This window comes from Oncorhynchus mykiss, chromosome 7 (genome assembly GCF_013265735.2).
Source record: "Oncorhynchus mykiss isolate Arlee chromosome 7, USDA_OmykA_1.1, whole genome shotgun sequence".
NCBI lineage: Eukaryota > Metazoa > Chordata > Actinopteri > Salmoniformes > Salmonidae > Oncorhynchus > Oncorhynchus mykiss.
In genome coordinates, this window is record NC_048571.1 from 48,297,633 (window position 1) to 48,874,348 (window position 576,716).

At 43.2% G+C, this 576,716-nt stretch overlaps 7 protein-coding genes across 20 annotated transcripts in view; 4 read left to right on the top strand and 3 right to left on the bottom strand.

Annotated features, from left to right (window-relative positions):
- The first annotated feature begins 173,054 nt into the window (after positions 1-173,054).
- Positions 173,055-416,411, top strand: LOC110527925 (cadherin-4). 5 transcript variants are annotated; one of them, XM_036983417.1, is made up of 17 exons: positions 173,055-173,342; positions 175,486-175,597; positions 294,298-294,321; positions 337,679-337,905; positions 348,534-348,716; positions 362,853-363,008; positions 374,187-374,331; positions 383,250-383,422; positions 390,365-390,502; positions 397,183-397,368; positions 397,559-397,812; positions 400,845-400,996; positions 402,232-402,468; positions 413,520-413,753; positions 413,877-414,016; positions 414,223-414,387; positions 414,569-416,411. In XM_036983417.1, the coding sequence occupies exons 1-17, from the start codon at positions 173,286-173,288 to the stop codon at positions 414,773-414,775; spliced, it is 2,790 nt and encodes a 929-aa protein (XP_036839312.1). In that variant the 5' UTR covers positions 173,055-173,285; the 3' UTR covers positions 414,776-416,411. The 5 variants fall into 5 exon arrangements, with proteins under 5 accessions (XP_036839312.1, XP_036839314.1, XP_021465228.1 ...); XM_036983418.1 differs by having other exon boundaries at positions 173,056-173,342; positions 400,845-400,987; positions 414,569-414,775; XM_036983419.1 differs by lacking the exon at positions 348,534-348,716.
- A 13,325-nt stretch (positions 416,412-429,736) lies between these two features.
- On the bottom strand, positions 429,737-438,702 carry LOC110527927 (transcription initiation factor TFIID subunit 4). Of its 2 annotated transcripts, XM_021609557.2 has the most exons (6): positions 438,220-438,702; positions 434,804-434,868; positions 434,469-434,558; positions 431,230-431,286; positions 431,020-431,133; positions 429,737-430,803 (listed from the first exon to the last, which is right to left on the bottom strand). In XM_021609557.2, the coding sequence occupies exons 2-6, from the start codon at positions 434,855-434,857 to the stop codon at positions 430,570-430,572; spliced, it is 549 nt and encodes a 182-aa protein (XP_021465232.2). In that variant the 5' UTR covers positions 434,858-434,868; positions 438,220-438,702; the 3' UTR covers positions 429,737-430,569. The 2 variants fall into 2 exon arrangements, 1 of the variants encoding a protein (XP_021465232.2); XR_005052593.1 differs by lacking the exons at positions 434,469-434,558; positions 434,804-434,868; positions 438,220-438,702 and adding an exon at positions 431,446-431,553.
- Positions 438,703-439,638: 936 nt separating this feature from the next.
- On the top strand, positions 439,639-443,076 carry lsm14b (LSM family member 14B). 2 transcript variants are annotated; one of them, XM_021609555.2, is made up of 8 exons: positions 439,639-440,011; positions 440,183-440,346; positions 440,476-440,611; positions 440,834-441,022; positions 441,473-441,550; positions 441,628-441,789; positions 441,997-442,129; positions 442,214-443,076. In XM_021609555.2, exons 1-8 carry the CDS (start codon positions 439,891-439,893, stop codon positions 442,371-442,373), a joined length of 1,143 nt encoding a protein of 380 aa, XP_021465230.2. In that variant the 5' UTR covers positions 439,639-439,890; the 3' UTR covers positions 442,374-443,076. The 2 variants fall into 2 exon arrangements, with proteins under 2 accessions (XP_021465230.2, XP_021465231.2); XM_021609556.2 differs by having other exon boundaries at positions 442,217-443,076.
- A 6,787-nt stretch (positions 443,077-449,863) lies between these two features.
- LOC110527928 (dysbindin) lies at positions 449,864-474,088 on the bottom strand. Of its 4 annotated transcripts, none has more exons than XM_021609561.2 (5): positions 473,751-474,088; positions 471,439-471,539; positions 452,093-452,245; positions 450,967-451,110; positions 449,864-450,792 (listed from the first exon to the last, which is right to left on the bottom strand). In XM_021609561.2, exons 3-5 carry the CDS (start codon positions 452,211-452,213, stop codon positions 450,542-450,544), a joined length of 516 nt encoding a protein of 171 aa, XP_021465236.1. In that variant the 5' UTR covers positions 452,214-452,245; positions 471,439-471,539; positions 473,751-474,088; the 3' UTR covers positions 449,864-450,541. The 4 variants fall into 4 exon arrangements, with proteins under 4 accessions (XP_021465236.1, XP_021465235.1, XP_021465234.2 ...); XM_021609560.2 differs by having other exon boundaries at positions 450,961-451,110; positions 473,751-474,085; XM_021609559.2 differs by lacking the exon at positions 471,439-471,539.
- A 15,340-nt stretch (positions 474,089-489,428) lies between these two features.
- On the bottom strand, positions 489,429-505,446 carry LOC100136282 (bone morphogenetic protein 7). 2 transcript variants are annotated; one of them, XM_036983421.1, is made up of 7 exons: positions 504,856-505,446; positions 492,798-492,987; positions 491,709-491,857; positions 491,146-491,352; positions 490,833-490,909; positions 490,552-490,662; positions 489,429-490,230 (listed from the first exon to the last, which is right to left on the bottom strand). In XM_036983421.1, the coding sequence occupies exons 1-7, from the start codon at positions 505,265-505,267 to the stop codon at positions 490,081-490,083; spliced, it is 1,296 nt and encodes a 431-aa protein (XP_036839316.1). In that variant the 5' UTR covers positions 505,268-505,446; the 3' UTR covers positions 489,429-490,080. The 2 variants fall into 2 exon arrangements, with proteins under 2 accessions (XP_036839316.1, XP_021465238.1); XM_021609563.2 differs by having other exon boundaries at positions 491,709-491,860.
- Positions 505,447-537,561: 32,115 nt separating this feature from the next.
- LOC110527931 (RNA-binding protein 38) lies at positions 537,562-548,107 on the top strand. 2 transcript variants are annotated; one of them, XM_021609565.2, is made up of 4 exons: positions 537,562-538,074; positions 540,898-541,021; positions 541,424-541,478; positions 546,484-548,107. In XM_021609565.2, exons 1-4 carry the CDS (start codon positions 537,862-537,864, stop codon positions 546,794-546,796), a joined length of 705 nt encoding a protein of 234 aa, XP_021465240.1. In that variant the 5' UTR covers positions 537,562-537,861; the 3' UTR covers positions 546,797-548,107. The 2 variants fall into 2 exon arrangements, with proteins under 2 accessions (XP_021465240.1, XP_021465239.1); XM_021609564.2 differs by having other exon boundaries at positions 537,563-538,074; positions 540,898-541,036.
- A 16,085-nt stretch (positions 548,108-564,192) lies between these two features.
- LOC110527932 (cytochrome b-c1 complex subunit 1, mitochondrial) overlaps positions 564,193-576,716 on the top strand; it is a 12,631-nt gene continuing 107 nt past the window's right edge. The window contains exons 1-15 of one of the 3 annotated variants that reach the window (XM_036983423.1): positions 564,193-564,521; positions 565,023-565,111; positions 565,317-565,441; positions 565,567-565,735; positions 570,024-570,164; positions 570,312-570,398; positions 570,539-570,668; positions 572,543-572,741; positions 572,896-572,975; positions 573,117-573,232; positions 573,761-574,065; positions 574,204-574,289; positions 574,648-574,736; positions 574,891-574,966; positions 576,338-576,716. The exon at positions 576,338-576,716 is cut by the window's right edge and continues 107 nt beyond it. In XM_036983423.1, the coding sequence (XP_036839318.1) occupies positions 565,571-565,735; positions 570,024-570,164; positions 570,312-570,398; positions 570,539-570,668; positions 572,543-572,741; positions 572,896-572,975; positions 573,117-573,232; positions 573,761-574,065; positions 574,204-574,289; positions 574,648-574,736; positions 574,891-574,966; positions 576,338-576,402 (1,539 nt within the window). In that variant the 5' untranslated portion in view covers positions 564,193-564,521; positions 565,023-565,111; positions 565,317-565,441; positions 565,567-565,570 and the 3' untranslated portion in view covers positions 576,403-576,716. Of the gene's footprint in view, positions 564,522-565,022; positions 565,112-565,309; positions 565,442-565,566; positions 565,736-568,960; positions 569,112-570,023; positions 570,165-570,311; positions 570,399-570,538; positions 570,669-572,542; positions 572,742-572,895; positions 572,976-573,116; positions 573,233-573,760; positions 574,066-574,203; positions 574,290-574,647; positions 574,737-574,890; positions 574,967-576,337 lie in introns of those variants that run through there. The other 2 variants (XM_036983424.1, XM_021609566.2) reach the window with 2 other exon arrangements.

A 576,716-nucleotide genomic window follows, 5' to 3' on the forward strand; every position in this document is an offset into this window, starting at 1 on the left:
CGGACAATAAGGCGGACTAAGACAATGGCGAAGTGGGGTCCGCGTCCCGCGCCAGAGCCGCCACCGCGGACAGACGCCCACCCAGACCCTCCCCTATAGGTCAAGGTTTTGCGGCCGGAGTCCGCACCTTTGGGGGGGGGTACTGTCACGTTCTGACCTCTATTTCCTTTGTTTTTGTATTTATTTAGTATGGTCAGGGCGTGAGTTGGGTGGGCAGTCTATGTTTGTTTTTCTATGTTTTGGTCTAGTTCTATGTTCGGCCTGATATGGTTCTCAATCAGAGGCAGGTGTTCGTCATTGTCTCTGATTGGGAACCATATTTAGGTAGCCTGGGTTTCACTGTGTGTTTGTGGGTGATTGTTCCTGTCACTGTGTTTGTTTGTCACAGGAGAGGACTGTTTTGCGTTTGCACATTTCTTGGTTTTGTTAGTTTGTTCATGTGTATTGAGTTATTAAAACATGAATAACCACCACGCTGCGCTTTGGTCCGCTTCTCTTCCTCCTACAGACGAACGCCATTACAGTACCAAAACATTTCTGCAGCATTGAAGGTCCCCAAGAACACAGTGGCTTCCATCATTCTTAAATGGAAGAAGTTGGCTGCCCGGCCAAACTGAGCAATCGGGGGAGAAGGGCCTTCGTCAGGGAGGTGACCAAGAACCCAATGGTCACTCTGACAGAGCTCCAGGGTTCCTCTGTGGAGATGGGAGAACCTTCCAGAAGGTCAACCATCTCTGCAGCACTCCACCAATCAGGCCATTATGCTAGAGTGGCCAGACGGAAACCACTCCTCAGTAAAAGGCACATGGAATTTGCCAAAAGGCACCTAAAGGACTGACTATGAGAAACAAGATTCTCTGGTCTGATGAAATCAAGATTTAACTCTTTGGCCTGAATGCCAAGCGTCACGTCTGGGGGAAACCTGGCACCATCCCTACAGTGAAGCATGGTTGTGGCAGCATTATGCTGTGGGGATGTTTCTCACCGGCAGGGACTGAGAGAGTAGGCAGGATCGAGGGAAAGACGAACAGAGCAAAGTACAGAGATATCCCTGGACTTCAGACTGGGGTGAAGGTTCACCTTCCAACAGGACAACAACCCTAAGTACACAGCCAAGACAACGTAGGAGTGGCTTCAGGACAATGTCCTTGAGTGACCCAGTCAGAGCCCGAACTTGAACCCGATCAAACATGTCTGGAGAGACCTGATAATAGCTGTGCAGCTACATTCAACCATCCAACCTGACAGGGCTTGAGAGGATCTGCAGAGAAGAACGGGAGAAACTCCCCAAATACAGGTGTGCCAAGCTTGTAGCGTCATACCCAAGAATACTTGAGGCTGTAATCGCTGCCAAAGGTGCTTCAACAAAGTACTAAGTAAAGGGTCTGAATACTGATGGAAATGGGATATTCCAGTTTAATGCATTTGCAAAAAAAATCTAAAAACCTGTCTTTACTTTGTCATTGTAAGGTATTTTGTGTAGATTGATGATGGACAAAAACAATTTAATCAATTTTAGAATAAGTCTGTATCGCAACAAAATGTGGAAAAAGTCAAGGTGCCTGCATACTTTCCGAATGCACTGTATCATCTATACATTACTTTTTCTACATATGCATGTTGGATCAGGATCTTTCAATATATGAATATCTCTCTGTCTGTCTGCCTCTCTGTCTGGCTTGAGCTTTTGCTATAGGCAACCTGCAACAGGTTTCACCGTTTCAGTGCCAATGATACACTAGGGACAGACACAGCTGTATTTGCATAAGGAAGACGTGTTCAGGTAGGCTATTATATGACCAGTTTCCACTGGAGATATGGGATCAGAAATATGTTGCTTATTCACACTAAGGCATGGTGGTTAGGCCTATCAAGAAGGAGAATGTTGGAAAGATTTTTCAAATGCAGTGAGGAACTATTAACATTGGCTGTAAAACACTACTGACTTTTTGTGTGAGGTGATGAAAAAAATACTTTGAGAATCTGAACAGCTCAAGTGGTGGTGAGTTGATCAGAAATACTATCAGACACCAGAGACTCTGGGTTCGGGCTCTGTCGCAGCCGGCCACGACCGGGAGGTCCGAGGGGCGACGCACAATTGGCCTAGCGTCGTCCGGGTTAGGGAGGGTTTGGCCGGTAGGGTTATCCTTGTCTCATCGTGCACTAGCGACTCCAGTGGCGGGCCGGCGCAGTGCACGCTAACCTGGTCGCCAGGTGCACGGTGTTTCCTCCTACACATTGGTGCGGCTGGCTTCCGGGTTGGATTAAAGAAGCAGTGCGGCTTGGTTGGGTTGTGTTTCGGAGGACGCATGGCTTTCGACCTTTGTCTCTCCCGAGCCCGTACGGGAGTTGTAGCCATGAGACAAGATAGTAACTACTAACAATTGGATACCACAAAATTGGGGAGAAAAGGGAGTAAAATTAAAATAAAAAAACAACTAAAAACAACAACAAAATAAATACTATCAGAAAAACAATCATCAGATGGGAACTTTTAGGCCTAAAGGCCTACATTTGTGCACTGGCCAGGTAGGCTACTTCTATGTGTGCGCAAGCAAAATATATGTATCAAATAAACATTAACAAAAAGGGTAAACAATTCAAACGATTAAATAATGAATGAGCATGAACTAGCAGGAGACAGAGAGCAAATTCTGGAGAGAGACGCACCTATGCGTCTCCGCCACACACCCCATCCCTTCTTCTTGTCTGGACATTCTAAATTAGGGGTATAATTAATGAAAATTCTAAGCTGTATTGTTGACAACAAATCAAGACTTGACCTAATACACATTTGATTGTTTTACAGCCTGATTTCAAAACGGGATAAATATATTTTTTTCTCTCACTCATCTCTATACAATACCCCATAATGACAAAGTGAAAACAAGCTTTGACATTTTTAAATGTTTTCCTTTTTCTTCTTCTTTATTTCACCTCATGGTGAAATTCCTAAGCAGTTTGGAAGGATGCCTGAAATATTTGTAGTGACTGGGTGTATTGATACACCATCCAAAGTGTAATTCATAACTTCACCATGCTCAAAGGGTGTCTGATTTATCACCATGTATTCGGTGTCTGATTTTTTCATTTTTACCCATCTACCAATAGGTGCCCTTCTTTGCGAGGCATTGGAAAACCTCCCTAGTCTTTGTGGTTGAATCTGTGGCTGAAATTCACTGAGGGACCTTACAAAGAATCATGTTAACCACTATTATTGCACTCTGAGTGAGTCCATGGAACTTATTATGTGATTTGTTAAGCAAATATTTACTCCTGAACTTATTTAGGCTTGCCATAACAAAGGGGTTGAATACTTACTTACGCAAGACATTTCAGCACAAATTTTTTATTAATTTGTAAAGATTTCAAAAAACATCGTTCCACTTTAAAATTACGGGGTATTGTAGGCCAGTGACCAAAAAACGAAATGTAATACATTTTATATTCAGCCTGCAACAAAACAAAATGTGGAAAAAGTCAAGGGGTGTGAATACTTTCTGAAGGCATTGCACACCTGAAAATGTATGTGAAATATTAACGTTCACTGCCAGGCAAGTCAACCTTTTTTGCATTTTTTATCTGCTGGATCCATTTGGGACCGATACAGACACGACCCAATTTGGATCCGATTCTCTGGTACACCTCAATCTGGTACACTTCGGATCCAAATCAGATCGGGTATCGTAAAAAAAAAAAAAAAATGAATCTGTTCTGTCTGTCTCGGATGGGAATTTCCCAGATCCAATTCAGTTCGGATCTCAATTTCAGGATCTGAGAAGTCCTCTACTCCATATCTTGGTCGTAAAATAGTTGCTATTGCGCTGAATATTGAGAGCTGAGAAAAAACAATTATACCTACAGAAAGCTGTGTGACAGCGACAAGGGGACGAAGCTTCTAAATATGTATTATTCCCGCAACTGCAATGTGAATTGTTATACGATCAGAACACATTTTTCACTCAAGTGCATTGGGGGAGAAGAGAGTGGCTTGCTCAACACAGCAGCAGTCCCCAGTGAGGGCACAGGCACAGCGGCAGGGCAGACACCTTCATTACAGGAATCATGAAGATAATGCACTTTACTGCTTGACCAAATCCTGGTTAAAAAACAAATAGGACATTTTGAGGTGACAATGTAGAATGTGCTGATTCTACGTGCATAGGCATCCTGTCCGATTTTTACGATCCATGACCTTGGCTGTCTAACTGATGACAGAGTCAGAGCAGGTCTCTTTGCTCATGACTTTGAATGTTAGTTTGCGTGACCTTAGCTCATCGGAATACCAGGCCACCAGCCCCTGCCCACTGATCAGCCAAAGGCTCATTATAGATTAGTATAACAGAGATATTGAGCAAGAAAATAATAATAACATTAACAGGCCCATGGACTGCCGACCAGGTTACCGTTTTCATTATTTTATTTGTATATAAAAACAATATTTTTATTTTCACCCAACTATAAAGTGGTCCAGCCCATCTGGCATTTTCAAGAATTGCCAGATGGCCAATCCGCCCCTGATGTAACCCCATTGTGACTTGCAGACTCAGGGACTTCATGGCTCCCCACTGGCAGAGCAGGGAATGATGAATGAGGCCATGCTGAACTAGTTTAAGAGGAGCATCACACAATCGCTCATTTCAAAAGGTAGTGATTCACCAAGACAGCCTAGGGAATGGCATGGAAAGTAATATCCATCAACAGCCAGTGAGGCGATAGCGCTATCAGCAAACACAATTTAGACCTCAGGAACATTATTGTTTTTCTTTACTCTTCTTCCTTCCAGCACAACAATGAACTGAGTGATCTGGGTGCAATGAATATGATACTGCTATCAAAGCATTATGAACCTGCTCATCACCCAGGGAATGGCAAATTGGCGTCCACTCTCTGCCAAAACAATTGTCCTTTCTACGATTCTTGCAATTGTATATGTCATGCTATGTCCTGTATATATTCTTGAATATGTTGTTATTTTTGTGAAGTTGTGATTGGCATACTATCAAATGTCCAACCAACAGTGAATCTTAATGTGTGTGTATGCATAACATGCATTAATACCCTTCCCCCCCCTCCCCCCCCCCCCCCCCCCACACACACACAAATGTATAGTGCAACACACACAGAAACAGGTAGGGGACACTAGGGTTGGTTGTCTCACGGGTGTGTCGTCACAGTGCTAATTGCTCCAATCTAAATGGCACTGTGTTATAATTTTAAGGTTAAAATGTGTGAATTATTTGAAATAACTTATTCACCTGTTCAATGCATGACACCATAACAAAACATTGAGGTGAGGGGAATTTGTGTTTTACATAGGTGAAAGTAAAATAAATGTTTAATGTAAAGGTTTAAATTATGGGAATATCCATGAACAATTGTGTTTGTTGAAAAGTGAATGCTATATTCAAACCAAAGCTATACTTCTGAGTACCAAGGTCAAGCAATGTGGTAACTAGCATCTTAATTAGCATTGGGGAGGAGATGTTTGGGGATGGTTGTCACATGGAATGTGGGGATGGTTGTCACTATTAACATTGCCACTGCCAGCATATAATACATTCCAAGCTCTTTTGTTGTTGTGCTATAAAGAGGTCCCTTTGTTGCCTCTCTCACACACATCTCACACACATATGTTTTCTGCCACACACCCACACAAGCATGTGCAAACACACAAACACACACAAATGTACTCATAATGTCATATGTATGGCTTTCTCATCGATTTCTGTAGCAAAATAACTATGAATAAACTGACCTATTTTCAAATGATTGTAAAAATTCAACATCACATCAGCGTTGTGTTTGAGACCACCTAAAGCGAGACCGATTCAAGACTAAGACCAAAGTAAAGAAAAGGGGTCAGAGAACGAGTCAAGACCGAGACCAGAAAAATGCGAGCCCAATTCAGGACTATGATTGTAATTCTGTCAAATCACCACCATAATAAGAGTTCAAAATATCCACTATTTCTGTGTTCATATTTCCTGAAGAATGTGATGCCGAAACATTGGTGTTTTACCCAATAAATGACGGGGAGTTTACAGTTGAAGTCGGAAGTTTACATATACTTAGGTTGGAGTCATTAAAACCTGTTTTTCAACCACTATAGTTTTGGCAAGTCGGTTAGGACATCTACTTTGTGCATGACAAAAGTAATTTTTCCAACAATTGTTTACAGACAGATTATTTCACTTATAATTCACTGTATCACAATTCCAGTGGGTAAGAAGTTTACATACATTAAGTTGACTGTGCCTTTAAACAGCTTGGAAAATTCCAGAAAATTATGGCTTTAGAAGCTTCTGATAGGCTAATTGCCATCATTTGAGTCAATTGGAGGTGTACCTGTGGATGTATTTCAAGGCCTACTTTCAAACTCAGTGACTCTTTGCTTGACATCATGGGAAAATCAAAAGAAATCAGCCAAGACCTCCAAATTGTGACCTCCACATGTCTGGTTCATACACTGCTCAAAAAAATAAAGGGAACACTAAGATAACACATCCTAGATCTGAATGAATGAAATATTCTTATTAAATACTTTTTTCTTTACATAGTTGAATGTGCTGACAACAAAATCACACAAAAATTATCAATGGAAATCAAATTTATCAACCCATGGAGGTCTGGATTTGGAGTCACACTCAAAATTAAAGTGAAAAACCACACTACAGGCTGATCCAACTTTGATGTAATGTCCTTAAAACAAGTCAAAATGAGGCTCAGTAGTGTGTGGCCTCCATGTGCCTGTATGACCTCCCTACAACGCCTGGGCATGCTCCTGATGAGGTGGCGGATGGTCTCCTGAGGGATCTCCTCCCAGACCTGGACTAAAGCATCCGCCAACTCCTGGACAGTCTGTGGTGCAACGTGGCGTTGGTGGATGGAGCATGATGTCCCAGATGTCCCAGATGTGCTCAATTGGATTCAGGTCTGGGGAACGGGTGGGCTAGTCCATAGCATCAATGCCTTCCTCTTGCAGGAACTGCTGACACACTCCAGACACATGAGGTCTAGCATTGTCTTGCATTAGGAGGAACCCAGGAGGAACCCAGGGCCAACCGCACCAGCATATGGTCTCACAAGGGGTCTGAGGATTTCATCTCGGTACCTAATGGCAGTCAGGCTACCTCTGGCGAGCACATGGAGGGCTGTGCGGCCCCCCAAAGAAATGCCACCCCACACCATGACTGACCCACCGCCAAACCGGTCATGCTGGAGGATGTTGCAGGCAGCAGAACGTTCTCCACGGCGTCTCCAGACTCTGTCACGTCTGTCACGTGCTCAGTGTGAACCTGCTTTCATCTGTGAAGAGCACAGGGCGCCAGTGGTGAATTTGCCAATCTTGGTGTTCTCTGGCAAATGCCAAATGTCCTGCACTGTGTTTGGCTGTAAGCACAACCCCCACCTGTGGACGTCGGGCCCTCATACCACCTTCATGGAGTCTGTTTCTGACCGTTTGAGCAGACACATGCACATTTGTGGCCTGCTGGAGGTCATTTTGCAGGGCTCTGGCAGTGCTCCTCCTTGCACAAAGGCGGAGGTAGCGGTCCTGCTGCTGGGTTGTTGCCCTCCTACGGCCTCCTCCACGTCTCCTGATGTACTAGCCTGTCTCCTGGTAGCGCCTCCATGCTCTGGACACTACACTGACAGACACAGCAAACCTTCTTGCCACAGCTCGCATTGATGTGCCATCCTGGATGAGCTGCACTACCTGAGCCACTTGTGTGGGTTGTAGACTCCGTCTCATGCTACCACTAGAGTGAAAGCACCGCCAGCAATCAAAAGTGACCAAAACATCAGCCAGGAAGCATAGGAACTGAGAAGTGGTCTGTGGTTACCACCTGCAGAACCACTCCTTTATTGGGGGTGTCTTGATAATTGCCTATAATTTCCACCTGTTGTCTATTCCATTTGCACAACAGCATGTGAAATTTATTGTCAATCAGTGTTGCTTCCTAAGTGGACAGTTTGATTTCACAGAAGTGTGATTGACTTGGAGTTACATTGTGTTGTTTAAGTGTTCCCTTTATTTTTTTGAGCAGTGTACTTGGGAGCAATTTCCAAATGCCTGAAGGTACCACGTTCATCTGTACAAACAATAATACGCAAGTATAAACACCATGGGACCACGCAGAAGTCATAGCGCTCAGGAAGGAGACTCGTTCTGTCTCCTAGAGATGAATGTACTTTGGTGCGAAAAGTGCAAATCAATCCCAGAACAACAGCAAAGGTCCTTTTGAAGATGCTGGAGGAAACAGGTACAAAAGTATCTCTATCCAAAGTAAAACAAGTCCTATATTGACATAACCTGAAAGGCTACTCAGCAAGGAAGAAGCCATTGCTCTAAAACCGCCAGAATACGTTTTGCCACTGCACATGGGGACAAAGATTGTATTTTTTGGAGAAATGTCCTCTGGTCTGATGAAACAAAAATACAACTGTTTGGCCATAATGACCATCATTTTGTTTGGAGGAAAAAGGGGGAGGCTTGCAAGTCGAAGAACACCATCCCAACCGTGAAGCATGGGGTGGCAGCATCATGTTGTGGGGGTGCTTTGCTGCAGGAGGGTCAGGTGCACTTCACAAAATAGAAGAAAAAAAATCTAATTAAAAATGACTTGTGTCATGCTCAAGTAGATGTCCTAACCCGACTTGCAAAAAACTATAGTTTGTTAACAAGACATTTGTGGAGTGGTTGAAAAACGACTTTTAACCTGTTGAGTGTAGCGGGCAGTATTTTGATGTTTGGATGAAAAACGTACCCAAATTAAACTGCCTATTTCTCAGGCCCAGAATCTAGAATATGTATATAATTGTCAGATTAGGATAGAAAACCCTCTAAAGTTTCCAAAACTGTCAAAATATTGTCCGTGAGTATAACAGACCCATCTTGAGTACTACAACACTGCATCACATTAAACTCTAAAAGTCTAAGCCGTTGATAAAATATAGAATTTGGCCTTTACTACTATAGCCCATAGCAACGCATTGAATAACACATTCATAAATGGCTAAAAAGACGGTAAAAAAAATGTATCATAAAGAACAAGGCTCAGGAAATATTTGTTTTAAAAAAAAAACATATTTATTTATTTATTTATTTGTGTTGGCAAAACTACCTCCATAATTCCAATAATTCATATGGGTCCCCTGGCACTTGTGGGGGTGTCACGCCCTGACCGTAGATTGCTTTGTATGTTTCTATTTTTTGTTTGGTCAGGGTGTGATGTGGGTGGGCATTCTATGTTCGTATATCTAGGTTTTGTATTTCTATGTTTTGGCCAGGTATTTGTGTTGGCAAAACTACCTCCATAATTCCAATAATTCATATGGGTCCCCTGGCACTTGTGGGGGTGTCACGCCCTGACCGTAGATTGCTTTGTATGTTTCTATTTTTTGTTTGGTCAGGGTGTGATGTGGGTGGGCATTCTATGTTCGTATATCTAGGTTTTGTATTTCTATGTTTTGGCCAGGTATGGTTCACAATCAGAGACAGCTGTCTTTCTTTGTCTCTGATTGAGAACCATACTTAGGTAGCCTGTTTTCCCACTATGGGTTGTGAGTGGTTATTTTCTGTTTACTGTTTGTTGCACCTGTCAGAACTGTTTCGGCTATTCTTTTTGTTATTTTGTGTTCAGTGTTCAGTCAGAATAAATAATATGAACACGTACCACGCTGCACCTTGGTCTTCACCTTCTTCTAATGAATGCCGTTACAGGGGGTCGTAGACCAAAACGTTAGAACACGAAGTGTTCGTGAGAGTCATCTTTCCATAGAGTGGTCATATTAGTTAGTAGGTCAATCTGTTTGGACATTACAGACGCTTTCGTAAGAAGACAGACTTTCGGTATCTCCTTGTCTGACAAAAAGCACTATCACTTTCAGTCATTTTCCAACCCCGGATGTGGAGAGCGACATAGGATGCGGTGGATTGAGACGCAGTCCATGCAAAAAAACATCCCTAGCTTCAACTGACAGGTTTTGATGGGGATTTTTAAATATATTGTTCATTAGATTGACCCACGGGTGCGTGATCTATGAGGAGAAAAGCATCTACCCAGATATGAGTGCCGAACTGCTAAAACAGAGGGTGACCTTCAACGAGGTGAGATCCGAGGTATGCAAGCTGTGGATTTATCCATCCGGCAAAACTCATTTTGACCTTCGGTGGGTTTCCCTGTGGGTCCTGCTTTTTGTTTCACATCCATGGGCTTACTAACACTAAAGACTACAGTTACGTTATTAATAATACATTTTTTTAAAACCACAATGGCAACACTAGCTATTCTCTCTTAGAATTAGAATTTTAAACTGTCCGGCTGTCTTGATATCCTAGCAAGAAACCATGTTGATATAGCAATGTTCCAAAAAACACACCTGCTCCAAAAGGACTAGCATAGAATAGAGAACCATTTGTACAAACTGGGTGCTTTTCATCAGCTCCAAACAAAACTAAAGATGTAATCATAATGATACATAAGAAACTCAAAATTCCCATCTTGGGTAAAGGCGAAGACCGAGAAGGCAGAATCACTTTCCTTAAGTGTATCCATATGTAAAAGGTCTGGGTGTAGTTGGTGCAGGGGAGTCAGGCGCAGGACAGCGGAGATGAGTAATAAAAGTAACTTTACTCAAAACTACCAAATAAATGTAGTACCCCCCCCCCCCCCCCCCCCCGACACGCGGCTCCAGCAGCGCGTCGACACCGACCTCGGGGACAACCCGGAGGACGAGGCGCACGGCGATCCGGATGGAGACAGTGGAACTCCCGCAGCAACGAAGGGTCTAAAACATCCTCCACTGGCACCTAGCATCTCTCCTCTGGACCGCACCCCTCCCACTCCACGAGGTACTGAAGGCCCCTTGCCCGACGCCTCGAGTCCAGTATGGCTCGAACAGCATACGCTGGGGCCCCCTCGATGTCCAGAGGGGGCGGAGGAACCTCCCGCACCTCAGACTCCTGGAGTGGACCAGCCACCACCGGCCTGAGGAGAGACACATGGAACGAGGGGTTAAGACGGTAATCTGGGGGAAGCTGTAACCTGTAGCAAACCTCGCTCAGTCTCCTCAGGACTTTGAATGGCCCCGGTGCAAACACCGGGGCCTCAATGCGGTGGCGATCGGCGCTCGCCTTCTGATATCAGAATGTCGTTGATATACACCACTACACCCTGCCCGTGCAGGTCCCAGAAAATCTTGTCTACAAATGCCTGGAAGACTGATGAAGCATTTATCAACCCGTACGGCATGACAAGGTACTCATAGTGCCCTGAGGTGGTACTAAATGCTGTCTTCCACTTGTAAGCGCTCCTGAGATCCAATTTTGTGAAGAAGCGCGCCCCGTGCATTGACTCTATGGCACTAGCTATGAGAGGCAGCGGGTAGCTGTACCTCACAGTGATTTGGTTGATACCTCGATAGTCAATGCACGGGCGCAGACCTCCATCCTTCTTCTTCATAAAAAATAAACTAGAAGAGGCAGGTGAAGTGGAGGGCAGAATGTACCCCTGCCCCAGGGATTCGGAGACATATGTTTCCATAGCCGCCATCTCCTCATGTGACAGAGGATACACGTGACTCCTGGGAAGTGCTGCGTCTACATGTAGTAATACCAAGCCCACACAAAAGGACCGAAATACATAAAACAAACACACACAAAAACCATGGGGAAAACAAAGGGTTAAATAATGAACATGTAATTGGGGAATTGAAACCAGGTGTGTAAAACAAAGACAAAACAAATGGAAAATGAAAAGTGGATCGGCGATGGCTAGAAGGCTGGCGACGTCGCCCGAACAAGGAGAGGGACCGACTTTGGCGGAAGTCGTGACACCATAATGGAAGGAAAATTGCAAAAAATGTGTACACTCCAAATTCACATGATCCTATGTTTTTTTATTCTCTAAATAGTATATGTCGCAAGTCACAACTTCACATGAGAGGCATTTGAAAGTTGAAATGTTGAATTGTCTTCTGGAACTTTTGAACTTTCATGTACCTTAAATAATAAACTTGTATGCCAGCTGTAAGTATGAATAAAGTTGTTAAATTACGAGCCTAGTTGGTTTAGCCACAGAAAAAGACAGGAACCTTCCCGCTGAGATATACACAAGACAGAAAAGTGTGACAACCAAACCTTGTCTACCCTAGCCTAAATATAGGGCCCTTGCAGCTGAGGAGTAATTTATTCATTGACTATTTTTCCTTTTTGTCTCATTGAGATGGTGCAGATGTCTCTGAAACAGTAATTTCACAGATGATGGATTTCTAGTTATGTGCACTTGTGCTGCCTTGTTTTTCTGTGTTTGTTATGATTGCATTTATTAAAATGACAAAATCTAAAGAACGTTTTGTGCTCTGTAGTTGCTGGTTTGCATGATTGCAAATGTCACACACAATCTGTAAAATGTGATGCCAGAACCCTGCATGATACAATCAATGTATTGTACAGGTGACCTATTACAAACATGTTTTACATTACATTACAGCAGACACACTTGCAAATTTGAGGTGAACAAAAATGCATATTGTATAATGGGATGTTTGATTCAGTCCCTGGGAAGAGCACACAGGGTTTTCCTTCCAACAGAGAAGGTCTCCCCTTGGATAAAGAGATAGAGATCTGACCGTCCTGTAATCCCTTTCGGATTGCTAGGAAGTGTTGTGTTTGAACAGAGAGCACTGAGGCGTGGGAGAGCCTCCCGGATGGATCGCTCAGATTAAAATCCCCCCGATCGCTGCGCCCAGATCTCACCCTGTCTATCAGAGAGGAATTCATTTACTCACACAGAGAAATGGGGCGACTGAGATTTAAAAATGGGAAGCAAGGGAAGAACTGACAGCAAATGGAAAGTAAAACCTTTCTAGAGGCTTAAAAAAAATGAAAGCAGTGAACTCCGCACAGACCCGGAGTAAAGTGGACATGGTTCAGTCCCACGTCTTGGGGCCTGCAGGTAGAAGGCATACACATTTCAATCATATGAACATGCTTCCCCCTCACTGTAACGCAATACATCCTTAATGATAACAAAATTACTGTATGAAAAAAAAAGTGATAACGTGAAGGTGTAGCATTCGCTTGACCTGCTGAGCGGTCTGCAATGTCTTATCAGAGGGCACTCAGGTGGTAGTATAATATAAGATAAGCACTCTTTATATACCTGTGTAGGTGTGTCAGTAGAATGTCTGTCATCTCAAAGTACGGTACCAAGTACTCTCAGTAAGTCTGCACACTTGGGAGCCATGTTGTGGCCCTTACAGATACAAAGAGAAAAGAAAACACAGGAGGGATGCCCCTTTCATGTTCTAACTCTAACCCCTGTAATCCGCTGACCTTTTCACACCACTGAGTCTCTCCCAGTTGTGGTTCAGCCTTGGCCCTCCACAGTCATCTCCCAGAATGTGCTCCCATTGGACCAATTAATGAATGAGCCAGTCAGACAAAAGGAAGAGAAGTGAGAGGATGGAGGAGATCTATCCTCTCACAGGCCAATGTCATCACAGGGACATCGATCTGAGCTGCTGGGTTAGAATGCCAAAGCACACAGTCCGAGGTGCACATGTGCAATCACAACCTCTTGGTTCATGGCATTTTGATCTTCCTGCTACGCCACCATGTCTGTGTCAGTTAATCTAACTATTCTATTGACTTATTTCAGCAAGTTTGGGGTTGGTGGGGCATATTACTCTGTTTTAATGTAGCTTCTTCATCACTATGACAAATCAAATATTTTTTCTTGAGTGTACATTTAACAGAGCTGAGATTTGAAGTGCTAAGTGTAGAAATAAAGGTGAAATCAGTCATTGATACAGATATGATGACGCAGCAGGAAGACCGGAATTCCGTGAACTAAGAGTTTTTTTAGTTCAAATCTCAGGTGAGAACATGTTGAATCATAATAACAGCATAAATGAACATGCGCAACGCAATCATATATGTCAAAGTCTGTCAAATATGTAAGTTGAAAGCACTGTGTATGTGTGTGTCCCTAATCTTGCCAACAGGCAAGGATCTGTGAATGGATCAGTGGTTCACCAATCATGTCCTTGATGGGCTGGGAATGAGGTGGGAGAACATCTTTACAGATGTCCCCGGAACAAGCCGGGAACTAAACAAGAACCTCCAGGGTACCCACTGAATAAAGCCTTGTTATTGTTATGTAATCTTTTTGTGCGACATTAATTTTATTTTTTACTTTATTTAGCAAATATTTTCTCAACTCTATTTTCTTAACTGCATTGTTGGTTAATGGCTTGTGAAGTAAGCATTTCACGGTAAGTTCTACACCTGTTGTATTCGGCGCATATGACAAATTGCATTTGATTTCATTTGAAGTGGACGGATATTTCCACAATGGTCTCAAAGTTATAGTATGACATTATAACATGATGTTCCAAAAATGTTCCCTGAACATACTCCAGCAATTACGTCGGCATTCTGAAACATTAAAGAAAGGTTCTGCAAACGTAGATGGAGACGTCACCCTAAACAACCATAACAACGTGTAGGGAACATTCCCACAAGACTCTCATAAAGTCATCGTTGGATGTTATAACATGATTGTTCCAATAATGTTTTCTAAACAAACTTCAGCAAATATGTCTGGATTTAATACAAGTGGTACGTTAAAAAGAACATTACTGGAACGTTCTGCTAACGTTAGAGACAATCTCAAACCCATGATAACAAACAGGGACTATTCCCATAAGACTCTCATGAAGTTATAGTCTGATGTTTCTGACATGTTCCAATAACATTCTAAGAACATACTTTCACTAGTAAAATTATTCAGAGAAAATAATTGACAAATTTTGATGGAGATGTTATTCATTACACCTATAACAACAAACATTCCTGCGAGTCTTATGAAGTTATTCTGTAATGTTGTGACAGACATGATGTTCCAATAATGTTTTTTGTAAGTGATAATGGATGTGGTTCTGAAAACGTTGCTGCAATGTTCTGATAATATTGATGTGCAATATTATTATATGAAGTCCCCAAACTTAGAAATGTATCTTACAAACGGCATTTCAATCGTCTTACGTGATTCTATTTTATTAGGGTAATTCTTCATTTCTCTACCATAAATTGCCTCCAACGTTATTTTTTTAAAAATTTGGCAGTACGTCCAACCGGCGTCACAACCGCAGACCACGTGTAACCACGCCAGCCCAGGGCCTGAGGAGGGTCTGAGGAGGGCTAATGGGGGATGCTGAGGAGTATTTCTGTCTTTAAGAAAACCCCTTTGTGGGGAAAAACTCATTATAATTGGCTGGGCCTGGCTGCCCAGTGGGTTTGGCATATGCCCTCCCAGGCCTACCCATGGCTGCACCCCTGCCCAGTTATGTGAAATCCATAGATTAGGGACAAAATCATTTATTTCAATTGACTGATTTCCTTATATGAACTGTAACTCAGTACAATCTTTGAAATTGTTGCATGTTGTGTTTATATTTTTGATCAGTATACATTGCAAATTATGGCTAAATATCTTAGCAAATATTTGCACCTCACCAAAATCTATTTGGCAATAATGTAAAATTATATGATTTCTCAATTCAGATTTGTAGGGAAAATAAAAGTCGAAACATTGGTGATGGAATACTCTCCCAACCCTCAGAAAACTGGACACATTAATGTTCTTGCAACGTTCTAATGAAACAGAAGATTTGAAATTGAGGATACATATTTTCTATCCTCATCTTGGAAGTTCAGCTTTACAGCATGATTGAAATTTAAAAGCAATGTTCACGCTTTAGCGGAGACTGCATTCACAGTAAAAGCTGCATATGTCGGTTCAATCAGAAATTACCTTTACATTTCTATTGCGGAATCTGTAACACTTCAGCTTTACTGATTGAGTAGAGCCAGAGATAGAACAACGAGACAGATATTTCACCAGATGTATAAATGTGAAGCATGCGGTTGGCGTTTGCACTCACTACCAAATATGGTGGTGAGAGGAAGCCCAGTGTTTGGGAAGATGGAGTGAGATGGATTCTGCTAATTTTTTCGTCTATGAAACATTTAATCTCAGTACAGTTTTCTGTTTCCAAAACTAGAATCTGTTAGAACAGAGTGGACTGCGTTTTGTGGACTTTATCCTTTGCCTAAAATTGCGTTGTTTAGAAGGAGTGCAAGGGTGAATTGAGTTACTGCACATGAACACTTCACATCGTAGGTGTTCCCTTACATAAATATGCAAATACATGCTAGAACATACCAATAGCCTCTCACTAGCTCGTGCTTGGCTCTGCCCATCTCCTTGCTTGTTCAGCCCACTATGATTCCTTTGCTCCCATTTGAAATGACAGGCTGTGGTCTATCTTGGGTTAATTATCCAAAATATTTGATAGAGCCCTAGTTATCCTATTGCTGCAATAGTGTCAGACTGTTTGTGTAAGTGTTTGTGTCAGGTTTAATCCCTGGTTGGAGCTATCAAAATGTTTTTGGTTAAACTGTGTTTGCACAATAATAATCTGGTAAAATGTCACATTACTATAAATAATTGCCAATATTATAATTTAATAAAATGTCATGTGATTACAAGAAACTGCTGTGTGTTTCTACATGAATTCTACATCAACAGTAAGATAGCACTAACACATGAAAGAAACCCCCATGGACTGTTCAACTTAGTTTTACTGTTCTATGAACATAGGACTAACATTCTAAGAACATTAAGGCAATGCTTGGTATAACCTAAATACAATATTTCTGAAATCTTTAAAGAATACATAAAAAAATGTATGTGTACCTTCCTGGAACATCGCGGGAACTGCAACATCGCGAGAACGTTGTGCACCGTTAAAGAAACATTGTATGAATGTCAGAACAACTGGACAGATTTTGTGTTTTGGGAATCTCTTGTAATGTCCCAAGACTGTTCCCACAACCTCATTAAATATTTTGGAAACTTTTAAACAGAAAATAACATTTAAAAAATATATATGAAAATGTTGGCAACATTAGGGGAATGTTTTGTGCATTCCTGTGCTTGGCCCTCCTATGTTGAACATAAAAAACGGTTCCCTATCCACCGGATGTGTACCAAACTCACTAAAGGTGGCAGTAATAAAGCCTCTCTTGAAAAAACCAAACCTTGACCCAGAAAATATGAAAAACTATCGGCCTATGTCGAATCTCCCATTCCACTCAAAAAAATTTGAAAAGCTGTTGCGCAGCAACTCACGGCCTTCCTGAAGACAAACAATGTATACAAAACGCTTCAGTCTGGGTTTAGACCGCATCATAGCACTGAGACTGCACTTGTGAAGGTAATAAATGACATTTTAATGGTGTCAGACTGAGGCTCTGCATCTGTCCTCGTGCTCCTAGACCTTAGTGCTGCTTTTGATACCATCGATCACCACATTCTTGTGGAGAAATTGGAAACCCAAATTGGTCTACATGGACAAGTTCTGGCCTGGTTTAGATCTTATCTGTCGGAAAGATATCAGTGTGTCTCTGTGGATGGTTTGTCCTCTGACAAATCAACTGTACATTTTGTTGTTCCGCAAGGCTTTGTTTTAGGACCACTATTGTTTTCACTATATATTTTACCTCTTGGTGATGTCATTTGGAAACATAATGTTAACTTTCACTGCTATGCAGACAACACATAGCTGTCCATTTTGATGAAACATGGTGAAGCCCCAAAATTGCCCTCCCTGGATGGCGGCAAATTTTCTACATTTCAACTCTGAATCTGACAATTAATCTTGCTGGTTGTACAGTCGTCTCAAATAAAACTGTGAAGGACCTCAATGTTACTCTGGACCCTGATCTCTCTTTTGACGAACATATCAAGACTGTTTCAAGGACAGGTTTTTTCCATCTACATAACATAACAGCAAAAATCAGACCAAAAAATTATGCAGAAAAATGTCTCCATGCTTTTGTCACTTCTAGGTTAGACTACTGCAATGCTCTACTTTCTGGCTACCCGGATAAAGGACTAAATAAACTTCAGTTAGTGCTAAACACAGCTGCTAGAATCTTGACTAGAACCAAAAAATGTGATCATATTACTCCAGTGCTAGCCTCTCTACACTGGCTTCCTGTTAAGGCAAGGGCTGATTTCAAGGTTTTACTGCTAACCTACAAAGCATTACATGGGCTTGCTCCTACCTATCTTTCCGATTTGGTCTTGCCGTACATACCTACACGTACGATACGGTCACAAGATGCTGGCCTCCTTACTGACGCTTGAATTTCTAAGCAAACAGCTGGAGGCAGGGCTTTCTCCTATAGAGCTCCATTTTTATGGAATGGTCTGCCTATCCATGTGAGAGACGCAGACTCGGTCTCAACCTTTAAGTCTTTATTGAAGACTCATCTCTTCCGTAGGTCCTATGATTGAGTGTAGTCTGGTCCAGGAGTGTGATGGTGAACGGAAAGGCACTGGAGCAACGAACCGCCCTTGCTGTCTCTGCCTGGCCGGTTCCCCTCTCTCCACTGGGATTCTTTACCTCTAACCCTATTACAGGGGCTGAGTCACTGGCTTACTGGTGCTCTTCCATGCCATCCCTAGGAGGGGTGCGTCATTTGAGTGGGTTGAGTCACTGACGTGATCTTCCTGTCCAGGTTGGCGCCCCCCACCCTTTGGGTTCGTGCCGTGGCGGACATCTTTGTGGGCTATACTCGGCCTTGTCTCAGGATGGTAAGTTGGTGGATGAAGATATCCCTCTAGTGGTGGGGGGGGGGGGGGGGGCTGTGCTTTGGCAAAGTGGATGGGATTATATACTGCCTGTTTGGCCCTGTCCGGGTGTATCGTCGGACGGGGCCACATTGTCTCCTGACCCCTCCTGTCTCAGCCTCCAGTATTTATGCTGCAGTAGTTTATGTTTCGGGGGGCTAGGGTCAATCTGTTATATCTGGAGTATTTCTACTGTCTTTTCCGGTGTCCTGTGTGAATTTAAGTATGCTCTCTCTAATTCTCTTTCTTTCTTTCTCCCTCTCTTTCTTTCTCTCTCGGAGGACCTGAGCCCTAGGACCATGCCTCAGGACTACCTGCCTGATGACTCCTTGCTGTCCCCAGTCCACCTGGCCGTGCTGCTGCTCCAGTTTCAACTATTCTGCCTGCAGCTATGGAACCCTGACCTGTTCACCGGACGTGCTACCTGTCCCAGACCTGCTGTTTTCAACTCTCTAGAGACAGCAGGAGGGGTAGAGATACTCTGAATGATTGGCTCTGAAAAGCCAAATGACATTTACTCCTGAGGTGCTGACCTGTTGCACCCTCGACAACCACTGTGATTATTATTATTTGACCCTACTGGTCATCTATGAACATTTGAACATCTTGGCCATGTTCTGTTAAAGTCTCCACCCGACAGAGCCAGAGAGGCCACCCCTCATAGCCTGGTTCCTCTCTAGGTTTCTTCCTAGGTTCTGGCCTTTCTAGGGAGTTTTTCCTAGCCACCATGCTTCTACACCTGCATTGCTTGCTGTTTGGGGTTTTAGGCTGGTTTTCTGTACATCACTTTGTGACATCAGTTGATGTAAGAAGGGCTTTATCTTATTAGTTAGTCTATTCTGGGGTCAGCATGGAACTTTGGAAGGAAATAAAGTGCATTCCAACTAGGGCTGTTACAGTGAACATATTACTGCCACACCGGCGGTCACGAATCATGATGGCAGTCAAATTCCATGTGACTATTTAGTTATGATAATTAGGCTTCTCCAAGCTCTGATGCTGGTGATGTTCATTAGTAGCCTACCAAACTTGCTAACTGCCTGGAACTCAGCACTCTATTGTCCCTCTAATCACTCGACAATGCAAATATAATCTAAAATCTAATCAAACACGAGAGCCCATGAGCTCATGTTTTGCCTAACATTTCTATCGGCTATGCAATTGCGTGAGAAAACAGAGTGAATGCCTCTATTTAATAGAGGAGGATTCCATCAGCTTTTTTTGGCTAGGCCTACTATATTTATTCTCAGCCGTCATAATATTAAGCACATTGCTTCTCTTTAAAACAGGAGTATAGCCTACCTGGCTAGCATGAAAATGAACCATGGGAAAGCGTCCTCCATTCGCTATTTAAGTGCATAGATGACATGTATTCCCCCCCCCCCCCCCCCCCCGCCCCCACTGCCCCTGTTTCGAAACAGTTGCATGATAATGTCCATTCTAAATCAAAACAAATTTCCCACATATATTTTTTAGTATATGTTAAGACAAGATTAAATCAAGAATAGTCTGATGGGTGAAAATATTAGCCTGTCACTTGTGAATGATGCCAAACAGCGCATGCTTTTTTTTGTGACTTCAAATCATCATCAAATCATAGTTGCACACCTCATGAAGCCCATAGGTCTATATGTTTTGATAGGGTTGGCTCATGACTAAAGCGGAAAAATAACTTCTTAAAATGAAGCACCTTAACCCGCTTTACAAGGGGTGTAGACCCTAACTGGCATACATATGTAGCGGGTGAGTTTCAAGTTTGGGGAAGATAACTTTCACCATAAAAATGCACCTTTACAATAAAGGCATTACATGCATAATCTTATTTGTGTAATGGAACATTCACGCTTATAGCCTACTACCATGTGCGCATTGCTGAGGTTATAATGTGAAGAAATAGCGTTAATAGTATATCAACATTTTAGGCTAAATGTTTAGGGCTAAACATTTAGGCTAAATCTGTTGCCCCAGGCTCATTAAAACCGTTTTTTTTAAAACCACTTTTCTCCCCAATTTCGTGGTATCCAATTGGTATTTACAATCTTGTCTCATCGCTGCAACTCCCATACGGACTTGGGAGAGGCGAAGGTCGAGAGCCATGCGTCCTCCGAAACACAACCCAACCAAGCCGCACTGCTTGTTGACACAATGCCCACTTAACCCAGAAGCGAGCCACAGGAGTTGCTAGTGCATGATGGGACAAGGACACCCCTGCCGGCTAAACCCTCCCCTAACCTGGACAACGCTGGGCCAATTGTGTGCCACCCCATGGGTCTCCCGGGTCGCGGCCAGCTGCAACAGAGCCTGGACTCGATCCCAGACTCCAGCCTTAGACCTCTGCGCCACTCAGAAGGCCCTAAAACTGTTTTTTTTAATGCTAGTCAAATTGTGAATGAGAAACTGATGACGTGTGTGCAGCCTGTAAAATAAACAAAGCAGAGCTCAGACCTTTCATGCAACTTTTTTCAAATCATCATTAGAGTCGCATCATGCGGCCTTAGAATGTCTTATAAATCTTAACATATAGCCCAACATTTATATCACAACTGAAGTTACATAAATAACTCTAAATTAAGCATATAGGAGTACCTGTTTCTTTGTTAACTGCTCAACATGAATAGCCACATGTGTGCACTCCCTCAAATCATTTGGAGAAAATATCCTTTCCATTTTATTCAGCTATGTTCAATTGTATTCTTCATACTATAAAATAATATAAAATAATGCCACGGAATTCTAAGCAAATCTTGTCTGCTAAATGAGCTTGTATAGCCCACAGCCATATGGCATAGCCAGATCAGGGCCTAACATTAGGACAACTCAGAGTATGCTATTCTGTCCTTCTGAAATATACTACATGTTCTTCATATTAAACTTCTTTAGACCTGTCTAAAATAATTTTGATGGTGTAGGCTATATTACATGGATTTGTTAGACTTTTTCAAAGGTAGATTTTCCAAAAGTCTGCGTTATTGGCTTGTAGGCTATGTGTGAAAGCCATCAGATGCTAAATGTGATTTTGCTAATTAACGGTCAATTACCATGAGACTGGCAGTTACTTGCTTGACAATCACCGGCTGACAAAATTTCATGACCGCCACAGTCCTCATTCCAACATGCTTACATGCTTCATCTGTTTTTGTGCCTCCACTCATAGAAGAGAGTAGTTTGCATCTCATCAGTCTTATTGTCACACATGCATCCTTTGGGTGACTCTATTCTCCCCAGACCAAAGCACATAAATCACAGGCCCACTAAAGTAACTTAAGCATTGGATAAAGTACACATCAAGGGAAAGGTTGGGAATCATCCAGTACACTACAAACATACACAGAGTGGGCTGATCTCTGACAGGGTATAGACTAGCTCTGCTCCTTGGAGGACACAGTGGGTGTGCTGCGTGAAAACAACACTCTCTTCCTGAATAACGTGAGACATATTATTCAGCAGTCAGATTACTCATGATGTTGCCCTTTTTCAATGCAACAGATAATGAGTTATTGAGAGCTTGTTGAAATCATGAATAATTGAGTGTGTGTAAGCTATTGTACAAAATGAATTTTGAATCTATAACTTACACACACACGTGCACATGTACACACATACTTGAATGCACACAACTAGGCTATGCGCTGAGGCACTCACAGTCACACATTCCCTCCAAGGACCTTAAAAAGATTGACTGCAAAACACTGCCACATCCCTTGTCTGTTGAATCCAGCCTATAGAGTATGGTGCATTTATACAACAGGTGTGTATCATTCTGAATACTGATTGGTTAAAAGCGCATTTCAGCCGGTGTCTATTACACAAATTTCCACCGGCTAAATCTATGACGGTAAAATGCCTATTTACTCTGTTACATTTGACTGCGCAATCCACTGTCTCATCAGCCCAGCCAGGCAATTTATAAACTTGATCTCCACTATAAAAAGCATCTAGACATTATCTCACATTTCTTTTAGACTATTTTCAACAGTGGAGATTTGAATAAAGTTTGCTGTCTGTCTCTCCGACATTTGCGACATTGTTTCAATATTCAAATTTAATCTCCTGCTGTCCCATAGCAATGAACATGTCAGGAATCGGGACGAGCCAGAAAGGCAGTCAATGTTTCTCAGCCAGTCGAAATCATGAATCAGCTGACATCATTTTTATGGATATATACAAAAAAATGTCAACTGAAAAAGCTAAAAATGAAACGCATCTAATTTGCAGTCTTTCCAGCTTCAGTTTGAAGTGATTGTGTTACTGTTGCTGTGTTGTTGGCTAGCTCCTCTGAACAACAGTGTCCTGACGAGTGAGCACATTTTCTATGCCAGGCTAAATCGTGCCTCAGAGCTCATTGTTATAGATGTATCCAAATAAATATCACTAGAAAACAGCTTAAGCAAATGCAAATGCAACTACTTTGCTGTTATTCTGGCTGCACTTTTTGACGTGACTGTAAATTAGTCGCAGTTGGCTAGCTATCAAGCAAGGGATAAGAACATTGCCAGCCACATTTAGAACGAACGACTGGATACAGAACAACAAGACTGAACGACTGGGTCGCATCTCTAGTAACCCTAGATTTATGTCGGGACTGTATCTTGTGGAAGGATGAAATAGTATGAATACATTCATCAAAATAACGTTTTTAATGAAAATAACCCGTTGTATGAAAGTGGTAATGCCCTCGAAGCCGGTGTTTGGAAAGTTTATATTGTCACGGTTTGCAGGCCCTCGACTAACACCCATGCCAATATATCCTCCAAACACCGGCTTCTCAGACATTATCACTTAAATATGACCCGTGGTGGTGCTGAAATGGCCCATTTTTGCTTTTTAATCAATCTCTTGTACATTTTCTGTAGGGATTAATTGATTATTTTTCCCTTAGACAGGCAATTCTCTGAACTCCATATAGGATAATTTTCACAATGCTGTTCGCAGGTCCCAATGAATCCCAATCTATTGATCTTACTGCCACATTGGGAAAGCACATCTGAGGCAGCTGCCATGTCAGCACTCTGCAACTACAGAGAGGGAACAAGATGGAGGGAAAACAGGAACCAAGGAAAGAAGATTGAAAAGGAGAAAAATCTATTCATCAATTCCTTTTTTAGCATATATTCAGTTTTATTGTTATTTTGTCTGCACTTTAATTGTTGGTACTAGAGTTTAGGCGCGTAGAAAGGTTTTGTTGGGAATTAAAGCTGTTATGTTCATTTATGGATGTCATTAATTGATAAACGCTTATGAAGCAATGGCCTGTGTGATATGTTTGTGAAAGTCACGAGTCAGAAATGAGCAGGTGTGCACCTCCGATAACACTGTATTGATAATAAAGGTAGTTGGAGGCTCACTTTATGGCATACAGTTAAATGTCATCTATACAATTTCCCAAACATACAGCAATAACTCATGTGTAAATTATGGAAGTATTTCCACTGTGAGAAGAATCTTACCATATATGTTATTTATGCCTTAGTATTGACACAGAACTCACAAAAGTGACACAACAAAATGTCAGCAGCAAATATTGAGGATCTCCTTATTGATAGGAATGGACAATTATACTTGAACTCATTAAACTGGTTCCAATTCTAATTCTCAGTTTATTTCATTGCTTATGCAATATGCTCATGTGTTTAAAATTATTTTATGTTATGTTGGGAATTATTTGTATACACAGATGTGCAGTTTCCTTACCAATCAAGATAATAGAAACATTTGTGTTAATGTGATTGTGTAACGGATCTCGTCCTCCTCTTCTGAGGAGGAGGAGCGAGAAGGATCGGAGGACCAATTTGCAGCTTGGTAAGTGTTCATGATGTAATATTTAATGAATCAAACTGAACAGAACGCTGGAACAAAACAATAAACGTGAATAAATGAAAACCGAAACAGTCCTGTCTGGCGACATACACAAAGACAGAAAATGAACACCCACGAAACACAGGTGGAAAAAGGCTACCTATCAATCAGAGACAACTAACGACACCTGCCTCTGATTGAGAACCATACTAGACCAAACTCAAAAACCAACATAGAAAAACAAACAGACTGCCCACCCCAACTCATGCCCTGACCATACTAAAACAAAGACAAAAGAAAGGAACTAAGGTGACAGTACCCCCCCACAAAGGTGCGGACTCCGGCCGCAAAACCTGAACCTATAGGGGAGGGTCTGGGTGGGCGTCTGTCCGGGGGCGTCTGGGCGTCTGTCCGCGGTGGCGGTTCTGGCGTAGGACGTGGATCCCACTTCACCATAGTTTTCCTCCACCTCTTTATCCGCCTCCATGTCCTCTTAAGAACGGCGACCCTCGCCGCCGACCTCGGACTGGGGACCCAAGCCACGGGTCCCGAATGGACGGGAGATTCCGGCAGCGCCGGACAGGTGGGAGACTCCGGCAGCGCCGGACAGGCGGGAGACTCCGGCAGCGCCGGACAGGAGGAAGGCTCTGGCAGCGCTAGACAGGCGGGAGCACCTGTAGGGAGGAGACAGAGAGACAGCCTGGTGTGTGGGGCTGCCACAGGGCCCACCAGGTTGGGGAGACGTACAAGAGGCCTGGTGCATGGAGGAGGCACCGGATGGACCAGGCAGTGGGGGAGCACTGGAGCTCTGGTGCGCAGCCTTGGCACCACGCCTCCAGGCTGGATGCCCACTTTAGTCCCTCCCGAGTGCAGGCACAGGTTGAACCGGGCTGTGGGTAAGCACTGGAGCATACCACTCGCACCTGTCCCTTCGGCTCAAACCCTACATTCGCCCGGCACGGGCGGAGCGCATGCATAGAATGCACTGCACCCTCCCAGCGCCTTGGAGACACAGCACGCAGCGCCGGCGCAGGATACCCTGGACCGAAACGGCGTCCTGGAGACCAAACACGCTGGGCTGGCACAACACGCCCTGGCTGGATGCCTACTCTCGCATGGCACTTGCGAGGGGCTGGCCTATAGCCCACCGGGCTATGAGCGCGTACTGGTGACACCGTGCGCTTGACCGCATAATATGGTGCCTGTCCAGTACTGCGCTTCTTCCGATAAGCATGAGGAGTGGGCTCAGGTCTCCAACCTGACCATGTCCCACTTCCCGTGTGCCCCCTCCCAATTTTTTTGTGCCTGTCGAGCTGCCGTGCTGCCTCCTCATTTCGCCGCCGCTCAGCTTTCGCTGCCTCCAGCTCTGCCTTGGGGCGGCGGTATTCCTCAGCCTGTGCCCAGGGTCCCTTGCCGTCAAGTATCTCCTCCCATGTCCAGGAGTCCGGAGATCGCTGCTGCCTGATACCACGCTGCTTGGTCCTTTGGTGGTGGGTGTTTCTGACCATACTAAAACAAAGACAAAACAAAGGAACTAAGGTCAGAACGTGACAGATTGTATCTACTTGAGTATCATCATATTATGAATATCTTTTATTTGGCCCAAGGTTAAAATGAATAGAGTGGATAGTTGGAAGTTTTGTGCGTAGTACAAGGTCCTTGATTAGTTTTGTAAACATTGAGGACGCTTAAGGGTGGCAACAATCAGCTCTGTTTGTGAATGTCTGATTGGTTGTTTGAATAATAACAAACAGACTTGGTTATTATACATATTCTGTGTGAGTGCATGCATAGAGCACACAACATTTTTCTCAGTTAAAGTAATTGTCATCTCTCTTTAATAGCAGATTAATGATGTTGATTTATTAAGATAACAACACGAAACCATGTAAGAGGATTTCCAATTTAAGATGTTGTGTTTCATTAGCATTTTAGAAACGATAGTCAGCATAAGTCATGAATGCGCTCATTAGATGGAGAGATTCTCCAATTCTGTACTCATTCAGGGTTCCTTTTTAAGAATCATTAAGATATAATTTGGCAACCCCCATACTCATGAAGATTGGCACTCTCCAGATTTTTCACTGATTTCCTCGAAGATTAGGAGAAGATGTGAAAACAGCTGTTCCATGTGAAGGAGCTTGGGGGAGAGGCTCTATGTTTTATTAGAGGACACTTGACATCCATGATTCAATAGACATCAGTGTTCCAATGGGATGACTACAGTCGTCAGCAGGCAGCCAGGGGTGTGGTGGTAGCTGAACATAGTTGGACGGAGTCCAATCCTATCCAAGTATTGCGTTTGTGTTGTCTTATTTGTGATTATATTAGTGCAAGTCGAAAAAAATCGGGTAAAATAATCATTTTTTGTATCGATCCTGAAAGGGCTGAGTATGCTGGAATGTAAGCTATATTTCCCATTTGAACATACACATATTGTTTACTCGTCCATGCAATAAGGTGACACGGAAAATGGGCAGTAAGATGTGCACCCCTAAAACTTCAACTCCCTTTTTAGTATTTCCAATAAGGGCGTGTTCAGCTCCCTAAACATTTTAACTTTTCAGATAGATGAAAAGCCCCAAAACCACTAACTAAGCTGTCATAAGTTGTCACGACTCCCACCGAAGGTGGCTCCCCTGCCTTTTCGGGAGGCGCTCGGCGGTCGTCGTCGCTGGCCTACTAGCCGCCACCGATCCCTTTTTCCTTTACGTTTCGTTTTGTCTTATTGGTTGCACCTGTTCTCTGTTTCGTTTCTTGATTTGTGTCTATTTAAGCCTGTTAGGTCCGCCTAGGTTTGTGCGGGATTGTTACTCTGTTGGTTGTGGATGTGTTTGCGTTTTTTGTTTTCTCCGGACTGTTTTGTCCTGTGTTTGGGCTGGTCTGTTTCATGCACCCTGTATTTTGGCGTGACCGTTTTGTGCCGGAGAATAAATATTACGATTTACCGAACCCTCTGCTCTCTTCGCCTGACTCCAACCAACCACTCCTAGTAAACTCTGACATAAGTTTAGAGATTAAAATGGGTACCTTTTTTAAACAATCTACCTGATGTACAACCTATTTACCTCAATATTTCCTTTACCATCAACTATTATTGCACAATATGTATTCCCCTTCCGTGTGTGCTCAGTGGTAAGATGGCGCCGGAGAAGAAGGCTGACGTTTTACGTGTTCCTGTCCAATTGTGTTTTTTTGTTTGGTTCTTTGCGTTGTTTGTAACTTGTTTTTTTTTTTACTTATTTTGTACATAATGTTGCTGCAACCGTCTCATATGACAGAAACAACTTTTGGACATCAGAACTAGAATTACTCACCACGAACTTACAGAATCCTTTTTTTTCCTTTAACGAGTCCGGAGAGCCCGACTTGATTGACATACTGCTTTACTGGGGACAGGCCCAGATCCCCATCGATTACTTGAAGAGAAGGTTGAGAAAAAGGGTCCGGAGAGCCCGACTTGATTGACATACTGCTTTACTGGGGACAGGCCCAGGTCCCCATCGATTACTTGAAGAGAAGGTTGAGAAAAAGGGGCCGGAGAGCGGGCTGCCTTCTGAGAATTCGTAGGCGATTGAATAAACCCCCACCGCCTACCATTCTGCTAGCAAACGTGCAATCTTTGTCAAATTAAATCAATGACCTATGCGGAAGATTAAACTACCAACGGGACATTCAAAACTGTATAATCTTATGCTTCACGTAGTCGTTGCTGATCGACAACATTATCAACATACACCTGGCTGGTTAAACGCTGTATCGGCAGGATAGAACAGCGGCATCTAGTAAGACAAGGGGCAGCATACTATGTATTTTTGTAAATAACAGCTGGTGCACAATATCTAAGGAAGTCTCGAGGTTTTGCTCGTCTGAGGTAAAGTATCTCATGATAAGCTGTCTGTACCTAGAGAGTTTTCATCTGTATTTCCGTAGCTGTCTACATACCACCACAGCCTGATGCTGGCACTAACACCGCACTCAATGAGCTGTATTCCGCCATAAGCAAACAGGAAAACGTTCACCAAGAGGCAGCGCACCTAGTGGCAGGGGACTTTAATGCAGGGAAACTTAAATCAAATTTCTATCAACATGTTACATGTGCAACTCATGTCTGTAGCAATGAAGTGCTTTGAAAGGCCAGACATGGCTCACATCAACACCATTTTCCCAGAAACCCTAGACACACTCAATTTTGAATACCGCCCTAACACAATCTCTATTGCACTCAACAATGACCTTTCCCACCTGGATAACAGGAACACCTACACTACCGGTCAAAAGTTTTAGCACACCTAATCATTCATGGGTTTTTCTTTATTTTTACTATTTCCTACATTGTAGAATAATAGTGAAGACATCAAAACTATGAAATAACACATGTGGAATCATGTAGTAATGAACAAAGTGTTAAACAAATCAAATATAGTTTATATTTGAGATTCTTCAAATAGACACCCTTTGACTTGATCACAGCTTTGCACACTCTTGGCATTCTCTCAAACAGCTTCATGAGGTAGTCACCTGGAATGCATTTCAATTAACAGGTGTGCCTTGATAAAAGTTAGTTTTGGAATTTCTTTCCTTCTTTCGTTCCAATCTCGCCAATAGAATGTGGTGATCGACGGTATCAAAAGCAGTACTAAGGTCTAGGAGCACGAGGACAAATGCAGAGCCTCAGTCTGACGCCATTAAAATGTTATTTACCACCTTCACAAGTGCAGTCTCAGTGCTATGATGGGGTCTAAAACCAGACTGAAGCATTTTGTATACATTGTTTGTCTTCAGGAAAGCAATAGCTTTTTAATTTTTTTGAGAGGAATGGGAGATTCGATATAGGCCGATAGTTTTTTTTATATTTTCTGGGTCAAGGTTTGACTTTTTCAAGAGAGGCTTTATTACTGAGTTTGGTACACATCCGGTGGATAGAAAGCCGTTTATTATGTTCAACATAGGAGGGCCAAGCACAGGAAGCAGACCTTTCAGTAGTTTACTTGGAATAGGGTCCAGTATGCAGCTTGAAGGTTTAGATCAATGGGTCAAGAGATATAGTATTTAAAAAATGTAGTATCTCCCTTGATCCTAGGTCCTGGTAGTGTTGTGCAGACTCAGGGCAACAGAGCTTTGGAGAAATATGCAGTTTTAAAGAGGAGTCCATCATTTGCTTTAAAGTGATCATGATCTTTTCCTCAAAGAAGTTCATGAATTTATCACTGCAGAAGTGAAAGCAATCCTCTCTTGGGGAATGCTGCTTTTTAGTTAGCTTTGCCACAGTATCAAAAATACATTTTGGATTGTTCTTATTTTCCTCAATTACGATGGAAAAATAGGATGATGGAGCAGCAGTGAGGGCTCTTCGATACTGCATGGTACTGTCTTTCTAAGCTAGTCGGAAGACTTCCAGTTTGGCGTGGCGCCATTTCTGTTCCAATTTTCTGGAAGCCTGCTTCAGAGCTCGGGTATTTTCTGTATACCACGGAGCTAGTTTCTTATGACAAATGTTTTGTTTCTAGGGGTGCGACTGCATCTAGGGTATTACGCAAGGTTAAATTGAGTTCTTCAGTTAGGTGGTTAACTGGTTTTGGTACTCTGACATTCTTGGGTAGGAGGAGGGAGTCTGGAAGGGCATCTAGGAATCTTTGGGTTGTCCGAGAATTTATAGCACGGCTTTTGATGATCCTTGGTTGGGGTCTGAGCAGATTATTTGTTGCGATTGCAAATGTAATGAAATGATGGTCCGATAGTCCAGGATTATGAGGGATAACATTAAGATCCACAACATTTATTCCACGGAACAAAACTAGGTCCAGAGTATGACTGTGGCAGTGAGTAGTTGACTGTGACAGTGAGTGCCAGACCGTGTAACGGGAGTAGGAGAGACCAGTGAAGGCTCGGCCTCTGACTCCGACCAGTTGCTTAATGGGGAGCGCGACACCGGTTGAGCATTCCTACAGCATCTCCTTACAGAAGCCATGAGAAAATTGTCCTGCTGTGGGGACTGTGTGAGGGCATTTATACGACTATCTGTACTTATTGGGGGAACAGACACTGTTTCATCCTTTCCTACACTTAAATTATCCTAACGATTGCATCTGAAGTTGGGCTTACAGCATGGCTATCCTCGCCATAAGGCAATCATTCACCTGTATATTATGAGTACAGTGACTGCAATTAGAAGGCATAACGTTAATGTTTCTACTTAGCTTCGGCTGGTGGAAGTCCTGATGAAGTAATAAAGAAAAACCCTTGAATGAATAGGTGTTGAACGGTAGTGTGTGAGAATGCTATTCAATGTCTACAGCTCAGCGTTCAACACCATAGGGCCCTCAAAGCTCAACAAAAAACTAAGGATCCTCGGACTAAACACCTCCCTGTGCAACTGGATCGTGCAATTCATGACGGGCTGCACCCAGGTGGTAAGGGTAGGTAACAACACATCTGCCACGCTGATCCTCAACACAGGGTGCGTGCTCAGTCCCCTCCTGTACTCCCTGTTCACTCATGACTGCACGGCCGGGCCCAACTCCAACACCATCAATTAGTTTGCTGATGACACAACAGTGGTAGGCCTGATCAATGACAAGACAGCCTATAGGGAGGAGGTCAGAGACCTGGCCATGTGGTGACAGGACAACAACTTCTACCTCAACGTGATGAAGACAAAGGAGATGATTGTGGACTACAGGAAAAAGAGGACTGAGCACACCCCCATTATCATCGACAGGGCTGTAGTGGAGCAGGTTGAGAGCTTCAAGTTCCTTCACCAACAATCTAACACATCACCAACAATCTAACATGGTCCAAGCACACCAAGACAGTCGTCAAGAGGGCACAACAAAACATAGTCCCCCTCAGGAGACTGAAAAGACTTGGCATGGATCCTCAGATCCTCAAAAGGTTCTACAGCTGCATCACTGCCTGGTATGGCAACCGCTCGGCCTCCGACCGCAAGGCACTACAGAGGGTAGTACATCACTGGGGCAAAGCTTCCTGCCATCCAGGACCTCTATACCCCCCCCCCCCCCCCCTTTGCACCGCTGCTACTCTCTGTTGTTATCATCTATGCATAGTCACTTTAATAACTCTACCTACAGTGCCTTGCGAAAGTATTCGGCCCCCTTGAACTTTGCGACCTTTTGCCACATTTCAGGCTTCAAACATAAAGATATAAAACTGTATTTTTTTGTGAAGAATCAACAACAAGTGGGACACAATCATGAAGTGGAACGACATTTATTGGATATTTCAAACTTTTTTAACAAAAACTGAAAAATTGGGCGTGCAAAATTATTCAGCCCCTTTACTTTCAATGCAGCAAACTCTCTCCAGAAGTTCAGTGAGGATCTCTGAATGATCCAATGTTGACCTAAATGACTAATGATGATAAATACAATCCACCTGTGTGTAATCAAGTCTCCGTATAAATGCACCTGCACTGTGATAGTCTCAGAGGTCCGTTAAAAGCGCAGAGAGCATCATGAAGAACAAGGAACACACCAGGCAGGTCCGAGATACTGTTGTGAAGAAGTTTAAAGCCGGATTTGGATACAAAAAGATTTCCCAAGCTTTAAACATCCCAAGGAGCACTGTGCAAGTGATAATATTGAAATGGAAGGAGTATCAGACCACTGCAAATCTACCAAGACCTGGCCGTCCCTCTAAACTTTCAGCTCATACAAGGAGAAGACTGATCAGAGATGCAGCCAAGAGGCCCATGATCACTCTGAATGAACTGCAGAGATCTACAGCTGAGGTGGGAGACTCTGTCCATAGGACAACAATCAGTCGTATATTGCACAAATCTGGCCTTTATGGAAGAGTGGCAAGAAAGCCATTTCTTAAAGATATCCATAAAAAGTGTTGTTTAAAGTTTGCCACAAGCCACCTGGGAGACACACCAAACATGTGGAAGAAGGTGCTCTGGTCAGATGAAACCAAAATTGAACTTTTTGGCAACAATGCAAAACGTTATGTTTGGCGTAAAAGCAACACAGCTGAACACACCATCCCCACTGTCAAACATAGTGGTGGCAGCATCATGGTTTGGGCCTGCTTTTCTTCAGCAGGGACAGGGAAGATGGTTAAAATTGATGGGAAGATGGATGGAGCCAAATACAGGACCATTCTGGAAGAAAACCTGATGCAGTCTGCAAAAGACCTGAGACTGGGACGGAGATTTGTCTTCCAACAAGACAATGATCCAAAACATAAAGCAAAATCTACAATGGAATGGTTCAAAAATAAACATATCCCAGGTGTTAGAATGGCCAGGTCAAAGTCCAGACCTGAATCGAATCGAGAATCTGTGGAAAGAACTGAAAACTGCTGTTCACAAATGCTCTCCATCCAACCTCACTGAGCTCGAGCTGTTTTGCAAGGAGGAATGGGAAAAAATGTCAGTCTCTCGATGTGCAAAACTGATAGAGACATACCCCAAGCGACTTACAGCTGTAATCGCAGCAAAAGGTGGCGCTACAAAGTATTAACTTAAGGGGGCTGAATAATTTTGCACGTCCAATTTTTCAGTTTTTGATTTGTTAAAAAAGTTTGAAATATCCAATAAATGTTGTTCCACTTCATGATTGTGTCCCACTTGTTGTTGATTCTTCACAAAAAAATACAGTTTTATATCTTTATGTTTGAAGCCTGAAATGTGGCAAAAGGTTGCAAAGTTCAAGGGGGCCGAATACTTTCGCAAGGCACTGTACATATTACCTCGACTAACCGGTGCCCCCGCACTTTGACTCTGTACCGGTACCCCCCTGTATATAGTCTTGCTATTGTTATTTTACTGCTTTGCAACTTGTTACTTTTATTTCCTATTCTTATACGTTTTTTTTTTTAACTGAATTGTTGGTTAGGGGCTCGTAAGTAAGCAATTGACTTTAAGGTGCACCTGTTGTATTCGGCACATGTGACTAATAACATTTGATTTGATTTCAGCTTTGTATACAAGTCAACAGACAGGACCTTTCCCTGGTCAGGTCAGGCAGAGGAAAACAAACTGACTTGCAGTGTCCAGTCAATCCAACAGAGGCACACGTCAAAGGAGAGCCAAAGTGAAAGGTCTGTCAGGGCCAGACAAATGATTCCTCTGATGCAGTGTTTGACAGACAGACAGCACCCTCTACCTAACCTCCACCCCCCCCCCCCCCCCCACCATCACATCCACATCTGTTCCACCTTCAACATCCTCCGTCTCCCTGGTAACACTGCAAATGAAGTGATTGTAATGTCAACTCTCTGTTCATCGTGTCTACCAGAGGTTTCTATCGATGACACAGTTAAAATTGGCTTTTCATCCCAGACATTACAATTGTCTCCGAACAAATGTCAGGGGTGTCAGTCCTCCCACAGGTTTCCATTCTATGGAGGTTACTGAGTTAGACCAGGCCTAAATCCAGACAGAAATGAAAGAGCAGAGCAGAGAGAATGCATTGAATACTAAGGAGTTAGGCCCCACAGTGACATTTGAAAGCTCTCATTTTGTTTCGGCCTCCTAGTCATTCAACAATGACTCATCTGGCCCTGGGTGTCCAAGCTCTATGTCTGCTGAGCGATGTCAACACCTGCTGCAAGCTAGTCAGTCTGACAAAATTGAGTGGAGGTTCGTCAATACTACAGCGGACTTGTTTCTAATGTATCTAAGGTTATGGATCAACTGTTAAAATGTAGTTAACTTTTGGCCTGGGGTGGTTTAGTGGTTAGGGCTGCTGCCTTCAGCAAGGATATAGGCCTACTGTGTAGGTGAGGGTTTGATTCCGGTCCACACACTTCTGGCACAAATAACTCAATCCCCCAATTGACTTAATGTAGTTATACATTTAAAATATGGAGAGTCCAGGGTTATTTCACCCCCGATCTTGATAAGAAATTACCACACCAGACACTTATTTCAAAAACAGTTGTATTTAATGGATAACATAAATAGGAAACAAATGAAATAAGTTTGCTTTCATACAAACTGTCGAGTTAATTGCCACAGTAGATTTGACATGGTAAACAAGGAAATACTGTATTTCTATTGTACGGAATGCTTGTTAAATAGAAAACGCCCGTAGTCTGTTCAAAAATACTAAATTGCTCTGATGATAACATCAACCAGAGGGCGTATATATCTTGAAAGACTTTGGTAGCAAGCAGGACTAAGGTAACACCTACCTCATCTTCTAGGAAGTGGTAATGAGGTGAGATTTGCGGGTGAATTTAGCGCGTATTAATGGTTTAAGGAGACATCAGATGATAATCTCATGCCATTGATGGTTGCAATAGGACCCTTGTTATTGTTTTATATTCCAAAACAAGATTGATTGATATCATTTATTTAATTGTCATACCGGTGCCCAGCCCACATGGGCTTACAAGACACTACTACAAATGTCAAATTATTTTGCATACAATAATCATAGCTACCATCTAGCCACACTACACAAACAGTACATTTCTCCTTCAGGCATTGTGAATAAACTGAACAATCTCAAACACACCCTGTCTGAAACAGAATTCAAGCCTCTGCTCGTCCCGTAACCAGACAACTAAAGGCTTATCAACAAAAATGTTACAAAAAAATAACATGTCTCAGATCACCATACAGAGGGCAATAAAACGCAATGGATTTTGTTTTTAATTTTCCAGAAATCACTCTGTTAAATCTACCCATCTCTATAGCCAGAGGGAGGGTGCTGGATCTGAGTTGTGCACAAACTGACCTTTGGCTTTTTTGTTAGGTCCAGGTGGACATATGGTTCAGGGGTGTAGTTCACTTCGATGAGAGTGTACTTCTAAGTTTAGGTTTAAACCAAATATCAGCTGCCCATTTTTCCTTATGGATCAGAAAAAGCTTGTCCTTTAATTGGTTAACGCCACATGGTAATTTGTTCCCTAAATATAAACCGCAAATCAATTTCACAAAAAATAGATAACAATTCTCTAGCCCACTGTCACACCCTGACCGGAGAGAGCCTTTTTGTGTCTCTATTTTGGTTTGGTCAGGGTGTGATTTGGGTGAGCATTCTATGTTCATTGTTCTATGCTTTGTTTTTCTTTGTTTTGTCCAGGGATGGTTCTGAATCAGGGACAGCTGTCTATCGTTGTCTTTGATTGGGAACCATACTTAGGTAGCTTTTTCCCACATGTGTTTTGTGGGTAGTTATTTTCTGTTTCGTGTTTTCTGCACTTGACAGGACTGTTTCGGTTTCGTTTATTCTCTTTGTTATTTCTGTTATAGTGTTCAGTTTAAATAAAAAGCATGAACACTTACCATGCTGCGCTTTGGTCCGTTTATTCCTCATCCGACGACGGCACCCGTTACACCCACGGATAGTTATGAGTAAGGTTGTAGTTATATACTTTTTTGTTTGTGATTATGTGTTCTGGAATATTTATCAGTCTTTTCCATAGACTTACCATGTCACCTTTTTGCCTAACCACACACTGTTCCCAACCCACACCTACACAAATGGCCAGGTTTGGAGTCAGTTTGAGCACACCAAGAAAGCGGCAGATTGCTCTGTTTTCAACGTTGATACAATTAGTACGTACTTTGGATCCCCATGCCACAGCACCATAGCCCATCACTGGACACACAGGATTTATACAGCTGAGAATAAGCACACTAAGCCTTCATTTAATACACCATAATACATTTTAATACACCATAAATGAACAATATTCAACATATTCTCAGGGTAATCTTCTGTCTTGGCAAGGAGAACCATGTCATCAGCATACAACAAGATGCCCTGGAATATATCCATAACTTCAACACCGAGTTTAGCATGTTTGATTTGTAGGGCAAAATCATTAACATATAGTGCAAATAAAGTGGGCGACAGGACGTCTCTACATTCTGTAAGCTATCCATTAGCCAATCCACATAATGAAAGGTGTGAAAACCCATAATACCGTAACGGTTTGTTTCCCTGGCTGATTTGGACCGTCAGTTGATTGACATACAGTATGTAGGCCTACTGTAGAACAATAAACCTTCCTCCAGTGGCCATGCTTGCCCACGTTTTAGAGTTAGGCCATGTATTATTTGTCAATATAGTTATGTTCTTTGGTGTGGATGGCCCTTTGTAAGGGCGTTCGTCTGTAGGAGGAGAAGCGGACCAAAGCGCAGCGTGGTGGTTATTCATATTTTAATAAATCACTACACATGAACAAACTAACGAAAACAAGAAATGTGAGAACGCAAAACAGTCCTATCCTGTGACGACAAACACAGTGACAGGAACAATCACCCACAAACACACAGTGAAACCCAGGCTACCTAAGTATGATTCTCAATCAGAGACAACTAATGACACCTGCCTCTGATTGAGAACCATACTAGGCCGAAAACATAGAAATGCCCCAAAACATAGAAAAACAAACATAGACTGCCCACCCAACTCACGCCCTGACCATACTAAATAAATACAAAACAGAAATAGAGGTCAGAACGTGACAGTACCCCCCCCCAAAGGTGCGGACTCCGGCCGCAAAACCTTGACCTATAGGGGAGGGTCTGGGTGGGCGTCTGTCCGCGGTGGCGGCTCTGGCGCGGGACGCGGACCCCACTTCACCATTGTCTTAGTCCGCCTTATTGTCCGCCTCCCTGGCTTACTCACCATGGCCACCCCTCTCAATGACCCCACTGGACAGAGGGGCTGCTCGGGACAGAGGGGCAGCTCGGGACAGAGGTGAAGCAGCTGCTCGGGACAGAGGGACAACTGCTCGGGACAGAGGGGCGATAGCAGCTCGGGACAGAGGGGCGATAGCAGCTCGGTACAGAGGGGCGATAGCTGCTCGGGACAGAGGGGCGGCAGCTGCTCGGGACAGAGGGGCGGCAGCTGCTCGGGACAGAGGGGCGGCAGCTGCTCGGGACAGAGGGGCGGCAGCTGCTCGGGACAGAGGGGCGGCAGCTGCTCGGGACAGAGGGGCAGCTGCTCGGGACAGAGGGGCAGCTGCTCGGGACAGAGGGACAGCTGCTCGGGACAGAGGGACAGCTGCTCGGGACAGAGGGGCGGCAGCAGCTTGGGACAGAGGGGCGACAGCTGCTCTGGACAGAGGGGCGACAGCTGCTCTGGACAGAGGGGCAGCTGCTCGGGCGGCCCCTGGCTGACTGACGGCACTGGCGGCCCCTGGCTTACTGGCGGCCCCTGGCTGACTGGCGGCACTGGCGGCTCCTGGCAGACGGGCGGCACTGGGCAGACGGGCGGCACTGGCGGCGCTGGGCAGACGGGAAGCTCAGCTGGCGCTGGGCAGACGGGAAGCTCAGCTGGCGCTGGGCAGACGGGAAGCCCAGCTGGCGCTGGGCAGACGGGAAGCTCAGCTGGCGCTGGGCAGACGGGAAGCTCCGGCAACGCTGGAGAAGAGGAAGGCCCTGGTAGCGCCGGAGAGGCCGGAGACTCCGGCAGCGGCGCCGGACAGGCGGGAGGCTCCGGCAGAGGCGCCGGACAGGCGGGAGGCTCCGGCAGAGGCGCCGGACAGGCAGGACGCTCCGGCAGAGGCGCCGGACAGGCGGGACGCTCCGGCAGAGGCGCCGGACAGGCGGGACGCTCCGGCAGCGGCGCCGGACAGGCGGGACGCTCCGGCAGCGGCGCCGGACAGGCGGGAGGCTCCGGCAGAGGCACCGGACAGGCGGGAGGCTCCGGCGCCGGACAGGTGGGAGGCTCCGGCAGCGCTGGAGAGGAGGAAGCCCCTGTAAGGATGGGCCGGAGAGACAGCCTGGTACGGGGGGCTGCCACCGGAGGGCTGGTGCGTGGAGGTGGTGACGGATAGACCGGGCCGTGAAGGCGTACTGGAGATCTTGAGAGCAGGGCTGGCACCAACCGCCCTGGCTGGATCGTCACCCTAGCCCGGCAGATGTGGGGAGCTGGGATGTAGCGCACCGGGCTAAGCACGCGTACTGGGGACACCGTGCGCACAACTGCATAACACGGTGCCTGACCAGCACCACGCCCGCCACAGTTAGCACTGCTAGGAGCACTGTAGTGCTGAGATAGCACAGGACGTGCAAGGCTAGGGAGATGCACAGGAGGCCTGGTGCGTGAGGCTGGCACAGTCTTCACCAGACCCCTCGCACGCACCTCAGGATGAGTATGGAGAGCTGACCCCGGTGCCATTAAATCCCTGACACGCTCCGTCGGGCGAATGTCGTGCCTCATGCACCAAACCAGCAAGTCCCTCATATCACTCTCCTCCAATTTCCCCATTAACTCCTTCACAGTCTCTGCTTCGCTCACCTCCAACACCAGCTCTGGTTCTGAGCTCCTCCTTGGCTCCTCACGATAAACGGGGGGAGTTGGCTCAGGTCTGACTCCTGACTCTGCCACACTCCCCCTGTGCCCCCCCCCCAAGAAATTTTTGGGGGTGACTCTCGGGCTTCCATCCGCTCTGCCGTGCTAGTTCCTCATAATGCCGCCTCTCTGCTTTTGCTGCCTCCAGCTCGGCCTTGGGGCGGCAATATTCTCCTGGCTCTGCCCAGGGTCCTTTCCCGTCTAGAATCTCCTCCCAAGTCCATCTCTCCAAGTAGTGCAGCCTCTCCCACTGCTGATTTTGCTGCTGCTGCTGTTGCTCCTCCTGCTGCTGCTTTTGCTGCTGCTGCTGTTGCTCCTGCTGCACCAGTCGCTTCTCCTGCTGCTGCTGTTGCTGCTGCCTCTGTTTACCACGCCGCTTGGTCCTTGGTAGGTGGGTGATTCTGTAAGGGCGTTCGTCTGTAGGAGGAGGAGAAGCGGACCAAAGCGCAGCGTGGTGGTTATTCATATTTTAATAAATCACTACACATGAACAAACTAACGAAAACAAGAAATGTGAGAACGCAAAACAGTCCTATCCTGTGACGACAAACACAGTGACAAGAACAATCACCCACAAACACACAGTGAAACCCAGGCTACCTAAGTATGATTCTCAATCAGAGACAACTAATGACACCTGCCTCTGATTGAGAACCATACTAGGCCGAAAACATAGAAATGCCCCAAAACATAGAAAAACAAACATAGACTGCCCACCCAACTCACGCCCTGACCATACTAAATAAATACAAAACAACAGAAATAGAGGTCAGAACGTGACACCCTTACAGTAGGTGAGATTTCCATTGTTAAGCTGTTATGCAGTGGCTACAGTAGCATAGGTCTACTTTAGGTTTGATGCAGGTGTTTGAAGTCACCCTTGTTGTGGATTGAAAGTCTGTATTGTGTGGCTTTAATATTACATTTGGCACAGCTGTCAGGATGTTTATGCATTTGAGCCTATCCAAAGACGTTGAGCTAAGACACATTTCTTTGATGTGTAAATGATCAGACTATTTGTTTTACTTCTTGAAAGTATTTAAATAAATGCAATTAACTTGTGGGCTTAATGTAGGCTATCTAAATTAATTGAAACACTTTTTGAGCGTTTATTGAAGAGATAGAACAGTGTTGGAAAGGCAGAGGGAGCGTGAGTCAAAGGGCCAGAATCGAACCCAATGCCAACTCTGGCATATGTGTGCTGGGGACTGAGGCTGTAACCACTGGGACACACAAGCACTGAGGCCACCAATTATTTATTCTGCCTATTGCTTGCCTTGAACAATAAAAAAATATTTTCCTTAACAAAAAATATCTACCCTAATATGTCCATATATTCACATCAAATCAAATCAAAGTTTATTTGTCACGTGCGCCGAATACAACAGGTGTAGATCTTACAGTGAAATGCTTACTTATAGGCTCTAACCTATAGTGCAAAAAAAGGTGTTAGGTGAACAATAGGTAAGTAAAGAAATAAAACAACAGTAAAAAGACAGTGAAAAATGTACAGTAGCAAGGCCATAAAAGTAGCGAGGGGACATACAGACAGGCTGATTGAGGTAGTATGTACATGTAGATATGGTTAAAGTGACTATGCATATAAGATAAACAGAGAGTAGCAGCAGCGTAAAAGAGGGGTTGGGGGTTGGCACACAATGCAAATATTCTGGGAAGCCATTTGATTGCCTGTTCAGGAGTCTCTTGGCTTGGGAGTAAAAACTGTTGAGAAGCCTTTTTGTCCTAGACTTGGCACTCCGGTACCGCTTGCCATGTGGTAGTAGAGAGGCTGGGGTCTTTGACCATTTTTAGGGCCTTCCTCTGACACCGCCTGGTGTAGAGGTCCTGGATGATAATTCACGTAAGAATTCACACGACACGCACTGTAGCCTGCACATAGCCTGCATTTAGCCTGCATAGGCTACTTGAACTGGCGCCCAGTGGACCAGCAGTCTAAGATACAATGTAGGTGTGGTACTGCATTGCATACCAACACTGCTTCCAGTTGCCCCCTGGCAGCGAATCTAAATAGTTCTTCAGATATTCATATCCTCCTGCTGCAGAATTACAGTGCCTTGCGAAAGTATTCGGCCCCCTTGAACTTTGCGACCTTTTGCCACATTTCAGGCTTCAAACATAAAGATATAAAACTGTATTTTTTTTGTGAAGAATCAACAACAAGTGGGACACAATCATGAAGTGGAACGACATTTATTGGATATTTCAAACTTTTTTAACAAATCAAAAACTGAAAAATTGGGCGTGCAAAATTATTCAGCCCCCTTAAGTTAATACTTTGTAGCGCCACCTTTTGCTGCGATTACAGCTGTAAGTCGCTTGGGGTATGTCTCTATCAGTTTTGCACATCGAGAGACTGAAATTTTTTCCCATTCCTCCTTGCAAAACAGCTCGAGCTCAGTGAGGTTGGATGGAGAGCATTTGTGAACAGCAGTTTTCAGTTCTTTCCACAGATTCTCGATTGGATTCAGGTCTGGACTTCTACTTGGCCATTCTAACACCTGGATATGTTTATTTTTGAACCATTCCATTGTAGATTTTGCTTTATGTTTTGGATCATTGTCTTGTTGGAAGACAAATCTCCATCCCAGTCTCAGGTCTTTTGCAGACTCCATCAGGTTTTCTTCCAGAATGGTCCTGTATTTGGCTCCATCCATCTTCCCATCAATTTGAACCATATTCCCTGTCCCTGCTGAAGAAAAGCAGGCCCAAACCATGATGCTGCCACCACCATGTTTGACAGTGGGTATGGTGTTTTCAGGGTGATGAGCTGTGTTGCTTTTACGCCAAACATAACGTTTTGCATTGTTGCCAAAAAGTTCAATTTTGGTTTCATCTGACCAGAGCACCTTCTTCCACATGTTTGGTGTGTCTCCCAGGTGGCTTGTGGCAAACTTTAAACAACAATTTTTATGGATATCTTTAAGAAATGGCTTTCTTCTTGCCACTCTTCCATAAAGGCCAGATTTGTGCAATATACGACTGATTGTTGTTCTATGGACAGAGTCTCCCACCTCAGCTGTAGATCTCTGCAGTTCATCCAGAGTGATCATGGGCCTCTTGGCTGCATCTCTGATCAGTCTTCTCCTTGTATGAGCTGAAAGTTTAGAGGGACGGCCAGGTCTTGGTAGATTTGCAGTGGTCTGATACTCCTTCCATTTCAATATTATCGCTTGCACAGTGCTCCTTGGGATGTTTAAAGCTTGGGAAATCTTTTTGTATCCAAATCCGGCTTTAAACTTCTTCACAACAGTATCTCGGACCTGCCTGGTGTGTTCCTTGTTCTTCATGATGCTCTCTGCGCTTTTAACGGACCTCTGAGACTATCACAGTGCAGGTGCATTTATACGGAGACTTGATTACACACAGGTGGATTGTATTTATCATCATTAGTCATTTAGGTCAACATTGGATCATTCAGAGATCCTCACTGAACTTCTGGAGAGAGTTTGCTGCACTGAAAGTAAAGGGGCTGAATAATTTTGCACGCCCAATTTTTCCGTTTTTGATTTGTTAAAAAAGTTTGAAATATCCAATAAATGTCGTTCCACTTCATGATTGTGTCCCACTTGTTGATTCTTCACAAAAAAATACAGTTTTATATCTTTCTGTTTGAAGCCTGAAATGTGGCAAAAGGTCGCAAAGTTCAAGGGGGCCGAATACTTTCGCAAGGCACTGTATTTTCCTCCTACAATGAAGCGGGTCAAATTAAGATCTGACATCTGTAGGTGGATCGTTTGTCCAGATCTACAATAGGCTAACTAGCAACCATACCACACATACAATTATTCAAAGATGCACCAATTTTCTACATATTTTTTTTAATCCAAAATAACAAATAGGAATACTGATAGGCTTGAAAGAACAGTAAAGACATGAGCCACACAGCTCAAAAAGCTCCCCTGTTGATATCGTTTAGGGACAAAAAAAGTATCCAACCTAGACTAGCCTACAACACCACAAGGTAATAAATATTTGCATTGTTGTTTTCAAGTGAGTACAAAATTCTACTCTAGGCTGTAAACTGCAGTGAAAATTCCATTTGAATAACGACACAAAAAATGGTCCACAGAGGCACAGGAGCAGGCCAGTCTAGCCATCGTTGTGGGAAGTAGCCAAGCCTTCTATACTGGGTACAAGGTAGAGAGGAATGTATTTTCTGTTTGTCAAGATTGACGGATTGTGTTGAAAACTCAAACCATGGTGTTGAAGCACCCAAAATCAGTAATCATTATGGAGTTATGCTTTGCTTATTTGGTTGTGTGGTGCATTGGCACAGAAATCTTTTGATGGAAAATTTGTTGCATATTTTTTCTACAGCAATATAAATACGGCATCAAAATGTTGAAAATCTCTTTACTTGACCCCCAGTGTCATAACATGTTATGACAGTCATAACCAAACAGCTGATATAACTAGTCATAACCTGTCATAATATGGTCGTAACACTGTCATGACCATTCGGAAAGTACTCAGACCCCTTGACTTTTTCCATATTTTGTTATGTTACAGCCATAATCTACACAAAATACCCCATAATGAAAAAGCAAAAACTGGTTTGTAGATAGTTTGCACATTTATTAAAAATAAACAACAGAAATAACTTCAGACCCTTTGCTATTGATCATCCTTGAGATGTTTCTACAACTTGATTGGAGTCCACCTGTGGTAAATTCAATTGATTGGACATGATTTGGAAAAGCACACACCTGTCTATATAAGGTCCCACAGTTGACAGTGCATGTCAGAGCAAAAACCAAGCCATGATGTCGAGGGAATTGTCCGTTGAGCTCCGAGACAGGATTATGTCGAGGCACAGATCTGGGGAAGGGTACCAAAACATTTCTGCAGCATTGAAGGTCCCCAAGAACAGAGTGGCCTCCATCATTCTCCAATGGAAGAAGTTTGGAACCACCAAGAGTCTTCCTAGAGCTGGCTGCCCAGTCATACTGAGCAATCAGGGGAGAAAGGCCTTGATCAAGGAGGTGACCAAGAACCAGATGGCCACTCTGACAGAGATCCAAAGTTCCTCTGTGGAGATTGGAGAACCTTCCAGAAGAACAATTACTCTGCAGCACTCCACCAATCAGGCTTTTATGGTAGAGTGGCCAGATGGAAGCCACTCCACATGACAGCCCGCTTGGAGTTTGCCAAAAGGAACCTCTCAGACCATGAGAAACAAGTTTCTCTGGTCTGATGAAACCAAGATTGAACTCTTTGGCCTGAATGTCAAGCGTCACGTCTGGAGGAAACCTGGCACCATCCCTATGGTGAAGCATGATGGTGGCAGCATCATGCTGTGGGGATGTTTTTCAGCAGCAGGGACTGGGAGACTAGTCAGGATTTGATTTGATTTGAGGGAAAGTTGGACGTAGCAAAATACAGAGAGATCCTTGATGAAAACCTGCTCCGGAGCGCTCAGGAACTGGGGCGAAGGTTCACCTTCCAACAGGACAGCGACCCTAAGTACACAGCCAAGAAAACACAGGATTGGCTTTGGGACTAGTCTCTGAATATCCTAGAGTGGCCCAGCCAGAGCCTGGGACTTGAACCCGACTGAACATCTCTGGAGAGACCTGAAAATAGCAGTGCAACAATGCTCGCCATCCAACCTGACAGAGCTTGAGAGGATCTGCAGAAAAAATGGGAGAAACTCCACAAATACAGGTGTGCCAAACTTGTAGCATCATACACAAGAAGACTCGAGGCTGTAATTTCTGCCAAAGGTACTTCAACAAAGTGCTGAGTAAAGGGTCTGAACACTTCTGAAAATGTGATATTTCCTTTATAATTGTTTTTATTGGGGCAAGAATGTCTAAAAACCTGTTTTTGCTTTTTCATTATGGATTATTGTGTGTAGATTGATGAGGATTTAAAAAAAATCAATTTTAGAATAAGGCTGTAACGTGACAAAATGTGGAAAAAGTGAAGGTAAGTAAAAGACAGATAGGCCTATCATGTACATGCCCTTATATCAGTCATCATTCAAAAAGAGGGTATCTTGTCCTGCTCCTGAAATCTGCTCCTGCATTCATTCAAGTCATCAGACACAGAGCATCGGGGTAGGTGCATGTCTGACATCAATGTGTGTGCAATTACAATGACAATTGTATATGGTCAATGCATTCTTTTTAAATATATAACATAATTATACTGTTTTATACATAGGCTATGGTGTAATGGAATGTTTTGCCTTGTGTTGTAGGTTTTATGGGTTTTGACACTCTTATGTAGGTGTTTACAACCAGCCATAGAATAACTACAGTGGCAGGTTTTGATACTCTTATGTAGGTGTCATAACCAGTCATAGAAAAACTACAGTGGCAGGTTTTGATACTCTTATGTAGGTGTCATAACCAGCCATAAATGTCACAACAGGTCTCAATATATGTGTCATGATAGTGTTATGACCATATTATAAAGGATTATCAAATGTTATATCAGCTGTTGTGACATATTATGACCGGGACATAACGTGTTATGATGCTGAGTGTGAAGTAAAGTGTTACCAAATACTGATTTCCCCCTAGTTGATCATTGTCTGCAGCCCCCCCCCCCCCCCCCCCCCCAGAGCCTTTAAGTCAATCGTACTCTCCCCCTCCCACCGCTTTTATACCCCCTCCCTCCCTGTCGCCGGAGCTGTGCTCATATCCATTACACAGCACCACTCCCATGATAAATCTGTCTGTCAGCAGAACATCATAATCAAATTGTTTCAGAGGTCATTTAACATCGCAGAGGAGGGACTTCACTTTAGCCCTGGGAAAATCCGTCTCAAATACAATTTATGTGTCAGAGATGAATTGTGGAACGAAACATTTACTGAGAAAATGAACTGTCCTGCCGTCTGAAATAGCCTTGTTACGGCCAACTGTGTCACTCTATCTGCAATCTTCCATTAAAGGTATTTAGTTGCAGCCTCCAGCTCCTGTTATCTCACCACCACCCACCAGTGGTTTGCATAAATAACCCATCACATTTTAGCCACTTATAAAACTGTACAGAGCCATTGTGGAAAAGTTACCCATTCTACAACTCATACGAACAATGTGTTTATATCAAACTGTACTCATGTATAATCATGTAGTTTAATTTCCATCATATCTTAACGTTTTACAAAGGAGACAGAGTTAACTATCCTCGGGGGTTTGTGGTTATATGGCCAATATACCACGGCTGAGGGCTGTATCCATGCACTCCGCATTGCGTCGTGCATAAGAACAGCCCTTAGTCGTGCTATATTGGCCACCTCCTCTGGCCTTATTGTTTCAATGTACCATGCAGGATTGTGACTAAATAAGATTGTAATTGTAGCCCACGGAACTAACATGCAAGTCACTCCTCCTTAAGTTTATCATAATGTGTTTTCTTCCTCAAATGATTCACTGATTTTGTTTCTGAGGTGAATTAATATTTTCCTTAAAACATAAACACTGGGAACAATAATTAGTATAACGGTTTTGCTGTTAATTTCAAAACAACATCAGTGATTATTATGTTTGTCTTGAATTAAGAATTAAAATGCTCCAAACTAAATTAGTTCAGTTTTAATTAATCAAGAATTTTTTAATAAACTTAATGGATTCCTTTTGCTTTGATTTAGTGTTCAATTACTGTTCCCTTATGCCGTTACTTGTTAGCTCTATATTATCAAATATCCATAACACACCGTGTTAAAACAATTTAATGGAAATCTAAGAATGCCACATTAGCCCTTTAACTGGCACACCAAGAAATAAATGTATAAATATATTCAAAAAAATGTGTATTTAGCCTTAATATAGGCCATAAATGAATATGTTTTATTTGCATGACTTAACACATCGCAAACATCCCAACCAGCTGGTTGATTTGCCCAATTTGTATTGGAATTTGCATAGATTTTTTTTATCATCCCCCAAAAATTACATTATGTCTACTTCAGTTACTTATAATGGAAGACAGGCCTAGTTAAATGAGGACTCATTTAAAATATTAATAAAATATGATACATTTGTTTGTCAAAATATGAATATAAAAATATACACACTACAAGACCAAAAGTATGTGGACACTTGCTCGTCGAACATCTCATTCCAAAATGATGGGCATTAATATGGAGTTGGTCCCCCCTTTGATGCTATAACAACCTCCACTCTCTGGGAAGGCTTTCCACTAGATGTTGGAACATTTCTATTCAGCCACAAGAGCATTAGTGAGGTTGAGCACTAATGTTGGGAGATGAGGCCTGGCTTTCAGTCAGCATTCCAATTCCTCCCAAATGTCTTCAATGCGGTTGATGTCAGGGCTCTGTGCAGGCCAGTCAAGTTCTTCCACAGTGATCTCGACAAAACCTTTCTGTATGGACCTCACTTTGTATCATTGTCATGCTGATTGTCATGCTGAACAGGAAGGGCCCTTCCCCAAACTGTTGCCACAAAGCAAGATGGTACCAACAGACAGGGCAACTCTGCTTCTAGCTCCTAAGAAACTTTGCAGTTTTTTGTGTGTCTTATTTCTTACATTATTAGTCCAGGAAATTCATTGTATGCTGTAGTGTTAAGATTTCCCTTCACTGGAACTAAGGGGCCTAGCCCAAACCATGAAAAAAGCCCCAGACCATTATTCCTCCTCCACCAAACTTTACAGTTGGCACTATGCAGTCGGGCAGGTAGCGTTTCTCCTGGCATCCGCCAAACCCAGATTCGTCCGCCTGCCTGCCAGATGGTGAAGGGTGATTAAGAGAACGCGTTTCATCTGCTCCAGAGTCCAATGGCGGCGAGCTTTACACCCCTCCAGGCGACACTTGGCACTGCGCATGGAGATTGTAGGCTTGTGTGCAGCTGCTCGGCCATGGAACCCATTTCATGAAGCTCCCGAATGAACGGTTCTTGTGCTGACGTTGCTTCCAGAGGCAGATTGGAACAGTTGATTTTTACTCGCTATGCGCTTCAGCAATCGCTGGTCCCGTTCTGTGGGGTTGTGTGGCCTACCAATTCACAGCTTAGCCGTTGTTGCTCCTATACGTTTCCACTGCACAATAACAACACTGACAGTTGACCAGGGTAGCTCTAGAAGGGATGAAATGTCTGAACTGACTTGTTGGAAAGATGTCATCATATGACGGTGCCACATTGAAAGTCACTGAACTCTTCAGTAAGGCCATTCTACTGCCAATCTTTGTCTATGGAGATTGCATGGCTGTGTGCTCGGTGTTATACACCTGTCAGCAATGGGTGTGGCTGAAATAGCCAAATCCACTAATTTGAAGGGGTGTTCACATACTTTTGTATATATGTAGTGTATGTAAATTCATGTGTTTACTGTTTATATGCTCATAATACATGTAAAATGACATGTACTGAATAATATTGTAAATCATATTGAAGATAACAAGCAGACAGTAAATACTGATGTGAAAATCAGAAGATTTATTTGCACAGACAAAAAAATCCTATAACAATGTTCCTCCATTGTCCATAATAGCTAGTTTTGACTAAATTGCATTCCTTTAATTGGCAACTCTAACACCTAGTAGAGTATAGTTTTCAAAAGTTCCTAAAATGATAAAACAAGAACATTATAATAATTGAATAACTCCAAAATGATGTTGTAGAGGTCAACAAACATTTTACAGTCTCGTAATTTCCTGTTTTATACACAATTAGTAGCGGGAATGAGTGATTAATGAGATTTGGTTTTGCTAACGTTCACTTCCTGGTTTTCAACAATCTTTGAATGTGTGTCCGATAATGAAAAGCATATGATCATTTTACTAAATGGCAATATTTGAGATGATAAAATATGCCCAACTATTATTCATGTGTTTAATTTCATTTAAAATTGTCAAAATTTGCTCAGCCACATGGTTGAGCTGCCTGTTAAAGGGTTAACATGCTGGCCATAGTCCTGTCTGTTTTCCCCAACACCACCACGCCTCTCTTGGGAGGACCCTTTTATTTATATTCTCTTTAAGAAAAAGCCTTGTGGCACGTAGTATGCCTAGGGAAACAACTGTAGCATGACACTATCTCTTCACTGCCATCATTGTCACCAAAGTGATTACTCATCTGTCAGGCTGCAAAACCAATGAAAGGGAAAAGGAAGAAATGGAAGTAAGCCAAGCATAGAAAATAAGCCAAGTACACAACAAACTATTATATTGGACTATTTATTATCCTGACCAATCAATATTTAGGGTGTGCCTCCCTCTCAAATTGTTGGTGACTGTACAGTGTATGGGTATAGTGTAGGAACATTCCAACCCTAAGGCCCGTGTCATACTTGTTTGGAAGTGAAATAATCTGTATATTATTTTAGGGATGGAAAATATGCATGTTTGTGATTCTTCAAAGGGAGGCTGGCATACCTAATGCATAAGTAATGTGGTTCACTTTCAAGTGTAACGTTTCACTTTTGCCTCAGGAATATTAGTCCTCTGTGTTGGTATCGCTCCCATTCTCTGCAAACACATAAAATCAGGATGAAACTAGGAGGGGATGTAAGCCTATAGCACACCAACGACAGCAGTAAGACAGAGAACCTAATGTTTATGGGCAGAGACATAAGAAGGAGGCTCAACTGCATGTTGATATTTCGTGTTGACATTGCATATTGAGTTTCATTGTTTGCTTGTGTATGTGAAGATATTTATTTTTACACTCAGCCTCTTTTTCAGCTCTTCTCTTTTCAGCAAACAAACTGCATATGCAGTGTATTCCCTAGAGTCCTCTCATGTTGTGTGAAAGTATTTCTGTGAATGGTCAAAGTGAGATTAGCCAAAGTGGCTGGTTCCCTGTGGGCTGAGAGCAGGTGAGAAGGTATGGGGACTTTATGATGAAAATGTAATTTAGCTGAGGAGATTAGATTCAGCTGCTCAACTCCTCAGGTAAAGCTTAGCTCACAGCTAGACACATCTATTTGGACATTCATTGGCTCCAGTGGTTACCTATTTCTTTTAACCTGAATAATAATACATTGAGTGTCCTAATCGATGGCATCCTGAGGGCCAGACTAAATGGAAACAGGAAACAATGACAGAGACAATCAAACATACAGGAATAGATTTGTGAGACAGCAGCTTTGTTAAGCGAGGGGGGGGGGGGGGGGCATCGAGCCAGCTGCTGCCAGATTGAGAGCTTTGTGGCACAACAGAGACAGGCTGTAGCCACAGCCCTAACTACTACCCACTCGTATCAACTGATTTAGGATCAGGCATGTGCTTTCATGACTGATTTTAGTTGTTGTGAGACAAACAACATACTTTAGTTTTTGTGAGACAAACAACATAGCTGGCCTTGATCCATAAGCAGAAAAGACTAACAGTAAGCAGGCAATAGCTACTTCATGGATTGTTACCATGTATAGTTGCAGTCTGTATCATGCTTGTTTCAGGGCTATGGACAGCTAAAGTCTACATTCTGATCCAGGTAAACTTAGCTCTCAGTCTGAACTGGTCAGCTTTAGCTGGAGAGTGGCAAGACACACAGGAGAAGCTATTTGCCAGAGGCACTGTGTCCCCCACCTAACAGAAGATGCCACAGGTTACTAACTCACGAAGCTGGTTGAGAGAATGCCAAGAGTGTGCAAAGCTGTCGTCAAGGCAAAGGGTGACTACTTTGAAGAATCTCAAATCTCAAATATATTTAGATTTGTTTAACACTTTTTTTGGTTACAACATGATTCCATACGCGTTATTTCATAGTTTTGATGTCTTCACTATTATTCTACAATGTAGAAAATAGTACAAATAAAGAAAAACCCTTGAAATGAGTCCAAACATTTGACTTGTACTGTATATCTGTCTCCCATTAACTTCACATGGATAGACATTAATAGATTTAGAGCAGAGATAGCCATGCACTGTTTCCCCATGAGTCCTCTTAAACCTCTGGACATTCTGTATAAAGCGTGTTACACACATCATTAGCTCAACAATGCACACTGTAAGTGCGGTCACATTTATTAACATGCCAGTTGATAAAGGGATAGGTGTGAATATGATACTAATGGTTAAGGCCTGAGGCCCAGCCCCAAGCCCAACCCGCTGGATTTTTCAGGACTGTGTCCAAAGGCTCACTTGAGGAGCCTCTTTCAGAAATCTATGATGGATTAACCAAAGAAATGCAACTTCCTAGAGGATTTACAGTGTTCATTTAGATGATGGTTACTTCTGGCACAAAATAATGTTGGCTCTTTAAATCTCATTGTGTTTTTGTCATGAAAAATAGCCTAATGGAAACATATTTTCATATCAGTTATTTGAGCAATTGCCAGCTGGCTGCATAGAGATATTTTCAGTAAAAATCACAGTATTTCTAATTCCAGGTATTCATAATAAAACAGCAGTGGATTTGGAGCTATATTTATTGTCACTAAATCCAATTGTGGTTCAAGTGAAAGCACACATCAAAGCCATAATGGAAAGCTGAGGTTTGAATGACACTGAACAAAAATAGAAAAGCAACATGCAACCATTTCAAAGATTTAACTGAGTTACAGTTGATATAAGGAACTATGAATTTTACATGACTGAGAATATAGATATGCATCTGTTGGTCACATACACCTTTTAAAAAAGATAGGGGCGTGGATCAGAGAACCCGTCAGTATATGGTCCGCCACCATTTGAATTATGCAGCGAGACACAGCTCCTGGCCACTGGCACACTTCTCCAGCGTGCCAGTGTCCATCGAAGGTGAGCATTTGCCCACTGAAGAAGGTTACGAGGCCGAACTGGAGTCAGGTCAAGACCTTGGTGAGGACGACGAGCACGCAGATGAGCTTCCCTGAGATGATTTCTGACAGGGCAGAAATTGTTCGGTTGTGCAAACCCACAGTTTCATCAGCTGTCCGGGTGGCTGGTCTCAGACGATCCCGCAGGTGAAGAAGCCGGATGTGGAGGTCCTGGGCTGGTGTGGTTGCACATGGTCTGCAGTTGTGAATCCAGTTGGACGTACTGACAATTTTTCTAAAATGATGTTGGCGGCGGCTTATGATAGAGAAATTGACAGTAAATTCACTGGCTACAGTTCTGGTGGAAATTCCTGCAGTCAGAATGCCAATTGCACACTCCCTCAAAACTTGCAACATCTGTAGCATTGTGTTGTGACAAAAATGCACATTTTAGAAATAAGCTTTTTGTACTTATGGAAAATTCTGGGATCTTTTATTTCAGCTCATGAAACAAGGGACCAACATTTTATGTTTACATATTTATTCAGTATATTAATTTGCATGGCAATCAGAAAATAGCCAAATGTAATGGCGCACAACGTAAAAGCCCTTATGTGATCGCAATTCCCAGACTACAATGCTGCAGTAAGGTGCTCAGTCTTTATTTAAATTAAACTTTACACCCATGACAATGGAAAATGTAGAGCGATTGAGAGTGGCACAGGAGCTGGCTGAGCAAAGCAGGGTATTTAGCTCTCTAAAGTGAGGCCAGAGAACAAACAGGAGCTTCACAACAACCACACAATGGACACACATGTCTAATCTCTGTTATTCTGGGAAAGTGTCAGTGCATCTCTGTCGCTTCAATCAATAGATCCCTCTCCCTCCAAACAAAAATACCCAACTGAGATGGTTAGCCTAGACAAAGCATTGAAAGAATGCATTGAAAGATTGTCAAACAATTTGACATCTTCTCATGTTTTAAAGTTCTCTTCAAAATGCATTTCAAATTGTTTTGCCCTAACAAAAGAACCTATTTTACATGTACAATAAACACATACATAAAAACACAAATCATGAAGTAAAAATGTGGCTTATTGTATAACAATCTACTGTTGGAACACAAACATTTCTGGGTAGACAGACAATGCATAAGCCAGAGCGAGACGGTAAGAATGGAGGGGTCGTGGCCCCGGTGAGTTTCCCGCCCATAGGCCTAAGGAGGCCCAGCTCGCTGGTGTCTCTTTCTTATTATATTGTGTTATAATGAGGGGAAAGCTGGGAGGCCATTGAGCTCTGATGACCCTTATTAGTGACTCTGCCTGCCAAAGCCTAGTAAAGCACAAGTTTTGTGAGAGTTATTTATTTCATCTCTCCACTGGTCTATTATTTTCCATATTTTGTTAAGAACATATCAATACCAATGGAAACCCGTTGTCACGCCCTGATCTGTTTCACCTGTCCTTGTGATTGTCTCCACACCCTCCAGGTGTGCTGATTTTCCCCAGTGTATTTATCCCTGTGTTTCCTGTCTCTCTGTGCCAGTTCGTCTTGTATGTTTCCAAGTCAACCAGCGGTTTTCCCGTTCTCCTGCTTTTTGTATTTCTCCTTTTTCTAGTCCTCCTGGTTTTGACCCTTGCCTGTTTCTGGACTTTGCACCCGCCTGCCTGACCATTCTGCCTGCCTTGACCACGAACCTGTCTGCCACTCTGTACCTCCAGGACTCTGATCTGGTTTTGACCTTTTTGCCTGTCCACGACCATTCTCTTGCCTACTCCTTTTGGATTGATAAACATGGTAAGACTCCAACCATCTGCCTCCTGTGTCTGCATCTGGGTCTCGCCTTGTGGCATGATACCCATTTAATTTGAAACCTCATTTGATACCGTTGCAGAGCAGAAAGTATTGAACAGTAATTGAAGCGAGACACAGTAGTAATGTATTGTATTCATTTTTCTGGTTCAGTTTCTGTTTTCACAAGGCCCATTTCAAACACGTAGTTTCATTCCTGATTATGTCCATATAAGGACATATTTCTGTGCCCTTTTTGTAATTCTGTGATCGGTTAAAAAGAGAAATCAATAAAGACACGTCATGCTGTTAAAAGCTCCCATGCGGTGAGTCCATGAAAAACACAAGGTCATTCATTTACTGTGCTTATGTCACCACTAGGTTGCCTTTTTTCTCTTCCTGCTTTTCCCTCTGCTGCAAATTATATGTAAAGTCATCAGTGGGATGAACAGTCCAATGAAACGAAGAGACATCTACAAAAAATGTCTAACAGAAATAGAAGACAATCAAGTCTTAATCATTTACTGAATGCATGTTCAAGCCGACACTAAACAAGGTAAAGTATCTCTGTCTTTAGAGAATAATGAGTCCTTTGGGATTGGAACATGGAAAAGGTAGATGGATGAATAGATCAAGGTCAGCTCACCTCTCTTCTCCCTCTCATCTTCTTTCTTAGAATTTCTACATGACGTTACATGGAAACCGAGTGAGTTAAAGGTTTCTTTGTACAAGCCAAACATCAGGCTTTCACAATTCACACAGCTTCCAGACAACCTTTTCTTATTTCTTATTCTTCACTCTCTCCCTGGAGCTTAGCCCAAAGCCAGTCGGGGCCCCCCTCCCAAAAAAATGGCAATAGCTAAATGCATGATTTTGGTGCACTTTGACATGAACATTGAGAGATTAGAACATTGAGAGAGATCTTTTTCAGGTAACTTGCACCTTCCCACCTGCCACAGCAGACACTGCCAGTACTCAATTACAGTAGCTATTGTGGGTCTCTCTACTCTGGAACACTCTGTACTCTCTACTCTGGAACACATAGATCTAAAGCAGTGGTCATCAACCTTTTCTGAGTCAAGATAACTTTCTAAAATCAAAATGCAAGCCGAGATCTACAGCTCAGATTTGATTATATACGTGACTTAAAAAATGTAAGCCTATGCGACATTAATCTATTCAAAACAGTAGTGTAGCAATGAGGTTTGTGCAGTAGGCTGTAGGCCCAATACCATTTTTAAAAAATGCAGTTAAGCTATATAATCACACCGTTAATAGTTAAATTGTTGTATTACTTGTGAGGAACAGCTTAGTGAGCATACATTTAAATAACTGGGTTTTTATTTGAATTTTACTGTGCTGATGGTAGGAGAGGGAGAGAGCAGCAGACTAAGGGTCTGCCTCTCAATGTCCCTCCATTCTCCCTTTCCTCCACTGCCACTGACCAAAAAGGGACACTTCAGTCTTCCAGCTGATGGTGCACTCTAGTCAAACTTAAACATAAACTCATTCATAAAAAGTAATGGTTTTAAAAGTTTTGATCTCACAGTATAAACTTTGCTGTAGTTTTTTTTACTCCTGCTATGTTACAGCAGACGCGGTAATCTGAGACATCCGATTGGCCAGCACTAGGCCTATAGTGCACTTGACTTGCTCTCTGGGCCTGCCGGGAAGGCAGAGTTTGTACCTTCAGACACATGAAATGGTTCAAAATGGGAACACTTTGCCTACCTGGCGCGCAGAGCAGCTGAATCAGATGCACCTACCGCCAACAGCTCCACTCACCCAAGTCATAGACTGCTCTCTCTGCTACTGCACTGCAAGCGGTAGAAAAGTCTCGGTCCAAAAGGCTCCTAACAGCTTCAGTCTGCTGTGTGCTCACCCTTCCTCTGCCTCTCTCCATCACTTTCTCTGTGTTGTCTTTTGCTGTCTCTCGGCTGCCCTCTTCTGTTGCCGTCTCTTAATCTTCTATGTTGTCTCTTTTGTCTACCCTCCTCTCTCGTCCTGTCCTGGTTTGTTTTAATAGTAATTTCACAGGATTTTTCACCTCACCTGCAAATTCTTTGTAATCCATGTTATATTTTTTCACTGTATGTATTTCACCTGTTATAATTTGTGCACATAAATACAACCAATTAGAATCTATAGAGCAGCTAGAAGTGATAGAGTCTACTGTGTGCTCAACCCACCTCTGTTCTCTCTCCATCTGCCCTCTTCTGTCTCTTTCTCTGTCTTGTCTGTTGCTGTCTCGGGTTATTCATTGTTGCTGTCTCCTTTGTCTGTCCCTTTCTCTTATGGCCTGTTCTGTTCTTCTGGTGTCTTTTTCCATCATATCCTACTGTTCTGTAGCAGTCTCTGTGTCTCTCTCCATCATCTGCTCTTCTGTTGCATCTGCAAGGTAGAGGTGCAACATTTCATGAGTTTGTTTTAAAATTACTGTATACTGACATGACCAGGGCAACTGAACTGTAAAGAAAAATTGAAGTGTCTGCATGACAGAGCAACACAACTGCAAACATGACAGATAAGAAGCAACCCCATAGGCAATATAAAGAGACCCCAAAAAATACCTGTAGAATGGGATAAGTTATAAGACGTCTATGATTCATTTAATTTAGTCAGTTCTACCACCCCAACATTGCCCATTTTAAACAGGGTTAAATATCTAGTTGTAGTTCAGCTTCAGTCCACAGGGGGGTACTGTGTCATTATTGAGTCAGATAAACGTTCTCTCATCTCTTCGGTTTCAGTTAGCTAGTCAGCCAGTAGCTACCAAAGTGGCTAGCCAGCCAAGCTAGCTACACAAACGAAACCCATCAAATATACTCCCTGGAAATGAAACACTTTTCCTAACATGACTTATATCAACATCCTTAGCTTGCTCATTCACTAAATATACTGTTTATTAACTCTGACTGACACCCAATAGTTTACGGATGTTGAGCACTAACGCTAGCTTGTTAGCATTAACCAATCCTTATGCTGAGGGAGACGACTTAGCTAGTAAGTTATCACTAACCCTGCACAAAGCTGTGGCTAACTCTGCTGCATTTGACTTTCTGACTGCTCTTCTCTCTCCACCTCATTCACTGGTGCCTGCTCATGCTCAACCTGCTTGCTTTTTTTTTTTCTTTTGGAAGAAGTTCTGGATATCCATATTTGCTCTGTGCTAAGATGCAGACTCTGACTGAGTGACAGGTGTTTTGTTGAGTGATGACAATGACATTTAACCGGCGCTGTAGGGGTGGGGGAGGGTCAAGGGACATGATCGGTGTACTGCCTTGTGAAATCTCGACCAATCACAGCAAGGACTCACTCCAGGGGCTTCCTGCAGTACCTGCTGCTGCTTAGCGCTGTGTATTGTATTGTTTATTCTTGTCATTCAAATTTGTCAGTCAAAAATTAAATACAGTGCCTTGCGAAAGTATTCGGCCCCCTTGAACATTGCAACCTTTTGCCACATTTCAGGCTTCAAACATAAAGATATAAAACTGTATTTTTTTGTGAAGAATCAACAACAAGTGGGAAGCAATCATGAAGTGGAACGACATTTATTGGATATTTCAAACTTTTTTAACAAATCAAAAACTGAAAAATTGGGCGTGCAAAATTATTCAGCCCCTTTACTTTCAGTGCAGCTAACTCTCTCCAGAAGTTCAGTGAGGATCTCTGAATGATCCAATGTTGACCTAAATGACTAATGATGATAAATACAATCCACCTGTGTGTAATCAAGTCTCCGTATAAATGCACCTGCACTGTGATAGTCTCAGAGGTCCGTTAAAAGCGCAGAGAGCATCATGAAGAACAAGGAACACACCAGGCAGGTCCGAGATACTGTTGTGAAGAAGTTTAAAGCCGGATTTGGATACAAAAAAGATTTCCCAAGCTTTAAACATCCCAAGGAGCACTGTGCAAGCGATAATATTGAAATGGAAGGAGTATCAGACCACTGCAAATCTACCAAGACCTGGCCGTCCCTCTAAACTTTCAGCTCATACAAGGAGAAGACTGATCAGAGATGCAGCCAAGAGGCCCATGATCACTCTGGATGAACTGCAGAGATCTACAGCTGAGGTGGGAGACTCTGTCCATAGGACAACAATCAGTCTTATATTGCACAAATCTGGCCTTTATGGAAAAATGGCAAGAAGAAAGCCATTTCTTAAAGATATCCATAAAAAGTGTCGTTTAAAGTTTGCCACAAGCCACCTGGGAGACACACCAAACATGTGGAAGAAGGTGCTCTGGTCAGATGAAACCAAAATTGAACTTTTTGGAAACAATGCAAAACGTTATGTTTGGCGTAAAAGCAACACAGCTCATCACCCTGAACACACCATCCCCACTGTCAAACATGGTGGTGGCAGCATCGTGGTTTGGGCCTGCTTTTCTTCAGCAGGGACAGGGAAGATGGTTAAAATTGATGGGAAGATGGATGGAGCCAAATACAGGACCATTCTGGATGGAGTCTGCAAAAGACCTGAGACTGGGACGGAGATTTGTCTTCCAACAAGACAATGATCCAAAACATAAAGCAAAATCTACAATGGAATGGTTCAAAAATAAACATATCCAGGTGTTAGAATGGCCAAGTCAAAGTCCAGACCTGAATCCAATCGAGAATCTGTGGAAAGAACTGAAAACTGCTGTTCACAAATGCTCTCCATCCAACCTCACTGAGCTCGAGCTGTTTTGCAAGGAGGAATGGGAAAAAAATGTCAGTCTCTCGATGTGCAAAACTGATAGAGACATACCCCAAGCGACTTACAGCTGTAATCGCAGCAAAAGGTGGCGCTACAAAGTATTAACTTAAGGGGGCTGAATAATTTTGCACGCCCAACTTTTCAGTTTTTGATTTGTTCAAAAAGTTTGAAATATCCAATAAATGTCGTTCCACTTCATGATTGTGTCCCACTTGTTGTTGATTCTTCACAAAAAAATACAGTTTTATATCTTTATGTTTGAAGCCTGAAATGTGGCAAAAGGTCGCAAAGTTCAAGGGGGCCGAACACTTTCGCAAGGCACTGTATTATGCTGCATAGTGCAGGTGATGCGTGGTTCTGAAAACACATATCAGACTGAAAATATATGTTCGTTGAGCAGGTGTCCACATACTTTTGGCCATGTAGTGTGTATATATATTTTTATTCAGATTTTTCAGAGGGTGTTACAGTACCCTCAGCACCACTACTTCCCAAAGCTATGCAGAGGAGAGTGTGTAATAATGACAGGTAATGTGGGAAAGGACTATAAATGATGTCCACTGAAAGCAGAGAGTGTAGGCTGCCAGAGCTGCCATGCATTTAAAGTAGTGCGGCTCTTTGAGTACACACAACACAGCACAAGGTGTAATTGCATTTTGACTGGGTCGTACTTCTGAGTCATTTTACTGGGGGAAGAGACAAAGGCATATGGGTAACCAGCTGGCTACCTTCACAAAAGTGTGACCCTGTACTGAGAGAAGTGTGACAGGGTAAATTTAAGAGGGACCGCTGCACAGTTTTCACTGAGTAATGAGCCAGTAATTACTCTCGTAATTACAACCTGTGAATACAAACATGCCTGGGAATCTACTGATCACTACTGGTCTATTTGGTTTCTTGAGTTTAAAATTACTCTCAGGTGCTAATTTGAAGTAAATGTGGCATTTATGGGATTTTTTTTATTGGGATGTAATGTCAATGTTATTGGGGTGTGGGTGAGATCATACCATTCCTCCTCATCCTCCATACTACTTCTGATGAACTTACCACTAAAGAGAGAAGACGCAGTCCTCTCCAACTATGAATTAATTGCCATCTTATAACCAGAGGTTCCCATTTTGGCGGGATAAGGGTAAGGGTTGAGCCAGAGTTGAACATAAGGCTAGGGTAAGGGTTATACAAATATTAGGGTTAGGGTAAAGGTTAGGGTTGAACCGGGGTGTGGTCATGAAGCTAGGATTAGGGTTAGTACTTTTATCCTAATTTCTATCTTACTCCTTTTTGGACCTGTAAGGTGCTGAGCTCGGCTCTGATGGGCTCTCCCTTTGACCCAAGGTGCAGGAGCCCAGCTCCGGGTAGTTCCAACTCATTTGAATCACTGCTTATAACCCTCTTAGACCTATCTGTGGATGGCATGTGAAACGACATACATAAGATGAAAGAACGCAAACGTATCCTCAAATCCATTTCAAACAACTGGATATTCCAGAGAGTTATTTGGTTTTGGTTTGATGTTTGCGACAGCTCTCTGCAAACAGACAAAGAAGACATTGCATAGTGGCTTGGTGTCATTTTCTCACAAAAAAAAGTATAATGGTGGTGAATTACCTTGAAGAATCAGGTGGATGTGGCAGACATGATAAAGTTCTGCTCTACTCCTTTGGCTTGGCAGTGAACTGTGAGGGCCTTATTGATTGGAGTTTCATTAGTAGCCCATGACTCGCTGTAAATGCTGGAGGTTAGAATATTAGAGTTCCACCTGGGACCCAGTTTCTGTATAAACTCACACACTGGCTGGCTCAGGAGTCACAGGGAGGATGGAGATGGTGTATCTGGAGTCCAAGTCTCCCTAGCATCTCTCTTGTGAGAGAGAGAGAGAGGGGGGGGGGGGGGGGTCCAGCATATGCCCGGGGCCAGTGCATCCTGATGTGTCCACTTTAAAGGAGGGAAATTAGGGAGTTCATGGAGGGGAGATGCCACTCGCCAGGCCATGCAATCTCCTTATCACCAGGAGCCAGATTATGGTTGGAGGGGTCCACACAGATGAGAGCAGTTGCAGGTTCAGAGACCACATGGTACAGACTGTGCATCCTCAATGTATGGATAATGTATAAGAGGTTGGGGGAGGGAAGTGGGGTTCAATAATACAATAGGCTCTAAAGTAGGCTCAACTAAACTCTTAGCTGTTAATGTAAGAAGTCTGACCTATCAGTCTGCTTCTGTTTTGAAAAGTCAAAAGGCTAATTATCTGATTCCAATCTCTTGGGCAGACACCAAGGAGTATTACGTTAGTATTATGTTTGCTTCCACCAATTTGTATTTCATGTTAGACTGTGGAGGAATGAGAATCTTTCAGCACTTTCTCCTCTACAGACTGTTTCAGAGTGGGTGTAAGATATTACCAGTGGCATTTCAATGCCGAACCAATCTATTTCAACATGCATCTGTTCAATTATACCTGAGAACCTCCAGATAATTACCTTTCTCCCCTCCGGCTCCACTGAATTACTATTGATCCAGGGAACTTAAGAGCCAACCAGAGCATATCTCCACATCCTTATAAGAGAGATGATGCAGTCACAAAACTCTTTCCTGCTTCTCGACTTTCTAATCTCCTGTCTCTGTCACAAACAGAGAGATTATTGAACTACTGGTACCCACTACGTGTGCTTGATACCGGTGAAACTGGTTTAAGTCAATTGTTGTTTACGAATATTCTCAGATTTTTAAGTAAGGGCTGGATTCAATCAGTGGTGCTGAAGATTTTTAAAGGCAATGTTTCCGCGGTCGCGGAGACTGCATTCATGGTAAACGATGCATATGTCAGCTCAATCAAAAATGACATTTAAATTTCAATCCCGCTACAACAGCAGATCTTCAGCTCTACGGATTGAATCCAGCCCAAGGTAAAAAAAAAATCTGTTGTTCTGCAACCGAGCAGGGCAGTTAACTCACTGTTCCACGGGCGCCGATAACGTGGATATCGATTAAGGCAGCGCCCCGTACCTCTCTGATTCAGTTAATGCGTTAAATGCGGAAGACACATTTCAGTTGAATGCATTCAGTTGAACAACTGACTAGGTATCCCCCTTTCCCTTTCCCTAAATCAATCAGGGAAGGGCCTCTATATAATAAACTGCATCTGCAGTTAATCAACTTCAACGTGCACAGCCAGCGGAGAGATCCAAAGAGACAATGCTGTGCTTATATTCTTGTTGGGTACACGAACAGTGGTCAAGCTGTTATGGAGAGGGGTAAACATCTATTCTCTTAACAATGCATGTATGTGTTTATCAAGATGAGCGGTCCAGAGCATGGGAAATATACAAACAGGAAACCCCTATTTCAGCAGCTTCACAGAACATCCTCTCATAGCAGCGTTAAAGACATGCTCCAGAACTTTGTCGATGAGTAAGTATTTTTTAAACCTCACGTTTTGGGATGGATGTGTACATATGTAGTTCATACGTGCATAATCTATGAGCAGAATGACTGTTTTACATCAATGAACCACGAAATTACCTAAAGTTGGCACCAATGAAAAAGGCTGACGTTTTACATTCTCCCAACCAATTGTGCAATTATTTTTATTTTTTTGCATTTTGTGTAACTTATTTTTTAAACTTATTGTGTACATAATATCTACCATCTCTTATGACCAGAAATAACATCTGGACGTCAGAAAAGCGATTACTCACCGCGGACTGGAAGAAACTTTTTCCTTTAACGAGTCTGACGAGAAGGATATCCTGCTTTCACTGGAACAGGCTCAGATCCACGCCTTTTGCGTGATGAAAAGACGCCGGAAAAGGGGACGCAGATCGGGGATCCTTCTGAGAAGCCAGAGGCGAGCGAGTAAACTCCCAATGCCTTCTATTCTTTTGTTAACGTGCAATCGTTAGAAAATAAAATTGATGACCTACTATTAAGATTATCCTACCAACGGGACATTAAAAACTGTAACATCTTATGTTTCATGTGGTTGAACGAAGATTTACCACTACAAAGCAAAGCTGGCACTAAAATGCTCACCCAGAAGTGGCGCTCCTAGTGGCCGGGGACTTTATTGCAGGCTAACATAAATCAGTTTCACCAAATTTTTTACAGCATGTCACATGTGCAACCAGGGAAAACAAAATCCTAGACAACCTTTACTCCACACACAGAGATGCATGCAAAGCTCTCCCCCACCCTCCGTTTGGCAAATCTGACCACAATTCAATCCTCCTGATTCCTGCTTACAAGCAAAAACTAAAGCAGGAAGTACCAGTGACTCGCTCAATACGGAAGTGGTCAGACTATTTTGCTAGCAGGACTGTTTTGCAGGACTGTTTTGCTAGCACAGACTGGATAATGTTCCGGGATTCATCCCACGGAATTGAGGAATGCATTACCTCAGTAATCGGCTTCATCAATAAGTGCCTCGATGACGTCATCCCCACAGTGACTGTATGTACAGTTGAAGCCGGAAATTTACATACAGTTAAGTTGGAGTCATTAAAACTCATTTTTCACCCACTCCACAAATGTCTTGTTAACAAACTATAGTTTTGGCAAGTCGATTAGGACATCTACTTTGTGCATGACACAAGTCATTTTTCCAACAATTGTTCACAGACAGATTATTTCACTAATAATTCGCTGTGTCACAATTCCAGTGGGTCAAAAGTTTACATACACTAAGTTGACTGTGCCTTCAAACAGCTTGGAAAATTCCAGAAAATTATGTCTTGGCTTAAGAAGCTTATGAAAGGTTACTTGACATAATTTTTGTCAATTTGAGGTATACCTGCTGATGTATTTCAAAGCCTACCTTCAAACTCAGTGCCTCTTTGAACGTACTTTGGTGCGAAAAGTGCACATCAATCCCAAAACAACAGCAAAGGACCTTGCGAAGATGCTGGAGGAAAAAGGTACAAAAGTATTTATATCCACAGTAAAACAAGTCCTATATCGACATAACCTGAAAGGCCGCTCAGCAAGGAAGAAGCCACTGATCCAAAACCACCATAAAAAGGCCAGACTACGGTTTGCAGCTGCACATAGGGACAAAGATCATACATTTTGGAGAAATGTCCTCTGGTCTGACGAAACAGAAATGGAACTGTTTGGCCATAATGACCATCGTTAGGTTAGGAGGAAAAAGGGGGAGGCTTGCAAGCCGAAGTCCACCATCCCAACCGTGAAGCATGGGGGTGGCAGCATCATGTTGTGTGGGTGCTTTGCTGCAGGAGGGACTGGTGGCATCATGAGGAGGGAAAACTATGGGGATATATTGAAGCAACATCTCAAGACATCAGTCAGGAAGTTGAAGCTTGGTTGCAAATGGGTCTTCCAAATTGACAATGGCCCCCAGCATACTTCCAAAGTTGTGGCAAAATGGCTTAAACTTCTTGATAGTACCCATCCCTCATGCGGGAGCGTAATCATAGCCTCAAACTAATTAGCATAACGCAGCGGGCATAAATATCCCTAGAAAATGTTCCTATTCATGAAAATCACAAATGAAATATATTGAGACACAGGTTAGCCTTTTGTTAATCACACTGTCATCTCAGATTTTCAAAATATGCTTTACAGCCAACGCTAGACAAGCATTTGTGTAAGTTTATCATGGCATAATGCTAGGCTAGGCTCTGCTACCAGCAGGCAACATTTTCACGAAAATAAGAATCAAATTAAATAATTTCCCTTTGAAGAACTTCAGATGTTTTCACTCAGGAGACTCCCAGTTAGATAGCAAATGTTCCTTTTTTTCCAAAAATATTATTTTTGTAGGCGAAATAGCTCCGTTTGTTCTTCACGTTTGGCTGAGAAATCGATCGGAAAATGCAGTCACTACAACTTTTTTCCAAATTAGCTCCATAATATCGACAGAAACATGGCAAACGTTGTTTAGAATCAATCCTCAAGGTGTTTTTCACATATCTATTCGATAAAATATCCACCGGGACAATTGGTTTCTCATAAGAAGCGATTGGAAAAATGACTACTTCTGTACGTTACGCAAGATTTTCTGCGGGAGCCATCATGTGACAACTTGCTCAATGTGGTCCCTTATAGCTATTCTTCAACATAAATGTGTAAAAAGACGTCACAATGCTGTAGACACCTTGGGGAATACGTAGAAAGCGTAAGCTCATTCGTAGCCCATTCACAGCCATATAAGGAGTCATTGGCATGCAGGGCTTTCAATATATGGGGCACTTCCTGGTTGGATTTTTATCTGGATTTCGCCTGTAACATCAGTTCTGTTGCACTCACAGACAATATATTTGCAGTTTTGGAAACGTCAGAGTGTTTTCTATCCAAAGCTGTCAATTATATGCATAGTCGAGCATCTTGTCGTGACAAAATATCCCGTTTAAAACGGGAACTTTTTTTATCCAAAAATGAAAATACTGCCCCCTAGTTACAGGTTAAGGACAACAAAGTCAAGGTGGTCTTCACAAAGCCCTGACCTCAAATCTATAGAAAATGTGTGAGCAGAACTGAAAAAGCATGTGAGAGCAAGGAGACCTACAAACCTGACTCAGTTACACCAGCTCTGTCAGGAGGAAAGGGCCAAAATTCACCCAACTTATTGTGGGAAGCTTGTGGAAGGCTCCCCAAAATGTTTGACCCAAGTTAAACAATTTAAATGCAATGCTACCAAAGACTCATTGAGTGTATGTAATTGTCTGACCCACTGGGAATGTGATGAAAGAAATAAAAGCTGAAATAAATCATTCTCTCTACTATTATTCTGACATTTCACATTCTTAAAATAAAGTGGTGATCCTAACTGACCTAAGACAGGGACTTTTTTACAATGATTAAATGTCAGGAATTGTGAAAAACTGAGTTTAAATGTATTTGGCTAAGGTGTATGTAAACTTCCGACTTCAACTGTACATATCCCAAACAGCCGGTCTAGCTAAAGGCTAGACCGTCCGCTTTCAAGGAGCGGGAGAGTAATCGAGACGCTTACAAGAAATCCCGCTATGCCCTCAGACGAACCATCAAACAAGCAAAGCGTCAATACAGGATTAAGATAGAATCCTACTACACCAGCTCTGACGCTAAACTATTACGGACTACAGAGGGAAACCCAGACGTGAGCTGCCCAGTGACGCGAGCCTACCAGACGAGCTAAATTCATTTTATTCTCGCTTCAAAGCAAGCAACACTGAAGCATGCACGAGAGCACCAGCTGTTCTGAATGACTGTGTGATAACGCTCTCGGGAGCAAATTTGAACAAAACCTTTAAACAGGTCAACATTCAAAAAGCCGCTTGGCCAAACGACTTAGCAGGACGTGTACTCAAAGTATGCGCTGACCAACTGTCAAGTGTCTTCACTGACATTTTCAACCTCTCCCTGATCGAGTCTATAATACCTACATGTTTCAAGCAGACCACAGTAGTCCCTGTGCCCAAAGAAGCGAAGGTAAATCATTACCGCACCGTGGCAATCACGTCATTAGCCATGAAGTGTTTTGAAAGCCTGGTCATGCCTGACATCAACAGCATCCTCCAGGACACCCTAGACCCACTCCAAATTGCATATAGCTACAACAGATCCACAGATGATGCAATCACAATCCACACTGCCCTTTCTCACCTGGACAAAATGAACACCTATGTGAGAATGCTTTTCATCGATTACAGCTCAGCGTTCAACGCCATAGTGCCCACGAAGCTCATCATTAAGCTAAGGACCCTGGGACTAAACACCTCCCTCTGCACCTGGATCCTGGACTTCCTGACGGAGTAAGCAGTAAGAGTAGGCATCAACATGTCTGCCACGCTGATCCTTAACACTGGGGTGTGTACTTAGTCCCCTCCTGTATTCCCTGTTCACCCACGACTTCATGGCCAAACACGACTCCAAAACCATCATTAAGGTTGCCGACAACACAACAGTGGTAGGCCTGATCACCGACAACGGCCTATAGGGGACGGCCTATAGGAGACGGCCTATAGGGAGGAGGTCAGAGAACTGGCAGTGTGGTGCCAGGACAACAACCTCTCCCTCAATGTGAGGAAGACAAAGAGCTGATAGTGGACTACAGGAAAAGGCGGGCCTAACAGGTCCCCATTAGCGTCAACGGGGCTGAAGTGGAGCGGATCGAGAGTTTCAAGTTCCTTGTTGTCCACATCACCAACGAACTATCATGGTCCAAACATACCAAGACAGTCGTCAAGAGGCCATGACAAAACCTTTTCCCCCTCAGGAGACTGAAAAGATTTAGCATGGGCCCCCAGATCCTCAAAAGGTTCTACAGCTGCACCATCAAGAGCATACTGACCGGTTGCATTACCGCCTGGTATGGTAGCTGCTCGGCATCTGACCGTAATGCGCTACAGAGGGTAGTGCGAACGTCCATGGAAACATCACTGGGGCCAAGCTTCCTGCCATCCAGGACTTATATAATAGGCAGTGTCAGAGGAAAGCCCATACAACTGTCAGAGACTCCAGTCACCCAAGCTTTTGACTGTTTTCTCTGCTACAGCACGGCAATCGGTGCCGGAGCGCCAAGTCTAGGACCAAAAGGCTCCTCAACAGCTTCTACCCCCAAGCCATTAGACTGCTGAACAATTCATAAAAATCGCCACCGGACAATTTACATTGACAACCCCACCTCTTGTACACTGCTGCTTCTCGTTGTTTGTTTGTTACCTATGCATAGTCACTTCGCCCCCACGTACATGTACAGATTACCTCAACTAGTCTGTACTCCTGCATACTGACTTGGTACCGGTGCCCTCTGTATATAGCCTTGTTATTGTTATTCTTATTGTGTTACTTTTTATTATTACTTTTTATTTTAGCCTACTTGGTAAATATTTTCTTCATCTTGAAATGCACTGTTGGTTAAGGGCTTGTAAGTAAGCATTTCATGGTAAAGTCTACACTTGTTGTTTTCGGCGCATGTGGCAAATAAAGTTTGATTTGATTTGAAACCCCTGTTTTCTCGACTGTTTTCTCAAAATTGTGCGACGCCATTTACCCTACATTTTCCCCCACGTGGGACAGCACCTAGCAATTCAAGTTTCAGCCAATGAGATTCAGCTACTCGCCATTTGAATGACAGCTCAAAGATGCAGACACAGCACAGCTAGAGAAAGATCAATGACGTGTTGCACATATTTGCATATATATCCCTTTCGGGGGCCACTTTTGGCTTGTGAGAGCTTCTTTCAGAACTACTGGCTATAAATAATACAAAAGTACCGGAGAATCTCTTTAAAATACACACCCAGATAGCAGTTGTAAATGAGAACTTGTTCTCAACTGGCCTACCTGGTTAAATAAAGGTGAAATAAGAAATAAAAAATGAATGCAGGCGTGCACACACACACACACACACACACGCACACACACACACACGCACACACACACACACACACACACACAAATCCTAAAACAGAGTGCTTTATTCTGACAGTAAATGAAAGAGGAGGTAGACAATTAAACCTTCTTCTGAGACCATTGTTTTATTTTCTACTTGCCAAGTAAGACAGCCAGAGGATATATCTGTGTCAATCGTCCAACACTTTTAATTAAATCAGTGAGAGCAGTGACAATAGAAGGAAAATGTAGTTACATTGTTGGCTTTACAGAACAGATCATCAGATGTTCAGCTTCATCAGATTAATTAATTAATCTGGCAGAACATCATATTTCCCTGGAACCAAATATTTCCTTTTAATTTCTAATGCATTGAATTGGTACACCATCAAACATATGGCCAGTAACCATAGAAACTAAAATAATCTCATCTCACAAATAAAGCTTTTCCGATCATAAGCTGTTCAAAGCGACAAAGACAGAATGTTCCAGTCGAGCAGGAGAATCTTGGGATAATACAATTGCCTTCATGGGGAGAGAGCAGATGCAATGGACCAGTTGCCATAGCACCCTCCATTGCTGAACGATTTTAATAGTACAGATAGGATCTTAATTTCAAATCAAATCAAATTCTATTCGTGACATGCTTTGTAAACAACAGGTGTAGACTAAGAGTGAAATGTTACTTATTGGCACTTCCCAACAACACAGAGAGAAAAATATAGAAAAATAATAACACAAGGAATAAATACACAATGAATAAAGATAACTTGGCTATATACATGGAGTACCAGTCTTGAGTCGATGTGCAGGGGTACGAGGTAATTGAGGTACATATAGTATATACATATAGATAGGGGTAAAGTGACTAGGCAACATGATAGATAATTATCAGTAGCAGCAGCATATGTGATGAGTCAAAATAGTTAGTGCAAGAAGGGTCAATGCAGATAGTCTGGGTAGCTATTTGGTTAGCTATTTAGTAGTCCTATGGCTTGGGGGTAGAAGCTGTTCAGGGTCCAGTTGGTTCCAGACTTGGCGCATCGGTACAGCTTGCCGTGAGGTAGCAGAGAGAACATTCTATGACTAGGGTGGTTTGTGTCTTTGACAATTTTTATGGCCTTTCTCTCACATTGTGTGGTATAGAGGTCCTGGATGGCAGGGAGCTCGGCCCCAGTGATGTACTGGGCCGTACGCACCACCCTCTGTAGCACCTTGCCATACCAAGCAGGGACGCACTACCCTCTGTAGCACCTTGCCATACCAAGCAGGGACGCACTACCCTCTTCAGCACCTTGCCATACCAAGCAGTGATGCAGCCAGTCTAGACGCTCTCAGTGGTTTTATTATTATTTTCCTGCTGTAGCAAACTGGCTCAAATAAGATCCTGTATCTGTAGGTGATAAGTTGGAAATTGACTGTTGTTGGCGGATTAATATGTATTTTATGTTTACGGTATATTGTTGTAAATGGCATGAAATGATTGCAGTGTTTTGTGTACCATGCCAAGGTTATTACGAAAGAAATACAAGTGCACTCATATTCGTCTCTGTAAATCACAGGCTCACCCAAAGACACGAGGGTCAATGTGGACATTATCAGAGACCCTGTTCAACTGAGGAACATTTTGTTCGGTCACATCGATTGTTCTTGCAGAGCCACCATCCTCCAAGGTAACCATAAAAACAAATGTCCTTTTGATAATAGAGTTAGGGTATTATCAGTGACAGCTTTATACTGCTCTAATACAAGACCTGTGCTTTGCTGGAGCTACGCCTGCTCATAAAATAAATGCTGTCATTCCTTTAAAACTTTACAACTGTTTAAAATCTTGATAACTTTATCCTGCTAACTCAGGAAGTAGATGTGTGCCTTACAGCTCATATTAGTGTAAATCTCAGAACTAGATACATGGACAGAGTGAGGCAGAGAAAGAATCAGGGAAAGAAATCATAGTCAATCCATTATCTTTTTTCCATGTATAAGAAGCTGTGACATTCCCCTAATGTAAAATCCACATGAATTTCTCATGATCACATGTGATCTCATGTGATCCCATGTGATGTAATGTGAAGTTAATGTGATAACATGTGAAGCAACATGTGATAACATAAAAATACATGTGACAACATGTGAGCAAGCATATGTGAAAACATGATATCATGTGAAGTTAATGTGAAATACATGTGACAACATGGGGATGCAAAATGTCAACATGTGAGAACATGAAACTACACATGACAACATGTGAGCACATCAAAACACAATGTCATGTGAAATAAATAATGCATCATTTCAAGTTGTGATACTATGACACTACACATGTGACAACATTTCAGGAGATGTGAAAACATGAACAATTTTTTTAACAAAAAAAGGGGGATGCAACATTTCAACATGTGATACCATGAACTTTCATGTGACATTTGAGCACATGTGAAAGCCGAGATGTCAATTGTAATTTAGAAAACTTTACTTTAAAAGGCATAATTTACACTAAACTCAATTTAAACAGTCATTGTCCCCTGTAGGTTTTGTCTAGTTCCTGGTTTGTTCCAGGGACATTCTCAGAAAGTTGTGTCATGGTCCCTTGGAGGTTTTTGTCTAGTTGCGGTGAAATTATAGTAAATCTACAACAAGTTGCTGTATTTTTACATCTGAATTAAGGTGTTAATGTTAAAGGACAGTATGCTGGATACTTGGGACTCAACCTAAATTGCGATTTGAAGTCACAACCTCTTGGTTGCCAACTATATGAAGTTCCTGCTGAGCCACCAGGTGTATAGACATACTGCAGATTGGCTATATATTTACTGCCAAGAATACATTTCTGCACTTTGCCTAAAGTTGCAGTAAAAATAAAGTAGTATTTCAAACTTTTTTAACAAATCAAAAACTGAAAAATTGGGCGTGCAAAATTATTCAGCCCCCTTAAATTAATACTTTGTAGCGCCACCTTTTGCTGCGATTACAGCTGTAAGTCGCTTGGGGTATGTCTCTATCAGTTTTGCACATCGAGAGACTGAAATTTTTTCCCATTCCTCCTTGCAAAACAGCTCGAGCTCAGTGAGGTTGGATGGAGAGCATTTGTGAACAGCAGTTTTCAGTTCTTTCCACAGATTCTCGATTGGATTCAGGTCTGGACTTTGACTTGGCCATTCTAACACCTGGATATGTTTATTTTTGAACCATTCCATTGTAGATTTTGCTTTATGTTTTGGATCATTGTCTTGTTGGAAGACAAATCTCCGTCCCAGTCTCAGGTCTTTTGCAGACTCCATCAGGTTTTCTTCCAGAATGGTCCTGTATTTGGCTCCATCCATCTTCCCATCAATTTTAACCATCTTCCCTGTCCCTGCTGAAGAAAAGAAGGCCCAAACCATGATGCTGCCACCACTATGTTTGACAGTGGGGGTGGTGTGTTCAGCTGTGTTGCTTTTACACCAAACATAACGTTTTGCATTGTTGCCAAAAAGTTCAATTTTGGTTTCATCTGACCAGAGCACCTTCTTCCACATGTTTGGTGTGTCTCCCAGGTGGCTTGTGGCAAACTTTAAACGACACTTTTTATGGATATCTTTAAGAAATGGCTTTCTTCTTGCCACTCTTCCATAAAGGCCAGATTTGTGCAATACACGACTGATTGTTGTCCTATGGACAGAGTCTCCCACCTCAGCTGTAGATCTTTGCAGTTCATCCAGAGTGATCATGGGCCTCTTGGCTGCATCTCTGATCAGTCTTCTCCTTGTATGAGCTGAAAGTTTAGAGGGACGGCCAGGTCTTGGTAGATTTGCAGTGGTCTGATACTCCTTCCATTTCAATATTATCGCTTGCACAGTGCTCCTTGGGATGTTTAAAGCTTGGGAAATCTTTTTGTATCCAAATCCGGCTTTAAACTTCTTCACAACAGTATCTCGGACCTGCCTGGTGTGTTCCTTGTTCTTCATGATGCTCTCTGCGCTTTTAACGGACCTCTGAGACTATCACAGTGCAGGTGCATTTATACGGAGACTTGATTACACACAGGTGGATTGTATTTATCATCATTAGTCATTTAGGTCAACATTGGATCATTCAGAGATCCTCACTGAACTTCTGGAGAGAGTTTGCTGCACTGAAAGTAAAGGGGCTTAATAATTTTGCACACCCAATTTTTCAGTTTTTGATTTGTTAAAAAAGTTTGAAATATCCAATAAATGTCGTTCCACTTCATGATTGTGTCCCACTTGTTGTTGATTCTTCACAAAAAAAGACAGTTTTATATCTTTATGTTTGAAGCCTGAAATGTGGCAAAAGGTCGCAAAGTTCAAGGGGGCCGAATACTTTCGCAAGGTACTGTATATACAACAACTTAAAAGTGTTGCCACACACTTATTGGCAAGAATGCACTTCTCCACTTTGCCAAAAGATGCCCAGAATTAGGTAAATAATTGTACAATTATCACCACCAATGTAAAGGACACTTGAGGTAGAGTATAGAGCAAATCTTCGGGGATTTGGTTGGGAGTGTATCAATATTTCTGCCGTGCAACTTGTTTCATACTTACTGTTTGGAACATATATTAACACACTCTCAAAAAATAAGGTTAGGGTTAGGGTACAGTGTTGTTCCCTGAGGTACAAAAAGGTCAAAGGTACACTTCACAGCTCCACATGTACACTCACATGGTACAGTTCGGTACCTTGAAGGTATTGGAGATTTTTCTACCCAATATTTTTTATATAAGGTACGATCAACGCTGCAGTTTAAAATATAGGTTGGGGTATTGTACTAGTTGGGACTAATTAGCATGTTTGGGGGCGTGTTAAATATATATGTATTTGTGCCAACCGTCAGTGGAAGTGTTGGAGACGTTAAAGCGTCTGATGTTTATGCCTATGCAAGTGGAGTAATGCATTTGACACGGTTCTTCAGACTTGGCAAGGGAACGGATCAGTAATGAGCTGCATTGTAAAGAGATTATTGTGCGTTTTCCAGTAACTTAATGCCAACTTGTAGATGTGAATTTGTTGTTCTTAATTGGAAGCTAATTGTCAGGAAGTTATTGTAAAGTCAAAATAACTTAGTGGCAAAATGTTGCCAGTAACCTACAGTGCCTTAAATTACGTTTCTGTTGACAACATGCACATCACTAGCTGATTGGCAGCATACTGTAGCAGCGGCAGCCTATCAGAAGATTGCAGAAGTGACTTACTCAAGCCATGGCTTTCAGGAATCTGTTTTTGTTCTCCTATGAGAGGGAATGTCATCCCAGTTAATGTGCTCTGTTGTATTCTGTTCATAAACATTAAGCTTGTATATTGTCAGTTCCGTAGCCTTGTTAAAGGCTGACATAAGTTAATGCGATACCAAAGAGCCATACAGTATTTAATTCATTGCTAGTCACCATGTTATTGTGATACTCACTTAGCTACCAGACCATCAGGACAGTGAGTGTGACAGGTCAGTAAGTGCCTTTTCAAGAACCCACTTGAAACTAATTGATAGTAAGTTATTGAAAATTAAACATTAACTTCCTGTGAACCAGGCCAAATGACAAAATATGTTAGACCATGGGAAGTGGAAATTTACCACATACATGTACGACTGAGAAAAATCCACTTGAACAGCCTTTCAACTAGAAATTACTAGTGGGATATTAATCTATCATCCCTGAGCTCTGACCTTTCCCACATACTGACCTCTGACATCACCTACTAAGTGAATGACCTTGGTAACAGGATTTTCGGCAGATAAATGTAACAAGACATTATTTATAAAAATCAATCTATTAATATGGTTTTTGAAGTCTATAATGTATTTCAAAGCATGATAGTTTGTACGGTAATCTAGCAGTTAGAGCATTGGGCCAGTAACTGAAAGGTTGCTGGATCAAATCCCTAAGCTGACAAGGTAAGAATCTGTCATCTGCCCCTGAACAAGGCAGTTAACCAACTGTTCCCCGGTAGGCTGTCATTGTAAATCAGAATTAGTTCTTAACTAACTTGCCTAGTTAAACAAAAAATACTTTTAGTTTGTGGTTGATGCAGCTTGTTGGCTATAAGCCATCCAACTGGTATTTACGACTTCACAACTGATAAATTCCCACCTCCCGCATGGCTACAAATGCACCATTATATTGACTATATTGGGTAGAACATTTGACCATTATACTAGATAATCTGCACATGTACCCTGAAAGGTACTGACTGACCTGTACCATGTGAGTTCCTATGTATACCCCTGAAAGTACCTTATTGACCGTTTTGTACACCAGGGAACAACACTGTACTGTAATCATACTCTTATATTTGAGAGTGTGTGAACATACACTGAGTATACAAAACATGAAGAACACCTACTCTTTCCATGACATAAGGTAGACTGACCAGGTGAATCCAGATGAAAGCTATGATCCCTTATTAATGTCACTTGTTAAATCCACTTCAATCAGTGTAGATGAATGGGAGGAGAGAGGTTAAAGGATTTTTAAGCCTTGAGACAAGTGAGACATATATTTGTATGTGTGCCATTCAGAGGGTAAATGGACAAGACTAAAGATTTAAGTGCCTTTGAACGGGGTATGGTAGAAGGTGCCAGGCGCACCGGTTTGTGTCAAGAACTGCAACGCTGCTGGGTTTTTAATTCTCATCAATTTCCTGTGTGTGTCGAGAATGGTCCACCACCCAAAGGATATCAGGGGTCAGAATCACTGTGGAGTTATGCACAGTTAGGGCTAGATTCAGTTAGATCTGCACCACCTATACGGGTGTTGACAATCGCCTATTTATGCTTGATCTGATTCAATCTAGACCTTAATGTCAAATGTCCCTTAACACAGCTACTTTGTTGTTGATGTTGCCAGAGAATTGCTAAATTATTGACATGATTCCGGGCAACATTTAGCAAAGTGCAAAAATCTATTCTTGCCAATAAATCTGTGGCTGATCACTGTCATGACCACATACCTGATGGTTTAGCAGGAAATTCAGGTTGCTGGGATCCAAGAGGTTGCAAGGTGTAATCCTAGCTGTGGTTGCATCCCAAGTGTGCTAACCGGGTCAATTACATTTACGTTCCAATCAATTCAGAACTTTCTGAATGTAGTTTGTTTTGAACAGTATATTTACTGTGAAAATACAGTTCAGCAGTAGAAATATATATTTTTTAAATCCACCATATACACTGCAACTCAGTAGCCGGTAACTTACTATAAAATTAGACAACTATCCTTTAAGTTTAAATAAAATTGCAAGTGAGGCGTGCCAAGTTAATTTGCAGGACAGGCCAAAGAAGATCCATGTGCATTGCGATTCAGAGTAAATAAATAGAAAAACACTATTACTGTAGACATGTGGCTAACATGTTGAAGGGCATGTTATCACGTGGAAAACCACATGTTTTTGGAACATTTCACATGTGGAAACATGTTTTTGGAACACTTGACATGTGTCATTTCACATGTGACATTTCACATATAAAGAATGTGTGTTTTTGGAATACTTCATGTGACATTTCACATGTGAAAACGTATTTTTGGAACACTTGACATGTGACATTTCACATGTGAAAACGTATTTTTGGAACACTTGACATGTGACATTTCACATGTGAAAACGTATTTTTGGAACACTTGACATGTGACATTTCACATGTGACATTTCACATGTGACATTTCACATATGAAAACATTTGTTTTTAGAACACTTCAAATGACATTGACATGAGACATTTCACATGTGATATTTCACGTGAAAACATTTGTTTTTGGAGCACTTATCATGCATGACATTTCACATGTGCAAAACATGTGAAAATGTCACAATCGTGATTTTCCACATGTGAAATCATGTGGTTTTTCCACAAGGGTCCATTGGTTCTCTGGTAGAAATATCTTGTGTATGTGGATAGCAAGCACCGGGAGTCCATGTAAAAATCTCTATAGGCTATGCAAGACCAGCTCTCCATATCCCGTTATACTGAAAATCAATTTGCACTCTTCAAAATGAACTGTGTCCAATCGCCATAGATATGTTTATTTCATTGACTCCAAATGAGATTATGGACACAAAGGAATGACCCAGAAAACACCTGTAGCAAATTTACTTAATTCAGGAATAGCAGATACAGCCTCAGCCTGTATATGCAGTAACCTCTATAAAACAGCCATAGTCTCATAAAGGGTGAGCTATTTTGTAAATGAGGGGACATTTTTGGGGGGTCACGTCCAACTGTGACCAGCTAGGTATCATATATACAGAGACATATTCATTGGTTATATTATCTTTGAATGCTCCCCGACTAGAGGATTTTTTCAAAAGATAGCCCAAATCCACAAACCCGCACATACTTAAACTACCTGTCATGTTAAAGGTATTGGTCAAAGAATCTCTTATCCAAACCCACTCCAACCATTTCAGAGGAAATGTATGGTAATTCCTGAAGGATGTGTGCTGCCAAACTTCCACTAATGACTTGAAGGCAGACAGACTGAGCCTCTGGCGACTCTGGCAGTAAACACATCCACCTGCATTATTTCAAATGGCTCTCTGAAAACTGAAGCTCCTAACCAATTTAGAGCAATTTCACATTATATTATGCCATGACCTGAGGCTTTTGTTGTTCTTTTTCATGCATGGAAATCATAATAATCAAGGTACATATATTTTATTGAAAACTAAATTTCATGATAAACATGAGAATCACTGAGTGGAATCAGATATCTTTGTAAACAACTTGAATGACACGTTGACTAGAGTCTGAAGTCTATAGAATGGTTGAATAGGAACAACTACTCTCTGCCTTTAACCATTGTCGTGGATTGAAACACTTCTTGGATCAATGGTAAAGATTCGTCTGGATGGGTTATGTTTTCAATACAGAAATGCTACCCCCTTCTCCCTCTACAGTCATGGGTATATTGACCTTAATGACATGTGACTAAGGTAATAAACATAGCACAAACAGGTATACTGCTCATGTGCTTGTAAAGATTGGCGTCAAAACTACATTCAAATCAGACAGGGCCCAAGGATCAATTCTCCCTTATTGAAGACCAATTTCCAGTCCCTCAGAATGATTCTGTTGGCTCCAGGGGCAGATCTAAAGGAAAAAGTAATGAGATTCAGCCAGACTTCTCCCTCTTATCTAAAGCCACCACTGACATCGTGCTACATTTATCCTCTCTTCCTTCCAACTTACTCCGACATCGTGTTTTTCTTTCCTGCACCAACTAAGAGCATTTCTCTTGTAAATGCTTTCTCTTGAGCTTGTAGCTCAACATTGTTAAGAAATTGAGAGCTACAGTCACCTCGAAAAGTTATTGGCACCCTTGATAAAGATGAGCATAGAAATACTGAACTATATCATATGCACACAACATTTGAAAATTATATAAATTTATACTAATACAATTGCTTTATACTAAGGTAAAATTCTCAAAAATATTTTTATTGCCACCCCTGTTTTCAATACTCTGGCACTCTCCCCTTGTGAGGATAATGGCAGTGAGCCTTTTTCTATCATGTTAAATGAGATTGGAGAACATCTTGGGAAGGATCTTCGAGCAGTCCTCCAAACAGAATCTTTTCAGATCCTTGATATTCTTTGTTTGCGCTTATGGACTGCGCTTTTCAATTCAAACTACTAGGTTTTCAATGGGGATCAAGTCCGGAGAATGAGATGGACATTACAAAATGTTTCTTTGTTTGTTTGTAAATTAAGACGTTTTTGTTGATTTGATGTGTGATTGGGGTTATTGTCTTGCTGGAAGATTCACTTGCGGCCAAGTTTCAGCCTCTTGGCAGAGGCAACCAGGTTTTTGGCTAAAATATCCTTATACTGTGTAAAGTTAATGATGCCATTGACCTTAAAAAGGGCCAGGACCAGTGGAAGCAAAATTGCTCCATAACATCAAAGATCCACCACCATATTTTACATTAAGTATGAGATACTTTTCTGCATATGCATCTTTCTGTCGACGCCAAACCCACCACTGGTGTACGTGGCCAAAGAGCTCTGTTTTCATGTCATCTGACCATAGCACCGGTTCCAATCCAAGTGCCAATGCCATTAACTCGAGGCTTTTACATTTGTTGGAAGACATGAAAATACAGCTTATTGGTAGGTTTGGATAGAGAGTCAAATGCATATGCAAAAAACTACCTCATACCTACTGTAAAATATGGTGGTGGATCTTTGATGTTGCAGGCAATTTCCCAGACACTCTGGAAAGCATTCAGTCGTAATTACTTGACCCAGAGCTCTGAAGGTGAGTGCATCCAGCCCACAGTCTCTCTCTGCGTTCCAATGGCACCACAGTATGTGGCGGCAGTGAAGTGGCACAGCTGGGTTAGTGTCACTTGGAGGAGTGTGGAGTGTGTGGTTTGGCTGCTTGAGGAGGGGGAAGAACTGAGCGAGTGTGTGATTACTGAGACCTGCTGTGAGCGCCCCAGTGCACCTGAGGGGTGGCAGGGGACAGATGGCAGGGAGGGACCCAAATGGGAGATGCCAACCATCATTAGACACACCCATTACTCATACACCGTCTTCTGGCTGACAACAAGTGACTGTGCCACAGACGTCTTCATACAAAGGGTTTCTCATTAACAACCTGTACGGAGAAAACACAATGAATGAGAGAGTGAGGTTTTTCTTGTATACTGAGTATATCATGTACAATTATAATTAATATGCTTTGTTTAACTGATTGTGCAAACTTGATTTTGTACTTATATTTGTGGTGTTGTTTTCATATAAGCCCGTTTGGGCTTCCAACCTCACCTGCACACCGTTTATTACCAGTTTTTTTATCAGTACTGTTTTGTCTTTCAGTTCTTTTCTTTGGTGCCTAAACCCTAAATGAGAGAGAGAGAGAGAGAGAGAGAGAGAGAGAGAGAGAGAGAGAGAGAGAGAGAGAGAGAGAGAGAGAGAGAGAGAGAGAGAGAGAGAGAGAGAGAGAGAGAGAGAGAGAGAGAGAGAGAGAGAGAGAGAGAGAGAGAGAGAGAGAGAGAGAGAGAGAGAGAGAGAGAGAGAGAGAGAGAGAGAGAGAGAGAGGAGAGAGAGAGAGAGAGAGAGAGAGAGAGAGAGAGAGAGAGAGAGAGAGAGAGAGAGAGAGAGAGAGAGAGAGAGAGAGAGAGAGAGAGAGAGAGAGAGAGAGAGAGAGAGAGAGAGAGAGAGAGAGAGAGAGAGAGAGAGAGAGAGAGAGAGAGAGAGAGAGAGAGAGAGAGAGAGATGGAGTGGAAGGAATGTGTCATGATCATCATCAAAATGATCTAGTTCCCCATGAAGAAGCACAAATCCATATGAACTGGAAACAACATGCCGTAACACATTTTACTAGATCATGGATCATTTTTCAAATCATATGTTTTAGGAGTTAAAATGATTCTAAATAGTTAACCCTGCAGACTACAATCACATTCCACAGTAAGTGTATTTATTTCCAAGGGTCTATGAACAAACACTTTGTTTCTGACTCTTATCTGTACTCTGGGAGGTGTTAACTGCGCTCAGTGTTAATTTCCCCTTTTAGAACCCAGCTAATGAAGTCACAAACAGGCTGACCCTCTGGGAGGCGTGGAACCACTGAAGGAGATGGAGGGAAATTTGAGGCCTAATTGGCAGCACACTTGTTTCCAGTGTAATCGCACTTATCTAGCGAGTCACCTTCGAGGGTCATTAAGGCCGCTGGATTAATTGGGCAGAGCGTGGCTTGGCCGCGGCTGGGAGGAGAGGAGCTGGAGACTGGAAAATTTGGCCCATTACTGATAGCAAACCTACTCTGAGGCTGACACATCTGCTAATGTGGGACGCTCCCAATGAGCCGGCTAAATCGCTCCTTGACTTTGACTAACAAATGCATGCCAAAGTTAGTATTTTTATAGAATTCTAGCGGTTATCTTTTTTTCACAGTGCTCTCCCTCAAAGATGCAGATACTCTCTTTATATTACTCTTTATATTATTACAAGGATGATTTTAATATATTTAGAGATAATATGGTAAAGATAATGTACACTGCCAGTTCTGGCAAGGCTCATCAAGGCTTTGTCAAGGTTTGCTACAATAAACAAGATGCCTATTACACATTTCAAAGAGGAAGCAAACAAATGACTATGTGGTTGTGTCAGCCTCTCTCAATAATATTACAGTATGTGCATTTGTGCGATTCTTTCTGCATTAATATCTTCACATTCAGTTCTTTCATCCCATCAAGGATTTAACAGCCAAACCAGAGCTCAGTTCAAACCAGAGTAATAGGAAATGTGAAGACATGGTGGATCATGGCAAACAACATCCTCAGGGGAGTGGCTCAAAGGGGTTTTCTGACTCCTTTTAATGATGCAGCCAGGAAGGAAATCATTCTTAAAGCGGCAATCAGCAGTTGAAACAATAGCAAAGCGTACTTCCCACCCCTGTTTCAGTAAAAAGCTGATGGATGGGCCTGGAGAAATGAAACCACTCTCAAATTCATAGACAGAGCTATTGATGCAAGGATTGACCATCCATGATAATACAATTATAGTTGTAACCATGTTTTGAGGCAATATAATGTTTGTTTATATTTGCTTTGATCACATACCTTGGCGTAAAACCAAGCTTATCTTTTGGGTTCTGATGGGGTACAGCAGTTGAAGTAAGCTCATGAATGAGTACATATCATTAATTTATGAGTCCAAAAATGGATGTAGCAACAGCTAATTGCCCCTTTAAGGTTACCTGTCATAAGGGATGGATATCTATATATAGCCAGCATTTTTCTTGTGCTTTAAATACAGTGCCTTGCGAAAGTATTCGCCCCCCTTGAACTTTACGACCTTTTGCCACATTTCAGGCTTCAAACATAAAGATATAAAACTGTATTTTTTTGTGAAGAATCAGCAACAAGTGGGACACAATCATGAAGTGGAACGACATTTATTGGATATTTCAAACTTTTTTAACAAATCAAAAACGGAAAAATTGGGCGTGCAAAATTATTCAGCCCCCTTAAGTTAATACTTTGTAGCGCCACCTTTTGCTGCGATTACAGCTGTAAGTCGCTTGGGGTATGTCTCTATCAGTTTTGCACATCGAGAGACTGACATTTTTTCCCATTCCTCCTTGCAAAACAGCTCGAGCTCAGTGAGGTTGGATGGAGAGCATTTGTGAACAGCAGTTTTCAGTTCCTTCCACAGATTCTCGATTGGATTCAGGTCTGGACTTTGACTTGGCCATTCTAACACCTGGATATGTTTATTTTTGAACCATTCCATTGTAGATTTTGCTTTATGTTTTGGATCATTGTCTTGTTGGAAGACAAATCTCCGTCCCAGTCTCAGGTCTTTTGCAGACTCCATCAGGTTTTCTTCCAGAATGGTCCTGTATTTGGCTCCATCCATCTTCCCATCAATTTTAACCATCTTCCCTGTCCCTGCTGAAGAAAAGCAGGCCCAAACCATGATGCTGCCACCACCAACTTTGACAGTGGGGATGGTGTGTTCAGCTGTGCTGCTTTTACGCCAAACATAACGTTTTGCATTGTTGCCAAAAAGTTCAATTTTGGTTTCATCTGACCAGAGCACCTTCTTCCACATGTTTGGTGTGTCTCCCAGGTGGCTTGTGGCAAACTTTAAACGACACCTTTTATGGATATCTTTAAGAAATGGCTTTCTTCTTGCCACTCTTCCATAAAGGCCAGATTTGTGCAATATACGACTGATTGTTGTCCTATGGACAGAGTCTCCCACCTCAGCTGTAGATCTCTGCAGTTCATCCAGAGTGATCATGGGCCTCTTGGCTGCATCTCTGATCAGTCTTCTCCTTGTATGAGCTGAAAGTTTAGAGGGACGGCCAGGTCTTGGTAGATTTGCAGTGGTCTGATACTCCTTCCATTTCAATATTATCGCTTGCACAGTGCTCCTTGGGATGTTTAAAGCTTGGGAAATCTTTTTGTATCCAAATCCGGCTTTAAACTTCTTCACAACAGTATCTCAGACCTGCCTGGTGTGTTCCTTGTTCTTCATGATGCTCTCTGCGCTTTTAACGGACCTCTGAGACTATCACAGTGCAGGTGCATTTATATGGAGACTTGATTACACACAGGTGGATTGTATTTATCATCATTAGTCATTTAGGTCAACATTGGATCATTCAGAGATCCCCACTGAACTTCTGGAGAGAGTTTGCTGCACTGAAAGTAAAGGGGCTGAATAATTTTGAACGCCCAATTTTTCAGTTTTTGATTTGTTAAAAAACTTTGAAATATCCAATAAATGTCGTTCCACTTCATGATTGTGTCCCACTTGTTGTTGATTCTTCACAAAAAAATACAGTTTTATATCTTTATGTTTGAAGCCTGAAATGTGGCAAAAGGTCGCAAAGTTCAAGGGGGCCGAATACTTTCGCAAGGCACTGTATATACACAGCACCAGTCAAAAGTTTGGACACACCTACTCATTCATGGATTTTTCATTATTTTTATTATTGTCTACATTGAACAATAATAGTGAAAACATCAAAACTATTAAATAGCACATATGGAATCATGTAGTAACCAACTATATTTAATATTTTAGATTCTTCAAAGTAGTCACCCTTTGCATTGATGACAGCTTTGCACACTCTTGGCATTCTCTCAACCAGCTCTACCTGGAATGCTTTTCCAACAGTCTTGAAGGAGTTCCCACATATGCTGAGCACTTTTTGGCTGCTTTTTTTTTTTTTTTTTTCATCCCAATCCATCTCAATTTGGTTGAAGTCGGTTGATTGTGGGGGCCAAGTCATCGGATGCAGCACTCATTTTACTTTTCTTCTTGGTCAAATAGCCCTTACACAGCCTGGAGGTACTGAATGTTGGGTCATTGTCCTTTTGAAAAACAAATTACAGTCCCACTAAGCGCAAACCGGATGGGATGACGTATCACTGCATAATACTGTGGTAGCCACGCTGGTTAAGTGTGCCTTGAATTCTAAGTAAATCACAGAGTGTGTCACCAGCAAAGCACCCCCACACCTCCTCCTCTATGATTCACGGTGGGAAACACACATGTGGAGATCATCCGTTCACCTACTCCGCGTCTCACATAGACACAGCAGTTGGAACCAAATATCTCAAATTTGGATTCATCAGACCAAAAGACAGATTTCCACGGGTCTAATGTCCATTGCTCGAGTATCTTGGCCCAAGCGAGTCTCTTTTTCGTATTGGTGTCCTTTAGTAGTGGTTACCTTGCAGCAATTCGACCATGAAGGCCTGATTCGTGCAGTTTACTCTGAACAGTTGATGTTGAGATGTGTCTGTTACTTGAACTCTGTGAAGCATTTATTTGGGTTGCAATCTGAGGTGCAATTAACTCTAATGAACTTATACTCTGCAGCAGAGGTAACTCTGAGTCTTCCTTTCCTATTGTGGTCCTCATGAGAGACGCCTCCAACTCAATCATCAAGTTTGCAGACGACACAACAATAGTGGGCTTGATTAATAACAACAACGAGACAACCAACAGGGAGTAGGTGAGGGCACTCAGAGTGTGGTGTCAGGAAAACAACCTCTCACTCAACGTTAACAAAACAAAGGAGATGATTGTGGAAACAGCTATCCTCATCGAAGGGACAGCAGTGGAGAAGGTGAAAAGTTTCAAGTTCCTCAGTGTACACATCACAGACAAACTGAAATTGTCCACCCACACAAGCAGCGTGGTGAAGAAGGCGCAACAGCGCCTCTTCAACCTCAGGAGGCTGAAGAAATTTGGCTTGTCACCAAAAACATAGACAAACCTTTACAGATGCACAATCAAGAGCATCCTGTCGGGCTGTATCACAGCCTGGTATGGCAACTGCACTGCCCTCAACTGCAAGGCTCTCCAGAGGGTGGTATGGTCTGCACAATGCATCATCGCATCAAACTACCTGCCCTCCATGACACCTACAGCACCCAATGTCACAGGAAGGCCAAAAAGATCATCAAGGACAACATCCACCCGAGCAACTGCCTGTTCACCCTGTTACCATCCAGAAAGCTGGGACAGAGAGACTGAAAAACAGCTTCTATCTCAAGGCCATCAGACTGCTAAACAGCAATCACTAACTCAGAGAGGTTGCTGCCAACATTGAGACCCAAATCACTGGCCACTTTAATGAACCTTTTTGCGATAGGGGGCAGCATTTTCACTTTTGGATGAATAGCGTGCCCAGACTAAACTGCCTCCTACTCTGTCCCAGATGCTAATATATGCATATTATGCATATTAGTATTGGATAGAAAACACTCAGAAGTTTCTAAAACTGTTTGAATGATGTCTGTGAGTATAACTCATATGGCAGGCAAAAACCTGAGAAGAAATCCAAACAGGAAGTGAGAAATCGATTTTCAAAACAGTGCCTATTGAAATCCCAGTGAGATACGAATGAGGATGCACTTCCTAGGGCTTCCACTAGATGTCACCGTCTTTAGAAACTGGTTTGAGGATTCCACAATAAAGCATGGGCTCATAATTGCTCTTTGAGTGAGTGGTCTGGCAGAGAGCCTCGGTCTCATGACGCGCGCTCCCGACAGAGTTTGCTCTCGTTCCAATGCTTTTCTTCAGACAATTAAATTCTCCGGTTGGAACCTTATTGATGATTTATGTTAAAAACATCCTAAAGATTGATTGCATACATCATTTGACTACGGACTGTGACGGAACTTTTTGAGTTATTGTCTGGAGGAAGTGTTCGTAGCTCATGAAGATGGATTACTGGGCTGAACATGCTAACAACAATTGGCTAAATGATGGGCTTTATGGAACAAAAAGCAGATCCCCTGCCCTAGAAAGTTTAATGGATCACTAGTCACTTTAAACAATGCCACTTTAATAATGTTTACATATCTTACTATATTCATATCATATGAATATACTGTGTTTTACACCATCTATTGTACCTTGCCTGTGCCACTCGGCAATCGCTCATCCATATATTTACATGTACATATTCTTATTCACCCCTTTAGATTTGTGTGTATTCAGAAGTTGTTGGGGAGTTGTTAGATTACTTGTTAGATATTACTGCACTGTTGGAACTAGAAACACAAGCATTTAGCTACTCTCACATTAACATCTGCTAACCATGTGTATGTAACCAATAACATTTGATTTGATTTGGTTTTTGCGACTGCATTTGAAAAAACTTTCAAAGTTATTGATATTTTCTGCACTGACTGACCTTCATGTGTTAAAGTTATGATGGACTTTTGTTTCTCTTTGCTTATTTGAGCTGTTCTTGCCATAATATGGAATTGGTCTTTTACCAAATAGGGCTATCTTCTGTATACCATCCCTACCATGTCACAACACAACTGATTGGCTCAAACGCATTAAGAAGGAAAGAAATCCCACAAATTAACTTTTAACAAGGCGATAAAGGGCTGTGAGACATAGGTTTAATCCTAGACACATGAAAAGGAGGATGTATACAGAGGGTACAGGGCAACAGAAGAAGAACAGCAGAGGGGCTAAGGATTTTGGAGATTGGGAAAGGGCCAATAGAACGGGGGGACAGTTTGCGGGACTCTACATGGTGGCCCACAACCCAATGAGCGTGCAGAAAGTCTTCCAGAACTGGGACGAGAACTGAGCACCCCGGTCGAAGACCATGTCCACTGGAAGTCCATTGATCCAGAATACGTGCTGCACCATAAGCTGGGCCATCTCCATGGCTGAGGGTAGCTTGGGGAGAGGGATGAAGTGGGCGGCTTTGGAAAACTGGTCCACCACAGTAAGGATAACCGTGTTGCCATCAGACGGGAGGAGACCAGTGACGAAGTCCAGGGATATATGTGACCAGGGACGGTGAGGGACGGGAAGTGGTTAAAGAATGCCAGTCAGAGCTTGCAGAGGAGTCTTACCGTCACACATGATGCTAGCTGTGACAAACGTGGAGACGTCAGGAACCAAGATTGGTCACCAAAAACGTTGTCGTACAAAGTCCAGTGTCCGACGGGAGGTAGGATAGCAGGCCAGTTGAGAGGAATGAGCCCATTCCAGAACTGAGTCCGGGACAAACATCTGGTTAGCCCGGATAACCAGTGCCTCCACTCTATCCAGTGCCTCCAAGTTCCCGGTTACCCATGTCGTAATTCCTTTCTGTGGGGTTGAGACGATGGGAGTGAATTTGTGTTTGAGGTCCAAGAACGCCTGGTCTGCAGCTGGAGACCACGTAAACAGGACCTTGGGAGAGGTGAGTGCTGACAGGGGTGAAGCCCGGGTGCTGTAGCCCCGGATGAACCGGCAGTAGGAATTGGCGAACCCCGGAAGCATTCAGGCTGAACTCTGGTGGTGGGTAGCGGCCAATCCACCACTGCTCTCATCTTTTCCGGATCCATCTGGATGTTGCCTGCAGCTATGATGTACCCCAGGATGGAGATGGTGGAGCGATGGAATTCTCATTTTTATGCTTTGACTTACAACTGGAGGACTTGTCTGACATGGAGGACATGTTCTTGAGGCGAGTGGGAAAACACGAGGATGTAATCAATGTAGACGAATACGAACCAGTTCAACATGTCCCGGAGAACATTGTTTACCGGGGCCTGGAACACAGCAGGGGCTTTGGTCATTCTGAATGGCAACACCAGGTATTCGTAGTGCCCACTAGCCGTGCCAGATGGTACGCGTTCCGGAGGTCCAACTTGGAGAAGATGGTAGCCCCCTGGAGAGGCTCGAAAGCCGAGGCGATAAATGGAAGCGGGTAACATTTTTTAACCGTGATGTCATTCAGGCCGCGGTAGTCAATACACGCCGGCGGGGGAGGCAGAAGGACAGATACCCCTTGCAGTCAGGGAGTCCTCACTATACATCTCCATCGCCGTGGTCTCTGGACCTGACAGGGAATAAAGCCGCCCTATGCGGTGTTGTGCCCGGGAGAAGGTCGATGGCACAGTCATAGGGCCGATGTGGCTTTTTCCAAGCCCGCAGGAAGACGTTCCGGGGCAGGCGGCGCCGACTTAAGCCACTGCCAACCCAGGATAGAACCAGTAGCCCAGTCGATCAGGAGATTGTACCTCTGGAGACAGGAAATCCCCAAAACCACGGGTGCATGAGGGGATTCGATGGGCAGGAACGGCATAAACTCACTGTGATTACCCGACACTCAGGTTAATGGGACACGTGGTGTGGGTAACTCTGCCAATAGAGTGCACATCCAATGCTCTGATGTCCATGCGCAAACAGGGCTTCCGGGTTCCAGGCACTCTCAGCCGCCAGCGTGCAAAAATCCACTGCGTAGTCTGCCATACTATGGAAATCCTGACGTAGTTGGAGCAGCTTACAAACTGCCTCTCTCCCGGAAAATGGAGAATCGAACACTTTCTGTACCTCCTCCACAAACTCCAACAAACAGAGGCAAATGGTGGATTGTTGCTCCCACACAGCTGTAACCCAGGCAAGAGCCCTCCTGGACATTAGCGTTATCACGTACGTTATTCTCAAGCGATCCAAGGGAAATTAAGAGGGCTGCAGCTCAAAGATAAGAGAACAATGGGAGAGAAATGCCTGGCAGGATCCAGGATCTCCAGCGTAGCGTTCAGGTTGAGGTAAGCAGGGTTCTTGGGAAGCCAGGGAGAAACACCGCTTGTAGCGGGGTAATTGACAGTCTGGGGGGGACACGGGAGGCGGATAGTACAGTTCTCCGGTAATTTATTAGAAACATGGTGCAGTCAATGTGCAGGCAAAGGGCAGGAAAAGGGCAGGCAAAGGGTCGTGATCAGGTCAGAGTCAGGCAGGTACAGGATGGCAGGCAGGCTCGGGGTCAGGGCAGGCAGAGGTTCATAATCAGGTCAGAGTCAGGCACTTGCAGGCAGGCTCGGGGTCAGGGCAGGCAGAATGGTCAGAACCGGGAAAACTAGGAAATAGAAATAGAGAAACAGGAATGCGTGAAAGAACACTGGTAAGACCTGACAAGACAAGACGAACTGGCAACAGACAAACAGAGAACACAGGTATAAATACACAGGGGATAATGGGAAAATGGGCGACACCATGAGGGGGGTGGAGATAAGCACAAAGACAGGTGAAACAGATCAGGGTGTGTGACAAGATATATATTTTGATGACCTGTCAACTCTATTAAAGTCCTACAGAGATGGCTCCAGGGTTAATAAGCTGGGTCTAAATGCTCAGACCTGGCTTTATAAGTCAATGTCAAGCGTTTCGTTACATCACCTCTTTACTTGTGATGGCTCAGCATCTAGGACAATGTCCTCACCTGCAGGATTACCAGGTTACTGCTGCAGTCTACGGAGCAACTCTCCATCACTTTCATAGTGGCAGCGTTTTCTTTATTCACGAATTCATGAAAGTGTAACTCATTTGTAGCAGATTGAGGGGCTAAACCCACCAGTGGTGACTAATAAATGCGTTTGTGTCTTTCCTTCCTCTCATGGATGGAGGCTCTGCTGTTTGGATTGCAGATGGATGTTGATGTGCCTGACCTTTCATTTGTGTGCCATACCATGCATGTTCCACAAGCAGAGACGGCACACTGTGTCTCACAATCACTGACAGGCGTTGTGTGTGTGTGTGTGTGTGTGTGTGTGTGTGTGTGTGTGAGAGAGCAAGACTGTAATCTCTTATCCTTTAACACAATCCTTTCTTTCATTGAAAAAAAGGGGAAAGACAGACGAAAAGGGCATTTTGGAATTCTGTCTCTTCCAAGAGAAAAACCCCTAAAGGACAAAGCCATGAACAACTGCATTGAGAGAGAGGAGCAGAGCATCATCTAGCCAAATGTCAACATGATAAATCCAACCTTTACAAGCAATCTCTGATGTAAGCGCTCATGTCCCAGAATTAATAATCAGATCTATCAAATTGTTTTGGAATAATTAATGCCAACAGGGCTGTCATATATCTCCACTCCGGGGTATATAAATCCAGCCTTTAAAAATAATTTATGGCTAATATATACCGCCAGCGCTGCCCTGTGAGCTGCCTTATGGGGAGAAAATGTTTTTTTTATTGGTAGCGAGGATGGCGCTTGTTAAACAAGCTTCGCCAGAACTCTGCTGCTGACAGCCCCATGAGAAAGAGAGATCAATCTCTCCTACCCGTGTCAGTACTCTGATTGATGAAGAGGGAGAAGGAGAGGGGGCTGTCATTGTTTCAAATGATTTTACCTCTGTGTCATACTCCACATCCCCCCCATCGCCCCCACTGTGCTACAGTAACACGGTTCAAATGGATTCAGAGGGAAATCTCAGGAGAATGGTTCACATCTACTCTAGCCTAGTATGGGAAATGTCTATGACATGGGCTCAGAGGTGGTTAGGAATACCTATATGGGGATGTCTAACCTCTTAAATCAAGAGAAACCCACCAAAGGCTCTATGATTCAAAGCCTTGGGGTCATAGAGCATTGTAGAGTAATAATACAATATCTTGTCAATCTCTTACATCTAACTCAAAACCAATACGCTCTATATCTTCACGATTCAAGACAAATCAAACTTATATACAGTATTCAACCATCGCATTCCTCGTTCAGCTATTTCACATGGGACAGTCCAAGGAGACCTCATCTCATACACAATACTCAATATACAATATACTGTGTATTTTAAATGTACACATTAAACTTTTGGTGGAACACAAAATCAGGCACAATCTGAAAATCTGTAGACCAATGTAAGATACTGGTAAGTGGTGTCAAACGTAAAATGCATGGTTTCTGAGAGAGCAAAATCAATATACGTTGTAATGACTGATCACACTAAGTCAGTGTAGAGGGCAAATATTGATGGCTTTTATTGAGATAAAGCATGGCCGACTCTAGCTTTTTGGGGTCATGCCAAACAGTGTCCCCCTGGCATAAAGTGCCCCCCCCCCCGCGTCACAGTGGAATTCAATGAGTACTAGCTTCTGTTGCTAGGGCTGTTGTAGAACTTGCAAAATTCTGACCGCATTACGTAATGAACCAAAGCATCCGTTGCTATGCTGGTTGCTTGGCTCTATTTCACCTTATAACACTTTCTCAGTCCACACAAAATGATTACCTCAGAATTGCTCTCCAAGGACGTTTTTGATGGTGACAGCCTGCTGCTTCACAGGACCGAAAATAATGGAAAGAGAACAATCTTTCTTTACCATATATTTGTCTTTATATAAGAAAATATTGTTAAATAATTTAAGCTGTTTTTAGATTGACATTTCTGGCTACTGTACTTATTTACCTCAGCCTAGTCAACTAGCCAGCTACAGTAGGTTGATACAGCTAGCTAGCGAGACAGTTTTATTTAGCTAACGTTAGCAAGCTAGCTAGCTACTATAACTGTTAATGTAGCATTCTGTTTGCATGTACCTTGAACTTCAATGGCATACCTCGAGGAGATTTTATTTTATCTTTCCAACCAGGCGTAGTACTATGTATGAAGGCACCACTGATCTCAACAAGAGGCGCAACATTCAGAGAAATTCACAATTCAGGGTAACGTTAACAGTTAACTTCTATTAGATAACTGGACAGATTTAGCTATGTACAACCATATTTCAACAATAATTTTCCATCTAGCTAGTTGGTCATCTACATATTGCTAGCTATGCATATAGGTCAGTTTAGGCTGCTGAGAGAAGGACGGCTCATAATAATGGCTGGAATAGAGTAAATGGAATGGTATCAAACACGTGGCCTGTGGTTGATACCATTCAATTGACTCCATTCCAGCCATTATTATGAGTCTCCTTCCATCAGCAGACTCCACTGATGTAGTTATATGTCTGTCATATTGTGTCACAACTTCCACCGAAGTTGGCTCCCCTGCCTGTTCGGGCGGTGCTCGGCGGTCGTCGTCACCAGCCTACTAGCCGCCACCGATCCCTTTTTTGTTGTCAGTTTGTTTTGTCTTATTAGTTGCACCTGTCTATTTGTGTGCTTGATTATTGGCTTCCTTATTTATAGTACGTTTACCCGCCCTTTTGTGCGGGATTACTCATATGTTACGTGTGTATGTTTTTGTGGTGTTCGTGCTCTGGACCTGGTACCCTGTTGTGTTGGGTTGCGCGCCCTGTTTTGTTGGGCATTATCTTCTGTGCGATATTAAAAGTGCACGTCTTCCTGTGGAACTATATTCTCTCTGCGCCTGATTCTTCCCTCACGCACCAAGTTACCTGTGACATATTGAGGTATGTATCTATAACATAAACCTAATAAATCAAATGTATTTGTAAGCAATGTAAGCAATTATGGCAATTCCAAATGCCCTAAACTACGTGTCTTCGCTAGACAGACAAAGAGAGAAAGAGGCGGGAGAGAGGAGAAGAAAGTGAGAAAGAAAGGATGAAAGTGAGAGAGAGAGCAAGAGAGAGAGAGAGAGAGAGAGAGAGAGAGAGAGAGAGAGAGAGAGAGAGAGAGAGAGAGAGAGAGAGAGAGAGAGAGAGAGAGAGAGAGAGACAGAAGTGGCCCTGCTATACAAATTGATGAAAAGTGGTGTGGGGGAAAAATATATGACATTATAAAATCCATGTACATAAACAACAAGTGTGTGGTTAAAATAGGCAAAAAACAAACACATTTCTTTGCACAGGGCCGGGGGGTGAGACAGGGATGCAGCGTAAGCCCCACCCTCTTCAACATATATATCAACGAATTGGCAAGGACACTAGAACAGTCTGCAGCACCCGGCCTCACCCTACTAGAATCTGAAGTCAAATGTCTACTGTTTGCTGATGAACTGGTGCTTATCTCCCCAACCAAGGAGGATCTACAGCAGCACCTAGATATTCTGCACAGATTCTGTCAGACCTGGGCCCTGACAGTAAATCTCAGTAAAACAAAAATAATGGTGTTCCAAAACAGGTCCAGTAGCCAGGAACATGAATACAAATTCCACCTAGACACCGTTGCACTAGAGCACACAAAAAACTACACATGCCTCGGCCTAAACATCAGTGCCACAGGTAACTTCCACAAAGCTGTGAACAATCTGAGAGACAAGGCAAGAACGGCCTTCTATGCCATCAAAATGAACATAAAATTCGACATACCAATTAGGATCTGGCTAAAAATGTTTTAATCAGTTGTAGAACCCATTGCCTTCTATGTTTGTGAGGTCTGGGGTCCGTTCACCAACCTGGAATTCACAAAATGCGACACACAGCAAATTGAGAGTCTGCATGCAGAATTCTGCAAAAATATCACCCCGTGTACAACGTAAAACACCAAATAATGCATGCAGAGCAGAATTAAGCCGATACCCGCTAATGATCAAAATCCAGAAAATACCTGTTAAATTCTACAACCACTTAAAATAAAGCGATTCCCAAAACTTCCTTGACAAAGCCATCACCTACAGAGAAATTAACCTGGAGAAGAGACCCCTAAGCAAGCTGGTCCTGGGGCTCTGTTCACAAACAGACCCCACAGAACCCCAGGACAACAACACAATTAGACTCAACCAAGTCATGAAAAAGTTTTCAAAATCATTATTTGACATATTGGAAGGAATTTACAAAAACTAAAATGCTATTTGGCATTAAGAAGAGAGCAGACAGTGGCAGAATACCTGACCACCGCAACTGACCCAATATAAAGGACATCTTTGATTATGTACAGATTCAGTGAGCATAGCCTTGCAATAGAGAAAGGCCACCGAAGGCCGACCTGGCTCTCAAGAGAAAACAAGCTATGTGCAGACTGCCAACAAAATGAGGTGGAAACTGTGCTGCACTTCCTAACCTTCTGCCAAATGTATGACCATATTAGAGACACATATTTCCCTCAGATTACACAAACACAGAAAGAATTCGAAATCAAATCCAATAATGAGAAACCCCATACATATTGGGTGAAATACCACAGCGTGCAATCACAGCAGCAAGATTTGTGACCTGTTGCCACAAGAAAAGGGTAACCAGTGAAGAACAAACACCATTGTAAATACAACCTATATTTATGTTTATTTAATTTCCCTTTTGTATTTTAACTATTTGCACATCATTACAGCACTGTGTATAGACATAATATGACATTTGAAATGTCTTCATTCTTTTGTAACTTGTGTGTAATGTTTACTGTTCATTTTTGATTGTTTATTTCACTTTTGTTTATTATCTATTTCACTTGATTTGGCAAAGTAAACATATGTTTCCCATGCCAATAAAGCCCCTTAAATTAAAATTGAATTGAGTGGAAGACAGACAGAGAGAGACCGATGGAGAGAGAAAAACAGAGACAGAAAGACAGCAGTGCAAATGTACTTAGATTTTAGTATTTCAACAACTTTTCTCTTCCAACTTGTTAGGCAATCATACGTACCTACGGGGGAACGATGGCCAGCCACACAGGAGGGGTGATTTTTACTAAGGAGGAGGAGACCGTTCTGACCGAGATGCATGCTGGCCATTTCGGAGTGAAGAGCATGATTGCCAAAATTAACCTACTCTTCTTCTGACGTGGAATTGTCAAGGAGGTGGACAGCTGGGCAAGTGAAATAACCTTTTGTTTATCAATTATATTATATTTGCTATTTTCATGATTTCAATTAATGTCATATCAGAGAGCACACAATGTTTCAATTTGTCACTTTTGTCTAGCCTGCCAGAAGTTTGCGAGGGTGAAGACTATGGCGTCGGAGTTGAAGCCCATCAAAGTTGCCTCACCATGATTCATGATCGGTAAGTGTCCCAATTAATTTTTTTTTCCTGATAACTGGTTTTGTAATGGTTGCTTTATTTGACCGCAGCATAGTTCAATATTATAGCATGTGTGTGTATGTGTGTGTCAGTATCCTTACAAATATGAAAATCTGCACACTGTATGACACAGATACAGGTAAAAAAGTAATCTTCTCTCTAACACTGTAAATGTTAGGGATGGACCTCATTGGACCCTTCAGGAATGGCAACAGCTGGTGTCGGATGGCGACCGATCACTTTACCAAGTGGGTGGAGGCAATACCCATTAAGGTCAGTTAAGAAAAAATATGTGCTTAACTCTAAATTCCCTTCTGTAACCCATTAAAAAGGGTGCTTAGAACCAAAAATAGATGTTCATTTTATATGATACCCATTAAGGACGAGACTGGCGAGGCCACCTCCAAGGCGATGATGGACATCTTCAACACCCACGGTTCTCCTGAGGTCATCTTGAGTGACCGAGGTCATGAACGCTGGAACAAGGTTCAGATGTTATAAGTTATATTCTGTCACCAATGGTTTGTTTTATTACTTTAAAGTACTACTTAAGTAAATGGTGCTGTCTGGTTTGCTAAATATAAGGACGTTTAAATGATTTATACTTTTACTTTTGGTACTTAAGTACATTTGAGAAATTACATTTACTTTTGATACTTAAGTATATTTAAAACCAAATACTTTTATACTTTTACTCAAGTAGTATTTTACTGGGTGATCTTCACTTTTACTTGAGTGTTTTTCTATTGAAATATCTTTACATTTTCAAGTATGAAAATGGAGTACTTTTTCCACCACTGCATATTTCAATATCTTACATTGTCAATAGATATCGCTTTCCTAACCTCTCCTCCAGGTTTGGTGAATGGACCAACCAGACCCTCAAGACTGTCATGGGAAAGTCCCTTGATTGGTACTGTACCAGGAAGGGTGGAAGAACAACCTGAAGGTAATTCTCTTCGAACACAACAACAGCATCCAGGCCTCCACCAAGTACAGATGGGAGCCACAGCTGTTGACTGATGGAAACAATGCAATTGTATATACAATTATTGCATATACTGTTGTCTTTCTCATTTGTGATTTACTTAGTGTTGTTGATTGTCTATTGCTACCGTCGAATAACGTACTTTCAGATCACTGAAACCCCACCTGGTGTTGTGCAAGTTGTCAAACCAGATCAGAACCCCTTTGAGGACCACCTTCAGGAACGGACTGAGAAGGATGTGGAGGTTTTTGACCAGGTAAAAATTATTGTCCACTTGTAATAGATTTTTTGGCCCTCAAAGAGATACAGTATGTAAGAAATGTATTTGAAATATGAAATATAATTGCAATTCATTCTTGTTATCAATAAAGGTGAGACTGAACATCGACAAGGCACAGGAGAAACAGAAGGAGAGCTAACGGAACAGAATCAAGAAAGGGAATAAGTGCCACGACGTCCTGGCGAAATACTTGGTTTTGAAGAAGGACGAAAGGAAGGCGAGACCTGGCAATCCTCGCTGCTCTTTCGCTCCTAGCTGAGGTCACCATCTGTTAAGGTGAATATAAAAAATTGCAGATAATAACTATTTGCATTGGCACACAAAATAACCTGAAGCTAGTTTCAGTTTCCCTAACACTGATACTTTTCTCTTAGTCTTCCTAGGTTTACCTCGGTGGAAGCCAACAATCTTCTCCAATCTTCTCCAACTTCGGTGAAGTCCAATAGACGAAGTATGTTAAGCTTTGGTTAACATTTGAGAAAGCAAGAAATGGTAGTTAAACTGAGCTTATAAAAATACATTTCTTCAATTTACCACTCCAAATGACTTTAGGACCATCGACTGTCCAAGCCCCCAAGGAGGTATCCCATCCACCAGAACCAGTGAGTTCGGATAAGTTTGATTCTCTGTGCTCTGAGTCAGAGGGGGACCAGCTTGAGGTAGGCTATACCTCTAAAAAGTGTTGAAAAGTACATATCTCCCATTTATAACACTGTACTAATCCATCACATTTTCTCACAATAATGTGTAACCTGTGTGTTTGCTTGTTTACGTCTGTCTCCTCCCGTTCCCTTTAACTCTGCTCCTGTTCTCCAGGACCTAGGGGGTTCTGCCTAACATCCAGACGTGGATCCACCTGATCCATTACCAACCACCCTCCAACTTTTCATTACATCATCTACAGCTACTGTTATTGCCATGTTGTCATTATCTGCTAATAAAGTTTGCTAGCCTTGTCATACTGGGCAGAAATGTGTGAGATACACAGATGAACTAAAAACACTAGCGCTGCAAACACTCAGAACAAAGAGAGCAGCGGTGCCTGGACTTCGTAGTCTCTCTCTCTTGAAGTCCCCCTTCTGAGAAAAAGTGACAAACAGAACCTGCCACCTACACAGCACCCACCTCCTCTCTATTCCACACACCAGAATTAAGTATTTCAGTCTGATTGCCATGTGAGTGTACAAAAAATAATCTGAGAAAATAAATGAATGACAAACCTGTATCACAAAAAGATAAATGTCATGTATTAAAATTGTAAATATTGGCAGGTTGGTTTTGTACGGTATTCTTTGGTGGTATTTATTTGTTCCACATTATTCACTGTTTATATCCTAGGACCTACAATAGATACATATGTATTCAACCACAAGGGCGCACTAAGGAGCTATGCGAGTTAGATTTTTTTTTAATCATAACAGTGGACTATTGAAATCCTATTATTTCAGTGTAGATAAGGGAAGGGCAGGTTAAAATACAAACATACCAGCCAGACAAGCCCGTGAATGAATGGAAATGATTTGCATATGAATGGAGTGGAAATTAGTTCATTTAAGGTAAGTTACTATAATGTGGCAAGTAGATTACATGTTTTCTTTTCCATTTCCGAAACATAGCAACGTTTAAGACATGGATTTCATGTTGTAATGTTAACAAGGTTCCCAAAAGTAGTTTGAATTCATATTTTCATTTTATTAGCTAAACTAAATTTGCTTAATAAACAGTGAAATTGTCACGGAAATCAGCCTTATTTGCATAGCGATGATGAAAAGAACGCCATTTAGGCTGTAATGACCTCCAAAATTCTAATCATTAGGTCATCACACCATTGATATACCAACGGAGTCTAATAGTTTATCGAATCCCATTGTGACGCAGAGGGGGACACTATTTGGCTGGGGGACATTATTTGGCATGACTGGGCTCTGGCCTCCAGGAAACTCGGGGTCTCAACTTACTATTGAGAGTAAAGACCAATAAAATACACAAGGTGCAAATTTTGAAATGTGGTTGTGCATCAGCAGTTTTCCTCCTGTCACTAAATTAGCTGACAATGAGCTATGTCAATGAGATATTTATTGGTAGTTAGTCTAGCCAGCTATGTAAACCTGTATTATTAATCATAGCTGAATACCGACCAGGCACGCAGGGCACGATCTCACTCAGATATAAACATGGCATAACAGGCTGACTACACCGCTCGCGAGCGCCAATGAGCATCTGCATTGCCAAGGGCTAAAATAGAAGTCAGTTCTATTTGTGACTCTGAACGCGGTGCAAGTCCTGTTGCAACAGCAAGCTAGTCCGCGTTGCAACAGCAAGCTAGCTAAATAGGACAAATTAGCTAGCAAGTGCAAGCTAGCTAGCTAAATTGCCATAAATGTTTAATGCTTTTCTACCTGTCCCCAAATGAACGTAATTGGTTCAGAGTTTGTTTTGATATTTTACCCTGCGTGTCGTGATCACATTTGGTGTGGGGGGGCCAAAATAAATATATGCATGATGGCGTACGCAGTCCGGTCCGGCGCGCTATCGTCTGTGCCGCAAAAGCATACTCGTACGGCAGGGTTGATTTCCGCGCTTATAAACCCAGGGTCGTTACAATAGGTTAGACACTTCTGATTTCTAGATGCACCAATCAAAGCAGTGGAGCATGGTTAAAATCATTCATCTTGAGGCGACGGGGGGAGCGTGGTCCCAAAATGCAATCATATTCAATGCAATTTGACCATTTATAAAATGGTCCTATATATATTATATATATATATATAAATATTATATATATATATATTATATATATAAATATTATATATATATATATATATATATATATATATACACATATATAAATATTATATATATAAATATATATTTATATAAATGTATAAATAATAAATATATATATAAATAATAAATATTTATATAAATAATATATATACAGTGCCTTGCGAAAGTATTCGGCCCCCTTGAATTTTGCGAACTTTTGCCACATTTCAGGCTTCAAACATAAAGATATAAAACTGTATTTTTTGTGAAGAATCAACAACAAGTGGGACACAATCATGAAGTGGAACGACATTTATTGGATATTTCAAACTTTAACAAATCAAAAACTGAAAAATTGGGCATGCAAAATTATTCAGCCCCCTTAAGTTAATACTTTGTAGCGCCACATTTTGCCGCGATTACAGCTGTAAGTCGCTTGGGGTATGTCTCTATCAGTTTTGCACATCGAGAGACTGACATTTTTTCCCATTCCTCCTTGCAAAACAGCTCGAGCTCAGTGAGGTTGGATGGAGAGCATTTGTGAAAAGCAGTTTTCAGTTCTTTCCACAGATTCTCGATTGGATTCAGGTCTGGACTTTGACTTGGCCATTCTAACACCTGGATATGTTTATTTTTGAACCATTCCATTGTAGATTTTGCTTTATGTTTTGGATCATTGTCTTTTTTGGAAGACAAATCTCCGTCCCAGTCTCAGGTCTTTTGCAGTCTCCATCAGGTTTTCTTCCAGAATGGTCCTGTATTTGGCTCCATCCATCTCTCCATCAATTTTAACCATCTTCCCTGTCCCTGCTGAAGAAAAGCAGGCCCAAACCATGATGCTGCCACCACCATGTTTGACAGTGGGGATGGTGTGTTCAGCTGTGTTGCTTTTACGCCAAACATAACGTTTTGCATTGTTGCCAAAAAGTTCAATTTTGGTTTCATCTGACCAGAGCACCTTCTTCCACATGTTTGGTGTGTCTCCCAGGTGGCTTGTGGCAAACTTTAAACAACACTTTTTATGGATATCTGAAATGGCTTTCTTCTTGCCACTCTTCCAGAAAGGCCAGATTTGTGCAATATACGACTGATTGTTGTCCTATGGACAGAGTCTCCCACCTCAGCTGTAGATCTCTGCAGGTCATCCAGAGTGATCATGGGCCTCTTGGCTGCATCTCTGATCAGTCTTCTCCTTGTATGAGCTAAAAGTTTAGAGGGACGGCCAGGTCTTGGTAGATTTGCAGTGGTCTGATACTCCTTCCATTTCAATATTATCGCTTGCACAGTGCTCCTTGGAATGTTTAAAGCTTGGGAAATCTTTTTGTATCCAAATCCGGCTTTAAACTTCTTCACAACAGTATCTCGGACCTGCCTGGTGTGTTCCTTGTTCTTCATGATGCTCTCTGCGCTTTTAACGGACCTCTGAGACTACCACAGTGCAGGTGCATTTATACGGAGACTTGATTACACACAGGTGGATTGTATTTATCATCATTAGTCATTTAGGTCAACATTGGATCATTCAGAGATCCTCACTGAACTTCTGGAGAGAGTTTGCTGCACTGAAAGTAAAGGGGCTGAATAATTTTGAACGCCCAATTTTTCAGTTTTTGATTTGTTAAAAAAGTTTGAAATATTAAATAAATGTCATTCCACTTCATGATTGTGTCCCACTTGTTGTTGATTCTTCACAAAAAAATACAGTTTTATATCTTTATGTTTGAAGCCTGAAATGTGGCAAAAGGTTGCAAAGTTCAAGGGGGCCGAATACTTTCGCAAGGCACTGTATATATATATGTATATATATATATAATAAATAAATTATACAGACTTGTGAAACTTAACAAATTATCCAATGGATTATGATCATTTTTGCTGGTAAAAAAGTGGAGGTGCAAAAACACAAGTTTGCACCCCCTACTTTAATTTGCTCCATGGCTCAGACAGCCAACTGTACACTATGGCGAACAGTTGTTTTGCTCAGCCAAAGATGACCTATTATATTGCTCAGCTCAATCTCGGCTCGCAAACAGGAAGAACTTTGTAGGTGTTTCTGATTAATAAACAATGCCATACAGGTGGGTGGTTACATTCAAATTAAACCCTGCACTGAAAAGAAACAGACTAAAAACTATTAGCACAGCATACAGGAAACACACAGCATTGGCACAGAAAATATCAGAAGTTTCCACTTTGGCTTTCCCAAGACCCAATAAATGTACATCATACTTTAACTAAAACGAGGACTTATTAACTTAAATTGTTGTGCAACATCATGGTTAAGCTATGGGCATCATCTTTCAGCTGAAAAAATGTTCACTCTTAAAACTGACATTTGTTCTCTTTGCCCCATGGCAATATGATTAGAATTGCAACAAAAGATACATTTTTCTCTCCACTGTCAAGAGAGGGGCCACTAAAATGTTTTGCCGCAAGGTGTGGGGCCCCCCAACCAAATCTCACTTACGGCCTGTCATGCCAACTAATGTCCCCCTCTGAGTCACAATGGGATTTGATAAACTATTAGCGTCCGTTGCTTTATCAACAGTTTGATGACCTAAAATAAAGCAACCATTAAAGAACAACTTATCAATGCAAAATGTGAATTGACTGCTTATGTCGCTTATGCCTAGAGCCGGCCCCCAGATAAAGGTGATCTTATTACAAAGCCATTAATAAAACATTTTTCTTTAAGTGGTGTAATAATGCTCCCATTAGTGCTGTTAGCTATGACTGATACTTAATCAATGCCTGGTGGACTTCCAAACTTCTGATGCAATCCAAATTTACACAGCATTTATCAAGCATGGAAACGTGCAATCCAGGGGGCTCCATACTTATGCATATGAATGTCTGCTGCTAACCACAACATGTTTGATAATATTTATAACTGTCTGTCCCAAAGGCTCTTCAAAGTTGTATTCTGAAGGGAAGCATAATTGAGTCTGCCCATTCCACGGGGAAATAGAGCTTCTGCTTTTGAACCTGCTGGTGTAACAGCAGTGTGTTTTCAGGAAAGCATTAGCTGTGTTTTTTCCTGCTACTTCAGATCAAGCAACAACTGCAGCTTATCTAAGGGTCTGAATGTATGCGAGTGATAGAGGTTGCCTTGAGTCAAGTGAGAATAGATCAGAACACATCACAGTTTGATAAAAGCCCTGATCTCTTGAGAGATTATGGATTTTTTTTCTCTTACAATTTCTTCCGGCATCAAACAGACCAATTCTTATTGGAATAAAAAATATATAACTCCATCACTGAAACGCTTTAGCCATAGGTAGAATTGCCAAATAACTGAAGGGAATTGGAATGGGTAGTAATTTAATGGTTGATGGAGAAAGAAATGTGGTGGGATCCAGTGTGTACTGAAGGTGAGCACTCCATGGGGACAGAGATTCCCAGGAGAACTGCAGGAAGGCAGTGGCTAAGGTGAATGTGTGTGGGGGAAGAGCTAAAATAATGATTGTCAAAGGTTGCAAAATCGTAATGTATAACAGGGAGTAAGGATCTGTGCAACAGTATGACACAGAACACCAACATGGTAGATTTTTTTTTAAAGAACAATTTATTCTCAACACCAGCCTCAATTTGTTCTCAACACCAACATGTTTTCCTCAGATTTAAGCTTGCGATTTGACTTGTTGCTCGCTGTGACTTTGGTATCTTGGCAATGACAGAATGATTGCATGAAACTTCACTCCCAAAGAATGGCAGTGCGTTCATTGCCCTATCATTCATTAAAGTGTTCTCTTTGTGAGAATGTACTTTGAACACAGCAGAGTGTTTAGAACCTTTAGAATATGAAGAAAAATAACTAGGCCTTTGCTTAAAAATGATTGGTTGAGAAGTTCTAACATTCCTTTAACCTTTTACTGCGGGGGCTAAATCAGGGTCACGGTGTTTCTTGGTAGTCTTGAACAAATATACCTCACACATATGGTTGTGGGCTTAAAAAGAAAAGACACCTGTACCATGTCGGATGTTGTAACGGCTCTCGGTGGTGGAAGGAAACGCGGACCAAAGCGCAGCGTGGTAAATGTTCAGGATTCCTTTTATTTAAACACTTAAACAAAATAACAAAGCGAAAGCGAACAGTTCTGTCAGGCACAGACACCAAACAGAAAACAAAAGGAAAGTGACAACTTATATGTGATCCCCAATCAGAGACCGCGATAGACAGCTGCCTCTGATTGGGAAACACACACACACGGCCAAAAACAAAGAAATAGAAAACATAGACTTTCCCACACGAGTCACACCCTGACCTAACCAAACATAGAGAATAATAAGGATCTCTAAGGTCAGGGCGTGACAGATATAGAGTTGAAATGTATTACACATTGAGTTTGCATCCCAACATTACACTTTACATACATTACACCACAGAAGACTGAAATATAACAAAACCCATTGACATAGAAATGCTGGATTTTCGGGAGTTTTTTTACAAATTATGTTAATTCATGATGAAATTATGAGAAAGAAGACGAGTAGGCGGCCGGTACGTTGAAATTAACTTCAATGAACTATTAACATAATATATTTACTAAATGATGGGAGCAATCAGCCTAGTACATCAGGACGCACAACTACAAGGTGTTTCGATTACTAGAGTCTAGGGGCCTACCTTCCCAATGCCTTCTTCTCACTTTGGAAATTATGAAAAATATTAATAACATTCCACCCATGATGCCACTAGAGGGCAATTTGGTCATTTGACTGCAGGAAAGGGCTACAAGCAACATAAAAGGAACATTTGGATAATTACCCCTCGTGATACAAGCATTGCTAAACGTATAATAAAGGTCATGAAGCCTTGGTACAATCTACGAGGGAGTGCGTACAATTCCAGCTCTCTCTGTTATTTCCCTCCACCGTTTTTACATAGATCTCACAGAATAAGAGCTCTTGATACGCTTCCATTATTCCCATCAGGTCATGCAAACCTCTAGCTAAACTTGCTAGGTGCTCCTCCATCACCCTCTCCCATCACTAATAACACAGAACTCAGCTCTGACTAGCACTAATACTATAGCGGAGATGGGGGCTGCGCTACAGAGATCACCAGTATCTCATTAATGGGCACACAGTAAGCTCTTGTGTTGTGACTTAGTGGGTTAAAGAGTGTGTGGGAGTCACTTATATAACTTTTATACCATAATGGAGCAGTCAATACTTCCATAACAGTAGATTTGTGCTTTTTAATGACTAGTTGTTAGAGTTCGCTGAAAGAGACTATTGATATTTTTTACTTGAAAATTGAATGTCCTTGAATTTCATATCATACAGTATGTTTGCTGAACCCACAGGCTTTGACAGTGCTCATACACAATTGGATCAGGCTTGTTGAATACCAGAAATGTCTAATTAAGGCCAACTTTACTTGGACTGAATTAAGATTAGAGAGATAAAAAAGTGCCTATTAAAGACACAATCATCTCTTAATTATATTGTCTACGGAGATGCTAGAGTAAGATATGATAGGAAACAATCTTTTCCACTTCCCTGCTCAACTGGTGCCTTATCGTTCATGAACCGTTAGGGTAATTTGCACTGTCAGCCATATCCGGGCCCCACATTTCCCCAACATTAACTGCACGATTAAAAACTCATTCCAGCTGTAATTCTGCAGTTAAGCGCCTTTACCTCTCCCATGTTACAGATGTAGAATCTTAATTTGAGCCACTTTGCTACAGCAGGAAAATAGAATGTACAAAACATTAGGAACACCTGCTCTTTCCGTGACATAGACTGTCCAGGTGAATCCAGGTGAAAGCTATGATCCCTTGTTGATGTCACTTGTTAATTCCACTTCAATCAGGGTAGATGAAGTCAAGGAGACAGGCTAAATAAGTATTTTTATGTGCCTATGAACGAGGTATGGTAGTAGGTGCCCTGCGTACCGCTTTGAGTTTGTCATGAACTGCCACGAATCTGCTGCGTTATGTATTGCTCAACAGTTTCTGGTGTGTGTATCAAGAATGGTCCACCCCCCAAAGGACATCCAGCCAACTTGACACAACTGTGAGAAGCATTGGGATCATGGGCCATCATCCCTGTGGAACGCTTTCAACACCTTGAAGAGTAGAATGCGCTGATGAATTGAGGGTGTTCTGATGGCAAAAGGGGGTGCAAGTCAATATTAGGAAGGTGTTTGTAATGTTTTGTACACTCAATGTAATTAACATACATTTTTGTAGGCTTGATAGATTCACTCGATAGATTCGAAAGGGAAAATCGGAAATTTCAAGTGGAAATTACACTTCAGAAACCTTTAAAAACTTCAAATACACTAAGTTTTAAATATCCTGGGTTGCAGAAATGATCTCCTGCAACAGGATGATCAAATTAAGATCCTACATCTGTAGATCCTCCTAATCCTTCCTCTGACGTACAGTATGTGTCCACTCTTCTCAAATCGTTCCAACTGATGCACATAATGGTTTAATTAACTAACATATTTTCAGGAAGTAAGATATCCTAATATGAGTCCAGCCAGCTGATTTATAGAGCATCATTATCTCCTAGTAAGAGGCTATATCCAATGGAATTCAACTGCCTTTTTATTCCCACAAAACAGTACAGTATGAATTAGAAAGTAAAGCTTACTGGAGCATCCAAGGTTAAGCATTCCTTATAAACACCCAGCAAAAGAGTTCTCCTGTTCACTGAGAGGGTTGAAAACAAGCCATTCACCAAACCACTGTCATTTATACTGTAATGAATACCAGCGTAATACTGTTAATGTGGATATATAATTAAACAACCATTTTGTACTCTCTCTCTGCTACTGTATGATTCATTTCCTAGTATTTTTCTCACTTCCCCTGTCAGGTTGTTTGTACTGCTGCTCTACATACCGTATGGTTTGAAACTTACCGTAATAGATTTATATTATAATACAGTTATTATACTGTAATAATAAACAGTAACAGATCAAAACTGTTCTATTAAAAAAAAGGGTAGGCATGAAAGCTCAAACTGAAACTGAATCTCCACTCTACACAATAATCAAAAATAAAATATCATCATTGGGTTGTGCCGTGGCGGAGATCTTTGTGGGCTGTACTCAGGCTTGTCTCAGGATGGTAAGTTGGTGGAAGAAGATATCCCTCTAGTGGTGTGGGGGCTGTGCTTTGGAAAAGTGGGTGGGGTTATATCCTTCCTGTTTGGCCCTGTCCGAGGGTGTCATCGGATGGGGCCAAAGTGTCTCCTGACCCTTCCTGTCTCAGCCTCCAGTATTTATGCTGCAGTAGTTTATGTGTTGGGGGGCTAGGGTCAGTTTGTTATATCTGGAGTACTTCTCCTGTCCTATCCAGTGTCCTGTGTGAATTTAAGTATGCTCTCTCTAATTCTCTCTTTCTCTTTTTCTTTCTCTCTCTCGGAGGACCTGAGTCCTAGGACCATGCCTCAGGACTACATGACATGATGACTCCTTGCTGTCCCCAGTCCACCTGGCCGTGCTGCTGCTCCAGTTTCAACTGTTCTGCCTGTGATTATTATTATTTGACCATGCTGGTCATTTATGAACATTTAAACATCTTGGCCATGTTTTGTTATAATCTCCACCCGGCACAGCAAGAAGAGGACTGGCCACCCCACATAGCCTGGTTCCTCTCTAAGTTTCTTCCTAGGTTTTGGCCTTTCTAGGGAGTTTTTCGTAGCCACCGTGCGTCTACACCTGCATTGATTGCTGTTTGGGGTTTTAGGCTGGGTTTCTGTACAGCACTTTGAGATATCAGCTGATGTACGAAGGGCTATATAAAAAATAAAATTTGATTTGAATCATGGCTGCCTCTCTCCTGCATGAAGTTAACACATGCAATACACCCTCTAGACTTAAGATGCTATCATTTCATCAGAGATAATGCATGATAAATCCGATTGATTCACACTATGCCGGAACATCAGTCTATGAACTCAATGGGCTTGGATAGGCACTTCTCACTATATTACCTGTTGGGTTTGGGCATCTCTCTCTCTTGCCTTCTCTGCCTGTCTGTCTGTTAATGGCTGTCACTATCCTGCTATGATCATGATAGCAACAAACAAAGTCAACACATGGAACACACCTTCCTGACCCATAATCACTGTGATGAAGTTAAAGACGTCTGAAGCTGAAAGCACTCAAAATTGCCAGCTAGTATGCCAAGGGTGTTGTGAGGGCAGTTGTCAAGAACCTTACAGTCCCTTGCACTACTCTTCTTGATTGGTGGCACATCCATTGCTAACTTTCTGAACCTATGAGGAAGACTAAGACAGTGATTGTGCAAGTAATTCTGTACTAGCTAGGAAGTATTATTGGCTTCAAAATATACACTGCCAGTTTTTCAGACAGCCAGAGTTACCCAGCGTTAGCTGATTAGATAAAAAACCTGGCACAGCAAAAAATGACTAAACTATCAATGTAAAGTAACATGTCCCCTACCCCGGTTAGACAGTATCTCACATGGTGCAGGAACCCAATTATTATTTTCCTTTAATCAGCAGCATTAATAGGACTGATGAGAATGGGTAGACTGGGAAGGAGGGAGGAAGAAAGAGGCATGGGTCATTCATTAATCTGCTCTACCTCTTCACCACTCCACTTAACAACTCATTAAATATTAATGCAAACCACCCTTCACCTTTCCTTATTTTAAACACTGTCTTAGAACAAACTGATACTTCTCACTCTTAGCTGATTTAAAATGCATTTAGTTAGGGCTCTGGGAGATACTCTCAGCCAAAGTTTGAAATACAAAGTCTCTCTTGTATAGAAAAGAAGGGCCAAAGGATCTAGCTAAAGCACCATCCTGTTGCTAGCAGCTACAGTAAAATATCCCCGCAGACCAAGCTGTCAATACCTTCGACTTTCTCCACCATTTGATACGTATGTTGTTTATTGTAAGTCTCGAACATTGCTGGAACTCTCCCTTGTATCTGTGCACTCCAAGATTAATTTAAGACTCCTGGACTGTGTGAAGTGTATAGTATCATCAATGGAGCCTGGGACTGTGACAGTGACCTTGAGGAACGCACCGTATCTTATTTCTCCCTCACTGTCAAAGGCTGGGCTGGGGGTCGATCACTGAGAGGATGTGGGGTAGGGGGATGGTTGGTTTGGTAACACACATTCAGAGAGTCAGAATCAAAAAGTATAAGGATAGAGTTATTGGTCAAACAGAACATTGCTTCTCCATTCTTTGGATGTCTTGGAGATTTATATTCTTTATGCAAACTCTGCCTCCAGTATCGATCCCTCCTACTGTCTGGGTACCACGTGCTCATTCCACTTATCTGTAATAAATCATAGTGTTCAAAAGAGGAACAGCTACGATCACTCATGAAATGTCACTTTTACCCTTCAATGAGGCAAGTGGAGTAGGATAATATACTAGTGACGACTGGCTTGCTACCGTACTTCATCATTGTTCAGGCTCCACTTCACTAGGCCTACTCTCTGTCGGAAGTTTCAGTTACAAACAGTCTGGCCACTCCAGTGACTTTGTTAACAGTTAGCAAATAATGATGTCATGAAATGGAAACTTCTGGAATCAACAGTCTTTGCTTTGCGTAATGACAAAAGCCCCGTATGAAAATGAAATGCATTAATGTGCCAAAATAGCACCGTGCTTCTGCAAGTCATGCAGATATATTGATATATGAGAAGACCATATTTCCACTGACCTTTATGATTAGGATATCTGAAAAAGGTAACTCGGGAAGCAGAGATACTGGGAAAACGTCTAATTGACTCCACTCCCAGTAGTGCATTATGAAATGGCTCAGTTCAGATCAGGACTCATCATTTGTATTATTTCAAAAAGCACATTTGACATGCCTCAAATGAACCCTTTTCCATGTTTGATATGCACATGAGATGAAAGTTTGTTTCTTCATTTGTAGATAGCACTAATCAGTGTGGGTTATTAGCTTTTCTAATTGCCAAATATTTCTAATTATGAATTGCAGCAGTAACAAGCTTAAAGGATTTGACATATTTCTCTTTAATTAAGAGCATGAAGGACCCATAAATCTGTTCATTAATTATTGATATTACCTTTCTAAGAGATCTTGGGTGAAACTTGGTGTACAGGTTTCCAGCGCTCTCAAATGTGGCAAATAGTAGGGAGGGAAACAGCACCCATATTGCACAGGCATGCAGCCTCTGCTGAAAAAAACCTCACTGGAAGTGTGAGATCAAATAAATGGGGAGAAAAATAGACAGAAATAATAAAAACAGACAGCAGATAAAGCTAATCAGAGGAGCAAAGGATAAATGAATTTCCCTCTCATCCTGTCTGTGGCGTGGCAGGGTTATTAGTGCTCTCTCCCTTAGCCCAGATTGACTGTCAGCAACTTTCGAACAAACCCCTATCTCTGTGGAACGCTGCTACAAAAACACTGCTTAAGCTCCTCTGATGTCCAAAATATTATATTTTGTATGTCATTTTTTGCAGTTTCTGGAAATGAAATTTGCATTTTGGCAAAGGCACTTGAAATGTGGTGTTTTAAATATGCTTCTTGTATAAGTACAGAGGGCCCATCTAAAGCTTGCGTCTTCTAACTGTTATCCCTACTAAAAATAAGGTAAACAAAACATATGTATATTTCTTTATATATACAATATTTTTTAAATGTCGCTTTGTACAAGTTGGTGTGCAGGGGAAAGTTTGAAACTGACTTTATGATATAATAGAGTTAAAAGAGGAACTGATGTAGCTCTCACGATTTCAGAAATGTACAAAGAAAATGAAAAGGGGATAATTCTACATTTAGGGTGTGTGTGTGTGTGTGTGGGGGGGGGGGGGGGGGTTAACACAATCACACAATCAATTCATTGTGCAATCACAAACCCTAATGTGTAGTCCCACCAGCCACATTGTAAAAATAGTCCATAATTACACTGTACTTACTTACAGTGTGTAATTATTGTGTACTCTACAGGTTGTTGCAAAACATCATCTAAAGTGGCACCTGAAAAGTGTCTGTCAAGGAACAGATGGATACATGTGTTTCAAGAACCCAAACACCATATTATAGATTTCAACAGCAGCACTAAAGCAATTGGACCCATGTTGACCTTGGAAATTCAAGTAATGGCATTATCTTTGATACAACATTGAAGATGAAAAGCTGACGTGATCACAATCAGTATACCGGTCTCTTTCATGCCTCAACTCATTTCCTGTGCTGTTAGATTTGATAATGAAAAAGATAGCGATGTCATCATGCAGCACGGCTAACATCAGATATGACACACTTTTATCAGCTTTTGAAATATCGATGAAGACTGCATGTCAAGACGGTGATATGCTATGGTGCTATGGGCTATTGATATACTAAATGTTGACTGTTGACTGGGATACATTTACAAAAGCTTTGTGCAGGTTGATTCATAATAGATTTGATACCGGAGAGGCTAGCTAAGCCATAGGGACAAAGAGAGAATAATAGAGAGCTGGGGGAGTTATAGAGGGTCCCATGTAGCTCAGTTGGTAGAGCATGGCACTTGCAACGCCAGGGTTGTGGGTTTGATTTCCAAGGGGGACCAGTATGAAAATATATATGATGATATAAGTTGCTCTGGATAAGAGTGTCTTCTAAATGACTAAAATGTAAAAATATTAAATGTTATTAGAGTACTGCCATCCTTTTGACACAGAGAAGAAGAAATAGAGAGAGAGAGAGAGAGAGAGAGAGAGAGAGAGAGAGAGAGAGAGAAAGTAAAGCTGCAGAAAGATGATTGATGGAGAGAGAGAGAGAGAGAGAGAGAGAGAGAGAGAGAGAGAGAGAAAGAGAGAGAGAGAGGGAGAAAGTAAAGCTGCAGAAAGATGATTGATGGAGAGAGAGAAAGAGAGAGAGAGAGAGAGAGAGAGAGAGAGAAAGGAGAGAGAGAGAGAGAGAGAGAGAGAGAGTAAAGCTGCAGGAAGATGGTTGATGGAGAGAGAGAGAGAGAGAGAGAGAGAGAGAGAGTAAAGCTGCAGAAAGATGATTGATGGAGAGAGAGAAAGAGAGAGAGAGAGAGAGAGAGAGAGAGTGGGAAAGAGAGAGAGAAAGAGAGAGTAAAGCTGCAGGAAGATGGTTGATGGAGAGAGTGAGAGAGAGAGAGAGAGAGAGAGAGAGAGAGAGAGAGAGAGAGAGAGAGAGAGGGAGAATCCCTACCCCCTACAGACACACAGAAGCGTGGAGGCGCTCCCTCAGATGATGCCATATGTAAGATAGGGATCAGAGCCGTATTAATCTGGGCTCCTGCAGAGAAAGCCGTGGAGTCTACCCGTCATGTCCTGTCTGGGCAGATGAAGCGCCACCTCGCTCCCATCGCGCTCTACCCCTCTCTCTGCTGGAGATCCCTTTATACCAGATTAACTAGATTTGTGTTTTTGTGTTCCAGGCAATTAAATGTGTGTGTGTGTGCGGAGTTAAACGGGATCAGCAGAAGTAATTACTGACATAGAGCACTCTGCAACCCAATGCATGCCGTTTCAGTAAACGCGTGCATCTGGCAGTCGACACCCAGGGCTGAGTGGCAAGAGCATCTTAGACTCGTAAAACAATTTAGTTGAGTTTAATTAAACATTCTCTATTTTTGTACGGACATCTGCTTGCTTAAACGTACAGGTAACTGTTATTTTCCTTTGCATATGGCTTACCTTATCTGAAACGTTCAACTTTGCAGCCTACGCATTCCCAGTGTTTTCATCTAAGCCAAGAGGTGCCACTGTGATAAACATCTATAGCCTACTCATCACAATTTATATAATTTAGTGGTGGGTAGTGCTCCACACTTTTAAGTCTTGTACTGTATCTGTCTCTACTGTAGTAGATAGCACAGTATAAAGAGGAATGTTAGGAACTACCTTTTACCCTCTGCACTTTGAAGGTTACACTGTCTGTCTCTAGATCTAAGTACACCACACAGAAACAATCTTTGTCTGCTCTCTATTTCTTTTTATACAATGTACCAATGTTATGGGCGGATTCGGCAGTAAATGACTCTTCGCTGCACTGTAAATGTGTGGGGAGATGAACTGTCTGTGTGGAGGGTAGATAAGGGCAGATTTGACACCTTTCACTGCCAGTCCACGATTATTCCCTAAACTAAGACTTAAATTAAATGGAAATAGACTTCTGGAGTCTCTCTAATACAACAAAATGATCAGTCCATTTCCCTCCACAACAACCCAGGATATGCATTGTGGAGAGATACTCCCCTCATGTTTATGTAGTCAACATTTGGTCCCTCTGTATCTGCCGCTTCTCTGGGGCTTCTCTGGGGCTTCTCTGGGGCTTCTCTGGGGCTTCTCTGGGGCTTCTCTTGGGATTCTCTTGGGCTTCTCTGGGGCTTCTCTGGGGCTTCTCTTGGGCTTCTCTGGGGCTTCTCTGGGGCTTCTCTGGGGGCAGGACCTGGACCTTATGTCTGTCTGCACTACGACTATACGGTGACTCATTCACAAAATATTTATGTGCTTTTATGGGCTGTTGATTCTCAGATCTTCAAGTCTAGAATTGTACAAATCTTATGGAGAGATATTGTCACATCATTAATTAGCAGAGCAGGTATGTACTTGGAAAACATCCCAAAAATCATATGAAAAGGTGATATAGACTGAGTTTATGAAACATTAGGAACACCTGCTCCGTCCATGACATAGACTGACCAGGTGAATCCAGGTGAAAGCTATGATCCCTTATTGATGTCACTTGTTAAAGCCACTTCAATCAGTTTAGATCCGTGGTCAATCTCCAAGCCAACTCTTGTCGATCACCAAACATTTCTGCAAAAAAAACAACAATAAAGCCTTGCGTTCCTCTTTTTATTAATTTCTCGCTATTGACAGTAGGCACTACTTTTGATTCAGCAGTCCAGCAGTCTGCGCCATAGACTGTAAAAAGAAGCTTCGAACGCACAGCAAAGTTGATAATGTGAGATTTAAAAATGTTTAAAACCATAACTAGAGCGAAGAGCTGCTATTTTTACGAGCCAATTCATGTTTAAGTTTTTATTCAGCACTGTCAAGACTTTGTTCAAAAGTTTTATAAGCCATAAAATGCGGATTCCAATAAGCTTTCATTGTTATTATTTTATTTGCTTGTGTCTTTTTTAAAGTTAAGGAATATTTCACTTTCCCTGGTCATAAGAGTAACAACAGGAATTGGTGCATGAGGCAGAAGTAATGCAGTGTGATTTACGTTTCACTATCAGCTGGAAGACTGTGTCCCCTTTTCTCAGTGGAGGGAGGAAGGAGGGATGGTGAGTCTGGTGAGAGGCAGCCTCACTGCTGCTCCCTCCCCTCAGACTGACCATGTAGGCCATCAGTCCAGTAAAAAAAAACATAATTATTATGCTCACTCAGCTGTGCCTCACAAGTAATACAACAAATTATATTTTACCAGTGTGGTCATATACTTTAAATGTTGAAATATAATTTCAAAATTGTCCCAGAAGAACAACATTAGCAGGGCAATTCAAGCATAGCCAATATGCAGAGATAATGTATTAGGCCTGTAACATACTGTACAAACATTGCTTCAGTACTGTTTTTAATTGGTTAATGTTGCATAGGCTTATGTTTTTTTAAGTCTTGTAAAAAAAAAAATCTGAGTGTTAGACTTCGGCTTGCATTTTGACTCAGAAAGTGATCTTGACTCAGAAAAGGTTGGTAACCACTGCTGTAGACGAAGGGGAGGAGACAGGTCAAAGAAGGATTGTTAAGCCTTGAGACAATTGCGACATGGATTGTGTATGAGTGGCATTCAGAGGGTGAATGGGCAAGACAAAAGATTTAAGTGCCTTTGAACGCGGTATGGTAGTAGGTGTCAGGCGCACCAGTTTGTGTGTCAAGAACTGCAACGCTGTTGTTGTTTTTTCACGCTCAACAGTTTCCCATGTGTATCAAGAATGGTCCACCACCTAAAGGACATCCAGCCAACTTGACACAACTGTGGGAAGCATTGGAGTCAACAATGGCCAGCATCTCTGTGGAATGCTTTCGACACCTAGTAGAGTCCATGCCCCAACAAATTGAGGCTGTTCTGAGGGCAAAAGAGAGGTCTAGGCTCAGAGGGATACAACAATAAATTAGGGGGAGAGGGATTCAAGTCTAATTCCCCAGTCTGCCTGTGAGGTGGCGTAGTCCTTAGAATAACAAATGGTCCAACCAAGTCAGCCTGTAGGAGTGGATCTCTGTTTAATATAAGAACAATGTCTGTTCTCTCTGTGACCCCACTACCTCTTATAATAGACCAGTGAAGTCCTCCGTGGAGTGGCGGGCAGCAATGTTAAACCACAGCGTCCAGGTTCCTGAGTATGTATGGACTTTAATCCATCACCAAAAACGCTGAGCTAACATATTTAGTCCCACACATAAACAAAAAACCTGCCAACAGAGAGAGAGAGAGAAAAAAAAATCTCCCTACCATTGATAATGATATGGGGCCATTTAGAATCCCTGGAAATTGATAGGTAGCTCTGGCCATGAGTGAATTAATGTTCTTTAAGCACTGTTGAACTCTAGAGAGTAATTCACTGATAGGACAAGCTGTCGGCTGGGAAGACAAATGTGTGTGCATGATGCTTCAGAACATTAGCGGGTGGATTCCAAGGTATAACCTCTTCTTTATTTAATGTACTCCTCACAGATGGATTGATACTGTGGGGCGCAGAGCGGCACAATTAATATTTTGATTATAACTCCGGGAAAATAATAACCAGTGATCCATTGCCCCTGTCGACTCCTGGCACCAAAGACTCTCTCAGGGCATTTTAATGACATAAGTGATAAACCATGCACTGATGTGCTTCTTCTAGGTCCATAGTTGAATAAGAAGTTGCAAAAACAAAACAAAACTGTCCACTGCTGTTCAATAAAGATAACAATGCTGTAGCCTACAAGACAAGCAGTAGGCCTAAAGCTGGAATCAACAATGCAGACTTCTTTGTCTGTATCGTTCTAGTTGGATTTGAGGAGGATTATTTCTTATGAAAGTATTGACATGAAATGTGATCATCATCTCTCTTCACCTCCCGGCTACCTGCTAGCCAGCTAATCCACAAGCCAGCCCCCATATATCACTCTCACCTCGATAGAAAAACACACATATTCAAGTGTTTCCCTCCTGTGAACACTCAAATTCCCTGTAAAGATTTTAGACTATTACTGATGAAACACTGCATGAAGAAATGTGACTTACCAGAATGTCGGCGGAGAGTCACAGGTGTATTTGTGATAAGTCATTAAGCCTCAGTGCTGTGGCCATGTTGGGAGCGGTGCTCTGGGTCAAATGTAGACAGTGGCTCTATAACTCTGTCGGAGACAGACAGCAATCATAACAGGCCTAATGGCCCAGCCTAATGGTGCAATAGGCTCCAATTACATCTGCCTCTGACAGCTGCTCTCCACAACCATTTCACCTGCTGGACAAGGAGCACATCCAACATCCAATGGTAAGTAACTTAGAGGAGAGTGTTAGCAGAAAGACATCTCTTGGGAATTATGCCAGGGAACAATGGATCACTGCACACAATTAAAGAGACCCAATATGGAAGGACAATATGGGTCTTAACCAGGGGTGCTGTAAATGGACCATAGGGATGATACTATACTGTATTGTGGTGAAGATGCTCACCACTAAAGGGTAAGAACACAAGGAAAAGACCCCAGAGAGAAGGAGGGATGAAGCCAGAGAGAGTGAATGAGAGAATGAGATAAAAAAAAGTGAGTTTTAACATAAAATAAGTGAATTATGACATCAAGTAATAAGTGAGTTGGAACTCCTGGATTCCTCTGTCACCACTGTAACGCAACAGAAAAAACTCCCAATTCAGTTACTGCGAGCTAGCTGCTCCTGAGGCGATGCCCTCAACCATCCATCTCCCTCATCTAATGTGCCTGTTTATTTCATTCTCTCTCTACAACTTTTTCAAAACAAAATAATCCCGGTTGAGGAAAATCATCTTCACAAAGCCAGTGGCAGAAAGATCCCTCACTCCCTCATCCAGAAGACTGCTTGTAATGAATGTTCCCCGGCCGGCAAAACAACTCGTAAATTAACACGGTTTGCACCATCGCTTCTGGCTGTCCTAGCCATCTCCTGCAACCAAGCAGTTACTGTGGTAACTGCATGCGGCATCAGGAGAATGAAAAATAAGATCACCCTTGGCAACCAGACACTGTCGCTGGACATAACGGTTTTATGTAGCATTTAAAAGCCTCAGAGAGATGGGGATGTCAGTCTAGTCTCTACTGTGGAAACAAAAGTCAAACAGGAGGGGATGTTAGTGTGACTCAGTAAGACCTTAAACTGGTTTAGAACTTGAGACTCACCTCGCAAGATTACAGATAGACCCAAATGATTTTCTTCTCCAACTCAATTGAAGGCTATCTATTTGACTGTTGTATCTTGTAAATGCTCTGTTTATACACAGCTGAAGATGTTTCACTCTCCAAGCAATCAAAGGAGAATCTCTGCTACATGTTCAAAATATGTGTTATTTGCCAGAGACAAAGGCAAAAATCCATCCAAATACTGGATGTTTGGAGAGTTGTGTGTTTGATTTTTCAGAGTTTAAGTGTATCTATTCCCTATGTCACAACCGCATGCATTCTGACTAAATTGGAGACCCGCACAAAAATGTGTAATAAAAGCAGAATCAGTCTTAAAGCTGAGATCCGCATAAGGTGAAATAACATTTGTTATTGTTTTTAATTTGTTTTTGAAACAGGGCAGAGGAGCATCCTGCATCGTGCAACAACAAAATCATAGTACATATTCTGCTGTTCAATCGCACGTGCAGTGATGTCCAATGATGCCTGAGTGAAAACAATTGCGTTCACTGTTTGAAGTAATGTCGTTGCTGTCGTGATGTCGCAAATGGACGTGGCGGTTTCAATGCTACGGATTCCACCTTTAAGGTCTTTATATTTTTTTGGAAGTGAATTGAGAAAGTAAATGTATCCCCTGAATTATTCATGGCGTCACATGAAGAGAAACCACTGTAGCCTTTATTCCTGAGGGTTAAGATCACTCTAAGTCAGATGATTAAACTGCAATATAAGCCACAGAGAACCCAAAGAGTCTTAAGCTGTAGCAATGTGTCCAAAGTAGGAAATCCAGTGACAAAACCTATGTGGATGATGGGGGCCATGGGAACTGATCTGCCAGGCCCCGAGCTCAGAAGCCTGGATGTGTTGACATGAGACGCAAAGGGGGATAGATCTGAGAATGTCCTGGTAGGAGCTTCAGTGCAGCAGCCCCCTGGGTTAAACCAGCTCATAGAAACACATTGACAGACTGTTTACAGCTGGAGACATGGCCGGATGATCTCCCAGTTTTGTGGTCTCCCAGTTGTGTTTATTCCGAGGGGGATTGTAGGTTATCTGGCTCAGTCTCACACTGGCTATTGTCGCCAGGGGCCTGGGGGAGTGAGACCTCCATTTCACCTTTCTGAAGACTGTGCACACGCACACAGGCACATACTGTCCATCTGGGAGAGTGACCACAGGCCTGCGTCGCTAGGCCCAGTCCACCCCAGGAGGCTTTCTCCCGCCGGGGGCTACTGGCTCTGTTAATTATCTGGACCAACACTCAGCGAGGCCTCCTCTGGCCCGGTGCCTTGGCTGACAGTCACCCTTCCTGCCTCCGCCGCCCCACCGCCTGCCCACTGGGGATGGTCATTAAGGAAATCACAGTTTCCAGATCCCAGGCAGCGTGTTGGGATGAGAGGGTTGGCTGGTATGTTCTCCTCCTGCCACAGAGACTGGCCAGGGAGAGAATGGTGCAGGATCTCATTCTTGTACCTCAGAAAGAAGAGGAGAACTTGGTGGCACAGAATGCCAGACACATTAATAATGATGTTTTAACAGCAGCATGATGAGATGATTGGTTTGGAGTTCAATTGGAGGCATTTACAGATGTACCAGTGGCGGTATCAGTGGCGGTGTCATATTTGGGCCTCAGCTTCTCTGTAATATTTTCTCCCTGGTCTGAATCGACAAATTCTCAAGCAACCATAATCCTACATTGCAAGATGGTATCAAATTCCAACATTTACAAAAATTGTCTGTTATCACTCATGTGACGACATGCTCTATGTTGGATGTTAATCTGATCACTCTTTTGTTGCTGAGAATTTTCCTCAAACTTGTAGTGTGTTTGAGTTTTAAAAAGGCTTGTAAAGTTTGCCATTCCTACTTTAAAATTTCCGACTTGATTTGCCCTAACAAAAAACGCATCAACCCCTACAAAAATGTCCATGAATTATAATAATTATAATGTCCATGAAAAAATAATTTACATTTCCTGCTGCTGCAGGTTTATTTTCCTGCTGTAGAACACTGGCTCAAATTAAGATCCTTCATCTGTACCATCAAATACTGTCACATCAAATACTGTGTACCGTCACTCTGATATAAAGTGTGTTACAGTTATTCTAACATGTACAAAACATACATTTTCAACCTCTACATGTCAGTTTTGTAGCTTGTTTATGGAGTTTTTTAACTTGCTGCATCCATACTGTGATGTTCGGTCCTCTCTGTTACCGCCTGTTGTGATCAAATAACAAGGAAGTAAAGTAGCAGTTAATATTGCCCCATCTCGCACGTAATGTGGTCTAAGCTTCAGCTCATGGTGACAAGAGAAATATCAAAGAAAGAGGCTCGTTTGAGAGCAATGAATTAGATTTTCAAAGGGATTCATATAGCATAAATGTAAAATCAGTTGACCAGGCCACGCATAGCCCTTCTCTTACCTTTCATCTCAAGAGCCAGCCCCAGGAAACCGCTCAATATTGTAATGATTCAAGGCTGATAAGTTCATGCTTTTATTAGGATTTGATATAAATATTGATAGCATTGCTCTTAGCGTCTCCAAATCACAATGGTCTGGACTGAAGCATGTGAAGATAATGGAAAGCTGTCAGTGTCAGATTTTTTTTAGCAATTTGCTCAGTGAGGGAAGATGAAGAGGCTTCTTATCCATCCTTATTTCAATTCTGTTCTTGTATTTCATTGAAGATACAAAGTTTGTGCACATGGATAGCGTGACAGAGGACTCCCATTGGGCACACACTGGTTGAATCAACTTTGTTTCCTTGTCATTTTAATGAAATTACGTTGAACCAACGTGGAATAGATGTTGAATTGACTGTTTGGTTTTGTTTTTTGACAAAAATAAACAAGAACGTTACAATATACAAGTCAGGCAAGAATATAAAGAAAAGAAAAGAGATAACAGATCACATTTCATCAAACAACAAAGATTGCATTGTAGTATTTTACAGTACAAGTACATTTTCTGTTAATAGGGAATTTAATAAAGCTACAAATTCATACATGAAGGCTTGACATCTGTGGGTCTTCTTAAAAAATGGACATTTATAAACATAGAATTTACTCATTAGTATTATGATGTTTACAATGAAATCTAGCTCCTCATCAATGTTATCAAAATCTAAAAGATCAAAATCTTTTACCTCAAGGTTATGTCATGTCCTCTCTTGTATGTACTTTGTATACCCTCCTGACTGTGTCATATTGATAGCAAGTAAATAGAACGTTTTCCATGGCCGTATTTGGAAAAGTTACTTTTGCATACATACAGTAAGTGTTTTCACAAGGGCACCTTGAAACCTCGGAACGTAAGACCACAGTGGTAAACTCTTTGCTATGTGTCTGTAAATAAAATACTCTGTATTTTGTCCAGAGCTTTTGGGGCTGCCAAAGACCTGCAAGACAGGATGCATTATTCAACAGAATGAAGAATAGTGTGATGTAGCTCCAACAGCTACAAAAGCCAGCATCTATTATGATATTAAATGAACTGCCTGCCATGCCATGGCAGAGGACAGACACTTTGCCTTGTACATACTCTATCCCTGAGAGGACAATTGTTGAAGAAAAAACATTGTATTGTTAGTCTGTCTGGGTTCTGGAGTTAGGATTTTTTTAGTCTGTAAATAAATACTTTAGTTGTAAAATAAAAATAGTCTGAATGTGAATTTACTGGTTGGTGTTCCTACGTCTACATCAATATTATTTCCCTTGGTTTATGTCAAACTTAGTGTCCTGTGAGTGTATCGACATGTTTGCCTGACATCTGAAACCCTCAATTGGTTATCTTTCCCAATTTGAGAATATTTAAACATCAAACATGAAAAATGATCATGGAGATGATCAGGTTCTGTCAGTTAATCTAACATTTGGGCCTTTTTGGTACTCAACCATTTTATTTTGTTAAGATGTTACATGGAATAGGCCTAACTTCACTAATTTGTGACACACTGCTTACAGGTGAACCTTTCAACCTCTGTCTCTTATGTTATTCTATTTACTTTATCAAGACCAATACTGAGGCAGAGCCACATGAACACAACAACCATTTGCCTTGCCTGTGGGAATGCATGAAGAAGGCACACTTGGCGGTGGAGGTTTCAGTGAGGAAGCAGACTAAGTTAGCAAGATTATTTGTTTTTACAGGCAGGAATGGGAAATAAGATCCAGCAAACCTATGTAAAGCATGTACAAAGTATTTACACTGAAGAAAAATAAAAACACATCACACAAAAATGCCAAAGATTTTATTGAGTTACAATTCATATAAGGAAATCAGTCAATTGAAATATATTCATTAGGCCCTAATATATGAATTTCACATGACTGGGAATACAGATATGTATATGTTGGTCACTGATTCCTTAAAAAAACGTAGGTGCGTGGATTAGAATACCAGTCTGATGTGACCACCATTTGCATCATGCAGCGCGACACACTTCTTCGCATAGAGTTGATCCGGCTGTTGATTGTGACCTGTGGAATGTTGTCCCACTCCTCTTCAATGGCTGTGCGAAGTTGCTGGATATTGGCGGGAACTGGAACTCGGTGTCGTAAATGTCGATCCAGAGCATCCCAGACATGCTCAATGGGTGACATATGTGGTGAGTATGCAGGTCATGGGAAAACTGGGACATTTTCAACTTCCAGGAATTGTGTACAGGTTCTTGCGTCACGGGCCGTGCATTATCATGCTGAAACATGAGGTGATGGCAGCGGATAAATGGCATGACAATGGGCCTCAGGATCTCGTCACAGTATCTCTGTGCAATCAAATTGCCATTGTGTTCATTGTCCGTAGCTTATGCCTGCCCATACCATAACCCCAACGTCATCATGGAGCACTCTGTTCACAACGTTGACCTCAACAAATTGCTCGCCCACACAAGGCCATAAACACTGTCTGCTATCTGCCCGGTACAGTTGAAACCGAGACTCATCCATGAAGAGCACACTTCTCCAGTGTGTGAGTGGCCATCGAAGGTAAGCATTTCCGCACTGAAGTCAATTACGATGGTGAACTGCAGTCAGGTCAAGACCCTGGTGAGGATGATGAGCACACAGATGAGCTTCCCTGAGACAGCTTGTGACAGTTTGAAACCAAAAATTTGATTGAAACTGTGGTTTTGCACATCAGCTGTCTAGGTGGTTGGTCTCCGGCGATCCCGCAGATGAAGAGGCCGGATGTGGAGGTCCTGGGCTGGCATGGTTACATGTGGTCTGCGGTTGTGAGGCTGGCTGGACGTGCTGCGAAATTCTCTAAAATGGCGTTGGAGGTGGCTTATGGTAGAGAAATTAACATGACATTTTCTGGTAACAGCTCTGGTGGACCTTCCTGTAGTCAGCAAGGAAAGTGCATGCTCCTTCAAAACTTGAGAAACATTTTAGAGTGGACTTTCATTGTCTCCAGTACAAGTGTATTGATATGCCACATCTGTCAAGTGGATGGAATATCTTGAGAGCAATAAGCTTTTTGTGCATATGGAACATTTGTGGGTTGTTTTATTTCAGCTCATGAAACATTGGACCAACACTTTACATGTTGTGTTTATATTTTTGTTCAGTGTACAAAACAATAAATAGGATGATGAACAGACAGGAACATAAACTGGGCAGAAATGTAATAATAGTAAACTAAAGACCTTACAGTATACCAAGACTTCAATAACTCCTGCTTGCAACAGCAATGTAGCAACCTGTCCACTGTCTACAGGACTAACAGAATGTGTTTCCATCAAGGCATCACCTTGGAATAAACCATTCTGCATCAACTAAGGTATTAGCTAAATAAAGGTATGAAATCCACATCAAAATATTAGCGGCAATTGTAATTTGCTTATATAGCAAGGATCACTACACTGCCACCTCTGAACGAGAAGGCACGTCCCTGTGCTTCAACTACTTAGCCCCTCCACACATTTGGGCTGTGCATTCCGATGACCTCACAGCTGCCATCTCACTTTTGACACCAACGTAGCGAACGGTGGGGCCGGGAAACAAACCTGGGTTGCTGGTGTGAAAGGGAAGCACCCTATACATCGCGGCAGTAAGGTTAACTCAATTGATGGGAATTGTAACGTGGCACTTACAGCGAGGATCGTTACAATGTTCAGCTTATATTGGCATACAATTATCATAAATAATCAGGTGTGTAGGACTCCTTGCTCGCACACGCTTTTTCAGTTCTGCCCACACATTTTCTATGGGATTGAGGTCAGGGCTTTGTGATGGCCACCCCAATACCTTGACTTTGTTATCCTTAAGCCATTTTGCCACAACTTTAGAAGTATGCTTGGGGTCATTGTCCATTTGAAAGACCCATTTAAGACCAAGCTTTAACTTCCTGACTGATGTCTTGACATGTTGCTTCAATATATCCACATAATTTTCCTACCTCATGATGCCATCTATTTTGTGAAGTGTACCAATCCCTCCTGCAGGAAAGAACCCTCACAACATGATGCTGCCCCCCCATGCTTCATGGTTTTTCCTCCAAACATAACAATGGTCATTATGGCCACACAGTTCTATTTTTGTTTCATCAGACCAGAGGACATTTGTCCGAAAAGTTCGATCTTTGTCCCCATGGGCAGTTGCAAACCGTAGTCTGGCTTTTTTATGCTGGTTTTGGAGCAGTGGCTTCTTCCTTGCTGAGCGGCCTTTCAGGTTATGTCGATATGGGACTCGTTCTACTGTGGATATAGATACTTTTGTACCTGTTTCCTCTAGCATCTTCACAAGGGGCTTTTCTGCTGTCCTGGGATTGGTTTGCACTTTTCGCACCACAGTACGTTCATCTCTAGGAGACAGAACGCATCTCCTTCCTGAGTGGTATGACGGCTGCGTGGTCCCATGGTGTTAATACTTTCATACTATTGTTTGTACAGATGAACGTGGTACCTTCAGGTGTTTGAAAATTGCTCCCAAGGATGAACCAGACTTGTGGAGGTCAAAACATTTTTTCTGAGGTTTTTGCAGATTTATTTTGATTTTCCCATGATGTCAATCAAAGGGGCACTGAGTTTGAAGGTAGGCCTTGAAGTACATCCACAGGTACACCTCCAATTGACTCAAATGATGTCAATTAGCCTATCAGAAGCTTCAAAAGCCATGACATAATTTTCTGGAATTTTTAATGCACATAGATAGATGTCCTAACCGACTTGCCAAAACTATAGTTTGTTAACAAGACATTTGTGGAGTTGATGAAAAACAAGTTTTAATGACTCCAACATAAGTGTATGTAAACTTCCGACTTCAACTGTAGGTCTGACTGCGACCCGTGTCCTGGGCCAGGGAAGAACCGCCCAGGGAAGAACCGTCCAGGAAAAAACCCACCCCCTCATTCAATTGCTCCTGGATGCTGCTCTTTTGATTGTCCCCAGGTTGTTTCCTCGTTCTATGGGACGCAGTGAGTCATGGGTAACTGCTTTCCACTGTATAACACGTCTCAGGCAGTAGCTACTGTAACATGGTGACCTGTGACCGATGTTATAGCGAGGTGCCTGTCTACCGGAGGTGCTTTCCACTGGGCAGCTTTTTCAAGGCGTTGCCGGCGGTAGCTAGTAATGTGGCCCATTTTCCCCCTCCCAGGATTATATTTCAAGTAGTATAGAAGCTTACACAATAAATAACTCATATTGGTAGCCATCTAGATGTCACCGTGAGAGAAGTCACCGTGATAGTCTAGAAGAACCACCGGGACACAGCGTCCTTCACTCCCGTTTGCCTTCTCTCCTGTAACAGCGTGGAAACTAGCTACTGGCGTAGCCAATATCAGGGGGTGAGAGTCACTGCAGGCACTCATCAGTACTTTCATTAGAAATAAACAGACGTCAGTTTTATTGAAACTGCACAATTATTTGGTGTGTTAAATTAACACCGAAATCCGACTCCAAATCATCCGCTGGCTTCAAAACCCAGTCCAAACTCTCGCAGTAGATCAATGGTTAGCTTGTCTGCAAAACCCAGTCCAAACTCTCGCAGTAGATCAATGGTTAGCTTGTCTGTAAAACCGTGACCTGTAGAACGAGTAAGTAATCAGTAGCCAATAGAAAGAGGTGACAGGCTTTCCCTGGGTGGTTCTTCCCTGGTCAGGGAAGAACCGCCCAGGTTGCAGGTCGCAGTCAGACCATATTGTTCAATTTACGAGGTATCAAGAGGTGAGCTCTAGCCATGACTTTATATAGAGATAACGATCTTATTTCCAAAACATCTTTGTAGTGGTAACATTAATACACCAAAATGATGATTAATAGAGTGAAACTTGTGGAGCCACTATCAAAGCACAAGGCGAGATCCAAATGCAGACACAGGAGGCAGATCGTTGGAGTCTTACAATGTTTATTAATCCAAAGGGGTAGGCAAGAGAATGGTCGTGGACAGGCAAAAAGGTCAAAACCAGGAGGACTAGAAAAAGGAGAATGCAATAAGCAGGATAACAGGAAAACCGCTGGTTGACTTGGAAAAATACAAGATGAACTGGTAAAGAGAGACAGGAAACACAGGGATAAATACACTACGGAAAATAAGCGACACCTGGAGGGCATGGAGACAATTACGAGGACAGGTGAAACGGATCAGGGTGTGACAGCAACAAACAAATTGTCTGCGTCCCCAAATCCAACTGAATGACTGCTTCCAGCTACAATTTTTTAACAGAATGCTTTCAAATGCCGGGGTGGCAGGGTAGCCTAGCCTAGTGTTGGACTAGTAACCGGAAGGTTGCAAGTTCAAACCCCCGAGCTGGCAAGGTACAAATCTGTTGTTCTGCCCCTGAACAGGCAGTTAACCCACTGTTCCTAGGCCGTCATTGAAAATAAGAATTTGTTCTTAACTGACTTGCCTAGTGAAATAAAGGTAAAATAAAAATAAAAATGTGGAGTATGATCTTGAAAGAATTTGAGCACATGTTGTTAATTAATAATGGTCTTATGCCCATTTCTCTCATGTATAATTTTATTTTCAATAATTCCAAAAATGAGTTGAATTTTTCCACAGACTCCTTTGGAGGCCAGATACAGTTTGAGTGGACAGCAGGGCAATTCAATTGTATCCAGTGGTTTTAAGTTAATTGTGAGTTTTCTTGTCATCATAGATATATCCTGAAATTCAGACTTCTCTAAAGCTCTAAACTATATAACCCCCCCCCCCCCCCTCTTTCAGGAATATTCATGCCCATAGAACATGCTCTCTGATATTAAATAACCTGTAGTCTACAGTCACTCTCAGACATGCAAAGTGCTGCTAGTGCAGCTGTATTTACAGTCAGCCCAGCTAGCACGTAACATTCTGAGAACCATATGTTTCTTATTGTTTGGTGAGAGTGTGGTTGTCATATGGTTATTTTGTATACAACCACACAATGTTCTGGTAATGTTCCAGGATACCCAGCTAGCATTCTGAGAACCATATGTTTCTTAGGTGGGAATTTCAGTACTTCAGCATAACGTTTCCTACAGGTGTAATTGTCTTTCTCAGAACAGTAATAAAACTTCCAGGGAACCATAGCAAAACAATCTCAGTACCTCCCTGCAACCTAAAAATGTAAGTTCTGTTCTCAGAACGTTTAAAAAAAAACTGTTTTACCAGTCGGGGAACGTATGGCTTCATTCCCAGAACCAACGGGAAGCCAAAAACGTACTTTCCCACAACTTACACAAGGTTGCAAATGTTCTAGCTGGGAGGAGAGAGGCAGCACTGAGTTTTGATTAATGCACCAGGTCACTTCTCTCTGTGTCTTATTGAACTACTGCCTGTCTAACAGGTCATCAAAGACCTCAATGTATTTTTTTCTGTTTGCGTTTTGCAGTAGGGCTCCCTACTCCTTATTGACCAGGACACAGGCTTGGCCTTGGTTGAAGAAGTTGATCCCTTTTAGGTCAGTGGGTTATCTGATGGTTCATTAGGTTCCATTAAGTTCTGAGCCTGCTGCAGTGGTAGCAACTGTAGCACAGTGTGTATACGCTGTAGTCACAGTTCTAGTCGGAGGATAATTGAAACGAGACATAATCAATATGGATGTTAAGGGGAGATGGGTGCCTCATTTGTCAGTGACATAGGGAGAATATGAATTCCAATATATTGCTCTGAATGTGCACTATGGGTAAATCTATTTGAACTCAAACACTTTTGGACCGCACCCATTTTGATTTGAACAAAACCTTCCATACATATTTGACCATTGTAGAAGAGCTCAGAAAGTGACATTTTGGACCTGAATGCCAAAACATTCAAGAGATTAAGGTGCTCAAAATTGACAGAGTTTTGCATACCTCACCATACCATGAGACATCCTTGTCTTCATAACTGTAAAAGATTAACGGTTGACAATGATATCATTTAAAAGCTTGCAAACAGGAAAGTGCAACAACTCAGATTCGTTTCATATTTGCATACTTTATGTTTTAGTTTAGACCTTATTTTACATCATCTAAGGTTTTGGTGTTGTGCCCTCCATCGGTTGAGACACAACATACAGTCTAGGTGTCATGATTTGGCTGATAAATGTACTAAAATGGGAATAAATTGGTTGGAAGTCCACACATTAGAGAGTGATGACTTGAATGGGAATATATTTTATACTTTCAATCCTCCATAGAAATATAGATAATAGAATAGACATGACCATTTAAGTTGGCATTCGACAGTGGGTGGACCGGTGGTCATCTTTGTGGTAGTAATTAGAAGCAAACATTTAAATTAAAATGTAAATGGTTTCCCAGCAAAATTACAGTGGCCTGAAGGGACAGGTCCATGAATTATATTTCCATGATTAAAATGACACCCACCCTGTATTCAAGAGCATGTTCTGTCTCAGCCGATGACGGGCACAACACAAAAACCTCAGATGATGTGGAATAGGGTCTAAGATACAATATATGTGAATATTTAGAAAAATACGCAGTTTACACATTCCTAGGTCATTGACGTTCTTTTTTATTTTTTATTTAACCTTTATTTAACCAGGAAGGGCTCATTGAGATTTAAAATATATTTTTCAAGAGCGTCCTGGCCAAGATAGGCAGCACCAAGTCATTACAAAAATTACTGACAAACAACATGAAAAACTACAAGTAATCTAGTAAAAACCATAGAATTCACAAGAGTATAACAAAATCAAAAACAGCAAATTAAAAACGTTGACAGGTCAGGGAATCAGTCCCAAGATTATTCATCAGTGATTTAAAAATACCAATCAGGACAAGTTCTTCCAGTTCAAAAGTATTTTGTAAGGCGCTCCAAGACGATGGCGCAGAGTACATAAAAGCCCCTTTACCAAATTCAGTTCGGACATTTGGAACAGTTAGCAGGATAAAGTCCAGCGAACGAAGAGAGTACCCACCACATTTCTGAACAATAATAATGCCCAAATAAAAAGGTAGTAAACCCAAAATGGCTTTGTAAATAAAAGTATACCAGTGCCTGAGCCTACGAGTGACTAGAGAAGGCCAGCCAACCCAGGTATACAAAGTGCAGTGGTGCGTAAGTGTTTTGCAGTTTAAAATACAACTCAAAGTGCCATGGTAAAGGGTGTCAATTGATCTCAAACACTGAGCGGAAGCATTGATATATAAAATATCCCTGTAGTCTAGTAAAGGCATAAATGTAGCTGATACTAGCCTCCTCCTGGCTTCAAAAGTAAAACAGGACTTATTCCTAAAATAAAATCCCAATTTCAGCTTCAATATTTTTGTCAGTTGTTGAATATGCATTTTAAAAGAGGCCGTCATCAATTAAAATTCCAAGTTATTTATGAGGTTACAACCTCAATCTCCTTGCCCTGACAGGTAGTAATAGGAGAAAGGTTCAGATGTCTATTTCATGCTTTAGAAAACACCATTAGTTTAGTTGTCAGTATTGAGGATAAGCTTCAATTGACACAAGGTATGTTGAACAGTATAAAAAGCAGTTTGCAAGTTCTGGAAAGCTTTTGTAAGAGACGAGGCACAACAGTAAATAACAGTATCAGAATAAAAATGAAGTTGCGCATTTTGGACATTTTTGTCTAAATCATTTATATAAATAGTGAATATGTAACGGCTTTCTAGGTGTGAAGGAGAGTCGGACCAAAATGCGGCGTGTAGATTACGATTCATGTTTAATAAAAACAACGTAAACGAATCAATACAAAAACAATAAACGTAATGAGCGTAACGAAAACCAAAACAGCCTATACTTGTGTAAACTAACACAGAACAAGGACATCAGGACACTAAGGACAATCACCCACGAAACACCCAAAGAATATGGCTGCCTAAATATGGTTCCCAATCAGAGACAACGATAAACACCTGCCTCTGATTGAGAACCACTTCAGACAGCCATAGACTTCACTAGAACACCCCACTAAGCTACAAACCCAACACACCACATACAAAAACCCATGCCACACCCTGGCCTGACCAAATAAATGAAAATAAACACAAAATACTTCGACCAGGGCGTGACAGAATAAGAGAGGACCAAGTACAGAGTCTTGGGGCACACCATTAAAGACAGACAATTTAACAGACATACGTCCATCAAATTGAGTGCACTGAGTTCTATCAGACAGATAGTTAGCAAACCATGCAACTGCATGCTCTGAAAGACCAACACTCGACAATCTCTGCCTTAGTATAGCATGATCAACTGTATCAAAAGCCTTAGAGAGATCAATAAAAAGTGAGACACAGTGCTGTTTTTTGTCAAGGGCTTCAGTGATATCATTTAAAATCTTCATGGCTGCTGTAATTGTGCTATGCTTCTTCCTGAAGCCCAATTGGTACATTGATAAAATAGAGTTAGTAAATAAAAACTATTTTAGCTGTTCACTCACAAGGGTTTCAAATATTTTCACCAGGGGTGACAACTTTGAGATTGGCCTATAATTATTTAAAAGAGTTGGATCTCCCCCTTTTAAAAGTGGTAGGACAAATGCTGATTTCCAGATTTTTCGGAATTTCATTACATTCCAGGGTTAGATTGAACAGATATGTAAGCGGTTCAGCTATGAAATCAGCTGCCAGGTTTAAAAAGCAGGGATCCAAAAGATCATGCGCAGAATAGCTGGCTGGTGTGTTTACGGACATATTCAATCAATCCCTATCCCAGTCTGTTGTTCCCACATGCTTCAAGAGGGCCACCATTGTTCCTGTTCCCAAGAAAGCTAAGGTAACTGAGCTAAACGACTACCGCCCCGTAGCACTCACTTCCGTCATCATAAAGTGCTTTGAGAGACTAGTCAAGGACCATATCACCTCCACCCTACCTGACACCCTAGACCCACTCCAATTTGCTTACCGCCCAAATAGGTCCACAGACGATGCAATCTCAACCACACTGCACACTGCCCTAACCCATCTGGACAAGAGGAATACCTATGTGAGAATGCTGTTCATCGACTACAGCTCGGCATTTAACACCATAGTGCCCTCCAAGCTCGTCATCAAGCTCGAGACCCTGGGTCTCGACCCCGCCCTGTGCAACTGGGTACTGGACTTCCTGACGGGCCGCCCCCAGGTGGTGAGGGTAGGCAACAACATCTCCACCCCGCTGATCCTCAACACTGGGGCCCCACAAGGGTGCGTTCTGAGCCCTCTCCTGTACTCCCTGTTCACCCACGACTGCGTGGCCACGCACGCCTCCAACTCAATCATCAAGTTTGCGGACGACACAACAGTGGTAGGCTTGATTACCAACAACGACGAGACGGCCTACAGGGAGGAGGTGAGGGCCCTCGGAGTGTGGTGTCAGGAAAATAACCTCACACTCAACTTCAACAAAACTAAGGAGATGATTGTGGACTTCAGGAAACAGCAGAGGGAACACCCCCCTATCCACATCGATGGAACAGTAGTGGAGAGGGTAGTAAGTTTTAAGTTCCTCTGCGTACACATCACAGACAAACTGAATTGGTCCACCCACACAGACAGCATCGTGAAGAAGGCGCAGCAGCGCCTCTTCAACCTCAGGAGGCTGAAGAAATTCGGCTTATCACCAAAAGCACTCACAAACTTCTACAGATGCACAATCGAGAGCATCCTGTCGGGCTGTATACGCCTGGTACACCGCCTGGTACGGCAACTGCTCCGCCCACAACCGTAAGGCTCTCCAGAGGGTAGTGAGGTCTGCACAACGCATCACCGGGGGCAAACTACCTGCCCTCCAGGACACCTACACCACCCGATGTCACAGGAAGGCCATAAAGATCATCAAGGACAGCAACCACCCGAGCCACTGCCTGTTCACCCCGCTATCATCCAGAAGGCGAGGTCAGTACAGGTGCATCAAAGCTGGGACCGAGAGACTGAAAAACAGCTTCTATCTCAAGGCCATCAGACTGTTAAACAGCCACCACTAACATTGAGTGGCTGCTGCCAACAAACTGACTCAACTCCAGCCACTTTAATAATGGGAATTGATAGGAAATTATGTAAAATATATCACTAGCCACTTTAAACAATGCTACCTAATATAATGTTCCCTACATTACTCATCTCATATGTAAATGTATATACTGTACTCTATATCATCTACTGCATCCTTATGTAATACATGTATCACTAGCCACTTTAACTATGCCACTTTGTTTACATACTCATCTCATATGTATATACTGCACTCAAAACCATCTACTGTATCTTGCCTATGCCGCTCTGTACCATCACTCATTCATATATCTTTATGTACATATTCTTTATCCCCTTACACTTGTGTCTATAAGGTAGTAGTTTTGGAATTGTTAGCTAGATTACTTGTTGGTTATTACTGCATTGTCGGAACTAGAAGCACAAGCATTTCGCTACACTCGCACTAACATCTGCTAACCATGTGTATGTGACAAATAAAATTTGATTGGATTTGATTTAATTTGATTTGATCAGGACCTGCAGGCTTTCTCTGATCTAAGGATTTCAGGGCTTCATGTACCACCTGCACTGAGAATGGCAAAAAATAACACATTTGACCAGCTCTCACTGGTTCATCCACACAGGGTTGTACAGAGACAGAGGACACTGAATCAAACAGCCTACCAGATGATACAAAGTGCTCATTGAAACAATTCAGCATTTCAGTTTTGTCATATACAGCAACAGAGTCCTTCAAAACACATGAAGGTAATTCATTAACATTACTGTTACCAGACATAGACTTAATAGACTTCCAAAACTTTCTAGGGTCATTCAGGATATCAGTGGTAACAGACATAAAATATTCAGACTTGGCCTTCCTGAGAAGAAAAGAACACTTGTTTCGTAACTGCCTAAAAATAAGCCAATCAGCATCAGAACATGATTTCCTTGCTTTAGCCCAGGCTAGATTATGGTCGTGAATAACACAAGACAGCTCAGAAGAAAACCATGGATTTTCCCGCCCTTTAACCCTGAACCTTCGGAATGGGGCATGTTTGTTTACTATTTGGAAAAAAACACCATGAAAGAATTTCCAGGCAGTTTCCACATCAGGGATAAGCTCAATCTTACTCCTGTCAAAATAAAACAAATCATGAAAGAAAGAAAGCCTGCTCATTAAAACACTTCAAATTTCTCTTACGAATAAAATGTGGGTTTGTCTTAGGAAACGTTTCATTTCTAACAGCAACAACTGCACAATGGTCACTTAAATCATTGCGTTAAAGGTTTAAAGCTGTAATATGTCCCTTTTTGGGCAATCTGAAATTCACTTAGAAATGTTAGCTATAGATCTGGCATTGTCTAAGTAGCGGTAGATCTGTTCTATGTGCACTATTTCTATGCTTCCCGTTCTTAAGTTTTGTTTTTGCATCTTTTACTTTCGGTTTTGTACACAAGCTTTAAATATTTTTGGCTATGGAAATTATATTTCCCAGCGGTTTAGATTGTAAGGTTCTGTATTTATTTTCTTAGTCAACCTTGTGTTCTGTTTCTTTGTGTTCTTGAATATAGCCCTGTTTCTTTGTGTTCTTGAACGTAGCCCTGTCTTTCATTTTTGTTCTTTGATTTCACCTGTGTTCCTTATTTAGTTCAGTTCATTCTGTTTGTGCCTTTGTGAGGTATTGTTCGTTTTGACTCTACTAAGCCTTTTTCTAGCTTGTTTGTGAGAACCAGTTATAGCCTTCAGTCCTAGTTTGATTCACCTGCCTGTTTGCTTACAATGTATATGACCATTGCCTGCCTGTGATCACGATTCCTGCCTTCTGCGAAGGTGAAACAAACACCTGCCACGCTCTGCATGTGAATCTACACCTTTTTCTCTCTGAGTATTCATTCCATAGATGGTACAGTGCTTCTCCACACTATACTTGTTTTTTTTTGGCACAAACTGAAATTAGACTAACAATTTAGTTTTTTGTTGTAAAATTGTTTGACAGCCCTGTTTGTAAGCATTTTAATTATATCAAACTCAACTGTTTATATTTTCCAGTGAAGACATGGATATGGTATGGTGGGGTATACAAAATCGGTAAACTTTTATCACCTTTATCGGGTCCAAAAAGAAACTTACTGACCACTTGTTCCATTGGCAAACATGTATAGAAATGTATAAATACACTGCTCAAAAAAATAAAGGGAACACTTAAACAACACAATGTAACTCCAAGTCAATCACACTTCTGTGAAATCAAACTGTCCACTTCGGAAGCAACACTGATTGACAATAAATTTCACATGCTGTTGTGCAAATGGAATAGACAACAGGTGGAAATTATAGGCAATTAGCAAGACACCGCCAATAAAGGAGTGGTTCTGCAGGTGGTGACCACAGACCACTTCCCAGTTCCTATGCTTCCTGGCTGATGTTTTGGTCACTTTTGAATGCTGGCTGTGCTTTCACTCTAGTGGTAGCATGAGATGGAGTCTACAACCCACACAAGTGGCTCAGGTAGTGCAGCTCATCCAGGATGGCACATCAATGCGAGCTGTGGCAAGAAGGTTTGCTGTGTCTGTCAGCGTAGTGTCCAGAGCATGGAGGCGCTACCAGGAGACAGGCCAGTACATCAGGAGACGTGGAGGAGGCCGTAGGAGGGCAACAACCCAGCAGCAGGACCGCTACCTCCGCCTTTGTGCAAGGAGGAGCAGGAGGAGCACTGCCAGAGCCCTGCATAATAACCTCCAGCAGGCCACAAATGTGCATGTGTCTGCTCAAACAGTCAGAAACAGACTCCATGAGGGTGGTATGAGGGCCCAACGTCCACAGGTGGGGGTTGTGCTTACAGCCCAACACCGTGCAGGACGTTTGGCATTTGCCAGAGAACACCAAGATTGGCAAATTCGCCACTGGCGCCTTGTGCTCTTCACAGATGAAAGCAGGTTCACACTGAGCACGTGACAGAGTCTGGAGTGGTAACAGACATAAAATATTCAGACTTGGCCTTCCTGAGAAGAAAAGAACACTTGTTTCGTAACTGCCTAAAAATAAGCCAATCAGCATCAGAACATGATTTCCTTGCTTTAGCCCAGGCTAGATTATGGTCGTGAATAACACAAGACAGCTCAGAAGAAAACCATGGATTTTCCCGCCCTTTAACCCTGAACCTTCGGAATGGGGCATGTTTGTTTACTATTTGGAAAAAAACACCATGAAAGAATTTCCAGGCAGTTTCCACATCAGGGATAAGCTCAATCTTACTCCTGTCAAAATAAAACAAATCATGAAAGAAAGAAAGCCTGCTCATTAAAACACTTCAAATTTCTCTTACGAATAAAATGTGGGTTTGTCTTAGGAAACGTTTCATTTCTAACAGCAACAACTGCACAATGGTCACTTAAATCATTGCGTTAAAGGTTTAAAGCTGTAATATGTCCCTTTTTGGGCAATCTGAAATTCACTTAGAAATGTTAGCTATAGATCTGGCATTGTCTAAGTAGCGGTAGATCTGTTCTATGTGCACTATTTCTATGCTTCCCGTTCTTAAGTTTTGTTTTTGCATCTTTTACTTTCGGTTTTGTACACAAGCTTTAAATATTTTTGGCTATGGAAATTATATTTCCCAGCGGTTTAGATTGTAAGGTTCTGTATTTATTTTCTTAGTCAACCTTGTGTTCTGTTTCTTTGTGTTCTTGAATATAGCCCTGTTTCTTTGTGTTCTTGAACGTAGCCCTGTCTTTCATTTTTGTTCTTTGATTTCACCTGTGTTCCTTATTTAGTTCAGTTCATTCTGTTTGTGCCTTTGTGAGGTATTGTTCGTTTTGACTCTACTAAGCCTTTTTCTAGCTTGTTTGTGAGAACCAGTTATAGCCTTCAGTCCTAGTTTGATTCACCTGCCTGTTTGCTTACAATGTATATGACCATTGCCTGCCTGTGATCACGATTCCTGCCTTCTGCGAAGGTGAAACAAACACCTGCCACGCTCTGCATGTGAATCTACACCTTTTTCTCTCTGAGTATTCATTCCATAGATGGTACAGTGCTTCTCCACACTATACTTGTTTTTTTTTGGCACAAACTGAAATTAGACTAACAATTTAGTTTTTTGTTGTAAAATTGTTTGACAGCCCTGTTTGTAAGCATTTTAATTATATCAAACTCAACTGTTTATATTTTCCAGTGAAGACATGGATATGGTATGGTGGGGTATACAAAATCGGTAAACTTTTATCACCTTTATCGGGTCCAAAAAGAAACTTACTGACCACTTGTTCCATTGGCAAACATGTATAGAAATGTATAAATACACTGCTCAAAAAAATAAAGGGAACACTTAAACAACACAATGTAACTCCAAGTCAATCACACTTCTGTGAAATCAAACTGTCCACTTCGGAAGCAACACTGATTGACAATAAATTTCACATGCTGTTGTGCAAATGGAATAGACAACAGGTGGAAATTATAGGCAATTAGCAAGACACCGCCAATAAAGGAGTGGTTCTGCAGGTGGTGACCACAGACCACTTCCCAGTTCCTATGCTTCCTGGCTGATGTTTTGGTCACTTTTGAATGCTGGCTGTGCTTTCACTCTAGTGGTAGCATGAGATGGAGTCTACAACCCACACAAGTGGCTCAGGTAGTGCAGCTCATCCAGGATGGCACATCAATGCGAGCTGTGGCAAGAAGGTTTGCTGTGTCTGTCAGCGTAGTGTCCAGAGCATGGAGGCGCTACCAGGAGACAGGCCAGTACATCAGGAGACGTGGAGGAGGCCGTAGGAGGGCAACAACCCAGCAGCAGGACCGCTACCTCCGCCTTTGTGCAAGGAGGAGCAGGAGGAGCACTGCCAGAGCCCTGCATAATAACCTCCAGCAGGCCACAAATGTGCATGTGTCTGCTCAAACAGTCAGAAACAGACTCCATGAGGGTGGTATGAGGGCCCAACGTCCACAGGTGGGGGTTGTGCTTACAGCCCAACACCGTGCAGGACGTTTGGCATTTGCCAGAGAACACCAAGATTGGCAAATTCGCCACTGGCGCCTTGTGCTCTTCACAGATGAAAGCAGGTTCACACTGAGCACGTGACAGAGTCTGGAGACGCCGTGGAGAACGTTCTGCTGCCTGCAACATCCTCCAGCATGACCGGTATGGCAGTGGGTCAGTCATGGTGTGGGGTGGCATTTCTTTGTGGGGCCGCACAGCCCTCCATGTGCTCGCCAGAAGTAGCCTGACTGCCATTAGGTACCGAAATGAGATCCTCAGACAACTTGTGAGACCATATGCTGGTGCGGTTGTTCCTGGGTTCCTAATGCAAGACAATGCTAGACCTCATATGGCTGGAGTGTGTCAGCAGTTCCTGCAAGAGGAAGGCATTCATGCTATGGACTGGCCCGCCCGTTCTCCAATTGAGCACATCTGGGACGTGTCTCGCTCCATCCGCCAACGCCACGTTGCACCACAGACTGTCCAGAGTTGACGGATGCTTTAGTCCAGGTCTGGGAGGAGATCCCTCAGGAGACCATCCACCAACTCATCAGGAGCATGCCCAGGCGTTGTAGGGAGGTCATACAGGCACGTGCAGGCCACACACACTACTGAGCCTCATTTTGGGGACATTACATCAAAGTTGGATCAGCCTGTAGTGTGGTTTTCCACTTTAATTTTGAGTGTGACTCCAAATCCAGACCTCCATGGGTTGATAAATTTGATTTCCATTGATAATTTTGTGTGATTTTGTTGTCAGCACATTTTTTTATTTTACCTTTATTTAACCTGGCAAGTCAGTTAAGAACAAATTCTTATTTTCAATGACGGCCTAGAACGACAGATTTCTACCTTGTTAGCTCAGGGGTTTGAACTTGCAACCTTCCGGTTACTAGTCCAACGCTCTAACCACTAGGCTTCCCTGCCGCCCCACATTCAACTATGTAAAGAAAAAAGTATTTAATAAGAATATTTCATTCATTCAGATCTAGGATGTGTTATTTTAGTGTTCCCTTTATTTTTTTGAGCAGTGTATATATATAAATATATGTTTATTTTGTGATATCCAATTGGTAGTTAGTCTTGTCCCATCACTGCAACTCCCATACAGACTCAGGAGAGGTGAAGGTCGAGAGCCGTGCGTCCTACAAAACACAACCCCGCCAAGCCGCACTGCTTCTTGACACAATGCTCACTTAACCCGGACGCCAGCCACCCCAATGCATCGAAGAAAACACTGTACACTTGAGGACCGTGCCAGCGTGCATTTCACCCGGCACAGGAGTCGCTAGAGCGCGATGGGACAAGGACAGCCCGGCCGGACAAACCCTCCCCTAACCCAGACGATGCTGGGCCAATTGTGCACCTCCTTATGGGTATCCTGGTCGCAACACAGCCTGGGATCGAACCAGGATCTGTATTGACGCAGCTAGCACTGCGATGCTGCGCCACTCAGGAGGCCCATGTATGGGAAGTTATGTTTAAATCGAAAGGGATGCTGTCAAAAAGTGATTGAATTCAAATGGATTTACCCCTATGTTAAACACACCCAATCATAATTAATGGTTGTGCTCAGCAAAAAATATTACCAAACAGATGTTTACTCAACATAAGCCAATAATCGCAGAAACCTTCAATTGGGGTGCACTTTAAAGGGAATAAAGATTAAGCATCAATCCGAGCCGTTTGACCGAAGATTGAATTGACTGCCTTCTTACAAGGAGGCATGGTTATTTTTGCCATAACTGACTGGCCATTAACAATACATTGTAATGCTGACAGAGAGAGGGTCAACACCATCTCGGTCTGCTCACCTGGCAGATACATATTCATCTTGTCCATTTGATTATCCCTGTTTAAAAGGAAGAGGCATTCAGGAACGAGAGGGGTTATAATTACACAGCCTGAAAATTACTTCCGTATTTTCTCTGGTCTAAAGTATTGCTTAGGAGCTAATTGGGGTTCATCAATCACCACATAACAGTGATTACATTTGATCACATCCTTGTTCATGTTGGTGGGTCTCTCCTCACCATGTTATTGTTAAGGGATCTAAAGGATGCTGCTGTGTTGTCTTGTGGATGGCCACAGGTTACACATAATGAATGGCCTGTGTCTCAATGAGCTTCAGACAAATTGCATTCCATTGTGTTAGTCCTACACTGTAAAAAAATATATATATTGACTCAACATACAATTGTAAGGCAATCAGCTGCAATTGTTGGTGAGAACTCACAATCCTTACAATTCAACTTGAGAATGTATGTTCGCTCAATTTAGAATTTTAGGTTATAATACAATTCAACTGGAGAATTTATTCTACCTTATTTACATATTTCCCAGTGTAAAATTAAACACTTTATGACAATACATTACATCCCACTGGGCACAGACGTCAATTCAACGTCTATTCCCCGTTGGTTCGCAATTCCATTCCACACAATTCCATTGAAATGACATGGAAAAAACGTTGATTCAATCAATGTGTTCTCAGTGGGATATGTCATAAGGCCTTTCTTTGAGGGCCCTAACCCAGTGGTTTGAAACTCCTGGTTTACAGGCCTTGTCAAGCATGCAAGTCACATTATGCTGGCTTGCAAAGTGAATTGGAATCCCTATTGGAATCCATCCAGAGTGAGGATATCCAATAATTTGACGTTTTAATCACTAGCAACCTGCAATGAGAATGACTGGCAAGATTCAGAATTGCAGTTTTTCTCCTGTTGTAATTTTTCTGGGCCCTGTTTTTGGGAAGGGGCATACATCAACTGGGTTGAAATCAGAAGAGTAATCAGGTGTTTCCCAGCCACAGCCTGATACACGTGGAGATGTGCACTATGAAGTGGCTGGAGAGGTGCCCTGTGAAGTGGCTGGAGAGATGGCCTGGGAGGCAGCTGGAGAGGTGGCCTGGGAGGCAGCTGGAGAGGTGGCTTGGGAGGCAGCTGGAGAGGTGGCCTGGGAGGCAGCTGGAGAGGTGGCCAGGGAGGCAGCTGGAGAGGTGGCTTGGGAGGCAGCTGGAGAGGTGGCCTGGGAGGCAGCTGGAGAGGTGGCCAGGGAGGCAGCTGGAGAGGTGGCCTGGGAGGCAGCTGGAGAGGTGGCCTGGGAGGCAGCTGGATAGGTGGCCTGGGAGGCAGCTGGAGAGATGGCCTGGGAGGCAGCTGGAGAGGTGGCCTTGGAGGCAGCTGGAGAGATGGCCTGGGAGGCAGCTGGAGAGGTGGCCTGGGAGGCAGCTGGAGAGGTGGCTTGGGAGGCAGCTGGAGAGTTGGCCTGGGAGGCAGCTGGAGAGGTGGCCAGGGAGGCAGCTGGAGAGGTGGCCTGGGAGGCAGCTGGAGAGGTGGCCTGGGAGGCAGCTGGATAGGTGGCCTGGGAGGCAGCTGGAGAGATGGCCTGGGAGGCAGCTGGAGAGGTGGCCTTGGAGGCAGCTGGAGAGATGGCCTGGGAGGCAGCTGGAGAGGTGGCCTGGGAGGCAGCTGGAGAGGTGGCCTGGGAGGCAGCTGGAGAGGTGGCCTGGGAGGCAGCTGGAGAGGTGGGCTGGATAGCAGTGGGCAAAGTGGGAATAAATCAGCTTCCCTCAAGAGATACTCTGACAGCTTCTGCTTTTGCTCATCCATGAAGACCCTGTTTCTACTACGGTAGCCTACGTGAGGAAGCTCTCTCAACCCTTTCTCCAGTAGCTTCTTTCTCGCTTCGCAGAATCTGCACGCATCACATGCCATACAACTTTGCAACCAATCTGACTTCCCCTGCTCTGCTACATAATTTGACGCTCTTTTAAAGTGTGAAGAAGTACTCCCTGTCTGTCTTTCTTTTCCACAATCTAGGAATGCTTAAAGTTAAAGAAAACATGTACCAAAAACATCTGGTTTTACTCAGGGTTAGTTGTAACAACTTGTGAGAAAATGTTACACCTGACCCTCGCAGCCATTAGCTAGCTCTCATTTTAGCTAAATGTTCAAACTTTAGCATTGGTATCTTTTGTCAAATATCTCAACACAGACTGGTTATAAACCTGATATAAGTTTGGCGAATGGAACTACAAAGCAGTTGATGCCATCACAAAAACACATTTGGTCAAAAAGAATTACTTTCTTACCTAAAAATCTGATTTCTGTCAATATATCACAGGGGCTTTTTCACATGAGGGTGCAGGACTAAACTGAGTGTGTGCACAGTGAATCACATGATTCTACCTCACTCCTGATAGGAGGAATTGCAAATGTTACAAGTGTCCCACGTTATAACCATCCCGGTCTCCCCTACATAGAGTCACTCAACACTGGTCACTTTAATAATGTTTACATACTGTTATACCCACTTTATACAGTGAGTATAGAAAGTCACTACCCCCTTTCAAAATGTTCAGCTTTTGTTGTTACCTTACAGCCTGAAATAAAAACACATAAAATTATACTTTTTCCGGCTTAATTTACATACAGTAACCCACAATATCCAAGTGAGAAAAAACATCTAAAAAACTCTGACAATTAATTAAATCTAAAACAGTAAAATACCCTATTTGGATAAGTGAACCCCCCCAGAATAGCAATTGCAAACTTGCTGAGGTATAACCAACCACCTTCCAGATCGCAAATCAAGCTAATTGGCTTCCATCTGTGATCAATTGTGGTGACTTTGATTAGTTCGGAATAAAAGCAATTGTTCGTTGAGAACTCCACTGCGTGGTAGTGCATTTCAAAGCAAATAATCCACTATGGGCGGAAAGGCACTTTCAAAAGATCTACAAGAAAAAGTTGTGGAAAGGCACAAGACAGGGAATGAAAATACAAAGATTTCAAAGGCTTTGTCTATCCCGCGGAGCACAGTTAAGACCATTCTTAAGAAGTGTAAGGCGTATGCCACCACCCAGACCCTGCACAGATCAGGCCGTCCTTCCAAACTGGATAACCAAGCAAGGAGGAAACTGATCAGAGAGGCTATCAAGAAGCCAATGGCAACTTTAAAGGAGATTCATGCCTCCCCTATGTGTGATAAATGTCATGCTGTGAAGGGTACACTACTCCACTGTTTTGCCCTATAATCTAACCTGCTTGGTTATTGGTGTGGAATTTTTAGGATCCTCTCTGAAGGACAAAAGGGGGGTTGATGGAGGGATGGATATGACATCTGCCCTCTACTTTCTGTTTACCTATCCTTGTTCTGTATATGAAATATTTGAGAAAGAAATGTTATGTTTTGTTGTGAAGATTACAGAATACCTCAAGGTTTAGTCACTAACTTGTGTGTTTACTTCTTGTGTATTCAAAGAACTTCACGTGTAGCCCTTTTTTACTATAAGTCAACACCATTTTGTACAACAATTTTGTGTTTGCTGAATCAGTTGAAATGAGAAATAGAACCCCAGTGCTCTGCTCTTATGATGTGGACCGGATCTGAACTTCCAGCTTGTCAAGTGTGTGTTGTATGCATTTCCCCTCAGCCTGCAGTGCTGTCAGGCTGTGGTTCTTCAGAACTCTGACAGCATTTCCCCTACCTCACCTTTCAGTGAAGGAGCTCTGAACTCAGCCCCTCTCTCAGGGTAGGAGTGTATTGTGGAGAAATGATAAGATTATGTTATAATACTGTTATTGCATCAAATGGTTGTTTTATGCAATAGAATAGGGTTCTGTTAGTACTCGCTTGTCTGTGTGAACTGAGAGAAGCCTTTGAGGCTCAACGCTGACAATTGATTTATGATTGGTTTGGAGATAAAACCTACAGCATGCATTTAATATAATTAGTTGTTAGTTTAATGTAAGGTACCAGGGAGAGATGGCTCGGGTATGAGAGGAACCTTGTCTTACGGGCCAAACTATGGTTTCTGTACAATAAGAACAGTCTTCACGGCAAATGCTATCTGGCTGGGGGATACATTTTTCTCATATATCAAGTCTCACCTTGTGACCCATTCCACACATCTGTTGTTTGTCATGTAGACTAAAAGGGGTGTATCTTTTCTATAAAATATATTTGTATTCTTTGTGTCAGGGCTCTCAACCCAACAGTCAAGAGTGTTGGGTTGACCAGCCTCGTCATTGCAGGGCAATCACATCCTTCACTTGTTTGTGTGGTGTGATCTGCTTTCCTTATTAATAAATCAATAAAGATTTAGTTTAAGTATAACTCTGACTTGTGTGATAAGTTTGTCTCTCATTTGATAATAAAGAAATAACCACCACAAGTGTGAGAGATGCTGTGGTAGCGATGTGTGTGTCGGATTCCCTGCTTTACTTCGGCAAATCAGATCATTATCTCTATACTCCTGCTTCCTGCCGACAAGCAGAAGCTCAAACAAGCACCCGTGACGCACTCCGTAGAGAAATGGCCCCCCGTTTCGGAGACTATGCTAAAAGACTGCTTTGCTAGCGCTGACTGGAATATGTTCTGGGACTCCGCTGATAGCATTGAGTTAACCCCATTCGTCACCAGCTTAATTAGGAACTGCATCGCCGGCGATGTACGCACAGTGAAGGTCCACTGCTTCCCCAATCGAAAGCTCTGGATTAACACACACGTTGGCTCTAAACTAAAAGCAGGTCTATTGTAGCATACCCAGAGGCTAGGCTGAGGACACAAACAAGTACAAGAAGTCCTGCTACAACCTCCACAGAACCATCAAACAAGTAAAATGAGAATATAGGAACAAGGTGGAATTCTATTACACAGGCTCTCATGCCTAATGTGGCAGGGGCTACAGTCCATAACGGATTACAAAGGAAGACCCAGCCTTGATCTGCCCAACGATGCCTCTCTACCAGACAAACTCAAAGCATTTTATGCACGCTTCGATAAAAACAACACTGAGCCATGCACAAGGGTCCCCGCTGACCCAGGGGACTGGGTGATCTCGCTCCCCAAGGTCGACGTGAGTAAGGTTTTTAATCAGGTCAACACTCCTGGAGGGTATTCCAGGCAGCGTTCTCAGAGCATGCGCAGAACAGCTTTGAGGCATTTTCACGGTCATTTTCAAGCTCTCCTTGTCCCAGTCTGTAATCCCCACATCTCAAGCTGACCACCATCATTCCTGTTCCTAATAACTCTAAGGCTACCTGCCACAATGACCACTGCCCTGTAGCACTCACATCTGTTATTTTAAAGTGCTTTGAAAGGCTGGCTATGGCACACATCAACTCCAACATCCCAGACACCCTAGACCCACTCCAATTTGCATACCACCCCAACAGATGCATAGATGATGCAATCTTAATTGCACTCCACACTGCCCCTCAGCCACCTAGGTAAGATGGAATACATACAGTGGAAGTCAGAAGTTTACATATACTTAGGTTGGAGTCATTAAAACCTGTTTTTCAACCACTATAGTTTTGGCAAGTCGGTTAGGACATCTACTTTGTACATGACACAAGTAATTTTTCCAACAATTGTGTACAGACAAATTATTTCAATTGTATTCCACTGTATCACAATTCCAGTGGGTCAGAAGTTTACATACACTAAGTTGACTGTGCCTTTAAACATCTTGGAAAAATCCAGAAAATAATGTCATTGCTTTAGAAGCGTCTGATAGGACATTTGACATCATTTGAGTCAATTGGAGGTGTACCTGTGGATATATTTCAAGGCCTACCTTCAAACTCAGTGCCCTTTGCTTGACATCATTGGAAAATCAAAAGAAATCAGCCAAGACCTCAGAAATAAATCGTAGGGCTACAAAAGTCTGGTTCATCCTTGAGAGCAATTTCCAAATGCCTGAAGGTACCATGTTCATCTGTACAAACAATAGTACGCAAGTATAAACACCATGGGACCATGTTACCATCATACCACTCAGGAAGGAGACGCGTTCTGTCTCCTAGAGATGAACGTTCTTTGGTGCGAAAAGGGCAAATCAATCCCAGAACAACAGCAAAGGACCTTGTGAAGATGCTGGAGGAAACAGGTACAAAAGTATCTATATCCACAGTAAAACGAGTCCTATATCGACGTAACCTGAAAGGCCGCTCAGCAAGGAAGAAGCCACTGCTCCAAAACCGCCAACCGTGAAGCGTGGGGGGGGGGGGCAGTATCATGTTGTGGTGGTGCTTTTCTGCAGGAGGGACTGGTGTGCTTCACAAAATAGACGTCATCATGAGGAATTTAAAATTATGTGAATACATTGAAGCAACATCTCAAGACATCGCAAATGTGTCTTCCAAATGAACAATGACCCCAAGCATACTTCCAAAGTTGTGGCAAAATGGCTTAAGGACAACAAAGTCAAGGTATTAGAGAAAGCCCTGACCTCAATCCCATAGAAAATGTGTAGGCAGAACTGAAAAAGTGTGTGCGAGCAAGGAGGCCTACAAACCTGACTCAGTTACACGAGCTCTGTTAGGAAGAATGGGCCAAAATTCACCCAACTTATTGTGGGAAGCTTGTGGACGGCTACCAGAAACATTTGACCCTAGTTAAACAATTTTGAAGGCAACGCTACCAAATACTAATTGAGTGTATGTAAACTTCTGACCCACTGGGAATGAGATGAAATAAAAGCTGAAATATATAATTCTTTCTACAATTATTCTGGCATTTCACATTCTTAAAATAAAGTGTGATCCTAACTGACCTAAAACAGGGAATTTTTACTAGGATTAAATGTCAGGAATTGTGAAAAACAGAGTTTAAATGTATTTGGCTAAGGTGTATGAAAACTTCCGACTTCCACTGTATGTGAGAATGCTGTTCATTGACTACAAGTCAGCATTCAACACCATACTCCCCTTCAAGCTCATCACCAAGCTTTTGACCCTGGGACTAAACACCTCCCTCTTTAACTAGATCCTGGACTTCCTGACGAGCCGACCAGAGGCGGTAAGGGTAGGCAACATTACCTCTGCCACACCTACCCTCTACACAGGGTCTCCACAGGGGACTGAACACCTCCCTCAACGTTGGTAAGACCAAGGAGCTGATCGTGGACTACAGGATACGGAGGGGTGAGCATGCCTCCATCCATATCGACAGGGCTGTAGTGGAGCGGGTCGAGAGCTTCAAGTTTGTTGGTGTCCAAATCACTAAGAACTGAAAATGGTCCACACACACACAAACAGTCGTGAAGATGGTGCAACAGCACCTTTTCCCACTCAGGAGGTTGAAAGGATTTGTCCTGGGCCCTAAATTCCTCAAAAGGTTCTACAGCTGCACCATTGATAGCATCTTGACTTGCTGCATCACTGATTGATATGGCAACTCACCGCCCTCGAGCATGGCGCTACAGAGGGTGGTGCAGACAGCCCAGTACATCACTGGGGCCGAGCTACCTGCCATCGAGGATATATCTATATCAGGTTGGTGTGAAAGGAAGGCCCGGAAAATTGTTAGACTCCAACCACCCAAGTCATAGACTTTTCTCTCTGCTTCTGCACGGCAACCGATACCGGAGCATCAAGTCTGACACCAACAGGCTCCTGAACAGCTTCTATCCCAAAGCCATGAGACTGCTAAATAGCTAACACAATGGCTACACGGACTATCTGCATTGACCCTTCTATTGAATTTTAATTCTTGCACTCTCTATGCACACTCACACAATGCACATTCTACACACTCACACACACTCATACTGACTCTGCACTCACATACAATCATCATATAGTGTACGCTGCTTCTACACTGTATCATGTATCCTTATCATATATCCTGATGCCTAGTCACCTTAGCCTTTACGTATCTAACCCTACCACTCCAGTATCCCTGCACATTGTAAATATGGTATTGGCACTGACCATGTATATATCTTACCTACTTTCTCATCTTCTTCTTATTTATTTTCTCTTGCGGTTTTGTTCTGCTTGACTTTTTTATTCATTTTTCATAGTACTACTGGCATTGATTACTGCATCGTTGGGAGCAATCAAGAAAGGCATTTCAACAGTACTAGTGCATGTGATAATAAAAGCTTGAAACTTGAAACTTGTTCTCCCATGCCCATCTTATTCCTTGTCTCAATTTTTGTGTTCTGCATAATCTCTAAAGAGAAACCAGACCAATGAACTTCAAATTCATGAAAGCCTTCTGCAGAATGTAGCTCGTCAAGTTTCCCCAAACTTTCCTCAACTAAGCTGCCTGTTTATTTCAACACTGGTGGGTTTTAAAGGGCTCCTGAACTACTTTTTGCCTAGGCTTTTCTGCTGCTCATAAAGAAAAATGTGATTTAGGTCTTGTGGTTGTGATTCGATGTGGGTGTGTTATGTTCGCTATATCGTACCTTGGCAGTTATTGTTGTTTATCCCTCTTGAGCAACAACATAGCCACTACCACATCATTCTCAAAATATAAGATAAATCAAGAAACGTGTCATTCATTTTGACATTTTTGCAGAGGCCGTCCAAGTCGGGCAATTTTACATCTAGCTAAGGTGTTTTGTGCCATATTTCTGAAGTTAAAACATTTGCATGAAAACCGGTCAATGGAGACAGCCTCGAGTCAGCTGCAGCTGCTGCTCTCAGCTGACTCAACACTGCTTAGAAACATACTGTTAGTTCTGATTTCTGAGAACACGTCTACAACTTCATCAGCAAACTGTCAAACTATCGTAAAAAGAAACGACAAGCTGTTTATCAGTGCCCAGACTGGAGTGATCACTATCAAACACATCAGCATCCTGTGTTGTTGGTCAAGTGGGGATGACTGAAATCAAAACCCAACCCTCAAATATCCAATGGATTGAGGATCAAAACTACGCTATATACGTTGTAGTCAATTCTTACACAATCCATATTTCTGACTAATATCGATGCAACCGTTTTCAACCAGAGAAGTCGTTTTTTTTAGTTCAGCTGCCCTTTAACATGGATGTATTGGATATCTGAAAAACATCCAGGGTTAGGCCTTCATCATCATCACCTACATCTAGATAGTTTGAACAGGGAGATGCACTCAGTGGAAGGTACATGTTGTGATGATTATTGCTCTTGAATGGACGAAAAATGTTACATTGCCCTAATTGTTTTACCCTGTAGTCTCTGATTGCTGGTCTCTGATTCTGTCTACACAGCTAGCCCTTGTCCCATCCTCAGCCCCAGTTCTGTCACCCATCCCTAGTCCCATCCTCAGCCACAGCTCCGTCACCCATCCGTTACCCATCTCTAGTCCCATCCTCAGCCCCAGTTCTGTCACCCATCCATTACCCATCCCTAGTCCCATTCTCAGCCCCAGCTCCGTTACCCATCCTCAGCCCAACCTCCATCACCCCATCCATTACCCTTCTCTAGTCCCATCCTCAGCTACAGCTCCGTCACCCATTCCTAGTCCCATTCTCAGCCACAGCTCCGTCACCCATCCGTGACCCATCCTCAGGCCCAGCTCCGTTACCCATCCCTAGTCCCATCCTCAGGCCCAGCTCCGTTACCCATCCCTAGTCCAATCCTCAGCCCCAGCTCCATCACCCATCCCTAGTCCCATCCTCAGCCCCAGCTCCGTTACCCATCCCTGGTCCCATCCTCAGCCCCAGCTCCGTCACCCATCCCTAGTCCCATCCTCAGCCCCAGCGCCATCACCCATCCCTAGTCCCATCCTCAGCCCCAGCTCCGTTACCCATCCCTCATCCCATTCTCAGCCCCAGCTCCGTTACCCATCCCTAGTCCCATCCTCAGCCACAGCTCCGTCACCCATCCCTAGTCCCATCCTCAGCCACCCATCCGTTACCCATCCCTAGTCCCATCCTCAGCCACAGCTCCGTTACCCATCCCTAGTCCCATCCTCAGCCACAGCTCCGTTACCCATCCTCAGCCACCCATCCGTTACCCATCCCTAGTCCCATCCTCAGCCACAGCTCCGTCACTCATCCCCAGTCCCATCCTCAGCCACCCATCCCTAGTCCCATCCTCAGCCACAGCTCCACCTGCAGCTCTGTTCCTTTCCTGTCCCATCCCCTGTGCTGGCTGACAGGAAGCAAACCCAGGCTAACAATTGGCCAGGCAGTGTCACAGGCTCACCACAGAAAGATCTGGCTGTCTCTACTCATTTCCTCCATCCTGCTCGCTGACCTGAACCCCTGCCTGTCTCTCCCTTCCTCTTCCATTGGAGTTTGTTTTGGATTATGTCAAAGATTTTTCTATTTTTGTGATGGATGAGTTTATCCACATACTGAAAATACAAATGTCTCTCTTTGTGTTCTGTGTGTGGGTGTGTGTGTGTGCACAGTAATTGAATTGTATTTGAAAGTCCAAACTTTGTAATAACCCAAACCACATTATCTTTTGTTTTCTGTGTTGAATGGTCACTGAATTGATTCATTTGCTTGGGGATTTGGGGAAAACGTAGTATATTTTTCTCCTTTTGGTGAGATCTCACATTTTTTCTTAGATTGTTTTTTTTCTTCATTTCAACATCATCTAATTCTGAAAAGCAACTCATTATCTCTTTTGATCAGAATCAGAGGGGGTTCTGGTCATTAACACTCAGCTGTCGGCCCATTAGAGTTCTGTAGCTCAAGAATGTACCCCTAAAACAACAACATAGCTTGGCTTTCATTTGTTAATGAATACACACAGCAAGTGGCTGTCTGTTTATGCAAAGGCTGTGGTAAGCTGTTAAAAGAAAAATGTTAGCTTTATCAAAGCTGACAATCGCTCTGACATCCAATTGTGCTGCTGTGCCTCAGCATACCTCCATTCAATTCCTCCCTTTCAGAGCGCTAGGCTACATTCCTGTGCATTCCTTTGTTTCTGCTCTGGAATGAGACACTCTGCCCTGCCTCACTGTAATTGCTTTTCATGTAAATTGAGATTGGTCGGCAGATCAACGATTGCTGAGAGAAGATGAGAGGGAGGAAATAAGCCATCCGTACCCCTACACACACAAACACATGCGCACACGTGTACACACACACACACACACACACACACACACACACACACACACACACACACACACACACACACACACACACACACACACCATTAATGATTAGCGTTGCCATGGAAGTCTTTCTAATGAGGCTCAAGATAGGTGAAAAAAATGCAGAGATTATAATGCATGGCACTAGTGGGTGCCGGACGAGGCGAGGCCAGACTCCATCCCTGGAGAAAAAACACCCTTTGTGCCCGAGAGAGACAGTTAAATGACCCTAAATCAGACTTAATTTGATGTTTGATCTCTCTCACCCCTGAAGCGTAATGGCCATGAATATGTGATCCTTTCAGTTCAGGACATGATGAAAGTATCTTGCCAGCTCAGGCTGTACAAAGGTGTGCCGTTAGCAGGGACATTCACACAGCCGTGAATGTGATGGATGCCCTGCGGCTCTTGGCTTGGCACATCTCTAGAGGGAAGAAACACACTCCCCCCCCCCCCCCCCCCCCCAATGTTCATTTCAGAGATATATCTGTTTAGAAAACTATCTTTCACAGACAAACGTCTCCTTAATGGGCATCTCATTGCACACTCTCATCGCTTCTAATGCATAACTTTCTCCAAAACAGGACAAGTTGCTGTGAAAGTACAGACTTTGTTTCCTGTGCCATGTTTCACATTTAAGCTCTTATCTAGAGCGACTTACACGAGCTCAGTACCTTGCTCAAGGGCACGTCAACAGACTTTTCACCTAGTCGGCTCTATGATTCGAACCAGCTACCTTTTGGTTACTGGCCCAACGCTCTTTAACAACTAGGCTACCTGCGCCCTGTTTTAATTGCATCTCTGCATTACGACTCCTGGGAGGGATCGTGGCCTCGCTAATGGCACTCATCAGTGCCTGTGAAAGCAATTAACCGAGTAAGTGAATACCCTCTGAGCTGGCCTGTGTGTTTGGGTATCATCAGAAGCTTGGAGGATCTGAGCAGCTCTCAATTACTAACTTGGATGAGGTGCAGTCTGTTGGCTCTGATGCTTGTTTATGCCCAAATATTACCATTAAAAGGCACCGCTTTTTATACTAAGGTTGATGTTCTCTGCTGGTCTAATGAATTAAACACATTAGTATGACAGCAGGAAAACATTGTTGACCTTTGAATGTTTCCCCCATTTACTCTTAAGAAAATGGAAAACATAAAAGTGATCTTTGTTTTTTCTTGTGTACTTACAAATACACCCCCACATACTGCAAGCCTGCTCATGTGCACATATTTTCATGCACATACACACCCAAACTGTTTTCGAACACTTACATTAACCATTCAGTGAAGCACTCTTGTTTGTAGATTTGCAAGAAGAAATGCAGAAAAGCTATTTTGTCAACTTCAATATGTTGATGCATTTTTTTCGTATTGCCTTTCAGGCAACGGTCAAAACAGTGGTGCTCTCTTCACTACCTTTTTCTCTCTTCTCTCAACCCACTCTCTCCTTTTTGTGCACAATCTTTTTTGTTGTTGCTTGCACTCCTCACTAACTCCCTCCTTCCCACTGTGTTTCCTGCTTATATTCACTACCCGTCTCTCTCTCTCTCTCTCTCTCTCTCTCTCTCTCTCTCTCTCTCTCTCTCTCTCTCTCTCTCTCTCTCTCTCTGTGTTTAACCTTGGACAGGATTGGGGAGCAGATGGTGGGCCCTTATGTGCGTCCAGCACAGTCCACAGCTAATGAAGTGATGTCTCCATAAACACCTGACAGCAGGTCAGGCCAGCGCAGCCTTGAAGAGTACCAGCTCTGGCTGCACTGAGCAGCCCTCAGAAGGCCCAGGTAATGGGCTTTCCTCTCAAAGCTCTTACACTGTACCCTACTGTAGCACCACCCAGGACAGGACAGCCCTCCATTCTGCCTCACATGTTAGACTGTAAACTCTCACATATTAGCAAGAAAGTTACAGGTATCTTGGCGGCATAGAGTTTTGTTAGAATTTTTTAAGCAAATTTCCAGCAATTCTACACCGCTTGGCATGGAGCTGAGAGACAGTTTTTTTCAAAGTTCTATGCATTGTGCCGTGCCTCATGCTGTGTTCTGCTGAAACATAACAAAATCAATGGGCATGTTCCCTGAATGCCTGTTTTTTTTTATATTATTTTTATTCTCCCTGACTGTCTAGCTTTTATTTGACTGTTAGTTCTAAAAGATGATAATATTATAATGTACTGGCTCTATAAATGTTTTTCCATCCTGAAAATTACTACCTATGTACTATACAGAAAACCTGTGTAAATTAGCTCCAATTATTGTAATTTCTTATATATTAAAAGGGACAGTTTGAGTTTGAAAACCCCTTAGAAACTTTACTTATAGTGTATTCGGAAACCCGTCAGACCCTTGACTTTTTCCATATTTTGTTACGTTGCAGCCTTATTCTAAAATGGATTAAATGTTTTTTTCCCCTCTCATCAATCTACACACAATAACCCATAATGAAAAAGCAAAAACAGGTTGAGAAAGTTTTGCAAATGTATTAAAAATAACAAACTGATATATCACTTTTACATAAGTATTCAGACCCTTTACTTAGTACTTTGTTGAAGCACCTTCAGCAACGATTACAGCCTCGAGTCTTCTTGGGTATGACTCTACAAGCTTGGCACACCTGTATTTGGGGAGTTTCTCAAATTCTTCTCTGCAGATCCTATCAAGCTCTGTCAAGTTGGATTGGGAGCGTCGCTGCAGTTATTTTCTGGTCTCTCCAGAGATGCTCGATCGGGTTCAAGTCCGGGTTCTGGCTGGGCCACTAAAGGACATTCAGAGACTTGTCCCGAAGCCCCTCCTGCGTTGTCTTGTCTGTGTGCTTAGGAATGTTGTCCTGTTGGAAGGTGAACCTTCACTACTGTCTGAGGTCCTGAGTACTCTGGAGCAAGTTTTCATCAAGGATCTCTCTTCTGTCTGGCGACTCAAATCAAATCAAATCAAATTGATTTATATAGCCCTTCGTACATCAGCTGATATCTCAAAGTGCTGTACAGAAACCCAGCCTAAAACCCCAAACAGCAAGCAATGCAGGTGTAGAAGTGGCTAGGAAAAACTCCATAGAAAGTCCAAAACCTAGGAAGAAACCTAGAGAGGAACCAGGCTATGTGGGGTGGCCAGTCCTCTTCTGGCTGTGCCGGGTGGAGATTATAACAGAACATGGCCAAGATGTTCAAATGTTCATAAATGACCAGCATGGTCCAATAATAATAAGGCAGAACAGTTGAAACTGGAGCAGCAGCACGGCCAGGTGGACTGGGGACAGCAAGGAGTCATCATGTCAGGCATGGTCCTAGGGCTCAGGTCCTCCGAGAGAGAGATATATATATATATAGCCCACAAAGATCTCCGCCACGGCACAACCCAAGGGGGGGCGCCAACCCAGACAGGATGATCACATCAGTGACTCAACCCACTCAGGTGACGCACCCCTCCCAGGGACGGTATGAGAGAGCCCCAGTAAGCCAGTGATTCAGCCCCTGTAATAGGGTTAGTGGCAGAGAATCCCAGTGGAAGAGAGGAACCGGCCAGGCAGAGACAGCAAGGGCGGTTCGTTGCTCCAGAGCCTTTCTGTTCACCTTCCCACTCCTGGGCCAGACTACACTCAATCATATGACCCACTGAAGAGATCAGTCTTCAGTAAAGACTTAATGGTTGAGACCGAGTTTGCATCTCTGACATGGGTAGGCAGACCGTTCCATGAAAATGGAGCTCTCCAGGAGAAAGCCCTGCCTCCAGCTGTTTGCTTAGAAATTATAGGGACAATTAGGAGGCCTGCGTCTTGTGACCGTAGCGTACGTGTAGGTATGTACGGCAGGACCAAATCAGAGAGATAGGTAGGAGCAAGCCCATGTAATGCTTTGTAGGTTAGCAGTAAAACCTTGAAATCAGCCCTTGCTTTGACAGGAAGCCAGTGTAGGGAGGCTAGCACTGGAGTAATATGATCAATTTTTTTGGTTCTAGTCAGGATTCTAGCAGCCGTATTTAGCACTAACTGAAGTTTATTTGGTGCTTTATCCGGGTAGCCGGAAAGTAGAGCATTGCAGTAGTCTAACCTAGAAGTGACAAAAGCATGGATACATTTTTCTGCATAATTTTTGGACAGAAAGTTTCTGATTTTTGCAATGTTACGTAGATGGAAAAAAGCTGTCCTTGAAATGGTCTTGATATGTTCTTCAAAAGATAGATCAGGGTCCAGAGTAACGCCGAGGTCCTTCACAGTTTTATTTGAGACGACTGTACAACAATTAGGATTAATCGTCAGATTCAACAGAAGATCTCTTAGTTTCTTGGGACCTAGAACAAGCATCTCTGTTTTGTCCGAGTTTAAAAGTAGAACGTTTGCAGCCATCCACTTCCTTATGTCTGAAACACATGCTTCTAGCGAGGGCAATTTTGGGGCTTCACCATGTTTCATTGAAATGTACATCTGTGTGTCATCCGCATAGCAGTGAAAGTTAACATTATGTTTTCTAATGACATCCCCAAGAGGTAAAATATATAGTGAAAACAATAGTGGTCCTAAAACGGAACCTTGAGGAACACCGAAATTTACAGTTGATTTGTCAGAGGACAAACACAGACATTCACATTCACAGGAAATTCACAGAGACAAACTGATATCTTTCCGACAAATAAGATCTAAACCAGGCCAGAACTTGTCCGTGCAGACCAATTTGGGTTTCCAATCTCTCCAAAAGAATGTGGTGATCGATGGTATCAAAAGCAGCACTAAGGTCTAGGAGCACGAGGACAGATGCAGAGCCTCGGTCTGATGCCATTAAAAGGTCATTTACCACCTTCACAAGTGCAGTCTCAGTGCTATGATGGGGTCTAAAACCAGACTGAAGCATTTCGTATACATTGTTTGTCTTCAGGAAGGCAGTGAGTTGCTGCGCAACAGCCTTTTCAAAAATTTCTGAGAGGAATGGAAGATTCGATATAGGCCGATAGCTTTTTATATTTTCTAGGTCAAGGATTGGCTTTTTCAAGAGATGCTTTATTACTGCCACTTTTAGTGAGTTTGGTACACATCCGGTGGATAGAGAGCCGTTTATTATGTTCAACATAGGAAGGCCAAGCACAGGAAGCAGCTCTTTCAGTAGTTTAGTTGGAATAGGGTCCAGTATGCAGCTTGAAGGTTTAGAGGCCATGATTATTTTCATCATTGTGTCAAGAGATATAGTACTAAAACACTTGAGCATCTCTCTTGATCCTAGGTCCTGGCAGAGTTGTGCAGACTCAGGACAACTGAGCTTTGAAGGAATACGCAGATTTAAAGAGGAGTCCGTAATTTGCTTTCTAATAATCATGATCTTTTCCTCAAAGAAGTTCATGAATTTATCACTGCTAAAGTGAAAGCCATCCTCTCTTGGGGAATGCTGCTTTTTAGTTAGCTTTGCCACAGTATCAAAAAGGAATTTTGGGTTGTTCTTATTTTCCTCAATTAAGTTAGAAAAATAGGATGATCGAGCAGCAGTAAGGGCTCTTCGGTACTGCACGGTACTGTCTTTCCAAGCTAGTCGGAAGACTTCCAGTTTGGTGTGGCGTCATTTCCGTTCCAATTTTCTGGAAGCTTGCTTCAGAGCTCGGATATTTTCTGTGTACCAGGGAGCTAGTTTCTTATGATAAATGTTTTTAATTTTTAGGGGTGCAACTGCATCTAGGGTATTGCGCAAGGTTAAATTGAGTTCCTCAGTTAGGTGGTTAACTGATTTTTGTCCTCTGGCGTCCATGGGTAGACAGAGGGAATCTGGAAGGACATCAAGGAATCTTTGTGTTGTCTGTGAATTTATAGCACAACTTTTGATGTTCCTTGGTTGGGGTCTGAGCAGATTATTTGTTGCAATTGCAAACATAATAAAATGGTGGTCCGATAGTCCAGGATTATGAGGAAAAACATTAAGATCCACAACATTTATTCCATGGGACAAAACTAGGTCCAGAGTATGACTGTGACAGTGAGTGGGTCCAGAGACATGTTGGACAAAACCCACTGAGTCGATGATGGCTCCGAAAGCCTTTTGGAGTGGGTCTGTGGACTTTTCCATGTGAATATTAAAGTCACCAAAGATTAGAATATTATCTGCTGTGACTGCAAGGTCCAATAGGAATTCAGGGAACTCAATGAGGAACGCTGTATATGGCCCAGGAGGCCAGACTCTACCATAAAGGCCTGATTGGTGGAGTGCTGCGGAGATAGTTGTCCTTCTGAAAGGTTCTCCCATCTCCCCAGAGGAACTCTAGAGCTCTGGCAGAGTGACCATCGGGTCCTTGGTGACCTCCCTGACCAAGGCCCTTCTCCTCCGATTTTTTATTTTTAATACATTAACAAACATTTCTAAAAAACAGTTTTTACTTTTCATAATGCATTGTGTGTAGATTGAGATCTATGTATTGATATCTATATGTAATCATTTTTAGTATAAGTCTGTAATGTAACAAAATGTGGAAAAAGTCAAGGGGTCTGAATACTTTCTGAATGTATTGTACCAGACTTAAAGTCAAATGTGTCCCTCGCTATCAAATTCTGAATCGGACTTTTGTCCAAACCACGCCATATTCCTGCTGTGTAGACAGTGGTAGATTTCGTGGTAGGAAGTCTCGCGTGAGGTGTGTGGCCTACTCCTGATCGAACTCCCTTGGCTGTGAACCTCGCGCAGGTTAGTACTGTTCGTCATGAATCTTGTTCTGGGGGCAACTCTGGTCACTAGCTGGCACAACCACAAAGTCAAAAAATCTGATTTAAACCTAATCTTAACTTTAACCACATTGCTAACCCTAATGCCTAACCCTAACCTTAAACTAACAATATAGCCAATAATTACTTTGCAGCTGGCCTAAGGGGAAATCGCTCAAGTCTGCCTCTATGACAAGACTTATGACAATAAACATCAACCTGTGAACTTTGCAGCTCTGCTTACATTGGGTTTTCACCAACAACAAATTCAGCAGGAGAAATGTGCGGGGATTGTCGGAATGTGAGCAGCAAGAACCCCTCCAGCGGAGCGGTAGAAATAGTTGAGCTCTGCTCTACTTTGTGAATGTTTTTGATCAATAGCAGCCATGTTGTTTTAGATACTAGTCTGGAAAATATTGCATTGAGAGAACTTTGTCCATAAATGCCACATATCAATTTTCGTGCAGTTCGGTCATTGGGTGCCAGAAGAAGTGTTGTAGATAAGTGTTTTCACAAAATTCTAAATGGCGGATACTCTATCATAGTGGACCTTATGGGTCCCTTAGGCAAATTTGCTCCTTGTGAGGAGAGGGACCTACTGTATGTACCGACATTCATGACTTTAGGTTAAATGGGGTGAGGGGAGTGACCTTTCAAAATTTCATCCAAATCGGGCTAGTGCTTTCTGAGATATTGTGCGAGACTAACATACTAGTGAACGTACGAATGAACTCCGACAGTCCCCTCCCCGATTTCATCATCTTTTAAGAGGATTTTGTTTATTCCCATCAATTCACCCGTGTATAATTTACATATTCCCCAAAAGATTCATAGCCAAGCCGAGATCCATTTCTATCTCCATTAGTGCATCTGTTTCCATATTTAGCCACTTTTCATGTTTTATGTTCTTCTGTCCCTCGTTGTGGAAAATCACTGGACACACCCTCTAGTCTACCCTTTCATCTCACATGGGAAACAAAAGCACCATCACAGACAGTTAGCTCTTCAGTAATGTCTCCCTCATTCTCCGTCTATAGATTTACTGTAAATGGAAACATTAATGATAGACCAGGGATCTGTTCTCCCAGAATTGTCACAGACAGGACCACAGCTTCCCCTTGTGTGATGTCTGTGCTTTGGATGGTGAGACTGGATATTGAATCAGAGTTTATTTATGCAGAGGATCATCACAATACATAATTACTGTGTACAATTAAACATCTTGTCATGCATGCCCTCAAAACAGCAACTTTTCACAGAAGTGTATCCCTCCGTTTTCCCCTTCTTATCTTTCTCTGCTTTCTGTGGGATCAATATCATGCCAAATGTATTCGCAAATATGAATCACTTTCCGCAAATATGAATCACTTTCCACAAATATGAATCACTTTCCACAAATGTAAATCACCAATACACAAATGCAATTCACGATCAACACACAAACATCTTCTGATTTGTATTTGTAAATCGAGGGCCTTAAGTAAAATGACTGCCATGAAGATTTGCCCATAGGAGAGAAATGCGCAAACATGACAGATATGGCAGACCTGCTACTGCATATTTGGAAGCACTTAGGTCACCTGACTTTTGGCAGGGATTTGATGACAAGAAAAAGTCAACCAGTGTGAATTTTTTATTACCTTAATTTACCTAGGCAAGTCAGTTAAGAACAAATCCTTATTTTCAATGACAGCCTAGGAATAGTGGGTTAACTGCCTTGTTCAGGGGCAGAACTACAGATTTTTACCTTGTCATCTCAGGAATTCGATCTTGCAACCTTTCGGCTACTAATCTAATGCTCTAACCACTAGGCTACCTGCTGTCCCATGGCTAGATCATTTGCAGTGCAAGCTAATAGCGCTCCAATCGGTGACGTCACACGCTCTGAGATCTTGAAGTAGGTGTTTCCCTGTCTCTGCAAGGGCCGCAGTTTTTGTGGAGCGATGGGTAACGATGCTTCAAGAGTGACTTGTCAATGTGTGCAGAGGGTCCCTGGTTCAAACCCAGGTTGGGACAAGGAGAGGGATGGAAGCAATACTGTTACAAAGACTGATCCCATATCCTACACCTTCCACCTTCCACAACCTTTTGCATGCCTCTCCTGGGGAAATGGTTAGAGGCCTCAGGAATACTTATGTCTCCTTAATGATCATCGTCTGTGCAACATGAGACAGAGGATGGATTATAATCACTTACAATGTATGTCATATCCTTCACATTTAGTGGTGCTATCACACTGGCCAGCTAATTCAACTATTTGGGTGATGAACGGGTGTACACCGCAATAGTGTTGCAAATATAGAGTAATCTAGGGCTAGCGTTTTCGATTATTTACGTTGGACATGCTATGGTTATACATATGGTTAACATATTATGCTTACCATAGTATAATTTCTGCAACCTTGAAAGGCAGGCATCAACATGGCCGAACGAGAGGCTTCCAGCGATTTATAGAAATCTCTTTCTATGGGTACAACCCTTTTTTCTATGACTATATATCGCTGTCTACCGTGGTAACTTTTTTTCTGTGTGAGAGAACTTCTCGTCTTTTTCTTGTTGTCAAATCCCTGCCAAAAGTCAGGTGATCTAAGCGCTTCCAAATATGGAGTTGCAGGTTTGCCATATCTGTCATGTTTGCGCATAACGTGGCTTGCAAAACTATTCACCCCCCTTGGCATTTTTCCTATTTTGTTGTCTTACAACCTAGAATTAAAATCGATTTTGGGGGTTTGTATAATTTTATTTACACAACATGCCTACCACTTTGAAGATGCAAAATATTTTTTGTGAAACGAACAAGAAATAAGACACAAAAAAAAATGAAAACTCCAGATATAACAGACTGACCCTAGCCCCCCGACACAAACTATTGCAGCATAAATGCTGGAGGCTGAGACAGGAGGGGTCAGGAGACACTGGCCCCATCCGACGATACCCCTGGACAGGGCCAAACAGGCAGGATATAACCCCAACTACATTGCCAAAGCACATCCCCCACACCACTAGAGGGATATCTTCAACCACCAACTTATCATCCTGAGACAAGGCCGAGTATAGCCCACGAAGATCTCTCTCACGGCACGAACCCGAGGGGGGACGCCAACCTGGACAGGAAGATCACGTCAGTGACTCAACTCACTCAAGTGACGCACCCCTCCTAGGGACGACATGGAAGAGCACCAGTAAGGCAGTGATTCAGCCCCCGTAGTAGGGTTTGAGGCAGAGAATCCCAGTGGAGAGAGGGGAACCGGCCAGGAAGAGACAGCAAGGGCGGTTCGTTGCTCCAGTGCCTTTCCATTCACCTTCACACTCCTGGGCCAGACTACACTCAATCATAGGACCTACTGAAGAGATGAGTCTTGAATGAAGACTTAAAGGTCAAGACCGAGTCTGCGTCTCTCACATGAATAGGCAGACCATTCCATAAAAATTGAGCTCTATAGGAGAAAGTCCTGCCTGCAGCTGTTTGCTTAGAAATTCTAAGGACAGTAAGGAGGCCTGCCTCTTGTGACCATAGCATATGTGTAGGTATGTACGGTAGGACCAAATCAGAAAGATAGGTAGGAGCAAGCCTATGAAATGCTTTGTAGGTTAGCAGTAAAAGCTTGAAATCAGCCCTTGCCTTAACAGGAAGCCAGTGTAGAGAGGCTAGCACTGGAGTTATATGATCACATTTTTTGGTTCTAGTCAAGATTCTAGCAGCTGTGTTTAGCACTAACTGAAGTTTATTTAGTGCTTTATCTGGGTAGCCGGAAAGTAGTGCATTGCAGTAGTCTAATGTAGTCTGTGACAAAAGCATGGATACATTTTTTTGTATTAATTTTGAACAGAAAGTTTCTGATATATGCAATGTTACGTAGATGGAAAAAAGCTGTCCTTGAAACAGTCTTGACATGTTCATCAAAAGAAAGATCAGAGTCCAGCGTAACGCCGAGGTCCTTCACAGTTTTATTTTAGAGGACTGTACAACCAGCAAGATTAATTGTCAGTTTAACAGAATATATTTGTTTCTTGGGCCCTAGAACAAGTATCTCTGTTTTGTCCAAGTTTAAAAGTTGAACATTTGCACCTTCCACTTCCTTATGTCTGAAACACAGGCTTCCAGGGAGGGAAATTTTCGGGCTTCACCATGATTCATCGAAATGTACAGCTGTGTCGTCCGCATAGCAGTGAAAGTTAACATTATGTTACCGAATGACACCACCAAGAGGTAAAATATATAGTGAAAACAATAGGTGGTCCTAACACGGAGCCTTGAGGAACACCAACATGTACAGAGACAAACTGATATCTTTCCTACAGATAAGATCTAAATCAGGCCAGAACTTGTCTGTGTAGACAAATTTGGGTTTCCAATCTCTCCAAAAGAATGTGGTGATCGATGGTATCAAAAGAAGCACTAGTGTCTAGGAGCACGAGGACAAATGCAGAGCCTCAGTCTGACGCCATTAAAAGGTAATTTACCACTTTCACAAGTGCAGTCTCAGTGCTATGATGGGGTCTAAAACCAGATTGAAGCATTTCTTAAATATTGTTTGTCTTCAGGAAGGCATTGAGACGCTGCTCAACAGCGTTTTCAAAGATTTGCAGCAATTACTGCAATTATAAACTTGGCACATCTAGCCACTGGGATTTTTGCCAATTTTTCAAGGCAAAACTGCTACAGCTCCAAGTTGGATGGGTTCCGCTGGTGTACAGCAATCTTTAAGTCATACCACAGATTCTCAAATGGATTGAGGTTTGGGCTTTAACTAGGCCATTCCAAGACATTTCCCCTTAAATCAGTCGAGTGTTGCTTTAGCAGTATGCTTAGGGTTATTGTCCTGCTGGAAGTTGAACCTCCATCCCAGTCTCAAATCTCTGGAAGAAATCTGTTTCTGTATTTAGCGCCATCCTTCCTTCAATTCTGACCAGTTTCTCAGTCCTTTCCGATGAAAAACATCCACACAGCATGATGCTGCCACCACCATGCTTCACTGTGGGGATGGTGTTCTCGGGGTGATGAGAGGTGTTGGGTTTGCACCAGACATAGTGTTTTCCTTGATGGCCAAAAAGCTCAATTTTAGTCTCATCTGACCAGAGTACCTTCTTCCATATGTTGGGGAATCTCCCACATGCTTTTTGGCAAACACCAAACGTGTTTGTTTATTTTTTTATTTTAGCAATGACTTTTCTGGCCACACTTCCGTAAAGCCCAGCTGTGGAGCTTAGCAGCTGCTTCAATAACATGCTTGGTCTATTTGTTTCCTCTCTGATTAATGCCCTTCTTGCATGGTCTGTGAGTTTTGGTGGGCGGCACTCTCTTGGTAGATTTGTTGTGTTGCCATATTCTTTCAAAATTGTAATAATGGATTTAATTGGGTTCCGTGGGATGTTCAAAGTTTGAGATATTTTTTTATAACCCAACCCTGATCTGTACTTCTCCACAATTTTGTCTCTGACCTGTTTGGAGAGTTCCTTGGTCGTCACGGTGCCACTTGCTTGGTATAGTCCCTTGCTTAGTGGTGTTGCAGACTCTGGGGCCTTTCAGAACAGGTGCCTTGCGAAAGTATTCGGCCCCCTTGAACTTTGCGACCTTTTGCCACATTTCAGGCTTCAAACATAAAGATATAAAACTGTATTTTTTTTGTGAAGAATCAACAACAAGTGGGACACAATCATGAAGTGGAACGACATTCATTGGATATTTCAAACTTTTTTAACAAATCAAAAACTGAAAAATTGGGCGTGCAAAATTATTCAGCCCCCTTAAGTTAATACTTTGTAGCACCACCTTTTGCTGCGATTACAGCTGTAAGTCGCTTGGGGTATGTCTCTATCAGTTTTGCACATCGAGAGACTGACATTTTTTCCCATTCCTCCTTGCAATACAGCTCGAGCTCAGTGAGGTTGGATGGAGAGCATTTGTGAACAGCAGTTTTCAGTTCTTTCCACAGATTCTCGATTGGATTCAAGTCTGGACTTTGACTTGGCCATTCTAACACCTGGATATATTTATTTTTGAACCATTCCATTGTAGATTTTGCTTTATGTCTTGGATCATTGTCTTGTTGGAAGACAAATCTCCGTCCCAGTCTCAGGTCTTTTGCAGACTTCATCAGGTTTTCTTCCAGAATGGTCCTGTATTTGGCTCCATCCATCTTCCCATCAATTTTAACCATCTTCCCTGTCCCTGCTGAAGAAAAGCAGGCCCAAACCATGATGCTGCCACCACCATGTTTGACAGTGGGGATGGTGTGTTCAGGGTGATGAGCTGTGTTGCTTTTACGCCAAACATAACGTTTTGCATTGTTGCCAAAAAGTTCAATTTTAGTTTAATCTGACCAGAGCACCTTCTTCCACATGTTTGGTGTGTCTCCCAGGTGGCTTGTGGCAAACTTTAAACAACACTTTTTATGGATATCTTTAAGAAATGGCTTTCTTGCCACTCTTCCATAAAGGCCAGATTTGTGCAATTTACGACTGATTGTTGTTCTATGGACAGAGTCTCCCACCTCAGCTGTAGATCTCTGCAGTTCATCCAGAGTGAGCATGGGCCTCTTGGCTGCATCTCTGATCAGTCTTCTCCTTGTATGAGCTGAAAGTTTAGTGGGACGGCCAGGTCTTGGTAGATTTGCAGTGGTCTGATACTCCTTCCATTTCAATATTATCGCTTGCACAGTGCTCCTTGGGATGTTTCAAGCTTGGGAAATCTTTTTGTATCCAAATCCGGCTTTAAACTTCTTCACAACAGTATCTCGGACCTGCCTGGTGTGTTCCTTGTTCTTCATGATGCTCTCTGCGCTTTTAACGGACCTCTGAGACTATCACAGTGCAGGTGCATTTATACGGAGACTTGATTACACACAGGTGGATTGTATTTATCATCATTAGTCATTTAGGTCAACATTGGATCATTCAGAGATCCTCACTGAACTTCTGGAGAGAGTTTGCTGCACTGAAAGTAAAGGGGCTGAATAATTTTGCACGCCCAATTTTTCAGTTTTTGATTTGTTAAAAAAGTTTGAAATATCCAATAAATGTCGTTCCACTTCATGATTGTTGTTGATTCTTCACAAAAAAATACAGTTTTATATCTTTATGTTTGAAGCCTGAAATGTGGCAAAAGGTCGCAAAGTTCAAGGGGGCCGAATACTTTCGCAAGGCACTGTTTACTGAGATCATGTGACAGATCATGTGACACTTCAATGAAGTCCACTTGTGTACAATCTAACTAATTATGTGACTTCTGAAGGTAATTGGTTGCACCAGATCTTATTTAGGAGCTTCATAGCAAAGAGTGTGAATACATATGCGTGCATCACTTTTCTGTTTGTTATTTGTATTTTTTTAAGTAAGTCATTTTTTTCATTTCACTTTACCAATTTGGACTTTTGTGTATGTCCATTACATGAAATCCAAATAAAAATCCATTTCAATTACAGGTTGTAATGCAACAAAATAGGAAAAACGCCAAGGGGGCTGAATACTTTTGCAAGGCACTGTATCTCTCCTATGTGCAAATCGTTATGGCAGTCATTTTACTTAGGGCCCTCGATTTACAAATACAAAATCAAAAGGTGTTTGTTTGTGGATAGTGAATGCATTTGTGGATAGCGATTTACATTTGTGGAAAGATTTTTTTACATTTGTGGAAAGTGATTTATATTTGTGGAAAGTGATTTACATCTGCGAATACATTTGGCATGATATTGATCCCATACCTTTCACTGCCACTTAGTGGTTTATTTTGATTGCCTCTCTTTATCATTGTCTATTTACACCTCTATCATCTTTTCTCTATCTATACCTGTGTTTATGTACTTCATATTGTTGATCTTAACTGCTGTCTATCCCTGCTTTGTGGCTATCATTTTTCTTACTCTCCCGTGCTAACTTGAATCTCCCTCTTGAGTGCCTGCTCTCTCTCTCTCGCCCCACTTTGCTGTGTCAGCACTTTGATCGTGAAATAGCTGAGGGGGGAAAACACGCCTCCAGATGAGAGCAGTCAATATTTCATATCTATACCTGGAAGGAGACACAGAGGGCAGAGCGAATTAAAATAGGGTAAAATGTATACACATATACACGGATAGTTGTAACAGTCTTGCCAATGGGAAATACTGCAGGAGGTTCAGCAGCTGACAGCTGCTCACGGGGGGCTATAAATCCATTCATTTTAACATTTGGAAATGGAACACAGTGGCCAAGATGGCAAACGCTCGCACAATGGAAACAAGAAAATTGAATGTGAGGACAACAATAAAATGGAGGCAACATTAGCATAAATCAAATTGTCTGGCTTTACATCTTTAAACGTGTTGTGCACACCCTTGTGTAGGCTAGGTTTAGTTGAAAGTCAGAGTACTATTATTTGTGAATAATATGAGTGTTTAGGTTTTGCCTGTAATTATACAGTGTCCGTTTCAAAGGTGTGTTGTAATGAAAGCCGGTGGCTCTGGATGAAAAGGGTCTTCCCCGCATTACTGCCAAGTCCCATTCTCCCCCTGAACTTGATCAGCCATTCAGCCCATGTACGCCTGAGATTACTGTTAGTTCCTCATATTGAATTCCATGACCCACAGAATCACTCTGCAATCAGTTCACATTTCTCACCATAGCCTTCTCAGGTACACCTGCTCCCACACAACCTGAATAGACATTCTACTCAGGGTTGAAATATTAGTAGCATAGAATGGTGTAGCGTGATCAATTTCACTCCGTAAATGGGAATAATGTGTGCACTCTGAAGGAGATGTTAACAATGTTTTGGCCACTCGACATCCTCTCTATACACTGGCTTATTTCTATGGTAATACAGTTATTATACCCATAACTCATCTCTAATACTTTCTTACCACACACTCATATACAGGATATATACTACATGACCAAAAGTATGTGGACACTCATTCCAAAATCATGGGCATTAATATGGAGTTGTTCTCCCCTTCGCTGCTATAATAGCCTCCACTCTTCTGGGAAGGTTTTCCACTACATGTTGGAACGTTGCTGCAGGGACTTGCTTCTATTCAGCCACAAATGCATTAGTGAGGTCGGACACTGATGTTGGGCGATTAGGCCTGGCTCGCAGTCAGCGTTCCAATTAATCCCAAAGGTGTTCGATGTGGTTGAGGTCAGGGCTCTGTGCAGGCCAGTCAAGTTCTTCCACACAATCTCAAAAAAACATTTCTGCATGGACCTTGCTTTGTGCATGGGGGAATTGTCATGCTGAAACAGGAAAGGGCCTTCCCAAAACTATTGCCGCAAAGTTGGAAGCACAGAATCGTCTAGAATGTCATTGTACGCTGCAGCGTTAATATATTCCCTCCACTGGAACTAAGGAGCCTAGCTCAAACCATGAAAAACAGCCCCAGACCATTATTCCTCCTCCGCCAAATTTTACAGTTGGCACTATGCATTCGGGCAGGTACTGTCTCCTGGCATCCGCCAAACCCAGAATAGTCCGTCGGACTACCAGATGGTGAAGCGTGATTCATCCCTCCAGAGAATGCGTTTCCACTTGTCCAGAGTCCAATGGTGGCGAGCTTTACACCCCTCCAGCCAACGCTTGACAGTGTGTATGGTGATATTAGGCTTGTGTGTAGCTGCTCGGCAATGGAAACCCATTTCATGAAGCTCCCGATGAACAGTTATTGTGCTAACGTTGCTTCCAGAGGCAGTTTGGAACTCGGTAGTGAGTGTTACAACCAAAGACAGATGATTTTTAAGCGCTACGTGCTTCAGCACTCGGCGGTCCTGTTCTGTGAGCTTGTGTGGCCTACCACTTCGCGGATGAAACGTTTTGCTCCTAGACATATCCACTTCATAATAACAGCACTTACAGTTGACCGGGGCAGCTCTAGCAGAGCTGAAATTTTGAGAACTGACTTGTTGGAACAGTGTCATCCTATGACGGTGCCATGTTGAAAGTCACTGAGGTCTTCAGTAAGGCCATTCTACAGCCAATGCTTGTCTATAGAGATTGCATGGCTGTGTGCTCGATTTTATACTCCTGTCCGCAACGGGTGTGGCTGAAATAGCTGAATTCACTAATTTGTGTCCACATACTTGTGTGTTGGGCTACAGCAAAAAAACAATGGATTCTGAATGTTTACCCAGCAGACCCTTTGGTAATGAGTACCATATATTAGTATACCAGTGTCATCCTTAAATCAAGATAATGTTGATTGCCTTTTACAAAGCAACAACCATCGGTAAGGCTACGGTCAGTCATCAGGTTGGAGCTTGGCGTTAGATACTGTACGCCTACACCATACATCCCTGACCCTCCAACCTTTTCCAATAGCATTACAATGCAACATTATATTATAAAACTCAATTTCAATACCCTGGGTGATGTGGTGGTCCTGTGAGTAGTGTATGATCTCTACAGAGTCCTGCTCTTAGCTTCTCTGTCGGACAGGTTGGGCACAGAGTCGTTTCATTTCGGTTGCCTGCCTTTGTTTGTATAATGCCACACTCTGCATTCTCACAGACATAATTAAATCAAGTCTAATCCACTATTTATGCATTCTGCCTCTGAATTATTCACACTGCAGTTTTGTGCGATATTGCATTTTTGTAGAGACAGAGAGAAGTTGTGAGGCTGCCTTTTATTGAAGTGAACCCCCCTCAAGATGACATATTTTATTAATTAATATGGCCTCATATGAGAGTACACAATGCATTCATGTAAATGCTGGGTTTGCATTTTTTTTTTTAAACGACTAGGAATTCTTATAATTCACACATAAATTGCACAATCAGTACAATTAGTAGCCTGCCTCCTTTTTTTAATAAAAAGTTTAAGGAACATAACATTCTTTAGAATGTAGAAGTGTGTGAAAAATGGTCAGACGTCTACAGCGGTTGGTCCCAAAAACACAGTGCGCTAAACGTTCGGGCAGACAAATGCTAGATCCACATCCGGTGCATGCATGCCAGCCTTAAAGGGATACTTCAGGATTTTGACAACGAAGCCCTTTATCTACTTCCCCAGATACAGATGAACCATTTTAATGTCTCTGCTTGCTGTTTGAAGGAAGTTGCTTACTAGCGTTAGCGCAATTGCTTGCTAGTAAATACCTTAGACTTCTAGTCAATGCTAGTGAAACTACCTCTAACTTACTTCATACTGGATGCAGAGACATACAAATAGGTCCCCTGAGTTTATCTGTCTCCGTGGAAGTATCCCTTTAAAGCTGCTGTCAGCACTCCCAAATAACAAAATGACCATCACAAGAAACATATTAATTTATTTTCATCAAAGTCTGCATAAATGGAATGAGTACATGCACACTCATATACCCAACATCGTCTCAAGGGACCTCTATTAAACAAGTGTCATTTCCAGGGACATTTGCCAACCGTAGACAATACAGTGCATTTTTTTGGTGAAATACATTGGCTCCGTAGCCACGCTAGTCATTTCCTCCATGTGACTTGGACAGGAGGTGAAGTGGAAACAGACAGAGAGGTTAATTAAGCAGAGTAGATCCTGACGTCGCAGTGCAAATGAAAATAAAACGACATCCACAGTCATCCATCACAGTCAGGAGCTCTATACGCCTATCATGCAATCCTTGTATATTGAAAGTGCAGTCAAAAGGTCAGGGAGATACAGGCGGCTCTTGGTTCTCATCCCCCTACTGACCTATTAACTAATGATTTCTTCTGGCTGTTTGGGTGTAGAAGACAGCCTTGTACACAGAGAGGACTGCTCTGTTGTGTTGAAATACAGCGCCTCAGGAAAGTATTTACACCACTTGAGTTGAGATTTTGTGTCACTGACCTACACATTAAACATATCGGGGTGAAGCAATTTTTTACTAATTAATTGAAATTAAAAGCCGAAATGTCTTGATTCAATAAGTATTCAACCCTTTTGTTATGGCAAGCCTAAATCATTTCAGGAGTAAAAATGTGCATGACAAGTCACATAATAAGTTGCATAGACTCACTATGTGTCGCAATAATAGTGTTTTAACATAATTTTTTAATGACTACCTCATCTCTGTAAACCACACATACAATTAGCTGTAAGGTCTCTCAGTCAAGCAGTGAATTTCAAACACAGAATCAACAACGAAGACCAGGGAATTTTTCCAATGCCGCGCAAAAAAGGAAGCCCATACAGAATATAAATATTTCAAAAACATGCATCCTATTTGCAATAAGGAACTAAAGTAAAACTGCAAAAACATTCGCAAAGAAATTAACTTTATGTCCTGAATAAAAAGCAGAATGTTTGGGGCTAATCCAACGCAATACATCAATAAGTTTCACTTTTCATATTTTCAAGCATGGTGGTGGCAGCATCATGCTTGTCATCGGCAAGGACTTGGGAGTTTTTTAGGATAAAAGAAAAGGAATAATGCTAAACAGAGGCAAAATCCTAGAGGAAAATCGAGTTGTCTTCTTTCCTACAGACACTGGGAGAAAAATGTACCTTTCAGGAGCACAATAACCTAAAATACAAGGCCAAATATACACTGGAGTTGCTTACCAATATTACATTGAATTTCCTGAGTGGCCTAGTTACAGTTTGGACTTAAATCATCTTGAAAATCTATGGCAAGACTTGGAAATGGCTGTCTTAGCAATGATCAACAAACAACTTGACAGAACTTAAAGAATTAAAAAAATAATAATGTGCAAATATTGTTCAATCCAGGTCTGCAAAGAGACTTACCCAGAAAGACTCACATCTGTAATTGCTGCCAAAGCTGATTCTAGCATGTATTGACTCAGGGGGTTGAATACTTGTGTAATTTATTTGTGTAGATTGTTGAAAAAAAATTGACAATAAAATAAATGTTTAATCCCTCTTTGTAACACAACAAAATGTGGAAAAAGTCAAGGGGTGTGAATACTTTCTGAAGGCACTGTATGTGCCAAGCATATCGGAACAGTGCACAATGATATAGCACATTATCTAGTCAGTGTTAGATTAAAGAATCAGTTCATGGATGAAATTGCTTTGTTCATAGTATATTTATTTTCAATTTAAAGGGAATGTGTTTTGCTTATTTTTGTTTATCACTCACCACTGGATAATCAGACCATTCGTGACAAAAGATCTCAATCCATTATTTGTGTGTTATTGCTAACTTGACATTCCCTGTGTACTACAGCTAAGCTCCATTACTGTGCAATAACAATGCAACTACTCAATGACTGTGTAACAACATGTAAATACAACAGTAATGACAGTGTTGCTACTCAGGAATGGATCAAGAGAAGTGATCTAATATGACAAACTGAAAAGTGTTGTTCCATAACACTTCATTGTATTGGAGTCACACTGATGTCATTGGAAAAACGTAAGCTTTAAGTTCATTCTCAGAGAGGAAGGGGAGAAACTGTGCGTCCAACTCGCTGTATTAGAACAGGCTCTGCAAAGAAACAATTTAGGAAATACAATTGGAGAATCAAATTTGTTTGAGACAGCGGCAGTCTGTAGAGTCTATGGTATGGTGCTCGTAACTTATTTCCCCCTTTAAAAAGAGAACTGGGACCCATTTGGTGAGATTTGTTTAATAATTCAGCATGGCCTTAAACCAATTCACTTCAAGTGCCCAGATGGTATTTTTATTAGGCAAATGCTCTATAGTGAGTGGAATTATTTACTTGCATTCCAAAACTGGCAGAGTACCTCCGAGCCATGGAGTTTACTGAGCAGAGAATCAGTCAGCCTCTGCTTTGGGGTAGTAATTCAGCAAAACAATATTTTTCATGAATAGCATTGTGTTTGTTCTGTGGGATGAGACTGGCAGCTCTGTAGGCCTGTGTTAGAGCCATTAAATCATAATGGGCACAGCAGAGGGCCTGACAGGGAGGTGGTGCACTGGGGTTCCATAACACTGAGAATGTCAGACCCTCGACACGCTGTTCCAGACCAGTGGGAGCTGGTGGGAGGAGCTATAGGAGGACGAGCTCATTGTAAAGGCTGGAAAAGACTAAATGAAACGGTATCAAACAGAGCATACATATAGAAACCACTTGCTTGATGCCGTTCCATATATTCCATTCCAGACATTACAATGAGCCAGTCCTCCTATAGCTACTCCCACCAGCCTCCACTGTTCAAGACGGTGGTGACGATCTGGGAAATTAGAGCCTACAAAAGTGATACAAAGGCTACGGTAGATACCTCGTCGAATTGGGGTCTATCTGGAGATCTGAAGTAACATAAAATGAGGAGAAGTTTGCATTCTCTATTCATACAAAGTCGTGTTTCCTGTCAACAGTCCTGTTCTGTCCAGGAAGTGGAAGCAGGATAGAAGCTATGAAGTGAATTATTAAAATCATTGTTTAAAGAACAAGCCAGTGGATTTTAAGTCCTTCAACAGTTATTGAGCAGCCTTCCTGCCAGGCCAGGTTGGGAGTAATGAAAACACAATTCACAATGCCCTGTGTTAACATGGAATAATATATGTGCCCAAAAGCCCCTTCCACTGGTCAGTCATAAACATCTGGTTTAAATAGTGTTTGTTGTAACATAAAGATCAAGGGCAATGTAGTCTACTACAGTACAACTTCAGTTTTACGAGCTATGCAAACAGCAGATTATCATTACAAACAGATTATCAGGACATTTTTGACACATTTTGGGAGGCTCATTGATGATGCATAAATAAAAGAAACAAAGTTAATGGCTGTGTCAGGGCCAGAAACTGAGCTACAATGATTGACGCAGCTGCACTGTCATATTCCTTTTGATGGGATTAAATTGTCATGACCTCTTAGATATGGAAATCCAGGAACCCTCATAGGCTTTATGAAATGTCAGCATTATTAAAATGTAGACCAAGCTAAGGCTCAACTTAGCAACACCTTCTATAGTCTCCAGTGTTACAGTGTTATGAGCCTCAATGACACCATGAAGGATAGACTGCAGCATTGTCTATTTCTTACAGATCTAAATTCTTAGCTTAGTTGTTAATTCTGAGACAGATTGTACAGGTGTGTTATATTTAAGCAATAAGGTCCGAGGGGGTGTGGCATATGGCCAATATACCAGGGCTAAGAAGGGCTGTTATAATGCACAACGCAGCACGGAGCGCACAGCCTTTAGCCGTGGTATATTGGCCATATATCACAAACCCTCGAGGTGCCTTATTGCTATTATAAACTGGATACCAATGTAATTAGAGCAGTAAAAATAACTGTTTTGTCATACCCGTGGTATATGATCTGATATTCCACGTCTGTCAGCCAATCAGCATTCAAGGCTCGAACCACCCAGTTTATAATTGGCATCAACATCTTACTCTACAGCAATCAGGAAGAGCAGTATAGGCTACAGAGAGAGGAGAGAAAGAGAGAGAGAGAGAGAGAGAGATAGAGAGAATGAACCATTTGTGATTCAATAGTTCTGACAGAAATGGCATTAGCCTTGTCAATTGGCATGTATATGGAAATACAGTTTACAGATTACTCGGCAAGAGGGGAAATAACTGTGAGAATGCTGTTCATAGACTACAGCTCAGAATTCAAAACCATAGTCACCAAGATCATCTCCAAGCTAGGGAACCTGGGACAAACCCCACCCTCTGCAACTGCATCCTAGACTTCCTGACAGGTCGGCCACAGGTGGTGAGGGTAGGCATCGACACCTCCGCCACGCTGCCCCTCAACACGGGGGACGGTCAGCGGTGTGTACCCTCCTATACTATCAAATCAAATGTATTTATATAGCCCTTCGTACATCAGCTGATATCTCAAAGTGCTGTACAGAAACCCAGCCTAAAACCCCAAACAGCAAGCAATGCAGGTGTAGAAGCACGGTGGCTAGGAAAAACTCCCTAGAAAGGCCAAAACCTAGGAAGAAACCTAGAGAGGAACCAGGCTATGTGGGGTGGCCAGTCCTCTTCTGGCTGTGCCGGGTGGAGATTATAACAGAACATGGCCAAGATGTTCAAATGTTTATAAATGACCAGCATGGTCCAATAATAATAAGGCAGAACAGTTGAAACTGGAGCAGCAGCACAGCCAGGTGGACTGGGGACAGCAAGGAGTCATCATGCCAGGTAGTTCTGAGGCATGGTCCTAGGGCTCAGGTCCTCCGAGAGAGAGAAAGAAAGAGAGAAAGAGAGAATTAGAGAGAGCATACTTAAATTCACACAGGACACCGGATAAGACAGGAGAAGTACTCCAGATATAACAAACTGACCCTAGCCCCCCGACACATAAACTACTGCAGCATAAATACGACTGCGTGGCCGCACATGACTCGAACACCATCATCAAGTTCTGACGACACGACGGTGGTGGGTCAGAGTTCAGGGAGGAAGTCAGAGACGTAGCAGTATGGTGAGAGGACAACAGCCTCTCCCTCAACGTTAGTAAGAACAAGGAGTTGATCGTGGATTATAGAAGAAAGAGCACGCCCCCATCCACATCAAATGGGATGTTCATTGGCGTCCACATCAATAAGGGCTTAGCATAGTCCAAAAAACGTGAATTGTTGCATCTTGTTGTGTTGTTTTCCTCCGGTAGCTAGCTAGCTAAAATTGGCCTTTTCCTAAATTAGCCATGGATGGAGATAGGGATTTGGACTTGTGGTTTTATTTAATTCTCCATACTGGCCAATGATTATAACTGCGATTCTGATCCAACCATAAAGTCATACATTGTGCCTCTGGCCTGAGAGGATGGAAGTTCAACATGTAGTATGCTAATGTTAACTAGCTGGCTAATCATTTCCCATGGAAGGAAGTTAGGCTAGCGAGCAAGTATTTAAGCCAGGTAGCCTAGGACAACAAAAACTGAAAGTGTGTACTGTATGACAGAGTCATAGACCGTTTCGGCAACATGAAAGGGAGGAGGATGGCATTTGCGTTTCTCTACAATTAGCATGAGTCAACATGTCGTTTTTTTTTTACTTACACGTGCACATACGCGCGCGCGCACACACACACACCGACACACACACACACACACACACACACACAAATCAGTACTTTAGACCGCCACATGATATTTAGCTTATGTTAAAGGGACTAAATCGTTTTTTGGAATCTTTAATTTGTCACCCTCTTAGATTAAGAATAGGTGATTTGATGATGTTGAAATGTTGAAGTTGAAATGGTTCTGGAATAGTGGAGGCAGCTCCTGTTTTCTTTTTGATTTGCAGTAACTCTCCGGTGTTCTAAATCAATAGTTGTTTAGTAGTTCAAAAATGACGGAAACATTAATGTGACTGACCATGCTGTAGGTCATGTAACTGTTTGTTACATGCTATATGCTTTGTGGACTCCACCGGACATATGAACTAACAGGTTATAAAGCAAACAATGCAATTATCACGACACATAGGTTGTCATATGGCTTTTTTTCCTTTGCTTGGCTTGCCCGGTGTTTACCCACGCACCACCACTGCACTGGGGCCGAGCTCCCTGCCATCCAGAAACTCTATATCAGGTGGTGTCAGAGGAAGGCTTGAAAAATTGCCAAAGACTCCAGCCACCCAAACCATAGACTGTTCACTCTGCTGCCATCCAGCAAACGGTATCGGAGCATTGGCTCACTGACCAACAGACTCCAAGACAGCTTCTACCCCGAGCCATAAAACTGCTAAATAGCCAACAATGCTAAATGGTCAATGAATGGTACCCAAACTATCTGCACTGACTCTACGCACACTCACTAGACTTTATATACACACCATAATACAGTACACACTCACACACACACAAATCCCTCACACATTCAAACACTACATTGAACAAAAATATAAAAGGCAACATGCAACAATTTCAAAGACTTTACTGTGTTACAGTTCATATAAGGAAATCAGTCAAGTGAAATAAATTCATTAGGCCCTAATCTATGGAATACTGATGTACATTTGTTGGTCACAAAAAAGGTAGGGGCGTGGATCAGAAAACCGGTCTGTAGAAACTGCCATCGATAAAATGCAATTGCATTTGTTGTGCGTAGCTTATGCCTGCCCATACCATATCCTCACCGCCACCATGGGGCACTCTGTTCACAACGTTGACATCAGTAAACCGCTCGCCCACACGACGCTATACACTCTGTCTGCCATCTGCCCGGTACTGTTGAAACCGTGATTCATCCGTGAAGAGCACACTTCTCCATCGTGCCAGTGGCCAACGAAGGTGAACATTTGCCCACTGAAGTTGGTTTTGACTCTGAGCTAGTCAGGTCAAGACCCTGGTGAGACAATGAGCACGCAGATGAACTTCCCTGAGACGGTTTCTGACAGTTTGTGCAGAAATTATTCGGACGTGGAAACCCACAGTTTCATCAGCTGTCCGGGTGGCTGGTCTCAGAAAATCCCGCAGGTGAAGAAGCTAGATGTGGAGGTCCTGGGCTGGCGTGGTAACACGTGGTCTGCGGTTGTGAGGCCGGTTGGACGTACTGCCAAATTCTCAAAAACGACATTGGAGGCGGCTTATGGTAGAAAAAGTAACATTCAATTATCTGGCAACAGCTCTGGTGGACATTCCTGCAGACATCTGTGGCATTGTATTGTGTCACAAAACTGCCTTTTATTGTTCCCAGCACAAGGTGCACCTGTGTAATGATCATGCTGTTTAATCTGCTACTTCATGTGCCACACCTGAATACTTTCTGAATGCACTATACATACGCACACACATACACGCAACACACACGAATACCGACACAACACAAACATAGACACACACGCACACATCATTTGCTGCTGGTACGCTGTTCTTTATTTTACTCTATTATTATTATTATTATTATTATTACACACGCACACATCATTTGCTGCTGGTACGCTGTTCTTTATTTTACTCTATTATTATTATTATTATATATCCGGATGCCTAGTCACTTTACCCTGCCTTCATGTACATATCTACCTCAAATACCTCGTACATCTGCACATTGATCTGGTATTAGTTCTCCCTGTATATAGCTCCGTTCTTGTGTATTTTATTTTATTCCTTGTGTGTTAGTTACTATTACATTTCTTATTATTTTTAAACTCTGCATCTTTGGGAAAGGTTTGTAAGCAAGCGTTTCACTGTAAAGTCTACACCAGAGTCTAGACCAAATTTATTTATATAGCCCTTCTTACATCAGCTGATGCCACAAAGTGCTGTACAGAATCCCAGCCTAAAACCCCAAACAGCGTATTCTGCACATGTAATAAATAAAATTGGCTTTGATTTGGCAAATTCCAGTAGCCTATTATTCATATGCTGGCCCATTCTAACCAAACATTTCAGAACTTGCAAAAAGGTCAAATGGTAGCCTAAGCTTTGTCTTCATGCTGACCCATACTGTTGTTTTGAGACTATGATAATATGATTATTATTATTTCAATGTTCAATTCTATAGCCAACTGCAGTGGTTTGGTCTAGCTGTAAAAAATAAACAATGTCATGACAAAATTGTTTATAAATGCGGGTCTCACTCTATTTCACCCTATATCAAGAGAAGATCAGGTAACTGTGGTGTGAAATAGACTCCCACGTGGTCATGGACACATAAGAATAAGGGTTGATGGATTCACTCAAACCAAGAAGTGTCAAGCAAGAATATTACTCCATAAAGAAAATAATTAATACATATCCTTATGGGCTACTCTATTCTATAATTACACGGTAGGCCTATTTCTCGTTGACGTGTCTTCCTTGTACACATGTATAAGTTATAATACATCAGAGGAGAAAATGTAAAGTGCTCCCCAACTGTCAGCCCGTGGGCATGGTTTTATTTGCCCCCCCCTTTTTCTGAGCAAAAAAAATGATTCCCATGCGTAGTAGAGAAACACGTGATCATATACAAATCATTTAAGAAAATGTAAGCAAGGTTTGGAATGTTTATGTTCTAGTCAAATATTATATATGTTTGGGCTTCTTGCGGTCAATTTGCAGTCCACAAATGATTTGTAATTATGTTCCACCACTCAAGAAAAAAAATGGTCCCGCGGCTGAATCTAGTTGATACCTGTTTTACAGTCACATTAGACTACGGTGCATTCTGTTCGGGTAGGATGGGTTGTGGTGACGTTTCCAACCAATAAGCGAGCTGCTCCTTCGTACAGAGCAGCATCGGCATCGCTCTCCTCAGCGGCAGTTTTGCTCTAGAGAAGTCGGGACAATTTCTCACAGAGCTTCTTATTGCGCTCAGAACTGCATCCAAGAAGAGAGCTCCGGGAATTATACAATTTATTCGAAGAAGGCGAGTCGGGCCAATCTCTGTCCCTTGATTTTACAGCGCTCTGGCAAAGATGAATTTAGGCTCCGTTCTTATACTGACGTGCACCTTAGTTGTGGACACATCTTGGGTGAGATATTTATTTATTTTCGAAATACGTTAGAAGTAGTCTACTGCACTGCTGTGCCCGTTTGGCATACACGAGCTTTGCAGTGCATGTGGTGCTGAATTGTGACGATGAGTGACTTTTCCTTGCAGTAGAATTTTGGCAATAGGGAACATAATGCGTTTCAATTACGTATAATGTCACGATACTTTCAAACGATTCTTCAAAATTATTTTGTAGACAGCAGTCATTTCGGGTTTGGTCACGAAAAGATACATCCGTATTAAATGACAGGTGCCTGAATAAACCAATCGGCTGTGAATTTTGAGCGCCTTTAAAAAAAACGAATTTAGGTTACTTTAGTCTACTGAATGAACTGCAGTAGTCTACTAGTGTGTTAAATCAATTGCAGAGGATGCCGAAGCCTTTCGTTTCATAAATTATATAGGCTATACGAGGCTACGAACTTCATTGCCGTTTACAATATGGACTGTAATTTATTTTGATTAGATCAGCCCTAGCCCATTGCTCGTTATAGCATATTATAGCCTCTCTCTCGATATAATATCAAATGCACTATTCTTATAATGTGATTGCATTTACATTTTAAAACTTATCTAAAATGACGGCCAGTTTTTTTATAGCCTACTCATGCCTGAAAGATATACATTTGTCTCCTGGATAGCACCTTTGCTGCAGCAAAGTAGAGTGAAGACTGATAAGAGTAAACTGCAGACACAATACTGATAATTGTAACAATAAGTTACACATTTTGTATAGGTTGTCTCTCTTTACTATACGCTTACTGCATTGACTATGCACATGACCTTAGTAGGTCTATGATCTAATATGCATATTTATGTTCTCCATCATCTTCAAATATATACACATGGATTAGGCCTACTCTTCCCCTCTCCCCTTCCCATAAATCCATTAAGGTTTAGGGTAGTTTACAATGGACAAAATAAAATTAAAAATTAAAAAGGTGTCTAATGAATCCGCTGGTGTATCTGGTATTGATGATTCACTTGCAAATGTCGGCATTTAAACAGCAAGTTATGGACTGAAGCAGATCAGCAACACCAGTTGGGCGGTATCCAGATTGCTATACCTACATACTGTGCCATCCCGGGATATACTGTATTACCGACAAGGGTCACAAGGGTTATTTTTTTAAACCTCACTTACAAAATTCTAACAAGTACTAAGGAATCTCCATCGCGGATGCTAGGTAAATGCTAACAAGAGCATTCAAACATTTATTTCTAAAACAGACAACCCAGCTCAACGTTATGCAAGTATCTCAAAATACAGTTTGCAGAACGCACAAAACAAATATTAGACATCAGGTATTTTAATCCAGGAGGTGATTGACTCTGCTGCTGTTACCAAGAAGCTTGATCTAGCAAGCTAACATTAGCCACTTAGCTAACGTTAGCAAGTTATCAAAACCCAGCTGGAGAGATTTTTTTTGGCACATCTTAGATAGTTAACGTAATTGTTATAAAATATATATCTGGCAAACATGAGTGAATTTCACTACTTGATCACCTCAAATAAATTGCGCTGCAGGGGTTACTCATCTCATGAAGCCAAGGGAGAACGATTGAAGCTTCGGAAGTTCAAGGCTGCCCGCGGTACTGCAGGCATCCCAAATTATAGGGAATGGAAAAATGTCAATATTCGTGTAAATAAGAAAATGTTTCAAAGACAATCATGGTGACGATAATTGTTCCTAATACACCAGATGTATGTCCTTGAACCGATTATTTTAAAATCGCTCACAGAAGAAGTTATAAGGATAATTTAGTTGCTAATGGCAGCGTGCAGTACCCCGGTCTGCCTTCAATTTGAGTTACTCAATAAGAGGCGTCATCGCTGGCCTAGATGATGAACGCGATCTGCTTTATCTATTATCTAATGCACAAGTTGACGGCAGGTATTTATTTAAGAAGTACAAATATTGAAATGTATAAAAAAAATATATGGTATTGACAGGATTGGAAAATCTTGAAATACCCAGGGATACGGTATACCGCCCAACCCTACCAGTCTCTAATCTATCCGAAGGTTCAATATCAGTCTCAACACCTGTAAGATCAGCCTGCGACCCTCTGGAAACAAGTCAATTCTCCAATGCTTATAGGCTGTCTTGTTTTCTCTCTAGGCGACCAAGGCAGACCAACCACCTAAACCCCCATGCAGACCAGGCTTTTCCGAGAGCTTCTACACAGTCTTTGTCTCTAGGGATCTACTGCAAGGCCAGAACATTCTCAAAGGTAAGCACTGTGGTTGTGGTGGCGCTGGATCTCATTTATTGACTGTTTGTCCCCCTCTTCTCCAGAGCTACAGTAGATCCCAACCAGTGTGTGTGTGTGTGTGTGTGTGTGTGTGTGTGTGTGTGTGTGTGTGTGTGTGTGTGTGTGTGTGTGTGTGTGTGTGTGTGTGTGTGTGTGTGTGTGTGTGTGTGTGTGTGTGTGTGTTCACATATATGCAGCATTCCATCATGACATAAGAAGGTACACTGGTATAACATGCAGCTCTGGTGAAACACGCAGAACAAGCATACATGTGTTGATGCAGCTAAAGTTGGTTGGAATGTACAATATGTGGTTTGAGTCTGCATGATAACTAGGGACGGGCCTATACCAGCATCGCAATACTCGTTAGGAAAATCACAAATCATAAAGCAGATTTAACTTATTTAGGAAAACAGCTGTAATGTTGCAAACATAAATCATTATTTTGTCATCTAGAGTCACATCTATTTATATTCCAAGATATAGCACACCATTTTTAACATACAGTAGGTTTTTAAAGGACCAAAGAGTTTGCTTCGTGTTTTCATTTTTGTCATGGAAAAAATATCTCGATACTGGTATCGTCCTGGCCCTAAAGATAACTGTTTCTGATTTTGATAAGATGGTTGCAATAATCAAATCTATTCATTCTTATCACATGAACAGAATTTCCAAGCGAACATAAGAGTGTTCACATTGAAAACATTGAATTTATCCTTTTCTAAATGATCACTTAAGCATCAGACTTACCAAAGCAGGCTCATTTAAATCACCCATCTATCTCCTGCTGTGTGTGTTTACTCCTGGAAACTCCCAGCTTTTATTGTATTACCTGTATTCAATGTAATACATTTTTCATTTTATTCTCTTTATTTTTCAGAGGAATTCAATTCTCCTTTCATGTGCTCTGTTTATTTTCAGCTCATCACATCTTTTGTGAGGTTCCTCTCCAAAAATGTGAAATTATGCTGAATCTTTTTCAGAATGGCTCATCTTTTTGTCTTTAAGTCGCTTCTAATATTCCAAAAACAAACCTCACTGGCAGATTATTTTCCTATTCTTGTTAATTGACCATTCTAGTTGCTTGTATTGCGTATTCATCTTAGAATTGTAAATTTGATATTGATTAAATGAAAACATCCTGGTTAGGTGTAGTACATTAATAACTTTGGGAACTCAGCAGGGCAGGGTTTTAACTCCTAAAACTGACCTTACATGCTGACCACACCACTTGCGTTGGTGTACACATACTTATTATTCAATCGTTGCACCCACACTGCTCGCGTGTGTCAACAAGTGTCTGCGTAGCCAGGCGCTAAAATAGAACTTGGTTCTATTTGTGACGCTTGACGCGCTGCAAGTCCTGCCTCTCCCATTTTGTCATTGGTTTTTAGGAGCATATACCCACGTGGGTGATTGAAAGATTAACTGAAGTCCACACTCCAGGCCAGTTGGTGGTGGTAATGCACCTTAAAGTTGGTTGCCAACCGCCATATAAAGTCCAAAGAAGAAGAAGAAGCCTGAAGGAGGAGAGATTACTAGAAACAAACTCAGTTTACCCTTTTATCTGGACGTGACCTGCGCAGTAGCTAGCGTTACATGGAAATGGAAATGGAAAGCATCGTGGTAGCTTTTGATAAAGAATATCATCAAGACGAAGCAGCTGCTTTATAAGTGGGATGCACTGTTGAGCGCTACATCCCAAGGGGTTCGTGCTGATTGTACGGAGATTGTGACAGACGGTTAAATGGCGTCCCTTGAGAAAGCAAGAGAAGTGCAGCATTATCATAAGGAGACGTATACTTGGAATATGGAGGAGGAATGGAGGGAAAAAGAGAGCACGAGGAGGTGTGAGAGAGAGGGAGGAAGACGGTGAGCTTGAGTTGGTTAAAAATGGTGGAAAAAAGGGAGATGGTTTGTTAAAGAAGAATGGTAGAAAGTGTAAGCAGAGTGAGGAGAAATGGAAGTGAATCAGGTCGAAGTATTGGAGGTGGTAGGTGTGGTGAAGTTGTCGGATCCCGAGGCTTGCACCGATGGTCAGGATAAAGATGAGCCTGTTAGGGTAGGAGTGAAGTTTTTGTAAAAGTGGACCCTTGCCTTTTGGCTGATCCATTTGTGGTTTCGGGGTGGGTGAAAACAGTGTTGGATACTGTGGAATCAGTGAGGGTAACCAGAAGTGGTCTTGTGATAATTGTGTTTCTGCTGGTCAGAGGGAGAAGGTTCTCTGCGTTAAATGAATGGGGGCAAGAAATGTGAATTGTTTCGCTGTCAAGAAAAGGGCGGCATTGAAAGGAGTGATTACTGGGGTAGCAGTAAATGTAAAAGTTGACCAACTGAAGGGGAAGATTCCCGGTGTTTGTGATGCTCGTTGTTTGGTGTAACACAGACAGGGTATCGAGAGTGGTGAAACAGACGAGGAGTTGTCTGAATTTCGAGTTTTGATGTTGAGTTTTTGCCCGACAAAGTGATGTTAGGATATCTAAGTTATCCTACACAAACTTTTGTGCTGAATACATTACGTTGTTACAGGTGTCAAGCTTATGGGCATGTGGCAGCAGTGTTTAGGAGGGAGGTTCCTAGGTGTGAGAAGTGTGCAGAAGGGCATGAGACAAAGGAATGTGTAGCATTGGGGAAAGTAGTGATATGTGTTAATTGTAGAGGTGCCCATGGGGCTGGGGATCAGGGATCGTCCTGTAAGAGAGAGGCAGGTTGAGGTTTCCAGGGTTAGAGTAGTGCAGAAGTTGTCATATGCTGAGGTAGTGAAGAAAGTAGAGGAAGATGGGTCAAGGGGGAGGGATCCTGAGAGGAGTAGTAGATCTGTACCGGTACAGAGGGATATGTCAACAAGTGATACATGTTTCAGTAAATTAGATTTTTTTGCATTTATAGCAATGATTATCAACTACTGCAGGGATCGAACCTAAGTTGCAGAAAATTGAGGTTGTGGTGGCAGCTGCAGAGAGGTATTTGGGTGTGCGAGACTTGACGTCAGAAGAGTTACAGGGTGTCTTAAGTGGTGATGTCCCGTCCTTTCAGGTTGTTGGCCTGAGGTAGGACTAAATAGATTTAAATAGTGGAGAAGGGAGGTGCAATTAATTTTTTAAAATTGTGAGTGTAGTGTTAGATGGTAGGGTATTTGTTTTTTCAAGTCTAGTAGGTGGCGGTAATGCAACATATATTGGATTCCAACTGCCGTTAAACCTCATCGAAGAAGTTCCCTTTTATCTGTGGATTAATTGTCGGAGTAGAGGACCTTGTGCATTTCAGGTAAAATACCAACCCAATGTTTAAATCCCAGGACAAATTAGCAAGCAACAGCAAGCTAGCTAGCTAAATTGCCATAAATGTTTAATGCTTTTGGACCTGTCCCCAAATTAATATAGTTGGTTCAGAGCGGTCTAGTCAGCATGTTATCCCCTATGACTCTTCTCGGTGATTTAACACTAGAGAAAGATGAGCCCGACACTCCCCAGACACTTATCTTTTCTGCAGGCAAAGTTTAGGTTATTTGCTAGGATGAAATGGAGCTCTTGTTTTAATGGTTGTTGGGACATGTCACCAGCTTTAAACGAAAGCAATTTAATTATTGCGGAGGTTATTTAGAAGGACACATTAAGTCAATAGGGAGCTACTTTGCCTGGAGGCTTAGGGTTGAAGGCACCTGGAAATTGGCTGAGGTGTCCTCAGTGACCCTCGCCAAAAACAATGTTGACAGAATCTGATGCATTTGGACAGGTTGTACGACATTGTATGTATGTATGTATGTATGTGTGTGTGTGTGTGTGTGTGTGTGTGTGTGTGTGTGTGTGTGTGTGTGTGTTTCTGAGAGAGAAACACTGCTGCCTGCACCTTCAAGTTTCAGCAGAAATCATCTACCATTCCAGTGCTAGATCATTTGGATTTGGTCTTTATTGTACAGCATCCATTGCTTCGATACAATATTACCTCTGTACCCTCTCACTCAGTTTGCTCTGTGAAAATCAATCTTTGAGTCGTGCTGTCCTACTGGCCACTCTGAGGAATATTGTCTGGAGGATCTTGCTAAGTCCTCTTGCTATGATTAATGTGCTGCATCTGGCCTGACTGAGGGTTTGTTTTCTCCACAACACAATGCAACATGGAGAAAAGGAAGAAGACTTTAATACTAACAATACTGTGTGTGTAACCCAGAACCAACCGTCATCTAATACTTTAATGGTGAGGCAGAGAGGAGGGAGGGGCTGAGGTGCTACAGTGGTAAGGTTGCTGGACAATTTAAGTTCTAAAGCCACTGCATCCTGTGAGAGGAAGACACTGAGCAATCGGCCCAGCGTCACAGAATACTGTTTTAGCAACCAGCCAGGTGCAACCTGACAATGGGTTCTATGCTGTTAGCTGGGCAGTGAACCTCAGCCATTTCCATGTTCTTATCCCACACCATTCATCCAGTCTTTAAGGTGGTGGGAAGGAAAAGCTGTTCGACAGTATTTGTCATATTGACTGTTTGGAGGGTGTGTGGGTAGATCTTAGACCATTGCCTAATGGCACAAATGCAAATTGTTTCTTGTTAGCCACCCACCTCCTTGCCTTTTCACATCTGTGGCCTTAATGCAGGGATCTGCAACAGAGGGCCAGTTTTTGTAAGGATTTTAGTGTTTGGTCAAAAAAGTCCATAAAATCACCAGGAATTCAGCAAAAAAAAAAAAAAAAAAAAAAAAAAAAAAAAAAAAATATATATATATATATATATATATATATATATATATATATATATATATATATATATATATATATATATATATATATATATATATATATATTTAGGAAATCTGTTCCCAAGTATTCCCACAAATACAAATAGAGATGTCACCGTGTCTAAATGTAATCAAGGTATGAAGTGATGTTATTTTCAAATACAATCCTTTTGGGCTAAGTTGTGGTCAATTTGTGAGTACAGCACTCTTCTAGCTGCCATTATCCAGTCTCAGCTGGCCATGCTTCCATTTCCCTATATGTTAAACAGGCTTTTATTGGTTTATGGTAACACAAAATACCTTTTATTGTTTATCATCACATAAATCTATTGGCTGCCATGAAGTTTAACAGAGTGAAATAGCACATGCAATGGAGCTGATTGTCTCTGTAGGGGAGGAGTTGGAGAGATTATGGCAGGGAGCCTAAAAAGGCATAGCGCTCATTCCATGTAGATTCCTGCTGTGGCCAGAAAGGCCATGAAAAGGGATATTCTGGTAATTGTGCATCGCAGTGTAAACCATCACTTCGGCCTAAGAGCTGGAACAGACACCTAGGAACGTGGGCAGGAGCAGCGGCAGACCACAAAATAAATTGATTTGAACTGCAGTTTCTTCAGGATAGTGGCTTTTAAAGTCGCTGTCGGTACATATTCAAAAAGACATCCGTGATGAGTTTCACCCCTCGCTCATCACCATCCACCACAGCAGGGGTGAGAAGGGCACGGTGGGTTTTGTAGAGTGCATATTTGTGTTTTCTGTTATGGCTCAATGTGTCAAGCAAACGTACAATGGCAATTTAATATGAATAGCAATGTTGTTTTGGGATGCTTTTGATTCTGTCTGAAGGAATGGAGTCAAGGCAGCTAATAAAAGTATACTGCATGGAGGTTCAGGAGGGACATGATCCATTGAAAACGTGGTCTTCAAGGTGACAGCAACACTAGTGTAGTATCAGTTCTGTGGATAAGTGCATCTTTAATTGAAGCTTGTGCTTTGTGAACCGCAACACATACTTCTATCCACTTTCAAACGGAATGGACTTGTTTTGATGTCCAAACTTTGTTTCACATGTATTTTCAAGGAATCTGAACCCTCTGCCTTACTATGAGAAAAACATGGGATTTGATCTCTCCTTTTTTTGCTTACTTGAGTTAACTTTTCACTTCCCTCCCATTCTTTCAATATGTGATTGTTTTGTCTTTGCGGTCCGGCTGTTGATAAACAGGTGGTTGGGCTTCTCCTGCATTTATACTTTGTTCGATGTCGCTAGATAATATCAGTATTACACGCATTCACATGATTTTATCTGACCGGGAGCTAGGCAAGATGTGTTTCATAGAACTTAACCAGATGCCTTCAACTATCAGCACTTTACTGACTGTTAACCCACAACTTTAGAAGTCGTTTGTGCGGAATGACATGTAACCCCAATCAAGTGACGTTTGAAAATATCTGACAATTATAGTAATATCCCACTGGGCACATCATCACATAGATTTTTGTTTGTTTGTTTAAATGACGTGGAAACAACGTTGGTTCAACCAGTTTTTGCTCAGTGGGATCTTGGATTAAACAGCCTGTCTGGTGTGTGCTCTGCTCTACAGAACCTCAGACACTTCGTCATGCTTCTCTCCAAGTCAGGCAGCTCTGCTTTCATAAGTATGTCCAAACCCAGGGAAAGGGATTACGATTTCAGGCGTTTTGATAAGCAGGATGCCATTTTCCCTCAGACTCACTCCGTCTCTCTTGTCCTCGAGAGCCTTTCTTCTCTCCACACAGGACACAGAGTCTGTGGTGTGCTGATAGAATACAGGTAGTGTGGATGAGCCACATCATTTCTCTTTATCTCCTCTTCCCTTCACACACAACACAAGGTATGGCCCTATATCCCTCAAACCACCTACAACATGACATCCACTGCTAGCCCATTCAACCAAGCCACCCAAGGTACATATGTGGTACAATACAATGTTTTCCATTTATTGTTGGTCGTCCCCTCTATAGTGGGTGACGTACTGTAAAGAGCTGTTGGAAGGAGCGCTAACTGTTAGCAGAAATAGTTGTTGTCACAAGAACTATATACCACCTTCTCCTGGTAATGTTAGTGACTTGTGGGGTTCAGGATCTTTGTGTGGACCTTTAGCTCCGTAGATTTTATTTTCATTTTTATTTATTTGACCTTTGTTTAACCAGGTAGGCCAGTCGAGAACAAGTTCTCATTTACAACTGTGACCTGGCCAAGATGAAGCAAAGCAGTGCGACAAAAACAACAGAGTTACACATGGGATAGACAAATGTACAGTCAATAACACAATAGTAAAATCTATATACAGTCTGTGCAAATGTAGGGAGGTAAGGCAATACATTATTTTTTTATTTTTTTATTTCACCTTTTATTTAACCAGGTAGGCAAGTTGAGAACAAGTTCTCATTTACAATTGCGACCTGGCCAAGATAAAGCAAAGCAGTTCGACAGGTACAACAACACAGAGTTACACATGGAGTGAAACAAACATACAGTCAATAATACAGTAGAACAAAAGAAAACAAAGTCTATATACAATGTGAGCAAATGAGGTAAGATAAGGGAGGTAAAGGCAAAAAAGGCCATGGTGGCAAAGTAAATACAATATAGCAAGTAAAAAAAAAAAAAAAAAAAAAAAAAAAAAAAATTGGCCATAGAGGTGAAATAATTACAATTTATCATTAACACTGGAGTGATAGATGTGCAGATGATGAATGTGCAAGTAGAGCTACTGGGGTGCAAATGAGCATAAAAATAACAATATGGGGATAAGGTAGTTGGGTGGGCTATTTACAGATGTGCTGTACAGGTGCAGTGATCGGTAAGCTGCTCTGACAGCTGATGCTTATAGTTAGTGAGGGAGATATAAGTCTCCAGCTTCACTGACTTTTGCAATTCGTTCCAGTCATTGGCAGCAGAGAACTTGAATGAAAGGCGGCCAAAGTAGGTGTTGGCTTTGGGGATGTCCAGTGAAATATACCTGCTGGAGCGTGTGCTACGGGTGGGTGTTGCTATGGTGATGAGTGAGCTGAGATAAGGCGGTGCTTTACCAAACAGACTTATAGATAACCTGGAGCCAGTGGGTTTGGCGACAGATATGTAGTGAGGGCCAGCCAACGAGAGCATACAGGTCGCAGTGGTGGGTAGAATATGGGGCTTTGACAAAACGGATGGCACTGTGATAGACTACATCCAATTTGCTGAGTAGAGTGTTGGGGGCTATTTTGTAAATGACATCGCCTGACGTCAAGGATCAGTAGGATAGTCAGTTTTACAAGGGTATGTTTGGCAACATGAGTGAAGGATGCTTTGTTGCGAAATAGGAAGCCGATTCTAGATTTAATTTTGGATTGGAGATGCTTAATGTGAGTCTGGAAGGAGAGTTTACAGTCTAGATAACAAACCACGTGTCAATGGTTCAGTCCAAAAGGTAGTATAGCAGCCTCTATTGTCTGTGTTTTAGAGTTAAGGATATGTTAATAGAGTTAAGGATATGTTCCAACCCAACTGCCCTCCATTCATATAAGATAGATCAGTCTTAGCTGAAGAGAGACAAAGAAACTTGTTGCGTTGTTCTATCCTGGACTCCTGCTGCAATCCATTTCCAATCCCTGTGCCTCAGTAGTCGGCCAGGGAAGGTTATGCAATAGACCTAAATGCATTGAAAAATTAAGCAATGAGCAAAAGGTGTCCCAAAGTCTGACCTTCAGAATGGGGTAATCATGATATTATCAGACCTGAGATTGGATATTCTAGAGCCAGCGGCAGCCAACCAGTCAAAGCACTAACAGAAAGGTAAAGGAGCGAGAGAGAAAGGGCATATAATATGTTTTCTCAAAATAGTCCTGGCCAGGAGATTAATTTGCGGGGACAGAGTTGGTGGAAGTTCACTGTTTTAGTGTGGGATGCCGCACGGTGAGAATTTCAGTTAAAAAAATGGCTACGGAAAGCAACCAATTTCAAGGATAGTTCCACCAGCTACACAATCCCCATGTAACCCCTGATCTCTTCCAGAGAGAGACATTTGTGTTCTATGAATGCAATTTGCATCGTTAATCAAGATCTTCCCTTAATCAGTCACTCTCTCTTAATCAATATGCTTTGGTGCTTTACATCTTCGTGCTCTCTAACGATTCGAGACCCTGATGAGGAAGCTATCTTTTGTTGTGTTTCAGAAATAGGTGATTTTTCTCTGTAGGAAGCCTCCGCTTCACTTCATAATTGTCTGTGTAACCCTGCATCAACCAGTTCATTACCAAGTTTCTCTCCCTCCCCTAAGCCCCAGGATATACATGCGTCTGAATACAAATCGGGCTTCTGTGTTCAAGTGAGGTTTAGCTGACTTTAGACTATTCATTCACTTGTTATCTTATTTGTTTGGATCTTTGCTACAGATATGTTTTCATGTCATAACATTTGTTGGGTTATTAAGCAGATTAGGATTGTAATTATTAATAGTAGAGCTGGGCGATATGGACAAAATCCAAATTGCGAAAAATTACCTGAATTACCTGATAACGATAAATAGCACAAGTTTATAACATTTAATGTGCACCGTTTATTTATTATCATTTAAACTATTACTACTAGTTTGATGGTTGTAGCCATCAGTTGTTCCATTAAGCACCCTAAGGTCGATATCCGCGCCCCCGCATAAATCGAATTAGCATAATACAAAAATCCCCATAAAAATCTGTCAGTTTAAGCTAGAGATGTCAGATTTTTTTGCATTGGGTGCATCTCAATCCACCGCATACATCTATGTCACACTTCCGCTTCAGCGGTGAAAGAGCTAGGGGGGTGTTTGTCAGACCATGTGACATCCCGAAAATCGGTCTTCACAAAATCGTCTGTAGCGTCCGATCAGTTTGGCCTACAAACTATTATGACCCCTCTATGGAAAGATGAAACTCCCGCGAACAAATACATGTTTGTTGTTTTCTTCTAGGAAAAGACTCGTCTGAAGGTCCCTCAGAACTAGTTGAAAAAATGTATGGAAGTATATGTGGACACTGTTTAGTGCCAAAAATAAAGGGTTAAATACATGTTAAAAAACAAGCAAATGTTTCCAGATCTTTCTTATATCTTTCAGATATAGAACAGACACTTCAGAGCAAACTTCCTTTTAGATTTTTTGAGGGGGCTTTGAGGGGGCTTTTTTTTCTGTTGTTCCATGTAGGAACATGTAGCTTGTATGGGCTAATAGCTGTAAGGCCAATATTTATTTTTCATCAAATACATTTTTTGATGTAATTATTTTTTTCTAAAATCAAAAAGCTAAATGATCATTAGTATGACCTTTTTAAAACAATTCCATATAGCTTAGTAGACCCCCCCCCCCCCCCCCCCCCCCATCCTGCGGCTTAGACAGGGATTAGACTCTTATTGGTTAACAATCACCCATATTTGCAAACTTATTTAATTTCAAACTCTAGTATAGGCTTCTTATCGTAATGAACGATATCAGAGAAATTCCTGCGATAAGTGGTTGGTATGGTCGGTGTCAATACTTTTTGGTTTACCGTCCCAGCTCCTACTAATAGGACCAAGACATGAAATAGTACTAGAGGTCTACCATGGTAACCCAGCATAATACAAGGTTAAATGTGTATCCTGAGAGCATTGTGCTTGAGATACCTCTTGGAAAACCATTTGAATTATGTCTTACTCACACCTTTTTATAATAGTGGTCTTTAATGATACTTCTTTCCATGGCTTAAGGATCCTCTCAAGCGTTGAGATTAAATATGAAATCTGCATCCTTGTCTTCTTGTATACCTCCCACCTACCTGTGTGATTGTGTCAGTGTGTTAACCCTGATCTCTCTCAGCTGCAGCCTCCATGGTTAGAAGCCCTCTGGTAGTGCTTTAATTACTGTGTGGACTGAGTGGAGTGGATTAGTTCTGGAGGTCTGTCTCAGCCTAGGGGACGAGGGATGTGATTCAGCCCAGAGTGGCTCCATTCACTCCCTTCCTCAAGAAAACAGGAGGAGGAGGAGAAGGTTGAGGGAGGAAGAGAAAGTAGTGGGCTTTGTTGCCATACCTGGGCTATGTGCAAAAAAAAATTCTATAGATGCTTTTCAAATATCAGGTCCCACAGCAATGTTGTTTCTAATAGTGTTGTCATGATACCAGATTTTTGACTTTGATACTGATACCAGGTTTTGTATACAATACTCAATTACAAACGATACCACTGCAAAAACAACAACAACAACAATGTATTAGCTAAAGTCACATTGAACAATATGTTGATAACTGGTAGAACAAATAAAATAAATTCTATATTCAATTTCTTGCTAAAATAAAACAACATAATAAATAACAGAATAATACCTTCAAGTGTTCCTTATGAAAAATTATACAACGGGTTGGTCTAATCCTGAATGCTGATTGGTTAAAACCGCATTCCAGCCGCTGTCTATTCCAGAAGTTACCACCAGCTAAATCTATGATGTTAAAGTGCCCATTTACTCTGTTCCATCTGACTGCGTAATCCACTGTCTCATCAGCCCAGCCAGGAAATGTATGAACTTGATCTCCATTTATAAAAAGCATCTAGACATTATCTCACATTTCTTTTAGACCAACATTTCACTTTCAACAGCAGAGATTTGTATAAACCTTGCTGTCCACACACCTGGGCCTCCTTGGGCAACAGCACTGGAGTGTTGTCATTCACATCAGATGTACAGTGGAGCAAAAAAGTATTTAGTCAGCCACCAATTGTGCAAGTTCTCCCACTTAAAAAGATGAGAGAGGTCTGTAATTTTCATCATAGGTACACTTCAACTATGACAGACAAAATGAGGAAAAAAAATCCATTAAATCACATTGTAGGATTTTTAATGAATTTATTTGCATATGATGGTGGAAAATAAGTACAGTGCCTTGCGAAAGTATTCGGCCCCCTTGAACTTTGCGACCTTTTGCCACATTTCAGGCTTCAAACAAAGATATAAAACTGTATTTTTTTTGTGAAGAATCAACAACAAGTGGGACACAATCATGAAGTGGAATGACATTTATTGGATATTTCAAACTTTTTTAACAAATCAAAAACTGAAAAATTGGGCGTGCAAAATTATTCAGCCCCCTTAAGTTAATACTTTGTGGTGCCACCTTTTGCTGCGATTACAGCTGTAAGTTGCTTGGGGTATGTCTCTATCAGTTTTGCACATCGAGAGACTGACATTTTTTCCCATTCCTCCTTGCAAAACAGCTCGAGCTCAGTGAGGTTGGATGGAGAGCATTTGTGAACAGCAGTTTTCAGTTCTTTCCACAGATTCTCAATTGGATTCAGGTCTGGACTTTGACTTGGCCATTCTAACACCTGGATATGTTTATTTTTTAACCATTCCATTGTAGATTTTGCTTTATGTTTTGGATCATTGTCTTGTTGGAAGACAAATCTCCGTCCCAGTCTCAGGTCTTTTTCAGACTCCATCAGGTTTTCTTCCAGAATGGTCCTGTATTTGGCTCCATCCATCTTCCCATCAATTTTAACCATCTTCCCTGTCCCTGCTGAAGAAAAGCAGGCCCAAACCATGATGCTGCCACCACCATGTTTGACAGTGGGGATGGTGTGTTTAGCTGTGTTGCTTTTACGCCAAACATAACGTTTTGCATTGTTGCCAAAAAGTTCAATTTTGGTTTCATCTGACCAGAGCACCTTCTTCCACATGTTTGGTGTGTCTCCCAGGTGGCTTGTGGCAAACTTTAAACAACACTTTTTATGGATATCTTTAAGAAATGGCTTTCTTCTTGCCACTCTTCCATAAAGGCCAGATTTGTGCAATATACGACTGATTGTTGTCCTATGGACAGAGTCTCCCACCTCAGCTGTAGATCTCTGCAGTTCATCCAGAGTGATCATGGGCCTCTTGGCTGCATCTCTGATCAGTCATCTCCTTGTATGAGCTGAAAGTTTAGAGGGACGGCCAGGTCTTGGTAGATTTGCAGTGGTCTGATACTCCTTCCATTTCAATATTTATTTTATTTGATTTATTTTACCTTTATTTAACCAGGTAGGCAAGTTGAGAACAAGTTCTCATTTACAATTGCGACCTGGCCAAGATAAAGCAAAGCAGTTCGACAGATACAACAACACAGAGTTACACATGGAGTAAAACAAACATACAGTCAATAATAAAGTATAAACAAGTCTATATACAATGTGAGCAAATGAGGTGAGAAGGGAGGTAAAGGCAAAAAAAGGCCTTGGTGGCAAGGTAAATACAATATAGTAAGTAAAACACTGGAATGGTAGTTTTGCAATGGAAGAATGTGCAAAGTAGAAATAAAAATAATGGGGTGCAAAGGAGCAAAATAAATAAATAAATTAAATACAGTTGGGAAAGAGGTAGTTGATAGGGCTAAATTATATGTGGGCTATGTACAGGTGCAGTAATCTGTGAGCTGCTCTGACAGTTGGTGCTTAAAGCTAGTGAGGGAGATAAGTGTTTCCAGTTTCAGAGATTTTTGTAGTTCGTTCCAGTCATTGGCAGCAGAGAACTGGAAAGAGAGGCGGCCAAAGAAAGAATTGGTTTTGGGGGTGACTAGAGAGATATACCTGCTGGAGCGTGTGCTACAGGTGGGAGATGCTATGGTGACCAGCGAGCTGAGATAAGGGGGGACTTTACCTAGCAGGGTCTTGTAGATGACATGGAGCCAGTGGGTTTGGCGACGAGTATGAAGCGAGGGCCAGCCAACGAGAGCGTACAGGTCGCAATGGTGGGTAGTGTATGGGGCTTTGGTGACAAAACGGATTGCACTGTGATAGACTGCATCCAGTTTGTTGAGTAGGGTATTGGAGGCTATTTTGTAAATTACATCGCCAAAGTCGAGGATTGGTAGGATGGTCAGTTTTACAAGGGTATGTTTGGCAGCATGAGTGAAGGATGCTTTGTTGCGAAATAGGAAGCCAATTCTAGATTTAACTTTGGATTGGAGATGTTTGATATGGGTCTGGAAGGAGAGTTTACAGTCTAACCAGACACCTAAGTATTTGTAGTTGTCCACGTATTCTAAGTCAGAGCCGTCCAGAGTAGTGATGTTGGACAGGCGGGTAGGTGCAGGTAGTGATCGGTTGAAGAGCATGCATATAGTTTTACTTGTATTTAAGAGCAGTTGGAGGCCACGGAAGGAGAGTTGTATGGCATTGAAGCTTGCCTGGAGGGTTGTTAACACAGTGTCCAAAGAAGGGCCGGAAGTATACAGAATGGTGTCATCTGCGTAGAGGTGGATCAGAGACTCACCAGCAGCAAGAGCGACCTCATTGATGTATACAGAGAAGAGAGTCGGTCCAAGAATTGAACCCTGTGGCACCCCCATAGAGACTGCCAGAGGTCCGGACAACAGACCCTCAGATTTGACACACTGAACTCTATCAGAGAAGTAGTTGGTGAACCAGGCGAGGCAATCATTTGAGAAACCAAGGCTGTTGAGTCTGCCGATGAGGATGTGGTGATTGACAGAGTCGAAAGCCTTGGCCAGATCAATGAATACGGCTGCACAGTAATGTTTCTTATCGATGGCGGTTAAGATATCGTTTAGGACCTTGAGCGTGGCTGAGGTGCACCCATGACCAGCTCTGAAACCAGATTGCATAGCAGAGAAGGTATGGTGAGATTCAAAATGGTCGGTAATCTGTTTGTTGACTTGGCTTTCGAAGACCTTAGAAAGGCATGGTAGGATAGATATAGGTCTGTAGCAGTTTGGGTCAAGAGTGTCCCCCCCTTTGAAGAGGGGGATGACCGCAGCTGCTTTCCAATCTTTGGGAATCTCAGACGACACGAAAGAGAGGTTGAACAGGCTAGTAATAGGGGTGGCAACAATTTCGGCAGATAATTTTAGAAAGAAAGGGTCCAGATTGTCTAGCCCGGCTGATTTGTAGGGGTCCAGATTTTGCAGCTCTTTCAGAACATCAGCTGAATGGATTTGGGAGAAGGAGAAATGGGGAAGGCTTGGGCGAGTTGCTGTTGGGGGTGCAGTGCTGTTGACAGGGGTAGGAGTAGCCAGGTGGAAAGCATGGCCAGCAGTAGAAAAATGCTTATTGAAATTTTCAATTATGGTGGATTTATCAGTGGTGACAGTGTTTCCTATCTTCAGTGCACTGGGCAGCTGGGAGGAGGTGTTCTTATTCTCCATGGACTTTACAGTGTCCCAGAACTTTTTTGAGTTAGTGTTGCAAGAAGCAAATTTCTGCTTGAAAAAGCTAGCCTTGGCTTTTCTAACTGCCTGTGTATAATGGTTTCTAGCTTCCCTGAACAGCTGCATATCACGGGGGCTGTTCGATGCTAATGCAGAACGCCATAGGACGTTTTTGTGTTGATTAAGGGCAGTCAGGTCTGGGGAGAACCAAGGGCTATATCTGTTCCTGGTTCTAAATTTCTTGAATGGGGCATGTTTATTTAAGATGGTTAGGAAGGCATTTTTAAAAAATATCCAGGCATCCTCTACTGACGGGATGAGGTCAATATCCTTCCAGGATACCCCGGCCAGGTCGATTAGAAAGGCCTGCTCGCTGAAGTGTTTCAGGGAGCGTTTTACAGTGATGAGAGGAGGTCGTTTGACCGCTGACCCATTACGGATGCAGGCAATGAGGCAGTGATCGCTGAGATCTTGGTTGAAGACAGCAGAGGTGTATTTAGAGGGGAAGTTGGTTAGGATGATATCTATGAGGGTGCCCGTGTTTAAGGCTTTGGGGAGGTACCTGGTAGGTTCATTGATAATTTGTGTGAGATTGAGGGCATCAAGTTTAGATTGTAGGATGGCTGGGGTGTTAAGCATGTTCCAGTTTAGGTCGCCTAGCAGCACGAGCTCTGAAGATAGATGGGGGGCAATCAGTTCACATATGGTGTCCAGAGCACAGCTGGGGGCAGAGGGTGGTCTATAGCAGGCGGCAACGGTGAGAGACTTGTTTTTAGAAAGGTGGATTTTTAAAAGTAGAAGTTCAAATTGTTTGGGTACAGACCTGGATAGTAGGACAGAACTCTGCAGGCTATCTTTGCAGTAAATTGCAACACCGCCCCCTTTGGCAGTTCTATCTTGTCTGAAAATGTTGTAGTTTGGAATTAAAATGTCTGAATTTTTGGTGGTCTTCCTAAGCCAGGATTCAGACACAGCTAGAACATCCGGGTTGGCAGAGTGTGCTAAAGCAGTGAATAGAACAAACTTAGGGAGGAGGCTTCTAATGTTAACATGCATGAAACCAAGGCTATTACGGTTACAGAAGTCGTCAAAAGAGAGCGCCTGGGGAATAGGAGTGGAGCTAGGCACTGCAGGGCCTGGATTCACCTCTACATCGCCAGAGGAACATAGGAGGAGTAGAATAAGGGTGCGACTAAAAGCAATAAGAATTGGTCGTCTAGAACGTCTGGAACAGAGAGTAAAAGGAGGTTTCTGGGGGCGATAAAATAGCATCAAGGTATAATGTACAGACAAAGGTAAGGTAGGATGTGAATACAGTGGAGGTAAACCTAGGTATTGAGTGATGAAGAGAGAGATATTGTCTCTAGAAACATCATTGAAACCAGGAGATGTCATTGCATGTGTGGGTGGTGGAACTAATAGGTTGGATAAGGTATAGTGAGCAGGACTAGAGGCTCTACAGTGAAATAAGCCAATAAACACTAACCAGAACAGCAATGGACAAGACATATTGACATTAAGGAGAGGCATGCTTAGTCGAGTGATCAAAAGGGTCCAGTGAGTGGAGAGGTTGGTTTAGGGTCACGGCGATTTAAACAGCTAGCCAAGCCAACCGGTAGCAAGCTAGCATAGGATGGAGTCTGTTGTTAGCCACCTCTTGCGTTCGGTCAGTAGATTAGTGGGGTTCCGTGTGGTAGAGGGGATTAATCCAAATCACACAACAACAAAAATAAGAACAATAGATATAGTTATAGAGGCCCGAGAAGAAAACATAATAATTCAAATAAATAAATTGTCCGATTGTCTATTCAGATAGCAGCCGGAAAGACAGCTAACGGTTAGCGGGCCGCAGATGGGCGTTCCGGTAACGTCGCGACAGAGGAGCCAGCCGGCTTATCGCCGGCTTATCGCTTGCACAGTGCTCCTTGGGATGTTTAAAGCTTGGGAAATCTTTTTGTATCCAAATCCGGCTTTAAACTTCTTCACAACAGTATCTCGGACCTGCCTGGTGTGTTCCTTGTTCTTCATGATGCTCTCTGCGGTTTTGACGGACCTCTGAGACTATCACAGTGCAGGTGCATTTATACGGAGACTTGATTACACACAGGTGGATTGTATTTATCATTATTAGTCATTTAGGTCAACATTGGATCATTCAGAGATCCTCACTGAACTTCGGGAGAGAGTTTGCTGCACTGAAAGTAAAGGGGCTGAATAATTTTGCACGCCCAATTTTTCAGTTTTTGATTTGTTAAAAAAGTTTGAAATATCCAATAAATGTCGTTCCACTTCATGATTGTGTCCCACTTGTTGTTGATTCTTCACAAAAAAATACAGTTTTATATCTTTATGTTTGAAGCCTGAAATGTGGCAAAAGGTCGCAAAGTTCAAGGGGGCCGAATACTTTCGCAAGGCACTGTATTTGGTCAATAACAAAAGTTTATCTCAATACCCTTTGTTGGGAATGACAGAGGTCAAACGTTTTCTGTAAGTCTTCACAAGGTTTTCACACACTGTTTCCTGGTATTTTGGCCCATTCTTCCATGCAGATCTCCTCTAGAGCAGTGATGTTTTGGGGCTGTTGCTGGGCAACACGGACTTTCAACTCCCTCCAAAGATTTTCTATGGGGTTGAAATCTGGAGACTGGCTAGGCCACTCCAGGACCTTGAAATGCTTCTTACGAAGCCACTCCTTCGTTGCCCGGGCGGTGTGTTTGGGATCATTGTCATGCTGAACGACCCAGCCACGTTTCATCTTCAATGCCCTTGCTGATGGAAGGAGGTTTTCACTCAAAATCTCACGATACATGGCCCAATTCATTCTTTCCTTTACACGGATCAGTAATCCTGGGCCCTTTGCAGAAAAACAGCCCTGAAGCATGATGTTTCCACCCCCATGCTTCACAGTAGGTATGGTGTTCTTTGGATGCAACTCAGCATTCTTTGTCCTCCAAACACGACGAGTTGAGTTTTTACCAAAAAGTTATATTTTGGTTTCATCTGACCATATGACATTCTCCCAATCTTCTTCTGGATCATCCAAATGCTCTCTAGCAAACTTCAGACGGGCTTGGACATGTACTGGCTTAAGCAGGGGGACACGTCTGGCACTGCAGGATTTGAGTTCCTGGCGGCGTAGTGTGTTACTGATGGTAGGCTTTGTTACTTTGGTCCCAGCTCTCTGCAGGTCATTCACTAGGTCCCCCCGTGTGGTTCTGGTTTTCTATGCCAGGTGAAATCATTGAAATAATGTATCCAAATACATGTCATTAGAAAACAGCTTATGCTGCAAACGACTGGGTCGCGTCCATAGATACAGAACAAAAACACTGAACGACTGGGTCGCATCTCTGGCAACCGAACCAATAGAACGAACGACCAGCCTTCTTCGGTAGCAATCCTAGATTTGTGTCCGGGCTATAGTATGAAATAGTATGAATAAATTAATCAAAATAAAGTTTTTAATGAAAATATGTAAATCATTATTTTGAATTGTTGGTAACCTGTTGTAATAAATGATAATGCCCTCGAAGCCGTTGTTTGGAGGATATATTGGCACAGTTTGTCAGCCCTCGACTTTGGCTCGGGCCTAACAACACCCGTACCAATATATCCTCCAAACACCGGCTTCTCTGGCATTACCACTTAACCATAGTGATAATAAATTGTCTGAGACTCCGAGCGGACAAAATAATTTTACAATTACATCTACAGTAAACTGTTTTAAAATGTAATTTGATACATATCATGGTTATGGGCATAATATTTGGTAAAATGACATTCATTAGACATGATTCATTACAGCTAAATCATGTAATGTATTAAATGAATAGTTTAGTACCAAAACGACAAACTATTTGAAGCTCATTTCTGAAGTTTCTATATTGCAATAGTATACATACCATAGAAATACAATGGATTTTACACAGCATACTACGATACCCAGAGTGCATTTCACTTCCCAGGGTGGAATACTCTGCCTAGAGCTGCTGGCTGGCTACTGCTAGCAAGCCTAGACAAATGTGAAGTAGTCTACATATTGTTGTCCTGTAATGAGTGCATTTTGCATTACTTTTGGGTTCTAATAATATTATAATGCTCATATATGTCATGCTGAATATATGTTCATGTCACTGTCATGCAAAAATAATTCACATTTATTTGCTGGTACAATAATAACTTACAATGCAAATGTTATGGTTAAAATAGTTAATGTCGTAAACCTCACATTGCTTTGTAACATCTTTTGCTTAGTTGTTTTGGTGGGCTGGCCCTCATCTTCTCTATAGTCAAAGTATTCCCATAGTTTGCTTCTGCAGCCAGTTTTGGCAACAAGCTGCGGGTGTTTGAGGTATGATGTTTTCGTTTGAAGAAGCCATGCTGTCAGCATTTTCTCTTTCCTTTCACTTGCTTCTCAAAGTGGTTTGCGCTGTGTCAGCTGCAATGCTAGTAAAGAATTTTTTTTTCATGTTCTAGTATCAAAAAGTACTGAAGTTTTGGTATACCGTGCAACACTAATGTGAAATGTGTTGATTTTCTGTGTTGAAATGTGTCTGTGTGTCCTGATCTCTGTTTTTAAAATGTATGTTTGTACATAATGTTTTCATGTTTATACGTTTACCTGCCTGGGGACTGCAGATGTGTCAGCTAATTCTGGTGCACCGTGTCACTTCTCATGTTCTGAGACTTGTTTTCTTGGATATTGTCCCTGCCAAATAAACTTAGTGATTCTCCTGTACTTTTGTATACTTCACAAGCTAAAAGTGGTCCCTTAAAATTGCATGTCACGTGCAAATATGTGCACCACATCATTGCTCTCTCTCGCTCCACTGTGGGTGCATCATGTGCATCTTGCTAGCTGTCAGTCATTGGTTGAACTCGATTTGCTAGGGGGCTGGCCCACATGGGGGAAAATGTAGGGAAGATGGTGCAGCACAGCTTTCAGAAAACAGTTGCTTTCAAACCAGGGATTGTGTAGCTAATTGAGGTAAAACAGTAATTCTGCTCATAGATTATACTAGTATGAACTACACAGCTCAAAGCGGGAGGTTTAAAAAACACTTAGAAGTCGCCAAAGTTCCCGAGCATGTCTATAATAAAATGAATGAGCAACTGAGCAAATGTTGCTTTCCTTTGCCCAACCAAAATTGTTTCTCCTCGAAACACAAATACCATGCACTACATGGCTCATTTCTGAAAGGTTTTGTCAGAGTTTTTACGCCTTCGTCCTTTCTCTACATTCATCACAATGTTCCAATGTGCATCGGCTTGATTCACTCACTGTGTTGCTAGAGATGCATAGTGCATGCTGTTTGTGTAAATTAGTACTACGTATGATGCTACCATATGGCAGCATCTGTACATTTATGTCAAATAGGGTTCCTGGAGAGCTATATCTGTTCAATGAGTAATGGGCAAAATATATCCCCTCCTAAAATAAATGTCAGTCAGCCCATCCATTTACTATAGGCCATCATCCTAGTCATTATTCACCATGAATAATCCTAATCTGAAGCAGTTAGTCTGAATGATGCTGTTACATTAAGGAGCTTATGGATTGGGACCATTTCACTCCTCCTCACGCTTCCCTTCGTATCTTTCTCTCCCCCTCCTTCCTCTCTCCTGAGCCAGGGACTTACTTTATTGATATGTTATGGTGAAGCGAATTGACCTTGTGCTGCCACTTTACACCCATGTTCCCCAGTGTTCCTATCCTCAGTCACCATCACTGGACGAGCTGAAAAATATGGTACAATCAAAGTGATTTACGCCATGCTGCGCCCAATTTCTATATTCCGCCGAGCCGCAGTTATACACATCTTTCTTTAGGGCCGCTGTGTACTGTAGGCTGCATCCATTTCTGTAACCACAGGGTTTCTATCTTTGTAATTAAAAGGTTTCACTTCCGTTTGTGCTTTGAAGTCGAACATCACTTAGGTCCTAGCCACAGAAATCACTGTTTTTAGTCTTTTGTCTCATTCAACCATGTTCTTCTGTATCTCTAGTCATGGTAGAGTATTTATGTTCCTATGCTGTTACCTCTTTTTAATTTTGTTTTCCCACATCCTATCAAGCAGACTGTGTTCTGTGTTGTGGGTGTGTTGGTATATGACTATTGCTGAGTGTGTTTTAATGTTATGTCTCTGTGTGTTTTGCTATGTAGAATGTACAGTGCATTCGGAAAGTATTCAGACCCCTTGACTTTTTCCACATTTTGTTACTTTAACGCCTTATTCTAAAATTGATATACAAGTCTCAATGATCTACACACAATACCCCTTGGTGACAAAGCAGAAACAGGTTTTGGTCAGGGAGATGACCAAGAAACCCATGCTCACTCTAACAGAGTTCTAGAGTTCCTCTGTGAGGATGGGGGAATCTTCCAGAAGGACAACCATCTCTGCAGCACTCCACCAATCAGGCCTTTATGGTAGAGTCGCTAGACGGTCGCCACTTCTTGGTAAGGCACATGATAGCTCGCTTTGATTTTGCAAAAGGCACCGAAAGGAGTCAAATCATGAGAAACCTTATTCAAGGTGAAACCAAGCTGGAACTTTTTGGCCTGAATGCCAAGCGTCACATCTGGAGGAAACCTGGTACTATCCCTACGGTGAAGCATGGTGGTGTTGATAATGGTGGTCTTGATAAAAACCTGCTCCAGAGTACTCAGGACCATAAGCACACAGCCAAGACAACTCAGGAGGAGTAGCTTCGGGACAAGTCTCTGAATGTCCTTGAGTGGCCCAGCCAGAGCCCAGACTTGAACCCGATCGAACATGTCTGGAGAGACCTAAAAATAGCTGTGCAGCGTTGCTCCCCATCCAACCCGACAGAGTTTGAGATGATCTGCAGAGAATAATTGGAGAAACTCCCCAAATACAGGTGTGCCAAGCTTGTAGCATCATACCCAAGAAGACTCGAGGCTGTAATCACTGCCAAAGATGCTTCAACAAAGTACTGAGTAAAGGGTCTGATATTTACATTTTTTATTTGTAATACATTTGCAAAAATGTCTAAACCTGTTTTTGCTTTGTCATTATTTGTACTGTGTGTAGATTGATGAGGGGGAAAAAAACAATTTAATACATTTTAGAATAAGGCTGTAAACTAGCAAAATGTGGAATATGTGTGTTTGTTTCTCTTCCTGTCATGGTGTTTATCTGTAGTGTTAAGTAACTATTATACTACAGCCTGGGGTGTGTGTGTGTGAGGAGGCACTGCTCCATCCACAGGGTGATTATCTTAAATGGAGAAATTAAAGGATTACAAACCAGCCAAGTAATCCAGCTGTCAATCTCATGGCTCATTAGCAAGCAACAGGATAGGCATGGGTGTGGGTGGGAGACAGGGAAAAATAGGACGAGAGGGAGAAGAAAAGACAGAGAAAGAGAGTAGATTGAGAGAAACAGACAGAGTAGAGGCAGAGCGGCACTGGGAGGTTTAGGCTCTGTTAAAATTTTACTTCCTGGGCTTTTGGCATGGGAAAATGAAATCACCAGCAAACCTCTTTCGAGGTGTCTTGCAATTTCCTTATTAATTATTGGCAACGATTAGTGAATTTAATTGAAGTTTCTTCAACAGCTGTAATTTGCTTTTCAGCTGTATGTCTGTGATAGTAGTACAGTACATGGACTTTTCTGTAATCTCAATAGTACAACACTGTATATTAGACAGTAAAATACCGTACATGTGTTTTACAGCATTAATATTGTAGATAACACCCAAAAAAATGCTGAAAAATACTGTTATTAACTGTAATTGGAAGACTCCTGTAAAAATTACTCTAACATACTGTATTTCTTTACGGTCATAGCTTATGCCTACTGTAGATTTGAATGATCCGTTTGATGCCAACCTCATGCTGTCGGGTGAGACACATGAAGCTCAGATATATTTGAGTAAATATCTTCTTGAAGTGGCTGTGAAGTTGAATAAGTATATGAATTGCTAGCCAATGTTGAATTACTGTATGCTTTGTTAACCTAGCCAGCTAGCTAGCTTGCTAACGTTTGCTAGCTAGTTAGCCTGTTAGCTAGGTCAAGTTGACACAAGCCATTTCAGTCGTAAATATCTTGGTGTTCAAATTAGAAAAACAATCACCCAGATAACAATTGTCATGGCTAATAGGCTTCGCTGAACAGCAGCCTCTCAGTGTCAGAGAATGAACTGAGAGCAAATTCGTAACCATTATGTTTTCACCATTACTACAGAGAAAATGTCTTGTTTCTAGCAGTTCAAAAGATATTACCCATATTTTTCGTATTGACAGGCTCCATTTTATACTGTTATACTGTTAAACTACTCGCGAATGACCAGTGCACCGGTGTTGTATCGAGCCGACCTATAGGGTGCTTGCCACAGGGCAGCTGTACCTCAGTGTGGCTGGTGGTAGCTAGTAAAATTGCCAATTATTTTCTCTCCCAGGATTATATTTCAAGTAGGATAGCAGCCTACACAATAAATAACTAATATTGGTAGCTATCAAGATGTCATCGTGGTACAGTCTACTCGATGGGGAGAGCATGAACGGCAACAACACCGTCCACCTCAGCTGTCACAACCCTGAGTGGTTTGGTTCACTTACCTCTCAGCTGCATGACATACGTCATCGTCTTGCAGGCCCGCCTTTGAACCCCCTTACCCGATCCCAATATTAACTCTCTCTCTTTCTCTCTCTCCCCCACACCCCCCACACACACAGGCACATAATAGTTTTTAAATTATTGTTGTAATGATGCTCTTATTTGGATACATATGTGTTAAGGTTTGTTACTTCTATTTTCAGTTATGTTGTTTCATTTGTTGTTAATGTTGTTACCAATTTGAATAAATATTTCAGGTACAAATATATATTTTTCTTGTATTTAGATCCTGGCACCAGTTACCAGCTTAATACTGTAATTTTGCTTTACAGCAGAGACGGACAGATAATATATTTCACATCACTATTTTCCTTACTGTAAAACATTACAGCATCCCTGTAAATTTGAAGCAGGGATGCCCTAAAATATTTTGTACCTGAAATTTGACTCATCACATATGCTGCTGCTACTGATGTATCTGTCCTGTTGCCTAGTCATTTTACCCCTGCCTACCTATATGTATATACTATATCTACCTCAATAACCTCGTATTTATTCTTTGTGTTATTATTTTTCTATTATACATGTTTTTCTCTCTGCCTTGCTATATAAAGGTTTGCAATCAAGTTTTGCAAGCAAGTAAACATCAATGACCATGCATGGTTCATGTTTTGTTCTTCATCCACCAATAATTGGTGAGATTTAAAGCTAAAACATGTCGGAAATAGCATAATTAACCTGTAGCAATGATGGCATTTTCCCCTGTCTTTTGATTGCACACACTTCTCTCTCCGAATGCCTCAGAACAATCAGAACATAACCGGCATAGCAACAAATGCCATCAAATGCTATATATTTTCTTTCATTATGTAGCCCGGGCAGAATTTGGAATGTTCTAGCAATGGCCCTAGCAACGGACGCTAATAGCTTCTCGAATCCCATTGTGACACGGGGGGTGACACTTTTTGGCATGAAAGGCCCGTAAGTAAGCATTTCATTGTTAGTCTACACCTGTTGTTTACGAAGCACGTGATGAATTAAATTCGATTTGATTTGAAATACAGTAATTTGCATAATGCTCACTATACCACGACTGGGCTTTACGGTAAAAGATGGCTGGTGACAACTTAGAGAGACAATTATCTCCAATAGCTTCCTTGCCATGGTCCACGATTTCTCTTTACTGGATCATTATTGAATGCAAACCATTGTTGCCTTTGTCAGAGCAGGCACAACGCCCACAGCCTACACCTGAAGGTGGGGAAGTTAATTAGTAGGCTAAATCAGGTGGTAGGCTATACATATTTAAAGCTAGAGTAAGGTGGTGGAGCTTTACAATGGATTGTGTTGCAACATAACAATAAGGCAATTACTTCTGTGTAAAGCATGCTAGTTTCCCATGGATTGGGCTGACTTATGTATATAAATGAAATTGATGTCACAGTATACAAGCGTTTAAGGAAAATTGCACAAGAATAGATACAATACATGGAGGGAAAAAAATCAATGCACTTCACACAGTATCAAATCAAGCTTTATTTATACAGCACATTTCAGACATGGAATACAACGCAATGTGTTTACAGGAAAAAACAATGAAAATAAAAGCTGAAATATTTACTACGCAACAAACATAAGATAAATTACACAAACTTAAAAACACCCTAAGGAAAGGTAAAGCTAAAAATATATGTTTTAAGATTTATTTTAAATATTTCCACAGTTTCAGCCCCTCCCAGGTTGTCTGGCAGGCTATTCCAGAGGATGGGGGCATAATACCTAAAGGCTGCCTCTCCATGCCTCTTGGTCCTAGGCTTTTGGATAGTTACAAGGCCAGTGCCAGAGGACCTGAGCTACCTACTGGGTACATAACTTTAAGCATGTCTGACATGTATTGGGGTCCACAATCGTGGATAATAGAATAATCTTAAAATGAATTCTAAAACTCACAGGCAGCCAGTGCAGAGACCTTTAAACCTGATGTAATGTGTGCTCTCCGTCTGGTCTTGGTCAGTACCCGTGCTGCAGCGTTCTGTATGTTTTGCAGTTGACCAATGGCTTTCTTGGGTAGACCAGACAGGAGAGCATTACATTAGTCAAGCCTGTTTGTAATAAAAGCATGGATGAGTCTCTCTGTATCAGCCTGAGAGAGAAACGGCCACACCTTGGCAATGTTCCTCAGGTGGTAAAAAGCTATTTTGGTTCAGAATCTAAAATAACACTTAGGTTTTTTTTACCTGGTGTTTTATCTTTATTGCCCGCGAATTAAAATGTGTGGCCAGATTCTGTCTCTGTGCTTTGTCTCCAACAATAAGTACCTCGGTCTATAGTGGTTTACCCCCATAGTGACTATGCATGTGACTGTCTTATCCCACTTAAACTACTGATTTCTCTCCACTGCAGCTCCAGATTTGAGCAGATTCCATTGATTTCACAATTACAGCAGCTGTTGGTGTTGGCCAGCATTCTTATATAATCAGATCAGCCTTGATGTTCAAAGAAATGCCGCTCATCTCCCAGTGTCTTACTGAGCTTTTAGGAGCATAAAATAACAGTTTTGGGTGAAAGTAGGACCATAAAGTAATCCCCAAAAATCCAACCTCTATCAAAGAAGGAAGAAGGAAATTGCATCTCCCACAGCTATGTGTTTTTGGGATTTGATTGTATCCATTCGCGGTCTATTCTAAGTTTTTAAAGCAGGCCGTGTGTTATTTGCTCACACACTTGGCAGGCAGGGTGTGGAATGTGGATGCTCACTGCTGAGAACAATTTCTTGGACTTCTCGTCGCTCACCGTTAAATTTGAATCTCTCTTCCTCTCTTCTGCATTATTCATGAGCTCTGCTCCGCCCATTGATGTGAACTGTTTGGTTTGGGCTTTCTTTATTCACCATCCAAAGCTCCAATTTGGATTTAGAGGGAGCAGGTGGTTTTAATCTTGATATGGTCACATGTTGGAAACGTTTTATTTAAAAAAAAATATTTGTTCAGAATTGTACATGAAGAATAATACCAGAACATTCCAGAGATTTTAGCAGCGTGTAGAAGATATACTGTATTTTACAAGGGATACAATTGTATCTTTCATAGACAACCATTTGTACAACAGCTTTTTTTTTCAGCATTCCGCATTCATTGGTTGTTTTTTCTATTGGCGGCAGAAGTTCTATCAGTTACTGAGTGGAATGTGTGGGGAGATGTGTTCTTTGGTAGCCTTCAGTATCTGAATGCTTTTCTCATACTTGACCCCTTCTTTTTCTGTTCCAATCTAACTCAATAATTGTGTCCTTTCACCCACGCAGACACCTCTCTCTCTTTCTCTCTCGTTCACTCACACACACACACTGGATGGAGTGATAATAACAAATTCCTCATTAATTCTCTTTGTTTGTTTGATTTAGAATTGGTCTGAGCCCATGACTCTATCCCCGACTCCCATGTGAAGCTATTTCCTGAACTAAATGAGAACCAAACAAACCATAGCCGACTGATGTATTTACGTGAAAAACACTTTGCCTCACCCATTTCACCCACTGTGCAGTGCATACAGTACACAGAGGTTACACATGGGATCAGTAATTCCAATGTTAAATATCAGAATATACTGTGTGGCTTTGTCCTCCAAATGGGCTTCTTCTGGTGATCATCTGCTTGTTCAATTCCATATTGTTGCTCACAACCAAACAACAATGCTGCAGATTAAGATTTGTTTGTGATCGTGGCTCCTATTCTCTGGTGCTTCTTGACATATTTGCATTCGATCACCCTGTTGCAGGGGAACTTTGCAGGATATTTAAAACCTGCAGTGTATTTGAGGTTTTAAAAGGCTTCTGACATTTGGAATTTCCAATTAAAATGTTTATTTCACACTTGATTTTCCCTTATGAAAAATGTATCAACCCATACAAAAATGGCCATTCATTATAATAATGCACATGTCCTGTTGCTGCAGGATTATTTTCCTGCTGTGGCAAGGTGGCTCAAATTAAGACCCTACATCTGTACAGGAACAGCAAATAAAGAGATTTTACACAGAAACAGCATTACAATCTGGTATTATACTTAGAATAAAATGTCTATTCTAGTCTACTGAGCTATTTACTTTATGTTCGTATTCTTATCTTTTCTTGTTTCTTATTGTTGTGGCATTGTCAAGAAGGAACCTGCAAGTAAGTATTTAGTTGGACAGTGTATTCCGTGTCTGTCCTGTTCATACGACTAACAAAACTTGAAACCATGCGACAAATTCCCCCATTCTCATTCAAACATACATGTATTTATCAGATGTGCTAGAAGATGGGTTTGAGCTTTCTTTAATGTTCTTAGGCTTGACATTTGTCATTAATGTCTTTTATTTAGTCAATCCTGTCAATCATTGTACACACAGACAAACAACACAAGTTCCTAGGGTACGATAGCTACCCCATGACAGAAATATTGGAGAGAATCAATACAGCCCTCCACAATGCTGGGAGTACAACACAGACACTGACTGCTAGCATTGATCACATCTTCAGAAGAATCACGTACGTTTTCATTTTCTGCGTCAATCTCTCTCCCCATCTCTCTCCCCATCTCTCTCCCTCTCTACCCATCTCTCTCCCTCTACCCATCTCTCTCCCTCTCCACACTGTATGTAACCATGTTTTTTTTCAGATATAAATAATAGCTCAGGGAATCAGAGGGGTATGGCACTGTTTGCTCTCTGTGTCGCAACCTAACAATAAGACAATGAGAGGGATGCAGTCTGGGTTTGTGTTGCCTCTGGGAATACAACCCTTCTTATTGCCATAAACAGCTATTTTGGTCAGTGGAAAAACCCCACAGGCGGTCATATCCATTTCACCATGATTACAGCTACTGAACCACAGGGCAGTGGTGAGGAGAGGAATAGTTTTTGTGTAGTGTACTCACACTGAAATGGAGAGTGATTTTTATGATATTATAGCGACTCTGGTTTATAAGCGCGGATATCTACTCTGCCACTAGAGCGTGCTTTTGTGGCACATTCAATGGCGTGCTGTGCTTCAGGCCAGAAGGTGGAGGGTTTGAGCCGCACTCTATGCCTGTTTGATTACAATATCTATAACCTCTTTTCATATGATTACAGGTCAACATCATCTCAGTTTAGTGAAGCATGGTTCACGAACCACAACATAGAAATAACACGTCTTTAGTGGTAGTGCTCAGGTTTGTCATGTCATCCTTTTCAGACAGCTTTCCTGTGATTTGGTATGCACCAACTTATTCTCACCAGAAGGAATGATGAGTCTTAGTATTTCATTATGACGACACTAGTTTCTTGCTAGTTGAACGATGGCTCCTGCCCTCCATCTCATAGGTCTGTTGTGCAGCGTTTTACCTGCGATTTCATATTTATAACCAACTACTCCTCCATGACAACCTCATGGGATTTGTGATGTTCTACTATGGTGATTCACAAACTGACGTGTGTGTGTGTTACAGCAATTTGCGATTCTACTGGTCCTTGAAATATTCGGTGACCCTTGACCTTTTGTGTTGTACTGTTATTTTGAACTGATGGGTCTTCATGACGAGCCAGGGCCTCTCTTCATTGCTGAGGAGCTGAAAAGGATATTGGCAACCAGTTCAACATCTCCATCACCTCACAGTTCTAGAGGTTCTGCTTGCCTAATATGTGAGGAGGATGGAAAGGATGTCTGTTCTCACAATTCTGTGTTTGTGAGTGACAATAGTCATTTTCATATCTGCTTTGTTTGGAATATGGTGCTACTTTTTCATGTTTTATTTTTTATTTAACCTTTATTTAACCAGGTAGGCCAGTTGAGAACAAGTTCTCATTTACAACTGCAACCTGGCCAAAGATAAAGCAAAGCAGTGCGACACAAACAACAGCACAGAGTTACACATGGAATAAACAAGCGTAAAGTCAATAAAACAATAGAAAAAAAGAGTCTATATACAGTGTGTGCAAATGGCATGAGGAGGTAAGGCAATAAATAGGTCATAGTAGCGAAGTAATTACAATTTAGCAAATTAACACTGGAGTGATAGATGTCCAGATGATGATGTGCAAGTAGAAATACTGGTGTGCAAAAGAGCAGAAAAGTAAATAAAAACAATATGGGTATGAGGTAGGTTGGTTGGGTGGGCTATTTACAGATGGACTATGTACAGCTGCAGCGATCGGTTAGCTGCTCAGATAGCTGATGTTTAAAGTTAGTGGGGGAAATATAAGTCTCCAGCTTCAGCGATTTAAAAAAAAATATATATATTTTTTTTATTTTTTTGCAAGTCGTTCCAGAGGTTGAGTTCTATACTCGCAGGCATTGTTAATGCTCACGGTAGGTGTGTTTGGTCGCTTCCCGAATGAGTGAATGATTAGAATATACTGTATACGATTGTAAGGAAAGGAACGTGAACCATATAGAAATAATGGAATATATTCCGTCGTAAAGTGTTATTGTACATCAGTGGAGATCACAATGAGAAACTATCCGCTATTCATGGTAGTCATCAATACCATTTTGACCTATTCCACATAAACGCTAACGCCAGTTAAACGGACTATTCAATAGCTGTGGCACGCTTCCATATATAACAGATGGGATCTTAACACTTAAGTTGCAGTTCACTTCGAATACCTTTGAGTTTATGCTGCCGTTTTTATTCTCTATATACTATTTATATTTTTCTAGATGTATGTTATACTGTATATTTTCCCCATACTAAATTGCCTCATGAATTATTAAGTCACCATTGAAAGCCACAGGCTATTTTAGTTTAGTTCACAGCTGCTATGTGTTGCACAGTATTGTCAGTCTGTCTTCCCTCCAGCCATACAGATGTTCTCTTCTCAATATGCCACCAACCGATGGTTGTTCTTGTTCACTTGTGTGAAAATGATTATAGTGTGATATTGAAATATTCCTCAAAATCTAAGCGCTGTTACTGTTCTGTAACGCTGCTTATGTCAGAATATTTGACAGTTTGAGAGTCTTTCATTGAGATGGGCCTCACCATAGGACACCTGATTTTACACTTACAGCCACATTCTGTGTAGTCTAGGATATCCCAGACCGTGGAGCAACAAGTACGTAAGCCTATATAGGCAGCGGCCCAAAGTCTGGAGAGAATGTCAGCTTCTCTCTGACATTTTGAAAAGGGGGGAAAAAATCTAGGGAGGCTCCTCAACTCTCCCACTAAATCACAAATTTGGGTAGGTGGGACTAGAAATAAAGGCGGGAATTGTGGTCCTGTTTAGCTAAGGTGGCAAGCGGATACGGCAGTGACGTTACCGTTTCCCGCGCTTCCCATTTCCCGCCTGTCCCCATATCCGTACTTACGCCGAAACTGGTACAGACATTTTAAACTGTAGCATTCAAAGATTGCTGGAAGTAAGATGTCTGACTCAAGAGACTGGTCTAGCGGTTATGCTGCAGCCTCTGGCACATGGGGTCGGCATACAGTAGGTTGGAATGCGGCCTACTGCCCATTGACACAACCTCTGTCTATCTTTTCCCACTTTCATTCTCTTTCTCTGTCTGTTCAATAAAGTCAGAAAGACCTTGGAAATATATCTGTTTTTAAATACACCAACATTCCATCTCTCCCTCCAAACAGTAGGTGGTGAGTCACAGGGCTGTATTGGCCCTAATAGGAGAGATCATTTCATTTGTTGGTGTAATGCCATAAAAGACGACATCATCAGGATGAGGTTACACGGATCACTCGCCTTGTGCTCTCTCTCTTTCTATTTCTCTTTTTTTTCTCACTTTCGCTCCCTCTCTTCTCCCTCTCTCTCTCTCTCTCTCCTCCCTCTCGCTCGCTCCCCCTCCCCCTGGGCCCCCTCCCATCCTCTGTTTTTATTTTCCTCTTTTTTTTTCTTGGAAGACTTTTAGATCCAATTTGCAGTCCTCTCCGGTCTCTCTCTCTCTCTCTGTCTCTGTCTCTGTCTCTCTGTCTCTGTCTCTGTGGATCTGGCAGCCTGTGGCTGTGTGTGAACTCATTTTCACACTCAGTAGACTTTATCTGGTGTTCAGTAAGCATGGGGGAAAGATGGCTGCCCTTCTCTTCTATCATGTTTTCATAGCGGATTTGTAAATGTTATGAAATGTTGTTGTTTTTCTGGGGAATCCTACCTATTGTAGCTCAAGCCAACACAACTCAAAGACGCAAGGACCTCACAATCTGAATTCTAAACACACTCAAGGCTGGAAGCAATGCAACATGAATTTATATGAATTATTCAATAGGATTATTTATTTACTTCCTCAGCACCCTAAACCGCCTAACTGGTAAATCTACATTGCATTTCTTGAACTTTTGTCACATTTTGATACATAATTTACTTATAATGCTGAGTATTTTCATAAGCATGTCAGGTTTAGACTATTCTCTCAAAATCGTAAACCTTGGGGAAACAAACCGGCAGAATTCAAATGCTATTCCCCACTGACTGGCGATAAGAGTTTAGTACTGTACATCAATCTCAGACTAGACGGTTTTATTTTAAGGTTTTACACTGTATGAATTCATTCGGGTATTACCTTTATGTTAGGAACATATCACCAATGACAGTAAATGAAGGTTGTAGTTGATGACATTGTGTAGAGTGGATCCTGTACGGGATGTGCTGAAGCCGTATACTCTGTTTGTGTGTTTGTTTGTGTGTGTGTTGGCTGTGGGAGAATGGGATGAATAAGACAGGAGAGGTCTGACTGCCTGCAGATGAGCCGTCCATCCGTTAAGATGAAGAACATTGTGCTAGCTTCCCAAGCAGATTTCTGAGAGAACGGCTCTGTGTAATCAGGAAGGCTTTTTCACAGTCACTACTCAGTACAGTGCAACATATTCTACATATCTTCCTCGGCGCACTGCATCTCACAACCTCAATACTGCAGTGGCTGTCAACACAGTGATGTCTAAAGCGATAGGTTGTTTGAGAATGAGATACAGTACTGTATCAAGTCATGCGATGTGTGTGTTCCTTTGCTAATGCTGTGATATTATTCCTGAAATGTTTGTCTTTACAGTGTATGGATTTTCAATCAGATGGTTTAATTTTGTGTGTGTGTGTGTGCAATGCTGATGGAAAAACAGGAGAATGGGGAGAATACTAGCTATACAGATGGTAAATATCATTATATATTTATATTAAATACGATTTGGATTGCTAATTGCACCATAACCATTCCCCATAGTGGATGTGTGATAAAACTGGGGGACTATGAGCATTTGGTATAAGCCTCTCATCTGCAAATAATTGGACCCTGGAGGCGTAATCAATGCCGTTAAGTGTTATTACTCTGCTGGTTGTACAGGTTGTTCTAACACCTAACTCTCTAAGAAGTCCTCCTGACTTCAGAGTCTGGAAGGCTCTTTGATGATGTCGGCACAATGCGTCGATAATGAATGGGGTTGTGCTTTTACTGGTTGGCTCTCCTCTGTCTCTTTCACGCTTAACACACACACACACACATCCACACACAGCCCCCGAGCACCGCCCCCTTCCATTACAATGGTTTGATTTTCAAATCCAAACGACGAGAGGCCTGAACATTTTGAGGGAACCAATCAAAGTCATTGCACAACTTCTGAGTGAATATTGCATTAATGACGTCCTTTCCCGACCAGTATGGTCACAGCTCTCCATGCGTTGTGCGTCAAGTGGGTAGTGCCAGCCAGGCTCCTGGGGAGCAGCTCTGGACTTTAGATGGCAGTAGGACTAGACAGCGGTTGCACACAAATACAGTTTTGTATCCTTTCCCTAAGCTCATTTGATTGCACTTGATTGCATTTGATTGTCAGCTCAAGAGGGCAAATATTATGGTGTACTTATTCGGAATCTATTCTGACTGACGACCGATATTGGCACTGTATTTGTACACTTCTCATCTGAATGGAAACGCACGACACCAGACACAGATCCTCAGCACGATCTGACTGTCAAGGAGAAAGTTCAACTGAATTCTCTGCTTACAGCCTTGACCCCGAGGTCAAATTGGAAAGAGACTGGAATTCCCCATCCTGATTGAGGAAAATTCATATGATTAAAGCAATAGGAATTCCTGAACCTGTATTGGGGTAGAATGCTGTGGTAGCCATGCTGGATAAGTGTGCCTTGAATTCTAAATAAATCACAGACAGTGTCACCAGCAAAGCACCCCCACACCATAACACCTCCTCCTCCATGCGTCACGTGGGAACCACTCATGCGGAGATCATACGTTCACCTACTCTGCGTCTCAAAAAGACACGGAGGTTGGAACCAAAAATAAAATATGGACTCATCATACCAAAGTACAGATTTCAACCAGTTGAATGTCCATTGCTTGTGTTTCTTGGCCCCAGCAAGTATCTTCTTCTTATTGGTGTCCTTTAGTAGTGGTTTCTTTATATCAATTCGTAATTTCCTGTGGCGGTCCTCATGAGAGCCATTTTCATCATAGCGCTTGATGGTTTTTGCAAATGCACTTGAAGAAACTTGAAATGTTCCGTATTAACTGACCTTCATGTCTTAAAGTGATGATGGACTATCATTTCCCTTTGCTTATTTGAGCTGTTCTTGCCATAATATGGACTTGGTCTTTGTTCAAATATGGCTATCTTCTGTATACCACCCCTACCTTGTCACAACACAACTGATTGGCTCAAACGCATTAAGAAGGAAAGAAATTCTACAAATTAACTTTTTTAACAAGGCACACCTGTTAATTGAAATGCATTCCAGGAGATTACCTCATGAAGCTGGTTGAGAGAATGCCAAGAGTGTGTAAAGCTGTGATCAAGGCAAATGGTGGCTATTTGAAGAATCTAAAATCTAAAATACACTGCTCAAAAAAATAAAGGGAACACTTAAACAACACAATGTAACTCCAAGTCAATCACACTTCTGTGAAATCAAACTGTCCACTTAGGAAGCAACACTGATTGACAATAAATTTCACATGCTGTTGTGCAAATGGAATAGACAACAGGTGGAAATTATAGGCAATTAGCAAGACACCCCCAATAAAGGAGTGGTTCTGCAGGTGGTGACCACAGACCACTTCTCAGTTCCTATGCTTCCTGGCTGATGTTTTGGTCACTTTTGTTCTAGTGGTAGCATGAGATGGAGTCTACAACCCACACAAGTGGCTCAGGTAGTGCAGCTCATCCAGGATGGCACATCAATGCGAGCTGTGGCAAAGTTTGCTGTGTCTGTCAGCGTAGTGTCCAGAGCATGGAGGCGTATTGGCCTGTCTCCTGGTAGCATCAGGAGACGTGGAGGAGGCCGTAGGAGGGCAACAACCCAGCAGCAGGACCGCTACCTCCGCCTTTGTGCAAGGAGGAGCAGGAGGAGCACTGCCAGAGCCCTGCATAATGACCTCCAGCAGGCCACAAATGTGCATGTGTCTGCTCAAACGGTCAGAAACAGACTCCATGAGGGTGGTATGAGGGCCCGACGTCCACAGGTGGGGGTTGTGCTTACAGCCCAATACCGTGCAGGACGTTTGGCATTTTCCAGAGAACACCAAGCTTGGCAAATTCGCCACTGGCGCCCTGTGCTCTTCACAGATGAAAGCAGGTTCACACTGAGCACGTGACAGAGTCTGGAGACGCCGTGGAGAACGTTCTGCTACCTGCAACATCCTCCAGCATGACCGGTATGGCGGTGGGTCAGTCATGGTGTGGGGTGGCATTTCTTTTCTTTCCAGAAGTAACCTGACTGCCATTAGGTACCGAGATGAGATCCTCAGACCCATTGTGAGACCATATGCTGGTGCGGTTTGCCCTGGGTTCCTCCTAATGCAAGACAATGCTAGACCTCATGTGGCTGGAGTGTGTCAGCAGTTCCTGCAAGAGGAAGGCATTGATGCTATGGACTGGCCCGCCCGTTCCACAGACCTGAATCCAATTGAGCACATCTGGGACATGATGTCTCCCTCCATCCACCAACGCCACGTTGCACCACAGACTGTCCAGAGTTGACGGATGCTTTAGTCCAGGTCTGGGAGGAGATCCCTCAGGAGACCATCCGCACCTCATCAGGAGCATGCCCAGGCGTTGTAGGGAGGTCATACAGGCACGTGGAGGCCACACACTACTGAGCCTCATTTTGACTTGTTTTAAGGACATTACATCAAAGTTGGATCAGCCTGTAGTGTGGTTTTCCACTTTAATTTTGACTGTGACTCCAAATCCAGACCTCCATGGGTTGATAAATTTGATTTCCATTGATAATTTTTGCGTGATTTTTGTTGTCAGCACATTCAACTATGTAAAGAAAAAAGTATTTAATAAGAATATTTCATTCATTCAGATCTAGGATGTGTTATTTTAGTGTTCCCTTTATTTTTTTGAGCAGTGTATATTAAGATTTGTTTAACACTTTTTTTTGGTTACTACCTGATTCCATATGTGTTACTTCATAGTTTTGATGTCTTCACTGTTATTCTACAATGTAGAAAATAGTACCAATTAAAAAAAAAACCTTGAATGAGTAGGTGTGTCCAAACTTTTGACTGGTACTGTATGTTTCACATTCGTGGAGGCTGTGCTATAGGAGGATGGGCTCCTTATAATGGAATGAATGGAACAGAGTCAAACGTGGTTTCCATATGTTTGATGTTTGATATCATTCCATTCCAGCCATTACAATGAGCCTGTCCTCCTATAACTCCTCCCACCAAACCTCCACTTTTTCAGTTTTTGCGTCACAAACCTTCTATCTTTCTTCACCTTCTCCAGAAAACCCAGGCATTTGCCATCCACCACCACCATATTCTGTAGAGGATGAAGTAAAATGAAACCATGGGAAGTTGTTCACTTGGCTCCCTGGCCCTGTACAGCTCTCTGATGAATGCAGGGTGCGTTCCAGCACTGACTCCCTCAGGGGCTCTGTCTCAAGGCAGGGAGATCCTGGATGGGAAGGTTAAGTGTTGACAGGCACACGTAATGTGCTCCCCAGGCTCCAGCCTGGCTAGGTGATAAGAATTGTACTGTATGAGGAGATGGAAAGGATGGTTCTCACATGCCCCCTCAGTTATCACATTTATTTATCCAGGGAAGTTGACTGAGACCACCTTCTCATTTACAGCAACAACCTGGGGAATAGTTACATGGGAGATGAATGAGCCAATTGTATACTGGTGATGATTAGGTGACCGTGATGGTATGAGGGCCAGATTGGGATTTTAGCCAGGACACCAGGGTTAACACTCTTACAATAAGTGCCATGGGATCTTTAGTGACCACAGAGAGTCAGGTCACCTGTTTTAACGTCCCACCCGAAAGACAGCACACTACAGAGGGCAATGTCCCCAATCACTGCCCTGGGGAATTGGGATTTTTTCATATATTTTTTTAGACCTCCTACTGGCCCTCCAACACCACTTCCAGCAGCATCTGGTCTCACATCTAGGGACCTACCAGCACAAACCCTGCTTAGCTTCAGAAGCAAGCCAGCAGAGGATACAGGGTGGTATGTTCCCATGGCCCTACTCAGTTATCTCATGGCCCTACTCCTCAGCACTCACAGCAGGGGCTAACCAGGACACTGCTTCTCCTTTGATGACACGCCGTCGATAGGACAGGCGGCAAGAGGGGAGAGGAGAGGAAAGAGGATCTCAGTAAAGTTAACTTCCTCAGACAGCAGAGCAGTGCTGTGCCTCTTTGGCTTTCCTCTCGCCCTCCAATCTCCCTCTCTCTCTGTCTCTTTCCCTCGATCAGTTCTCTGTCCGTCTCGCTCAACCTCGCGTTTCTCTTTCAATCTCTGTTTTTCCCTCTCTCATGCTCTGTGGTGTGGTCTCATGTCGCGGCTTTAGAGGGCCTGCATGCGTTGTTTCTGCTTGTTATTTATTTTATTATTTTTTTGGAATCAAGGTCACAGCAGCCCGTGTTGACAGCCCTCTCCATCATGCTTGGGCCTGTGATTGATCTGAGATGGGCTCAGTTGGCTTGTTTTAGCTTCAAGGAGGCTCCAAAACAAACATGTACACAATACAGAGTGGGCACACAGTACTTACACACACATGTGTATATACACACACACACGTACAGACACACACATACTTGGCTTGTGTTAATGTGTCAAGCCCTGCCCATGGCAAAATTCAGATTTTCTTTTTACCCAACATTCAATTAAAATGGAACACATTTTCGGCACATCTCCCTGATTTAGATTTGCACGTGCAGTAAAACCCTCTTATCCATACTTATTTAGATTAGCCTCCATCCGCCAATTAGCACGGCTACTGTGGCCCTTGGCAGAAACTCTGCTCCTGACATCCAACTCAATCATTTCGGCTGGGCCTGCCAGTACCCAGTACCCAGGACAGAGGGATGGCAGGCACTCGGGCTAAAGCATGGTTGCCAGCCCTGCAGCACTCTAAACATGCTGGACTGAATATATGTCTTATTGTGATGCAACACATTAATACAATTCATGAACAGATGTCCAGGGAGTATGCATGTTCCTGTTATAACTTGGTTAATGTCCATACATGTTGAGTGCTTTTTTTTTATTAGAGTTTGAATGGGATACAATAAGATAGGAACATAAACCTTACTGCTACTCGATAGACATGTCACAGTGTGATTTACATTCCACTCTACACTAAAATTACTGCTACTGTACAGTCCATTCCTAAGGAGGCTAGCCAAAACTGAAATGACTGGCCAGTACTATGTTGTAAATCTCAATGTGGCAGAACCATCATGCCGGGCTGGAGTTAAAGTTGCTTTGGACCTGAGCGTGAGAAAAGGGTGCATCATAGCTCCAGAGTCCGTCCTAAACACCCCACTGAGGTACTCTGGTTAGGGAGACGGGGGGGGGGGGGGGGGGGGGGGGGGGCGGACGGACGGACGGACGTATGGTACTCTGGTTGGGGAGGCAGGAGGGGACGTATGGTACTCTGGTTGGGGAGGCAGGAGGGGACGTATGGTACTCTGGTTGGGGGGACGTATGGTACTCTGGTTGGGGAGGCGGGTGGGGGGACGTATGGTACTCTGGTTGGGGAGGCAGGAGGGGACGTATGGTACTCTGGTTGGGGAGGCAGGAGGGGACGTATGGTACTCTGGTTGGGGGGACGTATGGTACTCTGGTTGGGGAGGCGGGTGGGGGGACGTATGGTACTCTGGTTGGGGAGGCAGGAGGGGACGTATGGTACTCTGGTTGGGGGGACGTATGGTACTCTGGTTGGGGGGGCAGGAGGGGATGTATGGTACTCTGGTTGGGGAGGCTGGAGGGGACGTATGGTACTCTGGTTGTGGAGGCAGGAGGGGATGTATGGTACTCTGGTTGGGGAGGCAGGAGGGGACGTATGGTACTCTGGTTGGGGGGGCGTATGGTACTCTGGTTGGGGAGGCTGGAGGGGACGTATGGTACTCTGGTTGGGGAGGCTGGAGGGGACGTATGGTACTCTGGTTGGGGAGGCAGGAGGGGACGTATGGTACTCTGGTTGGGGAGGCAGGAGGGGACGTATGGTACTCTGGTTGGGGGGACGTATGGTACTCTGGTTGGGGAGGCTGGAGGGGACGTATGGTACTCTGGTTGGGGAGGCGGGTGGGGGGACGCATGGTACTCTGGTTGGGGAGGTAGGAGGGGACGTATGGTACTCTGGTTGGGGAGGCAGGAGGGGACGTATGGTACTCTGGTTGGGGGGACGTATGGTACTCTGGTTGGGGAGGCAGGAGGGGACGTATGGTACTCTGGTTGGGGGGACGTATGGTACTCTGGTTGGGGAGGCAGGAGGGGACGTATGGTACTCTGGTTGGGGGGGACGTATGGTACTCTGGTTGGGGGGACGTATGGTACTCTGGTTGGGGAGGCTGGAGGGGACGTATGGTACTCTGGTTGGGGAGGCAGGAGGGGACGTATGGTACTCTGGTTGGGGAGGCAGGAGGGGACGTATGGTACTCTGGTTGGGGAGGCAGGAGGGGACGTATGGTACTCTGGTTGGGGAGGCAGGAGGGGACGTATGGTACTCTGGTTGGGGGGACGTATGGTACTCTGGTTGGGGAGGCTGGAGGGGACGTATGGTACTCTGGTTGGGGAGGCTGGAGGGGACGTATGGTACTCTGGTTGGGGAGGCTGGAGGGGACGTATGGTACTCTGGTTGGGGGGACGTATGGTACTCTGGTTGGGGAGGCAGGGGGGATGTTTGGCCAACAGATCAACAGATGCATTAACTGTGTGACGGGTGTTATTGCTGCTGATTACTGCCCCCTCTGAGAGCACTGGGCCTGTCATGACCCCTCTCTCTCGCTCTCTCTCTCTACTATGTATTGTTTCCCTTCTTCTATATGAGATATTTAGAATAAACATTTTACTGTGAAAGTGGGTAAATGGATGACTCAAGGCAGTAGGGTCAGCAGTTGGGTTTGCATGATGCTACTTCGGTACTGTGTAATTTCCTCTGAATAGTATGGAATATTCATATGTCCTAATTTGAACTACTATACTGTGCTATTGTTTCTGATTACATATGCATAGAGCAGTGTTATCCATCCTAAATTGCTTAGGAACCCGGTGTGTAAGCCACAAAGTGTGTCAATTATGGCTCAACTGGCATGTGTTGTGGTTGGCTTCAACAGCAACAGTAATTCTCAGGATCCTCACCGCACATGTTGATGCTATCTATCACTCATATTGACCTCTAGCTCAGCTAGAAGCATCACATCAGCGCACTACTGCTATGTGTGAGACCTCAATTACACTGTGCACAGAGACAGAATGTCCTGGGTTACTGCAACTCTAAATCATTACACTCTAATTGGATGTGAGTTGTACTGTTTTTCTTGGTTATTTGCTGAAACAACTGAATCACTTCTCATCAGCCTGAGTATGTTGGCCAGTGAGTGAGTGAGTGAATGGAATTCCAGCGCCGCTTGTCCTCCACTCGAAACGTTAATGAGTGAGCGGAATTCGCCTGTCACTCTGGAATTGGAGCACGCACAGAACAATGGCCTCTCCCAGACGAGCTCGGAGCAGGGGGCCTTCAATTTCCCTCCTCTCCCGTGGAGCTTGGCATTCAGCAGAGCGTTCCTTATTCAGCAAAAGCATTCACAACTAAACTATGTACACTACCATCTGCTTCATCTCTCCGACTTCCCCGCCACAAATCAGATGATTATCAACTGGAGTCTGCTCTACTGCTCCACTTCAGGGGCGCAACCATGCATCCCCAGATGCTGCAAACTGTCAACCATTTGAATGGAGAAAGTTTAGAGTAGTTATACAGATCCTTTGCTGGCTCCAACCTTATGTTCTCTCCTAGTTTAGCAAACAAGCATTGGCTATCAATCATTTGTGACCCACCCCCTGGAATCGTTTCTATTTTTTTTTTACATTGGTACCGACTCATAGCTACAAAATGGTCTATCGTACACTGCAGTTGAGGAACAACAGGAAAGTACCTCTGCTTTGAAAGTTGATAAACTTGTAACCCCATTTTTTAGAAAATTGCACTTGAATGATTTGGTACACCTACTGGAGAGGTCTTCTTTGTCTCCACCCATACAGCATTGTTCACACCCTCTTAAGCCTTAGCCCCACCCATATCTTTAAGGATTCACATTTGAGGCCATGTGCTAAACAGTGAGTAGTGTAGTAAGATTTCAAGACTAAACGTGGTAAAAGTAGTAGCTTACAATAAGAAAAATAGGTAAAAAATACCCTTTCAATAGGTAAAAATACCCTTTCTCTAGTCCTTGGCCTATATCCTAATCTGACTTTGGTGCAGGTCATGTTGTTCTTCACATTACCATCTCTGGTAAACAGTTTATTTGTCACATGCACAGGATACAGAAGGTGTAAACGGTTGAGTGAAATGGTCGCTTGCATAGTAGCAATATCAAAAACAGGAAGTGTCCAGATAAAACTATTTTATAAATATTTTATAGTTATTAGATGACGCTTACCCAGACACACTTGTATAAATTAATTGTCATGTGAAAGAAATGCTATAACCACCCCCCAGCCACATCTATCTAAGTGGATGGGTCACTATTGTCTATACATGTTCATCAAATACAATAGTTGGCAGTAATCACCCCCAGACACTCCTGGCTAACTGGATGGGTCATGTAATCATCTGGCGAAGTGGGGTCTTTTTGTATGTGCCCAATGAACGAGCATAATCCCAACTCGTACTACTGCCAATGCAAACATTGTCATAGCTGTAGTATGAATCTGCAGGTTGTTAAAGCTAACCAAATAGGTTCAATGTTACAGTAGCTAGCTATCATTAGGCTATAACTAGCAATGCAAATGGTTTTCTGATTCAAAATAATATTACTACACAGATCATACACGTAACGTTAGCAAGCGAGCCAGCAAGCTAACGTTGGTTAGCTTGGTAACAGTACACTTTAACTTGCAATGAAAACGGTTTTCTGACTAAATTAGAAACTTATAATATCTGAAAATGTAGCTAGACTCTTACCTGTATACATGGATGAACGCTTTACGGCAGACTGGAACCATTTAACTCTGTTCTAGCTACTTGTTTGGCCAGCTTTGTGTCAAGTCATTCCATTTCACACTGACTGTGAAAGTAGGCCATCACACCATTTTTCCTGATCTGTCAACAGCGCCTGCTAAATTCAGGGCATCAATGTTTTTGAGAAAAGTAGACAACTTTTGTAGTTCTCGATGGCTAACATAATATCTTTCAAAAACGCAGCGGTAGAAAGGACTATCAACACCTACTCGCATTATACGCAGAAGCATGCTACATGGTAGACCAATCCAAACTCATGTCCCAGCATGTCCAGCCCATCTATTATCTCAGCCAATCATGACTAGCGGGAAGGTTCCTCTCATTTTACATGGCTAAACCAACTAGGCTCTTAATTCAATATTATTTTTTTTTACAGATGGAATTATTTTGGCACATGAAAGTTCACATGTTCCAGAAGGCATTTCTGCCCCAAAAAACATTTTGTGTTCTCTCCTGGTTAGGCCAGTTTAAAGTCATCCTATTTCACTCTCTCCTGTTATAGCCATACTTTTCAACACTTTCAAAGTGATATTTTCAGAACCGAACCGTCATATTCTGTCTGACACATTATGTTCAATGAAAATCTCCCTTTTGTCAGATTTTCTTCCTAGTCTGCCCACATACTGTATCTCATTGCATTCACTCCCTATTAGTATAATACCCTTCATAGCTACAAGGACAGGGCCAAGACTAAGCCAGACAGAGGCCATGCGTCAGAATCAGACACTGCCACTTCCTTGGCTAAATGAATCTCTCTTTCTCTCGCTCTCTCTCTCTTTTTCTCTCTCTCTGTCACTCTCTCTTCTCACACTCTGTCTTTTTCTCTCTCCCCTATCACCCCACTCTCTCTCTGTATTTCTCTATCTCGCTCCCCCCACTCTCTCTCTCTCGCTCTCTCTCTTGTGTTTTGCAAATATGAAATACATCTTCTTTGACGTCTCAGTGAAATACTTTCTATTCTGTAAAATTAGACGCATTCTCTTTGCTCTTTACAATTGCACACAATGTCCACCATATCCCCAATGTGTTATCACTAAGGAAAGAGTTCCCCCCACCCTAATCCGATTTCCAGCCTATTTATGTGCCTTCGTGGAAGTGTTAAGGCTGCTGTTTGGCATGGCTTGCTGGATAACCTTCCCTGCACACCCGATCTCTGGGACCAGGAGATAAGATCATTGGGCAGACCAACAGAGAGATGAGCTCTACTGAGTATCTCACCCCAGTCATCCTCTCAGCTGTATTATTCCAACATGTCCACGGTTGGCTTAGCTCTGTCCCTAATTTCTCTCCTTTCAGCCTGTCCACTGTGTTGAGATGACGCAAAACGCTGCAACAAACAATACCACGCAACGAACAATACCACACAACACACACAAAAAAACATACCAGGGATTTTTCCAGCAAATCAATTAACAGTGTTTCCATCCGTCTACAGTTCCAGTGTTCTCACAGCTGTCAGGCTTGATTGTGCCGAGAGGTGAGAGATGGAGGGATTACGCACTACAGCGGGGAACAAGACAGAGTGAAAAGAGGGATGACCACCGCCTAAAAATGAGGGTGTTAAGAGATGTCACGAACAGGGAAGGAACATCAACAATATTCAGGCCCCTCTCACAGACAGGCCCCTCCTTCAGTGAGCGCTTCCTTTAATACCCCTTTAGGTCCTATTGTATGTGCCACTGTGGCGGTTAAGTTGATAACTGCAGATGAAATTAGGCTCTTCAGGTAAGGCTTTGTGTGGAAGCTCAGCACAGCTTATAAGTAGCCTTTCTGTCATTAGCAGCAGAAGGGATTGAGAGGTGAGAGGTAGAGTAGCTGAACCATGGGGGCCTCTGCACTGCGGTTTTTGATGCCACTCCAACTCTTAACTGTGTGTGTGTGTGTGTGTGTGTGTGTGTGTGTAATGGTGCCACAGTGCCATTTGCAGGGGATTTACATTCATTAACAGTTGATAGTAGAGAAGGTAATTAAAAGCTTGCTGTGTTTGTAATTACCCGGCAGTACCTGTCCTGCTAATGTACTGCTAGTTGAATGGTCTCACCACTCAACCCCTTTCTCATTTGTCGTGAAGCGGGCACAACAAAACCTATTCCCCCTAAGGAGACTGAAAGATTTGGCAGATCCTCAAAAGGTTTTACAGCGGCACCATCGAGAGCATCCTGACGGGTTGCATCACTGCCTGGTATGGCAACTGCTCGGCCTCCGACCACAAGGCACTACAGAGGGTAGTGCGTACAGCCTAGTACATCACCGGGTTCAAGCTTCCTGCCATCCAGGACCTCTATACCAGGCGGTGTCAGAGGAAGGCCCTACAAATTGTCAGACTCCAGCCACCCTAGTCATAGACGCGTGGCAAGCGGTACCAGAGTTTGCAAGAAGTCTAGGTCCAAGAGGCTCCTTAACAGCTTCTACCCCCAAGCCATAAGACTCCTGAACATCTATTCAAATGGAACGCTGCTGCTACTCTCTGTTATTATCTATGCATAGTCACTTTAATAACTCTACCTACATGTACATATTACCTCAACACCGGTGCCCCCGCACATTGACTCTGTACCGGTACCCCCTGTATATAGCCTCTACATTGACTCTGTACCATAACCCCCTGTATATAGCCTCTACATTGACTCTGTACTGGTACCCCCTGTATTTCGCCCCGCTATTGTTATTCACTGCTGCTCTTTAATCATTTGTTGTTCTCATCTTTACTTTTTTTTAAGGTATTAAAACTGCATTGTTGGTTAAGGGCTTGTAAGCAAGCATTTCACTGTAAGGTCTACCTACACCTGTTGTATTTGGCGCATGTGACAAATACAATTTGATTTCCCCTAAGACAGGCTACAAGGGCATGGGTTATACTTTCAAATTGGGTTTGGGTGAGATGATTTACCAATTTAGAGAGTATAGTAATCCGATTGAGAGACTGGGAGATTGAGAAAAGGAGACAATCACTATAAGTAAGGATCTAGACACACATCTCTCTTGCTAAATCCAGAGATGGCTCTTACTGACCATTTGGCTACCCTTTGGCTATGTGCATGTGTGTGTTTCTCACTGAAAAGAACCTCTGATACATGGCGACACCTTTTTTAATGTGTTCTGTGTGAAGAAGTGCAGCACCTTAAGGTGGGCCATGGGAGAGGAGTCGGAAAGGCAGAGAGAGAGAGAGAGAGAGAGAGAGAGAGGGATTGGTGGCCAGAGCCGTTGAGTCAGCAGCTGGCGAGGAACAAAGAGAGAGAGAGATAAGCTGAGATACAGCGTTTCATTAGCTTTGTCATTACCCCCACTTTTATTACTCTCTGCTTCGAACCCTCTGTCTCTCTCTCTGGGCTCCTGTCAAATACACAGAGGCAAGGATGGGGTAGAGTAGGTCAGGGGTTAGGAGAGGTAGGAAGAGGAAGGTGTCATGGAGGGAGAAGGTGATTAAGAGTAGGGTTAGGAGAGGTAAGGAGGTTGGAATGAGAGTAGAAGGTTTATTGAATGTAAGAAGGGGAACGTTAGATCTGGGAGGAGAAGGGGGTGGTTTAGAGAGGAGAGGAGGCATTGAACGACTGTGAATTCTTTAACAGAAACGTATAGGTCAGAGGTCAACGGAGTAATGACTGTCTGACGCAATTAACGGCGAGGTAATGGTTCTCACCTCCCACCTCGACTCGTCTGGTGGCTTTTCAGATGGATGATTTGGTAATGATACTTGTTTCATTTTTGCCTGAGAAAGCATTTCAGTCGACGGTCAAACATGATTATACGGTATTGTGATTATTTTATCTACCCTAAAGCTAGGTTTGTTGATTTACTTAGATTCTCAAGGCCTCTTTGTTACATTTGAAGCTCCTCAAGCCATTTGCCTCATTTTGCAATTGCTAATTTAAAACCAAAGGACAGGTGGTTTTTGTATTCAGATCAGCATTCACTGCATCCCCAGAGCAATTATCTCTTTATGAAGTATTATCTTTCTAAAGGCATTCAAATAAACTGTATGGTGGTCTAAGTAGCTCTACGACGTGGCACATAAATGAGGTCAGCAGTTTAGCACCCCCTGGCTTCCCTGTGTCTGACTAGACAAAAGTCTGTTCGCTATAGTTGCGTGTTGTCCTGGGAGACAGTGGAGAGCTTTGTTTCAGCTGAGAGCGGCCCCATGGGAGAGTGGATGGTGAATCATAGCGAGTGTTGTGTTTTATAGTGATGAATAGAAGAATATACAAATGCAACAAGTGTGACCCCTCTTTGAACCTGGGCACGTTTGTGTCCCGGGATGATGGGAGAAGGTTATGAGAGGTTCTCTGGGCGCTGGGAGAGTGGACGAGGCTGGGTGATGCAGGGTCCCAGTACACACAAAGCCCCCATTATTTCAGTCTCTATAGTCTGGGAGACTTGAATGAGGCTTTCCAGGAGCATGGCTCCTCAGTCAAGGCAACTCTGTTCAGCTATTCATTTATTTGAATCACAAGTGAATGGGAAATAAAAAATAAACAGAATCAGTTGATGGGACTGTCTTTGTAAGTCTTTGGACTAGGGTTGCAAAATTCCCTGGTTTTCCAGAATACCTGGTTGGAGGATTCCTGGAATCAGGAGGGAATAAGCAGAGAACCCTCCAACCAGGATTTCTGGAAAATCAGGGAATAAATTGAAAGTTGCCAGAATTTTGCAACCCTACTTAAGACCCCTTCACTCACTCACTCACTCACTCACTCACTCACTCACTCACTCACTCACTCACTCACTCACTCACTCACTCACTCACAACACCATATTCCTCATTGGGTAACGTGGAGGCTACGCACCCACCTAGTGCAGGCCAGGGTACAGATGTGTGACTGAGGGAGAGGAGCATCCAGCAGTAATCCTGTTGTGAGTCTGCAGGATGTGATGTAAGAGGTTTCCTCTGCACTCATCTTTCACTGGAGATCCCGTTGATGTTGCAAATCGTTTTAGCCTCCTGGCTCGGGCTAGTCCCTCTAGTCTCCTGGTGCAGCCACCGCATGGCTCTCACAGCTGTTCCCTTCTACCATCCTCATCCTCCACACACGGACTCCTCCACCCTCACACTGTCGGCGTGATTTGGATGATTCTTTGTCTGCCATGACCTTATTAGTAGCATTATTTTTTTAAAGCGTTGCTAGCGTTGTTTTGAAACCCCTCGCTCTCTTTTTGATTTGATTTTTTTTAAAAGCAGATCCCACGGGAGCGCTTGGTTAAACCTAGGTGAAATAGACGAGTTATTCTCTCTCCAACTCCTTAACATCAAAGAGCATTTTATCAATGACTTTTGAATAACTTCTGGCCACGTGTTTCAATGAACCCCACAGCCACTCACACATCACAGACAGACAGGGCTTCATGAGATCCTCCTGTCATTCCGGCTGCATTATTCGTGGTGCTTCATGCTACAGGTAGGAAGTGGTTAACTCATAGAGCCTCATATTCAGCCTTCTCTCCACTCTACCTGGCCTGGTACACTGTTTGTACACAGGCTGGGAACAAGCTCCTAAGTCCACCTAAGAACAGGTGATACTTCACAGATGGAAGTGGCTGCTCCTGTGGGACTTCATGCTCTATCGTTTGCATCTTTGCCTCATAAATCTTTTATAAAGGATGTCAGTTTTGCTTACACAGCGGGAAGGCAAATGCCCCTCAGGACGGGATGAAATACAGGTATTGAAAGGCTTCCTCCAGCTGTACTCGGTTCATGTGGCCTTGTGTGTTTGGGTGTGTGTTCATGTTTCTCTGTGTTTGGAAAGTTTTTGCATATTATTTGTGTATCAGTTCATGCGAGCCTGTTATTTGTTTCGGCATACTTACCATGCTAATGCGGGACAAGTATTTGAGCAGAGAGAGGGATTTTTATAGAATAACAAGCAAGGAAAGTGTTTGAGTAGATGTGCCAGGAACTTGAGGAACTATTAAAATGCAAATTCCTATTGTTGTTGCTTGTAACAAACATTCCTAGATTTAAGCCTTAATGTAGCCCACGGAAGATTTCCTAATTTGTAGCGTCTGCACTGTTTGGGCTACAAACTAATCTCCCCGTTCCCGTTGTGGAAAATGGGAGATTCTCACAAACACAAAGGTGTTCTCTGTTTTGCTCTATGACCCCCACAAGTGTCACAGGACTGGTCTGAAGGTAACATGTACCGGTAAAAAAAATAAATTGAAGTACGGTATGAAGGTAGTTTTGTGCCTACCCCAAAATAATATATATACAGTACCAGTCAAAAGCTTGGACACAACTACACATTCCAGGCTTTTTCTTTATTTTTTTAACCATTTTCTACATTGTGGAATAATAGCGAAGACATCAAAACTATGACATAACACATATGGAATCATGTAGTAACTGAAAAAGTGTTAAACAAATCAAAATATATTTGAGATTCTTCAAAGTAGCCACCCTTTGCCTTTGACAGCTTTGCACACGCTTGGCATTCTCTCAACCAGCTGAAAACATCGCTGAAGAAGAGAAACGTCAAACCCACAGAACTGGAGGAATCTGCTGCTGACCGTCCCACCTGGTGGCAGCTCTGCCAGAGTGGTGTACAGAGGTGGGAGGACGAGAGGAACACAACGAGACAGCAAGAAAAGCTTGAGTCACACAACCATGCCGGGTTCCACCAACAGACTACACATGCCCCACCTGCAATACAGTTTGTGGATCTCGGATTGGACTCTACAGCCACCAAATAATTCACTGTTAACTCAGAAGTAGAAGTCATCATCGGATACGATGGACTACCATAAGCAAGTGTGTGTGTGTGTGTGTGTGTGTGTGTCTGTCACCAGATCTCTCCCTTTATTTAACATTTATGGGAGATTCTGGAGTGGTGCCTGAGACAATGTTTTCCACCACCATCAACAAAACACCAAATGATGGAATTTATTGTGGAAGAATTGTATCACATGCCTCCAATAGAGTTCCAGACACTTGTAGAACCTATGCCAAGGAGCATTGAAGATGTTCTGGTTCATGGTGGCCCATCGCCCTATTAAGACACTTTATGTTGGTGTTTCCTTTATTTTGGCAATTACCTGTATGTAATACAAACATTTAAATACAAATAGATCTATCTGTATGCGCTATGCCTATCACCAAATTTAGATACATGCATATTTAGAAGACCGTTATGCAGTGTGATGCAAAGCAAGCACTGTGCACACCCAAACGCTGTTAAGGAAGTGTTGGTTCATGGGGCTGTGTCGTAGCTCAGGGTGCCTGCGAGGATCAGCTCTGTTGCCTTTGATCTCTCCGGCTCTGGCAAATGGGTTTTCTGAAGCACTCCGAGGAAATGTTAGCCAGTCCGTTTTGAGTGCAGTGTCGTAGTGCAGTGGCATTAGGGGATCCTCAGAGAGATGCAGTGTGCACCTGCAGACGGTTCATCCTTCCTCTCCGTTGTTAATGCACCTCTGTTTAGCAAGTCGATCTGCAGTAATCACTTTTGTTGTCCTGGTCTTTCATCTCGGTATCTAGTGTCTTTCCGTGTCTCTTTCAGTTTCAGCTGAGCGTAGTCATACAATGGTGAAAAATACTACCCATGTGAGGATAAAACAAATGTATAGCCTAGATTGCTCTAAATGTCAATAAGCATTTAAGATACTATGGTGTACTGCCTGTTATGCTTTACTGCAGTGGTGTAAAGTACTTAAGTAAAAATATTTAAAGTGCTACTTTAGTTTTTTGGGGTGTCTGTACTTTATTATTTATATTTTGGACTACTTTTACTTCACTACATTCCGAAAGAAATGCATGTACTTTTTACTCCATACATTTTCCCTGACAACCAAATTACTTGTTACATTTTCAATGCTTAGCAGGACAGAAAATGGTCCAATTCACACATTTGTCAAGAGAACATCCCTGGTCATCCCTAATGCCTCTGATCTGGTGGACTCACTAAACACATGCTTTGTTTTGTAAACAATATGTTGGAGTGTGCCCCTGGATATCCATACAAAACAGGAACATTGTGCTGTCTGGTTTGCTTAATAAAATTATTATTTTTTTTATTCATACTTTCACTTTTACTTTTGACACTTAAGTATATTTTAGCAATTACATTAACTTTTGATACTTAAGTATATTTAAAACCAAATACTTTTAGACTTCTACTCAAGTAGTATTTTACTGGGTGACTTTCACTTTAATTTGAGTCATTTTCTATTAAGGTATCTTTTTATTTATTTGTACCCCTTTTTTTTTGTGGTATCCAATTGTCTCATCGCTGCAACTCCCGTACGGACTCGGGAGAGGCGAAGGTCGAGAGCCGAGCGTCCTCCAAAACACAACCCAACTGGCTCTGCTTCTTGACACAATGCCCACTTAACCCGGAAGCCAGCCACACCAATGTGTCGGAGGAAACACTGGCGACCATGTCAGCGTGCACTGCACCCGGCCCGCCACAGGAGTTGCACTGCACCCTGCCGGCCAAACCCTCCCCTAACCCGGACGACGCTGAGCCAATTGTGCGCCACCCCCATGGGTCTCCCTGTTGCGGCCAGCTGCCGACAGTTCCTGGACTCGAACCCAGGATCTCTAGTGGCACAGCTAGCAGTGCGATGCAGTGCCTTAGACCGCTGCGCCACTCGGAAGGACAGGAAGGATACTCAAGTATGACAATTGGTTACTTTTTCCAAAACTGCTCTACTGCAGTTGGCAGGTACTTATTTCATGTTGCCAATACAGAGGTAACATATTTCCTCCAATCATGAAGTCATTGTCGCCGTGTAATTGTATTTGTGCTACTTGTTTGCTGGAGGAAGGATGCTGGGTTTCAAATAGAATTAGGCCATTTTTCGCTGCTAATGAGTGATTTAATGATGTAGTGTTTTGGACTCTGGCCAACCACGGCCATATGGAGACGACGTCTCACTCAGGCTCCTCACTAATGTCTGCGAGCCAAATGAACACCATTGTTGGCCGTGTGCTGGTTGAGTGGAGATGACGAGCAGGAATGAATCACACAGTCATCTTCAGCAGGCCAGCTCTCTCGGTCCTCCTCACTCCATCTCTACCGCTCTCTTTCACTCTTTTGTCATTGTCTTCATGTTTCCTCTCCCTCTCTGCTTCTATTCCTTCTCCCCTCTCACTCCTCCCACTCTATCCCTCTTGTTTTCCTGTCCTTCACTCCCTCAGTGTTATTCTCTTTGCAGCCTCTCTTCCTCAGTTCATACTCCCCTCTCGTTCTCTCTCTCTCTCTCGCCTTTTCTTGATCTCTCTCTCTCTGTAGTTGTGGCCAGGTGAGATGTCACTGGGTCTTGGCTGTGGTGTGGTGGGTCCCAGGGCCACCCCCCCCCCCCCCCCCTCTCTCTCTCTCTCTCTCTCTCTCTCTCTCTCTCTCTCTCTACCTGTCCTTTTATCTAGAAAACAGAATGTCCAAGCTACCTTCATCCTTCATCCATCCATCCTGGTTATCCAATCCAGGCCTGCTGCCCCTGTGGCGTAGGGGACGGGAAGAGACAGAATGAGAATAAATGATCTGAATTAGAGGCATTTGTTATCAGAATATTACACCGTAAACATACTCCCCTCGCTCCTTCTCTCATTTTGCTCCTGCAAACCTGTATTAAATACACGCTGAGATATCAAAGGGGACATCAGTTGGTAATTCTCGTCTTCGGTTGCAAGACAGGTTTCAGTAATAGAACAGGCTATTGAAATCAGTCCTATAGTATGCCCATTTGCCATACAAGGTTGGCCTAGCTTACAACTAGAATAACATTTGAATGGATAGATACCAAACAAGGCATTTACAAAACTCTTCCATCAAAGCTGAACGATATGAAAAAGGCTCACCAAGGCTCACTTTTTTTCTCCAAGCCATTCTCCAGAAATGGAGTGAGAGTAAATGACTATTGATTGGCCAGTTGGAGAGCTGGGGTCTGTGGCCTGCTAACTGCTAGCCTGGTGCGTGGCTATTATTAGCGTCAGTCAGTATGTCGTCCACAGCGAAGGTAAGTGGCTGTGCCTGACAAATGCTGTTTGCCAGGCTGGTCCATTATCTCTTGGGAGCAGGCAGACTGCTGGGCCTCAGTGCTAATATATGCAAGGAGATGGTTATCAGTTCAAATTAAGAGGAGCACTGAGAGAGACCAGAGGAGGTAATTGTTTTTGACAATCCATGGCCCACTGCGATGAACCCTCCAGAGAGGAAATGGATGCAATGCTCCCTTCAGGGGATTGGGGGGATCTGGTTAGAGACTCTTCTCCTTGCATTCTGATTGGTTGGCTGTAAAGGGGTTATATGTGAAATGCAGCCCCCTCTTGGAATCTAAGTGAATTGCAACAGGATTTACCCTGAATTCAAACATCTCTTCCCCCTCCTGGCTGTATTTCCCCATCCCTTCTACCCATCCCCTCCTTAAATTTTGTTTGTGCTTTTTACTTTTGGCTTTGTAAATATTTTTGGTCATTGAAAATATTTATCACAGGGATTTAAATGGTACCTTGATTCCCTACACTAATATATTGTTTGTTTGGTCAGAGACTGAAATTAAGCGAACATTGTAATGTAATTGCAGAGCGAAATGTACCACGCCTTTGAGTGACGCTGATGGAAGAGAGAAAAGGTGCACCTTTCCCATTTTACAACAGAAAGACCGTATTTTGTTGTTAAATAGGAAGGCTGCATTATTAGAGGGTGATTTTGTATAGGCCCAACGTAATTTAGTTGTGAAAAGATATTGTGAAACACTATCATTGCACTATTACTGCAGATACAGTGCCTTCAGAAAGTATTCATACCCCTTTACTTATTCCACGTTTTGTTGTTACCGCCTAAATTCAAAATGGATTAAAAAAAATCTGCACAATACCCTAAAATGACGAAGTGAAAACATATTGTTTGACATTTTTGCAAATCTATTAATAATGAAATACAGAAATATCTAATTTACATAAGTATTCACACCCTTTCACAGCGATTACAGCTGTGAGTCTTTCTGGGTAAGTCTCTTAAGAGTTTTCAACACCTGGATTGTGAAAAATGTTCCCATTTATTATTTTCAAAATTCTTCAAGCTCTGTCAAATTGGTTGTTGATCATTGTTAGACAACCATTTTCAAGCCATGCCATATATTTTCAAGTAGATTTTAAGTCACTAACTTGGCCACTCAGGGAACATTCACGGTCTTCTTGGTAAGCAACTCCAGTGTAGATTTGGCCTTGTGTTTTAGGTTATTGTCCTGCTGAAAGGTGAATTCATCTCCCAGTGTCTGGTGGAAAGCAGACTGAACCAGGTTAAACTCTAGGATTTTGCCTGTGCATTGCTCCATTCGGTTTATTTTTGTATCCTGAAAAACTCCCCAGTCCTTAACAATTACAAACATACCCATAACATGATGCAGCCACCACTTTGCTTGAAAATATGGATAGTGGTTCTCAGTAATGGGTTGTAATTGGATTTGCCTCAAACATAACACTTTGTATTCAACACGAATAGTTAATTGTTTTGCCATGTTTTTTTGCAGTATTACTTTAGTGCCTTGTTGCAAACAGGATGCATGTTTTGGAATATTTGTATTCTGTACAGGCTTCCTTATTTTCACTCTGTCAGTTAGGGTAGTATTGAGTAATAACTGCAAACATCTCAGTTTTCACAGCCATTTAAACTATGCAACTGTTTTAAAGTTACCATTGGCCTCACAGTAAAATCCCTGAGTGGTTTCCTTTCTCTCTGGCAACTGAGTTAGAAAGGACGCCTGTATCTTTGTAGGGACTGGGTGTATTGATACACCATCCAAAGTGTAACGAATAACTTTATTCTTACCCATCTACCAATAGGTTCCCTGCTTTGCGCGGCATTGGAATACCTCCCTGGTCTTTGGTTGAACCTGTTTTTGAAATTCGCTGCTTGATTGAGGGACCTTACAATTATCTGTATGTGTGGGGGTACAGAGATGAGGTAGTCATTCAAAAATCATGTTAAACACTATAATTGTGACTCACCACCTGGATTCGGTCTTATGTAGAAACATTGGAATTTATTTTATTTTTTTAATACATTGGATAAAAGTAGAGACTCAGAGCTACAAAATGGTATATCATACACTGCATTTTAGGAAACAATGGGAAAGTAATTCTGCTTTGAAAGTTGATCAACTTGTAAACTCACTTTTGATAAAACCGTCTTTCAATGCTTTGGTACTACTATTGAAGAGCCCTTCTTTGTCTACACCCATTCAGCATTGTTCACACCCCTTTAAGCCTTAGCCCCACTCTTTAAGGGTTGATCCATCCGTTCTGTACTAACTTGCCAGCTACTTCCAGACATCTAAGAGAGGGAGAGAAAAGCTCACTGAACATTTATTTTTTTATTTTTATTTTTTTTAACCAGGTAGGCTAGTTGAGAACAAGTTCTCATTTACAACTGCGTCCTGGCCAAGATAAAGCAAAGCAGTGTGACACAAACAACAACACAGAGTTACACATGGAATAAATAAACACACAGTCAATAACACAATATAAAAAGTCTATATACAGTGTGTGCAAATGAGGTAAGGCAATAAATAGGCCATAGTGGTGAAGTAATTACAAAATAGCAATTAAACACTGGAGTGGTAGATGTGCAGAAGAACAGTGTGCAAGTAGAGATACTGGGGTGCAAAGGAGCAAAATACATAAAATAACAGTATGGGGATGAGGTAGTTGGATGGGCTATTTACAGATGGGCTATGTACAGGTGCAGTGATCTGTGAGCTGTTCTGACAGCTGGTGCTTAAAGTTAGTGAGGGAGATATGGGTCTCCAGCTTCAGTGATTTTTGCAGTTCGTTCCAGTCATTGGCAGCAGAGAACTGGAAGTAAAGGCGGCCAACGGAGGAATTGGCTTTGAGGGTGACCAGTGAAATATACCTGCTGGAGCGCGTGCTGCTTTGGTGACCAGTGAGCTGAGATAAGGCGGGCTTTACCTAGCAAAGACATATATGACCTGGAGCCAGTGGGTTTGGCAACGAATATGAAGCGAGGGCCAGCCAACGAGAGCATACAGGTTTCAGTGGTGGGTAGTATATGGGGCTTTGGTGACAAAACGGATAGCACTGTGATACACTGCATCCAATTTGTTGAGTAGAGTGTTGGAGGCTATTTTGTAAATGACATCGCCAAAGTCAAGGATTGGTAGGATAGTCAGTTTTACGAAGGTATGTTTGGCAGCATGAGTGAAGAATGCTTTGTTGTGAAATAGGAAGCTGATTCTAGATTTAATTTTGGATTGGATATGCTTAATGTGAGTCTGGAAGGAGAGTTTACAGTCTAACCAGATACCTAGGTATTTGTAGATGTTCACATATTCTAAGTCAGAATTGTCCAGAGTAGTGATGTTGGAAGGCGGGCAGGTGTGGGCAGCAATCGGTTGGAGAGCATGCATTTAGTTTTACTTGCATTTAAGAGCAGTTGAAGGCCACAGAAGGAGTGTTGTATGGCATTGAAGCTCATCTGGATGTTTGTTCACAGTGTCCAAAGAAGGGCCAGAAGTATACAGAATGGTGTTGTCTGCGAAGCTGTGGATCAGAGACTCACCAGCAGCAAGAGCCACATCATTGATGTATACAGAGAAAAGAGTCGGCCCGAGTATTGAACCCTGTGTCACCCCCATAGACTGCCAGAGGTCCAGACAACAGGCCCTCCGATTTGACAGACTGAACTCTGTCTGAGAAGTAGTTGGTGTACCAGGTGAGGAAGTCATTTGAGAAACCAAGGCTGTTGAGTCTGCCCATAAGAATGTGGTGATTGACAGAGTCAAACTCCTTGTCCAGGTCGATGAATACAGCTGCACAGTATTGTCTCTTATCGATGGCGGTTATGATATCGTTTAGAACCTTGAGCGTGGCTGAGGTGCACCCATGACCAGCTTGGAAACCAGATTGCATAGTGGAGAAGGTACGGTGGGATTCGAAATGGTCGGTGATCTGTTTTGTTACCTTGGCTTTCAAAGACCTTAGAAAGGCAGGGTAGGGTAGATATAGGTCTGTAGCAGTTTGGGTCTAGAGTGTCTCCCCCTTTGAAGAGGTTGGAAAGCTTCCGAGATCTCAGACGATACAAAAAAAAAAAAAAGAGGTTGAACAGGCTAATAATAGGGGTTGCATCAATTTAGGGCGGATCATTTTAGAAAGAGAGGGTCCAGATTGTCCAGCCCAGCTGATTTGTAGGGGTCCAGATTTGGCAACTGATGTTCTGAAAGAGCTATCTGGATTTGAGTGAAGGAGAAATGGGGGAGGCTTGGGCAAGTTGCTGTGGGGGGTGCAGGGCTGTAGACCGGGGTAGGTGTAGCCAGGTGGAAAGCATGGCCAGCGTAGAAAAATTCTTATTGAAATTCTCAATTATCGTGGATTTATTGGTGGTGACAGTGTTTCCTAGCCTCAGTGCAGTGGGCAGCTGGGTGATGGTGCTCTTATTCTCCATGGACTTTACAGTGTCCCAGAACTTTTTGGAGTTTGTGCTACAGCATGCAATTTTCTGTTTGAAAAAGCTAGCCTTTGCTTTCCTAACTGCATGTGTATATTGCTTTCTAACTTCCCTGAAAAGTTCCATATCATGGGGGCTATTCGATGCTAATGCAGTACGCCACAGGATGTTTTTGTGCTGGTCAAGGGCAGTCAGGTCTGGAGTGAACCAAGGGCTATATCTGTGAACCAAGGGTAGTTTCCTGAATCTGGTCACAATTGCACACAGAGTGAGTCCTTGCAACTTATTATGTGACTTGTTAAATAAATGTTCATTCCTGAACTTATTTAGGCTTGGCATAGCAAACGGCTTGAATACTTATTGACTCAAGACATTTCATCTTTTAATACAAACATTTGACAAATTTGACATTTTGACATTATGTGGTACTGTGTGTTGGCCAGTAATAAAACATCTAAATGTAATACATTTAAAATTCAGGCTGTAACACAACAAAATGTGGAAAAAGTCCAGGGGTGTGAATACTTTCTGAAGGCACTGTATATTATGGACATTTTAATGTAAAAATCCTAAATAAGGATCTCCTTTTAAGGATCATGCTAGCTGGACTGAGGATAGTAGTGTTTTATCTGATACAGAAACACTTACATGTCTGGGGAATAACATCTCCCATTTTGATCGTTCAGGAGCATAATATTGTAAATTGGGCGTTCATTTTGACAATTGGATTGTTAGACTCCAATTTGTGTCTGAAATTATAATATTTGGAGTCTTCTCTGCTTGGACAGAGATGTTTGTTATAAAGGAATTCTGTGTTTTGTACAGAGCTACTGCCTCACTCTCTGAAAATGAATGTCTGATTTAACAATTCATGAGGAACAAAACTGAAAATTACCTATAATTTCACAGACATGTTTATGCATTAGTCAGAGCTAGTGGAGCAGATCAATGCCATGTCTGCCCTGTGAATATATCTCCATTTTAAATACCCACTGGAATGTTTCTGTGGGTGGTAACCACTGCAGTTTGAATGCTACGGTGCACATAATTGTTGTTGGAAAAATGTTTATATATATGTATGTATGTATGTATGTATATGTGTGTGTGTGTGTGTGTGTGTATCTCTCCACAGTTCAGCATAATATTGACACTAATGTATATTTATTAACTTTGAAGGTTAGGTTATAATGACCAAATTGTTGATCTGCAGTACTGTCTGGATGAATCAAGGCTTCAAGGATTTAAAACATTAACACTGAAAGCTTGTTTCTACTTATTACACACATTATCACAATCACTCAAAATGTTTTGTTTCTAGTTTGACATAACTATCTTCATGATATTCCAAACGTCCTCTGTTAGGACAACCTTTTGATGTGAACAGATCTATGTTGGGTATCTCTGAGTTGTGTTTCCCAGTGTGTGCGGACAGCAGCATACAGCTTCTTGTGCCCCTGCCAGACCTGTCTGGCCTCATAATGGACGAGAGAACTGATCACAGATTTGACTGCAGGAGCACAACCCCCCTGAGACTGACAGTCAGAGATCACTATGCGTTCATGTGCATGTGGGAGGATACTTATACACACAAGTTATGTACACACATGCACATACACACACACATATGCATGTGTAGCATGCACATTGCCAACACACTGTCACAGTAGTGCAGATATCTGGTGGATAGGCTTGAGTAGATCTGAGTCCTCCTGGGCCCTAAGGGAAATGGGTTTACTAATTGTTGGCTTTTACTGGCCATTTTACGCTCTGTCAGACTGTATTTATAGCGGAGGGGGGGGGGGGTTGGAGACAGTCTAAGCCAATGTCAGAGCTGCAGCCTTGGAATTACAAAAGAGAGAGAGAAAGAGGGGGACAGAACAAAGAGAAAGGAGAGGGAGTGGGAGAGATGCTGTTGTTGCTGATGATATACATGACTTTAACCCACTCTGACCACCTCTGCTGCTTATGTTAGAGTGTAGAGCTGAGGTGATTCATCCAAAGGGCAGCAGTAAGTGGAACTATGGAACTATAATATAAAATGTGTCCCCAAAAGCAGTCTTTCTGCTAGGACAGTATATTATGTTGACTGTATTGTATGCATCTCAGAATGCAGTCATTAGAGTCTGCTGGCGGATTGTTCTCTGCTCTCCATGCCAGAAAAACAGACCCGGCTTTTTCCTGGAAATGTTTGTTAAAGCTGCTTTTAACGGTTGGGCTTGGGACAATCTGCTCAAACTGAACATGACAGCAAAAGTTAGGTATCCAGAGATGACATTAAGAGTGTGTGTATGTTTTAAGGTTGAGAACAGGGAGGCCTTCAGTTGTTTTGGAGGCAGTGTTTATTTCAGAAAACTGTTTACTGCACTGACTGGTTTTCATTGTATTACACAATCATGTGATTTATACAGTGTTTACCTGTTGAGTCATCTAATATAGATACTGATAAGATTTCCATCGATTTGGAAACTACCGCCCTTTAATGGCTTTGCGACAGAATGATTGGTCAATCCAGTTACACTGTACTCTTCTCTGCTCTCTTCATGTTTTGAAGTTTTATTTTTCAAATGGTGACTGAATTCAGTGGAAATAGGACTTGATGATGATGCTTCGCAATTTATTTGTCGCTGCGTTTTATAATGAACACGAGTTTCTTTCCAAAACACTATATATCGTTTTTCAGAAATGTTGGTAAATGAGCTTTTTAAATGAGCTTTTATTGTTACAATAGAGATTAGTAAGTGAAAAAACTATCTAATCTTAAAATTCAAAAGCCACTCGCACATCTGAGCTATCTTTGTTGCAGGTGCGTGGTAACAATTGAATAACATGAGAAAAAATGATAAACCGGCAACCTTCGTCACAGTGTTTTTAATTTGCACCCTTATGTAGACATTGCTCCACCCACATCCGTTCAATGCATCAAATGGGGTGGGAGTCGAGGGAAAATGAACATGTTACCGACTATAACTATGTGCATTTTGTAAGTATTCAAATAAAGTGTGTACAAAAAAACGTTTTAAAAACATCTGTAAAACCATAATGAGGACATCGGCCTATCAAGTAAGTTTTCATAATTCATTGGGTACAGAGCAATAAAAAACATCAGAGTATCATGACACAAGGCGAGACCCAAATGCAGACACAGGAAGCAGATGGTTGGAGTTTAAGATGTTTAATAAATCCAAAGGGAATAGGCAAGAGAATGGTCGTGGACAGGCAGATATAACCAGATCAGAGTCCAGGAGGTACAGAGTGGCGGACAGGCTCGAGGTCAGAATGGTCAGGCAGGCAGGAACAAAGTCAAGAAACAGGCAAGGGTCAAAACCAGGAGGACTAGAAAAAGCAAAGCAGGAAAACGGGAAAAACTGCTGGTAGGCTTGGACATACAAGACGAATTGGCACAGAGAGACCGGAAACACAGGGATAAATACACTGGCCCAGAGAGACAGGAAACACAGGGATAAATACACTGGCCCAGAGAGACAGGGATAAATACACTGGCCCAGAGAGACAGGAAACACAGGGATAAATACACTGGGGAAAACAAGTGACACCTGGAGGGGGTGGAGACATTAACGAGGACAGGTGAAACAGATCAGGGTGGGAGAAGTAGGCTGAAGTGGTGACCTTAGTTCATGTTCACATTTACAACATCACATGCACGGGCATTTTATCATTAAGACCTTTGGGGAATAATGTCTGGAGGGTGAAAATCCCAAAACATTATATTTTGCTCAGAGTATTATTTATATCCCCTCCCCTGTCTGATATCTTGACTTTCCCTGTGCCACAAAATCTAAAAGGTAAAAATATCATGTTTTTGGTCATTAATACTGCGACTGAATAATCCCTGTTGTTTCTCGTGATTTGAACTTTTATGTTCCCTAATTCTCTGTTTGAGAGGACGAGAGGTTTTGCCTACATAACACAGCCCACATGGACATTTAATCATGTAGATAACATGGGTGGAGGAGTGGGCAATAATGAATTCAGTGGAAATAGGATCTGATGATGAAGATGATATAGTGTATATCTTTCCAAAAAAACTATATATTGTTTTTCAGGATCGTTGGTTAAATGAGCTTTTATTATTATTAGCGAGATGACTGTGTTTTTTTCACAATCTAATCTTGGAATGGGGTTGTACAATGACAGACATGTATCCCGTGATGGTTTAATTTCGTAGAGACAAATAATCCTTTTTTTTTGCCAAACAATATAGTGTATGTATGCCTCACCCTCAGAGAAATACATGTAAGTAGTACTGCTAGGTTTAACGCAGTTAAATGTAACACATTTATAAAGAACTGTACAAATGATACATTTGTGACATCAATAAATAAATACATAAACAAATCAATACAGTAACATTAGATCTGTATGTAAAGCATTTACATTTGACATTTTAGCAATTTAGCAGATGCTCTCATCCAGAGCGACTCACCGCATTAGTTACATCTTATAAAAGCCTGTCATGTCTAATAATCCAAATCAGCAGCTACAATTCACACTCAATCAGCTTTGAAAAGGCACGTTCCTTTGTCTATAATTGAAAATGCACCATTGAAACAGTTTAATGTACAGTGTAGTGCCAATATTTAACCTTCATGCCTTACCCAATCTCTTTATTGGCACCTATTCTATTCCTTTCTTTTGAAAGTGCGATGTAGTGCCAGAGAGAGTCTTTAGCATAATTTCTCCATTGGAGACGGGGCTGGACGATGTATCAAATTAATTAGAATTGATGTTTTCGTGTGATATTCCAAATGCCCGAATCACAAGAATGAAGGTGTTTAGATTTTTTTGTTTTTCTGTTAGCGTTAATGTCCGCTTGTTCTCATGTTGTCTTTTTGGGATCGTCTCCTTCGCTACTTCTGTGTTGTATCCACCTTCCCATTTACACATGTATACTGTACCAAGCCCCTCCCCTTGCCACTCACAACAACAAAGATGAGATATCACTTCTTCCACTCTGACAAGCGGTTTCAAGTAGCTATTTGAGTTTTGGTCCAACAGAATCGGTCACATGGACACCAAAACACACGGAGACATTATTTTACTGTAATAGGCGAGAACTTCACTTTTCTGACAAAAGCCTTTTTATTTCTCAACTTCTCAAATTGTGTCAATGAACATCGGTTCTGTAAAATGAGTGCTCAGTTTGTCGCTCACGCTATGCTAGCTGCATTTTTAGCAAAAGACTGTTAGACTAGCTGTCTAGTCTGTGTTTTTATAAATGTACAGTACGCATAAATCACAATTATATAAGGAATTGGCAACTGGTTGTCATTCTGAGAAATAAAGTAGTTCACTTGATTTTAACATCTGAACAAAGTGGACAGGCTAGCATGCTGCTCAAACAGTTGGAGATGGACAGAAGTGTGTGTGTGTGTGTGTGTGTGTGTGTGTGCATAACAATCATCGGGTCTACCTTGTTAGCTAGCAAATAGATCCAAGTTGGCTAAACTTGAAATATAAAGATTAGCTGGCTACTCAATAGCACGTGGGTTTGTGCTTGAGAGATTGTTTATGCGACTTGTGTTAACTTTCTATAATGCCTTCTGCAAGCAGTTACTCATTATTAGGGAATGTACATAATGCATGGTTCTGATTAAATTTGTAACAGAAAGGGCATTTTCATAGACAGACTTAAACCATATCAGTGATTATTGCCTAAAGAAATCTAGTTAAATCTAGTTTAATTATTAGTGGCTTGTGGTTGTGGAAGCCTTATTCAGGTATTATTTCACAAGCCCTGAATGTATTAGAGTATTGCTGACTGTTTGACACATTTTGTTTTGAGATTTATTTTACAATATAGCTATATATTGTGAATTGGCCATAAGTTTGAAAAATATTGAGATATGATTTTTAGGCCATATCGCCCAGCCCTAATTTGAGATGCAGATCACGTCTGCATGGTTTCGATGCTGCGAGATCTGACCCGGATGGCTCTCATTTCATCTATTTGTTCAGCTTCCCATCATTCCTCTCTCTCTCCTGGGCCTATCACAACCATTTATTTAATGGCTGTTCCTGTCCATGCATGTCGGTGTCATTAACAGACACATTTTCCATTCAAAGGGAGAGAGACGAAAAGTGAGGAGCTTGTACCTGCTAACGGACCAATTTCATCCCTGGAAGGCTGAGAGTGACGAGAGCTTAGCAGCTAGCAGAGATGTACTCAAGCGGAGCAACTGCCCATGTGTGTCTACATAGAATAACTACAGAAATATTTGACCTTATGTAGACATCCCTGTCAGAGAGGAGTAAGGGATGATGACACTGAGACACTTTTCATCCTTCTTGTTGAACCAGACTAGACAGCATATAGACTTGCTCTTTCAGGATAAATTATGCTCTACACTGAAAATGGCCAGTGTAATTGACTAACTAATGTGTATTGTACATTTGGACAACCATGGCAAGCATTCTCTCAACCTTGACCAACACCTAGCCCTGCTACTCTAATTTGTCAATGGAGAGAAGTTGATTGGTGACTGAAGTTCACCCATGACCATTGCATGGCCTGCCTGAGTTAGACTGTAACCGTCCTCCTGCTTCTCTTTGAGTTTGAGGCCTAAAGGGACAAACTTAGAAGGTCAGAAAATGTGAAGTGCACACAGGCAGAAAAATGAAAAGAGAATGAGACGTAGCACAATGATCACCTGCTCTGACCTGCCTTTAGCCTCACCGATGGAGGGAGAATAGGTTACAGTTTAAGTGGCTGTCATGTTAATGTCTGCTCTCTCAATCTTTGGTATAGTTTGATAGTCTGTTCAATGGGTCGGATGTGACATACTGTATGAATTAATCAATGGTGCATTTTGGTTAAACAGTCCAAATCCAAAGTAGAACAATAGTTCTGTACATTTATGTGTCACTAGTTGAAGTGACCCTGTCTATGGATTGTCCAATGTTTTACTTGCAATCTGCAAATACATTGATGATTAGTGATGCATTGGAGTCATAGTGGACTAATCACCTATTTTCTCTTTAGTCTGAAGATTCAGCCTTTTATCGTTTGGTCCAATGGTGTATTGGGCTTTGTGTGACATTAACACATTTAATTGGATGAATATGTGATTCTAAATGTTAAACAATGAAGTGTTAGGGATTTTAATTGGTCCATCTGACCATTTTTTCTCAAGGTGCAACAGCACTGTCTCAGGGTAGCATCTGCTGCATAAAGTACAAGTGATAATTGGTGTGAAGCTAAGTGTTGTGACCCAACATTAACCAAGGTTTATACAGTGTAATTACATATATACATATTTTTCTGTCAATAATTATATAGTACCAGTCAAAAGTTTGGACACATCTACTCATTCCAGGGTTTTTCTTTATTTTGACCATTTTCTACTTTGTAGAATAAAAGTGAAGACATCAAAACGATGAAATAACACATATGGAATCATGCAGTAACCAATGAAGTGTTAAACAAATCAAAATATATTTTATATTTGAGATTCTTCAAAGTAGACGCCCTTTTGCCTTGATGGCAGCTTGTACCACGTTTGTAAAATGTATATGTAAAAAGTATGTACAGTTGAAGTCGGAGGTTTACATACACTTAGGTTGGAGTCATTAAAACTTGCTTTTCTAATTGGCATCAGGTCCGGCTTAGAACAGAAACTATACAGGAACCTCTTTATTGACATCATTTGAGTCAATTGGTGATGTACTTGTGGATGCATTTCAAGGCCTACCTTCAAACTCAGTGCCTATTTGCTTGACATCATGGGAAAATCAAAAGAAATCAGACAAGACCTCAGAAAACAAATTGTAGACCTCCATAAGTCTGGTTCAACCTTGGGAGCAATTTCCAAATGCCGGGAAGGTTACCACACTCATCTGTACCAACAATAGTACGCAGGTATAAACACCATGGAACCACGCAGCCGTCATACCACTCAGGAAGGAGACGCGTTCTGTCTCCTAGAGATGAACGTACTTTGGTGCAAAAAGTGCAAATCAATCCCAGAACAACAGCAAAGGACCTTGTGAAGATGCTGGAGGAAACAGGTACAAAAGTATCTATATCCACAGTAAAACGAGTCCTATATCGACATAACCTGAAAGGCCGCTCTGCAAGGAAGAACCCACTGCTCCAAAACCACGATTAAAAAAAGTCAGACTACGGTTTGCAACTGCACATGGGGACAAAGATCGTACTTTTTGTAGAAATGTCCTCTGGTCTGATGAAACAAAAAGAGAACTGTTTGACCATAATGACCATCGTTATGTTTGGAGGATATAGGGGGAGGCTTGCAAGCCGAAGATCACCATTCCAACCGTGAAGCACGGGGGTGGCAGCATCATGTTGGGGGGGTGCTTTGCTGCAGGAGGGACTGGTGCAACAAAATAGATGTCATCATGAGGAATTTTAAATTATGTGGATATATTGAAGCAACATCTCAAGACATCAGTCAGGAAGTTAAAGCTAGGTTGCAAATGGGTCTTCCAAATGGACTGACCCTAGCATACTTCCAAAGTTGTGGCAAAATGGCATAAACAAATCAAGGTATTGGAGTGGACATCACAAAGCCCTGACCTCAATCCTATAGAAAATGTATGGGCAGAACTGAAGCAGCATGTGCGAGCAAGGAGGCCAAAGTGGTGAACCTAACTGACCTAAGACAAATAATTTTTACTAGGATTAAATGTCAGGAATTGTGAAAAACTGAGTTTAAATGTATTTGGCTAAAGTGTATGTAAACTTCCGACTTCAACTGTATATGTAACAGAAAAGCTCAAATGCGTTCCTTCTGAATGTGTTTGAGCCAATCAGTTGTGTTGTGACATCACTGTCTGTGATTTATTTAAAATTCATGGCACACTTAACCAGCCATCACAGCACACTTAACCGGCCATCACAGCATTCTGAAGTGATACGCCATCCCATATGGTTTGCGCTTAGTGGGACTATCATTTGTTTTTCAACAGGACAATGACCCAACACTCCTCCAGGCTGTGTACGGGCTATTTGACCAAGAAAGAGAGTGATGGAGTGCTGCATCAGATGACCTGGCCTCCACAATCACCCGACCTCAACCCAATTGAGATGGTTTGGGATGAGTTGGAGTGAAGGAAAAGCAGCCAACAAGTGCTCAGCATATGTGGGAACTCCTTCAAGACTGTTGGAAAAGCATTCCTCATGAAGCTGCTTGAGAGAATGCCAAGAGTGTGCAAAGCTGTCATCGAGTCAAAGGGTGGCTACTTTGAAGAATTGAAAATCGATTTTTGACCGGTACTGCATGTCTCTTTCCTCGTTTTCACATGGAGAGAGAGAGAGCTCGCCGCCTGCCTCAGGCTTTAATGTTCGTTTACCTCTGTCTTCCCTGTCTAAATTAAAATCAAAGACCAATCCTCAACCTCTCCTCCTGACCTGCAGGCTCTCCTCTCCACGGCTGGAATTAAGAGGAGGCCGGGAGAGGACAAGCAGACCCCCTGAAACCCCTCTGTCTCCTCTCCCCTTTTCTGCCTCAAGTCTCTCTCTCCCTCTGCCTGTCCACTCATGGATGAAATGAGGTAGCCCCCGCTGTGCAGACGGATAACTGTTCAAGTTAAACAGCCTGACAGACTCTAATATTCTGCCCAGTACCCAGGCTGGTGGAGGTCTAGGGGCTAGGGAGAGGCTGGGTGATAAGGAGAGGAGTTTCCTGAAGCCAGTGATATTTCTCTTGGCCTTTACCTCACACTGCATCTTAAAGCTGGAGAGCTGGGCATGGGGTAATGGGTCTGGTTAATTCAAAGCTATTCTCAGCAGGGCCTCTGTGCTGGTAGCTTTAAAAGGTTTCAACTGTGCTGGTTAATTGGGGATCTGTGACTGCCACTGTAGGATATGTACTCTGAGCTTATTACATGTGACCCCTGTGTTGTGAGTCCTAATGTACTGTTGGAATTATATTGGCTGTATATTAATGCTTTGGGTGGAGAGTATGACCTGGTGCCTCTGCTTCCCTTTCCAGGAGAGAACCATGTTCGCGTGTTAGTGCTGCTGACATGATCAATGGCACAGTCATCACCGCCTCGCTGGAGGGAGCACCACGACAATTCACTCTGATTGTTCTCAAATTGCCCGGCTGGGAGAATCACCACTTCTGCTCAACACTTTAAAGTGCTTCTGATTCCACCGGGACAAGCAGGCCTTGACTCTCACCGATTTTACATTTTTATGTGATCCCTTCTTGCTATATTTATTTTAGGTGGTAGAGAGTATAGTATACCATTTAGAATATCTATTCAGAAGCAGCCAATGGAAAAGAAAGATCTGGATCAGAACTAGCCAGGGTTCTGTTGTAATCCTATAGTGTGTGTGTGTGTGTGTGTGTGTGTGTGTGTGTGTGTGTGTGTGTGTGGATTCATCCATCTTAACCAGTGGGACTCCTGATGTTAGCATGCTGCTGCTGCTGATGTAGCTAACCCCATGCTGATAGACCCTGTGAGAAGGATCAGATGTAGTCTGTGGCCCCATCACACTGGGGCTCTGTGGAGTCTGAGCTAGCTGCAGTCTGGAAGTGGTGGAGACAGTTAAACGAGGAAATCTAGCCAAATACCCAACCAGTCTGTCTTATAGGGCTGGCATTAGGAGAGGACAAAAAAATAGGTATTTTATCCAAATGAGGAATTAAGACAGATGTGTCCTTTTTAGAACACTTCAGTCAGAGCAGGTGTTTACGCACAAATCAACATTGAGGTGACTTCAAATTATAGCTAGATTAAAGATGGGATTCATAGACGGGTCCATTGAAGAAAAAACCCTGTTCTGACCTCAAAAGGGATCACCTACCATGCAGATCACCTTCATATCAAAGATGAATACTTAACTTGACATAGTATCTCAACTGATCTTCTCTTGATGTTCATGTTCAACATCTCTACCTGCATCCCTTGCTTGCGGTTTCACCGTTGTTAAAAGAGTGGCAGCATTGTGGGAGGTTGAGTTCCGTGCGTTTTCAGACTGGTATCATTGTCTGTGATGAGGGTGTGCTGTATCGTCAGAGCTGCAACTTTGACAGGTCTGCCATTACCTGAGAGTGAAATCTCTGATATAGACAGCCATAATTACAACGGTGTCAGGTGGAGGAGGCACATTGCCTATAACATGCCCTAGCCTCGCGAAGCCGCCTGATCCTGCAAGCTTACATGAATGTTGCTGCACGGATGAACCAGTCTGGTATTTACGAGTCTAACCATGCCAACACCCTTAATTGAAAACACAAACAGATTGGCATGCTAGTTTAAATCAGTGCATATCTGCCTATGAAGATTTTATTGAAAAGGCAATATGCTTTGTTTATTTCTTCCTCAGCGCTGAGCTGACATTGATGTTGATTTGTTTGTGGATCTGAATGCATTATTTCATATTGGCTTCGATTATGCAGTATGCATCCATCTTATAAAAATGGGGGGGGAATTACTTGATATTCTTTTTCTGGTTTTCTGACAGTGACAACACCTATAGCACGTGTGCGTGTGTATGTTTCTGCCACTGTGTGCACTTCACCTTACACGTATGTGCATACAGTGGGGCAAAAAAGTATTTAGTCAGCCACCAATTGTGAAAGTTCCCCCACTTTAAAAAGATGAGATAGGCCTGTAATTTTCATCATAGGTACACTTCAACTATGACAGACAAAATGAGAAGAAAATAAATCCAGAAAATCACATTGTAGGATTTTTAATGAATTTATTTGCAAATTATGATGGAAAATAAGTATTTGGTCAATAACAAAAGTTTGTCAGTTTGTCAATACTTTGTCATTGCCAACAAAGGGTATATAACAAAGGTCAAACGTCAAAGGTTTTCACACACTGTTGCTGGTATTTTGGCCCATTCCTCCATGCAGATCTCCTCTAGAGCAGTGATGTTTTGGGGCTGTTGCTGGGCAACACAGACTTTCAACTCCCTCCAAAGATTTTCTATGGGGTTGAGATCTGGAGACTGGCTAGACCACTCCAGGACCTTGAAATGCTTCTTACGAAGCCACTCCTTCTTTGCCCGGGCGGTGTGTTTGGGATCATTGTCATGCTGAACGACCCAGCCACGTTTCATCTTCAATGCCCTTGCTGATGGAAGGAGGTTTTCACTCAAAATCTCACGATACATGGCCCCACTCATTCTTTCCTTTACACGGATCAGTCGTCCTGGTCCCTTTGCAGAAAAACAGCCCCAAAGCATGATGTTTCCACCCCCATGCTTCACAGTAGGTATGGTGTTCTTTGGTTGCAACTCAGCATTCTTTGTCCTCCAAACACGACGAGTTGAGTTTTTACCAAAAAGTTTTATTTTGGTTTCATCTGACCATATGACATTCTCCCAATCTTCTTCTGGATCATCTAAATGCTCTCTAGCAAACTTCAGACGGGCCTGGACATGTACTGGCTTAAGCAGGGGGAAACGTCTGGCACTGCAGGATTTGAGTCCCTGGCGGCGTAGTGTGTTACTGATGGTAGGCTTTGTTACTTTGGTTCCAGCTCTCTGCAGGTCATTCACTAGGTCCCCCCGTGTGGTTCCGGATTTTTGCTCACCGTTCTTGTGATCATTTTGACCCCACGGGGTGAGATCTTGCGTGGAGCCCCAGATCGAGGGAGATTATCAGTGGTCTTGTATGTCTTCCATTTCCTAATAATTGCTCCCACAGTTGATTTCTTCAAACCAAGCTGCTTACCTATTGCAGATTCAGGCTTCCCAGCCTGGTGCAGGTCTACAATTTTGTTTCGGGTGTCCTTTGACTGCTCTTTGGTCTTGGCCATAGTGGAGTTTGGAGTGTGACTGTTTGAGGTTTTGGACAGGTGTCTTTTATACTGATAACAAGTTCAAACAGGTGCCATTAATACAGGTAACGAGTGGAGGACAGAGGAGCCTCTTAAAGAAGAAGTTACAGGTCTGTGAGAGCCAGAAATCCTGCTTGTTTGTAGGTGACCGAATACTTATTTTCCACCATAATTTGCAAATAAATTAATAAAAAATCCTACAATGTGATTTTCTGGAATGTTTTCTCATTTTGTCTGTCATAGTTGAAGTGTACCTATGATGAAAATTACAGGCCTCTCTCATCTTTTTAAGTGGGAGAACTTGCACAATTGGTGGCTGACTAAATACTTTTTTGCCCCACTGTATATGTCTGTCTTTGACCTTTGTGGTACCTTTTTGAACCCATTATCTCTGACAACACAGTTGCATGCATGCCCTTCTCACAGGGATTATCACTGTGCCTCGCCACCTGTCCAATTTGTCTGGGAGATGGACGACTTCAATGTCCCCAGCCCAGAATGACCTTTACCCTGTGAGGCAGAGCAGGACCCGAGCTGGGCTTTGAAGGATGTCTCAGGCTAATCCTGCCACATTGATGTGTTTATCAGCCGCTGCAGGTTAGGAGGGGACGACTCGGCACACAGGAACATAATAGAACATCTAAATCAATATGCTCTGCGTCAATTTGCCCAGTGCACTTTTACAGCAGCATTTTTTTATTTAGCTGATTATGGTTATTAATTAATGTCAAACTTTGTCACTTTCAATTTGATCTTTAGTGCTTCATCTAAAGAGTGTGCTATGTAATCTGCTTTGCGACATCGCTCCCTCCACTAGCATTCCTTTCCAAATGGGAAGTTGCACCAATAAATGATAAGCCCAGGCCAGATGTCAGGTAAAAGTTGACTGGGTTTCAATAGAACAGCCTCAGTGGTTTGAGAGGGCACCTTTACCTTAACTTTATTCTCCTCGCTCACTCACGCCAGAGTACTTTGTATGACTTTGAGCTGAGGCACTGCAGCAGTGTACTGTGCTGTACTGTACGGTGTTGTGCTGTACTGTATGAGTCTGTGCTATAGCTGCTGACAGGGCAGGACTCTGCTGAGGCTGCTGCCTTCCTGTCTGTTTATATTGCCTCAGCCGATAAGACACGCTACACGATGAGCTATCAGATATTTAAGACTATTGAATTTCACCGCCGTATAAAAGGGAAGAGCTGTTCTTGTATCTATTCAACCCCATCGAGCTTTACAGCTTTTTGTGTCGGCCATTATCCCACCGCAGTCTGAAGGGAATTACAACACATTACTAGGATGGGAGGAAGATGGTCTGAAATTAGCGCTGTTTTTAGATTGAGATGTTCTCTCTTTTTTTGACACGTTATTGTCACCAGGCTTTTGTTGGAGCTTTTGTTCTGATTCCAATAGAGGAAAAACCCTCTCTTTCCCTTCTAGGAACTGAGGAGCAGTCTGTATGGGGAAATGGTACATGGCTGAATTTAACAACAGAGGGGAGAGCGGGAGGGCCTTTTCTTCAGAAGCTCCCCAGGGGTTGTCTGCCTTGACGTGGCCAGTGAGAATGGATGCTTTTGCAAACACCCAATGTTTTGACCTGATAAAATAGCCCATATTTAAGAAGACTCAAGTTTTGGAATTTAGATTCCTTAACTATTGTTACTCCCAAAGTGGATTCAGACCGTTTAAATCGCTGCCTTCCACAACACAGACATTACATGTGTTTTCTTCCATGCTGAACTTAGTTACCCCCCCCCCCCCCCCCTCCCCCCGTTACACACAGAACATTTTGATTTCTTTCCTCAGTAATTGCTTACCACCATTTTCGTTCTTGGTTTGTGTACATTGATTGTGCTCCTTCAAAGAAAATGCCTGTTGTGCAGTGAGTTTTATCAAATAAAGGCAGTGTTGTTTTCCATGGATGGTAGATTGCACAGAGCTACATGTAACAGCCAAAATAAATGAACACTTGAGTAAATGAGGGATACAAAGTATATTGAAAATCCGTGCTTCCACAACGGTGTGGTTCCTGAGTTAATTAAGCAATTAACATCCAATCATGCTTCGGGTCATGTATAAAAATACCCAGTTGCCCATTATTTTGGCTACCATGGCTAGAAGAGATCCCAGTGACTTTAAGAGGGGTCTCAAAGGAGCATAGGGGTTTAAAGTGTGTGTGTCAGTCACCAGATCTTAACCCAATTGAACAATTATGGGAGATTCTGGAGTGGCGCCTGAGACAGCCTTTTCCACCACCATCAACAAAACACCAAATGATGGAATTTATTGTAGAAGAATGGTGTCGCATCCCTCCAATAGAGTTCCAGACACTTGTAGAATCTATGCAAAGATGCATTGAAGATGTTCTGGCTCGTGGTGGTCCAACGCCCTATTAAGACACTTTATGTTGGTGTTTCCTTTATTTTGACAGTTACCTGTATGCCAGTCTCACATGGAAGAGTTGGCTTTTAACAACACAGCTGATATACATCTGATTTATATTATCAAGGTAGGTGACAAGGAAGCATTGTTGGTATATGTGAGAAAGAGGCACATGTATTTTGTGCCTGCGTGTTTTGTTTTGGTAAGGAGATGTTATTCTTTACCCACAGAGTAACGTAAATCTGAGTGGTTTTCTGGACTTCCTAATCTATCACAACAAAGCCTTTCAAAATTATCATTCACTTTGTCTAATAATAGTCATCCTACTTAAACCCTTCCAATAGAAGTGGTATTGTGTCAGAAATGTCCACTGTTATTTGACCTTTTATACAGATTATGAAGGTAAATTGATGGCCAGTATGAATGTAAAGAGGTTCCTGTATGGTTTCTGTTCTAAGCCGGACCTGATGAATAGCAGGCCTGTGTCTCCTCTCCTGCAGCCTCTCATTGTGGGTCTTTAATAAGCCCTGCAATGCAGGCAGGCTCCAAAAGAGAGGTCCAATTTAAACCAATCTGGAGGAGCAGGGACAATGATTTACGACATGGGACCAACTGCAGCGCTGCCTGGCTCTGGCAGACCCCCGCTGTAGCCAATCACATGCTTACACTGCACACTTCCTGCCTCAGCATGCAGCAGTTGACGGGGGTATTGGCGTTTTTCATTTACAGGATTTCCAATCTATTTGAGTGATTATCTGCTCTATTCTTACATTATTTTATGTCCTATACATTTTTCCATTCTGTGCTTCCACTCTCTCAAGAGAGTTAATGTTGTAAGATGTATTCAACCTCTATCCTATTCCACATGTGTTCTGTTTGTTGCATGCTCATTGGCTGGGCAATGTTGAGTATGGTCCACTATGCTATGGCTAAGCCATACATTTGATTTACTCATGTCGCTAGATTGATTGAAGTCTGGGGGAGTACTGAAAGGTCTTGGCTGTATATATGACTCTCTTGGAGATCCCACCCCGTGTCACTCGTATTGATGTAATGGACTGCACTCCAATGAAACAGGCTTTAATTTTCTGCACACAGGATATTCTCTGTCAATTAAACCAGCCGGTGGAGAGACCCCAAAACCCCTTGAGCCTTAGATCCATGCAAAAATACTCTGATTTAAATCACTGTCCCAGTTAGCACATTTAGTTCCTTGGAAGTTGTGATATGTTTTTGTTGTTGTTTTTTTACATTGGTGGTGGGAATGAAGCCATTTCCTGACCAGTAAAACCTAAACGTTTTAAAATATTCTGAGAACAGAAGTGAACATTTGGCATGTTCTGGGAATGTTTATTTTTAGGTTGCAGGGAGGTTCTGAGAACGTTTTAATCTGGTTCCTTGGGCAGTTTTATTAATGCTCCGAGAACAGAAGTTATAGGTTATTTTTAGTTTTTTTTAATGACTTCCTTAACTTTCACTGAATGTATCAATAAGACTTTTAATAACACTGCTGTCTTATTTTGGACTAACTTTTTTGAACTCCAAGCACAGATGGGACACATGGATGCAGCTAGCATGCCATGTTTTTTTTACGCATATGAAGCTGTTAATTTTAGTCTATTCAAACAGACCTAATTTCAAAGGAAACAAGCACTCATTAAGGTCAGGTGTGGCCAATTAGTGTGCGTGGCCTGCACACCTGAACACACTTAACAAGATAGAGGATTGAGAGAGTTTTGTTGATGCTGAGAACAGAATGTATATGTTTTTAAATAACATTCGTAGAATGTTCTCTGAACGTTACTAATGTTTTCTTGTGGTTTTGCTGGAATGTTTTCTTAACGTTCTCAGAACAATTTGAGAACATGACTTGAAATAGAACCATGAAGAAACCTGTAGGAAACTTTATGCGGAAGCACTGAAATTCCCACAGAAGAATGTTGTTTCTTAACGTTCTTGGAACAATTTGAGAACATTCCCAATGTCAAACCAGTTTTAAAACATTCCTAGAACATTACCAAATAACACAACCACAATCTCATCAAGCTCTAAGAAACATATAGTTTTCAGAACGTTATGTGCTAGCTGGGGTTTGTGTGTTTGTCTACTTCCTATACACAGAAAATGTCCTATTGATTGGTCAATATTTCACTTTCTAATGATTGTTTTCTCTCTCTTTCTTTCCATGTTGTCCGGTCCTGCTATACAACCTCCTCATAACAGGTAATAATCTTCATCTTTATCGTTCCCATCACCCAAATGCTCCACATTTCAGCTTTCTCTAGATGTAGCCCTGACCACCACCTGTAGCGCTATGATCTTCTCACACCCACCTCACGTAGCTCCCTGCATCTGAGGTGATGCACTACAGAGGTGTATACTATAGTAGGAAAGCCATTGGAGATAACAGACAGAGAGAAGGATGCAGGACCTGTGACCTGTGAGGACACTACGTGACTTTTCCCGCTCAAAAACATTTAGTCTTTTGTCTGTAATGCCTTTTTCGTTATGCGTCAGACCCCAGTAAGACTAGCTGCCACCATTGGCATCAGCTATTAAGGATCCAAATAAAATCTAATCAAATCTGTTGTGTTGACACATGATGTCCTCCTTGTGCCAATGTAGGTAGAGGCTCTGTTATCAGGCTAGCAGAGGAAGTCCGCCACATAACACACCGAACCTTCACTTCCGTCTGAACTGGCTTTCCACTATCTCTCTCTCTTTTACCTTTAAACACCCAGTTGGAGAGTGACAAGTTTGGATCCTGAAGTTTCAGAGTCTATATTATCGATGGAATTACAATTTCAAAGATTTTGAGTTACAGTTCATAAGGAAATCAGTCAATATGTTGGTCAGAGATACCTTTAAAAAAAAAAGAAGTATGGGCATGGATCAGTCAGTATCTGGTGTGACCACCATTTGCCTCATGCAGCGCGACACATCTTCTTCACATAGAATTGATCAGGCTGTTGATTGTGGCCTGTAGAATGTTGTCCCACACCTCTTCAATGGCTGTGTGAAGTTGCTGGATGTTGGCTAAAACTGGAACACACAATCATAAATGTCGATCCAGAGCATCCCAAACATGCTCAATGGGTGACATATCTGGTGAATATGCAGGCCATGGAAGAACTGTGACATTTTCAGCTTCCAGGAATTGTGTACAGATCTTGCGACTTGGGGCCGGGAATTATCATGCTGAAACATAAGGTGATGGCGGCGGATGAAGGGGCCTCAGGATCTCGCCACGATATCTCTGTGCATTCAAATTGTCATCTATAAAATGCAATTGTGTTCATTGTCCGTAGCTTATGCCTTCTCAAACCATAATCCCACTGCCATCATGATGCACTCTGTTCACAACGTTGACATCAGACAACCGCTCGCCCACACAACGCTTTACACGCTGTCTGCCATCTGCCTGGTTAAGTTGAATCCATCTGCCCGGTACAGTTAAAACTGGGATTCATCCGTGAAGAGCACACTTCTCCAGTGTGGCAGTGGCCATCGAAGGTCAGCATTTGCCCACTGAAGTTGGTTATGATGCCAAACTGCAGTAAGGTCAAGACCCTGGTGAGGACAAGCACGCAGTTGAGCTTCCCTGAGATGGTTTCTGACAGTTTTGTACAGAACTTCTTTGGTTGTGCAAACCAACAGATCATCAGTTGTCCAGGTGGCTGGTCTCAGACGAACCCGCAGGTGAAAAATCCAGATATGGAGGTCCTGGGCTGGCATGGTTACACATGGTCTGTGGTTGTGGGCCGGTTGGACATACTGCCATATCTTCTAAAACTACATTAGAGGTGGCTTATGGTAGAGAAATTAACATTCAATTCTCTGCCAACAGCTCTGGTGGATATTCCTGCTGTCAGAATGCCAATTGCATCCCTCCTACAGACATCACTTCAAGTTGAACGAGGAAGAGCTCGGTTTTGTTTGTTTAAATAGTTTGTTTGAAAGTGTATTAGGAAGTTCTTGTTAGCTAGCTAGCTTCTTAGTTTGGATCCCACGACACAGTTGGCATCAGTTGCTGGGACTGCTTGTCTCTTTCCAGTGATCCTGCCGACCAAGGAAGGGTCTGAGGAGTTATTTGGCATATCAAGCTAGCAGGGTTTTCTTGAACGCAGCCCGTGTTTGTGGCTGTCTAGATCCCTGCTGTTTGTTGGTTTAAATTTTCCCCGTGACCTGCCCTGTCTGGAACTGCGAGGCGTAACAGCGTAACCTACGTTGCTAGCTACCATGACAAAGACCAAATCCGGCGGGAGAACCTTTGAGGACAGTAGTGTCTCTCTATCATAAGTGAAGGATCTTTTAAACGAACAAAAAGAGACCTACATGCAACAATAAAATAGATTCAAGTGTTTTTTTCAAAGTACTTGTGAATTCTACGAATAAAATAATGCACGACCTGACCCGAGAGGTCCAGGATCTGAAGAACAGTTTGTAGTTCCCCCGGGGTCAGCTTGATGAGTTGAAACTGGAGAACGACAAGATGACAGCAATCTGTAAGTCATTGAGAGAGGACATCAGTTCGGTGTGAATCCATAATAACAATGACAGATAAATCAGACTATCTCAAGGGACAATCAAGGCAGAACAACATGGTTGTGGACAGAATTGCAGAATCTCCACATTTATTTGACCCTTTATTTAACTAGACAGGTCAGTTAAGAACAAATTCTTATTTTCAATGACAGCCTAGGAACAGTGGCGTAGCTGCCTTGTTCAGGGGCAGAACGACAGATTTTCAGTTAAGGGATTTGATCTTGCAACTTTTCGGTTACTAGTGCAACGCTCTAACCACTACACTATCTGCCTACTACCGACTACTACCTTCATGAGACCTGGATGGAGTCTGAGGACAAAGTGAGGGAAATGATCTCTGAGAAATTGAAGATGGACCACAGGAAGATTGAGGTGGAGTGCGTCCACAGGACTGGGAAAAAAAACACAGACCCAGGTGATAGGCCCAGGCCGATAGTGGTCAAGGACAAGGTTGCTGTTCTGGAAAGAGCCAAGATCTTGAGAGGAACGTGTATCTTCCTCAATGAAGACTATCCTGAAGCTGTGCGCCAGAAGAGGAAAGAACTGATCCCAGCCATGAAATCTGCCAGAGTGCATGAAGACCTTGCTTACATCCCCTATGACAGGCTCATTGTCCACCCTCACTCTCAGAAGCCTGGAAGGGATGAGAGAGCAAAGCATATGGGTCCGAAGCTTCAACCCCACAGCACACACACACACACACACACACCAATTGATTAATGGACTGCTGAATGTATATTTTCTTCTCTTGCTTTGTTTGCTCTTTTCAGTATTATGTCTAACTCTGATAAGCTACCCAAGAAACGGCTGAAAATAGCTCATATTAATATACATTTGAAGTCGGAAGTTTACATACACTTAGTTTGGAGTAATTTAAAACTCGTTTTTCAACCACTCCACAAATTTGTCTTTAACAAACTATAGATTTGGAAAGTCGGTTAGGACATCTACTTTGTGCATGACACAAGTCATTTTTCCAACAATTGTTTACAGACAGATTATTTCACTTATAATTCACTGTATCACAATTCCAGTGGGTCAGACGTTTACATACACTAAGTTGACTGTGCCTTTAAACTGCTTGGAAAATTCCAGAAAATTATGTCATGGCTTCAGAAGCTTCTGATAGGCTAATTGACATCATTTGAGTCAATTGGAGGTGTTCCTGTGGATATATTTCAAGGCCTACCTTCAAACTCAGTGCCTCTTTGCTTGACATCATGGGAAAATCAAAAGAAATCAGCCAATACCTCAGAAGAAAAATTGTAGACCTCCACGTCTGGTTCATCCTTGGGAGCAATTTCCAAATGCCTGAAGGTACCACGTTCATCAGTACAAACAATAGTACGAAACTATTAACACCATGGGACTATGCAGCCATCATACCGCTCAGGAAGGAGATGCATTCTGTCTCCTAGATATTAACATACTTTGGTGCGAAAGTGCAAATCAATCCCAGAACAACATCAAAGGACCTTGTGAAGATGTTGGAGGAAATGGGTACAAAAATGATCTATACCCACAGTTTTATTTATTTATTTCACCTTTATTTAACCAGGTAGGCTAGTTGAGAACAAGTTCTCATTTGCAACTGCGACCTTACCAAGATAAAGCAAAGCAGTCCGACACATACAACAACACAGAGTTACACATGGAATAAACAAACATACAATCAATAATACAGTAGAAAAATCTATAAACCATGTGCAAATGAGGTAGGATAAGAGAGGTAAGGCAATAAATAGGCCATGGTTGTGAAGTAATTACAATATATCAATTAAACACTGGAATGGTAGGATGTGCAGAAGATGAATGTGCAAGTAGAGATACTGGGGTGCAAAGGAGCAAGGTGAATTAATAAATAAATACAGTATGGGGATGAGGTAGATTGGATGGGCTATTTACAGATGAGCTATGTACAGGTGCAGAGATCTGTGAGCTGCAGTAAAACAGGACTATATCGACATAACCTGAAAAGCCGCTCAGCAAGGAAGAAACCACAGCTCCAAAACCGTCATAAAAAAGACCGACTACGATTTGCACATGGGGACAAAGATTGTACTTTTTGGAGAAATGTCTTCTTGTCTGATGAAACAAAAATAGAACTGTTTGGCCATAATGACCATTGTTATGTTTGGAGGAAACAGGGGAGGTTTGCAAGCCGAGGAACACCATCCCAACCGTGAAGCACGGGGGTGGCAGCGTCATGTTGTGGGAGTGCTTTGCTGCAAGAGGGACTGGTGCACTTCACAAAATAGATGTCATCAGGAGCAATTTAAAATTTTGTGGATATATTGAAGCAACATCTCAAGACATCAGTCAAGAAGTTAAAGCTAGGTTGCAAATGGGTCTTCCAAATGGACTGACACTAGCATACTTCCAAAGTTGTGGCAAAATGGCTTAAGGACAACAAATCAAGGTATTGGAGTTGGCCATCACAAAGCCTTGACCTTAATCTTATAGAACATTTGTGGGCTGAACTGAAAAAGTGTGTGCGAGCAAGGAGGGAGGCCTGCGAACCTGACTCAGTTACACCAGCTCTGTCAGGAGGAATGAGCCAAAATTCACCCAACTTATTGTGGGAAGATTGTGGAAGGCTACCTGAACGTTTGACCCAAGTTAAACAATTTTAAAGGCAATGCTACCAAATACTAATTGAGTGTATGTAAACTTCTGACCCACTGGGAATGTGATGAAAGAAATAAAAGCTGAAATAAATAATTCTCTCTACTATTATTCTGACATTTCACATTCTTAAAATAAAGTGGTGATCCTAACTGACCTAAGACAAGGAATTTTTACTAGGATTAAATGTCAGGAATTGTGAAACTGAGTTTAAATGTATTTGGCTAAGGTGTATGTAAACTTCTGACTTCAACTGTATGTGGCTTTAGAAATACCTTTAAGGTTCATGAAATCAATAACTTGCTCACATCAGATAACATTCATATATTAGCCGTTTCTGAGACTCACTTAGATAATTCATTTGATGATACATCAGTAGCAATACAAGGATATAACATCTATAGAAAAGACAAACATGCTTATGGGGGAGGTGTTGCTGTGTATATTCAGAGCCATATTCCTATAATGCTTAGAGAAGATCTTATGTCAAGTGTTATTGAAGTGTTGTGATTGCAGGTTCACTTGGCACATCTAAAGCCTTTTCTTTTGGGGTGTTGCTATAGGCCACCAAGTGCTAACAGTCAGTATCCAAGTAATATGTGTGAAATGCTTGATAGTGTATGTGATGTAAACAGTGGGGTCTGCTTTCTTGGAGACCTGACTATTGACATCAAGCTCAAGAGGAAGCTTCTCACTGTAACCAGTATCTGTAATCTGGTTCAGGTTATTAATTAACCTACCAGGGTGTTTATAAAACTACAGTAACAAGATCATCGATCACAATTTTACTAATGCTGTAGAACTTTGTTCTAAAGCTGTATCCATAACTATTGGATGCAGTGATCAAAATATAGTGGCTGTATCCAGGAAAGGCAAAGTTCTAACAGCTGGGCCTAAAATAGTGTATAAGAGATCATACAAAATATTGTGCTGTGACTTACGTGGATGATGTTAAAAATATTTGTTGATCTGATGTGATTAATGAGGAGCATCCAGACGCTGCACTTGATGAATTTATAAAATTGCTTCTTCCAATTACTGATAAACATGCACCTGTTAAGAACCTGACTGTAAGAACTGTTAAGTCTCCATGGACTGATGAGGAATTGAAAAAGTGTATGGTTGAAAGAGATGGGGCAAAAGGAGTAGCTAATAAGTCTGGCTGCATATCTGACTGGCTTACTTACTGCAAATTGAGAAATTATGTGAGTAAACTCAGCAATAAGATACTTTATTATGAAGCCAAGATCAATGATATAAAGAATGATGGAATTTTTTTGGAGTACTTTAAATGAAATTATGGGCAGAAAGATGCATTCAACTCCATCTTTCATCGAATCAGATGGTTTATTCATCACAACCATTTGATGTTGCCAATTATTTTCATGATTATTTAATTGGCAAAGTGGGCTAACTTAGGCAGGAAATGCCAACAACGAACAGTGAGCAATTGTATTCCAGCATAAAAAAAACGAATAATGAAAGAAAAGCATTGCAAGTTCGAATTTTGTAAAGTTGATGTGGGAGAGGTGGAACAATTATTTTATTGATCAATAATGACAATCCTCCTGGCATTGACAACTTAGGTGGAAAGCTACTGAGGATGGTAGCTGACTCTATAGTCTGACTCTACTCTACATTGATAATAAGAAGATTGTGGGAGCTGTATTGTTAGATTTCAGTGATAAACTGTTGTTGAAAAAACTTATGTGCTATTTTCAATCTCTGCCATATCGTGGATTCAGAGCTATATATCTAATAGAACTCTGAGTTTTCTTTAATGGAAGCTTCTCTAATGTCAAACATGTAAAGTCTGGTGTACTGCAGGGCAGCTCTCTAGGCCCTCTACTCTTTTCTATTTTTACCTATGACCTGCCACTGGCATTAAACAAAGCATGTGTGTCCGTGTATGCTGATAATTCAACCATAAATGCATCGGCAACCACAGCTAATGAAGTCACCGAAACTCTTAACAAAGAGTTGCAATCTGTTTTGGAATGGATGGCCAGTAGTAAACTGCCCCTGAACATCTCTAAAAATAAGAGCATTGTATTTGGTACAAATCATTCCCTAAGTGCTAGACCTCAGCTGACTCTGGTAATGAATTGTGTGCCTGTTGAACAAGTTGAGGAGACTAAATTACTTGGCATTTCCGTAGATTGGAAACTGTCATAGTCAAAACATATAGATTCAATGGTTGTAAAGATGGGTAGAGGTCTAGCCAAAATAAAGAGATGCTCTGCTTTTTGGACACCACACTCCAAAAAGCAAGTTCTGCAGGCTCTAGTTTTGTCTTGATTATTGTCCAGTCCTGTGGTCCAGTGCTGCAAGGAAATACCTAGTTAAGGTGCAACTGGCCCAGAACAGAGCGACATGTTTTGTTCTTAATTGTAATCAGAGGGCTGATATAAATACTATGCATGCCAGTCTCTCTTGGCTAATAGTTGAGGAGAAACTGACTGCAACCCGAACGACGCTGGGCCAATTGTGCGCCGCCTTATGGGACTTCAAATCACGGCCTGGAATCAAACCAGGATCTGTAGTGACACGTCTAGCACTGAGATGCAGTGTTTTAGACCGCTGTGCCACTAGGGAGCCCAATCAACTTCTTGATATGCCACACCTGCCAGGTGGATGGATTATCTTGGCAATGGAGAAATGCTCACTAATTTGTTTACATGGATGCAAACAAATTTGTACACAAAATGTCAGAGCTTTTTGTGCGTATGAACAATTTGTGGGATCTTTTATTTCAGGTCATGAAACATGGCACTAACACTTTACATGTTGCGTTTATAGTTTTGTGCTGTTTGATGCACTTAAACAACATAACCCACACTACTCAAATATGTGCTATTCTAGCCTACCAGCTAGCACCATGAGAGAGACTGTACCCTCTGGTTGTGATCTACTGTGATGTAGACTCGGAGCGCAGAGAACCATTTAGTCCTGATGACTGGAGTGAGTAGCTGTCGTTCTCCAATGACGTCTAAGCCTAACTGTGGTCTCTTGACTCAGGTCTTTAACAGTGGGAAGGCACTCACACATGAAAGGAGCTGTATTAAAATGCTTCTTTAAAAAAATGAAACAAACTCACTCAGCGTCTGATGTCTTAAGCGGATTGAGAGAAAATCCATCTCCCTTAATTTCAGCTCCACTGTCTATTACAGATCCGTGGAGAGCTGGGGGTTTGGCAAGGAGATCTTTGGGCTCAATACTGAGCATAAAAAAAGCAATTGAGTTAAGAGATTGTTTGCATTGAGAAGGGAAGGATAGTTAGGGTCATTTTAGGGGACTTTCAAGTACTCATTCAGATAGTAGGGATATTCTACTGATAGACTAAAACATTCTAGGAGAGAAAGGAGTTGCAGTGGGATATGCAGCTTAGGAACTGGTAATGTAATCAGTACAGACGTCACAGAGCCATTTTTCCTTGAGCTTGTTTCCATCGTTGCATATTAAAATGCCTATGAAGAATGTCACTTTGTTTGGAGACATGACACATGAGCCCATCCCTTTCTCGTGTGTGTGTGTGTGTGTGTGTGTGTGTGTGTGTGTCTGAGAAACAGACAGACAGCGAGAGCTCTGTAAACCCAGCCTTCAGGCAGCACACAATGCTGTGTGTTTGTGTTTTCATCTCTGACACTGAAGTGTGGATACAAAGCGGCTTACACATTTCAGTGTCATACCATAAATATGTGTGACCTAACACGGAAAAACAACGTTCAGCGCTTTTATGCACGAATGCATAACGATTTGTTGTACATAAAATAACTTATATGATGTCTCTCGTATCTTCTAAGTTACATTATCCCCTCAAGAAATGTAGTAGAAGGCATTTGATGAATACAGAAACTAGAAATATCTAATTCAGAAATGTTCAGTCGCAGTAATGTCTGCCTCAGGTCCTGTCTGACCTCAAGGGCAATGTATTCCTCTGAAGTCGGCATAATGCTTTGCCAATATAATATGCCAATTTTGTTCAAGTAAATGTAATTCAACATTTCTCTTGTTGATTGCTTTTAGTGAAGCCACAAAATGATAGTGATTTAATCAACTTGCAGATTGTAATTAATATAAATCAAGTAACAGATTAGTCCTCCACCATTGTAATATATTATGCAAATATCATTAAATTCTCTCATTAATTAGAATGCCAATAAGTCTCTCTATCTTAAGTGGTAGAAAATGGAACCCAGTGTCTTAATGACTGTTTAGAGAATGCAGTGCACAATGACTGTTTAGAGAACGCAGTGCACAATGACTGTTTAGAGAACGCCGTGCACAATGACTGTTTAGAGAACGCAGTGCACAATGACTGTTTAGAGAATGTAGTGCACAATGACTGTTTAGAGAACGCAGTGCACAATGACTGTTTAGAGAACGCAGTGCACAATGACTGTTTAGAGAATGCAGTGCAGTGCACAATGACTGTTTAGAGAACGCAGTGCACAATGACTGTGGTTCTGTGCATTTCTGCACTATTACTCTATCATGAAGAGTTTCAATGTTTTGCATTGAGGCTGAATATGCATTTGTCAGAAAATGTATTATAAGAAATGAACAGAAAGGAATTCCAATGAACAAATGGGAATGGAAAAGAGCAGCGCGTTATCACCTTGATGCTGTAATCGTTTGGTCGTGTAATGCGTGTTAATGTTGGCTGGGCATAGAGAGTGGTGTTTTACACAGTGCTCCATTCCCCCGGGGAGGACAGAATTATTTCTGCCATCTTGTGCACAATCTGTTTGACTCTAGCGATTTATGTTTTTCATTAGTTATGACCACACTTCTTTTTTTCCTCCTTCACTCCAACCTCCCGCTGTGTCTGACTAAATCTAACAATGGGTAGGGGCGATTAAAAGAAATGTCAGTGCATTCATTAAGAATTCTGCAGAGCCTGGGCTTGCTGGGACTATTCAGTTATATCGGGCTTCTAACCTCCACTATGACAATATAGCACACGCCATAACTGTGTGTGTGTGGCCATGTTAATCTTACCAATCAATTAATTTCACATCCTCAAGGACAGGCATGGAATATGGACAAAGAACATCCGTAAGAATGTGGGAAAGTAGATTTGTCTATTGGTCAGTCGTGTGCATGTCGCTCTTTCTGTTTCTCCTCCTCTCTCTCTTTCCCTACATCTCCCTTGCCTAGGGGGGAGGCCACAGCTGGTCAGACGGCAAGGCAGGGCTATGCCTGAGGCGAACACGTGCAGCTGGCAGCTAGCGAGGCCAGGGGTGGGCGAGTTGGGAGGGGTGGTTGCAGCACAGTCCTACAGGGCTGCTTTGATCAGCCACTGGGTAGTTGGTGGGTCCAGTGTATTTCCATTCATGTTTCATGGCAGTACGTAGGAATGGGAAAACTACACACAAATCCTCTTTGACGTACAGTTGTCACCTTTCCAACAATGCTACATATGACGGACCAGCGTATGTATGGTGGGTAAAGCTGTCCAGGTGAGATGGCAGTACTCATTCAAAACACTATATATGTGTACTGTACTCTATATAGTGGTGCAGTAAACCCTTTCTATATTCAACATTCCTTATATGTACCACATTATGTAAAGTGCACTACATTTTTCCTCTTAGTGGCCCTATTTCTGGGAGAGCCGATATGTTCTTTCCATTTAGTTTCCTTCCTCACTGGCACATCCCTATCAGATTTTAATGAAACACTTCTCCATGTGCTGTGAAGCTGAGAGGTAGCCAGCTACACGTTCATATATTTTTCAATTTCTGAAGTCCCGGCAAAGGCAATGACCGTCCAATGACAGAGTGGGGAAAAACAACATCAACATCAGCAGCTAGTAGTGGTCATTAGAGAAACGGTGTGGGTCAATGCAGACGCACGACCATAACACAGACAATCATCACCTGTTTCGTCAACTGAAAATGTCCAGCGCGTTACATTCATGTCTTTACTTACTTCGCTTGATCTAGATGTCACAAATGCATGCTTGAGTACGTTATACCCATCAAGAATATTATACAGTACTAGCCTACTTCTCACTAGTAGTATAGAAGAATTAACAGTAGTAGTAGTACTACTAGTAGTATAGAATAATTAACAGTAGTAGCAGGAGTATGTATTGAATAATATGGCTTACATTGCACATTAGCAGTAGCTGGTGGTTCTATGGTGCCCGTAGTTACAGTGCTCATGGTGGTTGTTGTGGAAAACAGACGGCATTAGCTCATTTAAAATGTTTACACAAATTGATTCAGAAAATAGCTTGAAAGAGAAATACTGGGAACTGGGATTCCAATACACAATGCTATTCAGGCATGTTGAAATGTCACATGCATAAAAACGAATAAAGTAGTATTTGCATGTATTTTACCTGCCACGTTTCGTGTGTATGTGTGTGCGTGTGTGTGCATGCGCACGGAGGTGGCAGGGGCCCAGAGGACCATGCATTCTCTCTGATGCTCACACTTTGTCCCTGTTGTAGGACAGGAAGTGAGCAGCGTCACAGAAAGGCTTTGTTCCCCGCTGCTACGCTCTCTCAGCTGGAATTCCATTTGTTCCTTCACTGGAATGAAATGGCATTGATTGTTGACTCAGATGTCTGGGAGAAGGGGGAAAAAAGAAGAGCGAGAGAGAGAGAGAGACAAAGAGAGGAAAAGCACTTGGTGGTGCTCAGGCAGGCTTCTCTGGATCAACGACGGGTTTAAAGGGAGAATTTTTTTTTGGGGGGGGGGATAATAAAGTGAAGCTGTTTGACTTTGTGATGCACGAGGGAGTCGTGTTGATAGTGTCAATGCCAGATGGAATCCCTTACATCTCTCTTATGGCAGAGTTCACCAACTGGAGGTGATGTTATTTGCCCCCCCCCCCCCTTCCCCAAGTTTCCCCGAAAAATATATGTACTGAACAAAAATATAAATACAACAATTTCAAAGATTCTACTGAGTTACAGTTCATATAAGGAAATCAGTCAATTTAAATAAATTCATTAAGACCTAATCTAAAGATTTCACATAATTGGGAATACAGATATGCATCAGTTGGTCACAGATACCTTAAAAAAAAAAGTAGAGGCGTGGATCAGAAAACCAGTCAGTATCTGGTGTGAACACCATTTTTAGCGCCACACGTCTCCTTCACATAGAGTTGATCCGGCTGTTGATTGTGACCTGTGGAAGGTTGTCCCACTCCTCTTCAATGGCTGTGCGAAGTTACTGGATATTGGTGGGAACTGGAACTCGCTGTCGTACACGTTGATCCAGAGCATCCCAAACATGTTCAATGGGTGACATGTCTGGTGAGTATGCAGGCCATGGAAGAACTGGGACATTTCCAGCTTCCAGGAATTGTTTACAGGTCCTTGCGACATGAGGCCATGCATTGTCATGGTGATGGCGGTGGATGATGGCGGTGGATAAATGACACGATATTGGGCCTCAGGATCTCGTCACGGTATCTCTGTGTATTCAAATTGCCATCGATAAAATGCAGTTGTGTTCGTTGTCCGTAGCTTATGCCTGCCCATACCATAACCACACCGCCACCGTGGGACACTCTGTTCGCACTCTGTTCACAACGCCAAACACGCTGTCTTCCATCTGCCTGGTACAATTAAAACCGGGATTTATTCATGAAGAAAACTCTTCTCCCGCATGCCAGTGGCCATCGAAGGTGAGCATTTGCCCTTTGAAGTCGGTTACGATGCTGAACTGCAGTCAGGTCAAGATCCTGGTGAGGACGACGAGTACGCAGATGAGTTTCCCTGAGATGGTTTCTGACAGTTTGTGCAGGAATTCTTTGGTTGTGCAAACCCACCGTTTCATCAACTGTCCGAGTGGCTGGTCTCCGACGATCCCGCAGTTGAAGAAGCTGGATGTGGAGGTCCTAGGCTGCCGTGGTTACACCTGGTCTGCTGTTGTGAGGCCGGTTGGACGTATTGCCAAATTCTCTAAAACAGAGTTGGAGAAATTATATTTTTCTGCGTATGGAACATTTCTGGGATCTCTTATTTGAGCTTATTTAACATGGGACCAACACTTTTACATGTTGCATTTATATTTTTGTTTAGTGAACATATATGATCGTATACAAATGTAAGATTTGAAATTATTCTGTTTTTAGTCAAATATTATATCTGTTTTGGGATTCTGTTGGTCAATTTGCAGTCTACAAATGATTTGTAATTATTTTCCGTTCCCCACCATGAAGAAATAGATTGTCCCGAAGCTGAATCTAGTTGATCCCTGCCTTATGGTGTGTCACATAATCAGCTGACATTGTGTTTTATTACACACTCAACAAGCATTTAAGGAATTCACTCTGGGCATCAATGCATTCATGTACACTGAGTTAACAAAACATTAGGAACACATTCCTAATATTGAGTTGCACCCCCTTTTGCCCTCAGAACTAGAGGCCTTCATGGGTACAAAAGCTGGACCCGTTCCAAAGTTGACCTGAGGCTTTCTCATCCGGAACCGATATACAGTTGAAGTCGGAAGTTTACATACACTTAGGTTGGAGTCATTAAAACTCGTTTCTCAACCACTCCACAAACTTCTTGTTAACAAACTATAGTTTTGGCATGTACTTTGTGCATCACACAAGTAATTTTTCCAACAATTGTTTACAGACAGGTTATTTCATTTATAATTCACTATCACAATTCCAGTGGGTCAGAAGTTTGCATATACTAAGTTGACTGTACCTTTAAACAGCTTGGAAAACTCCAGAAAATGATGTCATGGCTTTAGAAGCTTCTGATAGGCTAATTGACATCATCAGTCAATTGGAGGTGTACCTGTGGGTGGATTTCAAGGCTTACCTTCCAACTCACTGCCTCTTTGCTTGACATCATGGGAAAATTCAATAAATCAGCCCAAATATTGTAGACCTCCACCAATGTGGAGGGATGACCTGAAATATTCCGCTTTTACAAACTGTTATGCTGTTTTCAAATGAACACAATACATTGCTCTTGTTAAAGCTTTTAGAATGTATTCGTTTTTTTTGTCCTCATTCTTGGGAGTAATTTCCAAACGCCTGAAGGTACCACGTTCGTCTGTACAAACAATAGTACGCAAGTATAAACACCATGGGACCACGCAGCCGTCATACCTCTCAGAAAGGTGACGCATGAATGTACTTTGGTGCGAAAAGTGTAAATCAATCCCAGAACAACAGCGAAGGACCTTGTGAAGATGCCGGAGGAAACCAGTACAAAAGTATCTATATCCACAGTAAAACGAGTTCTATAGCGCCATAAACCGAAAGGCCGCTCAGCAAGGAAGAAGCCACTGCTCCAAAACCGCCATAAAAAAAAGCCAGACTACGGTTTGCAACTGCACATGGGGACAAAGATCGTACTTTTTGGAGAAATGTCCTCTGGTCTGATGGAACAGAAATATAACTGTTTGGTTATAATGACCATTGTTATGTTTGGAGGAAAAAGGGGGACGATTGCAAGCTGAAGAAAACCATCCCAACCATGAAGCACAGGGGTGGCAGCATCATGTTGTGGGGGTGTTTTTCTGCAGGAGGGACTGGTGCACTTCACAAAATAGATGTCATCATGAGGAAATGAAAATTGTGTATATATTGAAGCAACATCTCAAGACGTCAGTCAGGAAGTTAAAGCTTGGTCGCAGATGGGTCTTCCAAATGGACAATGACCTCAAGCATACTTCCAAAGTTGTGGCAAAATGGCTTAAGGACAACAAAGTCAAGCTATTGGATTGGCCATCACAAAGCCCTGACCTCAATCCCATTTAGAAAATGTGTGGGCAGAACTGAAACAGTGTGTGCGAGCAAGGAGGCCTACAAACCTGATTCAGTTACACCAGCTCTGTCAGGAGGAATGGGCCAAAATTCACCCAACTTATTGTGGGAAGCTTGTGGAAGGCTACCCGAAACGTTTGACCCAAGTTAAACAATTTAAAGGCAATGCTACAAGATACTAATTGAGTGTATGTAAATGTCTGACCCACTGGGAATGTGATGAAAGAAATACAAGCTGAAATAAATCACTCTCTACTATTATTCTGACATTTTCACATTCTTTAAATAAAGTGGTTATCCTAACTTACCTAGGACGGGGAATGTTTACTAGTATTAAATGTCAGGAATTGTGAAAAACTGAGTTTAAATGTATTTGGCTAAGGCGTATGTAAACTTCTGACTTCAACTGTACATAGTTTTTGCATTTATATATACATAGTTTTTGCATTTTTTTTATATATATAAAAATGCAAAAAACTATGTGTATGTATATATATATATATATATATATATATATATATATATGATAGATAGATAGATAGATAGATAGATAGATAGATAGATAGATAGATAGATAGATAGATAGATAGATAGATAGATAGATAGATAGAGAGAGAGAGACCTGTTCCAAACATACCCAAGTACAACTAGACCCACTCTGTATAGACCTGGTCGGATCCAGACCCAAGTCCATTTTTAAGCTATTTTATTAATCAGTTGATATAGCACGAATAGGAGGAGGTAAAGAGAGGTGACGCTCTAGCAGAGGCTGTGCTGTGTTTGTAGGCTAGTGTGAGTGAGTGACACAGGGAGGAAAGAGGCAGAAAAGAGGGACAGCAACCAACCAAGCCGACTAGCGCTATGGTAGACTAATCACTTCCATAGCTAGGTTATTTATCATCCAATATGATTACGTAGTACCTGTTTTGACTGGGAGAAGCTAACTAAGCTAGCAAAAAAAAATCTCTACTCAGAACAGCCTCAAGTCTTTGGGGCTCATGGACTCTACAAGGTGTTGGAAGCATTCCACAGAGATGCTGGCCCATGTTGACTCTAATGCTCCCAAAAGTTGGGTCAAGTTGGCTGGATGTCCTTTGGGTAGTGGACCATTCTTGATACACACGGGAAACTGTTGCATGTTGTTGTGGGGGTGTGGGTTTACTTATGACTAAATTACTGCCCATCTGTCCTAAGAGCAATGGTTGTCATGGACATGGTGTTCCCTGGCTGGTTCAGTCCTATTTTTTTAGTAGACGCAGGCGACAGGGTAATTGTTCTGCACATCATGGGGGTCACTCAATCTTCCTTTCTACAGCAGATCTGAGCGATATGAAATAGACATTTTGGATTTCAATCTATGGGAGGATTCACATTTCCTCTTATGTGATAAGACAGGGGATGCTGTTTTCTTGGACAACTACAGTATGTCCATTAAGACATTATAGCACAGTAACACACACACTACACATCCACACTTACTTCCAGCCAATCCGTGTGTGTGTTTGTGTATGTATATATTTGCACTGTATACCCTGTTTGGAAATTCAATGTTGCTAGACGTTGATCTTAATGATCTTCAGTCCCACCCAAAGCCCCACTGATTTAAGCCTACCTACCTACCAGTTCCCCCTTTACCTACCAACAGCACAAAGCCAGCCAGACACTGTGTAGGTGGAACAGCAGGAGCGGAGATCACCTATGTGGCGGCTCTACATAGATAATTAAAAAGAGAGAGAGTGATTTCCTGATGGTGCCACCGTGAAAGCGAGGGAAGCATTTTGCCCAGTTGGATTCGCGCATGGGACCGGATTAATAATGAATTGCTACATTCTGAGTTCTGCTGACTCATTGAAATACAGTACAGAGGCAAGGCAAACATTGCAGCTGTGGCAGTCTGGTGTACAGAACGGACCTCTTTTGACAAAAGCCCTGTTCTTGGGTGTGCGGCATGGGAATGGAGAGAATAAAAGGGAGAGAAAGAGGGAGGGTGAGGTTATTACAGGGTCAATTCCATCAAGAATCACTCCCAGTGAACGCATAGCTCAGTCCCCCTCGGCCTGTGCTCTGTACTGATCCATCCATCATGTTCTTTATGTGTCGGACGGTTCACTGCAAACCAAAGGAAGCTCATTTGATTATCTCCACATTTATGTTGTGATTGACTGACAGCTCAGCTGCAGCGGAGGGAGATAGGAACCAAACACAGCATGCTCAGATCAGACATCGTGTTGTACTGCATCCCCAGAGACACTTCTCAGCCTCCGTCTGATTTGAGTGAGAGAGGAAGAAAGGATTGTAAGCGAATAGAGACAAAGAATAGGATGCATACTTCCCTGCTTTGTTAACGTGTTCACCCTAATACCATCTTTCTGTTCTTGTTTACAAGGGTGAGCGTGTATTCCCCAGCTCTGTGTGTTAATCCCGATTTCCCTTTAGTTTTGAGTTTGAACTTTGATGTCTAATAACAACGTGGCTCTTCTCATCGTCTCAAACTCAGCCTATTCGTTACTTTTCTGTACGGAATAGCTTTGACATTTTTTTGTAATGACCCAGCACTATCCGTGTCTTATCGGCAGTGTTCTCCAATCGTCCGCCGACCGTAGCGAGAGAGACTCCGGGGGAAACGACAGGCTCTCCAACGGCCAATTAGACGATTAATTGCTTATCAGATACAATTTATAAACCCTGTAAATGCAACAAAGTGTCGGCTCTGTAATGTGTGGGTACTGTGCTCTGCTGTCATCCTCAATCAGTGCAATCGAGACACTTAATTGCTGAGCTCCTGGTCATTCGCCTCTCAAAACATCCTTTTTGTCTGTCCACACACACACACACACTTTCTCTCTCGCTCTCTCACTCACATGTCACTTTGAGTTCCGAGTCAATTTCTGCCTAGCAATCCACCCAATGAACCCAGACCCCATAGCGACCCTGGCCCTACCCCCTCCGCCTCACCCTCTCCTCATTTCACCCTCTGGAAAACAAAAAAAATGCTCCCTGTGCCCCGGTGGGAGGTAATTAATGCGGAACATTGAATATTTCACATCCTGTCATCTCTGAACATTACTGACATCTCCCTTATTGGATCAAGGCTTTAAAAAGAGCCCTCTTCTCAGTCTCCTGCCTCCTGAGCCTTATGCTCTTATTGATTCCCATCATCCTCCATCTCTACACATGCACCCGCTACTTAATGAACCAAATGAAGATGAAGCTAATTTTGGAGAAGTGGAGAAGTGGTGCCTGGATACTTTTCTGTCATGTGCTGAATATAACAGGTGTAGACTTTGCTGTGAAATACTTGCTTACGAGCCCTTCCCAACGTTTCAGAGTTAAAAAATAATAATAATACAAAATAAAAATATTAACACAAAAGGAATAAAATACACAATAATGAAGCTAAAGTTGAAGTCGGAAGTTTACATACACTTAGGTTGGAGTCATTAAAACTAGTTTTTTAACCACTCCACAAATTTCTTGTTAACCAACTAGTTTTGGCAAGTCTGTTAGGACATCTACTTGCTACGTGCACGACACAAGTCATTTTTCCAACAATTGTTTATAGACCAGATTATTTCACTTATAATTCACTGTATCACAATTCCAGTGGGACAGAAGTTTACATACACTAAGTTGACGGTGCCTTTAAACAGCTTGGGAAAATTCCAGAAAATGATGTCATGGCTTTAGAAGCTTCTGATAGGCTAATTGACATAATTTGAGTCAATTGGAGGTGTACCTATGGATGTTTTTAAAGGCCTACCTTCAAACTCTTTGCTTTGACATCATGGGAAAATCCCCAAAAATCTTCCAAGACCTCAGAAAAAAAGTTATAGACCTCCACAAGTCTGGTTCATCCTTGGGAGCAATTTCCAAACGCCTGAAGGTACCACGTTCATCTGTACAAACAATAGTACTCAAGTATAAGCACCATGGGACCACGCAGCCTTCATACCGCTCAGGAAGGAGATGCATTCTGTCTCCTAGAGATGAACATACTTTGGTGCAAAAAGTGCAAATCAATCCCAGAACAACAGCAAAGGACCTTGTGAAGGTGCTGGAGGAAACGGGTACAAAAGTATTTATATCCACAGTAAAACTTATCCTATATCAACATAAACTGAAAGGCCGCACAGCAAGGAAGAAGCCACTGCTCCAAAACTGCCATAAAAAAGCCAAACTACGGTTTGCAACTTCACATGGGGACAAAGATCGTACTTTTTGGAGAAATGTCCTCTGGTCTGATGAAACAGAAATAGAAATGTTTGGCCATAATGACCATCGTTATGTTTGGAGGAAAAAGGGGGACGCTTGCAAGCCAAAGAACACCATGGCAGCATCATGTTGTGGGGGTGCTTTGCTGCATAAAAAGCCAGACTATGGTTTGCAACTCCACATGGGGACAAGAAGTAGCAGTGATCAAGTGTATTGCCCACGCGAGTGCTGCAATCAATATGCTGATAGAATTTAGGTAGCCGTGTCCTTAAATTTGCTTTGTTACAATCCACAGCTACAATAAATGCAGCCTCAGGATATATGGTTTCCAGTTTACATAGTGTCCAGTTAAGTTCCTTGAGGGCCGTCGTGGTGTCTGCTTGGGGGGGTATATACACAGCTGTGACGATAACCAACGAGAATTCTCTTGGCAGATAATATTGCCGGCATTTGATTGTAAGGAATTCTATGTCGGGTGAGCAGAAGGACTTGAGTTCCTGTATGTTGTTATGATTACACTGTGAGTCATTAATCATGAAGCATACACCCCCGCCCTTCTTCGTCCCAGAGAGGTGTTTATCTCTGACCTCCTCCCTGTAGGCTGTCTCATCGCCGTCGGTGATCAGGCCTACCACCGTCGTGTCGTCAGCACAAGCTTCGTGATGAGCTTGGAGGGGACTGGTGTTGAATGCTGAGCTGTTGTCTATGAACTGCATTCTCACAATTTTTCCCTCTCTTGTTCAGGTGGGAGAGGGCACTGTGAAGTGCATTGAGATTGCGTCATCTGTGGATCTGTTGGGGTGGTATCGGAATTGGAGTCCAGGTTGTCTGGAATGAGCACTTCAAAATTACAGATGTGAGTGCTACAGGGCGATAGCCATTTAGGCAGGTTACCCTGGAGTTCTTGGGAACAGGGACAATGGTGGTCAGCTTTTTAAAAAAAAAAAAATTATTTCACCTTTATTTAACCAGGTAGGCTAGTTGAGAACAAGTTCTCATTTGCAACTGCGACCTGGCCAAGATAAAGCATAGCAGTGTGAGCAGACAACACAGAGTTACACATGGAGTAAACAATTAACAAGTCAATAACACAGTAGAAAACAAAAGGGGAGTCTATATACAATGTGTGCAAAAGGCATGAGGAGGTAGGCGAATAATTACAATTTTGCAGATTAACATTGGAGTGATAAATGATCAGATGGTCATGTACAGGTAGAGATATTGGTGTGCAAAAGAGCAGAAAAGTAAATAAATAAAAACAGTATGGGGATGAGGTAGGTGAAAATGGGTGGGCTATTTACCAATAGACTATGTAGAGCTGCAGCGATCGGTTAGCTGCTCAGATAGCTGATGTTTGAAGTTGGTGAGGGAGATAAGTCTCCAACTTCAGCGATTTTTGCAATTTGTTCCAATCACAGGCAGCAGAGTACTGGAACGAAAGGCGGCCAAATGAGGTGTTGGCTTTAGGGATGATCAGTGAGATACACCTGCTGGAGCGCGTGCTACGGATGGGTGTTGCCATCGTGACCAGTGAGCTGAGATAAGGCGGAGCTTTACCTAGCATGGACTTGTAGATGACCTGGAGCCAGTGGGTCTGGCGACGAATATGTAGCGAGGGCCAGCCGACTAGAGCATACAAGTCGCAGTGGTGGGTGGTATAAGGTGCTTTAGTGACAAAACGGATGGCACTGTGATAGACTGCATCCAGTTTGCTGAGTAGAGTGTTGGAAGCCATTTTGTAGATGACATCGCCAAAGTCGAGGATCGGTAGGATAGTCAGTTTTACTAGGGTAAGCTTGGCGGCGTGAGTGAAGGAGGCTTTGTTGCGGAATAGAAAGCCGACTCTTGATTTGATTTTCGATTGGAGATGTTTGATATGAGTCTGGAAGGAGAGTTTGCAGTCTAGCCAGACACCTAGGTACTTATAGATGTCCACATATTCTAGGTCGGAACCATCCAGGGTGGTGATGCTAGTTGGGCATGCGGGTGCAGGCAGCGATCGGTTGAAAAGCATGCATTTGGTTTTACTAGCGTTTAAGAGCAGTTGGAGGCCACGGAAGCAGTGTTGTATGGCATTGAAGCTTGTTTGGAGGTTAGATAGCACAGTGTCCTATGACGGGCCGAAAGTATATAGAATGGTGTCGTCTGCGTAGAGGTGGATCAGGGAATCGCCGACAGCAAGAGCAACATCATTGATGTATACAGAGAAAAGAGTCGGCCCGAGAATTGAACCCTGTGGCACCCCCATAGAGACTGCCAGAGGACCGGACAGCATGCCCTCCGATTTGACACACTGAACTCTGTCTGCAAAGTAATTGGTGAACCAGGCAAGGCAGTCATCCGAAAAACCGAGGCTACTGAGTCTGCCGATAAGAATATGGTGATTGACAGAGTCGAAAGCCTTGGCAAGGTCGATGAAGACGGCTGCACAGTACTGTCTTTTATCGATGACGGTTATGATATCGTTTAGTACCTTGAGTGTGACTGAGGTGCACCCGTGACCGGCTCGGAAACCAGATTGCACAGCGGAGAAGGTACAGTGGGATTCGAGATGGTCAGTGACCTGTTTGTTGACTTGGCTTTCGAAGACCTTAGATAGGCAGCGCAGGATGGATATAGGTCGGTAACAGTTTGGGTCCAGGGTGTCTCCCCCTTTGAAGAGGGGGATGACTGCGGCAGCTTTCCAATCCTTGGGGATCTCAGACGATATGAAAGAGAGGTTGAACAGGCTGGTAATAGGGGTTGCGACAATGGTGGCGGATAGTTTCAGAAATGGAGGGTCCAGATTGTCAAGCCCAGCTGATTTGTACGGGTCCAGGTTTTGCAGCTCTTTCAGAACATCTGCTATCTGGATTTGGGTAAAGGAGAACCTGGAGAGGCTTGGGCGAGGAGCAGCGGGGGGGGGGGGGGGCGGGGCTGTTGGCCGAGGTTGAAACATGTTGGGAATAGATACTGGGACAGTAATCCGTTAGCGTCTGCAAGTCCTTCCACATCCGACAAGTGTGTGAGCTGGTGTGATAGGTTTCCACTTCCACCTATATTGTCCTTTTACACATTTAATATCTCGTCAGAGGTCGTAGCGGGCATTCAAGTGTGTGGTTTCTTGTTTGTTTATGGCCCCATACAGTTAATTGAGTGTCAAAGTTGTGTTTGCTTGTGTAGAGATGTAAACAGGCATGATGATTTTGGATGAGAACTCTCTTGGTAGAGAAACATTTCTGCAGCTTACCATGAGGTATGTCAGGTGAGCAAAAGCTCTAGATTTCTTTCCCACTGAAGCAGCACACCAGTTGTTGTTTACAATGAGACACATCCCTCCCCCTTCGGACTTGCCTGTGGCTTCCGCCGTCTGATCGTGTCACTCCATGGAGAAACCACAGAGTTCTAAATTCATAGATTGAGCCAGCCAAGTTTCTGCAAGGCATATAATATTGCAGCTTTTCTAGTCTCTCTGAAAGGTGTCTCTCAAACGAAGCTCATCCATCTTCTTCTCAAGTGACTGGACATCTGGCAGTAAAATGGAGGGGAGCGCTGGTCAATTTTATCTTTATCTTAGTCTTATCCCTCTACTCTTTTCTATATTTTATCAATGACCTGCCACTGGCATTAAACAAAGCATGTGTGTCTGTGTATGCTGAGGATTCAACCGTATACACATCAGCAACCACATCTAATGAAGTCACTGAAACCCTTAGTGTTTCAGTCAGTTTAGGAATGGGTGGCCAGTAATAAACTGGTTCTGTACATCTCTTAAACTAAGAGCATTGCATTGTAAATTATTCCATACAATCTAGACCTCAGCTAAATCTGACAATGAATGGTGTGGCTGCTGAACAAGTTGAGGAGACTAAATTACTTGGTGATACTTTAGATTTGTACATTTTCATGGTCAAAACATATAGATTCAATGGTTGTAAAAATGGGGATGGGTCTGCCCATAATAAAGAGATGCTCTGTTTTTTTTTGACACATCACTCCACAAAGAAGTCCTGCATATCTTATCTTGATTGTGGTCCAGTCATATGAAGTATTCATACCCTTTATTCAGTACCTTTGGCAGCGATTACAGCCTGCAGTATTCTTAGGAACGATGCTACAAGCTTGGCACACCTGTATTTGGGGAGGTTCTCCCATTCTTCTCTGCAGATCCTCTCAAGCTCTGTCAGGTTGGATGGGGAGTGTTGCTGCACAGCTACACTGCTCAAAAAAATAAAGGGAACAAAAGTGGTTTTCCACTTTAATTTTGAGTGTGACTCCAAATCCAGACCTCCATGCTTGATAAATTTGATTTCCATAATTTTTGTGTGATTTTGTTGTCAGCACATTCAACTATGTAAAGAAAAAAGTATTTAATAAGAATATTTCATTCATTCAGATCTAGGATGTGTTATTTTAGTGTTCCCTTTATTATTGTGAGCGGTGTATTTTCAGGTCTCTCCAGACATGTTTGATCAGCTTCAAGTCCAGGTTCTGGCTGGTCAGCTCAAGGACATTCAGAGATGTGTCCCGAAGCCTCTGTGTTGGCTTGGCTGTGTGCTTCGAGTCGTTATCCTGTTGGAAGGTGAACATTCACCCCAGTTTGAGGTCCTGAGCGCTCTGGAACAGGTTTTCATCAAGGATCTCTATGCACTTTGCTCGGTTCATCTTTCCCTCGATCCTGACTAATCTCCCGGTCCCTGCCTCTGATGCTGCCAACACCATGCTTCACCGTAGGGATGGTGCCAGGGTTTCTCCAGACGTGACGGTTGGCATTCAGGCCAAAGAGTTCAATCCTGGTTTCATCAGATCAGAGAATCTTGTTTCTCATTGTCTGAGAGTCCTTTAGGTGCCTTTGGCATACTTCAAGCGGTCGATCATGTGCCTTTTACTGAGAAGTGGCTTCTGTCTTACCACTGTACCATAAAGGCCTGATTGGTAGAGTGCTGCAGAGATAGTTGTCCTTCTGGAAGTTCTCTAATCTCCACAGAGGAACTCTGGAGCTCTGTCAGAGTGACCATCGGGTTCTTGGTCACCTCCCTGACCAAGGCCCTTCTCCCCCGATTGCTCAGTTTGGCCAGGCTGCCAATTCTAGGAAGAGTCTCAGTGGTTCCAAACTTCTTCCATTTAAGAGCTTCAATGCTGCAGAAATGTTTTGGTACCCTTCCGCAGATCTATGCCTCGACACAATCCTGTCTCGGAGCTCTACGGACAATTCCTTCAACCTCATGGCTTTGTTTTTGCTCTGACATGCACTGTCAACTGTGGGACATTATGTAGATAGGTGTGTGCCTTTCCAAACCATTTCCAGTCAATTGAATTTACCACAGCTGGACTCCAATCAAGTTGTAGAAACATCTCAAGGATGATACATGGAAACAGGATGCATCTGAGCTCAATTTCAAATCTCATAGCAAAGGGTCTGAATACTTATGTAAAAAGGTATTTGTGTTTTTTATTTGTAGTACATTTTTCAAAATTATGAAAATCTGTTTTTGCTTTGTCGTTTTGGGGTATGTTGTGTGTAGATTTGAGGAAAATGTTTTAATTTAATCAATTTTAGAATAAGGTTGTAACGCAACAAAATGTGGAAAAAGTCCAGGTGTCTGAATACTTTCCAAATGCACTGTATGTGTAACTGATAGATATACACATACATTTAAAAACATTGACATGTAGTATGTCAGTTGTAAAAAGTATTTAGCCTGTAATGTCTTTTTCGTTATGTGCGGACCCCATTAAGACTAGCTGTCTCCATTGACGTCTGCTAATGGGGTTCCTAATAAATGAAATTAAAAAAAGTCTCACCAGGATGCCAGCTCGTCTACCACATCTACTGTACGTCTGCAGCGTTTTGGTAGCCCGTGAAACAAAGGAATAGCGTCCAGTGTGAAGGGAAAAGCCGAGTCAGAGTTGATATTGATATCGAGGTTAGTAATTGTCGATCTGACGTTAGTAACTGCCGATGTCCAAAAGTGCTTGGCAGTCACTGTACAGAAAAAGTCCCTTAATAGCAAAGTCGGGTTGGAACTCGCAAGATGTCCGCCTTCTCTATCAGTAATCTGCACCAATAGAGTCAGTGCTACAAACTGTTCCCACCTGTCATCTCCCCTCATGTCTCCTCACAACAAACAACAAGCATACTGCTGTATAGGGTGTTTCATTACCTGCTAATGCCAGGTTCAGGGTGAACATGATGCATTGAGAATTGGTTGTGTAATTTTTGATAGAGTTACCGATTGATTTATTTCTTAGCGAAAGTGAATCGATGGAAATCTCATTAAGAGAGACGGTAAAAGTCACAGCAGATGTGTAAACACATGCCCTGTTGGTTTTAACGACATCTCAGGATAATGCAAGAGGCCTGTATGAGCTAGTCCCTCTCCCAACACTCACTACTCCCACCAACCACATGAAAATGCGAACCTAGACTCAGAGATGGAGTTGTCCTTGTTCAATGAAAAGGACCTGATATTCAGCACAGGTAGCAACTTGAAAAAGAAAGCCCTCTCACAATACTCCCCCAAATTGAAAATAATAATTGCTCTCTGAAAACGGTCTTGATCTGAAGAGGGATAGACAGCTCATATTGATCAGTACATAAAACAATCAATATCTGCATAGTTGCTCACTCTTTTTTCAAGCCGTGTGGTCGAAGGAATTGTCCGTAGAGCTCCGAGACAGGATTGTGTTGAGGCACAGATCTGGGGACGCATACCAAAAAGGGAGGTGACCAAGAACCCGATGGTCACTCTGACAGAGCTCCAGAGTTGCTCTGTGGAGATGGGAGAACCTTCCAGAAGGACAACCATCTCTGCAACACTCCACCAATCAGGCCTTTATGGTAGAGTGGCCAACAGCCCGCTTGGAGTTTGCAAAGAGGTACCTAAAGGACATGAGAAACAAGATTCTCCTCCCTGATGTTACCAATATTGAATGCGAAGCGTCACGTCTGGAGGAAACCTGGCACCATCCCTACGGTGAAGCATAGTGTTGGCAGCATCATGTTTTTCAGCGTCATTGACTTAGAGAATAGTCAGGATCGAGGCTAAGATGAACGGAGCAAAGTACAGAAAGATCCTTGTTGAAATCCTGCTCCAGATTGCTCAGGACCTCAGACTGGGGCGAAGGTTCACCTTCCAACAGGACAACAACCCTAAGTACACAGCCAAGACAACGCAGGAGTGGCTTCAGGACAAGTCTCTAAATGTCCTTGAGTAGCCCAGCCAGAGCCCGGACTTGAATGCCGATCGAACATGTCTGGAGAGACCGGAAAATAGCTGTGCAGCAACGCTCCCCAAACAACCTGACAGAGCTTGAGAGGATCTGCAGAGGAGAATGGGAGAACCTCCCCAAATACATGTGTGCCAAGCTTGTAGCATCATACCTAAGAAGACTCGAGGCTGTAATCACTGCCAAAGGTGCTTCAACAAAGTACTGATTAAAAGGTCTGAATACATGCTGTGTCATTTCATTTTTTTAAATATTTTTTTGCTTTGTCATTATGGGGTGTTGTGTATAGATTGATGAGGGGCGGAACATGATTTAATCAATTTTAGAATACGGCTATAATGTAACAAAATGTGGAAAAAGTCAAGGGGTCTAAATACTTTCCAAACTCTATATGCACAATGCTTATTGTTATAATCAGTGGTTTTCTATTAATTCCCTTGACCAAAATGTGAATATTTCACACAGTTTGATGGAGTGTGTCTGATGGAGCAGGTCACCTCTGCCCTGGTAAAGACCGTGTTGTTCTCCTGGGAGACCAATGTATTGCAGACTGTTAAAGTCAAGGCCCCCAATGGCTCAAGAGTGCAGGTGCCTGGGGCTCCATCAATTCCCTCTTCTCTCAATGTCTCTCCCTCTGATGACAAGGTGAAAATCAAATTCATTAGCACTTTTACTGGAAGCTGAAAACAACACTGTCTTGACTACAGGAATACACGGTGTGGGTGTAGTGCGTGTGTCCATCCATAGTTGTGTGAGTGTGTAGCAGAGGGGAACAGAAAGGGATAGACAGAGACAGTAGTTGAGGTTGATGTCTCTCTAACATAAATGATTGTGCTGTACATTTAATAACCACAGTGAATGCAGACACATGTAAGTGGTATCAGGTCTCTCAAACATAAATGACTGTGCTGTACATTAATAACCACAGTGAACGCAGACACATGTAAGTGGTATGATGTCTCTCTAACATAAATGACTGTGCTGTACATTAATAACCACAGTGAATGCAGACACATGTAAGTGGTATCAGGTCTCTCAAACATAAATGACTGTGCTGTACATTAATAACCACAGTGAACGCAGACACATGTAAGTGGTATGATGTCTCTCTAACATAAATGACTGTGCTGTACATTAATAACCATAGTGAACGCAGACACATGTAAGTGGTATGATGTCTCTCTAACATAAATGACTGTGCTGTACATTAATAACCACAGTGAACGCAGACACATTTAAGTGGTATCAGGTCTCTCAAACATAAATGACTGTGCTGTACATTAATAACCACAGTGAACGCAGACACATGTAAGTGGTATCATGTCTCTCTAACATAAATGACTGTGCTGTACATTAATAACCACAGTGAATGCAGACACATGTAAGTGGGTTGATGTCTCTCTGATGGCTACAAATAATGACATGGTCCCTGATCACGTAGAGAAGACTGTTATGTGCCGCAGGGTGGAAGCACACACACACACACACGCACACATGCACGCGCACATACACCCCTCACACTTAAGAATTCTCCCATCTAGTACCTCCCCTGCTCATGTCTGAGTTTCGGCCCCAAGGGCTTGATTTAGATGAAATGTCAGTTTTAATGGAAAATGTGATGGAAACAAAACAACAGCTTGGAATATTGCTTGTGTAAGTAGGAAAGGGGAGGCAAGTGCGAGGGTGGTGGCCGTGGTGGGGGTTGTTTCTCTTTTGATTGTACTTGTTAGGAATTCATTGGTTGCCTGTGTGATATTAGGGTTGTAGTGAATGTAGAACCTAGGCAGTGGGTCGTGGCCTGCTCTCTCTAGATGTTCATGCCAAGTGGGAGCTCATTGGTTGCCTGGCAGGCCGGGACATGGAGCAACCTGGAGGTGACAGCAGCAGCTGATTGAGAAGGGAGAGGCTCTCACTTTTTTTCTCTCGTTTTTCTCTCTCTCTCAAACACCAGAAGTATCCCTCACACTGTGAGTCACATTCCCGTTAGAAAGGAATGACCATCAGCATCACATTAGATCTATTGATGTCCATTTGAAAGTGTATTTTTATAATGACGTCCATGCAACCCAGCCCTGCTGTTTCTACATGTCCTCCATCTCTGGGCTGCTTAATGTGTTGTGCGCCATGGGCTACTCAAGCATGTTGGGGATCACTTGCAGTAACTCCGGTGTTGACACCTCGCCGAGCGCTTACTGTTTGTTTCTGTAGTAATTTCAGCTCCACAGCTACTCCGAGGCAGAATCCCCATTTGGCTCCATGGTAATTAATTTATCCATATTGATCTCTTGTATTCCTCAAGCGGTTGAACGGCGTGGTCTGAAAGCTGAAAGTGGGCTGTTGATTAAATGCAGTCTATCTGCGAATGCAATCGCAAACCAGTTCCTATCAAGGATCAGACTGTGTTCTTTATGCCGTACTCATTCAGTTTATTGTGTAAGAGAAGCGGTTGTAATTTCAGGTTTCAGTTACGGGGCGACAAACCCTCCCTCCTCAAAGTCCTGGACAGACTGTCACAATAGGACATATAGAAACGGGAGTGATTTACTCTTGGCACTGTTTTTGGACTTGACTGCATTTGAAACTTTGGTTTCTGATGTATACTATGTTAGTGTACATGAAGGAAGAGACAACACAGTAGTGAATGTGTTCATTCATTTAATGGGTGAGATACCCTTCCAGCATCTACCACAGTCTGATATTTATTCCGTTTTTTTTCAAGAACATTTTCCCAAGGACCAGCTACATTCTCCCTCAGTTTTCCAGGTAAAACGTTCCGTCTCTTACCCCTCCTGGAATAAGAAGCTCGACATGCGTAGAGATGAAAAGGAGAAAGCCCCATGCATTTCCCTGAACACCGTTAGGCTGCAGAGCAGCGTGATCGGTCTGGCCCAGGCCTAACACAGTGTTGGCATAATCACAAGACAACATATTCATTACTCAGTTAATAATTCATCAGTGAGATCTTGTTGATGAATTGCCTCAGAGTTTGGCACGCCTCCAAAAAGGATCCAATCTTTTTAGGAAAATGTGCACTTTAGATCCCACCGACAATGGTTTCTGTGGGCTAGCGTAACGCTGGGTTAGGTTGTTGGAAAAAAATGGAGACATTTTATGATGGGAAAAAGGTTAGTAGTAGTCGTGGATTAAAAAAATAATAGTTTAAAAGCAGGGGGAAAGAGATAGTGATAATAGCTTACCTGCTGTCAGTGTGCGTGACAGGGAAGTTTGGACTCCGTGGTCACCATGGAAACAGAATTTGGCAATGTAGTGAGGCGGGGGTCTTTTTGACCTTCCTTCAGACGACAGTGCACACCGATAAAGATGTCATTATGAAGAATAACATCTGGGCCTCACATCAGAGCGCGGGAGTGGTGAAATTGCTCCGGAACAGGGTTTTTGTCATGTGCAGCCCTCTGAGAATTCAAACTGATGTTCTCCAGTCTCATGTGTTTATCTCAATGTTATAAATATCCCTCAGGACCTGTTTTAAGAAAGCATAATAAGATAGTGCTGGGACCAAGCCGTGACACTCCAGTGTTTAGTGGCAGGTTTTTGTTTGCTCGCTGCTCGCTTAACCCGGAAGCCACCCACGCCAATATGTCGGAGAAAACACAGTCCACCTGGCGACCAAAGTCAGTTTGCAGACGCCCGGCCTGCCACAAGTAGCTGACAGAGCGCGATGGGACACTCGGGAGGCCCCTCAATATGAATTTCTGAAGGAGAAAAAACATGAGTTTTTATGAAGCAAATCCAGCAGCACCACCTCAAAAAATGTAGAATGTTTACCTTGGCTTTGAACCGTCTCTGTTCTCATGCTGATCAAAATTGGATTAGCATTACGTATCACTGTATTCCCTGCTACCCAAAAATACAGTACATCTTAAATATGCTGTGTTTTATATTACCAGCAGTTGCTGTCTGGTATAATGGTTTAGTAAAATAAATCCTACAGACAAAGAGCCATATATGGGTGGTCCTATAAATAATGGGGCCAATGTGTGACATTGGGATCAAAATGGCAAAATGGTTTGAACGAAAAATACAAAAGGATTTCCATGCAGCTCCATATGGGTATGTAGAGGAATAAAAGTGCATATATGCAAATTGACCCATAACTGCACCTACTGTAAACAACAACATAGCCCTAGGACGTAATATCCTTTAAGCAGGGTTCATAGAGACATTGGCAAGTCAAATTCAAGGACTTTCAGGTACTTTTTCAAGCACTTAATTGTCATTTTCAATGACCTCAATGTTATCTTTTTTTTAAGCATGCAAAAAAGTGTCAAATGTATCTCACTACCACATTAACATTTTAAGAAATAATGCATTTTCAGGCCTTGCCAATGAGTTGAAATGCATTATTATTACATATTTTTACATCTAAAATATGTGAGAACAATGTGGACATTGCCTGGCGAATAGATTGGAAGCTTGCGTGCCAACCAAAAACCAGGTTTCTTTTTTAATGTAAGGATGTGTATGGAAAGCCAAGTTGAAAGCAGCATTGGATGTTGTCGTCCTTATAATAAACCACAAGTAGTTTTACAGCAACAGAGTAGTGCAACACCCTTCAATGGAAGCGTTGGGAAACAACAATCACTGATAATTATAATGGAGCCTGATAACTTATAAATTGGCTGCAATATTTACAAGGACATTTCAAGCACCAAATTGAGGACATTTTCAAGGTAGGAGTTTCAAGGTAGGCCTATACCAGTACTTGAATTTCTGAGCTCCAAATTCAAGTAGGCTACTTCAAGCACCTTGCATTGTTTAAAATTGCAGGTGTTACGTTGAAAGCAAAATGGATTTGTCATGTTATTTCATTACCAGATCATGTTGTGAATAAGCCCACTAGGCTATGTCATTTGTCATTTATATCCAGAATAATTCATAGGAGTAGTGTTGGGTGTTGCGCAATAGTTTATCCTATACAATTGTACACAGTCGACTCTGTGTCCAATCCGAGGCACAAAAACATATGGAAACATGAGCTCATTACCTCACTGATTTCTCTGTTAAATCTAACGAGACCCTGCTGTAAATCAAGCAGACAACAACAGATGATCAATTGGCTAGGGATATTAGATCCAACGAGGATCCAGGCACAACTGTCTTCACCGGTGTAATGAATGAGACACCAAAATATTGTGGACATTCCTCGTTGTTGCATTGCATGCGCTGTCACAACAGCTGTTTGTCACTTGACTGTTGTTCTGAAAATTCCTTCCTGGATCAGATGATGGTATGTGAAAATATAACAGCATAGCTAATAAGCTGGACTCCAAACGTGCATATAACAAGCATTATTTATAATTACGCAATAAACCACATTAAAGACAGTATCGATTTAGGTTTTAAGTATCAAGGTACGGTGACTTTCACTTAGAAGCATTCAATTTTGCAATCGCATACATCATTTTGGATTTGTGTGCGCAATGATGTCTTTTTTCACCCCTTATAGACATAAGGAGTCACGAAATGTTACGTAGTTACACTGCATTTCAGAGATCTCTATACAAAAAACTGTCAGACAGCTAGATCCAGGATTTATACAGGTTTTAAATCAACTCGTGAATTTGATTGAATTATACTGTAGCTATGACCCCCCCCCCCCCATACTGTATGTTATAGTATAGTATGACAGTTTATAGAGAACCATATGTGCATTTTGAAAAATAAATTGACTTCACAAATCTTGATAAAAAAGTAAGGAAAAGAAGTACGAAATCAAAAAGTAGCAAGTATAATTGAAGGACAGAAGGTGACGTCACGATCGTTCAATGTTGACACTTGATGGTGGTATAGTCAAAATGCACATATATGGTTCTTCCTGGCAAGTGTTCAAATGGTAATGTGTGTTCCGGCTGAACAGTTTGTTTGCTGGAGGTGAAGGTGCTGTATAGTCCTTGGCTTTTTTAATTAAAAGCCAGCCGTATCTCTCCCCAACATTGGGAGGTGTGATCATAGCCTGTCATATCAGTTCAGCACAAACATGTTTATTTTTGGCCAGATCTGTTTAATGGGCTTGTCAGAACGGATGGAAATTAAACCTGGCATAACTGACAGATAAGTCTGGGTGTTTTTAGATGTGTTGGGCTTTGTTTGCCTTGATTATTTGGTCCTGCACTCGCTGCTGATGCACATTGCTGTGTGCTGCTAGCACCCACGATGGGGGTGTTCTAGGATTTTATTATTTTTTTCTATCAAATTTGTTTAAACATTTCTTATGCCTCCTGAGTGGCGCAGTGGTCTAAGGCACTGCTAGCTGTACCACTAGAGATTCTGGGTTCGAGTCCAGGCTCTGCCGCTGCCGGCCGTGACCGGGAGACCCATGGGGCGGCGCACAATTGGCCCATCGTTGTCTGGGTTAGGGGAGGGTTTGGTCAGCAGGGATGTCCTTGTCCCATCGCGTACTAGCGACTCCTGTGGTGGGCCAGGCGCAGTGCACGCTGACACGGTCGCCAGGTGTTCGGCGTTTCCTCCGACACATTGGTGCGGCTGGCTTCCGTGTTAAGTGGGCATTGTGTCAAGAAGCAGTACAGCTTGATTGGGTTGTGTTTTGGAGGACGCACGGCTCTCGACCTTCACCTCTCCCGAGTCTGTACAGGAGTTGCAGCGATGACACGACTGTAACTACCAATTGGATACCACGAAATCGGGGAGAAAAAGGGGTAAAAAATGTTTCTTGACACACACATTCAAATCAAATGTTATTTGTCACATGCGTGGAATACAACAGGTGTATAACTTACTGGCAAATGATTACTTACAAGCCCTTAACTAACAATGCAGTTTTAAGAAAATACCCCCCCAAAAGTATGAGATGAAAAAAACAAATAATTGAAGAGCAGCAGTAAATAACAATCGCGGGGCGAAATACAGGGGGTACCGGTACAGAGTCAATGTGTGGGGGCACCGGTGTCAAGGTAATTATGTACAGTTGAAGTCGGAAGTTTACATACAACTTAGCCAAATACATTTAAACTCAGAGATGTTGATGATGCGGCCACCCCTGTGCTTCACGGTTGGGATTGTGTTCTTCGGCTTGTAAGACTCCCCCTTTTTACTACAAACATAACAATGGTCATTATGGCCAAACAGTTTTATTTTTGTTTCATCAGACCGGAGGACATTTCTCCAAAAAGTTCCATCTTTGCCCCCATCTGCAGTTACAAACCATAATCTTGCTTTTTGTTATGGCGGTTTTGGAGCAGTGGCTTCTTCCTTGCTGTGCGGCCTTTCAGGTTAGGTCAATATAGGACTCGTTTTACTGTGGATATAGATACTTTTGTACCTGTTTCCTCCAGCATCTTCACAAGGTCCTTTGCTGTTGTTCTGGGATTGATTTGCACTTTTCGCACCAAAGTATATTCATCTCTAGGAGACAGAAAGCGTCTCCTTCATGAGCGGTATGAGGGCTGCGTGTCCCATGGTGTTTATACTTGCGTACTATTGTTTGTACAGATGAAAATGGTACCTTCAAGTCGTGCAAATGCAAATAGTCTGGGTAGCCATTTGATTAGATGTTCAGGAGTCTTATGGCTTGGAGGTAGAAGCTGTTTAGGAGCATCTTGGACCTAGACTTGGCACTCTGGTACCACTTGCCGTGCGGTAGCAGAGAGAACTATCTATGAATAGGGTGGCTGGAGTCCTGGATAGAGGTCCTGGATGGCAGGAAGCTTGGCCCCGGTGATGTACTGGGCCTTACACACTACCCTCTGTAGTGCGGTCGGAGGCCGAGCAGTTGCCATACCAGGCAGGGATGCAACCCGTCAGGATGCTCTCGATGGTGCAGCTTTAGAACCTTTCAAGGATCTGAGGACCCATGCCAAATCTTTTCAGTCTCCTGAGGGGGAATAGGTTTTGTCTTGCCCTCCTCACAACTGTCTTGGTGTGCTTAGACCATGTTAGTTTGTTCATGATGTAGACACCAAGGAACTTGAAGCTCCCAACCCGCTCCACGACAGCCCCATCGATGAGAATGTTCTTTTGAGAAAAAAATGTTTTTCATCAAATCCCTGTCAAACTAGCTTGAAGGAAAGCTTATTAAACCAATCCACCATAATTTCAACTCTATAAACATCACAATGAAAAATAACTGAGAGCCACATTTATACATTGTGTGACATCCTGAATGAGAGACTTGTGTCTGTCAGTGTGTTTCCCAGGGGAGTTGGATGGTAATTATACAGGGTTTCATTGAGATTTTACTAGTAGTGGAAAAAGTACTGTATTGTCATAATTGAGTAAATGTAAAGATACCTTAATAGAAAATTACTCTGGTAAAAGTGAAAGTCACACAGTAAAATTCTACTTGAGTGAAAGTCTAAAAGTATTTGGTTTTAAATATTCATAAATGTATTTGCTAAAATATACTTGGGTATCAAAGTATGTATAATAAAAAAATCCTTATACTAGCAAACCAGATGGCACCATCTTCTTGTTTTTTTAATTGTATGGATAGCCAGGGGCACACTCCAACACTTAGACATCATTTACAAACCAAGCATTTGTGTTTAGTGAGTCCGCCAGATCTGAGGCAGAAAGGATGACCAGGGATGTTCTCTTGATAAGTGTGTGAATTGGACAATATTGTTTGTCCTGCTAAGCATTCAAAATGTATCGAGTACTTTTGGATGTCAGGGAAAATGTATGGAGTAAGAAGTACATTATTGTCTTTCGGAATGTAATGAAGCAAAAGTTGTCTAATATAAATAGTTAAGTTAATTACATACCCCCCCCAAAAAATTATGTTTTACTTAAGTACTTTATACCACTGGATTTCACATCCCTTCTCTTTTTTCTAATCATTTAAATGTATTTGGATCACAGAGGGTTGTTTTATTGAAACCTCTTTGCAGGGGTTATCCAGACAGACCTCAATATATCATGTGCAGCATCACCATCTGCTCGTTACCCAGGCTTTACTAGATGTGGGAATTGTACCGTTGTTTTGTTTTCCTTGTTTGAGTCAATTGTCATCTCATTAACATGTAAATATAGAGCTGATGAAACATGGCAGAGCAAGAGGGAGAGAAGCATCATACAATATGGGGAGGGAGGGAGGGGGGGGGGGGCTACTGTAGTGAAGGAGAAAGTGGGAGATGAGGGGGAGAGATAGCCAAAGTGTTTTCCCAGAACAGTGACACTTACTTCACAGCCACAAGTGCTCTCCCCTTTCAGCAAGGTGATGTCCTTGGACTGCCCCTCTCCTAGCTGGCCGCCACCCTCTCAACACACAATTCATGCCACTCCTCTATTCTCCTCTTAAGTATGCACGTTTACACTTATTTTCATGAGGCAGAACTGAATTCCGCTATATCGGCCTGCTGCAAAGTCAAATTTTCTATATTGTAAAAATCCCATGAAAAAAAAAAAAATGTGCTTTTTGGTCTTAGGTTAGGTTTAGGCCTTTGGGTTAGCAGTGTGGTTAAGGTTAGGCTTAAGGTTAGGATTTTATGACTTTGTGGCTGAGCTGCCTCCAGGGCAAAATTCATGACAATAAATGCCAACCAGCCTGGAATACACCTCTCATCTCCCCCTGTTCTCTTCAGATCTCATTGTTGTCCCTTCATTTTAGGGACACTCACAGAGCATCCCAAACATACACCTCATCTCCCCCGTTCTCTTCAGATGTCATTGTTGTCCCTTCATTTTAGGGACACTCACAGAGCATCCCTAACATGCACCTCCATTGGAGTGTGGTGTAGCAGCTGTCTTCATAAGAGCACCTCTAAGTGTTGTTTCTCATTTCATGTCTTTGACGGTTTGAGAGCCCTCTCTGACCTTTGCAAGGTCTTTACACAGTGTTGAGCTCATCACTTCCCTTGTCATCCATGTATTGTTCCCTAATCTCCCCCATTGCCTTTGTTGCTTCTCATTTCCCTTTAATAACTGTTACCAGAGATGGTCTCTGAGAGTGTGACTGAAAAAAAAATCAATGGAGGGTCTGGAACGGGAATGAGATCCTGCCTCTGTACTTTGAGTGATAACAATCCTCCCAGGCCCAGCCTCCTTTCGCTGTATCATCTGGCCTCTCATTGGTCCACGCGAAGGGTAGCCCACAGCACAGCCCTCTTCATTAGAACAGTCTGTGTGAGAACAGGGTCTATAGGGAGACAGTCTAGAGACAGTCTAGAGTGTCTCAACGAGGGCTCCAGATCAGAGAGATGTAGGTGTCAGGAAGGAATCACAACCAATTATTTGCTCAATTTAACGGCCTAGTTTGAAATATGTTGAATATGTTGTTCAATGTTTTCGTGGAGATATGGATATGCCGTGTTCACTCACATGGACATCTGCACCTAGTCAGTCAGTGGTGGATGGTTCTCTTAGCCAACATCAAAGTATTGCCACAAGAGGAAATGTAAACATGATCTCTACGTGCATGGGTTATTTTCAGTAGAGATTGGCTACTCTGTAGATGTATGTATCACTGAGTCACAGACAAGCCCACTTTCAGTTAAACATACTGACTGTAACTTCTATCTACGTGACTAAATCCCATCAGTTAACAGTGTTGGGGAGTAGTGAATTACATGTAGTTAAACTAGCAATTACATTACTACATTTTGGAGTAGATTGGTGGTAGATTCTAATCTAGGTAGTGTTTTCAGTAGTTCATAGCTTTTTTTTTGCCATGTAGCGGTATAGCTAACTACTGGAACTACACACTACTTTACAATATAATATGAGTGACGTAGGCAATAACTGTGTTTTTCTTTTTCGGCATCAGACCTGCCTAATTCTCACTTGAAACGTTGTTTTTGTGTTTAGTAGACTAAATGACACATTCTGTTGACATACCATCGTTCCTGTACCCAAGAAAGCTAAGGTAACTGAGCAAAATGACTATCGCCCCGTAGCATTCACTTCCGTCATCATGAAGTGCTTTGAGAGACTAGTCAAGGACCATATCACCTCCACCCTACCTGACACCCTAGACCCACTCCAATTTGCTTACCGCCGCAATAGGTCCACAGGCGACGCAATCGCTCTACACACTGCCCTAACCCATCTGGACAAAAGGAATACCTATGTGAGAATGCTGTTCATCGACTACAGCTCAGCATTTAACACCATAGTACCCTCCAAACTCGTAATTAAGCTCGAGACCCTGGGACTCGACCCCGCCCTGTGCAGCTGGGTCCTGGACTTCCTGACGTGCCGCCCCCAGGTGGTGAGGGTAGGAAACAACATCTCCATCCCGCTGATCCTCAACACTGGGGCCTCACAAGGGTGCGTTCTCAGCCCTCTCCTACTACTCCCTGTTCACCCATGACTGCGTGGCCATGCACACCTCCAACTCAATCATCAAGTTTGCAGACGACACGGACAAACTCCTCAGGAGCCTGAAGAAATTTGTCTTGTCACCAAAAACACTCAAACTTTTACAGATGCACAATCGAGAGCATCCTGTCGGGCTCTATCACCACCTGGGACGGCAATTGCTCCGCCCACAACCGTAAGGCTCTCCAGAGGGTAGTGAGGTCTGCACAACGCATCACCGGGGGCAAACTACCTACCCTCCAGGACACCTACACCACCCGATGTCACAGGAAGGCCAAAAAGATCATCAAGGACAACAACCACCCGAGCCAATGCCTGTTCTCCCTGCTAACATCCAGAAGGCGAGGTCAGTACAGGTGCTTCAACGCTGGGACCGAGAGACTGAAAAACAGCTTCTATCTCAAGGCCATCAGACTGTTAAACAGCCATCACTAACATAGAGCGGCTGCTGACAACATACTGACTCAAATCTCTAGCCACTTTAATAATTAAAAATTGGATGTAATGCATGTATCACTAGCCACTTTAAACAATGCCACTTTATATAATGTTTACATACCCTACATTACTCATCTCATATGTGTATATACTTATACCATCTACTGCATCTTGCCTGTGCCGTTCGGCCATCGCTCATTCATATATTTTTATGTACATATTCTTATTCATTCCTCTACACTTGTGTGGGTATAAGGTAGTTGTTGTGAAATTGTTAGATTACTTGTTAGATATTACTGCATGGTCGGAACTAGAAGCACTTGCATTTCGCTATACTCGCATTAACATCTGCTAACCATGTGTATGTGACATATAAAATTTGATTTGATTTATGACCCAAATGTGATCTGTTCTTGCAATTTGTAGTCTACGACGTTTCAGAAATGCATATGATCATTTTTCACGACGGAGGTTAGACGTAGTGAACTACTCTTTCAAAGTAACTATTTTCATTACGGGTAGCTTTAGTTTAGCTTAACGTCTTCCAGTGTGAAGTAGCTTGGTCAACAATATTTTCAGAGTAGCCTCCCCGACACCTTCAGTTAACAGAGCATCTTTGAGACACACAAAGCAGCGTGGCAGGTTACCAGCCCCAGCGGAGGGGAGAGCTCCATGTCACGATCAGGAAGGGACACCTGGGGGATTGATGACAGCCCTTCGCTCCTCTATTAGACACATGGTGGATGAATATTACTGCTCTGCTGCTGAGATAAGTCCCCGGTGGATTGACACAGCACTCGTTTGCTGGTTTTGCATGGAGCCCATGGGGTGTAGAAGAGCACTCCTGTCTAGACCTGGAGTAGACGGCAGCTGGGTGTGCACTGCGTTCTGAGTTTGTCTCTGTTGTCACTGTGGTCTTTGTGGGGAAAGCTGCACTCGGTGGGCTGAAAAAGGGATAGGGACTAGGATCTGCTGACACGGTGCAGGAAGACTGCCAGCCTGATACAAAACACCTCTAGCAGAGATGCACTTTTCTCCTTTCCTACACGTTTCTAGTTTCCATTGCTTTTCCCCCTCTATTTCTCTCTCTATTTCTCTCTCTATTTCTCTCTCTATTTTTCTCTCTCTCTCTCTCTCTCTCAAACACACATACGCTCACTCATACATATACACATTTATGCCGTATGCACGCACAGAAGCGCACACACATATTCATTCTGAGTGATCGATCAGGTTTTCCTCACCCTGGCTTTGGCCTTGTTCATCTGCAGAGGAAGTGTGAAGCAGGAGAGACTGTGGAGTACACTCTCAGATAGAGGATGCAAGGTGTGTTCTCCCTCACTGTCTACACATACGTCTGCCTCCCTCCCTCCCATCCCTGCCTGTTCTTCTGTTTCTCTCACTATGTCCTTCCATGGATGTGTGACATGGGGACCTTTCTCCTCCGTCCATTTCACCCCTTACTCCCGCCACTCTCCAGCAGCCATAATGACACATTTATTTAATACGAGCTGGTGGGAAAATGAGATTTAGGGTGTGGACAGTGAGAGAGGAAAATGGGGAGAGAGAGAGAGCGAGGGGAAAATGGAGAGCGAGAGAAAGATGGTGAGAGGAAGAAAGAAGTGAGAGTGAGGGAGAGGAAAATGGAGAGAGCGAAAAAAAGAAGTGCAAATGGAGAGAGAGAGCGAGAGACGGCGACACACAGAGAGAGTATCTCCGTGAGCCCTGAGGCTGTTTAGTAGAATCATAGAGATGCAGGGTGAGTCATCATTCCTGTCATCTTCATCACCACAGCTAATGACATCCAGTCTGAATGAGAGGATGAGGATGATTCGGACGATGATATGAACAAGATCGTCTAGTAGGCTAATGGTTTGAATGATATACTGCTCATTACAGTGTCTCTGCTAAAGGAGAGAGTGTCAACCAACCAGAGCAACATGCCTCAGAATGAACATGCTTCTGTTGTGTGTGAAGCGTTGACTCAGCAATGGGCCTTCCACTAGCCCTCCAGTCCTTGTTCTTTGATGTCATCCTCCTTCTGTAGAGTGAGCAGCGATGGGAGACATTTGCCTAGACATATGCTCTCTTTACCTCTCTCTGCTCTCCCCCGCTCTGCCTTAAGTGATCTGGGGTGTTTATGGAGGAACACTTGGCTGCCTGAAACCGGAGGGGAGGCAGGGAGCGCGCGTCTTCCTCCCCCCTCCCTGAGCTCCACTTTGGGCTTTCTGCATTTTAACAAAACATCTGACTCTGTCAGAACCAGTTAATCACAGCTGGGTCTTTAATACGCTCTGGTCTCTCACTGTACATTGGAGTGAGTGTGGTCTGGTGTCTGGGAGAAGCTATCGGATACGTCATAGCTATTACTTCAGAGTTGTCTGGAGACTCTGGACATGTGTCTTTGTGCATTGCATACGTGGTAATAAATATGCACACATATGCTTCGTCATCAATGGACAAATGTACGCACATGCATGAACTCATGTCATAATGGATATTGTCAGATATGTATCACAGCTATTCCAGTGAGTCCTGTCCCTGCCGTGGACTGGAGAAGGCTTAGAAATGCAATTCATTCAATCCATTGGTGCTGAACCAGTGATCCAGCAGACCTGTCATTGGGTCTCTCTCTCTGAGCCTGAAATTCTCTCGTTTCCTGTCTAAGAGGTAGCCCAGCTGGGGAAATCACTGAATCAGCTGCTGATTGGCACACTGATGGAGACCATTTGGAAGCCAACGTTGCTGGAGGAAATTTAATTACAGTCACAATTTGTTGGCTTCTTTTTTTCTCTCTCCACTACAGCTTAAGGGATGAATAAGATGGAGAGACGATGCCGTGTGTGTGTGTGTGTCTGTGTGTGTGTCTGTGTGTGTGTCTGTGTGTGTGTCTGTGTGTGTGTGTCTGTGTGTGTGTGTCTGTGTCTGTGTGTGTGTGTGTCTGTGTGTGTGTGTGTGTGTCTGTGTGTGTGTCTGTGTGTGTGTGTCTGTGTGTGTGTGTCTGTGTGTGTGTGTCTGTGTGTGTGTCTGTGTGTGTGTCTGTGTGTGTGTCTGTGTGTGTGTCTGTGTGTGTGTCTGTGTGTGTGTCTGTGTGTGTCTGTGTGTGTGTGTCTGTGTGTGTGTCTGTGTGTGTCTGTGTGTCTCTGTGTGTGTGTGTGTGTCTGTGTGTGTGTGTGTGTGTGTGTGTCTGTGTGTGTGTGTCTGTGTGTGTGTGTCTGTGTGTGTGTGTCTGTGTCTGTGTGTCTGTGTCTGTGTGTGTGTGTGTGTGTGTGTGTTAGGGCTGCACAATCGAATTCACATCGAAATCGCAATTTTGGCATGTGCGATAGGCCGATCCATATCTCAAGAGATCCATATCGCATGCAGTATTTTGAAATGTCACTCAGTCGCTTGTAATGTCCGTTTTGATAGTTTACTCCGTTTATCGTTTATCTCCCTCTCTCGACTTTAGAGTTGCAAAAGGAGGGTATATTACTGTTAATTTTTTATGTTTACCAGTAAACTAGCAGAACTTTTAACTTTATTTTAAAAAAATGATCACATGACATCTAGTGGCCTATTTGGCCATTACATGGCTGTAATTATCGCTGGCCCTCTGATAAATAAAAACATTTGGATGGCAAAGCTGTAAAAATGATCCTAAATATAAACCATGAACTTAGTGAATTCCTGAATTCCGTTGGTGTTTAGTATGAGGGTTTCAGCATGAAATATCCTTTATATATTTTTGACACACTTTCATTCATCCAGTACAGTCTATGATGCTGCGGCAGCATGGGGGTCTTGGTAGGACATTGTAGAAGAGCTGTTGCATGGACGGGATTATTCGGGAGGTCTGCTTATCACTGTGGCCCACTGGAGAGCCCTATTATCTTTGCTGTGCACAGAGCACAGGCAAGGGTCCACCACTGTGCTCACAACAACCTCCATATTCTGGTGATGTACAGCATAGGAGATAGAGAGAGAGACAGAAGGATGGGGAGAGAGAGATCAGGGATGGGAAGAGTAAAACTGAGAGAACAAGTGAGAAAGATGGGAAGAGAAAGACAAAGGCACAGAGAGGGGTGGAGGGAGAGAGAGGGGGATGGAGGGAGAGAGAGGGATAATCAATGACATTTGACAAGACCATCCCTCTCCAGCGTCAGCAGCCTAGGAGAGCCGTGTTTATTCCCCAGTAACAATGGATTCTGTTTCAGAGATCACTCAGTACATAACCTATCATCAGAGAGGTTTAGAACTGCTAGATTACATGTCGCGTGCTGACTGAGTACATACTGTAAACGGATACATATCTCCACATCAACCAACCAGACATCAACACATTTAGACATGTTGTATCTTATGTACTGGAAGTGGTGTTCACTGTACTTGACAGCCCTGATTCTCTCCTCTAGGGCCTTATTACCATATTAGAAGACATGTAAATGTTTCCCCTCATTGTGCTTCTATTCAGCCACTTTAGTACACCAATCAACACACAGCGCAAAACAATAAGGCTTTTATTTTCCGTATGAATCAGACAACTCATTAGGCAGTAATGAACTAACTCCTTTGTTGCTCTTCTTGTTTGGGGGGAGGTTGGGAGCTTGGGGAGTGAACATGCATGCATGCACGCACACACACGCACACACACACACACACACACTCCCACACACACACCACCCGGCTATCCTGTAGTCCCACTCCAATTATGGCAGCATCTCACCCGGGAAAGGAGCCCACTTACCCAGCATTCACTTGATGAATAATTGATTGTTTATGCGAGTGTTTTGTTTGTAAATACACTTTTGGTGTCTGATTAATTGTTTTCTAGACATATTAATTTGCTAAATTTGATTTGATTTTTTAATTCATAATTTATTAGCTGAACACTCTCTGGCAATTAGGCAACACTAGGGTTTTGAAGGGTTTCTGTCAAATCCAGATTTGTTACGCATGAGGAAACACACACACACACACACACACACACACACACACACTGACACAGGGCACCAGGTGGTAGCTCCCATGTGCTAACCCATTCATCCTAGTGGGTTAGGGTTAGGGGTATATGGTGTGGAGAAGCTTCCAGTGAAGCAGACAACCTGTTAGCTTCTGTGTCAGTGAGATGTCAGTCAAGCTTTCAAGTAATATACTGTTGTACATCAGGGTAGTAGAGTTGTAGAGGTCCTCTCTGTTTAGTGAGAACTGAATGATGCTCTTTTTCTTTCACTCAAGACACGCTGCTCTGCATCCCCACAGTTCACACCTGATATTAATCCCAGGCATATTCACTCTGCCCAAGTCTTTGGGTGGCCATCAACCTCTCCGACCAACCATGCACAGACAGGAAATCACACAGCAAATGCACATGCAATCCTTTCAGAGAGGCACAAAGGTGTGTTTCTATAATTGAGGAGGAAATGAACAACTGTGACATTTTCCCCTAGAGCTGTAATGAGAGGAAGTGTGCCTGATTCCTTCCTTACATACAGGACAGGCAGCCCTGGACTCAACCTGGGAGACTGAGAGCTGGACAGTCAGCATTAGTGTTGTCGTGGGGAGGGCTACAAGGCCCACAGAGGAGAGAGAGTGGCGCTAGGCAGCTGCACGTGTGCCAAATGTGAGTCTGCCTGCCAATTTGTGGGGATACTGGCAAGTGCAGCGCAGGCTGAATCCTTGACATAGGGAGATGAATTATTGAAACATTGCTCGCTGTTGTGTAGGGGGCGGATCGAGAGATTCCTTTACTTGCACTCGAGGCATTCCAAGACGCTTAAAATATTGACGGGTTTGTACTGCGTTTGGATGTTGTTGCTTGTTGGGTTCTACAAAAAAATAGGATAGAGCAATATGTTCTACAGGTTTAGAATGGAATTTACCAGACCGTATTGAAGAAGTGAATGGTAATTATCATGCTTCATTTGCTAACCATGTTAATGCATTTACTTATTTGACACTTACTCTGCGCAATGCATCAGTCAGTCAGATGGTCTGCAAATCATTTCCCCAAGTATTTAGAAACAACCTGACCAAAGAAGTGAGAGAAAGTACAGTATATTATGGGCCATGTTTTCCCCTCATCCAAGACGGTGACTTTTTGGGGGGCCCTCCGAGAGTGCCTGGCAACCTTCGCTCTCTCTGAGGCTCGTTCAGATTCTGCACACATGCCGGACTCAGTTACCAGTGTGCTCCATTGTGCTACAAAGTGGTTTGCTGTGATAGAACAACAATTTGAGGGTCATGTTGGTGAGCAGGGGGGTGGGGTGACTTGGCAGGGGGTGTTGTTGTCAGCTTTCGACTTCCTGTGATGCCCGGTGCCGAAATGAGAGCAATGAATGTTAAACGGAGCCATTTGAAATGGTCTCTCATCAAATCTGTGTGCAGCGTCTCCGTTCGATGGCCTTGGAGGGGTAGGTGGCACCGAGAGCAACTGTCTCTAGCAACACAAACACCTTGCCGCGTCGCTCCTTATCCAGCTGTGATGCTTATATCTCAATAAAGATGTACATAAACATAGCGTTGTGCAGAGTTCATTCCGTTTGAGCAGTATTGCATTATAGACATCACAACAACTGGGGTGTGTCCCAGTTAAAGTATCTAAGTGCTCGAGGCAAAACGTACGGAAAGGGGAGAGCAGCAAACTGGTCCAGTTGAATTGCAGTGTGTGCAGTACACAACAGACTATAATCCATGCACAACTGCTCTCTGTATTTGAAGTGATGTAGAATATTTGAACAATAAGGTCACGTTCTTCTGCTGTGGAACAAGAACGTGCTTTTCTTTGGAGGGGATGAAAGTATGTGAACGCCTTTTTCTTTACTCGTGGTAGAGGTGGAGGTCTGCTCAGCAACTTACTAAGTAGAATGTGTGTTTGTTTTTATTGTGTGTGATCACGTTTCTTCAGTTATTTCTATTTTCCTTAATCACTCTCTATTGTTAAATGACAAAAGTATTGTATGGCAGCTTGAGAGCTTGCATGTTGTTCTAATCGTTGTATTCTCCCTCCCTCCCTCCCTCCCTCCCTCCCCCTCTCTCTCTCTTCTCGCTCCCTCTCTCTCTCTTCTCGCTCCCTCTCTCTCTCTTCTCGCTCCCTCCCTCCCTCTGTCCCTGACAGACACCACCCTGTCGAGTGAACGTGGTAAGTACTGCAGAGGCACGTTTCCCTGATTTTAGAGACGGCTGATTTGACTGAGCCAGATTGGCGATGTTTGTGTGGATGAGTGTGTAGAGAGACATCTCAGATGTTTGTCTCAGGGGGAGTTTGATGCCATGAGCACAGAACGTTGTTTGCGTCAGCCGCAAAGCTATTTTCCTCTTCACCACATTTCATATCACAGCAATGTTGGAAAGGGAAAAACATCTACCCAATGTAATTACCAAAACAGCATCACTAGACCCATGTGGCCAATCAGAGTTTGAATTTGGCATATATTGTATATATTCACTCTGTCCTATTTAGCCGATTGGCCCTCTGTGACTCTAATGATATCATATTTCTAGTAGTCTGCTGTATCTCCTGCCCACTGTCTATTTGTCTTCATACAGTGGACTATAATGGTCTTCAGTTCATCTCCACATGGCCCATAGAAGGAGCAGATGAACCACGTCTCCTCCAGAGCCCGTCTCTCGATTTTCATTTGACATTTGACTCCCCACATAGGCTTCCTCTGTGCTGCTGTTTCGTGCTTGGAGGAGCATGGTGATCACCCATTTCCACTCAAATCGAGATATAAAATTGTCTGCGGTACGGTCCGTACGGTCTATGTACGGGCTGTAATAAGAGCCTATTGAGTCTGGACCGGTCTACCTGCAGATCCCAGGGACCGGGCAGGCATGCATAAAACCCCTGTGTGCCCTAATGTGGTGCAGTCGGTTGCATCTGCTTAGAGCTGCCTTCTCTCACTCTGCAAACAGCCTCAAACAGCCTCAAACAGCCTGGCTGCGTTATCAGAGATGGGTTTAGGACGGGTACGGGTGAACAGACAAAGCAGCAATGATAGAGCTTTGTGTTTGAAGGATGCATGCACAGGTCTTTGATGTGTGGGGAAACTCACGTTCTGTCAATGCACCAGCATTTGTCTGTGGAGCTCATACAGTATGTGCATCCCATGAATGGTCAAATCATACCCTGTAGGTTGAGGTGACATTGGTGGGGATATATGGAGGGAGATATTGTAGTAAATGAGACATGGAATTATGACTTATTATTAGTAAGTAGTCGTAAGGTGTCGTGCTAGCCATGTCATCTCCGAGAGGGGGAGGAAGACAAAGGGGACAGGGCATGCATTCTCTCTACTACTAGGTCCCATGTTGGAAAATCAGGACATAATGTGAATGCTATTTCAGAGGAGGGAAAGTGTGAAGTAAGTAATGAAAGGGAAGGAGTGAAAGGCGGATGAATACGTGAGATGAGGGAGAGTTAGTGCAAGGTCTCTGTGCCCTTGGCCTCTTTGTACACTACTGCTAGTAGGCGGCGGCGGGGGGGGGGGGCGCGGGGGCGCGCACTTATCACAGTTTATAATGACTAAAGCACATGCACTACTGCAGACTCTTCTCCGGGCAATAATTGGGCAAACAATCAGAATTGGGCTGCATTTGTAAAAGCAGCCATTGTGTGTAATAAAAAAAAAAGGGGGTTACAGTCACCCCCCCCCCCCCCCCCCCCCCCCCCCCCTTTCGCCCTGTCCTCAAAAAGGCTCTTTCAGCCCTGTGTTCTGGTGTGCCAGATAGCACCCTCAATGTCAAGTGGCTGGGAGCTTTCTCTCTCGGCTTAATTGTCTGTACCTGAGACAGGATGCCTAGGTGTAATTGCGATAAGAGAAAATGCTGTGCCTGGCTGGTTTTAGTGCCTTTATCTGTAATCTCCGGATTGATTATGGTTTTTCTGCCAGTCAAGCAAATTGTTCAGCCCCATCAACTGCACTGGAAACTGCCTTAACTGTGTCAGGACCAAATAGGGGAGCAGAACACATCGGCAAACCCATAAAACATGGAGCCATATATTGCTTATGGCAATACAAAATAGCCGAGAGGCTACATTTATTCCCCTCTCAGTACCTGTATGTTCTCTAAGTGCTTGATGTTCAGTTATAAAGGCCATACAGATTAGAAATTCCTTAGTAATTGTCTTTTATTTGGAGAGTAATGCAAGGGATGTTGAACACTGCAAATATTCTTTCCCGGCTGATGCAGTACATGAACGTAACATTATGACTGTAGCTACTGTTCCCTGAAGGAGGGAAACGATGTACAACATACTATGGGGAGTCGCACTCTCGCGACTTCAGTTGAAAGAGCTACAATCACGCCAGTCAAGGCCATTGAAATCCTCGCCCACTGAAAACCCCAGAATCCACAGGTGATAAGAGTGAGGCTCTGATTCATTCCTTCAGTTGGACGCAACCTCACCTTAGAGTCGCCCGGGGCGAACTGAGTACCGAATAATGCTTGGAGATCCCCGACACCTTAAGCTGAGGCCGAAACCATTAGCAGGGGGTGTTGTAGGAGAGGATCTTCAGATCCACCAACTCCAGTGGCTCAAAGGGAGTGGAACACAGTGGCTCCAAAACCAGTGCCTAGTCCCATGTGGGCCCAATAGGTTTGGAGGCCGGTCTAAGACGATGTACACCTTTCAGGAACCGCACACCTATGGGGTGGGGCCCCGGTGAGGGTCCATCAATTTCCATATGAAACACTGAGATAGCGGCCATGTACACTTTTAACGTGGAAAATGCCTGCCCCTGCTCGAAAAGCTCTTGTAGGAACATAAGGATGTCCCACACAGAGCACTGAAAGGAACAAGTCCTTTATCTTGGCATTAGAGCTCAAACGCATACAGCCCTCTCATGGAGGGCGACCTAGCAGACTGAATGGTAGCAATAACATTTGGAGGTAAACCTCTAGCCTTCAGATTGGCCTTCTAAGGGGCCAGGCCGTGCGCCTGGGACAACAGGTCCCTGCCAATGGGAGTTGCCATGGGTCCCCGTCTAAAAGGCAAATGATCTCCGAACCAAGGCTGCCTGGGCCAATGAGGAGCCACAAGAATCAACAATAAGCCCTCCCGGCTCGCCCTCTCCAACATGGGCTGAATCGGAACCACTGGCAGAAATGCATAAAGTAGGGTCCAATGCCACTGGTGCGGCAGAACGTCTGTTCTCAACAGGGCACTCGGGTGCCTCACCGAGAAAAATAGACGACACTGCAATTGCGTCAAGACCTACGTCGGCCCTGACGAAAATTTCCCATCCCTGGAGACCACCCAGGGGTGTAGCCTCCACTCCTGAGAGGGTCCCACCTGGATAAATTATCTCGCACTGCTTCCCAGCAATAGGGAGCGAGCCAAGGTTAGGAGGGAGAGAGACGGGAGTCTCCCCGTCTGTTGATAAACGCCATCACCGACATAATGTCAGTTCTGACCTGCACAAGCCGGCCTGACAAAACCAGGGGAAGTGCCTGAGTACCAGATACACAGTTAGGAGCTCCAGCTAATTGAAATGAGGTGCGCTTCCCACCAGTGTCCATACCCCACAAATTGGGGGATGGTCCTGTTGTGGTAACCTTGTGGCATACAACTCAGCCGGGGCCATGGCCCATAGGCCTGACAGGGACACCCAATGCAACTGGCTTAGGCTGCGAGATGTGTCCAGATGAGTGTCTAGCACTCAGCCATGGAAGGGCCTCATCTACAATAGCCCCACGGGAACGACATCCATCACAGAAGCCATCAGCTCCAATAGGCGTAGTCAAAAATACACTGTGTGACCCAGCCGAAAGCAGAGTCTGAACCCTGACAACCTCCGTGTGGATATAAAAGAGCGATAAGCAAGTGAATCTAGCTCGAAACACAGAAACAAAATGCGCTGAGTTTGTAGACTCTAATGTGCTTGCTGAGGGTATGTACAGAAGGTCTAGAATGGGATGCAAAGTCATGTTCCTTTTCGGAGCCAGAAAATACCGACTGTTCCAGCCCTCCTGGATCTTTGAAATAGGAACCACTCAGATTGTCTGCTTCTGGAGACTAGAGGATATTCCCTCCCTCAAAACGGGTGCTGAGGCCTCGGGAACAGTTGAAGTGATGACGCTGCAGAAGCATGCAGGACGCACAACTAAATGTAGCCTTGTACCCTGATGCCACTGTTCGCATGATCCAGGGCAACACTGCGCATGCGCTCCATTGGTCGGAGCAGAGAGCAAGACCCGTGAAGTGCCATCTGAAGGGGCGGGAAGAGGTTGGTTCTTCTTTCATTTTCACCACCCTTGACACCGGTGTGTCTGAACGTGGAGATACAACACTTTTGACACCCCGTGAACAATGTGGATCTTGGGGTTGAAACAAACTGTGTTTATGTGCCAAGGTTTGCCTAAAGCCCGGCCCACTCTTGGTACAAGGCTCAAAAGGCTCCTGAAGAGTTTCTACCCCAAAAGCCATAAGACTGCTGAACAGTTTTTCAAATGGCTCTTGTACCGGCTCTATTCACAATCACTGATACTCCGACAAGCACACACACACAAACACACACTTACTAGATACGCTCACACACAAAAAACACAAATGCATATTGACCACACACACACTCACACACGCACTTTTACACTCTTCACAGACACTGTTGCTACTCTGTTTATTATCTATCCTGATTGCCGAGTGACTTTTATCCCGACCTACATGTACATATTACCTCAATTACCTCAACTACCTCGTACCACTACACATTGACTCAGTACTGGTATTGTTATTTTATTGAGTTACTACATGGCTATTCTTTAAATGTGCCTTCCTCACCATCTTAAATGAGCATGCCCCATTCAAAAAATGTATAACTAGGAATAGATATAGTCCTTGGTTCTCTCCAGACCTGTCTGCCCTTGACCAGCACAAAAACATCCTGTGGCGTTCTGTATTCGCATCGAATAGCCCCCGTGGTATGCAACTTTTCAGGGAAGTTAGGAACAAATATACACAGTCAGTTAGGAAAGCAAAGGTTTTTCAATCAGAAATTTGCATCCTGTAGTACTAACTCAAAAAAGTTCTGGGACACTGTAAAGTCCATGGAGAATAAGAGCACCTCCTCCCAGCTGCCCACTGCTTTGAGGCTAGGAAACACTGTCGCCACCGATAAATCCACTATAATTGAGAATTTCAGTAAGCATTTCTCTACGGCTGGCCATGCTTTCCACCTGGCTACCCCTACCCCGGTCTACTGCCCGACACCCTCCACTGCAACCCGCCAAAGCCCCCACCATTTCTCCTTTACCCAAATCCAGATAACTGATGTTCTGAAAGAGCTGCAAAATCTGAACCCCTACAAATCAGCCGGGCTAGACAATCTGGACCCTCTCTTTCTAAAATGATCTGTCGAAATTGTTGCAACTCCTATTCCTAGCCTGTTCAACCTCTCTTTCGTATCGTCTGAGATTCCCAAAGATTGGAAAGCTGCCGTGGTCATCCCCCTCTTCAAAGGGGGTGACACTCTAGACCCAAACTGCTACAGACCTATATCTATCCTACCCTGTCTTTCTAAGGTCTTCGAAAGCTAAGTTAACAAACAGATTACCGACCATTTCGAATCCCACCGTACCTTCTCCGCTATGCAATCGGGTTTCAGAGCTGGTCATGGGTGCACCTCAGCCACGCTCAAGGTCCTAAACGACATCATAACCGCATCGATAAGAGACATTACTGTGCAGCCGTATTCATCGACCTGGCCAAGGCTTTCGACTCTGTCAATCACCACATTCTTATTGGCAGACTCGACAGCCTTGGTTTCTCAAATGATGGCCTCGCCTGGTTTACCAACTACTTCTCTGATAGAGTCCAGTGTGTCAAATCGGAGGGCCTGTTGTCCGGACCTCTGGCTGTCTCTATGGGGGTGCCACAGGGTTCAATCCTCGGGCCGACTCTCTTCTCTGTATACATCAATGATGTTGCTCTTGCTGCTGGTGATTCTCTGGTACACCTCTACGCAGACAACACCATTCTGTACACTTCTGGCCCCTCTCTGGACACTGTGTTAACTAACCTCCAGACGAGCTTCAATGCCATACAACTCTCCTTCCGTGGCCTCCAACTGCTCTTAAATGCAGGGAAAACTAAATGCATTCTATTCAACCGATCACTGCCCGCACCTGCTCGCCTGTCCAGCATCACTACTCTGGACGGCTCTGACTTAGAATACGTGGACAGCTACAAATACCTAGGTGTCTGGTTAGACTGTAAACTCTCGTTCCAGACTCACATTAAGCATCTCCAATCCAAAATTAAATCTAGAATTGGCTTCCTATATTGCAACAAAGCATCCTTCACTTATGCTGCCAAACATACCCTTGTAAAACTGACCATCCTACCGATCCTCGACTTTGGTGATGTCATCTATAAAATAACCTCCAACACTCTACTCAACAAACTGGATGCAGTCTATCACAGTGCCATCCGTTTTGTCTCCCAAGCCCCATACACTACCCACCATTGCGACCTGTATGCTCTCGTTAGTTGGCCCTCACTTCATATGCGTCGCCAAACCCACTTGCTACAGGTTATCTAGAAGTCTCTGCTAGGTAAAGCCCCGCCTTATCTCAGCTCACTGGTCACCATCGCAGCACCCACTCGTAGCACGCGCTCCAGCACGTATATTTCACTGGTCACCCCCAAAGCCAATTCCTCCTTTGGTCGTCTTTCCTTCCAGTTCTCTGCTGCCAATGACTGGAACGAACTGCAAAAATCCCTGAAGCTGGAGACTCATATCTCCCTCACTAGCTTTAAGCACCAGTTGTCAGAGCAGCTCACAGATCACTGCACCTGTACATAGCCCATCTATCTACCTACCTCATCCCCATACAGTATTTATTTATCTTGCTCCTTTGCATCCCAGTATCTCTACTTGCACATTCATCTTCTGCACATCTACCATTCCAGTGTTTAATTGCTATATTGTAATTACTTTGCCACAATGGCCTATTTATTGCCTTAACTCCCTTATCTTACCTCATTTGCACTCACTGTATATAGACTTTTTGTTTTCTTTTGTTCTACTGTATTATTGACTGTATGTTTTGTTTATTCCATGTGTAACTCTATGTTGTTGTATGTGTCGAATTGCTATGCTTTGTCTTGGCCAGATCGCAGTTGCAAATGAGAACTTGTTCTCAACTAGCCTACCTGGTTAAATAAAGGTGAAATAAAAAAATAAAAAAAATACTTTGACATTTTATGCACATTTTTCTTACTTTTTAACTATGCGTTGTTGGGAAAGGGCTCATAAGTAAGCTTTTCACGGTAAACCCTATAACTGTTTATTCGGAGCACATGACAAATACAATTTGATTTTGTTTGAAAAGCAACAAGATAGCTACTACTGGAATAGTAGTATAATCTTGCCTCGGCTAGTTAGCTAACCCCGGTAGCACGTTATACAACGCATGTTAGCTAGCCTGGTCTTCAAAGTCTACGTAGTAGCGGATTGCCGAGGTGCTCAAACAAGGACAACACAGGTGACGGGGGATACACACAGAACCTGGTCGCCCTCTGTCTTCAAGTAGCCTCCCGTTACCGGAGACCGAGCACACAGGAGCCGGGAGACATTTGACCCGACCAATGACCCAAATCATCTCTGCGTCCCACAACTCAGACTGAGGTACGGGCACCCGGGAGAGGGAGCCACTATTGGAAACACCTAAAGAATGCTACACGATTGTCAAGAGAACATGCACCGTGGACTAGTAGGAGAACAGTGCCAGCTGTCCTCTAGTCTCGCAAACAAACTGATTCGAGCGAGGGCAGACTGAGCATGCACCGCCCTGAGATGTACAAGACAACCAACTTGAGTTACTTTTAATTCATTGGGGCATTGTAACGAACCCGAACCCGGCTTGTTAACCTTCGTCATTTCGGTCACGTTAGCCATCTTACTTATTGCTAAAGCCAGGCCAAGCAATTCAAATAATTGTCTAATTGCTCGTGGTTAGGAAACTTATGAGAACTAGACAAACTTCAACACACAACGACCAGAGGTGAGCATGCTCTACCACTAAGGGACAGTTTAGTTGGCGCAACTTAAGACCGTCTCATGTTTCAATTGTTTGTGTTAGTAGCTTGAATTGTTCCTGTTCAAACCAAGGTGAAAAGCGGAATATTTCACCTGTGGAAGGCAGGGCCTTCAGAGAGGCGTGGATTTCATTGGCCTTGTCAGGCGGGATTGTAGATCCTTTGAGAGTGCGACTCCACGTAGTATGTTGTACCGAAGTTGACTGACCGAAAGGGGACTATCCATTTTCAAAATTAAACAGTATTGTGTCGTGATTAAAGGTGTTGCTGTATTGCACCGATTTTCCCCAAGGCTCTCTGCTTAATTCTGTATGTATCCTTGAGAGCAATGTGGAATCATTTGAACACAGAAACTCTCTTTCATCAGCTCCTCAACAGCCTTGAAAGTGCTGTTCTTCTCACTGTAGCTTTGAGTAGCGGTTTGGGTTGAAAGAGCAGCTAATGGGCTGAGAAATGTCTGTAAACCTACTGCAAAAACATAAGCTAATGTCTGCAGACACACTGCACAACACAATGTCCAGGAGCCGATGCGTTGAAAGGAGAAAACCCCTGGTCCTGCTTTACCTTCATGTCTCAGGAAGGCCATTTCTGTCAGCCTAATTGAGGCGCTGCTTTGCTCTCCAAGTGGCCTGCTGAAATAGCCTTATTGCCTGCTGGAGGGTACTACAGTAGCTCCAGGTTGCTGGCTCAGGGCCCTGCTGTGAAAAACAGATTGGTGGATCTCTAATACAGCTCTCTAGTGATCTGAAAGTACTATATCTACCTCCACAGCTCCAGAGCAGAGTGCAGGGATTTTTTTATATACACACTTTTAACACACACATGTTCTAAATGCACACTGTAATGACACTCTTTACATTTTATTTTGGTTTGAACATTTTGCAGTGCATATCTCACACTGACTATGGGTTTGTGTGGGCTGTCTTTTGGCACTCTCCAAGCAGAGGATACATTGCTTGATCTTTTGCGCAGGCTTTCTCTGAAATGTGGTGGATTGGGAGGCCTTCTGCCCCTCTTCCCCCTCAATGCCAATTAAAAGTGTTTTTTTTTTTCAAGCATGATTTGGAGCTCCTGAAGACAGTTGAAGTGAAGTCACTCAAGACATATGGCAGATGGTTACCCAGCTAGCACACAATGTTCTGAGAACCATATGTTTCTTAGAGGTTGGTGAGAGCATGGTTGTCCTATGGTTATTTTGCATAGAACCTTGCCACAACGTTCTGAGAATGGTGCAGGATACCCAGCTAGCACATAACATTCTGAGAACCATATGTTTTGTAGGTGGGAATTTCAGTACTTTTGCATAACGCTTTATACAGGTTTCCTCATGGTTCTTTTTAAAGTATTATTGGCAGAAGGTTAAGAAATAATGTTCTTCTGTGGGAATTTCAGTACTTTAGCATAATGCTTTCTGCAGGTTTCTTCATGGTTCTATTTCAAGTCATGTTCTCAGAACATTAAGAACTTTCCACCAAAATACATTAGTAACGTTCCAAGAATGTTATTTAAAAACATATTCCAGGGGTAGGCAACCCTGGCGTTACGCAGTTTTAGATTTAATCGACCAGGAAGACCAGGTGTGTTGAATTTATGCAATCACTGAACTGATCAATTAGTTCAGTTGGCCAGGTGTGGTGCCTAGTTGAAAAAATCCTGCAGTACCCTCCATACATTCCATTCTCAGCATTAACAAAACTCTCTCTATCCTCTATCTTGTTAAGTGTGTTCAGGCCACGCCCACTAATTTGCCACACCTGATCTTAATGAATGCCTGTTTTCCAGGGTCTGTTTGAATAGACTAAAATGAACAGCTTTGTATGAGCTAAAAAACAACAACAAGCATGGCATGCTAGCTCCATCCTGGTGGCGCAGTGGACTAATTCCATGGAGAGGGAGCAGAAGATCATAGGTTTGAATCTCGCTGATGCCATGCAACAATAAAAAAAATATGTGTTTGCATGATTAATGCCTAAGCAAATTAATTTCCATGTGTCCTATCTGAGCTTGGAGTTCAAAGCAGTTAACATTCTGAGAACAGCTTAGTTTATTTAATTACGTTCAAATAACCTCAGAACGTTCATTAAACCTCCCAGGAAAACTTTCAGGAACCATAGTAAAATGTTCTCAGAACCTCCCTGTAACCTAACAATTAATGTTCCTTGAACAGGTGAAATTTTCACTTCCATCCTCAGAACGTTTAAAAAAAAAAAATTCCTTTTTAGTGGTCAGGAAAATTATGGCTTCATTCCCAGAACCAATGGGAAACCAAAAATCTACGTTCCCATAACTTCTTAGGAACCAAATGTTCTAGCTGGGTATGCTTGGAATTTTCAAATAGAAATGACAACAACGGAAAGCAACTATTTCCAGCCCAATTTATAATGTAACCTAGTTAAACAAAGGTCAAATAAATAAAATGTAACGTACTGTCAAACCTTGAGCCATAGCGTCTTCAGAGGCATAAGATACGGTGCTGAAAATGCCATATAGGTTTTCCCTTCATCAATCGCCCCTATAAAAGTATTGAGACAATACAAAGCATCTCTACGAGAAAAGCTGCAGCGTCAACTTGATCCCAGAGCTTAGACCTCAGCTCTGGGTCCTCACTGAAAAGGGATCAGCTGTACTATGGGTCCATTGACAAAGACAGGAGACTCAAAGAGAGGTGCGTCTTGAGTCTACTTAAGTCGTTTTTTGGGGTATCTGTACTTTACTAATTATATTTACTTTTACTTCACTACATTCCTAAAGAAAATAAGGTACTTTTTATTCCATACATTTTCCCTGACACCCAAAAGTACTCGTTACATTTTCAATGCTTAGCAGGACAGGAAAATGGTCCAATTCATGCACTTATCAAGAAAACATCCCTGGTCAAATCTCAACGTTAACACCTTTAATTTCCTCTCCTCCCTTTTATCTCCCACTATGATTCGATCTCCCTCTCATCCTGTCCTCTCTTCCTTCTCCTCCTATTCTCTTTTCTCCTCTCTTCTCACACCCTGAATAATTTGAAAGACACTGTAGCATTACGGGCCCACTGAGATGGCCTCATCCAGGCAAATCCCTACTCAAATTAAAGTGTAGAGACATTATTAAAGCCAATCGCTCCTTGCAGTTCCCCAACAGTTAAATTACAACCTTTCCCCTCCTGCTCATGTCTCTAGAACAAAAAGAAAGCCCTTTTTTATGGCCCTCTTTTCCCACCACGATCGAGCGGAGCAACGGAACGTAGAGCTTTAAAACCATGTCGTTTCCCTAGATTGGGTGTGGAATTATGATGTGTTTGGGAGGAGCTGCCACTCATGGGAGGCATGCCCTGCTAGAGGCAGGCTCATGATCGGCATCGAGTTTCACTAACACAAAGAGGATTAAGTTCCCCAATTTGAAAAGCTTATTTTTCACACACTTCGCCTCGACACTCCAGCTTGTCAGAGGCATCCACAATCCTCCAAGTTTGCTTTCATGTTTGAACGTTCCGAAGCAATTTCTCTGCTTTACTATAAATTCTCCTGCTTTTCAATGCTTTTGTCTGTCAAATGGGTAAAGCAGCGGGAGTGCTTTCCCTGTCAATCAAAACTCCCGCTCCAGAGTGTGTTCCCTATACTCACAGATTACTGTTCTGCTGTATGCTACGGAGGTGTTGGACTGTGTGTGTGTGTGTGCAACTGCTCTACTGTTGTTTGTGTAATCTGTCATTTATTTGACATTACAGTGAGGGCTGCTTTCATGCAGTGCATGGCCGGGTCTTAGCTGTCAGAAGCTGAGAGAACTGTGTCCCGTGAAGACTGGAGCCCTCCCGCCATGGTCTAATATCACATTAATTGACCCTAAATTGGCAAATTAATGTCAGTTAAACTTCACTAATACCTCATTTTCATTCTTAAGAAAATATGTAGAACAGTGGAAGTCTCAGAGGGACACGTTCTATTACAATAAATAACATGGATCTTTAGTTACTGCTCCATTTCACTTAGTCTTGAAGGCTTTGTCACCAAAATAGATTCAGAATTAGAATCATGTGAAACGTTGTTAAATAGCACCATGTTAAAAATAGAAGCAGACTTGTGAAATGCTGCTGGCTGCAGTCACCGCACATCCTGTTGATTCCAGAAAACCATCCTGCATCTTAATTCAGCTCCTGTGAAGTCTGAGAAACAGAGAAACAGTATTCTCCTCACCTTAGTCTGCCTTTTCTCTCCCCAGTCACGCACAACTAGCAGCATCACACCATTCTGCCTGAATTACCATCGCCATTTTTGGCAATCCTCATTTCTGAAAGCGGCCTCACTACTGCAGTGTGTTGTACAGGCAGGCAGCAGGCTACCATATGACACGCAGGAAGATCATGGTGATATAATGTGACCAATCTGATTATAGATGAGATAGAGATGAGCCTTATGAGTTTGATGTTTATCAGGTTCTATGAATTATACCATATTTTTATGTTCTGAATTGAACTCAATGAGGCCATGTACTGAAGATGATGACAAATTATAGAGCACTCCACTCCTTTCGCTCCACTGTCAAGATCATGAAAAAAAGCCTGTGATGAGAACATGTCATTTGGCAGGATGGTTACTATGCATTATGTCAGGTAGACATAATAGCCTACTGCCTGTTTTGGATGCCAAGCAGGAATAAAGTAGAACGCTCTGAATGTTTGACCTCTCCTTTGTCACAGTGGTTGTATAAAATATTTTCTTCATCCCTCCCTCCCTCCCTCAACCCCTACCTCTTTTGGCCTGTTCTGTAATAGCAGTGGAATGATGTTGGAGGAATCCAACATTAATCAGCTGCTGTTTTTATAAGGCAGGCAGGGTGATGGCTGCATTGACCCCCTTCCTCTCCTCCCACCTGGTCTACTTCCAGATGTTAATGTGGCTGCCCAGGCCTACCCCTGCAGGTGGAGGGGCGTGTGTGCCAGGGCAGCCAGGAGTGGCAGGGCCAATCTCTTTAACAGCGAGCTGGTCTCTGGTATTGTCCGTGCTGTGGTCGGTTCTGATACACTTCTGCTCCTAGAGGAAGGACCTCCACCGTACATCATCCTGACCCCCTCCCTGTCCCTGGTCTCTCACAGTCCAACGCTGTTTATTAGATGAGTTGACGCTCATAACTAGGGTGACGTATGCTACACTACATTACATTAGCTCTACGATCAGCTGTAGGGGGATATTGCCATTGAGATGGTAACTCTTGCTATTAGATGTCACGTTTTTTATGGTGAATGGAAAATATCATATAATAGATCTAGGTGTAATACAGCATAGATCTACCTTAATTGTCACTTGGGTAAGTACCTTCTCAGAAGACTACTGCAGTTAGTGGTTCAACTAAGGCCAGAGCAGAGAGAGCAATTACAGCCATTCTGTTTCTGCGCCCTCCCACGCTAGGTGAGGAGGATGGCGAGCACTGTGTGAAGAGTAGCTGTAAGATGAGGTGTGTGTCAAGGCTCTAAAGGTGGTGCTAAGTGTGAAGTCATTGATGTTACAGAATCCCACACTGAGTCACGCAACCCTGTAGCCCAGTTGATTGTGTGGTGTTCCTGCCTCACCTACTCTCTCTGTCAGAAGGTCTTTCACTGGGGATAGTGAGAGGAGAAGCTCCCCTGACACTAGTATGCCTCAGGGTTTCCATGCGTGTTTCATTTGTTGCTGAGAAGTGCAGGAACGATCACACGTGGCACTCTGTGCTATGCTGTATGTCCGTGTTTGTCACGTGCTAATCTCGGTTGCTCTGCTGCTGAGAGCGATACAAATGTTCACCATTCTGAGCACAGAAGGCCTTCCAACAACTTTTTTACTCTTAATATTTGAACATAATCAGTAAACAGTAATGTGCAGCGGCACCATTGTTGTACATTTTGGGAGAGCTTAAGTGGTGCCTCAAGGCTTAAGATACAATAGGTTTGAACCATCATTCGGTTTGAACCATCATTAGGTTTGCTCATTGCCTTTTTTGCAAACTACTGCTGACGCACACAAACATATATTTTTCTGAGAACTGGCACCATCTACAGTATTTGTGAGGGGAGTCTGTAGTACATAGTGGTAGTACCACTCGATCGCCTTAATGTCCTCGGAGGTTCTCCCAGCATGCATCAGAACCAGGAAGAGTGTAGTTCCTCCCAGTCAGTGTAACTGAGTTCAGCGAGTACATTAAGTTACTATCTCTACAGCTCTGGTTGGGCGTTACAGTTCAAATCAAAATGAATTTGTCAAATGCTTCGTAGATGAACAGTGAAATCATTTTCCAACAATGCCGAGTAAAGATACATTTAAAAAAGAAAGAACAAATAGAAATAGTGACACAGTGAATAACGAATAAAAATAATGACATGGCTATGTATAGGCATCAGAGCCGATGTAGTAGGATTCGTCGGACGACATACAATGATTTCTTATAAGCGTCAGGGTTAGTATCCCACTGGTTGAAACTGGCAGCTTTAGCCTTTAGCTCAGTGCGGATGTTGTCTGTAATCCATGACTTCTGGTTGGGATATGTACGTACGGTCACTGTGGGGACGTCGTCAATGTACTTATTAATGAAGCCGGGGACAGATGTGGTAAACTCCTCAATGTCATCAGAGGAATCCCAGAACATATTCCAGTTTGAGCTAGCGAAACAGTCCTGTAGCTTAGCATCCGCTTCATCGTTCACTTCCGAATTGAGTGTGTTACTGGTACTTCCTGTTTGAGTTTTTGCTTGTAATCAGGAATCAGGAGGATGCGTTATGGCCAGATTTGCCAAATAGAGGATGAGGGAGTGCTTTGTATACGTCTCTGTGTGTGGAGTAAAGGTGATCTAGAGCAGCCCCCCCACCACCACACACAGCGGATTCAAATAATCAAAGCTTGATGATGAGTTAGTTATTTTATTCTGATGTGTAGTTCTAGAGCAAAAACCGAAATGTGCACCCAGGGGGGCCCCAGGACCGAATTTGGTAAACCCTGATCTAAAAAAATGTTTCCCTCTAGTTACACAGGTGACATGCTGGTAGAAATGAGGTAAAATGGATTTCAGTTTTCCTGCATTAATATCACTGGCTGCTAGCAGTGCTGGTGCATGATGGGTAGGAGCTACTGTTAAACAGTATGGTGCTGCGGTGCTCCTGTCAGCCTGACGTCTGCTCTGCGTTAACTGTCCTCAATGTCATGCATTTTAAAGAACAGATAATGAACCCCAAGGGCACTTATTCAGCATAACTGTGCTTAATAAGGAAATTGAAAACCTATACCCTCTGTGTTTAATAATCACAAATAGCTCGAGATGAATATCTTACCCTTTGATTACACCCTTACACCTGTATTGCTTGGCTTACTGGTGGTATGCTTTATATCCATGGGGAAATAGGGAAATCAGCACTAAAGTATTTGCCCCGGCTTAACTCTAGATGTGTCTGTCCTTAAACGCACCAAAGGAGGCATTTTGAGACCAATTGTACGGAGCCGGAGGTGGGCCCAAACTCTTCTCTGTTGTAAGTGGCCCTGACAGCCCAGCTATAGAAGTTACCATTACAGGACATACCCTCCTGGGAGATGTTCCCCTGAGATGTGAGCAGGCTCCTCTGCTCTCCAGTCTTTGTGGTCTGTGTGTTGGTCCCTCAGGTGTCTGGTGGAGAGAAAGGTCTGGTCGATGCTATCCTCTATCATGTCCTTGAGTGATAGACCAAGGCTGAGCCGTGGCCCAGACAGCCCCATGGTGATCCGGAAAAGTCCTCCATTAGAAATCAATGGCCATTTGCAGCCCCTTTCATTCAAGCCCCCTGTGTGGTGTGTCTTTATCAGTGGTGAGAGGGAAATAGGCTGTGTGCATATTGAGGACCTCTCCTTACCTCCCAGATTCCTCGCAGCTCCTTAAGGGAAGCCAGGCGTTAATACTACATTGAGTGTCTCCACTTCATTATGGGAAACGGAGCCCTCTGCTCAACCTTGATGCTTTGAAGTGGTGCAAATGTTCACCTGCATCCATTGACGACAGTGTCTGTTTGTTCTTAGCCCCCCTGTGCTTGTGCGTGCATGTGGGTGTGTAAATGTAAATTAAAGAGTGTGTGTATTAAAAGTGCACGACAGCACTCCTTATTATCCTACTTACTGATAGGGAGTCAGAGGAGAAAAGATTTCCCAGTGGAGCTTCTCAAATTCCAAGAGAATAAGCACAGTAATCGGCATCCACCCCAGTGCATGATGGGTAGGAGCTAGCAGAGCCCTGTTAAACAGTGTGGTGCTCCTGTCAGCCTGACGTCTGCTCTGTGTTAACTCTCCTCAATGTCATGCATTTTAAAGAACAGATAATGAACCCCAAGGGTACTTATTCAGCATAACTGTGCTTAATAAGGACATTTCAAACCTATACCCTCTGTTTAGTCAAAAATAGCTCAAGATTATCTTCCCCATTGATTACGCCCTTATTTCATTGCTGGACTGGTGGCCTAAATGAATGCTTTATATCTACAAGGAACACAGGAGGCTGTTGATGGGAGAACGGCTCATAATAATGGCCAGAACGGAGCAATTGGAATGGCATCAAACACCTGGAAACCATGGAAACCATGTATCTGATACCATTCCACTTATTCTTCTCCAGTCATTACCACAATCCCGTCCTCCCCAATTAAGGTGCCATCAACCCCCTGTGATGAGGAAATAGGGAAATCAGCACTAAAGTATTTGCCCCGGCTTAACTCTAAAGATGTGTCTGTCCTTAAACGCACCAAAGGAGGCATTTTGAGACCAATTTTACAGAGCCGGAGGTGGGCCCAAACTCTTCTGTTGTAAGTGGTCCTGACAGCCCAGCTATAGAAGTTACCATTACAGGACTGGCTGTTTAAAGCTTTTGCAGGATGGTAGAGTGGGGTACAGTTATGATTTACCTGGTACATATCCCACTGTTCAAACAGGTGGCATGCTAACCCCATGATTCGCCTTGGAAAAGGACACCTTTACAAGCTCATAAATAACAATGGTGAATGGGAGGGCCATGCAGACACATGGGGGTCACCTCTGTACAAGTAGGCCATGCCTCCCTCCCTCCACAGAGGTCTAGGCTTACCGATGCACCCTCACTACTATAAGTGGCTGCTGCTAGCATCAGCAGGTTTTTTGGGGGGGAGGGGTGAAAGTGTGTGATAAATATTGAGGATGAGGAGCATCTGCTGCGCTACATCTCGTTTTCCCTCAGGCCTTTTCTCTCCTCTGTCTATTGGCAGCGTGGCGACAGGTGTCTTTTCCAGGGAGACCGTGATAAATGAATCGGTGTTTGTCTGAAGCAGGAAATAAAGCACACCCTAAAGGATAACAAATATAAACAGGAGTTCCAGCCGTCTCAGATCTGATTAATCAAACAGCAAATGGCCTGCCTCTAGAGGCTCACGCTGCCTGAACGGCCACTGCTGAAACGCAGGCAGACACTATTTATTGAACGACAATCAGAGTACACACAATGACATCAGCATTGCTAGGCTTGGACTGCTGTCAAGTCTGTAATCAGAATGTAGATTGTATTAGGTCCGATACAATAGTGTAGATTCAATTCCTGTACTGTACTCATAATGTATACCAGTGCGATTGCTTTTAATCACCGGCAGCTACTTACTGTTTGAAGAATGTCTCCCGTGCCAATTGAAGATTCTCAGCTTTAATTAAGATGATGAGAGACTTCTTGTCCGCCTTGTTTCTTTATACTGTTTGTGTTGACATAGAAATATGAGTTGACATTTATTGTAATCCCACATAATGATGTCACTTAGCCTCATTATGCTGCCGTTGTTGCCATTAGCCATGTTAATGTATGAATTAATGATGCTGAGAGTGGAAGCACTGCTCTGGGTCTAGTTAAGGGACGGCTCGACATGCACCTGCCATCTCCTGAGACACTCATTAGAACAACAGCATGCACTAGGATGCATCAGCTGTACACAACTCTTAGATACCGCACTGAGACTATGGAGACCAAAACTACACATGCACATACACACAGTTGCACACACACACACACACACACACACACACACACATAAACTTGTAAAAGTCTTAAAGACGTATGTGTTCTGTCACGTGTTCAGTCAGCTGTTCATTCATACCTTTTGGGTCCCAAAATATCTCTCCAAGCCCTGGGTGTGTTTGTAACCCCAAGCATGTCATCTCAAACTTTCAATGATGAGATCATTAGCAGCGTCTTCCAAATAGCTGCTGTAGCATTTGGCTAATCTCCAGGTCATTGGAGCAGTAGGATATGCTAAATGACATGTGAGCGCAGCATACGCCTGTGTGCTCAGTGGTGTGCAGTGTTGCGCTAATAACTTAACAGGCCCACTGAGAGGAGATACTCACTGGGAGTCTTCTATCCACACAGTTGGGGGGGGGGGGGGGCGGGGGGGAGAATTTCTGTGTGTGTGTTCACGAAGGATGACTGTGGCAGAACCAGGTCACTCTGTTCTAGGTGTGTGCACGTGCATGCGTTTTGAATGATAGCTCAGTGATTGCCCATTTGGAATAGGAAAGCTTTGGCGACCTTTCCGACAACAAGATGACGCAGCAGTTGGACGTGTGTTTGTCTTTGTCTTATCCCGTTTAAATAGTCTGTTTTTTCGTATATATTTTAATCTCACTTTCTATCTACAAACTAAATATGCTTTCCTGCAACCTCACCCAATGTGGTACGGGTACGGGTCTGCTATTTGTATTCTTTATAAATGGAACCTCCATCAGGAGCTAACTAGCTACTAGCTATCAGTCTTTGTTAGCCATGGCTAGCGGTCTCCACCTTTTATAGCTCGGACACCAGCCAGCTTTAGCTCGGACAATACCCAACAGTCTGTGCAGCGTGATATCATCCCAGAACATATCGGACTGCTGCTCTCTTCCTTCTCTCTGGCCCATTACACCGAATCATCGCAGCAAGCTAGCTACAATCGAGTGGCTACTGTTAGCTAACGCCTCTGTCCCGAAGCAAGCACCAGTTAGCCTTGTGCTAGCCTCGAGCTAGGCCAATATACCAGCTAACTTCTTGGGCTACAGTACCTCTTTTGCCAATTGGCCTGGACCCTTTATTGTCAACACGGAGCCCCGCAAATCCATCATGACTGGTCTTCCGACGTAATCGTCCGATGCGGTTTCAACTGGCTTTTCCGTTGCAATGTCGCCGAAGACCCATATGCTAGCCCCGGCATGCTAACTTTCTGAACGCCGTTGTCTCCCGCTCGCCTAGCGTAGTAACGACTACCAAATGGCTCCCTTGACTTATTGCTGCTCATTGGACCCTGTGATCATTCGGCTACACAGAGGATACCTGCTGGACTGTTCACTAACGCGGTACCTCTTTTTGTTTATCTGTCGGTCCCAGCCTCGAACTCAGGTCCTGAGCGTACCTAACTGACCCTCTCTGCCCATTCATCGCCACTTACCCGTTGTTGTCTAAGTTCTCCCGATCAACACGTGATTGCACCTTTATGCTTCTCTCTAATGTCAATATGCCTTGTCTACTGCTGTCTCGGTTAGTACTTATTGTTTTATTTCACCGTAGAGCCCCCAGTCCCGCTCACCATGCCTTAGATATCTCTTTTGTCCCACCATCCACACATGCGGAGACCTCACCTGGCTTAACTGGTGCCTCCAGAAATGCAATCTCTCTCATCGTCACTCAATGGCTAGGTTTACCTCCACTGTACTCACATCCGACCATACCCTTGTCTGTACATTATGCCCTGAATCTATTCTACCACGTCCAGAAATCTGCTCCTTTTATTCTCTGTTCCCAACGCGCTAGACAACCAGTTCTTATAGCCTTTAGCCGTACCCTTATCCTACTCCTCCTCTGTTCCTCTGGTGATGTAGAGGTTAACCCAGGCCCTGTAGTCCCCAGTACCACACCTATTCCCCAGACGGCCTCATTTGTTGACTTCTGTAACTGTAAAAGCCTTGGTTTCATGCATGTTAACATCAGAAGCCTTCTCCCTAAGTTTGTTTTATTCACTGCTTTAGCACATTCCGCCAACCCGGATGTCATAGCCGTGTCTGAATCCTGGCTTAGGAAGGGTACCAAACATTTTGAAATTTCCATCCCCAACTACAACACTTTCCATCAAGATAGACTGCCAAAGGGGGTGGAGTTGCAATCTACTGCAGGCTCTTGCAGAGTTATATCATACTATCTAGGTCTGTGCCCAAACAGTTCAAGCTTATACTTTTAAAAATCCACCTTGCCAAAAATAAGGCTCTCACTGTTGCCGCTTGTTATAGACCCCCCTCAGCCCCCAGCTGTACCCTAGACACCATATGTGAATTGATTGGCCCCCCATTTAACTTCAATGTTTGTACTGTTAGGTGACCTAAACTGGGATATTCTTAACACCCCGGCCGTCCTACAATCTAAGCTAGATTCCCTCAATCTCACCCAAATTATCAAGGAACATACCAGGTACAACCCTAAATCTATAAACACGGGCACCCTCATAGATATCATCCTGACCAACTTGCTCTCTAATTACACCTCTGCTGTCTTCAACCAGGATCTCAATGATCACTGCCTCATTGCCTGCATCCGTAATGGGTCCGCGGTCAAACGACCACCCCTCATCACTGTCAAACGCTCCCTAAAACACTTCAGCAAGCAGGCCTTTCTAATCGACCTGGCCCGGGTATCCTGGATATTGGATATTGACCTCATCCCGTCAGTAGAGGATGCTCGACTATTCTTTAAAAGTGCTTTCCTCACCATCTTAAATAAGCATGCCCCATTCAAAAAATGTAGAACTAAGAACAGATATAGCCCTTGGTTCACTACAGACTTGACTGTCTTTGTCCAGCACAAAAACACCCTGTGGCGTACTGCATTAGCATCGAATAGCCCCCACGATATAAAACTTTTCAGGGAAGTTAGGAACCAATATACAGAGTCAGTTAGGAAAGCAAAGGCTTGCTTTTTCAAACAGAAATTTGCATCCTGTTGCACAAATTCCCAAAAGTTTTGAGACACTGTAAAGTCCATGGAGAATAAGAGCACCTCCTTCCAGCTGCCCACTGCACTGAGGCTAGGAAACACTGTCATCACCGATAAATCTACGATAATTGAGAATTTCAATAAGCATTTTTCTGCGGCTGGCCGTGCTTTCTATGGCTGCCCCCTCCCCCCACTCTCCTTCACCCAAATCCAGATAGCTGGATTTGAAAGCTGCCACGGTCATCCCTCTCTTTAACGGGGGAGACTAGACCCAAACTTTTACAGACCTATACAGTATCTATCCTGCCTTGCCTTTCTAAAGTATTCGAAGGCCAACTTAACAAACAGATCACCTTCCATTTCGAATCCCACCATACTTTCTCCACTATGCAATCTGGTTTCCGAGCTGGTCATGGGTGCACCTCAGCCACGCTCAAGGTCCTAAACAATATCATAACCTCCATTGATAAAAGAGAGTACTGTGCAGCCGTCTTCATCGACCTGGCCAAGGCTTTCGACTCTGTCAATCACTGCATTCTTATGGCAGACTCAATAGCCTTGTTTTCTCAAATGACTGTCTCGCCTGGTTCACCAACTACTTCTCAGACAGAGTTCAGTGTGTCAAATCGGAGGGCCTGTTGTCCAGACCTCACGCAGTCTCTATGGGGGTGCCACAGGGTTCAATTCTCAGGCCGACTCTTTTCTCTGTATATGATGTCAATGATGTTGCTCTTGCTACTGGTTATTATCCACCTCGGAGACGACACCATTCTGTATACTTCGGGCCCTTCTTTGGACACTGTGTTAACAAACCTCCAAACGAGCTTCAATGCAATATAACACTCATTCCGTGGCCTTCAACTGCTCTTAAATGCAAGTAAAAGTAAATGCATGCTCTTCAACCAATCGCTCCCCGCACCAGCCCGCCCGACTAGCATCACTACTCTGGACGGTTCTGACCTAGAATATGTGGACAACTACAAATACCTAGGTGTCTGGTTAGACTGTAAACTCTCATTCCAGACTCACATTAAGCATCTCCAATCCAAAATTAAATCTAGAATCGACGTCCTATTTCGCAACAGAGCCTCCTTCACTCATGTTGCTAAACATACCCTAAAACTGACTATCCTACCGATCCTTGACTTCGGCGATGTCATTTACAAAATAGCTTCCAACACTCTACTCAGCAAATTGGATGTAGTCTATCACAGTGCAATCTGTTTTGTCACCAAAGCCCCATATACTACCCACCACTGTGAACTGTATGCTCTCGTTGGCTGGCCCTCGCTTAATGTTCGTTGCCAAACCCACTGGCTCCAGGTCATCTATAAGTCTCTGCTAGGTAAAGCACCACCTTATCACAGCTCACTGGTCACCATAGCAGCACCCACCCGTAGCACGCGCTCCAGCAGGTATATATCACTGGTCATCCCCAAAGCCAACACCTCCTTTGGCCGCCTTTCCTTACAGTTCTCTGCTGCCAATGACTGGAACGAATTGCAAAAATCACTGAAGCTGGAGACGTTTATCTCTCTCACTAACTTTAAGCATCAGCTGTCAGAGCAGCTTACCGATCACTTCACCTGTACACAGCCCATTTGGAAATAGCCCACCCAACTACTTCATCCCCATATTGTTATTTATTTTTGCTCTTTTGCACCCGAGTATCCCTACTTTCACGTCATCATCTGCACATCACTCCAGTGTTCATGCTAAATTGTAATTATTTCACTCCTATGGCCTATTTATTGCCTTCACCTCCCTATTCTTACTACATTTGCACACACTCTATATAGATTTTTCTATTGTGTTATTGACTGTACGTTTTTATGTCCCATGTGTAACTCTGTGTTGTTGTTTTGTCAAACTGCTTTGCTTTATCTTGGCCAGGTTGCAGTTGTAAATGAGAACTTGTTCTCAACTGGCCTACCTGGTTAAATAAAGGTGAACATTTTTTTTTTTTTGCGTGGAGATGTAGTGTAGGGTTTGATTCAATGACAAAGAATGAGACTTTCAGTGCAGGGGAACCACTTGAAACGTTTCCTGTATGACAGCTGAGTGTCTCCTTAAGTCTCAAGGCTCTGCCGGTGACCACAAAGCAACGTGTGTAATGTCTGCTACACAAGAATGTTCAGGTAAAGTATCAGACACATTACTTAGACGGTGTACTGCACATGAAGTACCCTTCAAAATTGTACGTTCATTGCGTGCCACCTGGACATTGAGAGCATTCTCCTGTGAATCATTTTGTGAATGTCGACGTTAAATACTGTCCCTTTGAAGTGAGACAAGGTTTGTTTCTTTGTTTACTTTGTTTGCGTCTGTGATAGAGAGGGTTCATTCTTCTGAAGTGTGACATTGCAGGTGCATCTGAAGTGATTGTCACTGTACTGCATATTGCTACTTGTTAGAGCTGGAGGAGCACTCCATGTTGTTTATCTCAGTCTTTCATCCCTCTCTCCCTTAGCATGTAACACCCCCCCCCCCTCACTTTCTCATTCTTTCACGTTTCTGTCCATTTTCATTCTCTTTCTGTCATCCTCCTCATTTATTTCATTTTTCTTCTCTCTCTCTCTCTCTCTCTCTCTCTCTCTCTCTCTCTCTCTCTCTCTCTCTCTCTCTCTCTCTCTCTCTCTCTCTCTCTCTCTCTCTCTCTCTCTCTCTCTCTCTCTCTCTCTCTCTCTCTCTCTCTCTCTCTCTCTCTCCCTCGCTTCCCATTCTGTCTCTTGTTCTCTCTGTCTCCCACTGTAACGTGCCATCCAGCAGGCTCCTGATAGTTTCTTGCATTAATAACGATGACCTATTAACTGACAGTGATGTCTCAGAGGAGAACCACTTGTCAGTAAATTATACATGCTGTCGCTCCCTCTTGCCCTGTCAGGGAATGAAAGCAGTAGTGGCAGGCAGGCAGTGTCCCTGTCCCTGACTGGGTTGTCTCTCTCCTGTTAAGGTCACGTTATTGCTTTATTAAAAGGTTATGCTGGAGAAAAAGCAACAGTGGGAGAAAAGGGACACTGACATTCGTACATATTAGAGGAACATTTCACAGAGCTGGATGTCAATGTGTCTGAGAGGAGAGCTGCTGTCTCCACTGCTGTCTCCACTGCTGTCTCCATTGGCCCAGCAGCATCACCCGTTCCCTTGGCATTTACAGGTATTTTAGTTGCAATTACGTTTGAGTGCTCAGTTACTGAATGGGGGGTTTCAGAAAAACCTCCAGTAGTGCACCAGTGCATCTGCATAATGTGCCAGTGTGATTCAACATAAGTGTTTACCAACCCTGAGGTGAGCACGCAACTCTCCAAAATGTTCAGTGGTTTTGATTCCCTTTGAATTAGAACCATTTAATGGGTCTGCATCAATGGTTTGTATAATACACAACCTCCATTTTACAATTCTCCTCAATGCACTATTTACTTTATTTTGCTTAGCAGAGGTCAACAGCAGTCTCTGTGCCATTCTACATCACATTTCCAGGATAAACAACATCAGCTATCTCTCCAATATTTTTGGGGGTGATTTCAACAGGCCACCCAAAGCCTTGGTCTGATCTACTATACTTTACTAGATGGATTCACAGGCTCATTCAATTTACATGCCTAAACCATGTGTATCTACCCCGCAAATACAATGTGCACTGGGGAGACGGGCTAGGAGATGAAGCTCAATGTGTTATTCCAATACTGTGCAAGTAGATTATTTCCACAAATCCGCTGGAGCCTGTTGTATTACAGCGCAGAATCCCATTCATATGGGGCTTATGCAGTTTTACACTGGCTTACGTTGTGAAAGTCAATAACAGGGAAGGAGAACATATATGGCTTCCCCCATAATGTGACTTAAATAGTCGTTCCAGGACATGTTGCTGTACAGTGCTTAGTGAAAGTCTACACACCCCTCTGCAATTGTACAAATCCTACTCCAAAGTGCAAGAAAAAGTATAGGAAGGTTTTCCAAATTAATGAAAATAAAAAACAATGTCTTGATAGCGTATGTCTTCACAACCCAGAGTTAAGGCTTGGCGGAAGCACCTGTTGGCAGCCATTACAGCTGTGCATCGTTCTGAATAAGATTCTACAAGCTTTGCACAACTCTTAGGGCAACATATACTTGAAGATAGTGTATGTTGTATGCCAAAGACACACCAGAATGGCTTTTCCAAGAGGTGTTGAGCGTTCCAGAGTGGTCCAGCCTCATTCCTGACTTAAATTTGCCTGAAAATCAGAGACAAGGTTTGAATATTGCTGTCTATCAATGACACATTTACTGAACTTTAACAAATGTTTTGACAAAATCAATTTAGACAAAAACCATGGATAAATGTTGGATAAAGAGTTGTGCAAAGTTGGTAGAATCTTATTCAAAATGATTGCCAAATCAGCTTCCAACAAGTATTGACTCTGGGGCGTGAAGAAATGCACAATCAAGACATTATTTATTTATTTTTTTGTGGAAAATATTTGTCATTTTTCTTTAACTTTTAAAATGTGGAGTAGGTTGTGGTACAGGGGAAATCAGTACAGGGGAAATCTGTTTTGTATTCTCTTTTTAAGTTTGAATTATAAGGCAGCAAAAAATGTGAAGACTGCAAGGAGTGTGTAGACTATCGCTAGCGACTGTATATGGATGTTCTATATACACGGATGTTCTGTATGTAAACACATACAAAACTCACATTTTACTAAACTTTGTCCTGAACACTTTTGTCCTCAATGATCTGAGGTACAGTGCCTTCGGAAAAGTATTCAGACCCCTTGACTTAAAATAGATTAAATCGTTTTTTCCCCTCATCAATCTACGCACAATACCGCATTATGGCCTTGGGTGGGCGACCAGTTTGCTGATGTCAACGTTGTGAACAGAGTGCCCGATGATGGGGGTGGGGTTATGGTATGGGCAGGCATACGGACAAACGAACACAATTTCATTTTATTGATGACAATTTGAATGCACAGAAATACCATGACGAGTACCTGAGGCCCATTTCTTTTAAGGTATCTGTGACCAACAGATGCATATCTGTATTCCCAATCATGTGAAATCCATATTATAGGGCCTAATTCATTTATTTAAATTGACTGATTTCCTAATACTGTAACTCAGTAAAATAATTTTAAATGCATCCCTTCACCATGCTGACACTTCCTGGTAATTCAGGCTTCTCTGTGTATTGAACTCCATCACTCTCACCACCTTCTGCAGCTACAGCACGCATGGAAGCCATGGACACGAGGCTCCTTTCCACCTCAGTCAAAATGCCACGTCTGCTCTTTTCATCAGAGGAACCTGCATTTTTAATGAGTCCGTAACACCACAGAAAGAAGCGCAGGAATGGTGCTCGGGCCGCCAAGTCAATTCCAATATCCCTGTATCTCTCTTTCACACTGTTCTCCTCGTGTCTTCCTCTTTTCCTCCCTCCCCTCCTTTCCTCGTTCACTCTGCAGAAAGTAAAAGAATGAGAAAGAAAGCTCAAACTAAGTCTGTCATGTGACAGGGATGTTGAGAAATCCTGGGGAACACACAAGTTACGAGGGATTCGTTCTCCTTGTTTACAAAAGCAAAAACTGGACATAAACTTTCTCTCATGTCTCTGATGCCCTCAGCCAGATATAGACAAGGGGAGAGAGTGTGGAGACTTTGAGGAGTTGACACAGTTAGTCATAGTCTTGCAGTGAGAGGGGGGTAGAAGGGACTGAGGCTCAGCGCTTAAAGGATTGGGGCCTGGCTCTGACAGCTCTCTCCTGCATTCTGACAGCTCTTTGTTTAGGGTCTCACTGGAGGAGATCCAGGGGTTCACTGTGTTCTCCAATGCTGCAGCAGACACACAAGCCTGCCCTCAGTATACGGCTATGCACTAGCTGTCTCCTTCTCACTCTCGCGTTTGTGCACTCCATGTCTTGACAGATGCGTGAACAACACTGGGTCTGCATGTGTCAGTGTGTGTTTCATCCACTAGGCTGGCTCTGATGCTCTGTGCTGTATAATGGCTTTGAAGCCGCTTCTCTGCAGCCTCCTGATTTTAGAGCTTTGCCCTGCATATTGACTCTGATATATTGTAGCTGTAAACATCATTCTGTCTCTCTCATTTCTCTCTTCCTCTCTTCCACTTTCCTTTTCTCTTGCTCTCTCTGTCTGTCACTCCATCATGTCTCTAATGTCTCTCTCGGTGTCTCTCTCTTTTGCTTTTCCTCTCCATCTCCCTCCCTCCTTCCTCTCTCTCGCTCCACTGCTGCACTTAAAAAAAAAATGTTTTAAAAAGATGAGCAAACATGGAGGCTGCCTCCAGAATTCATATTCAGAGCCTTTCCATCTCTCCATCTCTCCTTCCGCCAGCATTATTCCTCCCCCAGAGCCCTGGCACAGGATTAGAGTTAAATGAGAAATGTATTGTTTCCTTTATTCAGTAAAGTCAAAGAGTAATGGAGTTAATATGTCTTCTTTTGAGGAGGGAGAGCGATTAGGGCCTCTGTTAGGAGAGATGGAATCGCTGCTTTAAAAGACGGAATAAAAATGTCAGTGTGTCTTTAATGACAGTCGACTTGACATTTCCTACCAATCTTTTTCATCGGAAATACTCATCCCGAATGTTTATTATTCTCCTGAGCCCACCAGAGAAAAATGCCTTGTCATTCTACTGTGTGATGCTATAGTGTGCTCTGGTCCCAGTTTTATCATCTTTATATTGACTGGTTTAGAAAGAGTGGTCCCGTCCTTTCACCGCAGTTCTTTTGTGGTTTAAAACGGTTTATTTATTTACCTTGTGAGGGTCTGAAAAGAGATTTACCAACACGATTTTGATCAAATGAGATTTGGATGAGAAACAGATTGAATATGATAGCAGATATCTAAGACCCTTGGCAGATTCTCCTCTGGGAAAGTGAGAGGACTGAGGAGGGAAGTGTGTGTAACCTGAGAAAGGCCAGGCTTGTTGTATTGAGCCCTAACTTATGAGGGTGGTATTATGTCTTTTCACATTTGACAACCTTGCAAATTTCAGTCTCATATAAGCGGGAATTTGCTTAGCCTCCTTAACAGTTACCATGCCAGCACAGCAATCGTGCCTAATGGATTTTCTGTACCCGGTTATTGCTGAACACACAAATAGTTATGGCAGGAACAAAGGCTTTTTTCTTACACAGTGGGGAGTGAAAGTGAAGTTTTACAGAGTTGAGAAGGAAAATGCTACTGTTTACGTTCTCACACACATACATTTTTACAAGGGTCTATTGCTCCATTTCTGAATTAGATTCTGGTTCCAAGCAAATAGGCCACGGCCTTCCAGTCTCTTTGTGAAGCGTATTACGAGTATAGGCTACCCTGATCCTGCCATCTGATTGGATCTGATTTTAAGCAGGTGGGTGGGACTTTATCAATAAAGCCAATGAGTGACTAGCAGGGGTGTATGAAAACTACTAGTTGTGAATCTCTATTATAGATATGTAGAGCCCCTGTGAGACCAGTGTTTGGCACGAATGCCTTCACAGGAGCCTTCCACTATGATGCCACCTGAATCAACATATCTTTGGATTAGAAGGGATTGTTTCCCCTGGAAGCTCATTTGGTGAGCTCAGTTGATTAGCAGATTCAGATGGGATGTCTGGAGGGAATGGAGAGATTCTGGATAGGAGTTCTGAATACTGCCTTCATTTTGAACCCTCTAAACAAGGCTACTTTTACAGTAAAGCAAAATTAGAGACTTTGCGAGATAGAAGTTGTGTGAATCCACACCCTGACTGCATTTCTTTCCTAAATGTTCTCTCCTTTGAGCTTTTGAAGCGTTCAGAGTTTGAGGTGTGCTGAACAGTGCTGACAAAGCCAAAAGGCTGTGCACTCGGGTGGCTGGATCGATGCAGTACCACGGCAGCGTGGCCTGCGGGAACTGCTGCCACCATCCCTCATAACGTACTCTATGTCCTCATCTACCTCTCTGTCAAATCTCGGCCCGATGCAGGAGAAAGATTTATGCATAGCCATTCTACATGAGACATACTGCAGATGGAGCTGAGGCAGACTTATTGCCTATTGCGATGCTCAATGCTGTACGGTTGTATTTGTTCTTGCAGATGACGGCAGTGGTTTTGGTAACGGTTCAACGTGCATGTTGATATTAAAGCCATGAAACTACAGTAATGAGCATTCTAAGTTCATGACTATGTAGCATCAGATACAAAGACACCAAGCAATTGCTCAGTATTGGTCGTATGATAGCATAACAAGCATGACCTTCCCGAACTTTGACCTGATCCCTTTTGACTTCACCAATCATTAGTAGCTAATATCTTCTTTTTTTTTATCAGAAGGTCTATAAAAGTGATTTCTTATCAGTTAATAACAAATACAGAGAGGGAGAGAGAGAGAGACGGGGTAAACATGCACACGTTTGACCTTTTTGAAGGGTTTTCCATACTGCGGTAGGAGTCCAGTGGTGATAAGAATATTGGTTTTGGCGCCATGGCCCAGGGAGACAGGTCTCCTATTCCCAGGCAGGAGATAGCTGACCAGAGGAGCCAAGCCCCTCCGATTGTGCCTGTGCATTTTGAAGAAGAAAATAAGCCACACTGCAGACCAGAACACTGAGGGGGAAAACACACACCAGCACACAGGAGTGTATCAGATCATTATGATAATAGACTGGGAGGTGGGTTGGCTCTCATGGGAGAGAAGGGGAAACGGGTTTGGAGGGTAAGGAATGATTGTAGGAGATCATACTCTATTAATGTCACAGGGAAATTGGTTTGCCTCCATAGCCATGACATGCATAATAAAGACATACATAGGAATATATTAAAGACTGTGCTTTCTGTACCGCATTACATTCAGTACCTGGGTCCTATGCTTTTAAAGCTGGTCTGAGATGTGATATGTGAGCAGCTAAAAGAGCAGTGTAACATTGCATTCCATTGGTAACTGTCACTTGAGACACCAAAGTGAACTTAGAAGAGGGCCTTGTCGAAATCCTCTCCTTTCATTATCTCTGTGATCTCAACATTTTCTCAGTGTTTGTCAGAGGGAGAGATCAAACACTCTGAAGAAGATATGTAGAAAGCACGCTGCAAATGTATTAGTCTGGATTTTCTGGAACGGTCCTCATTGACTTCAAAGTAAATTGATGTAAAAATATATTCAGATTTTTTTGCTGCGAGTCAAGTACTTTGTATGACCATTTTTTTTCTTAAAATGTCAGTTTACGTGATCAAATAATCTCAGTCTGCTTATACAGACCGAGATTAAGGGTTGTTTAAGGGTAGTTTAGACAGTCAGCTAGTGTTAAGAGTAAAATGGTATGACTCTATTGCATGTTCTTAGATTCATCTAGCCATCGCATTAAAAGGTTAGTTTGTGATTTTGGCAGAGTCAGATAACCTCGTGGATTCCATTTGTATGTCTCTGCGTCCAGTCCGGTATAAAGGAAGTTAGAGGTAGTTTTGCAAGACAATGCTAACATCATGCTAGCTGTTCCCATAGACTCCCAGTCATTATGCTAATGCTAGTTAGCAATTGCACTAACGCTACTTAGCAACTTCCTTCAAACTTCAAACTAGCCTTCATTTCTCAGAACAAGAATAGACTGATGAGTTTCAGAAGAAAGTACTTTGTTTCTGGCCATTTTGAGCCTGTAATTGAACCCACAAATGCTGATGCTCTAGATACTCAAATAGCCTAAAGAAGGCCAGTTTTATTGCTTCTTTAATCAGGACAACAGTTTTCAGCTGTGCTAACATAATTGAAAAAGGGTTTTCTAATGATCAATTAGCCTTTTAAAATGATAAACTTGGATTAGCTAACACAACGTGCCGTTGGAACACAGGAGTGATGGTTGCTGATAATGGGCCTCAGTATGCCTATGTTAATATCCCATAAAAAAATCTGCCATTTCCAGCTACAATAGTAATTTACAACATTAACAATGTCTAAACTGTATTTCTGATCAATTTGATGTTATTTAAATGGACAAAAAGAATTAGCTTTCCTTTCAAAAACAAGGACATTTCTATGTGATCCCAAACGTGTATGTTGTTACCTTGTCCCTGGCTGTGACATTGTACATAGCTCTATTTATGTAGTCCATAATCTGGTCCATTTCATTCGGTGTTATGTGTGTGCACGTGCATGACTGCATGTCTTTGTCCACTTTAATGTATACACTACAAGGCTGGCTCTGAATGTTAAAAAACCTTTTCATCGGGTGAAGATCAGTCTGCATCGATTCCTGCTTTTACTTGGACAAAGCTTACCGGTTCAATACCACTGGTTAGAGTGTAATTATCCTTATAATGCCAACGTCTGCAACCGGCTTTCAACAATCTATGTCCATATTGTCTCTGTATATTTGCGGTGCCTACATAAGCACATGTAATGGTTGTCAGTAGACTAGGAATCCTGGGGGCGGAGACCTCTTTGTGTGCCCATTAAAGACTGTACCAGGATCATGAGGATAATAATGATACACTGAATCAATGGGGTGACATGTATTGTGAGCATCTCGTTGGGAACTCCAAATGACAAAAGGGACGTGTGAATCGCAGGGAAATATTACTTTGGCATTCATTTGCGCAAGTGTCACTTTCCTCCACTGACCTGATGCACTTCCGCTGGGAGAGAGTCACACAATGCAAATTGAGTCCCCTTGATGTAATAACATCAGTTACATCCTTAAGACACAGAAACATACAATGGGGACAGTTGTAGATAGATGTCAACGACAAGTAGTCAATTTGCTGTAGGTGACTTCAGGTGGCCTTGATCTCCTTGAATGCAGAATACAAACGACTGTCTCTCCTCGTCCAGTCCAGAGCAAGGGGTTTCGGACAAATAGTTGGCCCGTGTCTATGGGTTGCCCTGGGGAACCAGAGTGGAGGATTAGAGCATAATGGATGAGAGTGAGGGATAATGAAGGAGATCCGTCTTAAGTCTAATCACTGGTTTAAGGAGACATGATCTGGTCAGAGAGAGAGAGAGAGAGAGAGAGAGAGGGCTGTCTGCCTGGTCTGATTACTCATGGCCAGTCACTATTCATCAGATACATCGTAACATTGATACCCACTACCCAGTAGATATTCTACAGCTCAACATAGGAACCCACTTCCTAGTACATACTGTAGGTGCTCAGATATTCTACCAACATCAATATTGTCAGGGGTTAGTGTTGCTGAGGACATAGTCCCAAACATGGCATTGCAATCTTCTATTGCGGTTCAGTATGCGCCACCTGTATGTTGCTGTTGTTCCTAGATTAATGCACCGCCGTAGTTGCACACATCATGATTCATCGGTTATTTATTTATTCATTTCCTCTCTACATTATTTGCCTTTCATTTTAATATGTTCTTCAATGAATACAGACATTTTTTGTTTCTGTCTCAGTGGGTATTTGTAATGCTAATTAGGCTAATTGTACAAAATCAAATCAAGATGCTGAACACGGCAGCTAAACAATCACCAGGGATGTCTGGGAACACGTCCTGGTAATAATCAGAGACTGAGGAAAGGCTGTTGGGTTTCGGGGAGAGGAGGGGTTAGAGAGGGTTAAGCACTACGGTAGTAAGAGAGGGATGCAGAGCAGGAGAGAGGGAGGGATAGAGAGAAAATGAAAGGGACACACAGCGATGCTGATTTCCTTCTAAAGACAGTTCCAGTTCCCCTGAGGGAGGGAGAAGAGAGCATTTTTAGGCTTCTAGTATTTAATAAGCCTGCCTCCAGGGTAATCAGGATTGGCAAAAAAAAAATACCCATTGGAGGACTAGACAATAACACTATACACTTGCCAGTCTGTGCTGATGTCTTCCTGATGTCTTCCTTCATGCACATTGGCCAACATCTTTATAACCAATAAGGAAAGTTAAATGCTGTACGCTGTATCTGCATCTTACATTTAGAAAGGTGGCATCACGTTGGTGGCTGTTTGCACTACAGATAAACAGATAAAAAAGTTGACTATCTGTAAACGTATCTCAGTTCCTCTCTCTGTTCCCCCCCCCCCCCCCCAGGCTGTTCCTTGTGTATATGTGGCTCTCTGTAAATTGCCCCATGCTGTGGTCATAGCATGTAGCTGATGGCTATGTGATATTATTATATTGTACTTTGAGATAACAGACAGTGTGATGTAGCCTTATGTGCTGTGTCTTCTTAAGGAAGATATTGCTCTGATAAAGCACTTCTGTGTGCCGCTGAATTGAAGGCGACGCCTTGGAGGCAGGTTCTGTTGAGTGGGAGTCAGATGAAAGGAATAAAAGAGCAGTTCTGTTTGTCCAGTATGCACCGTGTCAGAGGGGAATGCATGTCTTAAGATAGCATTTTAAAGGGACTCTCAGTCCAATTAGGGCAGCTCTTTCCGTTGGTTACTTCCCTAATGCAAATACGATGCCAAATTCACTTTAAGGTGGAGTTTGTAAAACAGCGTTCAGTTATATCTTGTGTTAATTCTCAGTTGTGATGCTCAGTCTGACCAGAGAGCTATACGAGCCTCACGAATTTAGATAATTATTGGATGTAGGATCCGGTGGGTGCAGGTTAATATTGTCATCATGTTCGTTAGGGACTTTGGGGGGGGGGGATTCTCTTAAGATTCTCTTCTGGTTCTATCTTAATTGGACCATAAATACCACAGAATGGGATTGATAAACGGTGTGTGTATTTTCAGCAGGTTGGGGTCAGGTTCAAGTTGGATTTTGCAGTGCTTGAAGTTGGTCCAGGCAGAGGTAGATCATTCTTTTGAACTGTCGGGCTGGGTGTGGGGCATCAGTAGTTCTTAGCATAACCTTGAAGGTGTCACTAATGCACCTGATGGATAGTGTGTGTTTGGGCCCAGGAGACACACACTGACGCCCCCTAGCTGTGGATGGCTCATAAGAGACAACACATACACACACACAAACACACACACACACACACACAATCACACACTCAGAAAGCTCCCTGGGCTGAATGGAGGTGTATAAATCACATTGACGCTTCGCACTGTGATCTGTGACCCAGTCTTTTAATTGCATCCGTTCTGCCTTCCTCCCATACTCATTCTTTACCTCGTTCCCCGGGTTTCGTCCAGCCGTACCCATGAGAAGCTCTAATGCAGAGATAAGAGAGGAGACGAGATCTGTGGACCTTTACCACTCTGCCCGCGGGCCCGGTGAAGACGCTCCTGATAGGCCGGCAGCACAGACTGAACGGACTCTGCTGAAAACACACTTTGATTAATGACACCGTCTGTGTCCACTCAGGCACTGTGTCACTCCTGACACTCAGTATGGTGACACAATCATTTTGGTGCCTTCATAAAACATAGAGCACTCTGGAATCTTGCCAATATGAATAACATGTTCGATTGGAAACTCCAAGATGATTGTGAGCAATATGGGATATGATCTCGGTCAGAGGCTTTAAACTTTCTGTCTGCTCTCTACATTCCATTTCTGTTAAAGGTGCTGTTGACAGGAAGTCCTGGTTATATCACATACTGTACATCTCCTATAACAATACCGCACTCAAGCATACGCACATAAATATACACACATATATACATACATATACGCAAACATATATACACATACAGTGGGGCAAAAAAGTATTTAGTCAGCCACCAATTGTGCAAGTTCTCCCACTTAAAAAGATGAGAGGCTTGTAATTTTCATCATAGGTACACTTCAACTTTGACAGACAAAATGAGGGAAAAAAATACAGAAAATCACATTATAGGATTTTTAATGAATTTATTTGCAAATTATGGTGGAAAATAAGTATTTGGTCAATAACAAAAGTTTATCTCAATACTTTGTTATATACCCTTTGTTGGCAATGACCGAGGTCAAACGTTTTCTGTAAGTCTTCACAAGGTTTTCACACACTGTTGCTGGTATTTTGGCCCATTCCTCCATGCAGATCTCCTCTAGAGCAGTGATGTTTTGGGGCTGTTGCTGGGCAACACGGACTTTCAACTCCCTCCAAAGATTTTCTATGGGGTTGAGATCTGGAGACTGGCTAGGCCACTCCAGGACCTTGAAATGCTTCTTACGAAGCCACTCCTTCGTTGCCCGGGCGGTATGTTTGGGAACATTGTCATGCTGAAAGACCCAGCCACGTTTCATCTTCAATGCCCTTGCTGATGGAAGGAGGTTTTCACTCAAAATCTCACGATACATGGCCCCATTCATTCTTTCCTTTACACGGATCAGTCATCCTGGTCCCTTTGCAGAAAAACAGCCCCAAAGCATGATGTTTCCACCCCCATGCTTCACAGTAGGTATGGTGTTCTTTGGATGCAACTCAGCATTCTTTGTCCTCCAAACACGACGAGTTGAGTTTTTACCAAAAATGTATATTTTGGTTTCATCTGACCATTTGACATTCTCCCAATCTTCTTCTGGATCATCCAAATGCTCTCTAGCAAACTTCAGACGGGCCTGGACATGTACTGGCTTAAGCAGGGGGACACATCTGGCACTGCAGGATTTGAGTCCCTGGCGGCGTAATGTGTTACTGATGGTAGGCTTTGTTACTTTGGTCCCAGCTCTCTGCAGGTCATTCACTAGGTCCCCCCGTGTGGTTCTGGGATTTTTGCTCACCGTTCTTGTGATCATTTTGACCCCACGGGTGAGATCTTGCGTGGAGCCCCAGATCGAGGGAGATTATCAGTGGTCTTGTATGTCTTCCATTTCCTAGTAATTGCTCCCACAGTTGATTTCTTCAAACCAAGCTGCTTACCTATTGCAGATTCAGTCTTCCCAGCCTGGTGCAGGTCTACAATTTTGTTTCTGGTGTCCTTTGACAGCTCTTTGGTCTTGGCCATAGTGGAGTTTGGAGTGTGACTGTTTGAGGTTGTGGACAGGTGTCTTTTATACTGATAACAAGTTCAAACAGGTGCCATTAATACAGGTAACGAGTGGAGGACAGAGGAGCCTCTTAAAGAAGAAGTTACAGGTCTGTGAGAGCCAGATATCTTGCTTGTTTGTAGGTGACCAAATACTTATTTTCCACCATAATTTGCAAATTAATTAATTAAAAATCCTATAATGTGATTTTCTGGATTTTTTTTCTCATTTTGTCTGTCATAGTTGAAGTGTACCTATGATGAAAATTGCAGGCCTCTCTCATCTTTTTAAGTGGGAGAACTTGCACAATTGGTGGCTGACTAAATACTTTTTTTGCCCCAATGTACATGCATACATGCATACATACATACATACATACATACATGCATGCATGCATGCATACATACATACACATATCAGCTTGACAATGCTCTTGAGTCACAGTTGGTTCCCTTGTCATGGGCAGAGCTGTCAGAGGGGGAATGTGTGAGCTTTTAGTTAAGCAATAGGGAACGAGAGGCAGAGGAATTTATTTCATTTCCTAAGGCGACGCAAAACACTTTGAGAAAAGTCACATTGCAAAGGTACCTGCAGTGCCTTAACACAGCAGCATGTAAATGGAAGGGATTTAACCTCCCCCTTTAGCACAATACATCATTCTGATCAAAGTAGATTCAGATGGATTCAACTCTGGTGGGTTGTAGAAGGGAGGCGAAGGATTTAGAAACGTCATTTCATGAGATGCATTCTTCAGGATGCACCAACTCTGCCATCAAACACAGCGCCAAACACTGCAGAAGGACAGATGGATATGTTGTGTCTCCAGCCATGCACTTTCCCTCTTCAAGTCTGACCATACTAAGTGTTGTAGCTCCAACACAAGCCTTATGGTGTTAACTTGCAACTCCGCCCTCCCAGTTCAACTAAACCAACTACTGTTAATGTGTCACAGTGTGTCGGATTTATCACCAGGCCCTGTGTTGTTCTCCTTCTCCTCTTCTCAGCCAGTCAAACACTGTTATTTGCAAATTTAGTGGGAGGCGCTGATTGGCCTGTTGGGTTGAAGGAAGCGGCAGGGTGGCAGGCAAAATGTTTACTTAGCTCCGCTCCACCACCGAGATAAACACAGCCCAAACAAAGGAACACAAGGCTGGATCCGAGGCTTTTCTCAGGCCTTCTCTATACCCCGCAGACACCAGAACATGCCATGGTTGGCTCAACTAGGGCTGTAACCTGGGACTACCGCCTGGTTGCAGCATCACACTGGTCTCACCCTGCTTCCTGTGTGACCCTGGTTTCCCATCTAACATCTGAAGGACTGGGAGGCACAGGAAGGATCCTGTTACATCTCTGGGATAAGATGCCCTCTAGTCCATTGCGATGGAAAGGGACCCTGCTTTACCATCTAACATCTGATGGCCTGGGAGGCACAGGAAGGATCCTGTTACATCTCTGGGATAAGATGCCCTCTGGTCCATTTAGATGGAAAGGGACCTATTTGTGTGTTAGTGGTTGGGTGTGAACTGTGAAGAGAGAATCTAACGTAGCTGCCGTTTGTGGCTGGCTGATGCCTTTGTCCTGCCAGCCTGTTTGCATTAAAGCATGTCTGAGCGGCAGTGACAGTCAGTCAGTCTGTGGGGGAAAGGAGAAGAGGATAGGGGGATGTGGGGTTAATTATGTAGGCGAGGGATAGGAAAGGGAGATGTGGCTAAGAGAAGGGAATAGGAGAGGAGAATAAAGCGAGGGAGGTGATAGCAGAATGCAGCAGAGTGGATGAGGGAGAGGGAGGACAGGGAAGGTTGTGTTGAGGTGAAAACAAACACACAACAGCAGCCTGAGCAGAGTTAGCACCTGCCACTAACATTATCTACGTCTAATATTATGTACATCTAATATTATGTACATCTAATATTATGTACGTCTAATATTATGTACGTCTAATATTATGTACGTCTAATATTATGTACATCTAATATTATGTACATCTAATATTATGTACATCTAAAATTATGTACATCTAATATTATGTACATCTAATATTATGTACGTCTAATATTATGTACGTCTAATATTATGTACGTCTAATATTATGTACATCTAATATTATGTACAGTGGGGCAAAAAAGTATTTAGTCAGCCACCAATTGTCTAAGTTCTCCCACTTCAAAAGATGAGAGAGGCTTGTAAATGTTCGTCATACGTACACTTCAACTATGACAGACAAAATGAGGGGAAAAAATCCTGAAAATCACATTGTAGGATTTTTTATGAATTTATTTGCAAATTATGGTGGAAAATAAGTATTTGGTCAATAACAAAAGTTTATTTCAATAATTTGTTATAGACCCTTTGTTGGATTTTCTATGGAGTTGAGATCTGGAGACTGGCTAGGCCACTCCAGGACCTTGAAATGCTTCTTACGAAGCCACTCCTTCGTTGCCCGGGCAGTGTGTTTGGGATCATTGTCATGCTGAAAGACCCAGACACGTTTCATCTTCAATGCCCTTGCTGATGGAAGGAGGTTTTCACTCAAAATCTCCCGATACATGGCCCCATTCATTCTTTCCTTTACACAGATCAGTCGTCCTGGTCCCTTTGCAGAAAAACAGCCCCAAAGCATGATGTTTCCACCCCCATGCTTCACAGTAGGTATGGTGTTCTTTGGATGCAACTCAGCATTCTTTGTCCTCCAAACATGACGAGTTGAGTTTTTACCAAAAAGTTACATTTTGGTTTCATCTGACCATATGACATTCTCCCAATCTTCTTCTGGATCATCCAAATATCTAATATAATGTAAGTCTGATATTCCATATTCCAGTTTTGAAAAGCCTTCATTTCTAAGAACAAGAATAGACTGACGAGTTTCAGAAGAAAGATATTTGTTTCTGGACATTTTGAGCCTGTAATCAGACCTACAAATGCTGATGCTCCAGATACTCAAATAGTCCAAAGAAGGCCAGTTTTATTGCTTCTTTAATCAGGACAACAGTTTTCAGCTGTGCTAACAGAATTGCAAAAGGGTTTTCTAATGATCAATTAGCCTTTTTAAATGATGAACTTGGATTAGCTAACACAACGTGCCATTGGAACACAGGAGTGATGGTTGCTGTTAATGGGCCTCTGTACGCCTATGTAGATTTTCTATTAAAAATCAGCTGTTTCCAGCTACAACGTTAACAATGTCTACACTGTACTTCTGATCAATTTGATGTTATTTTAATGGGCAAAAAAATGTAATTGTCTTCGAAAAACAAGGACATTTCTAAGTGACCCCAAACCTATGAACGGTAGTGTATATCAGGTAGTGCATAACAGCGTTTCAGTGTGGTACAGAACGGATCGCTCCGCCGAGCGTGACTGCCATTGTCAGTGGTGACAGACTACTCCGGAGGTCAGAGGGGTTTGGGGGGGTCACGGCTGCCTGCGCCCTCTGTCCTGTCCTACCGTTGTGACACGCTGGCCGCTCTGTCGGTCGGACAGAATGTTCAGAGCCGGTACACACACACCCTGAGCATCAGAGCAGAATGGCTCCCGCAGCACCAGCCCTCCATACCCTGCCAAACATCCTAGTCTATGTGAAGACACACACACACGCACAAATATACATGTAAATGCTGTACTGTACCCAGGAGTTATACTTGGCTCAAACCCAATGAACCTCTACACATACACACATGTGCGTGCGAACACGTCCAAATCTGAGCAGACCTTGGCTCAATAGCCCTAAAGGCCCTGCTCCATCGACCCGAGCCAAACGTAGCCAGTGCAGGTGGAGCCTGTCAAGTGTGATGTGACTGGTGCAGACCTGGACATACACCATGATGTCTACCGGGGCTTAGCGGAGCAGCAACCATGGCGATGCCCTTCGTCCTCAGATGCATACTGTACTGTACATGTCATACTGATAGAGAAGAACAACCCTGACAGCAGCCAGCTGGGAACTCACTGAGATCAACATCAAAGCACCAGGTGCATACAGTAGGCCCTACATACTGAGATAACAGAGCCCTGCAGAATGGGCAGACATGGACTATGGTATATCTCATCTCGTTGGCTTTTATGCTGTTGTATAGGTTCCACACAGTGAGTTCATGCCCCTCAGCTTCTGGCTAAGTCATCCTCCCTCTTTAATCAGATTAACAGTGTGCGTGATGAAGTGGGGCCGGAGGCAGCATTGATTAAACCTGAGGGACGGCAGGGTTTTAATAAAGGCAGCTCCGATCTCTGGAGAGCATGGGGTTCACTGACCTTCAGGGACGTCTGCTGAGAAAACAAACACTTGAGTCCTGTCTTCATTCATTCTGAACGTGAACGCTCTGAAAGGTTTTAAAGCACACCTGGCAGCAGCTCAATTCACACCTTGGCTAGGCCAGCCGCAGATGCTTTTGCCTCTCATGCACCAACTCTCTCCCCTCCACTCTCTCCCCCTCCTCTCTCTTTCTTTCTCGCTCTCTCTCTCTCTCCCCTCCTATTTCTCTCTACCCTCCTCTCTATCTATCTCTCTCTCCCCTCCTTTTTCTCTCTACCCTCCTCTCTATCTATCTCTCTCTCCCCCCTCCTCACTCTCCCCATCCTCTGTCTCTCTCTCTCTTTCTCTCTCTTTCTCCACTCCTCCCTCTCTCTCTCCAATCCTCTCGCTCTCTCTCTCTCTCTCTCTCTTTCTCTCCCCCCTCCTCACTTTCCCCATCCTCTCTCTCCACTCCTCTCGCTCTCTGTCTCTCTCTTTCTCTCCCCCTCCTCACTTTCACCATCCTCTCTCTCTGTCTCTCTCTTTCTCTCCCCCCTCCTCACTTTTCCCATCCTCTCTCTCCACTCCTCTCTCTCTCTCTCTCTCTCTCTCTTTCTCTCCCCCTCCTCACTTTCCCCATCCTCTCTCTCCACTCCTCTCTCTCTCTCTGTCTCTCTCTTTCTCTCCCCCCTCCTCACTTTCCCCATCATCTCTCTCCATTCCTCTCTCTCCTCCTCCTCTCTCTCTCTCACACTCTTTGTCTCTCAAGCTCACTTTTCTCACTGTTTTATTTCTGTCTCTCATCATCCTTTTATCTCTTATTTTCCCCCACAGCTTGATGTATTAGTAAATCAGCACTGTCTCCACTATGGCGTGATGGCGTGAGGCGCATTGGTGGTTATTCCATTGTATCTGACTGTGTTCCAGATCTGTTACACTGTACCTGGATTATTTCCGTCACAGTTGAATGGATGGTATTTGTAGCGGTCCCTGCTAACTGAATGTGTCAGTAAACACAGCGTTTCTCCTCCTCTCTGGTATGTCAGCAGGTGGGCAGAGAGCTGGCCCAGTGCCCTCCGAGACCAAGCCTGCCTGTCACAACGACACGCCACAGCGCCACCGCCAAGGCCATGCGTGTGTTCCCATGCCAACCACCCCGCTGTCACAGGGGCACAGGGCCACGGGTACAGACGTGCCCTCAGAACCCTGTGCCTTTCTTATGCTAACACACACACACACACACACACACACACACACACACACACACACATACAGCCTCAGAGCACACACCCCTACAGTGAGCCTCCCAAGTCACACGCCACAAGAAACGCGCTTAAATGACAACATTTAGTCTGTTCTGTTTAAGCACATTGCAGCCATTGGCACAATACAGCCTGTTCTTTGCTGTGGCACCAAACTGGTTGTTTTTCACATAGAACCATGTTGTTTCTGTCTGAGTGTTACTGCAAACTGTGAGACGTTGCTCATGACTGATCTTACATTTGAAACCTCAAAATAGTGAAGGAGTGAACAGTTAATCATTTCTTGGTTGGATGTGAATTTCTCCACATGGAAGAGACTTGCTGTGCTCTGCAGAGCTTCCTTCCAGGGTAGAGAAGGTGGATTGTGTTTGTCTGTTGCTGTAAGATTGATGCACACATTGTCAAAATGATGTTTGCCGTTCCTCCATTACACGTACAATTACTCTCCGGGCGAAGTCGCAGCCTAATTTGTGTGATGGGTGCCTGCAGTTGTTGAAAATATTTTGTGTTGTATTAGTCTGTTGTTTGGTGCATCTTTTGACAGGAAGCTGGGCGATAAATTGGATAGATGGCTTGATAAAAAGCTTGTTGTGCAGAATTCTTCACGGTGGATTTAGAAAAATGACATCTCCCCGGCTCATAACAGACGATTTGTTCCCAGGGTGATTTATGAAATCAATGTGTCTTGTTATCAGCAGCAGGAGTGTGACTGAGAGATAAGATCGGCGCACAGCCTTTTTAAACAGAGGGAGAAGGGGATGGAAGCTGGGTGCACCCTGTGTGTGTGTGTGCGTGCGTGCGCGTGTGTGTGTATATCTTTCCTATATGATAACTTGAGATAATCCTGCAACAGCGCAGCACTAGGACTGAGTAAGGAAAAACAACAGAAAATGAAATGTCTAAATTGATTCATCCAAGAGTCCAGCGTTTCTAGAATGCTGCTTATTGTCCCCAGCAATGTGCAGACATCATAATGATCATTAAAGCCATTCCACCAGGAATAATGTTACGGGAGTAAATAAAGACAACCAGTTATTTGGCCCAACAGTAATTACAAGTCAGAGCCTGGTTAACCTTGGTGATTTACAGACACTTAAATCCCCGTCTTAAGACCTTGTTATTGCATTTATTGTGTGTGTATATGTGAATGTCTTTTCTGTTGGTGTTGTATCAGTTACTTCGGCAGCGTTCACACCTCCATTCTCAGACAAAGTGCTACAGATTGGTCATACCATATGACGAATGCTGCTGTGAGACCCGGTTTATTTTCCTGCTTGCCTCTTATCCCTCTCTGGGCTCCACTAAACAGGCCTGGGCTCTAGAAGCATCCCTCAGGTGTCCGTGATGGCACCATCTGCTAACTAGAGATGCCTAGACATTTATCAGTGGCACGGCCACAGGAGAGAATGTTTTCATACCCTCCGTCTCTGACAAGCCACTACCTACATGACTCACTCTGTTGGGACACTTGGCGATGACAGAATGCTTCAGCACTCAATTCTGGAGGTGGCATATGCCAAGTCCGTGTGAGCAGCAACAAGATGTTGAAAAGTAAAAATACTTGACATTAATGTCTGAGTGTTTTGCCTGAAATTCTAAAATCTAAAATAAAGTATAAAAGCTTTGATTATTCCTCTGAATGAAAAGATAAGGTATTGATAGTGAATGTTCAGTCTGCATAGCTTTGGAGTTTTCCCTCAGATTTGATGTGGTTGAGCTGGCAACTTGATGTTATCTGTCATTGCAGTGTCTATATCAAAGTGCTCCATGCCATCTCCACCTCTCTCTCTCTCTCTCTCTCTCTCTCTCTCTCTCTCTCTCTCTTTCTCTCTCTCTCGAAATCAGTGGAGGCTGGCGGGAGGAGCTATTGCTCATTGTAATTGCTTGAATGGGGAAACTTGACTGAGAAAGACAAAGCGCTTCAGTGTGCTGCACTAATTTGACATAGCTTCCATGTACCCCTGTCTCTCCTCAAAAACGCAAGGAAATACGGATTTGTTTCATACATCTATTTTGGTTTCGATGGAGATTAAAAATTGCCTTCACCTCAGAAGACAAGATGAGGAGAGATGTGTCTTTAGGGAGGTGGAAAAGCTATGCCAGTATTTCACAGCAGTCACGTCACCAGATTTGTCACCTCATCCTCTCTCTTTTATCCCTACCTCCCTCCCTCTCTCTCTCGCTCCCTCTCTGTCTGTCTCTCTGTGTCTCTCTAGTGAAGTTTGACGACTGTCAGCACAGCAAGGCTGTGGACTTCGAGAGCAGCGACCCTAACTTCAGTGTGCGTCCTGACGGCTCGGTGTACGCGGAGCAGGAGGTGGCCAACCTGTCTGATCCAGTCCAGTTCATGGTGACCGCCCGCGGAGGTCATGACCCTCATATCTGGGAGACCACGGTCAAGCTGGCCTTGGCTGGCCACCCGCCTTCTGTTCCTGTGAGTCAGGTAAACATATATACTCTGCTAAAGTTATAAAGTTTGCCTTAGGTATAGACACACCAACACACCCCTGCTACTGACAGACTGTACTGAACCTCAGTTGTACAATTGCATGGAGACACGTACATTATTTATACACTTGGAAAACCTCTAGCCTCTCAGGTAAGATCAGTTTTCAATGATCCTCAAGTACATTATATAAAACCACATTTCAGGTTCTGCTTTTCAATATCATTAACAAACATTGCTTTTCAAATAAGATGTTGAATAGTGGGAGGCTTAATGCTCCCTCCAGGTCATGCTTTTAATCATAGAAAACGTCCAAGAATTGTGTAAAGCAATTGCAGAGCTGGGATTAAAATTCTGCCCACTCCTCCCAGCACAATAATGGAGGGCATGAAATAATTGACATTGATTGAGCTAATGTTCCACTCTGAGGGAGGCATGCAGGAACCAGGTGATGTGGCAACAGCACTTTGTAATTATGTTCCCACGTCGTGGGAGCAAGAGATTCAATAATAGAACAAGAAATAATTATGTTTGAGCAATCAAATGAAAATGTGAAAACCAGTTACATGTTTTAAATTGATACATTTTTGTTGGAAATCGCTTACAACTTATGCTAGGTACTTTTCCGGACACTTTTCTTTCCGGCAGCAGTGTGTAATTTTGGTCAGCAGGTGATTCCGAAGTGGAAAATTGCTGTTATCCCCAGTAGAAAAGTTGTCATAAGTAATTTAAATTGTTTCATTAAATGTGTTGCCATGAAAAACTAAATTGTGGAAATGTATAATTCAGGATAAGGGATTTCTCTGACACTAAAAATATTTTCAGAAACAAGAAAGACATGCAGCAAATGGTCATACTCCTTCTTTTTCTGGCTCAATATATTGTTAACCCTTTACAACCCTAAACCCATGTTAACCCTTTACAACCCTAAACCCATGTTAACCCTTTACAACCCTAAACCCATATTAACCCTTTACAACCTTAAACCCATGTTAACCCTTTACAACCCTAAAGCCATGTTAACCCTTTACAACCCTAAAGCCATGTTAACCCTTTACAACCCTAAAGCCATGTTAACCCTTTACAACCCTAAACCCATGTCAACCCTTTACAACCCTAAACCCATGTTAACCCTTTACAACCCTAAACCCATGGCTATTTGATGTTAGCCACTGGTTAGCCACTATATTTGGTCAGACTCTAATTCCAAGAAAAGCTAGGTGAATGGTTACTGAAGGGTAGAGAGAGAGAGCATGCATGTATGTGTGCGTGTCCTTCCCGATGGCATTAGGGTTTCCTCCTCCTACCGTGTGACCCAAACAGCACTGCAGACAGGCAGGGGCTCACGGGACTCAAAGATGTGGCCTAGAAGAGCCTTGTCCTGTCCTCCTATACAGGGCCCTCCTAATGTCCTGTCCTCCTATACAGGGCCCTCCTAATGTCCTGTCCTCCTATACAGGGCCATTCTAATGTCCTGTCCTCACACACCTGGCCCTCCTAATGTCCTGTCCTCACATCCCTGTCCAGGCACGGCGCCAGGATGTTTTCTCTCCCTGGAGTAAGGGGGGGCTTGACCAATATGTGGGGGTGCTAAGAGAATTGTTGATTTTCATGACTTATTTATAAGGAAGTTCTCATTTTTTCAATAAAATCAGAAATAGCTATCACAACGTCAGAAATGACATTATTAATATCCTAAGTGCAGCCACAACGAGAAGTGCAATGCATTCAGCCTATGCCTGTCAACTGTGCACACACTTGTAAAACGAACTGGCTATCATCACAATCTTAGTGATTATATTTCTATTGCAAAAAAATGTACTTGTACGCCCTAGATACAGTGTGTCAAAAAAGTATTTAGTCAACCACCAATTGTGTAAGTTCTCCCACTTAAAAAGATGAGAGAGGCCTGTCATTTTTATCATAGGTACACTTCAACTATGACAGACAAAATGAGGGAAAAAAATCCAGAAAATCACATTGTATGATTTTTTATGAATTGATTTGCAAATTATGGTGGAAAATAAGTATTTGGTCACCTACAAACAAGCAGGATTTCTGGCTCTCACAGACCTGTAACTTCTTCTTTAAGAGGCTCCTCTGTCCTCCAATCGTTACCTGTATTAATGGCACCTGTTTGAACTTGTTATCAGTATAAAAGACACCTGTCCACAACCTCAAACAGTCACACTCCAAACTCCACTATGGCCAAGACCAAAGAGCTGTCAAAGGACACCAGAAACAAAATTGTAGACCTGCACCTGGCTGGGAAGACTGAATCTGCAATAGGTAAGCAGCTTGGTTTGAAGAAATCTGAAGAAACTGTGGGAGCAATTACTAGGAAATGGAAGACATACAAGACCACTGATAATCTCCCTCGATCTGGGGCTCCACGCAAGATCTCACCCCGTGGGGTCAAAATGATCACAAGAACGGTGAGCAAAAATCCCAGAACCACACGGGGGGACCTAGTGAATGACCTGCAGAGAGCTGGGACCAAAGTAACAAAGCCTACCATCAGTAACACACTATGCCGCCAGGGACTCAAATCCTGCAGTGCCAGACGTGTCCCCCTGCTTAAGCCAGTACATGTCCAGGCCCGTCTGAAGTTTGCTAGAGAGCATTTGGATGATCCAGAAGAATATTGGGAGAATGTCATATGGTCAGATGAAACCAAAATATAACTTTTTGGTAAAAACTCAACTCGTCGTGTTTGGAGGACAAAGAATGCTGAGTTGCATCCAAAGAACACCATACCTACTGTGAAGCATGGGGGTGGAAACATCATGCTTTGGGGCTGTTTTTCTGCAAAGGGACCAGGACGACTGATCCGTGTAAAGGAAAGAATGAATGGGGCCATGTATCGTGAGATTTTGAGTGAAAACCTCCTTCCATCAGCAAGGGCATTGAAGATGAAACGTGGCTGGGTCTTTCAGCATGACAATGATCCCAAACACACCGCCCGGGCAACGAAGGAGGGGCTTCGTAAGAAGCATTTCAAGGTCCTGGAGTGGCCTAGCCAGTCTCCAGATCTCAACCCCATAGAAAATCTTTGGAGGGAGTTGAAAGTCCGTGTTGCCCAGCAACAGCCCCAAAACATCACTGCTCTAGAGGAGATCTGCATGGAGGAATGGGCCAAAATACCAGGAAACAGTGTGTGAAAACCTTGTGAAGACTTACAGAAAACGTTTGACCTCTGTCATTGCCAACAAAGGGTATATAACAATGTATTGAGAAACTTTTATTATTGACCAAATACTTATTTTCAACCATAATTTGCAAATGTATTAAAAATCCTACAATGTGATTTTCTGGATTTTTTTCCCCCTCATTTTGTCTGTCATAGTTGAAGTGTACCTATGATGAAAATTCCAGGCCTCTCATCTTTTTAAGTGGGAGAACTTGCACAATTGGTGGCTGACTAAATACTTTTTTGCCCCACTGTATACATGCGTCCTGCTGTGTCTATCACAACGTCAGAAATTAAAGGAATAATATCTACACTGCAGCCACATCGAGAAGTGCGTTTACCATATGCCTGTCAGCTGTGCACACATGGTGTGAAATGAGCTGGCTATCATCACAATCTTAGCCATTATATTTCTATTGCAAAAATACTTGAAGGCCGACTGGCCGACAATATGCCTGCGTCTTCTTGTTCCATCCATATCAGAGTGATTGAATCATGTTCCCACCACCGGACAAGCGCGCTCTGTCTGTAAATAAAAGGCTTTTCAGTTACTCATCAAGTGTTTTTTTTTATAGAAGGACGATGCGTCTGTTGTGGTTCAGTGCAAATGAGTCTATAATCTTCTGGACATCCAGGGCCTTGGTTCTTTCTGCGTGTATGGACAGGCAGGCGAGGTTGTTGAGTCGAGAGTTTGCCCAGTATTTCATTCTGTATTTCATGATCCATGTACTTAGCGTTTCGAGTATCACCTGAGATTTTCTGTGCAACTGTTTTGTCGAATTTGCCTATGAACTGTAAAAGTTCAAGGAAGTTTCCCTGGTTGACAGCCATGTCGTTTTCTATGTCTCCTCTCTGTGAAAGTCCCTGGTATGGCAGTGTAACGCAATGACTCCACAACTGCTCTCATATACTCTCTGTGAAAGTCCCTGGTATGGCAGTGTAACGCAATGACTCCACAACTGCTCTCATATACTCTCTGTTCTCTGACTAGTTTAGAATGTCCGTCACTTAGAGTGTTGCATATTGTTGAGCCAGACTCTTTCTGAATAGTCCACTCATTCCACACTGTCACTTGAACAAACGTGTGGCCTTCTTCCAGTTCTGGTAGCCATCGTGGGTAAATGCCGCCTTCTCTCCACCACGGTTTCCTGGACGTTGCAAGTGGCCGCATGCAAAGCAGAAAGCACGGTCCTTTGAAATAGAATATTCCAACCATTTGTAATCCTCATACCATCTACGATTGAAGTAGCGATCCTGCTGTCTAACTTTTGTGGCTGGATAACGCCAAAGAAGAGGGCGCCTTGGTTCTTCAACAGGTGACTGGCTTAAATCAGAGTGGCTGTGCTAACAGTGCAGCTAATGGTGGCTGTGGAGCAGCTAGCAGCGATAAACTGCTCTGGTGCTCCCTCACGTCGTGGCTCACGAGTTTCTCTCGCCGACTCATCTTTCTTATCTTCCTCTTCTTCTTTGGCCCCCTCGGAGACAGGGTTTGGATTTTCAATTCCTACCCGCACTCTTCTCTTGATCAGAAAACGGTCCATTGCAACTGGGCGAGATGGGCAACTAGCTAGCTAGAAGTTAGCTCACATAACATAGCCTAATGTGCGCGAGCACACACACCAGACTCCCCTCCCACCACCACCACAAACACACACACACACGTCATAGGGTACACACCCATGCAGCCAGGGATCTGATTGGGAACAAAATGGCTGGTTATTAACTTTTTCATATTTCTTTATGTAAAAATGTAAAAATACTAAAACGTTTGAGGGGGCCTTACTGGGGCTACACAGATTTGTGACGGGGCTATAGACGCCCTAGCCCCGGTGTAGCGCCGTGCATGTCCCTGGCTGTCCTAATGTCCTGTCCTCACATCCCTGGCCGTCCTAATGTCCTGTCCTCACATCCCTGGACGTCCTAATGTCCTGTCCTCTCATCCCTGGCCCTCCTAATGTCCTGTCCTCACATCCCTGGCCCTCCTAATGTCCTGTCCTCACATCCCTGGCCCTCCTAATGTCTTGTCCTCACATCCCTGGCCGTCCTAATGTCCTGTCCTCACATCCCTGGCCCTCCTAATGTCCTGTCCTCACATCCCTGGCCGTCCTAATGTCCTGTCCTCACATCCCTGGCCGTCCTAATGTCCTATCCTCACATCCCTGGCCCTCCTAATGTCCTGTCCTCAGATCCTTGGCCCTCCTAATGTCCTGTCCTCACATCCCTGGCCCTCCTAATGTCCTGTCCTCACATCCCTGGCCGTCCTAATGTCCTGTCCTCACATCCCTGGCCCTCCTAATGTCCTGTCCTCAGATCCTTGGCCCTCCTAATGTCCTGTCCTCACATCCCTGGCCCTCTTAATGTTCTATCCTCACATCCCTGGCCCTCTTAATGTTCTATCCTCACATCCCTGGCCCTCCTAATGTCCTGTCCTCACATCCCTGGCCCTCCTAATTCCTGTCCTCACATCCCTGGCCCTCCTAATGTCGTGTCCACCCTCCCTCACTCCCTCTTCTGTTTCCTTTGGAGAGGTAAAGCAATTAAACTCAAATTCACCAACAACAACAAAGCCACTGTGGAACAGCATTCTACCCCAGCATTCTACCACAACTGTTTTCTCATTTCATTTGGGGATGCTGTTGTCCGGAGCCTGCTGGTTTTCTGTTCTTCCTGATAATGAATTACACCCACCTGGTGTCTTAGGTCTAAATCAGTCCCTGCTGAGAGGGGAACAATGAAAAAACGAAATGACTGGAACTGGCTTCGAGGTCCAGAGGTGAGTTTGAGGGTTCTGTAGTATTGATTAAAAGATTATTGTATACGGAACGATAATACAGAATTGCTTGCTCCCAGTTTCAAAAATAGATGTCTCCTACTCAGTGAGGAGCAGATTGAGGTTATAAAAGTATTGACTGAAACAGGAATGTTGTGAGGGCACAGACATTGAAATGTGTGAAATGCTGTGGCGGAGTTGTGTCATCTGAGCCCCTCTGTCATCTGAGCCACTATCTCTGAGTCAATAGTGTTGAAAGGGAGAGGGAAGAACAATCAGACACCAAAATATAATCAACATGTAATGACAACAGTACAATTTTAAAAGGTGCTTAACCAGCCAAAAGATATTAGGTGATTTAAAAGATAGACGGCTCCATTACCAGGTAATTGCATATATTACGTTTCAGAGCAGACATGTGTACAGGGACTCATTGGACTCCTGTTATTATGTTATATTAATAGTTGGCTTGATTTACCTCTTCCTAGATGAACTGTGCATAGTGCTTGGTATGTGTTGGTGTGTGCATTAGAGCGTATCTGTTTATATTGGATGCACATTTATATCTGTGAACATAGTTTGTCTAGCTCCTGTTTAAGAGTATGAGGCATTAGTAGTGCCACTCTGGCTGCCAGGTACTCAGGCTATGGTGCCCTACATGTCCACTGAGTCTGTATGCACATACCCCCTGCTAATTTCATGCTGCTCTGGTCTGCCTTCTCCTGCAGCTTAGAGGCAGAGAGTCCGTTATGCACCAGTACACTGAGTCTTACTTTTATCCCCCTTCACCAGAATACCTGTATGTGTTAGATTAGAGAGCAGAGACCCGTACAGTAGCGGGGAGGGGTTTAGGACCTAGGGTCTTATTGGTCGGTGAGGTGGCAATACAGGGTCTGAGAGTGAAGGTCATGATGACTAGTCTATGTTGTGATTGCAGCCCAGTTCTACATCCACAAGAGGAATGTATCAATAGTCATAGCAGCCTTCTTTAATTCCCTTGATTCTATAAGAGGTCAGATTTGGGATACCCGTCTTCTCTTGATTGTCCTGCCCGTCGCCCCCCCTGTTCACCACGGACCACTGCTCTGATCAGGCCTCGTCGGAGAGAATAAGCGTGGGAGAATGAAGGAGCAATAGAACAGCTCAAGATCAACAGTGAATGTAGGAAGGGAAACGAGCACATACTTGATATTGTGTAATTGAAAGGCCCTGTTTAGTGTTGCCTCCTGCTCTTCAGAATGACAACCTCCAGATGTCAGCTCCAGGGCTGCGGGGCTGACTGATGCCCCAGTGACATGCAGCCTGGCTGGGAGGAGAGAGCAGCCAGCTGGCCAGCCCGCTAGCTCTGGGCCTAGGGAGCTCCGGGTGGTTCTGGGACTGATTTCACACTCCAAGATCCCTGCTTGCGCGCGCACACACACACACACACACACACCTTTCTCACAGCACAAAGAGCCTGTTCCAGTTTCCCCTTTTTTCTTTCTAATTGTGGTGATGTTTGTCATTGTGCCAGCTTCGCAGGGCTATAATTTGCCATGCTGTTTGGAGTGTGAGTCACGTGGATACACTGCAGTGGTATCATCCATAGACAGGCTCTTTGCTCTGTTGTGGCTGCCTGGCACCGCGTTTAGAGGAATGTGGGAGTTTGCCAATGCAACAGCGATCAGATGCATCGACCCCATTATCAGCGGCCCTGATGTCCTGCATTCGTCAGCAGACTAAGGTTTTGATAATGATGGCGAGCAGCAGTACTGTGTGAGTTATTCAACAGATATCGGAGGTGCCGATAAGGACTTTATCAGGGAGGAAGCACATGGGGTAGAAAAAGAGGTTCTATGCAAGAGGCAGGGAAGCCTTGGAGCATCATGGGTACCATCCTTACTCATCCTCACATAGCAGCATCTTTACATATCAACTCCACCCTCTCTGCTTTCTATCAATATAGGATTTCACATTTTATTGGTCTTTTTTCTCTTCCCCCTATTTCCTTTCTCTTTGTTTATGTCAAACACACAAATTCACGCATGCACGCGCACACACTACTTCCACCTGCCACCCATGAAAGTAATGGCACGCTCGCATCTCGCACCACTGCCCCTGTGTTGGTACCTGTGAGTGTTGTGGATGAGCAGAGCTGAAGCGAGAGTTATCTTATCTGGGCACCACATCTGGTCCCCTATCCCTCACTCTCCCCCCTCTCCCCTCTCTCTCCTGCCGGGCTACCTTCATCACTGCTGCTATCAGGAGGCCTGCTGTAAAGCCCTGTAGTCAAATCCACTAAGCCGTGAAGAATTAAAACAAAGGGGGGGAAATATACAGTATGTTTGCTCAGGTTTAGCTTGCATCTGTCTCTCTGTCTGACAAACCGTATGTGTATGGATAAGCTGACCTGCCCGCCGGTGATTCAAGTTTGAGTTGGGTGTGTGCGTGTCCTCTGAGTAGGTTTAACAGAAGGATTTCTGCTTGGCTTCAAGTCTACAGCAGCATGCATGTCTCTGTTTGTGGGGAGCAGGAGAAACAGCAGGATCACTGGGTCACACAAACACTACCATCTCAGGCATGAGGACACAGCAACCCTCACTGGATAGATACCATATACACTTCCCAGAGGTCTACCAATGTATGCAGTATGTCTTATAAACACATAGGGACAGATTTACAATGTGTTTACACCAGTGTGCGATGTACCTGTTAACATGAGGAGATAAAACATGAAAGAAAAAATCCCCAAAATCAAATGAGGGATTAAGATTAGGTAAAGTGTATTGTATACTGAACAAAAATATGAACGCAACATGTAAAGTCTTGGTCCCATGTTTCATGATCTGAAATAAAAGATCCCAAAAAAAGATAATCCATCCGACGGGTGTGGCATATCAAGAATCTGATTAAACAGCATGGTCATTACACAGGTGCACCTTGTGCTGGGGACAGTAAAAGGCCACTCAAAAATGTGGAGTTTTTGTCACACAACACTGCCACAGATGTCTTAAGTTTTGTGGGAGCGTGCAATTTTTTTTAAATGTTACCTTTTTTTAAACTAGGCAAGTCAGAACAAATTCTTATTTACAATGATGGACTACCGGGGAACAGTGGGTTAACTGCCTTGTTCAAGGAGAGAACGACATATTTTTACCTTGTCAGCTCGGGGATTCGATTCAGCAATCTTTTTGTTACTGGTCCAACGCTCTAACCATTAGGCTACCTGCCGCCCCAATTGGCATGCTTACTGCAGGAATGTCCACCAAAGCTGTTGCCAGAGAATTTAATGTTACTTTCTCTACCATAAGCCGCCTCCAACGTCGTTTTAGAGAATTTGTTAGTACATCCAACTGACCTCACAACCGCAGACCAGGTGTAACCACGCCAGACATGGACCACCATATTCCAGCTTCTTCACATGTGGGATCATCTGAGAACTGCCACCCGGACAGCTGATGAAACTGTAGTATTTCTGTAGTATTTCTGTCTGTAATAAAGCTCTTTTGTGGTGGAAAACTCATTTTGATTGGCTGGGCCTGGCTCCCCAGTGCGTGTGCTTGGCCTTTGCCCTCCCAGCCCCAACCAGAACTGCTCCCTTCCGTGTATGCAAAATCCATAGATTAGGGCCTAATGAATTTAAATTGACTGATTTACTCCTATGATCTGTAACTGAGTAGAATCATTTAAATTGTTGCATGTTGCGTTTTATCATTTTTGTTCAGTATAATTAAAAACATGTTTATTTTATTCTCCTCTTTTGTCTAACAATATTTACATGCGTACATTTTTTTTTTTTTTTTTTTTTTTTTAACCTTTATTTAACTAGGCAAGTCAGTTAAGAACAAATTCTTATTTTCAATGACAGCCTAAGAACAGTGGGTTAACTGCCTGTTCAGGGCCAGAACGACAGATTTGTACCTTGTCAGCTCGGGGATTTGAACTTGCAACCTTTCGGTTACTAGTCCAACGCTCTAACCACTAGGCCTCATGCTCTGGGAAACTAGTCTTTGCTTATAATAGCAGTGAATCGCCAATGATCTCACACACTGCAGGATGACTGTTGGTCCTCCTAACATTCTGATCTTGCTGTTATTGAAGTGATATTTCATCAATCCATTTTCATTTGGAGTAAGGCCTCTTTCAGGGGGATATGTCACGGAATGCGTCACACGGAGCAGGATAGTTCTGAGACTCAGAAGGTCAAGTTGGAGACATCCAACTGTGATTTTTCAGACTGAGAAGATTTTTGCTGGATAAAGACATAGAAGTCAACCTCTGTGGACTGTGCAGAGGCAATTGGTAAGCTTTCTGCAGGACTAATACCTGAAATTCATGCTAAGGCTGGGTCCTCTTCGGTGATTTGCCAATTGCGTTAAGGTGAAGAGTCAAAATCATGGATTGTATTTAAATTGGACAATTTATTTATTTTCATTCATTGTTGTATTATCTTCAAGAAACAGTGAAAAGATGTTTTATTATGTTCCTTGTCACCTGACAAGGTTGATTTTCATGACGGATTAGTCACCTGTACTTTCAATACTCTACACTTTTAGAAGATGAACTAATAATTAATTGACACCAGTCCTTTCTATTGAGACTTTACATTGTGTAGTTGGCTCAAGTTATTGTTGAATACTGTAGGTCAGCCAATGTACAGTATGTGTTGATTTCTTGTCTTTTCAGATTGGAGTGGAGGATATGATTGCAAGGGCCTGGGACTCTAATCCCAGGGTTATCAAGTTTCCACGGAAACATCAAAGAAGCTCTTCTGCCAATGGTCTGAGACGACAGAAGCGAGACTGGGTCATCCCACCAATCAATGTGCCCGAAAACTCTAGAGGACCCTTCCCACAAATGCTTGTCAGAGTGAGTGACAGTTATCACACTTATCAAGAACTACTGATGTGCAGTTAAGTCGAAGTTGTCTTTTTGAAATGTTAAAAAGCTGCTGTATATATCCTATTCTCAGTTGGTAGTCGCTAATGCCTGTGTTGTAAACTAGAAATTAGTTAATCGTCAATTCTGATAATAACAACTCAAGCCCTGTTTTCACTCCCGCGGATCATAAGGCTTTTTACTTTTATTTGAGCCAAAGCCAAAGACATCTTCTAGCCAGACATCCCACGTTTGTCTAAGGGTCACTCACCTAGGCAACTGAAGAGAAGGGTAGAATAGATCTCGTACAATCATTATGAAGGGCTGAACAGAACACCACACTGGTAGTTTCTATCAAGGACCTTCAGCAGGTAAAGAGAATGATTTGAGTGGTGATGCAGCGCCACGTGATTGGTCTGGTACGCCTTAAAACTCTACACAGACAGAAATCCAGACACACAGACAAGAGGATACAGACAGATGGACACACACACAGCGCTGCTTCACCAGTTAACTGTCTTAGAAGTGACAAACCATCTCCATTCCTGTTGGCATTATATGGCAGCTCTGCCAGTGTGGTTAGTTATGTTAGCTCCATGGTTCCAGGATGCTCCTGGAAACTGTGTGCTGCCTCTGTTCAGACGTCCAGGCCAGAGATAGCTTTCTCTGGGCCACCACAGAGCTCCCTCACGCCCATTTGTATCGCGCGGCTTACACTCCCGGATTACTGAAATCGCCTTTCACCAACGAGTCGGCAAGAGGGCAGATTTTCCACCAAAGCAAAAAAACACTCATTCACTCACCCACACAAACACACAGACTACAGGAGCAGGGTGGATGAGGGGAGGCATAGGATTGTACCACCCTGCTGGAGAAATGAACACCCCTTCATCTCCTTTCATCTCCTTCATATTCAGCGTCAGATGGTTGGGTTTACTGACACCCCGGCGGTTCGTGTGGGTGTGTGTGTGTGTGCAAGCGCATGCTTCGGTTATAGCCTTTAGCTGTAGTAAAATAGTTATGTTCCTTAACCATGGGGGGTGTGTGCATCACATCTGTGGCCCAGTGCGGTATTAAATGCCCTCTTCTCCCTGCAACACCGCTTGGCTGACTGGGCCGTTCCATTGTGACAGCTAGCCAGTGAAGAGAGCAGAAGGGATTTAGTTCTTTATCTCTCGTCTTAGGGGGTTTTCACATATAGTCCTCTTTAAAATAACCGATCTCAGTCCTCTTTAAAGTGAACTCTGGGGTAAAAAAAATAACTCAGTTCCCTTTGTATTCACACTGCCCTTGCATTTGAATTAGGACTCAACTCTTTTGCCAGTTCACTATTTTGTGGTATGTGTCCTCTTTGCATTCACATTTCTATGTTTAGAAAGGATAAAGGATATTTTTCCAACATTCACTCAATGTACTCTGGGTTTTTACAAAGTACAGGGCAAGCCATTACATCAGAACAGCTAGATATACCTACACACTTAGTAAAAAATTGCAATCTAGAACCGAAAAGGTTCCCTTTTAAGAACCATTTTTGGTTCCAGGTCAAACCCCTTTGGTTCCAGGTAGAATGCTTTTAGGTTCCATGTAGAACCCTTTGCACAGAGGGTTCTATATGGAACCCAAAAGGGTTCAAACTGAATCCAAAAATGATTCTACCTGCAACCAAAAGGGTTCTCCTATGCGGAGCCTTTTGGAAACCTTTTTTCTGGAAGTGTACTTACATTTTGGAAGCTAATAGATTACATTTTGGAAGCTAATAGATTACATTTTGGAAGCTAATAGATTACATTTTGGAAGCTAATAGATTACATTTTGGAAGCTAATAGATTACATTTTGGAAGCTAATAGATTATATTTTGGAAGCTAATATATTGCATTTAGTTAAAGGATTTGACATAATAATTGTAATCAGAAGATACTATTAACATGTACGTCAATATTATTGGTAACAGAATAAATAGCAGAAGAAAAACTACAAATTAAATTGAATATTGTACTCCCAACGTAGGCTACTGCCCCTTTAAGACACAGGGTAGAAAATCTATTCTATGTTGTGATTCTCACCCAATATGTTGGTGTCTTCTCACACTATTCAAACCCCACTATCAAATAAACTGCTTATGAAGTGCTCTTAGCCTGTAGATCATATATTGCAAACAAATAATATGAACAAAAAATGAACACATATTTCTGTGCATGCTTGACAATCTCTAATCAATATCCCAAAAAGGTTTTTCTGCAAACCTGAACATTATCATCTTTTCTCTTTCGTGGGACCAATGTGAGGTTTAATGGAGGAGAAACGGTGTTGCAGTCCCCAAGCCTGGGGAGAGTTGGGTTCACATTGCCCTAAAAAGAGAACCGGACTGAGGAATTCAAGCGAACTGAACTCAAACCACTTCAGTTCGATTCGCTTTGGGGGCTCTTTTGAAGGGTCTGAGTTCCTTTGGAGTGTTCACACTGCACAAAAATTGGCTGAAAGAGGGACCAAGTGTGAAAACACCCTTAGAGGTGACCGAGAACAACCTCTGTGGCTACAGCAGCACACTGACAGCACACTGAGTCCCCCATACGTCCAGAGCTTTAGAAACTCTCCGACTATCTCTAGCTCTTTTATGAGGTGAGACAGTCCCAAACAGCCAGATTCACCAGGGTTCACAACTTAAAGTGATTCCCTGTTTTCATCTGAGAAACCTTCACCAGGTTGGCCAGTTTGATTTAGTTGAACACATGGAGAAGATTTATGTTTCCATCAACACATGTAAAATGAGGCCGCATGAGGCCAATGTGACTGAGTTATTGTTTGTGATTTGTTTAACCGCAATTACATCCAAAACAGAGTCTGGATAATAAACAATAAACACACAACATTCATGATCAGCCAGTTGGTTTCCAATTAGGGACTGTTCTCGGTTTTAAGTCCATTAGTCCATTAGTGCTGGCTTGGAGTGGAGGGAGTCTGATGTCCACTTGAATCATCTGATTTTACTGCTCTTTCCAGGGATGTCTGGCTCCGGCCATATCCTTATTATCCTCAGCTACCTCCACCACCACCACCCACCACCACCATCACCCATCACCACCACAACCCACCACCACCTTCACCACTCACCACCGCCATCACCACCATCACCCATGTCCTCCACCACCTTCACCACCCACCACTCACCACCACCATCACTCATCAACACCACAACCCACCACCACCATCACTACAACCCACTGCCACCCACAACAAACCACCACCACCCCTAACTCCGCCACCCACCACCACCACCCCCACCACCACCATTTGACCTAGATAGTTTGTGTGTATGCATTGATATGTAGGCTACATGTGCCTTTTCAAAAAAAATGACAGTTGAAGTCGGAAGTTTACTTACACCTTAGCCAAATACATTTAAACTCAGTTTTTCACAATTCCTGACATTTAATCCTAGTATAAATTCCCTGTCTTAGGTCAGTTAGGATCACCACTTTATTTTAAGAATGTGAAATGTCAGAATAATAGTAGAGAGGATTATTTATTTCAGCTTTTATTTCTTTCATCACATTCCCAGTGGATCAGAAGTTTACATACACTCAATTAGTATTTGGTAGCATTGCCTTTAAATTATGGTCAAACGTTTTGGGTAGCCTTCCACAACCTTCCCACAATAAGTTGGGTAAATTTTGGCCCATTCCTCCTGACAGAGCTGGTGTAACTGAGTCAGGTTTGTATAGGCCTCCTTGCTCACACGCCTTTTCAGTTCTGCCCACACATTTTCTATAGGATTAAGGTCAGGGCTTTGCGATGGCCACTCCAATACCTTGACTTTGTTGTCCTTAAGCCATTTTGCCACATTTTTTCCTCCAGACATAACGATGGTCATTATGGCCAAACAGTTCTATTTTTGTTTCGTCAGACCAGAGGACATTTCTCCAAAAACTACGATCTTTGTCCCCATGTGCAGTTGCAAACCGTAGTCTGGCTTTTTTATGGCGGTTTTGGAGCAGTGGCTACTTCCATGTTGAGCGGCCTTTCAGGTTATGTCGATATTGCTGTGGATATAGATACTTTTGTACCCGTTTCCTCCAGCATCTTCAGAAGGTCCTTTGCTGTTGTTCTGGGATTGATTTGCACTTTTCGCACCAAAGTATGTTCATCTCTAGGAGACAGAACGCATCTCTTTCCTGAGCAGTATGACGGCTGCGTGGTCCCAAGGTGTTTATACTTGCGTACTATTGTTTGTACAGATGAACGTGGTACCTTCAGGCATTTGGAAAATGCTCCCAAGGATGAACCACAGGTACACCTCCAATTGACTCAAATTATGTCAATTAGCCTATCAGAAGCTTCTAAAGCCATGATATCATTTTCTGGAATTTTCCAAGCTGTTTAAAGGCACAGTCAACTTAGTGTATGTAAACTTCTGACCCCCTGGAATTGTGATACAGTGAATTATAAGTGAAATAATTTGTCTGTAGACAATTGTTGGAAACATGACTTATTAAACACGTTTATAAGGGACATTACTGCATGACACATTGAGTAAACCCCTTCCCCTTATGAACAGAGAGGAAATTATCAGAGTGAAACTAACAGCCCCAGCATTCCTCTGCAGAGAGGTTTTATGTGCAATTCACTCATGATCAATCTCAAGAAGTGTTGCTTTGGTGGCAATGGTTTACCATTGTGGTAGAATGCAATATGCTTCCTATGCCTTCACTGTCAAATACGTTTTTGCTCATGACAGAGGGAAGAGGAGTAGAAATAGAGATTGAAAAACAGCTAGGCCTAAATAGATAGCAGATAGAGGGAGCAGAGAAATGAAAGGGAGAAAAGGGGACAGTTGAGATAGGAGGAGAGAGGGAGATATAAGCCATTTGAAGAGCATAGTAAATCTGTGAGGTGAGAGAGAGCAGCATTAGTTTCAGGCCATTTGTGGCAGTCGCATCTCAACTGTCTCCTCCAGCACCTAAGACTGGACCCAATGAGCCACATCTGATGGAAACCAGTCCAAACGGGGTAAGATGAGCCTCTCTGCTTCACTCTGTCCTCCCCACCAAACCTCACCACTGACTGCCAGTCAGACAGACACACCAACGAACAAAATCGTGATAAAAGAAGGGATGAAAATAGGAGGTAAGGTTGTAAAAACACAGTCCTTGGGCAAAGCAGAAGAATGGAATGAGAGGGCCTTTGATTGAAGTCCTGGTATGTGAAGGCGAACGCCCACTCTGAAGTGGGTTGGAGCTGTAATCTGGACTGTGTCCTTTGGAAATGTATTACATTCTTTTCACCACGTCAAGAACAATGAGGCAGACACCAATCAGACTAGGCTCATGTTGTTCCTTTACTGAAGACAACCAATGATGCATAATATGAGACCTCGCCTCAGGGTAGGTGTTATGGAGTTATCAAGTTCAGTGTCGGTGCTTGGGTAAAATCACTGAGGAAGCTCCAGAAAGCCAGTAAAAAAGCCATATTACAAATCAAATGTTTTTTGTCACATGTGCCGAATACCTTCATCCTGCTTGTAGACTAGTCGAACGTCAATGCCATCCTCCTCTCTTTCATGTTGGCAAAACGGGTCTATGGCTCTGTCATACAGTACACTTGTAGTTTTTGTTGTCATAGGCTACCTAGCTAAAATGTTTGCTAGCCTAACTTCCTCCCATGGGCAACAATGAACCAGCTACATTAGCTAGCTAGTTAATGTGAACCTACTAGGCTACATATTGAACTTCAATCGTCTCAGGCCAGTGGCACAACATATTCATTTATGGTTAGATCAGAATCGCCATCAAAATCCACAAGTCCAAATCCCCATCTCCATCCATGGCTTAGGAAAGGGACGATTTAGCAAGCTAGTTACTGCAGGACATCAACACAAGCTAGCTACTGCAGGACATCAACACAAGCTAGCTACTGCAGGACATCAACACAAGCTAGCTACTGCAGGACATCAACACAAGCTAGCTACTGCAGGACATCAACACAAGCTAGCTACCGCAGGACATCAACACAAGCTAGCTACCGCAGGACATCAACACAAGCTAGCTACCGCAGGACATCAACACAAGCTAGCTACCGCAGGACATCAACACAAGCTAGCTACCGCAGGACATCAACACAAGCTAGCTACCGCAGGACATCAACACAAGCTAGCGTCCGCAGGACATCAACACAAGCTAGCTACCGCAGGACATCAACACAAGCTAGCGTCCGCAGGACATCAACACAAGCTAGCTACCGCAGGACATCAACACAAGCTATCTACCGCAGGACATCAACACAAGCTAGCTACCGCAGGACATCAACACAAGCTAGCTACCGCAGGACATCAACACAAGCTAGCTACCGCAGGACATCAACACAAGCTAGCTGCTGCAGGACATCAACACAAGCTAGCTACCGCAGGACATCAACACAAGCTAGCTACCGCAGGACATCAACACAAGCTAGCTACCGCAGGACATCAACACAAGCTAGCTACCGCAGGACATCAACACAAGCTAGCTACTGCAGGACATCAACACAAGCTAGCTACCGCAGGACATCAACACAAGCTAGCTACTGCAGGACATCAAGGAAGTGATTTGAGTGGTCTGAAGCCAAATCCAAACTGGCCAAATGCTTGCTGGCACCAATCAATCAAATGCTACGGCGACAACATGTTGTACTCTTTTGGCCCAGACAGCAACAGATACCTGGGCTACACATACTGAGACATATCATACGAATTGCAGAAAACAAAAATGTACGTCTTTGCAGGACGTAACATATCATGAGAAATTGATGACCACCATTTCCAGGAACCCGTTTTGGCACTAAATTACACCCGGTTGTCTCTCGACTCAATAAACCTGGTGTTCAGTTCAGCAGCTGGAGTTGGTGTATGTGTGGGAGAGAATCATCTCTGTGGTAATGCTGTTTATTTAGAACCAGATAGGAACACTTTATTGGTTTATTAATACATTCATATTCCACTGTTATTTTAGTCTAGCATAATGTCTCTATGTTACCGCTAGTTTTTATTCAAAGCTTAACATTAAAATGCATTAGAAAACTTGTATAGGATGTGTGTGTGTGTGTGTGTGTGTGTGTGTGTCTGCTTTCGCCCGTACGTGTGTGTCCTAAGTGCTTGTGCCTGTATTTGCAGCATCCCAGTTGGACAATTAGAGGGTGACAGTCCCATTACTGCGGACCTAGCTGTACAAAGGCATTGCCTCCACTGACTGACAGAGAGCTCTGCCCCTCACTAAATAACTGTCAGCCTGCAGTCCTCAGCCTTGACCCCTCTGGCAGCCTCCCTCGGAGACACACAATGCCACTCCTGAGCCCTCATTGGCAGGCCTTGCACCTCCCACAGCCAAACCAAAAAATCCATTCAGCTCCTGGCTCCACCTGATTCGCCAGGCTTTGGCTGCCCACAGCTTGCCAATAGGGCGCTAATGTAGCCTTAGGGTGTTGGTGATTGGCCGGAGTGGAAGTGTTGGTGCATTCTGCAGGTCTCCCAGGAATAGGCTAGAGGAAGCGAATTGAGTCGTGGAAGTAGATTGGGCAATAGAAGGGAGGGAGGTTAGCAAGCAGCGGTGGAGGAAAACTGCAGCAGCAGCACAAACCCAACCTGCCCCACTCCTCCTCCCCTTCTTCCTCCTTCTCCCCCACCAAACAGCAGCAGCCACATCTTTACTCTAATTATACATAGTGTGTTTCCCTGTACGGCCGTCTCCTGGGATCTGCCTATTGTCCTTGTGTTAAGAAACCTCAGGGACCGGGAAGAAAGCAGCCATTTAACGAGTCATCTGTCTCCAGGGCCCTCTGTCTTTATGTTGTGGAGAGAGAAAAAAGCAGTGTTGCCCTCTGCCTCATCCATTCAGCCTGGAGAGCAAGGGAATGTGGCTGGCTTTATACTGCAGTCTGACCTGCAGGCAGAATGTGTGTCTGTTTCTACTCTATTCTTCCTGGATGGGGATGATTGTTAATGCAGAGAGGCCACTGGTCTATTTCAACAAAGTTCTTGCTGGCTTCTCTGATCTTTGATCTAAATTGGCCGGCTAATGTAATAATTGGGGTTGTTAGTCTGTTTTTAATTTCCATTCATATTTGTACTCTTTCTAATTATCCCCTCTACCCCACGTTCTGCACCTCTGTCAGGGTAATGGTATGTTTGTGTGCATGCGCTTGCGTGCATATGTGTGTCCGTGTGTGTTTGTGCCTGCGATACAATGGCCAAACCACCAATTTGTAGAATATTTCAGAGGAAGACCAGGTGTGGGAAAAAATGTATATGTCAAGAAATCTGTTTGCAACAAGGTTACTCTCAAGCTCAGAGCCTCTCGGTGAAGACATGAAGTCTCTCTGAAAGCATGTCTTTAATGTGATGGTGTTTGTATTGGGAAAGTGCTGCTGGCGCTGTAAAGGGTAAATGTAGCCTGTTTATGTGATATGGCTATGAGGTTGGAGATGTGTCTCTGAAGTTGTTTTCTCTCCTGTTACTTCACCTCTTTGTTTTCTTACCTAACACTATCTCCCTAGTGGTTAGTGTGTTGGGCCAGTAACCGAAATGTCACTGGTTTGATTACCAGAGCCGACAAGTAGAAAAACCTGTTGATGTGCCATTGAGCAAGGCACTAAACCCCAATTTGTTCCAGGGACGCCGTACTACTATGGCTGACCCTGTAAAACAACATATTTCACTGCACCTATCTGGTGTTTGTGACAATACATTTCTGTTGCTGTATTTTGGGGGTGTTTCTTCTCTTCTCTTACCCTAGATCAAAGCATCTCTTAGGGAGACAAGTTGAACACACAAAGAAGTCGACCTATGCATCATGTCCCCACATATCTTTCACATATTCTTCACATAACTTTTCACTGAGATAAAGTAATGGATATTTGGCCAATTATTGCAGTAGAGGATTAGGCCAAGTTGCTCTGTGGGATGTGAGGATTTAGCTCAATAGGACATTGTGTGTGGAGTAGAATGGAGTAGAATGCCTGAGTGTGAATGTCAATAGCAGACCAGGAATACCTCCTCGTCAGGTGGCTACTACTGCTCATTTATATTGATGGAGCTCCTCTCTGTGGTACCTGTTCAGGGAAGGATGGAGGGAAAGAGAGGGAGAGAGAGCGGGGGCAGAGAGGGAACAGAGGGGAGAGAGACGAGAGGGGGTAACGAAGGAGGGAGAGCAGAAACTAAAATCCATATTTCAGTGCCCTGGTACTGTGCTTTGTTCATTTCCCATTCAGCTTCCGATCCATAATAGAGTACCCTGTGTGCAGAGCCGCAGACACAGCTGTTCTTTATGGGATCAGGGATAACTGTGTGCGACTGTGGCTGTCAGTGGCTCTCACTTGAGAGATATTAAACCTGAGCTCAGTGCAGCTCCTTCTCCAGCCATACCTCCACTATGACTATTTAAAACAATATCTCAAGAATTCATTTTGTTTGCCAGTGGCACTAAACTGGCATGTTTTTATATGCTCGCATTCTTGCATGTAAGGTTGTTATTTTACTTTGTGTGAGGACGGAAAACTTTGAAGGCTGGCAAAACTTGAGCTTTGAATATCGCCCAGTTGGTATTTTATTTCAGTCTGTTCAGTCTCTCTCTCTCTCTCTCTCTCTCTCTTTCTCTTTCTCTTTCTCTTTCTCTTTCTCTCTCTCTCTCTCTCTCTCTCTCTCTCTCTCTCTCTCTCTCTCTCTCTCTCTCTCTCTCTCTCTCTCTCTCTCTCTCTCTCTCTCTCTCTCTCTCTCTCTCTCTCTCTCTCTCTCTCTCTCTCTCTCTCTCTCTCTCTCTCTCTCTCTCTCTCTCTCTCTCTCTCTCTCTCTCTCTCTCTCTCTCTCTCTCTCTCTCTCTCTCTCTCTCTCTCTCTCTCTCTCTCTCTCTCTCTCTCTCTCTCTCTCTCTCTCTCTCTCTCTCTCTCTCTCTCTCTCTCTCTCTCTCTCTCTCTCTCTCTCTCTCTCTCTCTCTCTCTCTCTCTCTCTCTCTCTCTCTCTCTCTCTCTCTCTTTGTCACTTTGTTTGTAATAAATGCCCTGTGCAAGAATCTGAATTTCTCTATCATCAAAACCAGAGATATCTTTTCTGTCAGCTCTTTGAAGACAGACAAGCATACAGCAGGAAAGATCACAGCAAGACAACACTTAAATTTAGGTGGAGTCAAACAAAGCATGTACTTTTGCCATTTCCCTGATGTTGAACAAAAGGAACAAAGAGGTTGAATGAAAAAAGGATGCATCATCAAAATGAAATGGCTTCGCACAAAACAGAGATGATTCAGGGATTCCTGTGCTTCTTTGGGATTTCATTTTTCTCGTACTCTATACTGTCTTTGAATATCACTTCAATCATGTAGCGACTTGTTATCAAAGACATTAGACGCCCCTATGAGGAAGTATCCATCCTGGTCACTGCCCTGTATGATCGCCTGTAGTGCCCCCTAAAGGAAAGCCTGTGAACAGCAATCTTATTCTCACTATTCAAACTGCTGACCCATCTATCTATGTTGCAAGTATTTTAGACATTGGTTTGTGTGTGCATGTGCATCTAAGAGAGAGACAGAGGGAAGTTGAGTGAATAAGGGGGAAAAGGGAAGGAGAGCGTTAACTTGCCAGTCAGACAGTGAGAATAAATGGTGGTGTCGCATATAATTCCCATTAAAGCCATGCAGATATTTGCAGAGAGCTCTTAATTAGGGGTGACAGTTGTGACGGCTGCAGTGTGACAGAGAGGTTCCCAGAAGGCTTAGTCTTCTCCTGTCTCCTGATTGGCTGGCATTGCCCGATCTGTCTGTCATCACCCCCTCTTACTATCCAACGCACGGTCACAACGTCTCAGGGCTGACACGGTAACTGTGCAACTAATAAACACCACTGTTTCTTATCCCTCTGACTCTCTCTACGTGTACTGTTGAGGTGCCACCTCAGACTAGTGCTACTTTATCTCTCTCCACGGTAGAGAGTGGTACAAAGCAGGGACCCTTTTAATGACAATGTTAGCTAGTAAGGGTTACAACATTCTCCCTTCTATTTACACTTTACACCAGGGTATCCCAAACTCGGTTCTGCCCCCCCCCCCCCCCCCCCCCCCAACCTTTATTTATTAACTAGGCAAGTCAGTTAAGAACAAAATTCTCATTTACAATGACGGCCTACAAAAATAAGGAGAGAGACGTCATAGAATGAAGGAATTTGAGCGGCCCGGCCTTCAACCATTTAAAAAATTATCATAATATATATCAAAGTGTGTAAACCTCAGATTACCATTTTATATATGACGTTAGCCTGTAGCACACCTCGCTGAATATATCTGTCCACAAGGTCTTTCTTTGTTGATTTATTTATTTCTGGGTTCTTGTGAATAATTTGAGGATGGAAAAATCCAATGTTGAACGAGAAAGAAATAAGATGACCAACATCAACTAAACATCAAATTACTCCCTATCAGTGTAGACATCAAATGGACAGGCGCAATCATAAACACTTGAATCAATTAAATGGGCCGACTGAAAGTTCCCACTCGTGAACTAATTAGAGGCACAGCAGCGCTAAATCAATGGAAATGTATTCCTTTAGATTCTGTCTGTGTTTTGCTGCTTCTCCCTCTCTTTCTCCCTGGAGAGTTAAACAGAATGCTAATTTCTCATCTGATTCTTCATCTGTCCACGGTTGACAGTAATTAAGGCAGTCACTCTTAAAGAACTACAAATGTGTCACTTATCAGATATCTGTTCTGTCAGACACAGAACCAACCCGTCCTTTACATCTTCTAGTCTATCCCGTCTAGGAGAGAGACGGAAGGATAGAAAAGCTGCCTTTCATCATTAGCACTCCATTCAAACAACTCAATTGAGCAGTCGTCACTCAGGGGAGTCCCAGGACTCTGAGATTCCGCACCTCTTCATTTATTCAATTTATCGATACAACGAGTGTTCGTTAAGAGACACTCGAAGAATGTGACATCTGGTCTCAGGTGGCCTTAAAGTGGAATTCTAAGCAGCTAGAAGCAGAGGCGATGTGCCATGTGAAAGCTTCCTTCCTCTTGGGTCTATTACACTTAACATGTCATCAACACAGCGTGGCTTTGATGTTCTGTGAAGAGACCGCATGCCTGGGTGTGGAATCTGTGGATGCGGATCCAAGGCGTGCGGAAATTTCAGATGTGTATTTTTCACATGGCGGCCTCCTGAACGATTCAACTGAAATTGTCATTTTGATGCACACGTTAGAGGCCGCAGAGTGAATCCTTTACCTGTCAAACATTTCAGTACACACAGACATGGGTGCCTACAGAGCTGCCTATTTTGTACACAGGGGGAAAATACTGTTGTATGTAGACATTCCCGCTCTGTTAAAGAATTCTGTACCTTTCCACAACTAGAATGTGTGTTTTACTAATATATTTGGCATTTTTGGGGATAGGGAAGAATATACAGCCTCTGCACATTGCTCAACTCTTAATAGAGGTGATATTATTACAAGGAAGCAGTATGTGTGAGCAATCTGTTATTCTACATATCCTCTCTCTGAAACGCATTTGAGATTGAAATTCCAGTGTTGCGTAGCCACATCCAGTCAGTGTGACAAGAGATGTGGGTCTGTGGGTGGAGAGGAATAAGTCTGATTAGATGGGGAGAGTAATCATCACAGAACAGCGCTTCCAGTCAGTCAGTCACACTGATCAGAGTTGCCTGAGTGCTTTGATAGATAACGGCTGCAATAAAAATGCCCTACTGCCCACACACGATCTCAGAAAGATGAAGTGTTACACACAACACATGTACAGGTAGCTGACAAAATAATGGAACCACTTGAGTAAATGTGGGATGCAAGGTATACTGAAAGCAGATGCTTCCACACAGGTGTGGTTGCTGAGTTACTAAGCAATTAACATCCCATCATGTATAAAAATGCCGGATGAGCATGAAAACAATGTAAACCCTATGCCAAATGTTGGAATTTCTATTGGAAGAATGGTGTCACATCCCTCCAATAGAGTTCCAGACACTTGTAGAATCTATGCCAAGGAGCATTGAAGATGTTCTGGTTCATGGTGGTCCAACGCCCTATTAAGACACTTTATGTTGGTGTTTCCTGTATTTTGGCAGTTACCTGTATATTAGCCATTATGTCTCCTATTGGAATTGATTGCAAATGAGAAAGATGACAATGGAAGCTCATGGAAAAGAGATTGCAGTGGCAGGTAGTGAGTGAATTTAAGATGGATGTGTAGGAAATTAAGAGAAGGGTATCATGTTCAAACAGAGAAATGTTTTATGCAAAAGCCAGTTGCCGGTCGTCGGATGAAGTAATTTCATTTTCACGCATGATTTCCAGCCCCGCAGACCAGGAAAATTGCATAGGAGAGAGAGAGAGAGGATTTATTTTTACAATTTGAATATGTGATTACTCCTCCCGACTTGTTACCGTGGAGATGGTTCAATCCCCTCAGAGACAAAAAAAATAAAAATCTCTAAACGTAAAAACACAAACAGTTTGCCCTAAAAAACACATATGCAAATTAAAAGAAAATTGTCTAAACTTTCCACCACTTAAAAGTAGATGAAATCTAATCTTCAATATGCCATCTCACCTGCGCTACACCTCTCAGAACCAATTATCACAAGCAGACAGATTTCTCTTTTGCACTTTAGTTCTAACTTGCACATTTACCAACTCTTCCTTTGAGTTCAGTCCTCAAAGGGCTTCTTTGTAACGAAGTGTTAGGCTGATCAGAGCAGATGCATGCCTCACCGTACATCTTCTTTAGTATCATACATTTCATCATATTCCCTGTCAAGTGCTCTTGACAGTTTTAGATTGTGACTCACTTGAATCTTCATGATCAACCTTGGAACCTTGAGGCTCTCATTCAACCTAAACTGTCGGATAAGTCAAAACAACACAGGGTGATATTCTATGTCGTGCTGCAGATGCTTTTATCCAATGTGACTTATAGTCGTGTGCAAACATTCTACGTATGGGTTGTTCCGGGAATCGATCCCACTACCCTGGCATTACAAGTAAAAGGCTCTACCAACTGAGCTACAAAGGACCACAAATATCACCCTGTACCATTTCTGAGCCGTGCTTGTCTCATACAACGTGTAATACATAGTGTTTATATCTCCCTCTGCCAGATCCGCTCAGACCAGGACCTGGAGAAAGGGATCCGCTACAGCATCACTGGAGCAGGGGCGGACCAGCCTCCCATTGACGTGTACAACATTGACCCTGTGCACGGCAAGATGTTTGTTACCAGACCCCTGGACAGAGAGGAGAGGGCCTCCTACCATGTGAGTTACATTGCTTGTTACTGTCCCTCCACACATCTGTCTGTCTGTCCGTCTGTCTGTGCAGGGTGGCAGTCGTAATTCACAGTGACACAGTAATGGCAGGCAAACATTACACAATTTTGCCACGAATTCATCACGTTTTTGCCACTGCAAAACAAATGTTCCAACAAATGTTCTATGAACTTGGGCTAGGATCAGTACGTCGGGACTCGTGTAGTTTGAGCGGGTCAAGGACGCACCGATGATGGCTGTTCCGTTCTCCAGACTCCTGTCGGATATCTGACATGTCCAATATTTAGATATTTTGGTAATGCATCTTGTATTATGAGCAGTGCTCCCCCACGTGATTGGGCAAGGACTGCTGCCAATAGCCAATGAGGGTTCAGCACGTTAGACCAAAACAATGATGGCGAAGAGGAAAGCGACAACAACACGCACCGTGTGGACCGAGGTGATGGACGACATATCGGTGGTGCTGTGGAGAGAACGCAGCTGCCTTTTCAATTGGCGAGTTCCTCTTTGAATATTTTAGACCATTCCATTGGTCCTTAATTGAAATCGCCACACACCTGGGGCACCGGGCCATGCAAAACAAACACCACCAATATTACATCCGCATCCTACCAGGACTCCTACCATGACAGAAATCAAAAAGATCATTTCATGTTATCATTATTATTTCATATTAAGTCCATATTCTGCGCCTCCGTCTCTTTTTTGATGTTTCGACACATAATAACGTAGACACTAATGAAGCAGCTCACAGTTTGCGTGCCGGCATTTCTTTCCTACAGCAACCAGGAAATGCAGTGCGGGATCAACTAGGGCCTCATCGTGTAATGTGAGCCCCCACTTCCTGGGGTTGATGATGGTCGGAATGAAAGATTTGGGACAAGGAAACCGCGGAATGTGAGCTGTTTTAGAAGTGGTGTAGTGTGTATTCTCAGCAAAAGACTGGGAATCACGAGTACTGCTGTCTCAGATTCCGAGTACTGCCCTTTACCAACACGGTCTCGTTTTGGGCCCGACTTTCCTTTCTGTGCGAAATGAAAGAAAGATTGCCTTGACAGTGCACAGATTTCTGCAGCCACTCAAGCTGTCAATTAGGCTAGATTGAGGTTTTTCAGCAGAGAGAGCGAGACGGCTTGGAAAAGGAGTGTGTTCGTCTTCCACTGCTAATGAACAGGCGGTGTTCTGGGTGTTCTGTTTGGGGATCACACACATTGTCTAGAGTTGCCTGTTTAACCCCATCAGACTGGAACATGTACCCCGTGAACTCTTACTGCACACTTCAGACATGCTCACAACATCTCATAACAATGGCCACTACCACATCAAAAAACACTTCACGTTCTGATAGGCCTACTGTAAACACGATTATATTACATGATTTGATTTACATTTTTGCTGGTTCCCAGTCCATACGGGGTTATTTATTTATTTAACTAGGCATGTCAGTTAAGAACAAAATCTTATTTACAATGACGGCCTACCGGGGAACAGTGGGTTAGCTGCCTTGTTCAGGGGCAGAACGACAGATTTTTATCTTGTCAACTCGGTGATTCCGTCTAGCAACCTTTTGGGCTACCTGCCAGTACCTGCTTAGTAAACCATCTCATAATTTTCTTTTTTTATTACTTTCTTTATTACAAACACTTAAAACACACAGTTCTCCATAACAGATTAGCAGCCAACTCTTAAGATCCTGTCAGTCAGTAAGTCCAAGGCCCTCCCTGCTTTTTGCAGCTCTCTCATCTCTCCTTGGCCTGACTCACTCATCTCTCAGGGTTCCTGTTGGTCCACTTAGTTCCAGATGAGGTCCTGTCTGTCATTACTCCTACAGTATCAGTCACTATTCCAGAGCCTATCGTCTGGTGGAGGTCTAACCTGGCCAGGCTGGCCCCGTGGTGTCTGGTCTCTTTATGAGGCTGGTGGATGTTAGTACACCTGCTGCTACACCTCTTGGCATGGGAGGGATCAATAAGTCATATAGGTCCTTGGGTTCTTGTTAAGTTCTAGTGGACTGGACTGGCAACTGTAAACAACTATAAACAACCCTGAGCTTGAGAGGAGCCTGGTGTTAGAGCCTGGTGTTAGAGCCTGGTGTTAGAGCCTGGTGTTAGAGCCTGGTGTTAGAGCCTGGTGTTAGAGCCTGGTGTTAGAGCCTGGTGTTAGAGCCTGGTGTTAGAGCCTGGTGTTATAGCCTGGTGTTATAGCCTGGTGTTATAGCCTGGTGTTAGAGCCTGGTGTTAGATACCTGGTGTTACCACTTGAGAGGAGCCTGGTGTTAGAGCCTGGTGTTAGATACCTGGTGTTTACCTGGTGTTAGCCTGGTGTTAGATACCTGGTGTTACCACTTGAGAGGAGCCTGGTGTTAGAGCCTGGTGTTAGATACCTGGTGTTACCACTTGAGAGGAGCCTGGTGTTAGAGCCTGGTGTTAGAACCTGGTGTTAGATACCTGGTGTTACCACTTGAGAGGAGCCTGGCGTTAGTGCCTGAGAGGAGCCTGGTGTTAGAGCCTGGTGTTAGATACCTGGTGTTACCACTTGAGAGGAGCCTGGCGTTAGTGCCTGAGAGGAGCCTGGTGTTAGATCCTGGTGTTAGAACCTAAGAGAATTCTGGTGTTACAGCTTGAGAGGAGCCTGGTGTTAGAGCCTGTTGTTAAAGCATGAGAGGAGCCTGGTGTTAGAACCTGGTGTTAGAGCCCGAGAGGAGCCTGGTGTTAGTGCCCGAGAGGAGCCTGGTGTTAGTGCCCGAGAGGAGCCTGGTGTTAGTGCCCGAGAGGAGCCTGGTGTTAGAGCCTGAGGAGCCTGGTGTTAGATCCTGGTGTTAGAGCCTGGTGTTAGAGCCTGAGAGGAGCCTGGTGTTGGAGCCTGGTGTGGAGCCTGGAGTTAAAGCCTGAGAGGAGCCTAATGTTAGAGCCTGGTGTTAAAGCGTGAGAGGAGCCTGGTGTTGGAGCCTAATGTTAGAGCCTGGTGTTAGAGACTGAGAGGAGCCTGGTGTTAGAGACTGAGAGGAGCCTGGCGTTAGTGCCTGAGAGGAGCCTGGTGTTAGAGCCTGGTGTTAGATACCTGGTGTTACCACTTGAGAGGAGCCTGGCGTTAGTGCCTGAGAGGAGCCTGGTGTTAGATCCTGGTGTTAGAACCTAAGATAATTATGGTGTTACAGCTTGAGAGGAGCCTGGTGTTAGAGCCTGTTGTTAAAGCATGAGAGGGGCCTGGTGTTAGAACCTGGTGTTAGAGCCCGAGAGGAGCCTGGTGTTAGTGCCCGAGAGGAGCCTGGTGTTAGTGCCCGAGAGGAGCCTGGTGTTAGTGCCCGAGAGGAGCCTGGTGTTAGAGCCTGAGGAGCCTGGTGTTAGATCCTGGTGTTAGAGCCTGAGAGGAGCCTGGTGTTGGAGCCTGGTGTTGGAGCCTGGTGTTGGAGCCTGGTGTGGAGCCTGGAGTTAAAGCCTGAGAGGAGCCTAATGTTAGAGCCTGGTGTTAAAGCGTGAGAGGAGCCTGGTGTTGGAGCCTAATGTTAGAGCCTGGTGTTAGAGACTGAGAGGAGCCTGGTGTTAGAGACTGAGAGGAGCCTGGTGTTAGAGACTGAGAGGAGCCTGGTGTTAGAGACTGAGAGGAGCCTGGTGTTAGAGACTGAGAAGAGCCTGGTGTTAGAACCTGAGAGGAGCCTAATGTTAGAGCCTGGTGTTAGAACCTGAGAGGAGCCTAATGTTAGAGTCTGGTGTTAGAACCTGAGAGGAGCCTAATGTTAGAGCCTGGTGTTAGAACCTGAGAAGAGCCTAATGTTAGAGCCTGGTGTTAGATCCTGAGAAGAGCCTGGTGTTAGAACCTGGTGTTAGAACATGGTGTTAGAGCCTGAAAGGACACTGATGTTAAAGTCTGAGAGGAGCCTAATGTTAGAGCCTGGTGTTAGAACCTGAGAGGAGCCTAATGTTAGAGCCTGGTGTTAGAGACTGAGAGGAGCCTGGTGTTAGAACCTGAGAGGAGCCTTGTGTTGGAGCCTGGTGTTGGAGCCTGGTGTTGGAGCCTGGTGTTGGAGCCTGGTGTTGGAGCCTGGTGTGGAGCCTGGAGTTAAAGCCTGAGAGGAGCCTAATGTTAGAGCCTGGTGTTAGAGACTGAGAGGAGCCTGGTGTTAGAGACTGAGAGGAGCCTGGTGTTAGAGACTGAGAAGAGCCTGGTGTTAGAACCTGAGAGGAGCCTAATGTTAGAGCCTGGTGTTAGAACCTGAGAGGAGCCTAATGTTAGAGCCTGGTGTTAGAACCTGAGAGGAGCCTAATGTTAGAGCCTGGTGTTAGAACCTGAGTGGAGCCTAGTGTTAGAGCCTGGCGTTAGAACCTGAGAAGAGCCTAATGTTAGAGCCTGGTGTTAGATCCTGAGAAGAGCCTGGTGTTAGAACCTGGTGTTAGAACATGGTGTCAGAGCCTGAAAGGACACTGATGTTAAAGTCTGAGAGGAGCCTAATGTTAGAGCCTGGTGTTAGAACCTGAGAGGAGCCTAGTGTTAGAGCCTGGTGTTAGAACCTGAGAAGAGCCTGGTGTTAGAACCTGAGAGGAGCCTAATGTTAGAGCCTGGTGTTAGAACCTGAGAGGAGCCTAATGTTAGAGCCTGGTGTTAGAACCTGAGAAGAGCCTAATGTTAGAGCCTGGTGTTAGAGCCTGACGTTAGAGCCTGATGTTAGAGTCTGAGAGGAGCCTGATGTTAAAGCCTGAGAGGAGCCTAATGTTAGAGCCTGGTGTTAAAGCCTGAGAGGAGCCTGGTGTTGGAGCCTGAGAGGAGCCTGGTGTTGGAGCCTGAGAGGAGCCTGGTGTTAGAGCCTGGTTTTAAGCCTGAGAGGAGCCTAATCTTAGAGCCTGGTGTTAGAGCCTGAAAGTAGCCTGAATGTTAAAGTCTGAGAGGAGCCTAATGTTAGAGCCTGGTGTTAGAACCTGAGAGGAGCCTAATGTTAGAGCCTGGTGTTAGAACCTGAGAGGAGCCTAATGTTAGAGCCTGGTGTTAGAACCTGAGAGGAGCCTAATGTTAGAGCCTGGCGTTAGAACCTGAGAAGAGCCTAATGTTAGAGCCTGGTGTTAGATCCTGAGAAGAGCCTGGTGTTAGAACCTGGTGTTAGAACATGGTGTTAGAGCCTGAAAGGACACTGATGTTAAAGTCTGAGAGGAGCCTAATGTTAGAGCCTGGTGTTAGAACCTGAGAGGAGCCTAATGTTAGAGCCTGGCGTTAGAACCTGAGAAGAGCCTAATGTTAGAGCCTGGTGTTAGATCCTGAGAAGAGCCTGGTGTTAGAACCTGGTGTTAGAACATGGTGTTAGAGCCTGAAAGGACACTGATGTTAAAGTCTGAGAGGAGCCTAATGTTAGAGCCTGGTGTTAGAACCTGAGAGGAGCCTAATGTTAGAGCCTGGTGTTAGAACCTGAGAGGAGCCTATTGTTAGAGTCTGGTGTTAGAACCTGAGAGGAGCCTAATGTTAGAGCCTGGTGTTAGAACCTGAGAAGAGCCTAATGTTAGAGCCTGGTGTTAGAGCCTGACGTTAGAGCCTGATGTTAGAGTCTGAGAGGAGCCTGATGTTAAAGCCTGAGAGGAGCCTAATGTTAGAGCCTGGTGTTAAAGCCTGAGAGGAGCCTGGTGTTGGAGCCTGAGAGGAGCCTGGTGTTGGAGCCTGAGAGGAGCCTGGTGTTAGAGCCTGGTTTTAAGCCTGAGAGGAGCCTAATCTTAGAGCCTGGTGTTAGAGCCTGAAAGTAGCCTGAATGTTAAAGTCTGAGAGGAGCCTGGTTTTAGGGCCTGAGAGGAGCCTGGTGTTAGAGACTGGTGTTAGCGCCTGGTGTTAGCGCCTGGTGTTAGCAACTGAGTGGAGCCTGATGTTGGAGCCTGGTGTTGGAGCCTGGTGTTGGAGCCTGGTGTTGGAGCCTAGTGTTGGAGCCTGAGAAGTTCCTTGTTTTAGTCACCTACCAGTTAAGAAAGAGAGAGCATCTTCACTCACAGTCAGTGTTAAGTCAATTAGCACTAGACTCTCACTTGTGAGTTACCTGTTGAGAACCTTCTCTGCTTTTGGGTTTTACTGCTCATGGTTGACGAAGATAACTTTATATTTACTGGTCTGTTCTTCAACAAGAAAGACATGACTGGTGTTTTTGACAGACTTCCACCAGATGAAGATGAACTCTGAGGTTAGCATGTGGGTGAAGTTGAATTTTTCTCCACAGACAGCTGTAGGGAGAGAGCAGCTGGGAGCCAGCCTGGAGATGTCTGTGCGTGCGTGCGTGTGTGCGTGTGTGTGTGTGTGTGTGTGATGAAGGATATATTGCTGGAAACTTTTACCAGTAAACTACCAGAATGTTGGTAACTTAGAAGTAAAAAAATTATACCATGACGTCTAGTGGCCTTTTGGGGTACATCAGATTATAAAAGGTGTCTAGTTTTATCTGGCCATCTGTGTGGCCTTAAAAATACTTATGGCTGCAGGGGCAGTATTGAGTAGCTTGGATGAAAGGTGACCAGAGTAAACGGCCTGCTCCTCAGTCCCAGTTGCTAATGTATGCATATTATTATTAGTATTGGATTGAAAACACGCTGAAGCTTCTAAAACTGTTTGAATTATGTCTGTGAGTATTACATAACTCCTATGGCAGGCAAAACCTGAGAAGAAATCCAAACAGGAAGTGAGAAATCTGAGGTTGGTCGATTTTCAACCCAGCCCCTATTGAATTCACAGTGGGATATGGATGAAGTTGCACGTCCTAGGGCTTCCACTAGATGTCAACCGTCTTTAGAAACTTGAATGAGGCTTCTACTGTGTTGTGAAGCTGAATGGGAGCTGAATGAGCCAGGTGTCTGGCAGAGAGCCAAGGGCTGGTCATGCGCAATTCACATGATAGCGACCTGCGTTCTCTACAGACAAAATAATTCTCCAGTTGGAACTTTATTGAAGATTTATGATAACAACATCCTAAAGATTGATTCTATACTTAGTTTATCAAGTTTCTTAAACCTGTAATATAACTTTTTGAAGTTTTCGTCCGACATTCAGATGGACCTGCACGAGAGTTTGGATTTGTGTACTAAACGCGATTTGTGTACTAAACGACATAAATAATGGACATTATCGAACAAATCAAGCATTTATTGTGGAACTAGGATTCCTGGGTGTGCATTCTGATGAATATCATCAAAGGTAAGGGAATATTTATAATGTGATTTCTGTTGACTCCAACATGTCGGATAATTTTATTTATTTTCTGAGCGCCGTCTCAGATTATTGCATGGTTTGCTTTTTGCGTAAAGTTATTTTTAAATCTGACATCGCGGTTGCATTAAGGAGAGGTATATCTATAATTCCATGTGTATAACTTGTATTTTCATCTACATTTATGATGAGTATTTCTGTTGAATTGATGTGGCTATGCAAAAGCACTGGATGTTTTTGGAACTAGGGAACGTAACACGCCAATGTAAACTCAGATTTTTTTATATAAATATGAAATTTATCAAACAAAACATACATGTATTGTGTAACATGAAGTCCTATAAGTGTCACCTGACGAAGATCATCTAAGGTTAGTGATTAATGTTATCTCTATTTGTGCTTTTTGTGACTCCTCTCTTTGGCTGGAAAAATGGCTGGGTTTTTCTGTGAGTTGGTGGTCACCTAACATAATCGTTTGTGGTGCTTTCTCTGTAAAGCCTATTTGAAATTGGACTAACAACAAGATTACCTTTAAAACGGTATAAGATACATGTATGTTTGAGGAATTTTAATTATGAGATTTCTGTTGTTTTGAATTTGGCGCCCTGCACTTTCACTGGCTGTTGTCATAACATCCCGTTAATTCTTAGGGCTACAATCCCATTAACACATGGAGACTATATAAAGAAATCAAATAAGATATATGTGTATATATATATATATATATATATATATATATATATATATATATATATATATATATATATATATATATATATATATATATATATATATATATATATATATACCCACAAATGCTGACGCTCCAGATACTCAACTTTAAACAGGACAACATTTTTCAGCTGTGCTAACATAGTTGCAAAAGGGATTTCTAATGATCTATTAGCCTTTTAAAATGATAAACTTGGATTAGCTAACACAACGTGCCATTGGAACACAGGAGTGATGGTTGCTGATAATGGGCCTCTGTACACCGATGTAGATATTCCATATAAAATCTGCCATTTCCAGCTACAATAGTCATTTACAACATTAACAATGTCTACACTGTATTTCTGATCAATTTGATGTTATTTTAACGGACAAAAAATGCGTTTTGCTTTCAAAAACAAGGACATTTCTAAAAGTGACCCCAAACTTTTGAACTGTAGTGTATATAATGATAAAGCTGTGAAACATGATCCTAAATATAAATCAGAAACTTAGTGAATACCATTGGTGTTTAATATGAGGGTTACCGTGTGAAATATCCTTCTTAGTCTTTACACACTTTCATTTATTTGACTACGTCAATTTGTCTTTGTTGTAAATGTTTTTGGCGACAAACTTTTGGCAGTTATGAAAACGTTTTGTGTTATTTAAAAAATAAAGCCATCGTTGATTAGATGGTTTTTTCATTAGTTAGGCTAGTTTCTCTTGAACCATTTGGTCTATCCACTAGAAACTCATGGTCAATGTAGACACGTATATCCAAAATTAATACTATATAGGTTTTTTTATTTTATTTATTGTTCAAGTATAAATTACCAAAGTTATCATAGATTGCCTTTGATTACCTGTTAGTTACCTAAATTACCAAAGATTCTGATAACTTTGGTAAATGACCAGTAGCTTTGCAACCCGGTAGCTGTGTGTGCGTATGTAACATGTTTCTACATGCGGGTTTATGTGTGTGTCTGGACAGACCCCATCAGTGGTGTGGGGGCTGTGCTTTGGCAAAGTGGGTGGGGTTATATCCTTCCTGTTTGGCCCTGTCCGGGGGTGTCCTCGGATGGGGCCACAGTGTCTCCTGACCCCTCCTGTCTCAGCCTCCAGTATTTATGCTGCAGTAGTTTATGTGTCGGGGGGCTAGGGTCAGTTTGTTATACCTGGAGTACTTCTCCTGTCCTATTCGGTGTCCTGTGAATTTAAGAGTGCTCTCTCTAATTCTCTCTTTCTCTCTCTCGGAGGACCTGAGCCCTAGGACCATGTCTCAGGACTACCTGACATGATGACTCCTTGCTGTCCCCAGTCCACCTGGCCGTGCTGCTGCTCCTGTTTCAACTGTTCTGCCTTATTATTATTCAACCATGCTGGTCATTTATGAACATTTGAACATCTTGGCCATGTTCTGTTATAATCTCCACCCGGCACAGCCAGAAGAGGACTGGCCCCCCCACATAGCCTGGTTCCTCTCTAGGTTTCTTCCTAGGTTTTGGCCTTTCTAGGGAGTTTTTCCTAGCCACCGTGCTTCTACACCTGCATTGCTTGCTGTTTGGGGTTTTAGGCTGGGTTTCTGTACAGCACTTTGAGATATCAGCTGATGTACGAAGGGCTATATAAATACATTTGATTTGATTTGATCAGTGGTTGCTGTGGTGGTTCTGGTAGAGTTGTTTCCCCGTGGTTGTGTTTTTCAGGCCCGCCCTCCAGCATGCTAATGACAGGACCAAAACCACACATTAGCAGTCCACACACACTGCTCACACACTCTTCACACACTCCTCCAGGCTCTCAGATCAAATTTCCATTGGCTCTGTCAGCCCCCACCCCACCCTTTGCCCACTCACCATGCAGAGCCCACAGCTGAGAAAACAGATTGGGCTTGTTTGTTTGTTTGTGTTTCTCTCTGTTTGTTTGTTGTGCTCTGGCCTATGGAAACTCATCGTCTGGGGGAATATTAAGTGGCTGAAGCAACAGGGTTTGAATGCGTTTATACAGTGTGAGTGTGTGTGTGGGTATGTGTGTCTAAGAGCAGAAGTCAGTGTGTGTGTGTGTGTGTGTGTGTGTGTGTGTTTCCACACTATACGCAAGCAACTCAGAAGCAAGATGAGTCATTTTTTCAGGAAGGCAGGTATCAATGCTGTAGCTTGAGGCTCCTCTGTACCATTCAGTCCTCGAATGAACATGGCCTCTTTCTGTGAATAGTAGAGATTCTATTAGTCCATGTTGTACTTAGTGTTATTAAAGGGTCCACTGCCCACATGTCTGTGAAGGTGTATGAGAACGACAACCTTAGACTCCCGGCTCTCGGTCTCTGTCCAGGTTTGTATGGTTTTATGTTTTTACAGAGCTATTGGGAGAGACAATGATGCTGTTCTTTGCCTTTCAAAGCTTCTCTCCAACATAATATTGTCTGGAGCTGTGAGACATCTTTAGTCAACATGAGTGTATTCAGACATGGGGTTGTTACAGCCGGGTTGGAGAAGAAGTCATAGCAGTGCATGTATTGATTGTCACTCTTTCCTCTTAGGGTCCCCCACTGTTTCTTTGTGATTCTCTCTGTGTTTCTGACTCATTACTGGTATTACACGAGGCATGCTCCTTCCATCTCTCTCGCTCTCCTTTTCTCACACTGTGATTCACAGGGAATTTTTGTGGATTGGCTTATCTGCTTATCTCAGTAAAAGACATTGTGGCCAATCAGTGGTGGTGTTGCACAAACCAACAAGGACAGTCATTTTCCCTAGGAGAACAAAAGCCAGACACCACATGAGTTGTTGAATAGAATAGAGTCTCTAGGTGTTCTCTGGGGCTCTTGCTGTGTCTGCTGAGCAGCACACACCTCAGGCTGTATCTGTGTTTGGACACAACACCTTATATTCTCTTTCTCTTATTGGCAATTATCAGCACAGGCACTCCAGCAGGCTCTCTCTGTCACGACAAATAAAAGACTGGAATTACTGCTTCAGTTGTGGAGCTTCCAATTAACAAACCTCTCACAACCAGCAATCAAAATCAAGGTTGCATGGCAGGAATTCAATGGTCAGAGATAGTGGATTTTCATGGACTCTCTAGTGTGCAATTACAGTAAACATACTTGTGAAAGAGATCTGCAATGGCAGAAATTCAGCCTGTATGCGTTGTCTGCTGTCATGTTTGTGTCAATTTGCCTTATGTGATGTTCCATGTCGATCAGTGCTGCGTTATGTATCGTCAAAGTTACTGTGGCGTTTACAGGACTTACACAATGCTTGTGTGGTTTCGTTGTGTTGTTTGCAGCTGCGGGCCCATGCTGTGGACATGAACGGGAACAAGGTGGAAAGCCCCATAGACCTGTACATCTACGTCATCGACATGAATGACAACCGGCCAGAGTTCCAGAACCAGGTGTACAACGGCTCTGTGGCTGAAGGCTCTAAACCAGGTACATTCACTATGACTGAATACAGCGTATTGCTGTGAACAGAAGCATGGTCATTTTAAAGGCAGAGGGAGCGACGTATCATGGTTGGAGGAACACTTGTTCTACCAGTCAGACATCGATGTTTGTTTACTTTGTGTTCAGACAATGTTCTGCTGCACAGTTTAATCTCAGGAGATTTCCGAAACAACGCAGGCGAGAGACAGAGAGAGGGAAAAGAGCACACACACACACACACACACACACACATACATTGCAACAATGGTCTCTCCTCAGTGGAGCGTGGATCTGTTGTCTGTTTTAGAACAAACTCTGCTAATTAACGAGAAGAACCAAACATATTTGAAAAGTCTGCCTTTTCAACTGACTGGTACTATCTTATAAAAACCTTTTATTTTTAGCATATGAGGACAAAGTGTGTGTTGGGGTTACAACACTGTCAATTGTGTTGGAGAAGAAAACGTAGGTCGCACAGCTTATTAGCTAATTATTCTGAAATTGTCTCACGTAGCTAGCTAGTGGAATGTGAACACAATGTCCCACTATTGTATGATGGAGTTAACACACTGACAAGTACTTTTACATAGACCATAGACCATAGACCTTTTCTCTCTCCCTTTTTCTGTCTATCTATTCCCCTCTATTGTATGCAATCATGAATTTTAAATGAGAGAGTGTGCCACTTAGCTATGGTTGCCTAATTGACTATTTAAGGAAATGTGAGTGGGGCCATTTTTCATCACTGGTGTATGTTCTGTGGGACGGTTTTACTTTTCTGGGCCATTTTAAGACGCAAAGAAGTTCAGCGCCATGTTTATCCAACGTATCACTTCAACTTTAAGCTGCTTTCTTTCGACTGGTAATGAGAATGGGCCTCCCCTCCCCGTAACTCTTTTGGTTCCATCAGACAGAATGTTCTTCTAGCCGCTCAGAGCAAAGGGAGATGTGTGACGTGCTCATCTCTAGTGTATCTAGAAGACTCTGATATCAATGTGTCTCTGAAGTATTACGGCTTATCCTCCATCTACTCTGGCTGCTATGTAAAAGCATTCAAAGAGACAGACCTGCGGGGAGTTGCCCTTATCGCTGTCGCCAGATGCGACATTGTGTATCAAATCAATCCATCAGTGAAAGTGGGTTTGAAATGTCACGCTCGCCATCCGCCACCACCGGCGTTCTTCCATCGGGAGACACAGAGACAAGCATGTCATTGCATTGGATCGGTCTTACATGCAAGTCATGATGCAATTACAGAATGAACTAATCCAATTGTTATTGTGATTCAGACGGGGAACAAATGTGATCTGACCCGTGTGGTGGGCATCCACGTGTCCTCATTAGGGTATTCTGGGAGCTTGCTGGACACTTCAAGTTATTGGATGGTTATTGTAAAAGGAGATGAAGAAGAACCCCCAAACACACACCACCACCACTCTCTCCTCGTGCACAAGAGATCACAGAGAAAACACTCACGTGATAGAGCCGGGGATGTAAAAGGATTTCTCTATTTTATTGTAGAATGAGGCCCTCCTTCCTCAGAGCGTAGTTCTATACTCTATCCCGCTTTCTCCCTCTGTAGCGGACAGACGGGAAGTAGTTCCTTTTCATGGCCCTTTTAGAGAGACACTCTGAAATGAGAGCAAAAGACAAATCCAGCGGCGTGCTTGATGAAAACCTGCTCGAGAGTGCTCAAGACCTCAGACTGGGGCGAAGGTTTACCTTCCAACAGGACAACAACCCTAAGCACACAGCCAAGACAACGCAGGAGTGGCTTTGGGACAAGTCTCTGAATGTCCTTGAGTAGGCCAGCCAGAGCCCGGACCTGAACCCGATTGAACATCTCTGGAGATACCTAAAAATAGCTGTGCAGCGACTCTCCCCATCCAACCTGACAGAGCTTGAGAGGATCTGTAGAGAACAATGGGAGAAACTCCCCAAATACAGGTGTGCCAAGCTTGTAGCGCCATACCCAAGAAGATTCGAGGCTGTCATCGCTGCTAAAGGGGCATCAACAAATTACTTAGTGAAGGCTCTGAATACTTATGTAAATGTGATATTTCAGTATTTTATTTATTTTTATACATTTCCAAAAAATATCTAAAAGCCTGTCTTTGCATTGTCATAATGGGGTATTTTGTGTAGATTCATCAGGGTGGGGAAACTATTTAATTTATTTTAGAATAGGGTTTGGCCAGTAGGGATATCCTTGTCTCATCGCGCACTAGCGACTCGTGTGGCGCGCTAACCAGGTCGACTGCGCGGGTTGGATCCGCGCTGTGTTAAGAAGCAGTGCGGCTTGGTTGGGTTGTGTTTCGGAGGACGCATGGCTTTCGACCTTCGTCTCTCCCGAGCCCGTACGGGAGTTGTAGCGATGAGACAAGATAGTAACTACCAACAATTGGATACCACGAAATTGGGGAGAAAAGGGGGTAAAATTCAACGAAAAGGGGGGGGGGGGGGGGGGGTGGGGGGGATAAGAATAAGGCTGTAACGTAACAAAATGTGAGAAAAGTCAAGGGGTCTGAATACTTTCCGAATGCGCCGTATATACAAAAGTAAATGGACACCCTTTCAAATGAGTGGATTCTGCCATTTCAGCCACACCCATTTCTGGGTGTATAAAATCAAGCAAACAGCCATGCAATGTCCATAGACAAACATTGGCAGTATAATGGGTTGTACTGAAGAGCTCAGTGACTTTCAACGTGGCACCGTCATAGGATACCACCTTTCCAACAAGTCAATTTGTCAAATTTTTGCCCTGTTAGAGCATCCCCAGGCAACTGTAAGTGCTGTTCTGGTGAAGTGGAAACATCTAGGCGCAACAACGGCTCAGCCGCAAAGTGCTAGGCCACACAAGCTCACAGAACAGGACCGCAGAGTGCTGTGCATGTAGCGCGTAAAAGTTGTCTGTAATGCTCAATACCGAGTTCCAAACTGACTCTGGAAGCAACGTCAGCACAAGAACTGTTCGTTGGGAGCTTCATTAAATGTGTTTCCATGGCCGAGCAGCCGCACACAAGCCTAGGAAGATCACCATGCGCAATGCCAAGCATTGGCTGGAGTGGTGGAAAGTTCGCTGCCATTGGACTCTGAATCAGTTATAACGCGGTCTCTGGAGTGATGAATCACGCTTCATCAGCTGGCAGTCCGACAGATGAATCTGCGTTTGGCCGATGCCAGGAAAACACTACCTGCCCCAATGCATAGTGCCAACTGTAAAGTTTGGTGGAGGATGAATAATGGTCTGGGGCTGTTTTTCATGGTTCGGACTAGGCCCCTTCGTTCCAGTGAAGGAAAATCTTAATGTTACAGCATACAATGACATTCTAAACAACTTTGTGGCAACAGTTTGGGGAAGGCCCTTTCCTGTTTCAGCATGACAATTCCCTGTGCACAAAGCGAGGTCCATACAGTAATGGTTTATCGAGATCGGTGTGGAAGAACTTGACCGGCCTGCACAGAGCCCTGACCTCATCAAACACCTTTGGGATGAATTGGGACGCCGACTGCGAGCCAGGCCTAATCGCCCAACATCAGTGCCAGACCTCACTAATGCTCTGGTGGCTGAATTGAAGCAAGTCCCTGCAGCAATATTCCAGCATCTACTGGAAAGCCTTCCCAGAAGAGTGGAGGCTGTTTATAGCATCAAAGGGGGACCAACTCTATATTAATGCCCATGATTTTGGAATGAGATGTGTCCACATACGTTTGTCCAAGTAGTGTATGAAATAGATTTCTTCTCCCTCAAGTCTGTTCTTCTCTAATAATTCCTTCAGCATGGGAAGTTGTGAAGACATGTGAAGAGACATTGCAGTAAATTGTTCTGACTGCCCATGCATTGAGGTGTGAGGTAATTTTCTGGCGGCTGGTTTTCATTGGTCCCTCCCGGGCATGGCAGGGTTGTGTTTGGTGGTGGGTGGAGCTGCAGTGTGGTCTGTTAAAAGCCCGGGGAGGGCCAGTAGTGCCATTAGAGCCAACTTTGTGTGACCGCAGTGATTTGTGTCCCCTTTATCACTCTGTCCCTAGACACACACACACAGAGTGACTGCCACATCCCTCTCCTTCTCACCTCTCCTCCTTGGCCTCATACTTCTCCTCCTGCCCTTCCACACAGTCTCTCACCCACTACTGCCTCCCCATATTAATATTGTACTCTACTTTACCTGTCCCTGTCTCAATGCCTGTTTTTAATCCTCCTCTTACCCTCCTTTTCTTGTCCTTTAGTCTTCCAACCCCTATCTCTCTCCCTCTTGCTACCCCTTTTAGTGCCCTTTCCAGCCTTGTCTTCTCTCTCCCTTCCCTTTCCATCCCCGGAAATACCTTGCCATGCTATCTTTCTGCATCTGTGCTTTAGATTAGATTATTAGATTAGATGAGTTTATTAATCACATGCACAGCGTCGCAGATGTAATCACAAGGACCGTGAAATTCTTATGCTCTGAGTGCAAAAAGTGCAGGTCAAAAAAGGGAAGTGAATGAGACAATAATACAAATATGAATAATACTTGTGTCCATCTCTCTCTTGTTCTGCCCCTTTTCCTCCACATCCTCCACTGGTGTGTATGGCTGCCAGGCTTCCCCCCAAAAAAATGACCAAGAAAAAAACATACACAATAATTGATCTTTCATCTCTCTGTGTATCATAAATGTCGTTCAATTCGTATGAGGCTGAATGTATCTCACCGGAGAAAGCAAACCAAGTGAACAACACACCACCCTCTGTCTCTGTATGTGTAGCCCATCTATCTGATGCTGTCTGGTCAAAAAGAGTATGACATTGTTGCCGCCCGTAGTATTGAATGAAAGGGAAGCCAGGGAGCATTTGGCTTCCCTTGATGAAAAAAAATAATAATAATAATAGCCAATCAGCGTTGAGCTAAACAGAACACAGCTGTGAATGGTCCTGGCAACCCCCAAAAAAAGTATCAAGGGAAGCCAGTGTGGATTTGCCTTCAAACCAGTCATATCACATTAGAAGCCAAACATCATTGACAGAAACGTTGCATCTCATTGTGTCGTTGTCCTCCGGTGGCTAGCTAGCTAGCTAAAATTGTCCCTTTCCTAAAGTAGCCATGGATGGAGATAGGGATTTGTACTTGTGGTTTTACTTAATTCTCCGTACTGGCCATTGATTCTAATGGTGATTCTGATCCAACCATAAATTCATACATTGTGCCCCTGGACTGAGACGATGGTTCAACAGTTCAACATGTAGCTAGATATAGTTGGCTGGCTAATGTTAAAAAGCTGGCCTGGCGCATCGTTGCCCACGAAAGGAAATTAAGCTAGCAAGCAAGCACTTTAACCAGGTAGCCTAGGACAAAAACAAAAAGCTTGTACTGTATGTCAGTCATAGACCATTCAGGCAACATGAAAGAGGAGGATGGCATTGGCATTTCTCTACAAGTAGGGTGAGTCAACATGTTTTTCTTGCATGCACACACCCACACACACACACACACACACACACACACGCACAGAGAGAAATCGGTACCATGGACAGATACATCATATTTACCTTATGTTGATTGGACTAAATTGTTTCTGGTATCTTTTAGTTGTCCCTGTATTAGGGCTCACAAGTGGCGAAACAGTCTAAGGCACTGCATCTCAATGCAAGAGTCCCTGGTTCGAATCCAGGCTTTATCACATCCGGCCGTGTTTCGCAGTCCCATAGGGCGGCGCACAATTTGCCCAGCGTCGTCTGGATTTGGCCGGGGTAGGCCGTCATTGTCAATAAGAATGTGTTCTTAACTGACTTGCCTAGTTAAATAAAGGTTCAATAAATGTTTTTGACTAAGCATTATGTGATTAGATAATGTTGACGTTGAAACAGTGCTGGAATAGCCTGTTTACTTTGCGACTTGCAGTGACTCCAAATCAATAGTTGTTTAGTAGTCCAAAAATGTGCTTGACCATGCTGTAGGTCCTATAACTGTTTGTTACAGGCTAAATGTTTTGTGGACCTCACTGGACAGATGTTGCTCTCTTACTCTCTTTTATGATGAAACAAAGGTGTGGTTGAATTTATCCTGCCACTGTGCCTTCTTATTGTCTCGGCCTTAAGCTTATATACAGTATCACGGTGTCAAGGCAAATTAACTAACAGGTTATAGAGCAAAAAATGCAATTATCACAACACAGGTTGTAATATATACAGTATATTTTTTTCCTTGCTTGGTTTCCCCAGTGATTTTACCCTCACACCGCTACTATAATCTGTAATTCATCTGTAATTGGAAGGCAGCCCAGCTAACACATAACGTTCTGAGAACCATATGTTTCTTAGAGCTCGTTGAGAGGGTGTTTGTCCTATGGTTATTCTGCATACAACCTTTCCACAACTTGGAAACATTAAGAAAATATTCCATAAAATCCACAAGAAATCATTAGAAACTTTCAAATCCTTTTTGGAAGATTGTTATTTTGTTCTCAGTGTCTGTTTGAACAGCTTTGAATGAGTAAAACAAATATGGCATGCTAGCTCAATTCTGGTGACGCAGTGGGCTAATTTAATGACTAGAGATCAGAAGATCGTAGGTTTGAATCTCACTGACGCCGTGAGATTTTCACTTCCATTCTCAGAACGTTTATAAAAAACATTCAGTTTTACTGGTCAGGAAGCGTATGGCTTCGTTCCCAGAACCAATGGGAAATCTAAAACGCACGTTCCCACAACTTCCAAGGAACCACATGTGTTAGCTGGGAGGTGTTGACCCCCAGCTCAGTAATGTTTAGTCAGTGGATGGAGCCCATCAGGGATCTCAACTTTCCGCTCTCTTTCCCATGTAACCAAATGGCCAACATGCCTGCCTTGCCTGCCACCAGTGAAATTTTCGGCTCCAGCGGTTTTGGTGGAAAAGCAATTAGGATTTAGAAGTCATTTTCAAATGAAAGAAGAATTAAACAGGCTCATAGGTTAACTCTTTCAGGCATGCCCACACTTTTAGACAAAGAGCACTCTTTAAGCTTATTAAGAAATCCCTCTTATTGAAATTAAAGGTGGCAGAGTTGACATATGATTCTCTACATTACTCCTCCCCCATCGGACTGAACATTTGATCAAATGTTGATGCTCTCCTCTGTAATAAGGGTCATTGTTTTTCTCCTCGCTCCCTTCCATGGCTCTCTCTTTCTCTCCCCATTCTTTTCTCTCCATGGGCAAAGTGACAACTCCTGCTTTGAAACTTAATGAAGTTTGAAATAGAATTCTCAGCCACAATTATTCTGTTGATTCTGGCTGTCACGGGAATTATGGTGCTATCTCTGCCCAATTATGAGAGCCAGCATAACAGACACCTGTAGCTGCGAGTACCCACTGTGTGTCTCTTCTCCTGTCTGTCTGAAATTCAACATGTTTCTACACTAGCTAATCCTATCTAATGCTATCCATACCCCTACTTCTGATCTACAGCAAAACTGACCCTAGATCAGCTCTAATGTCTCTCACTCCTCCCTGTTTTTCCTCCCATCTCTCTCTCTCTCTCTCTCTCTCTCTCTCTCTCTCTCTCTCTCTCTCTCTCTCTCTCTCTCTCTCTCTCTCTCTCTCTCTCTCTCTCTCTCTCTCTCTCTCTCTCTGGTTGCCTTCAGTGAAGAACAAACACCATTGTAAATACAACCCATATTTATGCTTATTTATTTTATCTTGTGTCCTTTAACCATTTGTACGTTGTTAAAACACTGTATATATATAATATGACATTTGTAATGTCTTTATTGTTTTGAAACTTCTGTATGTGTAATGCTTACTGTTAATTTCTCTCTCTGTCTCTCTCTCTCTCTCTCTGTCTCTCTCACTCGCTCTCTACCTACACTCCTCTCTGTCTCTCTCTCTCTGTGTCTCTCTCTCTCTCTGTCTCTCTCTCACTCTCTCTCTGTCTCTCTCTCACTCTCTCTCTCTCTGTCTCTCTCTCACTCTCTCTCTCTCGGTCTCTCTCTCTCTCTCTCTCTGTCTCTCTCACTCGCTCTCTAGCTACACTCCTCTCTGTCTCTGTCTATCAATCCCTATCTCTCTATATATGCTTCTCTCTTCTCCCCTTCCTCTCTCCCCCTGTCTCTTTCTCTTTGTTTCTACCTCCTTATACAGTACAACAACCCTGGCATGTGTGTTCTCCTGCCTCTCTCCCCCTAAGCTGACAAGACCCTAGATTTCCTGCTGCAGCAGTAGCAGTAGCAGCCTTTAAATGGCTGCCTGATGGAGAGTGACATTTTCCCTGAGCTGGGGAGAGGAACGAGGAGATCTCTCCCTTTTCCTGGACAGAGTGCTCCTAATTGCCTGGTCACATTTGTGAGCCTGGCTGACAAGCTCTTACAAATCAATAATTCTGCTAGGGGAGATGGGGGCACAGGCCTTTCACCCCCCATCCCCTCCACCTCTATGCACACGTACACAGGCACACACCACCCCCACCGCCAGCCTTAAATGGCTGTGTTTTTTACCCATGATTCCAAGACAAATAGGGAGAGAGCATCGGAGCATTAAGGGCAGCAGCCGTTCTGCTGAAGGCTGAAATAATGGATGGTGGAAATGGCAGAAGAGCCCATGCTGCTCATTACTAAATGGACTCTGTAGGGAGGAACTTTACCCTGCCTGCCTGCCTGCCAGCCTGCCAGCCTGGTATATACAGGGATGGGATGAATGGGGGCTTTTTCACAGAGTTTTTTTTCCTGCTTATTTTCCCTTAGCTGAAGACATAGATGCAGGGAATGGGTTTGAAATAAGTTTTGAAGTGTGTATACTGTGTACTGTATGTTAAATATGTGTTTGTGTATGATGATGGGACACATATGTTACATCTCTTGGTGTTGGTATGACTGTTCATGGCTTTTTCTTTGCCAGGAGGAGGTGTTTCCTGTGCTGTGTGATTCACATTGTGTTTCTGTAACTGTTGCTGGCTCTGCCTCCTCCCTGTTGGCAGGCACGTTAGTGATGCAGGTGACCGCCAACGACTCAGATGACGACACCACAGCCAATGGGATGGTGCGGTACCGGATCCTATCCCAGACCCCCCACATGCCAATCCCCAATATGTTCACCATCAACAGCGAGACGGGAGACATCTTCACGGTTGCCGCCGGCTTGGACAGGGAGGTCAGTTGCACAACAAGGTCACACTGTCTGTCAGGGGGCGCAGGTGGGGGGTAACAGTGGGGAGGAAGGGGCATTGACATCCTTTTGGATCGGTGTTCATGTCAGCATGTTACTGCACATCCACAGGGTTGCGGTATGTTTATGGTGTCTACTGTGTCACCTTACATCTCATGGCAGGGGTACCATGTCAAACTAAGTCATTATATTAAATATAGTCTGACACTGGGTGTTGTTCCAATTCCTATAGGTCACCACTCCTGTACACCAGTCAGTCACCTTCTGCCCTTAATAACGAACTCAGAATTCCCTCTCTCCCTAGACTAAACCTTAAACGTGATGAGCAAAATAGTCAGATAGGGTTGGGGTTGATTCAAATTCCAGTCTATTCAGGAACTGAATTGAATTATTCATGTGTAGAGACTTTTCATGTCCAATTCAGTTGACAGGAGTTGAAATGGAATCGACCCTGACCCTGCGAACAGCACTGCTAATGGCTATAAAATACCAACACGTGCTGGCCCTCCTTAAGGGGGTCATGGGAATGGATTTCACCTGGTTTATCCTCTACCCTCCTTGTGTCGCACTCCCGCAGGTGTTGTGCCCCCCCCCCCCCCCCCCCCCCCCCCCCTTCTTAGATCACTAATGAGGGAGGTCACGGTGGGTCAACTCTGTTCATCCCATAATGCATCAGTAAGCTGCCAGCAGAGTATTTTATAAGAAGCTGTTCTCACCCTCTTACAGTCAGCCTCTCAGACTCACACTCCTAACACTCCTCTGTGGCCTGACATTCAGAGGGAAACACGTCCGCCAGTCCTACTCCTAATGTTCCAAAGACACAAATTTATAACAGACTGTATCATTATGATATTATTAGTCTGGTGATTTTACTACAGACATAAAAGAACAAGTGCTGAGTCTAAGCCTTTGAGCTCTGGCAACACGAGTCAGTCTCATAACGTTTATATTCGCAGATTTCTCAATAGTCCCACTTGGCAATAGCTCCATCCTGACCATCCTGTGGAAACCAGACGGATTTTACCTATATTGGAAACAAAAGACTAGTATGGCAACCAGGTTTAGTTGTTTAATATCTGATTTGTGTGTGAATAATTGATGAACATAAACAATCACAATTACATCCAGGTTCTGTATGCATGTATGCATGCACTTTACTCATTCAAGTATGCATGTTATACAGTAAAGGGTTGACAGTAGAAATCATCTGCAGTTAATGCAGGGGCCTGTTTCACTGTCCCCTGGTCTCCCCCAAAGCTGAACGGATGGGAGTCAACCTCATTAATCTAGGTAGAGCAGCAACTCAAGCAGCCCTGTCCCACCTGCCTCTCTCCCTCTGATCATTCCCCTAAAACTGGGACACACCTGGGTGTTCACCCACCTACGCTCAAGGTCACACACATAAGTAGACTCTCAGGCATTAGCACACATGTATGCATGCACGCACCCGCACGCTCACACACACACGCGCACACACACACACTGCGATGTAGCAGCTAATCCTCTTCATCAGTTGCACTGGAGACTAAATGGAATATTCATGTGTTAATTAAGGGGTGAGTGAGCCTCTTCAGTGTGGAGAAGAGCAGGGGAACAGGAAGGGCACTTCAGTGTCACCCAGCCCTGAACACTCCTGAATGCCAATTACCCTGCCACTCACTGCATCCCTGACCTCACCTCTTCTGTGCCCTCGTGCCACTGCATGTTTCAGCACACTGGTTAACAAGCAGGGCTAAGCTGTCTCTGGGTCCCTCGTTCTCTGCCTGAGAAACAGAGGTACTGCACATAAACACGCCACTGTGTCTTTCTCTTGTGCTGGTGGCTAATGGGCAGCATTTGTTAGTCCTGGTCCTGAGTGTGTAGCGGTGAGGTACAGTATGAGGTAGCCTGCTGGGTGTCAGAGCTGCTGAGTGTAAGAGTCATGCTGTCCTGTACTGTGTGCCACAGATGGACTGGGCTGTCTCGGTGCTCTCTAGGCCTGGCTGGAGTGGCAGGTCCGTTGCTTTTCATTCCCCCAGGCTACTGCAGCCTCTCTGGAGCCTGGCTGTGCACGATGCTGGGCGGCGTGGCTGACTCGTGTCAGCTCCAGGTTGGACCATGTAAGCTCCGCTCTGCCTGATTAGGGCATTGATCTGACACTGTAGTCTGTGTTTCTGAGTGCCTAAAGACTGTCCACATGGGGGAGGAGAGGCTGGGCAGGGGATAATGCAGGGCACTGGGCATCTACAGGGGCTTGAATGTGCCAGCTCCAGGGGACTGAGTATTACTCCTTCAAGCTGGGGAAGTGGTTAACCATTATGGAGAAAAGTTTGTTTTTGACATATCTGGGGGGGGGGGCAAGTGTCTGTGCATATGGGTGTATCTGAGTGTTTGTGAGACAGTATTTCATGTGTCATGAGTATATCATACTGGTCTGGGTGTGTATGTATATTGTATGTCCATGTGTCTTTGTGTTTCATACAGTGTGTTTAGCAGGGGGGCTGTGCTCCATCTTCCTCAGAAAGCTGCAGTGAATGGGAGAGAGGGAGTCTCTCTGGGTTAAATGTGAGTCAGTGGCTGTTTGAGGTAGATTGTTAGTGACAGGGTAATCACTGTGGTCAGTACCAAACTGACAGGCCGGAACACAAACCACAGAGCAAATACGGAAAGTGCTAGTTCAGTGCTCATTCACGCTTGCTTTGTCTTCGTCACATGTTCAGTCTGCCTAGCACACAAAGCACAAACACACACAGCTCGAATTCAATGCATGCTCCATTAAAGGGATTCTACGGTACTTTTGTATATTTTTTTGCCAGTAGTGGTCCCCGAAAATTGCATAATAGACATACAGTGTGTGCAACACATCATTGCTGTCTCTCTCTCGCTGTGCTGTGGGTGCATCATGTGCATCTTGCTAGCTGTCACTCATATGGCGAGGCGCTGAAGCTCATTGGTTGAACTCAAATTGCTAGGGTGTTGGCCCACGTGGGGGAAAATGTCATGGGAAATGGCGCAGCACAGCTTCCAGAAAAACTGTTGCTTTCAAACTAGGGATTTTGTGGCTAATTGAGGTAAGACAGTAATTCTACTCATAGATTATGCTAGTATGAACTACACATTGACACATCCAGCCCAAAGTGGGAGGTTTAAAAAACTCTTAGTAGTATCCAAAGTTCTGGAGCATGTCTTTAATGTTTTGTAAGTAAAAAATGTACCTTGCATTTTTCCTATCAATGTCAGTAATGCCTTTCTATCTTTTTTGTAAATAAGATTTGAAAACAAACAACTCCAAACAGTGACTATTAGACAACCATTTCAGGATTTAATTTGACCTTTTTGGTTTAAAAGGAGTACTGGCAATAGAGTTCTGTTAGCCTGTAGCCTTTTGTGCTTTCTGTACTCTCTGGTCTCGTTCAGTTCCTGTGTAAAGGATCTCATTTTACCTCAGAGTTTGCAGCAGTGTTCTGTTCTTATGGCCCTAGATGCCTTTCAACCCTTCCCATTAAAGTCCAAGAGCTTAGACCCGTGGGAAAAGCGCTGCTTTTGTTCTGTTTGGTGAAAGAAGGCGGCGTATTTCCTTTCTTGAGTTGGGCTCTAATCTAACAGAGATACTTCTTTTCAAAGATCTATAGGACTCATTAGAGACACCATTAATGGCTTGTTAGGGCAGACACACGGACGGAAGAGGCTAGAAGAGTGTGTGTATGTGTGTGCTGGGTTAAACTTCTATCAACTGTCAGGTTTGGAACAAAGTGCTGCAGGACAGCATGTCTCATTCCCCCGACTGTGTCAGAGTGCCACCTGCTGTTGGGCTTAACACACCTTTCCATGCTTGATCAAAGACTATGCACGTCTGCTACTCAGAGTCAGGCTAGCCACAGGACAGCAACTATCCAGGACTACTGTTACCCTGATGTAGCTAAATGAAGGGTGTATCTACTGCAGTGCACGATGAGAAGAGATGGTATTGATCTTTCATTATGACTGTAATAAAGCGCAGCCCATATTGAGTTTTCATTAATAGAGCTGGTCTAGTTCAAATTAACATGTGGAGCGAGTCCTAATGACTCTGCAGAACTTTAAATGACTCTGGGTGAGTTTAAGTGTTTTAATAAGCCTTGCTGGATCAACTGACCTGACTATTAAGCACACTGCTCCTTGAGCAGAGAGCGAGAGAGACGGAGAGCGAGAGAGACGGAGAGCGAGAGAGACGGAGAGCGAGAGAGACGGAGAGCGAGTGAGACGGAGAGCGAGTGAGACGGAGAAAGAAAAATAGAAAGAGCACTGATCTTTCCCCAGCATTTTACTGGCCTCCATCAGGGTTCATTAGCCAGCCACCTGGGTTCCACCCTAAATGCGTCTGAGATTCAGGTCCTGACCCCAGAGCTGTTATAGGCCGTGTTATCAAGGTCAGCCGTGCAGAACTGGCCCAGGCATAGCAGATAGCAGTTCTGCTGAATGGTGAAAGGCTTGAAAAGAGGCCCTTTCAGCTGAACACAGGGTAACACTTTATTTGAATAGTCTATCTACAGAATATCAGTAACATTTCAAATCAAATGTATTTATAAAGCCCTTCTTACATCAGCTGATATCTCAAAGTGCTGTACAGAAACCCAACCCAGCCCAGCAAGCAATGCAGGTATAGGAGCACGGTGGCTAGGAAAAACTAGGCTAGGAAGAAACCTAGAGAGGAACCAGGCTGAGGTGTGGCCAGTCCTCTTCTGGCTGTGCCGGGTGGAGATTACAACAGAACATGGCCAAGATGCTCAAATGTTCATAGATGACCAGCAGGGTCAAATAATAATAATCACAGTCGTTGTAGAGGGTGCAACAGGTCAGCACCTCAGGAGTAAATGTCAGTTGGCTTTTCATAGCCGATCATTCAGAGTATCTCTACCGCTCCTGCTGTCTCTAGAGAGTTGAAAACAGCAGGTCTGGGACAGGTAGCTTGTCCGGTGAAGAGAGGGAGAGGGAGAAACCCTAGCACCCCCCCCCCCGGACACATAAATACTGGATGCTGAGACAGGAGGGGTCGGGAGACACTGTTGCAACATCTGACGATACCCCCGGACAGGGCCAAACAGGCAGGATATAACCCCACCGACTTTGCCAAAGTACAGCCCCCATATTGCTAGAGGGATATCTTCAACCACCAACTTACCATCCTGAGACAAGGCCGAGAATAGCCCACAGAGATCTCCGCCACGGCACAACCCAAAGGGGTGCGCCAACCTAGACAGGAAGATCACGTCAGTGACTCAACCCACTCAAGTGACGCATCCCTCCTAGGGACGGCATGAAAGAGCACCAGTAAGCCAGTGACTCAGCCCCTGTAATAGGGTTAGAGGCAGAGAATCCCAGTGGAGAGAGGGGAACCGGCCAGGCAGAGACAGCAAGGGTGGTTCGTTGCTCCAGTGCCTTTCCGTTCACCATCACACTCCTGGGCCAGACTACACTCAATCATATGACCTACTGAAGAGATGAGTCTTCAATAAAGACTTAAAGGTTGATCGAGTCTGCGTCTCTCACATGGGTAGGCAGACCATTCCATAAAACTCGAGCTCTATAGGAGAAAGCCCTGCCTCCAGCTGTTTGCTTAGAAATTCTAGGGACAGTTAGGAGGCCTGCGTCTTGTGACCATATCGTTCGTGTAGGTATGTACGGCAGGACCAAATCAGAAAGATAGGTAGGAGCAAGCCCATATTCTAAACCTAACCCTAGCCCTAACCTTAACCCTTATCCTAACCCTAAACTTAGCCCTTACCCTAACCCTTTTTCTAAACCTAACCCTAGCCCTAACCTTAACCCTTATCCTAACCCTAAACTTAGCCCTTACCCTAACCCTTTTTCTAAACCTAACCCTAGCCCTAACCTTAACCCTTATCCTATCCCTAAACTTAGCCCTTACCCTACCCTAGCCCTAACCTTAACTCTTACCATTATTCTAAACCTAACCATAGCCATTACCATAGCAAACAGTTGCTAATCAACAGATAGTTTGTTGATATTATGACCATCTGTAGAGCATCTACCGATGGAAAATCCAGACTATCCAAATATGGTGTGACCGAACATGGCAGTAGACTAGGCTGGGCTTCCCTCTCCTCTTCACACTGACTGACCTGTCCTTGACGTCCATTTTTGACACCAGCACAATAGGAGGTTTAGCCAAACGGATTAATGAGAGCAGAGAGGAGCGGCAACTCTGAGAGGCTTACAGGGAGAGACCAGGGGAGAGCCTGGGAGACTGGAGAGAGAGATGGACTGGCGAGAGGGGCGAAACTATCGCTGCACTGATGGACACAGTGAACTTTCAGCACCATGGACAGCAGCAAAGTGTCAATGAGTTTTGTTTTTGAGTCAAAATAATATATACTGTAATGCGGTGTGTGCAGTGTGTGTGCATCTGTGCGTGTTGTGAGAGGGAGGGAGGGAGAGATGAAAAGAGAGGAGAAGACAGTGTCTGCCGTATCTTCTCAGTGTGAATGCATGTTATACCGTCTGACGTCATGATTGACTGTTCTTTCAATGGTGGTCTGTACGACAGCACCGCCTCTAGCTATTCTCTCCCATCTAACTGGCCTAAATAATGTCCATTCACTCTCTTTAATATTTGCAGCATAGTGGTTCTTCTTAAAGGGATGGCACCTCCATTAGAGTGAGTGATGATGAGGGTTGCTCAGAGAGCTAAAAGCAGGGACTTGTAGGCTATAATGGATGAGCCTTTCACTCGCGCCCGTTGGTCCCTCACTTCCTAAGCCTTTGTGTGTGTGTGTGTGTGTGTGCGCGCGTGTGTTCATGAGTTTGCACATAAGTGTGTGTGTCAGGTTCAGAGCTATTTGTGCTAGTTATTCATTTGTTTGTTTGTCAGTCAGCCCACCTAGCTATAGTATGCTTACCCTCTATGACGTCTTATTTAACTAACGTGAATGTGGTGTGTCTTTCCAGAAAGTGTCCCAGTACACCATCATCGTCCAGGCCACGGACATGGAGGGGAACCTGAACTTTGGCCTGTCCAACACGGCCACCGCCCTCATCTCTGTGACCGACATCAACGACAACCCTCCCGAGCTGACCGCCAGGACGGTGAGTCTCCTCTCTCTGACCTCTACTGTAGGGCCACACATCTGTATTCATGACAGGATAACATCAGCTGATGGATATTCACCAGGGCAGTGCCCCAACTCTGTTGTAGATGCAGTCCATGTGTCTGATGCTATCTTAGAGAACAAGATTTCATGGCTCTTTGACAGGAGGTTAGAGAGCTGGACAGAGGAGCGGGACAGAGACATGTGGAGAGATAAACAGCAGGCGAGGACAAATAGGAGGACCAAAAACACGGAGAAGAAAGGGGTCAGAGGGAAACAGGGAGCTACTGCAGTAAAGGGAGAGTGTGTCGGAGCGACATATGGAGGGACAGAAAAAGAGGGATGAGAGAGAAAGATCATAGGCATGCTGTTTGGTGATGGGAGCAGCCCTCCCTCCACTCTTTCTGCCAGCAGCCTCTCTGGTGACCATGGTTTGTCTGCAGGCATCTGGCCCCAGTCCCATACACATCCGCACTGGAGGCAGCCTGACTTCTTCTGGCCCACTTTTGTGTGTGTGTGTGTGTGTGTGTGTGTGTGTGTGGGCGTGTGGGCGTGCATCACGAGGGAGGGGTAGTCTCTCCCTTCATTGGTCTTTCTTTCTCCCTCCCTCTCTCCTTTTTCTGTATGTCCATCCATCTGCAGAGGGAGGAGTGTGTCCACGTCACACGCTGCCTCCTCTGATGTGTGATCCATCTCTTGGTGGCACGGCGGTATCATCACTGCGTGTGCCAGGCAGGCAGCTGTGTAGTTCCAGCCGGTTGCTCTGATAAGAGGCCCCAGCTGTCAGAGACTAACCCACTGAACAACGCCTCTCCTCAGACTGCTCTGTCCTGTCTCTGTCACTCCCCTCTCACAGGGGAACACTCAAACCTCCACACAGCCACACTCCTCTCTCTTCTACTCTATGTCTCTACTCTCTCTACTGTTCAGTCTCTGTATGCTGTTTGCTGGTGTATCAGACATGGTGTTGGGCAGTGGTGGGAAAAGTACCCAATTGTCATACTTGAGTTAAGGTAAAGATACCTTAATATAAAATGACTCAAGTTAAAGTCACCAGGGTAAAATACTACTTGAGTGAAAGTCTAAAAGTACAGTTGAAGTCGGAAGTTTACATACACCTTAGCCAAATACATTTAAACTCAGTTTTTCACAATTCCTGAACATTTAAAACTAGTAGAAATTCCCTGTCTTAGGTCAGTTAGGATCACCACTTTATTTTAAGAATGTGAAATGTCAGAATAATAGTGCAGAGAATTATTTATTTCAGCTTTTATTTCTTTCATCACATTCCCAGTGGGTCAGAAGTTTACATACACTCAATTTGTATTTGGTAGCTTTGCCTTTCAATTGTTGAACTTGGGTCAAACGTGTTGGGTAGCCTTCCACAACCTTCCCACAATAAGTTGAGGGAATTTTGCCCCATTCCTCCTGACAGAGCTGGTGTAACTGAGTCAGGTTTGTAGGCCTCCTTGCCCGCACACGCTTTTTCAGTTCTGCCCATACATTTTCTATATGATTGAGGTCAGGGCTTTGTGATGGCCACTCCAATACCTTGACTTTGTTGTCCTTAAGCCATTTTGCCACAACTTTGGAAGTATGCTTGGGGTCATTGTCCATTTGGAAGACCCATTTGCAACCAAGCTTTAACTTTCTGACTGATGTCTTGAGATGTTGCTTCAATATATCCACATGATTTTAAATTTCTTATGATGCCATCTATTTTGTGAAGTGCACCAGTCCCTCCTGCAGCAAAGCACCCCCACAACATGATGCTGCCACCTTCGTGCTTCACGGTTGGGATGGTGTTCTTCGGCTTGCAGTCCTATTTTTGTTTCATCAGACCAGGGGACCAGAAGACTCCAAAAAGTACGATCTTTGTCCCCATGTGCAGTTGCAAACTGTAGTCTGGCTTTTTTATGGCGGTTTTGGAGCAGTGGCTTCTTCTTTGCTGAGCGGCCTTTCAGGTTATGTCGATATAGGACTTGTTTTATTGTGGATATAGATACTTTTGTACCTGTTTCCTCCAGCGTCTTCACAAGGTCCTTTGCTGCTTTTCTGGGATTGATTTCACACCACAGTACGTGGTGACAACGTCTCCTTCCTGAGAGGTATGAGGTATGACGGCTGCGTGGTCCCAAGGTGTTTATACTTGCGCACTATTGTTTGTACTGATGAACGTGGTACTTTCAGGCATTTGGAAATTGCTCCCAAGGATGAACCAGACTTGTGGAAGTCTACAATATTTTTTCTGAGGTCTTGGCTGATTTCTTTTGGTTTTCCCATGATGTCAAGCAAAGAGGCACTGAGTTTGAAGGTAGGCCTTGACATATCTCCACAGGTACACCTCCAATTGACTCAAAATGTCAATTAGCCTATCAGAAGCTTCTAAAGCCATGACATAATTTTCAGGAATTTGTCCAAGCTGTTTAAAGGCACAGTCAACTTAGTGTATGTAAACTTCTGACCAACTGGAAGTGTGATATAGTGAATTATAAGTTAAATAATCTGTCTGTAAACAATTGTTGGAAAAATGACTTGTGTCATGCACAAAGTAGATGCCCTATCCGACTTCCCAAAACAATAGTTTGTTAACAAGAAATTTGTGGAGTGGTTGAAAAATGAGTTTTAATGACTCCAGTGTATGTAGTATGTGTATGTAAACTTCCGACTTCAACTGTATGTGGTTTTAAATGTAAAAGTATAAATAATTTCAAATTCCTTTTAACAAGCAAACCAGACGGCACAATTTGTCTTTTTCTTTTATTTACGGATAGCCAGGGGCACACTCCAACACTTAGACATCATTTACAAATGAAGCATTTGTGTTTAGTCAACCAGATCAGAGGCAGTAGGATCTTTTATTGATACATGTGTGAATTGGACCATTTTCCTGTCCTGCTAAGCATTCAAATGTAAGAGTTGCTTTTAAGGGCATTTTTATTTCCACTTCTTGCTAACATTATTGTTGTTGTTATTATCAACCAAAACGATGCTTCTATTGGGACCAATAAAATAGTACTTTTGGTTGTCAGGGAAAAGGTATGGAGTAAAAGAGTACAATATTGTCTTCCGGAATTTAGTGAAGTAAAAGTCAAATTTGACAAAAAAATATAAATAGTACTTGAATGTATTTTTACTTAAATACTTTAAGGTACTGGTGTGGAGGGAGAGAGTTGAGTATCCTCACTGCCTCACTTAGTTTAGAACCATGTGGCATTGCAGGAGAGATAATGAATTACACCAGCTATAGAACAACCAGGATGACAATGAGGGAGAAAAGAAAAGCTCTGGCAACATGGTTTAGAACACATGGTTTGGAACACAAGAGTCAAACTACGTGTTCCAATAGTAACAGATGGATGGGCCTCTGTTGTGGAGGGACAGTGGTTGTGGTGGTGCAGAGGACAGGAGAGGGAGGAAGAGATGATGAATGGGGAAAGGAGAGGACATGTTAGTCATATTGAGGCAGCTGTCTTAGTATCTTACTGCTGTGTATTCGACACACACACACACACACACACACACACACACATACAGCTTTACCCGCAGGCACACACATACACATTTTCCTATAAGATTTCAGTATTATCCAGTTTCTCCGTTGCTTTGTTTGTCAATTCCTTTTCTTCTCTTCCCACACAGCAAACTCCACTCGGAGCAGTTCAGTAATTATTTGTGTATGACAGACGCAGGAAAGCATGTGCATCTCTCAACGGGAGATGGAGAGAAAACATAAGCACACTAATTAAGTAAAATTGCTTGCAGGGGTATAAACCAAGCAGATATATTGCTTCTAATTTTTTTTTAAATTAAAAAAGCCAAATGTTTTATTCATTTGAGAACATGGGCATGAATATGAGAGTGTGATGTTCGTCGTTATGTGGAAAACAAAAAGACAATGGTACTTGCCACAACTCATTAGGCTGCATTCAGCGACTGTATAATCTCACTCTCCTAGGGTTATGGTAATGAGATCTAATCAAGTGCATCACACTCAAACTAAACTCTATACTCCTGCCGACGTTTTCAATTCACGTCCACATTGATCGGTGTTTGGAGCAGTAGTCTGTAGTTTCATATGTTTAAATATCAGCCCGCTGGATTCCAGTAGGCCTTAATAGCATGCTATTCCTGGTCTACCTGAAGAGCGTCTGTGTGTGGCAGACTAGTTGTCTCTCATACATTGTCGAGTTTTGCTGAGGCTTGTTACTGAAGAACAGTCAGGGGCATACAGATGTAGGATCTTAATTTGGCCTACGTAAATTGTCACAGCAAAATAATCCTGAAGCAACAGGATTTGAACGTTTAGTCCATAATGTTCCTTGGACGTTGGTTAGGCTATTAGTTGGCCAAAAGTAGGCTACATGAAAAGTGCCATACGGTTAATATAACCATGTGTTAGTGTGTGTTTTCAGTGAATTTATGTCAATCACAAAGGTCATCTGCATTTCCTGCGGTGCAGGAAAATTCTCGGCTACAGTAGAGTGATCAAATTAAGATGCTATATCTGTTGGCACAGCAGACTTCATTAGCTGTTAGTGATAGTAGATGCGCCACTGCATGTGGCACTAGTGTGACATGTAAAAGGCTGAAATGATGTGGGTTGCCAATGCCTGGGGCTCCATCACCATCACAAAGAGGATATAATAACACCCGTAATACTGATTCAACTGTTCACCCTTCTACTCAGAGAGAAACATTGTGAGAGTTATTTTTAAGGGCATTTTTATTTCCACTTCTTGCTAACATTATTGCCCTTTTGTTGTGGTTGTTGTTGTTGTTGTTGTTCTCAACCAAGACTATGCTTCTATTGAGAACAGTCAAATATCCCGTAGAGCCATATTGAGTTGTGGAGCTGATTCTCTCGTCGTGAGAAAGGGAAAACAGAATGCAGTGCTATCTAAAACGCTGCATCATCACAAGGCTCAATTCTTATATTATTCCGTTAGTCTCAATTTCATCTCCAATTAGGTGGTTAGTAGCAGTTCAGTGGGATGAATTCCCAGTGAGGATCTGGATCTGAATCCTCTTGACTTTCAAAGTCAAACGTTGATGCATTAATGAAATTGGAGTTTACCATATCATTCTGAATTGAACCTGTCCTCGGTCATTTTTCAATCAGAACCCATTGCTGGGCACTCCAGCTCCCTAGCCAGTAACGAGCATAGGCTCCCATCAGGCTCTCTTGTTTGTCTCTGGCTGCTTATCAGACGGACTACCTGTTACTTTCAAGGGTGGGGACATCTTCCCAGAGCCCTATATCCAGTTAGAACTGTTCCATAAGGTTTTTTTTTTTTAAATCTCCCAACGTTGCCGTACAAGCTTGGAAGGTTTTTTTTCCTGTCTGTGTTGAAGCTCGGAGTGAAAATAAAATAGAGGAGCCGACACACCACAGAGAATGTGCATATTTAATTTGTTCTGTGCTTATCGGCGTGGCGATGCTGCAGGGGACAGGGGCTGGGGAGGAGGAGGAGAGGGGGGTTTGGATGCAGCCCCAGCGCCATGATGAAGCCATTAGAGTGAACAGCAGCTGGCAGACACACACCATAAACCAGTTAACGCATCACAAGAGGAAACAGGGATTACTGTCTGACAATAAAAGCTGTGGTGTGTGTGTGTGTGTATTGTGTGTATTGTGTGTGTGTGTGTGTGTCTCTTGAATATGAAAGAGACCGCTGCAGAATGTGTTCACTTTGTTTGGACTAAATTCCTGTACAGTAGGTTTTTGTGTATGCCGCTTTTGCTCTGACTATACCTCTGAGTTTTCTGTATCATTGAGTGAGACTGAATAGTTTTAGATTGGAATATAATGAAGATCATTACCCAAAGATGGTTCGTGCCATCCATTTAATTACAGTACTTATTTCATTTCTTAATTGCTAAATGTGCAGCATTCGATGTAAATGGATAAACACTTCATTGAACAAATCCATCGGTTTGTATAAAGACTTCCACACATTGACATTCAGCAGTATAAGGAAAGGCATTACTATTATAAAAACGCTGTCTCTATTATCTAAAGTCATAGAAATATCTCACTTTCTCTCACTACCTCCCTCCGTCCCTCCCTCCTCTCTCTCCTTCCTTCCTTCCTTCCTTCCCTCCCTCCTCTCTCTCCTTCCCTCCGTCCCTCCCTCCTCTCTCTCCTTCCCTCCGTCCGTCCCTCCCTCCTCTCTCTCCTTCCCTCCATCCCTCCCTCCTCTCTCTCCTTCCTTCCTTAACTCCCTCCTCTCTCTCCTTCTTTCCTTCCTTCCCTCCCTCCTCTCTCTCCTTCCCTCCATCCCTCCCTCCTCTCTCCTTCCCTCCATCCCTCCCTCCTCTCTCTCCTTCCTTCCTTCCTTCCCTCCTCTCTCTCCTTCCTTCCGTCCCTCCCTCCTCTCTCTCCTTCCCTCCATCCCTACCTCCTCTCTCTCCTTCCTTCCTTCCTTCCCTCCTCTCTCTCCTTCCTTCCTTCCTTCCTTCCTTCCTTCCTTCCTTCCTTCCTTCCTTCCTTCCTTCCTTCCTTCCTTCCTTCCATGCTCTCTCTCCTTCTTTCCATCCCTCCCTCCCTCCTCTCTCCTTCCTTCCCTCCCTCCTCTCTCTCCTTCCTTCCTTCCCTCCCTCCTCTCTCTCCTTCCTTCCTTCCTTCCTTCCCTCCCTCCTCTCTCTCCTTCCTTCCCTTCCTCCCGCTCTCTCTAGTTTTCGGGGGAGGTCCCAGAGAACAGGGTGAATGTGGTGGTGGCCAATCTGACAGTGATTGACAGGGATCAGCCTCACAGCCCCAACTGGGCTGCCCAGTACCGCATCGCCAGTGGAGACCCCCAGGGTCACTTCCTCATCCGCACCAACCCTGTCAACAATGACGGCATGGTCACTGTGGTCAAGGTAGGGAACTACTTTACTGTTTAAATAAAAAACTCCAAGTGCTAAATTATGATTAACTTTTGTTCCATATTGATATGGGTGCATTTGAGTTATTTCATTTCTCTTTCCTTTCTCTTTCATCTTTCTCTCTCTGTCTCCCTCCCTCCCTCCCTCCCTATATATCTTTCTCCCCACCCCTCTCTCCCTGCAGCCAGTGGACTATGAGCAGAACAGGGCCTTCATGCTGACGGTGATAGTCTCTAACAAGGCCCCTCTGGCCAGTGGGATCCAGTCTTCTCTCCAGTCTTCAGCGGGGGTCACCATCTCCGTACAGGATGTCAACGAACCCCCTGTCTTCCCTTCCAACCCCAAGTCCATCCGTTTCGAGGAGGGTGTCCCTGCAGGCACCACACTCACCGTGTTTGCTGCCCAAGACCCTGACCTCTTCATCCATCAGACTGTCCGGTATGTTAGGAACTACAGACTGTTAGGAACTACAGGCTTAATTTCAGATAGACGCTGATTGTATTTTGCATGGATTTGCGTTCTTAACTGACCTGCTCCCAAAACCAGTCCATTTAATTTCCCTGTTGCCTAACAACGAAAGAGGAAAGGTTACATCGTAACTGGACTGCTGAACTGTGTCCAGCTACTCTTTCCCCCTCTCCCACATACTCACTGGGTCAAAGGTCATTGAGCCACCCCATCCACTCCATCTCCAGATTCAGCACCAATCAATTCCGCTCTCAGTTCAGTCGGACACCCGTTAAAGAATCGATGCAGTGCAGGCAAACAAATAAACTCTAAAAACAGAAGTTCTTCGCATAAATGGATTTACTCAAACTTAGTCTTTCACTGTTGTTTTGTCTTCTGAGAGCCACAGAACTCCTCTTTCTCTCTCGCTAGCCTCTCTCTCACTCCTTTCACTCTCTGTCACTTTTTTCTCCTTCATTGATGGGAATTCAGCCCTTTCGTCTTCTCCAGAGATGTCGTGGCAGCCGACAGGCAGCTCATGTTTGGACAGCCTGATCACCACTGGCTGATTCACTTTAGTGACCTTGCCGACATATGACGTGAGGTGCTGCAGTCTGTGTGTGTACCAGAAGACTGCTCTTCCTTCCCTGTCACTCCTCCCCCTGCTTTCTCATGTGGAGGGGGAAGAAGAGCGGTGGAGAGGGGAGAGGAGAAGAGAGGGGGTAGACAGGGTCTGATTTGCCAGCTGGTTTTACTGTCAGACTTGGGGGAAGTGGTAGCGTGCATGGGTGGATCGTAGAACTACACCACAAGCTGTGTGCCCTTCTCCATGTGCCAGCCTTTGCCAGCTGGGTGTCAGAGAGAGGCGTGAGTGCCCCCGGGCTGCCACCGTGGCATGGAGAGAGAGATGACAGAGCCTCTCACAACAACTAGAGACCTCTGTTTCACCTGCCAAGGGACATCAAATCCAAACTGACACCCAAGTCTGTTGGCGTGACGTTCTGACTCTCATTTTCTTGTTATTTTGTCTTCTAATCTGTTGATTTCTCCACGATGAAACGCCACATCGATACCTCAATGTATTTCTCAGTCTTTTACCTCCCTCCGTCCCTTGGAATCTAAATGTGGCAGAGTGTTTCATTAAGAGGAGATAGATTTAGCTGCTTAGCTGCCATTATCTCCCACACATCTCATTGGCACTCGCTAACTTGTGTCATCCTCCAGCGAGTTCTCTAATTAGACCTATTCTCATCATCATCAGCAGCAGCATCAAACCTCCTCTCACCAGACATCTGATCTCTGATCTCTGTCACTCTCTCGCTCTATATATATATATATATATATATATATATTTACACATATACTGTGTATCCATCTCTCCACACAGTGACAGACACATTTTAACTGAGTAATCACGTTGATTTACATTGTTTTATTGAGAAGAATATACATTGAGTACACAAACTTAGGAACACCTTAAGTTGCATTCGCGTGTCAGTGTTGCCTGCATGAAGGTTAGGTCCTTTACCTGTAATTAACCTCTCCACTCTCCACTTCAATACACATTTGTTTCCTTTCTGCAAATTGCATTTCATTTGGATCAGTTTACTCTTGTCAACTGTTTACATGACAGAACCAAGCTGCAAGAAGACCATTCTGTTTCCTGATGCAGGGGAGATGGTTGCGAAGGGGACCCTATCTGGAGGTTAAGATTAAACACAGGATATTCGCTGATTCCACTTGTATGATATATTAAGGCGTTATTACCAATGTTCCCTCTACTCTGCGTGCGTGTGGGGGTGTGTTGTAGCCCCAAGACTGCCTTGCAGCTCCCCGGGACTGCCGCGCAGAGCGCAGAACCACCACTCAACTTTCTAGATTTTTCCCTGTTAGTTAGCAACACTATCAATGTTTCCCTTTACTGTGGCAATTGTGATCGAATTAACGCAACATTAGCCACTTTCAATGCAACATACAGTACCGTAACAAAACCAACTATGCAAAGAGATTTTGTTGTAGGCAGAACACATTGGAGTAGGATTCTATTGTGCATGACTCAGCCCATACTCTACACAGACCGGTGAGGCATAACCAATCAGAGCTGCAGTAGGCCTATACGCAAATAGCCGTTGCCATATATGGATCTGTGCCATTTACTTTGAACTTGGACTGTGTTTACAGCTGTGGTCGTGAGTAGATGCGCTTGTATTGAGATCAAAGCAAGAGCTGCATGTGGCCGCGTGTGCACATGTTGTTCATACCCTTTGCTAGTTAGTGAGTTATTAGCCCAGTTATAGATCATTTGTAGTTAGCTATCGGGGAGGGATTGCTTCCTACAAGAACACAAAACATACATTTCTAGATGTTTAAAACTTATTTAAAAAAGCCAGAGCTTTTTAAAGAGATTTTTTTTTGTCTTAAAGGAGCAGTGTTGTATTTTGAGACAGGCTTGAATAAGCCAAGTAGCCAATAGGCAGAGGTTAGTATAATTTGTCAGATTTTCTGTAATATTGATATGGGAATAATAATGCATTTTATTTTGTAAAGTGGTTTCTTGCATCACACAACAACATTTTCAGTCACCTCCTTGTCTGAAGGACAAGTGGATTAACAGGTTAATGTCAAGACTTGCATGTTTGTTTCAAAAGTCTCATGGAATGTTGGCGTACATTGAACACCACACATTGGCTGCTACTGCAGGCTGAACGATAGAACCGCTTTTTCCATGTTAACATGTTATAGGATGCATTTTTTCAACAAAAAAATTATGGTGGCCAATCTGGTAGGCCTATATTGTGATCAAATAGTCACAGTAGTTTACTTGGCCACTGTTCAAACTGTAAGTTAAAGCGGGTACAGCCTCAGTTTTCACAGTGAACTTGTGCTGGAAGTTGCACAAAATTTTCCCAACATTCAAGTTTGCTCTCAGCAGACCTGAAATTTGCTTAGTGTCGAAATAATTAGATGTAACATTGGTCATCACTATGCGATATGTTGTAACAGTTTCTACTGTGTGTCTCCAGGTACTCAAAGCTGTCTGACCCAGCTAACTGGCTGAGGATCAACAGGACCAACGGTCAGATCACCACCATGGCCGTGCTGGACAGGGAGTCCATGTATGTCAGGAACAACATCTATGAGGCCACCTTCCTGGCTGCCGACAATGGTAAGTCTGGTAAGTGAGTGAGTGAAGTGAGTGAAGTGAGTGTAGTGAGTGTGTGTGTATTGCCTGCGCAATGCATCCCATGTGTACTGTGGAGAGAAGTGAAATATCTGTCTAAATGTGCCACAGGTGTGTGCTTTCAAAGCTGTTGTAGCGATCGGTGAAGTACTCTAAAACCATTCGACCCAAACCATTACAAATAGAGGTGTGTGTGCTCTCTGTGTTTGAGAGGGAGGGCCCAGGTGGTGTTGTACCTCAGAGATATGAAGGATTGGATTGCGGGAATGAGGTGGGTTGCTCTCGAGCATGCAGAGTTTCGGCCAACAAGCTGTTGACGGCCTATTGATTTCAAACACCAGTCGACACTGGGATATATTCTACTTTGATTGAGTTTTGCTTTTATTTATTCTGCTCCACCAAGGAGGGAGCTCAACAAAGCGCCAAGCCAATCATTACAGACAAGCAGTCGATTGGGGTGCTCTGCTGTGCTGAGGCAGTAGAGCTTCACATACTGGCGCTGTAACTCGTGCATTGTGTTACTCTCTAATAGGAGAAACAGTTGGATCTCCTCAGTGTGATGAGCTTGGTTGAACTCCATTCATGCAGACAGTGCCGCATCCGTTACTTAGCAGAAAATAGACTGGTAATCAGTCAGCTATACAAGACTGTTAGTCTGTTGGCCACGGACTGTAGGTCAGGGTTGTTATAGTGTCAGAGTCTGACTGTACTTTAGGATGTGTTTGTTGTCATAGTATATCGTAGGTTAAGGTATGTTTCTCCTCATTTTAACAACAGCCACCGTGTGCTGTGGGAGGGAGATATGTGGTGCTTTCCAGTAAAGTCATTTTCATGTGTCCTTTGAGAGTGCTGGGCTCTGGACTCACACAGAGTGGAATATTTATGTGCCGTTTCATTTGTTATGGCTGTCATCACTGGGAGCATTCACAACAAATGTATGCTGTATTCTTCCATCACTCTCAAACCCTCCCTCAATATTCTCTCAGCTCCTTCATTTCCCTCTGTCCCTTTTCTGTATTCCATTTTTATGATATTTCCTCCCTTCAGGTGGAAGTGTTTTTAGGTACTCTATACGCATGAAGTTACCCTCTTCTCCTCAGATTGATTACATTTGTCTCTCCCTTCTCACCCCTCTCTATTTCTCTCCTCCCGCCTCACTCACCCCTCCCCTATCTGTCTCTCTTTTTCCTCTTCCTCTCTCTTCCGCCACCCCCTTCACCCTCTCTCAGGCTCTCCCCCTGCCAGTGGGACAGGCACTCTACAGATACATCTGATAGATGTGAATGACAATGCTCCAGTGCTGTTGCCCAAGGAGGCCCAGGTGTGTGAACGGGCCAGCCCCCGCTCCAGGGTCAACATCACAGCCTCCGACGCCGACGCTGACCCTCACGTGGGGCCTTTTGTGTTCGAGCTGCCCTCCTACCCCCCTAGCGTCCGACGCAACTGGACCGCCTCCCGCATAAGCGGTAAGACACGGCTAGCCTGGGTGACTATTGAGAGATCTCCACCAGAGGTGTAACGTGTCAGAATTTAAATACTGAAGCCCCTTCTCCACACAGTCCCAGTATAATGCTTTCTGTTGATTTATATTGTCTAATGTGTGTGTGCGGATGCTCGCTTCCTGTGTGTTTGATGCTGGTGACAGATGACAATGGTGTGGTCTCAGGCTGATGGACTGTGGTATAATGGAGGTCTTACAGTAAATTACACTATTCTCCCAGAATGGCTCTGTCTCATGTTGACGTTTGAGCTGTGTGCTTTGTGACAGATCACATCCATTCATCTCTCTGCACTGATAGACAAGATGCCACCCCTACAGATTAATCTATGACACTATTTATTTTAACAATCCAATACTACAGAGGGCTATGTTTTCCGCTATGCCACGGTGAGGTCTAGGGGATCCATTTGGCATTCCCTTTCTTTACACAAAATATGCCTCTTAAATAGAAAAGAACTCGACTCTGAAGTCAAGAGATAACTGCATGTTATGGTAAATACAAGATCAAGAAATGGAGACAAGCAAACACAGTGAAACAACGCGACCGTGGACCAAGTAGCTGACGACTCGACTTAAGTGAATTTAGAGACACTACTAACAGAAATTTGCACCGGCAATGGCAAACTGTCCAAGAAGATGAAGAAAATATCAGATGATTTCAAAAACTCTAAGCTGATATGACTTTACTGGCCAACGTGTGGCGAAGGCCGAAACCGGATGAGCCCTGGAGAAAATCATAATTATGGGACTTAATGAAACAGGACGGAGGACTTCAGATGCCGTTCAAGTCTTTGTTTTGTATATTTCCCCCGAAAACAACCGAAATGAATTCAGAATTCCTGGAAAAGGTAATACCACAACTACTGGACCAGGAGAACTTCACAAGGGCTCCCACAATTGAACGAGCACATCGAACAGGCGGCCCGAGAGAGGACACGAGCAGCAAACCAAGGGGCATCATCACAAAGTTCCTTAACTATAGGGTCAAAGATAAAGTTGTACGGCTGACCAAGCCAAAAAGTGGAGTAGTCGGACCTTTATCAACGCCGACATGAGCAGAGACTTCTACATGAAAAGCTGAGAATTTGACCCTATAAAGAAAAGCTATGGGAAAAACAATTACCCCGCACATCTACGGGTAAGACGGAAGGAAAGAGACAGACATCACACTGAAATCAGCAAAATAAGCTACCTGATTCCTGGATAACCTGGACAAGGAGAACAGTGGATATGGCAATGAATGAAATGTATAGACTACAGGACAGCCTCTAAAACAGACGATGTATGACAGATGGGGCACTGGACTATTGAACTTTTTAGGCTACTGAAATGAGGTGAACGATGGACTTTTACACCCCACCACATCAAAGACACAAAAGAGAACAGTATGAGTTGTTAAGGCCTTCCCTCACATGCCTATTGGAAAGAAAAGCACAGCAACCGCTCAGGCCATCTGTATAAATGAATAACACTTTTATGACTATTGACTACGCAGCATGAATGGCAAACCATTAATTGGTAGGCTGTAGCCATGAACTATTTGTTTAAATAAGGAACAGACAAGTGAACAAGGCAACATGATGATTGGTGTGATCTGGACACTTATTTTTGAACGGTTCCCAGCCGATAGGCTATAAAAGCCTGGGTGGGTGGGAAGAAATGAAATGTCCCGTATGTGGGGGGGGGGGGGGGGGGGGAGGCTGGGAGAGATGAAATATCATACAGCCGAAGACACTGAAATTGTAAGCACACAATACTTTTATTTCCGTTGCATTCTATCCCTTCCTTCTTTTTAACACGTTTAATGTACTTTCGCCCGAATTTAGGCATCATAACGGGGAAGTTGATGTGCGAATTGGAAAATGTCTTACCAATGTGGGCAACATGATATCATCACGTGCCGATTATCCTTTTCTTTTCTCTTTTCCCATAGAAAGTGCATTGAATAATGTTCATGAATTGGTTGAATGAATGTTGAAGAAACATGGGACAATTGCCGAGTTTATAAAAGAGAGTGACAAACACGCAGGCTATGTGCACCAAGCCCACAATTATGCACCTTTCAATCATTATTTCCAGCTCTTTGTTGGACAATTATATCAAAATGAATTCATTAACTGAATCCCAAGGTGGAATGTACAAGAAATGTAGCTAGGCCAACTGAACATGTAGCTGATAAACTCTGAAACAACACGTGAACAAATGGCACTTGCTTTGCCTCTACCAGTGCCCAGAGCTCTGTACCCCGGTGGGTCAAGACAAGTGAGCCCCACATGTGGATGTGTACAGTACAACGGAACTGTAGGCTACTCCGGTGGTTATAGGCCTGCATTTGTTGGCATTTATTTAATTGGAGTTGAACACATTTTTCTATTTAATATACTATAATGATGCCTAATGCCTAAATCCTCTAATTCATTTTATTCTCAATTAACAGAGTGATGGCAAGTGGTTTTTATGTTGTTTTTCTCTTGTTATTGACCTTGCGAGGGATAACTTAGTCCTTTGCTTTGGAAAAGCAGAGGTATACCAGAAGAAATGATGTATACTTTGGACGGGTCTCATCTCTCTCAGAAGGTAGAACCAGCCTTAGACAGGACTCCTTAATAGTAAACACTATATTTGTTTCACAAACACAAATTACAGTGCATTCGGAAAGTATTCAGACCCCTTGACTTTTTCCACATTTTGTTACTTTAGAGTATTATTCTAAAATGGATCAATTGTCACACAATACCCCATAATAACAGAGCAAAAACAGGTTATTAGAACTTTTTGCAAATATATTGAAAATAAAAACTGAAATGTTAAATTTACATCAGTATTCAGACCCTTTAGTCAGTACTTTGTTGACATCATTGAGTCAATTGGAGGTGTACCTGCAGATGTATTTCAAGGCCTACCTTCAAACTGTGCCTCTTTGCTTGACATCATGGGAAAATCAAACTAAATCAGCATTGTAGACCTCCACAAGTCTGGTTCATCCTTGGGAGCAATTTCCAAACGCCTGAAGGTACCACGTTCATCTGTACAAACAATAGTACGCAAGTATAAACACCATGGGACCACGTAGCCGTCATACCGCTCAGGAAGGAGACACATTCTGTCTCTGAGAGATGAACGTACTTTGGTGCGAAAAGTGCAAATCAATCCCAGAAGAACAGCAAAGGACCTTGTGACGATGCTGGAATAAACAGGTATCCACAGTAAAACGAGTCCTATATCGACATAACCTGAAAGGCCGCACAGCAAGGAAGAAACCTCTGCTCCAAAACTACCATAAAAAACCCAGACTACGGTTTGCAACTGCACATGGGGACAAAGATCGTACTTTTGGAGAAATGTCCTCTGGTCTGATGAAACAAAAATATAACTGTTTGGCTATAATGACCATCGTCATGTTTGGAGGAAACAGGGGGAGGCCTGCAAATTGAAGAACACCATCCCAACCGTGAAACACGGGGGTGGCAGCATCATGTTGTGGGGGTGCTTTGCTGCAGGAGGGACTGGTGCACTTCACAAAATAGATGGCATCATGAGGCAGGAAAATTATGTGGATATATTGAAGCAACATCTCAAGACATCAGTCAGGAAGTTAAAGCTTGGTCGCAAATGGGTCTTCCAAATGGACAATGACCTTCCAATGGACATACTTCCAAAGTTGTGGCAAAATCGCTTGAGGACAACAAAGTCAAGGTATTGGAGTGGCCATCGCAAAGCCCTGACCTCAATCCCATAGAAAATTTGTGGGCAGAACTGAAAAAGTGTGCGAGCAAGGAGGCCTACAGACTTGACTCAGTTACACCAGCTCTGTCAGGAGGAATGGGCCAAAATTCACCCAACTTATTGTGAGAAGCTTGTGGAAGGCTACCCGAAACGTTTGACCCAAGTTAAACCATTTAAAGGCAATGCTACCAAATACTAATTGAGTGTATGTAAACTTCTGACCCACTGGGAATGTGATGACAGAAATAAAAGCTGAAATAAATAATTCTCTCTACTATTATTCTGACATTTCACATTCTTAAAATAACGTGGTGATCCTAACTGACCTAAGACAGGGAATTTTTACCAGGATTAAATGTCAGGAGTTGTGAAAAACTGAGTTTAAAGTTTAAATGTATTTGGCTATGGTGTATGTAAACTTCCGACTTCAACTGTATGTAAATAAGGTATTTCTGGGTTGTTGTTTTTTTTATACATCTATAAATATTTCTAATGACCTGTTTAAACTTTGTCATTATGGGGTATTGTGTGTAGATAGATGAGGAAATAATACAATAAGAAATAATTTTATTTACGCTATAACGTAAAAGAAAATGGACTTGTAATACTGACGCAGTGGTTGGGAGCTGAACACGCAGTGGTTGGGAGCTGAACACGCAGTGGTTGGGAGCTGAACACGCAGTGGTTGGGAGCTGAACACGCAGTGGTTGGGAGCTGAACACGCAGTGGTTGGGAGCTGAACACGCAGTGGTTGGGAGCTGAACACGCAGTGGTTGGGAGCTGAACACGCAGTGGTTGGGAGCTGAACACGCAGTGACCCAGACTCCTCTACTATCGTAGATTACACCTACAGACTGAAATGTATATATATATATATAATATATATATATATTTTTTTATAATGATCATGATAATAATATATACAGTACCAATCAAAAGTTTGCACACACCTACTCATTCAAGGATTTTTCTCAATTGTTATTGCTATTTTACTATTTTCTACATTATGTAATAATAGTGAAGACATCAAAACTATGAAACAACACATATGGAATCATGTAGTGACCAAAAAAGTTTTAAACAAATCAAAATGTATTTAAGGTTATAGATTATTCAAAGTGGCCACCCTTTCCCTTGACAGCTTTTCACACACTTGACATTCTCTCAACCAGCTTCATGAGGTAGTCACGTGGAATGAATTTCAATACACAATCAAAATAAATAAACTTTTCTTAAGTTAATTTGTGGAATTTCTTTCCTTCTTAATGCTTTTGAGCCAATCAGTTTTGTTGTGACAAGGTATGGGGGGGGGGGGGGGGAGAGAAACAACAGTCCATCGTTACTTTAAGACATGAAGGTCAGTCAATACGGAAAATTTATTTCTTCAAGTGCACTCGCAAATACCATCAAACGCTTTGATGAAACTGGCTCTCATGAGGACCGCCACAGGAAAGGAAGAAACAGAGTTACCTCGGCTGCAGAGGATAAGTTCATTAGAGATACCAGCCTCAGAAATTGCAGCCCAAATAAATGCTTCACAGAGTTCAAGTAACACACATCGGAACATCAACTGTTCAGAGGAGACTGTATGAATTAGGCCTTCCTGGTCGAATTGCTGCACAGGAACCACAACTAAAGGACAACAATAAGAAGAAGAGACTTGCTTGGGCCAAGAAACACGAGCAATGGACATTAGACCGGTGGAAATTTGTCCTTTGGTCTGGAGTCCAAATGTGAGATTTTTGGTCCCAACCCCTGTGTCTTTGTGAGATATGGTGTGGGGGAACAGATGATCTCCGCATGTGTATTTCCCACCGTGGAGCATGTAGGAGGAGGTGTTATGGTGTCGGGGTGCCTTGCTAGTGACACTGTCTGTGATTTATGTAGAATTCAAGGCACACTTAACCAGCATGTGTACCACAACATTCTGCTGCGATACGCCATCCCATCTGGTTTGGGCTTAGTCCCACTATCATTTGTTTTTCAACAGGACAATGACCCAACACTCCTCCAGCCTGTGTAAGGGCTATTTTACCAAGGAGAGTGATGTAGTGCTGCATCAGATGACCTGGCCTCCACAATCCCCCGCCCTCAACCAAATTGAGATGGTTTGAGATGAGTCGGACCGCAGAGTGAAGGAAAAGCAGCCAACAAGTGCTCAGCATATGTGGGAACTCCTTCAAGACTGTTGGAAAAGCATTCCAGGTGAAGCTGGTAGAGAGAAGGGTAGAGGGTGGCTATTTGAAGATTCCCAATTATATTTTGATTTGTTTAACACTTTTTTTGTTTACTAAATGAGTCCATGTGTTTTATTTCATAGTTTTGATGTCTTCACTATTAATCTACAATGTAGAAAATAGTTCAATTAAAGAAAAACCCTGAATGAGCAGGTGTTTTAAAAACTTAGCCTGTTTTTAAGAAATGTTATTTAAATGTTATATATTAAAAAAACGTTTAATTTAGTACTAGTTGGGCAATGGACATTTTTAAACACTGAGCAAAAATATAAACATAATATGCAACAATTTTACTGAGTTAGAGTTCATTTAAGGAAATCAGTCAATTTAAATCAATTCATTAGGCCTTAATCTATGGATTTCACATGACTGGGACTACAGATATGTATCTGTTGGTCACAGACACCTTTTTTTTTTAAAAGGTAGGGGCGTGCTGCTGTTGTGAGGCCGATTGGACATACTGCCAAATTCTCTAAAATAATGTTGGAGGCTGCTTATGGTGGAGAACAACCTTTTATTGTTCCCAGCACAATGTGCACCTGTGTAATGATCATGCTGTTTAATCTGCTTCTTTATATGCCACACCTGTCAGTTGGATGGATTATCTTGGCAAAGGAGAAATGCTCACTAACAGGAATGTGAATACATTTCTGAGCAAAGTTTGAGAGATAGAACATTTGTGTATAGAACATTTTTGGGATATTTTATTTCAGCTCATGAAACATGATATAAACACATATATTGCGTTTATATTTTGTTTCAGTAGATAAATATTGTCCTTCGTAACACACCTTACTTACTTAAAATAGGGCATTTGTGGTTGACTAGAGCTCTCCCGAGAGGTGCAGTGGTCTAAGGCACTACATCTCAGTGCAAGAGACATTACTACAGTCACTGGTTCGAATCCAGGCTGTATCACATCTGGCCGTCATTGGGAGTCCCATAGAGCAGTGCACAATTGGACCGGGTTTGGCCGGTGTAGGCCGTCATTGTAAATAATAATTTGTTCTTAACTGACTTGCCTAGTTAAATAATGGTAAAAAAAAATGTATCTGGCCAAGACTATATAAATACAGTATCATGTGTGGGGAAATCAAGCCAGAAAAGAAAGTGCATTGTTTAACCTATAACCTGTTAGTTAATTTGCCTTGCCACCTTGATATAGGCCTAAGGCTGAGACAATAAAAATACACAGTGGCATCATAAATTCAACCACACCTTTGTTTCATCACAAAACCGGAGAGCAACATCTGTCCAGTGGAGTCCACAAAGCATATTGCAAATAACGAACAGTTGCTGGTCAATCAAGTTTATGTTTCTGACATTTTCGGACTACTAAACAACTGTTGATTTAGAACCACAGAGTTACAGCAAGTCACAAAGAAAAGAGGAGCTGGCTCCAATATTCCAGCACCATTTCAACTTCAACATTTCAACATCATTAAATCACCTATGCTTAGTCTAATACAGTGTGCACTAAAATATATATATTTTTAAACAATTTATTCCAATCAACTTAATTAAGCTAAATATGATTTGGCTGTAACTGGTACTGATTTCTGTGCTAAGTAGAAAAAAACATGTTGACTCACCCTACTTGTTGAAAAATGCCAATGCCATCCTCCTTTCTTTCATGCCTACTACATATTGAACTTCAGGCCAGGGACACAATGAATTAATTCATGATTAGATCAGAATCACTGTCATAATCATTGGCTAGTACGGAGAATGCAGTTAAACCGCAAGTCCAAATCCCTAGCTAACCACCGGAGGACAACAACACAACGAGATGCAACAATTAAAGTATTTTTCTGTCAATAACGTTTAGCTTTTGATGTGATGTGATTGGTATGAAGCCAAATCCAAACTGGCTTTCCTTTACACTTTTTTTTGGACCACCATGACCATTCACAGTTGAGCACACTCAGTGTAGCTCAACGTGGATTGGCAATAATTTAGAGATGGGCTACACATACAAAGAAAGAGGGGCGCTATTTTGCTTGCTCAGATGCTTTCTCTGATGAGATACATTCAGCCACTTGCGAATTGAGGGAAAATTATGAAACACAGAGATAAGAAAGATAAATTTTTTCTTTCTTTCTTGATCAATATTTTGGGGTAAACGTGGCTTACCTTGGCATCCATGAATACACACCACTGTATTGTCAATTGTCAAAGACTCCAGCCACCCAAGTCATAGACTTCTCACACGGCAAGCTGTACCAGAGCGCCAAGTCTAGGTCCAAAAGGCTCCTTAAAAGCTTCTACCCCCAAGCCATAAGACGGCTGAACAAATAATCAAATGGCTACTCAAACCATTTGCATTGACCCCTCTTGTTTTTTTTACACTGCCACTGTGTGCGGGTGGTGGGAGGCGGGGGGTGGGACACAATGCAGATAGCCCGGTTAGCCAATATGCGGGAGCATTGGTTGGTCGGCCCAATTGAGGTAATATGTACATGAACGTATAGTTAAAGTGACTATGCATATATGATAAACAGAGAGTAGCAGCAGCGTAAAAAGAAGGGTTGGGGGGGGGCACACAATGCAAATAGTCCGGGTAGCCATTTGATTACCTGTTCAGGAGTCTTATGGCTTGGGGGTAAAAACTGTTGAGAAGCCTTTTTGTCCAAGACTTGGCACTCCGGTACCGCTTGCCATGTGGTAATAGAGAGAACAGTCTATGACTGGGGTGGCTGGGGTATTTGACCATTTTTAGGGCCTTCCTCTGACACTGCCTGGTGTAGAGGTCCTGGATGGCAGGCAGCTTAGCCCCAGTGATGTACTGGCCCGTACGCACTACCCTCTGTAGTGCCTTGCGGTCAGAGGCCGAGCAATTGCCGTACCAGGCAGTCGATGATGCAGCTGTAGAACCTTTTGAGGATCTCAGGATCCATGCCAAATCTTTTTAGTTTCCTGAGGGGGAATAGGCTTCATCCATAGCATTCAAACCCCAGGTAGCATAACAATGGATCCTTCTGAAATCCACTCAGTCTTTAAAACATTTGATCACAAACTGTATCAATCCTAAAGCAAAAATTCAAATTAGGATATAGACAATTTCCTTAATAAGCCAATTTTACCAATTATAAGTGTATCAGAGAAAATGAATATGGGTGAATTGTTGGAGTCCATCAATAATCTAAAAAATAGGACATCTAATGATGAATTCCCAGTGAAATATATTGACACTTCCGTTCCAAATGACTGAAACCTATATTACTTATGCTCACAGCAGATCTAGAGAAAAACATACTTCCCCAGTCTCTGTTTGGCTACAATCGCCCTATTTAAACAGAAAGATAAGGATCCATTGTCATGCGGATCTGTCTGCATATTATCACTCATGAATGTGGATCACAAAATCATTGCTAAAGTATTGGCTTTTCGCATAGAAACAGGAACAGGATTTCTTCAGACAACCTCCAATAATTCATCATACCAAGAACTTGAACGCTCCAAAAGTGGCAGTATCAATAGATGCTGATAAAGCAATCGATAGGGTGGAATGGGCATATTTGGTGACTGTCTTTAAAAAAAAGTTTGATTTTGATCTGTTATTTATTTCCTGGATTGAGCTAGTGCAAATCCCCCAAAGCATCTATATGAACAAATTGACAGATCTATGCATCATTTCTGTTATCAAGAGGGACAAGACAGGGATGCCCTTTGTCTAGTTATTTATTTTCTTTAGTCACAGAACCCTTAGCATCAGTAATTAGAACTCATGGCTCAATCTGGGGCATAGAGATTGGTGGAGATCAACGTGTAATGTCATTGTATGCGGATTACATTTGACTTTATCTGTCTTTTCTTTTACTGCTGTTGGACACATATGGTGCTCTATTTAAAGTGAATTGGGAAAAAAACTGGAATAATGCCCATTTCTAATTATACTTCTCAAGCTTAGAAAGTACATTTAAGTGGAAATAGACAAAGACACATATGTAATACCTGGGTGTACTGATGCCATGCAATCTGGAGGAGGCATATAAAATCAATTACTTTCCTTTAATAGATAAGATTGAATTCAATGTTCAGAGATGGGAGATCTCTCCCAATATCTATGTTACATGTAGGTAGAGTGGATAAACACAATAAAAATGTATATTTTACCAAGATTGATGTATTTATTCCATACCCTGACAGTTTCAATTTCATCCAACCTTTTTAATAAATGAAATGGCCTGGGGGTCTTGGACTACCTCATATGAACATGTATTACTGTGCTACACATCTTGCATTCACTTAAACAATGGACAGCAGACTATCCTGGTGCATGGAGGAGTGTTGTCACAAAAATGTAGTACCTTATGATTATTTAAGATCATTCATAGGACCGTAATGTAATGTCACATTTTGGTTGGAGATGCAGAAAGCTCAAAGGAACCGTTTTATTGCACATGCTGTGGTCCTGTGATAAACTGACACCATTGTGGGATCATGTATGTGCTGTCATTTCATTGTGTCTAGGAATTTATATCCATTTCTGTCTGTTGGGAAATGTAAAGATTGGTGATCAATATCAGATAAAGTTTTGTAATCTAGGTCTAATTGCTGCAAAGAAAATGTATAGCCATGAATTATAAACCTCATATTCACCCTCAATAAGAAACTGGAGGACTGAACTACCTGTCTACATATTGTTGGATTTTGTATATTATAAAGCGAAATAAAAACCAGATTTGTTTGACGAAATTTGGAAACCATATGTTGATCACCTCGGGGAATGTGTTGTATAGTGTGCGTTTTGTTTTTTTGTTTTTGTGTTGTGAGGTGCTGTGGAAAAACATATATTTTTTTTAAAACTGATACTCTTGATTTAGGTTGAATGAGATATCCTGTGCTGTAGCTGTGTGTGTATTGAGCTACAGTAACTGCCTGTGTATTATTCAGTATGCATTTGCATGTATTGTATCTCTGCAGTACTGCTCACATAGATGACTACAGTAAAACCCCAGAATGGTCAACTGTTTATATTTTACACCACTGCTATTGGATACTGGAAGCCTCACGCAGTGACGGGACATTGTGTCTGTGTGATTATGTGCAGGTGACTATGCCCAGCTGAGACTGAGGATTCCCTACCTGGATGCAGGGGTGTATGATGTTCCCATCATAGTGTCGGACTCTGGGAACCCGCCCCTCTCTAACAGGTCTATGATAAAGGTCAAGGTGTGTCCGTGTGACGACAACGGAGACTGTACTACCACCGGAGCTGTAGCTGCCGCTGGACTGGGGACCGGAGCGATCATAGCCATACTCATCTGTATCATCATACTGCTTAGTGAGTATAATACACACTTATACACACACACACACACCTGTGCTGTAGGTGTCATTGACTGTGTCAACCTACTACTCCCAGCCCTCCTCTGTCTACCCTGCTGATGTGCTGTGTGTGTTGCAGCAATGGTACTGGTGTTTGTGATGTGGATGAAGCGGAGGGAGAAGGAGCGTCAGGCCAAGCCCCTGTTGATTGACCCAGAGGACGACGTCAGAGACAACATCCTGAAATACGATGAGGAGGGAGGAGGAGAGGAGGACCAGGTCAGTGATATACACATGCACTAGGACTTCGTTTAACAACGCAGCCATACTTATAGCCTGATGACCACACCGAGGATGATGAAGGCAATGATGATGATGACGACAACGATGATGAAGATGTAATGTTTAAAAATACTGTGATTGGACTCAGACACTTTCTTCGCCATTCTTACACACCGAGTCCCCTTCCTTGTCTGGTGTTGCAGGACTATGACCTAAGCCAATTGCAGCAGCCCGAGGCTCTGGATCACATCATCTGTAAACCAACGGGGGTGCGCAGGGTGGACGAGAGGCCTGTCATCGCTGAGTCCCAGTATCCCATCAGACCTAGCCTGCCTCATCCCGGAGATATTGGAGACTTCATCAACGACGTATGTTAACTATTAGACATTGTTCATCTCAAAAGATCATACAAGTGTGTTAATGTTCACGTCCCTGTACTTAACAGTGATATCTTTTCAAAAGTTTTCAAACACAGTAGCAAGGCACAGTAGAAGTATTTTGCCTTCCTCTCCTCAGTGTTAACTAACCCTCTATCTGTTTCTCTGTCAGGGTCTGAGGGCAGCAGACAACGACCCCACAGCCCCGCCCTATGACTCCCTGCTGGTGTTTGACTATGAGGGCAGCGGCTCCACGGCCGGCTCTGTCAGCTCCCTCAACTCCTCAAGCTCAGGGGACCAGGACTACGACTACCTCAACGACTGGGGCCCCCGCTTCAAGAAGCTGGCTGACCTCTACGGCGGAGGAGACGACGACTGAGAAAGGGGTGGGGTACGGAGGGGGTCCGGGGGGAGGGTTTGGGGTTGGGGTCAGATGCTCCTCGAAACCACAGGCAGGGCCCAAGCAGTACCACATTAGATATTTCCATAGTAGACCAGTGAGGACAGAACGGACGTTAGAGACTGTTCTAGAACACGGCCTGTGACCTCACCAGGTTCTGCTGCTACTCTATTCTGGCTTTTTTTAGTGGCAAGTTTTTAGTGTGTTTTGTTTCTCACTCTACTGAATTTCAAGCTATCTGGGGACACAAGGCGCTTCTGAGAAACAGGAGTGATGACGCTCGTTTGGCTTGGATGGTAAAAAGGAACAGGACAAACCCGTCTCTTTTTGGCTTAACGCTGAACAGTGTACAGAAAGACACTTTCTCTCTCAACTTGAATTTCATTAGAACAGAAGCACTGTCGTTTTATAAAGTGCCTTTTGTGGTGTGTTTTGTATTGAACTCCTGCTATCTCAGGGTTGTTTGCCATTGGAGTGGTTTCGAGCGGCACACTCCCTTGTAACCTCCATGCCCCCAACCTTCATATGGCTCCCTCTCCTCTTCTCTCTGGTGTAGAAAGAACTACTGTACCCAGCAGCAACACAGAGAAGTGAACCTCACAACGAGGGCTGGCTGCAGGTTAAGATCAGTTGAACTCTGACCTTTTGGAGCATTTTGGGGAAGTACTACTAAAGCAACCCTCTGTCAGTGAGACCTGATACACACTAGGGTGATCGAAGACTTTCCCAAGCGTCATCCGGTCAACACAACAACACACTGACATTGGGTGTGTGAGTGTATGTGGTTGTTTTTATAAATGTGGGGGTTTTCTAACAAACAGAGAATGCCTGCCTTTCCTCTGTGAACTCAGTCTAGGAGCATTTACGTTTGGACGCTTGCCTGCCCTGTACGGTTTTGTGTTGCTTTCCACACTGTAAAACTTATATAGGCATGATCTGAGTAGTGAGACAGTATGAGAGAGTACGACTTTAAATGGCTTGGAAAGAAGGCACTGAAAAAGAAGCGTTATAAGGATTTTTTTGCCTTGAACATTCCCATTTTTTAGGTCAACAAAACTATTAAAAGGTGCATGATTTTTTTTCCAAACTGTTTTATTCAACGCACTTGTTCTTATGTGGTGAGAATGTAAAAAAAAATAGTACGCTGAAAATATACGAATATACTCTGTAAAAAGACATTCAAAAAAGAAAATGCTGTAAGATACCTATTTTTTGAAGTATTAACAACCAAAAGGTTGATGCTCTTCAATGGGCTGAATGACATTTTGGCCCGGCCATTTTCAATGTGTGCGTGTGTTTCTTTTCTAATTTTGGTCAAGATGCTGTATGTAGGTTTCTTTCAGTTGATCTTTTTCACACACAAAAAAATATTGTTGGTTCTTTTTTAAGAATTAAGAAAGCTTTGTTATAGTTCAGTTTTTTTAATATGTCAAATGCAGCCCTCCCTCTTCTCATGTGTCTTTGACGCATTCCTGTCGGCCTCTGAAGTTGGAACTGTTCAAGGGTTAAACAGCCATGCCTGCTGATAGTTGTTCTATTATTCAGTGTATCTGAATTATTTTCTTCATTGATCTGGATATGTGCTTTAGAAAATAAATGAGACATGTTTTAAAAATGTGGCACCTTACTTATTTCTACCCTGTTCAACCATCAGTGTTCTTCACTCCCAACTTTCTGAGATTACACCCTCCTGGAATATACTCTTGATGCTATTTTTATCTTAAACTTGGCCATTGGTTATTTTGCACCCTCGCTGAATGACTGACTGTACTATTCTCTGTTTGTGTTTTTGCTGGATGTCAAGGCCTGGCGGTTCTAACTCCCTGTACACTGCAGAGCTGGGTCACAACGTGTATTTGTGTCCATCCCTGTGATTTCAATTAGTCAGCTGAGGCCCCAAAAAGCGGCGGGGGAATGGAAGGATTTTCATCCTCCCCGGCTGTGTGTCTATCAATTAGCCACGCCATTAATCCCCAGGACCTAATCTCATTAGATAGAGAGCCTTTAATGAGACACCCAGAGAGACAAATTATATATATATATATATATATATATATTATTTTTTAAACCTGTTTTAGACCCAGGTCCACTCAGACCCAACCCTGGAGAGAGAGAGCGAGAAATTGAATAAGGATTTCCTTCCATTCATACGGTGAAGCACAGCAACCATACTAACAAGAAGATTCCATCACCTGTGAATGGCATTGCTTTTGCACAAGTAACTATTAAAAAGTAATAATTGTCTTCAGATGATGATGCAAATGGAGAGTTACTTCGGTTTCTTCAAGGGTTAGGCTACTTTGATATATTGGCAAACAGTTCCTGTGGCCCTGTCCTGCACACTTTGAGTCCCACAATCACACCGGCGTAATTTAGTGCTTCCAACCCCTTAAACAGTGTGTGTTTGAGCTACAGACTTCTTTTTTTGTATTGGGTTTGTCTATTTGTGTTCTTCTGCTTCAGCTGATACCAACCATTAGTATGTGTGATTAACAGGGGATGAGCTAGAGCGGATTGTGAGATAAGGGCGGATCCCGAAAACGTTTCTTCTCACAAAAATGTCTGTAAAATCCATACGGTTTGAGCTACATACTATTATGAGCCCACTATGAATAGCGGAGACTCTCACAAATGTGCATGTTTTTGCTCAATGTTTTGTTCGAGGACGTTCACAAGTCAAACAAGTCATTACAAAGTAAGGTTTCTTCTCCATAGAATATCATAGGAAATCCCAGGACATAGTGTCTACAATGCTGACGTAGTTTCTGTCACAAACACCACACAGTTGTCACTAAGTAGTTGGATATTCATTTTCTACTGAGCAAACCATTTCTGTACTTACAGCATTCTTATAAATTCATTTTCTATTTGGTTTTTGCTCGACATTTGTGACTCGTTTCAAGAAAATAGGTGTATGTCGCAGATCACTACTTCACAGGAGAGCCATTTTTTTATAAAAATGCATGTGACCTTTCATGTGCCTTAATAAAAAACTAGTATGGCGTATGTAAATACTAATACAATTGTTAAATTACGAGCCTAGTTGGTTTAGCCACAGAAAAGTCAGCAACCTTCCCCCTAGCCATGATTGGCTGAGATAATGAGTGGGCTGGACATGCCGAGAGATGAGTTTGGATTGGTCTGCCATATAGCATGCTTCTGTCTGTTTGAGCTGGTCAGTATGTGTAGGAACTCCTGTCTAACGCAGTTTTATAAAAATGTATCGCGTAGTAAAACTGGATAAGTGTTGCTCTCCACTTTCTGGAGGACCGAGTTTTGAAATCAGTGGAATTTGAGTAGCATAGCTAAGGAGATGGAGAAAACACCAGTCTCTGGATTACATCTCCATCTAAGGGCAACCATGGCATCCGTGACAGGGAGATGCATCCACCCTTGATGTATATGTGTAAGATAGTCTAGCTAGCTACATTTTCAGATATTACAAGTTTATAATTTTGACAGAAAGTGGTTTCATTTCAAGTTAAAGTGTACTGGTAGCTAGCTAACGTTGGCTGGCTCGCTAGCTAACGTTACATGTATGATCTTATTATTCGTATCGCAGAGCCATTTGCTTTGCTAGTTTTAGTCTAATGTTAGCTAGCTAACATTGAACCTGGTTGGTTAGCTACCTTCATGCAGGGTAGTAACATCATGAGTTGAGATGATGGTAAATTGTTTACCTAGCTAGCTAGCTACATGTCTTAACAAAAGACTCCACTATGCAAGTAACCATTTCAGGTTTGTTCGTAAATTCAGTCTGGCCATCTACTCCGATTTCAGAGCACTTTCATCTGAGTGTGCCAGAGTGCAGAATAACTGATGAATTTACGAATGCTCAACACCCGTTGAATATGGCCGGTGTCAGCGAACGCCGTGAAAAAAACGTAATGAAATTGCTGCCAGCAGCACAGTTAGTCACCAACGCTAGGGCCAGAGTTTCGGTGGGGGCTGAAGCTTAAGAGGGTGTGAACGATGCTGAATGGGTGTGGGCAAAGAGCTCTCCAGTAGGTGTACCAAAAATTCAAAGGCCATTTTCTCGAAAGTGAGGTTACAAGTTTGTCAACTTTCAAAGCAGAATTACTTTCCCATTGTTCCTCAAATGTAGTGTATGATATACCATGTTGTAGCTCTGTGTGTCTGCTTTTATCCAATGTAAAAAAAACACTTTCAAATTTTGCTACATCAGACCAAATCAAGGCAGTCGGTCACATTTGTCAATAAAACTCATGAATGCCACTGTTAATGTTAAATTGTTTTGTGTTCTACCTTTTGCCCTAGTTGTCCTAAAAATAAAATGGTAAAACACTTAATTGTGAGGCTAAATATAAGGGCTAGACATGCAGATAAATTAATGTAGTGAAAGAAATCGGATTTTTTTGTTGGGAGTCCCTAGGACTGATAAGGTTTAAAGAGTTAAAGAGAGAGTAAAGCAAACTTGATGTGGCTTATTGATCAATTGTGTATAAGCTACTGAGCAGTAGTTTAGCAGCTGGCCATCGGCCAGCGCCTTATGTGTTGTAAATAAAGTTTTCCTTTTCAAATGCGCTCAGCCCAGCTCTTTAATTTCCTCCCCATAAAGGCCTCGTCTCTTGGGCCGGCAGAGGGAACAATCCATTCTGAGAAAGACCTGGACCGCTGGGTGTTGGTGGTGCCCTGGTAACTGACTGTTTACAATTTAGTGCTGATGGGGCTGCTCCTGTCACTTGTATACCGGGTCTGTTGTGCTGACACAGTGGGGCACTCCTGCTATTTTAAGATCAGGTCGTGAATGAGATCAAGGCTGCGATTCAATCAGATTAAGCGTTAACCGACAATAGCAGACACCCGCATAGCTGGTGTTTTGGTGGTGTCGACGGTGTAACTGCATTAAGAGCTGTCAAATTGGTGAGCGGCCGCTCATGTGTTTATCACGAAGCTACACCCCTCCCACTCGTGTTAGAAGTTCGGAACGAGAAAGTGTAGGCTGTATATAGCCTATCGAAAGCCTATAGCCTATCGAATGGAGCAGAGACCAGATGGGTCTCAACTCTGTATTTTATGTAAATAACATCTTTCAGATATTAGTTTACCCATCACATACCAAACTACCATAGACTTTGCAAACTTTCCACCAGAATGTGCTTGTGTATCTGTTAGTAGGTCTATCTCTGCAAAGTACCACTGCGTTGCACTAAAACACCTTGTTGAATAACTGACTTGCAGCATCTACCCTTCCCAATGTGGTGTTAGTGCCTTATCTGGTCCTGTCAGAGTGTGGTGATTGTGAGCAAGCCCACTTTGAAGGGTTTAGAAGCCTTCATCCATGGCTAATGCAGACTGGGGTGTAGAGTATGGCTCATCTGAGAGACTCCTGCTCTGTCTGCTATTTCCATTCAACCCCATGTCCATTCATCCAGTATCAGTACAGGCATGCAGACCAGGGCTTCACATGAACAATCAATTGGAAGCAGAGTGATTAGTATAAATAAGTCATCAGCCACCATGTGTACTAGCATTAACTGTGTATGTGTAAAGATATCACAGTAACATGATGAAGAGTAATGACAAACCTAACTGACTATGTACCTGCTGAACCCGTTTCCTCGACGCATTGTGGTGTCTGTCGACAAATGTCGAATAAAGGTACATCGTTTTTAAAGGGATGGCTTAAGATAAATGTACTGAAAACCCTAGTGAATGGAAAGTCCATGAGAAAATCCGTTGGCTATCAAGTAGAAGGGATTTCGGCTGTTACTTTTATTCAGTGCGCGAAAGGTAGCCACACCTGTAGAACACATTACGCGCTTGCAGTAGGTTAGTCTGAATACCAACTACTGAGAAGTGCGCAGGAAAGGTGTACTTTTCCTAAGTCTGAATCGGCCCCCAGGTGATGAGCCTGAGAGACACTGCCTAAGGGACTAGTCAGCTGCATGACACTGATGTGTGTGTGTGTGTGAGTGTGTGTGCGTGTGTATGGCCTGCAGCAGTGGGATGGTCTGAATGAGGCCCATTAAAGAGGCCAACAGGCTATTAACCCCAAATTCAATACTTCACAGGTTCAGCCACAGTTATGAACCCATTCCGGCGGCAGTCATAAACACTGGGCTCATTTCCAGGCCAGAGCAGACCGCTTCACTCGACCCCAATACTCATTAACCCACTCTGGAACAGTAAAAGACATGAACGAGAAAAGACCCCAATAAGTTAGCGTAAATAAAGAACAAGGGCTCTATTCAATATGCATCGTGGAAGTTAAGCGCTAATTGAAATTTAAAGGCAATGTTTGGCGTTGGCGGAGGCAGCGTTCACGGTAAACGCTGTATATGTCGGCTCAATCAGAAATGACCTTTACATTTCTATAGCAAAGTCTGTAACGGTTAGGCGATACAGATTGAATAGAGCCCTAGGTGATTTTCCTCTTCATGGAGATCAAGACCAGCTGCTAGATGATTTCTGACTTGTTACTTCAAACGGTAAAGACTCCGCTTAACCTCCCCCTGACCTCTGGTCCTCTAGGACTGAGCCTCCTCTTGATTTGAACCATGGTTAACCTTTAACCATCATGAAGTCAGATAGTTACATACACTTAGGTTGGAGGCATTAAAACTAGTTTTTCAACCACTCCACAAATTTCTTGTTAACAAACTATAGTTTTGGCAAGTCAGTTAGGACATCTACTTTGTGCATTACACAAGTCATTTTTCCAAAATTGTTTACAGACAGATTATTTGACCTATAATTCACTATATCACACTTCCAAGCGGTCAGAAGTTTACATACACTAGGTTGACTGTGCCTTTAAACAGCTTGGAGAATTCCAGAAAATTATGTCATGGCGTTAGAAGCTACTGATAGGCAAATTGACATAATTTCAGTCAATTGGAGGTGTACCTGTGGATGTATTTCAAGGCCTACCTTCAAACTCAGTGCCTCTTTGCTTGACATCATGGGAAAATCAAACTAAATCAGCCAAGTCCTCAGGAAAAAATTGTAGACCTCCACAAGTCTGGTTCATCCTTGGGAGCAATTTCCAAACGCCTGAGGGTACCACGTTCATCTCTGCAAACAATAATACGCAAGTATAAACACCATGGGACCACGCAGCCGCCATACCGCTCAGGAAGGAGATGTGTTCTGTCTCCTAGAGATTAATGTACTTTGGTGCGAAAAGTGCAAATCAATCCCAGAACAACAGCAAAGGACCTTGTGAAGATGCTGGAGAAAACAGGTACAAAAGTATCTATATCCACAGTAAAACGAGTCATATACTGATATAACCTGAAAGGCCGTTCAGCAGGGAAGAAGCCACTGCTCCAAAACAGCCATAAAAAAAGCCAGACTACGGTTTGCAATTGCACATGGGGACAAAGATAATACTTTTTGGAGAAATGTCCTCTGGTCTGATGAAACAAAAATAGAACTGTTTGGCCATAATGACCATTATGTTTGGAGGAAAAAGGGGGAAGCTTGCAAGCCGAAGAACACCATCCCAACAGTGAAGCACGGGGGTGGCAGCATCATGTTGTGGGGGTGCTTTGCTGCAGGAGGGACTGGTGCACTTCACAAAATAGATGGCAACATGAGGCAGGAAAATTATGTGGATATATTGAAGCAACATCTCAAGACATCAGTTAAAGCTTGGTCGCAAATGGGTCTTCCAAATGGACAATGACCCCAAGCATACTTCCAAAGTTGTGGCAAAATGGCTTAAGGACAACAAAGTCAAGGTATTGGAGTGGCCATCACAAAGCCCTGACCTCAATCCCATAGAACATTTGTGGGCAGAACTGAAAAAGTGTGCGAGCAAGGAGGCCTACAAACCTGACTCAAGCTCTGTCCGGAAGAATGGGCCAAAATTGGAAAGCTACTTGAAATGTTTGACCAAGTTAAACAATTTTAAGGCAATGCTACCAAATACTAATTGAGTGTATGTAAACTTCTGACCCACTAGGAATGTGATGAAAGAAATAAAAGCTGAATTAAATAATTCTCTCTACTATTATTGTGACATTTCACATTCTTAAAATAAAGTGGTGATTCTAACTACCCTAAAACCGGGACTTTTTACGAGGATTAACTGTCAGGAATTGTGAAAAACTGAGTATAAATGTATTTGGCTGAGGTGTATGTAAACTTCCGACTTCAACTGCGCACTGAATAAAAGTAAGTAAACCGCTGAAAACCCTCCCACTTGCTGGCCAACAGATTTTCTCATGGAGTTTTCATTCACTGGGGTTTTCAGTACATTTATCTTAAGCCATCCCTTTAAATACGATGTACCTTTCATTCGAATTTTGCGACATACTAGAATACATAGAGAAAACGGGTTCAGAATATAGGACTCAATAAGAAAAAGCCATCTAAGTATATGCATATTCATCTCTGTTTCAGCACCAACTGGTAGATTTTAGGGTTAGGAAAGTATGAATCATAAAAAAACAGGGTTGAAGGGCCTTTACGCACTAAATATATTGACTAATCAAAAATACAGTGGTATATATACAATATACAAGTTCAGTCCATGAAACATTGGAAGGTGAAGTATGTGTAAAATAGTCCTACAAATGTTCCCTAATTCTCACTAATCATGGAACTGTATGCCAACGGTCCAGTCGTTGTGAAACTGGCTACATGTGGTCTGAATTCCATAATGATTCAAATAGGCTACATGTCCCAAATTAACATTAGCCTTATATGATCCACTAATGCTAGCAACCCTCAGGAACAACTACATGTGCGTGACAGAGGAATGAAAGATAAACAATTAAGGAAACTAACACTTAATTGACATTTATGAATATATGTGGGTATTACTGACCGTGGCTCCCGATGGTGGCTAATATTTAACATGATACAAATTGTAAAATAAAACTGAGAAAAGCCTGGCCATTTAATTAAAACGTCCTACAGAAGATGCCTATATTTTGGGTCTCCAAATTAAACCCCCGCAAATGATGAGGGCATACAATAATAATAATTCTAAATAAAGGCACAGCTATTTATAGCTTACTTCGCTGTTGAAAATGGGCCGCAATACATGTCGATATGATTTTCTGTTGACTTCCATATGACCAGTTTCACATTCGTCACCAGGGATCAGAAGGAAAAATAAATTACAACCCCCTTTTCCAAACAGATTACTCATTTATCTAGCTCTTATAAATAGCTCATATCTATTTATAAATTACAGGTCATGGAGAGTGCTGTTATTTCTATTGGAGAAAAAAATGATGTAGATGCTTTTTCCACTTGGAACCAAGAGGTTCCTCTGGCGTAACGGTGGTGGAATTATTAGGTAAATAAATCAAGGTTAGAATAGACACACCCTCTGCCACACCTTCATTTCTTTGATCTCCACCTCAGAGGCATAACTTGCTGGCACTGGCAATTTCACCATGCTTAAATTCAAGGTCAGAATACGGGTAGAGAGATAAGTGCATGAAAAGGGAATAAAGTTCCATTTAGGAACGCATAACTCAGGTCTGAATTTCCATGCTGGAGAACAGCAGTATGACATCAATTAAAATGTAACAAATAAGAGATGGAAACTAACATGTTATATGACACCTGTCACAGGAGACAGAGTGATGTCACTTCTCCCCCTGGAAGGCTCAAAGTGTTTACCCACCACCTCTAGGTGCACTCGCTGAGATGTCGCTAGGCAACCACAGTCATCGTTCTGCTTCTGACACTCAAGTGGGAGCTTATGTGGACTTAACTCTTGAAAGAGCAGCCATGTCGTGCAGTAGAGGGGGAATTACCAGGGAAAATATTGGATTGGGCCGAAGCACAAAGGGCAGGTGAGCCTGACACACCAGAGCTGTATTCAGATGCCCTGTCTTTCTGGCACGAAGGACGCAACTAACGCTAGCCTCGTCTATACCTGGAGCTAACATGCGACCTTTGTCCTGATCTCGTCCACATTCTCATTGTGCCCACGTGGAAGTTATGGATACTGTAAACATCACTATTCAATGAAAATCTAGCAAAATGCACAGCAAGGGCCTCCATGATATTATGCTTTTGAGTGACACACAGTGAGCACTAACCCTGCCCTCAGGCTGTTTTAGATTGGAGATTGAACTGAGTAAACCACTGTTTGAGTTGAGAGGACAAGGGATTCATCAAATCAGAGCGCCATGTAGGCCTACATTTCATAATGAAGTCCATATTGAGAAGATCTTGCTCTGCTGAGGTTAGCTGAAAACATGTACCCGTCAATAGCACCAGGTCTACTGCCATCTTTGTGGAGATCGACAGCATGACCACTGAACAGAGTGGAAATGGAAATAGAATAGATTAGTATTGAAAGCAGCAACTCTCCATTATATGAATTGTTCTGCATGTTGAAGCTGGTCACAATCAGTGTAACATCAGGCCTATGTCCCAACAGGCATGCAGAATGGTGCTATTGTCCCACAGTTAGCATCTGATGTAGCATCTGTTTCCAATACGTCCGGCACACTGTGCAGCCCATTCCCTGTCTTTTGATGATAATAGTGGACGACTGAACCGAGCCGGCCCGACATAGAACAGAGGACAGACGGTTAGCAGACGGACACAGTGGCCTAGCTGATGATGATGCACCCAACGTGTTTGGTGTGCTGCTGCTGTATGTTCACGTGGAGATGTCTGTCTGTCTGTTCTGTTGAGAATAGAGCTAGGGGACAGATGTTGATGATGATGACAGATGTTGGGTGTGCATTTGCTAGTAGACAGCGCCACCGTGTGCATGTCCATTATGGTGGCAAATTTGCAAGATTACGTTATAATACTGTTATTGCATCAAATGGTTGTTTTATTTAACAGAATAGAGTATTCAAAACTATTGTGTGTGTGTGTGTGTGTGTGTGTTCTGCTGAGGATGGGCCTCTGGGAGATAACATTGACAAGAGATTTATGATGTCTTTTGGGTGATAAAACCTAAAGAGCATTTCAGAGCATGAGTTAATGTTTCTGTTCTATACCGTACCAGGGAGAGATGGTTCCAGTTTGGAGTCGGGAGGGCCAGACACTGGTCTCTACACAATGAAAACTGTTGACACAGCAGATACTGTCTGCTATGTATTTAAAGGTATCTTTCATACAAATCTTAACCTTGTGACCCATTCTATATATCTGTTGTTCGTCATGTAGGTTGAAAGGGGTGATGGTGCCAGGTTTCCTCCAGACGTGATCCTTGGCATTAAAGCCATATAGTTCAATATTTGTTTTATCAGACCAGAGAATCTTGTTTCTCATGGTCTGAGAGTCTTTAGATGCCTTTTAGCAAACTCCAGGCGGGCTGTCATGTGCCTTTTACTGAGGAGTGGCTTCCGTCTGGCCACTCTACCATAAAGGCCTGATTGGTGGAGTGCTTCAGAGATGGTTGTCCTTTGGGAAGTTTCTCCCATTTCCAGAGGAACTCCGGAGCTCTGTCAGAGTGACAATGGGGTTCTTGGTCACCTCCCTGACCCAATGCCCTTCTCCCCCTATTGCTCAGTTTGGGCAGGCGGCCAGCTCTAGGAAGTGTCTTGGTGGTTTCAAACTTCTTCCATTTAAGAATGATGGAAGCCACTGTGTTCTTGGGGACCTTCAATACTGCAGACATTTTTTGGTAACCTTCCCTAGATCTGTGCCTCGACACAATCCTGCTTTGACTACAATCCTACTCAACTGTGGGACCTTATATACACAGGCGTGTGCCTTTCCAAATCATGTGCAATCCATTGAATATACCACAGGTGGACTCCAATCAAGTTGTAGAAACATCTTAAGGATGATCAATGGAAACAGGATGCACCTGAGGGTCTGAATACTTATGCAAATAAGGCATTTCCATTTTTTTATTTGAAAAAACCCAGTCTTTGCTTTGTCATTATGGGGTTTGGGGTGTAGATTGATGAGGAAATGTTTTTATTTAATGCATTTTAGAATAAGGCTTCAACGTAACAAAATGTGGAAAAAGGGGAAGGGGTCTGAATACTTTCCAAATGCATTGTACATAGGTATTATATGTACATAGGCAGGGAGCTCCTGTACATTTTGTAAATATTTGTATAATTAATACATTTTTATGGCATTTCTGTTTTTAGGATGAACAGTTAATGTCATCAGAGTCCTCCATGGAGTTTAAAGACTAAAGCTGGCAAGTAATTTGTTCGTTTGGCTCGCTATCTAATGTCAGCTGGCTAGCTGGCAATTGTTTTGATTCAAATGCCAGTCATGTGTCCAGAGGTTGAGGATGGAGAGAAGACCAAAATAAATATGGCTGAGGTGTGCAGTGATGAGGATTGTAAGGAGGACTGAGTTACAAGGCTACTCTTGAATTATTATTGAAATGTGGTGTGCTTTCAGGTGCCACGTGACTGCTGTAGCTTCACCCAAGTCGGTGCTTCATTTTGGTAGTAGTGAAGGACTAGCTAGGTTTACCTACTGTGGAGTCCACAAACGGTGGTGCATGAGTTCCAACTTCATCCAAGTCCTACTACAGTATGGAGAAGCCACACAGACAGCGAGCCACCTTGGTCCTTGATGACACCATGCTGCCTGCTTGCCCCGAGACTTGCTCCAGAGACCGTATTTGCTTGCTTTCCCCCTTTGACCACCTCCCTCCAATGATCACTCAAGCCATGAACATTCCAACCTTCTTATGACCTTCTTATGACCTTCCATCTCATGTTTTTGATTTCTAAAATGCTTGTCTTTTTGTGTTGCTAAAGTGCTTTTAGATTCTTTATGTAATGAATAGCACTATAAAAAGTTGAATAAATGATTATGATTACTTCAATGGCAATGTCCATGCAAAAACAGGATCACTTTGGGTTCACAGAATGTGTAATTTTGCCTATTAAACACAAAACGTTGTTCAAATTGAGAATTAGGGGGGGGGGGGGGGGGTTTGCAAAAACATTAGTGTGTAGTTCCAGTAGTTTGCTGCACCGCTACATGGCAAAAAATGTATTAAACTACTGAAAACACACCCAATAATTTAATTCAACTACCACCAAGCTACTGCAAACCGTAGTTTAATTCATGGTTGAACTACATGTAGTTATTATGTCAATTGTATTTCTATGGTTGAATTTGCATTGAATCAAATGAATCAGAACCAATCATTTGCCGGGTTGCTGCTGATCAGTGATGTAGCATTGCCCTCTAGTGCATGAATCTGGATCTTAAGATATTTTTATTTTATTTATTTATTTAAACTTTATTTAACGAGGCAAGTCAGTTAAGAACAAATTCTTATTTACAATGACGGCCTACCAAAAGACCTCTTGTGGGGACTGGGGCCTGGGATCATTTTTTAAATAAAAAAATACTAAATATAGGACAAAACACATCACAACAAGAGAGACAACACAGCACAACAAAGCGAGACCTAAGACAACATAGCAAGGCAGAAACAAATGACAACACAGCATGGTAGCAACACAACATGGTAGCAGCACAAAACATGGTACAAACATTATTGGGCACAGACAACAGCACAAAGGTCAAGAAGGTAGAGACAACAATACATCACACAAAGCAGCCACAACTGTCAGTAAGAGTGTCCATGATTGAGTCTTTCAATGAAGAGATTGAGATAAAACTGTCCAGTTTGAGTGTTTGTTGCAGCTCGTTCCAGTCGCTAGCTGCAGCAAACCGAAAAGAGGAGCGACCCAGGGATGTGTGCGCTTTGGGGACCTTTAGCAGAATGTGACTGGCAGAACGGGTGTTGTATGTGGAGGATGAGGCTGCAGTAGATATCTCAGATAGGGGGAGTGAGGCCTAAGAGGGTTTTATAAATAAGCATAAGCCAGTGTGTCTTGAGACGGGTATACAGAGACGACCAGTTTACAGAGGAGTATAGAGTGCAGTGATGTGTCCTATAAGGACCATTGGTGGCAAACCTGAAGGCCGAATAGTAAAGAACATCTAGCCGCTCGAGAGCACCCTTACATGCCGATCTATAAATGATGTCTTTGTAATCTAGCATGGGTACGATAGTCATCTGAATCAGGGTTAGTTTGGCAGCTGGGGTGAAAGAGGGATTACGATAGAGGAAACCAAATCTAGATTTAACTTTAGCCTGCAGCTTTGGTATGTGCCGAGAGAAGGACAGTGTACCGTCTAGACATACTCCCCAGTACTTGTATAAGGTATGGCAGATATGGCAAGGAATACATATTTTTTCCCACTTTCATTGAAGGGGTTTATTCTCTTCCAATTCTAAACAAAACCATTGCAGTTAAACACTTTAGGTAAAATATTTACATATGAACAAGTGTCTGTGCAAAATGTACTCAAACTAAGGGAGACATGCTATGCTTCCAATCCCCCCCCCCCCCCCCCCCCCCCCCTCTTACTTTTATTTCTTTGTAAGAGACAAATATGAAAAGGTATCGAACAATCTGCATCTAAAATCAAAGTGATCTGGAAAAAAAATACAGAGCTCTAGCTAGGGCTGTCCAATGAGGCATCGGAACAGAAGCACCGATTATTGGGCAGATAGGAAAGCTTTAAAAAACATAACATCCTCGTTCACACTAATATTAAATATCATCAGAATCTCACTAGAAAAAGGTACAACGTTTGCATGTTTTGAGGTTTAGAATAGAACATTATCCCCACTAATAAGTTATTTGAGAAAAGGGTAGTAGAATACATGCAGTCCTTAAAAGACGTCCTCGTGATTGAACTTTTCCTGTTGAACAGCGATATCCCATTAGTATAAATGCAGTAAAAGTACACACGTTAAAGGGTATTAAAAAAAGTTCAGTAAAATAGTGTTGTTTAGACACGACTGCACACTTAAAAGGAGTTGCTCTGATGGTGACTTTGATGTCATCGGCCTCTGTCCTGAGCAATAGAAAAAAAAAACAAAAAAAAAGCCACCCCCCCCTCACTTGACCCATGTCATGAGGATACCTGGACCACCTATTGAGATGTGCCTTTTGTTAAGTAAATCAGGTGTTAAATCAATTCAAGAGAAGCTCAAACAAAAAACTGAAGAGACAAAAATCTACTGCGTCAGATTTCAGCAGGAGTCAGAGTCACTGCGGTGCTGTTTAAGATCAGATACAAATATACGGCTTATTTTGTCAGGAAGGAAACTCAGTAGACAAGTGGTTCCAAACCTTTTTTGGTTACTGAACCACCAACTGAATTTTGCTCTGCCTTAAGTACCCCTGAAGTACCCCCTCATGTGCATTTGACCAGTAGGCCTATGGTCTCATGAGTCGTCTCAAGTACCCCCTGTGGATAGACCAAGCACCCCCAGGGGTCCTAGTACCTCTGGTTGGGAACCACTGCAGTAGACAAGCAGAAAGAGGCCAATAGAATAACTATCACAAAACAAAGATATTGTTCTTAACATCCATTAGAAACACAGCTGATTCATTCTTTAAAACATGGTTTCATATAAACAGACTTGTAAAATGACTTGGAATGTGTACAACTGTCATTTGCAACTACAAAATGGCCTTCCAAGTAAAATGTATAATAATATAATGCAAATATTTACTTCTTTACACTTTAATTACAACGGAATTCTAAAAATTAAAAAAAAAGTAAATAAAACATTTATAAAAACCTAGAACATGTGAGAGTCCCAGGAATGCTCTGGGGGAAGGTGGAGTGTAGAGGGAGCAGTTAGGCATAGAACTAGATGGAGAACAAAAGGACAACCAGAGTACACAGTGGAGACAAACGTTCCATTCATTTTGGTCAGATCCATTCACTGTGACCTGGAGAAGCATGATATCCATTTATCACTGTCCCATCCCTCTTATCCAATTCTAGGGTAGATACCTTTTTGTCTGGGCTCTCTATTTGAGGGAGTTGCTATAGTGGATGCGAGAGTGACAGCTCTCCGGTCTGTCTCTATGGGGTGTATTTTTAAGGAAGCTTCTGTCGATGAAGTGGGAGTGACTGGTCTCTCTCTCATTCTCCAGACAGAAGAGCATGTCCCTGGGGTCGACAGGAGTGATGCTCTGGCGGGTAAATTGTCTGGACGCTCCAGAACTAGCTCTACCAGACGCAGAGGGACATGACCCAGAGCCCTGAGAGAGGGCGACAGTCAGAGAACAATAGAGGTAGTTTGAGGGGGGAAAGAGACAAAGGGGCAGAGAGGTGAGAGGGCGAAATTGAAATAAAAACAAAGCAAGACAAAGAGATTGTGTAAGGCTGCAAGTAAGTGAGCGAGCGAGAATGAAAGACAGCTAATAATGTGAATTAAATACAGAAAGAAACATCACACTGTGAGGAAAGGAGGATACCATGTTCTCAGCTCCAGCGGCTGCAGCCTCCATTTCCCTCATCTTCCTGGGGCCGACAATTGCCAGTGCCATCAGGTTAGCTTCCTTCGATCTCAACTGAAACAGCTCCTGCATCTGGAGAAACACGTGTGAGATACACACACACACCCCTATTATGGACACTCCAGAGACACACAGTATTTTGTTATGCCAAATTCTCTTATCTCTAACCTCTTTGGCTTTCTGTTTCAACCGCAGCTGCTCAGGGTCTTCCTGACGAGATCGAGACTGAAAGGACACCCAACAGAAAAGAGATCAGAGTGGATCAAGTGGGTCTCCAGAATAAAGTCATTCATTCTCACTTCTCCCCACTAGTGGCCCTGAAAGTCAAATATAAAAAGGGAGTGATAGTGGAATTGGTCTGTGCTTCTGATACAATTCCAGTACCTTTGCTGCCTTTCATCAGAATCTCACTCTCATAACTTGTTTTTTTGCTCTGACATTCACTGTCAACTGTGGGAACTTAACATGTGTGTGCCTTTCATGTCCAATCAATTGAATTTGCCACAGGTGGACTCCAATCAAATTGTAGAAACATCAAGGATGATCAATGGAAACAGGATGCACCTGAGCTCAATTTCGAGTCACATAAAGGGTCTGAATACTTATAGAAATAAGGTATCTGTTAATTTTTTATTTAAAAAAAAAGCTGTTTTAGCTTTGTCATTATTGTGTGTAGGGCCATGTGAAAAGCATAGAGACAGTGCAAAAATACAAATAAAATACAAGGGTCAACTCAGATATTCCATGCAGCCATTTTGTTAGCTATTTAGTAGTCTTGTGGCTTGGGGATAGAAGCTGTTCGGGAGTCTGTTGGAGTCAGATGATGCACCAGTACCGCTTACCATGCGGAAGCAGAGAGAACAGTCTATGGCTTGGGTGGCTGGAGTCTTTCATTATTTTCTGGGCCTTCCTTTCACACCGCCTGATGTAGCGATCCTGGATGGCAGGGAGCTCGGCCCCAGTGATGTACTGGGCTGTCCCCAGTACCCCTCTGTAGTAGCATGCGATCGAGGGCGGTGCTATTGTCATACCAAGCAAGGATGCAGCCAGTCAAGATGCTCTCAATAGAAGAGCTGTACAACTTAGAGGATTTGATTAGGGCAGGTTCCCAAACTGGCGGCCCATGGGCCAAAGGTGATTTGATTTATTTTGTGTGTGTGTGTTTGAGGGACTGTAAAAACACCAGCAAATCAGCTCCAAGTGATTTTAATTTTGGTAATCTGTTCCAAAGTATTCCCACACATAACAGAGATACATGTGATCGTATACAAAATGTAAAGTTTTACATTTTTGTTTTAGTCAAATATTACATATGTTTGGGCTTCTTGCTGTCATTTTGCAGTCTACAAATGATTTGTTATGTTCCGGCCCCCTGACCATCCACTCAATGGATAAAAAAAAAAGAGATTGCATCATCAAACTAGCCACTTTAGAAATTAATCCATGAAAAATAAACTCCATGATCGCCATCTAGCTGCTATTATGTTTCAAGAGGATGTGGGCAAGAAGTGAATACAGCAGGGATGAGGCAGTGATGAGCCAATGCTCCGTGAGAAAAAAGTGTTCTGATTGTATAACATTTTAAAATCCAATTGCAGGGAGAACATCTATCCCATCGTCACAGATGGAGAGAGATTATCAGCATTCTGTAGATATACTTTTTATTTCTCAGCTCTCAATTTTCAGCTCAGCAGCAACTATTTTACAAACTAGATATTTTATATGGCTATGATCCTTTATTTATGTCACTTGTTAAATCCACTTCAAATAAGTGGAGAAGAACTTCAATCAGCGTAGATGAAGGGGAGTAGACAGGTTAAAGAAGGATTTTTAAGCCTTGGGACAACTGAGACATGGATTGTGTATGTGTGCCATTCAGAGATTTAAGTGCCTTTAAACGGGGTATGGCACCTACCGCCATACCCCGTTTAAAGGCACTTAAATCTCTGAATGGCACACATACACAATCCATGTCTCAGTTGTCCCAAGGCTTAAAAATCCTTCTTTAACCTGTCTACTCCCCTTCATCTACGCTGATCAACTGCTGTTTTCAGCTCTAGCCATAAGTTATGGATGTGATTGAGATCTGGACTCGTTGCTGGCGTTTCTTCTTAAACCATTCCAGGTTGCTTTTGATGTATGTTTGGGGTTGTCCTGCTGGAAGATCCATAACCTTCAACAGAGACACCATTTTTGGACGCCGAGTTGAACATTGCATTCCAAAATACCTTGATAATCTGCTGATTGCATGATGTCTGGCACACATTTAAGGCCCCCCAGTACCAGAGGCAGCAAAGCAACCCCACAACATTATCGAACCTCTCCCATATTTGACTGTAGGGAGGGTGTTATTTTCTTTGAATGCTTCACTTGGTCATTGGCAAACATAGGAAGACCCCACTGCTGAAGGAAACACAAGAGACTGATTTAACTTAAACCCACATAAACAAGCCTAAATCATGGGGGAAATGTTCTGTGGACCAATGAAACAAAATGCCTATCATTGGCAATACAGATCAGTGCTGCGTTTACTTTCAACCAAATGAATAATTCATTGAAAATAACACCCTCCCTACGATCAAAGATGCAGAGGTTTGATAATGCTGCAGGGTTACTTTGATGCCTCTGGTACTTGAAAGTGCACAAGACATGAAATCAGCAGATGATCTGGTGTTTTGGAGTCCAATGTTCAACTCAGTATCCAAAAACTGAGTCTCCATTGAAGGTTGTGGGTCTTACAGAAGGACAACTCCGAACACACATCAAAAAGCACCCATAAATAGTTCAAGAAGAGATGCTGGACTGTTCTGGTGTGACCAGCGAAGAGTCCAGACCTGAATCCCATTCAAAACCTATGGCAAGAGCTGAAAACAGCAGTTAGTTGGAGCAGTTTGCTGCTGAAAATTGGGTAAAACCTCAAGTAGAAAGGTGCAGCAAGCTCATTGATGGCTACAAGAAGCTTTAGTCTGCAGTCATCTTGGCCAAAGCCTGTGCAACCAAGTACTAGCTCCAGGGTGCCAATAATTTTGTCCATGCCAAGTCATTTTCTAAATTAAAATTGTGAACTTAATTTTACAAAAACAAAATTGGTTCTGCAATGTTGAATATTCAATAAGGTGTGATGACGTTTTTTTGAAATGCAAACTTATTTCAGAAGAAATATATGGAATTATTTAAGAAAAGTGACAGGATGTTCATATATTTGTCCAGCACTGTATGGAAAGCAGGGAGGGTCCTCTGGAGTGCAGAAAGACACAGACAGAAAGGCAGACATTAGAAACAGTGCAGTAATATGGTAATTGGTTAGAATGGTTAGAGAGTTTGGTGAGAGCAAACTGGTGGTGGTGCTGAAGACTGGGTCATGACTTGGTTTTGTTTATTGATTGGTGCGCAGAAGGATTCCTAACCTTGAGGAAAGACACAAGGTAAAGCTGAGGTGAGAAGTTTAGCTCTCTGCATAACCTGCTGGTGAAGTCCTCGGCTTCAATTTTCCCCTCCTGTTGGAAAAAGACAAACACCATCAGAGTTCCTAAGAAATAGCCAAATATACAGTATCAGTCAAAAGTTTGGACACACCTACTCATTCAAGGGTTTTTATTTATTTTTACTATTTTATACATTGTAGAATAATAAAGAAGACATAAAAAAACTATGAAATAAGACATATGGAATCATGTAGTAACCAAAAGTGTTAAAAAAATCAAAATACATTTTAAATTTCAGATAAGTTTTAGTAGCCAACCTTTTCCTTGATGGCAGCTTTGCACACTCTTGGCATTCTCTCAACCAGCTTCATGAGGTAGTAACCTGGAATGCATTTCAATTAACAGGTGTGCCTTGTTAAAAGTTAATTTGTGGAATTTCAAGCCTTCTTAATGCGTTTTTGGCAATCAGTTGTATTGTGACAAGGTAGGGTTGGTATACAGAATATAGCCCTATTTGGTAAAAGATCAAGTCCATATTATGGCAAGAATAGCTCAAATAAGCAAAGAGAAACGACAGTCCATCATTACTTTAAGACATTAAGTCAATACGAAAAATTACAAAAACGTTGAAAGTTTCATCAAGTGCAGTCGCTAAAACCATAAAGCACTATGATAAAACTGGTTCTCATGAGGACCGCCACAGGAATAGAAGACCCAGAGTTTCCTCTGCTGCAGAGGATACGTTCATTAAAGAAAATGCAGTCCAAATAAATGCTTCAGAGTTCAAGTAACCGACATATCAACTTCAACTGTTCAGAGGAGACTGCAAAGAAACCACTACTAAAAGGACACCAATAATAAGAAGAGACTTGCTTGGGCCAAGAAACACGAGCAATGGTCATTTGTCCATTAGTCTGGAGTCCAAATTTGAGATTTTTGGTTCCGACCGCTGTCTTTGTGAGACACGGTGTGAGTGAACGGATGATCTACGCATGTGTAATTCCCACCGTAAGGCATGGAGGACGTGGTGTTATGGTGCTTTGCTGGTGGCACAGATTTATTTAGAATTTAAGGCACACTACAGCGATACACCATCTCATCTGGTTTGGGCTTAGTGGGACTATCATTTGTTTTTCAACAGGACAATGACCCAACACCCCTCCAGCCTGTGTAAGGGCTATTTTACCAAGGAGAGTGATGAGTGCTGCATCAGATAACCTGGCCGCCACAATACCCCGACCACAACCAAATTGAGATGGTTTGAGATGAGTCGGACCTCAGGGTGAAGGAAAAGCAGCCAACAAGTCCTCAGCATATGTGGGAACTCCTTCAAGACTGTTGGAAAAGCATTCCAGGTGAAGCTGTTTGAGAGAATGCCAAGTGTGCAAAGCTGTCATCAAGGCAAAGGGTGGCTATTTGAATTATCTCAAATATATTTTGATTTGCTTAATACCTCTTATGAATCAAATCCCGTTAACAGGATAGATTTGACAACATCTGGTGAAATTGCAGAGTGCAAAATTCAAATTACAGAAATTGTCTCTCATAATTAACACAACAGCCATTGGAAACAGTGGTAGGCTGAAAAAAAGTGCATTTTTTAAATATTTTATTTTACCCCGTTTTCTCCCCAATTTTGTGGTATCCAATTGTTTAGTAGCTACTATCTTGTCTCATCGCTACAACTCCCGTACGGGCTCGGGAGAGACGAAGGTTGAAAGTCATGAGTCCTCCGATACACAACCCAACCGCGGCAGGGTAGCCTAGTGGTTAGAGCGTTGGACCAGTAACCGGAAAGTTTTAACCCATTGTTCCTAGGCCGTCATTGAAAATAAGAATTTGTTTGTCCTCAGGGTTTCGCCTGCCATATCAGTTCTGTTATACTCACAGACATTATTTTAACAGTTGTAGAAACTTTAGAGTGTTTTCTATCCAAATCATATGCACATCCTAGATTCTGGGCCTGAGTAACAGGCAGTTTACTTTGGGCACGCTTTTCATCCAGACCTCAAAATACTACCCCCTATCCCAAAGAGGTTTTAACACTTATTTGGTTACTACATGATTCAATGTGTTATTTCATAGTTATGATGTCTTCACTATTATTCTACAATATAGAAAATAGTACAAATAAAGAAAACCCATGAATGAGTAAGTTGTCTAAAACTTGACTAGTGTATATAAACATAGCAAAAAAAGAAAACGTCCTCTCACTGTCAAATGTGTTTATTTTCAGCAAACTTAACATGTGTAAATGCGTTTAAGCCAATCACACAATTGTGTTGTCACAAGGTAGGGGGGGGTATACAGAAGATCCCCCTTTTCTCCCCTGTAACTATTCCGCAGGTCATTGCTGTAAATGAGAACGTGTTCTCAGTCAACTTACCTGGTAAAATAACAGTCAAATAAAATTAAAAAGTACAAATAAAAAATATTTGTATGAATATAACAAGATTCAACAACTAAGACAAACTGAACAAGTTCCACAGACATGTTGACTAACAGAAATGGAAAATCAAAAGGAGGGGGGGGGCCCTTGCCCTCACCCTCAGATCCAACAGGTCCCAGACGTGCTCACTGGGATTGAGATCTAGGCTCTTCGCTGGCCATGGCAGAACACTGACATTCCTGTCTTGCAGGAAATCATGCACAGAACGAGCAGTATGGCTGGTGGCATTGTCATGCTGGAGGGTCATGTCAGGATGAGCCTGCAGGAAGGGTACCACGAGGGAGGATGTCTTCCCTGTTATGCACAGCATTGAGATGGCCTGCAATGACAACAAGCTCAGTCCGATGATGCTGTGACACACCGCCCCAGACCATGACGGACCCTCCACCTCCAAATTGATCCAGCTCCAGAGTACAGGCCTCGGTGTAACGCTCATTCCTTCAAGGATAAACGCAAATCCAACCATCACCACTGGCGAGACCAAACTGGAACTCTTCAGTGAAGAGCACTTTTTGCCAGTCCTGTCTGGTCCAGCGACGGTGGGTTTGTTCCCATAGGCGACGTTGTTGCCAGTGATGTCTGGTGAGGACCTGCCTTACAACTGGCCTACAAGCCCTCAGTCCAGCCTCTCTCAGCCTATTGCGGACAGTCTGAGCACTGATGGAGGGATTGTGCGTTCCTGGTGTAACTTGGGCAGTTGTTGTTTCCATCCTGGACCTGTCCCGCAGGTGTGATGCTTGGATGTACCGGTCCTGTGCAATTGTTGTTACAGGTGGTCTGCCACTGCGAGGACGATCAGCTGTCCATCCTGTCTCCCTATCGCGCTGTCTTAGGCGTCTCACAGTACGGACATTGTGATTTATTGCCCTGGCCACATCTGCAGTCCTCATGCCTCCTTGCAGCATGCCTAAGGCAAGTTCACACAGAATGAGCAGGGACCCTGGGAATCTTCTTTTGGTGTTTTTCAGAGACAGTAAAGGCCTCTTTAGTGTCCTAAGTTTTCATAACTGTGACCTTAATTGCCTACTATCTGTAAGCTGTTAGTGTCTTAATGAACATGCACCTGTGGAACGGTCTTAATTGTTTATGGTTCATTGAACAAGCATGGGAAACAATGTTTAAACCCTTTACAATGAAGATCTGTGAAGTTATTTGGATTTTTACAAATTATCTTTGAAAGATAGGGTCCTGAAAAAGGGCCGTTAGTTTTTTTGCTGGGTTTATTTGAACAATATTATGTTTTTGTAAACTATTTAATATCAAAGACAAAAAAATGTAACGTACCTGGGGGGAGCTGGATGTTCTGAAAGTTGGGCTGATTCAGGAATGGTTGGGGGAGCCTAGGGGCCAACACCTGTGGCGTGATAGCTTGAATCCCTCACCGCCCATTGTTCAATAGCGGAGTTTGCATGCCCATGCCCGGCGCAATTGTGAAAGCTTGACCCGCAACATTGAAGGCCAAAGTCAATCCCGTATTAGTGCTCCCATTCAACGCTATATCCGATCCCCCTGTTTGCTCTGCTGGACATTAGCATTAGCTGCCCCCTGTCCCGGAACTGTGTTTAGCAACTGTCTGGGTTCCCGTGACCTGAGCTCGGACTCAAAAGACCCCACAAGATCACAAACTACTTTCTCGTCCAGCAGATCGGAGCCTGCCGCCATTATCACACTACAGTGAGCTTTGGAACGTCGAAAGTGACGCGCGCATGCGCAAAATACATAGACTGTCCAAAATGAATGAGCGACTGGGTTGGAACGTCACCCCACAGGGAGTCCGGAATGCAGTGCGATTGTTGTTTCCTGAAAATAAAGGGCGGAACAAATGGCTCCGACTATCATGACAAGGATGTACTGGGTGGAACTACAGTTGAATAAAGAGAGATCTGGAAATGGTGGAATGAACTGGATAGTACAAATTGTATTTAGCGTTTTTCCATTCATATTCTAGGTTTGCTCTATGCTACCGTATATATTCGATTATGAAATGATGGTTAGCGACAGAATTCGGACCATACATTTATGCAAATTCCCCGTTGTTGCGGATCTGAGTCTCGAGCTTCAACAGCTTCCGCTGTTTTTGCTCAGGAAGTTTGGAACTACACTTTAGAAATGCATTTGAGGGCGCCGCGGCCAAAACTTCTCTGCCAACAACATTTTAGAATGCTGTCAAAACCACACGGGGACTGTCAACATATAGGAGGAACAAGTTGTGTTCGGTGTGAAATAAATGTATGGGATTGATCAATGATAAACTATTTACATAATGTTCTGTATTTGATGGCATAGGCTTGTAGCCTATCCTTTTTTTCAGATTGGCCTACTGCCGAAAAAAAACCCGTTTACAGACAATGGAGAAAATGTGCTAAATGTATTCCTCAAATAAAACATATATTAATACAACAAGTGAAACAAATAAAAGCACAAATACTATGACAATAGGGCCAGTTTCCCATACAAATTATTTTTGCCCACAAATAGACTATTTAGACATTTTTAGAAAAATGCACACAAAATAAATGTAACAGATTGGGTTGGTTTCTGCATGAACGACTGAAAAAATCTGACATTGCATAGTGCATCGGACACTTGACGCATGATGCCCCTTCAATGATAGGCCTATGCAATATGGATAGCCTACACGTGTAGGTCAATCGAGAAATCAGTTTCGAGTTGTCAGAAAACGTTTCGGCTATTGCCTAAATCCAACTAATGCATTGCTCTATTAAAAGGGACTTGTTGCAGTGATACGATACTCATTTCATTTATCTCAAACAGCAGGCGTGGCTAATGGAGGCTTGTCGCCAAATGGTTTTGTAATATAACGCACCTGTTTTCACAGATTGTGCACCTGCAGATACATTATAAATTCGAGTTTGGTGTCAGCCTTGGGGGAATGCGGAAACAACGATGGCTTGTTTTGAGAATTCGAAATAAGATATTACTGTAACAGCAACAATGAGCACCGGAACACCTTATATTGGAAGTAAAATAAGTCTAATCTCCAAGGCCGGGATTCGTTATGAGGGCGTTTTGTATACAATCGACACGGATAACGCAACAGTGGCTTTGGCAAAGGGTGAGCTTTCCCTCAATTGAGGAGTTTCAGCATTAGGTTTAGCCCCGAATTTTGATGCTCCACGTTTGGAATGAACTACTCTGGCACGCTGCGTTTGGACCTACAGGTCCTACATGCCTTGGGTAACAATCCTGCTTCCAAAGGTACATTGTATTTTTTTCCCCCCCACAGTTAAATCATTCGGGACAGAACGACGGCCTACAGACAGACCAGTGCCACCCAAAGATGACATTTATGAATACATAATTTTCAGAGGGAGTGACATCAAGGACATAACGGTGTGTGAGCCGCTTAAACCACACCATGGTTTACCTCAGGACCCTGCCATTGTACAGGTAGGAGACGAGGGCTAGTACATTAACTCTGCAAGAAAAAACATCACAGAATTGGCTTCCATGTATTTGATGAAGCGCACAGCCATCATAAGACCTAAGCATTTGTTTTTGTTTTTTTCCATTTTGTAGTCATCCATTGGGAGCTCCCTGTCCACATACCCATCCCAGGCCCCATACAGTCCCTACCGGAGTATGGTGCCTTCCTACAACCAACTGGCTGCCAGCTCTCTACTCAACCAGCAGTATGCTGCTTCCCTGGGTCTAGGTGAGTGAAATGGTCTTGGAGTCCCTTGTAAACACACAGCCACCTTCATGATGTACTGTATTTCAAGATTGTTTTAATAGCCCCTAAACTGCTGAGGCCCTTATGATTAACTGTTATATAGCACCTTTTCTTGAACTTGTCTCCATGTAGTGTTATCTCAAGAATTCTGGGAAACATCCATGTCTTAACCTCTTTCTCCATGTATTCCGTGGCCTTCCTTAGGAGCGGGACTTCACAGCCTTCCAGCAAGACGAGGCCCGATGGTAGAGCAGGCTGTCCAGACTGTACCAGCTGAGAATGCTGCTGAAAAAAGGGTCCAGTCAGCCCCCCAGCAGCAAGGCAGAGAGTCTGGTTGGCTTTCCCAGCCCTCTGGCAGAGATGGCCATCTGTCTCAGAGGGCTGCTTCCAGTGGTAAGCTCAGACAACCGGGATCAGTGCTTCTTGTACAGCGTGGAACATAGTTGGAGTACTCAACAGGAACACCTTTGTATTCATTAGTTGGATTCCGTTGCGAAACATTTAATCTCTTGCAAAACGTTTTGCAACTAACTTTACTATATGAACCAAATGGCAGCAAACAGAAAATAACCAGTGGGACCTGAATTTGTTATAGAAACAAGTTTCATTGCAAAATATCTTGATTAAAAGGTTTTCCGTTGCTAATTGATTTGCGATGGTATTCAACTAATGCATGAAGTGTTTTTACTCCTGCTTTATGCATTCTCATCAATTGAGGGAGCACAAGAAATTTAACTTGCACTTGTCTTATGAGTAATGCGACAGCATGGCACTAATTGGCAATGCTGTCATGATCTTAAACTAGACGTTGTGGTATCCCCCTCATCCCTTGTCCATTTTTAGGTCAAGCACTGCGTGGCACAGCCCAGGAACAAAGGCAAGGCAATGATGAGAACTGCAGACCACAGAGACGAAGACAAGGTAATTAGCAACGTCATTGTCTATTGTAGCGATTTGCTTTTATATTTTAATGTCTAAATGTATCGATATGTTCACAGGCAATCGTAGGGCAAGGAACCGTGGGAGAGGTCAGCTTCTTGTAGGAAACTCAAAAGCCAGAACCTTACAATTTGAGTCTGACTTTGATTTTGAATCTGCCAATGCTCAGTTCCACAAAGATGAACTCGAGAAGGAGCTTCAGGAAAAGTTGACCATTAAAGGTACCTGCATACAAAGTGAATTCTCAAGATTCCAAATTTGAAACCCAACTGATGCTCAGTGAAATACTGCATGTATAACATTGGTTGTCAATCTAAACACTAAGTTGCTTAACTGCAGAGAAATATAATGTCAATTTAACCACACCTAAAATTATTATAGGATTTGGAGTTGGTAGCCTTTCTCTTTTAATCCCTGTTCTCATTCAGACCCAGAGGAGGAGTCTGGGGTTAGTGAGGGCCAGAACACTGAGGGCACAGTGGAGGATCCTCCTGGGGAGAAATTCTACTATGACAAAACGAAGTGCTTCTTTGACAATGTCTCATCTGAGATGAAGTCTAGGTAAAAAAAAACATACCTTATTAAAATTTTAAATAGTAGTGAATTAACAGGCTGTCTGATTCTGTCCCACCCTGTGTCGTTCAGTAGGACCACCTGGGCAGAGGAGAGGAAGCTGAATGTGGAGACGTTTGGCGTTCCGGGCCGATTCCTGAGGGGCAGAGGCTTCCGAGGGGACAATCGTGGGAGAGGAGCTGGGAGGGCCAACCAGCGCCCCATGCCCAAAGTAGACAGTGCAAGGGTGTGAACAGGTGTGCAGTTACCTACCGCTTACTGTAATAATGTTAGCTTTTATTTGCGTTTTAGTTTCCTAGGTGCTTTCCTACTACCATCACTTGGCATCAGTATTTTTGTTTTATCTTTTACTGATATTTATGTAAGAGTTGATACTGAAGTGTCCTATGATTCCTTCCCTTCCTCTTGAAAGACTTGTTCTTGGCCCTGGAGCCCTTCAATCCAAATGATTTTTAAGTTGCCGTTTCTTTTCATTTCTCATTTGTGCCTTGTCAAAGTTGTGTACGGAACTTCACTATTTGAGCAGGAATTGCAATTGTGTACATAGTTTGTGTTCAGAATCCATTTTCATTCATGGTAGTGCAATTTCTGTACACATTAGAACATCATTCTTGATTTTGCCTTGTTAAAAAAACTGCAGGCATAATTCTTCAGGAAATGTTTACTTAGACTGGACCAAAGCGATGTACTTTATTTATTTTCTATTATTTCTTGTAAATAAAATAAGTTGGCATGTCTATTGACTGGCCAAGTATGTACACATGGCCCTTAAAGGGTGAGGTTTTTTTCCACATGGTAAAATTATGGAAATTGGTTAGTTGTACAAAAGCAAAACTTTTTTTTTTTTCTCTGTACTGAATGTAATTGCAATTGTGGGACACCTGTATAGTTACTAATCCAGTAATAAACTACATGAGAAATTGCTTGTGGCCTGATTAACAAACTTGGTGAACTCAACATTAATCTCAAATTTACATATTTTGACATGCTTTTCCAACTGCTGTTGTAGAATTAACCCTTAGCATAGGTGTGTGCAGATAACCTGGGCCCCAGGGTCAACAAACTGGGTTGTCACTCTCAGGTCAAGAGCCTTGTACCTGGTGATGGCAGCCATGTTTCGTAATTGTGCACTTGTTCCCTAAGGTTCATAGTGGAAAACACAGCATATGGGTATGAAATCAAGACCAAGCTAAAAATGAGGCCTGCGTACTCTGTATAATTGAAGTGGCTCATTTTAAATGACCAGAGATTAATGCATTGAGCTGCCATTGAAGAGATGGCAAATACTGTTCCCCTTGATTTTAGGTCTTATAAAGCACTGGCCTAAAACCTGTACAATTGGTGAGGGATAGTGATTCATCCCCAAAAGTTTGGTAGTTTCTTATTGCCCAATCATAACTGTAGCTTCATTCCATTCCTTCGATTTGTTGCATTCCTCTAATGTGATCCCAACTAATCAGATGTTTGCTCATTTACTTTAGGCAGCACTGGCAGCATATTGTGTACCTTGGCATTAAATGAACTTGTCAACAGTTAACTATAGTTGTGCCTTACTATATTGTCAAGCCATGCAAAACAATGCTTGTACATTCATAGGTTAAGTATTATAACCTCAGTTCCTGTTTCCTCAATGTGTGAGTGAAGCAGGACAGCTCCAGAGATGTTGATGGAGATGTTGACATCTCCATCTCCACAAGAGACAAATCACCAGCAGCAGGAAGAGGAGTCTGAAATGTTAATTGAACTCTTTTCTAATAAATTAAAAGCAGTACCACACATGGTGACTATGATGCATTTGGTCCCATCGGGTGTCAGTTGCTCGTCCCTTCTCTGGTGGCAGTTGGGCGGGAAAGAACAGTGAGGGCTTGTACAAGGAGACCGTATTGGCTTGCATACACAGCAGGCTCCACCAGGTTCCCAGTGAAACCTTATGTAAGAACTGTTGCTCAACACATTGAGGGACATTTCACAGATGACATTGAGTTGAACTTTTGTCAGATTTGTTTTTTTGTCTGTTCTCAAGGATTTAGTTGTCACAAACTTAAGGGGCATTTTTAAATGGCAGATTGACCATATTAAGGGTCCATTACCCATTTTCCAAGCAGCTCAAATTGGAAGGGTCCTCTATAGGGCTCTTGGCCTTTGTCAGAGGCTGCAATGTTGGCCCAACAGATACACGTCCAGTCCTCTCTCAGATATGACATTATCATTCTGGTCCCTCACGTGGATCCTCAGGGTCCCTTAGCCTGTCATCCATCGGTGGTTCACCTGCCCATTACGAAGTGAAGTTAATGTACAAATACCATAGTGGGTGAAATTATTTATCTTGCATTTTGGCACAGAATAAAACTCATATCAAACAACTGATCACCTGCATTGATTGTATTCATGTTTTTACCATTGTCAACTGCATAGAGTATGACTGTGTATGCATAGTTGATCATGAAAGGTGACTCCAGTCTCTTCGCTGAAGTGACAAGACCTATATGAGGTTCCACTGTCATCTGATCATCACCCTTCACATACCTGAAGGTAGAAGTGTGGAAGCATAGGTCAAGCAAAATCAGTGACTGATTAATGACTGATAGTTGTCAGCACCATAAAAGTATAACAAATGTCAATGGATAGGTCAAACTACTCTTACAAAAATATGGAAATGACTTATGCCTAGCATCATGGTCAATGGCAGTAAGCATCTCTACAGGGTGTCCAATCTCTGTTTTCTCTTCCACCATGACATCTTGGACAGAGTCCAGAAACACTGATGAGTTGTTGGCATCCTCTACTTCAATGCATTTCTTAGAAGTGGGCTTTGGTCTGTCTCCTGACTCAGCATCGCTTGCCACTACCATGCTGTGTGTAACTCACCTCCGGTGGTGTCAACAATCCAAAGCCCTGAGGCTGTTCTCTCCTTTACTATACTGAACAAAAATATAAACACAACATGCAACATTTCAAAGACTTTACTGAGAGTTCATATAAGGATCTATGGATTTCACATGACTGGAAATGCAGATATGCATCTGTTGGTCACAGATAATCTTTTAAAAAAGGTAGGGGCGTGGATCAGAAAACCAGTCAGTATCTGGTGTGACAACCATTTGCCTGGTGCAGTGCGACACATGTCCTTCACATAGAGTTGATCAGGATGTTGATTGTGTCCTGTGGAATGTTGTCCCACTCCTCTTCAATGGCTGTGCGAAGTTGCTGGATATTGGCGGGACTCACTATCATACACGTCAATCCAGAGTATCCCAGTATCCAATGTTCAATGGGTGACATGTCTGGTGAGTATGCAGGTTATGGAAGAACTGGGACATTTTCAGCTTTCAGGAATTGTGTACAGATCCTTGCGACATGGGGCCGTGCATTATAATGCTGAAACATGAGGTGATGGCGGCGGACGAATAGCATGACAATGGGCCTCAGGATCTCGTCGGTATCTCTGTGCATTCAAATTGCCATCAATAAAATGCAATGATGCTTCTTGCCCGTAGCTTATGCCTGCCTATACCATAAATCCACCGTCAGCATGGGGCACTCTGTTCAAAACGTTGACATCAGCAAACCGCATAGCCACACAACGCCATACATGTGGTCTGCGGTTGTGAGGCCGGAAGGACATCCTGCAAAATTCTCTAAAATGAAGTTGGAGGCGGCTTATGGTAAATAAATAAACTTTCAATGCTCTGGTGGACATTCCTGCAATCAGCATGCCAATTGCATGCTCCCTCAAAAACTTTGGAATCTGTGGCATTTGTGAGACAAAACTGCACATTTTAGAGTGGAATTTCATTTCCCCCAGCGCAAGGTGCACCTGTGTACTGTTCATGCTGTTTAATCAGCTTCTTGATATGCCAAACCTGTCAGGTGGATGGATTATATTGCAAAGGATACATGCTCATTAACAGGATGTAAACACATTTCTGCACAGCATTTGAGAGAAATAAGATTTTTGTGTATGAAACATTTCTGAGATATTTTATTTCAGCTCATGAAGCCAACACTTTTACATGTTGTGTTAATTTACAGTTGAAGTCAGAAGTTTACATACACTTAGGTTGGAGTCATTAAAACTAGTTTTTCAACCACTCCACAAATTTCTTGTTATTAACAAACTATAGTTTTGGCAAGTCGGTTAGGACATTTACTTTGTGCATGACACAAGTAATGTTTCCATCAATTGTTTACAGACAGATTATTTCACTTATAATTCACTGTATCACAATTCCAGTGTGTCAGAAGTTTACATACACTAAGTTGAATGTGCCTTTAAACAGTTTGGAAAAGTCCAGAAAATTATGTCACGGCTTTAGAAGCTTCTGATAGGCTAATTTACATAATTTGAGTCAATTGGAGGTGTACCTGCGGATGTATTTCAAGGCCTACCTTCAAACTCAGTGCCTCTTTGCTTGACATCATGGGAAAATCAAAAGAAATCAGCCAAGACCTCAGAAGAAAAATTGTAGACCTCCACAAGTCTGGTTCATCCTTGGGAGCAATTTCCAAACGCCTGAGGGTACCACGTTCATCTGTACAAAAAATAGTACGCAAGTATAAACACCATGGGACCACGCAGCCATCATAACGCTCATGAAGGAGATGTGTTCTGTCTCATAGAGATGAACGTACTTTGGTGCGAAAAGCGCAAATCAATCCCAGAACAACATCAAAGGACCTTGTGAAAATGCTGGAGGGAACAGGTACAAATGATCTATATCCACAGTAAAACAAGTCCTGTATCGACATAACCTGAAAGGCCGCTCAGCAAGGAAAAAGCCACTGCTCCAAAACCGCCATAAAAAACAGACTGACATCAGTCAGGAAGTTAAAGCTTGGTCGCAAATGGGTCTTCCAAATGGACAATAACCCCAAGCATACTTCCAAAGTTGTGGCAAAATGGCTTAAGGATAACAAAGTCAAGGTATTAATGTGGCCATCACAAAGCCCTAACCTCAGTCCTATAGAAAATGTGTGTGCAGATCTGAAAAAGCGTGTGCGAGCAAGGAGCCCTACAAACCTGACTCAGTTACACCAGCTCTGTCAGGAGGAACTTATTGTGGGAAGCTTGTGGAAGGCTACCCAACATGTTTGACCCAAGTTAAACAATTTAAAGGCTATGCTACCAAATACTAATTGAGTGTATGTAAACTTCTGACCCACTGGGAATGTGATGACAGAAATAAAAGCTGAAATAAATAATTCTCTCTACTATTATTCTGACATTTCACATTCTTAAAGTAAAGTGGTGATCCTAACTGACCTAAGACAGGGAATTTTTACTCTGATTAAATGTCAGGAGTTGTGAAAAACTGAGTTTAAATGTATTTGGCTAAGGTGTATGTAAACTTCCGACTTCAACTGTATACACAGTGCATTCGGAAAGTATTCAGACCCTTTGACTTTTTACACATTTTGTTACGTTACAGCCTTATTCTAAAATGGATTTAAAAAAAGAATCCCCTCATCAATCTACACACAATACCCCATAATGGCAAAGCAAAACATGTTTAAATATATTTTTGCAAAAACAAAACAATATCTGAAATATCACATTTACATAAGTATTCAGACCCTCTACTCAGTACCTTGTTGAAGCACCTTTTGCAGCAAATACATCCTCGATTCTTCTTGGCAGTGGTGGAAAAAGTACTCAATTGTCATATTTGAGTAAAAGTAACGATACCTTAATAGAAAATAGAAAATGACTCAAGTTAAAGTGAAAGTCACCAAGTAAAATAATAAAGTCATCCAGTAAAATACTACTTGAGTAAATGTCTAAAAGTATTTGGTTTGAAATATACCTAACTGTCAAAAGTCAACGTAAAAGTAAGAACCATTTCAAATTCCTTATTTTAAGCAAACCAGACGGGACAATGTTCTTATCTTTTTTAAATGACACTCAGACATAATTTACAAACAATGCATTTGTATTTAGTGAGTCCACCAGATCGGAGGCAGTAGGGATGGCCAGGGATGTTCTCAGCGCAAACTGGCTCTAACCAGAATAGAAAGAGGAGTGGGAGGCCCCGGTGCACAACTGAGCAAGAGGACAAGTACATTAGAGTGTCTAATTTGAGAAACAGACGCCTCACATGTTCTCAACTGGCAGATTCGTTAAATAGTACCCGCAAAACATCAGTCTCAACGTCAACAGCGAAGAGGCGACTCCGCGGTGCTGGCCTTCCAGGCAGAGAAACTCTGTCCAGTGTCTGTTTTCTTTTTCCAATCTTAATCTTTTCTTTTTAATTGGCCAGTCTGAGATATGGCTTTTTCTTTGCAACTCTGCCTAGAAGGCCAGCATCCCGGAGTCGCCTCTTCACTGTTGACGTTGAGACTGGTGTTTCCAGCTACAATAGTCATTTACAACATTAACAATGTCTACACTGTATTTCTGATCAGTTTGATGTTATTTTAATAGACAAAAAAATTTGCTTTGCTTTCAAAAACATGGACATTTCTAAGTGACCCCAAACGGCAGTGTATATTTTTGCATTCATTGAAAGCATTAATTGAACTCCACTCAATATACTCTGAACATTTCATGACTCATGGACCAAGAATATTGTCTGAAGTTTCATAATTATATTTGTTTGTTAATGGGAAAATATGGGATTTTTTTTATTTCTTGAAAAGTTTATGTTTTGGAGATAATAGGTTTTCATCCAGGATGAATGTGTTTGGGGGTGGATGTGTGCTCATGTCAGTTCAATAGAGTGGCGAAAGAAGTTGAACAGCATTCCTTCTTATGCATATATTTTTCAGATTAAATCTGCCTAAGGTAATGCATGTGTGGTGAACAATTAAACCCGCATGTCAAGCTGTCTCACATTCAATGAGCTTGTTTTGTATATGCACATTTGCATTGATGTTTTGGGTGAAAAAGAATACCTATTTTTTTTTAAAGCAGAGGTATTAAGTCTAACAGGTCCTGGGGACCTGTGAACAGTGTACATCTAGCCTACAAGCAAGCCCAGTACCAGGGTTCCTAAATTACTTTGCCTCCCAAAATGTCTAGATTCACAGGGGAGCCACTGGAACAAACACTGGATGTTTGAACATGTGATTAGAAGTCAGGTGATTGGGATCTGGAGAGTGAGCTACGTTCAGGGGATCTAGGTGTTTGAGAGTGTGAGCTGGGAAGTGGACTGGAAAGTGAGCTGCATTCAGGGGATCTAGGTGTTTGAGAGTATGAGCTGGAAAGTGGGCTGGAAAGTGAGCTGCGTTCAGGGGATCTATGTGTTTGAGGGTGTGAGTTGGAAGCAGATGTTAGTATTGTGTGAAAATGTTGTGTGAAAGTATTTTTACTGTATGTCATTATCACACACTATTTAGTTCGGGTCTCTGCACCCCATCACTGTGAGGTATTGTTTGATTTGTGACACACGTCTTTCGGAGCTCTGGGTTTCCCGTGATTTTACGCCTCCCGTGTCTCACTAATGACGCCTTTTGCCTATTCCCTGCCTGTACTTTAGCCTATCAGATTTCCTGTTATCTCCCTATTGCCTGATCTCCCAGACTAGCTTTTTCCTTGCCTGTACTGTTTCCTTTTTGGACCCCCTGTGTATGACCTTCTGCCTGCCCCTGGACCCAGCTACCTGCCTACTCCTGTGGTCCTTTGCAATAAACACCTGCAGCACCCTGCGCTTGAAACCAGCTCTCTGTCTCCCTTCCTGTTCATTACAAATACCTCCACACACACACAAAAAAGGAACAAAAATAATTGTTTGCAGGAAACAAATGTTATTTTTTTATTCCTATTCATAGTTAAAATAAATGAACCTTAAGTCAAATTAAATTAATGCACCACTAAGCACTATGTACAATATGTCCTCATTTGTGGCAGGTGTTTTGGGTTGGTTGAACATTTTAGGGAATATGGGAACTAAGGGCCATATTTACAAAGCATGGCAAAGTTGTGCACAGTTCATATGTTTCTCTCTAAAGAAAAAAAAGTTCTTACAAAAAAAATATTAATTCTCTACATCTTTATTTCCTAAATTATTCAACCTTTATTTCAACCTGGTTAATACAGATGATTACATTTTTTACTAACACTCAGTTGTTCCGATCTGTAGTATAGTAAAGCCTGCTTACACACAAAAATGTCCTTCCCAAAACAGTACCACACATTGCCAGATCTTAATAGGATGCTAAATGAGGAAATAAAAAGGAATGTCCTGTCATCTACATTCCAGAAGTATAAATGGGGACAAGCTTGGAGAAGAGTTGGCTTTATATGTACAGTTCAGGCAAAACAAAATGAACAGTAAAGAAAAGGCTGTGGAAAGTGTCAGTTGTCTTGCCAGTCCATGGAAGTGTGTGTGTCCAGTTTAAGTGATACTTGTAAGCATCAGTAAGTCCAAAATGTTACTGAATATTGGAAGTGAAGGAAGGCGCCTAGGAAGAGAGGATAGACCGATTCTTCTCCTCATCTTTCCCTGGGGGTGATCCCATCAGCAAGACGGTGTCGACATGCACATCTTCATCATCTGATTGGATGACTTGGGTGTCCCGTCCGTCCTCATTGGTGTTCTGGCTGTTGGTGGAGGAGGTGGAGGCCACGCGGAACTTCCCATCACAACCGTCAGTGTAGTGGAGAGAGCGTCCCTGGTTGATTACCTTATCGTTGTTGTTGTTTCCATGAACTACTGTAGGTAAAATTAAGGGGATATTAGACAAAAGATTCTCAGTGCTACGCTCAATATTGCAGTTAGTGTTGCCAGCTAGTATAGAGGAGGGTAAAAGCCTCGACTCTCTGCCAAATACTACACTATCAACATAGGACGGCCTCAGACTGGCGTCTCCCCTCCACTCACCTTTACCTGGCAGAGGGGAGGCCAGCACCCCCTCATCCCCTCCAGAGCCGAGGAAGACATCCAGTGCTTCCTGGTCAGAGATGTCCATGAGGTCCATCTGCTCCAGCATGTCCACATTAACCTCCATGGATGAGACACTGCCAATGGGAGCTAACAACAACCCAAGAGACAACCGTGAGGTGATTAGAGGCATATAATGTCAGTTTCACTTCTCATAGGAAATGTTTAGCAACATTTAGAAACTTTCACGTGTGTATATTGAACAAAAATATAAATGCATCATGCAATATTGTCAAAGATTTTACTGAATTACAGTTCATATAAGCAGATCAGTCAATTGAAATTGATAAGGCCCCAATCTATGGATTTCACATGGCTGGGCAGGGGTACAGGCCCAGCGAATCAGAATGAGTTTTTCCCCACAAAATGGCTTTATTACAGACAGAAATACCACCCCCTCCCCTCAGACGATCACGCAGGTGAAGAAGCCGGATGTGGAGGTCCTGAGCTGGCGTGGTTACATGCGGTTGTGAGGCCGGTTGGACGTACTGCCAAATTCTCTAAAACAACATTTGAGGCGGATTATGGTAGGGAAATAAACATTAAATTATCTTGCATCAGCATGCCAATTGCACACTCCCTCAAAACTTAAGGCATCTGCGGCATTGTGTTGTGTAACAAAGATGCACATTTTAAAGTGACCTTTTATTGTCCCCAGCACAAGGTGCACCTGTATAATTATCATGCCATTTAATCTGCTTTTTTTTTAGGCCACACCTGTCAGGTAAGGATGGATTATCTTGGATAAAGGAGAAATGCTCACTAACAGGGATGTTAACAATTTGTGCACAAAATGTGAGAGAAATAAGCTTTTGTGCGTATGGAACATTTCTGGGATACTTGTTTATTTTTGTTCAGAGTAATATGGCGAGTGATAGAAAGCGAGTACTTGAATTGTGCGGACTTGGATATAGGGTTATGGATAGGGTTTGGGTTGAGCCATGGTTTGGACATTAATCTAGGGTTAGTGTTAGGGCTTAGCCAGGGTGTGGACATGAATCTAGTGTTAGGGTAATGGCTAAGGTAAGGGTTGAGCTTGGGTATGGACATGTGTGATGCTGACTGCGCTCACGTCTCTTATAGTCATGAATCTGCAAGTGGGCAGAGGACAGGTAGACATCCACATCGTGCTGAAAGACCTCCTCAAAGAAGCGCTGTCGCTCTTTCAGTTTCATCTGCTGGGCTGCGTCCATTGCTGGGACCCTCTGAGCATGCTCGGTCTCCGCTGGCACAGAGAACAACAGAACATATCTGTCAGAAACTCTGGTCAAACGGTCTGCAAGATCAACACTCCCCAAAGCTGCAAGAAACAATGTGAATGCCAGAAAGGGGTAACACTGAACCATAGGAACAAGAAATTACAGGAAAACCCAGCCTTTACTGTAATCACAGGTTTTGGGGCTGTGAATTTTTGGCTTTTCATGTCCTCTTGCAGACTTGTTTTCCTTGGTACCACTCAGTAGCAGACACTTTTAGCATAATGTAGATAGAGCATGCATATGCAACATTTCTTACTAATGCTTTACGGTGAAATATGATTGGTCCTGTAAAACATATCACACATTCTCTCCTTTGTTTTATTCATGAAACAACAAGTTTTAGGAACTCAGTTGGGGTATCAGCTTACTATTGAGAGTAAGAATAGTAGAATAAACTGGGTGCAATTTAGAAATGTGGTTTTGCATCAGCAGTTGTGCATTTTCTCATGTTATGTCAGACATTGACAGTCAGTCAATTAGCCATGTCAGCTAACAATTTTTAGATTGGTAAATTAGGCTAGCCAGCCATCTAAACTTGTAGTAATCATTGCCGAATCCCGACCAAGAACACGAGAAGGGAGCAAGCTACAGTGCATTCGGAAAGTATTCAGACCACTTCCCTTTTTCCACATTTTGTTACATTACAGCCTTATTCTAAAATGGATTAAATACAGTGTTTTCCTCATCAATCTACACACTATAACCCATAATGACAAAGTGAAAAACATTTTATTTTTCAAATGTATTAAAAATAAAAAACAGAAATACGTTATTTACATTCAGACCCTTTGCTATGAGGCTCAAAATTGAGCTCAGGTGCATCCTGTTTCCACTGATCATCCTTTAGATGTTTCTACAACTTGATTGGAGTCCACCTGTGGTAAATTAAATTGATTGGACATGATTTTGAAAAGCACACACCTGTCTATATAAGGTCCCACGGTTGACAGCGCATGTCAGAGCAAAAACCAAGGCTTGAGGTAGAAGGAATTGTCCTTAGAGCTCCGAGACAGGATTTTGTCGAGGCACAGATCTGGGGAAGGGTACCAAAGAATGTCTGTAAAATTGAAGGTCCCCAAGAACACAGTGGCCTCCATCATTCTTAAATGGAAGAAGTTTGGAACCAACAAGACACTTCCTAGAGCTGGCCGCGCAATCAAACTGAGTAATCATGGAAGAAGGGCCTTGGTCAGGGAAGTGACAAAGAACCCGATTGCCACTCTGACAGAGCTCTAGAGTTCCTCTATGGAGATGGGAGAACCTTTCAGAAGGACAACCATATCTGCAGCACTCCACCAATCAAGCCTTATGGTAGAGTGGCCAGACGGAAGCCTCTCCTCAGTAAAAGGCACATGACAGCCCGCCTGGAGTTTGCTAAAAGGCATCTAAAGACTCTCAGACCATGAGAAACAAGATTCTCTGGTCTGATAAAACAAAGATTGAACTCTATGGCCTCAATGCCAAGGATCACGTCTGGAGGAAACCTGGCACCATCACCTTTAACCCCAACACTTGTCACAAGTAAGGAGAGAGAGAAATGTTTACTAAACCAGTCACGGTAACTAGGCTTCTCCAAAACTGCGCTCTGATGGTGCATATGGTTATTAGTAGTGGGGATGTTTTTCAGCGGCAGGGACTGGGAGACTAGTCAGAATCAAGGGAAAGATGAACAGAGCAAAGTACAGAGAGATCTGTGATTAAAACCTGCTCCAGAGCGCTCAGGACCACCCAGGGGGCATGCTTCTCCCCCATACCTGAACCTGGCTTCACCTTTAACCCCAACACTTGTCACAAGTAAGGAGAGAGAGAAATGTTTACTTAAGGTTTAAGTACACAATCATATTGCGCAACATTTCTATAGGCGCGATAAAACAGTTTTTATGGCCTCTTTTAAAAAGAGGATCCAATCAGCTTTCTATAGGCTAGGCCTACTATATTTATTTCTCAACTCCAAATATTAAGCACATTGCTTCGATTTACAACAGGAGTATAGTCTACCTGACTGGCATGAAAATAAACCACGGGGAAAATCTCACCTATTCCGACAGGTGCATGATAATGGTCCATTCTAAATCATAACACATTTCACACATATATTATTTAGTATATGTAAAGACAAGATTCAAATAGTCTGATGAGTGATGATATTATCACTTGTGAATGATGTATTATCACTTAATGATGCCCTGCATGTGCAGTAAGGTTTACCTTCCAACAAGACAATGACCCAAAGCACACAGCCAAGACAACGCAGAAGTGGCTTTGGGACAAATCTCTGGATGTCCCTGAGTGGCCCTGCCAGAGCCTGGACTTGAACCCGATCTAACATCTCTGGAGATGCTTGAAAATAGCTGTGCAGCAACGCTCCCCATCCAACCTGACAGAGCTTGAGAGGATCTGCAGAGAAGAATGGGAGAAACTCCCCAAATACAGGTGTGCCAAGCTTGTAGCGCCATACCCAAGAAGACTCGAGGCTGTAATAGCTGCTTATTAAGGTGCTTCAACAAAGTACTGAGTAAAGGGTCTGAATACTTATGTAAATGTGATATTTCAGTTTTATATTTTTAATAATTTAGTAACAATTTCTAAAAAACTGTTTTTGCATTGTCTTTCTGCGATTTTACGTGTAGATTGATGAGGGGGAAAACCAATTTAATCAATTTCAGAATGAGGATGTAACCTAACAAAATGTGGAAGAAGTCAAGGGGTCTGAATTCTTTCCGAAGGAGTCATCATAAATGTGTGTGTGTGTGTGTGTGTGTGTGTGTGTGTGTGTGTGTGTGTGTGTGTTGGAATATCAGTGTGCTTGAGTGTGTAGATTCTTGTGAGTGTGCATAGAGAGTGCAAAAATAAAATATGTCAACTCAGATAGCCCGTGTAGCCATTTTGTTAATCTATTTAGCAGTCTTGTGGCTTGGGGATAGAAGCAGTTCAGGAGCCTGTTGGTGTCAGACTTGATGCACTGGTAGAGCTTGCTGTGTGGAACCAGATGGAATACTCTATGGCTTGGGTTTCTGGAGTCTTTAACAAATTTCCCAGGCCTTCCTTTCACACTGTCTGATAGAGGTCCTGGATGGCACGAAGCTCGGCCTTCACGACTGTGCGGGAATGTGTGGACCGTTTTAAGTTCTTAGTGATTTGGACACTGAGGAACCTGTAGCTCTCGGCTCGCTCCACTGCAGCACAGTTGATGTGGATGGGGGCGTGCTCACCCCTCCGTTTCTTGTACTCCATGATAGGCTCCTTTGTTTTACTGACATTGAGGGAGAGGTTGTTGTCCTGGCACTAAGAATAAACCCCTGTGGAGTCCCCGTGTTGAGGATCAGCGTTGCAGAGGTAATGTTGCCTACCCTCACCACCTGGGTTCCATCCGTCAGAAAGTCCAGGAACCAGTTGCAGAGGGAGGTGTTCAATCCCAGGGTCCTAAGCTTGGTGACGTGCTTGGAGGGGACAATGGTGTTGAATGCTAAGCTGTAGTCAATGAACAGCCTTCTCACATACAGCTCAAGTCCGAAGTTTACATACACTTAGGTTGGAGTCATTAAAACACATTTTTCTACCACTCCACAAATTTCTTGTTAACAAACTATAGTTTTGGCAAGCTTAAAAATCTGGTATGCGCCCAGGTAGGACGCCAGGTGGTGCCTCTAGAGGGGGGGGGGGGGTACTGTCACGCCCTGATCGGTTTCACTTGTTTTTGTGATTGTCTCCACCCCCCTCCAGTTGTCGCCCATCTTCCCCATTATCCTCTGTGTATACAGTGGGGCAAAAAAGTATTCTAAACTTTTGTTATTGACCAAATACTTATTTTCCACCATAATTTGCAGATGAATTCATTAAAAATCCTACAATGTGATTTTCTGGATTTTCTTTTCTCATTTTGTCTGTCATAGTTGAAGTGTACCTATGATGAAAATTACAGGCCTCTCTCATCTTTTTAAGTGGGAGAACTTGCACAATTGGTGGCTGACTAAATACTTTTTTGCCCCACTGTAATTCACTGTATCACAATTACAGTGGGAAAGAAGTGTACATACACTAAGTTGAATGTGCCTTTAAACAGCTTGGAAAATTCCAGAAAATTGTCAGGGCTTTAGAAGCTTCTGATAGGCTAATTGACATCATTTGAGTCAATTGGAGGTGTACCTGCGGATGTATTTCAAGGCCTACCTTCAAACTCAGTGCGTCTTTGGTTGACATCATGGGAAAATCAAAAGAAATCAGCCAAGACCTCAGAAAAAAATTGTAGACCTCCACAAGTCTGGTTCATCCTTGGGAGCAATTTCCAAACGCCTGAAGGTACCACGCTCATCTGTACAAACAATAGTGCGCAAGTATAAACACCATGGGACCCCGCAGCCGCCATACCTCTCAGGAAGGAGACGTGTTCTGTCTCCTAGAGATGAACGTACTTTGGTGCGAAAAGTGAAAATCAAAGAAACTTGTGAAGATGCTGTAGGAAACAGGTACAAAGTATCTATATCCACAGTAAAACAAGTCCTATAACGACAGCAAGGAAGAAGCCACTGCTCCAAAACCGCCATAAAAAAAGCCAGACTACGGTTTGCAACTCCACATGGGGACAAAGATCATACTTTTTGGAGAAATGTCCTCTGGTCTGATGAAACAAAAATAGAACTGTTTGGCCATAACGACCATTGTTATGTTTGGAGGAAAAAGGGGGAGGCTTGCAAGCCGATGAACACCATCCCAACCATGAAGCACGGGGGTGGCAGCATCATGTTATGAGGGTGCTTTACTGAAGGAGGGACTTGTGCACTTCACAAAATAGACGGCATCAATGGGAAGGAAAATTATGTCGATATATTGAAGCAACATCTCAAGACATCAGCCAGGAAGTTAAAGCTTGGTCGCAAATGGGTCTTCCATTTCCATATTTCCAAAGTTGTGGCAAAATGGCTTAAGGATAACAAAGTCAAGGTATTAATGTGGCCATCACAAAGCCCAGACCTTAGTCCTTCAGAAAATTTGTGGACAGAACTGAAAAAGTGTGTGCGAGCATGGAGCCCTACAAACCTGACTCAGTTACACCAGCTCTGTCAGGAGGAATGGGCCAAAATTCACCCAACTTATTGTGGGAAGCTTGTGGAAGGAAACATTTGACCCAAGTTAAACAATTTTAAGGCAATGCTACCAAATACTAATTGAGTGTATGTAAACTTCTGACCCACTGGGAATGTGATGACAGAAATAAAAGCTGAAATAAATCATTCTCTCTACTATTCTACTATAATTCTGACATTTCACATTCTTAAAATAAAGTGGTGATCTTAACTGACCTAAGACAGGGAATTTTTACTAGGATTAAATGTTAGGAATTGTGAAAAACTGAGTTTAAATGTATTTGGCTAAGGTGTATGTAAACTTCCAACTTCAACTGTAAGTATTCCTCTAAGTGGGTGAGGGCAGTGTGGAGTGTAATTGAGATTGTATATGGATCTGTTGGGGTGTCAAATTGGAGTGGGTCTAGGGTGTCTGGTATGTTGGAGTTGATATGTACCATAGACAGCCTTTCAGAGCACTTCATGATTACAGATGTGTGCTACAGGGCGCTAGTTATAGTGGCATGAAGCCTTAGAGTTCTCGGGAACAGGAATGATGGTGGTCAGCTTAAGACGTGGGGATTACAGACCCGGACAAATAGGTTCAAAGTGACTGTGAATATGCCTGCCAGCTGTTCTGCGCGTTCTCTGAGAATTCAGGACCTGTATACCATCCAGCCCTGCTGTTTTGCAAGTGTTGACCCAATTAAAGACCTCAGTCGGCCTCAGAGAGCAAGATCACTCAGTCCTCTGGGTTGGTGGGGGCTCTCACGCATGGCATGGTTGTTATTGTTGAAGTGTGCATAAAATGCATTGAGTTTGTCTGGTAGAGAGACTTCGTTGGGCAGATCCACACCGTAGGCAGATCTCCACCGTCAGTAGGGGGGCCAGTAAAATGTTTTGCTGCAAGGTGTGGGGCCACCCAACCAAATCTCGCATAGGGCCCCCAAAATGCTAGAGCCAGCCCATTCTACATAAAGCTAATGCTTTTACTGTTGCAGACCCATACATTTCCTGACCAGTGTGGATGGCTTGAGAAATCAAAACATACAATATTCACACAGTACCACAGTGTACTGTGTTAATCGCTCAGCACCCACCAATTGCTTTGCAAATGCCAACTGTCAATTCCCTAAGTTAATCTTGTTTGGGATACAATGCAATCACATTTCCCACCTCATCAGCACCATTGTAATAAAGCAAAGTGCTGCTAGAGCCAGGGGAGTGGACAGCACACAAGTGTGATACGCAGGAGACAGGAAAGAGAAATGCAGGAACCCAGAATAACCTGAGGAATGCCAGTGTGTTCATGGCTCAGAGTAAATCAGGTTACATCACCTTTTATGGTGGGCTCCCTGAACACATCACGTGTACAGACTGACAAGACATATTCTCCCACTGTCAACATAAAACTCAATCTGTAAACACAGTCACTAATGGATTAGCGATGGAACATGGACATCATAAAGTGACATGTACACACATTTGAGCAGACAGCAGATTGATATACATTGGAGATTTCAACACAGCTCTGTAAAAGTGTTGCCCTCGCTCTGTCCTCTCACCACATCCATATATTGACCCCCTACTCTGAAAAAAAGTGTCTAGGGATTTAGGCATAATGAGAAACTACAGGCAGGGATTGGGCTAATTGGATGAGGTTTTTAAATAGGGAATAATGTAAATATTATCTGGCTTGTGCTATGAGCACTGATCACACACAGGCAGTGGTGCTATTAGCAGCACAGTACTTAGGCTCTGAGCAGCTGAGGACAGAAAGGGATCAGGATAGAAACAATGACAAGGGAAAGAGGAACTAGGACTCCGACCACAGGACTGCAAGCTCCAAATGGGTGTCTGATTGTATTTTCACATCGTCTTCAGAAAATGTTTTTTTTATCCTTGCTGAGTCATGACAAGGAATCACATGAAGCAGTGTTGCTTCTGTTTGTGTATGACCATGCTTCTCAGTAAGCAAATGGTGCAGTATAATGATAATACCAATAGTGTTCCTCGTTTTCCTTTGTATGCAGAATGATTCAAGCCCATCTGAAAAGGGCAACAGACTCCCCCCAGTCCAGTCTGCTGTGTCAGCCCCAGCCTCCCTGTGGGTCCTGTGGAGTCCTCTGTCTAGTGATAGCAGGAGGCAGGCCTGTCACAGCAACTTCCTGTCTCCTTCAGTCTGACAGCCCTGTCCTGGGGCTTCGGGTCAGCTGGGGAGGAGAGGGGAGACGCCTCACTCACCCCCTGGGCCTGTCTGTCTGTTTGTCTGCACCACTGGGCATCTGTGGGTAAACACTAAGACACTGAGCCATGTGATGGAGAGCTTCTGACACCAGCCCAAGAAAACTCTCAGAGCTCCAGAGGCACAAAACCAAAATGACACAGCAAAAATACAGAGCTGGTGAGATGTCTACTGCGTCCTGCCAAACATTAAATGAGTTGTGGCGGTTCATAACATTGGTATTCTGTGTGCTCTATGGGTTACAAGTTTGCAGTCATGGAATTAGGCCACAACTGTGCTTCATCTTAGATTCTATCGCTCTGTGTATGTACACGACATAACTCGTTACATTGAGCAACATAATTTCATCCGTCACTTCTATTGTTAGTGTGCAGGCTAACACCTATCTGACCAACTAAGCTAAACTGAGGCATGTAACAAGCCGATATAATTAGAAATATGTCTTTCCCTCCTTAAGCAGTCTCTACTCTCCTCTCCTTTCTTGTCTTCTCTTCTCTTATCATCCCTTTTTCTCTCCCCTCGTGGTCATTGTTAACATCAAGTGATGAGAAATCATTTCCCGGCATTTAGAACTGTTTTCATTGTCATTTCCAACTCTGTATTTTCTAAAGGTCAAGTCTCCCAGAGCTGCTTTTTATGTAACCAACAGAGAGAGAAGGATAGTGTCCCTCTTTTTACTCCCCCGCAGAAAGCAAAGCATGGTGCGAGTGATGGAGTTACGATTACGTCATGAAGTCGTACGACAGAGCCCACTGAAACACTCTCACCATGCAGGCTGCTCTTTTTTCAGCCTCAATCTGGGAGATCATGTGAACTCATGCTGTGGGTCTACAGACATATACAATAGAAAACTCAACGGAAAATCTAATACGTCATCTGATTTCTCAATTTTCTCAATGCTAGGCTGAAAAATAAGCCTATTGTGATGTTTACTGCATCACTAGTGTGTACGGAACCCAAACGCATCACAATGTGATGTCATAAAGTTATTACCTGTAATGCATCATTGGTTTCTATGGAGACCTACAGATGCCGGATCTTAACTTGATCACTCTTTTGTCGCTCATTGGGATCAAGGCTTGCAATCAAAATCATTTTCTCTCTAACTTGCTCAAATGCTAAGCCTAGGTCCGATTACTGCAACATTCAAATGTACAAAAATGTACCTGAAATGCAGCCATACACATAGACAACCCAAATTTGATATAGCTTAATAACACAAAATAGACATTGGTCTCCACGACATAAAAGTGTCTAGTGGATCCAAGGGTACGAAGGGAGTTTAATTGGGTGGTATAGCAGTTAAGGCCAGCACGCACACATAGGCCTACTGTATCAGTGTGGGTTTGATTCTGGCCCATGCCTTTCTGGCACAAATAACTCAATCCCCCGATTGACCTGATGTAGTTACACATCTCAAATATGGACAGTCCAGGGTATTGTACCCCAGAGCTTGATAAGAGATGCCCATACCAAACACTTTTGGATAACATAAATAGGAAACAAAACAATAACAATCAGTAGGTTACACCAACAATAGTTCCCATCGAGGAGATCAGGATTCTTCCAGACTGGTCTCCTTGTCCAGTGGTCACTATCCTCACTGCCTTACGCCAAAGTAACCCAGATTCTTCCAGAGTAAACTACAACTTCAACCTCCTCACGGTCATGGCCTCAAAGCTGCCAATCCTGCTCCTCACCATCATACATGAGGAACAGCAAAGGTCCCCAGGAATCTCTATTGGGCTGGCAGCTGCTTGGTGTGCCGTCCCCATCACCTACCCCTTCGGACAACAAAAGAACCAAGACCACTGAGGAGAAACCATCTGGCAGCCCTGACAGTGTACATGAAGTGGAGAGAGTTTCTTCAGCGAGAAGTTACATGACGCCTGACATCACAACCAAAGCTGAGACAACCGGCGCTTAACAGCAATACAGACAACTGCTTCTCTACGGCAACATAAACACATGATCAGACCCCAATCTCTGTTACGTCTAGTAATTTTAACCCTTGTCATTTATAAATGAATGCATATTGTCGTTATAAGATACGTGTAAGATAAGAGAGGCACAACAATACAAACTGTATGTTAGCTCAAGCTCTTAACATTTGTCAAAAAAAAGAAACCTCAATGGGTCAGGGTCTCTTTACTATGTCCCCCGTCAGGTATAGATGGCATTCAACAAGGTCACTGGAGAGGTCTGCATGCTCAGACCAGAGCTGTTCAGTGTAGGCATGGGGAAAGAGAGTGACTCCTTTTTCTCTTCTCACAGTCTTACACAACCAGATAACCAGACACTGTGTTCTCTCATAACGGCACAGTGGAAGCCATGCTGACAAAGCAAGATGCCAGACAGAATTGAGGCCAGGCATCTGAGGAGGATGTCCAACATGAACTTGAGTTCGTTTTGATTTCTGGGATATCAAAACATGCCAGGGTGCATCTCAAAATTCTGGTGAAATGACCAATATCTTAGGGCTCTTTAAAAACAATGTCTTAGATGTAAAGTCCCCTGTTTTGGGGACCTGCGTGGTTATGGTTCCGGTCCCAACCGACATTTCACTTATATATTGATATGTGGTCACCATAGATCAAAATGGCTTGCAATGAGCGGTAACCCTAATTCTCACAGGTGTATGTTTCTTCTGCCTGTGTGAAGTCCATCAACTCCTGGCTGAACACTACCTCACAGCATATGCCTGGAATCCTTACATTGTAATATGGTTTCGCCACTGTAGCATATTCAGAGATCGATTTATATCCAGTAATCTAAAGGAATTTATGGACTTGAAAGAAAACACACTTTCTGTTTGTCATAGACGAACATGATTAATATGAGATAAAAGGCAAGTTCAAGAAGCCATGTTCTGTGAGACTTTAAAAAAATATGCAAATGTTCTCTCAAAATAAATATATGAGGTGTAATCTAATAGTCATTTTATAAATTGATTATACTATATTTAGAAGTAATTTTAAGCCTTATTCCTAAACACAGCTAAAAAGAAATGTCCTCTCACTGTCAACTGCGTTTATTTTCAGTATCTCGAAGGCTGCATCTCCTCCTCATTGACTGCACCACATTTGCCAGTTCCTGCTGTGAGATGTTACCCCACTCTTCCACCAAGGCACCTGCAAGTTCACAGACATTTCTGGTTGGAATGGCCCTTGCCCTCACCCTCCGATCCAACAGGTCCCAGACGTGCTCAATGGGATTGAGATCCACGCTCTTCGCTGGCCATGGCAGAACACTGACATTCCTGTCTTGCAGGAAATCATGCACAGAATGAGCAGTATGGCTGGTGGCATTGTCATGCTGGAGGGTCATGTCAGGATGAGCCTGCAGGAAGGGTACCACACAAGGGAGGATGTCTTCTCTGTAACGCACAGTGTTGAGATGGCCTGCAAGGACAACAAGCTCAGTCCGATGATGCTGTGACACACCGCCCCAGACCATGACGGACCCTCCACCTCCAAATCAATCCCGCTCCAGAGTACAGGCCTCGGTGTAACACTCCTTCCTTCGGCGATAAATGCGAATCCGACCATCCCCCCCTGGCGAGACAAAACCGCAACTCATCAGTGAAGAGCACTTTTTGCCAGTCCTGTCTGGTCCGGCGACGGTGGGTTTGTGCCCATATGTGACGCTGTTGCCGGTGATGTCTGGTGAGGATCTTTCTTACAACAGGCCTATAAGCCCTCAGTCCAGCCTCTCTCAGCCTATTGCGGACAGTCTGAGCACTGACGTGTCTTCCTGGTGTAACTCGGGCAGTTGTTGTTGCCATGCTGTACCTGTCCCACAGGTGTGATGTTCGGATGTACCGATCCCGTGCAGATGTTGTTACACGTGGTCTGCCACTGCAAGGACAATCAGCTGTCCATCCTGTCTCCCTCTAGCGCTGTCTTGTGCGTCTCACAGTTCGGACATTGCAATTTATTGCCCTAACCATATCCACAGTCCTCATGCCTCCTTGCAGCATGCCTAAGGCACGTTCACACAGATGAGCAGGTGTTTTTCAGAGTCAGTAGAAAGGCCTCTTTAGTGTACTAAGTTTTCATAACTGTGACCTTAATTGCCTACCGTCTGTAAAGCTGTTAGTGTCTTAACGACTGTTCCACAGGTGCATGTTCATTAATTGTTTATGGTTCATTGAACAAGCATGGGAAACAGTGTTTCAACCCTTTACAATGAAGATCTGTTCAATTATTTAGATTTTTATGAATTATCTTTGAAAGACAGGGTCCTGAAAAAGGGCCGTTTCTTTTTTTGTTGCTGAGTTTAGTTTGTTGAATAGGAAATACATCATATAAAATGTAACATTCTCATATTTTTATCATATTTGTACTGTGTACAAAAGTGACTACACCTCAGTCATTTATAAATATTTTTACCAGAATGTGAGATTTGAACCTTTCTTGGAGTATGCAGAATTACTCGTTATTGTTTATGGCCCTCTCATGATAAATAATTACTTTTGGGGATTAAATAGAATAGATTTTTGATTACATTTATTTAAATTGAAGAGGTTTATAAAGGTCCAATGCAGCTGTTTTTAATCACAATATCAAATCATTTCTGGGTAACAATTAAGTACCTTCCTGCAAGAACCTTGCTAGGACTGTCTGGGAGTAGTCTGAGTGGGGAAGGGAAAACTGAAAATATGCTGTTATTGGCAGAGAGGTTTGGAGAAAACAATGTATTGGTCTAGCTAATTTACAGCCTGGTGATGTCACCAGGCAGACCAAAACTCCATCCCACCAAAACAGGCTGACATTTCAGGCGATCTTTTCAAACAGCTTTTACACTAAATGTCCTTTGTCATAATTTTTGAAATGTCTGACTATTATTCCTACCTCACAGTGTGGAAGAATTTTTGACTGCACAGGCCTTTAAAAAACCTAATGCAATGGTATATCTTAGCGCTGGCAATAGCACTATAGGTCTGGGTGTGTCAAAAATATTTTGGGTAATTTCACAGTGGGAATTATGGGCTCAATAGCTGATAGCCCAAAAGTGCTGGGTTTTGATGAATAAATAAGTTGTATGTGTGTTGAGGCTTGGCCCTTCACTGGTCACTCAGAACATGTTCCATGGCTAAATATGTGCTTGCTTGAAGTTGTGTATTTACAGTATTTTGTTATCAGCTCCAATTGGAATGTTTCTCTGTTATACACTGAGTGTTCAAAATATTTGGAACACCTTCCTAATATTGAGTTGCACCTCCTTTTGGCCCATGTTGACTCCAATGCTTCCCATAGTTGTGTCAAGTTGGCTGGATTGCCTTTGGGTGGTGGACCATTCTTTATAAACACGGGAAACTGTTTAGCGTGAAAAACCCAGCAAAGTTGCAGTTCACCTGGCACTTACTACCATACCTCTATCAAAGGCACTTACATCTGTGTCTTGCCCATTCAGCCTCTGAATGGCATACATACACAATCCATGTCTCAATTGTTTTCAGTCTTAAACATCTTTCTTGAACCTGTCTCCTCCCCTTCATCTACGCTGATTGAAGTGGATTTAACTGGTGACATCAATAAGGGATCATAGCCTTCATAGCTTATGTCATGGAAAGAGCAGTTGTTCCTAATGTTTTGTACACTCAGTGGAAATAGACAACCGAAACAAAATGTAGGCCTATCCCATGTTTGCTAAATATGTTGAACATGTTTGCAGTCCATATTGTTGTAAGTAACAGCAATAAGAAAAAAAATATTAAAACAGCATTAGCACTGATACACGCCTGCTGTACTCTAAATTGCAATTATTTCTGACAACTAACAGAAACCTGCTGCGCGCGTGCGCCATCGTGCATAAATGTATTTTGTCCCCCCACACCGATCGCGACACGCAGGTTAAATATTTAAAAAAACTCTCAACCAATTATATTAATTTGGGGACAGGTCGAAAAGCATCAAACATTTATGGCAATTTAGCTAGCTAGCTTGCACTTGCTAGCTAATTTCTCCTATTTAGCTAGCTGTTGCTGTTGCTAGCTAATTTGTCCTGGGATATAAACATTGAGTTGTTATTTTACCTGAAATGCACAAGGTCCTCTACTCCACCAATTAATCCACACATAAAACATTCAACCGAATCGTTTATAGTCATCTCTCCTCCTTCCAGGCATTTTCTTCTCTTGACTTTATATTACGATTGGCAACGTTCATAAATTACGTGCATTACCGCCACTGACCTATTTCGTCTTTGTCACCCACGTGGGTATAACCAATGAGGAGATGGCACGTGGGTACCTGCTTCTATAAACCAATGAGGAGATGTGAGAGGCAGGACTACCAGCGCAATCTGCGTCAGAAATAGAACTGACTTCTATTTTACCCCTAGGTAACGCTGGCGCGCGCAATAATTTAATAATTTAGATTTCTACATTTATTTTGCGACGCGAGCGGTGTAGTTGGCCTGTGAGCCATGGATAAGCGTTGACATTAAGCACGATTAAATTCACTTATGACAAGACCTAAAAAGATGATGAATAAATATAATAAAATGAAACTTGTTTTAAATAACCTATGTCTAAATACAGTGACAGGCACCATAATTGCTCCCCATGGGAATATGATATTGAGACAACGTAGGCTATAGAGGGTTTTATGAATATCTAAAAGCTGGAAAAAAAAGCCATTATAAAGGGGAATGTCTACTCACCGTTCTACTGCTTCCAACGGTTTCTGTCTCATATCATGGAGACTGCATTCACGGTAAATGCTGCATATGTCGGCTCAATCGTAAATTACCATTTCAATTGCTTCAGCTATACAAATTGAATATGACCCGTCACGTCAGTGCAATAGATCCTACAACCTGCTTGACATTGATGCATTGATGTATTTTTCTTAGAGGCCTGGGACCTGGCTTATACATGAGCTAAAGGGAGAGTAGTTAAAGATGCTTTTCTTCCTATTCCATTTAGTTACCATCTAGTCACCTTAAATCAATAAGGTGTGGGAAACTCACAACTGACCTTTTCAACCTCTGATCAGTTCCCTAGGTCACACAATGATGTGATCACAAATGTCCTGGATTGATGAGATCACTTTTCCGGTCAGTCATTCTCCATTCCCTACCCAAACCCCCCCAGTTCACATCACAAGCGATCCAGTGTGACAGCCAGCAGGCAACACAGAGTGGCTATTCAGGAGGGAGGAAGAGGAGGGAGGGCAATGAGAGAGGACTGGGACAAAAAGGATGAAGGCAGATTGTCTGATTTTCTTAAGACAGGTTTTTTCACAGTTTTTACTCCCTCCCTCCGTCTCAGTGAATGCAGTGGGAGTTGTGGAAGGGACAGAGTGTAGGATTAGGGCTCAGTACCAGCTGGACGTGTGAAATTTGTCGGATTCAGACAGAGCCGGACATGTCAGCGTGCTCACTCTACCTTCCCACACAAAGACAAACACAGATCTGACAGTAAAAACAAAAGAAGTGCAAAAGCAGGGATGTGAGGGAGTGGGCCTGGGCCTGATTCTGAAGACTTGATGCGAGTGAGAGGAAGTTATTTTACTCAATGGGCATGTAGGGAAGGGTAGGAAGGGGTATCCCATTACATCAACAACGCACTGTCCCTCCCTGTATTCATCCTCACATTAGACCTTAGTGCCAGCCAGATACTGAGATACTGAGAGGGTGATGATCGGAAGAGCCTCAGAACAACAAACAGTGTTTGGGAACAAAACATGGATGATTAGCTTTGCAGATGATCCAGATGCTTTTGGGTTTTAGATCTTTCACCCGGGCTGCTGGTTTGTGGCCCTGCTAGAGCAGCTCTGAAACTAAAACCCTTATGGGAATGGCCACTTCCTTCTGTGCAAACTAATTATAGACTAGTTTGCCAGACTCTCATGTTGAGGGAATTCTCTGCCATACAGCAAATTAAACCAGTGTTAAACCAAAACCACAGGCATCATTCTCATATTTCCCAGCATGCTCTATTGCAGGTAGATTTTTAAAATTGTTTCAATAACCATATTTTTGATTAATTAATCTTATGCTATTTATGTACAGTATAACATACATTTTAATAAACTAATCCAATCTAATTACTTGGATTTATTGCACCCATTACTGAAATAGTTGTTCCAGTTTACATGCTTTAGGTAGTCTCATATCTTAGTCATTCCAACCCGGCAGTCGTTCTAAATTTGGAAAGAAAATTCAAAATGTTGGAATTACACATCACTCTGCAAGTCTCTCATCCTCTCTCTTTCTCTCTCCCTCCCTTCACCAGGCAGTGACTCCTGACCAGATGCATCAGGACCAACAAGACGTGATGTAATGCTGTTTGGGGAGATGAGACTGACCTTTTAATGTTGCTGAGGGGGTGGGAGGGCGACAGGAAACATTTTATTTTAACATGGACCATCACATCACTTGTTCTGGAGTCAAGTCAGGAGGGAAAGTGGACAGAACACAGAGAGGAGTGAGAAAGGTCAGATAAAGAGTAAATGTTTCAATGGAAGTACAAAGGAGGAGAAAGGAGGAATGTATTTTTTAAACCCTTGTTTTACCAGGTAAATTGACTGAGAACTGGGGATGATTAGGTGGCCATGATGGTATGAGGGCCAGATTGGGAATTTAGCCAAGACACCAGGGTTAACAGCCCTACTCTTATGGTAAGTGCCATGGAATCTTTAGTGACCACAGAGAGTCAGGACACCGGTTTAACATCCCATCCGAAAGACGGCACCCTACACAGGGTAATGTCCCCAATCACAGCCCTGGGGCATTGAGATATTTTGGGGGGGACCAGAGGAAAGAGTGCCTCCTACTAGTAATCCAACACCACTTCCAGCAGCTTCTGATCTCCCATCCAGGGACCGACCAGGACCAACCCTACTTAGCTTCAGAGGAAAGCCAGCAGTAGGATTTAAAAGAGAAGCAAAAGGAATTGGTGTGGAATAGACAGGGCGAGCCAAGAGAAGAAATGTGACAACTCTGATTGGGGCTCATTAGCAGAGGATGTCTTGCTGTTTTGACAGGATGAATTTTCTGCTGCTCTCATCATCACATTCCACTCTCAGCAGTCTAGTAGCTGGCTAAAGCAGGCACTATGGAGATCACCAGCTGGCCATGACTGCCTCTAACTGGAAATTCACTGGATAAACTGCTGAGAATCAGGGGTCAACATTTAAACAGCTTCAGAAAAACTAGCTTTACCATCAGATTATATGAAGCCCTGTGCAATTACTTTGTTAATTGAAGAGGTTTGGTAGGTGGTAAACTGACCTCGGTGGCAGGCAGCAGCCTCCCTTTCATAAAACAAGATGCCTCGTCGTTTTTTTCTTTACACTGCTTATTTTGGGTAATTTTTTTGTATCTTCCTGCTCTCTCCGGAAACTCCCATTTGGGCTTGGTTCCAAATGCAAAGAGAGTGAATTATTGATGGTGAGAGTTGAGCAGTGTGTGTGTTTGTTTGGATTGTGTGTGTGGGGTAGGTAAGCTTTTTGCAATGGGTTGAATCACAGCCTGGCACCACCACATATCTCACTCAGTAAACACCACAAAGACATTATGAACCCCCTTCTTCCCCCAGCACAAACATACACACCCCGAACAGACAATAGGACCTTTTATGTGTCAGTCAGCCTCAATCTCCTGTCCTAGTGCCCTCTATGTGGTCCATGAGCAGAATACTGGTCCACAATGGACACAAGCAGCTGACATCTGAGAAATGTCTCCATTAGACTACACTCACTCACCATGAATGTGCAGGTTTAGCCAGGAGTGTTGTGGGAGTGGATGTATGTGTCGGTCAACTGAGCTCCCGCCATCGTGAGTTGAAGACTCCAAGTCATAATCAAATGATAACTCATTACCAGCCCTTTGGCAATACATAAACTGTCCAATTGTTCATCTTCCCTGGTGTTCCTGGAACCTATTTGTTGCGGATCCTCTTTTTGTGATGAATAGTTCAGATTGCTATTTTCATATCAGTGGGGAGTGTCACTGAAATGTTTGGCTAAACCCAATAGAATAGTTCTGGCCTTGCACTGATCTATCATTTCTCAAATCTTGTGCTGTCAAGAGCCTGCCCAGCTAGCACAAAACGTTCTGAGAACCATATGTTTCTTAGAGCTTGTTGAGAGCTTGGTTGTCCTATGGTTATTTAGCATACAACCTTTTCACAATGTTCTTGGAATGGTGCAGGATACCCAGCTATCACAATGTTCTGAGAACAATAAGTGGCATTTTAGGTACTTCAGCATAATGTTTTCTACAGGTTTCCTCATGGTTCCATTGGAAGTCATGTTCTTTGAACATTAAAAAAACTTTACATGAAAACCACAAGAAAACATTAATGTTCTAAGAAGGTTATAATAATATTATTTAAAAACATTCACGACCGTTCAAAAGTTTGGGATCTCATAGAAATGTCCTTGTTATTGAAAGAAAATCACTTTTTTGTCCATTAAAATAACATCAAATTGATCAGAAATACAGTGTAGACATTGTTAATGTTGTAAATGACTGTTGTAGCTGGAAACGGCAGATTTTTTAAATGGAATATCTACATAGGCGTACAGAGGCCCATTAACAGCAACCATCACTCCTGTGTTCCAATGGCACGTTGTGTTAGTTAATCCAAGATTATCATTTTAAAAAGGCTAATTGATCATAAGAAAACCCTTTTGCAATATGTTAGCACAGCTGAAACCTGGTGTCCTGATTTAAAGAAGCAATAATACTGGCCTTCTTTAGACTATTTGAGTATCTGGAGCATCAGCATTTGTGGGTTCAATTACAGGTTCAAAATGGCCAGAAACAAAAAACTTTCTCCTGAAACTCGTCAGTCTATTCTTGTTCTGAGAAATGAAGGCTATTCCATGCGAGAAATTGCCAAGAAACTGAAGATCTCGTACAATGCTGTGTACTACACCCTTCACAGAACAGCGCAAATTGGCTCCCGTGGTCAGTAAAAAAATTACAAAAATATCTTGTTAAGTGTGTTCAGGTCTGTTGGCCACGCCCAGTAATTGGCCACACCCAGGTCTGTTGGCCACGCCCAGTAATTGGCCACACCTGATCTTTTTAATGAGTGTTTGTTTCCTTTGAAGTAGGGTCTGTTTGAAAAGACTAAAATGAACAGCTTCGTATAAGTAAAAAAAAACATGGCATGCTAGCTCCATCCTGGTGGCACAGTGGACTAATGTCATGGATAGAGAACAGAATATCGTAGGCTCGAATTTCCCCGACGCCGTGCCACAATAAAACATTTATTAATTAATGCCTAAGCAAATTCATTTCCTGGAGTTCAAAACAGTTCACTGGACAGAGGTTGCTCTCTGGTTTTGTGATGAATGTTGTGGTTGAATTTATTCTGCCACTGCGTCTTCTTATTGTCTTGGCCTTAGGCCTATGTATCACAGTGTCAAAGCATATTAACTAACAGGTTATAGAGCAAAAAATGAAATTATCACAACACAGGTTATTATCACAACACAGGTTATTATCACAACACAGGTTATTATCACAACACAGGTTATTAAATGGCTTTTTCTTCTGGCTTGGCTTCCGCCGTGATTTTACCCACACATCACTACTGATGGCTTCATTCCCAGAACCAATGGGAAAACAACAACTTACGTTTACACATTCTTCCAAGGAATGCTAGCTGGGTGAGTAGTAGTTAGTAATTATCCTGCCATAGGTCTATGGTGAACAGCAAAGACCTGAAACCAATCCACTATGTACTTCCCATACAATGAATAATGGGAGTGATACCTGTGTTGATGTGGGAGAGGTTTCCAGCATATATTGACAGATTTATGAATAATGAATAATAACTGTATTGTTGTATTTAATTAACTACAATATGCTTATAGGCATTCACATGTACCTGGTCTGAATCCGGGGTTGTTTTTCACCAAGCAGAGGGTGGGATTTTTTTATTTCACCATTTAGGCCAGTTGAGAACAAGTTCTCATTTACAACTGTGACCTGGCCAAGACAAAGCAAAAGCAGTGCGACAAAAACAACAACACAGAGTTACACATGGAATAAACAAACAGTCAATAACACAATAGAAAAATATGTATACAGTGTGTGCAAAGGAGGTAAGGCAATAAATAAGCCATATTGGCGAAGTGATCACAATTGAGCAATTAACACTGGAGTGATAGATGTTCAGATGAGGATGTGCAAGTAGAAATACTGGGGTGCAAAAGAGCAGAAAAACAAATATGGGATGAGGTAGGTAGTTGGTTGGATGGGCTATTTACAGATGGGCTGTGTACAGGTGCAGCGATCGGTAAGCTGCTCTGACAGCTGATGCTTAAAGATAGTGAGAGAGATATAAGTCTCCAACCAGTGATTTTTGCAATTAGTTTCAGTCATTGGCAGCAGAGAACTGAAAGGAAAGGCGGCCAATGTAGGTGTTGGCTTTACGGATGACCAGTGAGATATACCTGCTGGAGCGTGTGCTACAGGTGGATGTTGCTATGGTGACCAGTGAGCTGAGATAAGGCCGAGCTTTACCTAGCAAAGACTTATAGATGACCTGGAGCTAATGGGTTTGGTGACGAATATGTAGCGAGGACCAGCCAACGAGAGCATACAGGTCGCAGTGGTGGGTAGTATATGGGGCTTTGGTGACAAAACGGCTGGCACTGTGATAGGCTGCATCCAATTTGCTGAGTAGAGTGTTGGAGGCTATTTTGTAAATGACATCGCCAAAGTCGAGGACCGGTAGGATAGTCAGTTTTACGGATGATGGAAGATTTGTTCAAAGCGAATTAAGAGGATTTGGTCTTTGATCTGAGGGCTGCATAGATTAAAGGATATGAGTGGAAATACACATGTGCACGTATATTAATACATATTGATACACCCCCCTCGTCCCCAGGCTAATTGCTACCAAATAGCATTAGAAAAATAAATATCTGGTTGATCAAGTTGTTGGTCAGCCATGCTTAGGGACAAACTACAGTATCTACACTGCAGCAGTAGCAGTCAAAGTTAAATGAGTACAGGTGCACTAAAAACAGACTTGTGTTGTGACCATCGCTCCATCCTACAGTGGGCTGTGTCACTATGAGGACAGTACCAGGCTGTGTCTGCCTCGGTGGGAGGCTGGCTCCGTTTTAAAGGAGCACTCTGGCAGCAACCATCCTGTCTGTGACCATTCAATACCAACTCCGCACTCACTTCATAATTCTCAGCCCGTCATCTAACTTTTCAACAGTGTGACAACAGCTGTTCAGTCCTCCAAGCCAACCCAAACTGCTGTGCCTCCAAACATAACATTCCCACACAATTCAGTCCATACAGACAGGGCACTGGGCACCGGGACTGGTCAACGCAACAGATGGAAGATGTCTTCTCTCACAGTCATGTTCTGATCCAATTTAGCCCCAGACGCCACTGACTGACTGACAAATTAAATTACCCCTATCTGGGTTTCTCTGTGAGAGCACAGTCTGTAGGACAGTCTATAGCCCTATGTCACTGCAGTAAATCTGTTCCCATAAGAGATAGACACACAATCTCATTAGGAGTTAGAGATTTATGCCAGTGAAACCAATGGATGCCTTTGTGGCCCCAAACCAAAATTAGAATATATCCCTTTAAGAACCCTCAGCGGCTTGAGTAGAGTCCCACTGATTACAGCGGGACAGTATATACGGTGATGATTCAACATTCTTGTTTTTATTTGGTCAGGAAAGCATGTACAGTATGCCAGCCTTAGTAACATCAAAACAGCAGGTCCTTACCATATCGGCTGAACATTCAAAGCATCCAACACCGACACTGGCACATTTAAATGCTCAAACACCACCAACATCAACAACAACAACATCAACCACAACAGGAATCAGTATTTCACCCATGATTACTTCAACAGGTTCTGTTGATTGTGGCTTGATTTATGTTTCTCTTCCCTAAATATTGAATGTGTTTGTCTGTCTGTAAAAGCTAAAGCAGATAACCAAATATGGACAATAATTTTTCTATGTATCTTTCTGCTCAGCAATAGGGGGATTACAGTAAATGAACCTATGTAGAAAGTTAATAAAAACAGTACAGAACAGAATAAATTACAAAAATGATCTGTAATAACTTATGGCGTATTCACACAGTGACACAGTCTTTCCAACTCCTACACATTCAAGCAGTTGTTGAGAGAGCTAAATAAGCTGTAAAGTTACTCACAGGGTAGACGCTTGTTGTGGAGGTTTGCCCCAGATGAGCTCATGGTGCTCGCAGATTCGGACAGAGAGCTGCAGAATCAGATAAGATGTGCTGTTGAGGAGGACTGGAGGGTCAGTTCACACAGTCAGGCACAGAGATGCGATGAGGTGGGGAACAATCAGCCCTCCAGAGCTTTAGCAGGACAGCTCATCGCCCTCCTCCTCTCCTGGGACAGAGAGACAGAGTCAAAGCACTCCTAAGAAAGTCACTGGCTCTCTCAAGCACACGCTCTCTCTTCTACAGGACCCTTCTCCCTTAGTGTACTCAATCAGTCAACTAAAGTATTTGGATGAGGACAGCAAGTTATGGCTTGTGGAGCATACCAAGTGGTTATTCACAGAGGGAGGAGCTTGGTGTGAGAGGGGTGGATAGGCTATAGCGCTGGGTCTTTTATGTAACAGTGGGAAATACCAAGTCAGTAGACAGACACTCGCTTTTATTTTTGTCATCCTCGACCCTCTCTCGCTCTTCTTTCTCCTCTGTGTCCCTCTCACTTCAAGGGTCAATTGATGTGCACAAAATGTAATGCGGCAGGATACGAGATCTTCTTGCCATTAATGGAATAGCATTGATGTTACTGAACAAATCAAAGGCTCGCCCTTTTGACCGAGCACACACTGTTCTTCAGAGGAATAGTTGCTTTCAGCGGCTTTATGTATAATTCAGTTCATGGCATAGGTTCAATTTTTTTCACAAAAAATTAAATTAGAAGCCAATACCTCTAAAATATCTTATTGTGTTTAGCTCGACTGCAAAATATTTATTATAGGAATATATTTATATAACTCCGTAGCCGTAAAAGCGTAAAAGCGTACAATTACACAAAGTACACAAAACATTAGGAACACCTTCCTAATATTGAGTCCCACCCCCTTTTGCCCTCAGAACAGCCTCAATTGAAAGTGTTACACAGGGATGCTGGCCCATGTTGAAGCCAATGATTCCCACATTTGTGTCAAGTTGTCTGAATATCCTTTTGGTGGTGTACCATTCTTGATACACACAGGAAACCGTTGAGTGTGAAAAACCCAGCAGAGTTGCAGTTCTTGACACAAACTGGTGTGCTTGGTATCTACTACCATACCCTGTTCAAAGGCACTTAAATCTTTCACCTTGCCCATTCACCCTCTGAATTGCACCAGTACACAATCAATGTCTCAATTGTCTCAAGGCTTAAAAGTCCTTCATTAACCTATCTTCTCCCCTTTATCTACACTAATTTAATAGGATTTAACAAGTGACATCAATAAGGAATCATAGCTTTCACCTGGTCAGTCTATGTCATGGAAAGAACAAGTGTTGCTAATGTTAATTGCAATGCAGTTTTGATATCGTACTATATACTGATAATTCAAAAAGTATCATGTAAAAGTAGGTATTTTTGATGTAAGGGTAGTACAGTCCCAGCAAATGTGTATGTTGCCTGGGACTTTTTTAATGATAATTCATGATTGCCTGCAAATACATAAATAATGATCACTCAGCAAAACAGCGTTATGTGAATATCAACATTATTAACACCATCTAGTGGTGAAAATATATACGCTTTCTTTTCCTTGCAACCTGAGCTGTTGGAAATAGATAATTATTATACCCGCATCCAAATAGCTCATAAAAAATGTATTAGCTTGACGTGAATAGGCCTTATATATAGTATATAAACCATAATGTCAATGGGGTTTTATTGTATACAATGTTTTCCTGTGAGGTAGCTTTGAACTGAAAGCACACACATGATAACACCCAGAGAGCGACATAAAGAGAGAGAACTGGAGAGAGGGGAAGGACATATGAATAACTCTGTCTTTGTATACAAGTGGAAACCTTAACAATAACAAGTCTTGGCATCCATGCATGGGTGCAGATGTAAGCTACTGACTGCAGATGCATGCATAACGCTAATGGCATGTCCTGTACTGTCTGAGAAAGTGTGTGTGGGCAGAGGAAGCATGATGTGACTCAAAATGAGAAGCTCTTGTCACCTCTCTCGAATGTGTTTGTGGGCTTCATCATGATTGGGTTTTCACCATGCAGAGAATGTAGCATCTGCAGCTAAATGTGAATCAGATCAGGCAATCATCACTTTTTAGTCTGTAGAATGAGAGAGTAGAGCTGAATAGAATGTAATATCAGAATATAAAGAGAGGAGAACAAAGGAGAGTAAAAGAAGGAACATGTATTTTAGTGTCATGAGTTCAAAACGATGTCTGTTCTGAATGTATCTCGGTCTAAATGCTGATCTTTTTAACTGTTGAATAGAAAGTAATTATGGCTGTTCATTTTCTAACGTTACTGTCATTCACACTGTCTGGCGTTCTGTTCATTGGATCAGATGTATTCGGTGTCTCAAAGGTATGCAGCAGCGAGAGAATTAAGAAAAGACTGTTGGTGTTGACAGTAATAGAGTGATAGACATGTGAGAATTGGCTGTGGGAATTTTCAACAACTGAGAATTGCAATAACTGTGAAGCCAACGGATGCACACTACATTACCAAAAGTACGTGGACACCTGCTTGTCGAAAATCTCATTCAAAAACCATGGGAATGAATGTGGAGTTGGTCCCCCCCCCTTTTTTTGTTATAACAGCCTCAACCCTTCTGGGAAGGCTTTCCAGTAGATGTTGGAACATTGCTGCAGGGACTTGCTTCCATTCAGCCACAAGAGCATTAGTGAGGACGGGCACTGATGTTGGGCGAACACGCCTGACTCACAGTCCGTGTTCCAACTCCTCCCAAAGGTGTTCGATGGGTTTGAGGTCAGGGCTCTGTGCAGGCCAGTCAAGTTCTTCCACATCGATCTTGACAAACCATTTCTTTATGGACTTCACTTTGTGCACTTGGGCATTGTCATGCTGGAACAGGAAAGGGCCTTCCTCAAACTATTGCCACAAAGTTGGAAGCACAGAATCATCTAGAATGTCGTTATATGCTGTAGAGTTAAGATTTCCCTTCACTGGAACTAAGGGGCCTAGCCCAAACCATGAAAATCAGCCCCAGACCATTATTCCTCCACCACCAAAATTTACAGTTAGCACTATGTATTGGGGCAGGTAGCGTTCTCCTGGCATCCGCCAAACCCAGATTTGTCCATCAGACAACCTGTCTCCTCCCCTTTATCTACACTTATTGAAGTGGATTTAACAAGTGACATCAATAAGGGATCATAGCTTTCACCTGGATTCACCGGGTCTCTCTTTGTCATGGAAAGAGCCGGTGTTCCTAATGTTTTGTACACTCAGTGTATAGTCCATAGGAAAGTTTTGCATTCCACCTGGTTGAACACTCAAGAAAGCTAAAGGTGTGTAATGCCCGGAACATTCAAAGCTATAGTTTCCCGCCTTCACCAGAGTGCCACGCCCATCAGGCAGCTATACCCCAACTATCAGCTGACGAGTCTCACAGCAGTCTTATGTCTATCTATAGAGAGAGAGAGAGGGAGGGAGAGAGGGGTAGGGAGGGAGAGAGAGATAGATAGAAAGAGAAGGAAATAGGGAAAGAGAAAAGGAGATAGGGAAAGAGTCGGAAACCAGAGAGAAGATAGAGAGAAAGAATGGTTGTTAAAGGGAGAGAAGAAGATGGAGATGCAAATAAATTCATTAAAAATCCTACAATGTGATTTTCTGGATTTGATTTTTTTTCTCTCATTTTATCTGTCATAGTTGAAGTGTACCTATGATGAAAACAGGCCTCTCTCATCTTTTTAAGTGGGAGAACTTGCACAATTGGTGGCTGACTAAATACTTTTTTGCCCCACTGTATTTAATTTCATGCATAACAGTTGCATTTTCATCAACATTTATGATGAGTATTTCTGTATATTGACGTGGCTCTCTGCACTTTCACCGGATGTTTTGGAGGCAAAACATAACAACGCGCCAATGTAAACAGAGATTTTTGGATATAGATATGAACTTTATCAAACAAAACATACATGTATTCTGTAACATGAAGTCCTATGAGTGCCATCTGATGAAGATAATCAAAGGTTAGTGATTCATTTTATCTCTATTTCAGCTTTTTGTTGCTCGTCTATTTGGCTGAAAAAAATGGCTGTGTTTTTTTGTGACTAGGTACTGACCTAAGATAATCGCATGGTATGCTTTTGTCGTAAAGCCTTTTTGAAATCGGACACTGTGGTGGGACTAACAACAAGTTTATATTTCAAATGGTGTATAATACATGTATGTTTGAGTAATTTTAATTATGAAATTTCTGTTTGAATTTGGCACCCTGCACTTTCACTGGATGTTGGTCAGGTGGGACGTTAGTGTCCCACGTACCCTAGAGAGGTTACTCAGCTTCTTGATATGCCACACCTGTCAGGTGGATGGATTATCTTAGCAAAGGATAATCGCTCACTAACAGGGATGTAAACAAATTTGTTGAGAAAATTTGAGAGAAATAAGCTTTTTGTGCGTATAGAGCATTTCTGGGATATTTTATTTCAGCTCATGAAATATGGGACTAACACTTCACATGTTGCGTTTATATGTTTGTTCAGTGTATTTAAAGTCATGTTCTCAGAACATTAAGAAAACTTTCCATAAAAAACACAAGAAAACCTTAGTAACGTTCAAAGAAGGTTCTAAGAATGTTATTTAAAAATATAAACATTCTGTTCTCAGCGCAAACAAAACTCTCTCTAGCCTCTATCTTGTTAAGTGTGTTCAGGTGTGTTGGCCGCACTAACTAATCTCACACACCTGATCTTAATGACTGCTTGTTTCCTTTGAAATGGAGTCTGTTTGAATATTATGAAAATAAACAGCTTTGTATGAGTTTAAAAAAAACATTATTTAATTACCTTCAAGTAACCTAGAATTTCCATTCTCAGAATGTTAATTTAACCTCCCAAGAAAATGTTTAGGGAACCATAATAAAGCGTTCTCAGATGCATGCTCTATAGAGGTCACGCCCCTCTATAATAAAACATTCTCAGATGCATGCTCTATAGAGGTCACGCCCCTCTATAATAAAACATTCTCAGATGCATGCTCTATTTTTCCTCCCACTCTCTTTTACCGAGATGCATGCTCTATTTTCCCTCCCACTCTCTTTTACCGAGGGGTTAAAGAGGGTGGGAGGATAAATAGAGCATGCATCTGTCTGATAGACACAGTGACGCTGTCTGGATGTTCATTCACTCTGCAACATGCTTTACTAAGGACTCATACCTTCACCAGAAGAGAGAGGTAAGGCATCAAGTATTCGCATGTGTATGTGATAATAATCATGTGTGAATGTGTGTGGGAGGAAGGTATTCATGTTAACATCGCCCTTGTCGTCGTTAGATATACATGCTATTTATTTTATCTTTTGCCTGAAGTGTTACATTTACACCAAGTGGTAAAAACTTAACAGCAATACTGTATCGCATCGGTGATGAAATGCATCTACTGTAACTCATCTAGATCATTAGGGTTCACATCAATAAGAATTTACATATTGTGATATTATATGTTTTGTGGTGTAACTTTAGTAGCTTGGCAATGTTTTGTTTGTGACAAAAGATCTCTGCACATATATAATGATAACCATTAAACATTAAATGTCAGGACTTTCATACCAATTACTATTCCACTAATAGTAACACAGTTGAGTACATACAGCACAGTTGTCCCCCACAATGAAATCGGGGAAGGAACTGTGCATTTGTATGTTTGTATATTAGTTACACGCAATATCTCAGACAGCACTGGCCCGATTTGCATTACACTTGTGTGAGTGATGCTTCTTGCCATAGAGATCCGGCATTTACAAAATGACACTGATTGGCCAGATTGTGGAGCTATGACAAGAGACTGAAAATACAAACTTTGAAAGGTCACACCCCTCACCCCGTTCGACTTTAAGTCATGAAATGATGTAGATAGGTCGCTCTCCTCACGAGGAACTAATTTGCCTCAGTGACCCATAAGGTCCACCATGATAGATTTCCCGCCATTTATCATTTTATGAAAAACACTTAAAACGCTACTCTTCTGGCACCGAATGACCGATCTTCATGAAACTTGATATGTGGCATCTTTGGACAAAGGTCTCTCAATTAGGGCTGATGCGGTGACCGTATTCACAGGGGTCACGAGTCATGAAGGCATTCAAATGACACGTTACCTTTTAGTCAGGGTAATTAGACTTCTCCCAGATCTGATGCTGTTGATGGCCATAAGTAGCCTACCCAACTTTATAACTGCTTGGTACTCAGAACTCTATTGTCCCTGTAATCAAATCAAATCCAATTTTGTTTTATTAGTCACATGCTCCGAATTACAGTGAAATGCTTACTCATGAGCCCCTAACCAACAATGCAGTTTAAAAAAAATACGAATAAGAATAAGAAATAAAAGTAACAAGTAATTAAGAGCAGCAGTAAAATAACAATAGTTAAACTACATAAAGGGCTCTGACTATATAATCACTCTGACATCAATGCAAATGTAATAGAAAATCTAATCAAACACTTCATGAGAGCCCATGAACTCATGTTGCGCATAATTTCTATAAGCTATGCAATTGTGTGAGAAAAGACAGCGACGGCCTCTATTAAAAAGAGGAGGATCCCTTCATCTTTCTATATGCTTGGTCTAATATATTTATTTCTAACCTTTTTCTAATATTTAGCACATTGCTTATCTTTAAAACAAGAGTATATCCTACCTGGCTGGAATGAAAATGAACCATGGGAAAAGCATCCTTCGTTCACTATTTAAGTGCATAGATGACATGTATTTTTTTTCTGCTGTCCTTGTTTCGAGACAGATGCATGATAATGGTCCATTCTAAATCAAAACAAATTTCACATGTACAGTGCCTTGCGAAAGTAATCGGCCCCCTTGAACTTTGCAACCTTTTGCCACATTTCAGGCTTCAAACATAAAGATATAAAACTCTATTTTTTGTGAAGAATCAACAACAAGAGGGACACAATCATGAAGTGGAACGACATTTATTGGATATTTCAAACTTTTTTAACAAATCAAAAACTGAAAAATTGGGCGTGCAAAATTATTCAGCCCCTTTACTTTCAGTGCAGCAAACTCTCTCCAGAAGTTCAGTGAGGATCTCTGAATGATCCAATGTTGACCTAAATGACTAATGATGATAAATACAATCCACCTGTGTGTAATCAAGTCTCCGTATAAATGCACCTGCACTGTGATAGTCTCAGAGGTCCGTCAAAAGCGCAGAGAGCATCATGAAGAACAAGGAACACACCAGGCAGGTCCGAGATACTGTTGTGAAGAAGTTTAAAGCCGGATTTGGATACAAAAAGATTTCCCAAGCTTTAAACATCCCAAGGAGCACTGTGCAAGTGATAATATTGAAATGGAAGGAGTATCAGACCACTGCAAATCTACCAAGACCTGGCCGTCCCTCTAAACTTTCAGCTCATACAAGGAGAAGACTGATCAGAGATGCAGCCAAGAGGCCCATGATCACTCTGGATGAACTGCAGAGATCTACAGCTGAGGTGGGAGACTCTGTCCATAGGACAACAATCAGTCGTATATTGCACAAATCTGGCCTTTATGGAAGAGTGGCAAGAAGAAAGCCATTTCTTAAAGATATCCATAAAAAGTGTCGTTTAAAGTTTGCCACAAGCCACCTGGGAGACACACCAAACATGTGGAAGAAGGTGCTCTGGTCAGATGAAACCAAAATTGAACTTTTTGGCAACAATGCAAAACGTTATGTTTGGCGTAAAAGCAACACAGCTCATCACCCTGAACACACCCTCCCCACTGTCAAACATGGTGGTGGCAGCATCATGGTTTGGGCCTGCTTTTCTTCAGCAGGGACAGGGAAGATGGTTAAAATTGATGGGAAGATGGATGGAGCCAAATACAGGACCATTCTGGAAGAAAACCTGATGGAGTCTGCAAAAGACCTGAGACTGGGACGGAGATTTGTCTTCCAACAAGACAATGATGCAAAACATAAAGCAAAATCTACAATGGAATGGTTCAAAAATAAACATATAAACATATCCAGGTGTTAGAAGTCCAGACCTGAATCCAATCGAGAATCTGTGGAAAGAACTGAAAACTGCTGTTCACAAATGCTCTCCATCCAACCTCACTGAGCTCGAGCTGTTTTGCAAGGAGGAATGGGAAAAAATTTCAGTCTCTCGATGTGCAAAACTGATAGAGACATACCCCAAGCGACTTACAGCTGTAATCACAGCAAAAGGTGGCGCTACAAAGTATTAACTTAAGGGGGCTGAATAATTTTGCACGCCCAATTTTTCTGTTTTTGATTTGTTAAAAAAGTTTGAAATATCCAATAAATGTCGTTCCACTTCATGATTGTGTCCCACTTGTTGTTGATTCTTCACAAAAAAATAGTTATTTAGTATATGTAAAGACAAGATTAAATCAAGGATAGTCTGATGGTTGATAATATTAGCCTATCACTTGTGAATTATATATTGTCACTTGTGAATGATGCCCAGCATGAGGCAAGAAACTATGCCCTTTTTTTGCACACCTCATGTAGCCTAGCCCATATGTTTTGATAAGGTTTGCATCACAACTAAAGTGGCCAAAAAACATCTTAAAATTAAGTACATTAATCTGCTTTACAAGGGGTGTAGAGCCTACATAAGCAGTGTGTGAGTTTCAAGTTTGAGGAAGGTAATTTTCACCATAGAAATGCACCTTAATAATACATGCATTATATGCATAATCCCATTTGTGGTCACTTTGTTAATGGTGTTGTCCCACTAATGGAACATTCGTACTTATAGCCTACTGCCATGTGTGCATTCCTTCCCTTATAATGTGAAGAAATAGACTAATAGTTTAGCAACATTTTAAGACAAACAAATCTAATCTGTTGAGTCAACCACATTGCGTAAAAAAGTTTTTTGAAACTAGTGGTTGTATTAATTTGGGTTCTATCATATCCCCAACTGTCCCAGACTATGTTTGGAATATTCATTTCTCACACAGAATAGAATAGGTCAACTTTTGTACTATGGGGGATATTAGATTGACATAAACTAGTGCTTGTGATGTTCTTTAGGCCTACTCATCTTGTTGGCTGACGAAAAGTAAATGTGGACAATAGCTTCAATATGCACCTTGGAATTGGATAAAGACGCAGGCAGTTGCGTCCCCGATGTGTCTGTCTTCACTTGTAGCCTGTGAGAAAGACCCGATCACGTGATGGAGAGCCATGTGAGTGAGAGATGCTTTGGAACGCGCAGCACTCAGGGAGAAGGTGACAACGCAGCACTCCGGGCCAAGGACACAACGGCCACTGGCCGTAAAAGGCATGGATTATTTTAGGGTGCATTACGGCCACACAAAGGGGATGCTGCCGTGAAGTGCTTGTCAAATTGTGAATGCGATGGCGCAGTGGTTAAGGGCTCTGTACTGCAGTGCCAGCTGTGCCACCAGAGACTCTGGGTTCGTGCCCAGGCTCTGTCGTAACCGGCCGCGACCGGGAGGTCCGTGGGGCGACACACAATTGGCCTAGCGTTGTCCGGGTTAGGGAGGGGTTGGCCGACTCCTGTGGCGGGCCGGGCGCAGTGCGCGCTAATCAAGGTTGCCAGATGCACGGTGTTTCCTCCGACACATTGGTGCGGCTGGTTCCGGGTTGTATGCGCGCTGTGTTAAGAAGCAGTGCAGCTTGGTTGGGTTGTGTATCGGAGGATGCATGACTTTCAACCTTTGTCTCTCCCGAGCCCGTACGGGAGTTGTAGCGATGAGGCAAGGTAGTAGCTACTAAAAACAATTGGATACCATGAAATTGGGGAGAAAACGGGGTAAAATTCTAAAAATATATATAAAAAATATATATATTAAATTGTGAATGAGAGACTGATGAAGTGTGTTCAGCCTGGAACAAAAAACAAAGCAGATCTCATGCCTTTCAAGCAACTTTTTTCACATCATTATTAGAGTCGCATCATGCAGCCTTACAATGTATTAAAAATCAAAACATATAGCCCAACGTTTGTAGAACAACTAAAGTTACATTAATAACTCTAAATTAAGCATATACCTATTTTTTTGTTAACCGCTCAACACAGAATAGCCACATGTGCGCACTCCCTCAAATCGTTTGGAGAAAATATTGTTTCTATTTTATTCAGCTTTGTTCAATTGTATTCTTCATACTATAAAATAATATAAAAATAATGCCACGGAATCTATTCCATGTATGTTGATCATTAGCTAGGAATGAAAGATATTACTCGAAGTGGATTAATTTTTATCAGATTATCTAATTGATGCATGAGGTTTTCATAACAATTATATTTATCACCCAGCTAGCACATAACATTCTCAGAACCTCCTTAGTACTTGGTGAGAGCGTGGTTGTCCTATGGTTATTTTGCATACAACCTTCCCAAAATGTTCTGGGAATGGTGAGGGATAGTTGCTTGGCTTTGGAACATTTTCAGCACATTTAAGGAACTTGTTCTAGGAACGTTCTCTGACTGGTTTGACATAAAAACCACAAGAAAGCTGTAACGTTCAAAGAACGTTCTAAGAATGTTATTGAAAAACGTAAACATTCTGTTCTCAGCATCAACAAAACTCTCTCAATCCTCTATCTTGTTAAGTGTGTTCAGGTGTGCAGGCCACGCTCACTAATTGGCCACACCTGACCTTAATGAGTGCTTGTTTCCTTTGAAATGGGGTCTGTTTGAATAGACTAAAATGAACAGCTTTGTATGAGTTTAAAAAAAACATGTCACGCTAGAAATGTGTTTGCGCGATTAATGCCTAAGCAAAATCATTTCCATGTGTCTTATCTGTGCTTGGAGGTCCAAACAGTTAAACTAAGCTAGCAGTCTTAACATTCATTGAAAGTTTTAACAAAGTTATTCAAAAACTTCCACATAACCTATCATTTCAGTTTTCAGAACTTTAAAACGTTCATGGAACCATAGTAAAACGTTCTTAGAATCAAATCCAATTCTAGTAGTCACATGCGCCAAATACAACAGTGAAGTGCTTACTTACGAGCCCCTAACCAACTGTGCGGTTTCAAAAAATATGCATAAGAATAAGAAATAAAAGTAACAAGTAATTAAGAACAGCAGTAAAAAATAACGATGTATACAGGGGGGTGCCGGTGCAGAGTCATTGTGCGGGGGCACTGGTTAGATGAGGTAGTATGTACATGTAGGTAGAGTCAATTAAAGTGACTATGCATAGATGACAACAGAGAGTGGCAGCGATGTGGAGAGGGGAGGGAAGGGAGTGCAATGCAAATAGTCTGGGTAGCCATTTAACTAGATGTTCAGGAGTCCTATGGCTTGGGGGTAGAAGCTGTTTAGAAGCCTCGTGGACCTAAACTTGGTGCTCCGGTAGCACTTGCCGTGTGGTAACAGAGAGAACAGTCTATGACTAGGGTGGCTGGAGTCTTTGGCAATTTGTAGGGCCTTCCTCTGACACCGCCTGGTATAAAGGTCCTGGATGGCATGAAACTTGGCCCTAGTGATGTATTGGGCTGTTCGCACTACCCTCTATAGTGCCTTGCGGACGGAGGCAGAGCAGTTGCCATACCAGGAAGTGGTGCAACCAGTCAGGATGCTCTTGATGGTGCAACTGTAGAACCTTTTGAGGATCTGAGGATAATCAACCTCCCTGCAACCTAAAACCTCCCTACAACCTAAAAATGTACGTTTCCAGAACAAGCCCATTTTTCACTTCCGTTCTTAGAACATTTCAAAGACGTTCAATTTTACTTATCAGGAAATGTATGGCTTCATGCCCAGAACCGAATGTCCCGGCAGGGCAGTGTTGGAAAGCACAGCACCCTTATCTACCCTTTTCTCACAGTATGCACATATACAGTAATACACTGATTAACCATAGTAACGTCTTCTGAGGGAAATCTGGTAAAATGTAAGTGTTCTACTGATCCAGACTTCAGCTGTCAATCACACTCTCAATGCAGCAGTCTATGGTTTGAAAGGCTCCAATTTTGAGGCAATGGAGAAATTAGTGATGAGACTTTAAGGTTCATAGTTACCATCTGTTACTCCACAGGGGTCTAAGAGAGCGAGGGAGAAAGGGCAGAGAAAGTCTCTGTCTATCACTAATGAAGTAGAAGTTAGAGGGATAAGAGAGAGAGAGGTGTTATGAGTACATAGTGAAGTATGGTTTATGAAATCATCAAAAGCCATGTGACTAGAAGCTGAGAATCCTGTTATATGAGGCTATAAAATGTATAAAATTATCTTAGTGCTTTTGACATAAATGATATGGACATTTAAGAATTGGTTCAATTATAACATATGTCAATACATTCCTGTCTTTTTTCAGACTGGAGCATTGAGACTGAGACCCCTTGTGACCTCTCTGTCAGTGATGCTTCACCAGGGAGTGACAGAATCCCTTAGCCGGCCTCTTTCACAGGAGGCTTATTTGACTTAACCTTTCCACAACAACCTGTAGGCCGGAGAAGAGAAGTGACAGTATATGTGACAACTGGGTGAACCAATGAGCACCACACCAACCCCAGACCCAGACAGAGAGAGCCTCCCACCCAAAAAGAGGGACCCCAGACCAGGCCTCTCAGAGCAGCTTGCTGCTGTCACATTCAAGGTCCCCTTCCCCTACAAGAGCCATAATGTAGTCAAGCCCTCCCACTCAAATCTGCTCCCACCTACACATGCATCTGTTCCCCCGCTATACCAGCCCTGGACCCAGTCCCCCACCACAGCCTCCACCACCAGAGCCAACCATCTCTCCTCTCCTATCAGGGATAGCCATGGTTGGGCTGAGTGGAGGGAGCACTATTACAGAGGTTGGGCTGCAGTCCCGCCAGGCCGGCATATTCCCTACATTTTCAATCACCGCTCCACATATCCCTCAGAACACCCACGCCGCCACTCTATCTGCAGAAATATGGCCCAGCCTACAGAGGAGCCCAGTGGGGAGGATGGAGGGTACAGTTGGCACTTTAATAAAAAAATGAGGGAGAAGTTAAGTCTACACACCGAACAGCAAAACAGACAGAGGGGCCTGTATATGAGAAGAGAGAAACAGGGAGTAAACCAGCCACAGAGCCACAGCTCAGAGGCAGGTTCTGCCCCCCTGAACACTGCTCTTTCTCCTACTGCCTCCAAGGACCTACACCACCACCCTGAACTGGTCTACACACACCACTCCACAGCCCCCAAGTATCCTGATTCAGGGCAAAGTCCTTCGGCGTTTGCAGAAGAATCTCCCATAAGACCGTCACTTACTGTTCAGTCAACAGAGAAAAACTGGACTGTGGGAGTAACAGAAAAAGTAGACGTGTCTACCCTTCTCTCCACCCATCATTCTTCTTACCCCTCCACCTCTTCTGACCAGCTGCCCTGGTTGCTCCCTCACTTTGCGGCAGGCTCTCTAATCGAGCTCAGAGACGGGCGACTGAGGAGGGTGGAGGATTTGCAGACAGAAGACTTCCTGATCGACGCAGAGGCCTGTCCAGCGCTACATCTGAGCTGCTGTACTGTGCAGCACATCTCCCCCTCCACAGACCCCTCCCTCTCCCGCCTCCTCATCCTCCTACATGAAGAACATTCTCAGGTGAGCTGGTCCTGATCCTGCTGAGTCTACTACATCATTACATCACACAAGATCATAACAGGGTCAGCGTGTTTTTGGTCCGTGTGTTTTTGGCTTCTTACATTTCCATAATTTATAACATGGAATTCAATATACAAGATATCATACATATTTGCAAATAGTACACTTTTTGATTCGTCTACATCATAAAGGTAAATAAAATGCTAATGATTTACATTCCTAAAGTATCCCTCATCATGACACGATGCAAGGATTGATGCCAATCCCCAATTGCAGAACCCTACCACCACTTAGAGGACAAAGAGAGGTACTGCATTGTCATGACTAACTATCTCTCATCACAGGAGCTTCTGGATGTGTATGTGGAGTACCCGTTCTTTGTGTGCGGACGTGGCTGGTCCTCTTGCTGCCCCCCGAGAACAGCCCGTCTGTGTGGACTCCGCTGCCATCAGCTCAGTGTTGGTGATGTCTGCCTGGCTCTTATACCTACATCACCCTCTGCCACCCAGCCCCAGGAGCCTGGCACCCCAGCCCGAGGGAGACATGGAGGGCCTAAGACCCTACAAATGTCCTTTCCTCATTCTCCCCTTCCCGCTGCTCCAGACACGCCAATAAAAGGGCAGGGAGGGGGGCTGGGCCCAGCACGGAAGAGGCATTTGTCAGCCCCTGAGCTGCGTGGCCCAGGCACCAACTGCCCTTACTGACAATGATAAACACCGTTGCCATTATGGAGAGGGAGCCAACAAAGCCAAGCCAAGCCTAACTTTTGTTTTATTATCTTTATCTCAACCTCACATTCTTTCCATCCCTTTCTTCGTGACTGTCTCTGTTTTGTATAAAGAATAATTATGATAAAGTAGGAAAGAAATGTACATTTGACTCAGGATTCTGTACGGATAGTAAGCAAAGGACAATTGCAGGTACTGGTGTAAAAGCCGTGGATTATCAGAGATGTGAGAGACAGAATATGTCAGGCACAACATATTACCTTTAGCCTACTTTAGAATTTTATCAATTAGATCATTCAGGGGGGATATATTTTATTATTCGCTACCTCCTATATAAACCATTTTAAGTGACAACAGTTTTGTATGTAGAACAGTGAATGTTGTAGTGTCTCAGTGAGTGTGAATGGCTCTCTGTGTGCTGTATAGCTGACAGTTGTTGGCATTACCTTATACACCGGTGGCTTTTCTTTGGCGTTTGTCTGTTCTTACTTCAGTATGACAACATTTTTGTTCTGAAATGATAACTCAATCAAATGTATTTATGAAGCCCTTTTTCCGTCAGCCAATGTCACAAAGTGCTATACAGAAACCCAGCCTAAACCCCCAAACAGCAAGCAATGCAGATGTAGACACATTGTAAGGTAAATAACTGCGACTGATTTAGGAACTGTTTGTGTTGATTAAGAATAGTAAATGTTTAAAGTATATTTTCTATGCTTTACCTCACCAGATGATGTTTACAATATGTATATCATGTATAAATCCATCAGCGTTTTCCGTTCCCATGCTTTGGCTGTCACTGTGTGAGAAAATGCTTTTCTGGCCAAATGATATAAATGTATTGCACCTGCTATGTCTGACAGTTCTGGTATATTTTGTTGCTGTAGTCTGACATTTAGTTTTGACAGAAAATATGGCCTCGATTCGCCCACCTGCAGATCTGGAAGGACATCAAAAGGCAGCTGAAACTGAATGATAGCTCAGAGTTCTCTCGATCTGTCTCTTGTGGGCAAAAACCTTGGCATCTCTGGGACCACATGCCGCTGTTGTGTTGTGCAGAGCTTAGTGATGTACAGTAGGTCTGTGCACCCTCCTTCAGGAAACTGAACCCAACAGGGCTTGCTCTATGAATCCCGCGCAGTCTCGTATTTAACGTCAGCCCCATCATCCCTCACAGCAGCAGCCTCTCAATCTGCATACAGACAGCCATATGTCTTACACCTGACCTCCACTCTGCAAACTACACCTTCACCTACCTGTTGTTCAAAGGAAAAATGGACCGCCATTTTGTTCTCACTGAAATCTAAGTAAACCCAGCTGCTTGTGAAAAAGAATGTATGCTGTAAAATAAATAATCATGTGTCAAAGTAAACACATTTTTGTAGACCGTTTAATGCAATGTTTTTACACAGAGACGCAGAGTGCACACAGCAGAGCTTATCTTTTTAAAAGACACTGTAAAATGTCTGCTCGTGGACAAACAAACAATTGCTCAATTCTAAATTTGTATCAGTTATTGAGCATCTCTAACATTTCATTTGAGTCTCATGCCTCTGTCCTCGGGGCTGACTTTTTGTATTCATCAACGCTTTCCTTACTTTGATCACTGAAGTAAAATGAGCTTATAAATAAATTGGCGACAGTTCAATGTCTGATGTTTCATTCCTCCATGGTATTGACTGGGAATTCTATGATGGTCTCTAGATGAGCATTCTTGATCCTGTGTGTCATGCACCATGTAGTGTATACAGTCCAGATGCCAAAGATCCTCTTTGCAGTTGCACTAAGGCAATATGCCTCTACTTGTTTCAATGCACCAAGGCAATAAAGTTGAACATCTTTGCCAGTACTTTATGTACTTGTCCGTTTGCAGCCAATAATAAAGGAAGTTGGTCTTCCTGCAAGTCCTGAAGCAACAGGTCCTTATAGATCAGGCAGTAAATGAATTTCCCTGCACCATCCCCTCTTCCTTATCTTCCTCTACTAGCCCCCGTGTATCCTGGGAAGGGGAGGTCTGATGGTGGTCAGTGGCAGCCGCAGGTCCTGACCACCATGTTGCGGTACTTCTTCAGGATGACGTTGGAGCTGTCGTCAAAGTAGAGGACTGAGATGCCATGGAGCTGGGTGGGGGCACAACAGGGTTTGGGCACGGTCTCTGGGTTTATGAAGTGGACCTGGGGGGGATAGAATATAACACCAGTATCAGGGAAATCATGCACAATTAGAAAGATTCAAGTGTGTGGGAAAATGTGTGTTGATACTTCAGCAGTTTTTCTCACAGGATGTGAGACATCAAAGAGCGCTTTGATTTCACAAAATGAATATAAGAATTTCAATCAGCTGCTGAATGGTTATATTTACAACGAAGCTAGAGAACCAGTGAACTAGAGAACCAGAGAACCAGTGAAACAGTGAAACCCTGAGTAAATGCCATATTCAACCCCCTCAGAAATGTACATGATGATATGATTCATGAAAACCATGAATATTCTTACCAGAGTCTGCACAATGGCATGATTGGTGGCGTTCATGTAGGAGTTCAGAGGAAAGGCACATTCGCCCTGGCAGTAGTACGCTGCGTAGCCCTCTGGTGCAATGATCCAGTCCTGAGAGGACAAGTGATAGGACTCATAATAATAGCACATCCAACCAACGGAGATGCAGACGTCATTGAATCTAGTGAAGTCAAACACCTATCTAAGTGGGTGAACAGAGAAAGAGGAGGACGTGCTCAGATCAGAACAGGACTGGTGTGATAGGAGTCATAGTACTGTACCTGCCATCCCAGATCTCTGAAGCTGACATACAGCTCATGCTTCTTACAGCCCTGTTTCGGGTCTGTGCTGAGGGTCTCTGAAAGACAATGGGTCATATGAACAACATTACAGATGAATCAACACAATCAACTGTGAGCACTGTATCTATTATACATAGCCTGAATGCTTTAATCAACAAAGTACTCTAACATGTCAAAGGAGCAGCCATTTTTCTAGCATTATGTTACAAGTTTATCAGATAATGTTTGTGTATAGATCTAGTGGCTAGATGACTGATTCCTTGTGCTCCAAGTGGGTGCTCCGTTTGTGCACCTGCTGCAGCCTCAGCAACCTTCAGTGCATCCTGGGGAGTCTTGGGTTTTTTGGAGCGGTTGGGGTTGCGCCCCTTGTGGCCGTGGGCAGAACGGACGCTGCGGAGGCGAACCTCGGTTGCCTTGAAGAAGGCCACCATGAAGGGCTGCTTGTCCTGGGGCCCACTGCCCTCCAGCAGCCCCACTAGTCTGGGGTTCACACTCTGACCTGTAGGGGGAGACAGAAAGACATGCACACTTCAGTCCAGGGTGCACATTGGGCAGAGGGAGAGGTGAAGCCAGAGGATTTACTCCGGCCAAAATCTGCCCGTGTGAGATAAGCCCTTTTTTTAATGGAGGTCTATGTGAGAGTGTCGAATTACCTGAGGCTTATATGATCGAATTGATCAACATATATTTATATTGTTAGAGCGGTCACTTGAATATCTTGTCAATATAATAAATTGTCTTGATATTGGTATGCTTCAGTTCAATCTTATGTGGTGGGTGTGTACCAGCCATAGAGCTCTATCTCTGTTGGACAAGTGGACATACAGCACCCTTTTAACTCTGACAGTGACTCACCGTCCATACTCTCCAGAGCAAGCTGGAGGCCCAGGTTCTGGTCTGGGTTCACCACCCACTGGTTACTGGTGGCCGTGATGTCAAACACAAGCCAGCCCTCCTCTGCAGCCCACACCACCCGCGTGTCCAGAAGGAACAGGTAGTCGTCACTACTACGGGGCACGCAGACTACTAACATTAGATACACAGCACATGCAGTCTAACAGTTAGATACAACAAAGAGTTTCCGACCTAGGAAGTGTGCTCTAAATTCTATCATTGGTTGACTAAAATCTGCATAACTGTATAGCCTTGCCACTTCACATTGCAATTCAAACCCTTCTCCTCAGTAGCAGGTGTGATGCTATCTAGTGCAGTATGTATAAGTAAAGCAGTTATATAAAAGTTGATCTAGACGGTAGATTCATATTCTAATAACTGTAAAGATTAGCCACCCAGAGAGAACACAGGATACATGAAATCCAAAACAAGAGACAACACGCAGTGTCAATCTAACCCTGCCGATAGCTCTTTTAATAATGGCTCTCTCTTTATCACAGATGAAAATTCCCAGACTGATTGGGGCATATCTCACAGACAATGGCTTTGTTTACAGATTGAGTTTCAGGCCCCCAGGCTTACTCCTCAGGCTGTCTCTTTGTCTTGCTGCCTTGTCTGTATGAAAGGCAAACGTGTCTCTGAATAACAATGCTTTTGTTCTCAGCACCTTCATAGCCTCACCGTCACCGCTGTGGGACAGGCCATGCCTACACACGACTGAGCTCTGATGTCACCGAGCATGACAAGCTGTGTGTTTGTGTGTGTTGGAGAGAAGGGGGTGTTTTTACTCGTTGGAGAAATCCAACTATTGTTCACTACAATCAAAACGTCTAGTGTGGTCGGTTCTCCAGGAAGAGAGGGGTTGGGTTAAGGGAGGGGTGTTAGGTAATGGAGAAGGGGGATTAAGTGAATGGTGGAGGTGTGGGCATTGAGGGTGGTGTTTGTGGGGGTGCTCTATTTGTTCAAGGTGGCGTCTCTGCTGTTTCAGGGAGTGGTATATCGTTTTATAAGGCCACACACACACACAAAGATTAATGGAAGAGGTGTCACCTGTCAGAGGGCTCCTGTAGCACCTGGTACACGCTCACGTGCAAGGTCTCATTCTCAGAGCGTTCTCCGATGTAGTCCTTATAGATTCGGAACTCTGCAGCGGAGACAGCTTCTCCCTCTGGGATCCGGGACAAGTCAAAGCGGAATTCCCTGTTGTGCTGAGAAGACAGGACATCCTGATCCAGCTTAGCTGATGAAAGGAGATGGGGAAGAGAAGAGGTTACTCACTACTGATACCAACTCATCCCGGATCAGCTTTTTCCAATGGCTAACCTCACCCATTATGAGCTGTACAACTAACACAGACGCTGGATGGTTAAAGGCACCTCCCTTTTCTCGCCACATCCCCTGGTCTTTTGAAACAGTGGGGGTGCATGTGTCCCAACACACCCACTGCTGTGAATACAATCAGAATCCAGTCCATGGTTTAATTCTGTCAAAACTGGTCGCTGAATCAAAGTCTTCTGATCCACATTGCTCAGCCCACATATAGGATGCACTGTGTCAAAAATAGGAAACTCCTGCTTCCATGAGAGAGCTGATTGATCTAAACATCAGTCTGCATAATGTGCCAATGTGGGAGGAAAACCACACTCAAGGCTCAATTTGGCTCTATGTTTAAATTGCACACATGTGCTGACCACAAGAAAAGCACGGACTGGAAAACCACAGCAGCCAATCCAATGCACATGCACATGCAGACATACACCCTGCAGAAACACTATGGTCATAATGTCATCATCTTCAATACACTGATAATACAAGACATGCTCTTTCCATGACAGACTGACCAGGTGAATTCAGGTGAAAGCTATGATCCCTTATTGATGTCACCTTGATATCAATACACTTCAATTAGTGTAGATGAAGGATTAAAGAAGGACTTTTAAGCCTTGAGACAATTGAGACATGGATTATGTATGTGTGCAATTCAGAGGGTGAATGGGAAAGACAAATAATTGAGTGCCTTTGAACGGGGTATGGTAGTAGGTGCGAGGCGCACCGATTTGTGTGTCAAGAACTGCAACGCTGCTGGGTATTTCAAGCGCAACAGTTTCCCGTGTGTATCAACAATGGTCCACCACCCAAAGGACATCCAGCCAACTTGACACAACTGTGGGAAGCATTGGAGTCAACATGGGCCAGCATCCCGGTAGAACGCTTTCGACACCTTGTAGAGTCCATGCGCCGACAAATTGAGGCTGTTCTGAGGGCAAAAGGGGGCGCAACTCAATATTAGGAAAGTGTTGCGAATGTGTTGTACACTCAGTGTACAGTATATTTTCTATAATCCACCCTACTATAGGAGAATGCATTTAACCACTATACGTAAAGTACTATACACTGGAGGTAATGAAAAAGCTATAAAATAGCATTTATATGAATGGGCTTTCTGAGAGTATGCTTGATAAATCCCAACAGTTGAAATGAACCTTTTGAAGGGCCACCACTGAGATCCACAATATCCCACCCTGCCCTGAAACAGCTGAGCTACTCTCAGAGTTTCCAGAATAATGGTGGTGGGGAAGAGCCAAAGACTTCCTGGAGGTTTCCAACGCCATGTTTTTACAGTGTTACCCAATGTGTTTGTCCTTGGAAAGTTTGGTGGAGGTCTCCGGAGCAATGGGGGACTTCCCACACTGGAGGTGTGCAGAGTGGAGTGATGATTACCCACCTTAAACACATCCTGCCCACTGGCAGCCTCCATGACATCATACGTCTGTCTCACCCATGCCTTGGTATTGTTTCAGTGCCGGATAACACAGACACACACACACACACAATAGCATAAACCCTCTTACAGCAGACACACAACTTAATGCAGCACACATGCACCAAAATGCTTTAAACCCCTTAAAATTACTTCTAACCGCACACACATGCACAACACACACATACGGCATAAAGAAGAGCATTCTGAACCCTGCTAGTCATTTGTTTGACCGCAATTAAACGCTGGAAAGAAACCAGGGGCGTTTTTATGAAGGCAATAATTGCTTGTAAGGACTTGGTGTGTTTACGTTTGGGACCATTAGCTCCAGAGATCAGCCCTCAGATATGCAAACTTCTCTTTGTGAGGCATTTCAACACTTTTCTTTGCTCATGACGAAGGGTTCAACTTGCCGTGCTGGCGTTAATAATTTTCAGCTGCCAGTCAAAAGATATGGGTGAAGTTTATGAATATCCTACATCAGAGGCACAACTAAACCCTAGAAAATCTACTTGGTATAAAATAAAGTAAGCTGAAACACAGACTGACTGGCAGACAGCCAGATGTGTAATGTACTTAAGTAAAAATACTTGAAAGTACTATTTCAAGAGTATCTGTACTTTACTATTTATATTTTTGACAACTTTCACTTTTACTTGACTACATTCTTAATGTAATGTACTTTTTACTCAATACATTTTCCCTGACACCCAAAATTATCATTACATTTTCAATGCATAACAAGACAGGAAAATTGTCAACTTCAACATTTACCCTACTGCCTCTGATCTGGCGAACTCACTAAACACACATGCTTAGTTTGTAAATGATGTCTGAGTGTTGGAGAGTGCCCTTGGCTATCCGTAAATAAATACAAAAACAAGGAAATTGTGCAGTCTGGTTTGCTTAATATAAGCAATTTGAAATTATTTATACTTTTACTTTTGATACTTATGTATCTTTAAAACCAAATACTTTTAGACTTTTACTCAAGTAGTATTTTACTGGGTTACTTGCACTTTTACTTTAGTTATTTTTCATTCAACTTTGACAATTGGGTACTTCCACCAATGCAGATAGCATGCCTGTTGTCTAATGAAAAACACTTGCTTTAAACCCCCTAGAGTCTGTTGACGCACCGGTGTGTCAATCGAAGTAACAATAAAAAAATCTCCATCAAAATCCCTCAGTTCAAGCTAGAGATATTTTTTTTGACAATGTCTGAATCTCAATCCGCCGCATTCACCTATGTCGCCCTTCTGCATCTGCGGTGGAAAGTGGCAGAGTTACAGCGCTGTCTGTCAGACCAGGAGACATCCCGAAAACTTGTCTTCTCACAAAAACGTCTGTAGCATCCGAACAGTTTGGCCACAAGCCCCATGGCCTCGTCTAAAAGTAACCCATTCAAATGAATGGAAGAAATAAATAAAAAATTGCCACAAAACTACAAGGGGTTTTATGTGTGAACTATATATATATATATATATATATATATATATATATATATATATATATATATATATATCTCCTGAGCTTTATTATATCTCCTAGATAAAGGACAGACAAAACCTTATTCCTTATGATACATTTTTTGGGCTGTCTTATTTGCCATTTATGAATGTGTTATTCAATACATTTTTATATAGAAGTTGTTTCTTGACATGTGCACCTAAATACATTATAAACTTTAATTCATAGAATAGGTTGTAGCAACCTCATGGGTATCGGGAGAATTGGAGTATTATGTGCAATGCTACACTGAGCTGGGTGAATGGAATATGAATGACAGTCATCCAATATGCTGTAATAGAAATAAGGCCATGCTAAAAATATATATTGTCCTCCCTTATCCGTAAACAGCACCGAACGCCACTGGTGGTAGTTTGACAAAATTCAGTGGTTTATGTTCGAAAACCTTATTTCTTGGATCAGATTACTTTATCCACCAAAACAACCTTACACCTTGCTTGGCATTTCAGCTAAAACCGTGTCCAACGGAAAAAGAAAGCAATCTTTCAAAAAGGGATTAAAACATAATTGGAGGAATTATAGTATTATGAGTATAGAGAATACATTCCTGGTGTAATCTCTTTATTCTCCCCCAAAATCAGATTACCATGATAAACAGTCAGCTTTCAATTTAGCCTGTTGGGTTCACATACGGGCGGACTTACCATTAGGCAGAAGAGGCAATTGCCTCACATCATCAAGGGGCCTCATGAGCTTTTATTTTTCTCGCCCTCCTGGTTTTGACACTCGTCTCTTCCAGTCTCTGTACCCTCCTGCCGGACCACTCTGCCCGCCCCTGACCCTGCCTGCTGATCTGTACCCTTGCCCCTTCTCTGGATTATTGACCCGTCTCTTGCCTGTCCCTTGGTCTAATAAACCATTGTTTATTCAACGTGTCTGCATCTGTGCCTTACCTTGATTTCTGATACAACTAGTCTAAAGAAGGCCAGTTTTATTGCTTCTTTAATCAGGACAACAGCTTTCAGCTGTTCTAGCATAATTGGAAAAGGGTTTTCTAATGATCAATTAGCCTTTTAAAATTATAAACTTGGATTAGCTAACAACGTGCCATTGGAACACAGGAGTGATGGCTGCTGATAATGGGCCTCTGTACACCTATGTAGATATTCCATTAAAATAAAGGTGAAATAAAAAAATAAAAATAAAAAGACGTTTCCAGCTACAATAGTCGTTTACAACATTAACAATGTCTACACTGTATTTCTGATAAATTTGATGTTATTTTAATGGACAAAAAAATGTGCTTTTCTTTCAAAAACAAGGACATTTCTATGAGACCCCAAACTTTTGAACGGTAGTGTATATTCTGTATCCTATTCTACTGTATCTTACTCTATGCCGCTCTGACATCGCTCGTCCAAATATTTATATATTCTTAATTCCATTCCTTTACTTTAGATTTGTGTGTATTGTGTGTATTGTTGTGAAATTGTTAGATATTACTTGTTAGATATTACTGCGCCGTTGGAGCAAGAAACACAAGCAATTCACGCCTCCCGCAATAACATCTGCTTAACACGTGTATGTGACAAATAACATTTGATTTGAATTGATTAGGGAAACCTGTTCGACGAGGTAGTAGAAACCCAGCCCCGGACCTTAGACTCTAGGGTGAAGAATGACGCTGGAGGGGATGGCTGCCGGTTTACAGGCTCCCAACCAATTGTACTATTTTGTGTGGTTTTTTTGCATTGTTTGAAACTCATTTTGTACATAATGTTGATGCTACCATCTCTTATGACCCAAAAGATCTTCTGGATATCAAAACAGCGATTACGCACCTTGAGCTGGAAGAAAATTTTTTCTTAAATGAGTCTGACGCGAAAGATATGTTGCCCAAAAGGCCCAAATCCCTGTCATTCCGATGAAGAAAATAAGGAAATACAGGGGTCGCAGATCAGTGTGCCTTGTGAGAATTAATCGGCGAGTGGGTAACCCACCTCTACCATCCGTTCTATTGGCCAATGTGCAATCGCTGGAGAATAAACGAGACTATCCTACCAACGGGACATTAAAAACTGTAATATCTCATGTTTAACCGAGTTGTGGCTGAACGACAACACAGATAATATATAGTTGGCTGGGTTTTCCATGGGATGGGGGTGTGTGCGATGTCTAATATTAAGGTAGTCTTGAGGTATTGCTTGCATGAGGTAGAGTACCTCATGATAACCTGTAGACTACACTATCAACCAAGAGAGTTTTCATCTATATTTTTCATAGCCGCCTTTTTACCACCACAAACCGACGCTGGAACTAAGACCGCACTCAACGAGATGTATAAGGCCATAAGCAAACAAAAAAATGCTAATCCAGAAGCAGCTCTCTTAGTGGCGAGGGACTTTAATGCAGGCAAACTTAAATATGTTTTACCTCATTTCTACCAGCATGTCACATGTGCAACCAGAGGAAAAATAACTCAAGACCACCTTTACTCCACTCACAGAGATGTGTACAAAGCTCTTACTCCCCCTCCATTTGGCAAATCTGACCATAATTCAATCTTCCTGATTCCTACTTACAAGCAAAGACTAAAGCAGGGAGTGCCAGTGACTCGCTCAATACGGAAGTGGTCAGATGATGCGGATGCTACGCTACAGAACTGTTTTGCTAGCAAAGACTGAAATATGTTCTGGATTCATCTAATGGCATTGAGGAGTATACCATCTCAGTTACCGGCTTCATCAATAAGTGCATTCACAACGACGATGTCCCCAAAGTGACCGTATGTACACATCCCAACCAGAAGCCATGGTTTACAGGCAACATCCGCATCGAGCTAAAGGCTTGAGCTGCCGCTTTCAAGGAGCGGGAAACTCATCCGGATGCTTGTAAGAAATCCTGCTATGCCCTTATAAAAACCATCTAACAGGCAACGTGTCAATACAGGACTAAGATTGAATCCTACGCTCGTCAGATTTGGCAGGGCTTGCCAACTATTATGGACTACAAAGGGAAACCCAGCCGCAAGCTGCCCAGTGACGCGAGTCTACCAGATGGGCTAAATGCCTTTTATGCTCGCTTCGAGGCAAGCAACACTGAAGCATGCATGAGAGCACCAGCTGTTCCGGACGACAGTGTTATCACGTTCTCCATAGCCGATGTGAGCAAGACCTTTAAAAAGGTCAACATTCACAAGGCCGCGGGGCCAGAAAGATTACTAGGACGTGTACCAACTGGCAAGTGTCTTCACTGACATTTTCAACCTCTCCCTGACCGGGTCTGTAATACCTACATGTTTCAAGCACCATAGTCCCTGTGTCCAAGAAAGCAAAGTTAACCTGTGTAAATGACTACCACCCCGTAGCACTCACGTCGGTGGCGATGAAGTGCTTTGAAAGGCTGGTCATGGCTCACATCGACACCGTCATCCCAGAAACCCTAGACCCACTCCAATTCGCATACCGCCAACAGATCCACAGATGATGCAATCTAAATCGCACTCCACATCACTAAGCTAAGGACCCTGGGACTAAACACCTCCCTCTGCAACTGTATCCTGGACTTCCTGAAATGCTGCCCCCAGGTGGTAAGGTTAGGCAACACCACATCTGCCACGCTGATCCTCAACATGGGGGCTCCTCAAGAGTGTGTGCTTAGCCACCTCCTGTACTCCCTGTTCACCCACGACTGCGTGGCCAAGCCCGACTCCAACACCACCACTAAGTTCGCTGACGACAAAACGGTGGTAGGCCTGATCACCGACAACAATAAGACAGCCAGTAGGGAGGAGGCCAGAGACCTGGCACTGTTGTGCCTGCAACAACCTCTTCCTCAACGTGAGCAAGACAAAGGAGATGATCATGGACAACAGGAAAAGGAGGGCCGAACACACCCACATTCACCTCGACAGGGCTGTAGTGGAGCGGGTTAAGAGATTCAAGTTCCTTGGTGTCCACATCACCAACAAACTATCATGGTCCAAACACACCAAGAAAGTCGTGAAGAGGGCACGACAATGCCTTTTCTCCCTCAGGTGAGTGAAATGATTTGGCATGGGTCCGCATATCCTCAAAAAGTTCTACAGCTGCATCATCGAGAGCATCCTGACCAGTTGCATCACTACCAGGCATGGCAACTGCTCGGCATCTGACCGTAAGGCACTACAGAGGGTAGTGCGTACAGCCCAGTACATCACTGGGGCCAAGCTTTCTGCCATCCAGGACCTATATACTAGGTGTCAGAGGAAGATCAAATATTGTCAAAGACTCCAGTCACCGTCATAGACTGTTCTCTCTGCTACCGCACGGCTACCGTACTAAATGTTTTCTTAACTCTATTTTCTTAAAACTGCATTGTTGGGCTTGTAAGTGAGCATTTTGCGGTAAGGTGTGCTTAGTCACCTCCTGTACTCCCTGTTCAACACCTGTTGTATTCGGCGCATGTGAGAAATATAAATTTGATTTGATACAAAACGCATTTCTTTAGTAAAAAGACAGGTGCTGCAGATAACACTGCTATTATCATTGAGGCAGAGGACATGCATGTGTAGCCCATGTATCTGATGCTGTCTGGCCAAAAACAGTATGGCATTTTTTGGCCAGACAGCATTCGATACATATAGTAAGACAGAGGGGCACTGTTTTGCTTGCTCGGATCCTTTCTCCAGTGAGATAGTTTCAACCTCCTGAGAATTGAAGGAAAGTTGGCGGGTGCACAACGAACTGTTCAGATGCTGGAATAATTTTGGATGAATGTGTGAAGGTAACCTACTTTTTGAAGTGATTTGTTTGACAATCAGATGAAAACACCATGAATGGTTGTATTCATGCCACATTTAAAAGGTAATACATTTTTACAGTTACATTATGTCTATACTATAAAACCCTTTTTTTTAAATCCCAAAACTGTTATAAGTCAAACTTTAACTATACAGCATAATCTTCTTTATTTTATTTCACATGGAGAGCTGTGAAAGATGACGGATAGGCCTGTCTCCTATTCCCATATGCTGCAGGTGTGTTCTCATGGGAACAAGAACATCCCAGAGACATCTGTATCAGCCTATGGCAGACTCCCAGCAAGAAGCACTAGCAGTGCAGGAATGCAGGTCAACTCAGTCCAACCAGGAACCATGCAGTCAGAATATAGTCAGACTGCTAAAGCAGGCCTGAGCTCTGTATTCAGTATCGCTATAGCTCTATTATAATCACACAGATGGGCAGGCAAGCTACAGATGCGTGCAGTCAAACTGCATCTGTATGGTCAGATGTGTTGCATGGACATGAGATGAATACATATTGGTAGTGGGCAGACTGGATGGTGGTTGGAGATTCTAACACCACTGAGTCTGTGGGCATGCGCATACATTCCATGGCCAAAAGTATGTGGACACCTGGTAGTCGAGCATCTAATTCCAAAATAATGGCATTGGAAGACAAAGCTTTTCCACCGTTAATTTGTTTAGAAAATGAAAGGCACAAAACAAATAAAACTGAACAGATTCCATAATTTCCAAGAAGCGTCAACGTTGGCCACCTATATACCTGCACATACAGTAGAGAGAGGGGGGGGGGGGAAGAGTAGCTCTCTTTCCCTCACTGGAAGCTGTGGTTTGTCGAGGGGAAATGCCTTAATCCAGTTTGGCTTTAAGTGATCACTCCAGAGACCACCATGACTGGCTCTTTACAAAATGGTGGGAAAACAGACTGCCAATCAACAGGAGAGTGGCCATTGGTTCATGAGAGGATTGGGGCACTGTGTTTCCTTATCTTTCTTTCTCTTTTCTCTGCCCTTCATATGTAAACTCAGCAAAAAAAAGAACCGTCCTCTCACTGTCAACTGCGTTTATTTTCAGCAAACTTAACATGTGTAAATATTTGTATGAACATAACAAGATTCAACAACAGACATGAACTGAAAAAGTTCCACAGACATGTGACTAACAAAATTTGAATAATGTGTCCCTGAACAAAGGGGGGGGGGGGGTCAAAATCTAAAATAAGTCAGTTTCTGATGTGGCCACCAGCTGCATTAAGTACTGCAGTGCATCTCCTCCTCATGGACTGCACCAGATTTGCCAGTTCTTGCTGTGAGCCCCACTCTTCCACCAAGGCACCTGCAAGTTCCCAGACATTTCTGGGGGGGAATGGCCCAAGCCCTCACCCTCAGATCCAACAGGTCCCAGACGTGTTCAATAGGATTGAGATCTGGGCTCTTCGCTGGCCATGGCAGAACACTGACATTCCTGTCTTGCAGGAAATCACGCACAGAACGAGCAGTATGGCTGGTGGCATTGTCATGCTGGAGGGTCATGTCAGGATGAGCCTGCAGGAAGGATACCACATGATGGAGGAGGATGTCTTCTCTGTAATGCACAGTGTTGAGATTGCCTGCAATGACAACAAGCTCAGTCCGATGATGCTGTGACACACCGCCCCAGACCATGACGGACCCTCCACCTCCAAATCAATACCACTCCAGAGTACAGGCCTCGGTGTAACGCTCATTCCTTAGACGATGAACGCGAATCTGACCATCACCCCTGGTGAGTCAAAATCGCGACTCGTCAGTGAAGAGCACTTTTTGCCAGTCCTGTCTGGTCAAGCGACCGTGGGTTTGTGCCCATAGGCATTGTTGTTGCAAGTGATGTCTGGTGAGGACCTGCCTTTACAACAGGTCAACAAACCCTCAGTCCAGCCTCTCTCAGCCTATTGTGGACAGTCTGAGCACTGATGGAGGGATTGTGCGTTCCTGGTGTAACTCGGGCAGTTGTTGTTGCCATCTTGGACCTGTCCCACAGATGTGATGTTAGGATGTACCGATCCTGTGCAGGTGTTGTTACACGTGATCTGCCACTGCGAGGATGATCAACTGTCCGTCCTGTCTCCCTGTAGCGCTGTCTTAGGTGTCTCACAGTACGGACATTGCAATTTATTGCCCTGGCCACATCTGCAGTCCTCATGCCTTCTTGCAGCATGCCTAAGGCACGTTCACGCAGATGAGCAGGGACATTGGGCATCTTTCTTTTGGTGTTTTTCAGAGTCAGTAGAAAGGCCTCTTTAGTGTACTAAGTTTTCATAACTGTGGCCTTAATTGCCTACCGTCTGTAAGCTGTTAGTGTCTTAACGACTGTTCCACAGGTGCATGCTCATTAATTGTTTATGGTTCATTGAACAAGCATGGGAAACAGTGTTTAAACTCTTTACAATGAAGATCTGTGAAGTTATTTGGATTTTTACGAATTATCTTTGAAAGACAGGGTCCTGAAAAAGGGACGTTTCTTTTTTTGCTGAGTTTATGCGCTTACTTCTTCCCCTTCTCTCTAACAAGGTCACTCCGTACATTCTCACGTGAATTGGAATAAAAGTGTAAAAGTGCCAAATCTATTCCTGATGATAAACTGACATCCTAACACATACAGTGGTCCTGTGTGTCTCAGTTGGTAGAGCATGGTGTTTGCAACGCCAGTGTTGTAGGTTTGTTTCCCCATGGGGAACCAGTATGAAACTATATGCTCTCACTACTCTGAGTTGCTCTGGATAAGTGGATAAGCTAAATGACTGAAATGTAAATGTAAAGCAGGCCACGAAGCCCAACCTGTAAGCCCTGACACAGGACAATGAAGGGGAAATGGTTGTCTTTGGAAGAAAAGCCACATCCGGGTGGGAGTCACAGGCACCATTCCGTCTACTGTTCCACTTTAGTGATATCAGACCCGTAGTGAGATCTCCAAAGGAAACAAAAGCAGGATTTGGGTTTTAGAAACGCAATAATGTCCAAGGAAGCACCCCACCCCCTTGATTTACACACACACTGCCAGCTGTCTCCTGTAAAGAGTATTTAGATGCAGTACCTGAGTCTTTATCTCCCTGTCAACTTGTCCTGCCCTCCCCAGGGTACTGAAATGCCTGTTCAAATTCTAGTCATGCAAAACAAAGCCTTGCTGAAGCCGGTCTCCCAGAGCTTTAACAGGATTCAGGGGAAATCGGATACAGCCATGTTGTCATAACATTTACAACTCGGAATGCAGAACAGTCTTAGAGAAGTCTTATCTGAAGCACAGGGAAAGTTACCTTAAAGCCTCCACATTTAGGAGCTGTACACAAATCGAACGTCATACACACAGACAAACACTTAGCTAATGCACTCGGGTTCAACAGTACTGTCCTTTCTGCAAAGTGCCTTCAGACAACAAAAAGGCATTGAAGAAAGCTTTCACTCTTTAATCCTTCTGCCAACAGGTAAACTGGAAGTAAACCTGTTTTTTTTCCAGTCAACTCCTGTGCTATAAGGCTGGGTTAAGCCCAGAGAGACTCTTGTCTGGGAGCACCACTGGATCCTCAGCAGTGCTCTGTCTGAGCATTAAAACACACCCACACTTCACCTTGCCTGACCTTTGCTCTCCTAGTCAGCAGACCTACAGACCAGACAGGTCCACAGAGAACCCCTGTGAGAAGTGTTTTTCAAAACTATTTTCCAATGAAAGGGTGTCTCATCACCCTAGCGATGAGACATTGAGTCACTGAATGAGTCAAAGCAAGCATTAAGAGTGTTTTGTAAACTATCAGCATGACAGTGCCAGTATCAGATATCACAAAGTAAACATAAACAGCTGTTTAGGTAACGTTCATGTGAGATGTGTTGAGTAAAAAAAAGTTTAAAGAGATTAAGAGCCTGTGTCAAGACTGCGTCGTCTCTTGCGCAAAGGTGAACTAAAATTATTTTTGCTTTTAAAAAAATAAAGTAAGATATATGGGGAAAGCCGTTTTATGCTACAGCATTAATGAGATAATGTAGTCTAAACAATAACTTCTCAATTCATATCCATCGAAATGAATTGATACGTCTCTGGATAGGGTGATGATAAGGACATACCAATATTGACAAAGCTCATCACCATATCCGCGTCATTGAGAAAACTGCTGTCTTGGGGGGTCACCATCGGGGGTCCCTGGGTCGTGAAGACGGGTTTATAATATGAGAAGCCGGCGGGCTGTTGTCCATAAGTGGAAATAGCGTTGTACAAATTCAGCATAAACATCGGGGCTGCGTTATGTTTGGTGTAGATGTGCGGCCGGGGCCGGTGGGGCAACCCCAGGATGGAGAGGATTTCTCGCTGCATCTCCCGGCGCTCCTGGTTCCGCAGACGGCGCTGGATGAAGCTGGATTGAACTTCGTTATCCAGAGTGAAGTTAGAAAAAGTTGTCTCGGCCAAAATACAATAACCCCAAGCAAGAACCATCGCCGACGCGCGTAGATGCAATAAAACCACCATTATCAAATTCATCCGTGTAATTGATTCATATAAGGGTAGAGATAGGCTATCTAAAATTAGTGTCTCAAATCCGCATGCATTGGAGGACGAATTTAGACCCTGATTTTACTTTAGAAACTGAATCAAACATCAGCCACACATCATCTGCATTGGTGCACACCACTCGCGATTGCTGTTGGGAGTGTGCTCGCGCTGCTGCTGCGATGTCAAGCAGCTCCCCTGCCATCGGACTTTATTGAGTTGCAGTATCTGAGGGGAGGGGTCAGTGGGCTCTGGGATGGGATTTCCCCATGGGGGGATCAATGTCGTTGCTGGTTGCGTATGCACCTCTATCTGGGTAGACGTTTAAAACCTAATTGTCCTGTCCTATCAATCCTTTGTTTGGACATGATTGCAACTAGTGTATCAGTTGATAAACTGGTGCCATATAGCTACTAAGTAACTTAGACAAGAATTCAGTAGATTCTGTTAAATTGTGCACCTGATAAACTTGCAGATGTGCAAATAGTATAACCACCACAAGTTTATCATTATCACAGTTTATCTCATTTGAGCTTTTCCTATAGGGGTAACATTTACGTATACAGTTTTTACTAGCTTGTATGCTGGAATGTGCACACACACAAAATAACAAAATAAATTACAAGAGCTGAAAGCACCTGTTTTCAATAGGTCTATCCAGACTCAAAGGTTCCACTCCAGCCTAATTTTGAACTGCAAGTGAAGCATGTGACAGTTAGGGACAGTTGATTACTTCTTGGCACAGCATTGACTCCTGCTGTGTCAGTGCCTCCCTTTCCCATTACTGTAACTACAGAGGCTTCAGGCCTGGCGTTCCCCCCGCTGTGTGGCCATCCCAGGATTCCTCACTCCTCTGCTCCTGAGCGCAAAGGTCAAATATATCCCAACACAGCTCCTCAGCTGAAAGGTTAAATTGGTATCGGACCAACATCTCGTTTCAATACCCCTCTGGAAAGTTTAGAGCATGCTTTTCAGCCTATGACGTCAATAAATCACAAATTCCAATTGTGTTTTGTTAGGGCACAAGCAACCCTGTTCTACATTACCGATTGTTGCATGAGTGTTCCCACTACTCCCCTGTGGTCAATCAAAGGGTAATGGGTAATGAGGGATAATCCTCTAATCCCTCTTTCACACCAGCAGACACCTTTGAACCTAAACAATGAGTCAGGGTCCACCCTTGTTGTGTGTGAATGATCAACAGCAGCCCTGTGGAGACACATGACAAGGGAGGTGCCAATGTAGCCACTGAATTACAGGACAAGGTGCGAAGTTCCCCACGGCCAGGGTTCTTCTTTTTGTGTGAGAGGGTGGGGAGGGGCCCAGAATCTTTGGCATTACCCACACACGACACACAGCCTACTACTGTGGAGGTTTTCTATTGTTCCACACTACAGAGCACTAAGAATGTAGTGGGCCTATAAATAACTTCTGAAAATCCTCACCTGAAAGGTAAAATACCCACTAAGCACCGAATGAGGACGATGTCTTTTGGACGTCTTTTTTGTGTATAGACCGGCCTTGACTACGGTTCAGTTTGGACAGCACAGTAAAGAAAAAATGTGTATAGTACAGTGCAGTATAGTTCAGTACAGTACAGTACAGAGTATTAAACTCTACTGTACTCTCCTAAATTAAACTTTACTGTCCGGTGCCATACTTTACTGGGATTTTCAAACTTGTGAAAAATTGCATAGACGTCAATGATTCATTCAGATTCGGTCTGGTCTGGAATGACCACATTTTTTACTTGTTTGGGGGTTGAGCTCATTAGTATAATACCCAGTATGCTTTGCAAGTGTTTGTTTTATATTTAGAATTTGGTCATTCGGCAGACGCTCTTATCTAGAGCGACTTTCGGTCATTGCATTCAACTACGGTAGATAAACAACAACGTATCACAGTCATAGTAAGAACAATAATCCTGTAATAATTCTGTAGTGGGAATGTTATGGTAGTTGAAGTGTTCTATTGTTTTCTTGTGTAGGTTGGCCTACTATGAACATAATTGCTGCTGTTTTTTTGTTTATTTTATTCATATATATATATATATATATTTTTTTTGTGTGTGTGTAATTTGTGTGTATTTTGATAAGCTAACATAAGTGCATGTGACAGATGGGAGCAATGGAACATATTCTATGTTGGCTCTACTTTTTTAAATTAAATGGAAATGTTAATTTAAAAGTTAATATTGTGATACATTCTCAATGAAGTTAACAGTGTTTGTGCAGTTGAAATTTGGCCATTGAGTAAATTACCATAAAATCTGTATTTTCAACACTCATTCAGAACTGAAAATTAACCTGATTTCAACATCCATAAAATACTTTTTTCCCAACATGTTTAAAATACTACTTTTAAACATTCGGAAAATACGTCTTTTAGATGTCTTTTCAACGTCATTTTACTCACTAGGTACCTACATTTGCTGTCCTTGAGCCACCAAAACGAAATATTATCCTGGCTATAAATGTGGTGTTATTATAATGAAGATCTATTTAAGTAACATGCATACACACTTTCATAGCCCTTCATTTTTTTTGTCAATCCACTCAAAGGTATGTGTGCAGTGTGTGTGGGGGGGGGGGGGGGGGGGGGGAAGAGAGACCTCATGCCAAGAACAAAGCCAGTTGTTTAACCCACATCAAACTGCCTCAGTCAAAACCATGTCCCACTCAGAAATTGTGTCTCGGTGGGTTTGGGGTGGAAATAATCCCTGGATTCATCTAAAGGAAATGATCAAAGGACATGGTTTTCACATGTGGGCAACCTCACATCTTACCCTATAACAAACCAAAATTAACTTTAATATTAACTGCACATAAAAGATTTAACTAAAAATGACAACATTATAATGAGTACAACATCATTTTCTTCAGTTTAGTCATTTTAACAGGGGGCCTAATTCCACCACTTTTTGTTGGGGAAGAAGATGCTGTGGAAGTTAAACATTTTATTGCTGTTGAGAACAACCATGGAAAAACAACTAAATCCCCTAAACCCTTACATCTGCAGCATTCTACTGTTGCGTACATAGCCACATGCTGCCCTCTTGTGTATCAATGTGGTAATGGACCACATGAACAGAGACATCAGCATACAGTAGTAGGGTACCGGTCCTCCTCAATTTTGACCTAATAGAAAAGTTGTTTTATGCTCAATAAATAGTTTTTTGCAATAAACTCCCTATGTGAGTAAACTAGTCAGTAGGAATATATAGACTATTCAAATGAATTGGTTAATTTACAACAATAACATTTGTTGAATAAAATACAAACACTACCCCTTGAAATTCTAGTTGGGCAATTCCACAGCATGATTGCAAAGTTAAACAAACCACAAGTCTTCATGCACAAGGACTACTTTGAACAATAACAAAGTACATGTTGTGCATAGAGTTGTATGGATTGCAATCATTGGTTTTAGTTTGTCATACATTTTAAAGTGAAAAATCTGAGTTCCGAGACACCGAGACTTCTCCATGGTTATTCTAAATATTATAACGTTCCCATAAAGGAGTCGAATAATGGAACACCCAATACTACCCACAGTAGGGATTGTAATAAAACAATACTTATAGGAAAACAATCAAATAAGTGTTTTCTTATAGTTTATTTTTTATATATATATTTTTTTGCCTTTATTTAACCAGGTAGGCCAGTTGAGAACAAGTTCTCATTTACAACTGCGACCTGGCCAAGATAAAGCAAAGCAGTGCGACATAAACAACAGAGTTACACATGGAATAAACAAACATACAGTCAATAACACAATCGAGAAAAAAGTCTATATACAGTGTGTGCAAATTAGGTAAGATAATGGAGGTAAGGCAATAAATAGGCCATAGTGGCAAAATAATTACAATTTAGCAATTAAACACTGGAGTGATACATGTGCAGAAGATGAATGTGCAAGTAGAGATACTGGGGTACAAAGGAGCAAAAAAATAAATAACAGTATGGGGATGAGGTAGTTGGATGGGCTATTTACAGATGGGCTATTTACAGATGGGCTATGTACAGGTGCAGTGATCTGTGAGCTGCTCTGACAGCTGGTGCTTAAAGTTAGTGAAGGAGATATGGGTCTCCAGCTTCAGTGATTATTGCAATTTGTTCTAGTCATTAGCAGCAGAAAACTGGAAGGAAAGGAGGAGGGAGGAATTGGCTTTGGGGGTGACCAGTGAAATATAGCTGCTGGAGCGAGTGCTACGGGTGGGTGCTGCTATGGTGACCAGTGAGCTGAGATAAGACGGAGCGTTACCTTGCAAAGACTTATAGATGACCTGGAGCCAGTGGGGTTGGCAACAAATAAGAAGCGAGGGCCAGCCAACGAGAGCATACAGGTCACAGTGGTGGGTAATATATGGGGCTTTGGTGACAAAACTGAGTTAAGTCAATGAAAAAGGAAAATGGTTGCGAATACAAGAGCCAATGTATGTCTGCGAGCAGGGGTTGTCAGAGAGAGCTTTGAATTGTGTGCAGATATGGGATATACATTTTAAGATAAATAAATATAGTTTATTTATTTATTGTCCTATCATGATGGAACGGTCCCCAACCCTATACCCTAGACACCCACCTGAGCGACCCACACACTAAGGAGAAGTACTTATCTGTTTTATGGACTACTGTAAGTAGCTTATACGTAGCCAAAACAGAAAGATAAATGAGGTCAGAAACCCACTAAAGCAGCACGTCCCACTCAAGATTCTGAGCCTGCCTGGCAGGGTTGGTCCTACAAAGCCAAAGCACCCTGATTAGGTGAGCATAATATGCAAGGAATTTCTTAAAGCTGTTTATGTGAACCTTGATGACCTTATACCTAGCCGGTGGGGATTCCGGTGGGGTGCCCCCACCCAGTTAGTGGCGGTGCTGGCAACACTAGTTGCAGTAACCCATTGGGGAGGGAGGGGTCACACTCAGACATTCAGAGACGGGGAAAATGACTGTGGCCGTAGTGGCACGGAATAATCAAAGGTCTGACTGCACAGAGATGCTTGACAAAATGGTCACAACGGGGGACCAGCGTGTGTGTTTCCAACAGCTAGGACTTGACATTAGTTAATCAAATATCCCAATTCATTTTCTTTGCAACATTTTGCATGCCTTCTCAAACAGCTGCAACTGTCTATGCATTCGCACATCAAGTCCTTTCTTGATTTGGGCTCGGGTATGGAACAACTGTTGAACATCTGAGCTTGTGGTTGTTTGTGGGGGAAATAGGTTGAGTGTGTATGTGTGTGTATGTATACCACATCTGTTGCTATGGGGTCATGATGTTAGGGACAATATAGGATGAATGACAATAATTGTTTTTGTTAAAATAATAGTTGCTTGCAAAAAATGTAATCTTTGTAATGGCAATACCGGTTATAAGTAACAATCCTTCACATAAACTGCCTACAGTATATACACATCTTTTTTGTGAATTGTGGAAATTAAGATGTGCAAGATTTTATCTACAGTATATGTATGTTTTGATAACTATATATAATACAAGTCTAAGTCTAAGTGGAAATGGTTTTGGGGGTTGATCTGCTTCTGTTCTGTGGGTGGCACTATGTGCTCTTTTCAAAAGATGGGACCCAGTCTCTATGGTGAAATAAGTATAGCCAACTATAATTGTAATGGCTTAGTAGATAATAAGAAACGCAGATCAGTATTTACCTGGCTTAAAGAGAAGGAATATAATATCTACTGTTAACAGGAAACTCAATCAACAATGTTAGATGAAATTGTGTGGAAAAATGACTGGGGGGGGGGGGCGAAATATACTTCTCCCTTTGGCAAAGAAACTCAAAAGGGGTGATGATATTAATTAACAATAATTTTGATCCGAATGTGCAAATTGTCCAAACAGATCTGCAAGGTAGATGGATGATTTTAAGTATGTTATTAAACAGATATGGCTAATTTATCTATATGCTCCAAATAATGATGATCCACACTTCTTTGAAAATATATATAATCATTTATCAAACATACAAGCAATACAAGACTCTATTATTATTATTGGGGCGGCAGGGTAGCCTAGTGGTTAGAGTGTTGGGCTAGTAACCGAAAGGTTGCAAGTTCAAATCCCCAAGCTGACAAGGTACAAATCTGTCGTTCTGCCCCTGAACAGGCAGTTAACCCACTGTTCCTAGGCCGTCATTGAAAATAAGAATTTGTTAACTGACTTTCCTAGTTAAATAAAGGTAAAATAAATAAAAAATTATGGTGGGAGATTATAATTGTCACACGCTGATCAGTTTCACCCGTCCTCTTTGTTTCCACCCCCTCCAGGTGTCGCTTGTTTCCCCCAGTGTTTTCATGTTTCCTGTCTCTGTGTCAGTTCGTCTTTTATGTTTCCAAATCAACCAGCGTTTTTCCCATTCTCCTGCTTTTTGCATTCTCCTTTTCCTTGCCTGTTTCTGGACTTTGTACCAGCCTGCCTGACCATTCTGCCTGCCTTGACCACGAACCTGTCTGCCACTCTGTACCTCCTGGACTCTGATCTGGTTTTGACCTTTTTGCCTGTCCACGACCATTCTCTTGCCTACTCCTTTTGGATTAATAAACATTGTAAGACTCCAACCATCTGCCTCCTGTGTCTGCATTTGGGTCTCGCCTTGTGCTTTGATAATGATACGATTTTAAATACCTCAATGGACCATAAAGGAAATCACACTAAACTATCACCCGCATACACTTAAGGAAATCACAAATATCATGGATATTGGAACTAGTGGATGTATAGAGGCTTAAATATCCTGACCTAGTGAGATATACATGAAGGAGGCTCAATCAAACTAGTAGTCTTGACTACTTTCTTATGCCATTCTCGCTGGCACCAAAAGCAAAAAAAAAAGTGTTGATAGCGGACAGAATGCGGTCCAACCATCAATTAATTGGCATATATATATATATATATTACTCATACATCATCTTTACGTGGGCGAGGATATTGTAAATTTAATCAAAGCCTATTGAATGATAACTTAACTAGGACAGAAGAATTTCTAAAGGACTTTTTCCAACATAACATAGGTAAAGCAGGTCCCCTTATTGTATAGGACACTTTGTGCCTTTAGAAACCATGCAATTCAGTACTAGTCTCTAAAACAAAAGCAATTTAGGTCTAAAGAGTCCATACTAACAAAGGAAACGGAAGGACTAATGCAGATCGATAGCAATTAAAACTGTACCTGTAAAGCTCGTCGGAAGAAGTGGACCAAGGTGCAGCGTGGTACGTGTACATGATTCTTTATTAAATCTGACCACCAAACAAAAGACCAACGAATGTCACGTTCCGTAGGCTACGCAGAGCTAACAAAAAACAACATCCCACAACCTAAGGTGGCAAAACAGGCTGCCCAAGTATGATTCCCAATCAGAGACAACGATAGACAGCTGTCCCTGATTGAGAACCATACCTGGCCAAAACATAGAAACACAAAACCTAGAAATAAAGAATATAGAATGCCCACCCAAATCACACCCTGACAAAAACCAAATAGAGACATAAATAGGCTCTCTAAGGTCAGGGCTTGACAGTACCCCCCGCCCCCCCGGCAAAACCTGAACCTATAGGGGAGGGAGGCATCTATCACTGGTGGCGGTTCTGGTGCGGGACGTAGACCCCGCTCCACCTCTGGCTCAGCCCACTTTGGTGGCGCCTCTGGTGCGGGGACCCTCGTTGGGGGCCCCGGACCGGGGACCCTCGCTGGAGGCTCCGGACCGGGGACCGTCGCTGGAGGCTCCGTACAGGGGACCGTCGCTGGAGGCTTCCTGCCATGGATCGTCGCTGGAGGCTTCGTGCCATGGATCATCACTGGAGGCTTCGTGCCATGGATCATCACTGGGCCGTGGAGACACACTGCAGGTCTGGAGAGCAGAGCTGGCACAACCCGTCCTGGCTGGATGCTCAACCTAGCCCGGTAACTGCGGGGCGTTGGCACAGGACGCACTGGGCTGTGAGAGCACACCGGAGACACTGTGCGTAGAGCCGGCACATTATATACTTGGCCGAGGAGACGCACCGGAGGCCAGATGCGCTGAGCCGGCACCATTCGTCCTGGCTGGATGCCCATTCTAACCCGGCCGATGCGGGGAGCTGGAATATAGCGCACCGGGCTATGAGTGCGCACTGGAAACACCCGGTTAGATTCCAGGCTATGATTGGGAGTCCCATAGGGCAGGACACAATTGGCCCAGCGTCGTCCGGGTTTGTCCGGTGTAGGCATTCATTGTACATAAGAATTTGTTCTTAACTGACTTGGCTAGTTAAATAAATGTAAAAAAAAAAAGTGAATCATTAAATTTGAAAAATTTGAGGCCCCTTACACTTCACTGTTGTGATGCAAAAATTCTAGTAAAATGCATAGCCCATAAAGGCATTGTCGGACATAATTCATCCTAATCAGAGAGATTGTTTGCATGGATGATACATTGCAGATAATATAAGTGTCACACCCTGACCATAGAAAGCTTTTCATTCTCTATGTTGGTTAGGTCGGGGTGTGACCAGGGTGGGTCATCTAGGTGATTTATATTTCTATGTTGGCCTGGTATGGTTCCCAATCAGAGACAGCTGTTTATCGTTGTCTCTGATTGGGGATCATATTTAGGCAGCCTTTTGTGTTTTGTGGGATCTTGTTTTTGTGTAGCTGCCTGTGAGCAGCCCAGAATGTCACGTTTAAGTTTTTCTTCGGTTTTGTTTGGTGAGTTTATTAAACATGTGGGATTCTACGCACGCTGCGCCTTGGTCCAATCATTACGACGAACGTGACAAAGTCAAGTACTGGAAACAATAGAACACTATGAAAAACCTGGGAAACCAGGCCTGGTATTCATAGTTGACTTTGAAAAGGCCTTTGATAAAGTGCGACTGGAAATTATATATAAATGCCTGGAATATTTCAATTTTGGGGAATCTCTTATAAAATGGGTTAAAGTTATGTATAGGTATCCTAGTTGTGAAATTGGAAATAATGGCTATTTCTCAAAGTATTAAACTGTCAAGAGGAGTAAGACAAGGCGGTGGACAACCTCGGCATATCTATTTATTATCGCCATCAAAATGTTAGCTATTAAAATCAGATCCAACAATAATATCAAGGGGTTCAAAATCAAGGGCTCAAAAACAAAGGTGTCATTGTACACTGATGATGCTTTCTTTTAAATCCACAATTTGGATCCCTCCACAGCCTTGTAGAGGGATCTAGATATCTTCTCTAACCTCTCTGGATTTACAACCAAATGATGATTAGTGTACTATATTAGGTATTGGAACACAAAAAAGTTCAAATGTTACATTACTGTGCAGCAATAACATGTTCTGATGGTGATGTGGACATACACGGTGTACATATTATGAAAGAAAGTAATTATGTTACTACAATACATTTTAATAGAAAATTAGCAAAAATAGATATGATTAGCTACCATGGACAGGACCAAATCTGTCTATTTGTGGAAAAATCACCCTGATGAACTCTAATCATATCCCAGCTTACCTAATTGCTTATGGCCTTGCCTACACCTAGCGACCTGTTTTTTTAAACATATGAGCAAAACATATTCTATTTTTTTTGGGAATGGCAAGCCAGACAAAATTAAACGGGTCTATTTATATAATGAATATTAATTTGGAGGGATGAAATGATTAAATATTAAAGCATTAGACCTCTCACTAAAGGCGTCAGTCATACAAAAGTTATATTGAAATCCAAACTGGTTCTCTAATAGATTAGTAAGAATGTCTCACCCCATGTTCAAGAATGTCCCTTTCCTCTTTATTCAGATTGCAACCTCTCACTTTCGGTTATTTGAAAATGAAATAATCTCCAAAATATTGCTATTTTAAAAACAAGCCATAGAAAGTTGGTTGCAATTTCAGTTTAATCCACCAGAAAAGACAGAACAAACAAATTTCCCCTCTTTCCACTGGGATTCTCTGCCTCTAACCCTATTACAGGGGCTGAGTCACTGGCTCTTTCATACCGTCCCTGGGAGGGGTGCATCACTTGAGTGCGTTGAGTCACTGATGTGATCTTCCTGTCTGGGTTGGCGCCCCCCCCCTTGGGTTGTGCCGTGGCGGAGATCTTTGTGGGCTATACTCTGCCTTGTCTCAGGATGGTAAGTTGGTGGTCGAAAATATCCCTCTAGTGGTGTGGGGGCTGTGCTTTGGCAAAGTGGGTGGGGTTATAGCCTTCCTGTTTGGCCCTGTCCGGGGGTGTCCTCTTATGGGGCCACAGTGTCTCCTGACCCCTCCTGTCTCAGCCTCCAGTATTTATGCTGCAGTAGTTTATGTGTCGGGGGGCTAGGGTCAGTTTGTTATATCTGGAGTACTTCTCCTGTCCTATTCGGTGTCCTGTGTGAATTTAAGTGTGCTCTCTCTAATTCTCTCTTTCTCGCTTTTTTCTTTCTCTCTCTCGGAGGACCTGAGCCCTAGATAAAAAATAGATATAATATTTGTATATGATATCATACAGAGGACATAAACAGGACTGCGGGGGTTATGTCACACATGCATCTTACGAAAATATATGGAAATGTCTGCTCTACCCAAAATTACAGTCAACTAATTGCAGCATTACCACAGAAAAAGTGTGAAGTGGAAGGGGGAAAAAGTAAGGAACTTGTCTGTCGGCCCTGCATTAAAGACCAAAATTGGTTAAAGAAATTTGTGATAAATAAAAAAATATACCAGTTTAATTTAAGGACCAAAAAAATTGATAGCTGTAAGATTTTCGATGTACCGATTCCATGGCACATGGTTTATGAACTGATGCGAAAAACGATGACGGATTCAAAACTTAGAAATTTAAGTTTTTAAATTATTGTACAAAAAATTATTGCAACCAACAGAATGTTATATATATGGGGGATACAACCTTCCCAGCTTTGCATATTGTGCTGTAAAGACACAGAATAATTAGATAATTTGTTTTGGTACTGTCCATACTGTATGTAGCTTGTTTTTGGTCTCAGGTCCAGGAATGGTTGAAGAATTGCAACATTTACCTGGAGCTAACGCTGCAGAGAGCGATACTGGGTGATTTGAAAAGTCATAGTCATAGTCGATCAATAATATAATAATAATTGAAGCAAAAATGTTCATTTTTATTTAACAATTTGTAACTATGAAACTATGAGAATAGAAAGGTTCAGAATCTTTTTGAAGCACCACAGCACAGTTAAATATATATATGGCAAATAGAGATAGATGGGAGGAGTTGAACGGAGCTGAAGGGTGGGACTAATAACAACAAGATAACAAATGTAAAATACTCTGTCTGTAAAATGTATATAGGTTCAGAACTTTTGTTACTACAATACAACATGAAAACATAACTATAACTGAACAAAAATATGAAAGCAAAGTGTTGGTCCCATGTTTGATGAGCTAAAATAAAAGATACCAGAAATGTTCCATAAGCACAAAAAGCTTATTTCTCTCATATTTTGTGCACAAATTTGTTTATATCCCTGTTAGTAAGCATTTATCCTTTGCCAAGATAATCCATCTGCTTGACAGGTGTGGCATATCAAAAAGATGATTAAACAGCATGGTCATTACACAGATGCACCTTGTGCTGGAGACGACAAAAGGCCAGTTTAAAATGTGCAGTTTTGTCACACAACAGAATGCCACAGAGGTCTCATGTTTTGATGGAACGTGTAATTGGCATGATAATGCACAGCCCCATGTCACAAGGATCTGTAAATAATTCCTGGAAGCTGAAATGGCCTGCACACTCACCAGACATGTCACCCATTTAGCATGTTTGGGATGCTCTGGATCGACGTGTATGACAGCATGTTCCAGTTCCCGCCAATACCTAGTAACTTCGCACAGCCATTGAAGAGGAGTGGGACAACATTCCACAGGCCACAATCAACAGCCAGATCAACTCTATGCGAAGGAGATGTGTCACACGGCATGAGGCAAATGGTGGTCACACTAGATGCTGACTGGTGATCCACGCCCCTTTTTTAAGGTATCTGTGACTACAGATGCATATCTGTATTCCCAGTTGTGTGAAATTCATAGATTAGGACCTAATTAAATTATGTCAATTGACTGATTTCCTTATATTAACTATAACTCAATAAAATTGTTGCATTTGCGTTTATATTTTTGTTCAGTATATAATTGTGTCCTTTACATTTATTGAAATACTGTAGAATTGCACTCGTTCCTATGGATGACTGCTCCTTCTGAGGAGTGCCAATATGTCGGCCGGTGGCTTCAAAGGCTCTAATTGCAGGTATGGGTAGCTGTAGCCCAATATGTTGACTTGAGTATGGGTGAGTGGGTGTGTCGAAAAGGAATGGGTGTGTGGAAAGTGAATCAGCTAATTGGGCAGATTTGTTGGCACCATTTTGTGTGGCTGATTGGGCTGCATGACGAGTCGAGAAAGCTTATCACATGCTTCCCAGGTGAAACAATTTGCGCATATATTATGACTACATTTTGTGACACTTGTTTGTTTTTGTCTTCGACAGGTTTTTTTTGTCTGTTTGTGCAATTTTGTTTTTATTGACGTCGAAGTTAGACAGCTGAAGTCTACGCCCCTTTGCCGGTGATTCCTAGTAGGAGTGGGAACATAAAGTGTTTGTCATTCAACGAGAGACGACTAGTTATCATGCGCATTGTTCACTTGAGAAATACTGCACCAAACATCTTTGTAACGTGTACTCTGCGAGTCAGGAAGCAAGTACAGGGAGTGAATAATTTAAGAAATTAACATGGACCAAAACAAGAGTAGTGGAGCGACATGGAACACAAACAGAGTCAATAACACCTATGGAAAGAACCAAATGGAGTGGCAGTTATAGGGAAGTGTAACGGTTGTCGTCGGTGGAAGAAGGTAAAGACCAAGGTGCAGCGTGGTATGTGTCCATATTTATTAAATGAACACGGAAATAACAAAATAACAAAGAGAAACAACCGAAAGTAGTTCTGGCTGGTGCAGACACACAACAGAAAACAGGAAACAAATACATAACAAAAGAACTAAGGTCAGAACGTGACAGTGCCCACCCCCCCCCCCCCCCCCCCCCAAAGGTGCGGACTCCGGCCGCAAAACCTAAACCTATAGGGGAGGGTCTGGGTGGGTGTCTGTCCGCGGCTCTGGCGCGGGACGTGGACCCCACTCCACCATAGTCCTTCTCCGCCTCTTTACCCGCCTCCGTGGCCTCTTTAACGCGGCGACCCTCGCCGCCGACCTCGGACTGGGGGCCCAAGCCACGGGTCCCGAATGGACGGGAGATTCCGGCAGCACCGGACAGGCGGGAGAGTCCGGCAGCTCCGGAGTGAAGGGCGATTCTGGCAGCTCCTGGCTGACGGGCGGCTCTGGCAGCTCCTGGCTGACTGACAGCTCTGGCAGCTCCTGACTGACTGGCGGCTCTGGAGGCTTCTGGCTGACTGGCGGCTCTGGCAGCTCAGGACAGATGAGAGACTCTGGCAGCTCAGGACAGACGGGAGACTCTGGCAGCTCAGGACAGACGGGAGACTCTGGCAGCTCAGGACAGACGGGAGACTCTGGCAGCTCAGGACAGTCGGGAGACTCTGGCAGCTCAAGACAGATGGGAGACTCTGGCAGTTCAGGACAGACGGGAGACTGACAGCTCAGGACAGACGGGAGACTCTGGCAGCTCAGGACAGACGGGAGACTCTGGCAGCGCCGGGCAGGAGGAAGGCTCTGGCAGCGCTGGACAGGCGGGAGCACATGTAGGGAGGATGGCTGGTGCGTGGAGGTGGCACCGGATAGACCGGACCATGAAGGCGCACTGGAGCTCTCGAGCACCGAGCCTGCCTGGTTGAATGCTCCCCGTAGCCAGGCCAGTGCGACGAAGTGGAATAGCCCGCACTGGTCTGTGCTGGCGAACCGGGGACACCATGCGTAAGGCTGGTGCCATGTACCCCGGCCCGAGGAGACGCACTGGAGACCAGATGCGCAGAGCCGGCTTCATGGCACCTGGCTTGATGCCAACTCTAGCCCGGCTGATACGAGGCGCTGCTATGTATCGCACCAGGCTATGCCTGCGCACCGGGGACACCGTGCGCATCACGGCATAACACAGTGCCTGCCCGGTCCCTCTCTCTCCACGGTAAGCACGGGGAGTTGGCACAGGTCTCCAACCTGACTTCGCCACACTCCCTGTGTGCCCCCCCCTAAGATATTTTTGGGGCTGCCTCTCGGGCTTCCAGCCGCGCTGCCGTGCTGCCTCCTCATATCGCCGCCTCTCAGCTTTCGCTGCCTCCAGCTCTGCCTTGGGGCGCCGATATTCCCCAGCCTGTGCCCATGGTCGTTTGCCGTCCAGGATCTCCTCCCATGTCCAGGAGTCCTGAGATCGCTGCTGCTGCTGCTGCTGCCTGTTACCACGCTGCTTGATCCTTTGGTGGTGGGTGATTCTGTAACGGTCGTCGTCGGTGGAAGAAGGTGAGGACCAAGGTGCAGCATGGAGTGTGTCCATATTTATTAAATGAACACGGAAATAACAAAATAACAAAGAGAAACGACCGAAAACAGTTCTGGCTCTTGCAGACACACAACAGAAAACAGAAAACAAAGACATAACAAAAGAGCAGCAGCTCTATCATATTTATTGTGTAGGATAGCAGCCTACACAAGAAATGACTATTTTTGATAACCATCTAGATGTCAACTTGATGCATACATACAGTCTACTCAATGGGGAGGACATGAATGGCAACAACACGAGGACACTGTCCTTCTCTCCCGCTTGCCAAGCACTACTGTCCCGCAACGACTTGGGAGGTAGCTACTGAATAGCCAATATGAGGGTCACAGTAATAGGCTTTGACTACAAAAAGAAAACCAGCCACATCACGGACACCGACGTCACGCTTCCAGACAAACTAAACACCTTCTTTGCCCGCATTGAGGATAATACAGTGCCACCATCGCGACCCGCTATAACAAGGACTGCGCCCACTCTCCTTCTCTGTGGCCGACGTGAGTAAAACATTTAAACGTGTTAACCCTCCCAAGGCTGCTGGCCCAGACGGTATCCCTAGCCGCGTCCTCAGAGCATGTGCAGACCAGCTAGCTGGTGTGTTTACGGACATATTCAATTGCTCCCTATCCTAGTCTGCTGTCCCCACATGCTTCAAAATGGCCACCATTGTTGCTGTACCCAAGAAGGCAAAGATAACGGAACTAAATGACTACCGCCCCGTAGCACTCACTTCTGTCATCATGAAGTGCTTGAGAGACTAGTCAAGGATCATATCACCTCCACCTTACCTGCCACCCTAGACCCAAGTTGGATGGGTTCCGCTGGTGTACAGCAATCTTTAAGTCATACCACAGATTCTCAATTGGATTGAGATCTGGGCTTTGACTAGGCCATTCCAAGACATTTAAATGTTTCCCCTTAAACCACCCATGTGTTGCTTTAGCAGTATGCTTAGGGTTATTGTCCTGCTGGAAGGTGAACCTCGGTCCCAGTCTCAAATCTCTGGAAGACTGAAACAGGTTTCCCTCAAGAATTTCCCTTTTGACCAGTTTCCCAGTCCCTGCCGATGGAAAAACATCCCCACAGCATGATGCTGCCACCACCTGTTACGGTGCGTGAATGAGGACCCAAAAGCGAATTAACGTAAACAGAACTTCTTTAATAACAAAACATAGGTAGGCTCAGATGGACCGGTAGATTCCGACAGGACAGGACAAGGTTGCAGCAAACATGACGATAGTCTGGTTCAGGCATGAAAAACACAAACAAGAATCCGACAAAGACAGGAACAAAAACAGAGAGAGATATAGAGGACTAATCAGAGGGAAAAAGGGAACAGGTGGGAAAAGGGGTGACGAGGTAGTTAGGAGGAGACAAGGAACAGCTGGGGGAAAGAGGGGGAGAAAAGGTAACCTAATAACGACCAGCAGAGGGAGACAGGGTGAAGGGAAAGGACAGAAACAAGACACAACATGACAATACATGACAGTACCCCCCCACTCACCGAGCGCCTCCTGGCGCACTCGAGGAGGAAACCTGGCGGCAACGGAGGAAATCATCGATCAGCGCACGGTCCAGCACGTCCCGAGAGGGAACCCAACTCCTCTCCTCAGGACCGTACCCCTCCCAATCTACTAGGTACTGATGACCACGGCCCCGAGGACGCATGTCCAAAATCCTACGGACCCTGTAGATGGGTGCGCCCTCGACAAGGATGGGGGGGGGGGGAAGACGAGCGGGGGCGCGAAGAACGGGCTTGACACAGGAGACATGGAAGACCGGGTGGACGCGACGAAGATATCGCGGAAGAAGAAGTCGCACTGCGACAGGATTAATGATCCGAGAAATACGGAACGGACCAATGAACCGCGGGGTCAACTTGCGAGAAGCGGTCTTAAGGGGAAGGTTCTGAGTGGAGAGCCAAACTCTCTGACCGCGACAATATCTAGGACTCTTAGTTCTACGCTTATTAGCAGCTCTCACAGTCTGCGCCCTATAACGGCAAAGTGCAGACCTGACCCTCTTCCAGGTGCGCTCGCAACGTTGGACAAAAGCCTGAGCGGAGGGGACGCTGGACTCGGCGAACTGAGATGAGAACAGCGGAGGCTGGTACCCGAGGCTACTCTGAAAAGGAGATAGCCCGGTCGCAGACGAAGGATGCGAGTTGTGGGCGTATTCTGCCCAGGGGAGCTGTTCTGACCAAGACGCAGGGTTGCGAAAAGAAAGACTGCGTAAGATGCGACCAATAGTCTGATTGGCCCGTTCTGCTTGACCGTTAGACTGGGGGTGAAAGCCGGAAGAGAGACTGACGGAAGCCCCAATCAAACGGCAAAACTCCCTCCAAAATTGAGACGTGAATTGCGGACCTCTGTCCGAAACGACGTCTGACGGAAGGCCATGAATTCTGAAAACATTCTCGATGATGATTTGTGCCGTCTCTTTAGCAGAAGGAAGCTTAGCAAGGGGAATAAAATGAGCCGCCTTAGAGAACCTGTCGACAACCGTAAGAATAACAGTCTTCCCCGCTGACGAAGGCAGTCCGGTGACAAAATCTAAGGCGATGTGAGACCACGGTCGAGAGGGAATGGGAAGCGGCCTGAGACGGCCGGCAGGAGGGGAGTTACCGGACATAGTCTGCGCGCAGACCGAACAAGCAGCCACGAAGCGACGCGTGTCATGCTCCCGGGTGGGCCACCAAAAACGCTGGCGAATGGAAGCAAGCGTACCCCGAACGCCAGGATGGCCGGCTAACTTGGCAGAGTGAGCCCACTGAAGAACGGCCAGACGAGTAGGAACGGGAACGAAAAGAAGGTTCCTAGGACAAGCGCGCGGCGACGGAGTTTGAGTGAGTGCTTGCTTTACCTGCCTCTCAATTCCCCAGACAGTCAACCCGACAACACGCCCCTCAGGGAGAATCCCCTCGGGGTCAGTGGAGGCTACTGAAGAACTGAAGAGACGAGATAAAGCATCATGCTTGGTGTTCTTAGAGCCCGGACGATAAGAAATCACGAACTCGAAACGAGCGAAAAACAGCGCCCAGCGCGCCTGACGCGCATTAAGTCGTTTGGCAGAACGGATGTACTCAAGGTTCCTATGGTCAGTCCAAACGACAAAAGGAACGGTCGCCCCCTCCAACCACTGTCGCCATTCGCCTAGGGCTAAGCGGATGGCGAGCAGTTCGCGGTTTCCCACATCATAGTTACGTTCCGACGGCGACAGGCGATGAGAAAAATACGCGCAAGGGTGGACCTTGTCGTCAGAGAGGGAGCGCTGAGAAAGAATGGCTCCCACGCCCACCTCTGACGCGTCAACCTCGACAACGAACTGTCTAGTGACGTCAGGTGTAACAAGGATAGGTGCGGATGTAAAACGATTCTTGAGGAGATCAAAAGCTCCCTGGGCGGAAACGGACCACTTAAAGCACGTCTTGACAGAAGTAAGGGCTGTGAGAGGAGCTGCCACCTGACCGAAATTACGGATGAAACGACGATAGAAGTTCGCGAAGCCGAGAAAGCGCTGCAGCTCGACGCGTGACTTAGGGACGGGCCAATCAATGACAGCTTGGACCTTAGCGGGATCCATCTTAATGCCTTCAGCGGAAATAACAGAACCGAGAAATGTGACGGAGGAGGCATGAAAAGAGCACTTCTCAGCCTTCACAAAAAGACACGTCGAACGTGCTGAACATGAATCTGGAGTGACGGTGAAAAAATCAGGATATCGTCAAGGTAAACGAAAACAAAGATGTTCAGCATGTCTCTCAGGACATCATTGACTAATGCCTGAAAGACAGCTGGAGCGTTAGCGAGGCCGAAAGGAAGAACCCGGTATTCAAAGTGCCCTAACGGAGTGTTAAACGCCGTCTTCCACTCGTCCCCCTCCCTGATGCGCACGAGATGGTAAGCGTTACGAAGGTCCAACTTAGTGAAAAACCTGGCTCCCTGCAGGATCTCGAAGGCTGAAGACATAAGAGGAAGCGGATAACGATTCTTCACTGTTATGTCATTCAGCCCTCGATAATCTATGCAGGGGCGCAGGGACCCATCCTTCTTCTTAACAAAAAAAAACCCCGCTCCGGCGGGAGAGGAGGAGGGGACTATGGTACCGGCGGCAAGAGCTACAGACAAATAATCTTCGAGAGCCTTACGTTCGGGAGCCGACAGAGAGTATAGTCTACCCCGGGGGGGAGTGGTTCCCGGAAGGAGATCAATACTACAATCATACGACCGGTGTGGGGGAAGAGAGGTGGCCCTGGACCGACTGAACACCGTGCGCAGATCGTGATATTCCTCCGGCACCCCTGTCAAATCACCAGGCTCCTCCTGTGAAGAAGAGACAGAGGAAACAGGAGGGATAGCAGACATTAAACATTTCACATGACAAGAGACGTTCCAGGAGAGGATAGAATTACTAGACCAATTAATGGAAGGATTATGACAAACTAGCCAGGGATGGCCCAAAACAACAGGTGTAAAGGGTGAACGAAAAATTAAAAAAGAAATGGTTTCGCTATGATTACCAGAAACAGTGAGGGTTAAAGGTAGCGTCTCACGCTGAATCCTGGGGAGAGGACTACCATCCAGGGCGAACAAGGCCGTGGACTCCCTTAACTGTCTGAGAGGAATGTCATGTTCCCGAGCCCAGGTCTCGTCCATAAAACAGCCCTCCGCCCCAGAGTCTATTAAGGCACTGCAGGAAGCTGACGAACCGGTCCAGCGTAGATGGACCGACAAGGTAGTGCAGGATCTTGAAGGAGAGACAGGAGTAGTAGCGCTCACCAGTAGCCCTCCGCTTACTGATGAGCTCTGGCTTTTACTGGACATGAAGTGACAAAATGACCAGCAGAACCGCAATAGAGACAGAGGCGGTTGGTGATTCTCCGTTCCCTCTCCTTAGTCGAGATGCGGATACCTCCCAGCTGCATAGGCTCAGCACCCGAGCCGGCAGAGGAAGATGGTAGTGATGCGGAGAGGGGGGCAACGGAGAACGCGAGCTCCTTTCCACGAGCTCGGTGACGAAGATCAACCCGTCGCTCAATGCGAATAGCGAGTTCAATCAAGGAATCCACGCTGGAAGGAACCTCCCGGGAGAGAATCTCATCCTTTACCTCTGCGCGGAGACCCTCCAGAAAACGAGCGAGCAAAGCCGGCTCGTTCCAGCCACTGGAGGCAGCAAGAGTGCGAAACTCAATAGAGTAGTCTGTTATGGATCGATTACCTTGACATAGGGAAGACAGGGCCCTGGAAGAATCCTCCCCAAAAACAGATCGATCAAAAACCCGTATCATCTCCTCCTTAAAGTCCTGATACTGGTTAGTACACTCAGCCCTTGCCTCCCAGATTGCCGTGCCCCACTCACGAGCCCGTCCAGTAAGGAGAGATATGACGTAGGCGACACGAGCAGTGCTCCTGGAGTAAGTGTTGGGCTGGAGAGAAAACACAATATCACACTGGGTGAGGAACGAGCGGCATTCAGTGGGCTCCCCAGAGTAACACGGCGGGTTATTGATTCTGGGCTCCGGAGATTCGAAAGCCCTGGAAGTGGCCGGTGGATCGAGGCGGAGATGGTGAACCTGTTCTGTGAGGTTGGAGACTTGGGTGGCCAGGGTCTCAACGGCATGTCGAGCAGCAGACAATTCCTGCTCGTGTCTGCCTAGCATCGCTCCCTGGATCTCGACGGCTGAGTGGAGAGGATCCGAAGTCGCTGGGTCCATTCTTGGTCGGATTCTTCTGTTACGGTGCGTGAATGAGGACCCAAAAGCGAATTAACGTAAACAGAACTTCTTTAATAACAAAACATAGGTAGGCTCAGATGGACCGGTAGATTCCGACAGGACAGGACAAGGTTGCAGCAAACATGACGATAGTCTGGTTCAGGCATGAAAAACACAAACAAGAATCCGACAAAGACAGGAACAAAAACAGAGAGAGATATAGAGGACTAATCAGAGGGAAAAAGGGAACAGGTGGGAAAAGGGGTGACGAGGTAGTTAGGAGGAGACAAGGAACAGCTGGGGGAAAGAGGGGGAGAAAAGGTAACCTAATAACGACCAGCAGAGGGAGACAGGGTGAAGGGAAAGGACAGAAACAAGACACAACATGACAATACATGACACCACCATGCTTCCCTGTGGGGATGGTGTTCTCATGGTGATGGGAGGTGTTGTGTTTGCGCCAGACATAGCATTTTCCTTGATGACCAAAAAGCTATGTTTAAGTCTCATATGACCGTCTTACATATGTTTGGGGAGTCTCCCACGTGCCTTTCGGCGAACACCAAACATTTTGCTTATTTTTTTCTTTAAGCAATGGCTTTTTTACTGGCCACTCTTCCGTAAAGCCCAGCTCTGTGGAGTGCTCGGCTTAAAGTGGTCCTATGGACAGATACTCCAATCTCATCTGTGGAGCTTTGCAGCTCCTTCAGAGTGATCTTTGGTCTCTTTGTTCTCTCTTTGATTAATGCCCTTCTTGCCTGGTCTGTGAGTTTTGGTGGGCGGCCTTCTCTTGGCAGGTTTGTTGTGGTTCCATATTCTTAAACATTTTTAATAATGGATTTAATGGTGCTCCGTATGATGTTCAAAGTTTTGTGTTATGTTCTGTTAATTACTGATGTCCCCTTTAAGGATGGAGCACCCTTGGTCATGCGCAGTGTTGTTCTATGTTATTCTGGTACTAACTAGTTTGAGTAAATGTGAAGCTCCAGTTTCAATTGCTTGTATTCCGAGTCTTTCTTATTACATAAATAAGTACTAAGTGTTAAGACACTACAATGGCGACGAGGATGATTACCTGCAGTGTGCATCACGAATACAGATGGAGTTCGTAGGAAGAGAGGAAGATTTTGACCCTGTAGCACAACAGCTAGCAAGCAGTGAGGACGAGGGGAGAGCTAACGAGAACGAGGCGGCAGATCAAAGACCCGTGGAGCCGGAGGTAAAGAGAATGGCTAGCATCGGGAAAATAGATGTGTTTGATGACACGCAAGAAAACTGGGCAACTTACATTGAACGACTGGAACAGTACTTCATTGCAAACGACATTGCTGATAACAAAAGAGTACCAGCGTTGTTGAGTTTAATTAGCCCAAAAACATACAGTTTGCTAAGAGATCTGACTGCCCCTCTGAAGCCCTCAAATAAAACATTCACAGAGATTGTGGAGATATTGCAAAATCACCTATCACCTAAACCACTCCTCATCGCGGAACGTTTTCGTTTCCACAAGAGAGATCAGAATGAGGGGGAGGGTGTTAGTACATATGTAGCAGTGTTGAAGAAACTGTCTGAACATTGCCAGTTGGGAGAGAACCTAAATGACACATTAAGGGATAGATTTGTGTGTGGACTGAAACATGAACACATTCAAAAACGTTTGCTCACAGAATCAGAGCTCACGTTTGCAAAGGCTGTTGAAATTGCTGTGGCTATGGAAATCGCGACTAAAGATGCATTTGAGTTGCAAAGTAAAAGAAGTACTGACCTGTCACAAATTTCCCTGCACAAGTTTTCACGCAGTCGACAGCGCCCCCGTGTGGCCGAAAAATGCAACAGGTGTGACAGAGATGGTCACAAAGCAGAGGACTGCCGTTTCAAAGACGAAATTTGTCACAAATGCAGTAGAAGGGGGCACATTCAAAGAGCATGCAAAGCAAAATTCAGTCACAACAGTAAAACTGAGAAAATTAAAGGGTTGGTGAATGCACTAGCAGAGAACAGTGGCAGTGATTCAGATGAACGATTAATTGGTACAATGGAGTTAAACACAGTGACTTCTCCCAGCAGTAGCATAATATGGGTGACACCAGATATCGAAGGCAAACCCCTCAAAATGGAGCTGGACACAGGATCTGCAGTGTCTATAATTTCCACTACTGTCTACAATGAGCACTTTAAGGCTATCAAGCTGAAGAACACAAATGTGTTGCTGAAGACATACTCAGGAGAGAGATTGAGCCCAATGGGGGCGTTGCAGGTCAGAGTGCATTATGGGGGGCAAACACAGCAGTTACAGCTGTATGTGGTGCCTGGAACTGGCCCCCCATTATTTGGCAGGGAATGGCTTTCAAAAATAAAGCTGAATTGGTGTGACTTGAAAATGCTCCACGCGTTCCAGTCCAAAGAGAAAGGCACAGACCAAACACTGGAACACTTGCGGAAGAAATACAACACAGTCTTCAGTGATCAGATGGGAACAGTAAAAGGCTTCACAGCAAAACTTGTACTAAGAGATGACGCAACCCCCAAATTCTGCAAAGCCAGATCTGTTCCATACTCCCTGAGACCAAAGGTGGAAGCGGAAATCGATCGCTTGCAGGATACAGGGATCCTGACGAAAGTGGACAGAAGCGAATGGGCCACACCCATAGTTCCTATTGTGAAGAAAGACGGGTCTGTTAGAATGTGTGGGGACTTCAAGGTAACTGTGAATTCAATGTTGCATGTGGACCAATACCCCCTACCACGTCTGGATGACATCTTTGCTGCACTAGCTGGTGGGAAACACTTCAGTAAAATCGATCTGAAACAGGCTTACCTGCAGCTACCGGTTGAAGAGAGTTCCAAACAGTACCTGACAATAAACACACACAAAGGTCTATACAGGTATAACCGCCTGGTTTTTGGCATTGCATCAGCCCCAGCCATTTGGCAACGAACTATTGACCAGATTTTGCAAGGAATCCCAGGAACCCAGTGTATCCTGGATGACATGATCATAACAGGACGCACCGACAAAGAGCACCTGGATAACCTGGAAGAGGTCCTGAAAAGACTGAAAGAGTATGGTCTACAGGCAAACTTAAAGAAGTGTGAGTTCTTCAAAGACAAGATTGTCTTCTGTGGACATGAGATTGACTGCAATGGATTGCACAAAACACAGGACAAAATCGAGGCAGTGGTACAGGCACCACGACCACAAAATATCACAGAAGTAAGATCTTTCACGGGACTGATCAATTACTACAGAAGATTCCTCCCAAACCTTTCAGCAGTACTCCAGCCTCTAAATCAGCTCCTGGAAAAGAATAGGACATGGCGGTGGACAGAGCAGTGTGAAAATGCATTTCTGGAGGCAAAACGGCTCATAACATCTGAACAGGTCCTGATGCATTACGACCCTGAAATGCCAGTGAAGTTGGCTTGTGATGCGTCCCCTTATGGATTAGGGGCAGTCCTTTCACACACACTGAAAGATGGGTCAGAGAGGCCAGTTGCATTTGCGTCACGAACATTGAATGATGCAGAGAAAAACTACTCACAAATCGACAAAGAAGCACTGGCACTAGTGTGGGGTGTCAAGAAATTCCACGCATACCTATATGGCAAGCGTTTCACACTGGTTACAGATCACCAGCCGTTGCTTTCCATTTTCAGTCCAAAGAAAGGCATTCCGGCAATGACAGCAGCCAGGTCACAGCGATATGCCCTGTTCCTTGCCAGTCATATGTATGACATTGAGTTTAAGCCGTCATCCCTCCACACAAATGCAGATGGATTATCCAGACTGCCGTGTACAAGAGAAAGACAAAGGAGGGTGGATGCAGTGGACATGTTCCATACCGCTCAGCTCGAGGCCCTACCAGTCACAAGCACAGTTATCAAACAGGAGACAAGGAAAGATGTGACCTTGTCAAAAGTGTACACTTACACCATGTCAGGATGGCCAGCTACTGGCAGAAAGGAGCTGACTCCGTATTTCCAGCGGAGAAACGAAATTACAACGTACCAAGGATGTTTGATGTGGGGAATGAGAGTCATGATACCCCAGAAATGCCAACATCAGGTTTTGCAGCAACTACATGAAGGTCATGTTGGAATTGTCAAAATGAAGCTGCTCGCAAGGAGCCACTTCTGGTGGCCAGGTCTGGACCAACAGATAGAAAATATGGCAAAGAACTGCAGTGGATGTTTGTAAACCCTTCACATGCCTGCTCCTGTCCCAGTCCACCCATGGGAATGGCCCGCAGAGCCATGGCAGAGAATTCATGTGGACTACGCTGGTCCTTTTGAAAAGCACATGTTTCTGGTTATAGTTGATGCCCATTCCAAATGGCCAGAGGTGTTTTGCACTGACTCCTCCACCTCAGCTCAGACGATAGAGTGTCTCAGAACAACGTTTGCACGCTTCGGTTTGCCACTGCAGCTGGTAAGTGACAACGCGCAAGCTTTTGTAAGTGACGAGTTTACAAGATTCATGTCAGTAAATGGAATCAAACACTCAACCTCAGCTCCGTACCACCCTGCCACCAATGGGCTGGCAGAACGCTTTGTGCAAACCCTAAAGCAAGCACTCTGTGCAGCAAAACGAGACGAAGGGACTTTGCAAACAAAACTGGCCAAGTTCCTGGCCTCCTACCGAAACACCCCACATGCCACGACAAATGAAAGCCCAGCCGCACTGATGTTCGGGAGGCCTCTCCGCACACAGCTGGACATCATGAAGCCAAACAGGCGTAATGAAGTGCTGAACAGACAAGCCAAGATGCTCTCCGGTGGCCGGGAGCGCCATCTCCAAACAGGACAGGAAGTGATGGTGCGAGACTACAGAAGAGGAGGGAAATGGACAAGAGGGACCGTACACACACAAACGGGATCCAGAACTTACCAGGTTCAAGTAAGCCCAGACATAATGTGGCGGCGTCACATTAACCAAATGCATTCCAGGGAAAACAGCACAACAATCGAGAGAGAACAGGCACAGAGAGCTCCTGAGAGTGACACACAGGGAACTGTAGAGGACGGTGGGGCAGTAGAGAGACCCCAGGCTGAAAGAAGGGACCGTGTTGATGAAGGTGCTGCTATAGCAGACGCTATAATGGAACAAGCACACACTGAGGATGTTCAGGAGCCTCCAGACGATCTGAGGCGCTACCCAGAACGAAGGCACCGTCCACCAGACAGACTAGACTTATAAACAAACAAGCAAAAATAAACTGTTCAAGTTCAAATTAAAAGATGCAAAATAACTACAACAAGTTCTGGGAAATGTTTCAGTTGTGGTTTGGTAAAAGTAACTCTGATTGTATAAGAGAAGGAATGTTATGTTCTGTTAATTACTGATGTCCCCTTTAAGGATGGAGCACCCTTGGTCATGCGCAGTGTTGTTCTATGTTATTCTGGTACTAACTAGTTTGAGTAAATGTGAAGCTCCAGTTTCAATTGCTTGTATTCCGAGTCTTTCTTATTACATAAATAAGTACTAAGTGTTAAGACACTACATTTTGGATATTTTTTTATAACCCAACCCTGATCTGTATTTCTCCACAACTTTGTCCCTGACCTGTTTGGAGAGCTCCTTGGTCTTCATAGTGCCGCTTGCTTGGTGGTGTTGCAGACTCAGGGGCCTTTCAGAACAGGTGTAAATATACTGAGATCATGTGACAGATCATGTGAAACTTAGGTTGCACAAAAGATGGACTTTATTTAACTAATTATGTGACTTCTGAAGGTAATTGTTTGCACCAGATCTTATTTAGGGGCTTCATAGCAAAGGCGGTGAATACATATGCACGCACCACTTTTCCGTTTGTAATTTTTTAAGAATTTTTTTAAACAAGTCTTTTTTTTTTTTCATTTTACTTCACCAATTTGGACTATTTTGTGTATGTCCATTACATGAAATCCAAATAAAAATACATGTAAAATTGCAGGTTGTAATACAACAAGATAGGAAAAATACCAAGGGGTTGAATACTTTTGCAAGGCACTGTTCTCTCCAAGCTCATCATCAAGCTGGAGGCCCTGGGTTTCAACCCCGTCCTGTGCAATTGGGTCCTTGACTTTCTGACGGGCCGCCCCCAGGTGGTGAAGTTAGGAAACAACATCTCCACTTTGCTGACCCTCAACACTGGGGCCCCACAAGGGTGAGTGTTCAGTCCCCTCCTGTACTCCCTGTTCACCCACGAATGCGTGGCCATGCACGCCTCCAACTTAATCATCAAGTTTGCAGACAACACAACAGTAGTGGGCTTGATTACCAACGACGAGACAGCCTACAGGGAGAAGTTGAGGGCCCTCGGAGTGTCGTGCCATGAAAACAACCTCTCACTCAACGTCAACAAAACAAAGGAGATGATCATGGACTTCAGGAAACAGCAGAGGGAGCACACCCTATCCACATCAAAAGGGACAGCAGTGGAGAAGGTGGAATGGGGTGTGCTAGTAGGTGCCAAGAGCACCGGTTTGTGTCAAGAACTGCAACACTGATGGATTTCCCATGTGTATCAAGAATGGTCCACTACCCACAGGACATCCAGCCAACTTGACATGACCGTGGGAAGCATTGAAGTCAACATGGACCAGCAACCCTGTGGAACGCTTTCGACACCTTGTGCAAGTCAATATTAGTAAGGTGTACTCAGTGTTGGTAGAGAACATTGAACAGAACAAAGCTACATCAATAACACAATTTGGAAAAAGATGCAGATTGAACCTTATAGTCCCAAGCTCATCACTTCCTGGTGCCTTTATCAGCATCCCATGATTCTTTGAATGCAGGGATGTGGGCTGACAGGAGTTTGGCTGTTTTGAGAGTAGTGTGATAGAAGTTTTCAGTGCTGCTGTGTAGTGCTAAGTCTGAGGTGGCAGTTGTACTGATTTGAAGTCAGGCTGTCAGTTTTGGTTTAAACTATGCTGTGCATATAGGCTTCCTTATCCCTTGAAAGGTGAGTGATTTCCTCAAGGCTTGCTTTGAGAAGGTTTTAATTTGACACAACTCCTGAATTTGGGGGGAAGATAAGGATTTATATTGTATTTCTTTTCACATTCCGAAATTCAGAACTTTTTGATGTATTGAATCAGAGTAGATAACTATTTTTCAGTGTTTCATCTGTGTGTAATTAAGGAAAAACATTCATTTGAAATTAATTATGCAATATTATTTTACAGATATTTTTTTGCGTGGCTGGTTTAGAAACTTTAATGTTCTGTGGCAAAAAGGGACACAAACACATGACTGATGATGACTGACTGCTCTCTACTGTCTTTAGATCCATTGAGTCCCATCTGTTGTGGACCTGCTGCTTTTGGCGTGGTGTTGCAAACTGTGCAAGGACCAATCAGAGGAGACGACCTGCCCAGTATTTATAACAGCTGCTTGACTATTGGTCTTATGAGGTCATAATAGGGGATGGGTTATTGTTGGTCATGGTCGTGTTCCCCTGCTTAGACATTGCATGCATCAACCAATGTTTGCGTGCCGTCGGGCACCAGATTGCAAAAACGTATGATGTGGTGAGCTGATACCTATCACAGCGTTGTAAGATATGGCATGCGGCAGCAACGTCTGAGCAGGGGAACGCGACCATGTTGTTGTTTTATGTCATTCATATGTGCAGCTCTTTATTTTTACACTGCCTTCCAAAGACATTACATTCTCATTTGATTTGCTGTCACTTCATGGTGTAGCTCCATGGTGTAGCTCGTTTACCACATATCAAATGTGAAATAAATAGATTTACACTGGATACTCCCCAAATTTCCCCCCACATTTCTGTTCCATTTTGAGAAACACCTACTGCATAAAATAAAGTTTCTTCTGTTTGGTGCTTTGGTTGACTGAATTTGGATTCTCACATCCACAGTATGTGCAGCATGCATTACTATGGCATTAACCAAGTTCCCGTACGACCATGTTTCTTAATGTTGAACTGTTTACTTTTATCAGTGCTTTGTAAATAAATATGTATAGCTACGATTACAGAATGAATATACAGTTGAAGTCGGAAGTTTACATACATTAAAACTTGTTTTTCAACCACTCCACAAATTTCTTGTCAACACACTATAGTTTTGGCAAGTTGGTTAGGACATCTACTTTGTGCATGACACAAGTCATTTTTCCAACAATTGTTTACAGACAGATTATTTCACTTATAATTCACTGTATCACAATTCCAGTGGGTCAGAAGTTTACATACACTAAGTTGACTGTGCCTTTAAACAGCTTGGAAAATTCCAGAAAATTATGTCATGGCTTTAGCAGTTTCTGAAAGGCTAATTGACATAATTTGAATCAATTGGAGGTGTACCTGTGGATGTATTTCAAGGCCTACCTTCAAACTCCTCCTACTACCTCCTCCTACCTCCTACCTTCAAAAGAAATCAGCCAAGACCTCAGAAAACAAATTGTAGACATCCACAAGTCAATAGTTCACAAGTATAAACACCATGGGACCACACAGCCGTCATACCGCTCAGGAAGGAGAGGTGTTCTGTCTCCGAGAGATGAACGTACTTTGGTGAGAAAATTGCAAATCAATCCCAGAACAACAGCAAAGGACCTTGTGAAGATGCTGGAGGAAACAGGCACAAAAGTATCTATATCCACAGTAAAACAAGTCCTATATCGACATAACCTGAAAGGCAGCACAGCACAGAAGAAGCCACTGCTCCAAAACCGCCATAAAAAAGCCAGACTACGGTTTGCAACTGCACATGGGGACAAAGGTCATACTTTTTGGAGAAATGTCCTCTTGTCTGATGAAACAAAAATACAACTGTTTGGCCATAATGACCATCGTCATGTTTGGAGGAAACAGGGGGAGGCATGCAAGCCGAAGAACACCATCCCAACCATGAAGCACGGAGGTGGCAGCATCATGTTGTGGGGGTGCTTTGCTGCAGGAGGGTCTGGTGCACTTCACAAAATAGATAGCATCATGAGGCAGGAAAAATTATCTGGATATAATGAAGCAACATCTCAAGACATCAGTTAAAGCTTGGTCGCAAATGGGTCTTCCAAATAGATAATGGCCCCAAGCATATTTCCCAAAGTTGTGGTAAAATAGTTTAAGGACAACAAAGTCAAGGTATTGGAGTGGCCATCACAAAACCCTGACCTCAACCCTATAGAAAATTAGTGGGCAGAACTGAAAAAGCGTGTGCGAACAAGGAGGCCTACAAACCTGACTCAGTTACACCAGCTCTGTAAGGAGGAATGGGCCAAAATTCACCCAACTTATCGTGGGAAGCTTGTGGAAAGCTCCCCGAAACGTTTGACCCAAGTTAAACAATTTAAAGGCAATGCTACCAAATACTAAATTGAGTGTATGTAAACTTCTGACCCACTGGGAATGGGATGAAAGAAATTAAAGCTGAATTAAATCATTCTCTCTGCTATTATTCTGACATTTCACATTCTTAAAATAAAGTGGTGATCCTAACTGACCTAAAACAGGGACATTTTACTGGGATTAAATGTCAGGAATTGTGAAAAACTGAGTTTAAATGTATTTGGCTAAAGTGTATGTAAACTTCCGACTTCAACTGTATAAACTTCAAACTGGAGCTAACATGACCATGATGCTCTTTAATTGGCCACTAGGTGGTATGTTTTGTCTTTTAGTTGGCCCCTGCGCCTGCTGTGATCCAGACAGACAGAGAGAAAGGTTGGGAGGTCAGTTGAGGATCAACGCAGTGCAGTTTGATTCATCAGGTGAGTCTTGAATTGGAGTGGGAAAGGAGTCTGATATTGGGGATTTGTCAGTAGGATATGAAGAAGGGGTGGTGGGGAGCTACAAAAGCCATGTGTGAATAGATGCTGGTCATGGAGGTGTGACTGAAAGGCCTTATATTGTGGTCATTAGTGTCTCACTGCCAGCCAGGGCCTGGGTACTTAGCAGATGTGCTCCAAAGCACTAAGGATTGGAAGTTAGTGTTACTGTCCACTGGCTCCTCACAAACTGTTCTGTGCTTTCATCAAAATGGCCTTGTCAATTTAAACAAATCAATGTTTCCAGCCACTCAGGTCACCATCCTTCATTTAAAATCCAATGTTTTATTACCTCTACCCGCTCCACGCCATATTTTCATAAATTATGTGGTTGTCAGTGTGTCAAGTTGTTTAATAGTAGTCCAGCTAACACTGTACCATGTTGTACCATGCTCCTGTAGTAAGTAGAGTCCTATGAATGTCTTATTCAGGAGTAATGGTGGTGACCCACAATTCTGGTACTTGCCCTGGCATGTTCTCCAGACCCTAGTCAGCCCTAACTGATGTTCCTCTGAACAATTAACCGATAATTTATATACTACTGGAGGTCACTGTGAACATGGCAACCAGTGTAACATTAAGCCGTGGCTTAAACCGTTAGTGATAAATTCAGAGGGTAGGTTATTCCAAAAAGAAAGGCTTGACTGTTTTTGAGCAATAACTTAACCACAATAACCTTTCTTTTACGGGATAGCTCTACTCCCCTTCCCTATCCTCCTGATAATTGTTTGGGGGGGATTATTATTATTTTTAAAAATGCAGGAAGTTGGGAAAGGTTACCAATAATTTTTTGGGGACAAAACATTGTTATTTATCTTTTACTGTAAGTGTATAATGGTCTGCTGTAGTGGTCATTCGGAAGTAATTATGAAAAATGAACATTACAGTTAATGTGTACAGTAGGTGAAACACATAGTTGCAGCATCCGGTGTCCACTACAGAGGACATTTCTTGATAAGCTCTTATTTAATGTGAAAATTATAACACAGTACTGACAACTCCCTTAACTATTCCTGAGATATTCACTTACTAGAAACAATTTGAATATCAAACTCACAAAATGATGATAAATAATTACACACACTACTTTTAAAATGTCCAAATGTGCTAATTTTGATGACAGACATTTTTGCATGAACCAGGAAGATAAAGTTGTCAAGGTCACACCCCTACACGTGATATCAATGAAAAGAATGCAAAATGTCCTCTGAAAAGGGACAACAGGACTTAATACAGTGGTTTGCATGGCCTCAGAGATATGGCCCAATAACTGTTTTGTTTTTTTCCAGGAGGAGCTCTTTTTGGTTGTCGAGTTCCCAGTTGTCTTTTGCGCGTTGAATTCGGAAGTCGGAGATTTCTGAGAACCCAGTTATTTTGAACGTGGCATTATAGCCTACAATCTTGTCTGACTGACACACACTATTTACGAGTCTGTGAACTCCCCCTGAATCATATAACGGCAATGTTTAAGTAAACAGAGTAATGCGGTATTTGCACGCTGTTATCACTCTTGAAATCAATGTGAGCCAAGTATTTGTTTTATAATGGGCGCTAGCAAAAATACCTTGTTGATAATAACCTAAAGGGTGCTCGTCTTTGGCGGGCCTATTATAATGCTATGTATCATCCTCGTTATATGAATGGGTTGACCGGAAAACACGGTCGTCTGTAACCTATTACTGCCGAGGTGTACAATTTGGCTCATAGGCTATCATTATTGTGGTATATACTAACCACATGTAATTCGTATATTGGAATCACATGTGTTTGTGCCACTTATATTGAGAACCCCTTGTAGGCTAAGTCTAAAAACTGAAATGACAATTTGGAATTTATGACAATGAGAAGAATGACAAGATGAACTGTAAGACACTCACGTTTTAGCAGGCATAATGTGTTGTAGCAGGCATAGTCAAAATAGTGTCACAGTGGAGGTGTCAGTATTGTGACGCATACTGTGGTACTCTATTGTTGAGCCATTACAATCAAAAGGCATGTCACATGTGCAGCATATGGTCATAGAAAATTGCAAAACAAAATGAAAATGAAGTCAACAAATGTATCTTTATTAAGGTACAACAGACGAGGTAGAGTAGAGAGTTGTTACTCTATTACTACGAGAGTGATACAATGTAACATGTGCGTGAGGCGGGCTGTAGACCTACAGTTATTACTCGTCTTTGTGTAGTAAAGGACAAAAGCAGGTGCAAGAAGAACGCGTGGGGGCGGGTTTTACTGCGTTAGAAAAAAAATGGTCATCCAGAATCATTGCCCATAGGCCAGTTATCTAAAATGGGCGTGATCAGGTTCGGCGAGTATATAAACTCTCCCGGAACACTTTCAATATAGAGGCAACTCAAAGAATTATTTCAAGCAGTAGCCTATTCGGAAACGCAGTGAACTTGGCAACAAGAAGTTCAAGTTCTGAATCAGGAAAGAAAAAACGTAAAATTGAGAAGCAAGCGAGAACAGACCCCTGTTGCATATTTGAAAACATCTCGAGTCGAGCAGCTAATAGCCTTTTGATGCTGGACATATCAATAGTTGGTTAACCAACTAGGCTATCTTTTAGTTAACTGTTCACTAGTCTTTAGCCTAGCTCTCTTATCGGCTCGGCTTGTCAATGCTTTTGCATCAGTTCGGGAACGGAGGCCTGGAAGTGATGCATTCTACAGCAATTCAAAAAGACACTACTTTTACCAAAATTTTCGTGGGCGGTTTGCCCTACCACACTAACGATGCTTCCTTGAGAAAGTATTTTGAGGCCTTCGGAGACATCGACGAGGCGGTGGTGATAACGGACAGACAAACGGGGAAATCCAGAGGATATGGCTTTGTAAGTAACATTGACACTTGTCGGTTATGCATTTATCCTGCAGCTTGATCAGTGGCAGCACGTGCGTCTTTACGGCGACACGGTAAAATCGAGTTGCCTATAAAATGTTAATGGTTGGTCTATTTGTTTTCTATGTAGTTGTCATTGGGCAAATGCTCACCACGTTTCCTTCCGCCACCAAGTTATTGTTCCATGGAACTGTCTGTGCTACTTGCCTAGAGGAAAACCGTAATACATGAGGCTGCGCCAAGTACCTGTATAAAAGCCCAAAGCAGCAGTTAAAAAATAATTTTACACTACGTAATCCCCAATCACCAATTTTTTCTTGGTGATTGTTTTTCAATTAAAATGGTCAAAAAGACTTTTTTTTCCTTGGCATATGCATTTTCGCAAGCAATAATTTAGCTAGGACTGCCTGTGAGTGGTCTGAGTGGGGAGGGGGAACTGCTAGCTGTTGGTGGAGTTCACTTGAAGACCAATTGAATGGTCTAAAATGGGCAAAACTTGACGAGGGCTGCTTTCAGTACATGTTTATATTCTGGAACATTTACTGGATTAGCACTTCCCATTTTAAAGCGGCAATATGTAACTTTTTGGGCGACCTGACCCAATTCACATTGAAAGATCTATAACTCACATTTCTTTCTCGTGTTTGTACATTTGCTGAAAAAACACTTTTTGTTTATGGTAAAATTATTTCATTGCGGCAATGATTCTCTGCACTATACTTTCTTGTTTTGTCACAAACTGAAACTTAATTTCAGAAAATGGCGGCGCAATTTAAACGTAGGTCACTTTTTAAAATTGTTTTTATACTTAACTCATTGCATCAAGCAACACCTCGCCATGACACTAAAAGGGCATCATTTTCATTTCACATTCTTATTCCAACCTCAGTGTGGAAATGTATACAGAACTCAGAAAAATCACGTTTTTGACTGCACTGGCCCTTGAAGTACAGATGGATATCCCCAGCCGAATACAATGCTGTCGCCAAAGTTGCATCTCTTGCATATTGCGGTCATTCAAACGCATGTCAAAATAAATCCTTGCCCAAATGTACGGCTTAAATGCGCAAATGCAGAGAATCGTTTTTTGCCTTGCTGTTATCACAGCTGTAATCAGGATGAGAGATCACACGAGTTTATTGATAAGAAGATTATATATCTAATGTCCCTCTGCTTATCCATTAAAACGAACACACCACATGCCTTTCCTTTTTTTCACCAACCTCCCGGCACTGGCCCGTGAAGGACTTAGCTCTTATCGTTTATGAGCTCTGCAAGGGCACACCGAAGTGAGAGCTGCTGTCCTTGCTTGCTTTATATGGGGATTTTGGAGTGGTGTGGACATAGACCCTCCCATTTGTAAACAACTGAAGCACTCAGGCCTTACATGTGGCGTTTATAGAATCATAACTGCGGTTATGAGTTAGAAAGTGGGAGTTCTTTTCTCTCCCAAGATGGAGATGGAAGTTATGTGGGCTTCCCTTTCCTGTGTCAGCTTAACCAATCACCACAGGTGGTTTTTTGATTGCCATAGATGGTTCCATTAATCATTTTATAAAACCAAATCTTCAGCTCCTAAGATTGACATGATTCAGCCCAAATTCAGATTGTCTGCCAGCTTCTGTAATGACCCTCTGGTAATCAGCCAGTGTGAGCAGAAACAGTAACAAAGATAATCTGTATGAGGCAGGCAAAAAGAAACCCATCTTCCTTCTCATGGTTACACAGAACATAAATGGCAGAAATGCTAATATTTACCATAAACTTGGAGACTCATCAGCATTAACAGAGGCCGAAGATGGAATGGAAAACTGGTGTGTCGTTTACGCCTCAGCCAGTTTAACTGTTAAGAAAATTGCACTTTGTTTACACATCAGCGGTGACCAAAAAACAGTGGAGCTCTGTCATTAATGGCTGCTACTGCTGCCAAATGTGTCTGGTGTTTCAGGTCTGACTGGCTCGGGCCTATGAGGGTGCTCGAGGTTGGAAAAATAGGTGTTCCCCACCTTGCATGCAGCGGAGGGCAAAAACCCCTCCGGCTTTATCCCAGTAACCGACAGGGCCAACTTGATCATCCTGTTGCTCACTGCTTGAGTAGCAGGAGGAGAAAACACGTCTCCAGAGCTAGGAGTACTTTTAAACACACTCCAATGGTGGATTAGTAGACCCTCTCCAATAGAGTTTCAGTGTCAACACAGCCTCGCTGCTCATATGTGTTCATAACACGTCATGGAGTGGTCTCAACCTCTCGTCTAGTCTAAAGAGGTATGCTTTCTTCAACAGACTAGAGTAGATCTACACCTTAGATATGTAATCATCTGAGACATCTTGAATTGGCAGAAGGTGATGCTGTCTAATGCCTTGAAAGGTGAGGGGTGGATTCTAACAATCTCCTTATGCTCTTATTGCCTAATTGGATAAGCCCTTGTTATTCATCATTACTGAGACATATTTCAGCTGACTTCTTTGACTGTGCTGCTGACAAGTGGGTGGGTGACTGATCAAGTCTTCTGGGTTGTGTTTAACTGATAATCGCTGCTTTGTTTACGATTTCCTCTTCTGTTCAGAAAGGGGTATTTTTACAGTGGAAGCTGGACAGGGGGATTTCTGTGATGACATACCAGCAGGGGTTGTTTCTTTTAGTTCTGCTTTGCGGATCAGGGTGGCCCTGTCCTTGACTGACCTTTTTATAGCTTCGCTGCCACAATTGGCGATGAATAGATATCTACTTTCGACTGTATTACCAGCTAAAGGGGGGAACTGGTGTCTTTTCAGTATTGCTAATATTGTCAACGTCTGTGTGATTACATGTCAGGTGACGATGACAGATCGGGGATCAGCAGAGAGGGCCTGTAAAGACCCCAACCCCATCATCGACGGGCGCAAGTCCAACGTGAACCTGGCTTACATTGGCGCCAAGCCCCGGAATATGCAACTAGGTGAGCCGACCAGGGGTGAGAACAACCGCCGGACGCACCAACACCACAACTACAGTTGTCACGTACACACACACACACACACACACACACACACACATATCGTAATGTTTAGGCAAATATCTGTTGGTAAATGGTAATTCAGAAATCTCACGTCATACAGAAATGTACAAACCTTTTTAATTGCATCTGGATTGACTCTTACACTTGTGTAATAGGGGACTGGGTTAATGTATTCCAAAAGCGCAATGTAATTTGCCATCTCTGCATGTTTTGTTTGTTATTGGTAGGTTGCTTGAGTTACCCCAGAGTTTAGTGTATTTTGCTCTGCCTCTCCTCTGCGTTGTTCTCTGGCCCTCTTCTGTAAATGCAAATGTATCTGAAGGGAAGTTTCCTGTCTTCCAGGCATATCCATCGGCATGCAACCTATTCACCCAGCGCTCATCCAGAGGCAGTATGGGTAAGTGAGTGGGCAGTATACCACAGTATTTTCTGAATGACACATTAGGACAGATTAAACCCATATGTGCATAATGTATGTACGTGCTAGACTTTTGCCAATTGCTAACTTTTTTTGTTTTCAAATGGTCGTAGCATGGTACATTCCATGGGGACATGTGACGCTCATCCCCTCTTTTAGACCCTCCTGTATCTATCTGGTTGAGTGGGCTCTCACTGAGCAAGGCTCCGGGGCAGAGTGTTTGTCTGTGTTGTAGAAACAGTCTGGAGGGAGGCCAGTCTGTGACTGGTGTCCAGGACAAGTGTTCCGCTGGGTATTTAATGGCCATGCCACTGACATGGGATTGACACCACTCGCCCCCTGCTGTTGCAGTGTCACCCCCCCTCCCTCTCTCCTCAAGTCCTAGCTTTGAAGCCAGCGGTCTAAGCCCTTACATGTTATAAGATCGTGTCAATGGACTTTGGGTGCTTAGAATCCCCCCTATGTCATAACGGGCTGGGCGGAGCCCCTCAGGGTCTGAAACGTGCTCTGTGGTCATGTGTCTGACAGGTGTTGGCTCTTATTGGAGCTTTTTACACTACCTAATCCCCTGTGACTGACTGCAGCCCCAGAGGGAGAGAGGGCACCTGTCTGTTGAGCTCAGAGATCTCTCTATGGGCTTGTGACAGACACAGGCTGCTCTAAGATGGAGCGCACACAAGTGTTCTTTCAGCCTTTCTCCCGCACCAGACCCTTAAACGGCATGTTATGAAGTGGTATGGTTGGGAGGGATTGAGCATGTGTGTGGACCAGACTGGACCGTAGCATAGTGCCTCTCTTCCACTCCCCCTTCATTTTACCCTATAGTATTTTTTTGCCTCTTGTCCTCCCCTCCTAGAAGGAGAAGAAACGAGACGAGAAAGACAAAGCCCTAACACTATTTTCTGCTGGGTGTCGGGGAGGATGATTAGACTGAGACACTGAAAATTGACACCCCTGTGAGACTGGGGGTGGGAATAAGGGGGGAAGATTAGGGAAGGGGTTTAAGTTGGGGGGTTGCGACAGCTCTGTCTCTGAAGAGGCATTGTGCTTAATGATGCTGTACTTTCACCTGGCGCCACACCTCCTACAGGTGTTACCCACAATGTATTTAGCATTATGATCGCTTTTCTGTATAATATTGCTTTACTTTCAGGCCAGAATTTGCGATGCCAGGACCTTTTTTTTGCATGTAGCCTTAAGTTTGAATGCAGCTACACTAGGGGTTGGCAACCTTTTTTTCCATTTGGAGTGCCAATTTATCTTAACATTTCTACTGATCTGTGTGCCAATTATGATTTTCAAATGCATCTAAATTATACAAATCTCTTAAATTTAAAAAAAAAAATTGCGTACGTAAAGCCAACAAATAAAAACATTGCTGCCTGCAGGTCGAAAATATCTTGATACAAATAAATCACATTGGCCGCACATACTGTCTGCTAGGAACTTGAAATGTTGTATCAACTTGGTCCAGCAGAAAGCTTGATCTAACAAACTTGCAGCATTGTATAAAACATTCTGGACCCTCATTTTCCTGTGAAAGTGAGTTCTGGACAGACACCGCTATAGGCTATTTGCGCGCAAGGGATAAGAAGTAATCAGGTAGACCTATTGTATGTTTCCAGTGGATCAGAGCATGACATTGTTTTCCCTTTCATGCCGAGTGGTTATCAAAAGGGAGAGAGCTGGAAAGATTTTCCAAATGGGCTACGTTGAGGAACTATTGTCATTCTCAATGGATGTAAAAACATACTTGCTGTTTTTTGTGAAGAGAAAATTACTTTAAGAAGCTCCACAGCTCATTAGTGGTGGTGAGTGATCCGAAATACTATCAGATCCCCAAATGGGCACATTTTATAAGCCTACATTTGCGCGCAGGCCAGGTAGTTTATGCCTTCTTCCATGCGTAATCAGGTGCACGTCCTTACTCAACATTGACAGGAGCGCTCCAAACACAACATAATGAATAAATTGACAACTCATAAATGGAATGAAATAAACAAACTTTTTTTCTCACAAGTGTCTAAGTTGTGCACATTTTGAAGTGGCATTTTCTTTTCCCCAGCACAAGGTGCAGTGGTCTAAGGCACTGCGGCGCAGTGTTGCAGCATCACCACAGCCTGGGGTTTGATCATTACCGGCTGTAGCCGGGAGTCCCGTTGGCCCAGCGTCATCCGGGTTAGTGGAGGGTTTGGCCGGGGGGCTTTACTTGGCTCATTGTGCTCTAGCAACTCCCTGTGGCGGGTCAAGTGCCTGCAGGCTGATTTTGGTCGTCAGTTGCGCTGTGTTTCGTCCGACACATTGGTGATTCTGGATTAAGTCAGCGGGTGTTTCGGCGAATGTATGACTCTACCTTCGCCTCTTCCGAGCCCGTTGGGGAGTTGCAGTGATGAGACGAGGGTAAAAATTTGTTTTGATATCGACTGACAAGCTATTGACCAAACAATCGACCAGTCGACTAAATGGGGTCAGCCCTAGCATGTATGTCAGAACTACGTATTGGCAGTGGATTTATTTGCCATGAAAGCCAAAATGTAACGGATTTATCCTATCTAGCAACATTTAGCATGAATTGATGAAGCCCTTCAATTTGTTCACCGCGATGAAAACATGAGGGCTAGGTCAGGAAGTCCATCTGCTTGGTGCGGCAGTCCCTTCGCCCTGGCAGCCCCCCCTCCCTGTCATAACCAACTGACCCCCGATCCCTCCACCCCCAAGACCCCCACAGGCCTTGTGATGTCAGATGGCCCAGGGAGCTCTGCTTCCCTGTTTCATCTTCTCCTTTTCTGCCTCTTCTCTCACTCTGTTTCTCTGCGTTCACGTCTCATCCTCTCAGTATAGTAATTTCTATTAATTTTTCTATCAAAATGATTGAAGCATTGACCATTTTGTTGTACTTCCTACTAATGTACATCAGAAAGGTCATCTTGATCGAGGTCTGTGGCCACAGAAAGGAGAGGCTCATCTCTGTGTGTGTGAATGTGCGTATGCCCGACAGGCTTCATGTATAGTCAACTGTCTGTGCCTGTCTGTGTGGGTGTCTGAATGGTTCTTTGTGAGTAGCTGACCATTCAGTACCGTTAGAGGGGAACAGTGTATCAGCATGCTCTGTTCCCTCTGCCATGGGCTCCTGGTTGGTTCATATTATCTCTGTCTATAGTGTTCATGTTTTTATTTTTGTGTGGATTATTGTTGGTCTATACCACTCAGCAGACCTCTTGTCCTGACTATTAAATGCCTACCTACACAGAAAAAGACTTGCTATGTGTGTGAACCCAGGCAACACTGGTCTTGATTTCTGTATCATATCAGCATAATGTCTTCAGACGTTGCAAAACAGCTTAGCCGCTAGCTTCACTCATCACCCTGAAGGATGGAACGATCCCAATAGTATCAATGAGGATCCAGATGATGAATACATGTTGTTAACCTCCACTATCCTCCCCAACCCCCTCATGGTTGCTCTGTGCTCCCAGCTGAACAGTGTGCCGGAAGGGGAGTGAAGATACCTGAGGTACAGGCTTCGTTCGGCCTTGTTTGGAGGCTCCCAGGAGGAGGGTAGCAGGCAGTTGTGACTGTTCCCGCCCCTCTCTAAGGTGCCAACGATGGCTTGAGAGTGCAGTGTGTTGTGATGGTTTGGAGTGCCTTTATTTTTCCCTGTGTGTGTGTGATATGACATGAAAAGGTTATGCTGATTAGAGTGCCTATTCCCTATTATGGCATGGTTTGCAGTGGTGACTTTGGTTGCTGTTTAAAGTTCCAGTGTGGGGCTGACGGGTTTGGGGGTGTGGCTGGGTGAGTGTGTAAGGCAGGGTGCAGTTGGATGTTGTGAGTATGTCTTGTCACTCCTGCACGCTTCCCCTTTGCTGTGTTTGAGTTGATGGCTGTCTTCCATTGCTTCATTCCCACGTCTTCTCTCATGACCACTGACCTGAAAGGACGCGGGGTGAACACCACATGGTGGTAACCCATCCAGTGGCCATGACGTTAAGAGGCAAGGAAAGGAAGCCGTTGGCGTATTGAAACTCAGCTGAGAAGTGTTGCGTTGTGTGCTGTGCTGTGACTGTACTATCTTTTCTTTACCTTCTTTCACTCCGACCGTACTGCAGTCTCCTACCAGACACTCTGTGTGAAGAACGTTCCCCATGTTACTCTCCTCTGAGCTCTGCTTTTGGCTTGTGTGCTTTTGCAGTGAGCGAGTTCCTCTGTTTCCCTCGAGCTGCAGTATCAAGGGGGAGGGGAGGGGGTGCAACCCCAGAGGAACAGACCCTAGAGGCACTTTGAGGCCTGGTTAAAAATATCGCCCCAACTCCGTCTGTCTCCCCATGAATGATGTGCTGCTAGACTGAGACTGGAGGAGAATGAGCTGTCTAAAGACTCCAGCGCACAAATCATCATTCAGGGAGGGAAAGCTTTGAGTACATGAGACCCAACTGGCTAATAGACTGCCTTGATAAGTACTCCCCACCTTTCAACCATTGATGCCCAATGTAGCTTGCACTCAAAAACAGGAACCACAACTCCATCAAACTTCCCCTTTGTGAGCAAGTGTGTGTGTGCGCAGACATTGGTTGGAGTGTGCTCAGTGAGTGAAGAGCAGCAGCTGTTAAAACACTAGCTGGTGTCTGGGCTTGAAAACCTGCCAGTAACGGCTGTCTCTTCTCCCCACTACCACACCCTTTCTCTCTCAGGGGGCTTACCTAACAGGTTTTGTATTTTTTTTTTTTTTTTTTTTTTTTTTTTTAAGTGACGAGGGATGTTGATTTCTTCTCATTACCTCGCTCTCTTTGCACATTAGTAGTGGGTGGTGTGGCATCTGGTTAGTTTCCCCCCCACTGGATGTACTGGGCTCAGCACAACTCTACTGTATTGAAGACCTGCTGGAGAATGTAAATGACAGCATCCAGGCCTAAGCTTTCTTTGCTCCTGTCCTTCATTGTATGTTCAAGTGTGTAACTAGTGTCCTGTTGTCTGTGTTCTCCAGGTTGGCCCAGCAGTATGTGTATCCCCAAGCCTTCATCCAGCCCAGCCTGGTTCTCCCCTCTCAGGTGTCCTCCTCCGCCCCCTACCTGGACTACAGTGCTGCCTATGCCCAGTACGCCCAGGCAGCCTTTGAGCAGTACCCCTACGCTGCCTCCCCAGGGTTCCTGGGCTACGGCTACACCCCCAGCCCTGCCGCCGCCCCCTCCCAGGCCCCTGCTTCTGTTCATCAGACTCTCCCCACAGGGGCAGGCCCAGCCCCCAACTTCTTACAGTACGCCCCCCAGCAGCATGTTCAGCCAGACCGCATGCAGTGAGGAGAGGCAGGATGCAGGGAGTCCTGTAGGCCGCCAGGGGAGTCACCCTGTGCTGCCCCTGCCAGGGCTTTCAGGGAAGGGCTGGAGAAAGCGGGACTATTGCACTATATAGAATGAGCCCTCCCCTGAGTTTGGGGTGGGGGGGTTGGGCTAGAATAAAATGCATGGTTGCTTCAGAGGGCTTCCAGAAACAGACACTTCATTTTTATTATTAGTCTTTATTGTATTAATACTAGTATCCTTTATCAATGTCATTATTAATTGTTTTGTTTCAATCAGTGGAAACCTTCAATGTCCATGGTACATACCTGTGTTTTGGAGAGAGCTGAGGGGGGTGGTGGGCTTACTTGGACATTTTCCCCCTCCCCCCTCTTTACCAGGGCATGGGGTTGGCGACGGCACTGCTGCTTGGGTACACTGGGAATTGGAACAGAGGTGGGAGGCATGACGCCAACTGTTTCCATCCACACCAGAGCAGACGAGGATTCTGCCCTCTCATACCCCCAGTGTTATTGCTCCAACACCATGGGGGGCATGACTCTGTCTTTTAGAGGTCATCACTAAATGGAGAACGAAGAGATCCTGGGATCCCCTTATTTGAGTCGATCAATCGTTAGACATCAGAACGACATTTATTTTTATGAAAGATGCCTTAATAAAACTCCTGTTTTTACAAACACTCCTCCTTTAACCCCTTCCTTCACTCACAGAGCCACAGGAAGTTTTCACATGGCCTGACTTCATATTTATACCAGACACTTGTAGTCTATTGACTCACTTTGTCTTGATTGTTGTAGATAATCATATGCAGGAAGTGGGAGGAGGGGTCAAAGAGCATTGGGTATTTTATGTAAGGCAGCTGATGTAACCAGTGCCTGCATATTTTGTCGAACTGTTCATCTAGGATTGTCAAATGTTGATCTCAGAAAGGACATGTACAGTATTTGTAAGTGTTTCATTATCAAGTACATTTACAATATTTATGTTTTGAGGTATTTATAGGAAATTCTGTAGCTTTTTTGTAACTTGGTCTTGTTGCACTGAAGTCCTACAACTTGGTAAGTGTATGTGCAGATCCACAATTTGTCTTATTCATTTGATGATGGCCATATTTGTATTTTCCATGTTCCCTCTGAACCAATGGATTTGCCTGTATGCACAATGCTAGATGCTCTTTTGTAGCCCCAGTTTCACTGCTGCTGGCTGGGATCAGACACTGTAGACTGTTTCAGCAAAATGTCATTTCCAGTCCATTCAAAGAAGCCAAACCAAAAAAATCTTGGAAAAATAAAGAATTTGTATTTAAAAAGGGTCTTTGACTTGTTTCCTGATTTAAAAATCTAACTTGATACCCACAACTCTATGAAGAACAGATAACATTTCAAACTCTGTCATTTTTGCCTTAAATGTACGATGGAATGGGTTTTTTACAATCTCGAGAATGGACTCAGTTATTTCTAATAAAGGTTGACTAGAGCTACAAACTAGCTCCTGTTGGGGTGAGAGGGTTCAGTTGCTGGTGTGTGACAGTCGTTATCACAGTGCTGTGTGTTCTGTCTGCTTTGTGGCGGGGGTAAGGACTCTGGGAGCAGGAGACCATACTTTATCAGCCCACAACACTACCACCTGCCAGGGCCACGGGGTGTTGCTGAGGACATGACAAGCTTGGAACTGTAGAGCCAGAAGGGGAGGAGTTTATTAGTACAGTAAGTGGTTAAAAGCACAGTCACCCTGGTTACCGTGCTTATTTTAATGCATCGTAACCATGTGAGTTGTCAAACATAAACGGTTTACCTGGTTGGTTCCCTCTATCTGCGCTTAAGTCCTTTGTTTAACAATTTGAGATGTTTTATTTTACCAGACCACACATCAGAGATGCTGGCGGAGTCTTGTAAAACGCCTTGGAACATGTCAAGTACAAGGTTGTGAAGCCTCACTGACTGACAGGACTCTGTACAAAGGTCTAGTGGAGGAAGAAGGACCGTGTGTATATTTAAAGAACGCAGAGGGATACCAGATGGCTTTGTTGCAGTATTCTGGACATTTTCAGGGAACCATACAGCATGTTTAAATAAGCAATGTGCAGTAATGGAACACATGTCTCAGGGGTTACGGTTACATTGTTGAATCATGTCATAGGTGTTTATGGCAAGTGTGTGGTGACAGACTGGGTGTCCTCTGGTCTGTGACGTCACTGTGTTTAAGTAGGAGAGTGCGGAGTTCAAGTGCTGTGAATGTATGGTCGCCTCGTTACTTTCCCTACTCTCCCCAATGCTCCTCCCAATCGTCTGGCTTCCCTCACATTCTCACAGTCCTCAGTTTCTCCTTGTAGCCCGTTCCCCTGCATGCTCTCTGTTTCTATTCTCACTTTCTTTTCTCACTCTCCCGCTCTCTTTCCTACTGCCTCTGTTTCTCCTCCTCACGCTTCGTTGTTCTTATCTCACTCTCCCTCTCTCTTTCCTACTGCCTCTGTTTCTCCTCCTCACGCTTCATTCTTATCTCACTCTCCCTCTCTCTTTCCTACTGCCTCTGTTTCTCCTCCTCACGCTTCGTTGTTCTTTTCTCACTCTCCCTCTTTCCTACTGCCTCTGTTTCTCCTCCTCACGCTTCGTTCTTATCTCACTCTCCCTCTCTCTTTCCTACTGCCTCTGTTTCTCCTCCTCACGCTTCGTTCTTATCTCACTCTCTCCCTGTCATTCTAACCTCTCTCTCACCTTCCCACTGTCTCTCACTGAATCATGAGCGGGGAGAAACCGAGTAGAGTGTCAGGTGGATGAAGGAGGTCATACACAGGCCTATTGGAGCATGTTTTGCAGAGTCACCATAAGGCATCACACGCACATTCTACAGTGCAGTTCACTCAAATCTAACTCCACACATGCTCTACTCTGAGTCATGTTCCCCTCTGATGTCAATGGATTCCTCAGAACTCATATAACTCTGTCCTGTCTTATCAGCCCCCAGCTACCTTCAGAATGAAATGACTTTTTCTACTCGGTTACCCCCCAACTCCCACCCTTCTTGATTTCACTATGTGTTGATCTTTCACTTTGAGGTGGATTTCCACACCATCCCTCAGACACATTTTATAACTCTCTGTGATGCCTCTTGCAATTACTCGTTTTTATAATTATAAAATATTTGTGTAATATATTTCAATATTAATCGACAACTATTAATGAACTTTTTTTTAAAATGGAAAATGGTATGAGGTAATGCCTGTCATGGTCACCTCATCTAGTGATATTCAAAAAGCCACATAGATTGGATTGAAGGAAACCCCTTTGCAAAACACCAACAGCAAAAGGTGAATGTTCTGGTATATCCTATTGCGTACTATAACTGGAATGTTGTGTACTGTTGCAATACTGAACTAACCCATCTACTCAAAGTCTGTATTCTGTTTCCTCTGTAAACACACCACCCCCTATATCCAGCTACTCTGACCATCTCTCAACTCGGCTGTATTAGTGGTCCTGTGTAACAGTCTGAAGTGGCCCCCTGGGGCCTGGGTAATATCAGCAGCCATTTCAGATAGGGTCAGCTCTATATTTACCCCTCCCCCCTCTCAAAGTGCCCAGCCCTGACCCATGTCATCTTCCCGTGCCAACCCAGAGAGATTATAAGGACAGGTCTGGAGTGGGGTAGAGTGTTGGGGATATGTATGTGGAACATCGACAGACAGGGCAGAGGGCTGATGGGTGGTAGGGTATGGGGGGGTGGGGGAGCCAGACAGGGGTTTATTGTGAAGGCAGGTTGCTCTTATGGACATAGTTAGAAAGGAATGGGATGTAGAAAAACCAGGAGGTAGGGAGTAGAGGATAGGTTGCTATGGACAGGGGGCCGTTGAGTGGGAATGGGATAGGTTATTGTGCGTTCCAATAAACAGGCTTGCTCCCTATCAGCTAGGCTAATGGACCTCTGTGTGATTCTCACACTCAGCCATTAAAAGGTGTGGGTGGGTGATGATAATGAAGACATCTACTACTCAGACTATCTATAGCAGGCTGTTACTGTCAGTCATGTGCATTAAAGGCTAAATGGAAGTGGAGGTTGGTTAATTGGTATGCGTGTGATTATGTGAGTGTGTGCTTGCAAGGTCATGAGTGTTTTATTCTAGAGCGATGATGCACTTGGACATTTTCAGTCTTTTGGTGTTAATAACAGAATGTTGATGCACAGGTTTTGCTCTGGGAGTGTGATTATGTATGAATTTACAGGAAGTGTGAGGGAGTGAAATTAAATGTGTGTGGGTGGGTGGGTGAGTGAGTGAGTGAGTGTATGTGTGCTCTCATCACCCTTGTGATGGAGTGTTTGTGTTTTGTTCTCTTTCTCTCCCTTCAGATCCCCCATGTTTTCAAGCCTGTAATTTGATCTGAGTTTGTCTCACTGAGTTTAAGCCTGGGGAGGACAGGCAGGAGCAGTGTGTAATCATTGGCTCAGTCTCCAAGAGACAGACATACAGACCAGGCCAGGCGAGGAAGACAAAACCCTCTTATCTCCATATCCTTCCCCCTGTCTACTAATCTGTTCACACCAGCCTATATGTACAGTTCACACGCCCTACACGATGCACATACACACTGTCACACACACTCTTCAGCAATGCACACAAACACAATCCTCAGTAGGATGGACAGTGCACCACACACACTTTACCCAGCGATGTGTGATTGTGCACAGTCTGCTCACATACAGGACATGGGCCTTGCTGTACATACAGCTGGAAAAAGGGGGTTTCTCTGTGCAGTCACAAGGGCTTTGTGTCATCATGCAGTATGAGTGGCTAATGTAGCATGGCTAACACATTCCTCTGGGTGAGATCACATACAGGGGCGAGGGGAAAGGTTATAGTGTGAGGAGCGGTGAGAAGAGAAGGGTGAGGTGTATGTGTTTGTGTGTGTGTGCTTTTGGTTTGACTATCCTTGTGGGGAAAATAAGTTCTAACAAAGGATAGTGAAACAAGACATTTTGCCGATTCCCACAAGAAAAAAATGCTATTTTAGGCTTAGGGGTTAGGTTTAGGATTAGAGTTCGGTTTAGGTTTTGGATTTGGGTTTGGGGTTAGGTTTAAGGAAAATAGGATTGTGAATGGAAATCAATTTTAGGTCCCCACAAGGATATTAAAATGTGTGTGTCTGTGTGTGTGTGGTTATGAGGAGGGGTGATAGGTTCAGGTAAAGGCATCAGCATAGTTCGGTTCGGCTGAACGAGTGTGCTTGTTTACTAACTTAAAAGACCTTCGCTTGAAAACTAGAAAAAAGTTTGTCCATCTTGAGACACTGTAGCCGTTTCCTCAAAATAGTCTGAGTTAATCTAAGGTAACTCAAGAAATCTGTCATTCATTTTAACGTTTTTGCCGACGAGATCTTAGTTGCAATTTTTACATCTGACTAAGATGTTTGGTGCAGTATTTCTCAAGTGAAAAAAATTGCTTGAAAACTAGTCTCTCTGTTGACAAGTCACAGACAAAGAGGCATAGACTTTAGAGAAAATGTTTTGTGTGCAAGAACAGCCGGAAAACCCCTTGCCAAAATAATTTCAGAATATATGCACAAACTATTCCGAACTGTTTCAGATGGGAAGCATGCGGACGCCTTAAGGAGGGTGAGGGAGGAAGGGTTAGGGTGAGCAGGGGTGAGAGGAGAGAGTGAGGGGGGAAGGGATCCACTCGAGGTGTTATTTTAGCTTTTAACAAACTGGAACAAGTGCCTCTGCTCCCTCCTAACCCCCGTTCCCCAACCATTACTCTACCTCTGAGGACCAAACCATACCATGGCCCCAATGTGAGAGGGCACTCACGTGTGCTCTCCGCAGTGGGGTTTCCTTGATTCTATGCCAGATTTCCTTATCTCTGGTCAGCATGCATACACCCAGGGCTTGGCCCCTGCCCTAACCCCCAGCAGTGCCCAAGCGAGAGCTACTGACAGGAGAAGGGAGGAGAGGCTAAGTGGCAGAACCTACAGAGACAGAGAGGCCTGAAAGCCTGATGTGTTCTGAAAGTTGAGCTTCCTCATTCAGTGTGTCATTCACAGCAGCAAACAGGGGACATGTGTGCCCACACATTCTGCACACTCACATGCATACATGTACTGGTACAGGCACACACCCCAACACATCCACAAACAAAACAAAAAAATACCTATACACTGAGAAATACTAGCTCTGTCTCACACACCGACTCTGACTGGCTCTGCTGTGGAAAGGAATGCAATGGCTGATTATATTATGATGAGTCTGTGTCATCTGCTCTGCATGGATGTTATTCAGCCTCCCGGAGCCTGCCTTTCTTTGAAGCATTCGAACTGATCTCAGTTCAGACGGCCAGCACAATACTAACATGAGCCGTGTGTGTGTGTGTGTGTGTGTGTGTGTGTGTGTGTGTGTGTGTGTGTGTGTGTGTGTGTGTGTGTGTGTGTGTGTGTGTGTGTGTGTGTGTGTGTGTGTGTGTGTGTGTGTGTGTGTGTGTGTGTGTGTGAGCATGTGTTGAACGTGTTTGCGTGTGCGGACCTGTGTGAGGCTTTACAGTCACAGGAAGTGTGTGTGAGACTTCACAGTATGTGTTCTCATAAGGTCCTTTGTGTGTGGCCACATACAACAGGAGAGAGCAGGCAACAGGTGTAAGGGGGATGTTAAAAACACAACAACTCTCTCCCTCTGTCAGCGACTTCTGAACCGAGGCCCTCTTGGTTCATTGTTCTCATATGGAGACAGCTGTATAGATTTTGTTATCTAACACCCTTGGAAGCAGAATGAAGAGTTGTATTTTGTGAGTTGGTATCTATGCGTGATATTGTGTCTTTGTCCGTGTGTGTGTAAATGCATGGATGAATATATGTTTTTGACTATGTATGTGTTTCTTTCAATCTGCTGATAAGTGAGGGGGCACTTGTGTTGTTAATGATGATTGAGATAACTGTGCGACAGAGCAGCTGGATGCTGACAGCGGCACCATGCTACAGCTGGATGAGGAAAGCAGGGCAGTCAATTACTGATAAAAAGGGACAGAGACAGATAGGAACAGTCTGGAGATGGGAGGGGGGTCATAGACAAAGACTAGACTCAAGTCTTTCTCACCTGTCTTCATGGGCAGACCGGCCATCTGGAATTTTGGGCAAATGCCAGGTGGGCCTGTGTAACTTGGTTTTTCTTTTGTGCTAAATTATCATTTTCTGGCTAATAATAGGAGCTTTAAGGAAAAAATGTTGCCAGTGTGGGGGCCTCGAGGAAAAAGATGGGCCGGTATGGGGGCCTCAAGGGAAAAAAATTGTCAGGTGTGTTAAGAATGCCAGGACCGATTTCTGGTCCCAGTCCGCCCCTGCCTGTCTTGTGCAACAATCTCTAGAACTCTGTGTGCTTTAACAGAGATTTTTCCTTAAATTTAGATTAAATCTCAAGAGAATCTACTAGGGGAAAGATAAAGTGAACTCAACTAAGGGAGGGAGAAAGAAACCGATAAGGACAAAAGCTGTCAATGGTATTTTGGTCATAGAAATTAGATTAGGAAGGAATTGTATTGAATAGGACTATAGAATAAAAGATACCTGGGCAGTATTAACTGACAGCAGTTCATCTGAAGGTCAACTCCTAATCTGCCACAGTATCTTCCTCTGTGAAGCCTAACTCCTCACACTCCCTCTCTCCCTGATTTCCTCCCTTGAACCTCTCCTATTTCAGTATGTTCCGCTTAATGTTATTTCCCCTCTCTCGTGTAAAGATGAAAAGTTAAGATGTTTTTTTTTTAAAAGAAAATATATTTTTTAAACAGTACAGAGGCAGTGTGGCAGTGTTCCCAGTCCGAGGGGGAGCGCACAGCTCTGCTCTCTCAGGAGTGAGGAAGATACGCCACACGGATTAACCACAGATCTTTATAAGGACAGAGGGAAAAAAGGCATGTAGTCTATATTTAGACAGACTTTACTGGGCCTCTTGTCTATTTTCTCTCCCTCTACTTCTGTTAGGAATCTCACCAAAGCCATGTGGGCGGGCATGCAGGCCTTTCTCTCCCTAAGAACAGAAGGGAGAGGAGAATAATAATGATCTGGATAATAACAGAGCAGAAAGACAGTGTAAGAGAGAAAGAGGAGGAGAGAGAAAGAGTCACTGTGGGTGTCACTGTGCCTCACATGTTGAGCGCTCTTCAAAGGCTGTCATCTAAATCTCTGCCAGTGGCCTGGTGGGATGTCGGAAGTCAATACAGGGCACGTATTATCAGCCCCTAATGGGTCCTTCTACTGCCCCCTTGACAGGCGTCTCTGCTCTGTTCCACCTCTTGGATTGTTTAGGCACCCTGGGGTGACTATAATTGTTTCAATTATATGCTAAAAATGTGCTTGTGGTTTGTTTTTGTGCGCACACATCTCTGTGTGTACGACTTTCCTAGCCTGCCTCTCAGTGCATTTTGAAGCCATTCAACTTTTTTATTCATTTATTTCACCTTTATTTAACCAGGTAGGCAAGTTGAGAACAAGTTCTCATTTACAACTGCGACCTGGCCAAGATAAAGCAAAGCAGTTCGACATATTCAACGACACAGAGTTACACATGGAGTAAAACAAACATACAGTCAATAATACAGTAGAAACAAGTCTATATACGATGTGAGCAAATGAGGTGAGATAAGGGAGGTAAAGGCAAAAAAAGGCCATGGTGGCAAAGTAAATACAATATAGCAAGTAAAACACTGGAATGGTAGATTTGCAGTGGAAGAATGTGCAAAGTAGAAATAAAAATAATGGGGTGCAAAGGAGCAAAATAAATAAATAAAATAAATACAGTAGGGGAAGAGGTAGTTGTTTGGGCTAAATTATAGGTGGGCTATGTACAGGTGCAGTAATCTGTGAGCTGCTCTGACAGCTGGTGCTTAAAGCTAGTGAGGGAGATAAGTGTTTCCAGTTTCAGAGATTCTTGTTAAACTTGCTCTCCACATACCTCTTGTATCAGGCCTTATCTCCATCGCCACTCAAAAGCTTTGACCACTGCTGTCCAAACAGCGCTCTAATGTGGCGCCCGCAGGATACCTATTTTTCTTATCTCCCATGTAATCCCTTAGTGATTCTTACAAACTGCTGCTCTGTGTGGTCGAAATAGTAGACTACCAATGAAGGACACCCTGTCAGCTCAGGGGGCTCTCTCATAGGTCCAGAGCATAAGGGGGGAGGGATTTAATTATGATCCTGTGCTGACAAGGACACATCGTGAACTAGGAGAGTTTAACAGTGGGTGAGACTCAGGAAGAACAACAATGAAAAGATACAGAAAGTAAATATGAACTAACTGATAATTCAGCGTCTGGTCGTTATCGCTGCATCATAGCGATTCTATCTCTTGTATCGGTTGCCAGGGCAACCTCCATGTAGTTTCAAGCTTTGTCAAACATTAGATGTGTCACCATGAAGTATGACATGATGTAAGAACCCTATTGAACGTATAGTGGAGCAAAATCGAACATAATATGATGTTGTTGGTCTAGCCACTGTCGATTCTATCCGGATCTACTGCATATCAGACAGTCCAATAACCAGATTTAGTTCCCGTTGATATAAGCACCAACAACAGCCTACAAAGTAAACAGGAGGGTGTTGTCCTGTTCACATGTCGACCGTTGTTTCCTCTGCTGATCCTCTGAGAGTGAATGGCCCGTAGTGCTACCCAGGTCAGGAAGGGAAACGAGGGGGAAGTGGGGGAGACCCAAAACATACTTCTTTAACACCTCTGGGTTCTAATAGTCATCTGAGCTGGATGGGAAAGAAAAAGTTTGGTTTGCATGTGCTGCCAGCCTCATCGGCGCTACACAGGGAGCTCCAACTGCCATGCAAATGAGATGCAAATAGATTGAAATGAGGGATGATAAAGAGCGGGTCAAAGGGTGAGGGTTACAGACAGTCTGTTTACATCTGTCATGACATATGAGTCACAGTTACATCCACACGAGAAGAGCCTGTACCAGAGACACCTGGTTAATATGGGAGGCTGGATCTCTTCCTCTTGGTTAGAGAGAAAGACAGTAAAACAAGTGTGTGCGAATGTCGTGTCAACATGTGCATTAGTGATTATTCTCTCCCGAATAAAATGTGAATGTCAGTTTACCCTAGCAGCAGCCGCATAGCTCTGAGAATGACAAACTGTGACATCACAATAGTAGAGGCAGTCATGGTGTGGACAATGGAAGCTCTGTGAGGCAGAGGAGCCGGGGCGTGGCCTATCTGGACAGAGGCTCCTCACACTGGAAGGACCACAGCAGCTGTCTGAACCGCTGTGTGTCTCCCTGCCTTCACCCCACTCCCTCTCTCTGTTTGCCTCAAACACTGGAACGTAGGGATGGAGGTGGAGTAGGAGGAGAGACCGAGATAAAGAGATGGCTTGCACAGACTGAAAGACAAAGGTCCAATGGACAGAGAGCCCCTCTCTCTGTAGAGACACACGCAGGCACGTACAAACACATTGACACACACACAATATAAAAAAAACAAAAAACACAATATATTCATCCTCTCTTCAACACCACCACAACCCTCACACACGGTGCACACCGTTTGCCTCTTTCCCTTCCTTGCCATTTCAACCTTGTGCCAGTGGAGCTGATCTGAGTTAGAGTAGTGTTTACCAGACCCTCCAAATGGAGTGCCTTCCTCTTCAAACACCCACAAAGGTTTACTGGCCATAACAGAGAGGAGCGAATACACTCACTACTGAGCTCAATTTCACAAGCACATTGAGAAGGAGGAGGTCATCTGTGACTGAGTAGAGCTTTGGTGTGAGGCAGGGTGAAGTTATGGCCTTGAAGATTCATGACAGGGTAGAACCACCTGTGTAGTAAAATGAGTCCTACTGGCATTTAAAGCCAATACAATAAGTGTTTTTGCAAATAGTGGATGAGCATCATTGAGGGTGTATGAGCTCTGAATCAACATAAAGCCCTCCTGCCCTTCAGTTTATGAGTACAGAACGGAACAAAAGCACACGGCACAATGCAACCAACCAACAGCTATTCAGCATCTCATTACCTTTTATCTCATTCACTTACACACACTCGTTGAATAGGTTTCAATAGCTCCATCTGTTTTTAAAGATTAAATGACAGTCATTAGCATTATGAATTTGCTTAGAGGACACAGGTAGCAGCTTTACAAGCTTTTAACAGCCTGGTCTTATAGACAGATGTAACATGCTAAATGTTAATCCGGGACACTCAAATTATTAAATCAAATCTTATTTGCCACATGTGCCGAATACAACAGGTGTAGTAGACCTTACAGTGAAATGCTTACTAACAAGCCCTTAACCAACAATGCAGTTTTAAGAATAATACATAAAAAAATAGATACAAGTAACAAATAATTAAAGAGCAGCAGTAACAAATAATTAAAGAGAGGTAGTAAAATAACAATAGCGAGGCTACATACAGGGGGTACCGGTAGAGTCAGTGTGCGGGGGCACCGGTTAGTCGAGGAAATTGAGGTAATATGTACATGTAGGTAGAGTGACTATGCATAGATAATAACAGAGAGTAACAGCAGCGTAAGGGGAGGGGGGGGGGGCAATGCAAATAGTCTGGGTAGCCATTTGATTAGATGTTCAGGAGTCTTATGGCTTGGGGGTAGAAGCGGTTTAGAAGCCTCTTGGTCCTAGACTTGGCACTCTGGTACCGCTTGCTGTGCATTTGCTGAGAGAACAGTCTATGAATAGGGTGGCTGGAGTCTTTGACAATTTTTAGGGTCTTCCTCTGACACCACCTGGTATAGAGATCCTGGATGACAGAAAGCTTGGCCCCAGTGATGCACTGGGCCGTACGCACTAACCTCTATAGTGCCTTGCGTCGGAGGCCGAGCAGTTGCCATACCAGGCACTCAACCTGCTCCACTACAGCCCCGTCGATGAGAATGGGGGTGTGCTCAGTCCTCCTTTTCCTGTAGTCCATAATCTCCTCCTTTGTCTTGATCACATTGAGGGAGAGGTTGTTGTCCTGGCAACACACGGCCAGGTCTCTGACTTCCCTATAGGCTGTCTCATCGTTGTCGGTGATCAGGCCTACCACTGGTGTGTTGTCGGCAAACTAAATAATGGTGTTGGAGTCGGGCCTGGCATTGCAGTCATGAGTGAACAGGGAGTACATTATGTTTAGTCTGATATGTTATGTTTTGGTATGGTTGCATGAGACAGATGGTTACTTAAGGCAAAAACAAAGGTAGGGTGGGTGGGCATATAACGTGCAGGTTTAGCAACTGAAAGGTTGCAAGTTCGAATCTCATCACGGACAACTTTTAGAGGTTTAGCTAATTCGCATGTTAGCTAACCCTTCCACTAACCATAACCCTTTCAGCTAACTTTTCTCCTAATGCTGTTATATTTAGCTAGGCCTACCTGTTTTTTTTGTTTTGAATAAAAGTGTTATCGTATATTCCACTTTTACACAAGGCTACTACTAGGCTACTTTTGCCTTCTTGCAATGCAATACTTCAACAACTAGAAACTGTGCACAAGCATGATCTAAAGTTTGGGGGAGGATAACCACACTCTCACATCAAGTTCAGTATTTATAAATGCTGACTTTTGCGTGAAAACTGGTGCATATATGTTTCGGGACATATATTTGTGGTTATGCAACGTTTATAAATGAGACCCCAGGTCTTCAGGTAGGCTACCATGGGGGCTGCCTCCTATACCAGTAGCTACTGTAGGCCTACTGACAATGCTGGAGTTTAAATAGCTTGTATTATCTCATGTTATGGTATAAAAAAAAGTATCCAAGATTTACACTACTTCACCAGCTGCATAAGGCCCTGACATTTCCCCGGTGAGAGATCCCTGAATGACTGGGCTGAATACTTGCAACCTTTTTTATTTATAAAAACCCTCTTAGGCCTCACTCCCCCTTATCTGAGATATCTAGTGTAGCCCTCATCCTCCACATTCAACACCCGTTCTGCCAGTCGCATTCTGTTTAAGGTCCCCAAAGCACACACATCCCTGGGTCGCTCCTCTTTTCAGTTCGCTGCAGCTAGCAACTGGAACGAGCTGCAACAAACACTCAAACTGGACAGTTTTATCTCAATCTCTTCATTCAAAGACTCAATCATGGACACTCTTACTGACAGTTGTGGCTGCTTTGTGTGATGTATTGTTGTCTCGACCTTCTTGCCCATTGTGCTGTTGTCTGTGCCCAATAATGTTTGTACCATGTTTTGTGCTGCTACCATGTCCCATGATGTGTTGTCATGTTTTGCTGCCTTGCTATGTTGTCTTAGGACTCTCTTGATGTAGTGTTGTGTTGTCTCTCTTGTTGTGATGTGTGTTTTGTCCTATATTTATAATGTATTTATTTAAAAATGTTAATCCCAGGCCCCCGTCCCTGCAGGAGGCCTTTTGCATTTTGGTAGGCCATCATTGTCAATAAGAATTTAAATAAAAATAAATAAAATACTAGCCCCAGAGGGCAATGGACATAGGATGAGAACCATGACCTTGCATAGTCATCCCACAGGGAGCTATTGGCAGTGAGAGTGAGATTACCCAGATTTTCTCTGTTCATATCCATGAAAACATGGTTGAGATGTGGATAGATATCAGTCCATCGTTGTACAAAAGCCAGAAATAAAACATGGTTGTCGGCTTGTGCATTTTTCTCGAACCACATTAGAGAGGCTTTGCTTTTGCTTTGCCCTTTTCTCCAAATACGGAGATATGCTACTATGGGCATTGACCGCCACCTAGTGATCATAAACAGAGTGATCATAACATCAATTTCTGATAAAAAAAAATTATACAGGAAACAATATTGCTACATAACAACATTGTAACAAGACAGCAACTCTGAGCAGAAGGCAACGCATCACAAATATCAGTTCTTCTTAGATTTCCGTAGATTAAACTCTCACGAGATAAGCAAAGTCGTGCAGTAAATTAAATGGAAAGGTAATGTCACCTGAATGAAATGTTATCCAAAAAAAGTTTTATTTTGCTTTGAGCAAAACGTTTGCCTAGCCCTCACACTGTCATATTCGCTATTGTTACAGTATGGAGACAGTGGGCTAAACTGGCTAAACTGATAGCAGGGAGAAATGGCATTGCACAGGTGCGACCCTGCAAACTGAAGAACGCACCATGTCCTATGAGGCGAGTGAAGTATGCCCGAAAATTTGCTTTCTGACAGCTCGATTTTCCCGTACTGAAATGTCAGTAGGCCTAAACATCAAGAAACCCCGTACGCAGAATAAATTGAACAGAAAATTAAACCTATTCCCGGGAAGAATGTTTTGTGCAATCGGGCAATCACTCCGATTATTGTAGCGTCACAATCATTGAGTGAAGCCGGGGTCTTTAGAAGCGAGGGTGTCTTGTAAACGAACAGCAAAATCACGAATACAGACGTGGCAGTGTGAGAAGAGGTAGTTGATTTTTGTGTCTGTCGATCAATGACAGGTTCATTTTTGTCATTTAGGATTTTTGGTCAGTCCTCCTGCTGTGTTAATCTGTGAATGTCACAGATATAGGCTGTTCAGAACTCGGCCAGTGTTCCATTGTCTGAAGTAGTAGGTGACAATAGTAGGTGTAACGTAACAGTGCCTGGTCCAGGGTGTAAGAAACGTGACAGGTGTAGCCAAGCTGTCTCCACTCAGCAATTTGACCCACTTTATAGTCCACTGCATCTAGTAAAGACACGTTGCATGCACCAATCAACTGTCTCGCATTAGATGAACAGTGGATGTAAACATTTGAATGGATATGATATGTTTGTAATTATGCATGGGGTATTATAGTTCCCATAATTGAAACCTCACAATAACCTGTGAATTATTTGTACAGTTACTATGGCAAACTGATCAAGCCAAACAGAGACTTAAAAGAAGAGTACAAGCTGGAGGCAACATGATATAGGGAGTAGAGACCAGGGGCCCCTAGGCCAGTGTCTCTTTGGAGGCTCCCAAGCCCAGAAAGTGTGTCCATCTGGGGCAGAGGCAGGAGGGAGATCAGCACATTGATGGAAGCCCATCACCATGCATTGACAGTGGTGAGGGAAGCCCTCTGTAATCATCTGTCTGTCAAAGATAAGGAACATACACACATTTCAACTAATAGGGGTTTCTGCTACAGTGCAGCATTTATTTTCCACTGAACTCAGCAGCAGATATAATATAAGCTATGGGTGTTCTGCACGGCTTACACTCTCAGTAGATTCAGCCTTTGTGTGAATACCGTATGTATGTATAAAGACTGTTGGATAAGTCATGAGGTCACACTTGAAATTGTCAGATGGTTGAATGTTTGATTATAGAGGTTAGGCATGAACTTTTCAAATCAAATCAAAGTTTATTTGTCACATACACGGAATACAACAGGTGTAGACCTTACAGTGAAATGCTTACTTACAGGCTCTAACCAATAGTGCAAAAAATGTGTTAGGTGAATAATAAATAAGTAAAGAAATAAAACAACAGTAAAAAGACAGGCTATATACAGTAGCGAGGCTATAAAAGTAGCGAGGCTACATACAGACACCGGTTAGTCAGGCTGATTGAGGTAGTATGTACATGTAGATATGGTTAAAGTGACTATGCATATATGATGAACAGAGAGTAGCAATAGCATAAAAGAGGGGTTGGCGGGACACAATGCAGATAGCCCGGTTAGCCAATGTGCAGGAGCACTGGTTGGTCGGCCCAATTGAGGTAGTATGTACATGAATGTATAGTTAAAGTGACTATACATATGTGATAAACGGAGAGTAGCAGCAGCGTAAAAAGAGGGGTTGGGCGAGAGGCACACAATGCAAATAGTCCGGGTAGCCATTTGATTACCTGTTCAGGAGTCGTGGCTTGGGGGTAAAAACTGTTGGGAAGCCTTTTTTCCCTAGACTTGGTACTCCAATAATAGTAGTAGAGAGAACAGTCTATGACTGGGGTGGCTTTGACAATTTTTAGGGCCTTCCTCTGACACCGCCTGGTGTAGAGGTCCTGGATGGCAGGCAGCTTAGCCCCAGTGATGTACTGGGCCGTACGCACTACCCTTGCAGTCAGAGGCCGAGCAATTGCCGTACCAGGCAGTGATGCAACCAGTCAGGATGCTCTCGATGTTGCAGCTGTAGAGCCTTTTGAGAATCTCAGGACCCATGCCAAATCTTTTCAGTCTCCTGAGGGGGAATAGGCTTCATTGTGCCCTCTTCACAACTGTCTTGGTGTGTTTGGACCATTCTAGTTTTTTATTTATTTTATTTATTTCACCTTTATTTAACCAGGTAGGCAAGTTGAAAATAAGTTCTCATTTACAATTGAGACCTGGCCAAGATAAAGCAAAGCAGTTCGAGACATACAACGACACAGAGTTACACATGGAGTAAAACAAACATACAGTCAATAATACAGTAGAAACAAGTCTATATACGATGTGAGCAAATGAGGTGAGATAAGAGAGGTAAAGGCAAAAAAAAGGCCATGGTGGCAAAGTAAATACAATATAGCAAGTAAAACACTGGAATGGTAGATTTGCAGTGGAAGAATGTGCAAAGTAGAAATAAAAATAATGGGGTGCAAAGGAGCAAAATAAATAAATACAGTAGGGGAAGAGGTAGTTGTTTGGGCTAAATTATAGATGGGCTATGTACAGGTGCAGTAATCTGTGAGCTGCTCTGACAGCTGGTGCTTAAAGCTAGTGAGGGAGATAAGTGTTTCCAGTTTCAGAGATTTTTGTAGTTTGTTCCAGTCATTGGCAGCAGAGAACTGGAAGGAGAGGCGGCCAAAGAAATAATTGGTTTTGGGGGTGACCAGAGAGATATACCTGCCTAAGGAGATGATTGTGGACTACAGGAAAAGTATGACCGAGCACACCCCCATTCTCATCGACGGGGCTGTAGTGGAGCAGGTTGAGAGCAGGTTGAGAGCTTCAAGTTTCTTGAGCACGTGCTACAGGTGGGTGATTTTGATGTGGACACCGAGAAACTTGAAGCTCTCAACCTGCTCCACTACAGCCCCGTCGATGAGAATGGGGGTGTGCTCGATCATACTTTTCCTGTAGTCCACAATCATCTCCTTAGGCTTGTCTACGTTGAGGGATAGGTTGTTTGCTCTTTTGGTCCTGGGCTGAAGAGGTCAAGGTTTAGGTTTCATTTACACTCCCAGGGGTTTGTGAACTTCATGACATTTATCTGCTGTGCACATTAGGCCTACATGGAGATGTGATGATGTTATATTCTTCCCTTGAAGTGTCTAGCAGCATGTCATGTTATTTACTTGTTAGTACTCTGCGAATTGTTCCGCGTCATTGTCACAGCAATGTGTTTTGTTTTGACTGAATACAGAACTTTCGTTAGAACACTGAATTGCTACATGTACCTCAAACCCCATGTAGATGGATGGAGTTGTTTTCCCTCCTCAGATTCAGACCCTCTAGGAGGGAAACCCCTGTAAACACCGGCAGAGCAGAGCCCTGTGCCAGCGACGCACTCCAATGCTGCTGAACCTCACCACAGAGAAGGGCCAACAGCAAACACCATGCAGGCCTGCACGCAGGACCCTCAGACACTTAACACTCTGACTAGCCATTCATACTAAACACAGACTTGGCCTACAGTAACACTTAAACAGCTTGTAAAGTAAGTGGTTATTACAGCCACTGTATCTGACTGTGTGTTTATGTACATGTGTGTGTATCAGCGCCACCTGGTGAGGGAAGAGTGAGGCACAGCCTCAACCTGCCCATCATCAACCCAGAGAGACCGCAGACAACCAAAGTACTGGTGGAGTACAGCTGGAGCTGTAAAGCTAAGATTCTAAAATAGCACAACCCTTCTGTCCATATACTGTATGTGATGCTTAAGGAGATGTAGATATACTCTCCCTCCCTCTCTCTCTCTGAATTCAAGGGCTTTATTGGTATGGGAAACATGTTAACATTGCCAAAGCAAGTAAAGTAGATAATAAAAATACAAATGTACACTAAACATTACACTCACAGAAGTTCCAAAAGAATAAAGACATTTCAAATGTCATATTATGTCTCTATACAGTGTTGTAACAATGTGCAAATAGTTAAAGTTCTCTATCCCAAACCCTCTTTCTCTGATCTTCCTATTTCCCCCCTCTAACGGAATGCGTCACTTCATTAGTCTTGGTGGGATTTACAGCACTGCCTTTTCATCCCTTTAGTTTTCCATACTTTTCTCCTACCCCGATTTATCTGACTATACCCCTCTGTTCATATTCCTCTTCTTACCTCCCACCTTTCATTTTAGGAATCTCTAACTCCAGGGAGGGCAGGTAGCATAGTGGTTAGAGCTTTGGGCCAGTAACCGAATCCATAACCGAATCCCGAGCTGACAAGGTAAAAAACTGTCGTTCTGCCCCTGAGCAAGGCAGTTAACCCACTGTTTTATAATTAACCCATAGTTTTATAATTGACTAAAACAAGCACACAAGAAAATTCTGTTTGGAAAAAGGTCAAGATTTTGCTGTGGGCCAATGTGGTAACAAATATAACCACGGGTTGTTTTCCCCCAAGGACATTCTGACAGGACATTCTATCATAGGGAGAGTTTGTTTTGCATGGCCCGGGGTACAGACTCCGGCTACCTGGGGCAACGGTGTAAAACGAACTCGCCCATTCTGACTGGGAGTGTGGCTGCCATTTTCGGACCATTCTGGAACTTTGAAGGTTTGACATCTCTCCTCTAGCAATTTAATAGGATCTCTATGGATGTCACATAGTTACATCAGTATTTGTTATTATTGGCAGTGAAGAGTGAAAAGGTAGATAGCTAAACATATTTTATTCTATAGGTCGATGCCTTGGCTGATAGAGATCAACGCCAGCCCCACCACGGGCACCTCTACAGCAGTGACAACATGCCTGTGTGCTGCCGTGCAGGGGGACACTCCCTGGGTGGACCTGGACCTCTGGCTGGACCGAGGGGTACACACTGGGGGCTTTCAGCTGATATACAAACAGGTGAGTTGTGTGCCTTTTAGTGAGGAAAGGGTAGTTTTAATGCATTTATTAATGTCATTTGTTTTTGCAATGTTTATTCTATTACGAACACCTTAATACATACTTTTAAATTATATTATGTAAGCTAGAAGTTTACATTTGATTTTATGCTATATCTTACTGTCCCCACTACAACAAAAAAATACTTAAATAAATGTAATTTTGTCTTTAATTGAAATACTGTAGAATTCCATTCATTCCTATGGGGGACAGTTTTTCTGGGGAGTGCCAATATGGCCGACCAGTGGCTTCAAAGCCTCTCAGAAAGTCGGAGTTCTAGAAAGATGCCAGTTTACAACTTGGAATTCCAAGTTGATGACTGTTCAAAACGATTTTTCAGTCTGAGATTTAAAGAGCAACAAATAAAATAACAGTAGCAAGGCTCCTGAGTGGTGCAGTGTTCTAAGACACTGCATCTCAGTGCAAGAGGAGTCACTACAGTACCTGGTTTGAATCCAGGCTGCATCACATCCAGCCATGATTGGGAGTCCCATGGGGCATCACACAAATCATTTGGGTTTGGCCGGTGTAGGCCGTCATTGACAATAAGAGTAGCTGACTTGCCAAGTTAAATAAAGGTTAAATAAATACATTTGGACCATGATAGTTCGTTGGTGATGTGGACACCAAGGAACTTGAAGCTCTCAACCTGCTCCCCTGCAGCCCTGTCAATGAGATGTGCTTACGCCTCCTTTTCCTGTAGTCCATCTCCTTTGTCTTGATCACTTTGAGGTAGAGGTTGTTAACTTGGCACTACACTGCCAGGTCTCTGACCTCATCTCTATAGGCTGTCTCATCGTTGTGTCGTCGGCAAACTTAATGATGGTGTTGGAGTTGCACTTGGCCGTGCAGTCATGGGTGGACAGGGAGTAAAGGAGGGGTCTGAGCACGCACCCCTGAGGGGCCCACATGTTGAGGATCAGCGTGGCAGATGTGTTGTTACCTATCCTTACCACCTGGGGGCGGGCCGTCAGTAAGTCCAGGATTCATTTGCAGAGGGAGGTGTTTAGTCCCAGAGTCCTTAGCTTAGTGATGAGCTTTGAGGGCACTATGGTGTTGTACGCTGAGCTATAGTCAATGAATAGCATTCTCACGTAGGTGTTCCTTTTGTCCAGGTGGGAAAGGGCAGTGTGGAGTGCAAGAGATTGCGTGATCTGTTGGGGTGGTATGAAAATTGGAGTGGGTCTAGTGTTTCTGGGATAATGGTATTGATGTGAGCCAGCCTTTCAAAGCACTTCATGGCTACAGACGTGAGTGCTACAGGTCGGTTGTCATGTAGGCAGGTTACCTTGGCATTCTTGGGCACTGGGACTATGATGGTCTGCTTGAAACATGTTAGTATTACAGACTTGGTCAGGGACAGGTTGAAAATGTCAGTGAAGACACTTGCCAGTTGGTCAGCGCATGCTTGGAGTACATGTCCTGGTAATCCGTCTGGCCCTGCTGCCTTGTGAATGTTGACCTGTTTATGTTGACCTTACTCAAATCGGCTACAGAGAGCGTGATCACACAGTCGTCCAGAACAGCTGGTGCTCTCATGCATGCATTCAGGGTTGCTTGCCTCAAAGCGAGCATAAAAGGCATTTGGCCCATCTGGTAGGCTCGCGTCACTGGGCAGCTAGCTCGTGGCTGTCCTTCCCTTTGTAGTACGTAATAGTTTGCAAGCCCTGCCACATCCGACGAGCGTCAGAGCCGGTGTAGTAGGATTCAATCTTAGTCCTGTATTGACGCTTTGCCTGTTTGATGGTTCGGTGGAGGGCATAGCGGGATTTGTTATAAGCGTCCGGGCTAGAGCCCCACTCCTTGAAAGTGGCACCTCTAGCCTTTAGGTCAGTGCTGATGTTGCCAGAACATATCCCAGAACATATTCCGGTCTGTGCTAGCAAAACAGTCCTGTAGTTTAGCATCTGCGTCATCTGACCACTTCCTTGATAAGCGAGTCACTGGTACTACCTGCTTTAGTTTTTGCTTGTAAGCAGGAAGCAGGAGGATATAATTATGGTCAGATTTGCCATTTGGAGGGTGAGAGACAGCTTTGTACACATCCCTGTGTGTGGAGTAAAGGTGGTCTAGTTTTTTTTCCTCTGGTTGCACATATAACATTCTGGTAGCACTTAAATCCATTTTTACCTAAGTTTTCCTGAATTAAAGACTGGGAACCACTAAATCTTACTCGGAGGCTGTGTGTGTGGGTGTTTGAGTGAGAAAGACAGAGGAGGCAACCAGTAAAAGCACAACTCCAATCATTATCGACACATTGTGCCGACACCAAAGATTCATTCCAGACTCTGATGTCAGAAGGACTTTGAGAGTTCGGTGTTAGCCAGACTACCTCTGCCCTGAATAAGAGGTTATACAGATGTTCTCTCTTGCTCTCTGTCTATAGGCAATAGGGAGGTGCCTCAGTATATGGGGGTCAACCTCCTTGTTGGGGGCTCTCAGATCAAATGGCCCGCCGTCATCCTAAAAAAACATCCAATTCCCCAGAGCCTCGAACCAGACGGCATCACCAAAGGAAGGACAACGAGGCTGTGGCAGAGAAACCCAAGCCGGCCTCTTCTAAGAGGTGGCTGAAGGCTGTGGTACGACACCTCACCTCTGTCATCAGAGTCCAGCCCCTACTGTCTCCTGAGAGGCTCCTGGCCGGAGAGTCCTGGAGTTTGCAGCGCCTGAGCCTTGTCAACTCCCTCCATCTGTCACCCAGTCCCATACCATGGACTGCTGATGGACACCCCCGGTTATAAGGCCCCAGGTTTATAAGCCCCCTGCTGTCCCTGATAATTACAAAAGCCATTTCCTTCCTCTGGAGGCCATCAACCTTCAAGACCCAGACAAGGAGCCCCCTGCCCTGTTTGTGCCCACTCCTCTGGTACCCTATGCTGGGATCAGGTTCCAGAACATCTCCAGGCACCAGAACCTCACCCATAAGGTGATCATGACCATATGTGCATGGAGGGGAACTTACAAGAGCTCCTGACAGAGGGGGGTATTGGACTACTGTTGCCTAATGTTTTAAGCAGTTTTTTGCAACCAGTCATTGTAGGCCTAATAAAGTCAGTATCGAATCCACTTAGCTAGATTGTTTATTATACAGAAATGCTACTGTCATTTAGATAAAAGTGTATGCTGCTACAGTGTAGTGTAGCCTTTGTCCGACTTGCTGGCGCTGCTGCCTGCGTGAACCGCTGACGTCACAGTTCTATACAAGGACTTCGCGGGCGTCCACGTTGCGGAACGTGCGCGCAGCTGATCTTTCTTTATTTGCCTGGAAAAGATGGCAGCGTCCGTGTGCCGAGTCGGGAGCACGGTGGGTCGAGCCCTAGCCAAAGCACGTAGCGTAAGTATTCAGGAACATCTTGGCATTTGAGGGGTCTGCAAAGGAAAATAAAGTTGTTGGTTGGTATCTGCATTTCCTTCACCACAGCGAAAAAAAGTAAGCCCGTGGCTGTATACAGACAAAGTGATAGCTAGCCGGTAAGCATTATATTGGAGTTAGCGCAAGGTCAACTGGCAGGAAAGGCGCAACACATCGCTGTAGATTACGTAATATGAGTGGAAATGTTGACATCATGTTAGTTAACCTATACCTGGGTTTATTCGATTTTAAGAACTAACCCAAGGTCATTGTCATTAACGTTGTCCTTAACGTTAGCTATTCGGCCAATCGTTAACCAGTTAGCTAGCAGATGTTGGTTACCTCTTGTCCTGCTAAATGATGACAGTATACTTTAGTAGTCGACCAGTTGCTTTGCTGACTGGTAATCACATTCCACTGGCCATATGTTAAGTTGAACTCGCTAGAAAGTCATTATATGATCTTAGCTAACTATGAAGTTTAGTTTGACTTCAAACTGTAGTGGGCTGCTATGCTAGCTAACCGGTTAAGTGTTTTCTTGACGGACCCTCACTGAAGATAAAAAAATAGCCCCTCACTGTTACCCCCAACGTATTAGCTAGCAAGGTCGACAGGCTGTACGTGTAAATTGGTAGCTATCACTTATTGTGGGATCAAGTCAGCAGATCACCCCACAAGCACTTTCTCTTGTCCATTTAACCTTTTTGTTGGCCATGATGACATTGAGTTGGTAAAAAAATAATATTTTGCTGTCTCTTCATCCCATTACTACAAATTATTTCAGCAATTTCATACATGTAATCCGTACACCAGCTGTAGTCTTTATCAACACAACCAAATTAATTTACTATTTGCTGAAGAATCTATTCACAGCTGACTATCCTCTCCCTCTAGCCCATCCTGCTGTCTCTACGGCGTGGCCAGGCGACGGTGACCTACGCCCAGAGCCCTCTAGGAGCTCCGGAGACCCGTCTCACTGCCCTGGACAATGGCCTGAGGATCGCATCCGAGGAGACTGGACACGGCACATGCACTGTAAGGACCTCTGCTGTGTCATTGATTATACAATTTAAGTACTGTTCTTAATGGTTTTGGGAAACATTGTGTAATACAGTCACATTTCAGATGAACCTGACTGTCTGTTTGCGCAGCATGGTATAAGTTCCACCTGTACTCTCTCAGGTTGGGTTGTGGATCAGCTGTGGAAGTCGCTACGAGACTGAGAAGAACAATGGAGCTGGGTTCTTCCTGGAGCATATGGCTTTCAAGGTACATAACAGCTGTGACATCTGTGCAATCTACCTTGAGTCTCATAAGAGATTTCACACTTAACTGCTGCACCAGACTGTCCCAAAAGCATTTTACACTTTTTTTGTTCTCCCCCTTTTCCCTTTGTTTCTTTTCCCCAGGGGACAAAGAAGCACCCCCAGATGGCCCTGGAGCATCAGGTGGAGTCCATGGGTGCTCACCTGAGTGCATACACTTCCCGGGAGCACACTGCCTACTACATGAAGACCCTGGCCAAGGACCTGCCCAAAGGTGAGCCAACCAGACACCTGCAGACACAATGAGACAGGAATAAGGAATGGAGACTGTTTATAAGATGTGATAATTCAGTGGTGTGTATGTGGGGTTCTTTATAAGCCCCTCGTCATAGAGATTGAGCAAGTGTGTTTGCGTATATACAGTGCATTCGGAAAGTATTCAGACCCCATCACCTTTCACACATTTTGTTACATTACAGCCTAATTCTAAAACGGATCATTGTTTTTTCCCCTCATCAGATCTACACACAATAACCCATAATGACAACACAAAAACTTTTTTTTTTTAGACAATTACATTTACATAAGTATTCAGACCCTTTACTCAGTACTTTGTTGGAGCACCTTTGGCAGCGATCCTCTCAAGCTCTTGTCAGTTTGGATGGGAAGCGTCACGGCAGCTATTTTCAGGTCTCTCCAGAGATGTTCGATCGGGTTCAAGTCCGGGCTCTGGCTGGGCCTCTTAAGGACATTCAGAGACTTGTCCTGAGGCCACTCCTGCGTTGTATTGACTGTGTGCTTAGTGTCGTTGTCCTTTTGGAAGGTGAACCTTTGCCCCAGTCTGAATTCCTGAGCGCTCTGGAACAGGTTTTCATCATCATTTTTCTGAGTGGCGGCTTCCTCCTTGACCAAGACCCTTCTTGTATTCTTGGGGACCTTGAACGCTGCAGAAAAGGTTTTGTACCCTTTCCCAGATCTGTGCCTCGACACAATCCTGTCTCTGCGCTCTACAGACAATTCCTTTGACCTCATGGCTTGGTTTTTGCTCTGACATGCACTGTCAACTGTAGGACCAATCAATTGAATTTACAACAGGTGGACTCCAATCAAGTTGTAGAAACATCTCAAGGATGATCAATGGAAACATGATGCACCTGAGCTCATTTTCAAGTCTCATAGCAAAGGGCCTGAATACTTTTTGAAAAACCTGTTCTTGCTTGGTCATTATTGGGTATTGTGTGTAGATTTAGGTAAATATGTAATTTTATAAATTTAAGAATAAGACTAACGTGACAAAATGTGGAAAACATGAAGGGGTCTGGATACTTTCCGAATCCACTGTAGTTGTTAAGCACCTGTTGCCTTTTGGTCAATTATACTGAACAAAAGTAAAAGCAACAATTTGACTTAGTTACAGTTCGTAAGGAAATCAGTCAATTGAAATGAATGAATTAGGCCCTCATCTATGGATTTCACATGACTGTGCAAGGGCCATTTGAGGGCATAGGCCTACCCACTTAGCAGCCAGGCCCAGCCAATCAGAATGAGTTTCTCCTCAAACGGGCTTTATTAAACCAATACTCATCACCCCTCACACCCCCCTCAGACGATCCCGCAGGTGATGCAGCTGGATGTGGCGGTCCTGGCCTGTGGTTGTGAGGCCGGTTGGACTCCCTGCCAAGTTCTCTAAAACTATTTTGGAGGCAGTTTATGGTAGTGAAATTAACATTACATTCTCTGGCAACAGCTCTAGTTGACATTCCTGTAGTCAGCATGCCAGTTGCACCCTCCCTCAACTTGAGACACCTATGGCATTGTGTTGTGACATCTGCACATTTTAGAGTGGCCTTTTATTGTCCCCAGTACAAGGTGCCGGTGTAATGATCACGCTGTTTGATATGCCACACCTGCCAGGTGGATGGGTTACATTGGCAAAGGAGAAATGCTCACTAATAGGGATGTAAACATTTGTGCGTATAGAACATTTCTGAGATCTATTATTTCAGCTCATGAAACATGGGACCAACACTTTACATGTTTATTTTTGTTCAGTATAGTTTACTGTGCATGTCCTCTAGTTATTGTCGTGGCTATGTGTGTATATATATGTGTGTGTGTGTGTGTACTGAATCAGTACTCTATTCCCAGCGGTGGCGCTGTTATCCGAGGTGCTGCAGAGCAATGTCCTGAGCGAGGCTGACATTGAGCAGCAGAGGAGTGTAGTACTGAAAGAGCTGGAGGAGGTGGAGGGCAGTCTGCAGGACGTGTGTCTGGACCTGCTGCACGCTACAGCTTTCCAGGGCACCCCCTTAGGACACAGTGTTCTGGGGCCATCCCAAAACGCCAGGTACACACACCTTGAGTCTACCAGGGAATCTTATTGGGTCAGAGCATGCTAGGGCCAAGCCAAAACACTAGGGAAAGTCCCACATACCCGTTACAGCATCCTGTTACACTTCACAGCACTCCCGAGTTAGTTTAGATCTGTCTCTTCCCTTCAGGACTTTGAGTCGACAGGATCTGGTAGATTTCATCAGCAGCCACTACAAGGCCCCCCGCATGGTGCTGGCAGCTGCTGGAGGTATGTCTCCCATACATTACCACTGCCATGTTAAGGCTGTGTAGAGAGGTATAATATGCAAATATAAACCGGCCCTGATTGTTTTGTGTGTGTGTAATCTCGTCCTTGTTTGTAACGGCTCACTGCCTGTCTCCTGTGTAGGTGTGACTCACGAGGAGCTGGTTGGGTTGGCCAAGCAGCACTTCAGTGGCGTTTCCTTTGAGTACGAGGATGATGCTGTGCCTGTTCTGTCCCCCTGCCGCTTCTCTGGCAGCGAGGTGAGGAACGCTCCGGTCTCTGTGTCTGAATTTACAAATGTCTGAACAAGGGTGCAGGTATCCCATCAGGTTTTATTCTTTGTCACCTTTACCCCCTTTTTCTTGATTACAATCTTGTCTCATTGCTGGAACTCTCCAAATGGGCTCGAGAGAGGCGAATCATGAGTCATGTGACCTGTAATACGACCCGCCAAACTGCTTCTTGACACTAGTTCCCTTAACCCAAAAGCGTCAATGTGACCGAGGAAACACCGTTTAGCTGATGATCGAAGTCAGCCTGCAGGCGCCTGGCCCGCCACAAGGAGTCGACTAGAGCGTGATGAGCCAAGTAAAGCCCTCCCCCGGCCAAACCCTCCCCTAACCCAGACGACGCTGGGACAATTGTTGGATTCCCGGTAACGGGATGGAACCCCAGGCTGTAGTGATGCAGTGCCTTAGACTGCTGCGCCACTCGGGAGGCCCGGAGCTTTTCTTCGTTTTATTTAGATTGTTCATATTGTTAACCCTGCGTTGTCTCCCTCTTTGTAGATCCGCATGCGTGATGACGATATGCCCCTGGCACACATTGCCATCGCTGTGGAGGGTGCCAGTGCCGCCAGCCCAGACATTGTGCCTCTCATGGTGGCCAACTCCATCATTGGCAGCTATGACATCACTTTCGGTGGTGGAAAGCACCTGAGCAGCCGCCTGGCTCGTCTAGCCTCAGAGGAGAGTCTGTGCCACAGCTTCCAGGCCTTCCACTCCTCTTACAGCGACACTGGTCTGCTGGGCATCTACTTTGTCACCGACAAACACCACATCGACGACATGATGCACTGGTCACAGAACGCATGGTTAGTTGGGATTTACAATGCGTACACTCAAGCGCTACACATGGATGCAGTCTGGGTCGAACACTTGTCCTCAGCCTGTGTCCTTCTACCTATTCAATTTGATGGTATTGACCCGCCTTTTTCTTTCTCTCCCTGAAGGATGAACTTGTGCACCACAGTGACAGAGAGTGACATTGCCAGAGCCAAGAATGCCCTCAAGGCCAGCCTGGTGGGACAGCTCAACGGTAAAATCTTTACCTCATGTAGCCCATAAGAAACTTCAATGGCCATTTCAGAAATGTTCTCATCTCCAGCACCACCCCAACATCAACATGTTTAGAAATGGCGTGTTTGTTTTTGTATTGAAAGAGGAAGATATGTTTCCAATGACATCGGTATGCATCATGTGATTTTAACCAATTGTGAGTAGGTGATGCCTACTAATTGGTTGATTTTCATTGGAAACACCCATCTTCCTCTTACTACAAAACATAGAAATGTGCTGGTTTTTTTTCCACGTTGATGTTGGTTTGGTACTGGGGATGACATGGTGCACTAGTACTCCTTGGTCCCCACTAACACTGCCTTACTGCTCTCCTGTAGGAACGACACCGATATGTGATGACATCGGCAGACATGTCCTGAACTACGGCCGCCGTATCCCTCTGGCCGAGTGGGATGCCCGCATCAACGTGAGTACAACCCCCTTCTCTGCACCACACATACGGCTGTTACACCCTCCTACCACCTAGAGGGTGCTACTTCTGCGCCTCTTTTTTTTTCCCCCGACCCCCACCGCGCTCACCCATATTCTTCCTACCACCTCTGTCCCTGTCTCCCCCTCAGGCTGTGACGCCCAAGATGGTGCGTGACATCTGCTCCAAATACATCTATGACAAGTGTCCCGCCGTGTCTGCTGTTGGTAAGTTACCACTAGGGATGTTGACTTAAATCGGTTAGCTGCCGAAATATACATTTGACTGGTCATGCTTATCGGTCTCTAGGTTTAAAAAACAAAATAATAATCTTATCACATGCGCACGGCATACAGAGCCTAGTTTGAGAAACGGAATAGCCTATCACCTGTCAGACCGCACAAGAGCAGCTCCTCAAAAAGCCGGTACAGGAGTGAAATGTGCTTTCGTAAGCCCAGTCATTGCGCAACAAATAACTATTCTAAATGCAATCGAGTGTAACTGTTGATGGCTGTGATTTTAGAGCTACTTTATTTCTCCATCTCAACACATAAAGCGCACCTCCCATTCACGTGTGTAGACCATAGTCAACAGGAGGCTATCAGCGTGTCACACGCCACTTTGCAATGTGACCTTGAGGCAGTAGAATTGTTTGAAACCTGAACGTTTTACTTTAGTTCATAGAGGCAATTCTTACCTTGCTTCAAAGTAGCCTTGCCAAAATCCAGCCATAGAAAAGTGGAGGCAATTATTTTATAAAGAGTTCCTCTTGACATTAACCAGCAATTCTCTCCTGTTCTATTGGTTTTCATAACTTATTTTTGTTGTCCAGAAGCACAATCCTAGTCATATTAACAACCCCATCCTAACAACCCATTGTACTTGTTGCTATTAGAATCCCTCTGTTTCTGAGATTTCTAATATGGAATTGCTCACATTAAGTTACATTTTTATTTAACCTTCATTTTAACTAGGAAGTCGGTTAAGAACAAATTCTTATTCTATGACGGCGGCCTACCCCGGCCAAACCTGCCCCTAACCCGGATGACCCCGGGCCAATTGTGTGCCGCCCTTTCGGACGCCCGATCACGGCCGGTTGTGATGCAGCCCGGGATCGAATCAGGGCCTGTAGTGATGTCTGCTAACACTGAGATGCAGTGCCTTAGACCGTTGCACTACTCGGGAGCCTTGGGTGCGCTGTTCAGAACAGTGTTGGCCCGCTATTGCATTTTGGCGAATGTTAAATTGTCTGCTTCATTACAGGAGGTGGATGTTAAATAATAGGCTCTAGTCTTTTGACTAAGACAATAGGCTTGTTATTGTTGCATGTTTCCATTAAGCTCTTAATGAAAAATGTCAGTTCCTTGTATGCATGCATAGTTTGTTGGTCACAATTTTTCATTGGGAAAAAATTCAGTTTGTTGACCGGTTAATGATGGTTGGTAATTCGGTAGAGAAATTTACAGAAATGTGCATCCCTAGTTACCACACATCAATATTCCTTCCAAGCAGCCTTTGCACCTTTATCCTCTTGTCTAGGATAGAGTCTGGAAGTCCGAACTCTATCCTTCTCTCATCTGTTTCTCTCTGTTGTACAGGCCCCATTGAGCAGCTGCCTGACTACAACAGGATGCGCAGTGCCATGTACTGGCTCCGCTTCTAAGATCCCCCATAGTGTTGCTATGCTCCTCCACTCCCATACTCCTCCCATCACTGCAAGAGTAAAGAACCGAGGACTGCCTCAGCTCATTAGCACAGACTGGTATGGACTCCAGGCCTTCTCTCCTCTCACTACGTCAGTTCTAATTGGTTATGAGGGAGAGAACCATGGTGTTGAGGGTGTGCATAAGTTGTGTTCCATTTCCTTGTATTTGTCGCTGATCTTGGAAGATTGTAATACAGAAGATTTATTATCACTGAGCCTTTTCAGGCACCTGGTACTGTTCTGGGGACACCTGAACACATCCAGTGATGCAT

Coding starts and splice junctions, on each gene's coding strand:
- LOC110527925 (XM_036983417.1), top strand. CDS start 173,286: ATGAATTTAGGCTCCGTTCTTATACTGACGTGCACCTTAGTTGTGGAC. Junction 374,332..383,249: donor GGCTGAAGGCTCTAAACCAG/GTACATTCACTA, acceptor CCCTGTTGGCAG/GCACGTTAGTGATGCAGGTG. Junction 414,017..414,222: donor GAGGAGGAGAGGAGGACCAG/GTCAGTGATATA, acceptor CTGGTGTTGCAG/GACTATGACCTAAGCCAATT.
- LOC110527927 (XM_021609557.2), bottom strand. CDS start 434,857: ATGAAGCTGGTTGAGAGAATGCCAAGAGTGTGCAAAGCTGCCATCAAG. Junction 434,559..434,803: donor AAGCTGCCATCAAGGAAAAG/GTTGGCTACTAA, acceptor TTTTTCCAACAG/GAGGGGAAAATTGAAGCCGA. Junction 430,804..431,019: donor CCGCTGGAGCTGAGAACATG/GTATCCTCCTTT, acceptor GCCCTCTCTCAG/GGCTCTGGGTCATGTCCCTC.
- lsm14b (XM_021609555.2), top strand. CDS start 439,891: ATGAGCACCGGAACACCTTATATTGGAAGTAAAATAAGTCTAATCTCC. Junction 440,612..440,833: donor TGCTGCTTCCCTGGGTCTAG/GTGAGTGAAATG, acceptor GGCCTTCCTTAG/GAGCGGGACTTCACAGCCTT. Junction 441,790..441,996: donor GGAAAAGTTGACCATTAAAG/GTACCTGCATAC, acceptor GTTCTCATTCAG/ACCCAGAGGAGGAGTCTGGG.
- LOC110527928 (XM_021609558.2), bottom strand. CDS start 473,793: ATGAGCTCATCTGGGGCAAACCTCCACAACAAGCGTCTACCCT. Junction 451,111..452,092: donor GATTCATGACTATAAGAGAC/GTGAGCGCAGTC, acceptor GGTTGTTGTTAG/CTCCCATTGGCAGTGTCTCA. Junction 450,793..450,960: donor CTCCCCTCTGCCAGGTAAAG/GTGAGTGGAGGG, acceptor TTTTACCTACAG/TAGTTCATGGAAACAACAAC.
- LOC100136282 (XM_021609563.2), bottom strand. CDS start 505,267: ATGAATTTGATAATGGTGGTTTTATTGCATCTACGCGCGTCGGCGATG. Junction 492,988..504,855: donor GATGAGCTTTGTCAATATTG/GTATGTCCTTAT, acceptor TCCTTTCATCAG/CTAAGCTGGATCAGGATGTC. Junction 491,353..491,708: donor TGCTCTGGAGAGTATGGACG/GTGAGTCACTGT, acceptor CTCCCCCTACAG/GTCAGAGTGTGAACCCCAGA.
- LOC110527931 (XM_021609564.2), top strand. CDS start 537,862: ATGCTTTTGCATCAGTTCGGGAACGGAGGCCTGGAAGTGATGCATTCT. Junction 541,037..541,423: donor ACTAGGTGAGCCGACCAGGG/GTGAGAACAACC, acceptor CCTGTCTTCCAG/GCATATCCATCGGCATGCAA. Junction 541,479..546,483: donor CTCATCCAGAGGCAGTATGG/GTAAGTGAGTGG, acceptor TGTGTTCTCCAG/GTTGGCCCAGCAGTATGTGT.